Genomic DNA, 520302 nt, shown 5'->3' with positions numbered 1-520302 from the left:
CTTTTACTCATGAGCTAAAACTAAGCCATTTGCAGTCTGATGGGAGTTTGATTCATCCGAATCACACTACATTAAAGCAGATAATTAATGATGGCTGTGAAGTTAAGATGAAGACAATTCTCCATTTGCCTGTTTTGAACACATCAGTGTTACCATTTCCAAATCAAAGTTGAGGTTTTTTGAAAATGGAAATGTGTCTCTTCTGTGCCCAGCTTTTAAATTACAAATTTCTGCGCCAGCATTTAAATAACAATGCATTAAAAAATAGACTCCTTGGAAAGATGATGAATACATTCTGCTGAGTAACAGAAAGGAGCAATTGGAGCTATATTTAAAAGATACTTATAACCTATTAAAGACTAATTTTGTGTTCAGTCAATTTTTATAATGATCTATTATATATTTATAATTTACATGTTCCAAAATAGAGCAAAATGTACTTCTGTGTGCACTAACAATGGCTCTAGTACTTGAGAAAATTTTCTCACTACTTATTTCCCAGCTGCACTAAGGTTGATGTGATGTGTATATTTGCACACAGTGCTAATGATCTTGTCAAGTTGAAATGTGTACTTAGATGTAAATGGGAAGGTGTGATTGCATTTTTCCCAACATGAATCAGCTTTTCAGTTAGACCATACCTCCAATCCAGAGCTCTGTAGCATATAATGTAGGAATGACATGTATACTCCAGCACTGGGTTCTTTAGGATTTTGTTTAAAAAATGCTTCTTTTCAGGGATGGAGATGTATGCAAAGCCTTTACTAAGCTATATTTGCATGCAAACATATGTGGACTGATGTCTTCATAAAGTAAGAGCAGGCCTGTATTCTGACCTTGGAAGGCTGACTTTGAGCCCCAAAGCAAATACTATATGAAGTGAGAAGTGGGAAACTAGCCATTCTATAGATCCTGTGATATATGGTAAGTGACTAATATCTCCATCAACCTAAAATAGAACACACCATGACTTCATTTTTAGTTAATTGCTTGAAGAGAGAGAGAGAGCAATAACGAATTTTAATAAGATTCTTTTACATAGTATCGATGTGAACAGTACTGAACAGTAACAACAAAATGCAGACATTTTCCAGTCAACAGATCACTGACTTTCCCTTCTATGCATTTATCAGCTTGTAGGTCATGCTCCTGAAACTGTGATTTCAGTTATTCCCATCATTAGAAATCCTTCCCTGGCTCCATCCTGTCCCATCCCATCTACTGAATATGTGCAGAGTGCAACATTCTGGAGTCTTAAACCAATGTCTGATCTAGCCAGCCAGTCCTTGCTGGGGCTCCTTGCAAATACTAGCCTGATCATACCTGTTCATAGAAGCCAGAACACTGCCGCTGCTTGCCAGAAGACTAAGCTGAGCAGGCCTCGCTGGACTTCCTTTCAACAGCTTATCCCTCTCTTTGCCTGTCTCCCCAGAGCTGGGGGGGGGGGTTGATGGAACTGGGAGGCAAAAGTGGGAAATCATGGAGAAGTTGGGAGCTGGAGGGGTGGACAGAGTCCACAGATCTCTGGAATATTGCACTCATGCATGTTCAGTACTTAGCAGAAGGATGAAGCTGAGGCATGGAGTCTGTAAAACAGATGGGCCTATGGCCTGATCCAGTGGGGCTGTTCTTATGTTCTTATGTTCTCCCTTCCCTGTATTGGGAAGGGAACAAAAGCTGCAATTCATACCAAAATGCGTCTCCAGGAACAGAAAGAGAAATATTTGGGACAGCACAATAAGATTAATTTCTATTTCCTTTGCTTTTCTTGTACTGCTAACTCTCTAATAGACAAGAAGGAAGTTGATTGGACTACTTTGTGTCAAGTCAACTCCTTTCCAAGATGAAATAGGGTATACCACATCCTGATAGATGCTATGATAGTTTGATGAGGGTTTGATGCGGATGTTGTTTCATGACACTCTTGAAATTTTGAGGGGGATTTTCTCCTCAATATTGAGGACTAGAGAAATACGAAAAAAATGGCAAAAAACTGCAAATTTTAGGAATTCAAGAAGATGATCATATCACCTGAATAACTTTCAGATAGAGTCCAACAAACACAGCATCTCATAAAGATATTTCCTTCATGACTTGATAACAATAAGGGATCAGCGTCATGGTTTTTCCTGCCTTTTCTGTTAGAATGCCAGTCTAACGCCCAGTTAATTGAATTTGCTGTCCATGATGAACACATGAAGACAGCCATCCTCCCCACTGTGTTTTTGGACCAAATAAGACAGAGTTCCTGTGCTCATGCAATTCCTTTAGGAAACTGTACTCAATTTGTGACAATGACAAAAGTTAACTCCACTAGATGGCCCACAGATTCATAAAGAGAAGCAATTCAAATCATGTACACTGAACATTTTCAAGTAGTTGCAGTGTTAAGAACTGTTTGGGGCACTGTATAAGAGTTTTTGCAGACAGAGAATAATAAGTACATGGGCAGTCCAATCCTATTGGGCTAACCACCTGCGCTCTAGCCTCACTGCTGCTCCGGGTGTTGTAAAAAGTGCTGCAAGACACTCTGGCTCTGGCAATAAGGCTGCAGCATCTGCACTGAGATCAGCCCCATTCAGTGCTGGGCATCAACACCAAGAAGACTCATTGGGGGAGCACCTGGCACTGAGTATCAACACCAATAAATGGCAAGGATTTTCAAGGTGGGGGGAAGGCAGGGGGAATGGGGAGTATGAAACGGGGGAGTGAGGAACTGGGTAGAGAGAAGTTCAGCCAAAAGAGGGGTGCAGAGATGGTGGCAGAGGCTGCTGCTGAATCAAAAAACCCCTCCCAAGCTGCGGAGACCAACATGGGTCTCCTCAGTTCTGCACCTGCTCAACAGGGAGTGCCACTCCGAGTAGACCCATCAGGGCTCCTGGCCTCAGCACAGGGGAAGGCAACTGAGGTTACCTTCCCCCAAGGAGACCTTGGGCAGCTTCCCTGGCCCCCACAGGATACTGTGTTAGCCATTTCAGCCTCTGGGCGCTAGGGAAGGATAGGAGTGGGCCCTAAGTTAAGATTTAAGTTCATTTATACCATATGGGTACTTATAGGTTTGGTCCTGAAGGACCAATATCAGCTTTGGATAGGTGATTTTCATTGGGAAAGTATCAGGAGGAAAGGGTAAAAAGAAACTCCCCCCCCCATGCCATGGTTCTGATTCCCCCATTTTAAATTCAACCCAAGATCTAATCTGATCTTGGTTCACCTACTGTCCTATCCAGTTTGATCCTCAGACAAAGAAGGATCAACAACATTTTTTTCCAATTGTAAGAAATAACTGCTTTGCAGCTGTATAGGCAATCATTTGTAAGTCATTATCATCAACAAATTGATGTAAGTAATGTTTTAAGCATATATAAAGGATTTTCAGGAACTCTGCATCAAGTGATTTTCATTCCGTATGACATACCCCAAAGCCTCTTAATTTCAATCACATTTTCAAGATTTGTTAAGAAAATCTGCATATGATTTGCTGCATCACCAGTGTCCTAAATATCATATCATATATAATGAATTAATTTCAACATATCCAGAATTAAGTAGAGTACTATTGATAAAGTATTTTTGGGAAAAATATATAGTTTTGATTCATTAATATCAACCTTCTCTTGAATCCTTGACCTCCCCCCAGGTATTTCCCCCCCTTTTTTATTTTAGCTCTTAGAGCTCTAACACCAAGTATATTTTTCCTTCAAGATGTATGGCTTACAAAAAGCTTCAAGTGTAGTTGGATCTCTCAAAGCAACATTCTTTGGAATCACTGCCAAACAGAGCACTCGAAACAGAGGTGCGCATCTTGGCTGCTATTTGCTTATAAGATAATTCAATATTATTTTTAAGTTCCTTCAAGAACAGACATGCTATCATGTATACATATTTCTGTTTACTTAATGTGGCAGAAGGAAGTGGATGGGGACTACCCTGGGCTGACCCTGATTTTATGTATTTGCCAAATTGCAAATATTACCCTTGTACAAAGATTACAGGTTTTCTTTTCATCAGGTCCTTGCAAGTGTGGCTCCATCTCAAACGTCCTATAATCAGATATACGTGTCCTTGTTTTAGTTCTTTGTTTCTTTTATTCTGCATGTTCACAATCAAAATTTAATCTTGTAAAATCTTTGTGAAAGGGCTAAAAAAAAAAAATTCCAGCTTTGGGCCAATTTTTCAGCAAAGCAGAGCTAGCAAGGATGATTAAAGAAAAATATGAGGATGGAATTCATCCATGTAAAATGAACTTGTGAACATACCCTCGGGCTGATCTGTGTCAGATCAGAACATAAACTGAGGTTTCTCCGGTTCACCAACTGACCATGAAGCCACTTCCCAGGAACTCACACGTAAAAAATTTTTTGCTATGCACTATCTGTATAGAGCATACACACCCCTATATGCGAGTCAAAAGAAAAAACAAATCTTGCACTAATCACATGCAGATTGATTATATTCTGTAGGAACTGTTGACCTTAAAAGCCACTGGCCACTTTCCTTCAGTTCTACATAAATATTTGTGACAGTGTGTGCTGCCCTTGTCTCATGAAGTTTCTACTGCATACTTCCACAGTGGACTGCATTTATAGATCTATGGACATGGCTGCCATAATAATTCATACAAATCCCCTAGGTGTTCAGTTATAATATCCTTCACATGAGGGTGCTGGATCCATTTGTGAATATTGCTTAATCAATGAGAAATAAAATGCCAGCCACTGTCAAGCTTCTGCTCCAGCTAATAAAGATTTACTCTTCTTTGCCTGAGCATCCTAATTAATAAAATAATTAATAAAGTAAGAGTAGATCCGATTTATCTAGATATCTTTTCTCACTGAAAAAAATCAATGAAGAAAAGCCTGGAGTTTTATTTCTCATTACATTGTATTCTGTAATTGAAACTGACTGTTGAGCTGCTGTTTACGACAATGACTCTCCTATTAAAAAATCTAGGGAGAGCCCTAACATCCAGTATTGCTCTTATTTCTCGTGCTTCAAGCTTGCAACTTATTGGAATCAACAGTGGGAGCAATGATGCTCTTAATATCCTTGTGTCCAAATATTCCAACTCCCTTCTAATGCCCACTTTTTGGCTAATTATAACACCCTCCTTCTCCAAGAACAACAGCTGTGGTGTGCAAAGAAATGAACAGAACTTCTTATCAGTTGAGCAATTAACAAGAATTTATTGCTACAAACACATACACTTATTCCCTGCAAGTCCTCTTGTCCAGAGGCTCTCTCTCCTCAAAACTCCACTTAACTCAGTGGGTAAGGTCTGAATTCTCTAGTCCAAGTCCAGTGTCCAAAGCACAGTCTAGTCTTCCCAATCTAGTCTTCTGCAGCAGAGTCCCTCCTCTCCAGCAGAGTGTCTCCTTCAACAGGGCCCTGGCAGTCCCCTTCTCCTATAGGTATGGGCCATGTAGCCCTCTTAGTCTGGTTCCCTCTGGGTCAGGTAACATCTCCATCAGGTTTCCTTCTGAAGCTGCCTTTTATCCTCGGATGTCTCATAATCCAAAATGCAGCTCACCTGTGAGCTACCTTGTTAAGTCCCAATTAGGCTCAGGTGAGCCATCTCTTCAGTCCATGTCCATTCAAAGTCCCATCAAGGTCAAATGAAGCTCAGGTGTCTATCCAGGTCTCCACTGGCCTTGATTGATTACAGCTGTGGAGCCATCCGTGCCCTTCCCAGAGCTGTCAAAACATGGAATAGCTGTCAACACCACATCATCCACCTGATGATCTTCTGATCTTCCATTACACCTTGTGCCTTCTGTGCAATGGAAAGCATTGATTGGTAATATCTGTTGCTTTTTCTAACTTGCTAAAAAATGGTGCTATCAACTCCTGGCTTCTCCTCCACAGTCTCTGTGGAACCCTGAAAGGGAATGTCAAACTTGCTTTGAAAAATGGTTGAAATTCTGGAGCAGGTGAGAAGATGATGCAAGAAACAATATGTTTTCTACTACTGTCTTCTTGAAGATCTTTCAGCAGTGTAGATGTCATTACCAAAATGCCTAGTGTTCCTTTACTTGCTCTGGGCACCAGAATAATTTATGACAGATCTGAGTCACGTGATAAGATTTTCAATTATGGGACACTGTTTGTTTGCCTTGATTTTTATGATGACTTCTGTAGCAAAGATATTTTCAGCAAGAGCCATAACTCACGTTGGACCCTTTAATATCTGGTCATTTTTTTATTAGATGGAATCTAACTACTTTAATATATGAAATGTATATTGTAGCTCTAATAATCTCCTTGCCCATCAAAACCTATAGAAATGGTTCTGCTCTGGATACCATTAGCCTGTGAAATTTAAATCTATTAAGTCTAAGAATGGAACTTTTTCATTTCTGAATTCTCTTCCTAGGGATGTTTGTCCTAAAATTCTTTGATGAGTCAAGTGTAAACTGTTTTCTTTCAGCAAGCATTTATGATTCACTGGTTTGATTTAATATATAGTGTATAATTTTTTTTGAAATTGAAATTTTTGAGATTCAGGTCTTATTTGATGAGTCTCATGCTTAATTTGAATTAGCATTTAATGGCATTCCTGGGCAGCCCTGAATCTTTTGTCTTGTTTTGAAAGAAAGGTAGAATGGAAATCTTATGGCCCAGCTGGACCTCAACACCAGCAGAACGCTGGCAACTGCTGCAAAAGCACTGTAAAATGCTTTCCAGCAGTGCTCTGAACAGCACACTGCCAGGATGCCACTGGACCCACTGCAGAGCAGGAGGCTTATGCAGGGGTAAGGGGATTTAAATCCCTTAAGTCTCCTGATCTCCTTCCCCTCACCGCCGGATACAGTGTGCCCATTTTTGTTTTGGCTGCACCAGTGAATGGGGAAAGGATAGCACTAGGCCAGTGGTTTTCAAACTCTCATGGAGAGTTTGAGCCGCTGTAAGTGCTTGCAGGGGCGGGGGGGAGGCAGCAGTGCGATCCCCGGTAACGTAAGTGAACGTGAATGTTTTAAGTGAACGTAAAAGCGGAGCGATTGCACCTCGCCTCCACTAAAGCAGAAGTGGAGCGCAATCGCTGCACTTTCACTTTCACTGCTGTAGCGAGTCCTGCCAAAGGTTCACACCGGGCTCCCCGCACCCTGGGGAGGCTAGAGGAGGCTTGGGTAAGTGCTCCAAGCCCCTGCAGCCCCCTGAGTGGTGCAATCCTGGGGATTGTGCTGCTCCCTACCTCCAGGCTGCCCCCACCCTTTAAGGGGGCAGAGGCCAGGGCCCACAGTCTGGGGCGTTGCGACACCCCAGTTTGAAAAGCCCTGCGCTAGGCTGTTAGAAATATAAAAGGAATACTAAACAACAGCTATAGTCCTATACACTCTTATTTAGGAGTAAGCCATACTGAACTCAGTGAGACTTTCTTCCAAACATGCTGGACATACTATTTAGACATGGCTCATGGACGAAACATTAGTCAAGGACTTGTTGCTTTTATAGAATTGGATTGGCCTGTAGTTCAACTTAACAGCACTTTAGCAGCTTTATAAAAACTCCTTAAATCTGTTTCCTACAAGAATCTATTCTTGACTATTGGCAGTGGCAGCCAGGCCATGTGCGCCAACATGTTGCCTTTTGGAACAGCTGGAAAGTGCCTTACACTGCTGGAGCACTCGTTCCAGTAGCCAAGGGGGACATAGGATTGGTCTGTTATTGTGCTATTTCTTACATAATTTTCCCCCCAGAATGTATGTATTTGATTTTTCAAGTTACAAAACATAAATATTTAGAACTATAACCAAAAAGGAGAAAGTACAAGTTCAGGTAAGTACAATATTCTGAAAGAACCACCTTCCGACAGCAGAAGACATACAATAGCTCTTAGTGATAGCAACAAATGAATCACAAGATCTAATTCAGAGTCTATAGCTACAAGTTCTGGCTGGCCAAATGGGTTATCAAGATATCCACTAATGATAAGAAAGGTAGTCAAGTGTTGAAGAACTCATCTGGCTTGGCCTGACCCTTAGCAGAGTGAAACACAGAAGTAAGCTTTTCTGCCAAGGCTACTTCCCAGACTCTATCATTTAAGAATTTCACGACAAGGAGTTATTATTTTTTTCCAGTGCAATGTTATTTCCAGATGAGCAGCTATCAATAAAAATCAACTCATTATATAGTGTATAGTCATATTAAATATCAAACATTAATAATAAAGCTAATAGTTCCAGGCAAACAGAAACATTATCAATGTCAGGAATTTCCAAAAACATGACTGCCCCAAAACTGTTATTGTATGCTCATCACATATGATAATAAGTGCTCTTCTCTGGAAGCACCCTCCCACACAAAGGGGAGCATCCATTGTGAATGTTAACTTGCAGGAGCTCAGGTCCCATTTGTGAATTAATTTTAGGGCATCCTTCTTAATTAATGGTGAAGACAATTTACAGCCCAACCCTATTACATTTTCACACTCCATCAGTGCAGTGGACTCCATTTACATTTTCACACTCCATCAGTGCAGCCCAACTTATGGCATTGCAAAATGCTATGCTCTATAGCATGCAGTGCTAGCCACAGAGCAGTGGACTCTCTGGATCCCCTGGTGCCAGTAAATCAGCAGCAGAGGTGAGCTGTGTGGGGGAAGAGGGAGGATCAGGGCATTCTATGAGATTAACTGGTGTGGTGGACGGGGAAGGAGGAGTGGATCTGGCATCAATGGTGCACAACAGATCTTATCCCCTCTTTTTCAAACATCCGTGCCCCTTTTCCTTCCTCGGGTATACATCACCAAAATATTATTTTTGGTCAGGTCACAAAATAACAAGTAAGCAGGAAATTGAATCAGTGGTGATGTCAGTGCCAATAACTTAAAGTGCTGTTCTCCCCAGATAGATAATGCATCTCACAAAGATTGATTATTTACCATGCATAAGTGGAAGGGGGTATTTGGTTGAAACACTATTCAATTTCTTGTTTAGTTTTACTATGTTGCTAATTCAGAAATGTATTTATGTGCTTCCAGTTATTATAAAAAATGATTCGATGAACTATGAGTGGAAAGGAAATCACTGCTAGTACTGTTCTGTAAAGGCTTGTTTAACATGTTGGCCAATTCATTGATCAAGACTCAAGGCAGTGAAAGTAACAGCCCAATCCTAACTAAATTCCCAGGTGGCAATGCAGCAGAGTGGTGTGGGCTATACTGCATCCCATGGGGAATTTTTGGCTGCTGGAGGTTTCCTCAGGGTAGTGTGACATTTGACCCTGTGCCCCTGGGATAAGCACCAGCAGCCACTATGGTTCAGCTCAGACCTGCACCAGCAATATTGCTGACACAAGTTCAAGTTAAACCATGCAGGCAGATCAGGCCTGGAAAGGTGTTTAGTGTACGCTGCCACTGCCAAACCTACCCCCCACCCAGGCCCAATCTACTCATCCCCCATCCCAACTCCCCCCATTTCATCCTCCCCCCCCACCCCATTCAGCCCTGTTCCCACCCTCCTCCTACCTTGTTCTGCCCTCTACTCAGGCCTCATCTGTTCCAATGGGTCTCTGTCACTCTGCCAACATGTGCAGGAAGGTTCCAACTGGCACGCTGGCTCCCTGCTCTGCCACAAAGTGCTTTTCACTGCACTTTTGCCACAGCTGTACCAGTTGGAATGCACGTTCCCTGAAGATCCACCACCTCCCACCCCCAGCTAAGCTCAAGCTGCCCACAATCCTCCCCTATTTCTTTGACTTACCAGTAGCAGTGCAGAACAGAGGAGGTTCAGCAGGCCACTCTCACCTGCATGTGGCCTCTGGCTGTTTGCCCTGATGACAGATGGCAAGCTGGCTTTGTGGCAATGGCACACCAATGTCACGGTGGTGATGTGCTGTCATCAGGACACTGCTCTGTAGATAACAGGCTGTGTCAGTGTTTCCATGGATGCTGGGCATATTTCTGGGAAGGGCTGTGCTAGTGTCACTTGGGCATTTGGCCCTTGTTGCACTGGCATTGCTGCACCATCAGTGTGGGCCTTACCAGGATGGGCTTAGGATATGATGAGCATTGCACCAGTGTCCTAATAGGATTGGGCCTTAAGAGTCCTATTTCTTATTTGGAAAATCTAAAACCCCTCTTGGCTATCAACTCAAGTTATTCAAAGATTATTATTTTGGAATAGACATTCCACATAATGGAGCCAGTGGTCTTTTACATTTGGGACATTTAACCTCTGAGCTGCTTTCATTTGAGGATTTTTTAAGTGCAGATTTATAGTCAACCAGATCTGACATATCAAAACTTGGCATGGGGGCATCCTTAAGAATCAATTACTATAAGTGGTTTTATAGACTAAGACTAGGCAGCAAATCTAGATTTTAAAAGATAACTTCTAAGTGGCAACTACAAACAGAGCATTAGAGCACAATCCAGATGTACTGTTGGGCAGGCACAAGTCCCTTGCACCAACCTGGAGACAGGAGGCTGGCGCAGACATGCACCAGCCTCCAGAGGATGCATCTGGCACCATTGCACTGGCAGAGCATTGAGTTCACTCCAGCTGAATCAGGCTGGCATGGGAGTCTGAGGAGGGTGGTGGGAGGGCGGAAAGGGGTTGTTCCAGAACAGGGAAGATTGGGGAGCAGGTGGCCCAGTGGGAGGACCGGACCCGGGAGAGGGGTGGAGCCAGGATCCAGTACTTATGCTGGATCCTAAACCCCCTCCTGGGTAGCCCTCCTGGGCTGCTCAGATCTGTGCCACCTCTTTAGATGGTACAGATTCAAGTAGCCACATAGTGGAAGCTGCCATGTGACACGGGGTATGGGGAATGAACTCCCCTTACTCCGAGTTGTGCTGCGACCCAGCCCAGCCCTGCTTTGGATGTAGCGCAGGTCAGCCGGCCAGCCAACCTGCCTGCCCCAGGGCATGTTAGGATTGGGCTGCTAATATTTTAAAACAAAAGCTAGTTACCTATACCTCAATTCTAAGCACAGTTACTTATAATAAACAAAGTAAGTTTACTACTTTCAGTCACACTTATTTTCGAAGTACCAAATAAAGTACTTCTAGCCTAATCTGATGTTTGTTCTGCATTCATTGATTATGTTAAATTTACTTGACTTTCAGAACAATCCTCACTAAGACTGGGCCAGTGCACAGAGGGTTTCATGACAGCAGAACAGTGTTGGTCTGCATAGCAAACCACTGGCAGCCATTTTGCAAGCACCGCACCAAGAGGCAACAGAGGCACAGTTCACCACTGGAGCCTGCTGCCCCTCCGGAGCTGGTAATTTAGCAATGGGGGCAGGGGAGCAGAACTGGGTGGGGAGGGGAGGAATGGAGGAGTGTCCAGGAGGGGAGGGAGCTGAACAGAAGGTGGAACAGGGCAGATACTGGTGGCAGCAACTTGCACCAACATCCTTGCCCAGTCTTTTCCCCATTCGCTAACCCGAGCAGGGCCTAGGAGAGGCGGGGTAAAGGGGGTAATTTGTACCTGGGCCCAGGTCAAAAGGGGGGCCCAGGAACCAAAGGAGGGGGCCCAGAAATTTCCTGGGATCTGACATTTTCCTATCTACTCAGACTTGTTGCCCGTACAGGATGCTGGGAACACTACCATCACTGGAGATACTACTGATGCCACATGGGTGGACAGACCTGGGCTCCAAAGTCTTTTCCAACTGTCTCTACCCTCCTCTTACCCTGCTTCACCCCTCTCTGCCCCTATTCTGCTCGCTCGTCACCACTCTCCCCCGCGCTGTTTCACCCCTCCCGCTTTGCAAAGAAGGTTTGTACCCCCCTGATAAAATCCCTCTCAGAGGCCCTGAACCCGAGGCTTATCACAGGGCATGGGAACAAATGTTCCCTTCCCTAAAGAAGACCTCACTGACTGCCCTCCCACCTCAGCATGCAGGGCTGCATCATGGGTGGGTCAAGTTGAGCACAGGCCAGAGCCCACTCAAGGGCCCACACATGCCCACTTGGGACACAGACAACCCACACAGCAGTGGTGTTAGTCACCTGTTGCAGGTGTGGAATTGTCTAAGGCTAACTCTGGATGTCTGTACACAACCAGCTTTAGATTTCAGGTGACCTTCAGCAAATGGTTTTTTATAGGCCCCTCTTCTACTTGGGAGGTTCCCAGAAGGTTGCTTTGCCATCGCTACATGAAGGCTGTGGGCCCAGAGTTACTTGCAGAGATCAGTTTCTGAAAGCCCTGGGCCCTTGGCAGCTACCCACTGATGCTAACCCTGTTACCCAGCCTTGAATAATTATGCTTGTGACTTGGGGAGTTCATGCTAACTTTTTATTCTCTTACCCTGTACTGGGCACTTTGTGATGGTAGCAGTGAATACCTTTGCAAAACAAAGATAGAGAACAGTTCTGGGATATAGGAGATATCATTCTAAACTCTCTCAATTAATAATGAAAAAATATTACATTAGGTTATTCAAAGCTAGCTAGCTATTTTTTTATTTGCAAAATGAATATCTTGTCTTTCCAGGTTTTTTTAGAATTGTACACAGCAGATAACAATCTAAAACCATTAAGGATAATATAACATAAATTAAACCCAACACCACCTTATCTCATTAAGCAATAAAAAGATGTCCATAAAAAATAATGCAGCTACAGATAAAATACATTTTAAAAGAAAACATTAAAAATTAGCAATGCTAGTTGCCTTAATATGAATTCCAAAAGCCCCTGAAGTGGGAATGATTAGGATTGGGAAATTTAATTGGATCTAGAAAATTCCTGAAGTCTCTTGCATTTTCTGAATGAAAGAAACCAAATACATTAATTGAGTTCAGTAGACTGTGGGCCCAATCTAGCCAACTTTCCAGCACTGGTGCAGCCTAAATGCAGCCCCAAGGTAAGGGACCAAATGTTCCCATACTTTGAGGAGGACTCGGTGACTGCCTCCCCCACCACAGGATGCAGTGCATGCCCAATTGGCACGACTGCACCTGCCCTGGAAAATTGGATAGGACTGGGCCCTAAAAAGTCAGTAAAATACTACCAATACTTGCCTATAAGCCAATCTCACAGATAAGTCAGCAGGTTTTGAGCCAAAAATCTTGGAATTTTCCATGACCCCCAGATAAGTTGGGGGTTAAACTTAGAAAGGTCTCTGAGTCAGTCCTGAGCTTGGCGCTCCAGCTTTTCACCGAAGCACACTGTCGCAAACATGCTGTAAGGCATGCCTGTGAGGTTTAACGCTGGGCTTAACGCTGGGCTAGCACCAGACGGGCACCCGTTCTTTGCTGCTCGGTAGTTTCACAGACTGCTGAGCTGCAGCATGGTAAGCGGGGGGAGGAGGGGGCAGGGAGGAGGCATTCCGGGGTGGGGGGAGGCATGGGAAGGACAGAGAGAGGGTGGACAGAAGGCGTGCTGGGGGGAGGGAGCGGAGAGGCAGGAGGCGGGTCCAGTGAGGCTCAGCTCCACCGGATCCTGTCCTTTCATGTAGGGCTCGACGCCCTACACGAACGCCTTTTCTTTACCGCCAACCTTTTGGTCAGCAGTAAAGTGAGCAGCCCCATTGCAGGGCTGCTTCCCTTACCCTGGAAAAGGGGATGAAAGTATATGGCTCAGTTTTGCCATACGGCTCTGTTTTGCTCCCCCCACTGGGAATGGCTCTAAAGGGAGTGGCCGCTTGCCCCCACCAGGCTGGGTGCTCTGCCCCCTCCAGCTCCGCCACTCTCTCAGCCCAGTTTCACCCCCCCTGCCACTTCACCAGACACCTGCTAAGCTTCCCAGAAGCTCCTGTTTCATTTACTGCCATGTTTCTCAAACTGCGTCACTAGCCCATTTCAGGTGGGTCCCCATTCATTTCCATATTTTATTTTTAATATATTAGACTTGATGCTGCCATGGTATGTGACTGCATTTGGGGAAATGTTACAGACCTGTACTTTTAACTAGCTACTATGTATATTCTTTTAACAATGATAGTAAATGGGACTTAGTCCTAGGTAAGAGTGGGTAGGATTGTAGCCAAGGCTGTTTCAGATCTGTACTTGTAACAGGCACTTATAGATATGCTTTTAACAGCCAACAGGACTTACTCCTGGATAAGTGTGGGTAGGATTGCAGCCTAGAATTGTTAAAAATTTTCCTGCTTGATGATGTCACTTCTGGTCATGAAATCACTTCTGGTGGCTCCTGACATTCTAAAAAGTGGGTCCTGGTGCTAAATGTGTGAGAACCAATTATTTACTGTATTGACCCATGGATAAGTCAACCCAGGGTTTCCGGGCCAATTTTAAGGCATCAATTTTTAACTTATAGGTGAGTATATACGGTAATCATATATGTATTCAGTCTGGTCTTGAAGTAATTCTGGAAAATGATTTCTGTTAAGGAACAAGTAGCTGCCCCCCCTTTTTTATTAGAAGGAGGGCTGGCCGTGAACCTAAGAAAAAAAGGAGGATGGACAGCAGATGTCTGACAGCACAATCCTATGGATGCCTACTCAGAAGTAAGTATTGAATTCAATGGGACTTACTCCCATTGAATTCAATGGGATTTACTTTTAGGATTGCAGCCTGACTCCTTGAAAGTTGGGCAGAACCCCAGAGTGCTGGAGAAAAGTTTATTATATTTTGTCACATATGTTGCAATACATGTAATACAATGCATGCAATACATGTAATACTGTTGCAAGTTATAATCAGTTTTGTTTTTTTAAATACTTTGGGCTTCTCCCCTCCTTTCACTGATTGGCCCAAAACCTCCTAGCACTGGATGCAAAACACACCTCTTGCTGGATGCCTTGACAAGCCAGATGTCTTCCTATTATGCCCAGCAGCATGCCAGCCACCACTGGGGCTACTGTTGCTGCTCCTGCTGGTACCTGGATTAAGGAAGGAGGAGGAGAACAGAGTTCAAGGGGAAGTGCAGAGAGTGCAGAAGGGAACAGTGATGGTCCAGAGACTTGAAAGGAAGAGGAGCAGCAGAAGGAAAAGTGAAGGTAGGAAGCAGTGACCACTCTTTCAGCTTCATGGACAGGGCATCCCCAGTTAGAACAGCACTGGGGCTGAAAACCACAGGACAACAGCAACACTGTGGCATTGTCACTGAGCCATGAGCTATATTGCTCAAACGGCTGACTTTGAACTCTATTCGCTGCAGGCTGCTGTGCTTTCCAGGTAATTGAATGAAGTGTGGATTATCAATAAAAATATCAGCTGTCTTGGGGTCAGTGGGGAAAGCGTCCCACAGGATCTGCTTATAGCAGATACCGCTGGCATCCATCAAGCAAATGAAGACAGATAAAAGATGGCAAGTTACATTACCCTCTGATGACACGACACTCTTACCAATTTGTAAACAAATGGAAATTCTTTACAAATATGCGGGGAGAAAATTGATTACCTTGAATTTGCAGGACTGACTCTGGAACTTCCCCTAATGAAGAAACATTATTGCAGTGGGGGCGGAGGGGATGGAGAAAGCTTTGTTGGTGTTCCTAAGTGAAAATTATGCATTGTATTCATAGTGGTGGTGAGAGACTGATGGTACAAAATTGCTTCTTTTCTGCTAATTCTGCTTTAATAACACATGCCAACACACATTTTGCTTCCTTAAACATTACACCAATTCCTGGGTATATTTGGGATGCCGATTCCAAAAATGGTATCCGTTTTGCCCTTTCACATCTAGTTTTGGAGACATGGCATAGCCTCTTTAGTGAATGGTTCAAGCAGCTTCCTCATGAGGAAGCCTACACCATGGCTTCCTCATGAGGAAGCTGCTTGAACCATTCACTAATGAGGCTATACTATATCTCCAAAACTAGAGGTGATAGGGCAAAACAGATGCCATTTTTGGAATCAGCACCCGAAATTCATAACAAACCACCATAAAGTTTGGGAAGAACATTTCTGACCCTCAATTTTGTAGGCATGTGTAATCTAAACTATTATTTGTTGTTTTGAATTGCCCTGGGTCCAATAAGAGAAGACAGGAACATAAGTTTTTCCTAATTTTCTTAACACCTTAAGTAAGGACATGTTGCTGAAGAATGTGGGTAAGTGCAATCAGAGGGCTATAATTTCATTGTCCATGTATGAGCATACAGGTCTTTTGGACTTTTCTCCCTTCAAAGGGCCCCCTAAACTGCTTTTTAACTTTCTCCAATTGCAATATGATGAGAGCCCTCTAAATAACATGAGAAATTGTACTGCTGCGTATGTGTTGTTTTTCTTCCATTCGCTTTTTTGGTAGTTCTGTGTTGTCCTGTCATGGCATTAAAAAAAACACAAAATACTTCCAAGTTCTTCTTACACCTGACTTTAAAGTGACCTGGGAAGTGTAGTTTTTGGTCATTCAAATCAATGATTTAAAAAGTTAGATAGGATGAGTTCAAGGCCCCTGTTGTGGGGGTATCAGAGAGCAACAGTAGGATAAGGGAAAAATTAAATGATTAGATGTGAAGCGTTGTGGCAGAAGTGGTGTGGGTCACTATAGCAGTTACTATAGAAGCAATTAGCAAGTGCGAACAAACTGCTACTTCTGCATAATTGTTATCATAAGTGGAAAGAGATGTTCTTTGTGAGATTTTGTTTTGAGTTTAACGACAGTTTTGCCATTAGCAGGCTCAGGCTGTAGGTCTACAGTGGGGTTGTACATGAAATCAGGGCCAGCCTAAGACCTCCTGATTGTGGAGGCCATGTGTCAAATGCTGTGGGGCACGTTGCTGTATGAAATGCCATTGCCATTTGCAACAGTGTGCTAGCCACCTCCACTGCTCCTTCTTTCACTCCCTAAGTTCAAAAAGGAAAAGCAGAAAAGGAAGTATGGAAGAGAGGAGAAGAGCAAGTTAGAGTCATCCACTTTCTCTACTGCTCTGCCCCCCTCATCATTTTCAAATCCAGGAAGCAGGAGTAAGAAAGTAAAGCAAGGGTGGGTGAGTTGAGGCAGGTGGCAGCCACAGTTCACTGCCTGAGGCAACCACCTTAGTTGGCCTCTTGAACAGGCCAGTACTGCATTTCCAGACAGCCCTTTCTACTACCCACTCTCCTTTTCACAAGGATATGTTTGCTTGGGGAAAAAGAGAACTGGGCAGGGAGGGCTGGGGAAAATTTGGACCACATTCTTCCAGTTCCCAGCATCTATATGTCTATTTCTATATCTACCTAATTCCCAGGGATCTATATATCTACAGCTAGAAATTTTCATTTAAAGTTCAGCCAAGAAGAAATGTTCCTTCTCTATACTCTTCCATTCCTGCCTGCCCCCCCCCCCAGCATACACACAAAAATAAGTGAAGAGTTGCTCCTCAAATGTTGGCCCTGCCTGCACCCTGCAGGAGGAGCAAGGATCTACATAGCTCAAGGGAACAGCTGCTCCCTTGCACACTCTGTGCTGCTGCATCTGAGCAGCCCAGGAGGAATGGAAGCAGAGAAATGGCCCTGCTTTGATTCCATCGGGGACTATTGAGAGCAAAGCAGGGTGCCAAGGGATACAATGGTGGCATTTTGACTGCTGCTCTGGGCTCCAAGTGTCCTGGCCTAGTTGAGGATGGGCACAATCCTAACCAACTTCCCAGCACTGACCTAGCCACAATGCAGCCCCAAGGTAAGGTAACAAACATGCCCTTACCTTGAAGAGGCCTTCTTGACTACCTCTCCACTGCAGAATGCAGTGCACACCACACACTGCAGTGTGTGGCACAGCTACGTCAGTGCTGGAAAGTTGGTTACGATTGCACCTGATGACAAATAAGTTGTTGGAAGTAAAGGTTACACAGAGTCACCCAAAATGTGCTTTTTAGAAGACAATGCACTTTAATTTTTGGTTGTCTGAAAGATGCTGAGAGTTGAGACACTTCTAGCAGAATACATTAGGATCCAGTGCTTCTTAGTATAAATGACAAGATGGACTTAGTGAGTCCATCAGTAGAATAGAATTTGCTGCCCTTGATCCTTGTTTAGTGTTTTTTCTTTGTTTCTGTTTTTTAACAATACATAGATCAAGCATGAACTGTACCTGTAGCAGGAACTGATGTGTATCAGATTGATATGTCTTTTGGGTGTTTTAATGTTATCCATATATAACTGGAGAGCTATTCATAAGAATATGAAAAAGTGTTCTTCAAGATCACTCAGCACCTGGTAATCAATCCATCAATTGTCATTGCTCTTATAAATGAATGAACTGCAAGGTGTAAAATAAAGGCTTCCTCATGTTTCTAACACTTAGCTTATCTAACACAACACTGTCAATGGGTAGAGGCATGATTTTTCAGTGATAAACAAAGGGCCCAATCCTATGCATGTCTACTCAGAAGTAAGTCCCATTATAGTCAATAGGGCCTACTCCCAGATAAGTGTGGATAGGATTGCAGCCACAAACACATAACACCAATTTCTGCACTTCTCATTTTTGTTATTTAAAAACAAACAAAAACCTCACCCCAAAATCTTTGTGGACAAAAAATAAAACCATTTTCTAACACCTCTTCATATTGGTCACTGTAAGCTTGTTGACCTGGACTGGGTAATAACTGTGGTTGAAGCAGAGGTGCACAAGTGGAAGGATGTTCATGCAAGGAGACTTATCTTCCTTTCCCTCCCCACTGCACTCGCTCCCAAGGGATCTTGTGCAAGTGCAGAGGAGAGGCCAAGAAGTTCTCTGGCACAAGTATCCTTCTGTTCATGCTTCTCTAGATCCAGTCCTTTAAAAAAAAAAAATCTTATGTGTGTGCAAATGTATATTGTGCTAACAAGAAGGTGCAATTAATGGACTGGTTCATAAATTCTCTTCAGAAGAGTGTTCAATAAATACCTTCACCCCCTGTTCTCCAAATGTAGCTGGCATAAAGCCCCTGTGTTTATCAAGTGCTGTATTTTTCATAACTGGAAGCCTATGAAGAGTCACTCCACACTTGCCAAGGCAATCACGTTTGCTGTGGGCCAGTGAAAAGAACACAACAGGTATGCAATGCTATGTACCCACAGAACATGCCAGGAAACTCTAAACTGCATTGCAATACATGCATGTATTGTGTGTGTGTTTAAGCGTTTGCATATGCCTTGTAGACTTGCAGAGTGGAGAAACAGAGCCAAATCTGAAGATCAAACTACATGTTAATTTAACCAGCTCCATGCTGGTTTCTTCAGTGTGCACACCCTGGCACAAACCAAAAAGGATGGGGCCATAGTTCAATGACAGAGCACCTGCTCTGCATGCAGAAGTTCCCAGGTTCAATCCCCAGGTAGGGCAGAGAGAGATTCATCTCCAAAACCATGCAGAGCCCTTTCCAACCTGTGTCAACTATATTGAGCCAGATGAACCAATGGACTGACTCAGTACAAGGCAGCTTCTTTTGTTCATAGTGACAATGGGGAACTTTAAATCCTTACTATAGCTCCAGTCTGGATTGGGGGTCCACACAGTTTGACCTAGGAAAACAGCTCCCATTGACACTGTGGTGCATGGAGACACCTTCACTCCCATAGAAAACACTCAGAGCCTGCAACTCTTGGATGAGTCAACATTGTGGCTCTCTGCCATCCTGATCCCTGTAACCTGCATGTCCAAAGCAATAGCTTAGCTTTTTTGGGAGCACAAGAGAGTCTGGTCCTGGCCAGGAAAAACAAAAGAGCAGGCAGGAAACTAGCAGCACCCTACTGAGTTATGCTAACTCCTGGTTATTGGTCAAGACCATTCACTGGGTCACAGCTGGACCCCAGGTTTTTCAGGATCCCTTTGGATCAGCTAGTCAGAATAGCATGCTCTGAAGCAACAAGTTGTCCATAAAAGCAGCTGGTTAGTTTGTAATGGTGCAAGATGTCATTCCAGGTCAGAGAAAAGTGACCTGTCCTTTACTGACCACCCATATGGCTCCACCTGGAAGTGACTACAGTTACAACAAAATACAGTATTTCTATAGGAAAATAGTTGTGGTTCAAGATTTATTTTCAGTTCTGCCTCTTAACATCTATTTTTGTCTAGTTAAAAGTGCCTGTTTGTGTCCATTTCCCATTCTCTATTTTGTTTTTACCTTTTAAAATGAACTCTTATTATTTTTACAAAACTTCCTTGCTTCATTATATTCAGAGTAAAGTGCTGTCAGCCCTCACCCCTGGAGGCTGTTCAGGACCCATGCCAAGCAGGGCAAGTGTGAGTGCTAAGGAGTTGTGGGGGTAGCCTAGTCAGCTGGCTCCTTTGAATCACTCCTCTTGACATGGGCTTCTGTGCTGAAGGAAACCTGGTCTTTTGAACTTTTACAAACATGAGGTGCAGTGAGAAAGGGCACCCCAGTTTTACCCCATTTGGAGGGACAACTTCCTTTCTAGTGGCAGTGAGTCTACTCCATTTTCTTTTCAAAGGTTCACAAGCATACCCAAGTGTATGTGTTCATACACTTCTTCCCAGCAGCACCACAGAGAGGGCTCTGAGGCCACCCCAGTCTCACCACTGGTACCATGGGTTTGAGGCTCCCTTCCCCACTGCCATCTTGATCCCAAGCAGTTTCCCATGTGTGCACTATTTTACATGGAAGGAACAAGCACACAGCTGCAGAGCATGTGTTTTAAGTAATGTATAGTGTGTCCCTAAGTGCACCAAGAAGCATATATTGGCCCTTGAGACCTACCATCTGTGTACATTTATAGTGCAATAAAAGCAATACTAATAACAATGACCATTGATGTATTTCCAGTCTTTTCCTAGAGTTGTCTTCCATGATTACTTTTCTCTAGAGTTGCGTACTTCCACTTTAAAAGCATTTTAGGATATATTTTGCATGAATGCTAAATAAAATATGGAAGTCCTGTATTGATGAATTATTATTATGAGTATTAGAGCATGCTAGTCTTTGACATCAGGTTTGTTACACTGCTTGAATGTTATGATGTTTAAAGTGAATTAGCCTATTAAGATTTTAAAAGATGCCTTTTCCCTGCACCAATTAAAAGTTAACATGACTTAACACAAAGCACTGATGCTTCTGTTCAGCTCTGCATTTTAAGTGGTGTTAAAGGGCTTTTGTCTTTGTTAACATGATTCCGTTAACAAGCAGACAAGTACTTTCTTAGACCTGGCTTTATTACAGCCTGTTATTTCTTTGCCTTTCTCTTACCTAATTTGTAACTCATACTGGGCAATAACCAAAGGGCCTGCTGGGAGACCTCTTTTCTTCATTTCAACCCACCCCCAGTATTTTGTGACTTAGTGAGGTGGTGCTGCTTCTGTCAATCAATCCCAAAAGATCTTTTGAACCAGCATCTCATGTTTAGGGCAGTGATTGCTTTCAAGGACAATTTTATTCCCCTTAATAGTTCCCATTCTGTCAAACCCTAGAAAAGTGTACTTGTTTTTGTGAAATACAATTACCCTGGGACACTTGAAGTAGTGAATGTAAAAAGACCAAATGAGGCTGAAATTATCTGAATCAACCAATCAGATGATGCAAATGATTGTATTCGTGTTTTGTTATATCACATAGTACTGATGCTGCCCTGACCGTTTTATAGCCTATGGAAGTAGCAGTGTGGTGAATGATTCACAATAAGCCATTCATTACAACTAGAGCAAAATAGTATAGTCGTTTAACAAGCCAGGCTAGGAGGGTGTTATGGTATCTTTTCATCTGTTACTTTTGCATTGGCTTGCTGGAAGGAATTTTTTCTCTTGCTATTTTAGGTGAAATTTCTTTTGCATAAAGATACAAACTAATACAAGGGATGGAGATGTGGTAAGGACTCCAGGAATTTGTTTTTGTTTCGGGAGATTGGTTCTGCTCTGAGTATATGCATTCCACTTGAGTTTCATTTTCCTTCCCCACCTGAGCCTCTCAAAACCCTGTCGGCAACTGAAAGGGGGGAGAAGTAGCAGTGGAAATGAGCCTTGAGTATCTGGAAGCACTAAATTGCTTGAACCATCTCAGAAGGTTTCAAAAATGTACTGTTGTGGTACACGAAATGAACATTGAAAGGATGCAAGAATATTATGAGTTTATCTGCAATTCTCATCCACCCACCCCCCACATCTGAAACCCCACTTTCTTCCATCAGAATAAGTGATCCATATTTCCATATATACATTTTTAGGCTTCATGCAGCTTGTATCACTTGGCCACACTTGCAATATTTGAAGAGATGTGGTCAGTTTCTGAAAGGAACTACAAATTTTCCAAGATCGATAATCATGGAACACTGACCTGGAACTTGTCTGGCTATATGGTATGTTCCCATGTATTCATTTGTTATTTTATGTGAATGTAAAATTAGTGTCACTAAAATTTCCACGAGGAACAAGCAATAACTACAGCCCAATCCTACTTGGACCTTGCACTGATAGAATTCACATTCTATCAGTGCGAGGCCTGGGCTGCTTACACAGCAGCTGCAAAGACAGCACAAGGGCTGGGGCCACCAGGGCAGATAACTAGCAGTCCCAGATGCACACCAATGGAGTTCCCAGCCCCTGTGAAGTATGTAAACTGGTGGAGAGGAATTACAGGGATCAGGGCCTGCCAGAGCACGTCAAGGGCAGGCTGGGGGTGGATATTTACAGCACAGCACCATCACTGATATCCTTTGCCCCTTGAGTGGCCTTGATACACACACCCCTGAACCCACTCAGATTTATGCTTGCCAACAAGCTGGCACAGATCTGAATATGCCCATTGGAGACCATAGCATGGCAAAGTAGATGAGTAAAAAAGTTTACTCATTGTTGCCTAGTGCCCCAGCCAAACCATAGCATGCAGTGGAGGCTGCACCAGTGTCACTGCACTTTCTGAACCAGCCCAGGGTATGATTGGGCTGTTAGTAAAGTTTTATGATACTATCGGAACTTATGATACAATTTTATGATATTGTATTGAAAGTTGCATGGGATTATTAGGCACAGCATCTCTACCAACTCAATTGCAGGCATCAATGCAATTTTTGCTTTACACACCCTCACCCCATAAGTATATGTGCCTTGCCTGTAACTTTTAATTATGCAGTAGTTGTAAATGTGTTCTCTCATGTCATGCGTGTCTCATCTGTGCATGAGCACACACATAATCATTTGCACACAGACACTCACAGAAACACCACATGCAAGTCTCCCAGGGAGACCTGGATCCTGGTTATCCCTGTCCACTATTCTAAACAAGCTAATGAATGCAGTCATGTCTATTTACAATGTTCCTTACTCCCTGTTTTTACAAAGAAGGAGTGAATAGAGGCTCCAAGGCTGCAATCTTATACACACTACAAAGGGGGGGAGAAGTAGAACCCATTGAAATCAATAGGGCTTCCTTCTGAGTACACATGCATAGAATTGGGCTGTTGGAACACTTCATGCCTCTTCACTAGACACTCTGTGACTGGCATAAGAAGTGGACAGAACATGCAGCAGTGTCAGGGTTTGTTCATAGCAAGCTGGCTCCTGCACATTGATCCCTTCCTGATTTGCATTCATCCAAAGGTTTGCTGCCACCTTTTGCCATGCAGAACAGTAATCCTTAGAGCTCAGTAACTTTTATCTGGTATCACTGCCTGTACTACTACTTGGGTGGGTGGGGGTGTGTGATGTCTGCAGTGGCATGGGGCTCCTCCCCCAGGGGGATGCCCATCGGGGTTTGCTTACTCTGGTGTCAGATGGTCAGGGTCGCCACAGGGACAGAAGAGACTGAGGACGGACAGCTTTGCCAGATCAGTTTACTTGAGTAAAAGCCTTTACATTCATGGGGTCCCCATTACATCACAGGGTGCCCTGTGAGTACCTCCTGTTCCTCCTCACAGGAGGTCCGGTTGCTCCTACCCGCTGCCAAGAGTCTGGTAAGCTGAGGTCTAGGCCCAGGCCAATCTGCACCAATGGGATCCGCAGCCACTCATGGGTCAGAGCTCGTGACCCTGGGTCATGTGCCAATGACCTGCCTCAGGGCACACTCCTAGATGTTCCTACTGCCGGGGTGCTAGCTCATGGCACCCATGGGGGCATTCAGGTGGGACTTCTTCCCCGGTGGGCTGGTTCTTGCCCATTTTGAACCCTGGAGGGTTCCAGCCCTGGGAGCCCCCAGGGACAGTTCCCAGTACTCATGGCCAGGGCCTTGACAACCCCTTTCAGGTCGGGGGAGGGGAAGGGAAGGGTGAGGTATCCACCTCATACGGTCCCCCCCCCCATGCTGACTCAAGGAGAGGAGTGCCCTCTCCCTCTGGTTGCTAGGCTCCTTATGAGCCTAGCAGCCAGCCCCACCTGGCCATGTGACTGGCTTGACCTTGGGCTCTACTACCAAGGAGGCCCTCAGCATAGAGGCCTGGTCCAGGCAGGACTTACTTCTTGCTCCTGAGGAGGTCCCTACTCCTGAGCAGGCACTTACTCTCAAGGAGGCTCCTGCTGTGGAAGCCAGGCACAGGTGACAGGGTGCTACAAGGAAAACAAACAAATGAGCTCAGGCAGCTACCTAGTGAGTAGAGGCAGGATTTTTCAGTGATAACCCAATAAAAACATGCAACATTGCTTTCTGCACTTCTCATTTTTGTCAAAAAACATGAAATCTGCAAAAAAAAAAAAAAAATCTCCATTCTCTAGCACCTCTTTGTGCATGGGACTGCAGTTGCTGACACTATACCAGCTACATAGCACATTTTAAAAACAATTATAATTCATAATTAAAATTTATAAAAAATGTACTCTTGGAATAAAGACACATAATTTCCTGCACTTTTAGCTTTAGAAAAGTTTTGGTTCCCCTTTGGAACCGAAATCCACAAAAAAAAAAAAAATGAAACAATTTTCACCCACCTCTACTAATGAGGCAAACACCCAAAGGAGACAATCCTGAAGAAAATGGAAATAAACCTGTTAAAAGGCTGGGGAGAAGGAGCAATTTCTTGGAAGTAAAATAGTAGGGTCTTCAAATAAGCCATGTAGCCATGGTCCAATGTACAATTTGTAGTAGCTCCAGATACTGAAATATTCTTCAAAACATTAGGGAAAGACCACATGACTTTGATCTGAGCTAACACATTCAGGGTGCAATCCTAACCCCTTATGTCAGTGCTTTCCAGCACTGACTTAGTAGTGCCAATGAGACATGTGCTGCATCCTGCAGTTGGGTGTCACTCACTGAGGCCTCCTCAAAGTAAGGGAATGTTTGTTCCCTTACCTCAGAGCTGCACTGCTCTTATGTCAGTGCTGGAAAGCACTGACATAAAGGGTTAGGATTGCACCCTCAGTGTCTTTCAGTTAAAGAATACAGAGGGGGCATCCAGGCAGAAAGGAACGTTCAATACCTGTGTTTAAATCAGTAGGCTTCTGTAATGCTGCTCCTCATTAGATTATGCTGTACCAGTGAAACACTGCATTAACCAGTTGGATGTATTCATTCAGGTGATAACACAAGCCTGCACTTCCCAGGGTAATTTCTTGTTATGAGCTGCAGCTGCATCTTATCCTTTCCTTGCTATTTTTATCCATTGTTCCCATGTAATTGTCCACAAAACTTTAACCCATCTGCTTGTTGTTTCTGCAACAAGACATCAGTTCTGCTTAGCCTCCTGGGCACATCTATCTATTTCTGTCCCATTCCTCACCAGATAAAGATAAATACATCATAAAATGCTTCTCGCACACTGCAGCTGTCTCTTGATTGTGTAGATTGCTGGACATGTGCTTCTGCTGTTCAGACTGTCCTAATATGATTTGGAAGCAGTTCCAGGGAGGAAAATATATGTTTCAGTAACTTCAAGTTATCTGCCTTATGCTTTGCAAGCTTACCTAGAAGGAAAAATACTACCCCACTCTTGGAACAAACACTGTGATCTAATCTTTTGTGCTGAGTTTATGTTATATTTCCCTGAGATGAGTCCTTGGCAATTCACCCACTGTTTCCCTGTAAGCAACTAGCTCCTCTAGCAAGGATCAGTGACAAATAGATGAGGGGAAAACACTGATATATATGGAATATTGTGATTCCACCTCACACTAACTGACCCCAAAACATGTACAATTTTTAGTCACAGAAAGCGGTCGACTTGTATCTTGAGCACAATTTATACATTTCAAATGTAGTTAGTGTGGTGATGTCACCAACAGCTTGCATTCTGATGAGGTCAACTGTCTTTCTGAGCTCCTGAATACACCATATCCAAGACTGTCTGTCAAGTACAATGTCGCTGACAGTCACTTTTTTGTGGTGCATTATTCTCAGTCACATTGACAATGTGTACTTAGAACTTACAATACACATGTATACATAGCAGATTCAGATTTTTGTATGGTTATAAGCATATATGACCCACCATGAGTTTAACTAGGCAGTTGGCATTTGGTACAAGCAGTGGTGTAGCTGGAGGGGGTGCAAAGCACTAAGTTTTGCAGGGAGCCTCACCACAGTGTACAAGCATCCCCTTCCCCTCGCCTTCAGAGCCAATCAGATCAGGGGGTGCAAAATAGAGGCATTCACTTTTGTTTTGACCCCCTGTCACCTGGGCCCAGCCCTGGTGGCCAGGAGTTCCCCAGGAGAAGGGGTCTCCTCAAGGGTAGAGGCCTCCTCTGGGGTAAGACCCAAGTGCTGTCATGATTGGGGTCCCCCGGCAGAACACCTACCTGGGAGTAGGGCTGAGGACCAGCTGGGAACATCAAGCAGGCAGTGGTCAGAAGGGGTGGGGCTGGACAAACCTGAGCGTGGCTTCATAAGGAGCCTGGAGAGCGAAGGAAGAGGTTGCTCCTTTCCAGAGGGGAGTAAGGCCAGAGGGAAGCCAAAGGGGGATAGTCACCCCTGCCTAGGGGGAAAGAGTGAGGCCCCCAGAGGGGTTGTGCGGACTTCTGCCCTGGAGAGAGGAGGCTGGGACAGAGATCTACCTGATCCAGGACCCACCTGGACCCTGGGGGTGAATCCAGGAGAGGCAGGGCTACAGAGACAAGGTCTCACAGCCACCTATACCCTGGGGTGGACAGTTGATTGGAGGGCAAGCACAGAGGTACTGGGGCCCTCCCAAGGTCGGTCAGCCAGCCTGACCCCGACCTGTAGTGCTGCAGCCACCAAGAGCCCGGACCCCTGGCCAAAGGACACTAGTCGGAAAGCTTAGGCTGGAACCACAAAGGGGCGGAATGGGTCGGGACCAGAGTCTATCGGACAACGATGGCACAAGTCTGTACAAGTACAGTACAAGTATAAGTATGACAGCGCAAGTAATGTACAGTGGCCTGTGAAGTAACAGGCCTCATGAATGTAAAGCAGCTGATGCAATTAAACCATCTGTGTAGAACAGCTGTATGTGCCTCCCATCCTTTAGTCCACAGCTGACCACGATTTATTGACTGGGTAAGCCCCCCCACGCTCGGTAGCAACCCCAGGGGCGGGGCCTCCTCCCACCATGGACATTACACCCCCCTGTCACATTTATCACCCAAGAAGTCAAGGAGAGATTAGGAGGAATTCCAAATCCTGGCAGGAGGCCCACACCCTCTTTCACCAACCTAATCCATCTAACCCTTGAGGATAACATGGTCCACTTATAACACCATAGCTTTGAAATGCATTCCCTTGGTCAATAAAATGAGTTGAACTTAATCTTCAAAATAAAAGAACTTTATTACAAGAAAAGATTAGTGCTTAAGGGAGCTCTGATTGCTCCATAAAAATTAGTATCATGCATTTTTGGTAGCATACAGAATAAGAAAGATTAGCTAATTTACCTAATAGGATACTAAGAGTTACCAACATTACAAGACAGTCAGCCACACAATGCTCCATCTAACATGCTCCAGCACAAGGAATGCTAACCCAAGTTTCCTTCCCTACTGAACTCCTTTCTCTGTGGACCCAAACCCAAGTTTTATATTCCAAATGACAAACTAACTATACCTGGAGAGCCTCACATCTTCTTCTGCTTAGCAACCAGCTTAGTGAGACTCTAGTGAGACTTTTTTTTTTACCATGCCTGAGAAATGTAACACAGAGTGGGGCTACTGGGGTAATTTATTTCCTTATTTTAGATATTTCCATTCCACCTTTCCAGTAACATTTCCCAATGTGATTTACAAGTTAAAACACCATAACAATTACAAATGGTAGAATAGATAATAAGAGAACCATTAAAACTGCAATTAAAATCCACACCTAAAAGCAATAAACTCTAAAAGCTCCTGGAGACTATTTCGCCAGACGCTCCTAGGGCCCAATCCTATCCAACTTTTCAGCACCAGTGCAGCAGCAATGCATCCTTGAGGAAAGGGAACAAATGTTTCCATACCTTGTGGAGGCCTCTGTGACTGTCCCCCCACCACAGGATGCAGCACACACCTCATTGGCAAGGCTGCACTGGCACTGAAAAATTCGATAGAATTGGGTCCCTAGTCATCTAGAGGAGTGGTCTTCAATCTTTTTCATGCCACAACCCCAACAAACAAACAAATAATGAGACTGGGGGCCCACTGTCGATCCTGCCCCCCTCCAGGGACCCTATTAGCCCACTCTAGCCCCTGTCACTGCCCACTCCTTGCTCTAGTTATGCACTCTCAGCACTGTTCACTAGAGAGTGCAGAAAAAGTTACCATGAAGCATGGCACTAGGGAAAGCTATTTTGGCACAATTGCTAAGAATCTGAGCAGGACTGGGACTCAATCTCCTGGTACCTGAAGGGCTACACCACATGCCTCCCCCTTTACCTGGTGGTGCTCTAGCCCAGTGGTCTTCAACCTTTTTCATTCCCATAAGTTGCTGCAACCCCACAACTGAGGCTTTGCAACCCCAAGGTTGAAGAACACTGATCTAGAGATCAGTGATTTTCACTGATTCACAATGTTGGGACAAAACAAAAGGCAGGTAATTGCTGCAGTCCTAACTGGCACCAGATCACTCAGCCATTGCCAAGCCCACCTGGCCACTTCTTCAAAACAGGCTGGATGGGAGCATGGGGTGCATGTGGAAGAGGATCATTAACATGCTCAATCATTGCTGTGGTGCTGGAGGGGACGGTGGGCTGCTGCTGCCCAAGGCTGCAATCCTATCTACACTTACCTGGGAGTAAGCCCCATTGACTATAATGGGACTTATTTCTGAGTAGACATGCATAGGATTGGGCTTCTAATCCTCTTGTTGCTCAGTTTTCTTTCAGGAGTGTATCAGGCGATTAAGGGCCCAATCTTATCCAACTTTTCAGCACTGGTGTAGCCATAATGCAGCCCCAAAGTAAGGGAACAAATGTTCCCATACATTGAGAAGGCCTCTGCGACTGCCTCCCCAACATACCACCTTGTTGGCTCTCTAAAATTCCTTATCATTGGTCAGTGTTGAATTAACAAAATCCACTTTTTGTTACATAAGGCAACCGTATTTTCCTTTTCTGGTTATTTGGCTTTCCTTTCTGGTTATTTGGCTATAACCAAATTTATTTGGCTATAACCAGATTTTTCTGTGTGGTTTGTTTTATGGCATTTTGCATTAAGTTACCCATTGAATGATATATATCATGATGGTATTATTCAAAAATACCAAGGTTTTCCAATTTTGGCCAGTAGTGTTGTCACCCCCCCCCCACCCTGAGGGTCTGGTGCACCCACTCAGTGCAGTCCGCACCCCCTAGTGATGTCACTGCTTCTGATGGTGTAGGAGGCTTGATCAAAATGGGGAGGACTGTACTGCCTGACACTCAGTGAGGATCCGATTCCCCAGTTTTGCAAAGCTGGCATCGCCAATATTCTCTACATAAAAAGCAGTGCTTGCCCAGAGCATCAAACAAGTTGTGAAAGCAAACGTTTATGGCATCTCATTTCAAGTAGTTAAAACATAAGACAACTAGTGTGGTTGTTGATTGTCTCCAAGTGGGGCTTGTTGGCAACCTTCAGTCTCGAAAGACTATGGTATCGCACTCTGAATGGTGGTGGGGTGGTGGGTGCAAGTGAGGCTGCCATTCTTTTATCCTCAGAGAGTCTCTGTGGCCTTTGCCATTTTTTGACAGAATTTCAACAGCTGCAGCTTTCCCCATCACTTCTATGCCTGGGAATGTTACATCTGTCACATTTCTCTTGCTGCCACAGCCTTGTCTGGGAAGACATGGCAACTATGGGCCCAATCCTATTCAATTTTCCAGTGCAGGAGCAGCCATGCCAGTAGGGCTTGCACTGCATCCTATGGTGGGGAGGTAGTCACAGAGGCCCTCTTATGATATGAGCACAATTGTTCCCTTACCTTAGGGTTGCATTGTGGTTATACCGGTGCTGGAAAATTAGATAGGATTGAGCCCTATGTCTCTAGTACTTTTTTCCATGTGTGGTGCTCCTCACCAAGCCTAAGAATACATGTTGTATGTAAAAAACAGCATATTTTCAACCATTTCTGGTAGTACATTCTTAGCAGTGGCATATCCCTCAAACACCAATAGAAACATTTTAAGAAAACTGTCAGGACTATAACCACAGGATAATCTGTGGGAGGGGGCTGAGTATATGGGCCCCTCAAAGATATTCTGGGTCTATAGGTTCATTTTTCATTTTAGCCCTTTTATTTGTGGAGATGTAAGGGAAAGTGTGTACATTCAACCACATTGCTCACTAAGGGCCCAGTCCTATCCAATTTTCCAGTGCTGGTGCTGCTGTGCTGTTCCTGTGTTGCAGGTGCAGTCACAGAGGCCTCCTCAAGGTATGGGAACATGGGAACATTTGTTCCCTTACCTCAGGACTGCATTGAGGCAGCACCGATGCTAGAAAGTTGGATAGGATTGGGCGCTAGGAAAGTAAAATACAATTAACAGAACAAGTGACTTGGAAGGAACTCCCAGGGTGTTCAGTGGGGCTTAATCCCAAGAAAATCCCAGGGAGGTGTACAGTAATACCTCCCATAACATGGCTTCCTTTAGCATTGATTTATTACAGTGCTCTTTGTCCTGGCATGATTGACAGCTATTGTAGCCAACGGGAGAAGTGCATTCTGGGAAGCATGGGGCCAATCAGCACCAATTTCCTGCCTTATCTGTAGCAATGGTTCTTATAATGCTGTTTCAAACAGTGTTTGACTATCCAATAACATATCCATAACATTTCGGTGATGACATGATGATGTCATTGCCAAATGCCTAGAGGCACAGCTGCCAAAGGGGTCTGGGCACTGGCATGGACCCCTTAGAGGGAACAGTGACTGGATTCCCAAGTATTTTAATTTCTAAAATAAACTTTGCCAAGACATGCAAACCATGTGCTGAAAGAGAGGTTTATAGGAGGGAAATTGGAAAGAATGTTAAGCTTGCATCAGAATATCTATCAGGAAGCATATTGATCAATGCTGTTCACCCTCACCTGGTCATGTACTTTCTCAGAATTTGTAAAACATCTGGATGTGAAAGAGACCCACTTCTGAAAAGGAGTGCTTGCAGGTTTCAGTGGGATTTGCCCAATGATGCAGGGGCAGCGCATGCCCCCCTTGCTGCCTGAATCTGCCCAAATGCTGCTTCTGTGTGCATGCATATATGCTCACCCCCATGGATGAGGAAGAGAGTGAATGAGTGGGCATATCCCCTTAATTATAAAGGGTGTGTGACCTGCAGCCTCCCTGCTCCTTTCCCCCTTCTTTTTGAAAGGAACAGGAGTAGTGTATATTGGGAACTCAGCACACCTTGCCACTGCTCATTGCAAACAGAAGCAGTAGAGAGGCTGCATGCTACACTCTTCAAAAGTAAAGGGAAGGGGGAGGCTCCCAATTGCCCATCCCTGGCCACCTGGTGCTTCATACGCACCAAATAGGTAAGGAAAAGCAATGGAGAGCTGTGGCAGCTTCCCCCACCCCTTCCAGTTCTTTTTTTTCCATCCTAGCAGCACTGGAGGGAGAAGGGGGCTATCCCAATCCTCTTCTGACTTGTTCCCAGCAGATGGCCCCCCCCCCCCCCGTTCATCCATTCTCCACCCCTCCATGGGTACTCCATGCAACTATTTCAGGTTGCTTCATGGCAAAGCTGTCCCTGCAATCTGTACTGAATCTTCATGCCCTCCCAGTTTTAATTTGTTTATATTCTCCCCTGTTGTAAATAAGCCCCAGTCAGCTGTTGAGGAACCATGAAGACTCAATGAGGAGCCTCCATATGTTGATCTGCAGGTCTGAAACCAATTTCATTTGATGGTAGTAGGATAGTTATAATTCCAAAGTTTGAGAGGTTTGTTTGTTTTTAAATGCATAGTACTCCTCACTGCTCACACAAATGCATGTCAGAACAGCATGTTCCCAGCCATTTCTGATAACAGCACATTTGAAAGTAACATTCCCACTGAAAAACAAGGTGGTTTCTCTGTAACATGTTACCAGAAGTGATGGAAACACACCTTTTGGATGAGCATTTGCAAGCATGCTGGAGAACCTTACACATAATAAATATGGACTTTGGCATGGAAAACACATAAAAACATAGAGTTGGAAGGAATCTAGAAGGTCATCTAGTACAACCCCCTGCCTGTAGCAGGAAATCCTGCTAGAGCATTTCCAGCAGGTGCTTGTCAAGCCTCTGCTTGAAGATTTCCGGTAAGGGAGAATCCACCACCTTCTTCAACAATCTGTTCCACTGCCAAACCACCTGACCATCAGGAATTTTTTCCTGATATTCAATTGGAATATCTTCTTTTGAAGTCTGCACCCATTGGATCTAGTTCTACTTTCAGAGGCAGTTGAGAACAAATTTGTTGCTTCTTCCATATGACAGCCCTTCAGGTATTTGAAGAGTGCTATCATATCCTCTCTCAGCCTTCTCTTCTCAAGGCTAAACATACCAAGTTCCCTTAACCTTTTTCTTGTAGGGCTTGTTCTCCAGCCCTCTGATCATCCTTGTCGCTCTTCTCTGAACCCGCTCTAGTTTGACTGCATCTGTCTTAAAGTGATATGACTAGAAGTGCACACAGTACTCCAGTACTCTAACCAATGCAGAGAAAAGTGGAAACAACTTCTCGTGACTTGGAAACTACAGTTCTACTAATACAGGCTAAAACTGCATTTGCCTTCTTTGCAGCCACACCACATTGCTGACCAGAGGTGTAGCACCCCTGCAGCACAAGGTAGTTTGCGCCATGAGCGCGAACTGGAGGGTGAGCACAAGAGGATGTGCTCCAATTGCTTCCCCACTCAAGAAGCAATTGAAGCACATACACCTCCCCAGCAGTCTATCAAGTGAAATTGCCTGGCCGGCTATGGAGCAAATGTTCACACTCCAACAGCTTCCGGACTACGGAAGTCATTGAAACATATGCACCCTAATGACATCATGATGCTGCGTGGCATCATGGCATTGCCCAAAGCACAAAAGCCCTTGGTACACCTCTGCTGCTGACTCAGGTTCATCTTGTGATCCACTGCAACTCCAAGAACCCTCTCACATGTTGTGCTGCCGAGCCAGGTATCTCCATTCTATACCTGCATCTTCGGTTATTTTTGCCTACGTGCAGAACCTTGCATTTTTCCTGTTGAACTTCATCTTATTCATTTCAGCCCAGTATTCCATTTTTGTCTAGATCTTCCTGAAGGCTTTTTTTGTCTTCCATTGAGTTTGCTTCACCTCTCAGTTTGGGATCATCTGCAAATTTGATGAGACCCTCTTGTACCCTTCATCCAAGTCATTGATGAAGATGTTAAAGAGAACTGGGCCCAAGCCAGAGCCTGGGGGACACCACTCAAAACCATCTTCCAGGTTAATGCAAAGCCTTTGACAAACATCCTTTGTGTACAGCTGTCCAACCAGTTGCAAATCCATCATCTAGCCCATATTTCACCAACTTGCTGATTAAGATGTCAAGTGGAACTTTGTCAAATACTTTATTGAAGTCAAGATAAATTACTTTCACAGCATTCCCACTGTCCAGTAAGATAGTAACCCGATTGAAAAAGGAGATGAGATTTGTCTGGCAAGATTTATATTTGACAAATCCGTACTGGGTTCTATTGATCATTGATTTGTTGTCTAGAAGTATGCAGACTGTGTGCTTTATAATTTGTTCTAATACCTTCCCTGGTATTGTAGTCAGACTGATGGGTCTGTAATTTCCTGGGTTGTCTTTTCCCCCCTTTTTAAAGATTGGGACCACATTAGCCCACTTCCAGTCTAGCAGCATCTCCCTCACCCTCAGGATTTCACAGAGTGAAATCAGACTTGGCAGAGGCTCTGCAAGTACATCTGCAAGTTCCATTAGTACTCTGGGATACAGTTCATCTGGTCCAAATGACTTTAATTCATTTAGGGCAGTTAAGTGGTTTCACACTAGTTCCCTGTCAATCCTTATCTGCAGACCTGTACCATCCAAGTTTTCATTACCTCTGTGGAGATGTAAGTACTGTATATCCCCCCATCCGCCAAGGATCCAGCATCCACATCTGCACAATCCTCCTTCCAAGAGAAGACAAACACAAAGTAGGAGTTGAAAAGCTCTGCCTTCTCTTTGTCTCCAGACACCAATTGGCCATCCTTATCAAGGATCAATCCCACCCCCTCATTTCTCTTCCTTTGAGCATACCTAAAAAGGCCCTTTTTGTTGTTCTTGACATCCCTGGTCAGTTTCAGCTCATACTGAGTTTTAGCATTCTTGACAATTGCCATACAAGATCAGGCTACCTGTCTGTACTCCTCCTTGGTGATCAGTCCCATCTTCCATTTTCTATACATGTCTTTTTTAATTTTCATGACCATACCAAGTGAATTTATGTAAATTCAGTAAGTTTATGAAATTAGATATGAACACAGGTATGCCTCATACCGTATTTTAGTGCACAACAGAAAGCAGAGATGTTCCTACCCCCCAGAAACACCCCAAAGTGGATTATGGGAGGCATTATTTCTTGATCCTGCAGGCTGCTTCTCCTTTAATTGCATTCATTTGTAGTGCAAAGGAAGTGTGCAGGCACAAAGTGGCTTAGAGGGGAAAATTTTCCTACGCAGATGAACCCGAAGAGTGTTTTCACAAGTGAGACTAAGAATGCCCTTTAGCCTTGAATACATCACTTGTGAATGTTATTAATCTGAGACAGAAGAAAACAGGCATCCTTAAATGGATTGTACATTCTAACCAATGCAGGTGCTCTAACCCCAGCACTGTCTGTTCTAGTGGCTGTCTGCTGGTATTCCTTTGCATATTTTTAGATTGTGAGCCCTTTTGGGACAGGGAGCCATTTGGTTATTTGATTTTTCTCTGTAAACCGCTTTGTGAACTTTTAGTTGAAAAGCGGTATATAAATACTGTTAATAACTGTTAATAACAGATGTTACATTCAAATGATGGATCAAGAAAACAGTTTAAGTGTCACTTGTGAAAATAGCCATTCAAACACAAAGATGCTTAGAGTAACTTTTTGCCCCATCTTTGAGTAGGAAACCTAGGATGACTAAAATGTATGCTTTGTATCCTGCATTGATGACATTCAAACATAAATGCAGAAGCTTAAACTTAACTGTGAAAAGTGGTCATTGAGTAGGAGACTGGCAGCCTAATCCGATCCACACTTTCCTGGGAGTAAGCTCCATTGACTCTGATGGGACTTAGTTCTGAGTAGACATGCATAGGATTGGGCTGTCTACTCAGAAGTAATTCCCATTAGAGTCAATGGGGCTTACTCCCAGAAAAGTGTGGATAGGATTGGGCTGTCAGGGCCCAATCCTATCCAACTTTCCAGCACCAATGTAGCCATGATGCAACCCTGAGGTAAGAGAATATATGTTCCCATACCTTGAAGAGGCCTCTGTGACTGCCTCCCCACTACAGGACAGAGTACATGCCCCATTGGCACAGCTGCACTGGCACTGGAAAATTGGATAGGATTTGGCCATCAAAGAGGTTTTGAGCATCATTTGTAAAAAGCCCAAAGTTCCTGGAGCATCAATTGAAACAATAGCGGCTCTAGTTCAAGATGCATGTAAGGCAATGGCCATGTTTTCTGTTCCTCTTATTTTTCATCCATCAGCGTAAATACAATGATTAATTTCCAAACGATTATGTCTCCCAGTGGCGTAGCTAGTGGGGGTGCAAAGCACTAAGTTTTGAAGGGAACTGCCTCACCGTGGCGTGTAAGTGGTCCCTTTGCCTCCATTCCAGACAGGGGTGCAAAATGGAAGCATAGGCCCAGATTGGCTCCGAAAGGGAGGGGATGCCTGCTGGCTGCGGTGAGGCTCCTTGCAAAACTTTGCACCCCTCTAGCTATGCCACTGACGTGTCCTCAGGGAAAGAACGGGTTAATTTGCAAAGAAGGGGGGGGACCTCACTACCTTCATTCTCAGCCCCAGTTTTGACACTAGCAGGGGAATCGCTGCTGCTGGAGAGACAGGACGAGCGAGAACAACACGGAACGCCAGTTGCCAAACAAAAGAGGCGCAATGCGAGCATGGATGCGTCGGAAATGAACATGGAAAACCCCAAATCGGGAAAGGGGGGAGGGACTTTCCTATGTGGGGGGAACCATGGATGTGCGGTGGGTGGGGAGGCAGGTGAGGCAGAGCCTCCCCACTGGAGTCCTTCGAAAAGCAGCGCCGCCGTGGGAGGCACCCAAGCACCCACAACCCACGCGCAACACGCGTGAGTTGTGCTGCTTGGGTGCCTCCCACGGCAGCGGCGCTTTTCGAAGGACTCCAGTGGGCTCCCCACCTACCGCACGTCCCGGGGGGGGCACCGATTCAGCTCCCCAGGGCCGAGCCGAAGCCTTTGGCATCGTGCCCGTCTCCCACTCCGAGCACTTAGCGAGCGGAAACCCGGTGACATCACCGCGCAGGGGAACCATCCATCCCCGCGCCAGACGGTCCTGGAGTTGCACAAAGAAGCCCGTGCCGCCGCCTGGGCTCCTTCATTCCCCGAAAAGCCCCGCACGGGAATCCCTGGCCCCATCCGTGCGTCACGCGCGCCGCTGGGAGATGGGGGCTCCAGGGGCATGGAGACCTGCTCTCTCGCCGGTCCTTCTTCTCCAAGATCACCCTGTGCTGGCAGCCCCGTCTCTTCCCCGGCTCCTCTCCCACCCACCCCCAACCACTCGTGGATGACCCCCACATCCCTGGCAGGGCTACTCCCTCTGAAGCTCCTGCGCGCGTCCCAGCCAAGCGCCGTCCTCAGCCCACCTTTGCTCTCCCTGCCAAGCCAGCCCTCCATCCGGTGTCCCCCCCCCCGTCGCCCCCCATTCAGATCCCATGGAGCACCTGGGTCAGACCCCTTGGTGCTTGGGAAAGGGGAAGAGGGGTCTGGGCTGGTGTGGGGACTGGGACCCCAGGGTGACCGGATCCCATGGAGCACAGGGTGCCTGTGCCTTTAACCCTTGTCTAGGAGCGGGAATCTGGGCAGGTGCAGCTCTTTAAAGCATTACAAATGCAGCCTTTAAAGCTGCCCAAATGCCCTCTTCTAGGCAGGGGTTAAAGGCACAAGCACCCTGTGCTCCATGGGATCCGGTTACCCTGGGGTCCCAGTTCCCACACCTGCCTCCAGCCCAGACCCCTCTTCCACCTCCCACGCAGCAAGGGGTCTGACCCACCCCGTCCCTTTGCTCTCCCACCCCAAGCCCCTGTGAATGCTGTCTCAGCTGCAGGCTGCTCCCCCCTCCCCAGGATCACCAGCGAATCCCCTCGGCTCCCTCTCCTCCCCCCTCCCCTACCCCTCTCTTCTGCAATACGTCATCCTTTTGGCTCAGCCAGCCCCTCCCGCAGCCCGGCTCCTCCCACCTGCTCCCTCCCTCCGCATCGCTAGGTTGCTTTTCGGGCACAGTGAATGGAACCCCCCGCGAAACTCCGGGCAAAGGGCTGGGTGAGGGCAGCAGCTTCGGGGAGGCTTCACTCGCTCGCCGGGCATGCGCACCGGCTTGGCACATGCTCACTCTGGCTGCCCGGGGGGCTCTGGGCATGTGCAGAAGCGCAATGGGCACACTGTGAAGCAGGGCAGTTTCCGCGATGACACCTGCAGCATGTGCCAGGAGCTGCAGGGGCAGCAGCAGCCTGTGCGTGGTGGTGCATCTTCCTCTCTCCAGAGCGGTAAGCGGCGGCAGCGGGCAGTGCCTCCTCTGTGCGCCCCTCCTGCTTTGCACGGTGTGCCAGTGGGTGTCTGGTGACCTTACAGAGTGTGCATTACCTCACAGGTAAATATCAGCTGATCCGCTGTGGCAGCAGCAGCAAGAGCAGGAGCAGCGGGAGCAGTGGAAGCCAGCCACCCACAGAGCTGTCCTGGAGGTAGCAATTCATTCATTCATTCATTCATTCCTTCACTCATCTGACCCTCCTCTTCCCCCCTGCGCTCCATCCACCAGTCCAAGGCTTTGCCAAGGATGCTGAAGTCTCCATTATGGGTGATGGCTTTTTCCACTGCACAAGAGAGTGTAGTTGGCGGGGCGGGAGGGGAAGGGAGCATGAGAGAGAAAGAGAGAGAGAGATGGGGAGGCTTGTCAGTCAGAATCGCCAGCAAGTGTTGCAGTGCACTGCAGCATCAGTGAAAATGACTGAGGGGGGGATCTGAGTGGGGAGGGGGCATTCTGCCTGTTGCCAATTTAGAGGTGCACTGCTCTGTGTCCTGGGATATCTGTGTGTGTGTGTGTGTGTGTGTTTGTGTGTTTGAGAGAGAGTGAGAAGAGAGAACTAGCTGCATTTGGTTTCTTCTTGTTTATTCCTTTTTCTGATGTTGAATGTATGAGATTCCTGAACCAGAGTTTGTCCTCTCTCCTAGTGGGGATCAAGTCCTCCAGGGATCAATAAAGCAGGGGAGATTGAAGTGGGGGATAACTTGAGATATGCTGGACATGAGGCGGATGCTTGCTTTTTGGCAGCATCAGGGAGCGTTTCCTTACCACATCTCTGCTCACCAAGGTATGCACTGATGTGCAGAAGGGAGATGTGCGTGTGTGTCGTGAGGACACACATACAGGCCTGTGATGACATCATCTCTTTGACTTTCGCTACACTTCAGGCTTTGGGAGGCTGGCTCTTTTGCAGTTTGAGAGCTTGATAGTACTGACTCGCTAGACCCAAGATTAAGATGTTGTTCTTACAGTGTTCCATATTATGAATTTGATATAATTATAATATGTTCCTGCTCATATAAACTCAGTGTGTGCATACATGAGCGTGTAGGTTTTAACACAGTGGATGTTATTTTTGCCTTTCATATTTGCGGCAGTGTACGTTGCCTCAGTTAGTGGATTTATTAAAACAAGTCTTTGGGTAACTTGCTGGAAAGCCTTTAGTGAAAAAAATACTATATAAAGAATTTAGTATCATTGACAGTGCCTTATTCTTGTTTATATCCTCTTTTCATTTACTGGTCTGTATAAACCTCAAGTGCTTCTAGATATCTAAGCTGCTTACAGGGTTGTTCTGATGTGTTATTGTAAGATACATGCATCAAAAATTATTCTCTGAAGGTGGTTAAAGGTACTGTGTGATTGGATGCATTTCATAAATATGTATTGGAAGCCACTTAACTGGTAGCATTTATGACATTTTATGTAGTGTTTGAAGATATTCCAGAGAATAAATGTCACCAGATAAATCCCATGTCCTAGGAAGTTCTGAGAAATTTGTGAAAAAGGCACGACTGATAACAATGTTGTGGGTTTATTTGATCTTGTTTGGAAATCAAGTTGCAAGCTCAGAGCTAAGCAAGCTGCTGGTGTTTTCTACCATTACTGCACTTTTTTTTGCTAGTGAATAGCATGTAAACAGTGTTTCACAATCTGTTTTTCTTTAATTGAGAGCCAGGGTGGTGTAGTGGTTTGGGAGGTGGACTTAGACCTGGATGATCCGGGTTCAAATCCCTCCTCAGCCACAAAGCTTCCTGGGTGACCTTGGGCCAGTCACTTTCTCTCAGCCTCACCTACCTCACAGGGTTGTTGTGAGGACAAGAAAGAAGGGAGGAGCAGTTGTGTAAACCACCCTGAGCTCTTTGGAGGAAGGGCGGTATAAAAATTTGAAAAATAAAATAAATAATAATTTGCATTTTGAAGCTTTCAATCTCTTCAATTCTCAGCAATCCTACATTAAATTATGAAATTTTTCTGCACCCCGTGCAGTGGGTGGGGCAATGCCCCAGGCTGTGTGCATGGTGATGCACCATCGCCCCACCCCCGCTGATTTCTTGGCTGTAACTTTTGATAGAATAGGGATATTGCAACGTGGTTTGTTTCATTGCATGCTGCATGAAATTACGCATCACTGGATATATAACATGATGGTTTTATTTGTAAATACCAAGATTTAAAAAATTTTGGCCAATAGGGGTGTCATTCCCCTGTGTACATCACCTAGTGCAGTCTACACCCCCTGCAGCCCCCTATCAATGCCACTGATGAGCATATCTATGCATATCTATGCACATGGCTCACATGGATTTAATAGGGATCTTTCTCCCTTAAATCCTGAGAACTATAGGGGAAGGTGGAAATGGGGCTTGGAATCTCTAGCAGAGCACCTGCATGGCTTCACCAAGTTAGAGTTCTTGGAGGAAGCCATTGTAGTTCAACTGGCATAGGGCTGATACAAGTTGATAATATGAAGATGACTATAGAAGAGTTAATAATGTGAGGGTTTGGTGTTATTATAGTACCTGGTTTGTTGCTAACTTATGCTTGCTAGTTTGTTGCTAACTTAAGCTTACTAATACTATTTGAATTAGTAATGATCAATAGGGAGATCATCACTTTCTGTGTTAGTATTAGGTCTGTAGATATTCAGTGACAGTAAAAGCTGTACCTGCTGAGTTTCTTCCTGCACGTTAAAGGTACAGAACACCCTATCATGAAAAAAAATGCTAGTCCTATTTGTACACATGCATTACTTACATGTATCTATAAATCTTCTATGTAGATATCCTGTTAAGAAAGAAGATGAATGAGTAAAAGAGGGGGGAAAGGTCCATTTTGTCGCATGCTAGAGTCTGTCCTTTGGTAACTATAAGATAAATTAAAGTGGAGGGAAGCAAGGTTATACATTGTATTTATTCATTTGCCACATTTCCATACCCCCTTTTTAACATAAATGTTTTTAGACTATTTACATAAATCCATTTAATAATGAAATGCATGACATAACATTATGAAATATTTAAATAAAACAATTCAAAAACAAAGTAGCAATAAATGCTTGAGCTTATATTATGAGTGTTTACAGTTGGATGGTGTTCTTGAGACTTTGCCATGTTCGAAAAAAGAGGTTTTATTGAGCAGTCAAATAATTTAGAAGACATTTTTTTTGAGATACCTAAAAATGGGGATGATTTTCATCACCTACATTGGTGTAGTTTGGTCATGTTCAGTGTGTATTAAGTGAAGCTTCATAAGGCTGAGGTTGATGGGTTCATCATTCATAGCTTGTTCTGAAACTGTTACCATAGGGTGAAATCTGGGTTTGTCACCAGAATACACTCAGTAGAGAGCTGTAGCCAGTCATGGTTCCCTACAAGTATATCTGTGCGAAACAAAAGTTTGCAAACACTTGCTTATTGTATTCCTATGTTTTATGCATAGGAATATGCATAGCACATTTTAGATGTATATCAGTGTTTCTCAATCAGTGGTACTTGTACCACCTGTGGTACTTGGGCAGGGTGACCAGTTACAAGGGAGGACGCAATTCCTTTACCTTTCACCATTGTATGGAATTTTGGTGGGTGCAGCTTAATTTGAAAGGTTTTTTAAAAACCTGCCAAAATTCCTTCTTCTATACAATGGTAAAAGATACAGGCACTCTGTCCTCCATTGTATCTGATCACTCTGTACTTTGGGGTGGTGTCCAGTGGTATTTACAGACCCAAAGACCTCTGCCACCTGGCAGCGAGACCAGCAATGCAATGTGACAAGCAGCAGTAGGAGGCTCAGCTCCGTAGGCAAAGCTCCAGATCGCAGTGTTTGTGTGCTCAAAAAAGTCCTCCTGTCTGCCCTGAGCCTCTTACCAGTGTTTGTTGCATAGCATCTGGCCTCCCAATCTGGAAGTAACTGGCTATGACTGGTGCTTCCAATAGGTGGACCATGCAAAGTGATACAGTAAGGGACAAACATTGAGAAACACTAGTGTCTGCAGTAACTGGGGTGGGGGGGAAAGTACTGTAATGAGTGAAGCAACAGATTAGTATAAGGATTGCCAGAGTCCTGTGTTGTTTCGTGGCACAATAAAAAGTCAATGTGTGAATTTCATAAAGAGGGCAGTCTTTATAGGAAACAATAAGCCCACCATATTCTGCCTTTAAAATATACTGTATTACAACAGCTGTGCCCTTTACTTTCTCCCATTTCATTTTCATTGTTTTCTTCTTGAGAATGAGCAAACTGCTTCCTTAGAGCTGACATTCCGTTCTGGAACAACATCTTGTTTCAGCTGATTAAACTCCACACTCTTAATTTTGTTGTGCAAGCATTGCTTGCACACTCTTTATTAACAATCAGCTGCTTAACACCACCACCAGGTTGATCCTAATAACTACGTATGTTCAGAATGCCTGTGCTTTCTATTTGATTATCTAGCACTGGTGTTCTTGGAGAGGGGCAAAACACCAAGTTTTTTCAGGCGCAGGGACATCTGTGTAAAGTGCCCCTCCTCCCTGCCTTCAGAGCCAGTCACTGCCACAAAAGCTTTTGCAGCCATGACTGGCTCTGAAAGCAAGGGAGAGGGGGCGCTTTACATAGGCATACCTGTGCCTGGAAAAAAATTATCGTTTTGCCCCCTCTCCAGGAATGCCAGTGTAATATAGGTTCCCACTCACTCAGCATAGCTGCAAAATATATATGCACTAGTGGAATTTTTCCTGAGACTTGGGCTGCAATCCTGCATACACTTACCTCTGAGTAAGTCTCACTGAACACAGTGGAAGTTATTTCTGTGTACTCACACATAGTCTTGCACTATTAGCCATTCATTTTAGCAGGCTCCTGATTATGCACAGTACCACGTGAACTGTCATGGTTATCTGCTAGCAGAGATTAATGACTTGAGTCACCTGTTACGTTAGTGAAGTCATGTCAAAATACAACTGGTGTACTTGATTCAGGCTGTTTATATCTAGTGTATGTAGTCCAATCCTAACTAGCACTGACATAGCCAGGCTACCTGGCGTGATCTGTACCCAGCATTAGTTGGGAGACAGTTGGAGGTCTCCTCTGAGTAAGGGTATATATTCCCCTTACTCCAAGTAACACCCCAATCAGCCCTGTGGGGCTTCTCAGTTGTCTGCCGGCTGTTTAGCTGACAGAAGCCCCGTGTAGGACTGCATGGCCTGAGAAGGGGGTTGTGATGTGGCAGAAGAGGCCTCAGCCGATCCCACTCACTCCCAGACTGGATCTGCTCCCTACTCCCCCTGCCCCAAATGCCGCTCCCCACCTCCCCACCATCCTCATGCCTCTGCACCTCTTGGTGTCTTACCTGCTTGCACCGAAAACCAGGGGCTCCGAATGCAGTGCTGGTGGTACAGCACAGGCCTCTCTGCTGGTGCATCTTACTTGCACAATGTCACGACTTGCCTTATAGCATGATTGTGACACCTTCTGCTGGTGCTGTGGCCACTGTGCTGGCCCAGCACTGAGTTTGGATTGCGCTCTGTGTATATGTATGTCATTTGTCACCTACCTCCTAGACCAGTCATTTTCAAGCACTGTGCTGTAGCACACTGGTGTGCCGCGAATGGTCCCAAGGTGTGCTGCAAGAATTTGGGAGGGGGTCATTCATTAGTAGGGCCACTGAAAGATGTGAGCCCCCCACTGTGCCTTGACAATTGTAAAAAAACTGATGGTGTGCCTTGACCATTTTATTGCCTTGCCAGTGTGCCATGAGGTAAAAAAGGTTGAAAATCACTGTCCTAGACAATTATGGAGTTGCAAAAGGAACCAAAAGGCAATGTAGTCCAACCCCCTTTATTAATCTTTCAAAAATCAATTTCTACCCTCAAGACCTGAGTGTGAGAACAGATAGCCTGGACTAAATTTCTGTGATGGTTCATCACCAATGATTCATTGATATTAATCCTATTACATGCTTTATGTATCTGTGCAGAGAAAACAGAATTGCAACCTGAAAAACAAAGAACAAACATTTAACTGTTTTCACAGTTAAAACATATTTAACTGTTTTCACCATATATGCTTCTTAGACCAGGGGTGTCAAACACAAGGCCCATAGGTCGGATGCAGCCCCCAGAAGCTCTATATCTGGCCCTTGGTCTTTCCCAACACCACTGTCAGCTGCTGAGCTGTGCTGATGTGTCACTGCTGAAAGGACACCCCGCAGGATAATTGGGATGTCCCATATTTTGAAAATATTATCAATATTTGCATATTTTATCTTCTGTCATTTGCAGCTAAGAGTTTCTTAGTGAGAAAAAAGTGCTTATTTCTGATTATGACCTGCTTAATGACATCACTTACTGCTTAATGACATCAGTCCGGCCCTCATCATTAATGCTATTTGACCCTCTGTATTAAACAAGTTTGACACTCCTGACTTAGACTGATTCCGTTGCACCAGGGTTGCATTAAGCCACCCTAACTACTTTGCCACCAGTATGCCCAGGTGCAAGAGATACACATGGGTGGAGTTTAGGGTGTGGCAAAAGAGAGCTGGGGCTTAGTCATTATCCTCTGATCATTTAATGGACAGACCTATCCTCAACAGCAGCATAATACTATGCCTGTATCAATGCTTGTGTACATTGGGAATATTCTCACCAAAATAAATTGAGAGCCCCAGACAACTGTTCACCACGTCCTCCCTCTGCACCCCATAGAGACAGAATTGGATTCTCACTCACTCTGCAACCAACCACATGTCACTAACTATGGCATATGAGCCCCAACCAAGTATGAAATGCCCTTCTGCACTCAATAATATATCCAATTTGGCCTCCGTTGGCTTTCAACCTAGTGCCATATTCATAGTCTATCTCCTGCTTTGAGGTCCACCTTATTGCTTTGCTGTTTCCTGATCTCTGATTTGGAAGAACCCTGTGAGTTTTAAGTGAGTACTAGGGTTGGACTGAGCTTGTTTTTAGAGTTTATATTTTCAAAATGGCAGTGGTGGTTGTGGAGAGCCAATTTTTGCTTCCTTTAAGCATTCACGTGCGCGCGCGCTTGTGTGTGTAAATTGTTGTATACCTTTTAGGGGCTGTCCCAAGTCTGCTAAAACAACTCTAAAGTCCATTTTTGGATTTTACGTACTACATACTGTTGGGGTTCCTCAGAGTTGTCTCTTCTTTCCTTCCTCCTTATTCTTTTATTTACCGTCTGCCTGATGAAGAGTTCTGCAGAATCCAAATGCTTGCCATTTCTTGCTGTTTTACTTTTAGTTGGTCCTAATAAAGCATTGCCCTAATTTGGATTGTGGATTTTCTTATATATCAAGGTGCACAGAATGGCTATACCATATGGACCATATGCCTATGGCATATGGAACATCCAAATAGAAACTTTGGTGAATGGGCATTTGTGTAAACAACAAATATTGTTTATATACAGAACAGTGCTAACGACAAAACATGAAGGGCAGATTGCTAAGATTTTGCCTTCTGAGAACTCCTCCAACTATCCTGCCTCAGGAATCCAGATACAAGCACATACCATGACCCTCCATTCCACTTCTGCTACCGGGGCTGCAAGGAAAAGACCCTCTACACAGGTGAGCAAGGGGGAGACCCACGAGGATGGAGGAGGAGGAGGCATCATTGCCTCAGATTATTCCTCCTGCACATTCCATCCCTGACATAAGTCTTCCTATTCTTCCCCATGTTAATATGCTGAGATTGTGTACCACCTATCTCACCTCTCTCAGTGTGTTGCACCAGTGTCTCCCACACAGGGGTCAAAGGGTAGGCATGCACTGTGCAGAAAGGGAGGCTGTGTTGGCCATGAACTCCCAAGTGCAGGTAGGCTCCCACTGTGCACTGGAGAACATTTTTGTTTGGGATCACCAGGCACTCCCTACCAACTCTTAGTATTGCTATCTGAACACTCAAGACCCCTCTTTTGTTGCAGAAGCAGAACTTGGGCAAGGAGAAGGCCATACAGTAACTGGATACAAAGGTTCAGTGCAAGTTCCTACATGGGGTGGGTGAGTATTGTTTTCATGACAATATGAACAGTTGAGCGAACCAAACATTGGCATCAGAGTGGGGTGCGTGACCATAAATGGAGGAGTAGGGGTGGTGTAGGGATTGGAAGAGCTTTGAAGTAGAAGCACTCCTACTGTCACTTCTTCACTCAACTGCTGCTGAGCATATGGGCATAGGAACTATCTGTTGCAGCTGCTGATTATTACTATTTTTCTCTTTTATGTCTCTCTTTTAGACAGTCCTCCAACAGTTTCAGGGGAAAGGAAGTTCCTTACCCCCAGTGCTACACAAACCATATGAGCCCTACAGCAAAACCAGCAGGAATATTGGTAATCCACCTGTTTTCTAGGAGTGTCACCACGTTTTGGCCCTTGCATGGTTCCTGTGATCAAGAGTCCACAGTAGACAAGCAGTGCTATGAATAAAACTGTGCCCAGCATAGAAATGAACTGATAGGGAGACACCTGTTACCTCTCTGTACCTTGCAAAAACACAGGAGTCCTGTGTGCCCAGAGTGGTTATCAATCCCCTTGCTTTGTACTGCTGTCAGAATTCCCTCTAACACTGATGCTGTTAAATAAAAACTACAACTATTTCAGCTGTGTCTTTATTTTCATGACAGTTAACAAATGCAGTACTCTACTTCTTGTTCATCTTACAGCCCAACTGTACCTGAGTCATGCAATTGCAGCACATCTCTGGGGTTAGTGAGGACCTTTTTGGTCCAATCAAAGAGGTTTGTTTACAAGCTAATGGTCCTTCAAACTAGCCACCACCCCCTCAATTGGATGTTTTAAAAAGGCAGAATTCAGCAGGGGTCCTCAACCAGCAAAAGAGGGTTTCTTAATTAGTTAACACTGCATAGGATTCTAGAGCAGGGGTGGGCAAACCCCAACCTGCACACCATTAGTGGCCCTCAGGGACCTCCAAGCTGGCCTACAGGGACCCCCCGACTTCAATGAGCCTCTGGCCTGTCAGAGACTGTTGCAGCCCGCATTGTCCCACAACTGCTGGTTGCAACCGCCAGACGTGTGCTGTGGGCCAAGTTAGAGCGAGGCCTTTTGTAATCTCCATGTGTCTTCTGCTTTTCCCTGGGCATTATTTTACCCCTTCCCCTTGCCTCTGCATAACTTATGTCTCTGTGTGTTTCTGGCTTGGTTTGTATGTTTTCACTTTGCAAGAGGCGTGTGGCAAACAGTTCATAGTTGTCATGTGGTTCTACATACCTATATTCTCATGTGTATTATAAATCAGCTCACTAAAATTCATTCATATAAGTTCCATCTCATGTATTCATTTATGTAAATTTATTCAAATTTGAAATGTAAATTCTTTTTTCCCCCTGGCCCCCAACACAGTTTCAGAGAGATGATGTGGTCCTCCTACCAGAATGTTTGCTCACCCCTGTTCTAGAGGGCAAAAATCTATTGAAACTCTTAGTTATAGGTGTTCTTGTTTGTATTCTTTCCCACCACCCTGCCTTGCCTGTGGAACATTAATGCTCCCCAATGCTGCATCAAGTCACCCCCATTCCAGGTACCATCTAAGGACCACCATGCCAGCCAGCACCCAGGATCAGTAACAATGTTCTCTTTAAGAGAACGTGAATGTATTGCAACACCACTAATGGATATTCGGTGATGATGTCATTACTGCGTTGTGATGCCACTTCTAGACTTCAGCATTGAAGTCATCACCAAACTTCCACATTTCCAAGCTTTGCGCTGCATGGAGCTTGGTTTGGAGGTGCACAGCTGCACATCTTAGAGGGAACAGAAGTAACAACCCATTCCCCCTTTTCTTTCAAGCCTTTCTCCCTGGTAAGTCCTAATGGGTGGCAGTTGTAACTCAGCCTGAGCCGTTTGTTGAGTCATTTTTACTCGAGACCAAGTCTTTATGAGAAATGAGTTGCAGCACGAATCAGGCATGGCTCTGCAGACAAACGGAGGCCCTGGTGTGCGTGCTGGACTTCTCATTTAATACTGCCCCGATGTTCCCATCCCATCTGCAGCTAGCAATGTATTGAAATCCTTCACTTCAACCACAGTTTTCATTTCGTTTATGTAACTAAAGCTGTGCTATTATTTGAGTGACTGTGTGGAGGAGGGGCAGTTGTTGGGGCCTTCTTAAGGTATGGGAACATATGTTGCCTTACCATGGGGCTGCATTGTGGCTACACCGGAGCTGGAAAGTTGGATAGGATTGGCCCTAATTGTACACTTTTCAGTGGAGATCACAGCCTCCTTCCAGAGCAAGCCTTCTTAGCCTCTTAATCAAGGACTCCAAGAGCTGGGAGTAGTCCCAAACAGAGCTTTCTTACTGTAAATTCTAATCTCCTTTCACAGGCTTGAAATATCTGTGAAGAGTATTTATGCAGTGGGGGAGACTAGCTCCTCCACTACAAGTGGACAAAGTACTTTCACTGCCAGTCTAAAAATCGCACCTGCAGCGCCTCAGTCTACAGAGAACTGAGCTCCAGCCAGTCTTTTCATAGTCTGAACAGGAGGATCCTTCTCCCCAATGTTCCCTCTCTCACTCCTACCCTGCACCCCAAAACCCTTGCCTCTTTCGGGTTCCTCTGGGAAACACATCTATCTTCCCCACACCCCTTCTCCCACCTCATTTATCTCTTCTCACTCTGCCCTGTTTCCTTCTAAAGGGTTCTGCTCTCCTCCCCTTTTCTCATATCTTCTTCTGACAGCTTCTGCATAGGACTGTGTATTGAGTTGAATGGCAGGTACAGATTTCGTCTGTCTAGATTAAGGTGTAAGGACCCAGTTTTGAATTCTTTTGTTTTTGGTTTGACTCACTAAAACAAATCCTTTGTTGAACCTTTCACCCTTGGGATTTTTCTTTCCCAGCCAAATTACCATTTGACCACATGATCCCTGCACACAACTGTTTTTTATTCTTATACACGTTACCTGTGTGGGTATGTGTGAGAGAGAGATCTGAAACATTTGTAGTGGGATATCACATCTAGGGTTTCAACCCTGAATGGACATAATGGGTCCTAAACCTGCAGTGTTCAATAGGAATTTACTTCTGTACAAAAGCCCTTCTGTTTTATAGGTCTGGCCCCTAAGCAAGGCATGGACTAGACCTCATCCTTCTATTACCTTTCTCTATGTGTCTAAAACAAGAGTTCCCAGACTGAATCCATGGCTTCCTAGGGGGCCATGAAAACCAGCAAGGGGAGCTGCAGAATCTATGCAAAAAACCCACTGCCCTATACAGTGCGTGGGATTATAGCCCCAATGGGAAGCCATGGGCAATGGCCCAATAAGTCAAGGGAGCCACTAGTTTCAAAAGTTTGAGAACTCCAGGTCTAGAGGTTGCTTTATTTCTAATTCTGCTTCTCTCATCCCCCTTTTTGCATCTCAGATCATTGTTGCTGGTTGAACACCCAAAACATTGAGGTTAGCCTTTGAAAAGTCATGACAACATCTCTCCATGACAGGGAGTTCTTGAATTCTGTCTCCATCTGTTTTCCATCACACCATTTTTTTTCACACTGAGCTATTAGGGAGGTTCTGGTACTACCTGCTGTGAGTTTGCTGTTGTGGGTTTCATTCTTCTTTGTGCCAGTGACCCACTCTCTTGCAAAATACTTGCACGTACAATGTACTTGCCTGTGTTCTGAAAATTGTGGAGCATTGTTCCCACAGCAAGATTTGAGACCTTTCCCTGGGAAGCCTTTGGGTTTTCTCTGCAGGCCCCTCTTTTGTTGGGCTTGGATTGGCAGCAGGTTGCAATTGGAAAGTCCGTATTTTCTTCACCATCTCGCATCTTGACTGTTTGGCAGTAGGCTGCTGCTCCAAGGGATGCCAGGAAATTCAGACTCCTGTCTGAGAGGATGCCGGGAGCTTGTGGCTGAAGACTTCTGTTTTTGTTCTGCACTTTGTAGAAGGTGCTTTGGTCACGCCTAGTAGTGTGGAGCCTTTGTATATTGATCAGAGTCTGCAATCCTATGATACTTTTCTGAGAAGGCTGCAATCCTATACACACTTTCCCAGGAGTAAGCCTCATTGAACACAGTGGGACTTACTGCTGAGTAATCATGCATAGGATTGCACTGTAAGCTCCACTGAAGACAATGGGACTTACTTCTGAATAGACAAGCATAGGATTGTGCTCAAAGTGACATTATGAGGGTGTTCAACTCTCACTGAGCATTTATTGGTGCCTTTGATGCATGAATATTGTTGAGGTGTCCTCGGTGTGCAACATTGTGATTGATTGGTAGTGGAATTACTATGGCTGCTGGTGTTGCAACATCAGCTTTTGTTTCTACCAATATCTTTGTGTTTTTGACATTGTTGCTGGAGCCTTGATGTACTTGGGATTGCAGTGTCATTAGACCAGGGTAACACTGGTATAACGATGGAGTAGCTGCTTAGTGGGTCCATAAGAACAGGCTTGCCATGCCACATGGTGTGTGGCTCATTGTATTAAAGAGCATGTACTATTGTCATGATTTCCAGCTAGAAAAGCCCTCTTCTCAAATTGTATGGCTTATTCTTTATAAATACAGTGCTTATAAGATATATGTGTTCAATGTTAAATTTCAAGATCGAGCTTCAAAGAGCCTACTACTGCTACTACTACTACTAGTTTTCAATTTACTCAATTCATGGCATAATCCTATTCATGTCTACGTAGAAGTCCCATTTAGTCCCAAGTTCAGTGTGTATACTATGCATACAATGTTTCTCAAACTGTGGGTCAGGACCTACTAGGTGGGTCACAAGCCAATTTCAGGTGGGTCCCCATTCATTTCAATATATTAGATTTGATGCTGCCATGGTATGTGACTGCATTTGGGAAAACGTTACAGACCTGTACTTCTAACAAGTACGTAACTATGTATATTCTTTTAACAATGATATAAATGGGACTTACTCCTGGGTAAGTGTGGGTAGGATTGTAGCCTAGGATTGTTAGAAATTTTCCTGCTTGATGATGTCACTTCCATTTATGACAGCACTTCCAGTGGGTCCTGACAGATTCTCATTCTGAAAAGTGGGTCCAGGTGCTAAAGGAATGAGAACCACTGGTGTATAGGATTGCAGCCTTATTCAGTTTACTCTGAAAGGAACCTAGAACTTCTTATCCAGCTATTAAAATTAGTTCTTTGTGTCTGGATTTGTCATTTGCAATTGTAGTGAAAATTCTGTAGCAGGCATTAGACTTATTTTGCCATGCCTTCCTATTGAGTAGCTTGTTTGCTCCAGCTTGCAGTATATTTTGCTGTGGAATATGTATGTTGCTCTGCAGGAAGCTCAGATGAACTCAGTAATTGAATATGTACACAAAATCCAAACTACCACCACCAATTTATTGGCAGTAATTGTGTGACAGTATTCATAATCAATGTAAGATTGCCACCTGTTATAGCCTCTCCTCCTTGTGTCCTTTACAGCTGCTTGATACACAGGAATGTAGCATGTGAAGCTTTTCTCATCACTAAGAGCTACTGTCCTGTAAGACCAAGCTGCAAATCAGGACTTCCTCCATTTCAAAACTTGTCTTTGCCACTAGGTGGCCTTCAGCCAGCCATTCCCTCTCAGCCTCAGCTACAGTATAGGGATAATAATATGACCTTACAGGGTTGTTGGAAGGACTACATCAAGTTAATACAAGTGAAGTGCTTTGAAGAGGCAGAAAAAGTTATAGAAGTGTAAAGAATTATCAGTTATCTTCATGCTATGAGCTGCATTCATTTGCTTTTGAATTTGTGTGTGTCAGGCTGCTATTAAAAATACAACAGACACCTCAGAACTGGCTTAACTGATTACATTCTATCAGTTGGCAGTTCTTAATTCCATCTTTACTAGTCATTCAGAAATAAAGGGCATTTCCAGACTATGTCTTCTGGGTTATATCCTTTATCTGTGAATTAGGGGTGCTGGTTAAAACTCAATTACAAAGAGAGATGAATTTGCAAGCCCCCAAATTCTTCTCCACTTGGATTAAGAGCCAAGAGAAAAGGAATTTCCAGTTTCCTTGCTCCTTATTTCATGTAATGGAGTTCCAGGGGTCCGTCACATTAAAAGGGCTGAATTAAGATGTTTGGGAGCAAGCAAGCCCTCCATGGAACACTTACAGAGGTTGAATGCAGCTTTAAATGTTTGTTTTTCCCTTAGTATAGGGGTGTCAAACATAAGGCCGGGGGCCGGATACGGCCCCCAGAAGCTTTTTATCTGGCCCTCAGGCTCTCAGCTGCTGAAGTGTTACAGCTGAAAGGGCAGCCCTCATGAAAATTGGGCTTTCCCAAATCTTGAACTATGATCAAGATTTGTGATTTTCTCTTCTGTCATTTGCAGTTAATGAGTTTCTAGATGAGAACAGGGTCTGATTTCTGGCCATTTGCTGCTTAATGATGTCACTTTCTGCTTAATGACATCACTTCCAGCCCTCAGCTAAAGCCCTGAATGCTAACTTCGGCCCTCTGTACGAAACGAGTTTGACACCCCTGCCTTAGTATGTCGACATTTAGCCCTAATTTAATGTAAGGAATCAACTGAGCCCAATTACATTAAATTGGGTCCTAATGGGGAGGGGGTCCAAATGCAGTCCTGACAAAAGGGCTACCCTCTGGGAATTGGTGAAAAGACAACGCCTCACGTGGAACTCTTTGATGCTGAGCATCCCCCATGGTGATTGTGGCTGCAATTCTATGCACTCTTTCCTGGGAGTAAGCACCACTGGACATGATAAGACTTACTTTTGAGTAGACACGCATAGAATTGTGCTGTTGCTCCTATCCAGTGGCGGTCCTAGTGCTTTTCATGCCAGAGGTCACCTCCCATCTTCCGCCCCGACCTGGAAGTAATTACAGTGATGTCACTGCATCACTGCAGTTAATTCTGCGCTGCCTCCTCCTTTCTTCCTTTTAAAAAAGGGGGGAGGACGGAGGCAGCTCATGCACCCATGGAGCCTTTCATGCTGCTGCTAGCAGTGTGAAAAGCTCCATCTGAGCTTTTACGTGCTGCTAGAAGTGACACCCAGGAGGCAAGTGCCTATTCCAGTGGTGCAGAAAAGCTTGCTGCTGGAAGCAGCAGCATGAAAGGGTCCATTGGAACCAGAAGTGGCAACCACCTCCTCTGAAATCAGAGGAAGCACAGGCTGCTTCTGACTGGTCACCTGGCCATTCTGAGGACTGCCCTCTTCTTCTCCCCTTTCTTTAAAGAGGAGAAGAGGGCAGCCCTCAGATGCAGTCCAGAATCACACTGACAGTGGCTGCACTAGTGCAGCCACTTTTGTCGTGGTTTGGAACAGCACCAAAAATCCAGTGGCGGGGGGAGCGCATCATGGCGTAACCCCCCAAGCATGATGCCTGGGGAATTTGCCCCATTGCCCCCCTAGGTACACCACTATTCTTACCCTTCCACCCTTTTCAAGGGAGAGCCCTTCAAAAGAGCTTCAGAACTATCAATGGAGAAAATCCACCAGTGCTCAAGAGTTAATATTCCAGGGACACGGGGGCTGCAGAGGGAAAGAAGAGTGGCGAAAATTGTTCCCCTTGTGCAGCAATGAAAGTACCTTTTATTTACAAAAGCAGAACTGAGGATACAACCCTCTGAGAACATAAAATCCCATTGATTAGTTGTATTTTATTACTGGCCTATCTCTTCCCGCTAGCTAGCACTAAAATATAGTATTTAACTTTCTATGATCCACAACTCCCATGTAGCAAGTATTAGGCTGGTCACCTTGAGCACTCCATTTATTTGGGAGAAAAGATGAGATATAAATCATTTAAATAAATAGTTGACTTCTGAAGGAGTCTGAGAAAAATCCAGTTATTTGTCTTCTGTTCTTCAGAAATTCTGCACAAACAGAAGCATGAGCTGGCAGAAAACTTTTTCCTTCACCCAAACATAATCCTAGAAAGGAAATCTTTTTGAGCAGACGTTTGTGCTTGTACCACAGCAGTCGCTGCTTTCCAAGCAAGTGTATAATTTAAGTCTAGTCCAGTGAAATCCACTCCCAGAGAACCGCCCAAAGCTATGTAAATACTCCTGTGTAACAGAAAGATAATCTCCGAGCATGCAGGGGGATGGTGAAATGGGAGCTGGAGGGAATTCTACAGCCACACTGTGGGAATTTTTGTTGGGCATTGCCTTTGGGCTCAGAGTTCTCCTCTCACAAGTTTTAAAAACATATCTGAAGCAAATACACTGAATCTCCTTTTTCTTGATGCCGGCAAACTCTGGAACAGCTTTGTTGTCTAAAATAGTAACAGCAATTAAAATGTGACATGACAGCGGTTTCTAGAAAATGATTTGTAACTTAAGATCTGCATTCCAAGGGCTGCTCCCAACATTATGAGAATTAACCTACAGTGGAAAACCTTTTCATGTTACACAGGATTTTTTAAAAAAGGTTGTAAGTGTAATGTTGGGCATTTTCATATTGGCAGTTGTATCAGAAGCAGAGGAAGAGAGGAGACAAGAGGAGCTAGGCAACAAAAAATGGAAGCCACAAAGGATGCTGTATATGGATACTTACTGAATCTTTCACCAAAGGACAAAGCCTCACTTTGAAGTCACAGAAATGATGACTAAGGGGCACTATTCTTTGCAACACTCACCACTGTCTCAGTAGCTAACTTTAACAATTGGTTTGAGTCTAGAAAAAAAGTGGGTAAAAACACACTCTACCCCTGCTTAGAGATACCAATCTCTCGTTGTTGTTTTTTCTTAAATATGTCCAAGTGAGGGCAGGAAGCAGTTATTTCCATGATTTGAGATATCTGAAAATACTTTTTGAATTATTTTCACATTATTTTCTCCCTGACGATCCAGTAAACTCTGCTTCTTCACGATTCCACGTGTAGTAGAAAGAATAGTTCATACATGCAATTTTTTGTCTTATGTACAATATCAAGATTATGTACAAGTTCCAAACAACACAGTCCTAGAACGTGCTGGAATCCCTAGCATGTATGCACTGCTGAAACAGAGACGCCTGCGTTGGCTCGGTCATGTCGAGAGAATGGATGATGGCTGGATCCCAAAGGATCTCCTCTATGGAGAACTCGTGCAAGGAAAGCGCCCTACAGGTAGACCACAGCTGCGATACAAGGACATCTGCAAGAGGGATCTGAAGGCCTTAGGAATGGACCTCAAACAGTGGGAAACCCTGGCCTCTGAGCGGCCCGCTTGGAGGCAGGCTGTGCAGCATGGCCTTTCCCAGTTTGAAGAGACACTTGGCCAACAGTCTGAGGCAAAGAGGCAAAGAAGGAAGGCCCATAGCCAGGGAGACAGACCAGGGACAGACTGCACTTGCTCCCAGTGTGGAAGGGATTGTCACTCCCGAATTGGCCTTTTCAGCCACTCTAGACGCTGTTCCAGAACCACCTTTCAGAGCGTGATACCATAGTCTTTAGAGACTGAAGGTTGCCAAGTGAGTGAGTATAATATATTCTTAGAGGATAGCCACTTTCTTTGTTTCTCCATCATGGGATCTTCTTTCAGAGATGTGTAAAGGTTTAAGTTGTAAACACTCTCACTTCCAAGTAAATATGCATGTGATTGCACTGTTAGTTGGACATAATTTTTTTTTAATTTTCTTGTATTTTATAGGTAAAATATAGTATTTTTCAGCGTGGACTTTAAAATGCAGTAAGCCTTGTCATAGCCAGATGTGCTTATAACAACATCTCTCCTTTTATTTTGCCTTTGAAATATTCCTTGCATGTCCAGTGAGTGTCAGTGGGTATCATGTGGAGTGGAGCAGGCCAGCAAGATAGATGTTGGCTGCCCATCAAAGTCCATCATAGCTTGGCAGTTATGCTTCAGTAGAGCAGCTCAACCAACTTGTTCCTGGGCAGGGTGCCATACAAACAGAAGGACATAAATGGAGATAGCCAGCACTCTACATATGCATGTCATATTAGGCATGTGTATCTGCATTTTAATAATATGGTGAACCTTCATTTAAAGGGGGAAAAAGGTTGATTCCTGAACTGAGAGGGTGACCTTTTAAACAGTAAGATCCAAGATACATTTATGAATATGCGCTGCCATTGAAATGCCTGCCATTCTTCTCTGGTTTTGTTATAGGGAGAAGAGGTAGTAAAAGTATAAGGAAGCTTTGCAGTCCATTAACTCTTAACCATTAACTCTTGGTGCAATAGTGCAACATCAACATGAAAAATGGCGTTCATTTAAATAGATGTCCTAAAACTTGCCTTCGTGAGATTTGTGAGGCCTGTCAAAAACCCTGCATGTTATTACTTATGCGAAGTGACTGTATACATGATTCTGAATGAAGTATACCATGAGACGTTTCAGTTTGTTATAGAAAACATTGGACCTTTCCCCTCTCCATGAAATAGTCAGGGTTGGTTGTGTGTTTGCTTTTGTCGTGGCTAAATAGCAAGCCACAGGGGCTAGGAAATAACAAAAGAAGGCTGGAGTCTAGGTTGAGAATTTTGTCCAAAGCTGAGGTTGGTCTGGAATGAGGATGCAGGTAAACAGCAGACCAAACAGTAAGCAAGCAGATATGGATGCTAGCTGAGCGTCATAGGTAGGTTTTGGGAGGTCTGGCAGCGCAACAGGAAGGCTGTCTGATATCAACAACACTTGAGCTTGGGAAACCACAACAATATCTGAGTCTAGTGGCTGCCCAGGCCTGGCAAGAGCATATTTATAATTGGACCAGGTTGGGAAACATGAGAGATTAGGGTCTTGTTGAGATTAGGGTACAGCCATCTTCAGATCCAGGAGAACAATACTTCATTCTTTGTTCTGAAGCCTTCAGTGGCTGAATGAAAGGAGCACCAGAGATGGAAGCTCCTGGTTGGAGATTTAAGTCATCTAGATTCTGTGGCAATCATGAAAGTTAGTATAACATGCTCCACCAACATGTCTGATCTGCTAGGCCCTTTAGAGAGCAAACTGGAGTGTATTGCTGACCACTGTGACAAATTTACAAGGCACCTTGCAGATAAAATCCACTCACATCTGCTATAATTTGGATTCTTGATTCACAAAACAACATCTGTCAATTCCTTTAATGTTGATTCTTTTCACCTTACACAGCCTGAAGATGTGGATAGGATTCTCTGGAGCTTGGGACTATCTTAATGCCCACTTGACCCTTGCCCAGCTTGGCTAATATGATCTGCCTGGGGTTGGTCTGGCCAGATGGGTGGAATAGATTGTGAGTTCATCTCTAAGGGACAGAATGATGCCAGCATCCTGAAAATCACATTTGTACGTCTCCTTTAAAAACCTAATTTGGATTCTATCAGTTTAGATAACTATTGGCCAGTTTCAAATCTTCCTTTCTGGGGCAAGATGATGGGTGGACGCGCAAGGGGGGATGACGCGCAGTGGGGGGATGATGCACTAAAATCGCGGTTTTAGGAGCAACCCCATCATGCCATATACCATTGGATGCGGAAGTTCCAGTGGAATGCAGTGCAAAAGCCCAGAGTGAAATAGCTCATTTCCTTCAAAAGTTATGGCCAAAAAACCAGAAAGGAAAAAATGCATGGAGCCCTATGGAAAGAGAGCCATATCGCGCGTTTACTCGTGACTAGGCATACTTCCCTTAGTTCTTCGGAAAGGGCAGGCTGAGAGGACTCAAACGACACCAGAATGGTCCCTATCCAATGAATGCAGCCCCCCAAAAACACCCAAGAAGGAGGTCCCTCCCTCCCAGCTGCGAGCATATTGAGCCCTATGGGAAGTGAAACAAAGCCACACGGCCGCATTTAGTCGTGAGTAGATGGACTTGCCTTAGTCCATCGGAAAGGGCAGGCTGAGAGGACTCCAACGATGTCAGAATTGTCCTGATCCAATGAATGCAGCCCAAAAAAAACACCAGAGAAGGAGGTCCCTCCTTCCCAGCTGCGAGTATATTGAGCCCTATGGAAAGTAAAACTAAGTCACGTTTACTCATGAGTAGGCAGCCCTGCCTTGTCTTGTGCTCAGGCCAGGCAAAGGGGAATGTGAGGACACCAGAATGGTCCTGATCCGATGGCCATGACACTTCTGGCCATGACATCACTTCCAATGGGTCCTGGACAGATTGTCATTCTAAAAAGTGGGTCCAAGTGCTAAAAGTTTGAGAACTGCTGCAATAAGGTGTTAGTAAGTTGACACAGGTGGGTGGGTGGGTGTGTGAGACTCTGCAAGTTTTCAAAATCACTAAAATCAGAGTTTGGAGGAATAATACCATCATGTTATATATCAGTGGTGGCTGACCTATGGCATGAGTGCCACAGAGGGCACGCAGAACCATCTCTGCAGCATGCACGCCATCACCCCAGCGGCCAGGCGGGAGCCTCTAGGATCGCCACCCCAGGAGGCACCAGCAGCTGCAGCGGGAGCCGGCGCAGCTACAAAGCCAGCCTCCTCCTGCTCCCTCCTGCCTTCCCTCTCCAGAACTGCCTGGCATCACAGGCCTCCCTGCTTTTATCCTCCCCAGTCACACCCTCGGCTCCTCCCCTTCCTCCCTCTCTAGGCTTAAAGGGGCCCTGACCCTGGCCTGCTTCCCTCCTCTTTGGTGGTTAATGGTGACTCGGCCCTGCTCACTGCTCAGGTCAGGTGAGCCCTGGGGGGACAGTCTTTCCCACCCAGCTGCCCTACATCTTACCTGGTCAGCTGGAGAGGTGGTGGTGGCTCTATGGCTAGGCAGTTCTGCCCCTGGCCTGCAGCCAGGTAAGGCAGGGGTCGGACAAGGGCTCGACCCGTGACAAAGGGATTGGACAAATTTCTAGAGGAAAAGTTCATTACAGGTTACAAGTAATAGTAGGTAAAAGATGTTAATGTATGAGTTGTTTTTTCTAAACTAAAACTTCAGTATTCAGGTTAAATTGCACTTTGTTGGCACTTTGCGATAAATAAGTGGGTTTTGGGTTGCAGTTTGGGCACTCGGTCTCTAAAAGGTTTGCCGTCACTGTTATATATCAATCAATGTGTAATTTCATGCAGAATGCAATGAAACATACCACATTGAAATATCTGTGTTCTATCAAAAGGTACAGCCAAACAACCAGTGGGGGCAGGGCGATGGTACATCGCCCCGTCCACTGCACGGGGTGACGTGCAGGCCTCCCACACTGGGTGATGCGAATCCTAGTGACGCCACTGTGCAGACCCCTTTCAATCTGGCTTCAGGCTAGACTTTGGGACAGAAACAACTTTGGTTCCCCTATGGGATGATCTGCACCATGGATGAGACAGAGGGAGTGAATCCCTGCTGGTCCTGTTGGACAACTCAGCAGTTTTCAAACTATTGACTATAGCTCAAATCCTAACCAACTTTCCAGCACAGGCTTAGTGGTGCCAATGGGACATGTGCTGCATCCTGCAGTTGGGTGGTACGCACAGAGGCCTCCTCAAAGTAAGGGAATGTTTGTTTTCGTAACTTGAAGCTGCACTTCTCTTATGACAGTGCTAGAAAGTGGATTAGGATTGCGCCCTATGGTGTCCTTCTGGGTTGTTTGGCCAGGTTGGAGCTTGGGGCATTGTCTTGTGGTGGTCCTGCTCCTTCTTGGCTGATGGGCCCCCTGTGGTGGTGCTGGGGGATGCCTGTGCAGCACTCTGGCCTTTACAGTGTGGAGTGCCACAGTGTTCTATTTTGTCCCCCTATGCTTTTAAATATTAACATGAAACCACTGGGGGAGAGCATCCAAGGATTTGGAGTAGGGTGTCACCAGTATGCTAATGACACCCAGGTCTATCTCTCCTTATCATTTAATTTCAGGGAATCTGTTCAAGTCCTGGAGCTCTATCTGGAGGCAGTTGGGAACCGCATGAGGGTCAATAAGCTGGAATTAAATCCAGACAAGATGAATTTCTGCCTAGTCCAAAAATCCACAATGCAGGTACTGAGCTATCTGAATGGGTTGCACTTTTCCTGCAGGAACAAGTACATAGCTTAGGAGTGCTCCTAGACTCACAGCTCGTCCTGGAGAGTCATGGGTGTATTTGCCAACTTCAGCTGGTGTGCCAGCTGTGGCTGTAATTGCGTTGATCAGATTTGATCATGGTGGTCTATGCCTTAGTGACATCGCCACTGGATTACTGAAATGGGCTCTACTTGGAGCTACCTTTGAAGATGATCTAGAATTTGCACCTATGCACTAGTTAACTAGTACGTGGCAGCTCTTGTGATTACCAAAGTTCAGCAATTTGATTATATTGGACCACTGCTCTGGCAGCTACACTGACTGCCCATTTATTTCTGGGACCAATTCAAGGTTCTGGTATTGACCTTTAAAGCCTCTTTCACGGTTTGGTACCAGGTTACCTGAGGGATCATATTCTCCCATACATTCCAGCCAACCCTCTTAGATCACTTGGGGGTGCTCTCCCCATCTCTGATTTAGGTTAGGTGGATAGCAGCATGAGGGCAAGCCTTCTCTGTAGAGTCTCCACAATTATGGAACTCCCTTCTTGGAGATTCAGAGAGCTTTTTAGTAATTGCTAAAAATATTTTTATTTTTACAAGTATTTGGGTGGTGGTTTTGGTGAGTGGCCTCCTGTTCTTGTATGTTGCTTGCTACATGTTTGCAGAGACACTATTTTCACTCCTAGCTATATTGCTTATTGGACGGAGTTACTGGCCCTTATGGTTTTTATTTATTGCATGTTTTTAGTGTATTATGTTGGTTTTTATGAAAAATGCTGTAAGCCACCTTTGGCATTTTCCTGGTCATGAGAAAGGCAGGACCTACAGTTTTGTCACGTACGTTGTTGCTGTTGATGATGATGATGATGATTCCCGGCTTCACTACAGCCAGAACTACATGTTATAAGGAAAAACACAGGCATCTCAATCCTCTGTCTCTTCAACAGTGGGGGGCTGGGATGGTTAACCCTTCTTCCATCTGTTAGTACTCTCCTGAAAATGCCACCCAGACCTTAACACATTTTTTATTTCTCAGACTTGCTTCAGAACTGAATGCAAGGCTAACTGAGTGAAAATAGATTCCTTTCTGAGCTGAAGATCTGCAGGAGAGAATTAGCAGGTCCATCCTTCTCTCTTAAGCACTGAGAGTGGTTTGGCTGAGGTAATGTGGGTTTTCACACTATACATTAATAGGTGTGGCTTTACTCATAGTTCCATGTGATTGAAACTTTCATGACATTGGGGGGGGGGGGTGCGGTTATTTGCCAGAAGTTCATAGTGCTATATCTGCTGACCTAATCTCATCCACTTTCATCAGGAAAACAAACACATAATGTAGAGTGACTGCAGCACATAACATTGTGCGTAAAACTTGCCAGGGATGGGAAAACCCAGTGTGGCACAACTTGAATCAAGTCTTGAGTCACCGCCCCCTGTGACTCAACTTGAAAACGAGTCATAACAGGAGCACTTTCCGAGTCGCCATGTCACCCTTCGTGATTTGATAGGACTCCAGTCAAGTACCCTGCCCACGTAAAAAGCCTGCTGCAGCTCCGCAAACAGGCTGCTGCTGGGCCGTGTGCATGCTTCGGGGTTCTCTTTCAACTCTCCCCCTCCCCCTCTGCCCACCCCAATGCTTGGCAGCAGCGCAGAATGCATCCACCTCTTCCCTTCCCCTGCACGATCCTGCCCCAGCTGTGATGAAGGAAACCCCCCTTTACTCCACGGGCATGGCAGGGAGCGAAGGTACATCACAACTCAGCCAGGTGGGAGGGCATGCAACAGGGGTAGCGTGAGCCAAGTGAGCTAGAAAAAACCTGCCGCATCTCTGTAGAGGGAAATGGGGCTTCATTGGGCTGTAGGAGTGTCTTGGCATTCCTTTTAAACATTTCCATGCTGTCCCACCCTCCATCCCACCTGTCAGGCAGGAATGCAGAACGCGGTATGTGCAAGCTCCTGGTTTTAGAGGTAGGCTACCACAGTTTGCCAGGTGCAGGGGAGGGCACCAGGACGCAGGTTGTGTCTTGTTGTCTTGTGTGCTCCCTGAAACTTTTGGTGGGCCTCTGTGAGATACAGGAAACTGGACTAGATGTGCCTTTGGCCTGATCCAGCGGGGCTCTTCTTATGTTCTTAAGCCCACCCCTTCCCTTCCCTCCGCTTGTCTCCACCTCCTGCACCCCTCCTTCTGCTTGCAAAACCCACTTGTTCAAATGGGGGGAAATGGCTGCTCTTGCCCCCCTCACCTATCCCTCTCCCGGAGATGCTCCTTTGGCCAATGGATGCATCAGACATGCATCCTTCAGCCAATGGATGTTGTGGAGACACATCCTTCGGCCAACTGATGCAGTGGAGGACCAGCGGAGGTACCTCGTTGTCTGGGTTCTGTGCAAAACCCAGGTAAAATTGTAACATTTTGCAGAAACCGCAGCAGGTGCAGCATCACAAGACCCTGCCAATTTTCTGGAGCACAAATAAAAAAAGTTAACCCTTTCACTCCATCCCCCCAGCCCATTTCTGATTACAAAGCATACCTTGCTAGCTGCTTGTGCTAGAGCTCGCGCGTACCAAAAACGGCTTCCTGGATGAACACAAGAGGTTTTCCTAGCAAGAGGGAGGTGGTGCAACCTGTTTTAGTTGATGCCTGACTCAAGTCGTTGGAGTGAAAAGCGAGTCATGAGTCGGGGGGACCCTGACTGTAGTGTTTTTCAGAAACTTCCAGTGTGTGACTCGCAAGTCAATGAATCAGCAAAAATCACACATTTTCATAACTTGAGTCCTAGTCATGAAACTCAAGTTTCCAACTCTGAAACTTGCTGTCAGATATTGGCAGAGTTGTGACAGTACTGCTAATGGGACCGTTTTGTTGAAATCCTACATTGTATGACGCAATTGCTACACCTTGTGCAGTATTGCAGCCAGAACTGCATAGTAGCACATGCTTTGTATGCAGAGCATATAGTTGCCACATTTAATCCCTGGCATCTCCAGGTAAAGGTTGGGAAAAGCTGTCCGAAACAGCAAAGGCTGCAGCTAGTCAGTCTCAACAACACACAGCTATATGGACCAATTGCTTGATTCTATGGAAAGTAACTTTTTATGTTCATAGGAACAAGCATTTAGGACTAATAGCAGATATAACACAACACCTGATGAACTCAAACAGTTATGGTGGTGTTCTTGAGTTGAATTACATGAGAGCTTGGAAGTTAGTAATATTGCTAGTCTTGAATTGAGTTGACCATGAAATGCTGCTGATCTGACTCTGGCACCTGATCAGTGTTTGTGGAACTGTGAAAATCCAAGTCAAATCAATAGTACTTGTACTGGAAATGTTATCTGCAGGTTCAACTTATGGCAGCTGTTCCCAAACTTACCATGGCTATGGTGCCCTTGTTTCACAGCGGCCTCTTCTTCCCAGTTCTCTTGGATGCTGCCATCTTGGATCATGTGAGCTCTTGTGTGATTCTTGTGAGATCTCATGAGACTTGTGCAAGAACTTGTGTGATCTAGGTGGGAGAGCCGGGAAGATGAAAACCGGGACATCCCATGGTGCCCTTGTACGTTCACTGCAACACGGCACACAGTTTGAGAACCACTGACTTATGGGCTTCACAGAGGCATCTGGTTGGCCACTGTGGAAAACAGAATGCTGGATTAGATGAAATTTTGGTCTGATCTAGCAGGGCACTTCTAATGATCTTATGTTTCTAGTGCACTGTGCCCAAGAGGTTCACTAACTTCCAAAATAAAACTGTTGGTGTTTCAAAGCATCATTTGCTTTATGAAGATGCAAACAGCAATTGTTGTGGCTGCTGTACAAGAAGCTCAGTCTTCTTGCATCAATTAGTCCTAAATACAGAAATATTCTTACAAATGTCACACATTTATCTGTTACAGCATACTGCTAGATGTTTGCTTTAGTTGGAAAGAGTGTTTAAAAAAGGCTAATGTGCTGTGAACATTATGTTATGATTGCTGTTTGCGTTTGCATTTAAACAAATTTGATTTAAGATGAGGACTGGTGGGATAATCTTTCTACTGTGCAGTTTGAAGGCCTTATTATTTTCCTTCAGGATGATAGTAGTGGCTGCCTGACTTCAGAAGACTCTCTTGATTTGTTGTGGGAACTCAGCTTTTTGATTGGCTTAACTATTTGATTGGCTTAGCTTAACATACTATGCCCTATAACTCTCAGAAAGAATTTGTTAAAAAGATACATTCAAGGCTGAAGTACATTATACCACATCGGGCGCATTCCGGGTAGTATGGCTGTAGATTCTCACCATTAAGTAGACAATCACATGCAGTGGAACAAGGAATCTTAGCTGTACACCAGACTAACCATATAGGACATACCCAAAGCTGAGTTCTGAGCCAACAGCATAAGCCAGGGATGTCAAAGTTAGCATTCATGGTGCCAGTGAGGGCTGGAAGTGACATCATTAAGCAGGAAGTGATGTCACTAAGCAGATGATGGCTGGAAATAAGCACTTTGTTCTCACTTAGGAACTCATTAGCTGAAAATGACAGAAAAGAAAATGTGCAAATCTTGTTCATATTTTCAAGATATTATCAAGCTGGGACAGCCAAGTTATAACAGGGGCTAGATAAATTGTTCCCAGGGTGAACAATTTGTTCTAGCAGCCTTATGTTTGACACTTCCACCTCCATAGCTCCTTCCCTCTTATCCAGCAAATAAATGGTGTATCATTTCCACAGTTTCACAATTCCTACCTAGTTTCATACCTTTATTTATTATTATATTTATATTCCAGTCTTCCTCTAAAGAGCCCTGCCTCCTCCTTTTTATTCTACCACAACTACCTTGTGATGTAGGTCAGGCCAAAGGAGAGTGACTGGTTATACTATGAGCTTCATGGTTGAGCAGGTTGAGCATTTTATTCCATGTCTCCCCAGTCCTCCAACTAATAGCAGTCCTCCAGCTCTCTGGGAGGAGAGAGATGCATCATAATTCTGAACAAGCAGCTGCAGTACAATCTCACTTACATGAATCTTTTGCAGCTCAGCCCTAAACCTTTTGATTCAGCAGTTGTGCCATTTGTTGTAATGGGACTTGCTCCCAAGTAAATATGCATAGAATTGCAGCTTTGTTGTGTTGTCCCCAACATTGTCCCCAACATTGTTGTGTTGTCCCCATGTCAGTATAAATTTCTGTATGTATGTTACAGCTCAACCTTATTGGGCTAATCCGCTGGCAGAACAAGCATTCCACCAGCTGAGATTGTCTTACAGCAGTCACAAAACCATTTCCAGGAGGGTGCCAAGCAGTGCATTGCTGGAGCATCAGTGGGGTGGCCGGAGTGGCTCCACGCACAATGACATGTTGTTGAAGGTTCGTCAACCCAAGTAAGCTGGTGGGGAGGCTAAGTGGGAGTGGTGGGAGAAAATGCCTCTTACCCAGAGGAGACCTCTGGGATAGCTCCCCCACGGTATGCAGTGCACCCTTTTTGGCAATGCTGCATCCGTGCAGGGGCAGAGGATAGTGTTGGAGGATAGGATCACTTAAGGTGTAGCATGTGCAGTGATTTTCAAAGAGAATTGAATGTGTATCCAGTTCACCTTTGATATGTGCAGTGCAAACATACCATTGAAATGAACATGCATTTACGCCTCACTTGCCCACACACATATGTAAACAGTTGAACCTTCATGGACTTTCACAATCGGTTCAGCACAATTAAAACTTGTACCACAGAACAAGTAGAAACAGAAGACTCTAGAGCAGTGATTCTCACACATTTAGCGACCCACCTAGTGGGTCCCGACCCACAGTTTGAGAAACACTGCTCTAGAGAGAATTCAGGAGTTTGGGTGAAACTTTAAATCTTTATAATAATTTCTCTTATCACAGGCTTTAGCTGTAAACTCATGAAATTGACATAGGAATGTGCATGCATTTGTGGAGATAGCAGGCTTCCAGGCACCATAAGCAGTCCTGAGGCTTTCTCTATCTCTTTCCCTTGAGAATACCCAGGATAGGATGCTATATAAACCAATTGATTTGAGGATAGAACATTCCTTTAGGATTACACAGATGTTTTGTTTTGAAGATGGTATGCTGTATGCTGACCAGACATATGATATTAGGTAAACATACCCCAGTGTATGTTTGTGGGGAAGGAGAGGGGTAGCACTACAATCACCACAATTGCACTACTGCTGGGGGGAAGGGGCTTTTTTAAACATATCTGGGGATTGCTATGGATCTCCAGGGGGTCTGTAACCCCCTCTGCAGGCCCCGCAGCACCTCCACAGTGCTGTAAAAAGTGCAAAAAAAAAAAAAAACCCCTCTGGTTTTCTTTCATTTGAAGTAAGTGTGTTTGTTTGTGTGTGTGTGTGTGTGTGTGTGTGTGAGAGAGAGAGAGAGAGAGAGAGAGAGAGAGAGAGTTGGCCCCAGATTTGGAACCTGCAGATTTGATCATCTGCAAGTTCTGAACATACAAGCAGGTCCAGGCTGAACCTGGGAGCTGTGCTCCTGTTGCCTCTGAAAGACCTTCTCAGGGCTGTGGGTGTCTCCCTAGCCCTCAGAAGGCTGTAAATAGCTACGTTTGAGGGTTTGGGGGCCCTAAAATCTGTAGATTCAATCATCTGCAGATTTTGCTATCTGTGGGGGTTCCAGGAATGCACAAGGGGCCAAGGATGAACCAAGGGCCAAGGATGCACATACACAGACACACACGTGATAATTTTTTTCTTTATTTACAAAAAATTGATCCATTTGTCAATGAGGCTGCCAAATGAACTTTAATGAATGCTCTCCTTCGTTTCCCATTTTTCCCTAGAAAAATAATTGTTTAAAAAACTTCTTTTTTTTTTGTTTTTTTTAATTAGGGGGCATCAACTAAGATATATTTATCTCTCTACATTTACACATGCTTGCAAACTGCAGAAGTTGAACTCTTTAGAGGGCAGTTAGCTACTAATTGCACTGTAAAAAATTTCAGCTCCTGCAGTTTGCAAGATAGCTGCTAACATCTTTTGCAGGCAATTAGCAGCTACCTTGCAAACTCCAGGAGCTGCGCTGTTTGCAGGGTAATTAGCAGCTGTTTGATTTTTGAATCGCCTCGGGACTTGAGGCAATTAATTATCTGAACTTGCCATCACCTACTTTTACATTGGAAGCTCTGCTCAACACTTCCGAACTCACCAAAAATCTGGTCATGACCCACCGGTGTGCTGCGACCCACAGTTTGGTAAATGCTGCTATACACACTTTCCTAGAAGTAAACCTCACTGAACACAATGGCACTTACTTCTGGGTAGACATCCATAGGATTGTGCTGTAAACTGGATTTTGATTCCCCTTCTAGATTTTACTGTTATAAGAAAACACTAAACTTTCTGAAAGAGAACTTGTGAAAAAGTTCTTCATTATCTGAAGATAATGAATGTAAACTCTCATGTGGTTTGAAATCTGGATTATATTTCGCTGTGGCTAGTGTTGATCTATCTGGATTAATCCTGGCTCTGTTTATTGCATATGTTGAGCAGACTTTCCATTACATGGCTTTAACCAACTCCTGTATTCTTGTGATATTTTGAATTGTACAACATCACTTACCTCCAAGTAGGCAAGCATAAGATTGCATTGTAAGTCCCATTGTATTCAATGGGGCTTACATTGACACAGCTGAACGGGCACTGGAAAATTGGATAGGATTTGGTCCTAAGCCATTTATTAACTAAAAATTGACTACTACAATTGAATGAGTCATTTTGCAGCTTTTATTTTCAAAAAAATTGCATAGGATGTTTCATGATCATGGAAAGAAGCAGATGTTTTGGAAAGAAACATACATACACACCAAGTTGAGTAGGCCGATTGAGATCACAGCAGGGGCTGCAATTTTCAGTTGTGTAAACTAATGTATTCCAAAAAATTAGTTTCTATGGGGGGTTGTACTCTGAAGAGTATGTAGCACAGTGTTAACCTGCTAAAAGTTCTTGCTCATCCATAAGTAAACTGCACAGTGAGCTGCTGACACCAGAATGCAACCAATAAGCACATGCCATGGAAACCAGAAAAAAGGAAAACTGTTTAATCTCATTAATTACTTTGCTTTAATTAAAAATATGCACCTTATTAATCAAAGGATAACTGTTAAATATTCCTGTGAAACGAATACAGTATTTTTGAATTTCACATTAACTGAGCATCTTTTTTTGTCAGAAGACAATACAGTGCACCTGGAAATCAGAATTGATGAAGATCCATGAGAGGGTATACACCAGTGTTTCTCAATGAGTGCTACATGTGGTGTCTGGTGGTATTCGCAGAATCCCTGAACACCTGTTGCCCAGCAGAGAGATGAGGAACGTGACACAGCAAAGTGTAGTAGGAGGCTTGGCGGGCAGAACTCCAAAGCATGCTTTTCCATGCTCAAAAAAGCCCTCCTGTCCACTCTGAGGCCTCTTTGTTGCATTGCATCTGACCTCCCAACCCAGAAGTAACTGGCAATGATGTCATCCCCAGTTATGTCCAGTGGTACTTTGAATAGGTGGACCATGTGAAGTGGTACAGTAGAGGACAAACACTGATATACAAGGTGGTAGCAGCAAAAATCAAGTGAAGCTTCAGCTTGATGCACACTTACCAGCCCCCTTGAACACCATGGAACGTACTGGTAGATAAACATGCATAGTATTGCTGACTGCCTGATCTTATCCCTTGCCATGGTATAACATGCAGCCATGCCAACAGAGGTTGTGAGGCATGCTATGGTGATGGGGAAATCAAACAGCCTGCAGGAGGTAAATAAAAATAGTAATACTTAGCCGCAGCTGCCCAATTGCCTGTGGGTCTCCTTGAATCTGTCAGCTATATACCCAGTGTAAGTCCAAGTAGAGGGTGAGTAGAAAAATGGGGCATAAATACCAGTGTGTGTGATGCCGCTGGATCCACCCCCTTCCTCCCTTGACACATCCTTGGTTCCTCCCTGAAAATGCCCAGATACCCCAGTAGTGGAAATGTGCAAGATCCTTCAAGGAGGCAGGATGTGGTGTCAACAGTGGCCCCTTGCTCTGACAGGTCTGGGAAACATGGGGTTAACACCAGGGCCTTAGATTGCAGTGAGTGTGCTGCAAAGCTGCAGCCACTTGGAGGCAGCAAGGCCTCCAGGAATCAAAGCAGAACCTGGAGAAAGAAAAGGGTGTGGGTAGCAGATGGAGGAAAGTCTGGAAGGAGAGAGGACAGACTGACTAACGGACTGGTGGACTAACTAACGCACTGGTAGACTAATGGACTGGCAAACTGACCAATGAACTGGTGGGCTAACTTGTGGACTGGCCAGCTGACTAACTGATTGATTGGCAAACTGACTAACTGAATGGAGGCTGCCGAATGGTGGAGAGCTGAGAGGGCACTGTTGTAACTAGAAAAGCTGCTGCTTGGAGAACTGGGAGGAGGGACCCTGCAGCCCCATAGGCAAGCTACCTACTGGTTACCTTCCCGTTGGTGCTGGGGTTCAGTGGCTCATTCTTGGATGCAGTTCTTGGTTAGCTGTGAATTTGACAACGTTCCAAGCATAACGTCCCAGTTTCAGGAACAACTGGGAGAAATGTGACACTTGCGTCTTCTCTCTTGCCAGTCCACTTGAAAACCATGGCTCCTTACCTGGCTCTGACAGATACAATGCAAACTTCATCTGAAAAGCTAGGAAGTATCTAGCCTGCAGTTAAAGGCCTGCAGGAATTTATAATCTTGGAACCACATGGGTATTTGCCAAGCTTTCGGACCAAGTTACTTTGTTTGAAACAAGTCAACAGAACTCAGTGTCTGCACTGATAAATGATAACAACATCTGACATGCTGCAGGATTATTTTAAAAACCAAAAAGAGGAGAAATTTGTAAGTACTATTATTTACTGCATTTCTTTGAACTTGCAACCTTGATATTTGATCTGTTCAAAGTTGTAGATAAAATTCCAACATTATTGCAATTCCTTGTCACCTTCTGTTTCATAATGCCAGGTACACTGGACTGAAAGTTTTTTAAATAAGTAGAAATACAATATAACATTAAGATTCCTCATAACAGAATTGGGAAATTCTTATACACCTTAGACCCTGTCAAATGCAACTTTATTGCTGTCAAAACCTTATAGCATGTGTTAATATTTTCATGGCTGTATTAGGAAGCAATTTAGGACAAAGACCCTTTTTGGCCTTTTTTTTGGCTTAAGCCATCTGTTGTTAATTATATTGTTTACATGAAGTTCAATAGGTTCCAAAATACAAATCCTATACTGTTTTTCTTTTAAACTTATTAAAAGTTAAATTGGGACTTTCTTATGTTCTGATAGCCTATCCTCCTTGCAAATTGCATATAACCCTTTACACTGGTGTCGCTACGGGGGTGCGGGGTGTGCGAAAGTCCCCCCTCCCAGCTGCGAGTCTGAGCCCGAAACAAAACCACGTGGCCGTGTTTACTCGTGAGTAGACGAACTTGCCTTTGTCCAGGTAGGCTGAGAGACTCCAAGAACGTCAGAATGGTCCTCATTCAATGAGTGCAGCCCCCAAAAACACAGGAGAAGGAGGTTCTTCCCTCCCAACTGCCTCCCTCCCAGTCTATGGACCCTATGGAAAGCAAAGCACCCTCACAGTCACGTCAGGCCAGGCAAAGGGGAATGTGAGGACACCAGAAGGGTCCAGATCCGATGGAAGGCAGCCTCCCCCCCCCCTTAAAAAGAACAAAAAAGAGACTTGAATGGTAAGGGGAAAGTTTTCTATTTTGCACTTGCGAAGCCAGGTGTGTCTTTATTCTGATATGCTTAAAGTAGAAGAACATTAAACTGGGCACTGGAAGGGCTGAAGAGCTCACTGATTCTTTTTGTTATTGCAGGCAGACTACAGAGTAAGCTCCAGTGACTACTATGGGACTTACTTCAGAGTAGACATGCATAGGATTGGGTTCACAGGCTGCAATCCTACCCACACTTTCCTGAGAGTAAGCCCCATTGACCATTATGGGACTTACTTCTGAGAAGACATGCATAGGCTTGAGCTCACAGGCTGCACTCCTACCTGCACTTTCCTGAGAGTAAGCCCCATTGACCACAATAGGACTTACTTCATTCACTTGGTGGAACAGGACTGGCTCCCCTTATTTAATAATTTTATTTTAATTTAATTAATTATAATTATTTATTTTAATTTGCTTGATGATGTCACTTCTGGCCATGACATCACTTCCAATAGGTCCTGGACAGATTGTCATTCTAAAAAGTTTGAGAACTGCTGCAATAATGTGTTAGTAAGTTGACACGAGGTGCGTGTGAAACTCTACAAGTTTTCAAAATCACTAAAATCAGAATTTGGAGGAATAATCCCATCATGTTATATATCAATCAATGTGTAATTCATGCAGATTGCAATGAAACAAACTACATTGAAATGTCTGTGTTATAACAAAAGATACAGCCCAAAAAACCAGTTAGGGCGGGCAATGGTACATCACCATGCCCACCTGGGGCATTGCCCCACCCACTACATGGGGTGATGTGCAGGCCTCCCGCACCAGGTGACACAAATCCTAGTGATGCCACTGACCCTTTAATATTCTAGAATTTTTAAAAGCAGTTTAAATCTTTTCATGTTCATCTCAGTACAAAATGCACTACAGGTTGAGACTCATTAGTTGCATGGGTTCCCTTCCAAGTACAAAAAAGTACACTTTTTTGTGGGTTCTGTTCCAAGTACACTATAGCAAATCAATTTAAAAAACAAAGTTTCTTTGCTCCAGTGATTTAAAAACAGCCTTACTGACCTTTCAACTCTAAGATAAGAGTCATTAAGAAGACAATCCATCAATCAGTCATCCTCCAAGCGCTTCACTCAGCCCCTCCCTTCACCAATGCAAAGGGATCACCTTTCATTCACGTACTCAGGGGGAAGGGAGGGGCCGCTGGAGAGGGAAGGATTGATAGATTGTCAACCAGCTGCCCCCCCTCTCATTAAGGGGCTATTGTTAAAGGACTGTTCAGTTTTTTAAACTGATTTTAAAGGGGTGCATTATTCCCCTTCTCTAGGGATCAGCACTTTCCTTCTCATTTGCAGTGGCCATTTGTGCTGAGTCAAATCAGTGCATAAAAAATCAGTGTATAAATAGGCTGGACCTGTATTTCATTATCATGAAATGTTTGTCATTTAAACTAATCTACTTTATTATGTAAGTATAACAATTCAGTTGATCTGTTTAAGAAATTACCAGTTAATTAAGCTTTTCAAAAATTTATATTTATGTGCTGTAAATAAAATAAATGTGCACCATATTCATAGTACTCATTTATTTCATGATGTTTCTGGAATAACAAAAAATTTAAGGTTGGTTAACTTCTCAAGGGAAAATGGGACAAAGGGTGCCTGGATTTATCAGCTCATTCATGATTCAACAAAACAATGGCAAACTGGTATTTTTTAGCAGGAGCTAGAAAGTCCCACTCTGATCAGTAATTTAGTCAGTGGTAGACAAATTGTGATCACTTCACACTCTCATCTGCCAAATGATTTATTAGTTTTATCCTGTTATCCTTCAGGGTGGTGATAAGAACAGCTGAGATAATTTAAAGGACTTAACACTACACTGTAACACCAGTGGTTCTCAAACTCCCCTGATCCTTGTGGCCATTGGCCATGGCTCCCCATTACAACACCTCACCACAGTTACCCCCAAAATGGGGATGAAGGTGTTATAATTATAGACTGGAAACAAAAAAACAGCTGCCAACACTCTGAGGCTGCAATCCTAACCACACTTACCTGAGAGTGAGCCCCATTGAACAAAATAGGACTTACTTCTGAGTAGAGCTGGTTAGGATTGTGCCCTGAGTTTGTTAGCAGCACACCTGGAGGGTTTTGGAAAGGGAGGGGGGAAGTGATGAATTTGCTGGGGGAGGTGAAGACTTTGTTTTGTGTATATGCAAACTGAGACCCAGAGACTGTTTGGCTGCAATCCTAACCTCACTTTCCTGAGAGTAAGTCCTATTGAACACATTAGGACTTACTGCTGAGTAGACCTAGCTAGGATTGTGCCTTTTGTCATAATAGCAGCTAACATGGGAAGTAACCCCCCCCCCCAAAGGAGGCAGGAGGAAAAAGGGGGTGGCTGAAAAGGAATGGGTGTTTTTATTTTTTAATCAATTTTTGGAGACAAAGCCATCAAGAGTGGCTTTTTTTTCTTTTTTGAAGGGGGAGGAAAAAGATAAAGGTGAGGATCCTTGGTTAAGCTGACACAGATTCCAAGCCTATGTAGGTCTACCCAGCAGTAAGTCCCATTTGAGTCAATGGGGCTTACTCTCAGGAAAGTGTGGCTAGGATTGCAGCCACACCCAGCAAGATTATAATTCACCCCCAAAGTAGATGGGGGCTGCTCACACACATACACCCCAACATGCAGATGCCACCCCTATTCCCCCAGGCAAGTCGGAGGAATGCAGGCTGAGGCATTTGGACACCCCCCCCCCAAGAGCAGGCTGGGCTCCCTCTTTCCCAAGTAGAGGAAAGTGCTTTGCTGCTCTCTCCAGGTCAGGCTTCCCTCCCAGTTTGAAGCCTGCCAGGAGCGCACCCTGTGCTGTTGAGATGCAACACCTCTGCTACTACCCAGCCAGCCTTCTCTCCCACCTCCCCCCACCATGTTTCCCACACCCTCCCCACCCCATGCTGCCCCACCCACCTCGTTCTCAGCCTCGAAAAGCAGCAAGTCAGGAGGCAGCACCTGCAGTTGAGCTGAGCAGAGCAAAGCAGCTGCAGCCACCTCTCTCCCAGAGATGCCTGGCAATGCCCCTGGAGGCTAGGGAGTCGGGACCCACAGATTGAATGCCTCAACTGTAACACTAAAGCATGATTTAAATCTAAATACAGGAGACTTCTGATAATAATCCAGCACCTTTGAGACCGAGGTGGTGCTGAATTATTTGATAAGTCATGCTATCAAGAGGGAAAACAAAGGCTTCAAGGTAGTCCATAAACCAAAGACACTGCACAGAGCCTTAAAATAAAGCCAAGTGATGCCAGCAGCTGCCTGCCCTGTCATGGGCCCCAGCCCTACTTGGAGGGGCAACAGGAGCTGCCAGTGCTGGCACATTAGGATGGAAATGTGAAATCATGGGGCTAAAGTAGTCCTTAGTGGCAGGCACAGGTGCCTCCTTCGCCACTCTCAGCAGGGCCAGGCAAAAACAAAAGTGATGGAGAAGGGAGAGGCCTGCGCTTGGGCTGAGGCACCACCGTTGCTGCCCAGGCAATGGCAGTAACTAGAAAAGCTGCCAAACCCCAGCCACCTGGATCTTCCCCCAATGGTTTTTCATGGTGTCTTCAGTCTCCAAAGCTCCTCACAATCTTTGTCTGTGCCTTTCCTCACAGAAATCTAATAAGGAAGGCCACACTTATGAAAAAGTATAGGAAAAAATAAGGGTACTTTGCTGTAAAGGCAGCCTGGCATGCATTTTGATGCTGTTCTATCAGGAGTGTTGAAAAGTGGATGCCGAACTGTGGGGTTTTACTATATTATTGTGTGATAGAAAAGGGGGCAAGGGAAATGATTGTGAGGATGCACAATCTAGAAAGCCTTCCCACACCACAAAGGTGGCAGTCTGACATGGCTTTTTATGTGTTGCAACTAGTTTCCCATCCTCTTCGGCTTCTGATACAATCGTTTCACAAAGAGTGTGCAACATCTTTGAGTAGGGAGGTGAAGCTGCCTTGTTGCTCCCTGGATTGTCTCTTCAGTTGACATTATCTGCTTAGGGTGCAATCCAAAGCGTTGTCACGAAAGTACTGTAGAGCACTTTCACAAACAAAAGGGGAGATAGGCCCAGTGCATGGATGTGTGCCGGCCTCCCTGCGCCGACGCTGGCCCTGAACTAGGTGAGTTTGTGTTGGCTGAGCCAGCGCAGGAGTTGGGGGGGGGGCAGGGAGGAGTAATAAGGGAGGCATTTTGGAGTGGGTGGAGGGTGGGTGGGCGGCATTCCAGGGGGCAGGTGGGCAGGGAGCAAGAGGCAGGGCCGGGATCCAGCACTTATGCTGGATCCTAGCCACATTCCTGGGCGGCCCGGGGCAGTCCTGGCCTGCTCAGATTTGTGCCACCTCTTTAGGTGGTGCAGATCCAATTAGCCCCATTGGGGCTACTGTGGCTCTCCCCAGGGTAAGGGGAAAAGCCTTCCGTTGCCTCAGGCTGACCCAAGAGCAGCCCAAAACTTGCACTGGGTACAGTGCAGGCCTGCAGGCCGCCTGTTTCAACACAAGTTAGGATTGGGCTGCCTGTCAATCAAAGTGGATTGAAGAGACAATTGTGGAGAAGGCAATGGTAGCTTGCTTACCCCTTTATTGCTTTAATATGTTCTGATAGCATTCAAGCAGAGTTTAAAAGTGGCAGTTTAGGTGGCAAAATTTTGATCACTTCTGTCTTATTTTCTCAATTCTGCCATTAATCCAAAACTGTAGGAAAAAACAATTCAGTGAGTAAGGGCCCAATCCTATCCAATTTTCCAGTGCCAGTGGAGCTGTGCCAACAGGGAGTGCACTGCATGCTGTGGTGGGCAGGCATTCACAGAGTCTTCCTAAAGGCATGGGAACATTTGTTCCCTTATCTCGGGACTGCATTGCGGCAGCACTAGTGCAGGAAAGTTGGATAGGATTGGGCCATAAGGGAGTAAGGAATTGATGGAAAGTGGAGAATGCAAGGTTGGAGGAAAGATTCTCCAATACCCCCTCTGCACAGAGTTTCTCAATATGGGATGGTCCTTAAACACTTACTGGTGCTTGAGTTGTAAGCTCATGGCAGATAGCTACCTTCTTGCCTTAAACCCTTTTGTAGGTCTGTTTTTAGGGCTGCTAAACAGTTGTTTGAAAGAAAACACTTTCTTTTCCCCTTGTTGGAGGGAAAGGACAGGGCCATTATTGGAGGTTCATCCAATAACGTTATAGGTCACTAACTACATAGAAATAGCTTCAGAGAAACTCTGTGGCAGTTCTTCCATAATAGTTTTGGAATCTCAGTGTTGATCACATTACTCAGGTAATCTGGTATCTTCCAGTGGCTCAGTCTTGGCATTTGGGAAGCTCCTCTGTCTTGGGCAGGCAGAGTCGGATGATCCAGATCTTCCTGGAGGGGAAGACTCCCTTTGATCCCTAGACTGACCTTGCCTCAAGGTCAGGCAATAGGGTTACGAGCTTGGTGAACAAACATTTGTTCATTGATCAGTGGTCTTTGACCATTTTCATGCCACAAACCCAATAAATAAAGAAAGTATGAGACTGGGGAGCCACCGTCAATTCCTCCCCCTTCCTGGGTACTATCCACCCACTTCTTGTCCCTGTCACTGCTCACTCCCTACCCTTGTTGCCCTTCCAGCACTGTTCACTGTAACCAAATTTTCTTATTAGAGAGGGCAGAAAAATTTTCCTGAAGTCTGGCACTAGTGAAAGCTATTTTAGCACCATTGCTAAGAACCCAAACAGGACTGGGGCACCTCTGCCTTCACTTGTTGGTTTTCTAGTTCAGTGGTCTTCAACCTATTTTGTTCCAGTAAGTTGCTGTGACCTCACAACCCCACACCCCGGGGCAAAGGTTTGTGATGGCACCCCCCGCGGGCTGTCGCCACCGCCTGTGCAGAAATCCACCCCACTCACCTGAAGCTCAAGGAACCTCGTGCGACCTGATTCTGCATTGGAGAACCTTCCTGAGGCTTCCCCAATGCTATAAACTGTGCTTCAGGGAAACCAGAAGCACAGTTTCTGACCCCCATTAGGAGCCTCAGAGAGGCTTCCGCGGGGTCCTGGAGAATTGCACATGGGGCATTAGCTTCATGAAACATAGTGGGAGGTCTGCCAGTTGGCTTTGCAACCCCATTGGGGTCCCGACCCCAAGGTTGAAGAACAATGCAATAGACAACAGGCCCAATTCTGTCCAATTTTCCAATGCTGTTGCAGCTGTGCCAATGGGGTGCGCACTGCATCCAGTGGGGGGGGGGCTGTCACAGAGGCCTCCTCAAGGTATAGGAACATTAATTCCCTTACCTCAGGGCTGCATTGTGGCTGCACTGGTGCTGGACAGTTGGATAGGATTGGGCCCAATGCCAGTATTCAGTTGTTGTGGGGTAGGGATGGTTATAAAAGCAATATGCACTTGTTCAACCTCCTGAAAAGCTAATTTATGCTATTCCCAGTTGGTGTTTTTAACCCCCTTTAATTGACTGTGTGTACATAGCCCTGGCAATTGGATCAAAAAAGCAATTTCACAGTGCAGTTTGGTGGATGCAATTATTTACCCAGGTAATGATATGCAGGGCAGGCCCAAGATGCTGTAGGGCAGGCTACTATAGTTGATGCCAAATGCTACACTCCTTACCTGATGATGTCCCATCATCTGCTCCTTCCAATCTCCACCATACTAGCCCGGCACTCTCTTCCCCTCAAAATTTCCTCTTCCTCTCTAAACCCTCTTCCTTTCCAACCCAAGGGGTAGAAAGAGAAGGAGGAGCAGCAGAGGCAAGTAGATAGACAGAGATGTGTATCCCCCACCAATCTGCCACTTGAGGCAACCAAACCAGCTGGCTGTGTAAATGGACTCACTCTGCTTCCAGATTGGATTGCCCCACTCACTGTGTCTCCTAGTGAGTATCATGAAAGGTGTGTGTGTGCCTGTAGAAATGCAGGGAGAAGTGTGAAGGAGCAGCTGAAGGTGATAGATCCAAGTAGCATAACTACAGAGAGCTACTAATGTTCCTATAGCAAGTACAATTGAATCAAAGTGGTCCCTAAGGGTGAAATCCTAACCAATTTTCCAGCACTGGGGTAAGGGCAATGCAACTCCAAGATAAGGGAACAAACATTGCCTTACATTAAGGAGGCCTTTGTGATGGCCCGTCAACTGCAGGTTGCAGCACATGCCCCACTGGTAAAGCTATGCCAGTGCTGGAAAGTTGGTTAGGATTGCATCCTAGCACACTTAACTATAATTCCAGGGTTAGAGAACAGAAATAGAAAGCAGATACGTCAAAACACACACACATGTAACAAAAGCTACTGAGACAAAATAGCAATGTTGATTGGATTTTATGTAAAAAGCAAAAAAAAACAAAACACAATATGGACACATTAAATAGATAGGAACCTTTTTAAGGCATAGCTTATGTCTGCAGTCAGAGAACAAACAGTCAAGTTCCTTAAGCAATGTATCCCTTAAGCCCACGTTTTGTTAATCTAGCGCCTAAAAAGATCTGTTCAGAATCCAAACAATAGTGTTGTTCCACTCATATGAGGCTATCCTGTCACTCTGAGCATGGCAGTGGTGGCTGAAGTGTTAGGTCCACACAGATTTCATTTTTGCATTTTCCTTCAGTAGTTTAGGAAAACAGTAAACTATCAAAATGGAGCCAAATATGAGAACCAGAAAACTAATCAGCGTTTTGCCAGGATTGATCTCCGAGTGCGGGAGAGCACCATGCACATAGACACTGAAAACAGTAGTTAGCTCACAGTAGCTATAGAACGGATCCACCACAATGACTTTGAAGATATAAATGCCATTGTACTGCTGAAATAAGACCCTGTTCTTTTCATGCAGGTTTAAAACTTGGTACTTGTTTGACGATGAGGGTGCAGAATTATTTCTGGCCACTTTGCAACTCTCATAATTATGCCTGTTCCATGCGTAATGTGGGTTTCCTTCAGAACTGTTTAATAAGCTGCTCCAATTCTGGGCCTCAGAAAGGCAATTAGCTTCTGTTTCAGTCAGAAGGTAGTCATAAGTGTGCATCCCGTTTATCTCAAACAGTACAAAGTCAGCAGGAACGTATTCCACAAATTTATTGTCTTCCCACAGTTCGAGAGTTGGAAGCCAAGGATTGTCAAAATATAAGATTAGAGGACATCCCAGTTGCTCATACATATATGAAACATTAAGATTGCTGTGATTTACAGATTTCCTGCCAAGGAACCTTGGGTCGTATGCATCCGCATGAATTGTATAAGTGAAATTAGTCTGTAGTACATACTGATTAAAGAGACCTTTGGTGCATGCTGTTGCATTTTTTAATAGTTTTATATTTTTGGTAGGTGGACAATCCACTGCAATAAGTGCTGTCAAGGGATGCATGTCAATGCAGAATAAGCCTTTGTTGTAGACATCCACAGTGATGGTAGACAACCCAGGACGGTTCAGGCTGAGCGGATCAATGCTTTCGAGTTCGTTCTGCTGTGACAATATAATCTCTAAGCGATATTTCATGTTTCCATCGTAGGTATAGCCATCCTGTACAATCTGTGCTTTGAATGCCAGGACATATGGGTTGTTCACTGTCACATATGGGAAGGACCCAGTCCCTGGCTTGGGCACAAATATAACATCAAAATAAAGCATTTTCTTCATATCCATGTAATACATTTTGTGGTGGAACTCACCACTGAGGACCTCCACAGGACAGGGTGGCAGCGGAGGCAGCACAGTCATCAGTGTGGCCTGTATGTTGATCTTGCATTTCCGAAAATTGTAAAATTCGGATTCATTGCTGGGAACAGGGTACAAGATGCAAAGCATTCCGGTGTTCTCAAACATGATCACCTCACCGTGATCAACAGTACTGTTGGCACCTGTCATCGCTATATGTACCAGTTGTTTGGAGAACATGTCCAGGCTTCCATAGAAAAGTCTGTACTTGGTGAGAATGGCAATCTCGCTACTGGTGGCAGCCACAGAACGTATGCCTTCTTCAGCAACAGGGAGCTCAGTAGCAGAATATTCCATTGTGGAATACGTAACAATGGTTTCAACTGTCAATCCATGGTTAGTGGACCACTGCAGGTTACCTTTAGTCCAAAATATAATAAAGCCTCTAAGGTCACGAATATACATGCTTCTCAGCTCCTCTCTTTCATGTGAAGGAATGACAAAAGGTATACCTTCTTGGCTGGACAGATACCCTGTGTCTATATACTGGAAATAAGCTGTTGTCTTGTTATTTTCGGTCATATTGTAGAGTACCCCGATTTTTGAAAGGGCAGCAAAATGGAAGATGTTAAGCAGCGTACTGTCCCAGTCTGTGCTGATTTGGAAAAGGTTAAAAGAGTAGCCCCCATTTATTGAAATAAAGAAGTTGGCATCATTACCCCAACTGTCTTGGTCGTATGCAATGACTATGGTACTGGTTCGGTTGCAGATAAGTTCCTCTGGAGCATAACAGCAATGAGTATTTGAAATTTCATTAACTGGAGCAGTAATACCTTCTACCTCTGCCCATGTTTTCCAGGAATCGTAGAAATAATGAAACACTTTTTCATTTATGACCAGCAGTAGTTGTGTTTTGTGGACAAAGGCAGCAGCACTAACCAGGGCAGGGGCAGCTATCAAATTCTGGGGGATGGATAATGGCAGAAGGCTGCTCTCAAATCCATCTAAGCTGAGGAATATCTGATTCCCAAGGTAAAGGGCTGGAGAAATGCCTCCAATCGCATCATTTGCACAGGGGTGCTGTAGTAGGGTAGGTTCTGGATGTATGAAACTGAGGCTGTGACCTTGCACTGTCTTCTGCGAATTGAGGGATTCAGCTGAAAAAACCAGCCGCTCTTCGCTGCAAGCCCAGTCATTTCCGCTCACCTTAACCAGACACAGCAAGACCTTTCCTAACAGGGCCAGGCAGGTGCTGGCCTTCCACATTGTCATGGTTTGAATCTTCCCTGTCAGTCAGTTATAATGCAATGCACAGCTGGGTCGCGGGAGCTGCAGCCACTATATCCATGAATCAAAGGTCTCCTCCTAACTGTTGTTCTGCAGGATGTTCCGAATGGCAGTTGGCTGAGTAAGAGGAAGCAGGAGAGGGGGAAGGAAGGGACGGCTGTATGGTTGGCAGTTTACTGCTAGATCTGCTTCTTGGCCTTCAGAGTCTGCACTTAACTAACAGTAGCTGGGTGTTTAATTTGCTTTTCATTCTCAGACAACATAGAGGAACAGCAGTAATTAATTCCTGAAGTCGTGGTCTAGACTGGAGCGTCAAACTCGTTTCATACAGCTTGAATAGTATTTGTGGCATTGCTGAGGGCAGAAATTGACATCATTAAACAGGAACTGATGTCATTGAGCAGGTGATGACCTGAAATAAGCATTTTTTTCTAACTGGGAAACTCAATAGCTGCGAATGACAGAAGTGAAAATATGCAGATCTTGATCATACAGGTGGACCCTCGTTATTCGCGAGGGTTCTGTTCCTGGAACCCAGCGAATGCAGAATTCGCATGAAACCAAGTCACGTGACATTACATAAGAACATAAGAACAGCCCCACTGGATCAGGCCATAGGCCCATCTAGTCCAGCTTCCTGTATCTCACAGCGGCCCACCAAATGCCCCAGGGAGCACACCATATAACAAGAGACCTCATCCTGGTGCCCTCCCTTGCATCTGGCCTTCTGACATAGCCCATTTCTAAAATCAGGAGGTTGCACATACACATCATGGCTTGTACCCCATAATGGATTTTTCCTCCAGAAACTTGTCCAATCCCCTTTTAAAGGGGATTGTTTAAATCCCCTCAGGCCAGATGCCGTCACCACATCCTGTGGCAAGGAGTTCCACAGACCAACCACACACTGAGTAAAGAAATATTTTCTGTTGTCTGTTCTAACTCTCCCAACATTCAATTTTAGTGGATGTCCCCTGGTTCTGGTATTATTGAGAGTGTAAAGAGCATCTCCCTATCCACTCTGTCCATCCCCTGCATAATTTTGTATGTCTCAATCATGTCCCCCCTCAGGCGCCTCTTTTCTAGGCTGAAGAGGCCCAAATGCCGTAGCCTTTCCTCGTAAGGAAGGTGCCCCAGCCCCATAATCATCTTAGTCGCTCTCTTCTGCACCTTTTCCATTTCCACTATGTCTTTTTTGAGATGCGGCGACCAGAACTGGACACAATACTCCAGGTGTGGCCTTACCATCGATTTGTACAATGGCATTATAATATTAGCCATTTTGTTCTCAATATCTTTCCTAATGATCCCAAGCGTAGAATTGGCCTTCTTAAGTGCCGCCGCACATTGGGTCGACACTTTCATCAAGCTGTCCACCACCACCCCAAGATCTCTCTCCTGATCTGTCACAGACAGCTCAGAACCCATCAGCCTGTATGTAAAGTTTTGATTTTTTTGCCCCAATGTGCATGACTTTACACTTACTGACATTGAAGCGCATCTGCCATTTTGTTGCCCATTCTGCCAGTCTGGAGAGATCCTTCTGGAGCTCCTCACAATCACTTCTGGTCTTCACCACTCGGAAAAGTTTGGTGTCGTCCGCAAATTTTGCAACTTCACTGCTCACCCCTGTCTCCAGGTCATTTATGAAGAGGTTGAAAAGCACCGGTCGCAGGACAAATCCTTGGCGCACACCACTTTTCACCTCTCTCCATTGTGAAAATTGCCCATTGACACCCACTCTCTGCTTCCTGGCCTCCAACCAGTTCTCAATCCATGAGAGGACTTGTCCTCTAGTTCCCTGACTGTGGAGTTTTTTAACATTGGAGCAGCTTCAAGCTGCTCTGCTCTCCTCAGGAGGTGGCGCAAGTACGACGAGACCCATAAGGGCAAGGGTGCCTTACCCAGGGGTAAGGGGAAGAGTTTCCCCTTGCCTCTGGCTGAGCTGCCTTGGGCCCCTATCCTGTGCTATAACCAGCGCATGCCTCTTAGCTTGCCTGTTCCAGCGCAGGGTAGGATTGCACCCTAAGTGGTCCACCGTTTCATCAGCATCTTTACACAGGCAACATTTGCTGTCTGTAGATGTTTTCTCAATTTTGGCTTTATATGAATTCATTCTTAGTGCCTGGTCTTGGTGCCTGTCTCCTTCTTCAATCTACCTGCTGTTAGCCAGTGCCAGGGTTTGTTGTTGTCAGCATTTCCTTTTATGTACTGGCTTTGCTTTGCCATTTTTCTTTCCTGATCTTCATTTGATCTTTTTTAATAAGTCAGCTTTGTTGTTATTGTATCACGTCTCCAGTATTCAGTGTGTTTTCTTATTAAGCCATCTTCAATGTATCTTCTTCACTATCCTTTATACTCGTATATTCTTGCAATGCCCTTTTCTCTTGTACTATTTGGTGCACTTGTAACATTCCATACCCACCTCTTCTTCTTCTTCTTCTTCTTCTTCTTCTTCTTCTTCTTCTTCTTCTTATTATTATTATTATTATTATTATTATTATTATTATTATTATTATTATCAACAATATTTATATATTTAATCCAGAGCAACTGTTACCCTGCACATGCCTGATCTCATCTGATCTTGGAAGCTAAGCAAGGTCAGGCCTGGTTAGTACTTTGATGGGAGACCACTTGGGAATACCAGCTGCTGTAGGCTTATACCATAGTCTTTCAAGACTGAAGGTTGCCAACCATTTATATACCGCTTTTCAACAAAAAGTTCACAAAGCTGTCTACAGAGAAAATCAATAACTAATGTCTCCTTGTCCCAAAAGGGCTCACAATTGAAAAAGATGCAAAAAAGCTCCAGCAGACAGTCGTTAGAAAAGACTTTGCTGGGGTGAGGCAGGCCAGTTACTCTTCCCCTGCTAAATAAAAGAGGAGTACTTTTTTGAAAAAGTGCCTCTTACCCAGTTAGCAGGGATAATTGTCTCCATTTCTCCTGATCCCATTTCATTGGTATTTGTCTTACCTGCAGACTTCTAACAGGCCTCTAGGCCAGTGCTGGGAAAACCCCAGCCCGGGGGCCATTTGCAGTCCTCAGGATCCCCCAATACGGCCCACAGGGAGCCCCCAGACTCGAATGAGCCTCTAGCTTATCGGACACTGTTGGAGCCTGTGCTGGCCCATGATAGCGGGTCACGACCACCAGTTGCAAGCTGCAGGGCAAGTTACAGCAAGGCCTTTTATAGTCTCCATGTGTTTTCTGCTTTTCCCTGGGCATTAACTCCCCCCCTCCCTCCCCATTGCCTCTGAACAGTTTATGTCTCCATGTGTTTCTGGCTTGGTCTGTATGTTTTCACTGTGCAAGGGGTGTGTGGTAAATAGTTCATAGTTCTCATGTGGTTCTACATGTCTGTATTATAGTTCTCATGTATATTATCAGCTCAGTAAAATTCATTCATTCATATAAATTCTGTCTCTAATGTATTCATTGATGTACATTTAGGAAATTTATTAAAATTTGAAATTGAAATTAATTCTTTTTCTTTCTGGCCCCTGACATACTGTCAGAGATGATGTGGCCCTCCTGCCAAAATGTTTGCCCACCCTTGCTCTAGGTCAGTGATTTTCAACCTTTTTCATCTCATGGCACAATGGCAAGGCATTAAACTTGTCAAGGCACTCCACTAGGTTTTTGACAACTGACGAGGCGCTCCATACTGCCAGTGCAGGGCTCACATCCCCTGTTGACCCTACTAATAAATGACCTTCCCCCAAATTCCTGTGGCACATCTGTGGACCACTCGCAGCACACCAGTGTGCCATGGCACCGTGGTTGAAAATGGCTGCTCTAGGCATTAGAGCAACCATTGTAGGAAGCCAGCATGCAATAAAGTTAGACAGCTTGATGTCCTCACAAAGCAACTTGCTTGCGTTTTTAAAATGTCTTCTTATCCCACAGAGACCTCCAGCATGCAGAATTCCCACCCAGGATGCAGTGTAGTCCATGCTGATGCCACTGCGCTGCACTGTGCTGCTGCATGAGAATTTGTGCTGGATCAGGCTGCTAATCACATATGTATAAATGGAATATGGATGATGAAAATAGGTTCTTTCATCCTATGAGATATTCTGTCTGAATGATCACCTGTGCACCAAGACTATAGCATTGACCACAAACAGCAGCATATACATCACTGGTATTAGGATGAAAAAAAACATTTTTACATATCTGCTCCATAACTCTCACTGCATTTGATTACTTTGTGTTGTATTATATATGTCCACTTTTTTGTATGCCAGTCAAATTTTAAAGTTTCAAAATGATGAGACTTTCAACATTTGTCCTGGGAGAAAATGTTTTAAAAGTAAAAGAGTTTACTGTCAAAATGTTTGCAGATATTCAGGACAAATGTTCACTTTATCCATTGGTCCCAGCTGCCAGATCTGACCCTTGCACCATTTTGCATCCAACTTCCACAAGAGGCTCTCTGTTCTACAGCTGTCTTGCCTTTCTGCATCATACTTGCTCCTTCTCAGTATAGTTAACATATTTTGACACTGTCATCCTTTTCAACTCTTCCCATAACATTGAATTTTCCCACAAAATTACAGTTTGCAAATAATAGTTGAGGAATCTATTCCAACTCCATTAAAATTTAGGTTAAAAACGTATTTTAAAAGGTCAGCAAATACGTGTATAGGGGTGGACCATTAATTAATTAATAGCAGAATTAGCCAATTAATTAATCATAAATTAAATATGCAATGTTTAACAAGAAGTCTCTTTCAGAGCTGAAATCAGGGTTGGCATTGTTGGGCAGCCACTGAGGGTCCAAGCCTTTCAAATTGGCAATCCCTTAGACCACCACTGTTTTTCCCTTCCCCATTGGTCATTTTGGAGTTAATCCTGTCTATGCCAGCTGCATTATTGGCTTAGTGTTTTTCTGGCATTTGGGACATGCCTGCTGTCTGAAGATGGGTTATGATATGGTATGTGTTGATTCCTTCTCTTCCCTCCTGTGTCACGCCCCAGTCTCCTTCCTGTTTCGGTTTCTCCACCAGATAAGTTGCCCTGGCACCTGAGTGATGTCCAAGCTACAGAGGTACAGTGTTGTGCCTGTGTTCATGGTGTGTGTGTGGACAGGCAGGCTACACAGGTGGGGAGGTCATTGCTCCGGCATACATGCAATGGCATATCTTGAGGCTAGCACTGTGCCTTAAGAGTATTTAAGTGGCACAAGGAATACTGTATAGGGAAATACTGAGAAATATAGGGAAATACTGTACTGAAGCCTTAGGGAAATCTTTCTGGAGCAAAAGGACTATATGCTGAGCTCAACAGTAACTGTATCTTATTAAAGAGAGAGCAGATGTAAAAAAAAAAAAAGAGAATGATATTGCTGTCAATCCAACAACAAAAATAAACCTGTTAAAATGTGAAAGTCTTACTATATAGACAGTCTCCAAGCATTTTTATCAGAAAATTGCAAAAACACCTATATATGATTACAATATATACAAAACACAAATGCACATCTCTTTCGATCCCTTACGTCCGGGGTGTCCAAAGTTTTTGGCAGGAGGGCCACATCATCTCTCTGACACTGTGTCAGGAGCTGGGGAAAAATAATTAATTTACATTTAAAATTTGAATAAATTTACATAAGTTTACATAAATGAATATATTAAAGACGAACTTATATGAATGAATCAAGGTCTTGCAATAGCTCAAGGCCTGTAAAAGGCCTTGCACAAAGCAAGACTGGCCTTTCCTTTGCTGCCACTACTGCATCACAGAGTGAAACAGCAAGCAGTGGAGGAAGCCCTCATCCCACAGCTCATGCAAGAGGTCAAACAGTCGCCCTCACGCTGAGAGCAGATGCATTGGGCCAGTGTGGGCTCCAACAAATCTCCAGAGGGCCAGAGGCTCATTGGAGACTGGGGGCTCCCTGAGGGCTGCATTGAGAGGCCTCGAGGGCCACAAGTGGCCCCAGGGCCGGGGTTTGGGCACTCCTGCCTTACGTGATAAAACATACAATTATACAAAATATGTGTGCTTGTTCCCATCCTTCCTTAAATATTCACTAACTCTAGTAAGTTTCATCTGTACTATCTATTCTGTTTATAATCATATAACTTTGGTCTCCAATTCTGTCCTTAAACTGATTAACATTGATAAACATAAATATCACCATCCAACTCTGTACTTTAACCTCTGTAAACTCATATTGCTTTTATGATTAGTTCATTCATATTCTCTCTTTATAAGTACTCTGGACACAAGATACTGTCACTGGGTATTGACACTATCCAAACATTCAAGAGACAGTTCCAAATGCAGTTCCCTAATGTGAATGGATAGTATTCTCAAATGTCTGCCATGTGCTGTTACAGAAATTAATTTTATTTAGGGCGCAATCCTAACCAACTTTCCAGCACTGAGGTAAGGACAATGCAGCTCTGAGCTAAGGGAACAAACATTCCCTTACCTTGTGGAGGCCACCATGAGTGTCCCCCAAATGCAGGATGCAGCACATGCCCCATTGGCAGAGCTATGACAGAGCTGAAAAGTTGATTAGGATTTGGGCCTTAAGCAGATAACTTTCTATTGATAGCCTTAAAAAAAAAACCAAACCTGGAAGTGAGAATCAGTTTCAGCTGCTAATTCATCCTGAGCCAAAGCCACACCTGAAGCAGAGTTCTGCCTTTCCTGCTGAATGAACTTCCCATGTGGTGGGAATAGTTCAATTGAATTCTGTTGCTGTTGCAGAAGGATTGACAGTGGACCTTGTAAAGCTTTAATTGGATTTGGGCAATCTGTATGCAGGAGTGTAGCCTTCAATCATTCTGTTGTTATAATTCCTCTTTGCTAAGTACAGGTGTGCACCACTTAATGACCTTCTGGCCATAGATGAGTCACATGTGCGATGGCCACCGCTGATCATGTGGTCAAACCCAGGCGCACCCCCAGGCCTCCAAAGGCGAGGAAGCTTTTCTGAGAAGCTTTTCTCTAGAAGCTTTTCTGAGCCTCCTAGAGGCAGCACATGTCTGTGTGCTGCTTCTGTGAGGTTCAGAATGCCCCAATCGTGCGGAAGGCACAATTTCTAGTTTCCTCCAGGAAACCAGAAGTTGCATCTCTTACGTGATTCCGGTGTTCAGAGCCTTGCAGAGGCAGCACATGGATGCACACTGCCACTTGGAGGCTCAGAAAAGCCTCCAGAGGCGAGAAGAGCAGAGCATCCCCTTGCCTCCAGAGGCTTTGCATTACGTCAAGCCCCACTTGACAACAGGGATGCTGGTTTGCATCTCTGTCATTACGCAGCGCACAACTGTAATTTTAGACCAACAGTCATTGCAAATTGCTTAATCAGTTTAATATTTTCTATTTTTATTTTTCACATTTTTATAGTGCCCTTCCTCCCAGGAGCTCACGGTGGCCTACATGGTTCCTTGCCTGCTTTTAGCCTTACAACAGCCCTGTGAGGTATGTTAGGTGAGAGATAGTGACTGGTCCAAGATCACCCAGGAAGCTTCATGCCTGTGCAGGAATTTGAACCTCGATCTTGCCTGTCTAAGCAGCACCAGAATCACTACACTGTTCTGGATCTTTTATGTTTTGCAACATAGAATGTTTGTGTACTGCAAGCCCAGAGGCCTCAGTTTAAGAAGGCCATATGAGGTTCAGTTTTGCACTAGAAGCCTGTGTGCATTATTGTGGCTATATGATGTTCTCAGTGGCCTGAACAGTCAGTCTAGTCCAGGGGTGTCAGAGGGCCAAATAGCATTAATGATGCCTCCTGAGGGCCGGAGGTGATGTCATTACACAGGAAGTGATGTAATTAAACAGGTCAAAACCAAACACTCTGTTCTTGTGTAGGAACTCATTGGCTGCTAATGACAGCAGAGAAAATACAGAGATCTTGATCATATTTCAAAATATGGGAGAGCCCAATTACCAGGCTCGCCACCCTTTCAGCAGCGTCACCTCAGCATTGCTCAGGAGCTGAGAGTCCAACAGCCAGATAAAAAGCTTCTGGGGCTGCATCTGGCCCCCGGGCCTTATATTTGACACCCCTGGTCTAGTCTATGGTCTAGAAATTAGTAACCATCCACAGATAAACTATTGTTCTTGTTTTAATCAGTCTGACTGCACTATCTGACATATTTACCAGGAAGTTAGTCCCACTGTTTTCAGTGAGGCTTATTCCCAGGTAAGTATGCATAGGATTGCCTAAGTTTTGTATACAGGCATTTTCCCATACTCATGGATCTGTGGTATCAGTGGATTCATTTATCCACTAATCCCGGGGGGTGCACCCCCCGCCAATTACAGCACTTTAGTTTTTGTTTAGTAGCTCTGGAAGTGCTGGTGTTTCTTGCTTTTATCAAAGCAACTTTCTTGCTAAACTGAAGACTGCAGCATGCAGGCAAGCAGCCTGGACGCTAGAGAGAGACTAACTGAATGTTAACAGGAAGCACTTCCTGTTCAGCAAAAATGTTGCTTTGTTAAAAGCAAGAAACACCCACACTTCCAGTGTTACTAAACAAAAAGAAGGTAATAGGAGCAGGGGGTCTGCTCTTTTCATTGGGTTCCCCTATATCCACAGTTTCATTATTCACAGGGGGGACCCAGAAAAGAACCCCTGTGGATATGGGGAGACACCTGTACTAGACTTTTCCAGTGACTTGTTAGCAGTAAATAGTTAAGTTGTTAAGAGGTCTCTTGTTTCTATATATCCAACACAAATGATTGGCAAAACATTTGCTCCAAACTTTTAGATATTTCAAGGGCAGTTACAGGTAGGATTAAGTGTACCTATTTGAGGTACAATTAAATGTGTGGTCCTTTCTGTTATGACGTCTGGCAAGATGCACTGTCCTGTCCTCTGCAAACCACATTTAAATGTTGTGTCTTGGTGCCTTTTGTACGACTTAGAAAAGCAGGCAATCATAATACTGATTTTTTGGTACCTCTTTGTTTGAAACAGAATGGCTGCAAAAATGAGCTTGTTTTCCTTAAGTATAGAAGGGAGATAAATCCATAATGCTGATTTTTCTTTCAAGAACATATACTATTTCTGCTTTGGCGTGGGAGGCTTTGGCAGAGTCACACTGAAACTGTTGTTGACTGCAACAGATAAAGACTTTTTGTTGCCATTCAGAGTGGTGTTGTGTTGTAAAAGGAATGTTGACCTAAAACTAATTCTTCATCATTCTTAATATGGACAAACAAAAACAATATTCCTGGAATGATCTATGCATGACTCATCTACCAAATAGATACCAAATATGTCTACAATGGTGTGGGTGTTGCAGGAGCTGGGGAAATTGTAGGGCTCCAGTTGACCTCCAAATTGGCATTACGTTGATGTGTCACTTTGGATCCAAGATACTTGTTTTGAGGAACTCCAGAAATATATTGGCAGCCAGATTCATTTGAGGTAACGTGACTGATTTCTTGTACTTCACAGTGCAACATTTCAACTCCACTACCACAGTAGCTCCATCACTATTTCTGTTGTTCAAAATTATTATTATTATTATTATTATTATTATTATTATTATTAACAGTATTTATATACCACTTTTCAACTAAAAGTTCAGAAAGCGGTTTACAGAGAAAAATCAAATAACTAAATGGCTCCCTGTCCCAAAAGGGCTCACAATCTAAAAAGATGCAAATGAATACCAGCAGACAGCCACTAGAACAGACACTGCTGGGGTGAGGTGGGCCAGTTACTCTCCCCCTGCTAAAAAAAGGAGCACCCACTTGAAAAAGTGCCTCTTACCCAATTAGCAAAGGGGTTAGCTCCCAATTAGCAAAATGTGCAAATGTTTTGCTCAGCTGACACTCTTGCGCTTGATGATGTCATTGCCTAACCTTGAATTAAGAAACTGTTGCTAAGTCAACAGGGGAGACCTTTGGAGAGGCTGATCCCAGACATCAGGCAATAATGAGATCGTTTGGGAGTATTACTTGTGGAGGTCTGCCTTTTGCTCATTGGTGGTTTTACTGTCTCATGAAAGGTCCTGCCTGGAACTGTTAAATCCAGGCAACTTCAGCATTAATTTATACTTATAATAAATTATAATATAATTTATTAATTTAGTATTATCAGGTATCATCTGAAGAAGGGGTAAAACAGGAAATATTTGTTTTACTTCCCCTCCCCCCCCCAAAAAACTGCAAAACAGTAAACCAATAAAGCCATGAGACTATTGGTGATGCTAGCCAGTCTCATGCAACCTTCAGCTTAAAGATTTTACTGGGAAGTCAATGTGTAAACAACCAATGTTTCACGTTGTGGTGTTTCATATGTAGTATGAAGAACCGTTAAACTATGGTTCCCATGATACTTCATTGCAGTGCATTCCCCCCAGATCTGCACATGCACCTTGGTTTATGCACTATTTTCCCTCAGTTATCTAATATAGGTCCCCAACTCTAAGCCAGTCATTTTCAACCTTTTTCGTCTCACGGCACACAGACGAGGTACTAAAATTGTCAAGGCACACCATTAGCTTTTTGACAATCAACAAGGCACACCATGCTGTCGGTGGAGGGCTCATATCCTCCAATGGCCCTACTAATAAATGACCCTTCCCCAAACTCCCGTAGCATACCTGCAGACCATTTGCAGCACACCAGGATGCCATGGCACAGTGGCTGAAAATGGCTGTTCTAAGCTGCTATAAATTCCTCTGAGTTTTCAAAGCAGCATACTGTTTGGTGCATATTGCAGGGCTGCTGGCAGAGAAATGGCCTGCAAAACCTTGTTTTGCCCAAACTGTTGCTGAAGTGCATGTATGAAAGCTTATTATAGGGAAAGGCCCAAAGGGTGAAGAAAAGAAAGCTCAGTGCAGTATCTGCAGCTCAGTACAGTGCACTAAAATCCGTTGTGCTCCTGTGTACAAAGCAGGAGCAGATGAGCAGTGAGAATGCAGATGTTACCATCTATGATTGTTGGTTTTGCACCTTTTTTTTTTCTTTAAAGGGCTTCTGCATGTACTTTACATTTTCAGAATATGGGGATGGTGATCTCAAACATGTTTTGCTCCCTTAAAGAGGCCTGTCTAGGTATTAAAATGGTCTCATGCACTTCAGAGACTAATCCAGGTCTGCATAAAAATCCTCTAAACCCCATTTTTTATTTTACAAACTGCAGACTGTTGGGGAATCTGCTATGTTTTTCTATGCATCCCCCTTTCTATTTACTTAGAGCTGAATCCTCTATTTATCTAGTGCTGGTGCTGAGCCCTAGTGCTGGCACTGGGTGCCATAAACATGCCATTAACGTGCTGAACTGGGGACGGAGAGGGTGGGACTGACAAAGGCTTTGTCAGATCCTGAAGTCTGTGTTGGGCCAGAAGGCTCTCATGTCTGTGTCAACAAAATAGCTGGCGGAGATATAAGGATACCCATTGTTGGGGCTGGGGCATTTCTCAGGGCAGAAGTCCCCTTCTCCTGAGGAGACTCCCAGCACACAGCCACTTTGGTGCCACTGCTCTAGCAGGTGCCGAGAAGCATAGGATTGGACTGCTCCTCTCTAACCTGATGAAGAATTCTATAGGATTTGAAAGCTTGCTGTTTAATACAGGGGGCCCCCATATCTGTGGATCCCATATCCACAGTTCCACTTATTCGTGGATTGGGTCCACAGAGCTCCTCCCCCCCCCACAGGCCCCCTCTGGAGGCTAGGGGAACTCTGCTTCAGAGGCCACTCACGTTCACCCGCATCCTCTGCCGGGTTCAGAATGATAATGAGGGCTTCCCCAGCCCTCCCAATGCGTTTTAAAGGCATAAAAACATCACTTCTGGTTTTCGGCTGAAAAACAAAAGTGATGTTTTTCTACCTATAATCATCCTCTGCTGGGCTCAGAAGACCTTCTGGATGTGAGGGGAGCTCAGCTTCCCTCGCCTCCAGAGGGTAGGGGGGGCGTTCCCTCATATCTACGGTTTCACTTAACATCTGGTTGTGCATTTGCTTTAGCACGTTCCAGTGTTACTAAGTGATGCAGGTTATGTGTGCCCAGGACTGTGTATCTGACATTCCTGCTCGTTGTCACTGCCATCAGAAGTCTTATACATCAGAATTCAGACAGGTGGTACAGTAGGTCTGCTGTCACACTGGATGAGATCACATGTATAATCTGTCTCTGTGATGAATTTGTCTGATTTGCTTCAAACAGAGTTGACTTTGATCCTGCAGAATGAAATGCCTTAAACAGAAAATGAAAGAGGACAAATAATTTGTAAAATTTTGTTTATAGGTTTAATAAATATTATCCCTTTTGGGGGGATGAGTCCTTTTTGTTGTTAATTGGTTTGTGCATTTTATGCAAAATTACAGTATACATCTTAGAGAAGCATATGCGTTTTTCAAAGGAAGGGCAGCCTCTTTAGTGACATGCTGAAGATAGGACCTGGAAGATCAGATGCATTCAGCTATGCCACAGACTTTCTGAATTACATGTGGTTGTTCACACATATATGAACAGTATGGGTACAGCATTAATTATCTTCATCTAATTTATCCTGGGCTAACCAGAATGTAACTTGTCCAAAATTATTTCATTTTTGTACCTTTGGGCATGACCTTAGCTGAGATTTGGAAAGGCTGTTGCAATGAAAATATTAAGACCCATAGCAAAATGGATGAAATTCAGGGCCCAATCATTTGCATGCTGGCTCACTGCTGATGCACACTGTCACAAATATGCCATAAAGCACCTTTATGGGCCCTAGTGCTGGTGCTCTGCCGGTGCTAGCCCAGCGCTGGGTGGCGCTGGGCTAGCGCCAGTGGAGCACTAGAGCGCCGTTGCTCAGCAGTCGCATGGACCACCAAGCAGCAGAGAAGAAGTTGGGGGCGTGAGGGGAGGTGGGGAAGAGGTGTTCTGGGGCGGGAGGAGGCAGAGGGAGATTGGGCAGGGAGGAGGCATGCTGTGGGAGGGAGCAGGGCACTCCCTTCATTTTTCCTGCACTAGTAATCGATCATGAATAAACACTGTCCCTTTTCTTGAGCACCAAAAATGGAAAGTTATACTCTTAAATGAGAAATGAAGCATATATTCCTGTCTAGTTTAGTTTGGGTGAGGGAAGACCAGGGTCAGCCCCTCCATGAGGTCATGAGTTTGTAGTTTGAAAAAGGCACCTAACTCTAGCCCACCATCCTCCTCTCCTCTCCACTTCTTCCACTTTGTCCCCCTCTTTTAGTTTGAATCTAGGGAGCGAGAAGAGGAGGAGTGGCGGTAGTTGGCACACTGCTAGATAAGGGAAACAAAATTTGGCACACTGCCTAAGGTACTAGCAGTGTGCCATCTCTGAAGTAAGCCCCAATGAATTTAATGGGACTTACTCCCAGATAAGTGTGATTAGGATTGCACCCCAAGAGGTCTTAAACTGGCCATGGGGACAGAGCTATTCTTTCCCATCCACCTCTTTCAATGCTGGAGGCATCTCAGTTGTTGCAGAATCTGAGGTGACATGGGTGGGTACAGAGTCCACAGAGGCAACCAAGGTACCACAAGGAAAACTTGTTTCTTGCTTAGGGGCTCATTTTTATCACCACAGGGAATAGTGGTCAGTCAGAAAGATTTTTTTTGGTACACTGTGAACATTTTACAGCACTAAAATCACAATGTCGAAAGAGATAAACAATTTGCTGTTTTAAAGGATGAATACATTGTTTACGTATACCACTGAGTATTCACTAAGGGCAGAAAATGAAATCAAAGCTTGTGCAAAGCTCTGGGCTACAATGTGTGCTATATTTTCAGGGCTAGGTTGTGACAGTCTCCATTTGCTGCTAGGAGTTGTATTGCCCCAGGAGAGCGATTAAGTTTCCGGTGTTCCAATTCTATTTCACTCTTCCTGGAGGGGACGTTATCAGAATGCCTGGTTATTCTGGATCGTACAGAACCACAAATCCACAGCTTCCCGTCCCTCTTTTGTTACTGATATACCTTTTGTAGACATGTGAGAAGAATACAAAATCTTGTTTCCAGAAAGCTGCTGCTGTGAGCATCCACACAGAACATGGTTTTTGACAGAAGGTGACGTTCATCTGTACTGAAATGTCAGTAAGAAAATTCAGTTTGGCGTCAAAATCTGAGAATTAGGTCGAATGTTACATTTTGAAATTCAAATCTGACTTTATTTTTTTTACTTCATATTTATGCATTTTTTAAAAAGTCCTACCAATGTGTCTTCCATAAAACAAAGCCATCAACCTTGACATTGTTGAGTTTCCTTAGTAAATTATTATTCTGTATGTTTTCTTTGGGAAACAGTTTCTATATATCACCAGAAACGTATCTTGTTATGTCCTTGCTTGTGGAATCTGCTTCAGAAACTGAAGTCCTCTTTAGCTTCCTCATGAAATCGGCTCTATTTTTAAAATAATGTAACTGGAACTGTAAAATATTTGGAGGCTTTAAGAAGGTTTAAAGTGTTAAATATTTGGAGGCCTTGCATGATCCTTACCATCAGCATCCATGGATAAGCATACTGATTTTTCTATCTATGTGAAACCACACCTTTAATAAATCTGTCAGGTTTCCTTTAATTTAGCCACTTCAAAGTATTTGGTGTTTAGTCACCAAGCCCAGCGCAAGAGTTCTGTAGCAACAGCAGCCATGAATAATAGTTTACATTACAATGTCTTTGTGTCTTGGATCAGTCGCACAGAACTTAAAACCAAAGTTTAAAAAGCAATTATACTTTTCATTTTGCTGCTGATTTAAGATGCACACCAGAAAGCGAACAACATGGTGCTCTGGGTTATTTTCATGGCAGGAAGTCAGTATATTTAGATCTGTCCTTGGGGTAGATGAGGTATGTAGGTGTGGCTTTTACAAATAACTATTTAATTACATGTGTAGTCAGGTATAATGGAGTAGTCAGGTATAATTTAGGCAGGAAACCCTGCCTAAACCAATAAATTTATGAATAAATTTACCAATTCTTTGTAGTCTTAATCAAAATTGTTGAACATCCATCAAATGTAAAAGGCTACTGCCTGGCTTTTAGAAGAATGGCATGTTCCAGGCCTAGGTACAACCTCCAGTGATCCTCAGGTTTCTTTTAGTCCTTCTCATATAGTCACAAGGCAACAGGACTCTGGGTCTGCGAGCCTTAATACCAGGGTGACCAGATAGAATGGAGGACAGAGTGCCTATACCTTTAACCATTGCATAGAACTGGGAATTTGGGCAGGTGCAGCTCAACATGGAAGGGTTTAAAAAGCTGCACCTGCCCAAATTCTCTGTTCTATACAATGGCTAAAGGTATAGGTATTCTGTCCTCCATTCTATCTGGTCACCCTGCTTAGTACTAACCTCTGCTGCTTAGCCCTGTTCCTGAGGTTTTTTCTGTTGTTCACATATTTGATATTTCAGCATTACAGATATACAAATGGCCCTTTCATAAATTCATCCTCCATTACAATCCTATGCGAGATGAAGAGTGAGTTAGAAGTAACAGTAGTTAGTAACTGTAGTAGTCAGAAGGCTGAAAAGTAATAGGATGAAGGTTAGGTTTAAAACATATAAAATTTAATTATCTGGATCTATCCTTTCATATAGCAACAGACTGAATAACCTTTCTTCGAGAACTTCCCTTGTTCTTCCAATGTTGGTCCAAGCCCCCACTGTGCCCAAAGCAGCATGAGCCCTTTGTTGCCTTGTTTTTGTGTGTGTTTGTGTTTATACCCTGTGCATCCACACACCCCTACTACCAACCATCACCTCCTCTTCTTTTTTCCTCTTCTTCTTGCTACTGCTTCTGCAGTTACTGCTCACATCTCGATTTGAAAAGGGGGAAGCAAGTGAAAGAGGACGTGTATGGAGGAGAGTTGAGGCAGTGGCTTAGAGCATCTCCCTAGGTGTAATGTACTGCTGCAGCTGAGAAAAGAGGGAGGTAGTGGGAGATCAGCTCAGAGACTATGCTTTCTTTCTGTTGGTTGATCCAGCTAGAAACCAGGCAAGGCAAGGTAAGTAGCTGGCAGAAGCAGTGTGCGCACAGATCAACCCCTGCCAGGTCACTGCTCCCCTCTCCTCCTGTTGTCCACCCCATCTCATGACCATGCCAGCCCTCAGGCTAAATTCTGGCATAAAATCTGGCCTGTGATTAATCCAGGGCATTTGGAAAAATTTGCCTGAATCAAGAATGTTTTGTCAAAGACATGCCTCAGAAACATGTGTATTTGTAAAAGAGCTAATGAGTTCATGTGTGAACTGGATGTACATATGAAACTTGCTTGATAACCACAATCCTTCCCACATCACCAACAGACATGTTAGGATTACACATATCAGCCAAATCATGCAACCCTGTCCCAGTTCCCCTATCAACTGCCTCCTGCCTCCTTATGAATAGCCAAAGTTTTCTGTAAAGAGTAGAACAGTTTACACACCAATACCTTAGCAGGGGGTAGTCAATGGCTGCTGTTTCCTTTCTGTCTTCAATAATTCTGTATTAAGTTTATTGACAGTAGGTTAGGATGATCACAGTTCTCCTTTATAAGCCATTGTTTCCCTTTTTGCTTACAGCTGGATTTGAAACTCTCTTTTTAATTCAGCTTTGCATTACTGTGAATCATGTTCATTCCAAAGACTGCAATGAACCACGGAATGTGAAGTATTTACTGACTGCATTATATAACTTGTCAGTCTATTGCTATAAGCAACTGTGCTTGGATGGCTTCATGGACACTCTGTTAAAAACAACATGCAGAGCAAGGCAGCTAATCATGACATCCATCCGTCTTTTAAAATGAGATAATTATCTTTAATAAGCTGCTTGTTGTGGAGAGAGAGAGAGATATGATTTCTAAACAAAGGAGAAAAGATTTTCTGTTGCATTTCCTGTTCCACTCTAGGAATCTGTAGCATTATTTCACATTGGCACCAGTGCAGCAGCAAAAGGAGAGTCCAGCATTAAATTAAAAAAACAAAAAAACAAAAAACCCAATCCCTTTTTTTGATTTCTATCTGCTTTCATTTGGTCCCCTGCTTCTTATGAAGCTGTAGTTTCAGATAGAATGAATAGCTGCCAGGACTAGACCTTCAGACTTAGCACTGGGACAACCCAGTAAAATAAACAGATGGACGAATCTAGTTTTCCCCATTGCTCATTTGTTTAACCCTCATTTAAAGAGCATATGCAGACATGACAAATTTCATAAATTAGGTGGGTTATGGGATCCTCAGTTAGCCTATGTGTTGAGGTGGAATTCATTCAAAGGCTCCTGCTATTGTAGGCAAATCCAATCCATATAAACCTTATGTGGAAGATAAAAACCCAGTATAAAAAGAGAACATACAGTATAATACATAAAGAAAGGAAGGGCATGAGCCCAGGGCACCACCCTGGTTGCCCAAATTAAACCTCTTCATATTGGAGAGTTGTGCTTTAATCTGCCCCTATAGCCTGTGCTATGGGCTAGTTAAAAATCCCTAAAAACAGCAGAAGTGATCCACTAGGGGAGCCTAATGAGGCATTTAACAGATGGATTTTGAGTGTTTTTAGTCGGTAAGAAGCCTACTTCATGGATTCTTGCCTAGATCTCCAAGGTATCAACTGCAAGTTTGTTTGTTTTTTGTTGGCAACTTTCAGTCTCGAAAGACTATGGTATCGCGCTCTGAAAGGTGGTTCTGGAAAAGCGTCTAGTGTGCCTGAAAAGGCCAATTCGGGAGTGACAATCCCTTCCACACTGGGAGCAAGTGCAGTCTGTCCCTGGTCTGTCTCCCTGGCTATGGGCCTTCCTTCTTTGCCTCTTAGCCTCAGACTGTTGGCCAAGTGTCTCTTCAAACTGGGAAAGGCCATGCTGCACAGCCTGCCTCCAAGCGGGCCGCTCAGAGGCCAGGGTTTCCCACTTGTTGAGGTCCAATCCTAAGGCCTTCAGATCCCTCTTGCAGATGTCCTTGTATCGCAGCTGTGGTCTACTGTAGGGCGCAAGTGAACTTGCAACTGCAAGTGAACTATGCGGTATACCACATTATTTAAAATTTCACTCTACCTGTAAGTACTGTATACAAAAAATTATTTTTCAGTTGTACAGATCAGTTGTTTGGGTTTGTTGATTATTGCTGTCCCTCTTGGGATGGAAAGATGAGGTATAAATATTTTAATAAATAAGCAACTGGGGGATATTGATGTCTTATACATTATTTAATTGCTGAAAGTATGACCAAAGTTCATGAAAGAGTGTGTATATAGTCCATATTGATTGAAATGACCTTCACTCTTTTAGAAAGAGAATTCTAATCTACCCTTATAATTGTGAGGATGACAACTGAGGGTAGTGTGCCATGCTATGGCAGAAGGCTGTTCCATTCATGAGTAGTCATGAGCTGAATAAATATTTTGCTTGAACTCACTCAAAGAACACAGGCTGCAAATGAACATTTGGTCGAAAAGCGAATGTTTAGCCTGTTGAGAGGCATTAGTGGTAATGCCATTTAAACTGATGTTGTATGTATTTGAACTTCCTTAAATCATTCATATGAATTAGGCTATAATATCATTTTATTATGCAAATTAGAAGATCTCTAATTGCCTCTTTTTTAAAGCTAAAGGTTTGGCCATCAGATGAAGAGAGAAAAGGAGTATGTGTGCCTCAATAGTCACCAATCACTCTTGCTGCTGGTTAAGCAACATAGGCTTGTTTGGATGATATTTCAGGACCAGAACCAGTCCCAGATGACCACAGGTACACATGCTCACAGTGAGCACACATCTTGACTCCTCTCTTTGCTTCTGTGTTAGTTTCCTAATCATGTAACAGGATGGTATGTCCGAACTGCCTTTCTATCTGTAGAGGAGCAATTTGGATAAACTTTCCTTTGCCATGGTTGGGGAAATTATCTGGGAAGTAAAGGGGAGGGGGGAATCAGGCAATGGGTGCAGCATGAACATACACATTCATTGTCATGTGGTGCTTCTTCTTGGTTTAAAGTACAGTATGGGTGCAATCCTAACCAACTTTCCAGTACCAAGGTAAGGGCATTGCAACTCTAACATTCCTTACCTTGAGGAGGCCTCCGTGACTGCTCCTCAGCTGCAGGAGGCAGCACATGCTCTATTGGCACAGCTATGTCAGTGCTGGAAAGTTGGTTAGGATGGCACCCTGATACAAAAACTTCTAACGCTGCTTCATTTAGGGTTGTTTTGTTATAGCATTCCTCATCCTGGGTTGATTGACAACTAGGGAAGCCAATGGGAGCAGCACATTCAGGCCAATCAGTGCCAGCTTACTTCAATGATGTCTCCTTTAGCACTGTTTCAGCCAATGTTTGGCTCAAGGAAAGGGTCCCTGGTGTAATTGAGGCAGGACCTAGGAGAGGGGGTAAAGGGGGTAATTTGCACCCGGGCCCAGGGTCAAAAGAGGGGCCCAGGAGTCAAAGGAGGGAGCCCAGAAAGTTCCTGGGACCTTACATATTCCTATCTCACCTGAACTTGCTGCCTGCGCATAATGCTGGGGCTACAACCACAGGCATGCAGTGGTACTGCTGCTGAAAGCCATACACACCGGGCCTAAGAATGCATCCATGACCCTCCCTAACACAATATCAGATCTGGGAGGAACCTGACCTGCTATAGTAGCTCTTTGGTGTGTAGATCTACTTGCCATATAGAAACTCAGGGGCACAGCTGCCGGGCTAAAGCTGCTGAAATTCATTTTGGTGCACACAGCACATTGTCCATTCTAGTGTGAACCCAAATATAAAGATGCTATTTTTTTGCAATGATTTTCTATATTTCAAAGATTTTAGAGAGACTTAAGGAGTGTTTTTGGTTTTCCATATTACTTTAACTAGCTGCCAATGCTGTATGATCAGTCAATGCTGCAGACCTGAGCTCTGCATCAAGAAACCTAGTGGACCTGGGCTCCAAAGACTATTGTGGCTGTCAGCATCCTCCCTTTGCCTTATTTTGTCCCCCATTCTGCCTGCCCCCATTGCCCCCCCTTCCCCTTTGGGAAGGGGCCCAGAAGAAACGTTGTACCCCCTGACAAAATTACTCTCAGAGGCCCTGAATCGGGGGCATTACTATCATTCAAACCAGGAGTCAAAATGGTACACCAGTGGACAAGCACTGGATTTGCTCCTGTACTGTTCCCTCCTATTAAGGTTAGACCTGGTTTGTGTAGGAGAGAAGTGGCCTGAGGGGCGTGTGAAGATTGCACTGGGGCTGTTTCTTTTCCTCTGGTGCTGGGAGGAGACAGACTCCATGCAAGGCCCAATCCTTGCTTTACTTTTTATATTTAGGCATAGTAAACAAAAAACAACCTAACAAATTGAAAGCATCCTTTATGCTTACAGAATTAGATACATCTCTCTCTTTAAGTAATAGCTGCGCTGGTAAAGGAATGATGCTCCTATGTATTTTGTACTCATGGCAAAACATAAAGTGAAGATGAGTCTTTAATTTTGACTGAATGTCTGTGTTGAGGGTGAGTCTCTCAGTCAGAGGTGTCAAACATAAGGCCCGGGGGCTGGATGTGGCCCGTGGAAGCTTTTCATTTGGCCCTCAGGCTCTCAGCTGCTGAACAGTGCTGAAGTGTTACTGCTGAAAGGGCAGCCCATGTGAAATTGGACTCTCCCTTAACCTGAAATATCAAGATTTGTGTATTTTCTCTTCCATCATTTGCAGCTAATGAGTTCCTAAGTGAGGAAAAAGAGTTTATTTTTGGTTATAATCTGTTTAATGACATCACTTTCTACCTAATGATATCACTTCCGGCCCTCAGCAGGCATCATGAATGCTGTTTGGCCCTTTATTTGAAATGAGTTTGACACCCCTGCTCTCGGTGATCTGTTAGCAAGGGTGGAATATGCTTCTGTGCTCCTGAATGCTTCCTCTGCGTGTGCACACCCCCCATGGATGGGGGTGGGTGGGTGGGTGAGTGAATGGACAGATGAACAGGGAAGGGATCACCTCTTCCCTTTTCTTATGAAGAGTATGACATGCAGCCTTCTTCCTCCATACTGCTTCTCTTAGAAATGCATGAGCGCAGGAGATGCTGGTGCAGCGCAGAGCAGGGAGGCTACACACTGTGCTCTTCATAAGGGGAAGGAGGGAAAAGGAAAGGGTGGCAGATACTATATGGCAGACTACAAAATTTCACCAAGGCGGCAGACTTCGTAAACACTAAGTAGTCAAGGAGAGGTGATCTGGAGCCTTTTCCCCTCTTCCGCTTCCAAAAGAGCTACAAAGAGAAAGGGGCTGCCACTGCTGCTGCAATCATCTTCTGACTTGCTCCCAGCAAGTCAGAAGATGAGTAGAGCAGCAGGTTGGAGAGGACATATGGGCTGGGGGCTCATCTATTTGCCAGCCCTAAGAACGTAAGAACAGCCCCACTGGATCAGGCCATAGGCCCATCTAGTCCAGCTTCCTGAATCTCACAGTGGCCCACCAAATGCCCCAGGGAGCACACCAGATAACAAGAGACCTCATTCTGGTGCCCTCCCTTGCATCTGGCATTCTGACATAACCCATTTCTAAAATCAGGAGGTTGCACATACACATCATGGCTTGCAACCCGTAATGGATTTTTCCTCCAGAAACTTGTCCAATCCCCTTTTAAAGGCATCCAGGCCAGATGCCATCACCACATCCTGTGGCAAGGAGTTCCACAGACCAACCACACGCTGAGTAAAGAAATATTTTCTTTTGTCTGTTCTAACTCTTCCAACACTCAATTTTAGCAGATGTCCCTTGGTTCTGGTGTTATGTGAGAGTGTAAAGAGCATCTCTCTATCCACTCTGCCCATCCCCTGCATAATTTTGTATGTCTCAATCATGTCCCTCCTGAGGCGCCTCTTTTCTAGGCTGAAGAGGCCCAAACGCCATAGCCTTTCCTCATAAGGAAGGTGCCCCAGCCCCGTAATCATCTTAGTCACTCTCTTTTGCACCTTTTCCATTTCCACTATGTCTTTTTTGAGATGCGGTGACCAGAACAGGACGCAATACTCCAGGTGTGGCCTTACCATCGATTTGTACAACGGCATTATAATATTAGCCGTTTTGTTCTCAATACCTTTTCTAATGATCCCAAGCATAGAATTGGCCTTCTTTACTGCCGCCGCACATTGAGTCGACACTTTCATCGACCTGTCCACCACCACCCCAAGATCTCTCTCCTGATCTGTCACAGACAGCTCAGAACCCATCAGCCTATATGTGAAGTTTTGATTTTTTGTCCCAATCTGCATGACCTTACAGTTACTGACATTGAAGCGCATCTGCCATTTTGCTGCCCATTCTGCCAGTCTGGAGAGATCCTTCTGGAGCTCCTCACAATCACTTCTGGTCTTCACCACTTGGAAAAGTTTGGTGTCATCTGCAAACTTTGCCACCTCACTGCTCAACCCTGACTCCACGTCTTTTATGAAGAGGTTGAAAAGCACCGGTCCCAGGACAGATCCTTGGGGCACACCGCTTTTCACCTCTCTCCATTGTGAAAATTGCCCATTGACACCCACTCTCTGTTTCCTGGCCTTCAACCAGTTCTCAATCCATGACTGTCCTCTAATTCCCTGACTGTGGTTTTTTTAGTAGCCTTTGGTGAGGGACCGTGTCGAACACCTTCTGAAAGTCCAGATATATAATGTCTACGGGTTCTCTCGCATTCACATGCCTGTTGACCTTTTCAAAGAATTCTATAAGGTTCGTGAGGCAAGACTAACCCTTACAGAAGCCATGCTGATTCTCCCTCAGCAAGGGAGAGTGCTGCTCCATGCAAGCATTTCAGCAAGGCTTTATGGCAAAATCTTTGCAGGAGGAAATTGTTTGGATCTCCTAACATTTTTTCTTCTGCTATAAGTAATGGTGGGAGCGGAACAGCTGATTTGAATTGTGGGACAGGAGCATTCACACTTTCCCTACCTGCCATTTCCCTTATGCAAATCTCTCCCTCAAACATACACACACATACTCTCTCTCTCTCTCTCTCTCTCTCTCTCTCACACACACACACACACACACACACACACACACACACACACACACACACAAATATTAGCTACAGAATGAATAACTTATAGGTACAGAATATTGGGAGATCCAATCATGAATCTCCCATTCAACATACCATTTGGTCTAGAAATACAGATCATTCCATCTTTGTTGGTTCATCAATGCATATCCTCTACCAAGGGAAGCTGGCTAGGCTGGTACTTTGAACCCTGCAAAACTTAGCAAAAATGTCTTTTTGTTTTGCTGTTCTTTGTGGACTCTTTGGCTGATTTAAAAAGAGAATACAGTAGTTGTGATTTTTCTTTCTTGCTTTTACACATCTTCCATACTCTTTTTCCAAGGAAGTCAGAGCAGCTTGCAACTTATTTCCAAGCCACCTTGGGAGAAAGGCAGGATACAAATTGAATAAATAAGTGGTCTCCCATCCAGGTCGTTTACAGGGCTGGCAATGGAATTGTGTCATATACCTTCAGACCATTCTGGGCCTTCTTGGTTTCACTGCAGTTTTAACAGTTCTTGGCTGCAATTATTGCATTATGTTGTGATTCACAGTACAGTTTTCTTAGTTTACATGGAGGGAGGGCTAAAAATCAAGGTATACATTCAGAAATAATTCAGTGACCTTTCATGTACCCTTGCATGTTGCACAAAGTAATGATCTGGAGTTGTTCAGAGTTTTTGAATTGCTGGAAAGTTTTGTCTTTTACTTGGCATCATTTGAAAATACCACCTACAGGTTCAGGCTGAATGCAGTAATTAATGAAGGCAACTTTTTTGGCTTTTCTGTCATTATTCTGATGTCTAACATTTTGCTAGTTGCTGTAAAAAGTCAGGTCTCTGACACAGGCTTGCATGCTATAAAAACAACAAAAGGAAACAGGAAAACTAGAAGACAAGGAAGGTCTTGTTACCTTTTACAGGCCTTTAATAATTGTGTATCAGTGCTAGACCTTCCAGAGAATGGAACACAAATAAAATGTGTCAGTCTCTAAATTACAAGTTTAGTATGTATGAGACTTCCAGTGGAAGCAGCAGCAAAGATACTTCTTTTTATCAAACCTTATCTCACCCAGTCACTTACAGAGAAGTGCGAGGTTTACGCATTTGCAGAAATGAGAACTGACATGGGAGGGAATAGTTATTAGCTCAGAAAAGAAGCACTTCCTTCCCTACCAATATACAAATCTTTAAATCGTTAGATGGCCTCTCTTCAGGCCTCGTTAGGAGAAACTGTTTTTGCCAGAGGAGCTGGAATCGCCTGAACACCAAAAACACTGTGAAGTAGTAGAATTAGCAACAAATGGGTGACATTTTTTAGTTACTTATGAAGTGTGGCCTCTCTCCATTATGGATTCGGTCGCAAAATATTGAACTATTTTCCTTGTTAGCATGAAGTACCATGTGTATGCTGGAGGTTTAAGTACCCAGGCAGTTAGCCCTGCACAGCACTGGTGCTCCAGATGTTTCAAAGCCTTTTCTGTACAGCTGTGCAGAAAGAATCTTTTGCTGACAAGAAGGCCTATTAGCCTTGCTTTCCTTCAGCCAGATTGGTTTGCAACACAATTTGTCCCTGTGTACATTTGCAGCTGACCCGTGCACAGCACTGGTTTAGTTGCAAAAATTGTTAACAATCACTGTCAACAAAGGCTTTCTTTTCGTAGATTTGGCATGGCTTAAGCCTCTGTAAAATACAAATGTTTTGTCATGTTATCCTTCTGTATAAATTGGCGGGACTGTAAATTGATATTTTTCCAGGCTTCGGCTGAAAGTGCTCAATAATTCATATGCTTTACATTCCATCTTGGTGCCTGTTCCTTCCTCACTTGCTGAGATGTGTGCAGTAAGAAAATCCATATTTGAAATGCATTTGATCTTTACAGCATTAAAACTGTCTGTTGGATATTAATTAAGAATAAACCAAAGGGTTATATCCTGGCCTCAAAACTATTGTTTGTGTGGTATCATGCCTCCAGTTGGCTCATGGCAAGTTTACTCAGTTCTGAGTAACTTAGTTCTCCTCCACCCAATGGGTGGCTCCCAAGCTGTGGTTTGTGGATAACTGCCTTACACCAGTATCAGTACCATGTATCAGTACCATGATACTGGTGTGCCAGGGGCATCATGAGACCCCCATCAGCTGACTTGTGGAGGTATCGAGTGAATAGGGAGTGTGGTGAAGAAGTAAAGTAGGACAAGGGATGTAAGAGGGCATAATTGCTCTGTGAAAACTGTCTTGAGCCTCTGTTGGAGTTCTGGTTAGATTAGGCAGTGCTGGCAGAGACCACTGATTTGACTGCATTCTTATTCTGAGATTCTTTAGCACACCATGGCCTCGAGAGGCTTAAAGCAAGATGATCAAGCTTTCCAGACACTAGTCTGGAGAAAGTGTTATGGAAATGGAATTTATTTCTGCATAGCATGCACAGTACTGAGTTCTAACATTCCCAGTTCTTTGCATAGTATATATTTGTGTATAGGTGTGGGAGGAGTTCAATTTTCTAAATCCATTGCTTCAAATGCTACCATTAACCAACAGCTTTCATTACAGACACTTCTACCAAGTGTCTGTACATAAATAGAGACTGTCAAAGTTGTTGGTGTGGATGTCATTTGCTTTGAAGAGTTGCTTCACAGCTCCTTACAATGCTATGGATGCTGTATGGAAGTTGTCATTATTCCCTGGTATCTCTTACCATTTTTATGATTTTTACCTGGTGCAGTAGTGAGTGGAAAGGGGACTACCAGCTGCTATGCAATGATTGCAGGAGGGCAAGGCTGGCCCATCCATGAGGCCAACTGAAGCAATTGACTCAGGCAGCAGATTGATGGTTGGGGGCAGCCACCTCTGCTAACTTGCTTTCACTGCCCCTCCTTCTCTTTCCATTGCCTGGACTGGAAAAGGAAGAGGAGGACAGAGAGGAAGAGGACACGAGGAGGGAGGAGAGTGTTGAACTACAGCACTGGTTCTCAAACTTTGAGGAAGCTTTACTCCCTCAGTAAGTCTTTGCGGGGGAGGGGTTAGGGCATTGATGTGATCCCCAGGATCTTGTCGCTAAGGCGGGGGCAAGGGGGATGCTTTCCACTTACTCATAGGTAGGTAGAGCTGCTGAAGGCTGCAGGAGGTGCAAGGAACTCTGTGCAGCCCTTCCCAGGGCTCCTTGAGGCTTGGAATCTTCAAACAGAAAGATCACAGAGCACCTCCTGCAAATTCGAAGTGCTTTAGGATCGCTCCATTTGAACGTTCTAAGTTTTGGGGAGCCCTGCGGAGGGCTGTGTAGGGCTCCCCACACCTCCTGCAGCCTCCAGCAGCTCTACCTACCTACAAGTAAGTGGAAAGCACCCCCCTTAAAGGGACAGTGGAATGTTTACACAAACTGGTGGGTCATGACCCACCGCTTTGAGAACCACTGAACTACAGCATTGGAGAGTGGGAGACTTTGCATATCATTGGGAAGTGGGGGCAGCATTTGGCCTGCTGCCTCAGATATCAGGAGGTCTTGGGCCGGCCCTGAGGAAGAGAAATTCCTCTCTTGCTAATTCCTTTTTGGAAGTTGTAATGGAAGTAGGAGGGTGCCTTCGCTAGCACTGTTTAAATGTGTGGTTGCTGACTGGTTATCTGTCTGTCCCCACTGAGTAACCTGCCAGCCAGCAATCATGTGAATGAGATTCCCCTGGCTCTATCACTGCTTTCCAATGGTTACCAGTGTGGGAATTTCTATTCCTCCATTTCCTCACAGTAGTGATTGATGATTCCCATTAACTAACAACTCATTTATTTTAAAAAGTGAATATACCACCCTCCTCCATAGGATCATTTACATCAAAAAAATAGCAACTGTCAAAACATACAATAAAAATAATAATCATAATGCAACACTCAGAACAAATTTCAAATCAGCCAACATCAAGAGATCAAGAGAGTGCCAGAGAAACAAGAGCAGCATCGCATCAAAGGCCTTCTCAAACAGTCCTATCTTGGTCATTCACTTAGAGACATATTATGGGGTGCTTGCCTGACCTGTGGGCGAGAGGGCATTCCAAAGGGCTGGGCACCACTTCTGTAAAGGCCCACCAATCATTGCTGGCTTTGACCAATGCTTGATCTAATAGTCCTTCTTCAGATGTATGATGCCGGTATAATTGTAGTGATAGAAAGCTGTAGGCAGGTAATTTAGTAAATAGGTTTTTCTAAACATTCTGGTATGTAGCCCGATGATCCCTGGTGAGTTTTTTCTACTCACTCTGATTCCCTTGATATAGATCTTGAAGCAGGCAGGCAGAAATGCTGCTAACTTCCAGATTGGATTCCTTGCCAAACTCGATATGGCAGTGGATCAACAACCCTGAGAGGTTCAGATCCTTCTCCTCCTTTGCTCCTTTTTCTGTTTTGATTTGGCAGCATCCTGTGGCCTTCCTAGGTAATGTGTGTCTGATCCCATTCCATACTGTGACTAAATCAGTGGTTCTGAGCTTGAGATAGGCAGACTCTGCTGCTAACTAATATTAGATCTGGCAGGAGTATTGGATTTCAGCTACTTCTTTCCTGAAAGCCAGCTTGGCATGCTTCCAAATGTATTTGCACCAGCCTGTTTTCTAAACACCATTAATATATTTTTTCCCCCAGAAAACTAATCATTCTGCAGCTGAAGTGCATTTAGCTGAGTTACAGTGCAATTCTATGCATACCAAAAAGTAAGTCACACTGAGTTCAATGAAGCTTACTCCCCGAAAAGTATAGGATTGCAGCCCTAGTTTCAGAGTCAAAGTCCATGCACTCACCACCACCCCACCCCCCACCAATGTGCACTTCACCATCTTCATCCTCCTGTCCCAGCTTGGCCCCCATTTTTTGTAAAGTGGTTCAGTGGGGAGAAATCTGAGAGTGTAACCTTTACCAGAAACTGTGGCAGAGCTGGAGCAGGAGGAAGTAAGCCCACCACCCTTGCACACTTTTTGAATGCTTGAGAAGAAGACAGAGCATCCAGGTAGAGTGGCTGGACAAGCATTGGACTGGGGGAAGTGACAGGTGTGGGCCATCCTCCACCAGCTTGCCATTCTCTCCATGCTGCATGAAACAAGGAGTTCATCCAGCCTCGTGACTGATTGGAAAATATATTAGATGGTGTTTAAAAGGATCAGACAAATGTATGGTCGATAAAACTACCAATAGTAATTCGCTATAATAACAAACATTAAAGACTGTAACCTTTACTCCAGTGTTTCACAACCTGGTGGTCACAACCCCCCAGGACAACCAGAATCCCTGCACTTCCCCCTTAAGTGGAGGGGCGACAGCAGTGGTGGTGGCAATGAGACTTTCAGATTGTGCTGCTACCAAGGAAAAAAGGGGTTTTCCCACTTACCAGGGGGTTGTGCCAGTCCTTTAGAGCAGGGGTGTCCAAACTTTCTGGCAGGAGGGCCACATCATCTCTCTGACACTGTTTCAGGGGCTGGGGGAAAAAAGAATTAATTTACATTTCAAATTTGAATAAATTTACATAAATGATTATATTAGAGATGGAACTTATATGAATGAATGAAGGTCTTGCAATAGCTCAAGGCCTATAAAAGGCCTTGCACAAAGCAAGGCCAGCCTTTCCTTTTCTGCTGCTGCTGCATTACAGATGTGAAACAGCAAGCAGTGGAGGGAGCTCTCATCCCACAGATCACGCAAGAGGTCAAACAGTTGGCCGTCATGCTAAGAGCAGTTGCATCAGGCCAGCATGGGCTCCAGCAAGTCTCTGGAGGGCCAGAGGCTCATTGGGAACTAGGGTCTCCCTGAGGGCCGGATTGGGAGTCCTCGAGGGCCACAAGTGGCCCCAGGACCGGGATTTGGGCACCCCTGCTTTAGCGTGTGTGGGGGGCCTGTGGCCCCCTCCACGGGCCTCCCCGCACCTCAGAACAGATCCCTGATGTGATCATGACCCATTCCTAGTTTTGTGGTGAATTCATGAAATAAAAACAAAACATGCTTTTTAAAAATTCTAAATAATTATAAATTTTTCAATTGATTGTTTAATCAACTACAATTTCAGTTGTCTCAGGGCAGTACTGCTTGCATGGAAGTTCCATGCCCAAAGTCATCTTTGATTAGCTGATATTAGTGAGCAAATAACAGAAGACAACTGTCTTAATGCCCTGCTTGTGAACTTCTTGGGGGCACCTAGTTTTTCACTGCTGGTCTAAAAGGTCTTCATTTGAACCAGCAAAGCCATTCTTAATGCTGCAATCCCAAATCCACTTGTCCAGAAGCTTAATTGAAATGGCTTGGATTTAACATATGCTCATTTAGTTTTGAAATTCAGTGGATGCCGTTCTTTTAGTGCAGCTCTGGAATTCCACATGTTCTCTGTGAAGCAAATGTAGAAAACTCTGCATGTTGCTAGCAGCGTAAGAGCTCCTGTGCTCTGTTGCTGCAGGCTTTCAGGAATGTCACTTGCAGAACATTCTTTTCCTGGGCAGCCAAGTTGGGAGCTAGTTTATTCCCGGCTGCATAATCATGAGGATGTCTGAATGGGAGTTGTGGCTTCGAGAGGACTTCAGTTTCCATCTCTGCCCACACTGCAAAGATCAGTGAAAGCCTCTTCTTTCATCTTGCAGAGACAGGTAAAAAACAACAACAAAGGAGCTGTGTGGGGCTTTCCGGAGCAGGGAAATGAGGGGGTAGAGTGGCAAGGGGTGGGAGAGAGAGGAGAGAAAGGGAGTGTATCAGAGTGCTTGTGATTGGTAAGCTTTGCAAATGCAACTGCCAGCAGGACTTCAGTGGAATGTGAAACCAAATCATTTACAAGTTAAAGATAGACACACAGAGCACACAGCATCTTGAGCTGGGTTTTAAATTCAGTCTCTCACAGATTTCTGCTTTGGGAGCTTTCCTCCAGTCCCCTCAAGAACTTTTGTTAGTATTTCTTCAGACAATAAAGAACTCTTTCTGTACTGGAATTATTAGGGTGTCAGAGGATCATGGTGCATACGGCAGGGTAAGTAGCCAGCTTTGTTTGAGCTCCCCATTCTCTTTACTGTATATGCTCAGTGTCCTTTGATTTGCGCATTACACGGAGACATGCTTATAGGTACTGCTTCATGTTTGCCCTTTTATGAGCAGTTCAGAATGCACGCCTCAGCAAGCTAGTATTATACAACTGTACTTGTTACGGCATGTTTCAGATGTCTTTTTATTCCAGGATCCGGAAACAGTGTTTAAAGGGGTGGCTTTTTTATTTTCTGCCAGGTTTATTTTCCCCTACCAATGTGCTGGATCTGTTTCACTTGTAGAATTGAAGCGAGTGGTGGAAAACAAAGTTCAAATCAAGTTATTTTTTACTGGTCTCGTAGCAGGAACAGTCCAGCCCTTCTCATGATTTCGTTCTTGGCTGCCTCTGTGTCACTCTGCAGTGTGTAATTTGGGAATACAAAACAGATTTTATTACTGCAAAACTTGCTTTTCCCTATTAATTCTCTTTACTTGGCAACATATGTCTGTTTACTGTGGGCTACTTGTTCTGAACTATGCAAGTTTATGCTCCATCAAAAACTATGCACAGTAACATTTATCTAAAATAGGACTGTTAAAACATAAGAAGGAACAGAGTGTACTTGATTTGCTGATTAAGTTATCAAAAATAGGCAAGTGCCTATATTTATCAGATGGGGCCTGTATAGTTTTTGCAGTTTTCTAATCCTTATTTAAACAGTAATCTTATGCTAAGTCATCCATATGTACCATGAAAATCAATGGAACTGGTGAATGAAATGAAAGCCAGGATTATTATTCCCTGTTTTGAGAGAAGCAATTTTATGAAACTATTAAAAAACTATTCTTTCTAATGTCAATGACTGAGAAAGGGTTCAGAACCTCACTTCAATACAAAGGGGAAAAAAAGTATATTCTGAAGATTTCATACAAACTTTGGGTTTCTTTATTAGAATTTGTAAAATGTCAGGCTAGTGTTTAATCATTTACAGCTTGCAAATCATACTGTAGTGTAAGCATATTTCTTGCTTCTCATTTAGAATTTCAGAATAATTTGTCTGTCAAAATGGTTCCTGTAGTAGCTGTAGAGGGACAAAGTGAGGTTTGTTTTTTTAAAATGACAATATAAAACTCCTGATCTTGTGGTTCATATATTTTGGAGAGTTGCTTAATGCCACAAGGGATGATTTCTCTTGCAAAAATGATAGAGTAACACTTGGCTGCAGTTGGAACCTGTTTACTTAATTTGGTAGGAGAGTTGCTGCACCTGTCTGTCCCCTTTCCTTGTAAACTAATTCCATATGTCAAGTATTCAGCAGAAGTTTTGGGAAAAAAATATAATAGTGAAATAAATTCAAATGTATGCGGTCTGTATTGTTTCCCAGTGAACTTGATTGTGAGGAAATAAAAATAATCTGTAAGAACAAAACAAAAAAATGCAGCAGGATAGGTCATGGGGATTACTACTAGTTGAGTGACTTCTTAACTCCTTAGTCCTGTTTCAGAACTAATATTTAGCTTTTTATGTTATACCAATAGTATGCTTGGCACTGGAAACTCTAGCAGCAGCAGCATCTGTTTACAAGCTAGTGTCCCTATATATAGTGTGGTAGTAAGACTGCTTCACAAGCCACAAACTAAGCCTCAAATTGCCTCAACATGGGGGTTGTTGAGGTCATTTGTGAGTGGGACAGGTCTGATTTTTTTTCTTTTTTAAAAATTGGGCAGATTTTATATCTCTACCTTGCTGGAGAATTGAGTGAAAGGGGAACTATATGTAATTCATGTAGCTAAGAAGGGTGCTGGACTCCCATCTGAGATTCAGCATGGATTCTAGGAGGTGATCTTAATTTTCTAAAAGCTACTGTCCAACTTATATTCACATTTACCTGATGCACCATCTTAAATTCATATCCAGCTTTATCTTCTGTTCTCTGCTGGCCAAGGAACCTGTGTGCTTCAGTCAGTGTTGGGGATGGACCAGAGTAACTGTTGGGTTTTATAATCTAAAAGTGGAGGAGCAACCATTTTTAGTTCATCATCTTCCCAGAAATCCTGGCCATGACTTACCGCAGACACTTGCCTATAAGTCGATCCCACAGATAAGTCGAGGGCAGGTTTTGAGCCAACAATCATGGAATTTTCTATAACCCTTGGATAAGTTGGGGGTTAAACTTAGGGGGGTGTCTGACTATAGTTTTGTCTGATTTTACTTGAGGCCAGAGCCTGAAAAATAACCCACCACTAATTGTTACCTAAGAACTGTAGTCTCTAATTTATTAAAAACATAGTAAAATATCATAAGATACATGGGGGGAACCACTCTGTTACTGGTATGTTGTTTACAGTGCACTTACTCTGAAAGTGCACTGTAAACAACATGCCAGTAAAACAGTGGTTCCCAACCTGGTATTCATGTACTCCCAGGGACACTCAACAGGACCTTTATGGGTACTTGAAAAAGAATGGAATAATGGTAGAAAAAGGCAGGTCATGCTCCAGAATGCCTTGCAAGACAGGAATGCCTTGTAAGGACCAGCAAGGCAGGAAGGGTGGTAGCTAGTTGGCTGTGAAAGCCGACCAATGGCTAGTTTTTGGTCATCAATTCATGTATGAACCAATGATTGAAAACCAGCACAGTTAAAAAGCTGAAACATAATATGGAAAGTGATCAATCACCCAGAATTTCTCAGCACACTTCTGGTGCAAAACAGTGCAAAGGCAGAGTCTTCTGTTCTTCAAACAGATAAAAAGAGAAAACACTGTGATAAATACATGAAGTCTGGGCTTTCATATAGAGGAGATGAGGGCTTGTATTATTAATGACAGTAGTAGTTGGCAACCTTCAGTCTCGAAAGACTATGGTATCGCGCTCTGAAAGGTGGTTCTGGAACAGCGTCTAGTGTGGCTGAAAAGGCCGATTCGGGAGTGACAATCCCTTCCACACTGGGAGCAAGTGCAGTCTGTCCCTGGCCTGTCTCCCTGGCTATGGGCCTTCCTTCTTTGCCTCTTAGCCTCAGACTGTTGGCCAAGTGTCTCTTCAAACTGGGAAAGGCCATGTTGCACAGCCTGCCTCCAAGCGGACCGCTCAGAGGCCAGGTTTTCCCACTTGTTGAGGTCCACTTCTAAGGCCTTCAGATCCCTCTTGCAGATGTCCTTGTATCGCAGCTGTGGTCTACCTGTAGGGCGCTTTCCTTGCACGAGTTCTCCATAGAGGAGATCCTTTGGGATCCGGCCATCATCCATTCTCACAACATGACCGAGCCAACATTTTGCTAATATGAAGGGTACAATTTATGGAAATGGGCTGCCAAGGGATATGCAAGTGAAAAAGGTTGGCAACCACTGCAGGGGATCCATGAATCAAATCCATCTTTAAGGTGTCTGGTGTGTTAAGCCAGTAGCTCTACGTACAACATACAGACCATAACACATAACTGGAAGTGTGCAGTTCAATTCACAGCAGAGAGATGCAGCTGCATATATTTGCAAACCTTTTGACTCAGAAGTAGACCCACTGCTTTCCATGGGTGTTATTCTTAAGTAAGGGTGCATTGAATTGTAGCCTGCTTCAGATGGAAAGGAGGATTCCCATCCTGGTGCTTCAAAAAACAGACCTGCTGTGCAAGCATTTGCAAAGCAGAACCAGACTGCAGCAGAAGGAAGGAGAATAAAAGGTTAACCAATTGCTTCTAAGGAGCTGAGCCTGCCTGCTGCTTGAGAAGCTTGGTGCCTGTCTGCCCTTGAGAAATGAAACTTTTCAGAGTTGAAAGTCTTTGCCCTCTGATTGACCCTGAGATAATTTGAGCTTGATTACTTGGCAAAAATTTCAGGTACTATAGGCAAGTATCTATGGTAAGTCCTGGCTAGCACCTAGTAAGGCTAATCAAGATGGGTCTGCTTAATTCTTTCACTTTAGGACTTTTCAAACTGCAGACTTTGGGGGCTGTCGTAACACCAGGCCCTTCTATTTCCCCCTTCCCCATTTTTTTTATTCTTTTTGCTGCTTTAACAGCCAGCTTGATGAAAAATTCTGGATGAATTTGAGTGCTTGTTTAAGATTTTGTGATTCTTTTGGGTTCATCCTTATAAAGGGATTGCCAGACTGAGGCTTTTTGACTTTTTCGTCATGGAACAACATTTATTTATTTTTCACAATTTTATACTGTCCTTCCTCCAGTGGGTTCAGAGTGATGTACATGGCTCCTTACCACCTTTTTTGTCCTCATAACCCTGTGTTAGGCTGAGAGATAGTGATTGGCTCAAGGTCATCCAGGCAACTTCATGGGGATTTCAATCTGGATCTTCCAGGTCTAAGTTCAGCACCCCAACCATGACTACACCATCCTGGCACGGCTATCTAATGTGGATTTTTCAACAGAGCTACAGCAAAGTCTTCACTTGTATCTTTAGAAAATATTTATTTAAGGTATGATCCAACCAAAATCAACCCTGTTTTACGCCATATGCGTACCTCTAACAGAAACCTGTGAAATTTCAAAGTGGTTACATAGGAAATTCCCTATGGACACAGACCACTGGTCCATTTAGTTCAGTGTTGTCTGAGCAGTGGCTTTCCACTGTTTCAAACCCTACTGGGAGATGTCAGGTAGTGAACTTGGGACCTTCCCATGTCAGGTAGTGAACCTGGGAACTGCAAAGCATGTGCTCTAGCTGGAGGCATGGCCTCAGGGTTGGATTGTGTTCTTACCTATTCTTAAATGTACTCTTCAATAGGCAGTTTGTTACCAGTTTAGCACTGAAACAATGTGCCCACACCCAGTGGAAGACCACCCCAAAAGGAGATACTTGTTCACCGAGGATCCCAAAACGGCATAGGCGTAGCATGGAACAGATGACAGGGATGCTTTTGTGTTGATTTTTAGCCAAGAGATGTGAGTATGGTATGTCTTCCATGGGAGGAACCATTCTGGTAACCTAGCACTGATACTGCCTGTGTAGTCTGGACTTTCTGCTGGTTGTTTTGCAGTAATTAAAATAAATCTAACATGGGGACATGTGCTAATGAAGGTGATTTTTATGTTACAATTTGTGTTGAGTCCTGTGATAAGCTGTTAGTATGAATTTACCACTGGAACATGTGAAGTCTTTATGAAAGGATGCCTTTGAAAGTATGGAGAGAGCTTCCTACCCCATCACAGACTAGCCAAAAATAGGGCACACATGTGCAGGATACAGGAGCTTCCAGGTTCACAATGATGATTCAACAAGCTTGACAGCCCAATCCTAAGCCTCCCAGTACCCACTGCTCCAGTGGTGCCAAAATGGCAACCGCCGGATCCAATAGGTGCTAGGTTAGTGCCGGAAGTCTCCTAAAGGAAAGGGACTGTTTGCTCCCTTATCCCAACTAACACAGCCATGTGACCAATGGGTCTCCTCGCATCTGCACCCACTCAAAAGCAGGCACAGACACAAGGAGGCTTGTATCCGGCTGCCCAGGCTAGGAGGAAGGTTAGGATACAGCAGCAGTCTGCCACCGTCTCCGCACCTTTTCTGGGGCTGATCCTCCCCTCCCTCCAGCTTCCCTCTGCCCCATTCCACCCACTGCCCACCTTCCCCCTCCCCAAAAATACACACTGCCAGCTGGTGCTGCAGGAGCACCATCCATCTGTCCATGAGGTGCTGAGGCTCAGCACCAACTGGCACTGGCTCAGTGCCAGCAGCCCCTTTACAGCACATTCACGATACCCAGTGCCAGCACTGAGCAGCAGCCCTAGCCCTCAGGGTTGGGCTCTGAGACTCATCCCCACTTTGAAATTTGTTTGAAAAGTGGTATACAAATTTGTAAATAAAATCAGTAAGTAAAATAATCTCCCATATTTTAACAATTAAGCACTACAGATAAATATTCATTACAGGTAATATCCTATAATGCTTACAAACTAACACCCTATGTGGCCATTCTTTAGTTGACACAACGTATGCATTTCATGGACTCAGAAACAAATTGCACATACCATTTTGCTATTAAAGCAGTGAAGAGAGGCAAACTTCAGCCGCCCCCCCCCCAAATAAACCTCAGGCTCTTTTTAGTTTGGATTAAAAGCCAAACAAAAAAAGAATGTTTACTTCCTCACTCCTCATTGAAAGTAATGGAGATCCATTGCTCTATTACAGGGGTGCCCAAACTTTTTGGCAAGAGGACCACATCATCTCTCTGAAACTGTGTTTCAGAAAAAAACTGGGAAAAAAGAATTTTTTAATTTACATTTATCGTTTGAATATACTTACATAAATTTACATAAATGAATATATTAGTGGTGGTACTTATATGAATTAATGAATGAAGGTCTCGCAATAGCTCATGACCTATAAAAGTCCTTGCGCAAAGCAAGGCCGGCCTTTCCTTTGCTGCTGCTACTACTTCACAGATATGAAGCAGCAAGAAGCAGACGGAACGCTCAGCCTGCAGCTCACGCGAGAGGTCAAACAGTCGGCCCTCGCACTAACAGTAGTTGTGTTAGGCCAGCATGGACTCCAGCAAGTCTCTGGAGGGTCAGAGGCTCATTGGAGACAGGGGGTTCCCCACAGACCGGATTGGGGGTTCCTGAGAGTCGCAAATGGCCCCAGGCCGGGGTTTAGGCACCCCTTGCTCTATTACATTAAATAGGGTCAAATGGTGTTTTTTTGTTTTTGTTTTAATGGCTTCCCTCTGGAATAGGTGGAGAAGAGACCACCGCAAGTCTGAACCCCTTGAAAAGTCAGATTTCCCCTAGGGACCCTCTTCATCCTGTAGTTTTGAGAAGCCTAGCAGCTTAAAAAAAGTTTCAGAAATAACCAGTTCATCTTGCTTATATCTAGATTTTTGCAATATAATCATGCTTGACTACCATGTTACCATGTTATGTTGAGATTAAGGACATGATCCTAGCTGGCTCTGCACCTAACTGGCCACTAGCAAATCCCATTGCAAAAGTGTCATAAAGTTCCCCTTCTCAGGCCTGATCCGTTGACACAGGTTAGTGCAGTGATTTAGCTAGCACAGGTATGAGCAGACCTGGTGTGCAGGCTGGGGCTTCTTATAGGGCAAGGGAATGACTATTTCCTTACCTTGAGGAGGCTTTCCATTTGCTAAATTCTGCCATGAGATGCTGTGCAATCCGTGCCAGTGCGGCTGCATTGGCATGGGGGAATTTGCACTGGATTGGGCTGTAAAACTCTTCTGTAAAGCACCTGGAATGGAATGGCTACTATGTAGAAACCAAGGACTCTTCCACTTGCACAGCATGTGAAGATGCTTTTTATCAGCTGTTTCCGTTGCAACAGTGTATCTCATAGGGCTGCGGTTTTCAAACTCTCCCGGAGTCTGAAATCCGCAGTAAGTCCTTGCGGGGGCAGGGGGGTGGCAGAGGGAGCGGGGGGAAGGCAGTGACGCAATCCCCAGGATTGCACGCTCAGGGGGGCTGCAGGGACTGGGGTTCACTCACCAGTCCCTGCAGCAGCATCCTGAGGGGTGGGGAGCCCTGCGTGAGCCGCTCAGGGCTTCCCACACCCCCAGGAGGCTGCAGGAGGCTGTGGTGAGTGCAGCCAAGCCCCTGCAGCCCCCTGAGTGGCGCGATCCTGGGGATCACGCCTCTGCCTCCCGGCTGCCCCGCTCCTTAACGGCAAAGAGGCCAGGACCCACAGGCTGGGGCATCGTGACGCCCCAGTCTGAAAACTTCTGTCATAGGGCAATAATGCACAGGGTAAACCTGAATAACACAAACTGAGTTTTTTTTTCCCTTCTAAAAATAGAAATAAACTCTTTATATATATTTTGATTCCATTTCAGCAAAGAGAGTGCACAAGCTATTTTGGCTGACCACTATATTATGTCTATGGAAAAAACAACAACTCAAAGCTTTGGGCTAAGCCAGGCATAGATTAACCAGCACTGACTGTACCTATTTCACAGGTCATTAATCCTGCCCTTTTCTGTTGTACTCTGCTGTAGATTAATATTAAGTCTTGTGTTCAGCATGGCCACAGTCAAGAAAAAGCAGAGAAATATGAACTAGTTTAATTTCCTTTGGACGGAAACGTGTACAAAATTATCTACAAATCTGAAATGTATGGAGATGAATTTGATTGGATTGTATCAGTATAATTTTGTCATCTCCCTGATTATTTCTTAATTAAAACTGGCAAAAAAGGTGTGACTTCCAGCATGAGTCACCCTTTGGTCATCTTTGCAAACGTACAATCAACTCACCAATATCGAAATTAGTTCTTTTAATCTACCATCAGGAATAGTTTCACAGTTTAATGTTTTAACACTTAGGGCCCAATCCTATCCAATTTTCCAATGCTGATGCAGCTGCAATGCAGCCCCAAGATAAAAGAACAAGGTAATGCTTCCTTATCTTGAAGAAGCCTCTGTGATTGTTCCCCCACTGCAGGATGCAGCGCATGCCTCATTGGCATGGCTGTATTGTGTCTGAAGAAAACACAGGTCATGGTTCAGGATGTGGACTCACCTCCCTGCATTACAATCTCTGAGCATGAACTGGAGGTTGTCCATGACTTTGTGTACCTTGGCTCAACGATCTCCGACACACATTCTCTCGATACCGAGCTAAACAAGCGCATCGGTAAAGCAGCTACCACGTTTTCCAGACTCACAAAGAGAGTCTGGTCCAACAAGAAGCTGACGGAACATACCAAGATCCAGGTCTACAGAGCTTGCGTCCTGAGTACACTTCTGTACTGCAGCGAGTCATGGACTCTTCGCTCACAACAGGAGAGGAAACTGAGCGCTTTCCACATGCGCTGCCTCCGACGCATCCTCGGCATCACCTGGCAGGACAAAGTTCCAAACAACACAGTCCTGGAACGTGCTGGAATCCCTAGCATGTATTCACTGCTGAAACAGAGACGCCTGCGTTGGCTTGGTCATGTCGTGAGAATGGATGATGGCCGGATCCCAAAGGATCTCCTCTATGGAGAAATCGTGCAAGGAAATCGCCCTACAGGTAGACCACAGCTGCGATACAAGGACATCTGCAAGAGGGATCTGAAGGCCTTAGGGATGGACCTCAACAAGTGGGAAACCCTGGCCTCTGAGCGGCCCGCTTGGAGGCAGGCTGTGCAGCATGGCCTTTCCCAGTTTGAAGAGACACTTTGCCAACAGTCTGAGGCTAAGAGGCAAAGAAGGAAGGCCCATAGCCAGGGAGACAGAGCAGGGACAGACTGCACTTGCTCCCGGTGTGGAAGGGATTGTCACTCCCGGATTGGCCTTTTCAGCCACACTAGACGCTGTGCCAGAACCACCTTTCAGAGCGCGATACCATAGTCTTTCGAGACTGAAGGTTGCCAATATACAATTGTGTCTGAAAAGTTGTATAGGATTGGGCCCTTAATTCTTTCCAGTGACTCAAGATTGCTATTGTGCCAACTGTGGACACTGTAAGGCCCTAACTTTTCATAGTATAGTAAAACTTTAGAGCTTGCTTGCAGCTTTGGAATGCTCCTGAGCCTCCATGTTGAGCTGCCGGCCTTGGGTCACTGTAGAATCGAGTAGCCACATTGTGGAGCTACTCGGCTTACCTGGGAGAAGGAGACAAAATTCCCCTTCTCCTGAGGAGCTGGCGGCACTGCTCGCTGAGTGCGCAGGATGCAGCCGCAACCACTTTCAGTGCTACTGCAGCCCTGGGCACTGGACAGCTCAGGATTGGGCTGCCCTGCAACTGTAATGCATGCTGTTGGCATAGTACTTATGTAGAAACAAACACACTGATTACTACCAGTAGAGGGTAACCAATCACCCCTCCCAGCTTATCTTCCACAGTTAGCTGGTTGAAGCATGTCAGTAAGTAATCCTGGGGAGAGTGGATGATGGAGAGCCTTGGTGGTGCAGTGATTCTCTCATCCTTCATCTCACCCATCTGTGAGTTTCTGCTGCTGCTGTCCTGCCTGTTTGCTTACCTTGTTGCTTCTCCAGAAACCCAAGGGAGGAATGGCAGGAGGTTTAACACCCACTCCCACCCAGACTAGTGCTTGGCTGCTTTGGCAATGAACCAGATGCTAGGAGAACTGGGAAATGTAGTTTTCTTAGTGCTCGCTGTCCTCTGATTGATTGTATTGTAATGTGCATTCATTGTGATGTATTTAATTTGCTACAGCATGTTGTAATTAGATATTCATGATATTCTTTTGTAGCTTTCCCTCCCCCCATAACATTTCTGGCTGTGTTCTCCTGCATGGGCCTCACACATGCACAGTACTCCACAGTACTCCAAAGTTAGGAGACAGAACTTCAAACCACCGGAGTATCAGTTGTTAATAACCATATAATGTCATTACCATTGACACTGGGAGCATAATTAAATCAGGGTGACTGGAAGTTTCCATTGCTGGGAAGGGGGGGAGAACAGTATAATTCTCACTACAACATATTTGCATTGACCTACTTACAATATTGAATAAAAAATGTCCTTTCCCATTACAGCAAAATGGATTTGTTCAGCAATTTTAATGCAAGTGCATGCAAGGAGACTGTCTTTCTTAACAATTCCAAGGGGATTTCTGCATGCAAGGTGGAAAACGTTGCTATTTACCACAAATTAGGATTCTAGGGAGTGACAATTTGTGGCTAGAATCTAATCAATTGCTAGCTGGATTGAGTTTGTTGTAAGCACTTTTGATGTCAATAAAGAACTGAACGGTAGAGGAAAAGAAAGGTACAAAGAAAATTAGCACTGTTGTGAGCTTTCATGGGATTTGATTTTTTTTGGTACAGATAGTGACTTTTGGGGCAAAATGAACAGGTGAGATGTTGAGAAACACCAAGCTCTTCCAATGTTGGACCTAGGGAAATGTGCTGAGGGGCATTTGTGATCATGCTTTAATGTTGGTGATTGCTATAAAGCCGTCATAAAAGGCACTCTGGCACCACTTGTTTTGGCAACATAAGGCCATCATAGGATTGGGCTGTGAAACAGGGTCAGACCATTGGTTCATCTGGCCCAGGATGGTCCATGGCTCTTCAGAGTCCCAGGCAGAGGCCTTTCCCAACCTGGCTACCTGGGATCCTTTTAGGTGGAGCTGTCATAGCAGTTTCATTTATTTATTCTTGCTTTATTCCTACTGTATTATAATGTCACCAATTATAGGGTGTGTTGTTGTAAATGGGAAAAAAGACAGCCTTCCAGGAATGGTAACAATGTCCTTCAGTTCTCCTGAGTGCAGCTGGCAGCGTAGAAGCCATACAATGTCCTAACAATGCCTGTGGCACTGCATATTAAATGGCTCTGTGATGCTTCAAAGCATGCCTGATTTATGCTTCAAAATCCTAAATATTAATTAGCATTGTATAGTTGCTGAACAGGCCCGTTCCAAGCTTGCTTTTCCCCCCAAGGCTTTACAGCACCTATGAAAGCCCCATTCTGAGTACACATTGCAAGCAATAGGCACCTCTTCTGCTCCAAGTCAATTATTGCATTAGGAGTGAGAGGCAGTGCAGTATGGCAGCTGCATAGATCCAGGTCAGTGCTTGTAGGAGGTTAATTAACATCCCTCCATATGGGCATATTACAGATGTAAATCAAGCCTAAGACAGGCCCTGCGGATTGTTTTGTGCCATGCAGGGTTTTGAAGTGGCTGCAAGTAGGAGGAGAACCTCTGACAGATAATCCCAGGTTTTCCTTTCATGCAAAACAATAAATGTTGAAAATTCCCCCACTGCGGCTCCGACTTGCAGGAGCAGTGGCCAAAGCGATGGTGCTGCTATCTCCAGTGCCAACTGGCTCAGAATCATCACTGCTTGCATCTGTCAAGTGACAGAGCGGCACGTGCTATTTAGCAGTGCCTTCCAACTGTGCCATCATACTCCCTGAATGCTTTCATTTTTAGATGAAGACTACAGTGGCAATCCACTTGTCTGCAGGGGCAAGAGGATCTCGGGTGGATAATTACCCCAAACTGATAAAGCACATGGTGGCATCAGCCTGTCTCACACAGCTCACTTGCTGGAGTAAATTCCATTTCAGCCTTCCAAAAAGTGAAGAGAGCCTTCCAAATGATGTTGTTAAATGCTCAGAAACAATTGCTTTTCAGACTCCCCTCTTTGTAGCACCATGGCATCATTGCAACCTGAAGGGGGAGCAATCATTCCAAAACAGGACAAGGCTCTGATAAGGTGACCACCTTTTTTTGAGGCCCCACCTGCTGACAGTACACATTTGCATATATGAATTCACTTAAATATGCAACCATTTAAAACAGTCTGTTGACTGCAGTGATGTGAATCGAAACAAATACTTTATTTAAAATGAATGCCATTTTTACTGTGGCTCTAAAATGCCCCCTTATCTCAGCATCTAAAACGCTTAGAAAGACTTCCTTGTAGTGTCTTACAGGTATAATCGAATTATCCATGAATTTTTCACCCATGGTTTTATCTCAACACAATAAGAAGGGCCCTATCACTAAAGGAAAAACATTGTTTAACAATAGCCTCATTAATGTGGGAGAGGGCAGCCGGCAGACAATCCATCAATCATTCACTCTGCAGACGCTTAGAACAGCTTCACTCTGAGGCAAGTGACCCCTCTCTTCCCCCTGAGCATGTGAAAGAATGCTAAGTGGAAGTGATTATCACCTTCTCCATTCTTTCCCCAGTGAAGAGAGAGATTGCTGCCTCAGAGTGTTTCTAAACACCCGGAGAGAGACTGATGGTTTGCCTGATGAATTATAAATCGCTGAACAAAAGGACATTGTTTTTTAAATGGATTTGCTTTAATGCGATTTTTGCCATCCATGTAAGCTGGGAACGGAACTGTCATGGATACCGGGACTCAACCTGTAAACAGTTTTACCTTGCTTTAATGTTAAGCCTAGAAGTGTGTCTTAGGGTCAGACTGCCTGTTACTTAGAACTACACATTATGTAGAACAGGGCTGCTTGATCCAGGGTTCTGATGAATACCTTACCATTCCGCTCAGGCACCGCATGTAGTCCAGTCGCGTCTGCCCAGAGTGTCCCTGTCCCCTGATCATGAATGACTACATGCAGTGCCCGAGTGGAATGGAAATACGAGGTTTCAACAGAGATCACTTTTCCATTGCGCAGTAGTGGCGGGTTTGGCCACCACTGATGGAGAACATACGATTTTTTTGCTTTCCTTAAATAGTGTGTGGGGAGCACATCATATAAAGCAAAATTGTGGTAGGGAGTGAGGGAGCATTGCACTTTAGCTGTGATATGGTAATGGACATTACCTATGGCATTAAATAAGGATTAGACAAGTTCATGGAGGGTAAGGTTATCAAAAACCATTAGATGTAATAGCTAAAAATGGATGCTTTGTGTTTAGATGTAGTATTTCTGACTACTGGAAGCTGCAGAGAAACAATTTGGTCTGCCTAATGCTGTCATGTCTTGCTTGTCAACTTTGCAGAGGCATCTGTGCGGCTGCTGTTGGAGACCAAATAATAGACTAAATGGGTCTTTCCTTTCTGTTTTGCCTTATCAATAGCTTTTAAGACTGCCTTGCAATGTTAACATATAGTATTTATAAAGGGGCTTTCAAAACAAATCATAATTGTACCTGAATATAGTTAAGGAAGTATAAAAGTTTTTCTTTTAAGCTACAGGCAGCCCCACCCTAAAAGGATGCTCTGCCAGCGGAACTAGTGTTCCACTAGAACTTCTAAAGATGAGTTCATGAATTATATTTTAGTTATAAACTTAAGATGTTTCAAACTTATCCTATGCAACAAGCATAAGTTTTCAAACACACATACCTTACAGCTACGCTCATCAGGGCATCTTGATCGGTTGTAGCTGCTTTTGAGTGTACATTGAGTGGCAAACCTGAGTTTACATTGGTGTAATATCTGAAACCTCCTTAAATAGTTTTTGACTAGCAAATGTTGGTGTTTGCTCAGCCCTGTAAATGCATATTCTCTCTCTGTGTAGGTGGGTATTGGTTTTCCCTCCCCTAAATGCTTGTTCCTGTTGAACGTATATCCGCCTCTCTTCCTGCTCAAAAATAGAAGTGCATGTGCTTGTTTAAAAGTATCTTCTTTCCTTGAGCTAATGTAAGTCTCCATCTCAAATTGCCTTTCTCACTGCTCCTGTGTTGTTCTGCTAATATTATCTTTCCAGTCAGCATGCCAAAGTGGCTAAATGTGTGGCCTTCACATAAATGACCTTGAGAGAGAGAGAGAGAGAGAGAGACTACTTTGTTCACACTTATTGAAATCAAGGTAGAGTACATTTTATCAGAATATACCAAAGCAACCAGGTCCATACATTTGGACAAGGACAGACTTGTCTTTGCGGCTTTCCGTTCTCTCTATTGTTCTCTGTCCAGAAACAAACTTGTGCTTCTATTCAAGTCCAGGCCACATCCTAACATCCTTGGATAACCCTCCTTTAGAGATTAGGGAAGGATAATAACACACTTAACTTAGAATAGTGTCCCAATAAATATGCATCTGACTGTCACTCTTCATATTTTGCTAAGCAAGAATGACAGAATGCACGATGACTTCAATAAAGCAAAAATGCCTTTCATCCAAAGCATGTTTCATCTAAGGATTTCACAGAGCTTTACAGAATTTATTTAAATAAGCTTCACAATACCCTTGTGAGGTAGGTAAGGTATATAAATGGATATTTAACCCAACTGAAATGTAGCCAGTTTGGGGATGCAGTATGGTGGCCTTTTTACAGAATGTATCACTCACAATGCTAGGGTAGAATGTGAGAAATATATACTATATCTGGGTTTAAAAATTAAATCAAGATTTTTTTGGTGCATAAAAATGCTTTCAGTTTCTGGCTGGGTGTGGAAAGAGACAGAAATTCTGACTCTGCAACAACAGAAATATATTTTTACCCAGCATTTAAATATATTTTTACCCAGTTATTAGAAGCATTTTGCATTTTGCATTGGCTTGTGAGATTTCACATAATTCCTGCCCTCTTTTTAGATTTGGTTTCTCAAGTTTTATCTGTATCAAAGCTCACCAGTTCTGTAAGAGTCCTCCTGGGACTGAGCCTTTCTATTAAAATCTGCTTTGCATTTGTAGAAATGCATGTGAGGAAAAAAACAATGAATAACAGTGGAACAGGAATTCAATTACGTTTTCAGTTGTAGCCAGTACTAAAAGAAAATTTCTGTATTGAAGCTATGTACAGTGGCGTCACTAGGATTCACGTCACCCGGTGCAGGAGGCCTGCACATCACCCCATGCAGTGGGCGGGGCAACACCCCAGGTGGTGGGCGTGGTGTACCATCGCCCGCCCCCACTGGTTTTTTTTTTTTGCTGTATCTTTTGTTAGAACACAGATATTTCAATGTGGTTTGTTTTATTGCATTCTGCAGGAAATTACGCATTGATTGATATATAACATGATGGTATTATTCCTCCAAACTCTGATTTTAGTGATTTTGAAAACTTGTAGTCTTACACGCACCCCATGTCAACTTACTAACACCTTATTGCAGCAGTTCTCAAACTTTTAGCACTGGGACACACTATGTCCTCCATATCCATAGGTTTGGTATACACTGAATACCTACAGGTTCCAAACACACGGGGTGGGTCACCTGTAGCCCTCCAAACCCAACTGGTGTGGTCAGGTCTGGAAGCACTTCTGATGGCTGGAGAGGCCACACACAGCCTCCCTTATCCTCAAAAGGCCTTGTAAGGTCTCCTGAAGGCCAAAAAGCACCACTTCCAGTTTTCAACCAAAAACTAGAAGTTGTGGTTTTCGGCCATCTGGAGACCGTCGAAGGGCCTCCAGACCCAACCAGAGCACAAGTCTGGTCAGATTTGGAGGGCTTGGGGCCCCCAAAACCCATGGATTTCATTATCTGTGAGTTTCCTTATCCATGAGTGTTCCTGGAACAGAACACTTGCAGATAATAAGGGCCGCCCTGAACATAGTAATTGCACTTTATTGGTTGATTTGTGTTAAAGTGGCCCTTCTGTCACCCAGTTCTCTAAGTTCTGTTGTTTCTGTTCAGGAAGGTTATGTATTATAAACAAGAGCCCTCTTCAGTCATCGTTCCCCCCCCCCCCCCCCATGCATTTGGCAAACGTGAAAGAGGACAGGACCACACTAGATAGTCACAGGCATCTATGCATTCAATGCTTGTCTACAAGGTAAGTGCTGAAAATATGGTTGTCTCCTTTTGCCCCCCCCCCACACACTTTCAGCTGAAAAGGGCTAGAGTGACAGATGCAAAGCAACTGCAACTTGATATATAGAGACATCAAAAAGCAATACAGGTTAGCTGGACTCCCTGCGGATACCGAAACGTGGATAATGGAATCCACTGGTTCCGACCAACCGGAGCTCTGAACATGACCAGGACCTCACTCCAGTTGCATCCAGAGCCATTTTGAGGCTCGGAAAGGCCGCCTGTGGCCATTGTGAGCCTCAGAATGCCACCTGGAGAAGTTTAAAGACAACTTCCGGTTTTCAGCAAAAACTGCTCTGGGTAGCTTTTTGAGACCCGCAGAGGCCATATGTAGCATGGCCACAGAGGGCAGCCTCTGCAGGCCTCAGAAAGCCTCCCAGATGTGACAAGAATAAGAATGAAAGCCTCCCAAATGTGACCAGATAATGAAATCTGTGGGCTCTGAATATGGAGAGCCCACTGTATTTTAAGGTTACATGACATTTGAGTGAAAATACTGAATACCTGTGCAGAGCACACACCTTACAGCAGCCTTACAAACCCATATCTTAAAGGTGCAAAATACCATCTCTGAAATGGTCCAGCTGACAAGAATATCTGTGTAGTTTCTGCACTCTTGAAGCTGAGACTTCATTGTGGTGAAGTGTTTTTCCTCCCTCATCATGCTTTGTGCCACAGAGCTCTTTCGGCTTTGCAAAGAAGAGACGAAAGAAGTCATGAATCTGGTTTGCATGTATCTTTCCCGGTTGTCACGGCAATGCCCCAAGCAGGACTCCCGGATGTCACTTGTGAAGTCTGTAAGCTCCAGACGTCACAGGACTCACAAATCTTACTTGAGTCAGTGAGATGTCTCATTCACATCATATGCTTTATGAAAAGGAGGAAAGCAGAAAATCAAGCTACCTCATATAACCTCCGTTCCCCCAGAAGGCATATACAGTACAAGCCTACAGTGGTGGAAGAACTTGCCCACATTATAGTTGCATATTTGTATAAGTCCTCTTTATATAGTCCTCTTACCATTTATGAGAGTAGTCAGGTATTGATGTAATCTACAGGATTGTTGTTTATAGAGATTAGTAACTTAATGCATATTTCTCCTTTTCAATTAGTTCTTCAGATTTAGGAGCCTGGGAGGAAGCAAATTCAAACACAGCCTACAAATTTATTTTCAGAAGTCATTTTAATCTATAAAAACCTGTCTCAAGAAGATTTGTTGAGCTGTACATCCGTGAGTTATTATGTAAATAAATTCTGGTTTCCACCCCTCCCATACAAGGATTATCAGATGCTCACAAAGAAAAGCTTCTAATTGGGTCAATAATGGAAGCGATACGCCTTTTGTGACCAGTCTTGTATGCATGATTTAGGTAATATAGACAATTTTGAATTTCATGGTCAAGGGAATAGAGGCGGCTTTAGAATTTGTAGGAGGTTTAAAAAAATGTGTGCTATAGTGTATTGGCAATTACAAGAGTCAGTGGAATTGACTCCACTACTACTTGCCACTACAGAAGCTGGCTCCTGAGCCTGTTTGCAGCCATTTCGTGATTCTTGTCCTGCACCCCATCTAACAAAAATTAGATAAAAGGTACAATGTGCAGCCACTGGTATCTATTGACATCATGTCTTTTATCAGCTGCTAAGGGATACTTGGTAGGAATCTTAAAAATAGTTTAGTGCACTAGCAGCACCGATACCTTTGTCAGAGGCAGCTTTGGGGCAGAGGATTACAGTGGAAGGTGCCACACAGGCAGTGTAATCTAAAGCCTCCTTGAGCTGGTGCAAGTCCCTTGAGCTGGCTGCTGAGTGTTGTGAACATGCCATAAAGGATGATCACAGCTGCCTGCAAGCAGTCTAGGCCAGCATGCTGAACTTCACTAAATACCAGATCAAATATTTGCAACATTCCAGTACATATCTCTGTGTTGTAACTGATGGTGCTTGCACATAGAATGTACAGGCATGCCCCAGTATCTGTGGGGGTTCCATTCCAGAACTCCCTACGATTACCTGAAACATTTGAGGACTTCTGCAGCCCTCATAATGCGTTTTAAAGGCATAAAAAGATACTTCCTGTTTTGCAGAAAAACTGGAAATGACTTTTTTTTTGTTGTAACAGCCATTCTGAGACCTGCAGAGGCTGTTGGTAGATTCATCCAGCCTCTGCAGGGCTCAGAAGAGCTTCCAGAAGGTGCGGTGGAGGTGGTGCAAGGAGCTCCTACATTTGCGAATACATGAAATCATGGATACGGGATTCACAAATACGGGGCCCTCCTGTATATCCACATCTACATGGCAGCACTCATCTAAATCATACTGAACAAGCTAGATGAATGTTTTTGATGCAGCTGGGATGCATATGCCCATCCATGGCTTGCCAGCAGTTGCCAGAGCCAGTGTTATCATTAGGCCAGCTAGGCCTTCAGCGCAGGCCTCAGAGGGGCACAGCACTGACCTTTGAAGGACACAGATTTATTCAGATTAGTTTTGTTTTAACCCTTGTAAAACCCATGTTTTAAGCCATGTTAGAAACCCCATATTTATTTATTTATTTATTTATTTATAGATAACTACCACAACAATGCTATAGAACAGTGGTTCTCACACATTTAGCACCGGGACCCACCGGGACAGAATGAGAATCTGTTGGGACCCACCGGAAGTGACATCATAACCGGAAGCGACATCATCAAGCAGGAAAATTTTTAACTATCCTAGGCTGCAATCTTACCCACACTTGCCCAGGACAAGGGGGACATAGCAGCTTGTTAAAAGTACAGGTCTATAACATTTCCCCAAATGTAGTCACATATCATGGTAGCGTCAAGTCTAATATATTAAAAATAAAATATTGAAATGAATGGGCACCCACCTGAAATTGTCTTGCGACCCACCTAGTGGGTCCCAAACCACAGTTTGAGAAACACTGCTATAGAATATAATTAATATATGCAGGTTGAGACTAATTATTCACATGGGTTCTGTTCCAAGCACTCATGCGGATGGCAAAAAACGCACTATAGCAAATCAATTTAAAAAACAAAGTTTCTTTGCTCCAGTGATTTAAAAACAGCCTTGCTGACCTTTGTGATGTAAGATAAGTGTCATTAAAAAGACAATCTATCAATCAGTCCTCCTCCAAGAGCTTAGAAAGGAGCTTCACTCAGCCCCTCCCTTCACCAATGCAAAGAGATCACCTTTCTGCTCAGGGGGAAGGGAGGGGCCGCTGGAAAGAGAAGGATTGATGGATTGTCAGCTAGCTGCCCTCTCTCTCTTTCATTAAGGAGGCTATTGTTAAAGGACTATTCAGTTTTTTAAACTGATTTTAAAGGGGTACATTTTTCCCTTTCTCTAGGGATCAGCACATTCCTTCTCATTTGCAGGGGCCATCTGTGTCAAATCCGTGTATAAATAGGCTGGACCTGTAATTAATTTAAAAGTTTTATGAATGAAAGGGAGGGGGAAGATGCAAATAACCTTGCCTTATGGCGCAAAATAGCCTAGTACTGGCCCTGGCAGTTGCCTATAACTACAACTGAATCAGGGCTCCTGTTTGGAGTCAGAGTGGAACTACTCATTTTCAAAATACAAATTTTGGGCACACTTTGGATAGCCTATATAAGATGTCTGAAATTTGTAATTTCCCCCCTGTGTTTTCTATATGACATCTTACTTTTTAGGAAGATAAGGAAGATATACATTTTAAAAAATAAAAATATGTAGAAGACAGATCTAATTTTTCCTTTGGTTACTTTTGTTATTAAGAAAATTAAATGTATTTTAAAAATCTGCAAAAGCCTTTAACAAGAAATGCCGTATCCCAGCATGATCACATTCCAAAGAGAATCTTGCTGGCAGCAGGATTTTCAGAATCCCTAACAGATTTGCTTTCTAAATCCATACAATTATTTGCCATAAAATCCTGTTGCTGAATGCAGAGCATTTTCTGTCTTACCCTGAGATGATTGTAAGCATTCCACTGTGAGTTTCCCCAATTGTTTCCAGATTTCAGTTCATGTTTTATAAGGTTTCACGTCTCACCACAATGTTCCCTACAGTTAGAATCCTTCTGCGTTGTAGTTTCTTTCACTGGAATAGAAGATCCTAGTGAGATGGCTTTTAAATGGGTGTCTATAAGCCTTCAGCTTCTGTTGTGTTAGTGAGTTTTGCTTCTTGGTTTATTTCCAGATTCCTTCCTTTTTTATTTGCTTTGGGTTATTTTATTAAATCTAGGCCAGATATTTGCATGCTGTATGGCAGTGGTATTCAAACTGGGGCGTCGTGACACCCCAGCCTGAGGGTCCTGGTCCCTTTCCCCTTAAGGGGCCGGGGCAGCCTGGAGACAGGGAGGAGGCAGCCCAAGCCCCCTGCAGACCCCTCTTGCCCAAGCCCCTGCATCCTCCTGGGGGTGCGGGGAGCCCTACGCGACCTTCGGCAGGGCTCCCCGGGTCAGGGAAGGTGACAGTGGAGCGATCATGCTCCGCTCCGCTAAACCGGAAGCGGTGCACGATCGCCCCACTTCCCCTTTTGACCGGGCTGCAGGTACTGTTGTGCACCCTTCAGTCCCTACAGCAGCCTTCCCTGGAGGGCTCCTTGGGTCAGGGAAAGTGAGAGTGGGGCGATCGCGCTCCGCTTTCCGTTTTGTGGAGGTGGAGCGCGAATGCCCCACTCTCACTTTCCCTGACCTGGGGAGCCCTGCAGATGCTCGCGCCCAGCTCCCTGCAGGCAGGGATGGCTGCTGCAGGGACTGGAGGGTGCACCCCAGTCCCTGCAGCCCGGTCAAAAGGGGAAGTGGGGCAATCGTGCACCGCTTCCGGTTTAGCGGAGTGGGGCACAATCGCTCCACTGTCACCTTCCCTGACCGAACATCGCGCAGGGCTCCCCGCACCCCCGGGGGGCTGCAGGGGGCTTGGGCAAGTGCACCAAGCCCCTGCAGCCTCCCTGAGCGGCGCGATCCTGGGGATTGCGCCGCTGCCTCCCCCCACCCCTGCAAAGACTTACTGCGGGATTCAGACTTCCTGTGAGTTTGAAAACTGCAGCTGTATGGGCTTGATATAAACATACTTACTTGGGCTTTAGCTGTGGAGTTTTCTGCTTGTTAGCATCACTGCTATATAAATAATTTCAGAAGGTCCTCAGTAGCCAGAATGGAGTTATTTCTATAGAGTGACTGCAAGATTTAGGAAGCCCTCTGGTCTTGGTTATTGCATTCAAGGATACTTCCTCAAGCTGCAGAGCCCTGTTTGGTGCCCTGCCTTTCACACTTAGATTAGTACTAAGTTATTCAATCAGTTAGTAAGTAGTCCATCAGTAAGTCTTGTTGAGTGCCTCCATCTGTCTGCCTCAGCCCATGTCTGTCACTCCTCCTCTTCCACTCTTCCCACTCCTTGGATTCTAAAAGAAACTGGACTATTTGATAGAATTATACTATTTTGCAGAGAGGGTCAGAAAGAAGAGGAGGAAGTTCCAGAAAATGTCTCTTAGAACTAGAAAAGATCCACAAATGTATTGTGGACTTATTTTTAAAGTGACAGATTCATAGTACCACAAGACCTAAGGAACACATACAGAATCACATACTTGAGAGTCAAATGGTGTTTGACCTATGTAAATGAAGGGCCTGATAAACTGATTATTCAATAGGCATACACGCTCAGATTGAAGATAGTATGTTCAGTCTTGCACCAAGATTTTAAACCTCCAGAAATATAAATAAAAAAGAACCTGTGCTCCTTTGTGAACTTTCAAAAAGACTCTGAGAAAAGCTGGAGGCTATGACAAGATTGTTGTTGCAGAGCAAAGTGCCAATGAGACAGAGAAGATTCTTGGAAATGCCTGTGACCACATGAAGAGGCAAAGAAAACCTATTTGATAGAGAGTGACATCCCACACCCCAGGGGAAGATGGATTGATACTAGAAGCCAAAGTGTTCCATGCGTGGGTGTGTCAGGGAAGCACTTCTGAGGAATGACAGCAGAGCCCTGAAATCTCAGGCAGCAGCCATGAAGTGCTGTGGTAGGAAGATCTGATCAATGTGAAGTATAGTTTCACTCTCCATGCTCTTGTGGCACCAATCTATGAAGTCTGCAAATATTGCTATGGGCTTCCTGAGAACTATAGGTTTTTCAGTACATCAGGCAAAACAGAAGCCTCCTTTCCTTAGGCTTTTTTTCTTCAGTGTGGTCTTGATTGACCTCTACATAGGTGACAGTATACAGCAAGTCCTTACTTAAAGTTGTTGATAGGATCTTGAAAATGACTTATAACAAAACCAAACTGTAGGCCAGTGGTTTCCAAACTTAAAAAAGGAGATCTAGAAAGAAATAATATTTTTATTTATTTATTTACAAGCTCCACGAGCTTCAGGTAAGTGGGGGGGGGGTTTCACATGGAGGGGCGGCGACATCCCACGGGGGCACCATTGTGGACCTTTGCCCTGGGGCATGGGGCTGGGGAGGTCCACCACTGGGATCCAGTACCATTTCTAGGCCAACTGGAAACAGATAAAGTGCAAAAACCAAGAGTTAAAAGCAGATAGTGCAGAAACAACTCCATAGCTGACATCAGAGTTTTACCTTCCCTGTCCAGGAGCAATAATCTGAATTTGCATTTTCAATGCACTTGGCTTGCTGATACTGTATTTCAAATTGCGACATCTAATATTCTTCTCCCAAAAGGTTGTCATGTAATTTGAATGTGCATGTTTAATAAATAAAATACTTTGCTGAAAGAACTGTTAGCATGAGATTGGATTTTCAGTGATTCAGAAAGTGTGGTGACATGGTAAATCCTCTCTGGAACTGTATGCAAAAGAGAACCCATGGGCAGAAGAACCACAAAGTGGCTTAGTAGGTCTTAATGAGGATAGAATTTCTCATTCAGGAAACACATAATGCATTCCTGAGTAAGCATGGATTTAAATACATGCTGTGGTGCTTTCCTCAGTCAACTTCCCCTTTCTAGCCATTTGTGCATGAGATCTAAGAATGTGCTGAGTAGCTAATTCATTAGTTGGGCAGTCTAGGTTTGGATAATCGGAAGATAACACGACACAGATACTGCAATAAAATGAATTGCACACATGACTAAATACGGGGGAATGGAACACTCTGGTTTTTATTTGGATTTGCAAAATATACAGTGGATATACAAGCAATATAAATGGTCTTGTAAGATATAATAATATACAGTTTGATTTACAACTCAGTTAAATTGATTATGTATATTTAATTTACAGACTGACCCTAAGCATGTTTGCTTGGTAGTAAGTTCCAATAAGTTCAATGAGAACTACTCTCCCATGACTGTTAGAATTGTACCCTTAGTCCCAATAAGTAATTTATAGCACGTATGGACCATCCTTTGGTAAACTGTAGGTTTTAATGCATCTTGCTGTTCTGTGCACTTTTTAAATGTAATTTTATGTGTAGTCTAAAACTTTCTGAGAAGACTGTCTACATTTTCACCCCCTGCAGAGATCTGATTTTTATTCTAACTTCAATTTTGGTGTGTCATTTTCTTTATTATGTACAATGTGGCAGTACTGATAGTGGATGTTTTCCTGATAGTCAAAATCACTGTGGATTATGCTTGTACTGTAAACACACTTCTTCAGTGTTACAAACAGGCGAGCTGTTGAATCCAGCTCTAAACTTGTTCTGTGGCCTAATATGGGTATAAAATGTATTTGGCCTGAACACTTCACAGTAATACTGGTCTGCCAGAGTTTTACTTTGTACTGTTCCATGATGAATTTGCTATAAATGGCAAATATAAAAGTATATTATCATCCCAGCAAGCTGCCTTATTCTCTGAATTTCTCACAGTTAAACAAATTTAAAATATTTTAAACAACATTTTGAAATATTTTTAACAAGGATTAGCTTTAAGATTCAGGGCCAGGCAAGATGCAGTTTGAGGACTAGTATTGATCTTATTTATTGCAGATTTCGAAGGCATCAAGTAGTCCTTTCTGCCTAATGAGCCTCAGCACTTGCCAACCATGTACTGCAACTATATTTTGGGGTTTCAATTAGACTTCTAGGTGCCATCCCACTGAGGCTTCCCACTGAGGCTTCAACCATCCCACTGAGGTTTCAACCAAAGCTTCAAAGTCCGTAGGAAATGAACAGTAAAAGCTCTAATTGAACAAAAGGTGAAAGATAGCATAGGCTGTGTCTTCCCATAGAAATTAACACTTTTTTTCCTTTTTGGAAGGAATTGTAATTGTATTGCACACACATGTACACATACCTTTCTTACCGGTGCCTTTCCTGAGCAGAAGTACGTAAAAACCTTGTGCTCAGTTCATCAGGCCAAACCACCTAGCACAGAATAATTGCACTTTAATGCACTTGCAATTGAACTTGTGAGTCAGGGTTTGCAATAACTCTGTCAATGTCTGTTGACTGAAATGCAGGTTCTAATTCCTACACTGATTTTGTGAGTATAGACTTGAGCAAACCAGAGTAAAAGTATGTGATAGAGCAGATCTATGAAACAGATTTTCCCATGCACTTTCCCCCTTGATTTCTCTTCTTCTATGTGAAGAGAGCTGCATGAACAGGCAGAAATTCAGAAGATGCAGCTTTTCTTGGAATGAGACTTGGAAGAGGCATACGAGCTGGATAACAGCCTGTCACGTGACTCTTAAAGGTACAGGACTTCCAGTAAAGCAGAAGGGATTCTAGGTATGAATCAAGTACCTTGTGGTTTGTTTATTGGTGGGAATGTATCACCAGAGGGTGCAAATGGTGCCAAATCAGCATTTGTTCATCTCATCAAATAGTAAGTTCGCATTCATTGTCTAGTTCAGGGGTGCTCAAACTTTCAACTTTAGGGATGCTGGACCTTTAACAAGTGTATAGAAGAGAGAATTTCAGCAGGTGTAGCTTATCATCTGTGGGATGACAAGTTGCACCTGCTGCAATTCTCTCTTCTATACACTTGTTAAAGGTCCAGCATCCCTAAAGTTGAAAGTTTGAGCACCCCTGGTCTAGTTGTAATGAATGTCTATGCAGATTTGAGCTAATGTGAGGGTAATTAATCTGTAAAATGCCACTTCTAGAATGAATGATAGCTGCTCAGTGTAGGAATCCAATATTTACATCCTTCATAGGACAGGGGCCTGTATATAAACAGTTTTTAAAATCTCCATTACAAAGCTTCTTCAGGAGCATGGAGATATTCTACCACTTTTCAGAGTAATCCTCTTTTGCTTAAATATCTTTTTGTTCTGAGTCCTGCTAATTCCTTGTACATACTCTGCAGATTACTACAGTTCTGTCTCACTTAAAATATGTTGGCCTCTGCAATCACAAATGGCTGAATTTGGGTGTGTGTGCATTTTGTTCCAGCACCTAAACATTCATACCATGCCCTTCTAGACCCCGAGGGAAACCACTGCGGTTGGTCCTCAGTAGCCATGGGGGATCCATTCCCAGATCACCCGTGGATAATTAAATCCATGGTCAATTCTCTCTGGACATGACTGGAAGTGTTCAGAGGTGTCCTGAGGTGTGGGGAGGCCTTGCGCAAAATGCCCTGCAACTCAGAAGGCCTGCCGGAGCCTTGTAAAAGGCACTTATGGGAAAATCAGAAGGCTCTGGTAGGCCTGCTATGATGCGGGGAGGTCAAGCAAAGCCCCCCCCCCCCACACCCCAGAAGACATTCTGGACACAACTGGAAGTGTGTCCTCTGAGGCCTTTCAACAGACCTCTGAGGCAGGAGGTCTGGTCTAGAGGGTAGAGCCTCCATTTGCCTGAAGATTAACATCCACAAGGTCGCCAGTTCGAGGCCACCGGCACCATGCGACCTTGAAGCAGCTGGCAAGCTGCAGCTGAGCTGTTCCATCTGCTCGGAGCGTGGGAGGATGGAGGCCAGAATGTTAAACCAGATTGGAGTGTAACACCTTGAATGTGGTGGTTCTTGAAAGAGAGAACCTTCTTTCAATTTGTAAAAAAATCCCTGCGTGGATTTAATAAGCCTGCCTGTGTAAACCGCCTTGAATAAAGTCTTGAATAAAGACCAAGAAAGGCGGTATATAAATACTGTATATTATTATTATTATATTAACTTGGCCTTGTAATTCATGTTCAGTCAAATCTGCAAGTCACAAGCCCTTGCATGACAAGGGTCGATCTGTACAACTAAGTACATAAATCTAGCTAGGTCTAGGTAGCTGGCATAAGGATTTTATTTCATTTGCTTCTAATTTCAAGATCTGACTCTGGCAATTTCTAGTGCTCTCTTGTTGAACATTGCCTAATTTTTCTTTTTATATTTTTCCCTTTTGTTGAGCTATTTTTATTCTTGAAACCCACTGCCATGTTTCATCCAGAGCAGAAAAGAAGGCTACTACCCCTGACTCTTTTGCAAATTGCATTTGACTTACTCTAAAAGTTTAGCATTCCTAAGGGCAGAGGAGGTGAAGTTCACTAGGCCACTTGTTTCCTTGGTCATTCCTTTAGCAACTGGTCTCCATGTTGAGAGAATTCTGGTAATTGGGCTCTTTCCATATGGGAGGAAGGAAAGGAGGGAATCTTTTGGGGGTTTTTTCTGTTTCTGATGACAGCAACAACCAGTGCTTTTTTTGTAAAAAAAAAAATAGGTGCAGCAACTCACAACTTTTTATTTATTTATTTATTTATTTTTAAACCATTTTTTATACATGCGCACACGCGCGCGCGCACACACACACACACACACACACACACACACACACACACACACACACACACCATCCCGTGTGAGCTCCCTGATAGCAAAAGCACTCCTGCCACAGCTGGAGTGAAACACCCCATTTTTTTTAGGTGGGGAGGTGCTCCATTGGGCTATAGGAAACTCTCTCCATTGGGCTATAGGAAAGCCTATACAGTAGTTAAAGTGTTCAGAACAAATATATAAGGTCTTGCGCCCAGCTGGTGGCCATCAGTGCCTCAAGTGTTAGTTCCAAACACTTTGAGCCTAAGAGCTCTGGTGGCTCAGTGGTTAAACTGTAGGTCTGTGGAGCCAGAGGCTAGGGGTTCAAATCCCACTGAGGAATAATTTTTTTTTTTTTTAAGGTGGGAAGGTGCTCCATGGCTGCAAAATATAAAGGTTGGTTGCTAGTTGCCAAAAGGGGGGCCAGTTGAGGCTGCAAAACTCCTCAAAGTTCAGTCCCAGGCAGGCTCTTTTTTGAACTTTTTTTTTTTTTTAAAGTCCCAGGTAGGACTTAACCCACAGCCTCCAGCAGGGGGCTCACTCCAGGAGCTTAACTGTGGGTTAAGTCCTAACTGGAACTTAAAAAAAAAAAAAAAGGTCAAAAAAGAGCCTTTTTTGAGAGTTCCAAAAGTGTTTGGAACTAATACTTGAGGCACTGATAGCCACCAGCTGGGCTGAAGTCCTTATATATTAGTTCTGAACACTTTGACAATAGGCTTTCCTATAGCCCAATGGAGAGAGTGCTGGGCTGTGGAGCACAAGGTTGGAGGTTCGAATCCCTCCCTAGCCAGCAGTGCAGAGCGGGGTGGTGCAGGCAGGGGAAAAAAGGTGGGGGCAAGGAGGAGGGGGAAAAAAGGGGGCGGGGTGGTGCAGGCATGGGGAAAAAGGTGGGGGCAGAGAGGAGGGAAAAAAGGGGGGAAAAGGTGGAACGTTCCGGTGCGTTCCATTACAAAAAAAGCCCTGGCAACGACCCTTCCTTGGACTGTCTGTGCAGAGGTGCTGTGTCTGTGACAGCCACCTCAGAAAGTAGATGAAGGTGCATGGGAAAGTCAGGTGCATTGCCTGTGTGCTTTTCATCTTCTCCCAAACTGGCACAGTTGGCTACAGTGGCTTCACCAGATCACCAGAAGGGCAAAATTTTAGATTGATAAGTGTTGTTTGGCAGAAGACTGATAACTTTCAGAGAGGCAGAGCTATGTTAAACAAGACTAGCTAATTAGCTGACGAAGCACTGAGTTGTTTTGCAGAGTGATTTGCTTTGATTCATTGGACTGCAATCTTGGACAGTTTAATTGTCAATACCATTGATTAGGAAATGTCAGTGAAGGTAAAAGAGACCATAAGAAAGACAGAATTTGGAGATCTGATTTCAAAGAGTGAGGGAGATTAACCCTAAAATGTTTTTCTTGGTCAAAGTGAGAGAGCTTACCAGTCTGCCTGAAATGTGGGTCAGCATACATGCCACGTTGATAAGTGACACCTTTTTGTTTCAAGTTGTTACCTATGAGGTGACCTTGATGTTCTTTTGCAGCATTAGCATTTACAGGTAATTACTGCTAACAGTAGGATTGCTACTTCAGCAACCAAATTGCAATTAAGGATAGAACAAGAGAATAAAAATTGTACAGACATTCTTACTTACTATTGGTCTGGATTCTGGATGTAGAAGAAGATATTTCTTTCTCTGCTTCTGAAGTTGTGCCAAATGAAGTAGTGAAAGGGTTTTTAAAATACACTTTAAGTGTAACTGAGGATAAACCCCCAATAGATGTAAGCAGTTCCCTGTATTGGGAATTAAAACAATACAGCTGGTAGTAGTCTAGTTGAATCTCAAGGTCATGTAGCCCAATGAAAATTTGTTGTACAACTGCATTCAATTAAAGAGGGAGGTTTGGAGGAGTCAAGAGTTTATCTCAAACCAGACTTAACCGAGCCTCAGTGAAAGCTGAGTGGGAGACCTTTGCTCTCCCACATCTGCCACCCTACTACTGTATCTATAATTACCTAATGAGATACTTTGCATTTGTTTTTAGAAGCATGTGACTAGCAAGAACTGCTGTATCAGGAAGGGAATTTCTTATATTGTTTTCCTGTTCTCAAGAGAAAGCTGAATATGTTTATTTGGACCCTACCGAAGAAAGAAGGAAACAAACACTAGCCAAGAAATGGAATTCTAACCAACTCTTCCCTGTCCTGAACTGAATAGAGCCTGGGCTGCCTCTTCCTCTTCATGGTTAAGCTACAAGACGCAACATGCTTGTCTTTGATTTCACCCCCAGTGCCCCCCTCGCTGGAAGAAACAGGAAGTGCCTTATTGTTTCAGAATTTAAACACCTTCAGTTTAAGAGAAGAGTGATGGCCTTACAAAATCATTCATTCACCCAGAAGTCTGAAAATTATGAGTTAAGAGTCCCACCACAACTTCTGTTCCATGTAAACAATAAAAGAGGGGTTCCTAAAGTGTGTGTCACAATGCCTTAAGGCAGGGCTTTTCAAACTGGGACATTGCGATGCTCCAGCCTGTGGGCCCTGTCCACTTTCACTTTAAGGGGCGGGGGCAGCATGGAGGCAGGAAGGAGGGCTTAGGGGAGTGCAGGGGTTTGGCTGCACATACCTGAGCCTCCTGCAGCCTGGGGGGGGGGGTGCAGGGAGCCCTGCTCGACCTCCTGCAGGACTCCCTGCAGCTTTGAAAGTGAAAGCAGAGCAATCGCCCCAGCCTCTGCTAAAGCGGAAGTGGAGGCTGCAGGAGGCTCAGGTACGTGCAGCCAAGCCCCTGCAGCAGCGCCCCCCCTGAGCAGCGCAATCCTGGGGATCGCGCCACTGCCTTCCCCCCACCCCCGCAAGAACTTAGAGCAGCTCAAACTCTCCAAGAGAGTTTGAAAACCACTGCCTTAAGGTGTCACGGATCAATCATTGGGGCGCAGAGGAACGTCCCCGGTGGTCCTTTCTATCTGGTCTCCCAACCACAGCCACCATGGATCTTGTGAGATTTCACAAGATGGCAGTGCCTGGTTCAGCAGGGAGGAAGAGGCTGGGGGGTGTGTGTGTGTCATGACCCAGGCAAATTTGGGAATCACTGCAATAAAGGCATTCTCCCATATTCTGCATTGTGCTTTCTTGGAACTTGGGCTTCCTGCTCACACTTCCAATGACCTTTCAGCTCCACTTACCTTCCTCTGCTGGTTGAGGCAACTCAGGAAGGGGGTAGTGAGCATCTGGCTGTGTACTGACCCCTTGCTTTCCTCATATGCTTTCATCTGTGTTGAAGAGACTGGTTGTACTTTTGGTTACACATGTATTGGGCTCTGCAACTTAAAAAAAAAGAGTTGCAAGAGGTTCATATAGAAAGTAAAATTAAGAATTTATAATCATATATCTTACTGCATCAACACCAGCTTTAAGTTTTCCCCCAACCTGCAGAATAATAGAATTAGGGTTGAAAGAACCACAGGAAAGTGTGATTTGGTATATGAACAGCCAAAGGCACCTGATAATAAGAAAAGCTTTGAGAATGAGACACTTGGACATCTTGACATGCAAAACTTGGGACAGGAAGATCGCAAGATTCCAGCAGAGAGCAAGCAAACTGACATATGCAATGGAATGCTGGACAGTGGGCGCTGCATTGCTTCCACCACCATTTGGAGCAGCCGTGGGAGGAGCTTCCAGCAGTAGCCAGAAATCTGGCCACGATCCTTGCAGAGTACAGACTTCTTATACATAATGCGGAACTCTTGTGTTTTTCAGTCATTTGAGGCACGTTTCTTCAGCTCTTCCTTACACTGTTAGTAAAAATACATCTCTGTAGGTTGCACGTGGCATCTGAGGCACATGAGTGAGTAATTCCTGCCTTCTGACTTTGCTGAAGACTTGGTATTGTCAAGGCAGCGAAATAATTGTCTACGAGCGGCCATGTTTGCTATGGCAACAGCTTGGCAGCATGCCAGCAGCTGCTGCCCACCGTCTCTGAAAAGCTGACCTTGTAATGGCATCAACATTCTTTTCTCCTGCTTTTGCCGACATACTTGAAGCTCTGGAAGCTGTTTTCAAAACAACATACATAATGAACCATTGTGCTTGTGAGAGCAATTGTGTTTCAGTCTGTCAGATTGTTTTAGGGTACAGCACCGGGGAAAGGGCAAAGCAGAGACTCAGACGTGGAAGACAGTCACTCTCCTGGAAACATGTGAAGGCTTGTTTTTAACAGGGACAATAAGAATCAGACAAAAGCCCTGTGAGATCAGCACTGAATAGCAAGGTGGTAACTCTCAGCTCTTTTTTTTTTATCTATTAAGTGTGTTGAGTCACAATATTGTACATAAAAGGGCATGTGCAATGAAGTGTCAATGCACACAGCTATGCAAACATTGTGAGGAACAGACAAGGCCCAAGAGCAAGGAAATGTCTTGATGTATCATTTGCAAAATCAACACTTCTGCTTATTTTGCATAATCAGATGTGAGGGGAGGGGGAAGAGGAGGGGGAATCACTTTTCTAAACCAAGTCGTTCCCCCACCCCCAAAGTCCATCATGAAGTCTATAATTGTCCATCAGTTCAGGCCTTCCTCGTACTATCATAAAGAAGCCGTTCAAGCAAAATTGTTCCGATGCATTCATCTTAAGTCCTGTGTAGGATTAATAAATGTTCCTTATAGTTTAGAGAACTGTCCTTTTGTTTCATATAATTACAGCTCCATCTATCATGATGAATGTGATTTATTTCACCCTTCTCTCAGTACACTAGCACTACACAGAGCCAGCCAGGAATTAAGAGTGTTTCTTAAATTAAAATTTTGACTCTGGCTGTGTGTGGCTGGTGGTGTTTGCAATTGTGGTTACATGGGACCTCTAATTTGCAAAGTGCTTAACAGTCAACAGTCAGTCAACAAAACCTTTATTAGGCATAAACATTTGATAGGTGAGAACTCTGTACAGAAATCGTGGAGAGTATAAACCTAAATAGTACACAAATATATGTATAAGGAGTGCTTAACAATATTTTATTCTCATAAGATTAGCCTCCCCCCCCCCACCTTGTGCATTCAGATTGTATTGACTCAAAAATAAATAGAGCTATTTGTCTGGACTACATTGGCACTTAGACTCTTCTTGAATCCTATAGAAATTGGGAGCTCAGCCACAGGCCTTTTATTTCATTTTCTTTCTGTCCCTACTTTTGAGATACACCCACTAATGTCAGGTAAAAATGGGACAAAATAGTAAGAAATAAGGAAACTTCTATTCCAGCTGTTCCCATGCATCCAAATTCCCATCTTGCTCATAATTGTGGGATGGATGGAAACTATGGGTAGTGCAGGTTTGTTATCAGCAGCCAATCTTAGATTTGCCCATGTTAGGGCAACCAAGACAAGGAAATTACAGATCCCTCTGTGCTTGTTAGGCAGCTAAAATAGTATCCAAAGAACTGTCTCTTCCATTTTGAAATTTATGATGAGGTGAACTGTGCCGCCGTAATATGGATTGCTTCCATACACAAGGACAGTAAATAATCATATTATAGGTCATGAATAATTTATGATTCATGTCTGTGTGCAGTTTATGCAAGAATTCATACCAATTATTTTCAGCCCTCATTAGACAAAGTGAAGGGAAATAATTCTCAGCACCATACTTGTCTGTCAAGCTACAATATGAGGCAGTATCCAAGCTCCATTAAGTTGTGTGGATTGCTGCAAGTGTGGCTGTTTTTGCTTTGTGTAGGTGAGTGTGTGATTTTTGTCAGCGCGTCTTGAATGTATCAGAGATGGGTTTCCCATTGCTCTCTCTTGTGTACACTAGTTCTAAAAATGATTGTGACTACAGGAGAACTAGTAGTAAACGCTTCTTGGGTGATAATAAACTCAGATTATCTCAGGTGCACTGCAGGAAAAAAAAAACCTTCACAGTAAACTTATTTCAGCTAACTCAAGAATGCCCCTCAACCAGCCAAGAGCCAAACCCCCAAGGAAAACATGAACTCACAGCATCCCAGGGACATTGTCCTTGAATTGCAGGATAGTGCCCACCTAATCCCAAATGAAGTGAACTGCTTCAAGTTTATGTGAGCCCTAACATTTTACATTTGTGCTCTTGCAAATGAAACGTACCAATGTGAATGTACCAATGTATACAGTGGGATTTCTTTCTATAGTAATGTCAGATGTCTGAGCACAGTGTGTCACCTCCTATAGGATCACTTCACTGATTTGAACAAGGTGAAATATCTTGAAGCTGAGAGGGATGGGAAGGTAGTCCTTTTTTGTGGACTCTGCAAGTTTTTGGGTGGAAGAGGGCCCTCTGAGATGCTCTCGCTTCTAGGAACTGCATAAGGAATAGGGATAATTTCCCCTGTGTCAGAAGAATCACAGGCTTTTTGTGATAGAAGCAGCCATTACCAGTGGCATAGCTAGAAGGAGTGCAAAGTGCTAAGTCTTGCAGGGAGCCTCACCACAGCATGCAAATGGCCCCTCCCCTCCGGAGCAATTCCAGGTGCTGTCATTCACCCCTGTTTTGCTCCCACCACCTGGAATGGTTCCAAAGGGAAGGGCCACTTGCATGCTGCAGTGAGGCTCCCTGCAAAGTGCTTTGCATCCCCTCTAGCTATGCCACTGGCCATTATGCCACTTTCCACCTTCATCTGTTTGTATACCTAGCAACCAATACGTAAGGAAAGAGAAGAGGTCAAAGACAATAGTTGTTACTGGTGTAGGTGAAGTCACAAAGGCACTAGTTTATCTAGGGTTGCACTGAATGTTTAGTTAGAAACTGGTTCATTTTTCTTTGGAACTTTGCCTCTCATCTCAAGTGTAGAAATTTTCTGTTTGTATTCTTTCATTTCATTTTTTTTAAAATTTCCACAAACCTTCCCCTTATTTTGAATAAACAACCTACTAATTCTTTAAGCTAGAGAGAGTAAATGCCTTTCACCTTTTTAAGGTGAACTTCTCCAGGCAGTTTTGTGTGTGTGTGTGTGTGTGTGTGAGAGAGAGAGAGAGAGAGAGAGAGACTGGAAAGGGGATGCGAGTCTAAGATGCTTCCTCTTGCCTCTCTGCAGGTAACCCAGCTTTGAGGACTGCCAGCTAACAGGCAAGCCCCAATCTGGGAGAAAAGCGTGAAGTGGTGCCTAGAACCTCCCCCAACCCTCCTGGTTGTAGCAGAAATCTACAAGTATTGAGAGCATACATGGTTGTACATTTAACATGTGATCCAGGGGTAAGTTCAGTTCATGGAGGTGTGACTGGTTCATTCCCAGTGTCACTCTTTGGATTATCACAGTTGGTGCATGGCAGTGGTCATTCTGTGTTCATTGGAGTGTGACAGTGATACCATACTCTAGTCTTCTATGCTATGAAACTAGAAAAACTAATCTACAATTAGGTGTGACACACCTGGATGTTGAAATACTGAGGTGCTTTTATGCATCATAACAATGTGTTTGTTTCTTTATATGATTTATAGTAGATCTAAAATTAAATGCCATTCCATATTTGCTAGCACTAGCCCATTCAGAAGCAGTGAAAATGGGAAAGCCATTTTCGCTGTTTTCAAGGAAGGTTTGAATTATGATGGACAAGTAAAACTCACTGATACTCCTCTTGGCTGGCTGCCATTTAGTTTCCTCAGAGCAATGCAACATCGTGACATAATTCCAAAGGGCATCCTGGGGAAAATGGTGCACATACACCACTAGTAGCCCCTAATTTCCCCCTCAAATGCACCTTGGAGTCATCTTTCAGGCTTAGTTATATTTCATCTTTCAATATATTGTACAAATGTTTAACAACTGTAACCATCAAAGGCAGCCCATAAAATAACATCACACTACAAAAATCCATACATTCCATCACCAGATAATGCCATTTCCCATAGTGAATGACAAATCTGTCTTCAGAAGCTGCTGTCATTTTAATAAGGGAAGCCATGTGCAGCGGTGCCAAAGCGGCTATTGCTGTGTCCTGCAGCACCATGGCAGCCATCAAAGGTCTTCTTGGGGGAAGGGGACAATGGGGCTCCTCTGTGCTGGCTATTTTGCTGGTGCAGACTTGAGAGATTCCATGTCGGGTCAGAAGGCCTGACACAGAGTGCAGGATCTGGTGGAGCAGAGCTCCATGTGATGTCTGGCCGGCACAGGACTCAGGTTTGAGTCCTAAGTTCCCAGCTTTTAGTTCCTATTTAGCTACAGTTAGATTTGACCAGTATTTCTTACTAAAACTATGCCAACTTTTCATTTTATATTCTGAGGGTTGGAGGCTGTGCACCATGAACCACAAGGGTTGATGCTTTTTGCATTTGTATTTAGGGTACATAACGAAAGGAGAAAAGGCCTGCTTTGTGGCTCATCTGATTTATTGCTCAATTACTAGAGTGCAGCTTATCAGTTCTGTGTGAGGATCTGTGAGAGCCATAGATTTCTCCCTGATTTCTATTAGCAGTGTATCTTCATAACTGCCTTTGCCCCTTTGTGTCTAGAATCAAGAAGTGTGAAAGCTTTCTTAGTGAATGAGTAGGCTGGAGAACATGGGGGAAAAGAGCTGGGTTTGATAGATGATGCTCTGCTTTGTTTTTGGTCATTTATATTTTGACAATAAAATCCAAGCCTATCACAGTGACTATCATTCTCTAATCTCCTTTATTTATATAGTGGAGCAGTTGGTAGAGGGAATATGTATTTAGGTTCCTGGTTTCCTTCAGTCATGTTCCGACAACTAGCCATTTTGTAGATGTAGAGGAAGGTAGGTTCACAGAAGGCCCTTATATATTCAAACAGTATCTGAAGCTCCCAGAGCAGATTGTCTCTCTCTGCTGCACTGAATCCTGGCATCCTATGTGTCCATTAAAAACATTTTGGGCTGCATACTCAAGCAATGCAAAGTTGTACACTGTATAATTAAGGGTCCAATCTTATCCAAACTTCCAACACCAATGTAGCCCCAAGGTAAGAGAACAAACATTCGCTTGCATTGAGGACTCCCTAACTGCCCTCCCACCACAGGATGCAGTGCATGCCCAATTGGCATAGCTGCATCAGCATTGGAAAGCTGGATAGAATTGGACTCTAAGATACAGGAATATGCTTCTTTGAATTGGCAAAGATTGTATTTGTCTTAAATGCCTGTATCCATAATGGATGCAAACATGTATCTAACTCAAATGATTGAGAAATTGCAGGCCCAGTTAGGTCTAGGGCAGGGGTGCTCAATAAGTCGATCCTGATCTACCAGTCGATCACCAGGCAAAATGAGTAGATCGCAGGCTTCTCTCCCATCCATGCATCCCTGGGAGTGAAGCATTCCTGGGAGTGAGCCCCGGCCTGGGAGTGAGCTCCTGTCCACGCATCCCTGGGGGTGAGCCCCGTTGACTCTACTGGGGTGACTCGTGAGTAGACCTGGAGAGGAGCCACTGGCAGGCTTCTCTCCTGTCCACGCATCCCTGGGAGTGAGCCTGGGGAGTCATCTCCTGGGGATGACTTACCTTTCCCCTGTTTTTGCACTGGTATGTATGGAGATTTGCCCCCCCACCAACTTCCATCTGTTGGTTCTGTGTGCAAGGGGTTTTGCACTGGTCTTGCTGTGATGTCTATATAGAGATATTTCCTCCCCCACACCTTTCCCTTGTTTTTGCACTGGTCTGTATAGAGATCTGCTCCCCCCCCCCACTTGTATTGGAATCGAGGAAGATCTGGTGAGGAGGTAGATGTGGTGTCAGCAGTGGCCCCTTTAAGGGTAAGGCCTGGGCATCCAGCAGAGTGTGCTGCACAGCTGCAGCCACTTGAAGGCAATAGGGCCCTCAGGGATATAAGAGCATCTGAGGCAGGAAGGGCTCCACTTATTTATGTGAGTCAGCCTTTTCCTACATGAAGATCATTAAGTCCAAGTACCGGTCCATCATGACTAATGAACATTTGGAAGTGTGCTTGAAGCTGGCTGTCAGCAGCTACTGTCTGGGCTATGCATCCTTGGCTGATTCACTTCAGTGCAAGTCATTAAAGTAAACTCAAGTAATTACAAAAAATGTGTATAGTTAATTATGTTGTGTTGTGCAATATTGGCTCATGCGGTTATGCAAGGTACACCAACATACATTGTACACATAAATGTTATATGTTATGATGGCGTGAACATTGTAAAAAATCTCTGGTAGATTTCTGGGCCTTGCTGGGTTTCAAAGTAGCTTTCGAGCCAAAAAAGTGTGAGCACCCCTGGTCTAGGGGGTATCTACTGAGAAACAACCAACAACTATTTATCTCATATTATCAATCAGATATTCAGAGCATTCCAGAAGACTGGACTACTTGTTGAAATCTTGAAATTAGATTTACTATATAACTTCCTATCCATTTCATCTGCATGTTAGCCATTGCAGTGTAAAACCTTCAAAGAGGTGTTCTGATTGGTTATCTCATAGAATATTGTGGCCTGGTTTGGATGGAAGTTATCTGTCCAAAAGGCCCTGGATTGTAAAAGAAATAGGCACATCCTGTCCTACTACTCTCTAGTGCAGAGGAATTTGGAGCATTTTTCTTTTATCACAGGAGGAGGGGAGGATTGTTTGAACCATTTGTGTATGTGTGCTGATAAGCAATTGAAGAAAAATGCTCCTAATCCCCCTAGATGTGTGGGAAGGGACCAGGATGCATTTGCTCCATATGCAGGCACATTGAATGAGGTCCAATGGATGAGTAAGCATTGTTTGAACTGTTCCTCTACCACTCTGAGTAAAATATTATACCTATAAAATAGCCACGTTTGCTAACAAGTGATGTATTCAGTTCCTGTTCTTTCTGTGGAAAACAGCAGTGTGTCATTTGTGTCATTAAAATCCTAAATCCTGGGAGAGAGATTTGTTTCTAAACTCTGTGTTGATAACAATTTATTCCATAATTTCAAGCATCTTCTCTTCTGGTTTTAGCCTTCAAAATATAAGCAAGGACAGTGTATTATGAGATTGCACTTCATGTTCCTTTTATTCTCTTATATGACTGAATTTATGTTCTGTTTTTCCTGAATTTATGAAACCTTACCTTTCTTTCCATAATTTGTTGCTTAGCTGAGGTCTTCATTGCTTTGTCACTCCAAAAGTATCCTGTGGTTAGAATGCTCATTGCTATGCTTTCTGAGTGCTACAAGAGAAACAGTGGCATTACTAGGGGGTGCAGAGGGGGTGAATCGCACTGGGTGACACCTCAAGGGGGTGATACCACTACTTGCCAAAATTGTGAAAATCTTGGTATTTTCATATAATACAATTGTGTGATATATCATTTGATGGGTAATTTAATTCAGAATGCAATTAAACAAACCATGCTGAAATATCTGTGTTATATCAAAAGTTATAGCCAAAGAACCAGAAAAGGAAAATGCAAACAAATGTAAGAAAAAGTGGATTTTCTTAACTCAAAACTAACCAATGAGACTGATTATTCAGAGAGTGAATATTATGACACAGTAGGGAACCAATAATGTGTTAGCGTGAGTCAGTTCTCATTTCCATGTCTCAGAACTAATACTAGAACTCTTATTCAGTTGCATGAGTGTCATCAAGTTGGCAAAAAAAAAAAAGTTATTGGGGGGTTAATCAATCCTAGTGATCCCACTGCATTTAGGCTGTGCATATGACATTTTATGTTCTGGTACAGGAGGAGCTCCACGATGGGGGGTGACGCAATGAGCTTTTGATTAAAACCCTAGTAATGCCTCTGAAGAGGAGTGTTTGAATATTACTTTGGAAAGAGATATACCCAGACCAGTTGGGGTGTGCTAAATTTTAAAGTGTAAGGGCTTGTTATGACATCCCTCATATCCACACTCCATTAAGACTTTAACAAAAACAGTTAACTTTAAATGTCTTAATTAAAATGTTCCTCCTGCCACTTATTTCTGCTTTGAGTCTTTTTTACACTTCATACACTGGTTCATTTCATCCCAAACTCATTTCAAACTCTTGGAGTGAGTTGTAATAGTTTTACAACAACCCTGACCCTCTGCTCTCTCTTTCCCCATTCCTTCTTTCCCCTGCCCCAGCTCCCCCACCAATGTATCCTGGTCAGTGGGTCAGTCCTGAAATGCCTCTGTGCGCAGGGCCACTGCAGCCTCCCTGCAGGTGCTCTGTTGGTGTTTTGGCAGCACATGGCCAGTGGATTGGCTCCTTAGGATTGGACAATTAGGGTGTTAGTCTATATGTTTACTCAGAAATAAGTCCCTATGTATTCAATAGGACTTACTCCTGGGTAAACGTGCATAAGACTGTAGCCTGAATGTAACATCAGTTGCATACTATTTCTCAGATAGCCCTTGGGAAACCCAATAGCCTAAATATTAACATGCTCCTACACATATTGCCCAGTTTGCCCCCTTCTGAACTTATGCTTCTTTTTGGCTATAAAGTTGTTGTTGTTTTTTTGTTTCAAAGGCAGCACCTTAGTGCTTCTATTAATGATATTGCTGAAGAGAACTGCTCAAGCTCTGCTCCCCCCACTCTCCCTCAACTACATCCTGATGTAACAGCCCAGTCCTAATGAAGATTGAGCTGTTGTGTGGAGCCCATTATGACAGTGGAAGTGACTTCCACTGTCATAAAATGGCTGCCGATGGAACATGCAGCACTTTTTTGGCAGCCATTTTGTGCATGCTGCTACACTACCACTACAACTCACAGTTTGAGAAACAGTGGTTTAAATTACAGTCATGCGTCACTTAATGACAAGGATGCATTCCCATGCCCCCTTTGTCAAGCAATGCTTGAGGTTGTGAAGCCTCTGAAGCCAAGGGGAACTGCATTCCCCTTGCCTCCGGGGGCTTTTCTGAGCCCTGCAGAGGCAGCGCACATCTGTGTGCTGCCTGTGCAAGCCTCAGAATAGCCAAAATGGGTGAAAAGACCCGATTTCCAGTTTCCCAATGGGAACCGGAAATGACGTTTTTTGCCTTATAAGGCATTTGGAGGCTTCAAGGGCCTCCAAATGCCTTATAAGGTGAAAAAACATCACTTCCAATTCCCAAGGAGAACAGAAGTCATGCCTTTTCGGCTCAGAAAAGCCCCTGAGCCAAGGAGAGCGCAGCGTCCCTCGGCTTTGGATGCTTAGGGAGGGGGAATAGGGACCAGCGGTGGCCGTCGCTGGTTGGAGTGTCACTAAGCGACATTCACCTGTATATATATGATTGCAGCTCTAGCATTCTAATCTACTCTGTTTCAAAGCGTAAGAGTGAATAATATACTCTTGTGGGTGCAGCCAGTGAGGATGTCTCTCTACTGTGCTGCTTCGACTTGGCACAGAGATCATACACTCAAAAGACATTTTTAGTCTGTCTCTGTAACACAGGACAAAGAAGAAATCCATGTTGGCCCAAGCAATTAAGGCTTTTTAGATTGAAACCAACATCTTTGATTGCACCTTAAAGTCTATAGATTTTACGAAACGTACAAGAGTTTTAGAGCAATTATTATGGGCCAATTTATAAGAAGCCTTATAAAGCCTACGGTACATTATTGCTGCAGAGTTAAATGCATTTTAAGTGCTCTTTTTTTACTACTAGCTCTTATGTAAAAATATTCATGGATCTGGTGCATATTTAGGGCATTGCAACCTTCTTGTGACGGCTTCTTTAAAGACAAGCCTCCTGATCTGTTTCATTACACATTTTCCCACCATAGTTGAATGATCTGTCATATTCCTGTTAGTCATGGTTGTTTGGTGCTGTGATGCTTTCTCATCTCATTCGCATATTTTCAGAAACAGAGGAGATTTCCTAATGACCACTGCAGAGGATAGGAAAGCAAAATGGGCAAGGATGCCAGGGTTCTGTCTGATATGACAAGGAAAAACTTCATTTGTGTCCTGACATCAAAGCTCTATTGATGTCCTTTTCTAGTTAAAATTAAACTGTTTTACTTGCTTGAGATTCACAACTGTATGGCTTCATTACTTTGCCCATGTGTTACTTGGTGCGTGAAGGCAAATCCAGAATAAGGATCAAATTTAAGGAAAACCCAAGGTGATTAAAGTTAGCCATTAGTTATTTGATTTTTCTCTGTAAACTGCTTTGTGAATTTTTCATTGAAAAGCGGTATATGAATACTGTTGATTGATTATAAAGTTCCGATTCTGTCCTTGAGATACTTCAGCGTGCTGCTATGCACTCCAGCAGTGTCTTTTCTAGTGGCTGTCTGCTGGTGTTCTTTTTGTATCTTTTTAGATTGTGAGCCCTTTTGGGACAGGGAGCCATTAGTTATTTGATTTTTTTTTCCTGTAAACCGCTTTGGGAACTTTTAGTTGAAAAGTGGTATATAAATACAGTTAATAATAATAATGCCAGTACAATGACAGCCCTGCCAATGCAGAAGTCCTCCAGCTGACAGATGCATCACAGACTCCGGCGCAATGTCAGAACAGTGCCGCACCAGCATAAGTCGGACATTACTGAGACACTGATGCACTCTGCCAGCGGAGAGGCCAAAATGGGGAGATGGGGTGTGATGTGGGAGGGACATGGAAAGGACAATGAGGAGTCAACTTATGACAAGATATATAGCAAAATGTTTGGTTAACGCTTCTCAGAATTCTGATTGCAGTTTTTCTTAACATGCAACCATTCCTTAGAACTGAAAAAAAAACTTGCAAAAGATTTTACATCTTTTGGTTGGTTCTAATAAAGAAATTGCAGGAATGTGGCGTTTTGGAGCCTTTTTATCATTGCTACTTGTATTTTGTTGTTGCTGTCGCTGCCGCTATAATAATTACTTATGATGAATTTGACTGATGGTTGTGAGTTTGGTTTTTTCCCTTGCAAGAAATAAAGAAGCATAACAATATGCATTGACTTGGAAGCTGAAGTTGGATGAACACAATATTGAATTTTGTCTGTGAAAATGGGCAGCTGAATGCCAGAGACAACCTCCTAGAAATATGGGTAATTAAACTTTGGAGCGCCTTTCAAGGAAGCTAGTTTTTTAAAAAATGATCAATTTTACAGGCTTCTGTTTTCCAATAATTAGAGTACAACTATCGCAGAAGTCACTTATGGTTGTAATGGTTTTGAAATGATTACTAGATTCATAGTCAGAGATGGTACGTATTTTTTGCAAGTGGTGTAGAATAGTATGCAAATTGAGGTGAATTACTCAACTGTGGTTTACAGGGAAATGTCTCCATAAGGTGAACAGTTCCTGAAATGTTTCTACTCATTTTCACCACCCATGGTGAAATAGTTATACAAACACAGGAAAGACAATGACTTTCAGTGAAAGAATTTCACATGTGTGCGTGGAGTTATTTATGAAAATGACTAACTCCAGAGGAATTACAGGAACTTTCTGATATTGGACATGATCCAACCAAACATTTAATTCCCACTGAATTGAACTGAATGGAAGATATTATTAAGTATGTAATTAGCATTCCTAGTGAAATGGGCAGAATGTAAATGGGCAGAATGTAAATGATCTTAACTATGTCTGGATTACATCCACTCTGATTATCTTAGGGTGCAATCCTAACCCCTTATATCAGTGCTTTCCAGCACTGGCATAAGGGGAATGCAGCTCTGAGGTAAGGGAACAAACACTCCCTTACTTTGAGGTGGCCTCTGTGAGTGACACCCAACTGTAGGATGCAGCACACATCCCATTGGTACCACTATGCCAATGCTGGAAAGCACTGGCATAAGGGGTTAGGATTGCACCCATAGTCTCTGTATTTTTACATTGAACATTATTACGTTTATCATGATGTCTTCAGCACCATCTCATACTCATTTCCATTGCAAAGAGAACATGCAAAGAGAGCACATAATGAGAATGCACATTTTCATCACTGACCAGCATTTGCTCATATATTTCATCCAAAGCGGAGCTAGAGGAGGGGTGGCACTGTAAGTACAGCATGCTCCGCAATGCTCTGTGTAAGCTGCTTCCCCCCGGCATTGGAGCCATTCAGGGCAGTGACAGCAACATACCATTGCTGCCCTGAATGGCTCTGACGCCAGGGGGGAGGGGCCACTTACATGGCCCATTGTGGAGCGTGCCATACTTGCAGCACCCCTCCCCCCCAGCTCCGCTTCTGTATTTCATTGTTACTCCTTTTGTTGTTTTACAAAAATAGATTTTACTTTTATGAAAAAAATTTAAAATGCATATTTCCAAAACATATCTAAGAAGAGATGATCTGCTGCTTTCCAGTAACCTCATTTTTAAAAGTAACATTTGGTATACTAATTAATGGCTTATATTTTGTAATATATTTTTCCTCCCTGTTTATTATCTTTATGAAAACGGTTGTTTTCGGCTTTTCTAAGGAATATGAGATATCAGAAAGAGCATCCTTTTGGAAAGATTCATCTACTTAAGAAAGAAGAAAGCATTCTGAGTGCACCTTTTGTAAGGAAAAGAGTATAATCTGCTGTCTTAAGTATCAGATTTCATTTTAGTTCAGTGATATTGCTGTTCTTGGAAAATTCAGTCAGATGTTACAAATTTGTTTCTGAATTTGCCAAAACTCTGAGTGAGCTCACTTGATAACTAGAATCATTCATTCTCAACCATGGGGAATCATCAGAGATCATCAAACTATTGCCAGGGCTGGATTAGCATAGTAGCTAATCTATGTAGTAGCTAATCTAATCATAGTAGCATAGCATATGCTATGGGTCCTGCATTTTCACGGGCGCTGCACTAAATACTTGTAAGCTGTCTCTGGTTAAATTGGCATCTCGCAATCTGGCAACCCTGTTGTTTACATGAGGGGGAAGCTGCATGGTACATAATCATTACGGTCGTCATTAATAACATGATACAAATAAATAATTTTGTTCGTTTTTAACTTCACTGTGCACACAATCCAGTTGTGTCTCAGTGCCAGCAGAGCTTGTAAATGTGCCAGAAAGCACGCTGGAACAGTGGAAGATTTTGAGGCACTAGCAGGAAGGCCTGTGCCTGCCTTCTGGCGCCTGTGGAAGACCAGTGCATGCCAGAGAAGATAAGTCCTTTGCAGCTCAGAAGAAGGATGGGCGGAACAGGGTGGGGAGGGCAGCAAGAGGGGCCCCTTCATGCTACAGTCCCCACACTAGCTTAGTCCAGCCCTAACTATTACTCAATAGCAGAACACAGGTAGAAGGCTCAAGTGGTGACTACTGCTTAAACTTAACATGCAAACACACTTTGGTACACTTTTATTCTGCATTAGCAACTATGTCTTGAATGCTGTTAATAATAGTGTAGTGCTGATGCTTCAGATTTATGTTAAAGTGCTTGCTAAATTGTCACACATTGGGCACATTCCAGTATTTTATTTTTGGACTGGAGGTCATAACATGCTATAGAGTTTTTTCTTTCTTTTTTTAAAGAACTGAGTGCTTTTCTTGTAACAGGCCCTGAAATAATGCATAATAAAACTAATGGAAAATATTGAATGTATTTCGAAATCAGATTAATGTAACTTGGCACTATAAGCAGTGCTGTATGCCAATAAGGAATGGTTAATTATGGTAAATGGAAAGCATGCATAACATAATCATCATTTCTGCAATGGGGACTATAAAATAACATTTCTAATTTTAACATATATATAACTTAGTAACACCCCTGCCTTTCCTGTTACCCTATTTTTTGTCTGGGGAACAGCAAGAGGATCGACAAATTTGTAAACTAAAAGTGGGAACTTCTCTAAATGTAAACAGACAATAATAGCAGGCTGTGGGCAGCCCAATCCTGAAGGTAGTGGCTCCACAGGATGCAGTGCTGCCAAAATGACTACTACTGCATTCAGCGGCACCCTGCAATGGGGCTTCTCAAGTCTGCACCTGCTATTTTTCCGGTGCATACTTGAAAGACTCCTTGTTGGACCTTCCAGTCCGTAATGAAGTTCATGATCCCACGGAGCGGATCCAGCGTGCCCCCCCCCCGGTTCCTAGCTCTTTCCTATCTCCAGGCGGTATCCAGCCAGTGCTGGGCTCAGTGCCAACAGGCACATTTGCTCAGTTCCAGCGCTGGCCCAGTTTAGGATTGGGTCCTAAGCAATTTAAATGCATAATTTATAAGTGCTCTTAAATTAGTTTACAAAAAACATATTTTGTCTTGTTGCACTTATTTTAAAAAACGAGCAAGTTTTTTTTAAGTAAATACAAGTCCAAGAAAAAACAGAGCATATGAATTCTGAACACTGTATTTATGTCATGTCATCATTACTGAAGTATATCTGTAATTCAGGAATGAGGAAGTTTATAACACCTTTCCTCTAATCCAATTCCCCTAACTAGCCATAGTCTAAAAATAAAGATCAGTAGCTATGCTTGAACATAAGAACAGCCCTGCTGGATCAGGCCATAGGCCCATCTAGTCCAGCTTCCTGTATCTCACAGTGGCCCACCAAATGCCTCAGGGAGCACACCAGACAACAAGAAACCTGCATCTGGCATAGCCCATTTCTAAAATCAGGAGGTTGCACATACACATCATGTCTTGTAACCCGTGGTGGATTTTTTCTCCAGAAATTTGTCCGATCCCCTTTTAAAGCCATCTAGGCCAGATGCCATCACCAGATCCTGTGGCAAGGAGTTCCACAGACCAACCACATTTGTTTTAATTATGAAGTGATGGATGGTTAATAAGAGATGCATTTCATCTGTGGTTGCAAGTACAGTGGTGCCTCGCATAACGAAATTAATTCATTCCGCGAGTCCTTTCGTTATGCGAGTTTTTCGTTTTGCGAAGCGTGTTTTCCCATAGGAATGCATTGAAATTTAATTAATGCGTTCCTATGGGCAAGAAAAGTCAGAACAAAGTCAAATTTGGTTTACAAAGTGTTTATTAAGTGCTCTTTAAAGGCATACATACTGTACAGAGGATTTCAAAAATTTCAAGCACAAAACTTCAACTTTTTAAACATGACAGAAAAACATTTAAAAATCAGCAAAAATGAGGCAGGACCATCTGACTTGAGGCTCAACACTGAAACTGAACAGAAACAGTCACAAACAGTCCTTGGACTGTGCAAAACTCTTCAGAAAGTACATTTTTAAGGCATGTAAACAGGGACATCATACAGAAACCAATACAGAAACTTTTTAAAATCACCAAAGGACTCTCTAAGGCTCTAGGGGACACTTGTACACAAACATTTTAAGGTTACCAAGTGAGGCTGAAGTGTCTCAACCTACAGGACCAGTCTTTTAAGTCAGGAAACTGGAGGCAGACAGAGCTGTCTCCACATCACAGCAGCAGTCTTTTACGTTCCCAGAGCTGCGGAGGGTCTCTCTGGGGATGGCACGAATGCTGGTCAACTGAGAGAAGGCGCAGTAGAGTAGGCAGGGACACTGGCAAACTGGGAACGGTCTCAGGCTGGCTAGCTAGGACAGAAGCAGTTTACAGTTAGCCAAAGTCAACCTGGAGACAGACCCCTCTGTCCCCCAAGTCTCAGCATCACTGCTTTAACTTAACTTAACAAGTTGGACAACTGGGAGAAGGCTTCAAGGCTTGACTTCAAGGCTTCTAGGAGGACGAGGAGGAGGAAGAAGGCAACTGGGCACCACTGGTAGAAGCAGCAGGTTCCTCTTCCACTCTTTGCTTCTTCATGAAGAACCTCTCCATGGTCTGCTGCTTCAGCTGCCTTTTCAGCACCCCTCTGAAAGAGGACATGATCCTTGTATCAAACATGTTTGCAAGGTCATGTGCCAGAGCCTTGTCTGGGTGGTGCCGCTGTGCATAAGTCTGCACATTTTTCCACTGTTGGCAGATGTCCTTCAGTTCCGTGGAGGACAGCTGTTCCTCACTTGTCATTTCTTCCTCTTCCAAAGAGGCCTGCTCCTGCATAGCCTCTGCCTCCAGGAACTCCGAGGCAAAGTCCTCAGCCGCAGGAACATCAGAACTGGCAGCCTCTCCATGCCTGACCATGCTGTGGATTCCAGATCTGGTTTTGAATCTTTCAAACCAGCCTCTGCTTGCCTTGAAGACTTCTGGTTCGGCTGAGGTTCGTGGCTCTTGCTGTACGAGGTCTGCGTGCAAGGCTTTGGCCTTCTCACAAATGACAGCCTCAGTCACTGTGTCCCCTGCACGCTGCTTCTCTTCCATCCAGATGAGCAGCAACTTCTCCACCTCCTCCAGAACAGCTGGCCGGTTCTTCACGATCCTGGTGACTCCCTTGGCTACATCTGTCACAAGTATCTTCTCCCTCATCTTCAGGATGGTCCTGATGGTGGATGGATTCCTCCCATACTCCCTGGCGAGGTCTGTCACTCACATGCCTCCGTCATGCTTCCGGCTGATCTCCTTCTTCATTTCTAGCATAATCTTCTCCTTTGTCCTCTTCCCGGCCTCTGCAGGAGCAGCCTTCTTGGGACCCATGTCAGCACAGTTGCTAGTTTCGCAAAAACAAAAGGCAGTGCTTCACATCTGCTTCATACACACCTTCCCACCCCTGGCCAAACCTGCCCGGGACAAACAAGTGGCATAACAGCCCCCCCCCCCAACACAGGAGAACAAATGCACATGGTGAAGCTAAGCTCCCTACCTTTCCACTGCTTGAGATGTCCCTGTGAAGAAGCTCCTTAAATCCTGGTCTGGAAAAACAGTTGCAAATGAGTTCCACAGATTCCCCAAACTGCTGGAAAAACTCCCCTAATCTCCCCAAAACAGCAGGCCAAAACTGGCCAGCTGGCCCCCCAAAATGTACCTCAAACGCTGGCCACCACTTCCCAAAAGTTATGAAAAGTTCAAAGAAACTTACCTTAACTGCTGGTAGTAGGTTCCCCAAGGAGTTGGTGAACTGCTCAGAACTGCTCAGAACAGTTGACCAAAGACAGGGTTCACCCACAGCACAGGTCACAGTTGCTCCTGGAAGTCAACCCTGGAACTGCACGTGGAGAAGTGAGCCCAGGCTGCATTGGGGAGGCTTTTTAAACCTCCAGGCACAATGCATCCTGGGTATTAACGGTTGTGCGATTTAAAACAAACCAGGACAATAAAAAAAAGAAGCATGGGTCATAAAAATTCGTTGTGCAAGTCACCAAAAATAGCAAAATGCTTTCGTTCTGCAAGTTTTTCGGTGCGCGAGGCATTCGTTATGCGAGGCACCACTGTAACACAGACTAGACCAGATAGTCTTGTGACATGTGTGACCTTCCCTACCAAAACATTCAGGACAGCCTTGCTCTTTGTCCTCAGTGAACAAGGATCTTGCTTGTTGTTCCACCAGGCACACCCTCACTATGTCCATCTTGTTTCCTAGCCTTCTCTCCATTGATTTGGCAAAAGGCACACCTGACACTCTTTTGTGTTGCCTTTCCATTGATGCTTGAAGAAATCGACTTTGCTGGAAGTCAGAACTGTTTTTGTTACACTCAACATAGCGCAAATAATGAGCAGGCTACGTAGGTCCATTATAACAAAGTATAAGAATCTCAGCCAACTTTCTCCCAACTTTAGTTTCTAAGGGCCTAATCTCGAAAGTCACAGCTTAAGAAGTAAGTCATGAACAACAACACAACATGGTGTTGTAAATTGAATATAAGACCAAAACTGTGTATTCATTCAAAAAGTGAATCAGGCTTGTTAATGATAGAATGAGATAAAAATCTGACACTGCTTTATCAACTGTCTTTTGAAGTGAAGGGGAAACACCACTTAGGACCCAATCCATATGGAGTAGAGCCCAACTGGCCTCTTTATCTCACCCCTTTACCTCCTGGATAGACAGGTTTGGCTGCCCATTGAGTTGGAAGCCTAGTTAGGCCAGTTAGAGAGAACAACTCGGAGTCCACGAAAGCCCATGGCTGGCCAATTATGGCATTTCAAACAAAGGCTACTGCAGGCCACTGTTGTCCCAGCCACTTTTGTGCAGGAGCTTCTGGGAGAAGTGTCCAAAAAATATGGGAAAACAGGTACAAACTGGGGGGGGGGATTAATCACAAGGCTCAAATAGAGCACATTACAATAAATCTCAACCAGGAGGTGACTCAGGCCCCAATCCTATCCAATTTTCCAGTGCTGGTGCAGCTATACCAGTGGGGCACGTGCTGCATCCTGCGAAGGAGGAGCAGTCACAGAGGCTTCCTCAAGGTATGGGAATATTTGTTCCCTTACCTCAGGGCTGCATTGCGGCTGCATCGCTGCTGGAAAGCTGGGCCCCAATCCTATCCAACTTTCCAATGCTGATTCAATTGTGCCAACAGGGTGTGTGCTGCATCCTCCAGTGGGGCAGTGGTCACAGAGGCCTCCTCAAGGTAAGGGAATGTTTGCTCCATACTTTGGGGCTGCGTTGGTGCAGGTAAGTTGGATAGGATTGGGCCTCAGGTCAGCTTGGTCAGACTTCTCCAGGAAAGTCGGCAGCTATTGGCTGAAATGGATAAAAGGTGCTTCTTGTCACAGAGGGCACCATACCCCTCCCAAGAGAAGCCCTGAATCAAGGTGCACTATTGGATCCATCTCCTATCACCTTGGATCCCAGATCACTATTTACAAATTTCCCTATTTATAGCTGCCTTTTTAATAGGCTGTACAGAACAAAATGCTGACTTAAAACAGTTCAATAAACAATAGCACTCACTGTCAGAAGAAAAAGACAGTGAAAAAGTCTAATATTTTCTCTTAATTCACATATTTAATATTTTCTCTTAATTCACATGAGAACCAAAACAGCCTCAAACAGTACTAATGTATTCTTAACTTTGTGCCACTGATTAATTGGGGAAGTGCAAAATTTAATCAACTATAGTTTCAGTTGATCTACTGATTAAAACTTGCAGTCATTCTTGTTGGTGTTTTGAGTATCCTAAAGAATACTGGAACCAACCGTATTGGCTTCTGCCTTTCCATTCGACCATTCCAGCGACGTGGAGAGGGGGAATTTGCTGCATGGGTAACAGCCTATCCTCCATACCTTCTTTACCCAGGCTTCGCGCACTGGAGAGGACACTCCAACTTCGCCATACAGCGTCGGCACAACACGAAGCAGCAGTTTACCGGTTATAAGTCTTTGCTCGATTGGCATAGAGCATGACGCCAGGGGCCGCTTCCGACGGTGGGAGAGATCATTGCATCTCATTGGGCAGCTACCGCCCACCTTAAGCTGGGCAGTCCCCAGCCAGTAGACACTTGGCCAACAGTCTGAGGCAAAGAGGCAAAGAAGGAAGGCCCATAGCCAGGGAGACAGACCAGAGACAGACTGCACTTGCTCCCGGTGTGGAAGGGACTGACACTCCCGAATCGGCCTTTTCAGCCACACTAGACGCTGTTCCAGAACCACCATTCAGAGCGCGATACCATAGTCTTTTGAGATTGAAGGTTGCCATCAGAAGAACTGGTTGATATGTCTATGACTAGAATTAGCATTTAATTAATAGCAAATATGCTCCGAGTATGTGTTAAGAGTTTGCAGACCTTGCAGACTGCCTATTTTATGTGTTAGTTCTCTGAGACAATGTGTTTTGAAATTCTTTTTAATGTTCATACATAACCTGAATATTCTCAAAAGCCTGTTTAGCATGTGTAAGTCTGAGGTATGTAATGGCGGCGGTAAGGGAGACAGTGATAGAATACCAGTGCACATGATTGCCGCTGATACTGCCTCCAGTCTGCCTCCTTCCTTGTCCTTTGTCCTGCCTGGTATGGTCCTTGTTCCAGTGGCAGTCCTGGGAGGGCAAGAGCCCCAGGCGCCATGCCTGTGCACCCTATGGCAGCAGCACCATGTGGAGCTGTCTCCACCCACCACTGCCTCCTCCACCCACCCTCTGAACTCATTCAGGGGACAGGCGAAGTCCTGCATAGCATCCATGGGTGCTCCAAAAGCCTTCTGAGGCCTCCAGAGTGTCTTTAAACAGTACTTCTGGTTTTGGGCAGAAAACCAGAAGCACAGCACAGTGCTGTGGAGGCCTCAGAAGGCTTTCAGAGCACCCAGGAATGTTGTGTGAGGCCCCATAAAGAGCTGGATAAATATTCTGGGGGGTGGCATGTTGTGGTCCTGTGCCTTGGGGCGGCACAAGGTCCAGGTCTGCAACTGTCTTGTTCCTCCCCTGCCGCCATTGCACTTACCTGTGCTAGTGTGGCAGCAGGGCCCCCATGCTGCTGTCGGTTGCAGCAGTTTGCTTAAAATTGTTGGTTGCTGCTTGCCTCACACCCCCCCCCAAAGCCATTTTACCAACAGCAGAACTGTGTTCCACTGTCGTAAACCCCCATACGTGACAGTCCAATCCCAGAGATTAGACTTTAGAGTTATTCTTTCCTAAGAATGCAGCAGAAGGTTAAACTATCTTAATAAACATTTGAAAGCAATATCTATCAGGAAATACCCCATAGAGTGCAGGCCTCCATCCTTCCTTCCTTCCTTCCTTCCTTCCTTTCTTTCTTTCTTTCTTTCTTTCTTTCTTTCTTTCTTTTAAAAACCCTCCCTTACCTACTCACTACAAGCTTGATTTAAACTTGATTGAATGTAGAATTTAATCTCTCCCTAATTCAAGTTGAAGTAAGGGAAGATATAATTATTTAATTATTTCATCATCAGACTGATGTAAAGCTTATGGATGGTAGATGGTGAAAGACTGGCAGGGAGGGTGGGTAATGCCTGCTCACTGCCAAGAATTAACTTATCAGTGCAAGTCTTCAGCTTCCTATACCTAGAGGTGGGAGAAAATGGTGATAATGAAATAAAAACACATGACACCACTTTGTGCTCATTTTGGTTAAAATAAAAAAAGCAAAATTGGTGAAAAAATAAAACCTTTTTATATGGTATTTATTTATTATTTAACTCATTTCTGCCCAGCCCACAGATGTACACATTTTATCCCTGTTGCATATATGCAACATTGGGCAGAAATGGCTTAATGGGTGGGGTGCTTAGGTGATCTCTGCCTGCATCTGCTGAAACTATACCACTGGTGAGCCCAATCCTAGGCATGTCTACTCAGAAGCAAGTCCCATTAGAGTCAATGGGCTTACTCCCAGGGAAGTGTGGATAGGATTGGGCTGGGTATCAGCTACCTAGTACACTTTTAGTGATTATAATTTAGAAATATAATGTAAATTTTAAATAAAAACACATAACACTGCTTTCTGCTCTTCTAACTTTTGGAAAAGCTGTGAAAAAATAAGTGTTTTTTCCCAAGGTGTAGGCTTTACAAGATTTTGGTGTCCAAGATTTGGACTGACGATCAGCTTAAAGAAAACACAGGTCATGGTTCAGGATGTGGACTCACCTCCCTGCATTACAATCTCTGCGCATGAACTGGAGGTTGTCCATGACTTTGTGTACCTTGGCTCAACGATCTCCGACACTCTTTCTCTCGATACCGAGTTAAACAAACGCGTCGGTAAAGCAGCTACCACATTTTCCAGACTCACAAAGAGAGTCTGGTCCAACAAGAAGCTGACGGAACATACCAAGATCCAGGTCTACAGAGCTTGCGTCCTGAGTACACTTCTGTACTGCAGCGAGTCATGGACTCTCCGCTCACAACAGGAGAGGAAACTGAACGCTTTCCACATGCGCTGCCTCTGACGCATTCTCGGCATCACCTGGCAGGACAAAGTTCCTAACAACACAGTCCTGGAACGTGCTGGAATCCCTAGCATGTATGCACTGCTGAAACAGAGGCGCCTGCGTTGGCTCGGTCATGTTGTGAGAATGGATGATGGCCGGATCCCAAAGGATCTCCTCTGTGGAGAACTCGTGCAAGGAAAGTGCCCTACAGGTAGACCACAGCTGCGATACAAGGACATCTGCAAGAGGGATCTGAAGGCCTTAGGAATGGACCTCAACAAGTGGGAAACCCTGGCCTCTGAGCGGCCTGCTTGGAGGCAGGCTGTGCAGCATGGCCTTTCCCAGTTTGAAGAGAAACTTGGCCAACAGTCTGAGGCAAAGAGGCAAAGAAGGAAGGCCCATAGCCAGGGAGACAGACCAGGGACAGACTGCACTTGCTCCCGGTGTGGAAGGGATTGTCACTCCCGGATTGGCCTTTTCAGCCACACTAGACGCTGTGCCAGAACCACCTTTCAGAGCGTGATACCATAGTCTTTTGAGACTGAAGGTTGCCAATATATATATATAGGCCTTACCTTGAAACAGCAATACATTTCGGTTTTGAATTTTTGTTAGCTGGCACCATTTCAGTGAAAAATGCACTTTTGCAGCAGCAGTTCCTTAGGCCTGTTACACAGCCTGATCCTTCACCATGCACACTACTGTCTTGTGTGTGTGCATTCATACACACCTGCATATGTTCTTCAAGTGATACAGGCAGAAAAAAGCAGGCAGTAATACACCAGGATCCTAACAGTTGCCCTCACCAATGTGAACAGCAGACAGGTATTCAGGCTTGTTCTTGCTCTGGGCTCTTGCCTTTGCTCACTGGCTGTGTGGACAGTGGGCAGGACACATTCATCAGTGCAGGGAGTTGGCAGAAAGAGACAGAAGGCTTGCAAAAGGCACTGTAGCTCACTGTTGAAGGATTGGTTTGGAGGCTCTTGTGCCATTTGGGGAATTTTTATGGGCTGTACATTGGTCACCCCTGCCCATGGATGAACTTAACTGGAAAAAGAGCAAGAACTCACCACAATGTCTTCTTCACATTGCTCCTTCTGAAATGTGATGCCAAAAGTGTGCTTGCATTGGTGCAGCACTTTAGTGTGCAAAGCTGAACACCACCTTGATAGACTGCTGTGGTCTTCTGTAACTGGGCCCCAAAGTCCAGCCAGTAGCAGTCTCAGTGTGCAACCATGACACCTACTCTCCTGGTCTTGGAGAAAGGAGAAACCAAAAGCTACTGCAGATAGGAAAAGAAAATGTAAGAATTTCAGTGGCTTTCTTCTAGCCTTGAGAACCCATATGAAATAAAGACAATACCAATTAATTTTCGGGGGGGGGGGGTGAGGAGGAGATCACCCTTCATGATCTATAGATTTAAGTGCATTCTTCAAATCTCCATATCTACCTTGAACAGCAAAGCTATTAACCAGAACATATGCATAACTGAGGCCCCAATTCTATTCTGGGTTTAACAGCATCGATCTTGTAATCTGCTGCCTTAAACCTAATTAAATGCCACGGAAGGCGTGCTGCTGTTGGGCACTCCAGAGCACAAATGGCCAAAGGTTCTGTGAACGCATCCACAGCCCACCCAGGCCACACAGGAGCAGATAAGGTGGTGGCTGGGACAGGTTGTGCACAGTTTGGGAAGGTATTGGGGCGGTATAGGGAGGAACCAGGGGTGGATCTCAGCAGCAGCCGTGTGTGCCATATCCTGTCCCCCTTTCCTGGCTCTGACTAGCCCTCTGACTCTCCTTGAATTTGCAGCAGCAAAACAGCTGGCATAAGTTGAAGGAAACCCATTGATGGTCAGGCAGCCTACAGAGAGGTAAATTAAAAGTAATCTTTCTTACCTCTCCTAGCTATCTGGTTGCCCCCCAGCTTGTAGCACACACTGTCAGTGGTGCTGCATGCTATGGACTGGTGGGGGATAAGATTGGACTGTAAGAGAATAAAGGACCTTCCAAGTAATGAACCCTCTGAAATCAGTGTAAGGACAAGATAGACATTAAAATATGCTCTAAAGTTACACACATGAATTCAAACTTTCTGGTCCTAAGTTTGCTCACTCAATCTTTGATCAATATTTTTAGTGGATTTTTACACTCAACCTTTAAGCAAACTGCATTTCCCATGAATGTCATATTATTAGTTTTGTGACCTTTCATGTTAACTTTTAGGGAAAAGAATTAAAATATTTTAAACTTTAAAAGATATTAAAAGGAGGTCACTTCTGTCAACAGGAAAAAATGTATATCCTTTGCACTGCAGTATTATTTATAACTTTGCAAATCAGGAAAAACATCGCATGTTGTGGAAATCCTCTGAGGTGTAGGGTAACAGAAAATTACTATATGCAGCTTTGCAAGGCAGCAGCAAAGCTGGAAATGGAGCATCTTCTAGCTCTTTGCAGGTAGGCTGATAAAGGAAAGATTAATAGAGCTACCCTTTGAATAATTCATGCCTGCTCTGGTATGCAAGGGCTAAAGGCAGACATAGGTTGTGCCTTGTGAGGTTTTCCCCTCTCAAGACTAGCTGTATAAACCAAGAGTAACTACTGTATTCTGAAGCAACCATTCTCAACTTTTTTTTTTTATTACAGCCCCTTAGGAGCTCTTCTCAGGTTCCAGGTTCCCCCATGAAACAAGGATACAATACAAACAGATAAACATAAGCTTCCCCTTCTCAAAGTTTTTTGTCTGTGACCCCCTTCAAATGTGCCAGGGCTCCCCAGGGGGCCATATGGCTGTTCAAAAGGATTCATACCAGCAGGATGGGGCACAGACTCCCCCTTTATAAGAGATGAAATCCCTCCATGATCTTTATTACTACAAAAAGCATTGTCAAGCTAAACTGCATATAGGGACAATCTTTCAGACTGTATTTGTTTCTCACACAGTATGGTGAAATAATTTCATGATGCATAATATAGCAAGACAGAGGAAATTATGATTCACCTTGATTACCTTCTGGTTTCTGGCTGTCAGGATGTGGTGCAGTAAGAGTTTTTTTATGTTTAATTATAAGTTCATTGTAACTGGAGAGCTTGCATATTCCTTCATCAACAGATATGGCCTTGCCGTCCCAAAAATTTGTCTGTGAGGGTTGGGAAAACCCCAGGAATAAGATAATATGTGACTCAAAGGGCTGGACTGGGAGAAGGAGGAAATCAGTGAAGAATGTACCCGTCAGAGGTGGCCCACTAGGAGGCCCACTGAGGTACTGGCTTTGAGTGACAGCTTATGTAAGGTGGCCGATTAGCATGGGGTGCATAGCAACCCATGTCAACCCACTGCCACTCCCAGGATGCCAACTGCAGTGCTGTTGCTGAAAATTACAGCAGCAGTGTTGAAGGAGAAGGTAAGGACAGCAAGAAATGGCAAGGAGGGCCATTGGCAAAAGGGTCACCTTCCTGCCTTCTCTGCAGCCCAGTGTATCATCAAAGCAGGCCAGACCGACACGAAGGATCCTGGGAGTGCAACGTCTTCTTGTCACATAGTAGCCTCCACCTGCATGAGTCAGCGCTGGGCCCAGCACCGGATGAACACTGTCTGGAGCAAGGAAGGAGCTCCGGGTGGCAGTAAGGACTTCTGGGGTGGGGGGAGGTGTTTTGGGGTGGGGAGAGGGCAGGGGAGGGTGGAGTGGAGAGAAGAACTGGGGCGGAGGGGTGTGGGACCAGCGGAGCCTTGCTCCGCTGTATACTATCCTCCATATTGGGCTGAAAAGCCCAACATGGAGGTTCTCAAGTCTATGATGGCAAAATAGCTGGCGCAGACTTGAGAAGCCCCATTTTGGATCTTGGGGCTTTCCTTTGGAGAAGGGGACAAAATCTCCTTCCCCTGAGGAGACCTCCACTGGCCCTAGCAGTGCCGTTGGATACAGCAGTAGCCATTTTGGCGCCACTGCACCCAGGACCACTTCTGAGTATAGGATTGGGTTGTCAGCCCCCTCTTGTATGTGTTTTGCATGTAAAAGTTTTGACATACATGTAGGCATATAATATATAGTTATGAGTATGGGAACCCGTTTCAGAAGTGATCTTAATGCACATAACCTTGCAGAATTTCAACAGTGGTATTCACGATTCACCCCTTGAATTTGCCATTAAAACCTAATTTTAATTTTTGATTTTGAACATATTCAACCAATGGCCATCTATTTGGGATGAGATGCCTAATGTAATGGATTAGTGCAGGGGTGCCCAAACCCCGGCCCTGGGGCCACATGCGGCCCTCAAGGCCTCTCAATGCGGCCCTCAGGAAGCCCCCAGTCTCCAATGAACCTCTGGCCCTCCAGAGATTTGTTGGAGCCCACACTGGCCCGACACAACTGCTCGCAGCATGAGGGCGACTGTTTGACCTCTCACATGCGCTGTGGGATGAGGGCTCCCTCCACTTCTTGCTGTTTCACGTCTGTGATGCCGTAGTGGTAGCAAAGGAAAGGCCAGCCTTGCTTTGTACAAGGCCTTTTATAGGCCTTGAGCTATTGCAAGACCTTGATTCATTCATATAAGTTTGTCTTTAATATATTCATTTATGTAAACTTATGTAAATTTATTCAAATTTTAAATGTAAATTAATTCTTCCCCCCCCCCGGCCCCTGACACAGTGTCGGAGAGCTGATGTGGCCCTCCTGCCAAAAACTTTGGACACCCCTGGATTAGTGCTTCAATAGCATGTTACTTTGGGAAGTCCTTGGAGAAAGGATTGGCATCAGACTTGATTTCTGATTGCTATTCCAAGGAGGTTGAGAGACTGCCCATCATTTCAGATGGGCTACTAGCCCTATGGGTTTAATTCCTTTTTCCTTCTTAGTGGTGTTTGGCTTAGTTCACTTGCTCATCACCTAGAGCTATCTGTTCGGTGTTTGCATTGACTTTTCTGCTGGTGGTTGATATAGTTTGCATTATGGGACTAACATGAGAAGGATTCCGCCTTTGGGCACAGTTTGTTTTTGTTTATCTTTGGATCCCTTACAGCTTGGTAGTTTTAGGCAAAGCATGACCATTTTATTTGATTTGACATACAATAATTAATTTGTGTGTATGCCAAAACTACTAGTTTCCAATTTAATGTGCACTTCTGCTGTTTACTTTGCTCCAGATCTATAGGTATTTCAAAGTGTAGTTGAATCTGATATGCGGCATAAGGAAAGCATCCTGACTCTGACTAGGTGGGTGGAAGAGGGAAAAGCAGGTTTTTGTCAGTCTTGAATTGCAGCAGCTGGATTCACTGTTGCTATAGCAACACACCACATGATAAGGTGTATTAGATTGCTCTGTGCAGAGCACAAGAGGGAGAATGAGGACTGAAGTTAAAGGTTACTTTGGAGTTTCTTGTTTAGAAATGCTTATGGTCAAATGGCCTTGGTCCCATATATTTTGTACTGAAAGAAGAGAATTATTGTCATGATGCTGTTTTTAACAACCAACTCAGGTAAGCTAACAACTGCATCTTAACTTTACTTTCTCAGTGAAAAAACAGGACTTTCTTCACTGTTTCTCTTAGTTTTTGTGAGTGCACTTGTTGATCTTGTGAAACTTGTGTCATAGGAGGAAGTAGTAATGCTCCAACTGAGGCAATGGATGTCTTCAAGTTAGCATCACAGCAAATAACAATTTCAGTTGTCATTACTTTTGCTATGAAATTCTAGTTTTTATTACTCAGAGGTTCAAAATTGTAGCCAGATTTCTGATCCAAGTAACTACTTCACTTGTAACCCATTTAAGAGTTTTCATCAGTGATGAATTCATTTATTCTCTTGCAAATCGGATTGTTAATAAAACAGTTAATTAACAGTTCTGGGGTTTCAGCATACAATGTTTGAGCCTAACCTTGTACCCCATGATATAAACTCCTTACATTCACAGAAAGAGCATTCTATTCAGTCAGACTTCTTCCTCTTACATCCTTTGTATAGAAGGAACTTTCATTCACAGAGTACAAAGTTAGGTTCCAACCTATGTGCATTGACCCCAGAATGCTGATTTGAGGTCTTCCACATACATGCAGAAATGGAAGACTTGCTTTCCCTGTTGTCTTATGTCATTGCCCAAGGGGAGGATGCCATTGCTTTAGAAGCATTTATACATAACCTTGATTGGTAGATGCCAGTCATTTCTAGACTTGTTGAGCCAATAATTAAGGAAGTATAACTGGACTTAGAATTTAACATGTAACAGGCCGCACTGACACCATTCCCCATGGTTGAAGCTATTGTTGTTCCTACTTACAAAAAGAGGGGGAAGCTTTAAATTATTGATCAATACGTTTTACAATCATAGTAGCCAAACCCTATACCAAATATTTTCTGTGTGAGCTTGAGAATTGGGCAGCTGAAAATGTGCATTTTAGCCTTGTGGTTATTTAACTTTTTCATCAACGATATTTGTTTTGCTTAGAGGCAATAAATTCCTACACTAAATAACAGAAAATTGTCTATTTACTTGTTACATATCCAAATTGGCAATTGTATGTATTAATAATCTTTCAGTTATCTTTTTTTATTAAGCACCACTTATTTTAATGTTAACCATGAATAGCTGTAAAGCAACAATGCACAAGTGACACTCTGATTTGCATACTTTAGAACAAGTCCGTAGTTATAATTTGGCAATCTTATTTTCTTTTTTCAGTTAATATTCCTCTATCATCCCTCTATGGGCAGGAATTTGGGGGGACGATGGTGAATCTGTTGAGCTACTTGAGAATAATACTGTATTTACCATACTATCTACCCTCACAGTGTTTTTGAGAACTGAGAAAGTTATTACATGTTAAATAGTAATATGGTAACATTGAGTTGCGCTTGTTTAATTAATGGATTATCGTTTATGACTGATGATGGGCTTAAAAAAATCTGTGTACTGAAGCACAAGTTTATTTCATTGATTTTCTTACACCAGGACTGCAGAGCATTAGGCAGATAGTCCAGTTATAGGGGATTATTTTCCCATTTCTAGGGCAGTCCTAGCCAGACTTCAACTCAAAAGTAGGGTAGGAAGTCTTCAATGTTTAGAAAGATTTGACCTTTCTAAGAACATAAGAAGAGCCCTGCTGGGTCAGGCCCAGGGCCCATCTAGTCCAGCTTCCTGTATCTCACAGAGGCCCACCAGATGCCTCAGAGAGCACACACAAGGCCACAAGATACTTGCATCTCGCTGCCACCTCCCTGCATCTAGCATTCTATTTATGCTCACACACCCCAGCAAAGACACCAGATTGCAATTAGATTTAACTTGTGCTGCTTTATTAAACACAGTGACCAATTTTTAATGCTTGAAACCTACAGAGTATACCTTACCAGAAAAAGTTACCATGAAGCCTGGCACAGTGAAAGCTATTTCATCACAATTGGGACACAGTCTCCTGGTACCTGAAGGGGTGCACCAGATACCTCTTGCTTCACCTGGTCGTTCTCTAGTCCAGTGGTCTTCAACCTTTTTCATTTCTGTAGTTGCCGCAACCCCACAACTGAGGTTTTGCTACCCCATTGGGGTCCCAACCCCAAGGTTGAAGAACACTGGTATAAATAAACATTGCTTTTTTTCTATAGCTCTGTCAATAAAATTTATAGGTTCAAACTTGTTATACACAGATTTTTTATACATGGATTTGACTCAACACAAATGGCCCCTGCAAATGAGAAGGAATATGCTGAACCCTGGAGAAGGGGAAAAATGCATCCCTTTAAAATTACAGTTTTAAAAACTGCTTTTCTTACGGTTGTAGAGAGACAGTCATGCAAGCGATTACAGTTATAACGTAATTATACTATATTAATTATATTACTAATATGCTAATTATAATTACTAATATACGAATATACTAATTATATTATCCATGGGTTTTTCTATTTCAGTGTGATGAGAAGGGCCCTTTAAATTAAAGGAAAACAGTCGTTTAACAATATCCTTTGTTAATTCATGAGAGGGTAACTGGATGACAGTCCACCAATCATTCTCTCTCCAGGCACTTAGAATGGCTGCAAGTGACCCCTCCCTTCCCCCTTAGCATATAAAAGAAAGTCAGTTTGCTCTGGGAGGGGTGGCTAGCTTGAGTGAAGCCTTTCTCAGAGCCTGGAGAGAGTGTGATGGATTGTCTGCTTAATGTCTCTGTCTTACATCACAAAGGTCAGCAAGGCTGTTTTTAAATCACCTAGCAAAGGGTCATTGTTTTTTAAGTGGATTTGCTTTAATGCAATTTTTGCCATCCATGATACTTGTGGGAACAGAACCCTTGTGAATAATGAGACTCAACCTGTGTATTCTTTTTGGAAAACTTTGTTTTGTTGTTACTGTTAGCCTAGTTGGAGGTACTTTGAGGTTGTTTCCACTACTATCCATGTACTGCATCCTGGCCTCTCTGATTACTGAGAATAAACTCCCCCAGTTTGGTCTTAATTCTGGGCCTGAGGTTCTGAGGTCTTGTGTTTGCACATGGCATGGTAGATGTGTGTGTGCAAGCACTGCTGACAACATTAGGCAGACGACAGCCTCTTTTGCCTTGTCTTTGTTTAAAATACCTCAGACTGGATTATCCTGGAGTATATTTTAAAGAGTTTGTAGTATTAGGAATAGGCTTTGTGATTTGTGTTAGTAGCTCTTATTATTTTTGTTTCTGTTGTGTGTTTTAGTCGTGGTTTATGACTTAAATAAACCCCAACTGAGCATGCATTGTATTCTATCTCATTGCACTGGTAAGTTACAAAGGTATAAAAAACAGAAAAGAAAAAATGAATTTTAATGTAAAATGCATCCACTGTAAAGCATTCATCAATGGTTAGGCATGTATAAAATGTTAATGACATTAGGTTAACTGGTTTAATCATTCCTATTATTCAAGTGCACTGAAGTGTTATCTGTCCACCCACAGACTTTTGTAAATTTACTTAGCTTACTTTACTTTTTTTAATGAATGGAAAATGGTTGGCAAAACCAATGCACAGAAATTGACTTTGATACTGATAGGTAAAATGCTTTGCGTGACTTATACAAGTTGTTCAGTTATCATAGGACTCTGCAGTCACCTTATATACCATTAATATTGTTTCCTCTATTACAAGGTCACCGTGTTTCCATTATGTGGTCACCATAATCATAAGAAATGCTGGGACATTTATAAGGGTTGTCAGACTAAGAGTGGAACTAGATGTTATGAAGAAAACATGAGGTCTCTAGCACAATTCTAACGCAATTACAGGCTGGGAGTATTTGGGGGTTAAAGCTAATGACTAGGGGCCCAATCCTAAATGGTCATAGCGCCTGCAGCAAGCTCCAGTGCTAGGTGTTGCAAATGTGCTGTAAGGCACATCTGTGGCACCCGGAAAGGAGGGGCTGCCGGCGCTGGGCCAGTATTAGTCAGTGCTGAGCCTCAGCGCTGCTTAGAAAGCCAGCCGGTGTTCCAGGAACATTGGCTGGCGGTAAGTAGATCAGGGTGGGGGGAGGCAGGGGGAGGGTGGAGCAGGAGGGGGGTGGGACCACAGAGTAGAGCTCCACTGGATCCTGAACTCCATATCAGGCCAGGAGGCCTAACACGGAATCTCTCAAGAATGTGCCAGCAAAATAGCTGGCACAGACTTGAGAAGCCCCATTGTGGGGCTTGAGGCTTTCCCCAGCAGAAGGGGATGAAAGTTCCCTTCTCTTGAGGAGACCTCCAGTAGCCTCAGCAGTGGCTGCACCCAGCAGAGCCGCCGGTTTTAGGACGGGGCTGTGGGGCACTTAACCCTTCTCTCCCAGAAATGTCCCCTGTCCCTGTATTTGCATCATCTCTGGAAATGCAGATTTTGAAACATGTATTGCTGAGAACATTCACTCTCATTTTACAGCCCATCACACAGATATATCATAGTTTCCCCCTAAAAATGCCTCCTTCCTTAAGAGATCAGAACCACACAACATGAACATGAATTATTCATGAACTTTTCATATTAGATCAGCTATGCCCCTAGAAAATTATTTCTGATGTAACTGCAAAAAACACAATATGCAGTCAATTTGTGGAGACAAATTTATAGCTCTTGCATTAATGTGTCTGAAGCTTGACAGTGTGTGGCAGCTACGGTCAGTAGTTACTTAGGAAATGGGTTAACTGCTAGAATTCAGAAAGTAGTGTTCAAAAAACTATAGTAGGTCTCTGCAACTTTGATGCATGACCTTCAGTTGGAATATCTTCCGTCGCTAGTATTTCAAAAATGGAAACCTTCTGTCTCATCTGACATGGCAGCAGCTCCTTGGAGCAGTAGCAGAAACAGCCATAGGGGCTCAGCATAACCAGTTGCACCCCTTGTAGAGCAGCAGCTTGTTGGGGGTAGGTGCTTAAGGAGGTTGCTGCTGCTGTTGCTCTCCCCACTTCTGAGCTTGGTGCTGCTGTGCACCTTCAAGTCAATTGGAGCAGGCTGGAGGGGCTGGCACAGCGTGAAGTGGAGGTGAGAGGCAGGCTGGACATTTCCCAGGCTCCTCCTCAAGAATGGGGCCAGCTCTGTGGACCAGCTGTTTGCCATGGCACCATCAGAGTGACACCAAGGTGGCTTGCTGTCACCTCACCCTGCCACAGTACTTCTAGTCTAACCAGCTTGCTGCGGCATGGTAAGGTGATAGCAGGTTGTTTTAGTGTTTTCCCCTCTGATGGTATCACCCAGTGTGGTCTGCACCATTTAGACATCTATAATGATGCCACTGGTACCCAATATAGTCTGAAGGGGGGGGGTGTTCTTTCCTACATGTATGCATATTTCCAGATGCCTGAACTAATGGCACCTGTCCTCTGCATGTGCCTGCTCTGCATAAAGCCATGTCAGGATACATTGGCATCGATAAATTTGTAATGTGTGAGACTGAGACTGCAATCCAAACCACACTTTCCTGAGAGTAAGCCCCACTGAACAACTAGGACTTACTTCTAAGTAGATCTTGTTAGGATTGTGCTCTGACTTGAGGACCAATTCTTACGACTGCGTAACTTGTCATATACAGCAAATACCTTGCACTTTCATCTGACTAAGGACCAGAGCATGAATGAAAGTCATAAAATGGATTAATGTCCAAGCTTAGACTTATTTAGCTTGCAAATTTATTTTGACTGGTGAAAATTGTAAATAACTGTAACACAAGCAAATGCCTGTGAAACCAAAATAATCAGGAATAAAAGAAAAATAAACAAGAGCATCAGTGAAAGTCATGGAAGGTTGGATGAAATTGAATATAAAAGGAAAGCACATGGACAAAATTTGAAATGTGGTTATAATTGAAAATAGTTGAAAGAGCAAAACAGTGGAAGTCAAGTGGATGATAGTCAAGGTATTGCTGTAAATGGTAGTTTTGGTTCAATTGGTGGTAGTAGCCTCCATATAATGAAAGGAGGAAGCTATTGTGCAATGGCAACCTCCAAATAAACAGGTTGCCATGTGATAATTGTGATAACCCTGTGTATGATTGGGGAGGAAGGTGGGATACAAATGCAGTTAAATAAATAAATAGGCAAACTCTGTCTGCTGCAATTTGTGTGACTTTGAAAGGGCTTCAGAAAAGCAAGCTTCATGTTTTTCACCTGCCAAGAGAGTAACACTGAGCTCAGGAAGTGCATAAATTGGATATCCTGATGGAACTACTCTAGGATAAAGTGAATCTAACTGATGAGAAGCAAAAGTCAATGAATCATTAATGAGTCAGAACAGACAAAGACAAAGCGGTCTATTCAAATGAAAAGGTTGTTATCATGTTTCTGATTTTTCCTTATCAAGAAGCACTGGGAAATAAAGTCTAGGTAATCCAGTTGGTACAGGAAGGCAGGAAGAGTATGAATGTACAGGTGTAGGAAATTGAAAGTTTTTGTTCAAAAACATTTCCTGTACAGCAGCTAATACCAAAATAAAATAAGGAAGGAATAATATGAATTTGATGATGGAAGGCTGGAATTTGTATTACTCAGAACTAACCCTATCATACTCCATCATTATTGGCAAAACATTTTTCCTGTGATTGCCCATATGAGATGTTTGTCAGTGGTTAAAGGTCATAGTCTACATAGGCTTACATTGGCCAGCCTAGATGAATCAGGTAAGGCAGCTTTCAGCGCAAACGGCTTTTAAGCTGTGTTAGCATGAACAAACACACTAAAAATATAATAGAGCTGATTTTCTCTGGTTAATTATGGCTTCTAGCATTAAAGCTATGCTTATCATTTTCATTTAAGATACATCTTAGAAGCTGCATTATGGTTCCTACTATTGGTTGTTACATTTATTGCTTCTTATATTTAAGCCAGGCTGTAAACTCTTTGGCTGCATCTGGGACTGTGTGGCTATAAAATGCCATCCACAGAAAAGCCTAATTTTAATTGATACTGTCAGACCACCACTACAATGAAAATAATTTCAAGCAGCAGATGACTGCTTCATGTACATCAGCCACTTGAGGAGTATGCAGGTTGCCTGGGTTTCCCTGTTATACCAATACATATTTCCCTACACGACCCTTTTCTTCTTTTCATACAATAGTAAAAATGGTTTATATTATGGGGAATGGTATTGGAAAGAACAAACTCAGTACTACTGAGTCTGAGTTCATGGCTAAGAAGAGTCATCCTCAATGAAGTTGCATTTCAACCCACATAGGTAATTTACGTATGCTACCAGTGTTTTGATATCCTACCTGGTAGGAGGTCTGGTCTAGAGGGTAGAACCTCCATTTGCCTGAAGATAACATCCACAAAGTTGCCAGTTCGAGGCCACCGGCACCGTGCGACCTTGAAGCAGCTGACAAGCTGAAGCTGAGCTATTCCATCTGCTCTGAGCGTGGGAGGATGGAGGCCAGAATGTGAAACCAGATCATAGTGAAACACCTGAATGCCGTGGTTCTTGAAAGATAGAACCTTCTTTCAATTGTAAAAATCCCTACGGGGATTTAATCAGCCTGCCTATGTAAACCGCCTTGAATAAAGACCAAGAAAGGCGGTATATAAATACCTGTATTATAATAATAATAATAATAATAATAATAATAATAATAATAATAATTATTATTATTATTATTATTATTATTATTCTGGCTCTGTAGAAGGCATTAGTTCAATTCCAATATCATATTCTTGGCTTGGTGATGGGGAAAGGGGTGGGTGAATAGGGCTTGGGAGGGCGGCAGGATTGGTACTGCCAGCATGCACCATATCCAGAACCCTTTCCCAGGTCTGATCCTCCTGCACAGATTAATGCTGACTTGTGCTAGCAATATTGCTGGCTCAGTTCTGAGCTGACCCATTGCAGTTGCTGGAGCTTACTCCGCAGAGACCTTTAGCAGCCAGAAATCTCCCTCAAGATGTAGCGTAGCCTGCACTGGTGCCGCTGCATCACCGTGCAGGGATTTATGTTGGATTGGGCTTTTAGAATGTAAGATCCATTCCATGTGGGCTCTGAATGCAGCTGCGTTGTATTTGAAATTTTCCTCATTATGCCAGTCAGTGTAGCTGCACAGAAGACTTCCAGAGAGGGAAAGTGAAAGTATAGTAAAGAGAGAAAAGATATCGTCGCACACTCTCCTATTTAATATACTGTGTTTTAAAATAAATTATCAACAAATAGAAATTCATTCATATATTGAACTATAGAACAACACTGTAATTCTTGATAGATAAGCACTCTTTGTAGGTTATTCAGTGTTACCACACGTGCTCTAATGTGTATAGTAACATGCAGGGCATAATCCTAACCCACTTGCCAGCACAGACATAAGGGCAATGCAGTTCCGAGATAAGGGAACAAACATTCCCTTACTTTGAAGAGGGCTCTGTGAGTGCCACCCAAATGCAGGATGCAGCACACGTCCCATTGGACCAGCTGTGTCAGTGCTGGAAAGTGGGTTAGGATTTGGGCCGAACACACTTCCCTTGACATGAATGTGAGGGATCTTTGACCAGTGGCTCATGGTGCAGTGGTGCACCCACACTGCATAGTGATGCTTAATGAGTTAAAAGAAAAGACAGAAGTCAAGAGTAAAAGAATTGAATAGATTTAGTTTATTGAGAGATTAATTACAATATTAGAGGTGAGGGGAAAGCAATAAAATCAAGCAAAGACCATAGAAGTCAAACAGGCAGAGGCTATATAAAAATCTGTTTTGCAACTAGGGTTGAGAGAGGATGAGAGATATGTGGTTAAGGGGGGAACCAAGAGAATGCACTGCAGAGAGAGAGAGAGAGAGAGAGAGAGAGAGAGCACATGTGTGCACTGTCCTCTGAAACAGACTATAAAAATAATTTGAGAAAAAAATACACATACTCCTGCTTTGAGAGAAATAGAGAGGAAGGCTTTAGAAGTGGAAGGAAGAGAAAGATCAGTCTGAAAAAGTAGATCAGTAGGGATCTGTAGAATACTTTTCCTTGAGCTGACTGTTCAGTGCAGTCACTGAGGAAGCTGGGCAAGGGGAGATGCATTTATGCCGCATAATGGGGCTCGCATATACACACACAGAGTGAAGCAAAGATTCAAATTGATGTTTCCAAACCAGAACAATTACAATATTTTATGTGTAGGGTAGGTGAGTCCCAGCTGAAAGAGGCGTTGCCCACCCCTCTGAAGTATAAACCCTTTCCAGGAATCTTCCCATCTCCCAATTTTCTGAGTGGCTTTACCACTCTTTACCTCACCAACATTTTGGGCAAGAAGCTACAATGGGATTTCTTAAAGGTCCTAAGGATGTAGAACACAAGTTCAAAAACACAAGTAGGGTTGTAACTAGAGTCTTCATTGTGTCATTTCCAAGTCATAGGACACTGGGGTTTGTTTTACCAGTGTACTTGCTAGTACCTGCAAAAGGTGAAATTGGATCCCCAATTTTATCCTCATAATGACTCCTTCAGGGGGGTTAGACTGAAAGATCATAGTTGAACAATGGCTACCCACTGAATTTCAAGGCTAAAGATTGAACCCAGGTCTCCCCAGTTCTGGTCCAACTTTTAAAGCAGTCTCGCTTATTATAGTGGATACTTTACATTATTCCTGAGCCCCACTCTCAGAAAAGACATTTAATTTTTATATTGGAGAGATTTGGGTGTGTGTGTGTGTGTGTGTGTGTGTGTGTGTGTGAATTTTACCTTGCACCAAAATTGGGCCTCCTGTCATGTCTTTCTCCTTAATACTGGTTTTGATTTTAACCACCAATTGAGGATAGGTACATTCTTATACTATAACAATCCTTATTAGTTGAGGTGGGAGAAAATGGTGATAACAAAATAAAAACATATAACACAGCTTTCTGCACTTCTCCTTTTAAAAAAAGCCCCTGAAATATGTGAAAAAATAAAACTGTTTTATTTGGAATTTATTAATTAATGGGGGTGCTTGGGTAATGACTGTGGCTACATCTGCTGACACTATAGCACCTGTATCACTTACCTAGTGCTCTTTTAAAGCGATTATAATTTATAATCGTAATGTAAATTTTGAATGAAAACACATTACATCACTTTCTGTACTTCTAACTTTGGAAAACACTGAAATCCATGAAAAAAATAAAACCATTTTCTCCCACCTCCTACTTGTTAAGTAATCTGTACCTTGAGCTATTGATCAAACATGAAGCCAAGATGAAATGAACAACTGCCATTTTTTGGTCACTTCATGATTTGTTTGTTACATTAATGTAGCCATTTTCCCCAGTTTTCTATTTAAAGTGATAATGTCATTCAGTTTCGGGGCTTCTTCTTCTTCTTCTTCATTTTTTATATTTATTAATACTATTTGTCTCCAAAATTCAGCACAGCTAAACGACAGATAACATTTATTTGAATGAGTAACCCAAATGACTACATCAGGGCCATTCAGTTAATTTCCTCTCTTTGTAAAACAGCCTATAATTTCCAGTCTTGAGTTATCAGATGTGACTAAAGATATAGAAAAATGAGCTGACATAATGATGCATGAAATCTCCCCGGAGTGACTGTGCAACAGCTGTTGTAGGAGGCTGAGCAGAGATCTGTCATTTTGCAAAATATTGCTGCTGAAAAATCTCAAAGTGCAAGAATAAAAGATACTGCACATCCTTATATTTGTTAGGATTGTGGTTCCTCATTATTGCATGAGCTTGACCCTTAAATTCTGTAAATATAAGATGAAATTTGAAGAACTGTAACAAATGTTTCTTTCAGTACCTCATGTTTATCTTCACATACGACTGCTTGCTGTGTTTCACCTTTCAGGTATAATAATTTAATACAGTAAAGCATTTTCACTATCAAATGTTGTGAATTAACCTTATTAATCCTTATTTTTTGGAAATAATATATATTATATAACACTGGATGTTGGGGAGGGGGGGAAGTGACAAATGTCAAGTATGTCACTGCAAGCCATGATTTGGCAAATGAAGCATTAAACATCAAAAACTCTAGATGTCGCTGTAACAAGTATTAATAGATTCGTTAGATTTAACTGAATCAACATTCTCTCTCACACACACAAACTCTCACAAACATGCTCACACTTTCTTATTTTTAAAATTCATGTTATAGATTAGACCTGACACAGTTCTGGAAATCAAGTATTTATCAGCAGTTATGCTCTTATGCATCTTCTGGGTTTAAAAAAAAATTACAAAAGTATTCTGTTGAAGAGCATATGAAAAACTCTGCTGGATCAAGCCAAAGAGAGAGGCATACTTCTCTCCCTTCATTGGTTCCCTGCAACTTGGTGTCCAGAGGCATACTTCCTCCAAACCTGGAGGTAGCACATATCCATCATGACTAGTAGCCACTGATCTCTTTTTGAAATTATCTGAGCTAGTGGCCATCACCACACCCTGTAGCAAAGAACTCCACAAACTAATTACATGACATGTGAAGGAGTACCCCCTTTTGTCCGCCCTAAATCTTTAACCAATCAATTTCATTGTGATACATTTCTAGTACTGTGTGAGAGAGAAAAAACTTCTTTCTATCCATTCCCTTCACACTGTGTCTAATTTTATATCTTGCTTGGCTATGCCTTAGACAAATGCTTGAATTTTGCACAATTTTTATACAATGCTATTTGACAGTATTGTATATATAGCACCTTTTCATACATTATATATTCTGTGTTTAAAAGGTATTGTTTTCCAATTTAAATAGCTGGAAAGCACAGAGACATTTTTATTCTTATTTTCAGAATATAGAACATTTGCCCATAAAAATCATATATAAGTGTCATATTTTAAGCTGACAGATTACTCTTGCCGCTGAAAACAATGCATCATACAGCAATAAAAGAAAAAATGACTTGTCAGCAAGGCAAATACAAGAGTATTTCTACATTTTAGATGGTATGTGTGGTAGAACCAAAATTACAAACATAAAGATTGATTGATTTGCTTTATAACATGCTCTGTGGACTTTGGCTTAGGGCAGGTAGCAACCTTATGAAACATTCAGCATAAAAATTATAAATCAATAAACTTAAAATATATAAAGCATGCTTTTAGATTATAAAAAAATACTAAAGGTAACCCTTACAGCTCCTATCTTTGGCACAGTCCTTGTTCCTGAATACACAATATTGTCTACACAAAAATGTTTGACCATGCCTTGGGCAACAGTTTTGAATTTTACAAAACTGTTTGGACATGCTCAGACAAATGCTTGAATTTTGGTGAATCTTAGAAAGAGAAGAGCAGAGCTCTGGGAATCAGCAACAAGTATCTTGTTATGCTTGTATTGTTCATTTGAAATGCTTAAGAGGATGCTTGCTTGATTTCTAGGAGATTGGAACAGAACGAAGGGGGATAGAGATACTTGGTGCTGTAGGGCTCAGCTGATAGCTGTGGAGGTATTTTACTCTATCTGTGTCATCAAAACAATGAGAAACCTTCAGGCATGAAAAACGGGGTCTACCATCTAGGGTTCACAAGACTGCAAAGCATTGTAGACCTTGTTTGCAATCTTGTACAACTATAATCCTACAACCCTTTTTATGTCAGTGGTTGCCCACTCCTCACCCAGATATTATGCTTATACCTTTAAGTGTTCTGTATATCAAAGTGTTCTGTATATTGTTTGCAGAAAGTCTTAGAGCATACACTTGCTGTACTTCTGGTCCCATTCCTTCCCCTCCATCCCTGCCTGCTGAGGGTTAAAATTAGGGTTGCAGAAAAGGAGGCTTAGTAAAGGCAGTAGTGGAGGAACAGAGTGGGGACATCATCTCAGTGTCTGAGAGCATTTAAAATCATAGCCATCACCTCCGGGAAAGAATCTAGCAACCTTAATGTGTCTTATGCACATCTGGAAATTTGCCAGGAAACAGGCAAATGTGTCACAAATCTCCACTGTGTTGCCAGTTTGTTTGCAGAGGATTTTAAGGACAGCTGTAGAGCACATGGAGAAAACTGGGTTCTTGTTGCTAAGCTGTCATGTCATGTTGTACCAAAGCCCCTTACCCCCAGGAAAAGTTAGATAAGAGGCATTTTCATGGTTTTCAGCTCAAGTAGATTCTGTAATGGCTGAATTTCTGCCTGTCACTCAACACTTAAAGTCACAGGAGCCCTGCAAGAGAAGAATGCAGTGACTAATAAAACAAATAGATGGGTCCTGAACACAGGCATGTGTTCCTTGCTGAAATACACCTAGGAAAAGGTTTTGGAATAATTGCTTTCTAGATAAGGAACAGGTTTAAATGTACGTTGGGGTTTTTAAAGGTTACTACAAAGTGTGTGTGTGTGTGTGTGTGTGTGTGTGTGAGAGAGAGAGAGAGAGAGAGAGAGAGCGTGCGAGCGAGCGAGCGAGCAAGCGAGCGCAATTGTTATACTGAGGTCAGGGTCTCTTCAGTTCAGACAGGTATGTTTGTAGTCTGACAAATTAAGCAAAATGTTTAAAATTAGTATACATATTTGCCATCTGTATAATGTCACACCTTCTCCCACACCAGCATTGTAGCATCCACCCAGCTTGAATTTTAGGAGAGATGAAAGCAGTACAGTTATTTCTATTAATTTCCTGCCACTCAGGGCCCAGACTGCAACTGGATATTTGTATCAGTCATGTCTTGTTTTGTTTTGACAGCCTTAAAGCTGTCTTCTCCCTGAGAAAGCTTTTTATGTTATCAAATGTCACTCTGACAGTAAATGAACAAAAACTCCCATGACAATTGCAGTGTAAGATGTTCTGCATGTATATATTTTGAAGATGGCCAGGGAAACACATGGTGTACCCCATAATACAGTACCTTTCTGATGAGTAGCCTGAGATCTGTTAGTCATAAGACCCTTCCCCCCCCCCAATTCTGCTGCAGTGGTTTCCTGTAAGGAAGAGAGAGTTTGCAGCCCAGTGAGAGGCAGAAGACATGTCAGAGGTATTCTGAGAATGGTTTATTAGTCTAATGTGTTTCACATCTTACAGCCTTCAGGTTACTGATGTAATGCATTCAGAGGAAAACCAAAACTACTCCACACTATTTCAGGGCAGAGCCCTTTTTAGATGCCCAGTAAACATGGAGAGACTCCATACTTACAGAACGTTATTAGCATGCCTGACCCGACATTCTCCCAGCTCTCCTGCTACCTGTCCCCCCATGAAGAGTATTTGCAGCAGAGATTGTTTGCAGTGGCAAACACCTTCCATGAAAAGATCTCTGCCCTGCAATTCAGAACTTTGGATATGTGCTGTTAATAGCAATCAATTGCCCTTGCATTTTTATGTTTTGCTTGTTATATAGCAGCCACAGATGGGGAGTTAGGGATGACCAAGTCAGACGATAGCAGAAGGGAATGGTTAAAGCCCCCCATACCTTAGCCATGGTCACTGTCCAAGTTGAGTTGCTCATGCCTTCTAGCTGCTGTCGAATAAAGAGCAATTAAGCTTAGGAGCAGAGTGATTGTCACAATTATTTTCTAGACTTTCAGCAGGAAAGACTCTTGTTAGGCTTAGTGTTCTGGTGTGTCGCACAAAATGAAATGATGATCATGAGAACAAGTGTTGGACTTAGACTGAGGAAAACTAGGTAGGTTTAGATCATTGCCTTCCTATTATGCTTATAGGGGCTACAATCCTATCCATGCTTGCATAGTTCAGCTACAGCCCAATCCTACTCCTCACCGTTGGCACCAATGCAGCAACACTGGCAGAATGTGCTACATCAAATGGTGGGGAGGGGGCAGTTGGACAGCCAGAATAAGTAAAAATATTCCCCAGACCTTTGCCAGCCATTTTGCTGGTGAAGAAAGAAAAAGAATAGACTGGTCTGGAGAAAAGGGGATAAGATCTGACTTAGGCTTCTCTCCCATTGTAGGTCAACCTCTTAGGGTCAAACTAGCCATTCACCTGAGTGCACAATGTAACCCAGTGGGGAGTGGAGTTTTATTTCTAAACAGCATGCATGGTGGGGAAGTGATGCCAAGCATCCATGGATGTGCCTGGCCACTCAGACCAGGCTCTTCTGGCAGGAGATATACATGTGTGCATTACAACTAGGCATGACAGATGTGTGGGTGGGAAGCAGGACCCTGAGTGCTGTGGATGAGGCTGGAGGTGGGATAAAACCAACATGCACATAGTTGATCCCATTACCCCACCTGGCTTCAGTGTCCAAGATTTGATGAAGGTGTTGTCAGCTCAGAACTGTTTTTATAGTTCCCATCTGCTCTATAAAAATAAAAAAAACACGCATTGAAGTACAGATTTTATACTTCTCTGAAGGTAATGTATAAAAAAAATAGATTGGCTTTTAATAAGAGCACCATAGTTCAAGTTTTTTACTTACTATCTGGGGTTTCTTTTTGTTTGTTTGTTTGTTTGTTTAAAAGCTGACAATAATAAAACCAGGCTAGATAGATCTCTCTTCCTGTCAGGTCAAGCTGCCTATGCTTCAAATCAAGGCCAGAGAATTGTATGGAATTGTTGGTGTCGGGATCTCCCATTCTTGTCCACATTTCTCTTCACATTTTCTCTGACTTATCGTGATCTGCTCCGCTGCAGAAGAAACATCTCCCTGCAGCTATTTCTCTGACAACATCACGTTGATGCTACAGAAGGTGAAGGAAAAATAGCAAGAAGTGCCCCATGTGTAGTGAGCTCAGCTGCAGCTTACAACTGCAGAATTAATTTGCCCCTGGGACTTTGATACCACTTCTGCCAGAATCTGGAGCTTTTGGAGGCCTATGCAGTATCCATCTGTGGGGAAAATGTCCAATGTGCATGACTAAAGGAAGTGGACGCCAGTTGGGTTCCTCAATCTACCATTTGTTTTTTCTGTACTTGTTAACACTGGGAGCAGCCAAGTGCATGCTGGAGCTGATGGCCCTGATGCTAAGTCACCGGGCCCTGATGGCATCCACCCAAGGGTTATTAAGGAATTGAAGAATGAAGTTGCAGATCTCTTGACTAAGGTATGCAACTTGTCCCTCAAAATGGCCACGGTGCCAGAAGATTGGAGGATAGCAAATGTCACGCCTATTTTTAAAAAGGGAAAGAGGGGGGACCCGGGAAACTATAGGCCGGTCAGCCTAACATCCATACCGGGTAAGATGGTGGAATGCCTCATCAAAGATAGGATCTCAAAACACATAGATGAACAGGCCTTGCTGAGGGAGAGTCAGCATGGCTTCTGTAAGGGTAAGTCTTGCCTCACGAACCTTATAGAATTCTTTGAAAAGGTCAACAGGCATGTGGATGCGGGAGAACCCGTGGACATTATATATCTGGACTTTCAGAAGGCGTTTGACACGGTCCCTCACCAAAGGCTACTGAAAAAACTCCACAATCAGGGAATTAGAGGACAGGTCCTCTCGTGGATTGAGAACTGGTTGGAGGCCAGGAAGCAGAGAGTGGGTGTCAATGGGCAATTTTCACAATGGAGAGAGGTGAAAAGCGGTGTGCCCCAAGGATCTGTCCTGGGACCGGTGCTTTTCAACCTCTTCATAAATGACCTGGAGACAGGGTTGAGCAGTGAAGTGGCTAAGTTTGCAGACGACACCAAACTTTTCCGAGTGGTAAAGACCAGAAGTGATTGTGAGGAGCTCCAGAAGGATCTCTCCAGACTGGCAGAATGGGCAGCAAAATGGCAGATGCGCTTCAATGTCAGTAAGTGTAAAGTCATGCACATTGGGGCAAAAAAATCAAAACTTTAGATATAGGCTGATGGGTTCTGAGCTGTCTGTGACAGATCAGGAGAGAGATCTTGGGGTGGTGGTGGACAGGTCGATGAAAGTGTCGACCCAATGTGCGGCGGCAGTGAAGAAGGCCAATTCTATGCTTGGGATCATTAGGAAGGGTATTGAGAACAAAACGGCTAGTATTATAATGCCGTTGTACAAATCTATGGTAAGGCCACACCTGGAGTATTGTGTCCAGTTCTGGTCGCCGCATCTCAAAAAAGACATAGTGGAAATGGAAAAGGTGCAAAAGAGAGCGACTAAGATGATTACGGGGCTGGGGCACCTTCCTTATGAGGAAAGGCTACGGCGTTTGGGCCACTTCAGCCTAGAAAAGAGACGCTTGAGGGGGGACATGATTGAGACATACAAAATTATGCAGGGAATGGACAGAGTGGATAGGGAGATGCTCTTTACACTCTCACATAATACCAGAACCAGGGGACATCCACTAAAATTGAGTGTTGGGCGGGTTAGGACAGACAAAAGAAAATATTTCTTTACTCAGCGTGTGGTCGGTCTGTGGAACTCCTTGCCACAGGATGTGGTGCTGGCGTCTAGCCTAGACGCCTTTAAAAGGGGATTGGACAAGTTTCTGGAGGAAAAATCCATTATGGGGTACAAGCCATGATGTGTATGCGCAACCTCCTGATTTTAGAAATGGGTTAAGTCAGAATGCCAGATGTAGGGGAGGGCACCAGGATGAGGTCTCTTGTTATCTGGTGTGCTCCCTGGGGCATTTGGTGGGCCGCTGTGAGATACAGGAAGCTGGACTAGATGGGCCTATGGCCTGATCCAGTGGGGCTTTTCTTATGTTCTTATGTTCTTATAAAAGACACCAATTTTCAACCAACAAATCACTTCTTGTTTGGAAAATGACTCTGAACACACGCTGTAATTCATTGCAGGCAACGATTCCATACAAATTCCACATGGAGTTTTCCCAAATTAAAGGGTTTCCCATTCACTTCAGCAGAGGAGATGCAACCTGTCAAATGTACAAATGGATGATGTTCAGATCACCACCATTAGTCCACTTTCCCCCCACTGTGGTTGTTTACTACAGGCAGAGTTTTTTTTTATTTTAAAGGAAGAATTTGTGATTCCTTCACTTACTATCTGAAGTAGCATAGTCCATGAAAAGCTGTATCATGATTCTGTTGCATGTGTAGGTTGGTGAGAGTAATAAAGTGGAAGTAGGACATTGGACAGATGTAGGGGAGGGCACCAGGATAAGGTCTCTTGTTAACTGGTGTGCTCCCTGGGGCATTTGGTGGGCCGCTGTGAGATACAGGAAGCTGGACTAGATGGGCCTATGGCCTGATCCAGTGGGGCTGTTCTTATGTTATGTTCTTATGAGCTCTTTTCTAAGGGGACCAAGCTCTCCTGTTGCAGAATGCTACCACCACATTTGGAACCAGTTTTATTTATTTATTTTTCAATTGATAGCCACCTTTTGCATAGCACCAACATGGCTTACAAAATTTAGGCTGCAATCCTAACCACACTTTCCTGAGAGTAAGCCCTATTGAACAAAATAGGCTTACTTCTGACCTGGTTAGGATTGTGCCCTTAGAACTGTATAGTACAGTAGAAACCAACCTAAAACCACTAAAACAAATAATTCAAAAATAGAAATTCCAGTAAACAAGAGCAGACAAAATGCCCCCCCCCCCCACTGTCAAAAGCACAGTTGTACAGCTAGGTGTTTTTAACTTTCTTGAAAGCGCTAAGAAAGGGCCATTCCAAACTTCCTGCAGGAAGGAGTTCCAAAACCTAGGAGCCAACCACAGAGGAGACCTGATCCCATGCGCACATCAAGCCTCTGCCAGTAGTGGTACATAGGGCAAAGCCTCCCTAGAAGATCTTAACAGGCAAGCATGGCAGTGCAGGAGGCATCCCTTAAGGTATGCAAGATTGAAGCCATATAGGACTTTGAAATGTACAACAGCATTTTGAACTGGACCAAGAAACCAATGGGAAGCTAATGTTGATGTTGTTGTTGGCATCCTTCAGTCTTGGAAGACTCTGGTATCGCGCTCTGAATGGTGGTTCTGGAACAGTGTCCTCTCCAGTGCGCAAAGCCTGGGTAAAGTAGGTATGGAGGATAGGCTGTTACCCATGCAGCAAATCCCCCCTCTCCACGTCGCTGAAATGGTCCAATGGAAAGGCAGAGGCCAATACGGTTGGTTCCAGCGGCGTCGCAGGAGTTGCCAGAACGTGACTGTGTTCAGCCATGAACTGCCTCGGGGACTCCGGCTCCGGATTTTGCCTCGAGGTTGACTCCTGAAGCCTTTTCCATAACTGGATGTAGCCACAAGGCAGTGGAGGTTTGGGATCAGAGTTTTCCTTCTCTCAGATGAGCTGCCTTCCCAGGCTAATGAGTCCCATCTACCCAGTGGCTGTTTAGTCGCCTCTTACGACAAGTACAGCCAAACTGAGGGCCTATTCTTATCCCCAGCCCCCAGGGGAAGGGAAGCTAATGCAGCTTGTATAAGATGAAAATTGTATGCTCACCACCGCTGTCTCATCTGCTCTGTCATTTGCCGACAGGTCTGGCGACGGATGGGGTACGCGGCTGCCTCTTGTGGCAGTGCTCCCAAAATGGCTACTGATGGAACAGTGTGTAATCCATCAGCAGCTATTTTGCAACACCGTGTCTTCCGCTGTCGAAAAACCCCCTGCATAGGATTGGGCTGTCACTCCTACAGTAGGTGTTGCCTACTTTCAAGACTGCTACTTATTCTCCTTCCAGCGTATTTCAGTTGTGTGTTGAGCCATTTGTTCACAGCACCTGCAAACTGAAAGTTTACTTCCTTTTTGGTCAGTTTAAATCTGCAGCCTGCAGGGCACATTCAGCAGTCAAAGGACTGTTCAGGATATGGTGTCTAGAGTTCAGCTGGGTTCTCTGTTCTGCTCCTTTTGTTCTTTAGCTACAAAGCAGGTTGTCAACTGAAAGAGGTCAGAGAGTGGTCTGACTGCTAGGTGTGGCTTGGTAGAAGAGAAGTAGTTGAAAGGAGTAACATGAGAGGAACAGAAGAGTGAAAAAAGATCAAGACAGCATGGGAGGCAGGAAGATGTTATGCTCAAAATAAGAGACATACATTTATGTGTTCAGATGCCATTTAAACAACTTCAGGCAGCTGTGAGTTTCCAACCAGCTCCTCAGATGTTGTTGAAATGCATAAGCTTTTGTCAGCTGAGAATCTGTTTCAGAAATACCTGACTCATCATCCCTAGAAAACTGGTTTTGTTTGTATAGATGCATTTGTGTCCCAGAAATCACTTTTGACCTGTAACCAATACTATTGAGCAGGATAGGTGCTTCTGGATATATACTTAACACACCAATTCCACAGGGTTTATAGAAGCCTGATGATCCTTACCACAATACAGCATCTGAATCTTTATTATCTGGTGTCAGACCATTGTTCCACTTAACTCAGTGTTGTCTTCACTGATTGGCAGCTACTCAGCAGTTTTCAGCAGAGGTCTATCCCCAAGCTGCCTGGAGATGCCAGAGATTCATCCCTAAGGTATGGCCCCTGCCCTATAAATACCTGCCTGAAACATGGGCCTCCAGGGGTTCAAGTGACAGATTGAAAAGTAACATGCTGCTGTAAGCGTGCCACTGATTGCTCTTTCATGGAATAATATGTATATTTCATCCAAATTCAGGGTGACCAGATATCAGTGTTGGAAAAACCCAGTGGGGCTTGACTCGAGCTGAGTCACAGAGTCACTGCCCCCCACTACTTAACTCAAAAAAGAGTCCTCAAGTTGAGTCAAGTTGAGTCGCCCCCTCCTTTAAAAAGCCAACTGTGGTGAAAAACGGAGCTGCTGCCAGGGAGTGTGTCTGTGTTGGAGCTCTCTTTACTCACTCCCCTGCTGTCCCCTCCCATCTGTAAATAGGGCAGGAGGGGTGGGAGGAATGACGAGAGAGTAGGGACAGAAGCAGCAAGAGGGAGGAGGACGACGACGGTCACAAGCAACAGCTGGGAAGCTTACCAGGACAACCTGATCCTTGCCAGCCTTGCTCAGAAGTAGTCCCACTGTAGCTGGTCATTCAGTGAGGCTCCCTCCCCCAAGTAACAACGGAGTCAAGAAACCACCACAAAGTTGGAAAGAAAAATTGTGCAAAAGAGTTTTCTCTCACTTCCCTGGGTTTCTGGCAAGAAACCTCTTGGGCTCCTCCTCCTGCTGTCCCTCAGCCAATAAAAATATCTGAATGCCCATCCTTTGTCCAGTGATCATCCATTCCTTCCTTCCTATCAGAGATGGGGAAAAAGAGCTCACTCCTGTCTCCCTCCTCCTGCCCAATTAAGTTACCCTTTCCTGCCTTCCCAGCTGGGACCTCCTGCTGCTTACTGTTGGAATGCTGGCCCCACAACGTTTTCCATGTAGTGAAAACAGTAAGCACCCCCAGACTCGAGTCAGCAAGCGTGGGGATGAGTGCTGAGTCAGGGGAACCCTGACTCAAGTTTTTTTCAGAGTCTTCCACATGTGTGACTCATGAGTCGCAGAGTCACCCCAAATCACTTATTTTCACGACTCAAGTTTGTGTCATCTGACTATAGTTCCCAACACTGCCAGATACAGTGGAGGACAGAGTGCCTATACCTTTAACCATTGTAGGGAAGAGGTAATTTTGGCAGGTGCAGCTTTTTAAACCCTCAGGTGTTGAGCGGCACCTGCCCAAATTCCCTCTATGGTACAATGGTGAAAGGAATAGGCACTCTGTTCTCCATTGTATCTGGTCACCCTGTCCATATTATTAACCATGTGTTAAATACCTCCTGGAAAACTACTGTTGCATGAACTCTTGTGGAAATTTTTGACATGAAATGTCCTTTGAGAGATTTTTGTCTATATCAAATGCACTTCACATGATGCATTTTTTTAAGACAATGCATTTTTATTATGAGTTATCATAGACTTTTCAGTCTTTATTGTTTACTTGCTTTCCAGCACCAGAAAGATAACTCTAGGATACTATTATGTCTTCAGCACATCCCTTAATTTGAGAAGGAGCATATGAAGCTGCTATATAGCGAGTCAGACCTTTGATCCCCCACTCAGTATTGGCCTGAAGTCGCTTTGCAGTGTTTCAGACAGGACTCTTTCCTGTTCCCACCAGGAGATGCAAGGAGTGGAACCTGGGATCTTTTGCATGCAAAGTATGTGCTCTACAACCACTGGGAAATATAGCATGGGAAAGTCCATATTTTTGCTGCAGAATGGCTTCTGTGCCATATGAGGCAGGGAGTCATAAATATTGGTTTATTGTCAATGTCCTTCTTTAGCTGCACTTCAAACTGCCTACAGCAATGCTAGTTTGGTAGGATGACCTTAGCGGTGTGTGTGTGCACATTGGAGAGGAATAGAATTAGTATTTAGCTATGCATTCTGGTCTTGTCTGTGTATTAGCACCTTCAGATAGGAGCTTTATATGTGATATTTTTGCACGGTGTCTCTCTGTATAAGTAGAATTTCTCCTTAATAACATTGTATATCATTCTGCTCTTTGTGCTATTGTGAAAATAATGCCAAATCATAAATAATCTGTCAAATCTTAATTAGATTAAAAGTAATAAGCTGAATTACTTTTTTGAAAAAGTAGGAATATAAAATCTCCAGTAGTGTTCACTTCGAACACTTTCCATCATTTTAGTTGACTTTTTACTTTTTATTTATTAATAATTTGTACAGCACCTTAATACACAAAATTCTTTTACTAGCCTCATCCTATAAATCTACACTATAACTTTATGTTGGTCACTGCTTTAGTCCCGTTTTTGCAGATGGGAAATTGGGGCAGAATAAAGGTTGCTTAAGACTATCTAATAAATTCATAGTTAAGCAGATTTGACCCTAAATTTCCCTGTCAGGCTAGTGCATAGTGGATTTCACACAGCCATTTTTGAGAGCATCAAGGTAGTGCAAGGTCCAGGATTTCTGAGGTGCTTTCCATTGACCTGGAAAAGACAGGTTGACACACAACTGGACCAGCTTGGCAAGAGGGGCAGCTGGTGAATGTGGTGATCTGTGCAGGTCGCAGGCATAGTGGCAGGCAGGTGCAGGTTACTACCCCACCAACTGTTAACTCTCACCAGCTCTCCACCTGAGTCAGCTTGTACACCAGACCTCACCAGTCATACATTGGTCATGCTTCTGCTAAATTTCTTGGTACTCTGTGAAAAGTGAGAATAGCGGCCCTGTTGGGATCATAGTCCTCTTTCCAGTTTTGGGTCCTGGCAAATGCCCACCTGAACAAAGTCTGGAGTTGTCTTTGGTCATTCAAGGAGAAGAATGTATTTGATCAGTCTGTCAAAACCTGCTCAATCTTCTGAATGCTATGACCAATCTCAGGCAGATGTCCAGATCATTGCCTGTCATTAATAGAAATACCTTTAAAATATAGGTTGAACCAGAAGAAATCAAGCAGAAGTCCTGGCACATGCCTTTAAGAAAGAGAAAGGCAGAATGCAAATGTTTTAAAATAAATAAAAGTAAAATGGTACCATATAACTTGCAATATCTTCAAGACCAAAATTGCTGGATATTATAATTTTTTAATATTAGAATGTTATACTTACCCTCATAGATAACATTTCCCCCCCCCCCCAAAGAACTTCAAAACAACATTAAATAAAACTACCTGTCAGCATTCAATACCACTACTTGGAGTGACACCGAAGCATTTTGAAGTCTTGAAGCTGCTTGAAATTGTTGCTGGGTGCTTTCAGTTACTAGAAGAGTGAAATGTAATGGGTCTTTTAGCCTCAGAGCTGTTGCAGGTCCAAGGGGACCCATCTGTGAGTCAGCGGCTTATGGGGAGGTACAGGAAAATACTGTTCCTGTAGTTCCCCTACCTCTCCCAAGCCTCTAGATCTTCCCCATAGCATGTGGCACAACCAGTTTTGGCATGGTTGCATGTTATGGTGGGGAAAAGGCTGTTAGTCTTTTTGTATTTTGTTGATTTTGATGAAATATGATGCCACATGTGCATCTGATTAGATGATACTGGCATATTCTCTCTAATAAATTTCTAACTATATATTAATAATAGAAAACAAATTAAATCCGTGATCTATGATGACAGGTATTTTTATTGAACAGCTACTGAAACAGCTAAATTTGCTCTGGGGCAAAACTGAACTGGGTTTGCATTAGGAATGCTTTTATAATTAAGGAGTTTTTGCTAACTTTCTGTAATAAAATATGCCAGGAACAAAAACTAGTATCATGTGATAAGCATAAAACAAGAGTTGTTCAGTTGACATGACAGAAAGTTCTAGGATGCAGTAATTTCATCATATTGCAGCAAACACAGAGATAGGTGGGGAGGTGGAAGAGAAAACACTCCTGTTTCTGTTTGTATCTCTGTTCTAGCAAAATTCTAGACACGGTATTCAATTTTGGTAGTAAATTATGTAGTGGTAGCCACATATTTGTTTTGGCTTCTGAAAGTTCTGTGTGCAGGCATACCTCAGATAACACAACTTCCTTTAGCATTGACATCACTCTTTGTCCCAGCATGATTGATAGCCATTGATTGACAGCCAGCTAAGTGGCCAGAATGCACTGCTCGTATCAACCCTTTCCCTTCCCTGCCTATTAAATGAACTATATCCCATAGTGCTGTTTTGCATTGTGTACAACTTTTGGGGATTGTGGGCCCAATTCAGTGTGGGCTGCACCGGCCCAGTGTTGGTGCACACTGTTGCAAATGTGCCATAATGCACGCCTGTGACAGTCCACACTGGTCCAGAGCCGGAGCAGGCTCAGCGTGAGCTCATACTGAGTCAGTGCTAAGCGGAGCATGGTGGACTTCCACCTGGAGCTCCGGGTGCTTGAATTTGCGCCCCTCTCAATAGTGGGCGCAGATCTGAGGAGACCCATCAGGGCTGCTTGCAGTTTCCATGGGGGTATGGGAGCTTAAGCCCTGATGAGTAACCCTGGTGCTGCTTCCCAGCTCAGCTGGATGCAGTGGTAGCCTTTTCAGTGCCACTGCAGCCCTGGGCGCTAGGAAGCATAGGATTGACCTGTGTATTCCCTGCACCATGGCAATATTGCTGTAAGCCTATAGCCTAGACCAGTGGTTCTCAAACATTTTAGCCCAGGATCCACTTTATAGAATGCTAATCTGTTGTGACCTGCTGGAAGTGATGCCATTAGCCTGGAAGTGATGTCATCATCAAGCAGGAAAAATTTTTAATAATCCTTGGCTGCAGATCCTATCCACACTTACCCAGGAGAAAGCCCCATTGACTATCTTTGTTAGGGCACAATCCTAACTCACTTTCCAGCACTGACATAAGGGCAATGCAACTTCGAGGTAAGGGAACAAACATTGCCTTACCTTGAGGAGGCCCCCATGACTGCCCCCCAACTGCAGGATGCAGCACATGCCCCAATGGCACAGCTATGCCAGTGCTGGAAAGTTGATTAGAATTGTTCCCTTAAAAGCATATGCATTATAGCCTGTTAAAAGTACAGATCTCCCCAAATGCAGGCACATACCACATTGGCATCAAATTTAATATACTAAAAACAAAATATTGAAATGAATGAAGACCCACCTAAAATTAGATTGCAACCCACCTAGTGGGTTTTGATCCACAGTTTGAGAAACAGTGACCTAGATTGAAGAGGAAAGACATTTAGAAACCTGGTTGTGAGTTTCATTCAGTTCTCTCCTAATGCCTATTACAAACTTGTTTTTAAACAGTTTATTTTAATTTTTAAAGCATTATCCCATTCTTCCTTCATTTCAAATCCAAGGGGTGCCTGACAGAACCAACATAATAAGTTGTAAGCTCTGTGACCCAGAAGGGGGGCAGAATTGGTGGCTCTGGCATGTACCTTATTCTGTTCCTCTTCCCAGATCAGATCTGCCATCATGGCTAGCTCTACTCGAACTTGCGCCAGCAAATTAACTGTTCCCACAGCTGGGGGTTTCCGCAGGGCAAGGAGACAAATTTCCTCTTACCTCAAGGAGTGCTCCAGCCTGCTCAGATCCCATGCAGAATGCAGCACAGCAGTGCTGGCCCTGCTGCTTCCGTGGGAAAGGATTGGTCTGCCCTTATAGCACTTAGAAATATTTTAAGTGCTTACTCAATAAAAAAACAAATGATATCTTTCCTGGGCACATTTCAGTGTAATCAAGATAGATGGCGCCACATGGCAATTTGCAGGATTGGACGGACCTGAAGCAATGGGTGTGTGCCCCCAGTCTTCTGCCATTTTTACCAAGGGCTCTGTTTGCTGCCCACATCTCACAAGAGCAGTAGCGGCAGCATATTCCACCATAAATACTTGGGTAGCCCATCAACATTTTGCTCAGCCCATTTTTCATATGTTTACCAAGAAACAGTTTGAGCCATAATCTGGAGGTGTGTATAGATTGTCAAATAAGAGTCATGTGACCATGCACTATCCTGGAGGAGCTTACACCCCTATGTATGTTAACTTTAAAATAAATCCCACTTAGTTTAGTGGACAATACTACCATGTAACACTACACAGACTTATGCCCTCCCCCTTTCTTGCACTCCTCTGGGACAGAAAAGTCACAACTGTTTCCTTTTCCCCCAATCCAGTTCTTAGCTGTTGCAGCCATCTTTGGAAAGAAACCATTTGTTGTTTGCTCTGATAGAAACCAAACTGAGAGTTGTTGCTGATGGAGCAAAAGAAAAATTGTTTCTTTTGTTAAAGAACAGAGAAAGATTCAATTTTGTGACCTCCCAATTGCAGCTCAAACATGGGCTTACCATCTCTGTCATAACTAAGCCTCAATATCTGTGTATCTCTCACACATCTACATGCTGCTTATCTCTAGCTACTTCATTTCTGGCTGATGCACACTTGTGGGTTTTCACTGACACAAGTGCAATACATGATAAGATGGAGAGAAACAAAAAATGTACACATATTAAGCAGTGTGGACGCCATGTCTTGAAGGAAAAAAAATTACAATATCTCCTTTCTCTCTTCCAGTGAATGAATTTTTAGATATTTATTTGCAAATCTAGGTTTGATTATAGGTGTTATTTTGTATTATCTGTGTTTTAGGATTTATTAGTATTAGTGCTGTATGTGGATGAATTATTCATGTTTCTGCATGTAATAGAACACCTAGGAATATAGTAAATGAAATAAAAAGTTAGTCATAAAGAATTTTCTTCACATTAAAGTTTGATATGCTACAGGAATGCCTGCTATCTAATGTCCTTCTATCTACCTTACAGCCCAATCCTATCCTGCGCTGGAACAGGCAGGCTGACTGGCCTGTGCTGCATCAAGCGCAGGGTAGGAGGTGGATTCAGTGCAACTTAGAGTAAGAAGATTTATTTACCTGTACCCCATGTTTTGCAGCAGCCACCTCAATGGGGCTACTCACATCTGTACCAACTAAATTGCTGGTGCAAATCTGAGCAGCCCAGTGTAATGCTCAGGAGAGGGGTTAGGATCTGGCCTAAGTCCCGGAGGCCAGTTCCACCTCCCTCCTGGGCCCACCTGCCGCCTACCCTCCACTTGACCCAAAACGTTCCCCTTCCACCCCCTCAGCCGCTTCGCACTGGCCTCCCCAGACCAGCACAAACTTATCTTTCTGTGGCCTGGATCTGGCATGGGGAGGCCAGCATGCTTCCTCATACCAGCCTCCCCAACACATGAGTTATTGCAGATGTGCCTTACAGCACATTTGCAACACTTCTGGGTTGGCGCACCCTCCCTTTACACTGTTCCACCACTCACTGACTTTCCTGGATCAGCAGGCTGGTCCCAAGCTGTCACCACACACAAGGCTGCTGCGGCCTTCCCGTTTCCCACAGTGCTCAGCTTTGTGCACTGCTGGAAGTACTTTTGCAACTGCCATAAGACAGTCCCTACTGGTGAAACGCTTCTTCCACCAGTGTCTGATAGTATTGGGTTGTAAGTACCCTTCAGTATGGAGATTGCTATTTTCAGGCCAGTTTCTACTTCTGTCTCTCAAGATGTTCAGCTAGACAGACAAACTGTCTGTCTCTCTCACTTTCTTATCTAATTATGTAATTCCTTCAATAAAACTTTTTTCCTTTCCTAAGAACCACAAACCTGGCAATGATCTTCTTAAGAGAGGTCACCCAAAACATTTTGCATAAACCAGTTGTGCCAACAATTAGAATATCATGTACCACAATCTAGAATCAGAACCATCGAAGTGTGCAAGACTAGCAAACCTTCCCAACCTAATTCTGTCACTTATGGCTTATTTTAAAGTGAATTTGTTTTTAATCATGCCAGTACCAGCAGGTCAAGAGGGCCTTTTGACTAAGTAGGAGCTTAATTGCATGTGAAATGATGGAGCCTGCCTTGTGGCACTGCCCAGCCAAATAAGCAACCCAACTGAAAGCAAAAGTCAACATGCATTGTCTTGAGGAAGAGGCTTTCATCTCCATGATGCTTCTAGAACATCCTACTCTCTGTCCCTGGAGCTTCTCTCTGGTTCACCTTAGTAGATGTCATCTTTCTGACCTAGTTGAAATGAAATGAACCTTGAGGCAAGGGAGATGTAGGACCCTGAGTTGCTATCATGTGTGTTTTCCTGTTATTCAGAACATATTGAGTAAACACAACATGCAAAATTGGCACTATGTACTAGGTAGAATGTTGGGAGTGAAATTTTGGTGCTGTCTGTCAAAAAGACCAAGTATACATTCAGCATGGAGAGAGGTGAATGAGAAATGCACTTTCTGTCATTTTTAAATGAAGTTATATTTTTAAATTCACCTCACTAAACAGCACCCTTGGCACTTCTTATTCCAATGAAGATGAAGTGGATGTTGACAGTTTAGATACTGAAGTACCCAGAAAGACAGGGCATATTGTATAAATGATGAAAAAGTTGTATTATATCATAATAACAATTTGGAAGTCAGGAATAACCATGTGTGGTTCTCATCAAGATTTCAAGCTGTCGTTACTATTTATTTAGGCTGCAATCCTATAGACACTTACCTAGGAGTAATTCCCACTGAGCTCAGTGGGGCTTACTGAGGACTGCGGTGGTTCATCTAATGAGCTATTCCATTTCTCAAGAGTCCATTGGTTACTTCAGGAGTACTTCTAGAGATGTGGCTGCCTGTGAGTATTTTTCCAAAGCACATAGACTGACTGCCCTGTTTCCTTTACAGGATTTATCTCTCAAAGATATACCAAATGGTCTTCTACTTAGGCAGCTGCTAGGCTATTAATCACTTTTACCAATTCCTACTTCACTTTAACATAATCCAAGATTTTCAGAAGTTCCCATGCCTTGTCTAGGTTTACAGTATGCAACCTGATCCCTAGTCATAGAGTACCTACAAGGTGTTTAGCCTCATATTGCCACATAACATGTGATTGGTTTGAGGTTTTCTCACAGAGAGACCTTTTTGTTACCCAGAAATAACTGCATGCACAATTAGATCAGAAATCATCATGGACTTGCTTATTCTCCTTCAGATATCCAACCCTTTTTCAATATGCTGTATTAAGTTCATTGCATTAGAATAAAATTGGGCCAAAGTATATGTTATATAAGACCAGATTGCCCCATGTTGGATTTTTTACCTATAAAGCAGCTACTGTGGGCTTTGTGTGTTGGTTGACACGGGCAACATCAACATCAGCTGACACGGGCAACATCAAGGGGATGTATGATGGTATCAAGCAGGCCCTAGGTCCAACACAGAAGAAAATTGCCCCTCTGAAGTCTGCCACAGGCGAGGTCATCCAGGATCGGGCGCAGCAGATGGAACGCTGGGTGCAGCACTACTCTGAGCTATATTCCAGAGAAAATGTAGTCACCGAAGAAGCACTGAACAACATTGAGTGCCTGCCTGTGCTGGAAGAGCTTGACAGTGAACCAATCCTAGAAGAACTTCACGTGGCCCTGGACTCCCTTGCCTTTGGCAAGGCACCTGGAAAAGACAGCATCCCTGCTGAAGTCCTAAAATGCTGCAAAGAGATCATCGTCACTGAGCTGCATGAAATCCTCTGTCTCTGCTGGACAGAAGGTGGAGTACCTCAAGACATGAGGGATGCAAACATCATCACGCTGTACAAGAACAAAGGTGACAGGGGTGACTGCAACAACTACCGCGGCATCTCTCTCCTTAGCGTTGTAGGAAAGCTGTTTGCCCGAGTTGTACTAAAGAGGCTCCAGGTACTTGCAGAGAGCGTCTATCCAGAATCGCAGTGTGGATTCCGAGCCAACAGGTCCACCACTGATATGGTATTCTCCCTTAGACAACTGCAGGAGAAATGCAGGGAACAACGACAGCCACTCTTTATAGCCTTCATAGAGCTCACAAAGGCTTTCGACCTGGTCAGCAGAGACGGCCTCTTCAAGATTCTCCCCAAGATTGGATGTCCACCCAGGCTCCTCAGCATCATCAGATCTTTCCACAAGGACATGAAGGGCACTGTTGTCTTCGATGGCTCCACATCAGACCCTTTTGACATCCGAAGCGGAGTGAAGCAGGGCTGTGTTCTTGCACCAACCTTGTTTGGGATTTTCTTCGCTGTCCTGCTGAAGCAGGCCTTTGGAACTGCAACAGAAGGCATCTATCTCCGGACCAGATCAGACGGAAAGCTCTTCAACCTCTCCAGACTGAGAGCAAAATCCAAAGTCCAGCTGAAATGTCTGCGTGACTTCCTCTTTGCCGACGATGCAGCTGTCACTACCCACTCTGCCAAAGATCTCCAGCAGCTCATGGATCGTTTTAGCAAGGCCTGCCAAGATTTTGGACTGACAATCAGCCTGAAGAAAACACAGGTCATGGTTCAGGATGTGGACTCACCTCCCTGCATTACAATCTCTGAGCATGAACTGGAGGTTGTCCATGACTTTGTGTACCTTGGCTCAACGATCTCCGACACACATTCTCTCGATACCGAGCTAAACAAGCGCATCGGTAAAGCAGCTACCACGTTTTCCAGACTCACAAAGAGAGTCTGGTCCAACAAGAAGCTGACGGAACATACCAAGATCCAGGTCTACAGAGCTTGCGTCCTGAGTACACTTCTGTACTGCAGCGAGTCATGGACTCTTCGCTCACAACAGGAGAGGAAACTGAGCGCTTTCCACATGCGCTGCCTCCGACGCATCCTCAACATCACCTGGCAGGACAAAGTTCCAAACAACACAGTCCTGGAACGTGCTGGAATCCCTAGCATGTATTCACTGCTGAAACAGAGACGCCTGCGTTGGCTTGGTCATGTCGTGAGAATGGATGATGGCCGGATCCCAAAGGCTCTCCTCTATGGAGAACTCGTGCAAGGAAAGCGCCCTACAGGTAGACCACAGCTGCGATACAAGGACATCTGCAAGAGGGATCTGAAGGCCTTAGGGATGGACCTCAACAAGTGGGAAACCCTGGCCTCTGAGCGGCCCGCTTGGAGGCAGGCTGTGCAGCATGGCCTTTCCCAGTTTGAAGAGACACTTTGCCAACAGTCTGAGGCTAAGAGGCAAAGAAGGAAGGCCCATAGCCAGGGAGACAGACCAGGGACAGACTGCACTTGCTCCCGGTGTGGAAGGGATTGTCACTCCCGGATTGGCCTTTTCAGCCACACTAGACGCTGTGCCAGAACCACTTTTCAGAGCGCGATACCATAGTCTTTCGAGACTGAAGGTTGCCAATACTAAAAAAAAAATTGAAACAGCTGTTCTAGGCGAGGGGATATTTGGCCCTTTTTTGTTCCGCTTTCCTGATCTGAACTACCCCTGGTAACTACTATTAACATTGTTGGGAGGTAGATAATACAGGTGCCTCTATTGTGCATGCATTTTTCCTCACTGGGGTTGGCAACAGCTTTAAGGGGCAATTTAAATTGAGAAAATGGCAGGAGGAGACAGGCTTAGGCTGCAATCCTAACCACACATTCCTAGTAGTAAGCCTCATTGAACACAATGGGACTTACTTCTGAGTAGACATTCATAGGTTTGGGCTGTTAAACAGCCTCTTTTCCAGCACCAGTACACCAATGCGAAACTGAAGGTCTGATCATGGATCTCTTGTACCACATCACGTCTGCTTTTGCCCAGTGTTTGCAATGAAGTGAAAAACAAATGGAAACATTATTACCCATAGAGAGTTATATCTAATCTGTATTTTCTACCCATGATTTTAATCATTCATGAAACGTCTGGAAAAGAGCTCTAGTGCAGTGTCCCTCCCACTGTATCACTTCACATGGTCCACTTATCAGAAGTACTACCAGAAGTAACTGGTGATGATGGCAACACCAGTGACTTCTGGATTGGGATGTCAGATGCAATGCAATAAACACTGGTAAGAGATTCAGGGCAAATGGGAGGAGTTTTTTAAGCATGCTAAAAGTGCACACTAGAGCTCTGCCCACTGAGACAAGCTTCCTACTGCTGTTTGTCGCATTGTGTTGCTTGTCTTGCTGCCAGGTGGTGGGGTCTGGGGTCCCGCCCAGACGGGGTTAGGACAGACAAAAGAAAATATTTCTTTACTCAGCGCGTGGTCGGTCTGTGGAACTCCTTGCCACAGGATGTGGTGCTGGCGTCTAGCCTAGACGCCTTTAAAAGGGGATTGGACGAGTTTCTGGAGGAAAAATCCATTATGGGGTACAAGCCATGATGTGTATGCGCAACCTCCTGATTTTAGGAATGGGTTAAGTCAGAATGCCAGATGTAGGGGAGAGCACCAGGATGAGGTCTCTTGTTATCTGGTGTGCTCCCTGGGGCATTTGGTGGGCCGCTGTGAGATACAGGAAGCTGGACTAGATGGGCCTATGGCCTGATCCAGTGGGGCTGTTCTTATGTTCTTATGTTCTTATGTCCCACGAGTACCATCAGACACCACCTCAGGCACCACCAGTGTTACAAGTACCACTGGTTGAGAAACCCTGCTCTAGTGAAGAATCTGCTGGGATTTTCTTCTTATATTGACAGTACAATCCGATACATGCTTCTCTGAAGTAGGCACCATTGAGTTCAGTGGAACCTCCTCCCAGGTAAATGTGTTTAGAACTGTACCCTAAGGAGAGTATTTTGATAGTAAAGATGAATCATAGAAGTATTTCATTTTTGTAATGCAGATTATGTTGGAAAACAAGGCACAACATGAAACGACAGAGTTGCTGAGGTGTCGCATTTGGTGTGAATTAGCAGCTCTTTTTCTCTGAAACCATAAACAGCTCATCTAGATAAAGTACAAACAAATACTATAAGTGCATTGCAATTATAAGTAGCCTCAGGAAAGAGCAGGGAGCAGTTTTATGATATTGCCAAAGATTAGTGCTGAAATGCTGAAATGTATAGCTGAGAAAGACCTGCTAGAGAGATGTTTTATTAGAAGGAATATAACAAGGGATTCACAATGCAGCTGTAAATCCATTAAGGCAAGGAGGGCTCTGTAATAACCTTTCTCCATTATAGCTATTAACTTCAAGGATTGCTGAAGTTGGTAACTCTGCAAATATGGTCTCGCCCAGCACAGTAACTTAACCTCCACTTCACTGGTCTTTATTCAGGTCAGAAAAAAAGGAGGTGTAACTTTATGAAATGAGTGATGCACCCTCCATTTTACACCAGAAGTTTTCCCAACTCGGGCTGGCAACAGCTTTAACGGGAAATTTAAACTGAGAAAATGGCAGGAGGAGAAAGAGGCTGCAATCCTATCCACTTTCTGCAATACCACACTTTCCTGGGAGTAAATCTCATTGAACGCAATGGAACTTACTTCTGAGTAGATGTAATGGGACTTGTTTGAGTAGACAAAAAGAATTTTGTCATAATGTTTGTCTTCACAATTGTGTTCCTGGAAAGAGATTTGATTTAAAAAAATTATTTATTTAAAACATTTATATTCCCCATTTCAGGTCTAAGTCATCACAAGGCCGCTAACAAAATAACATGAAGTCAACAAAATATGACTTCATGTTATTGTGAAAGTACATGAAAATGTGAAAGTACAATGAAAACCTCATACATTGAACAGCAACGGTTTATTTTCATATTTTTGTTCTGCCTTTCTTTCAAGAAGCTCAGAGTGGTATACATAATTCCTCCTCTCCTTTTGTCCTCACAATAACCCTGGGAGGTGGGTGAGGCTGAGACATAGTGGCTGGCCCAAGGGCACCAGGATGCTTCAAAGCTGAGCAAGGATTTGAACCTGGCTCTTGTAGGTCTAAGTCCAACTCCTGAACCACGACACCATCCTGGCTCTCATAACTGTTATGTTTGCTGTTGTGTTATGCCAAAACTGGGTATCCAAGTGGATTTTTCTGGAGTGAGACAATCCCATGAAGATGCACCAGCCAAAGGATACTGTGCATGTTTCCTTCCTCTCGTTTCCATGTGGATAGCAAATTTCAACATCTTGGTTTCTTTCAAGTGGTTTTGGGAAAAACTTGCTCCTCCTGTACAGTTTTCACTGTTTTGCACATGCTTATAATACAGATAATGTGTGAAATTGACATCAACCCGCAGTAAAAAAGAAAAAAAGAAAAAAGCATAGTTGTGAGAATATAAATTTACATTTGACTGCCTGTGAGAGAGTGTTGGCAGTAAATGTTTGCACTGATATTTTCAAACAGAACTGAACATACTTTGAAGAGGACTATGCTGGAAGAAAGTAGATGCTTGAGGACAAAGTTTGAAAACATAAGCAGTTTACAGCAGAGCTTCCTAGTGCTCTTTGGATATGGGGGGGGGAACAGAACACTGGAACATTTCAAACATTTTTGCAAATGTGTTCAGTTTACAAGTGATACTGAATATGTGCTTCATATTCTTCTTGCCTAGAATGATTGAAGACTGTGGGAAAAGAGGAACTACCATGGCAGAAAGGAGGCAGCTGTTTGCAGAAATGCGTAAGTGCTGTGGCATTTTTTTTTTTTTTTTTTGCCGTTGGATGCTTCCTTGCAAAAGACCAACAAGACAGAATGTGACTTTAGTAAATATTGCATGGATTTGCGCCCTGAGCTATAGGCAGCTTTTTGCTCCAAACAAGTATTTAAAAGTGCTTTTAGTGTGAGGCGGGTTGCAAGAAAGTATACTAAATTGACCCAATGCTTTCTTTTTGCAGCTCTGTGGATTTTTTAAAAGCTAGTTTTTCTACCATATCAATAACTGCTAAGGGATCCAAGGCGAAAACATGTGTAACAGTAGAAATACATGGCTTAGAAAGAAAAGGACATGAAGAGTCAAAAGCACTAACTCCAGCTAAGAGAATCAAATCTCAAACATACTCTAACATTTCTCTTTGAGTACCCTGATCACACTAATTCTGTACCACAAGTATTCCTTGTCCCTCTTCTGGTTAATGTTTCCTGTAAGAGGATTCTCCCCCCTCAAGCAGTAGACCAGGGGTGTTAAACATAAAGCACGAGGGCTGGATCCAGCCGGCAGAAATGATTTATCTGGCCTGGGTGTTGCTTGCCTTGACTCCCAGCCAGCTGCAGCAGCAATCTCCACTTTCACACAATAACAATTGGCCATGCAGCTGACAGGGAGAGCTGAGGGAAGAGAAGGAGGGCATGAAGCTGCCAGTAGCCAAGGGAAGTCATGTGCATGCTCACACTGGCAAACCTTCACATGCACACTCAGCAAGCAAGGCCAAGGCCGGTTTAGTAAAAAACAACCTGTGTGTGTAGTCCTTAGTGCAGAGGTTCCCAAACTGGGACACTGCGTTGCCCTAGCCTCAGAAGCCTTGTCTCTGCCCCTTAACAAGCAGGGCAGGGGGATGATGGCAATGTGATCAGCACGATCACACCACTACTGGGGACAAAAGGGATTTTTTTCACTTACCTTCAAAGGGGTGGGGAGCTCCATGAACCCCTCTGCAGGGCTCCCTGTGCCTCAGAAAAGCTAAAAATAGTGATCACGACCCACTTCTGCTTTGCTTGTCAAACAGTTTAAATCAATGTTGTCATGGTTTTTAAAAAATAAATTCTGTAATACCAATGAATCTTGAACTTGTTTGTTTTTGAAGCCAGTTGTCTTGGATGTATTTTATGAATATGAACCCACATCTTAGGGCCACATCTTAGGGCCCAATCCTATCCAATTTTCCAGCACCAGTGCAACTGCTATGCAGCCGCAAGGTAAGGGAACAAATGTTCCCATACCTTAAGAAGGGCTCTGTGACTGCTGCCCCACCACAAGATGCAGTGCACACCCCATTGGCACAGCTGCACCTGCACTGGAAAACTGGATAGGATTGGGCCCTTAGGGTGCAATCCAAACCTGCACTGGAGCAGGCAAGCCAGGAACCTTACACTGCATCCAACGCAGGTTTGTTGGGTACAGCGGTTCAGCCACAGGCAAGGGGAAGCTCTTCCCCTTACCCTTGCGTAAGGGCTGCGCGCCCCTATGCGTCTCCTCAAACCTGCGCCACCTGTGGAGGTGGCGCAAGTCTGAGGAGAGCGCCGCTTCGTTCTCTCCAGGGACAGGGGTTAGAATCTGGCATAACCGCCGGGTCCCAACCCCGTCCCCGGCTCCCCACGTGCCTGCCCCGGGGCCACCCATCGCTCATGCTCCCTGTCATGAACGTGTACAGTTTAGGCCTAGTAGCATGTAAAGCCTGAACTAAGCTAAACCAGTAACAAAGAAGTGGCTTGCAGTTCCTAGCTGCAAGGAATTTACAACTCAATGGAAGGTGATAATGTAGCACCTAAGCAGACAGAGAGGCGCCCATGAATCTCCAGTGGGGAGGGGAAGAGCTAGGAGGACTAGCATCCAGTCCCACTTCAGGAAGATTCTGGCCCCAAGGGTCTCTGATTGGACAGTTTAAATGAGTACAGAGTCACCTCAGACCTGTTAGCCTGAGAAGTATAAGAACGAAGCCCAAGGGGTGTGTCTGAGTCTTTTGTCTGTTTGGTGGAAAAGGTTGTGGGTGCAAGATCCTGCAGGGAGAGCCTGTTCCATCAGGGCCATGTGGCCTCATAGTTAACCTGGAGCTGATGATCTACAAAGGAAAGCTGACCCAGGTGAGAGTTAGGGAATAATAGAGATAGCCAGTTAGCTTTGTTATTTTATCCTGATATGTTTCCTAGAAGTTTTATGCCTCTAGCAATTGCTGTCTTTTGTAACTTTATGTAAACCTATGTATTTAATAAAGTAAAAATCCTTTTACTAAGTTGTTACATTGTCTGTTGGGGACAAAGATTCAGAATCCTGCCTAGCCGTTCAGCAAGCTACCAAATGCTCATTGAGGACTAGTAACCTGAGGACTGAGGCTTTAATTAAAGAAAGTGCTCAGTGCCTGCAAGGGATAGAATTAAGCCTAGAGGGTCTCAGTGTCCCTGGACATAGACACTGGCACATACAGGGTGGTAGCAGTACTACCAAACAGGGGTGCTTGAGGGCTCTAGGGTTCAAGAACCAAGAACTCTGAGCACCCCAAAACCCTGGCAGTGTACGAAGTGTACGACACTCCCCCACCCAGAAACGCCCAGTCCTGCCTCCCCCCCATGCTTGCATCGGCACAAGTGCGCTGACACAAACGGCGGCATGGGAGCCACCACGGAGGCTTCTGCCTGCCTCCGTGCATCGGCACATCTAAATGTGCCAACGCGTCTCCCACCAACAGAGGTGCAAACATGCTTTATGGCATGTTTGCGACCCTCCTATGCTGGCCTAAGGCGCCTTTAGGATTGTACCCTCAGTCACTCTTTGCTTGCCCAAATTCAAGTATACATGCTCAGCAAACTAAAAAGCAATTCAAAAAGCACAAGTGGTTCTGCTTGCTTTTCTACTTATTATATACATGCCTGATCAGAGAATGAAGCTGCTGTTCTCTCAGTTGGTTTCAGTTCCCACCTGCCTCTAGTGATTTTGGGAGAGACAGTATGTATTTTTCAGATGCAAGGGATTTTCGAGGTAATTTTGAGTATATGCAATTTTAGCTTTCCAGGCTAACTTCTGGGCCAACTATATTGTCAGATTTGAGTAACACAATATTAAAGATTGTTTTTCCTTTTGGCTATGGTTGGTAGCTTTTAAAAACATTAAATTGTAAGTTATTTCAGGCTTATGAAAAATTCCCCATTCATTGATATTTTGCAATATGTTTATAAATTAACTTTTACACATTTATATAATGGTGCAGTTGGTTAAAAGACAGAAAATTTTCTTTTATTTAAAATACTTGTGTCAGGTTATAGCTCTAGCAAGGTCCAAAGACTGGATCAATTGTCCAGGTCACAAAAGTGTCAGTCTGAGGAGATCCATACTCAAGATCAAAACCACCAATGAGTAAATAATGCAAGCAGTAAAAAACTAAAGAGTGAATTCTAAATGAGATGAGAAGGACCAAGCTGAGGAACTAGAAACTAGAGTGTCAAGGCTTGTGAAAAGATGCAGGTTTTTTGGGGAGACTGGGTACAAGCTAGATGCAAATTGAAAGAAGAGCTAGATCTACCAATACCAGCGTTTGAATAGATGCTAGAAACCATCTGCTCAGCTAGAGCTCTTGCTGCTAGAATTCCAATAAGGAATCAAGAAGGCTGCTCTTTCATTTTTCTACTGTGCAGTTGGAAGTTAATGCCTGCTTCAGCAGAGGGAATAGCCTGACTGTGTGTCAAGATCTTACCCAGAGGGCACTAGTGCAGATTACTTGGGATGCCTGATCTTTTGTATTCTGTACCCTCCCTTTACAGATTGCTACCTTCAGAATTGTTTGCTTGCTGTATAAAGGGCACTTGTCAGTCAGCAGAATAACCCAATGCCTTTTTATATATTGGTTTTCTTATGGTTGACAGGCAAAATTTTAGTTGATTCTTGAAATTCCAAAGGCATAATGGGTAATAAACACAATGTCTTCCTTTGAGCCAACACCCATTAATACAAACAGAAAGGTAGATGATTTCTGGTCATAACTATGTAATTGAGAAGTGATTGTATCCCACTTTGAGCTGCCAGCATATGTTATCTAGCAGAAATATAGTTCTGATGAATATGAAAATGCGATCCAGCTGTTGCAGTCTCTTGCTTTTATTATGCCTGTGAACTGCTAACCATGATGGCATACAAAGCACTTTTTGTTTTGTTTTTTTTTAAAAAAAGAAATAATCTTGCAAATTGTGCACATTCAATTTCAAAAATACAGTTTTAGAAAGTTAGAAACAAAATGTTGATCCTTTGCTGTTTGTTTCTCATCAGCAAGCAGGTAAGACATTTGGAGCATTTTGTAGAAAATGATGGCCAAAATAATAGCCAAAATATAAAGACAAAACTACAGGTATCCCTCCATATCCGCAAATCCAATATCAGCAGTTTCACATAACTGCTGTTCTCCGTGTGTGTGTGTGTGTGTGTGTGTGTGTGTGTGTGTGTGTGTGTCCATGCACCCCTGTACCAATTACCTTCTTTCTCTTTACTAGCTGGGGAAACACACATTTTCTTGCTTAATAAAGGAACAGTTTCTTGCTTAACTGAGGAATGTGATGTGCAGGCAGGCAGTCTACGCACAGTGATTTTCAACCTTTTTCATCTTGTGGCAGCACACTAGCAAGGCACTAAAATGGTCAAGGCACACCATTAGCTTTTTGACAATTGACAAGGCACATTGTGCTGTCAATGGGGGCTCACATCCCCTAATGGTCCTATTGATAAATGATCCTCTCCCAAATTCCCACGGCACACCTCGGGACCATTCATGGCACACCAGTGTGCCACGGCACAGTGGTTGAAAATGGCTGCACTAGAGAGACACAACCAAAAAATTAACAGGAATTGGGAAATGACCTGCTTCCTGTTAACATTCGGTTAGTCTCCTCCCTCTAGCATGCAGGCTCACTACCTACGTGTCATGTTCCCCAGTTAAGCAAGAAACTGTTCCTTTTTAAGCAAGCAAATGCATGCTTCCACAGCAAGTAAAGAAAAACAAAGGTAATGGGCATGGGGGAGGTGCGGGGGCACATACTGGAATTTATATAAGGTTCCCCCTTATCCGTGGTTTCCATATCCATGGAGGGGGGCTAGAAGAGAATCCCCGTGAATACAAGCGGATGCCTGTACATTCAACTAGGATGGATGGAAACAAAAATAACACCCCCTTTGTGGGAGTACTCTGAGAAACAAAAGTGCTTTTTTATTTCAATATAGGTCTCTCATTCAGTAATACAGCTGAGTGCTGAACAGATGTGCTGGAGTCCAGACTGAAGACAAATACAAAAAGCCACATTTGTGCAGTATTATTTTAACACAATGGTAAAAATGAAAAATCATAAAGGAGTGGTTCTCAAACTGAAATCTGTTGACAATGGCCAACTTGAATGTATCTTCAAGTCTCACAAAAAAATTATGAGTGAAAAGAAAAATTACTTCACCATTGCCTGCTTGCCTGCCTGCCTGTATTTACTACAGGAGCAGGAGGTCTGGTCTAGAGGGTAGAGCCTCCATTTGCCTGAAGATAACATCCACAGGTTGCCAATTTGAGGCCACCAGCACTGTGCGACCTTGAAGCAGCTGACAAGCTGAGCTGAGCTATTCCATCTGCTCTGAGCGTGAGAGGATGGAGGCCAGAATGTGAAACCAGATCAGAAAGAAACATCTGCATGTTGTGGTTCTTGAAAGATAGAACCTTCTTTCAATTGTAAAAATCCCTACGGGGATTTAAATAGCCTGCCTATGTAAACCGCCTTGAATAAAGTCTTGAATAAAGACCAAGAAAGATGGTATATAAATACCTTTATTATTATTATTATTATTATTATTACTAGGCAATGAGTCACATCAATGGAGGTGTTACAGCTGCACCTACTCCGTAGGTGTGCTACACCCCCTCTCTTATTCCTTCAATTGTAAGAGCAAAAATATACATTTTGTTCATCTTCATTGTCTGCTTCCTCACAGAGGCACAGCAAGAGAGCTTTCTCCCTTCTCCCTTCAGTAGTTTCCATACTGCTTCATTTTCCTATAGCACTTTTGCAAGTAATAACACTTATAGGCCCCTGAATTCAATACTTCCGCTCCCTCCCCACTTTGTCTATCTGCTGCAAACATGCCAGGAATTCAAGCCTGTCAATGGTTTTAAATCAAATGAATTTGTTTGGATAAAAATTGTCTTGTTAGCAGTTACCCAGGCTGCTAACCATGTGAGAGCCGAAGTCCAGATAACTTGTAACAATTATTATTTGTAAAGCATCAAAATGCATACAAGACTTGATAGTGGGTTGTATCTGAGTAGCACATATGGAACCCAGATGGCGTTTGGTGTTGTTCTATGAGTAGTTGTACAAATGAATGTGGAAGAAACCACAGCAGTTTTTATGTATGGCATCTTGTGCAAAGTACTGAAAAATGTATCGCGCAGGTGCAAAGTCAAGTCAGGATTCCATTTGGACTTCTGCCCACTAGCCCCCATATGTAAGCTGAAGGATAACTTGGTCTACAACCCAGTATAAGCAAAAGGCAAGTCCCTTGAAACACCAAACATGCCCCCTTCTCCTGCAGTATACCAGTAAACACAAAGAGCTGTTGACCCACCACTCTACTTCCTCCATCTCCCATACTCCCTTAATGGAAAGGAAAGGGGTAATTGTGTGGAAGAGATAATAGAGAAGATAATGGTGGGCTTGAGTATCCCTTAGCACTTCAGCCTTTTTCTATAACCTCTTTTTTGTGCCATGGCGTAAGTAAGGGTGCAATCCAGCCATTCACTTGGGCTGGCTTCCTCCACGAGTCCTGCGTTGGCTCGGCTGGGCCAATGCAAGGCCCTGGGGTGGGTGGGAGGGAGGCGTTCCTGAGCAGGGGGAGGGTGGGCAGTAGGCAGCCCCAGGGGCAGACAGGGTGGGTAGTGGGAGGCAGGGCTGGGATCTGGCAGTTATGCTGGATCCCAACCTCTGTTCCCGGGGAGAATGGAGCAGCTTCAAGCCGCTCTGCTCTCCTCGAACTTGTGCCACCTGAGGAGGTGGCACAAGTCCGAGGAGACTCATTGGGCCAAAGTTGCCTTACTCAGGGGTAAAGGGAAAAGTTTCCGCTTGCCTCTGGCTGAGCCGTCTTGGGCCCCTATCCTACGCTGGATACAGCACAAGCCTCTTGGCTTGCCTGTTCCAGTGCAGGATAGAATTGCGCCCTAAGAGTCTTATGGCACTTTAAACCACTGAAGCATGTTCAGTTTCTGGATACTACTATGCAGCTACATTCACATGATGCTTCCAGCTTTCACTCAGAAGATGCCACACAATCAATGGCTTATTGCCAGTCCCCAAATACAACTGCATTTGTCCCCATTCTTCAGACAGACACTCACTCAAGGATTCATGTAACTACAATCAGAGCCAACTTTTAGGCAATTGGCGAGATTTTGCCCAATTAGACCCCATGCATGATGGGGGCCCTGCACTGCCCTTCTGCCCACCACTGCTTCCAGTTGGCCCAAAATTGGTGCCATGCAGGCAGCAGCATGTGTGCCTTGCTGTTTCCCCACCCTCGCAGCTCCCAGCACCATCCTCTCTTGTCTTGCTCTGGAGTGGGCTGCTGTGGACAGGACAGCAACGGGCAAGAGTCAGGGAGTGCTACAGGCTGGGCGAATGCTCCCTCCTCCCTCAAGCTGACCTCCCAGGCACCTATTCTGCACAACCAGTAAAGGTACAGAAGTCCGATTCACTTGCACAGAAGTAACAGATTTTTTTTCTTGCTCTGGCTCCATTCAAGCTAAGAGCTAAAAAAATTAATAGAGGGGGTCCTGCAGAATTAGAGGCGGGCCCTGCAAAACCGTTTCCAGTTGGACCCAGCAGCTTCTAAGACCAGCCCTGACTACAATTTTGAGTGCCACAAGACACTTTGTTGTGTTTTGCTACTATAGATTAACGTGACTATCTTTACAGAATCCAGAGACTTGAATTATGGATATTCTGTGGTCTTATGACATGAGAGTATCCACCAGTCTGTACTTGGTAAATGTCATTAGCATATTAATAAAAATAATAATCTGTGTTTTTTTCTTCCTCAAAGGGTCATGAGTATTTTGCTTGAGAAGGTTCTTTGTGAGAACTTTGTACAGCTGTGCACCCCTTAGTGACCTACCAGCTTATGCCGGGATTGCATATGTGACGATCACATGGGGTCACAGACCCCCGCCCTCCAAATGCTAGGGGAGTTCAGCTCCCCTCACCTCCAGAAGATTGTCTGATCCTCCCAGAAACAGCGCGTGTCCAAGCTCTGCCTCTGTAAGGCTCAGACTGAGGCACACGATTTCCGGCTTCCTCCGTGAAACCAGAAGTTGCACAAGAGCCATGATTTTCTTCTCATTTCCGTCAAGCGCTGCTTGACGACGGGGATCCCGGTCCCAATCCCCATCATTAACGGGTGCACAACTATATTTTTGTATGGCCCTCCATATCAGTTAAATGTACTTATTTTCAATTTCATTCAGTTCATCTGTGCATGTATTCCACACAGATGCAGTTGCTCAGATCTACTGACTGAAGCTTCCTCTCACATGTGCAAAACAGCAGCATAAATATTTTCAGACATCTTTGACTTGGGTTTAATGAAGTTGTGTAGAGCAATGGGGGGGGGGAGGATTTGACTGGCCAAATACAGGAGGGTTCTTGAAGGGATGCTGCTTAAACATTGCCCCCTTCAGACACCACAGTGACATGGTGGGTCTCTGCATTGTTTCCTTTTATATTCCTTCACTCTCAGATGACTCTTAAAATGAGAAGAAAAATTTAATAGGTGCAGTCCCCATTAATCTGAAGTACATTAAGGTTTGTTTAGGCATCCAGTTATCTTGGACTAAACGCCCCATAGATATCTTCAGACAGGGTTCATTTGCTTATTAGTTACTGATTAATTGATTGTCTTTTTCACTATTTAAGAATTACCCTTCAAGTAGCTTGGTGGTTGTGAATAACATGTCTGACTCAATTGGATCACCGTGTTGAACCCTGACAGTGGCGTCAGCAGGGTTTGTGTTACCCGGTGCTGGAGGCCAGTGCTTAACCCCCATGATGGACCTCCTCCCATGCAGTGGGTGAAGCAAAGCCCTGAGCAGTGGGCATGGTGGTGCACCATTGCCCTGCCCCCACTAGTTTCATTATTCAAACACACCAAGATTTTAAAAATTTTGACCAGTAGTGATTTCACCTTCCCCCCCCCCCCCCCCCCCGTGTGCATCAGCTGGTGCGAACCAAACCCCCGGTAATCCCCTAGTGACACCACTGAACCCTGGTCCTCATGAGATCCTGCCACTCTGAAGGAAGAAGCCTAATAATGTTCTATTAACCATTCCCAAGCACCCTTGGAAGTGCCCAAGTACCTCTTTTGGTTCAAATCAATATTTTCAGGCAAAACTAAATCCAGATACTTTGTCCAATAAAAAATATTTAACCTTATTTCAGAAAAATACACCACATTCAGTGTAAGGAAAAAGTTTTAATTCTGCTAACTCCTAGAAAATAATCTATTGTTGGTGAACATAAACTATAGTATAAACATCAGTCAAAATATCTGCGTATTGTTTATTTTGGGTTATTCTTTATTATTTTGCATGTGAAAGTATCTTTGGAATACATTCTGGGCAGATCTAGATATAACAGCAGGAGTTTGTGTTTACAAACATGGAATCTGCATTTAAACATGGAATTGCTCTATTTAGGAAAATTGAGGAGGGTTTGATTTTTATCAGCAAAAAGTGTATGTGGGTAAGGAGTACAGAACCTTCCACTTCCTATGGCTTATTACCATATAGCTTTACACCCTGAGTATTTTTTTGGTCCAGTTCTATTAGGGCCTTATCCCACTGGATTGAGCTTTCTGATGGTGTAAGGCCCTTTGTGGCTGTCACAAAATGTGACAAACCATTTGATGTAGCCGGCCTGCCACCACAAGCAGTAAGCAGCCAGGTCCACGTGCCAGTGGACTGGGGAACACTGCTGGCACTGGTAAGTCAGCACAGGGGATTGAAGGGAGGTTGGGAAGGGCAGAACAGGGCAGAGGCGGGGAGGAACGGGCCATGAAAGGGGCAGGAATGGGGCAGCGGTGATGGCACATGCCAGATATTATTCCCCTTTTCTGCAGGCTCCCCACCCCCTTCTCTCCTCAGACATGTGCCAGCAATTTTGCTGGTGCAGATCTGAGGAGACCCATTGCAGAGTGGTAGGCTTACAGAAGTGTAAAGGAATTTAGGGCCCAATCCTATTAGGCCCTAGCATCAGTACTGAGCTCCAGCACCAGCACTGGGTGTTGCAAACGTGCCATAAGTCACATCCACAGCACCCGGAGAGGAGAGGCCATCAGCTGTGAGCCACAGTGCCTCGTGCAGGGGGGCCAGCGCTTCTGTAGAGCAGGCCAGTGGTATTTTCAGGGTGGGGGGAGGCGGGGAGTGGGTGGAATGGGGTGGGGGGAACTGGGGCAGAAGAGGGTGGGACCGACAGAGCTCTGCTCCGCCATATCCTATCCTGTTTGTTGGATTGCAAAGCCTGCACTGGCAAAAATAGGGCTTTCTCAAGGGAACAAGACGAAAATCCCCTTCCCCCCAGGAGACCTCTAGTGGCCCTGGTAGTGCTGCTGGATGCAGTGGTAGTCATTTTGGTGCCACTGCATCTGGCAGAGCCGCCAGGATAGGATGGGGCTGTTAAATCTCCTTTTGCCACCAAAGCCTCCCAGCCCCCATCACTGGTTGCAACATGCTTGTTGTTGGGCTCTAACACTAGGATGCTTTTATTGACTTGATGCAGCAGCTGCCATTTTCACACCCCTACACACTCTTAATTTTGTTTTGTAATTTTTTTTCCTCCTCCTAGCAATCTTGCAGCAAAATCATACTTGTAGTTTGCATGTCTAGCAATACCTTATTCTGAAGTGGCTCATCAGTTGGCGTTATTTATCATGCACTTTTTAGTTAAATGCTAAATACAACATTCTTTTTCTTGGTTTTGGAGCTCAAGCATTCTGTCTTTTAGCTTGTGGTTTCAGCAGATTGTTTTTCATTTCAACAAATATAGATGGCTTTTTGTTTGCTAAACTCTTTTAACTTTTGCAGTCTTCCCATTCTCTCTAGTTTGAAAAGACAACCTTGAAAATGTCCATTTTTTTTTCTGCTCTGCCTTCTGTGTTGCAAGTGTAAAAGCATGTGTATAATCCTCTACCATTAGGGGCTCAAGATCTGGATCGCATCCGCCTGTCAACCTACAGAACAGCATGCAAGCTTAGATTTGTACAGAAGAAATGCAACTGTAAGTATATCTGTGGTTAATTCAAATTACTGCCATTAATATTCAGATGCAGAACTGTACCTGTTCTCCAGCTGAAATACAGATAAAGACTTGTTTTAATACACTTTCAGGAGATGCTAATAAGAACACCTGGCCCTCCAGAAAAGCATGCTATTCCACTACTGCCAATTAAACTTAACAAGTTAAAAGGTTTCTATCTTGGCATGCATAAGGGGGAAGAAGAGGGTGGAACTTTTAAAGCACATCTTTAGAGAAATAATTTCTCATCTACTCTAAGCAAAATTATGAGAGACACGAGAACTCCAAAATAAGACTTTTTCCTAATTTTTTTAAAAACACTTTTAGATGTGTTCCTTTTACATTAATTTGTTCATTGTGTAGCTGGATGGATTTTATTTCAAGCATCTCCATTTACAACGCATGTTAATTTTTGCCTTCAAAATGTCTACTATTAGAATGGTAAACAAATTAGCAACTTTTTTTATCTGTGAATAACTCATTATATATAAGCAATCCCAAAGTATGCTACATGCTTCTTAAACTATCAGCAGAATATATGATGGATAGCCTTGTGTATGGTGAAGTACATAGTTATTTTTATTTTGAAAATAATATGTAGTACTTTACGTATTTTATGAGAAAATGAGTTCCTGACTAACTACATGACGTGGGTGGCACTGATTTGCGTGTATATGTGTTCGTGACATTTTTATATAATGATTTTTAAACTTTCTATCCCTCCTTTCTTGCCTATCATAGCCACATACAGTAAGATAAACAAAATAAACCAGGACAACCAAAGCCACTTTTGAATATAATGTAAATACAACGGGGGGAAGAATCAAGCAGGGAAGAATCAAATTTACAGCCCAGTCCTATTCAGGATTGGCTGTCATGTGGCATAGAGCTGCCAAAGATCTGAGGAGACTGATTGCAGAGCAGGAGGCTTAAGGAGTGGTAAAGGGAAATATTTGCCCTTTCCTTAACAAAACCTCCTTATCTGCCTCTTCCCCCAATAGATAAGAGTGCACTCATTTTTGGCATGGCTTCATCAGTGACAGTGAGGACACTGGGCTCTTAAACTAAGTTGGATGTTGAGCTATGTCTTGCGAGGAGGAGGCAGATACTGTGAAAGACTGAAACAAAAAAGCCAAACCTCAGAAACCTGAACCAGAACGTTAAGCTAGAACAGAGGGAAAATGAAACCCCAGAAGCTAGTGAAAAATAGGAATTCTCTCAAGCCCAGGTCCTTCTGGCTTTCCTCAGCCTTGCCTCTTCTACATCTGTGGCTCTGCTATAACATAGCATGTACAGCTGTACTACATCTAGTGATCACAGTTTTTACCAGTTTAAAAGCATGAATGCAGGAGTGTGACCTGCTGAAGCTCCTGGACCTTTGTCAATCTGGCAGAAATAGGCATGGGTGGCATGGTATATAGGAGACTGTTAATTTCTCAATGGCAGAGTCCAGAAAGTGCTAATGGGGGACTTTTGCTCCTCCTCTGGTCTACAGAGACCTATAAGGTTCCATCTTGTGCCTGTGCTATTCAGCATCATTTGCATTACAATCTCTGAGCATGAACTGGAAGTTGTCCGTGACTTTGTGTACCTCGGCTCAACGATCTCCGACACTCATTCTCTCGATACCAAGCTAAACAAGCGCATCGGTAAAGCAGCTACCACGTTTTCCAGACTCACAAAGAGAGTCTGGTCCAACAAGAAGCTGACGGAACATACCAAGATCCAGGTCTACAGAGCTTGCGTCCTGAGTACACTTCTGTACTGCAGCGAGTCATGGACTCTTCGCTCACAACAGGAGAGGAAACTGAGCGCTTTCCACATGCGCTGCCTCCGACGCATCCTCGGCATCACCTGGCAGGACAAAGTTCCAAACAACACAGTCCTGGAACGTGCTGGAATCCCTAGCATGTATTCACTGCTGAAACAGAGACGCCTGCGTTGGCTTGGTCATGTCGTGAGAATGGATGATGGCCGGATCCCAAAGGATCTCCTCTATGGAGAACTTGTGGAAGGAAAGCGCCCTCCAGGTAGACCACAGCTGCGATACAAGGACATCTGCAAGAGGGATCTGAAGGCCTTAGGGATGGACCTCAACAAGTGGGAAACCCTGGCCTCTGAGCGGCCCGCTTGGAGGCAGGCTGTGCAGCATGGCCTTTCCCAGTTTGAAGAGACACTTTGCCAACAGTCTGAGGCTAAGAGGCAAAGAAGGAAGGCCCATAGCCAGGGAGACAGACCAGGGACAGACTGCACTTGCTCCCGGTGTGGAAGGGATTGTCACTCCCGGATTGGCCTTTTCAGTCACACTAGACGCTGTGCCAGAACCACCTTTCAGAGCGCGATACCATAGTCTTTCGAGACTGAAGGTTGCCAATACAATACACCATTCAGCATCACATGAACCTTCTTAATGAAATAATTTAGAGATCTGAGGCAGAGTCATCAATACGATCTTGACACACAGGCCTGTCTGCTTCTGGGAAGGTGGTGGAGACCTTGAACCAATGTGTGGGATTGGTTGGGGAATGAAAATTCAAATCAATTAAGATGAAGGTGCCTTTAGTTTGGTGTACTATTGATCTGAGAGATAGTGTTTAGTCTTATAGGGATGTGCACCTCCTAAAATACATGTATGCTTTCATGGTATGCTCCTTGATCCAAAGCTTTCCCTGAAACCTAGTGGCCTCAGTGACAAAGAGCACCTATTACCAATTTCAACTGATTTGAAATCTGCAACTTTTCCTGAAGAGGTCTAATCTAGCTGCAGTTCTTCATCTTCTAGTCACCTCCCAATTGGAATAAGGAATACACTCCACATGGAACTGCCAGTGAAAATGCTTGAAAACTTTAGTGATGCCAAATGTAGTATACAGGTTGTTACCCTGGGTTGCTTGGCAAGTGTGCATCACCCCAATTCTTTGTGTGTCACATTGTCTACCAATTTGTTTCTGGGCTCAGCTCAAGGTACTGGTTATAACTTTTAAAACTCTAAATGCTTTGAAACCCAGATGAGAGGCCTCCCTGTGGGGGGGGGGAGGGCCTGCCCGGCCTTTCTGAGGGGGACCCCCTTGTGGAGACCTCAGAACAGTTCACCAGAAGAAGGGGGGGGGTTGTGTCACTCAGTTCTCCCTCTTTGGGTTGGCAGCATTTCCCAGTCAGGCGCAGGGACTGCTAGCAGCAGATCCTCCTGCCTGCTTTTCTGACTCCCAACTGCCTTGTCATCCCTGGCCTCCAGGTTTATGTAGGGCAGACCCCTCCCCTTCCCTCACAGGGATGGTACAAAAAGTGCCTGTCTCTGGGATTGCCCTCCCCTGGGATTACCAGCACTCCTCCCCTTCCTCTCTCTGTTTCCCTCCCACCTCCTCTCACCTGGAGCTGCCAGGGTTGTTCCTGAGAGGGCTGGGAGGGCTGCTGCCTCTGCCTTTGGGGGGTGGGCTGGCCCTGCCCACCTGGGTCCTGTAGCTCTGCAGACAACTCGGGGAGGTCCAGCTATGGGCTCCTGATGTCACAGCCAGGTGCCCTGCCTGGCAAGGCAGGCCCCGGCTGGTTGGGCGAGGGAGTGCTCCCCTTCCCCCCAAGGTGGGGGAGGGGCGGTTGCCCAGCAGCCGAATGGCCTGCGTCCTGTCTCCCCCCTCCCTCCTCCAAGGGGGGGCAAAGCAGGGGGTTTGGCACGCAGTGTTCCTCTGTTGTGCCTTGCCGCCCACGAGAGTGCCCAGGCAGCCTATAGGGAGGTGGCCCCATGTTCCACCTGCTTCTTCCCTGATCCTCTGACCCAGAAGCCTTCTCCCTAGGTAAGTTGGGGACTTGTAGGAGGAGGGGAACCCCAACATCAGATATCTTAAGGACCATCTCCTTCTATAAATGCCTCCCTATGCACTGTTTGTCATCTTGCTCTGAGTGACCTTTCCTTCTCAGTCATGGCAAGCATCCACTAGGAGAAGAGCCTTCTCAGTGGTGGTGCCAATCTTATTGAATGCGCTAATCTCTGAAGTTCAGTTGGCCTCTACCCTACATGCCTTCAAAAAGGACTTAGGTTTTCCATTTGGCTTTTGGAGGAGAATGATTTTGGCAGTAGTGACTGAATTATTTAGCTTTGGCTTTTCAGTTTTTGTGCTAAATTTAACCTTTTGTTGCATTTTTAGGTAGTTGTTGTTTAGTTTGTTTTTATTGTTTTATCTTATTGTGAGTCACTTTGGGCTGCCTTGATAAGTAAGAAAGGGGAGGGGTTAGAAAGTTTAAATGTGCTGGCTCAGCGTCCTGAATTGTCTTGCATCACCAGTGCAGTGCCACAAGTTACGATATTGCACTGTTGAAGTGATTTATGGAGTGGATTTTACAAACTTGTTTGCCAACAGAATAAATCATAAGGGCAAGGCCTTTTGTATTTGCAGTCCTTGATTGTGTACAGAAGCCCCATTGATAATAATGGAGTCCAAATGTACAAACCTTGGCATAGAACTGCAGCCGAAGAAATAAGAAGCACTAAATGTATTCCCTTGAACTCCATACCTTCAAAGCATTTAAAGGAAACCTTTATTCTCAGCAGATAATAAAGAGGCGTACAATTCCTTCACTTCTTTCTTTTATAGCCACTTTTATAAATCCAGGCTGAATCACAGTTAGTGCTCCATTCATATCTTCAAGATCTTGGGAGAGCAATGAGTCTGAGTTTGATCAGCAGTATTCTCAGGATATTGATGACTTAAGTGCCACCTGGGTGTGTTAGGCTCTACTTACTATTGCTACAATCCCTTCTTGTACTGAGCTCTAGTGAGATCAGATTCCTTCAGTCTAAAGAGTTGGCTCCGCTTTGGTTTCATTAGCTCTTTGGCAGCCAGGAAACAAAATACTTTCCAAATAAGTGCACTCTGCTTTCCCACCTTGCTCCTTTTGTGATTTCAGCATTCACCCTGAATGCCTCTCTTACCCAGCTGCCTCTTGTCTGCTCTCTTCTTTGGCCTGATTCTCCCACTCACTGTCACAATCACTTTTCATCTTGTGTTTTTTTTTTTTTTAAGAACTGCTGTGTTGGATCTCTCCACTCTCTCCACTCTTTACTCAGTGCGTGGTCGGTCTGTGGAACTCCTTGCCACAGGATGTGGTGCTGGCGTCTAGCCTAGACGCCTTTAAAAGGGGATTGGACGAGTTTCTGGAAGAAAAATCCATTATGGGGTACAAGCCATGATGTGTATGCGCAACCTCCTGATTTTAGGAATGGGTTAAGTCAGAATGCCAGATGCAAGGGAGGGCACCAAGATGAGGTCTCTTGTTATCTGGTGTGCTCCCTGGGGCATTTGGTGGGCTGCTGTGAGATACAGGAAGCTGGACTAGATGGGCCTATGGCTTGATCCAGTGGGGCTGTTCTTATGTTCTTATGTCCACTCAACTACAGCAACCACCCCCCATCACTTGGTTTTTTTTAACGCTGAGCACGATCCACTTTCCTCCCACTCTCTCTTGCTCTTTCCATGGCCCACAGTCTACCAGTGCACTGGCTGTCTTGTAAGCATGATTCCCCCTTCTCGTTACTTCTGCCTACTCTCTAAACTTCAGTTTCTATCTTCGGCTCCTCCCTCAGTTCTTCATTAGTTCACTCTGCCAATCCTCAGTGCTGGCTTACTGCTTCCATTCATTATCTCCATTCTCATCGACTGCCTTAAGTAATCTCATCACATCCCATGATTTTCATCATCTGCTATATGCAGATGACACCCAACTATACCTCTGTACTCCAGGTGCCTCTCACTCTGTCCACTCCAGTATCTCTGTCTGTGCACTTGATGTGTTTCATCACATGGGTCACCTAAGGAGGCTGTGCGCTGCTCCTGACTGAGGCTGTGGCGGAGGAGGTAGTGCAGCAAATAGACATAGAGCCTTTTCTGTGGTCGCACCACAGTTATGGAACTTCCTCCAACTTGAACGGAGATCTGTGTCCTTCCTGGGGGTTTTCTGGTGGGTTTTTAAAATGCTCCCTTTTTGTCTGTTGTTTTTGTACTGTGATGTGGGAGATGTGTGAATGAGTGCAGGTTTTATGTGTAACAACATTTACTCACATTCATCCCTTGCCTTTCCCACACACCCATCCATTCATCCTTTATTTGTTCTCTCCCAATTACCTATTTTAGATTATAAACTTCTTAAGAACAGGGGGCCTGTCTTAATGTTTGCTTATGACACTCTATAAGGTACCATGCAGATACTATATGTCAGTGGTTCTCACACATTTAGCACCAGGACCCACTTTTTAGAATGAGAATCTGTCAGCGGAAGTAATGTCATGACCGGAAGTGACATCATTAAGCAGGAAACTTTTAGCAATCCTAGGCTGCACTCCTACCCACACTTACCTAAGAGTAAGTCCCATTAACTATCATTGTTAAAAGAAAATGCATAATAGTTTGCTAAAAGCACAGGTCTGTAACATTACCCCAAATGCAGTCACATCCCATGGTAGCATCAAGTCTAATATACATATTAAAAATAAAATATTGAAATGAATGGGAACCCACCTGAAATTGGCTCGTGACCCACCTAGTGGGTCCTGACCCACAGTTTGAGAAACACTATATGTATAATTAAATAAACCCATCACTCCGTGTCAATTGATACCTTTATAGGAATGCCATGAGTGGTGTAGAAAGTGCTCAGTGCTGACCAAACCCTTCAGTAATTTTACTGTGGTATAAGAACTCAGTCACGAGTCTCAACTTTAATGGACAAAAATAAACAAGCAAATAGATCCCATTCATGGTTATGGAAACCCATGTTGAGGCTTCAGTGGAGAAATGCGAGACTGAACCTTCTGCTTTTGGTGCTGAGATAGCACAATCATGAACAACAAAATTGAGATAGGAAGACCTGAACACCAGCTATGACACTGGACCTTGTATGTGCAGTGGAATTCTGGAATTCCAAAATACACCGTTCTGTCTTCCTCAGTGTAAATTGTTTATTTTTGTTGCATTTATTAAAATACACTTGACATAAAATACCATATTCACTCCCACAGTTTCCCTATGAGCCACAGCAGCAGCAGAACACAGCACACACAGCAGCAGAACACAGCACAGCACAGATCGTGATAGCTCCATGATACCACTGAACATTTACTGTACAACTGGAAAGCAACCACCATCCTTGGCAAGCTTTCTTCAGTGTGTTGCTGTCTGAGTATACTGTGTTGCTGGCTATAGAAGAAAGAAAGACTGCCGATTTTCCAAAATCAGAATAAACAGTTGGCAATTGAAAAGCCTTGAATTTAAAGCCAGGCTGATGATTCTAATATGTGGTTTAATTAGAGCAGACAAACCGGGAGTTCATCTCCCTGATGGTTTTTAATTTGACACCTTGGGGTTTTTGCTGTTGTTTTTTCCCTCTTCTTTTTTCTTTTGAATAAAAGACTTTCTGCTCTCTCTCTTCTCCAGGACAATATAGCTGTTTTCATGGGGATGGAGTTGTGCTACTACTGACCATGATGGTGACCTTGTTAAGCCTTCTCTTCCTCATACATTGCTCAGTTCGAATAGTCAGACCTCAGTGGCATGTAGGCTAGTCAGCTTCAGTTTCTTCCATGCCTTTGGGGCCTCTCTCTCTTCTGCCTGTCACTTTGTATTAGGCGTATGTCCCACCCTCTCTAATGCACAATAATTTCACATCTGTAAATTAAATGCAAGTGCTGTTAAAGATGAATGTGCTTCAGATATTTTTAAACACATCACACTCTGGGCCAGTCTTACTTCTGGGGCTATTATATCATCATGCCAGCAAGAAAGACTGGCAGTTTGAGTATCTATATGATGCCAACATGAAGTTGCATTGTGGCACTGCAGGCTATACTTCTTAAAGCATTTTCATTTATTCTCCCAATAACCTGCATTCCATACAAATGCTTTTTATATTCTTTTGTTTAAAAGTTGTGGTCAAAATAAAGGAGCAAGTATCATCTCAAAAAATGGAGGAGAGTACTAGAGAGAGAGAGTTTGTAGGAATTAGCATGAGATTTCGTGCGCTGAAAAATACCTAAAACCTTTGGTATTTGCCTCAGGTAAATACACACTTGTACATACAGGTATTTGCCTCTGAGATTCTCTCTCTCTCTCTCTCTCTCTCTCTCTCTCTCTCTCTCTCTCTCTGACCAGAGTACAGTGAAATTCTATGTGTGTCTACCCAGAAGTAAGCCCCATTGAGTTTAATGGAGCTTACTTCCAGGTAAATGTGTATAGCCTCCTTAGGTGAGTCTATGGAAAGAATTAATGAATTATGGTGCCGCCATAGAATGCTTGTTCAGTTATGTTTAACTACTGAAGTTAGGAGGAATGCATCCATGCATGTATATTTCATGCATGGGGTGTCAGCTTGTAGTATGATTACCTCAGCGACACAGGCAGACGGGGATTTGCAGTACTACTACACAGGAGTGAATGAATGTTGTTTAAGTCCCTCCATGCTTAAAATGTTATACTTGTGTTTGCTCTTAGTTTGGATTAGAGATCTTCAGCATGTGAGTCGGGACCCAGAAGTGGGTTGTGGCCCAATCTCAGGTGGTTGTGGCATTGCTGCTGACACCATTTTGTTTTGAGGCTCTTGTTTAAGGCCAGGGCTAGGAGTCCAAGATTAGGTCAGTTCTGGAGATTTTGACTTTGGAGAGGTTACTTTGACCAAGCCCCCAAACCATCAGTCTCCCACCTATTCACTTGCCCTCTAATAGGGCAAATGCCTTCTGTGTTTCCTCACCTCACATCTTCCGACCCCCCACCCGCCTTTCAAAACTGAGTGTACAAAGTTGTCTTGCCACACTCTGCTCCTCCTCTCCTTTCAGTTGACCTGGGGGAAAAAAAGAGGCAGGCTAATTGGCCAGCATCAGCTAGGAAAAGAAGGGGAAATCATGACAGCTCACTTGCTCACCTTCTCGCTCATTGGGTGACTGGTTAGCAACATCACACTATGGCAGGCATAGCATGCATGAGCCACCTCTTGCTGCCACTGCAGCCAGATGTGCAGCAGCATTCTTGCATGCATGCTGCCTAGAGGAGAAGCAGCAGCATAGCAGGACCTGCTGTTAAGTATCCACCATAAAGGCGGGTTGGTTGGTCTTAAGGTGGGTTCCATACTGCAGGCTGGTGTTTGAGGTGGGATCCCATTCTGAACAAGTTGAAGATCATGCATTTTAAAGAATGTATACATAAGTAGAATAACACTGTGCTTGGAAATAAGTGATTTAATTCTTTTAGCACATTCTCTTGTGTGCTTTCATTTGCTTCATCTCCCACACCCCATTTTACCCCATGAAATAATTCAACATTTTCCTCTCTTCCTTAAAAGTTCCTTTATATTGGAGTTGCAAATCATCTTCAGAGTTTGCAAGATAAAAAAGACTTCAAACGAATACCCACAGTATGCAGACTCTTACTCCACCTGAGTTTCTGAGGACATTGAAAATTGCTACCATAAATACACAAATGTCACTGTGCATAGTACTTTACCCAGATCCCATTTACTTCTTGGCTTTATCTAATTAATTTTCTGTCCTGTCATTGTTGATGACTGAGAGATTTTTGTATTAACGAACGCTTTTCCACCTTTCTTAGCTGGCTACTACCATCCACCGAGTTTGATGATGCAGCACTTCAGAGCTTAACATAACATTTTGCTGAGGTAGTTCTGTGGCAATAAAAACTGGATTTTAGTGTTAGTCACTGAACGAGGGTGGATAATCAGCACAAAAAATGTATCTAGAAGCAATGCAAACTCCAATCTGATGATGTGGTAGCCAAATAAGGGTTTCTAAGGGTGTGGTCCTATATACACTTACCTGGGAGCAAGTCTCATTGAAATTATAGTGTATATGATATATTTGATATATAGTTAAGATGAAATTTCAATATTGCAAAGCTAATGTTAGCTAGAGGTTAGGTTGTCAAAGGTCTAGCTGGTTCTAGCTGGCTGGAGGGCAACTCAGGGTAAGGGGATATTTTCCCCCTTACTCTATGTTGTGCCCCAGCCATCCCTATGGGGCTACTCAGATCTATGCCTGTAGTTTTGCAGACACAAATCTGAGCAGCCAGTGTTAACATGGCTCGGACACAGGACAGGGGTTGTGATTCATTCTGCGCCGCCATGGCAAATCCCACTCCCCATCCTGCTCCTGATCTACCTCCTGGTCCGCCCTTCCCCCACCTCAAAACACCCCGCTCCCTGCCTCGATTCTGTCCTCCCACACCCCCCACACCAGTCTGCCTTAGCTGGCATGATCTTACTGGACTCGTTCAGAGTCCAGATTTGGCCTTCGGGAGCTGGCACAATCCTTTGCCCCAGCCTCCCTGGCTCACGAGGTGGAACAAACATGAATCTTAAGTCAATAGTCGGAGGCCGACATGGGAGCTGCACCAGCTTAAGTCTGGCTCTAAATTGCTCCATAATTCAGTTATAAGTATTTAGGCTGCAATCCTATTTGCACTTTCCTAGGAGTAAGCCTCATTGAACACAGTGGGACTTACTTCTGAGTAGACATGCATAGGATTGCACTGTAACAGTAGGAAACAGGGACTAGAGAGGATTGTGCCAAAGACTTCAAACATTTAACATTTTTATATCATTTTGCGGTTTTCAGAAAACTTCAGATACATTATGTTAGTAATTTTTATAGCATTTCTGAAAAGTGGACTAGTATCGTGGCTTATCTCTGTAGCTGCTACACCTCACTGTTTGAGTCTGCTTTGTACTGACGGCCCAATCCTATGCATGTCTACTCAGAGGTAAGTCCCATTGTGTTCAATGAAGCTTACTCCCAGGAAAGTGTGTATAGGATTGCAACCTGACTCAGTAAAATGATAAAGTGAGACAAATACATGCCTCACACTTGAGCATTCCGTTGCCATGATAATAATTATTATTATTATTGCTGAGATATTCCTTTGTTCAGTTCAACATTTTATTATTATTAATTGCCCTGTGAAAATGGATTGGCTAACTCTGAAACCAAATTACACAGAGGTAGTTACACAGATACGTAGATGTAATTGATTTGTTAAAGGAGCAACAGAAATGCATAGATCTTGGTTACTATTAATCTGATGCACTTTGAGCATATCCTAAGTATGTCAGAGCACATATGTGTGGCACTTACTAAAACATGCACAGTGCCATCTAGTGACTAGTAGAGTATCTTCCTATAATTTTGTATTACCTCATCCTCAGGAAGTGATAAACTGTTCTATATCTGTGGCAGTTGACTATGACAATTATGAACTTTTCCTCTTTAAAAATCTCAAGCAGTTTCTTTTTAGATGTAGCTTCAACTTCCAATATTTCCTTACCAAAGCTTGCCGTTCAAAGTTTGGACAGCTGCAGCCTCAACAATACTTTCCATCAGTTTACCTTGGACAGAAGTTAGGCTGACAGGTTTGTAATTTAATGGATCCCCCCTGGATCTCTTTTTAAAAATTGTGGTTCAAACGTTGGCAGACTGCCAGTCTTTTGTTAAGGAAGCCAGTTTCAGCAGTGGGACATATTTTAGCCAACCATTTCACGTTTTAGCTCTCTAAGAAATCTTGAGTGAATACCATCTGGCATTTTAATTTGTGACTTCACTACAAGTTTATTCTATGTCATCTCTGACAGTTCTTCAGCTTCCTGGAAAAAAAAGATTCATGTGTAGGTATCACTGGAACATTTTTGACTGAACACTGAGAGCAAATTAGGCTGTTATATTTAAAAAGTTAAGGCGGTTTCAGTCTAGTGTCTGAAAAGGAGATATTGCAGGAGCCTCATGGGAATATTTCTGAACTACCTTAAGGACATACAGGATATAGTTATTAATTAATAAACCTTCTGCTGTTCAGACTGATTAATTTCACTACTCTGCAATTTCCCTGTATCCTTTTATATGGAAATATAAAAGGATCCTTTATATCCTTTCCCTGTATCCTTTTAATGACCCCAACTCTTCTCTGAATTCTAACTTCCTGAAATATTTAAAGAAATGTTTATTTATTAGAAATAAATAATGACTACTGTAACAAGCTGTACATGGGGCTACCCTTGAGGATGGTTCGGAAGCTGCAATTAGTGCAGAATGCAATGGCCCGGGTGGATACAAGGTCCAAACTATGTGAATCTGTTGGACCACCTCTTCAGCAGCTAAACTGTCTGCCCATTCGTTTCCACTCCCAATTCAAGATGCTGGTATTGACCTTTAAGGCCATTTACAGTTTGGGTCCAGACTATCTGAAGGACCACCTTCTCTCATACATTCCAGCCTGCCCTCTTCCTTCAAGTGCCATCTCCATCCCAAGTGTGAGGGTTGGCAGCTCCGGGACAAGCCTTCTCTGTAGTGGCTGCATAATTATGGAAATCTCTTCCAGGGGAATTAAGAACTACTTCCTCCCTCATGGCTTTTCGCTGAAGGCTCAAAAAAATACCTGTTTCATCTAGCATTTGCTTGATGGGTGGATGTTTGCCCTCTGCAATAGTGCTGTGGCTTGACTGCTTTCCTGGATCAATTTTTTTCCCCCCACCAATGGCTCAATGTTGTGTGTTGATTTGCTTGATTTTACTTTGTTTAATGTTATAATTAATGTTTTAATGCTTTGTTTTGATTTTTTTTTACTTATTGTTGTGATACATTGTACATTTATTATGGAGCTTTGTAAGCTGCTTTGGGCATTTGCTTCAGTATGGGAAAGGCAGAATATGAATTTTTCAAATAAATATTTAGCCCTCTTCTGTGAACTAAGAGCCCAATGCATACCTTAGTCTTGCTTCATAGTTTTGTCTTTTCATGTGTTGTCTGCATTTGTTTATAAGTTGTACCAGATGTAGGTGGATTGTTGAATCTCCTGCTTCCCACCTCAGATATTCACATCGCAATGGTCTGAAGTGCTAAGCTTCCCTTGTGATGATGACTTACACTGCAGCCATGTGAGATACTGACTGAGCTGATTGTTTAGCAGCCAGAGTGGTTAATTTTGCAGAGTCTATCTAGAATTTTAGTTCGTATGGTTGCATCTTAGGGTGAAATACAGAGGCACTCTTGGGCTGGCGCAAGTCCCACAGAGGCATGCTGGCCTGTGGAGGCTGACACAAGCCACTGCGCTGATGGAGGCACTGAGCCTTGCGTCGGCCCAGCTGGGGTGGCCTCTGGGGTGGGTGGGGAGGAGGCAGGGAGGAGGCAAAAGGAAGGCAATCTGGGGTGAGGGAAGGGCGGGCAGTGGGCGGCCCCAGGGGTGGGCGGGTGGGGAGCGGAAGGTGGGACTGGAACCTGGCAGTTATGCCGGATCCCAACCCTCATTCCTGAGGCGTTTGGAGCGGCTTCAAGCCATTCCTCTCTCCTTGGACTTTGTTGTACTCCTTTGCTGGTCTTCCTTAGGAATAAGGTCTCAGGGTGGAGGTGTCCTTATTGGGGTGAAGGATCCTGTTACACTGAACATGGACAAATTCTGTTTTCCACTGTGCTGCAATTTAATCAAGGCTTATGGGAACTTCAGGGAAGGGCAGGCCATCAGATCTTCATTGTTTTTCCTTTTATTCCTGCAGTGCCATAGGTAGGTGTGTATTATAGGAAGATAAAAGGAGGCTGTGGTAGCATACTCATTCCTACTTCTTGTGCTGCACCTGTATCTATAGTTGTTCAGTTAGCCAAATGCTCGCCCTCTGCTGTATAGTGGAGAGATAGCAGGAGATGTGAAAAGGCACTTAAAAAGGAATCTGTTTATAATCTGTTCAGCCATAATTGTACCTTTGAGGATCTCTCATGGCATAGAGCAATAATTCAAAATTAAATTTATTTCATGACAATGTATGTGTAACTTGGATTTAGTTAGAGATATTGTCTGTTATGTAAACAGGTACTGATTATTAAAACCCCATTGTGACACTTTCCTAGACTTAAATGAAATCATGAAATGAACTAATAATTCCAGTTTGTTTTAAAAGGAGAAATAGAAAAGGTTATTACACAAAATGCCAAAGGAGGCAATCCTGTATACACTTTTCTGAGAGTAAGCCTCATTGAACATAATGGGACTTACTACTACATGGTATCCTTCTGGGCCGATTGGCCGAGTTGGGAGTTGGAGGCACTGTTTTGCGGTGGTTCCGCTCCTACTTGGAAGGTCGGTCCCAGATGGTGGTGCTGGGGGATGCCTGTTCGACACCCTGGCCATTGAGGTGCGGGGTGCCGCAGGGCTCAATTCTGTCCCCCATGCTATTTAATATCTACATGAAACCGCTGGGAGAGGTCATCCGGGGGTTTGGAGTGGGGTGTCATCAATATGCTGATGACACCCAGCTTTATCTCTCCTTTCCTCCAGACTCCAGGGTGGCGGTTGAGGGCCTGGAGCACTGTCTGGAAGCAGTGAGGATCTGGATGGGGGCTAACAAGCTGAAATTAAATCCGGATAAGACAGAGGCTCTCCTGGTTCGGAAATCCTCGATGCAGGTGCTGGATTATCAGCTTGCTCTGAATGGGGTTGCACTCCCTCTGAAGGAGCAGGTCCGCAGCTTGGGGGTCCACCTGGACTCGCAGCTGCTCCTGGATTCCCAGGTGGCGGCTGTGGCTAGGGGGGCCTTTGCTCAGCTTCGGCTGGTGCGCCAGCTGCGTCCGTACTTGGATCGTGCAGACCTGGCCACGGTGATCCATGCTACGGTGACATCGAGGTTAGATTATTGTAACGCGCTTTATGTGGGGCTGCCCCTGAAGACGGTTCGGAAACTGCAATTAGTGCAGAATGCGGCGGCCCGTGTGGTCACTGGAGCTAGGCGGTTTGACTCTGTCAGCCCGCTTCTCCGGGGGCTACATTGGCTGCCCATTCGTTTCCGGGCCCAATTCAAGGTACTGGTTTTGACCTTTAAAGCCCTATACTGCTCTGGGCCAGGATATCTTAGAGACCGCCTACTCCCGTACAATCCGGCTCGTCCTCTCAGGTCATCAGAGAAGGCCTTTTTACAAGTGCCGCCGCCTAAGGAGGTATGTGGGGCGGCGGCAAGAAATAGGGCCTTCTCAGTAGTGGCACCAACGTTGTGGAACTCCCTTCCCCTTGACTTGAGAATGGCTCCCTCTCTTGAGTCCTTTCGGCGAGGCCTGAAGACCTTGTTGTTTAACCAAGCCTTCTGACGTTCTGGCCTTTTTAACATCTTTTATATATCTTTTAGTTGCTTTTTTACAGGCCCGCTTCCTCTAAGAACTGCTGTTTTATGCTCTTTTATTCTGACTCTTCTGACTACTGTTTTTATGGATTCTGCTAATGTGTTTTTTAATATGTTTTTATCTGTGAAATTATGTTTTAATTTGTTTTATATGTTGTTAGCCGCCCTGGGTCCCTTTTTGGGAGAAGGGCGGGATAAAAATAAAGTTTTATTATTATTATTATTATTATTATTATTATTATTATTATTATTATTACTGAGTAGATAGCTCTAGGATTGTGCTGAAAATAATACATGTTCTTTAAAATTTTGATTTAAATTATCAAGAAGTCTTATAACACCTTACAGACTAACACATTTATTAGAACATATGCTTTCATGGACTAAAGATGCATGATATAATTCCTATGAGGCAAAATGTATATATAGTGGGGCTGCATAACGGCAGATTCATAACCCACAAATCTGATCATCAATGGGTCCTGAACCCAAAGGGTCAGCCTGACATGAACGCTTCAGAGGACAGGTCCTATCGCCTCCAGAGGACAGGGCCCTGAGACCCGTAGGTTTCGTTATCTACAGGGGTCCTGGAATGCACCCCCATGGATAACGCAGGATGCCCTGTATACATGGGCAAGCTCCAGTAAGCCCACTTGCTTCCTTGCCAGCAGTGAGCACCCATCATTTCCTGCTCACTTCTGTTGTTTCCTCCCCCCGCCCGTTTTCTGTTGAGTGAAAGCAAGGTACCAGCAATACCCTTAAGTTGTCTTCTGTGAACTTCTAACTACTAGAACAAGAAGAGCTGCCCCCTTGTTTTTCCCTAACTTGTTTTCTTCCAGCTTCATTTTTTCGGCAAGCAGTAAGGAAGCATGGCTGCTCTTTTTTTACTGCAGAATAAAAACCCCTTCATTTCTTCCAGGTAGACTAGAGAGAGAGGAAAGAACTTGCTTCTTTCCTGCACACTGGGGTTTTGCAGAAAGTGCCACCCAGGGAGCTCTACTGCTTCATAGGGAGGAGAGGGGAGAGAAGAAAGATGACCTCATTTCCTCTAGGGAAAATTGGAGGGAAAAGGAGGGGTGTCATTGTTCATGTCCCCCCATGAGATTTGCAATCATCAACTTGCTAGTGCCTCCTGGAATAACCTAATGAGAAGGGACAAAAAAATTTCTCCCTTTCCCTATTCTACATGTCGGAAAGGAGATATGGGAAAGGGTAATGATGAGATGCTTTCAGATCCAGTACCCCAGGCTCCACATTCTGCATAGAAGAAATGAAGAGTAGTTTCTCTTCCTTTTGGAGGGACTCTTGCAGCTGCAAGCATCAGCACAGGGGCATACATCCTTCCATTCCCTGAATACTCTGCACTGATGCAGAATTTGGAGAAGGGCAGGGTTGGTTCAAGTCATGTGTTTGGTTTGTAATCCAAGCAAAATTTTGTGAGCACCCCATTGCGAGGCTACTTCCTTTACTCGGGGGAAGGGGATGAAGAGGAGACGGTGGTGGGTGCCCGGGGCACTTTGGATGCTGTGGCAGCCATTTTTGAACTGTGGCAGCCCCGCGTTCCAGGCAGCTCAGGATTGGGCTGTGTGTCCACAGACTACAGGAAGAGGGACAAATAAGGAAAACAGTACTATACTGTTGTCATCACTGCCCCTAGCAGCTGGGAAAAATATGCCTGCTCTCCCCCCCCCCCCCCGCGCACGCACACACCCCAAGTTGAGCTTTTAGTAACTTGGCAGGGAACTGATTTGCAGAACAAAAGTGGAGTATTAGAAAAGTTTTAGGGCACAATCCTAACCCTCTATGTCAGTGCTTTCCAGCACTGGCATAGCGATACCAAAGGGACGTGTGCTGCATCCTGCAGTTGGGTGTCACTCACAGAGGCCTCCTCAAAGTAAGGGAAATGTTTGTTCCCTTACCTCAGAGCTGCATTGCCCTTATGTCAGTGCTGGAAAGCACTGACATAAGGGGTTAGGATTGCACCCTCAAACACTCCCCTACCCACCAGCACTGCTTCTCCTAAAAACAACTGGAGGCTTCCCCAGTTGTTTTAAAATTTCAGCCTTAAATCATCCATACCTCCATGAAACATTGGAGTTATTTGGAAAAAACACCTGTAGGATGGTTTGCTTTTTGTTTTAAGTAAACAAATTTAGGGCCCTATCCTATCCAACTTTCCAGTGTTGATGCAGCTTGCCAACGTGGTGTGCACTGTGTCCTGCTGTGGGGAGGGGGGCAGTCTAGGGAATGTTTGTTCCCTTACCTCAGGTCTGCAATGTGGCTGCATTGGCACTGGAAAGTTGGATAGATTTAGGCCCGGAATCTTTTAGAAGAGGCTTATTCCTGCCTTGGTACTCATAATAGCTACCAAGTTACTTTTTAAAAACTTTTGAGCAGAAGCGGTTGTAAGTTCTGAATGCTTTCAGAATGTCTGTTGCTCTCTAAATAAAGCACAAAGGACAAAAGAAAAACATTTCAAAAATGCTTGTTCGTGTTAATTTACAGCATTAAAGCATATTGTAACCTCTCTTCTTTTTAAGCGTCATATTGTTCAGTGTCTGAAAATAAAACTGAATAGGAAATGATGGAAATGCAGCTTATTTTCTTCCCATGCATAGATTTTTTTAAACATCGTATTGTCAAGGTTTGTGCCCAATCCCTTGGCTGGGAGTTGCTGGAGGATGCCCCTGGGTTTGACACAGGAGGCACGTGTAAAGTTTGGCCCCAGGAGAGGCAGCAAAAGCCTGATACAGGCAAGAAGTGCCGAGTCACTCAGCAGGTGCTAGTTGATTGCCTACAGAGTGACTACAGACACAGGTGGAAATGGGTGGGGCTGATTAGCCCAAGCCTGCCCTGAAACAGGCACCCATTGGCCAGCTCTTGCATAAAGCCAAAGCAGCCACTGCTGGACTGATGGGGTAGTTGGATGGATTTCTGTGGAGTACTTTGTTGCTGTGCTCTAAGCATTGTGGCTGTGAGTAGCTCTGGGTTCCCTGCATGGGACCAGTGCTGAATGCCTGTACTGAACTGCACTGTATCTGATGTAAATACATGTTTGGTGAAGGACCCTGCTGTCCGTGCTGTGTTTCTGTTCTCAAAGCAAGTTTACCAGCAAGGCTGCTGCACACACTCCCCTGGAACTGTGCCAAGCTGTGAGACCTTGAGCAGTGGGAGTAAGCTGTCTGCGTTTACCAGATCCCAACAAGTATTACATAGCAATATGTATAAAAGCTGAAAGTAAAGAAGATGGGCTTTAAAAAAAAAAAGCTTATTAGACTGCTGGGGCGAACATAAGATCCATTCAAATGGTGAACTTAAACCTGACAGCTGTACAGGAATATAATACTTTTATTGAACATCTTACAGCCCATTAACCAGGTCAAAGATTTTACTTTGTAGTGTGAAATCAAAGTGAAAGGAGTTAGACCCTTGTATCTCCAGATCTACAAGATAAGGAGGTGGGAAGCAGGAGCATGCAGAGACACTGCTAGAGGTTGCTCTCTTACTCCTCTGTCCTTCTTTATAATCTGCTTATCCCAGTCATGGGTAGAGAGTCACTGTAGCATAGTGGCTAAGGGACTGAATTAGGACTTCTGAAGTTTGAATCTTGCCTCTGCAATATACTCCCTGTGTGGCCTGGAGCAATCACTCCCTCTTGGCCTTGGTGTCTCATCTGTAATATAGGAATGAGAATACTTCTTCCCTTACAGGGTTTTTGTAAGGTCTACATCAAGATAAGACAATAGAAGTGCTTTGTACACTCAGTAAGTGCTATACAAATGTTAAATATTAATATAGTGGCGATTGTCAAATTTCCATCATTAATGTCTCCTCTCTTCTAAACCCTTTCCTGGTACCACTCTACCTTAACATCTTAATTCTTCTATCTCTGTGGAAATGGGACTTTTGAACTTCAGGTCTGTGGCCCCTACTGACCAAAAGTGAACTGGGTCCTGGGCAAGCCTCTCATGTTGGGTGTTTCAGAGGTTTTACTGTTCTGAAAGAAGTTGGGTGGCTCTAAATGATACAATGAGCCGATGTTGAAGAACAGAACCAGAAGTCACATTAAATGAATGCTAACTGAAGCCCAAGTTTTTAGAATGGGATAGTAGTCCAAACTGCTGGTGACCATGCTCCTGCTATTCCAAAAGCAATAAAAGTGTAATTTCACATTTGCCTACAACTTATAATAGGAAAATCAAGTCCCAGTCCTATATGCTGGGCTCCACCGGCAGTGTGTGCATCCTGCTGTCAGAGCTGGCAGGATCCAGTCAGAAGGGCCTGGATCCTGGCAGAAGTCATGTGATAGTGTTGCACACTCTGGTGCCACATGCTGTGGCAGTGCTGGCAAGCACAATGCAACCGCCAGTGCAGGCTGGTAACAAGGCCTCCATCCATTCATGTGAGGTGGCAGTGGGGACAAGCAGTAAAAGGGCTGAGGGAAGAAGTGGGAGGATCTGGGCAGGGTGGAGGCAGATGGGTTTGAATCCAACAGCAGTGGTGCATACCAGAACTTATTCTCTCTGTCTCAAACCTCCCTGCTCCTTTTCTCTCCTTGGACATACACCAGCAGAATAGGTGTATGCCCATTACAGCATTACCAGCAGAATAGGTATGCCCATTGCTGATCAGGTAGTCTACCAGGAGTTAAGTAGAAAATATTTGTATTTATAGATTCCAACAGGCTGTCTGAGTGCCCACCCCAGTGTAGGATGTGGTGCTTGCCTTTTTGGCACCTTAGCATCAGGACTGATTACAGGGGATAGGATTGGGGCATCAATCCTACAACCTGCTTTTCTAATCCTACAACCTTGCTATAGTTCATGAGGTTCAGTTACGGCATTCCTGCCTGGCACAAGCAAAGTATATATGCTTCTACAAAATCCCACTAGCCAATATCTTTATAAGAAAAACCAGCTTTCGGGAGGAGGCAGTTTGGAGTGGAAAGAAGTGGATGGGAAGGGTGTTTTCCCTGCTCCAATCCTGATCACCCCTTCAGATGTGTTTTGTTTTTTGTTCTTGTTGCAATGTTTGGTATTTTAGCCCTGAGCAGATTGCAAAGTTGCTCCATTCTTTAGATGTTATTGCTCGTGGAAACATATGCAGTGGTCTTTAGTCTGTGGTAGTGGCATGGGCCACTATTATAGAATCCTCTATGTTTATGTTTACATTGTACAAAAAGGCTGGTTTATTATGTATCTCATTTTGATCTGATGATTGTTGTTTTTGCATTCTACATAGTGCACCTAGTGGACATTTGGAATGTAATAGAAGCACTGCGGGAAAATTCATTGAACAATTTGGATCCAAACATAGAGCTAAATGTGGCTCGACTTGAAGCGGTGTTGTCTACAGTTTTTTACCAGCTCAACAAACGCATGCCCACGACCCACCAGATCAATGTCGAGCAATCCATCAGCTTACTGCTCAACTTCTTGCTGGCAGCTTTTGACCCGTAAGTGTGCCTTTAATTAACCACTGACTGTTGCTGTTTATCTTACTGCAGAAAAATGTTAACTGAGTTGGAAGCGACCTTATGCCAAATCAGACCACCGGTCCCTCTAACTCAGTGTTCCTCAATGTTTGTCCTCCACCGTACCACTTCACATGGTCCACTTCTTCGAAGTGCCACTGGAAGGAACTGGCAATGACATCATCACCGATTACTTCTGGGTTCGGAGGCCAGATCCGTCACAACAAATACCAGTAAGAGGCTCAGCGTGGACGGGAGGGCTTTTTCGAGCATGGAAAACCATGCTTTGGAGCTCTGCCTGCCAAGCCTCCAACTGATGTGTCACGTTCCTGGTCTTGCTGCCAGGTAGCAGATGTTCAGGGGGCCTTCGAATGGTAGACAGCACCTCAAGTACCAATGGTTGAAAAACCAGTACTCTAGCTTGTTATTTTCAACACTGACTAGCAGTAGCTCTCCATGGTTCCAGGCAGGTGCCTTTCCTATCCCTACCTGGGAAAGCGTTGTCAGGAATTGAGCCTGGGACTTGATATGTGCTGAGCAGGTACTCTACCACTGAGTTATGGCTCCATCCCTACCTAGTTGAGATAATTAAGTTTTGAGTAAATAGTGGTCTTGGTCTTCCTCAAAGTGAAATTTTGCATATGACTGGTGTTCAGGACTTTCTCAATTGTGAGTATACAGACAAAACCAGGTGTTACATGTGGGTGTGTGTAACCTCACCCTAATGACCCTTTTTAAAAAGGAAAAGTGAGCAGAGAAGTGACAGCAAGAGGAGGGTGCTTAAATTCTCTTTTCTTCACTATTTCCCACTCTAGACTGCCATCTAAGAAGGCCCTCTCTCAAGTTCCAAATTTGAAAAAGCACAAATGTGGAACTCCATGGGAATGTAGGAGAAGGTACAAGGAGGTGGTTTCAAGTTGGAGGCTGGGAAGTGGGTTTACAGTGGGTTTCCTGTTGTTTCTCCAATTCCGATCACCCCTCCAGTTTTGGCTTTTCCCACTTAAAAAGAGCAGTGTTTTATTCATGTGCATAATGCCTACTTTGGCCATAGCAGAACACATTTAAAATGCAAAATCGCTCCACTCTTTAGATGTTACTGCTCGTGGAAACATCTGCAGTAGTGTTTGTTCTGTGACAGGGGTATGGGTTTAGTCGGTTATTGTTTGGAGAAAACTCCTTTTGCTGTATGCTTTTGCTGCAGCTGTAAGCAATTTCGCCCTCCTTTTTCCTGTTAATACAGCAAACTGTGAGATTCTAACAGAAAAATACCAGTAGACTATAATCCATGCCATTGCCACTTCCTGAAACCTTGCATTGTAATGCCTGGGTTAACCCCTCTCCCCCCCCTCACAAACCCACCTACCCACACACACACACACACACACACACACACACACACGTACGTGTATGTGCAGGACATTTGCAGAAAAGAGACATAACATCCTAATGTCATGTTATAAATGAGTGTTCTGTGTATATATGCAAATTATGGTAATTTTGCTCAGGATCCAACAGCATGTTATTTCCATTCTTAAAAGCATCTGAACAGCCTGAAATTACAAACTGGATTGACTGGGATTGACTTTGTACTTTGACAGATGCACATTATCTAATACCTTGTTACAGTTTTACATTATGAAGATGCACAGGTGGAAAATCCACATTATTAAAGAACCACTGAAATAAGTTTCCTTCTCTTGCTTGCCTACCCACCCCCTCACTTCCTCCTCCCCAATACACACTTGATGGCCTTCTTGCATGGTATTGTGTACCTTTTCAGAGCCAGATCAACTGCTTCAGTTTTAGTCACCATGGCAACAGCTGGGGGGAGCAGTAGTTCCACATGACAAGGAAGGCACAGAGGCACAGTGTGCCTGCATTCAACCATCCCTCCTGCCCTCTCCAAGGAGAAATTGTCAGTAGGCTGTGAAACTGTGGCCTTTAGGATTTTTGAAAAGGCTGCACAACTAGGATGAAGCAGCGTTTGTTTTAATATATGCAAAACGCTGAATTCGTTAACAAAAACAGGAAGGAAACTGATTTAAAATGCCTGGGTACGTGCCTTGGTGTACATTGCTAGTAAGTTGCCCTCTCCCCTGTTCATCAAAGCCATAGTTGTGAAAACGAGTTCATTCAGAATATATATTTTGAGTTCAGTATTGCCATTTGCAAGGATTTAGCAGGCACAGGAGTGTGTGCTGCTGAGAAGAGGGGAAGGAGTTTCATTGCTGTAAATGATGGGAGTGAAATACGTTCATCCAGCACAGTTCTTAACTTGCTCCATGGCTATTATATACATTTCTGTTAGCTAGGAAGTTGAACAAAGTACAAAGTGCCATTGTATATCACCCAGAGCATGCCCCTACGTGCAAATTGTTCTGGAATAGCTACTTTAATTCTGCATACTATAAATCAGAGCAACAAGTTATTGGTGATTGTGATTTTATTAGAGGAGCAAACAGAAGACCTAAACATTTAACAGACTCATGGCCAGGTGAGGCAGATTAAGAATCCCAGGAGATCCAGGATGGGAAGGGAAATGCCATTTTACATCTCAACTCAGGGCCCAATCCTATCCAATTTTCCAATGCCAGTGTAGCTGTGCCAAAGGGGCATGTACTGCATCCTGTGGTAGGGAGGCAGTCACAGGGCAGGTATGGGAGCACTTGTTCCTTTACCTTTACTTGTTCCTTTATCTTGGGACTGCATTGTAGCTGCACTGATACTGGAAAATTGGGTAGGATTGGGCCCTCAGGCTGCAAAATATCAAAGAGTAGACTTCACTCAAATCAATTCGAATGACCATATAAATGCCTTTCTGTTCTTATTAAAATGGAGTTTGAGTATTTCTGACTTGAGTACAGGCTTCCCCCTGAATCCATGGGGATCTGTTCCAAGGGGCTGCGGATATGGAAACCACAGATATGGGGAAGCCCTATGCAAATAGTGCCCCTTAACCCCCCCCCACCCATTACTTTTGTTTTTCTGTAGTAGTGCTTACAGCACAAGTGATCCTTGCTTAACATTCTTGTTTAACCAAATTCCTGCTTCCTGTAACGTTTAGTTAGTTTTGTTCTAGCACACAGGCTGTTGGTCTGCTTGTTACTTTCTTCAGTTAAGCAAGAATGTTAAGCAAGAAACACATGAGCTGCAAGCATGACTAAACAAAACCAAGCAGTTCAGGCCCTGGAGGAGCACGGGATGGTGGCAGAGTCTGCTGCCATATCCTATTCCCCCTTCTGTGCCTGAAAGCCTGACACAGGCTGCTTGAATCCAGTGGCAGGCTTCCCCAGCCCCATGCCTGGGGCAAAGGTCCATGATACCGCGGCCCGAGAGATGCAGCCCTCCACATGCAGATCCACCCCTCTCACTCACTGCAATGTTATGGAGCCTCGTGTGACTCCAGGATGCACCGGGGAAGCCTCCTGAGGCTTCCTTGATGTCTTAAACTGTGCTTTCGGCAAACTGGAAGCACAGTTTCTGACTGCATCAGGAGCCTCAGAGAGGCTTCCATGTGGTCCTAGAGGCGTAGAGGGTTCACGCATGGGGCATTTGTCCCTTTTAGTTAATGGCAGATCCGTTACTGCTTGAATCTGCACTAAGTGCTCAGGTTTTCCCAATCCTAATCCAACACATAAATTGATACACTACACTGGCCGTCACTCATATCTTGGCTGAAATCAGAAGAGGGACTTCAACCTGTAGGGTACTTCAGCAATTACTCTCACATCTAAAAACAGGTGAGGAAGACAAATGTCTTTTTCTAGAAAACCATAGGCATTGCTTAGCCACCCTAGTTTCTTTTGGGCAATGTATATACTCTTCCTAATATAGTTTTGAGTAGTAGTCACCAGAGGATGACTTATCTGGTGTGCTCCCTGGTTATCTGGTGTGCTCCCTGGGGCATTTGGTGGGCCGCTGTGAGATACAGGAAGCTGGACTAGATGGGCCTATGGCCTGATCCAGTGGGGCTGTTCTTATGTTCTTATGTTCTTAGGATTCTTACGACTTAAAAACACAGAAGCAGTCTTATTATATAGAATACAATTGTACACAACCAGTTCTTGAAACAGGTGTCTTCCAAAACTGAAAATCTTACTGTGTCTTACATTTCCTAGTACTATTCAACTATAGAAGTTGCAGGTGTTTTTCTCGACCTTAAAAGGGGAGAAACCTGCAGACTGTCTAGCTCAGCTATTTGAACACATGCTCTACTCAGAGAAGTCTCAGCTTGATGCCAATTAGTTATTCTACAGAGAACAAAAATGTGTAGCAGCCTACTATATGGATCAGAGAGTATTTTTGTAAGGAAGATTTTTAAAAGCCACAGATTCATTGAAATTATCTGCTTTTTCTTGAAATGTCACAATGAAGTAAGATACATATGAAAGCAAAGAAAGTGAGGAGGCTTTTACCCCATTGTTAAAACTGGAGTTTTGCCTGCTTGCATAGAAAATAATTTTTGTTTTCAAATAGACAGTCTAGGTAAGATACTGCCTTTTGCTGAACCAAAATACAAGTGTGCAATGTTTTGACTTTGACAGAGTTTTTCAAACATGTGGAAGGTTTCCATTATGTTCTGCAATTTTGTTGTGTAATTGTCATTATTCTTTTATGCTACAAATGCATACCTATCTCCAATGAAATCAAAGAATTCCTTGAATTCAGAATATTAACTACATTTGTCACTGACTAATCTGATATTATAAAATGGTACTAATAGCATTTGTTGGTTGCTTGCAAGTCTTTGTTGATACAGTCCGTGTACTAGAGATGGCAGAGCAAAAGGAAGTTCCTTTTCCTCACTACTGGGGATATGAGTAGCATGTAGAAGAAATTACTCTGGGATGCTCAACCTTACTGCCTACTCTTAAGCTCTTCTGATGTTTTTGTGATATCCATGTTGTAGGAAGAGAGAAGCACTATCAGTTTGTTCATGCAATAAAGACAAGCATACAGCACATTTCTTATGATGGTTTAAATCAATATCACCTTGTCATGAAAAGTGAAGTTGTTGATCAACCTCCTCCCCACCTGGGTACATGACTGTTGCCTATACAAGTATCTCTGTGTTTGTCTGTAGGCATTGTTGCTTCTTTGACTGTTGTTCATTCTTCAGAGAGCTCAAGAGACACTGAATAGCATGTAAACTGAATTATTTTCTCTTCTCCATCTCTGCAAGTAAGGCAGCTGATTCCTTAATTTATTCTGCCTGTGAAGATATTTTTTCCTTTTATAGCTTCAAATCAAAGATTACTGAATTGAACATCTCTGCATGCAGTTAACACAAGCCAAAGTATTTGGTCTTAAGCAGTAGTATTTTACCTATGAAACATTAAAACTATTAATACAGAGAAGATTCAGTGTACAACAGGGCTACTTTGGGAATTATTAGACCCTCAGGGCATTGACACCCTGGTCCCCCATTTATCTCATCCAATCATAAGCTTTGACAATATATATTTTCAAGGAAAAATTGAATATATGTTGAGTCACGGTATGGATGTATGAATATAAATGACTCTGATGAAATGCTATGTCCAAACCTATCAAATCAAACTACAATGTTTAAAAAAAAAAAAAGAGGAAAATCTTTTTATACCTTCTTTGCTCTTGGAAGAATTCAACTGTGAGAAAAACCACTCACTGCCAGGAAAGAAGCTTATTTATCTGCTATTCACAGTTTATTCTTTGAAAAAGTAATTAATCCTAATGTAATAGGGAACCTTTAAATCTGCATTATTTTAATAGCATACTTTTTCAAATAATAATCCTTTGGCTTCAAATAATGAAATGCTTTTTCTACTTGCCATTTATTTTTCTTTTCAGTTAAAGAAATGCTAAAGTTATAAACATCTTGATCTATAACATAAGAGGCAAAAGATGGCACTACGAAAGCTAGTGCAAAATGCTGTCCTTGTTGACCACTGAAATACTGTACAAGAAATTGGAAGTTGGGTTCTTTCATATCGCACTGTAACTTGCTAAGCTTAAGAGCTTAACTGTTTGCTTGTTTTAAATAACTTTACCAGTGTACATGGGGCTTTACATAAAGGGAAAAGGCATGTTCCTGTCCCAGGAGCTTACAGTCCTATGTTGGATGAAAAGGTTACAGTACAATCTTCATGCTGACAGGGCAGACCCTCATTCCAAGAATGGATTGACATCATATTTATTTACAGAAATAGATAGGACCAGGGCAGATCAGAATAATCATAAAACAAACATGAAAGGCATGAAAATGATATATTAAAAATGTGAAGAAAACATGCTGGGCCAGCACCCATGCTAGCGCCCATGCTAGCTACTGGGCTAGTGCCAGGTGGGCGCCTGTCCTCCGCTACTCGGTGGTCGCATAGACCGCCGAGCTGCAGCACAGTAAGCGGCACAGGGAGGGGACAGGAAGGAGGCATTCTGGGGAGGGGGGAGGCGGCGAAGGGCAGAAAGAGGGCGGGGAGGATGTGTGACAGGGAGGCGGGAGGCGAGGAAAGGGCGGGCAGGAGGTGTGCCGGGAGGAGGGAGGGAGCTTCACTGCACCGGATCCAAGGCGTTCATGTGGGGCTTGGGTCCCTACATGAATGCCTTTACCATTGCGTGGCTGCTTCCCTTGCCCAGGAGAAGGGGACAAAAGACCCCTTCTCCGGAGGTGCTGCCCACGGTAGCCCAGGGCGCGTAGGATGTAGCGGCAGCTGTTTTCAGTGCCACTGAAGCTGGGCGCCCCAGGCAGCTCAGGATTGGGCTGTTATGCAGTCATCAGCCTGCTTTTGAGACACTTATTTATGCAATGACTTTTTCTCCTAGTAGGAGGCATTCAAGGCAGCTTATAATAACAAGTTTTAAAAACCAATAAAATCCCATTCATGATATTTTAATAAGGGTGTTATCTCGCCAAAGCTAAGCGTTTTGAGTTTTCTGTGCTTAATTTCTCCTGTTGAAATGAATGGGACTTAAGCATTTTTACCTTGGCCAGTTTCCTTCCAGACAGTTCTATGTTCACCCCTTTAAATGCTTACTTTTGTACTACTATACTTTAATGCAGTATATTAAATACTATACTTTTGTTTAGGACCCACTGTGACTCCAAAAATCACGGCGTGTTCATGTTTTTATTTTAAATGATACTTTAGAATTGAAAGCGTTACTGTCCAAGTAAGAATGTATATGCTGAATTATTCAACAGTAGTGCAAAGGCGTATTGATGTGATCATATATATTTTTCTTTCTGAACAGAGAAGGACATGGAAAAATATCTGTATTTGCCGTCAAAATGGCTTTGGCAACACTTTGTGGGGGCAAAATCATGGATAAATTAAGATGTAAGTATTTTTCCCTGTTTAAAATATATAAAATGTTTCTTTCAGTAGAAGGCAGCAGTAGCAGAAATCCCTGTTGGGACAGAGCCTGCATTTAGTTTTGATAACAGTGATAAGAATCAAAATCAGTAGGCACTCTCTCCAAGCCCATTCATCATTTTGAGTGAACCTCAGGAGAAACACATTTTCAATGATGTCTCCTAATCCAAAGACAGGTGTGGTTTCTTTTCAGTTATGGTACTGAAAAGATCCTCTCATGAACTATTATTATGCATTGAGTGTCCAGCACAAAACATTACTTTGCCATTCTTTTTCATGTCTCGTAATATCTCTTCTATTGAGAAAATGCAAAAATCAATTACGCTTTGCATCACAGAGAGCTTTTCCCCCTAACTCTCCTTTTTTGCTCATAGGTGGCTCCAGAGTGGGGAATGAAGACAAAGCTCTCCAGACAGTAGCTAAGCCCTATCCCCCAGTTGCATGCTCATTGAATGGACCCAGAGAGAGAGAATTTAGAATGAAAGCACTAATGTGAAATACTCCTCCATTTTTCTTTTAGAAATCTAACTTGTGAGACAAAATTCCTGCTGCATGCCAGCGAGACCAGGAACACAGCATAACAAACAGCAGTAGGAGGCTCCAAAGCATGCTTTTCTGCACTTGAAGAAGCTCTCTGGTCCACCCTGAGCCTCTTGCTGGTGTTTGTCGCATTGCATCTGGCCTCCCACCCTGAAGCACCTGGCAATGATGTCATCGCCAGTTACGTCCAGTGGTACTTGGAATAGGCGGACCGTGTGAAGTGGTACAGCAGAGCACAAGTGTTGTGAAGTACTGTATTGTACTAAAACTGTACAATATTTCACTTTCGATATTTGTTAAAGCATTTTTAAAAAATTTACTTTGACTGTTGAACACATTCATAGGTACAACAGACAGGACAAGAAAGGTGCACATGCAGCTTTAGTGCTAGTTTTAGTGAAGTGACCTTGCATTAAAAATAGTTTTTAAAAATCGCTCTCTAAATAATATTTAACAATCTAATTACTCACTGCCCAGATCTAAATCTGAATCACAAAGTTGCTCCATGGTAAAAAAAAATTCACATTGTATACCTTCAGTTTGTTTTATTGGGCTAACAACCCAATCTATCCTCCATTTGTATTACCTTTCCCTGTTATAAGTTGTGATGACATTAATGATACATTCACTGTTAAAACTTCCTCTCTATATTAAAAATTCTGCACCATTTCTTAAAAAAAAAAATCCAAGAGTAATAGTAGAGTAATACCTTTATTCAGATCAATTAAACATCATGAGGTAGTGAACAACAAAAAGTAGTTGCAAAGTAATAAGAGTTTCTCAGAAGTCTTCAGATGTTAAGCAAATGTTATGCAGAAAAAGGAGGGATGAGAGAACAGGGCTGGCTCATCCATGAGGCCAACTGAGGTGGTCATCTGTCAGAATACCTGCACTGCATTTCCTCTTCCCCTCCCCCACTCCCTGGACTTGAAGAAGACATGTGGAGGAGAGTATTGTGCTAGAGCATCTCCAACACTCTCCAGAGGAGAGCCCACCACTCTCCTCTCCTGCTCCATTCCCCTCTTCCTTTCCAAAACCCAAGAGTGGGAGGAGGAGCAGAGGTAGCTGGTATAAGTGCCACCCCCACTCACTGTTGGAGCCATTCCAGGCAGTGATAGCAACACTTACACAGCATGTTGCAGCACCTGCAGTACTTACCATTTCCACCCCCCAGCTGCACTACTGAATACGCCAGTGGGTAAGGGGAACAGCATTTGGTCAGCTGCCTCAGGCACTGGGACTTTGACCAGCCATGAGAGAGAACCATTTCCTTGGCTACATGAAAAAAACCCAAGTCAGCACTTTGTAAGTTAGAGGTGAAGAACATTATGTAGACTCCGGTTCAGTTAGCTTGTACCAGGTGCAAAACAGGTCTCTGGTTGTTCCCAAGGTTTTTATGAGAAAGAAACAATAGGTGTTTTCCATGTGAACACTAGCAACTTGGACTTTTTTACCATATCCAGGAACAATTTTTTCGATCATCTTTTTTCCCCCCCTTTTCTTATCAACTGTCCTGAAGAAGAGTTATGAGGAACTTGTCAGCTTTCTCGCTACTTGTGCTGTTTTAGTTAACCCTGATAAGTTGTTGCCCTACTATTACAGGTTGGGCTTTGGTATCTGTGAGAGAAACTGATCTTGGACCCCCCCCCCCCCCACAGATACTGAAAACTGTGGATAAGCAAATCCGAAGTTTGGAGCCCCTTAAAACCTCTGAAGGCAACTGGCAATGTACTCCAGTTGCGTCTGGGGGGCTTTCTGAAGCCCACAGAGGGTGTGTGCATCCACCCATGGCTTCAGAATACCTCCTAGAGGCAAAAAAAAAAAAATCTACTGATTTTTTGTTTTTAAGCCTTTAAATGATATTTTGAGGGCCGGGGAAGCTTCCTGGTTTTCCAGAAGTTATGTTTTTTATGCCTTTGAAAGACATATTGAAGCCCACAGCCTCAGGCAGATGCATGCAGCCTATGCAGGCTTCAGAAAGCCCTTTAGAGGCAACAGGAACACAACTCAGGTCGCCTTCAGAGGGTTCAGGTTGAATCCTCAGACCCATGGATAGAAAATCTGCAGATAAGTAGGCTCAACCTGTACTTTGGGAAAAGAGAGCACCTCCAAATCATGATTTTCATTTCAGCTCAAGAACTGTTCAATATGTATGAATTATTTCATTTTTGTTTATTTTGTTTTCCTCTTTGTCAGATATCTTCTCAATGATTTCGGACACAAGTGGTGTGATGGTTTATGGAAGATATGATATGTTTTTGCGGGAAGTTCTTAAACTGCCCACTGCAGTCTTTGAAGGCCCTTCTTTTGGTTATACGGAACAGTCAGCAAAATCTTGTTTTTCTCAACAGGTAGAGAAAATGTCATTCAATTCCTCCTTTTTCTCATCCCATAGTGATATGCAGCGCTATGTTCAGGGCACTTTTATATTTAAAAATGTTAGGTACTGGCTACTTCTGCAATTATGGGCTAGGAGAGAACCATATGGTTCATATTCTCTTTAAATGAGATGTAAAGGGAGAGATGTTTGAGTAGTCTATCCAATTTTCCTCTTTACTACAATACAGTGGTAAGGTAGAAAGGCTAAAAATTTTATTAGGCGATTTCCTGTGTCTTTTTCCCTGTGAAGGAAAAGACCAGCTATTTTTGGTCAGAAATACCTGACTACCTACCTCCACTGCTTCTCCAGTCAAACTTTCATTTCCATTTTAGTCAAAACAAAACAAAATTGTTAGTAGGAGAAAGATGTATTTGACATGTGAATTTTCAGTTACTTGACAGAAATATGATTTGTGCTAACAAAGAACTTGGATACAAAGGCAAATGGGACTTCTGAAACATTTTCAGACTGTGAGAGGCTCTAGTATGTCTTCTCTGAAAACTGGTAGTTGGGAGTATAGAACAGGATACAAAAACATGCAATGAATGAAGCAGGGTTTCTCATACTGAGAACTCCTGCTTTAAATTTACCTTCTAGGCCACCCTCCCCCATTTCAGTGCCTACTCTGTCCTGCATATAAGCAAGGGGAGTTCTTCACACCTAGACCGAGAACAAATCCATCTTAAAGCCATTCACAAAGAAGAAGTATTAGAACAAAGAAACAGCACTTTCTGAGTTCCCTTTTTCTCTGGGCTTTGGACCTTCCCCACAGTTCAATCTGTAGTACTGATTTTACGGGCAATTATTGTATCCCAAGCTCCATTAGTCATGACAAAGTCAAACTGATATCCATACTAACTTTCTTAGCCCAATCCTATCTTTTCTCCCACTATAGGATGCAGCCATGACAAAGCAGGGGATGGGGGTTACGCTCAGGGTTGGATGTGATCAGGAGGCTCTGGAGGGGGAAGGGAAATTATTTCCTGTTACCCCTACATAAGCCCTGTGACTGCCAATGGGTCTCCTTTGACCTGTGCCTGCACTTTAGCTGACGCAAGTCTGAGGGGAAATAGGGGGCATGTCAACTCACTTCAGAGTGGATAGCATCCAGTACAAGTCGCCCATACTTTGTGCCACCCCTCCCACCTCTGAAATGCTCCGCCCTCCCCTGCCCTGTTATATCCACCCCACCAACATCAAAGTTGGTGGACCTTCGTCTCCCTGGTGCAGCACGAAGTGATGGCATCTGTGGCTGTGGTCTTGAAGCACATAGCTATGCATACTTTTGGATCAGTATTTTTTTATGCCGTAAAGCCCATTTCGCCACCAGAATGCAAGTTCCAGCAGCAACAACACATAGTTTTGGGCTGGAAATTTAGAATATAATCCAAGGACTAATTCACTAGTAGATCCAAAACAATGTCTTCCTTCTGTAAAACATAGGCGTAATAATTCTTTTATAAAATGAGCGTTCAAGATACTGAAAATAATTCACATCCATTTTTTAATCTATACTGTGTTTTTACCTCACTAAATGATCTCTTTTTTAAAACTTGTGCTCCTGAATTATTTATTATTTGTTTTTGTAAACAGAAAAAAGTCACACTGAATGCTTTCTTGGACACTCTTATGTCAGATCCTCCACCACAGTGTTTGGTCTGGTTACCTCTTCTGCATCGATTGGCAAATGTTGAGAATGGTATGTAACTAAAGCATGAGGAACAATTTGAATTTCAATGTGGGACACAGTAATTACATTTTCTCAATAAAAATTAGAGCCATCTGTGAAATTGAGGAAGAAAAATGGCTGGAAATGTGGTGCCATATTCCATAGCCTGAGCCACCCTCCTCCCTACCCTGTCACCACTCCCTCTCACCCGTTCCACCTCCTGCGCAGCTTTACCTGCTGGCAGATCTTCAGCCATCCGCCATGCCTGGGAGACTGCTTCTGTTTCCCAGCCAGTGGTCTGGCAGCACGCATGTAAAGCAGCCTCCACCGGTGCACTACATGTTGCACCAGCACCCAGCTTGGTTAGGATTGGGCCATAAATGTACTGTAGAAGAGTGTGATTTACAATTTTCTAGCAGACAGTTGTGTACTGGGCTTATAGTCCCTTCTTAGTGTCTCTAGCACGGAATGTTCCAAATCTTTCAGGCTCTTTCTTTAGCACAGCGCAAGAGTTTTTTCTGTGCCTGGCACCCATCCTGCTGGCAAACCCACATGAGGAAATAGCTGCACTAAGACCAGTCAGGTGGGCAACTGCCAGAGAACTACTCTCTTTCTTGCCCACACCACTGTCACACTCTTGGATATGTGTATATTGTCTGTCTTTGCAGGAATGACATATAACAGACAACTGAACCAAAGTCTACACCCCTTCATTTGTGGAGGGGTACAGAAATGGTTTGCCCTAATTGCTGTTTTTTCATTAGCAAAAAGTGGTACAGTAGCTTTCGTCTGTATTTTGAAACTTTGAAAAATAGTCTTCCAAAAACTGCGCCATTGATTTCAGTTGGTCTTTGTCAAGCCTATGTGTTCTCTGTCTCACTTTTAGGGTGCAATTGTAACCCCTTATGTCAGTGCTTTCCAGCACTGACATAAGGGCAATACAGCTCTAAGGGAACAAACATTCCCTTCCTTTGAGAAGGCCTCTGTGAGTGCCACCCAACTGCAGGATGCAACACACGTCCCATTGGCACCTCTATGCCAGTACTGGAAACCACTGACATAAGGGGTTAGGATTGCGCCGTTAGTCAGGTATTTGTGAAAGTGTTGTTCCAAAGAAATCAGTTATTAGTGGTCTCCTTGCTGAGATTTCATTTCTTTAATGTGCATTTTTCCATAATTTAATCAGGGTTTTCAAGAGATTATATACCCAATCTGCTAAACTATGTACAAGTGGGACTTTGGTATCAGTGGGGGTTCCGTTCTCAAACCCCCCTCCCTGTAATAATAATAAAATAATAATAAAACTTTATTTTTATCCCGCCCTTCTCCCTAACGGGACCCAGGGCAGCTAACAACATATTTAAAAAAACAAAACAGATTTTAAAAACATTAATACAAGCAGATAAAAACATTTAAAAACACACTACAGAGGCCATAAAAACAGTAGTCAGATTAAAAGAGTAAAAGAGCAGATCACCGAGGAATCAAGCCTGTAAAACTAAAAGATGTATAAAAAAGTTAAGAAGGCCAGAAATCAGAAGGCTTGTTTAAACAACAGTGTTTTCAGGCCTCGCCAAAAACTCTCAAGAGAGGGAGCCATTCTCAAGTCAAGGGGAAGGGAGTTCCATAATGCTGGTGCCACTACCGAGAAGGCCCTATTTCTTGCAGCTGCCCCCCGGACCTCCTTGGGTGGCGGCACTTGCAAAAAGGCCTTCTCTGATGACCTGAGAGGACGAGCCGGATTGTACGGGAGTAGGCGGTCTCTAAGATATCCTGGCCCAGAGCAGTATAGGGCTTTAAAGGTCAAAACCAGCACCTTGAATTGGGCCTGGAAACGAATGGGCAGCCAATGTAGCCCCCGGAGAAGCGGGCTGACAGAGTCAAACCGCCTGGCTCCGGTGACCACACGGGCCGCCGCATTCTGTACTAATTGTAGTTTCCGAACCGTCTTCAGGGGCAGCCCCACATAGAGCGTGTTACAGTAATCTAACCTCGATGTCACCGTGGCATGGATCACCGTAGCCAGGTCTGCACGATCCAAGTACGGTCGCAGCTGGCGCACCAGCCGAAACTGAGCAAAGGCCCCCCTAGCCACAGCCGCCACCTGGGAATCCAGGAGCAGCTGCGAGTCCAGGAGGACCCCCAAGCTGCGAACCTGCTCCTTCAGAGGGAGTACAACCCCATTCAGAGCAAGTCGATAATCCAGCACCTGCATTGAGGATTTCCAAACCAGGAGAGCCTCTGTCTTATCCGGATTTAATTTCAGCTTGTTAGCCCCCATCCAGATCCTCACTGCTTCCAGACAGCGCTCCAGGCCCTCAACCGCCACCCTGGAGTCTGGAGGAAAGGAGAGATAGAGCTGGGTGTCATCAGCATATTGATGACACCTCACTCCAAACCCCCGGATGACCTCTCCCAGCGGTTTCATGTAGATATTAAATAGCATGGGGGACAGAATTGAACCCTGCGGCACCCCGCACCTCAAGGGCCAGGGTGTCGAACAGGCATCCCCCAGCACCACCATCTGGGACCAACCCTCCAAGTAGGAGCGGAACCACCGCAAAACAGTGCCTCCAACTCCCAACTCAGCCAGTCGGCCCAGAAGGATACCATGGTCGATGGTATTGAAAGCCGCCGAGAGGTCCAGCAGGACCAACAGGGACGCACTCCCCCTGTCCAGTCCCTGGCGTAGGTCATCCACCAAGGCGACCAAGGCAGTTTCCGTCCCAAAGCCCGGCCTGAAACCAGATTGAAAAGGATCCAGATAATCTGCTTCATCCAAGACCCTCTGGAGTTGGGCCGCCACCACCCGCTCAATTACCTTGCCCAGAAACGGGATGTTGGAGACTGGCCGATAGTTATTCAACACAGTGGAATCCAGGGAGGGCTTCTTCAGGAGGGGGCGAACCACTGCCCGCTTTAAGGCGAGCGGCAACGTCCCCTCCATCAAAGAAGAGTTGACCACCCTCCCCGTCCACTCAGCCAGCCCCCCCCCCCGGGCCGCTCTAATCAGCCAAGCTGGGCAAGGGTCAAACAGGCAGGCAGACGGCCTCACACTCCAAAGGAGTCTGTCCACATCCTCAGGCTGCACAAGCTGAAAAGAATCCCACAATACTGGACAAGCAGTTGCCAAGGGGACATCATCAGACATTGTCAATGTGGCATCCAAGTCGCGACAAATACGATCTATTTTATCTGCAAAGTGTTGGGCAAGCACGTCACAGCGGCTGACCGTGTATTCCTCCTGGACTACCGAAGGGGCCTGGGGGCTCTTAGCCTGGGGCTACTGTAGATACTGAAAACTGTGGATAATGAAACTTGCAGTTTTGACCACTTTCTGAAGCCTGCAGAGCATCCATACACAACCTCTGCAGGCTTCAGAATGGCGGTTTTGGCCAAAAAAAAAGCAATTTCCTATTTCCAGAGGGAAACCAGAAGTAACTTTTTTGCCCATATAAGGCATTTTGCCTTTTAATGGCAAAAGGCATCATTCTGGTTTTTTGGCCAAAACAGCCATTCTGAAGCCTGCAGAGGCCATGGGTGGATGCACACGGCCTCTACGGGCTTAAAAAAAAACCCTGGTGGCGACTGGAGCACAGCTTCAGTTGCCTCTGCAGGGCTCAGGTTGGGCCAAGTCTGGCTCAATGTGGGTTCACAACCGCATTGAGCCAGATCCATGGATTCAGAATTTGCAGGTACAGAGCCCTACCTTGCAAAGCAGTTTGGGCTGTAGTCACTCTTTGACCCTGTTGCTGTGTTTCTAATTTTTTAGACACAGTATTTTTGTGAATCAGTTGGTTTCACCTATAGGAAAGTTAGGAGGGTTAACTTGCAGCTTCTTTTGTCCATAGTTCAGACCTTTATTAAATGCTACTCACAATCTGATTCTTTGCAGAGCTAGGTATGTCTGTTTTCTATACTTCTTCCCTTCCAAGTAAGCTAATATAGGACCTAATTTGCACTTCATGCTGATGAAGATGAAGTGGACTGCACTCCACAAAAGCTTTTGATGAAATAAATGTGTCATGGCCCAGTCCTGTGGGCCTTTTATGACAGCCAATATCCTGATACGCTGTCGTAAAGGGCTCAACAGTGGCACAAACATCCATGTGGCACAAACAGTCACCTGAACTCCATGCGGCTTCCTTCTGGGTAGTGATGCATCATAACACAGGTACTCCTCTAGAAATGGTTTTTACTCTCTGATGTTTTCTTTCACTCTCTCATTTTCCAATTTTATTGTTCCTAATGCTGCATGTATGTCAGAGGGGGGCTTTTAGGCAGTACCAGGTGCACTGTCACCTTGAGAGAGAATTGTGACATTTTTACATTTTTCAGACATTTAGGGGCACAATCCTAACCAGGTCTACTCAAAAGTAAGTTCCATTTTGTTCAGTGGGGCTTACTTTCAGGAAAGTGTTGTCAGGATTGCAGCCTTAGAATTACATTTGATGTTGAAAATCACCACATACCAAGGAAAGTTTCCAGGACCTGTTAGTAGAGTCGGTTTAATGCCACTCCTGTTCCTTTTGTTTTGTTTTGTTAATTTGTCTCCCCTTGTAGTCTTCCACCCTGTTGAGTGTTCCTACTGCCACAGCGAGAGCATGATGGGATTTCGCTATCGATGCCAGCAATGTCACAATTACCAGCTCTGTCAAGATTGCTTCTGGAGGGGACATGCCAGCGGTTCCCATAGCAACCAGCACCAAATGAAAGAATACACGTCATGGGTAAGGGAAGGTTCATGAATTGCTGCAGACTGTTTGAACTCCACCAGTCAGAGGGAAAAATCCCAAGGATGAGAACTGGAACTGACCAAATCATTGCCCTAAAAACCACAAATAGGAAACTAACTTTTCCAGTTTAGTTAAGCATCTCTATAATGGAGAAGGCCCAGTTGTGGTCCCTGTTCCCAGTCAGTTCTGAGATGAAAAAATGGGAAGAACTGAACAGTGAGGCTTTCCTCAGTGTGGATTTGAGCAGTCTGACATGTTAATGCTGTACTGGATGTCAGGACAGCTGCAGTCAGGTCTTGGGATATAAAACTGTTTCCACAGTAAGTTGTTTGGTTTTGTTTTTTTAGGTATCCTAGTATTTAAAAATGCTAGCTTTAGCTTCTTTCTCACTTTCTCTACTTGATATGATGATGAGTGTATGCAGAAAGAACACAGGAAAATATTGACCTAACTTTCAGCTCTTCTTTAAATATGTTTATAAATTGTTAAATATCTATAATGTTAAATATCTATAAATTGATAGATGTATAGACATGTTATATATTGGATAATATAGTCACTCTAATCTTTGAACTTTTTAAGAGTATTGCACTTAGCCTATAGTAAGTTATGATGCCATGAACTGTGTTCTGTACTTAACTGAAACAAATAGATAATGTATTGCCACAATTTCCACAAAGATACCAAACTGTCTCAAGTATCTGATATATGACCAATTCAAGTAACAACTCAGTTAATACAAATTCATTTCATTAAATCTCATATATATATGTGGTGAATCTATGCAAATTTTCCTGGTAGCATGTTCAAGGTTACTTTTCAGTTTGGATTGTGTGTTTTCTTAATGTGCTTTATTAAATGTTTATTATGCAGTTCAGTGTGGTTTTCTGGCCAGTTTGCACTAATGTTGAATTGTTCATAAAGCCAGTTCATCTGCACAAATTTGGAAAACAAGTTTCATTTGATGCTCTGGATTTATCTCAGTAGAGAACTCTACTGATGGTCGTGCACAGTGGGATCTGGTGTCTTTGCTTTGAAAACTCCTGTGTATCTTTAACAGTTGCCTAAAGAAAGTGTATTATGTGTCCTCATCTGTTCGTTACAAACACTTGAAAATTGGCCTTGGGCTCACCTTCACCCTTCCCTATCTTTCTTCCTATGGGTGAAAAAGAGGAATAACAAATGGATGTTTCTGCATATATTTGAACACAGGATCTCACCTGACCCTGTAAGATGAAATCATCTTTAAAGATATTTGACGCATTTAAAAGGAAGTCACTTCTGACCTGATTTAGAGCCACTGAATGTGTGGGCTTTTGGGGTGGAAGGTATATCAATAAGTAGTAGAACACTGTTTTGTTTTCCTGTAGAACTGTGGTAGCAGCATCAGCTTAAACCTTACCTGTCCACATTACCTCTACCTTCCTTGTTCCTCCCAGAAATCACCTGCTAAGAAGCTAACTAATGCACTTAGCAAGTCTTTAAGCTGTGCTTCCAGCCGTGAACCTTTGCACCCAATGTTCCCTGACCAGCCTGAAAAACCTCTAAACCTGGCTCATATTGTGTAAGTATCTGTGTGCTCTAGACATGATAGCTTTGTTCTAGGTGACCTACTATTTATCCTGGTTTCAGGGCAAATGGAAGGGGATCATTTCATGTGGTGATCTCTCAACTGGAATGTCTTCAGAAATTATGCTACTTCCAGTTGGTGTTAATTTCCCCATGCATAGCTCATCATTATGGAACTAAAAGGTCAAGTGAGATTTGTTAAGGCAAAACGGAATATTAAACAATGTTTTAAAAAAGTGTTTGAATTAAATTACAATAGTTGTTTTGTTTTTAATTTTTACATAACCTCATCATCTAGTGTTCTGGAATGTGATTCTCAGTTTTAGATTAGCAAGTTCTGTATTAAACAAGAGGCAAGATTTTAATGTAATCTTCCAACCTAATCTGCTCCTGATCCACTCCCGGCACTGACCAATCTGCGGGTTACTGTCATTCACATACAGCCTTCTGGGCCTTGTGCTGGTGACAGCTCTCCACAGTACAGTAGAGCAGTGGCTGCACCTGTGACCCGTCTGATACAATAGTAGATTGCAAGATCTGCCATCTTTTTTTTTGCAGATAGGACTGGGTCGCTAGATGCTTTAAATTATTTTGCTTTTTTCTAACTTTCTGAAGCTATGCCTGGATTTTTCCATACCTATAGGTATGTACAGGGTCATCCTTGTTACCTGTGGGGGATTTGTTCCAGGATCCCCTGTGGATTCAAAAATGGCAGTAACTCAAATTGCAGTTTAAAAAAAAACAAAAACCTGTACTTTAAAAATGGCTGGGGGGGGTAAGCTTGAAAAACTTCATTTACATTAGAGCTGGCAAGCTGGAGGACTGCAGGGCAGTCTGTGGTGAACCAGGAAGCAATTTCTGGGTTGTGCCAAGGCCCCCTTCCCCCTCCCTTGGCCCTGCTTCTCCCGAGAATGCATGGAGGAAGCCAAAATCTGCTGATGAAACCAGGTTACTGTATTGAGTAGCAAAGGACACATTCTCCTTCCTAGATACGTAGAGTGCAAATGCTCCAAAATGGAGGAAGGCTATATTTGTGCATGCTAAAGAAATTGCCATTTTGAGTAGTAGGATCCCAATTCTGATGATCATCACCATCGCACTTTCTCCTCTGATATCCAAGAATACTGAGTAATCTTAATAGTAAAATAATCGTAACCACATCTCCCATTATGTAAATAGCTTAAAGTGATTCAGATCTCTGCCATAGAAATGTATTTTTATGTTCTATCTTTCATTTACCTTAGCTCAAAACTCTTCCTACATGTGGCTGATCATTCTGTATTTACACTTGTCATGGCGGCTTGTGTTAAGTGCAAGGTATATTGTATTACATAATGACTGTCTATGGTTGGCTGCACTGTGGGAAGTCACTTAGCCTGCTTTGACATGAAGATTCTCGCTTGGATATTAAATACTATGCTGTGATTAGTGACCGATTAGTTTAAAGAAGTGAGCTTTCCGTTTGAGTCTGATCAGTGTGTGCTGTACTAATAAATGGAAAGTCTGCAATGAAAATGTTAGCAGACGCTGTGTGAAAGAACCAAAATGCACCATGCTTTTCAAAACAGCATTTATTTGATAATTTAGTTTGAAATTAAATTTGCACCTGCAAAGAACATTGAACCTTAGTCCATTTTATCATGCAAGTTAATACAAAATAAAGAATTGCCAATTTAAATGAAGGTAAGTGTCTAAACATTTGATACTGATGAAGTGAGTCAGGCAGTTGAGTCAGACATATTTTGTTTGAATAATGTATTTACCGCAGACACTCACCTATAAGTCGATCCCACAGATAAGCCGAGGGCAGGTTATGAGCCAACAATCATGGAATTTTCTATGACCCTCGGATAAGTCGGGGGTTAAACTTAGGGGGGTGTCTGACTATAGTTTTGTCTGATTTTACTCGAGGCCAGATCCTGAAAAATAACCCACCACTAATTGTTACCTGAGAACTGTAGTCTCTAATTTATTAAAAACAGTAAAAGATCATAAGATACATTTTTATTCTTTTTAAATTCTGGTCTACATCACCTTTTTGTAAGCACTATCAGAGTAAGTGCACTGTAAACAACATACCAGTAAAACAGTGGTTCCCATCCTGGTATTCATGTACTCCCAGGGACACTCAACAGGACCTTTAGGGGTACTTGAAAAAGAATGGAATAATGGTAGAAAAAGGCAGGTCATGCTCCAGAATGCCTTGCAAGACAGGAATGCCTTGTAAGGACCAACAAGGCAGGAAGGGAGATAGCTAGTTGGCTGTGAAAGCCCCACCAATAGCTAGTTTTTGGTCATCAATTCATGTATGAACCAGTGATTGAAAACCAGCACAGTAAAAAAGCTGAAACGTAATATGGAAAGTGATTAATCACCCAGAATTTCTCAGCACACTTCTGGTGCAAAACAGTGCAAAGGCAGAGACTTCTGTTCTTCAAACAGATAAAAAGAGAAAACACTGTGATAAATACATGAAGTCTGGGCTTTCATAGAGAGGAGATGAAGGCTTGTATTATTAATGACAAACATTTTGCTAATATGAAGGGTACAATTTATGGAAATGAGCTGCCAAGGGATATGCAAGTGAAAAAGGTTGGCAACCACTGCAGGAGAACCATGAATCAAATCCACCTTTAAAGTGTCTGGTGTGTTAAACCAGAAGCTCTACGTACAACATACGAACATAACTGGGAGTGTGCAATTCAATTCACAGCAGAGAGATACAGCTGCATATATTTGCAACCCTTTTAACTCAGAAGTAGACCCACTGCTTTCCATGGGTGTTATTCTTAAGTAAGGGTGCATTGAATTGTAGCCTGCTTCAGATGGAAAGGAAGATTCCCATCCTGGTGTTTCAAAAAACAGACCTGCTTTGCAAGCATTTGCAAGCATTTGCAAAGCAGAACCAGTCTGCAGCAGAAGGAAGGAGAATAAAAGGTTAACCAATTGCTTCTAAGGAGCTGAGCCTGCCTGCTGCTTGAGAAGCTTGGTGCCTGTCTGCCCTTGAGAAATGAAACTTTTCAGAATTGAAAGGCTTTGCCCTCTGATTGACCCAGAGATAAGGCGAGGTGATAATTTGAGCTTGATTACTTGGCGAAAATTTCACGTACTATAGGTGAGTATCTATGGTAATTCTATCATTTATAGATAAGAGCAAAAGCATAATCATGGGAATTTGGGCATTGAGTTCAGGCATTCCTTAATGTACAGCACATTATGTGTTGTATCCAAAAAGTATGAGCACAAGAAGTTCACAAAAGGGGGACTTCCCACCCCGTTCCTCCACACCGCAAACCTCACTGCTCTCTAAAAATCCCACTCCTAAGGAGACGCTCAGAAACTGGATGACATGATGTGGACACTGCTGGGCAAGGCTTTTCCAAATCCAAGTAGAGACCCCTTACTCAACTTACACCTGCCTCTGCCCAATTGAGACAGATTCTCCCTCCTCCTGCACCCAATCTCATCTTATTCCTGAGGCTTGTTGTCCCCTGCCCTCAGGAGTGGCTTTTCTGGGGACAGTTGGGAATGCATTGAGAGGAGAAATTCCCTTTCTCAAGATTGCTTTAGCCCATGCTTCTTTTGATATAGCTCATTGTCTTCAAACTTGCCCTGATCATGCTTCAAAGAGAATCATCAAGACCTAAAGCAAACATTGCTCCAGTTTATATTTTAAACATTGTGAAAATAACTTTTTTGCATCACTAGTGTGATGGGAGTTTCAAATTCATATTTTGTGAATACTGTATGTAATTTAACTTGGAGCCCAATGTCTACTCAGAAGTAAGTCCTGTTATAGTCAATAGGGCTTACTCCCAGGTAAGTGTGGATAGGATTTCAGCCTTATAAGCATTTTTTTCCATTATATTTCCATATATATATGGAAATCCTTCAATATATATATTGAGAGGAAGAGAGAAAAAAGTGAAAGAAAAGTGGAGACTAAAATTCTTCTTTGCATATGCAGGGTCTAGGTAGGATAAATAACTACAGTCAAAAGATTTCTATTTCTTTTCTATTTACATTTTTTTAGGGAAAGTACAGGTCATGCCTTGTTATCCACTGGAACCCCAGTGGATAAAAAAGTCAATGGATACCAAATCAGTGGAAAAATAGCTTTAAAGACCCACTTCTGGGTTTCTTGTTCCTCCACTGTCCCCCCAGAATGCATTGGTATAGACGCTATACCACGTTCAGACACTAGATGGGGTGAATATTGGAATCTAATGTGATATAGCATATTTACTGCTGTATTCTGGGGTGAGAATGGAGGAGCAAGAAATCCAGAAGTGGGTCTTTAAAGCTTTCTTTAACCCCAAGAAGCTTGAAACCATTGCGGTTTATCAGCGTGAAGGTGGGAAATTGGATTTTGGTGCTTTTTTCCTAGTTACAAAGCATTTAAAGGTGGACCCCAATATCAGTAGTGAGTCAAATCAGTGGATACCAAATCAATGGATACTGAGGTTCCACCTGTGATGGCCTCAATCCACTGATGTTAATTGTTGTGATAATATGTTATTAAAATCAGTGGGAGAAATTAGTTGTCTTACTGATTAATGTAAGATTAATGTAAGTTACTCTCAGTGAGACATGCAGCCTTATTTACATGTTTATATGTAAATAAGTACTCAGAGAATTGTGGTATTAATCACAACTACTTTTACCTGAGTTACAGCCAATCCTGAGCTGCCCAGGGCACGTGGCTGCAGTGGCGCCGAGAATGGCTGCCGCCGCATCCTGTGCTTGCTGCAGACGGCACCTTGGCACTTCTCCCGGGTAAGAGAAGCAGTCCCACAATAGGGCTACTCACTTTAAATGAAGGCATTCATCTAGGAGGCCGAGCCCTGCATGAACGGACAGGATCCGGTGGAGCTGAGCTCCACCGGACCCTCCTCCTGCCTTCCTGTTCCCTCCCCTGGCATGCGTCCTGCCCGCCCTCTACCCCCACCTCCCTGTCATGCCTCCCGCCCGCCCTCTCTCTGCCCTCCCCATGCCTCCCACCTCCCCGGAAAGCCACCCCCCTCCTCGCCCCTGCTTACCGTGCTGCGGCTCGGCAGTCTGTGAGACTGCCAAGCAGTGGAGGACGGGCGCCCACCTGGTACTAGCCCAGCACCAGCCAGTGCTGGGCTAGCACGGGTGCTGACCTGGCGGTAAGCCTCTCAGACTTGCCTTACAGCACTTTTGCGAAAGTGTGCTCCGGCAAAAAGCCGGAGCGCTGAGCTCAGGATTGAGCTCTAAGTGCCATTCTGTTTCAGTAGCAGAAAATATGATGGGGTATGAAAAAGAAATTGAGCGTTGTTCTTAGAAGGGTATTAAAAGCCATCGGTAATTTGGTCTGTGCTGACCTGCAAACACTACCTTCTTCCAAAAGAGCAGCTCCATGTGCCTGGAGATGACAGTGACACCACCTGCTTTTAATTTTCACTTTTTCCTGATAGTGCAGTTGAAACCAATGTTATGTATATCTAAAGTTTTGCATTCGTACCATTACTGTAGGCTGAGAAAAAAAAATGTGGTGCATTACTTTCTGGGCGACCCTCGTACAACTGGTTGTGTCCTAAGGCATGCATATGGAAATAAGATGGCATTGTGCACTAATCCTCACATTTCAGACATTATATAACAGTAAGTTAATGACATTATGTTTGATGTCATGTGCAAAGAATGGTGTAGTGTGTTGCACAAGTGCAAAGCCAAATCAGGATTCCATTTGGATTTCGCTGCGCAAGAACCTTGCACTAGCATTTCCATGTGCAGATGCCTCCTTATGCAAACAGAACAATAACTTAAGATACAACACTACAGCTGTCCAAGAGTCCAATCCTGAGCTTGATGTGCCATCCTTCTGTCGGTGCTGGGTGTCGTAAATGTGCTGTAAGGTATGCCTGTGATACTCAGTTCGGGGTCAGCACTGGCACTGACCCATTGCTAGTCTGTGCTGAATCTAGCACCAGCCGCACACAAGCTGCATGCTACCTGGCACAAGTGAAAAGCCCTGGGTGGCTGAGAAGTTTGTTGGGGCAGGGTGGAGGCATTCTAGGGTGGAGGAAGGGCAGGTTGGTGCAGAGTGGGGGGAGGAAGCGGGGTGGGAGGGTGTGGGACTGGTGGAGCTCTGCTCTGCTGGATTCAGAACCCTGTGTCAAACCTACTAGCCAGTCCAGAGACTCTCAATTCTACACTGGCAAAATAGCCAGCACAAACTTAAGAAGCCCCATTGCGGGACCTGTGCCCTTACCCACGGGAAGGGAACAAATATTTCCTTCCTCCAAGCAGACTCCGGTGGCTGCTGCAGCACCCATAGGATGCAGCAGTTGCCATTTTGGCACTCCTCTGGGCTTCAGGAAGCTTAGAATTGGGCTATGAGACTCTACAAAGTGCTCTTCAGGTTTTGTTAATCACTTAACCCTATCTGAGAATCTACAGCACTGACAGTTCTACTCACTTAAATTTAATTAATAGTCATCAACACCACTTTAAATGAAAACATCTTTTTTTATCTGTAGTTATTTATGTCATATATAGATTATGCCAGGAATTCACCATGCTATCCTAGGCACACCCAAGGGCTTGTGCACACTAGTGAGTTCTTAATTTTGTTTGTTTGTAATGTATTATGTTACAGATTAATGATTCAGCTTTTCTGCATTCATGAATCAATCTCCAGTTTCTAAATGTTCTGTAAGAAATCTTGGGGGCTTTATATTGATATGCAGAACGTAGGCAACTATTGTTGGCATCATACACCGAGCTGTTTAAAACCATTTTTCCTTTTGCATGTGCATTTTTGGAATCTTAGGATGTACAATACAAAACTGTCAGCCTCTAAACTGGTTATTGTTCAGTTTTCTTGATATATGTATCAGCTAGCAATCATGACAAAAATCATAACTGTTCTGATCACATGGAAGGTATACTTGAATAATTCTGCATGTCTGCCTTGTTATACCCATCCATGACTGTTCATCTGTAAGATCATAGTATTAGCAGAGCGAAATATGTCTGAGTATCCTACCTTTGGTGCTTTATTAAAAAGAAAAGATTTCATCTTTATTAATAATGTATCTTTATTTCATTATGGCTGCAAAAGAGATACCTGGTAAGTAAAATATTGTCCCTTAGAACATTTTTTGAAATGCAGAATCAAGTCTTATGTTTAGATCATTGATCTATCAGAATTTGTTGGAAACCTCATAAGAATCTTTGAATATTCCTTCCGGTTAGTGATTTTATTTGTCAAGGGATTTTTTTCTTATGTCATCCTTCCCTCTGAAGTCTCTAGGAGTTCTTATCACGTAGGGAATAGGAACAAGGGGACCCAGATTCCGCTGTGCATATTTCCCTTCCTGCCTAGCTGCTAATTATCACTATGAGAGCATTTTATTCTCCATTGCTGTCACAGCACACATAGCCCTGCTTTGTAAAGATTCCTGAGATTACACCCCCCACCCCGGACCACTGTACCATACAGGAAAATAACATTGCATTACCAGTTACTGAACACAGAGCTTCTTCCTTCCTAAAACTGAATTTTGTATGCTTCCATATCTGCCCTATGTATGGAAACCTGTTTCCACATGTAGTCTTTGGAACTGTGCATTTCATTACTCTAATATAAATGTTTAGGATTGGGGCGCATGTGTTGGGAGCTATATTGCTGCTTCCCATACAACCTTGAAGACAAGAGGTCACATGGGGAGGGTTCACAATCATGATTTCTTCCAACCTTAGTGTTTCTCCATTGGTATGGGAAGCAGCCATGGCAGTCAGCCCTTCTGAATCAAACATCAAAAATGTTACCTTGACTTTGTTAAGGGCAATAGCAAAGTTTTTAATATTTGTGGGTTATGTTTCTACCCAATTATCCAGTATACTGTTCCTTGTATTGTCTTTCAAATAATTTTTAAATCACTTCTGAGGTAGATGACTAAAATAATGCTTTTAATATTTGTGGGTTGGGCTTCTGCCCACCTAGTCAGTATTCTGTTCCTTGTATTGGCCCACAGATAAGCCACTTCTAAGAACATAAGAACAGCCCCACTGGATCAGGCCATAGGCCCATCTAGTCCAGCTTCCTGTATCTCACAGCGGCCCACCAAATGCCCCAGGGAGCACACCAGATAACAAGAGACCTGCATCCTGGTGCCCTCCCTTGTATCTGGCATTCTGACATAGCCCATTCCTAAAATCAGGAGGTTGTACATACACATCATGGCTTGTAACCCGTAATGGATTTTTCCTCCAGAAACTTGTCCAATCCCCTTTTAAAGGCGTCCAGGCCAGATTCCGTCACCACATCCTGTGGCAAGGAGTTCCGCAGACCAATCACACGCTGAGTAAAGAAATATTTTCTCTTGTCTGTTCTAACTCTCCCAACACTCAATTTTGGTGGATGTCCCCTGGTTCTGGTGTTATGTGAGAGTGTAAAGAGCATCTCTCTATCCACTCTGTCCATCCCCTGCATAATTTTGTATGTCTCAATCATGTCCCCCCTCAGGCGTCTCTTTTCTAGGCTGAAGCCCAAACGCCGTAGACTTTCCTCGTAAGGAAGGTGCCCCAGCCCCGTAATCATCTTAGTCGCTCTCTTTTGCACCTTTTCCATTTCCATGCACCTTTTCCATTTCCATTCCATTCTATTTCTGAGGTAGATGACTAAAATAATGCATGAGAGCTAGCAACTCTTTGTCTTATTTTGTCTCCTGTCCAACTGAATCTCTTGATGCATTTGTTTGCAATATAGAAGAACATGAGGTGTAGAAATGCAACATGATTTGTATTTGTAAAGTTTATTTCTGATCAGCATTCCTGCAAAAAATGCAAATTGAAGATAAATCTGTCACAAAGCACCTGCGGCATGTCTTTTAGTTAATTTTGTGTGATTCTTGTCTACTCTTTTGTTTTTGCTACTTGGGGGAAAAATCTAAAGAAGGAAAATGAATTGCTCAAGAGAATTATATATCTTCACTATGCTTTTAAATACAATAAAATGCTTTGTGGCAGATTCTTTCTATTTGCAATAGTCAGTGGGCTGATATTTGTATTCACAAGCACCCGTGTAAGCTTTTTGAAATTCAGATTGTATGTATGCTCTGAATGTGGAGCTGCTTATGTGAATCCTTCACCAAGTTGATTTGGTGATATCATTGTCATCGTGCCATTGCCATGGCAAACTTAATAGTGAGGGAATGTGCTGTAGCATAGTGAAAATAGTAGATGCCACGTGATGACCTGTTACAAGCAGGGCTCCCCACACCGAGCAGCCTGAATACAGATTGGGTTCAAAAGGGTCCACCCAGTGGCCCCGAGATGTTCATTTTAGCAAAGTAAAATGGGACAATTTCAGGCAGATGCAGTGTTTCAAAAGGGGTACAGTGTTCCTTTAAAACAGTAGCAGAATAGTAGTTGGCATCCTTCGGTCTCAGAAGACTATGGTATTGTGCTCTGAATAGTGGTTCCGGAACAGAGTGTCCTCTCCGGTGCGCAAAGCCTGGGTAAAGTAGATATGGAGGATAGACTGTTTTCCATGCAGCAAATCCCCCCTCTCCACGTTGCTGAAATGGTCCAATGGAAAGGCAGAGGCCAATATGGTTGGTTCCAGCGACTTCGCAGGAGTTGCCAGAACGTGACTGTGTTCAGCCATGAACTGCCTCGGGTTCAGGATTTTGCCTCGAGGTTGACTCCTGAAGCCTTTTCCATAACTGGATGTAACCACAAGGCAGTGGAGGTTTGGGATCAGAGTTTTCCTTCTCTCAGATGAGCTGCCTTCCCAGGCTAATGAGTCCCATCTACCCGGTGGCTGTTTAGTCGCCTCTTAGGACGAATACAGCCAAACTGAGGGCCTATCCTTATCCCCCCAGCCCCCAGGGGAGAATGTTAGCCAACAAAGCAGCACACAGTTTGGGAAGCACTGCCTTAGTGCATCCAAAGCCAAAATTTGACAGTACAACCCTATGCATGTATTTTCAGAAACTCCACTGAGTTCAAGAGAAAAACAAACATTTTGCAACCCTATTGACTGAAAAGATTTGTATGTGTTGATGCTTCATTATATATAAACCACATGTTCTTAGTCACTCTTTTCTCTTTTAAGGCCCCCCAGACCTGTCACCAGCATGAATGACACACTGTTCTCCCACTCTGTTCCCTCAGGAAGCCCTTTCACAAACAGAAGGTGAGTCTTTTTCCTGATATAGTACTATTATCTGTTTTTATTTTATATTTTCATTTCAAACATAATAAAAAAACAAGTCAAAATAGGCAAAGAAATGCTCTAGATTTTTGTTAGTATTTTTTTTATTGTTTAAAGTAGGAAAGTAGCTTTCCTTTATTAGATTTATAAATCTTTTCTCCAAAGAGGCATAAATAGGGCTCATGTGGAATTCCCCATCCAGACACTGCCTAACCTTGTACCTGCATAGCTTGAGCAAGTTTGCTGCATCATGCACCTTCAATTTGTGCATTAAACTCAAGTATGCACCTGAGTGAAGGCATTACCTTTCTTGCTTACATGCATATTTTTCTTTTCCATGACCCAAAATCAATGCAGGTCAATTGTGGCCATTGAGATTAACAGGCTGACTTGCTTGGGAAACACACCCAGATTAGGCAACATGTCAGAATGCAACCTATGTCAGTTTAATCCAGAGTGATGAGGATTTGAGAATGTACATGTGAAAATATGCTTCAAAGCAGAGAGTAGACATTTCAGTATCAGGAAGGAGGTACAGACATGTTGAACAAATGTTCTCATATGGAAGAAAACATGAACTGCCCATAATTGACTACATATGGAATACAGAACTTCAATAGTGTGATTGTTTGCATATTTTGATAGCCATTCCAGTAGGCCATAATCAAATACCTGTACTTACATAAAAAGAGACTTGTTAGATCAAACCAAACATCCATCCACTAGCATACCTAGGGCATGTCAAAGGGGGGCAAAATTCCCAGGTGCCACACCTGTGGGAATTCTGTCTTCCTCCCCTCCCCAATGCCACTGTCCTCACCCCTTCTGGAGGCCATCTGATGGCTGCAGAAGCCACACACGGTCTCCTCTGTTTTGGGGAGAAAACCAGAAGTGACATTTAAGGACTTCCAGAGGCCTCAAAAGCAGGGCCTAGGAAAGGGGGTAATTTGTACCCCGGCCCAGGGTCAGAAAGGGGGCCCAGGAGTCACAGGAAGGGGCCCAGAAAGTTCCTGGGATCTTACATTTTCCTATTTCACCTGAACTTGCAACCTGCATGAGGGGCAAAACCACAAGCATGCAGTGGCAACTACTGCTGCAAGCCATATACACCAGGCCCAGAAATGTATCCATGACCCTCCTTTACACTGTCAAATCTGGGAGGAAACTGGCCTGCTACAGTAGCTCTTTGGCTTGTGAATTCGATAACCATGAAGAAGTGTATAGGAGCTCAGGGACCCAGCTGCAGGGCTACAGCTGCTGCAGAAATTCATTCTGATGCACACAGCACACTGTCCATTCTACTGTGAACTCAAATATGATGCTAATTTTCTGCCATGTATTTTCTATATTTCAAAGATTTTAGAGAGACTCAGGAATGTGTTTGGTGTGTTTCCATATTACTTTATCTAGCTGCCGATGGCACATGATCGGGTAGACTTGGGCTCCACATCAAGAAGCCTGGTAGACCTGGGCTCCAAAGACTATTCTGGCCGTCAGCATCTTCCTCCTGACCTATTTTGCCCCCCCCATTCTGCCTGCCGCCATTGCCCCCCTTCCCCTTTGAGAAGGGGCCCAAAAGAACCTTTGTACCCCCAGAGGCCTGCTCACAAGGCCTTTGGAGGGCTGGAGAAGGCTGTGCATGTTCTTCTCTGGTCCTCAGAAGCACCCCAGTGGGGGGCGGCATTCTGCAATCTTGGCCCCAGGTGGCACAGGGGCCAAGATCATCACTGCTGTTCCTAGCAATAGCTAGTTGGGTGCCTCTAGGAAGTTTATAAGGTGGCAATCTTCCCTTCTTGTTTACACCCAACATCTGAGCTATACTGCTTCTGAATTGGATGGTTCAATTTAGCTATCATGGCTAATAATCACTGGTAGACCTATCCTCCATGAACTTATCTATTTGAAAGCTATTGGCACCAGTGTCCATCACCACATATTGTAGTAGTGAATTCCATACATTAATTATGCATTGTGTGACAAAGTAAAAGATGCAAGACCCAGTCATACAGCAGGGCTTGTCCCTCATATACCACTAGCATAAAGTCATAGGGATAATACAGAAGAACCCAGATATTCATATCTTTCATTTTTAATGTAATAGTGAAGTCGTTGCCATACACAGAGTTAGACTGTTTGCATGGCATGGAAACCATGATTCTCTGTGTTGGAGATCTGTCACCCAAAAGGCACATAAAAAATAAAATTGAAGAGCAAAGTTGAATCTCACACAAGCCCAGGGTTAATTTGTGGCAATTTGGTCATCTCATTGAGTTTTGAAAACGGAATAATTAGGGCAAAAATCTGTCATACCTTATTTTATGCCTAATAAAGGTTTTGTTGACTGTTGACTGTCATACCTTATAAAGATTGTAGAGGGCGTTTAGAAGTGTTAGACCAGCTGCTGCATATACATATGGTGAGAGTGCTTGTATTTTATATTCAATTACCATGAATTGGGTTTGGCTGAAATCAAGACTTCCAAAGTCCAAGCAGGAAATTCTGTTAGAGATCTGAATTTTGAAGCTCTATTTGGATCTACAAATCCATTTTGGTTTTTGCAGCAAAACTTTGTTCTGCTATGTCCAATTGCAACTGCTGCTCACTAAAATGATGAGGAGTTTACTGCCTCTGCAAGCGTGCTGCAAAGCATGCTTGTGACAACTCGGGAGTAAGTTGTGTCAGTGGGAAGGCCTGTGCTGTCCCACCAGAGCCAGATCTGGACCTGCAGCTGGAACAGTGCTGAGCAGCGTAAGGATTGGGGGGAGGACAGAATGGAGGCAAGGAGGGGATATTTCAGAGCAAGGGGAGTGGATCAGGCCCAGGAGGAAGCAGATCAGTAAAGCAGGCTTACGCCATATCCTGTGCTCCCTTCCCTTGATGTAGGCTTCTCAGACTTGTACCAGCTATTCAGCTGGTGCACATCCAAGAAGCCCTGTTGGGCAGCCTGGGGCTTTATGCCTACAGCCTGTTCCTAACTGACACAGGATATAGTGTGGGCCACTTGCCCTGCTGCGCCAGCACTGGTTAGGATTGGGCCGACAGTCTCATGTCTACATTGCTTTCTATGTAATAGTCTCTTTGCAATGAGTGTGAGTTGAATGCACTAAATTCATAACAAATATATCCCTGTGAATGTTTCCATTTGCACAGACTATTAATGAGGTGTCATTATTTGAATCATTCAGGTTCCTTGAGAGTATAAATGCAGCCAGCCCTGTGGCTGATGAGCATTCTGTTATAAAGCTGTACGTAAATCGGCTTCTCAACCATTCACAGTCAATATAAGAGCACTAAACCACTAATTAGTGTAGTTATGCAGTTTATACCCTAAAATCAATATATTAATAAGTCATTCTTCAAAATTACTAATGGTAGCAGTTTGGGGGCCCAATCCTATCCAACTTTCCAGCACCATGCTGTCGTAATGCAGTCCCAGTCGTAATGCACCATGCTGTCGTAATGCAGAGAACAAATGTTCCCTTACCTTGAGAAGGCCTCTGAGATTGTCCTTCCACCACAAGATGCAGTGCATGTCCTATTGGCATTGCTGCACCACCACTGGAAAATTGGATAGGATTGGGGACTGGGATCGGTGCAGGTTTTTTTTAAAGACAAAAGATATCTAAAGTAGCCCTTTGTGGTTTTAATGAGACTTCAAATAGATTTCATTCTGGCCTGGAACTTCCCTGCCTTTAACTATGCATTTTGCACAGGGCAAATAATTTCAAAAAAGTACAATATGGCCGTACAGTAGTTTTCACCCTTACCAGTGAATTTCTAATTTTTAGTGCATTTCCTCCTAAACACAGATGAAGAAACAGTTCAAGAGGAAGCCTTACACTAAAAAGCATACAGGCATAGCAATCCACGCTTATTACAGATTTCCGCAGATGAGTGAGTCTTGCCAGCTACGTGCAAACCAACTGCGGGGTGGAAAAATCTTGCATCCTATTCTGCATACCCAGCGTAACTGTAGCTGACATGTCGCAGTGCCTCCATCCCATGCCAATAGCAAGAATTCAAGGAACATCTGAAAAGAGCTTTTCATGATGCTGCTAATCAGGTTTTAGAAACATCAGGGAAGGAGACACCTGGACTGAGTCCAAGTACCTAACACGTGATTTGTGTTGTGATAGATTACTGTGTGAAATCTCTCAAAACATTCACCAACTAATAAGTTAGTAACAGGAAGTAAAAGGTAAATCTAGACACAATTCAGAGGCCACCTTTCTCCCACTTTCAACCCTGGTTTCCATGGTAAAAGACTTTCCCTCTTCAGCCCTGATTACTTTCTACATGCATGATAATAGTAGTGATTATTCAGCCTTCAACTCCAAGATGAATCTCTGGATTGGATATACCACTTTTACCAGTGCTCGATGCAGTATACAACATAAACCATTAAAAGCAATTAAAAATATACAAGAGCAGATTAAGATATAAAACAGCTATAACATAAAAGCAATAACATAAAAGCAGCAACAAAAATTTAAAAGTGGGTTCCTTAGGAGGTTCCTCCCTCCTCAAAAACCAAGCAAAATTAAAAAGTCTTTAAACCTTGCTGGAAACCATATAACGAAGGGGCTCTCCTCAAGTCTTCTGGTAATTGGTACCAAAGATGTGGTGCCACAACACAAAAAGAATGAAAACATTCTCAGTTTAGTGTATAATAAGAAACAGAAAGTGCTTGTAATAGCTATAAGCATCATTACAAAAGGCATCAAAATACACTGTGGACATTTTACTAACTTGTTAGGCATGCAGAAGTTTTATTTCAATATGGTAAGCTATTTTTAACATTTCACTGGGATAAATTAATGCTCCATTCCTATCCCCCACCACATTATAGCATGCAGCTCCACCAGTAGAGGCTGTGCTACATGCTATGATGGGGGGGGGGGTCAATTGGACTGTGAAATTTTAAATATTTAATTTAATTTTTTTAACATCTCCCTGTAGGTTGCCTGATTGCCTGTGGGTCCCATTAGGTGTCCCACCAGCCATTTTTGGTGGGATATGTCTGAGAAGAGAAAAGGGGTGGAATGGTTTCCAAAAGAGGGGATAAGATCTGGCATGTGCAACCGCCACTGGATCCACCCCCTCCCTCCCCAAATTGTCTGCTAGTTCCACCCCAAACATGCCCTGTTATTCTCCCTCCCATCCCACAAACCACTCTCTCCCATGCTGGCTTATTTGCTCAACTGTCGGCTGCAACAACTGACCTCTGTTGGTGCTGCTTTGTAGTAGCATCTCAGAAATGGCCACTTGTAAAGACACTTTACAACAGCAAGTCTTTGTTCCACTGGCATTAGGCAACCCATAGGATTGGGCTGTAACTTAGGGCACAATCCTAACTGCGCCTTAAGCCAGCCCAAGTCTCTTGGACCGGCATAGGAGGGTCACAAATGTGCAGTAAAGCACGTTTGCACCTCTGTGGGAGGAAGCAGCGCAGTGCGCGGCGGCCAATAGAAGCTTCCACAGCGGCTTCTTCGCTGCTGCTTGTGTCGGTGGGCCCACGCCAACACAAGCAGCAATGGTAGGCGTAGGAGGAGGCGTAGGGCAGAAGGTCTGGTCTAGAGGGTAGAGCCTCCGTTTGCCTGAAGATAACATCCACAGGTTGCCAGTTCGAGGCCATTGGCACCGTGTGACCTTGAAGCAGCTGACAAGCTGAGCAGAGTTATTCCATCTGCTCTGAGCGTGGGAGGATGGAGGCCAGAATGTGAAACCAGATCAGAAAGAAACATCTGAATGTTGTGGTTCTTGAAAGATAGAACCTTGTTTCAATTGTAAAAATCCCTATGGGGATTTAAATAGCCTGCCTATGTAAACTGCCTTGAATAAAGTCTGAGGAGAAATCTGACGACCAAGAAAGGCGGTATATAAATACCTGTATTATTATTATGTATTATAGGGAGGAAGTGGGAGGGGGCATTTCTGGGCAGGGGAAGGTGGGCGACGGGTGGCCCCAGGGGCGGGTGCATGGGGAGCCGGGGGCAGGACTGGGACCTTGCAGCTATGCCAGATCCCAACCCCTGTCCCCGCAGAGAACGGGGCAGCTTCAAGCCACTCCACTCTCCTTGGACTTGCGCTGCCTCCAGAGGTGGTGCAGGTCCAAGGAGACCCATTGGGGTGAGCAGCCCTTACCCAGGGTAAGGGGAAGAGCTTTCCCTTGCCCCGGCTGAGCCGCTGCAGCCAACGAACCTGTGTTGGATGCAGTGCAAGCCTCCTGCCTTCAGCAGAAGGCATCGACAGAAGGTATTTTCATGAGTGATATCAGGAACACGCTATCACTCTTGCACTTGAGAATGATTCTAATGTGGTATATTACACAAAGTATTAGATTGAGATGATTAAGTATTTTGATCGTATGTGAATGAACACCATCTTGAATGAAAACACAACAGAACCAATACTGAAAATGAAGCAAAAATTTATTTTTAAAGTGTGACATGTCATCTGAAAAAGAGACCCATTAACAATTATGTAATTTGAAAAATTCATGACATTTTTATTTGTGGCATCATTATAGGGAGGTAAGGAATATAAATAATGATTCCTGCATCCCATGTGAGAACACTAAAACTTTGTATACAGTGTCACTTTCTAATGCCCTGTATTAAACCTCTGGGTTCTGGAACAGCTTAGATTTTTTCTCTCTAGGTAGAAGCAACATGCAGCCCAATCCTAACCTGCCCTGGAGCAGGCAGGCCAGCAGGCCTGCACTGCATCCAAGGCAGGATTGGGGCTGAAAGCAGCTCAGCCCAGGACAAGGGGAATCATTGCCCCTAACCCCAGGTGTAAAGCAGCAGCAGCCCCAATGGGGCTACTTGGATCTGCCCCATCTCAAGGGGTAGCTCAAATCCAAGCAGCCTGGGACTGCCCCAGGCTGCCTGGGAACAGGGTTAGGATCCAGCATAACCGCTAGATCCTGGCCCCACCTCCTGCTTCTTGCCCACCCGCCCCCAGAAACACCTGCTGCTCACCCTCCCCCTGCCCTGAAATGCCTCCCTCCTGCCTCATCCCCTCCCTCCCCACGTCCCCCCAGACTACTGCATTGGCTCTCAACCAATGCAATCTTACCATGCCAGGCCTGGAACCAGCGTGGGGAGGCCAGCGGAACTCCTACCACTGGTCTCCCCAACAAGAGTGCCTTACAGTACTTTTGTGACACCCCTGGGTTGGAACAACTGACTAGTGACGGCCTAACCCAGGGGTTAGGATTGTGCCCTAAGAGGTTAAGGGACAGAGGGTCTAAAAACAAACATGGCTGAACAGGGTACATTCATTTTCCAGGTAGTTATTACTCATGTGGGATCTTTTTCATAAAATAATGCCACATTCCTTGCCACATTCCTTTTATTTTTGGACAATGTACTGAAAACATTATTTGATATCTAAGCATATATAAGTCAGGATTTCAGAAAATCTCATATGTGCTTACAAAGTCCTTCCTGATATGCATAGCACAGGTTACCATGTTAACCTCTAGTGCCAGGATCTCACATATAATGGAATACTGTTTTGGAGGGTATTCATTTGGGACATTGTATATCACAGTTTTCTAATGGCACAGTATACATTTTTTCTTCTTCTTATATTGCATAGGGTCAGTTTTATTGGATAGAAAATGAGTATGTTATCTTCCAGCTGAAGGGATATCCTGCTTTAACTTTAGTCATGGACTTCTTTCCATGAACAGAATTAAAAGAATCATGAAACTAGTTCACATGGGCCCAAAAAGCTGTTGAAACATCCGTCTTATATGAAATTGTCTAATCCCTCTAAGCAGCTCTTTGGATCCCAGTCTATATGAAGAAACAGAAAAGAAATATTTGTATAATACCTATCTATGAGCATGTTAGCTAACACAATGCTACTTTAGCCTGTTTCTAATTATTGCAGGCAGATTCCTCTCTGGATCCTTCAGGACCTTGGATAGGGGTCCTGGGGCAGTACCTTTCTTACTGTGTTTCACTTCGCAACTGTATCTCATTGCATTTTGTTTAGTTAAGACAGATCTCTTTCATTGCTGCTTCTGTTGCCTTCTGTGAACATCTGAGTGTTTTGAAGCTCTTTCCCATAGCATGTGTGTGACTGACAAAAGATTGCACTGATAATCAGTGCTAGTACAGATATTTGTAACAAAACATGACTGCTGGCAAACTGAGGAGTCTCAGCCAGGTGGCCATTTGTTTTTTCCTTCATAAGAACTGAATGGTGCATAAATTGAATCTCCATATCATTTACATATTGTCTCTGCATTTTGCTTTTATTATGTCCTAGGAAGTACGGTGAAAATGAATTGACACACATGAATGAAGCGCATGGTTGTATGTAAAGAGGTATATAGCCATATGTTATCCATGATACACACACACACACACACACACACACACATACACACACGCACACATGCACATATCCAGACGGCAAGTGTCTTTTTTCATTCAGAATCTAAAAAAGCAAGCATGAAATTTAGAATTTCCAGCACTGGGGTACTTGTTTTAGAACCCAATCCTAAGCTCAGCACACCAGCTTATCGCCAGTGCACACTGTTGCAAATGTGTTATAAGGCACGTTTGTGAACCCTTAGCACTGGCCCAGTGCCAGCTGGCACTGAACTAGCACTGGTGGGAAGCCAGTGCTCCATCACTTGATGGTGACCCACACCGCCGGGCGATGGAGAGGTGAGTGGGAGCGTGAGGAGAAGCAGGGAGGAGGCATTCTGGGATTGGGATGGTGGGATCAGAGAGAGGGTGGGGAGGGGCATGGTGGGGGGTGGAGCCAGGTGGGAGGAGGCAGGACTGGCAGAGCTCAGCTCCGCCAGATCCAGCCCCGTGTTGGGCCTTGTCGCCTGACACAGAAGCTCTTGATACTGCGCCAGTTCAAGGGCTGCCGCAGAATCAAGCAGCCCCATTGTGGGGCTACTTTCCTTACACTGGGGAAGGGAACAAACATCTCTATCTCCCAAGGAGCCACCGGCAGCTGCCTGATGCACTTACAATACCGTAGCAGCCATTTTGGTGCTGCAGCAGTCCCAGTGCTCCGGGCAGCTTAGACTTGGGCTGTTATACCACTCTTGGATAGAGATGCTACTAAATTCTACTGTAAGCAAAATCTGGCAGTGAATCTGTTGGCCTGGCTGTATCTAAATTACACTGGAATGGGCAGGGACTTGTGAGAAACTGTTGTACTTCAATCAGTTCTTTAGGGGGAATCCTGCACCTGCAGTGAACATAGCACCACATTGGCATGGGAGGATTGTGCATGTGTGGTAAATCTACCATGTTGCAGAAGCCCTCAGGATCTGCCAGATACTGGTAAGTTCACTATGGAACTGGAGACTGGAATCTGTTTTCTGATTCTAGAAATGGGAATAAAGGCCTGCTGCTATAAAAATAAAAAATCCTGGTCTGCCTACACTTTCCTAGAGCAGAGGTGGTTTTGCCCATCTCTACAACCTAATCATCTTACAGCCAAACCCTATGGTGCCTAGCTGCTGGTGGAGTGTTCATTGGACCAGCAGCACCTGCTTTACTACTATCATAAAGCAGCTACCAGTGGCACACCCTGCCAGCCCACCAGTAGATAAGCTGGAGTGGCCTCACAGGCGCTATCGGACAACTGAAAAATCCACCACCTAAGGTAGGCTGGTGAGGAAGGTGGGTTAGCATGAGGCGGAATGGGGGAGGGGTGGATGGGACTGAGTAGGGATGGGGTGAGGAGGAGGGCAGATGGGGCCCAGAAAGGGGGTGAGTTTGGCAACAGTGGTGCCTGCCACATCCTAACCCCTTTTCTGGACCTGATCCGCCTAGATCGGTCAATGTGGGCTTGTGCCAACTATAGACCCATAACACCTGCTGGGGTTTATCGCAGGGCAAGGGAATAAATGTTTTCTTACCCTGAGGATGCCTCCAGAGGCCAAAACTCCTCTGCGGGATACAGTGGTAGCCACATTGGCATCACTGCATTGCCATGCAGACAGGTAGGATTGGACTGTTAATTTCATTGCAGAATTTTTACTGTATTGGAATTCTAGCCAAACTAAGAATTCAAGAAAGAAGAAGACAAGAAAGACCTAAAACAAATTTATTTTGGAAGTGATATTCCTGCCAGCTTAACATGTCGGCTGGATATTGGATTTAGAATTTTTTACTCCCCAATTTAGACATATTCAGTCCTACTACTCAGTACTAACTATTCTTAGGCTGTGTGCCTCTTAATTAGAGGTTTGTCTTCTCTGTTGTAGCACAACAGCTTAATCACCTCTCATGGTATGTTGCCAATAAGGACCTACTGCATGGCACAAAGCCATTTACCTTTTGGTTTGAATATGCATATCTCTTACAGTAGTTGACATGAAAATATTGGTATGGCATGTTTTCGTTTATCCCTTTGAGAGAGAAAAAGAAAAATCTCTTCAAACGATGTTTCTCTTTTTCAAAGTAAATTTCAAAAGAAATACAAGGTTATTGTGATTCTTTATATATTCAAACATTACAGTGAAATAACATAGTATAATAATCATTACAGAAAATTACACACGAATATAGTACTTTAACCAAATTTAAATTAGAAGTCTCTACTAAATTTTTTCTTTTTCCTGTTACATACCAGCATTTTCTTAGAGTATATCCATTTGGGGGGAGTGAACCTTCTTTAGTGGCAAAAAAATGTGTGTCTTAACTGGATCTCTTTTCAGAAATACTTGCCTGGAAAATGTTTTCTAAAGAATAGGCAGCCTAAGTTTCATATAGTATCAGGCTTGCAGCCTAGAAATGCCATGTGAAATTAAATACGTATGTTTTCGTTTATCATTGTGGTTGAAGCTCATCATATGTCAGCCTCCTATGAAGTTTTTATAATTAGAGAAATGGAGAAAGAAAAATTTTAATGAACTTGTAGAAAATCAACATTCAGTGTTGGAAAGTTTCTAAACTTAATTTTAGACATTTTTTGTATTTGGGTGAATTTTAGAGGTATCTGTTCTTTGAATTACTTGCATATGTTTCAAAGTTAATGAAAGAGTTGCAGTAGATTTCAGCCATCACTGTATATCGTCTTCTTAGTTGTCCTGTCTCATTAACTAGTTCTCCTTACAAGAATAATGAAGTAGAGCAGAACAAATTGCTGGCTAGGGCTGCTCCAGCTTTTTTGAAAGGCAAAGGGTAAGTTAAAAAAAGGTACATGGACAGCTTGCACTAACACAACTAAAGCAAACATTTTCTCCTTTGGCTTTGTTGTGCATTCTACAAAATGTTATCAAGTGAAGAATGTTCATTCTCCTGTTTAATTCTCCTATATGCTAGCTGGTTGAAACACAAATACACCAAGACATATAAAATATAGTAACATTTCAGTACATGAGATTTTGAAATGATATCTTAATAATTCTTCATTTCGATGCAGTTTTTGGTATGCCTAGTTAAATTTTGCACTTCAATTCTAAGGGCCAATCTACGCGTACAGAAAAGCTAAGTGAGCCACAGTTCCTAGGACTGTACCATTTTACATACCAAATGATTGTTCTCAAATATCAAAATCTCTCTAACTATGGAAAACTAGCATGTCAGTGAGAGGGTTCTAGTTTAGTCTTCAACCTGATTCACTAGTTTTCTGCCTGCAAAGAATGTTTTATACGGGGAGAATTCTGACATGCACTTCTCCACCTGCAGTCTGAAATGGTACCTTCCTAGGAATTACAAAGCATGTGACTTTCTGCATATGTAAATTGGCTCAAAGAAGTCAAACTGATTTCATCTGAATTTAGTTCCATATACATAAGATTTTGCCCAAAATTAGCAACTTCTGAAAGCTGTTGTATTTTTAAATCATACTTTCTTAAAGCACTAACCTATGGCCAGACCCTGCATGGTCCTTGAGCACCTCTGTTTCCGTAGATTTTCATAGGTGCTTTGTATCCTCTAGCAAGCTGATTCTCTTGTCTTGCAGGCCCAATTTCATAATAACTCTACCTTAATGGGTCAGAATTTATAAGCATTAAAGCACTTGTTTTTTGAAGAACATTTGACTGCTCATTTATAAATTCCCATTTCACACGCTTACTTGCTCCTGCTTTCTCTGTTTATTTCTCTTTGTCTGTCCGGACTACACCCTTTTCCCCCCAACCCTGTTTCAGGTTACAGTATAGCCTCGATGTTGCAGACAGGCTGGCTGATGAACATGTTCTCATTGGGTTGTATGTCAACATGCTCCAGAACAACCCCTCACGGTTAGTGCAGGCTGGGCACCTTGGGGAGTCTTTAGAAGAGGGACATTAGCTTGGCAATGACAGGATATAGCATTCTGCAATTCCTAATGGATGGAGCAAAGACTACAATGACTGGGTTGGTCCTCATTCCATTTTATTTCAACACTGTTAAATATTCTAAATGGCTGCCTTGGTTAGAATTATCACCATACACACTGATGCGTGTTTGTCTTTAAAAGGCAGTCTTTGGTATGCTATATATACTTTTGACCTATTTATCTAATAACTGATGAAGTGGGCCACAAATCACATGAGCTGGCATAAGGTCACTGTACATGTTATGAGTATCTAAACAGAAATAACTTCTGTATGAAAACCATGGGAACATTCTCACATTTAAACATTATGGTCTCATGATTTCTCAGCATGTATAGATATTTGAGAGACACAAATGGCCACTGCTTATCAGTGCATGAAAACAGTTTATTGAAAAAGTTCATGCATCTGTTATAGGGTGCAATCCAAACTGCACCCTATGCCTGCCCAATTCCCTTGGGCCGGCCTAGGAGGGTCACAAACGTGCCATTTGCATGCACATTTGCGCCTCTCCGAGAAGCGCTGGCCTGCAGAGGCTGACATAAGCCACCGCGCCGGCTTCCCCTCAGCTGCTTGTGTTGGCCCGCCTGCACTGACACAAGTGGAAAAGGTAGGCATGGGGGGGGAGGGAGGAGGAGCAAGGGAGACGTTCCTGGGCGGGGGAAGGGCAGGTAATGGGCGGCCCTGGGGGCGGGCGGGCGGGAAGTGGGAGGTGGGGCTGGGATCAGGCAGTTATGCCAGATCCCAACCCCCATTCCCGGGGAGAATGGAGCGGCTTTAAGCCACTCTGCTCTCCTCGGACTTGTGCCATCTCCAGAGGTGGCGCAAGACCGAGGAGACCCATTGGGCCAGCAGCCCTTACCGAGGGGGTAAGGGAAAAAGTTTTCCCTTATCTCTGGCTGAGCCACTTTTGGCCACAATCCTGTGCTGGATACAGCGCAAGCTTCCTGGCTTGCCTGTTCCAGCGCAGGTTAGGATTGCGCCCATAGTGATTTACATAAGGGTTTCACATGATTCCCTACATGTATGTGTCTTCTGAGCAGACATTGAAGCCAATAGTGAATAATTCGCATTAAATAGAAACACAATACACAGATGTAATTAGCTGGTTTCGGGATAGTACTGTTGGCAGTGGTTGTTACTAATAATTGTTTATAATGTGCTTTTAATGTGCAGGTTGCTTTCCAGCTTTATGTTGTTTATCTTTAAAAATAACATTTTATTCAGTGAGTTCATGATGAGTTTGTAGATGAGCAGAGATTGGAGCTCAAATTTTTCAAGTCTAACACCTTGGCCACTAGACCATACTAACCTTTCTCTTCAGAGAAGTATGTGGGACAGAATGCAGAGATTCACACATTAATTGGAGTCATGTGGAAAGTGAGGAGAGATTATGGTTAAGCAAAATAGGGACCTGTGATATCCTGGTCTGCTTCCACTCTACAGCAGTGCAGAAGACTGGGCTTAAAAGCAGTTCATAAAAGGTTGGATGTGCAGTGATCCGCCCTACAGTGTTCTGCAGTGTAATTAAGGCTTCATAATCACCTTCATGAAATATTTTGGTTATAGGGTTGAGAGAGAAACTCACAGCCCAATCTGAATTGACTCCCTGTGCAGTGATGCAGAGGTAACAGTGCAGCCTCTGCTGTATCCTATGAGGGAGTTTCAGCTACTTCATTTGCTCCTGTGCCCCAGGGTAAGCCGCAGTGATCACTATGGGTCAACTTGGATCTGTTCCAGCTCTGTAGCTGGTAGAAATCCGAGTTGATCCATGCAGGTGGATCAGGCCTGAGATTTGTATTGGCAACCTTCAGTCTCGAAAGACTATGGTATCGCGCTCTGAAAGGTGGTTCTGGCACAGTGTCTAGTGTGGCTGAAAAGGCCAATCCGGGAGTGACAATCCCTTCCACACCGGGAGCAAGTGCAGTCTGTCCCTGGTCTGTCTCCCTGGCTATGGGCCTTCCTTCTTTGCCTCTTAGCCTCAGACTGTTGGCAAAGTGTCTCTTCAAACTGGGAAAGGCCATGCTGCACAGCCTGCCTCCAAGCGGGCCGCTCAGAGGCCAGGGTTTCCCACTTGTTGAGGTCCATCCCTAAGGCCTTCAGATCCCTCTTGCAGATGTCCTTGTATCGCAGCTGTGGTCTACCTGTAGGGCGCTTTCCTTGCACGAGTTCTCCATAGAGGAGATCCTTTGGGATCCGGCCATCATCCATTCTCACGACATGACCAAGCCAACGCAGGCGTCTCTGTTTCAGCAGTGAATACATGCTAGGGATTCCAGCACGTTCCAGGACTGTGTTGTTTGGAACTTTGTCCTGCCAGGTGATACCGAGGATGCGTCGGAGGCAGCGCATGTGGAAAGCGCTCAGTTTCCTCTCCTGTTGTGAGCGAAGAGTCCATGACTCGCTGCAGTACAGAAGTGTACTCAGGACGCAAGCTCTGTAGACCTGGATCTTGGTATGTTCCGTCAGCTTCTTGTTGGACCAGACTCTCTTTGTGAGTCTGGAAAACGTGGTAGCTGCTTTACCGATGCGCTTGAGAGGCCTGAGAATGGGGTTAGGATTTGGTATGTGCTACTGTCACTGCCAAACTCACCCCGTCCCAGGCTTTATCCACCCATTCCATGCCCTGTCTCCTCACCCTCCCCTATAAGCAGGACCTTCACTTGCACCTGGAAGCAAAGCAGCAAGCTCTGCAGCTGGAACAACAAAGCATAACATAATATTTTGCAACCAGTACTCTAAGGCTGCATTTTGTATCATTTGAAACTTCCAAAGAGTCTTCAAGGGAGGTCCCACACTAAGCATGTTGCAGTAATCCAAATAGAGCTGACCAAGACATGGATAACCAAAGCATGGTCTGACTGAGAGAAACAGATGCAGCTGGCAAGCCAGGCAAAGCTGGATAAAAGCACCCTATGGGTGCAATCCTAATCCCTTATGTCAGTGCTTTCCAGCAGTGGCATAGCTGTGCCAATGGGACATGTGCTGCATCCTGCAGTTGGGTGTCACTCACAGAGGCCTCCTCAAAGCAAGGGAATGTTTGTTCCCTTAGCTCAGAGCTGCATTGCCCTTATGTCAGTGCTGGAAAGCACTGACATAAGGGGTTAGGATTTTGCCTTATGTCACAGATGTCTTCTAGACATCTAGGAGCAAGGCTGAGTACAGACATACCCGTACACAGTGAACCTCATCCTTCAAGGAACGTGCTAGCCTGTCCCAAACAGGTGAACACATTGTTGCCAAGACAACACATTTCCTGAGTAGCAGAGCCTCTGCCTTGCCTGGGTTTCATTTCAACTCATTTACGCACATGCAGCCCTTTACTGTGTCAAGACAGTGATTCAAAGTATTACCAGCTTTTGTAGCTGGGGTCAGCAAAGAGGCATAGAGCTAGATGTCATCTGCATATAAGTGACACTTCAGTGCCAATTCCTTGGATCCTTCCTCTCCCCCAGCAGTTTCATGTGCATGTTAAACAGGTAAGAACCCTGCAGAAAACCCTGAGTCAAAGGCCATAGTATAGAGCAGAAGTGCCCCACCACAACCATCTGGTTCCTGTCCTCTAAGATGGACTGGAGCCACTGAAAAGCAGTGCTTCCAATGCCCTTCCAGCCAGGCAGCCCAGAAGAATAGTAAGATGGATGGTATCAAATGCTGCTGAAAGGTCCAGCAGAAGACAGGGACACATTCTCCCTGTCTAATTCCTGATATATATCATCTACAGTCGTGCATCACTTAGCGACAAGGATGTGGACCAGCACCACTGTAATCAAGCAAGATGCTATAAAAAGCCTCTGAAGATGAGGGGAAGCTGCACTCCACTTGCCTCTGGAGGTTTTCCTGAGCCTCACAGAGGCATCGTGCAGATGCATGCTGCCTCTGGGAAGCTCAGAAAAACCTCCAGACGCAAGGGAGCAGAGCTCCCCTTGGCTTTGGAGGCTTGGGGGTGTGCAGGGACCAGCCCATCGCTCGTCGGAGCTTCACAAAGCAGCGTTCACCTGTACTAGGACATCCAAGGCTGTTTCACTACCAAGGCTGTTTCACTACCAAACCCAAGTCAAAAACCAGACCGAGATGGATTGAGATCAATCCTGTCCAGGAATCTCTGGAGTTAAGTCATCACCACCTGCTCAAGCACTATGCCCAAGTAGTTACCCAATATTGCAGAATTTCTTCAACAGAGAATACGCAACTGCCGTCTCCATAGGTGGGGGATTTATTTACCCTGCTCAGTCCCCTGGACAGATTTTATAAGCCAGGATAGGCAAGGGTTAAAAACATGGGTAGATCATGCTTCTAAGGAATCCAAAAACAGAACAAGCATATATTGAAGGCACCTCAGTTGGAACTGTCAAAAGACTCCCATGGTTATATCAGCCTACCCAGAACACTATGGTTGTACTCCCTGCTAACTGGTTTTTCACTTGCTAATTATTCCTTATATCAGTGAAATTAAAATTGGTTCCTTACCATTTATACCAGTGAGTTTGCATTGACACAGTTAAACCTGAGTCTGCATGTTTACCAGAGAGAGGACAGAACTCAGGGGCTGCAACAATCCTTTAATTTGGTGTTTCTGAAGGGTGAGTGGCTAAATGAACAATAAAGTCTTTGGCAGTTCATATAATTGAAGCAATGTGCAGTCTAAAACATCTGATTGCTAACCTTTAAAAAGCGTGTCTTAATGCTGTTGATTAAAAAGAGCCTCAGTCATTTACACAGGCTTACTTTCTTGACTTTGATGAACAAAGCTTGCTAACAGGGCAAACAGGCCTTATATGCCTTAAAGCTGTGGTTCTCAAACTTTTAGGGAACTGTACTCCCAAAGTAAGTCTTTGTGGAGAGAGGGGCAAGGGCAGTGACGTGATCCCCTAGATTGCGTCACTAAGTGGGGGTGAGAGGAGGTGCTTTTATTTACTGTGTGTTAGGGCAAGCAGCAGGAGGTGTGGGGAGCCCTGTGCAGCCCTCCACAGGGCTCCCAGAGGCTTGGGATCTTTAGAAATAGCAAACGCAAGCTACCTGCTGACTGCATTCACAAACCGGAAGTGGCTTGCTCTTGCTACTTTCTAACACACAGTAAGTAAAAGTGTCCCCCCTTGCCCTCTTAGTGACGCAGTCCTGGGGGTTGCGACACTGCCTCTTCCCTTCCTCTGTCCCTTAAGCAGGGGTGTCCAAAGTTTTTGGCAGGAGGGCCACATCATCCCTCTGACACTGTGTCAGGGGCCGGGGGGGGGGAAGAATTAATTGACATTTAAAATTTGAATAAATTTACATAAGTTTACATAAATGAATATGTTAAAGATGAACTTATATGAATGAAAGAAGGTTTTGCAATAGCTCAAGGCCTATAAAAGGCCTTGCACAAAGCAAGGCTGGCCATTCCTTTGCTGTCGCTAGTGCATCACAGATGTGAAACAGCAAGCAGTGGAGGAAGCGAGAGGTCAGACTGCTGAGAGCAGTTGCGTTGGGCCAGTGCAGGCTCCAACAAATTTACGGAGGGCCAGAGGCTCATTGGAGACTAGGAGCTCCTTGAGGGCCGCACTGGGAGTCCTCAAGGGCCGCAAGTGGCCCCAGGGCCGGGGTTTGGGCACCCCTGCCTTAAAGGGATGGGGAAGCATTACATGAACTGGTGGGTGGCGACCCACCAGTTTGAGAATCACTGAATATATTATAAGAGTACCATAATACTTATAATACTCTTATAATATAGTACTCCATACATTTTCCTAGTGAGTGAAGAAAATCATAGTGTTCTTTTTTTATAATACTTAGAACTCGGCTATTGTTTTCAGTCTTCACTATCCTGTCCTGGAACTCAAGTATTTCCAGAATGGCTTATTAGTAACAATAGTAATAAATCAGTAACATTAAAAAAATGAAAATGTACTATGACAAAACCACAGAAAGAGTTGGTATAAAACAAAAAGAGGAAATAGAAAGGGATTTTCTTAGTATTTAAAAATCTTCAGACTCAGCACCAGGTGAGCACCAATAAACACAGACAGGATGCTCCATAAAAAAGCCTCTTGCCAGTCCATAGCTTACACATCCTAAATTTGCTGGGGTGCCCAGCAAAGGAATTCCAAACTTTGTCTCCATAATAGTAGACAATCCTGCAGGTAAACAGCCCCTTGAGGACATAGATGGGCACACACACCCAACCAACGTGCTGGTGGAGCTGATCACTTTAGTTGGCCTCATGGATTTATACATTAACAGAATCCCCTGTCCTTGTTGCTCAATAGCTGATAGGAACTCATAGGAACTCAATAAGAACTCATCCAAACAGGAATGCCAGAGAATGCCTTTAGATACAGCAATTCTTCCCTCTGTGACCAGTGTTGAGCCAGTGTTTTTACTGCCTGAGAACCCAGGTGGACATGACTGGAGTAGTCCAGTCCTTCCCATCTCATCTCCCCAGGTCAGCCACATCATCCATAACCAGATTATTGACTTATTATGAACTGACCTGGCATTAAGCAACAGCACCACCAAAGTTGAAGGTAATTTGGCAGGGGAATTCCGATCACCGAGGTGAAGAGACTAAGGGTGCAATCCTAACCCACACTGGAGCAGGCATGGCAGGAGGCTTGCGTTGCATCCAACGTGGGATTGCAGTGAGCAGCGGCTCAGCCACGGGCAAGGGGAAGCTCTTCCCTTACCTGTGGGTAAGGGCTGTGTGCCCCTATGGGTCTCCTCAGACCTGTGCCACCTCTGGAGTCCCAGACCCATAACCACTGGGTCCCAGCCCCGCCCCTGGCTCCCTGTGCGCCCTCCCCCAGGCCTGCCCTCCCCCTGCCCAGTAACGCCCCCTCCCCACACCTACCTTTGCTGCTTATGTCAGCACACTCGAGCTGACACAAGCGGCGGTGTGGGAGCCGCGGTGGAGGCTTCTGCCTCTGTCCGCACATCGGCGCATCTGAATGCGCTGACGAAGCTCCCTCCTAAGGAGGCACAAACGTGCTTTATGGCACATTTGCAACCCTCCAGGGCCACCTATACTGGCATAACTGCCGGTTAGGATTGCGCCCTAAAAGTGGCAACAGTCTTTAAACATCTACTGCCCCTTTGTTTCACCAGACTACTTCAGTCTCCACTGCTGTATCCCACCCTGCTTGTAATCACTGTAAAAGGAGTTCCTCTAGCCCCATCCTATGGTTTCTTAAGCACATCATCAGGCCATGTGATACAGATAGTAGAAAGAAAAATGCAAATAATTATTGTGCAGGACAATAATTCCAATAATTTTGGCACAACCAGCCAAAAGAGTTGTGAAGACTGTCACACAATGCAACAGTAGTTATGAATTTCTAGTTGTTAAAAGCTCAGGTGGAAGTTGATTCAAAAGACACCAAACAAGGGGCAATGGAACAGTGACAACAAATGAACGAGGATTAGCAAGGCCAGTAGAAATACTGCAGTAGAATACTACATAATGGGATCTGGTCCTGAACGTTATGGTTTTTTTTTTTTGTTACTTCACTCCCAGGACTATTCTTAGATTATCACTAATGTTAGATGTTAAGTATTTAATTGATGTGTGTTTCTGACCAGGGGATTCTCATACTGCATGCCAAATGGCTTACCATACTAGTTAGTGACCATTGGAAGGAAGAAGCAGAAGTCATTGAGTCGAGGATCCATGGTTTTGGAATTGCAAAAAGTCACACTTGGGGCCCAATCCTATCCAACCTTCCAGTGATGATGCATCCACAACAGAGCCCTAAGGCAGGGGTGCCCAAACCCCGGCCCGGGGTCCACTTGCAGCCCTCAAGGCCTCTCTATGTGGCCCTCAGGGAGCCCCTAGCCTCCAATGAGCCTCTGGCCCTCCAGAGATTTGTTGGAGCCCACACTGGCCCGATGCAACTGCTCTCAGCGTGAGGGCAACTGTTTGGCCTCTCAAGTGAGCTGTGGGATAAGGGCTTCCTCCACTGCTTGTTGTTTCACATCTGTGATGCAGTAGGAGCAGGAAAGGAAAGTCCAGCCTTGCTTTGTGCAAGGCCTTTTATAGGCCTTGAACTACTGCAAGACCTTCATTCATTTATGTAAGTTCATCTTTAATATATTCATTTATGTAAATTTATTCAAATTTGAAATGTAAATTAATTTGGCCCCCGACACGATGTCAGAGAGATGATGTGGCCCTCCTGCCAAAAACTTTGGACACCCCTGCCCTAAGGCAAAGGAACAAACTTTCTTTTACCTTGAGGAGGCCTCTGTGACTGCCCCCCACTACAGGATGCAGCACATGTCTTGTTGGTACAGCTGCATCAGCACTGGAAAGTTGGATAGGATTGGGCCCTGAGATGAATAAATCTGGGGAAGATATTCTTAACTGTAACAGCTGCTAAGTCATGGCACATGCAGTGTAGAGCTTTGGAATCTCCTTCTTTGGATAGTTGCAAATAAAGGTTTAACAAAGGCTCCAGCTTCAAACTAAGCAAATACTTTTGTTACTTTGTGTGAAGTACACAGCATGGCAAATGATTGAGATCTCCCCCTGCAGTATTTGTAAATCCTATGAAGGCTGCATGCTCTGATCCTCATTAAAAAATGCCATCAAAGAAAAACAGGGAACACATAGTGTAAATCAGTATATTGTCACAGAAGGTAATGGAGGTCACTGAAGAGTTCTGAATTGTGTAAGATTCATCTAAATCAGGGGTGCTCAATAGGTAGATCACGATCTACCGGTAGATCGCGAGGCAAAATGAGTAGATCGCGGAGCCCTGTCTCTGCAAACTGTTAATATGTCAGTTTCGTCTAGTGACTAGACAAAACTGACATATTTAGCTGACACTAAACTGAAACTGACACTTTAGCTGCTCTTCAGGCATGCAGCAACAAAACTGACGAAACTGACTAGACTCCAGCAGGGGCTCCATACATTAAAGGGGGTGTCTGTCAGATGCTTCCTTCCCCCCGGTAGATCTTCAGGCCTTGCTGGGTTTCAAAGTAGCTCTCGAGCCAAAAAAGTGTGAGCACCCCTGATCTAAATGGTCTGAGGAAGCATCAGCAATGTTCAGATAATCAAGGGCTGACCAGGAACAAACCAAACTTGCTTGTGCATTTAGCAGCAGCTTTTCATGAAACTTTTCATGTTGTGAAGATGAATGTTATCATCTGCTAAAGCTGGTCACCAAGTTGTTGTTGAAACAGAGCTACACTGGTCAGGGAGGAAAAGTTGCAACCCTAGAATAAATTCATATGAATAGGAGAGTCTTTTCCACAGGCAATGCTGAGATAGGGGCTGCACAAGGGACCCAAAATGAATTCAGATAATCCAGGTTGCGATCCTATATGTGCTTTCCTGGAGTATGTCCAATTGAACACACTGGGACTTCATTCTGAGTAAACATGCATAGGATTGCACTGTAAGGCATGGAAGTTCTAATATAGTTCATAAAAATGTTATCCTAATTTCAGAAACAAAATGTACTTTTCACTGCTTATGTTTATTTTTGGCATTTGGGATTGGGGAGTAATTTTCCTTCAAATCAAGAGTGTCTTGTTTTACTGGAATGTGAGCATATGCTTCCTTTCCCAGTGTTGTGCTATGACTCATTTGTTTGAGCCAAATCTGAGTTGACTTAGGGTGAATTAGCACTCTTCGGTAGAAGATGTATCAACTGCAACATAACTACAGTAGTTTGGTTGTCCTGCCTTTTTCTTATATGCTAATACATCAGAACAATTCTGTATAAGTTCTAGCCACAACTAATAGGCTCAAGGAGAAGTTCATATGCAAACAAGTGATGGATCTGTCACCTCTCCTCTCACCCAGGGAAGAGAATGCTTCAGGTTCTTTTGCCATCTTATGTGTACAGCTTTATAGCTGGAAGGATCATGTGGGATGTCCATATTCCTGATGTGTGGCATATCTACCATTCAGCAAGGGTTACCCTTTAAGAGCAACAACTGGGGTTAGGAAGCTGCCATGAATTTTGGAAGCCATTTCTGCGGATTGGATTAGTTTTTGCCCTTTTCAACTGTATCCTCTGTTGCAACTGTTTACTTTCTCCCACAGAATTCAGTGAGATGCACTGGAAGAACAAGCAATCAGAAACAGCTCATTGTGGGGGGAGATACCCAAACACCAGGCAATGGGTGACAAAGGGCAGGATGCAGGTTTAGTAATGTTGCTGAGTGCCCTTCACTTTCATCCACATACGTAAATGCCTGCTGTCTACTTCTACGGAGCAAAAACATTGCACTTGAAGACAATATTGCACTGAGGAAAACCTGCCCTCTCCCCTTACACTGGACAGCTCTGCCTCTGTTGACAGAGATGTCAGGAAGGTCACAACAGGGCACCCAGAGACACACTGTAGTCCCTTCAAGGTCCCTGAAATATATGGGCCTTTCCTGTACTCTGCCTGTCCGTGGTTATGTTTGTGAGTGCTGAATATAATTTAAAAGCAATATGATGCGCACTGAAATTTGGCCTCTAAGAAGTTATCCTTAATGAACCCATTACTGGCATTCTCCCTAGAGGGTTTCAAGTGTATCTCTGCATTTCCTTTTTGCTCAGTATCAATTTTTGTGAATGCACTTCTGGTTGGAGGAAGAAGGTGTTCTAACTTTAAACCTAAAGGTGGCTAGTAGTGCTTGGGGCAGGAGGTCTGGTCTAGAGGGTAGAGCCTCCATTTGCCTGAAGATAACATCCACAAGGTCGCCAGTTCGAGGCCACCAGCACCATGCGACCTTGAAGCAGCTGACAAGTTGAAGCTGAGCGATTCTATCTGCTCTGAGCGTGGGAGGATGGAGGCCAGAATGTGAAAACAGATCAGAGTGAAACACCTGGACTGTTGTGGTTCTTGAAAGATGGAACCTTCTTTCAATTGTAAAAATCCCTAAGGGGATTTAATCAGCCTGCCTATGTAAACCGCCTTGAATAAAGTCTTGAATAAAGACCAAGAAAGGCGGTATATAAATACCTGTATTATTATTATTTTTTTTCCCAGTATAGCATTTTAATTGTCATAACTCCCATTTGGAAGATAGTGTTGTGTTATTTTTTTTTAAGTTGAAATTGCAGAACTTTGTCCAATCCAGATTCAGAGAAAAGTTTTGCCTATCAAATATGCTGAGGCATTTAAAATATGTTCTGATTTGATTAATTTTTTTGGTGCATGTAAGAAAATATCATTGTAATACGGGTGTGTCCCAGTTTCCACAGAGGGTATGTTGCTGGCCTCCACGTGGATCTGGAGGACACTATATAAAAAGCGCCCCTTGCCCCCGTGCCCATTATAATTACCTTAGGGCACAATCCTAACCAGGTCTACTCAGTAGTAAGTCCTATTTTGTTCAATGGGGCTTACTCTCAGGAAAGTGCGGTTAGGATTCCAGCCTTAGTTGTATAGCAGAAGTGCTTGCAGCACGGGTGTTCTTGTTTTGCTTCACTGAAGAGCCCAACATGCAGGCAACTAGCTTGCAAGTTACAGAAGCCATTCTCTAGAGTGCAGGCTGATTGCCTGCATGCTCAGTTCTTCAGTGAAGCAAGATTGTTTAACAAGAACACCCGCACTGCAAGCACTTCTGCTGTACAATCAAGGTCATTGTAATGGGGGCACAGGGGCTCCTGGATCAACTGATCCGCAAATAACTGAATCCACAGATATGGGATCCATGTATGGGGCTCCACCTGCACTTACCCGGCCTTTTAGCCCCCATTAATTTCAAAGGAGAGTTGTCAAAGTTAAAAAATTGTTAATTACTATTATTTAGATCTGCATGATTTCAGTTTGTTTAATCAGTAGATTAAAAAAGTAGTAATGGGCAGCCCAGTCCTGAGCTGCCCAGGGCACCCAGGCTCAGCAGCACCGAGAAGGGCTGCTGCCAGATCCTGCGCATCCTGAGCTACCGCGGGAGGCGCCTCGGGAGAAGGGGACTTTTGTCCCCTTCCCCCCGAGTAAGGTAAGCAGCCCTGCAATGGGGCTACTCACTTTAAGGTAAAGGCACTCATGTAGGGCACGCAGCCCTACACGAGTGTCCTGGATACTGCTGAGTGGAGCTCCACAGATCTGCCTCCCATCCCTCCCCCAGCACGCCTCCAGCTCACCTCCCTCCCCACATCACACCTCCCTGTCACGCCTCCTCCCCACCCTCTCTCCGCCCCCCACTGGCCTCCCCCCTCCCAGGAATGCCTCCTCCCCGTCCCCGCCCCGCCTACCTTTCCGCACTTTGGCGGTCCAGGAGACCGCCGAGCCGTGGAAGCTGGGTGACTGCCCCATGCTAGACCAGCACTGGACAGAGCCCAGCAGTGAGGCTGGTAAATGTGCCTTATGGCAAGTTTGCGACAGTGCTCGGCAGCATGGAGCCATGCTGCCGAGCACAGGATTGGGCCCTAAGTTGATTAATCAGTGGGAGCCAATTGTGACATGGCGTAGCACTCAATATATTCCAACAAACAAAATATCAGTATCAGTATTCTAAACTGTAGAACTATGAACAGTAGAACTATCTACCAAGACAAAAAAATGTAGTGAATTAATCTTCCTTTTAATCAAAGCATTGATATTGACAGTTCAATTCCAACTAAATTCCCACCACTGATGCAGCCACATCAATGGATCATACATTGTATCCTGCAGGCCTCCTTGAGATAAGGGAACATTTGTTCTCTTACCTCAGGATAAGTGTCTGCTTTCTCAATAAGTCTACTCAGATCTGCGCCAGCCCTTTGGCTAGTGCAACTCCAAGTGGACCTGGAGAGGTGGACCAAGGTCAGGAAGGGGGATAGGCTATCAGTGGAGCCACTGCTGCTGATAAGCACTCCCTTCCCATCTCAACACACTCCTTATCCATTTCTTGTCCCCACCCTGTTCTTCCCACTTCCTATCCCATTCCACCACATCATGTCCACTCCCAGCACAAACCTACCAGTGCTGGGGCATCCTAGAAAGCCAGTGTCTTTCAGCTACTGCCACTCACTATTTCTGCAAGTGGCCCAGTTGCATGCGTGACAATGTGTTGCATTTGCAATGCTAGAAAGGCCACTATGAAACCAGAACATGAGTTCTAACAACACAGTGGCCTGTTAGGATTGGGCTTTTAATGTAGTAGTTTACATATTACCAGAATGAAAACTGAATTATAAGTGCCTTTTTGAGATCATGAGGGAAGTAAAAGATAACTGAAGATGGACTAAACAAAGTTAGTTCATATTGTTTGAAGGGTCGTTAGATTACTCCCTTCAATTTTATGCGAATAGGAACTGGGAAAGTTGGCCACAATACGAAGACTTTTGCTGAATTGTATTATTATTATTATTAACAGTATTTATATACTGCTTTTCAACAAAAGTTCACAAAGCGGTTTACAGAGATATCTAATAACTAATTATACCAAAGGTTCATCTAGTCCTGAATTCTAGTGTAACAAGAGAGAGAGAAAAAATTTCGCTATCCATTTTCTCTACACCAAGCAAAACTTTATAAACCTCAACCGTGACACCCCCTCCCATTATCTTTTCTTTGTATAGCTGAAGGAATATTGTCCTCTTAACCTATATATTAATGGATCTTCCATTTTTCCTTGCCACTCCACAACAGTTTAATTGACAGTCCAAATCGTCTCGATGAAGAGCACAGACTGATCGCCAGGTACGCAGCAAGATTGGCAGCGGAGACAACATCATCTGTAAGTGGCTTTGATTAGGGGAAAATGTTTTTGCTTTTTAAAGAACTTGCTGATATGAAAGGTAGGCCAAGTTCAAGTAAATGAACTCTGATAGTTGCAGTGTTGCATGAAAGGTGACTTATCACACCACCTCCTGATGTATTCTTGTTTGCATCTAATGAACTGACCATAAGAGCGCAATCCTATCCTTTTTCCTCCCCTTTGCAGCCTCCCCTTTTTAGCAGGGGGGGGTAGGAGCAGGAGGCTTTGAAAGGAAAAGGAGATTACCTTTTTACAGGAGATTACAGTGAGGAGATTACCTCACTGTAAGCCTCCTGCTCTGCAGTGGGTATCCTTGGACCAGCACCTGATCTTAAGCTCCTTCCATTGTTATAAATCTGTACCCCCAAGAACCAAATCCAGAATAGGATTGGGTTGCTGGTTATCTCAGGGCACAGCGTTTAAGCGGCAGGGGCAATCCATGCTGAACTGCTACCTGAATCCTGCCCCAAATTCTGCTCTCCTCCCAGTTATGCCAGACTCCACATGCCATTGCGCATGCATGCATACTCTGCTCCTCCATGGTGCATACTTTGGGAGGTCTGCTCACCTCTGTACCAAAGAACATAAGGAGAGCTTACTTCCCTCCTCCAAGTCCAGTGCATCTTACGTATTTCATCTGCTTCCCCTCAATGAGTCTAGCACTGCAACCTCTGCCACCATTGCTGCTTCCTCTAGTGGCCGTGGAGGGAATGCTGGGAGCTAAAGGAAGTGGCATCTCATGGCTGGGCAGCCCTGCAAGGGGGTAGATAACAACAGTTATAATCCAAGGCTTTGCAAGTCTTTAGCACGTACAAAGAGATCTGCCTAAGCACATGCTAGACTGTTTTATTCAGTGCTGGCAAATGGTCTGCACACACAATGGATAATTTTCACAATGCTTAGGGTGCACTGCCAAGATCTGTAAAGTTTCATGTTACTAGAATCCTTAATACTGAATCAGAAACAACAGATCTGAGCAGAGCATTCGCTCTTAGCAGTTTGCATATTGCATTTTTCACTTTAACGTTTGGATGTGAACCAATCAAAGTAATGTTGCATTGAGTTTGGTGGCTGTGTTAAGGATATGCTCAACTATACTCAACTAAAATTAATGATTTTCATTTTTATCTAGCATGGATTTATGCAGTGAATAATTTTATGTAATGTATATAATGCATGATTATAATACAAATTTAGTAATGTATTATACAATGTATTATGTAAATTTTATAATAGATCCTTCTCATTGCCCAAACCACCTGCTTATCGGAAATTACGTTTTATTCTCCATGTAACAACCTATCAGTGAATGGCACATTCATTTATTCAAACCTTGGACTGATTGAATTGAATTAATTTGTTCTTACATTAAGGGCCCAATCTTATCCAATTTTCCAGTGCCGGTGCAACCATCCCAATGAGGCATGTGCTGCATCCTGTGGTGGGGAATGGCAACATTTGTTTCCTTACCTCAGGGCTGCATTGCAGCTGCACTGGTGCTGGAAAGTTGGATTGGATTGGGCCCTAAGTTGTTTTACATAAAAGATCTTTATATATACAAGTGTGCCCATGCTTCCACTTCTGCAAACGTTGTAATGTGAAGAGAAGGAATTTTTAAAAGACCTCCTACTGTAAAAAAAAAAAAATAGTTAGGGGTTAATGAATGGATGCTTTTCTTTAAAAGGGGAAAGAAATGTGACTCTGTTACACTCCATTGCTCAAATACTGCAGATACCAAAGGCCTAAGTGCTGAGCCTTTCAGTTAGTGTTCTTGGAGAAGATGAATACAAAGATCCAATGGATTAGCCATGACTGTCACTCCAAAACAATGATTATTATTCTGTTAAAAATCTCAAAGAGAAGAATGATGGGCTAAATATGTACTGTCCTCTGAAGAAAAAAAAGTAAAGCAGAAAGCTGATAACTGTGTGTGAAAAAAGCATAAATAAGACCTGTGTGGTTGCCTTTTTTTCTCCACCTCAGCATCTTTTGAACAAGAAGATAAAAATGAAAATCAATTCTTTGGAGAACATGACACAGCATATTCTCACTTGGGGCATAGTGTTGTCCATGGGTGGAATCTTCAGTTTGATTTGTCTTGACGAGGAAATGATTTTACATATAGACCCTGGTTCCCAGTTAAGGAAAAAATTCTTCCTTGCTATGCACAGCATCATTTCTAGCTGTAAAGAGGTTGCTTTTGTTTGCTGTACTTGTCACATTGCAACACTTGCCTGTGAATATTCTTACATGACAGCTCATTGGAGAGAAGCCAATGATGTCAGGAGAGGCTAACTGTAATCCTATCCTCATGTTACACCAAGTGGATGTGAATAGGAGGATTGCTACTAAAGTCCGTTGCACTGGCAAAGCAAAATCTCATTTGTTTACTTGACATTTTAAGAACGTAAGAAGAGCCCCGCTGGATCATGCCAAAGGCCCATCTAGTCCAGCTTCCTGTATCTCACAGTGGCCCACCAAATGCCCCAGGGAGCACACAAGACAACAGACACAACTAGCGTTCCAGTGCCCTCCCCTGCATCTGTCAGTCAGAGGCAACCTGCCTCTAAAACCAAGAGCTTGCACTTACCTACTATGACTTTTAACCCGCAATGAACTTTTCCTCCAGAAATTTGTCCAATTCATTCTTAAAGGCATCCAGGCAACATGCCATCACTAATTCTTGTGGCAAGGAGTTCCACAAACTAATTACACACTGGTAAAGAAATATTTCCTTCTGCCTGTCTTAACTCTCCCAACACTCAACTTTTGTGGATGTCCCCGGTTCTGGTGTTATGTGAGAGGGAAAAGAGCATCTCTCTATCCACTCTGTCCATCCCCTGCATGATTTTGTATGACTCAGTCATGTCCCCCCTCAGGCGCCTCTTTTCTAGACTTGAAGAGGCCCAAACGCTGTAGCCTTTCCTCATAAGGGAGATGCCCCAGCCCAGTAATCATTTTGGTTGCTCTCTTTTGCACCTTTTCCACCTCCACTGTATCCTTTTTGAGATGTGGCAACCAGAACTGGACTCAGTACTCCAGGTGTGACCTTACCATCTATTTTTTCCATCTTTCACTTTTCCCTAAACACACCTCATGATTCCAAATCATCAACCTCTGCCTGGTGATTAAAAAAGTGTCTTCAAGAGCTGATGAAAAACATACCAGGGAGGGGGCCAAATAAATCTCTAAGGGCAGGGAATTCCACAACCTGAGTGCCACCAAAGAGATGGCCCTGTTATTGTACCCACTAAACATGCTTTACATGGAGACTTGACAACACAAGAGGGTTGTTATTGTATTATATTGTTACTGTATTGTACCTGTCACTGTAGTATACCACTGCCGCGGTAAGATATTTGCTGTACAGTTGGGGCATGTGATTATAAACAGAAAAAAAGATATTCTTCTCTAAATAATATGCATTTACTTGACACTCTTAATAGCACTCCCAACCTGTCTTTCAGCAGCCACAGCAACAGCCTCAGCAGAGAGGTGTTCCAGACATCTCATTCTCTATTGATGCAAATAAGCAGCAAAGACAGCTTATTGCAGAACTTGAAAATAAGAACAGGTAAGATCCTTTTTCTGTAACCTGCACCCACGCAAAATACATTCCTGCCGAATGAAAGCAAGACATGTAGACGGATTACATCAAGACAGAGTTGACTAGAATGGTATTGAATCCGTCATGAGAGCACCTACTGATGCCATAAAAGGGCACTACAATATATTGTGACTGCTGTTTATTTCTATTCTTTGTCCTGCCGTCATAACCAGGGTAAAATTTTGAATTTCAGCCTGATTAAAAGGGTAAACAATTTGATGACAAGGTTCTCTTTTTCAGAAGCATAATCAAAAGATCCAGACAAGCAGCCACACAATGCATTTATTAGGACCAACTCAAAAATGTAAAATTAATGAGTGAAATAAGGGTATTCTGGGACAAAGAAGCAATGACTGCTTCCTTTTGAAAATATAAATGCAGTTATTTAGCTCTCTCTGTTCCTAGCAGTTTGTAATTGTAAAGGAAGAACAGCCATGGCTGCTTCATTCCAGAATATCTTGATGCATCTTTCGCACTGGGTGCAATCTAACCTAATGAGGATGCAAGGAACTTCCTGAATTCCCATTTTAATTCTGTAACATATTGCAGATCAAACCAGACTTACTAGAAACATATTTTTCTCTCCCTTGCATTCTTTTTCATTTTGTTTATTTGTTTAACATCAAGCCCGAGGAAGAGCTTAGATCTCAGATGTGTGATCTGAGGTGGTCCTAACAAAGGACTTGTGTTGATGTTCCTGTTTGGATTTTTTTCTATGGAACCAACATAGCTGCCTGCTTTTTTTCTTTAAAATGCAGATAACCAAAAAAGAGGCATGAATTTCTGCCTCAGCATTGTCCTCTTTCCTCCCCAAATGCCCAGTCTGCACATTTTTATCCTTCCCTCTCTCAGTACTTCCATTCCTTTCCCATGTTATCCAATTGCCCATCATTCTTGTCCCTACCAAAGCCCAATTCACCTGTCACAGCTACATGTGTGTAAATTAGCAAACCTGCATTCTCTCTTTCATTTAAACAGCTTCCTAGTTACCACATTTGGGTTTCCAGTTCAGAATGTTTCTCCAGAAAACAGAATTTGGAATCTGGTATGGCCATATTAGTTTTTAGTCAGGCAACAGCTCCTTGCACTACCTCAGATGCCACTCCTGAAGTTTCCAGAGGTTTCAAGAATGGCTGGTTTGGGTAGTCCAGAAGTTTGGTTTCAGAGGGGGAGCCTCATTGCCTGTGTGAAGCGCCCACATGGCCCTAGATTCTGAGTGTTTGTCCCCACTCCCCTCAGATTAGGGCTACATTCTACGCTCTTTGAGCTGCATGTGCTGTGTTTGTTCAGTGAATGCCTATTGACTGTTTACTTTCTCTTTTTCCCTTCTACTCTAAGAGAAATCTTACAAGAGATTCACAGGCTGCGACTTGAACATGAGCAGGCATCGCAGCCCACCCCAGAGAAGGCTGCACAGAATCCTACTCTCTTAGCAGAACTCCGGCTCCTTAGGTGAGTGCACAGACAAACACACACGCACTCATTTAAAGTCTGCACAGAATTGTATTGAAGTTTCATTTAGCACCATATAGATTATTAATTTGAGAACAGTAAACACTGTGCCCAGTGTTACAAAAACAAGGAAACTTATTCACTATTTTCACATTTAAATGTAACCACATGTGCACCCTTATAGAACTGTTTGCTTATTAATGTATGAATGGGTTACCAGAAAGTGGATAGAAATCTTTATACAAATAACTACAATCAAATAGTTAATATGGATTAGTTGGGTTTTCTCCCACCCACCCAGCCCCTCTCACAGTGGCCATCTAAAAACCAACTTCCCACATTAATGAACTATGAGAAGTGATGTGGTGTCTAGTAGGTCAAGGCAGGTCAGAAGTGCAGGACCTCAGATAGCTCCAAGTAAACAATTTGATCCAATATAATATTGCTGAGCCTGACTACCCCACCTAGGCTCCACCCTGCTGCTTACAGAGATAGCCTCTGAACTTGGACTCTTGACAACTCTACAGTTCCTGTCTGGTATTTTCCCTGTTTTGGCAAGTAGGCACCAGAGTGTAAGCAGTTCATGGCACATGGGGGCCTAGCCCCCTGGTGACTCTGACTCAGGAGAGATCATCTCTGGGGGTGTGGGTTCAGGTTCCTTGGGATTCCTGGCTTTCTGGTTCATGCTCACTGTTGAGACTCAGGTCCTGTACATTGGCAGTCCTGTACATTGGCAGTCCTGTACAATGACATGGATATGACCAGCTGCTTCCCCTCCAAGTCTGAATTCTGGCCATCACTCAAGGTTGAGGCATGGCGCCTGTGTGAGACAGTCAGTGGGAGGCAGAAGAAAATATAACCACACTCCTGCTGAACAGGTAGCAAATTGCTCCTTCTGTTCCCATATACCCCACATTTAGGGGAACCAGTTATTCTCCACATGAGGGTTTTTTTGTTTTTGTTTTTGTTTAGTATTTTAAAATTCTGTTTTTCTGTCTGTACCCCCCTTCTCCCCTGCCCTGTTTCTGGGTTCATATTTGTGACTTGTGTTTTGTTTTTGCAAGCCCTTTATTAGATATATACATCTGTATATACCAGAAAATAGTTGTCAGCTGCCTTGAGTTCTCCAGCTGGATAGGTTATAAATCCAAATAGTAAATTAATATTTTGGAGACAGGTAGGGAGAAACAAAAATACTTCTGCAGCAGAGCTAGTTGGAAAGCAAGTAACCATCATTCCTTTGAAACTTGACTCCTAAGGTGCTTGGAGAATTTGTATGCTCTTGCTGCTAACTTTTATCAGTAGAAGCCAAAGGGCACAATCCTACCCTGCACTGGAACAGGCAAGCCAAGAGGTTTGTATGGTATCCAGCACAGTATAGGGGCCCAAAGTGGCTGAGCCAGAGGTAAGGGGAAACTTTCTCTTTATCTCTAGGTAAGGCACCCTGGCCCCTATGGGTCTCCTTAGACTTGCGCAACCTCCTGAGGTGGTTGAAGCCACTCCAAACTCCCCGGGAACGGGGGTTTGGATCCGGCATAACTGCCATTAGAGACTTGCGCCAGCCCAAGTTCTTCTCTGGATTGAGCCCCAAGTGGATTAAGAGGAATCAGCAGAAAATGTTTTGAGTAGCTGGGACCTGAGCAAATACATTTTTAAAACTTAATCTTATTTCTTTCTTCAGAAGCATGTACACAATTCTAGGGACATTGTTTTCCATCTGCAAACAAAACAAAAATACCACTTTGTTAGCTCTAAGCACTCTAGGATAATATGGGGTACAAATCCAATTAATTGAGAACCCAAATTAAATTGTTAGGAGGTTGCTCTTTTTCATCACTGATTTGTTAATGGTGTTACCAAGTTAACTCTCCAGCGAACTACCAAAATATCTGGCAGTAATATGCAGCATGAGCTCAACAGAACAGAACTTGAAACAGAACAAGATGAAAATTAATATATTATTCAGGACTTACTATTTTTGTGGAGTTCCTTTCAGAGATCATGCCTGAAATCTATTTTAATCTTGCTTAGAAGACCGTTTCAGTTGACAGGCCAGGATTGTCCAGTGATAATGCAGTGTTAGCATTTTTACTCGACAGCTTTTTTCCCCTAGAATTTCTTCAGTTTTGCTTCACAGATTAAAAACATAATAGCTTAGTTGAAATTTCCTGACATTGAATGTCCTTAGGGAGCCTTGTCAACTGAGATCTTTTCTCTGTTTTAATTTGCATTGTCAGAGGATACAGTATCTGTCCAGCTTTGCATGTGTTCAGAATAATAATTGCCAATTAACAATTAAAAGGGCTTATTTCAATTCCTTGTGCAACACATGCAAAACAGCAAAAAAAAAAAAAAAAAAAAGACAACTTATAGTACATTCCTAGACATCTTTACTGTGAAGTCATTTTGTTCAGTGGGGCTTACTTCCTAGTAAATGTATTTAGAGTTGCAGCTTTAGATTCTCAGTTCTGCAAAAACACAAGCATAAGCCACACAGTTGTTCTCTGGGTGCTACATGCTGCCCAATTCAACCATTCCTTGTGATCCTTGCTTCTCTAATACACACATGGACGCCCTTGCTCACAAGAGCTTTACTGTTAATTTTAATGGAAGGGTGGGTCCATCTGCAGCAAAGGATGTATGAACAGAGCAGACCCATCCATCGTAGTCAATGAGAAAGCTCATGGAGTAATTGTTTCCCACTCCCATTCCTTTTCATGCAGCTTCATGTAATTATACAGTACTCTCCATTTCAAGATATTCTTTACCATGTCTTTGCATGTGCATGCACTGGGAAGCTGTGGAATGGTCAGATATCTGCTCTGACTGACCCTCAGTGCTTATTTCTTAGACAGAGGAAGGATGAGCTGGAACAGAGAATGTCTGCTCTTCAAGAAAGCCGGAGAGAGCTCATGGTTCAGTTAGAAGGCCTCATGAAATTGCTGAAGGTAAAATTTTCCAACTTCCTATTCAACAAAACAGGAATAGAAGAAAGGTTTGTAATGTAGTGCAGAAAACAAAAAAGGGGAAGAAAGGCTATTATAGTTTTGATATCCAGCCTATACAGGTCATCCCATAGATGTTTGTTGTGGAAAATGAACTTAAATTTGTTTCAGTCATCAAGTGTTATCATCTATCTTTTGTCCAGATTTAATAACATGTTGTTGTGTTACTCTTACAAGCCTTTCAGCCTGAAAACTGGCCATCCTTTTAAGATACAGTGGTAACAGATACTTCATTCAAATGTCCCTTTCTCTGTATTGTCTTTAGAACAGCCAGTTGCTATACAGTAATCAGTTTTTTATATCTCCTGTATATTAACCTTTCCAGATCTAATTATTCAAAGAGTGTGTAATGTTCAAAAAGTAACATCTTTTATAACAGTGTAATGAAATGGGGGGGGGGGTGAATAAAAAACCTTCCATTATTTGGAACTTTGTTTGGTAGTTGGCAACCTTCAGTCTCGAAAGACTATGGTATCGCGCTCTGAACTTTGTTTATGTATTAAATTAAGTCCTGGTATAAACTGGAATAATCTCACAGAACTCCACAGAGCTGCATTTGCTTATAACAGGTGCTACATTATGCTCTCTTTTCTTTTTCTGGTACCTACCTCTTGTTAATAAAGAGCCTTCTTCCATACAGACTTCGCATAGGCTCACAAGTATGCAGAGTAAAACTGCTCTTAAACCTTCTTTAACTACATCTTAAATCACAACAATAAGCAGAGCTTCAGAAAATTCAGAGTTAGATCCTTTCTGATTTTGGGTGCACCATGTAACCTGAAGCTGTATAGCCACACCTGTTTCTCTGTCTGATCATAAGAACGTGAGTCCTGCTGGGTCAGATCATCTAGTCTCACAGTCTATTTAATCCGGCAGTGGCCAACCAGAAACCTCTAGGACTTCAGAAGCAAGTCATAAAAGCAATACCATGCCACAGTGGCGGGACTGAGGGGGCGGGGTGGGCAAAAGCCCTGTGCCCATGGGTCTTGCAGGGGTGGCATTTCCACGCCTGCTGCGCTACCACCTCTGCCCACCCTCTGGAGCCGTTCTGGGGGCAGTTGAAGCTCTGCATGGCATTTGGGCCTGCTAGGAAAGTCTTCTGAGGCTTCCCACTCAGTCTTAAGGAGTACTTCCAGGAAATTAGAAGTACTGTTTAATATCACGTTGGAAGCCTCAGAAGGCATTCCGATTGGTCCCAAATGCCGCATGAGGCTCCATGAGGCTAGGTAAGCATCCAGGTGGGGGCGATGTGATGCGGGGGGCAGCATTGCAGACCTGTGTTCTGGGGCACCACAAGGACCAAGTCCATAACTGTCATGCCATTTAGTCAAGAGTCTAGTTTTATGGACCATGGAGGACTAAGTTCAGGTTTTTGTCTGCTCCACAGTTTCGGTCCTCTTTTGCCTTTTACTTTAAACTCAGATTTATCTTATCCTCAATGGTCCAATCATCTTTCTTTAGGAAGAAGAACTGAAGCAGGGAGTAAGTTAATTGCCTGGTAGCTGTCACTAACTGGTACTGCCTGTGATCCAAATGTGTGCTGTACTACATTTGCTTGAAATGCATGTTCATGCTCTAGAAGACCAATAAATAACACTATCTTGAACGCCTTTAACCTTTTGTCTGAGGAGTTAAAAGTACTTTACACAGTTAGCAAATTAAGGTTTACAGTTCTCAAGAGATCAGTAATAAATGTAAGAGATCTCCTTGCTCACGACTGATATACAGTCACCTTTGGTACAAAGAGCAGTAACTCTTTAACTCTGCTCAGCAAAAGCTGTAGAAGTGTGTGAACATGACCAACTCCCTGTTTTCACTTTAAGAGTGAAAAGATAATCCAGGTAGATGAATTGCAGCTAGCTGAGCTGATATTTTTTCTTGGAATAAATAGCCTTGAAGCTTTAGCTCATTTAAAAAAAACAACAACTATCTATTACAATTAAGCTGTTGGAGACTGCAGCATCATTTTCCAAGGACAGATCCAAGTTAACCCCTTGAAGAAATAATGTTGTAACCTTTTTGTACTGTAACAGCACTATCTAGGGCTCCAGTTTTGTGTCCATTTACAAATCCATTAAATCAAACTGAAGTCAATTGGGTAATGCAGCTTTTGTAGGATTATGAAAATGTGGTCTTCTCATTGTGCTGTGTGGGATTTCTCCCTGTAATAAAACTGAGGTCCCAATACTATTCAACTTTCCAGCATTGATGCAGTCATGCCCATGGCATGTATGCTGTATCCTGCTGTGGGAAGGCAGTCACAGATGCCTCAAAGTAAGGAAATGTTTGATCCCTTGCCTTGGAGCTGCATCTGTGCTGGATAGTTGGTATGATTGGGCCTTTAGTGTTGTCTCTCAGTTCAATTACAGAGTCAGTATGCAATAGCAAATGCTGGAGTTGAATGGCTGGGCCTGAACACTATAGTAATTCGATCATTTACATTTACATTTAGGCAGAGAAAGGATTTCCCAGCCACCTTACCTTCCTCTGTCAGTGTCTGGTGCTCCACTGAAGTATGTGGAAAGTCTCCAGCCTTCCTACTGGTGCTCAAGCAGCACAGTACTCTGGGTGCTGCCGGAATGCGCTTTACAGTCACTTTTCATCAGTTGTTGCATGTTCCACTGAGAGTGGCCCAAGAGGATTGAGCCAGAAAGCTCCAATCCTATTCACACTTACCTGGGAGTAAGCCCTATTGACTATAATGGGACTTACTTCTAAGCAGGTATGCATAGAATTGGGCTCCTTGTTTTAAAGCACACAAGAATTTCCTTCTTGGATGGACCTGCAGCAAAATGTTGCATCTCCCTAATCCTAATAGCCAGTTGTTTTGGGTTTTTCTCCTTTTCTTTTGCAAACTTACAAAGTTCTTTTGCAAACTTACAAAGTTTTGCAAAGTTTGCAAACTTGCAAACTACCCAAGGTGTAGAAAAAGCTACCTTGTCTGTGGGTGACTCCATTTCGCTTGCAATGTGATTCTCAACTACCTGAGTTCTCTGTTTGCTAATACGTAGAAAATTTTAAAATGATATGTTGAAGGTTCTATTTTTGCTTTTAGCAATTTAATATTTCTATCTACAGTGGTAATTGCTTTTTTAGAATTGAAGCTACGTAAATAGCAGGTTTATATACTGGTGCTACACTGGATTTTCAGAGAGAAAAGTTGATTTTGAGGAGTGTGAAAGACCGCTTATCTTAGTAGTCTTTTATAGTTCTTCCACAAAGAGTACAGAAACTGACAGACAAGAGGAAAGGTTTTCATGAGGGTGAATGGATTTGCAAAATGCTTCCCCCATTTCAATCTAGCACTAATATATACACAGTTATAAAAGGCAGAGATTTGCAAATGTGTCCCAGATATTTTTTCCTTGTGAACTTTGTAATTATCCTCTATCTGCCATATGATTTTTTTCATTACTGAATTGTTAAAAAGAAGCTTTCTTTCAGAAACACAGAAATTCCCTTTTGGATTACTAACATACAGATTACTAGCAGATATTTTGTGAGTTACCCTGAGGCTCCAGCAGAGGGAGCTACATACCAAAGACTAACTATGACCACATTTTGCTGTAGTGTTATATTGGATAGTTTTTTGAAGTAGTTGATTTCTTACGACATTTCGCATAAGTACAGTAAGCAAGAAGGTTCAGATGGTAATTCTCATGAAATGTGTCTGTAATACAGCTGGTGCAAAAGAAAAGAAATTTTCTCTTTCAGAACATAACAGTGGCATGAACTTCACAAAACTGCCCTATTATATCAGCACACTTTGGTTCCGATCTAGAAAGGCCAAATGGATTCTTCTGCAATTAGGGACATCAAGCACTCCTTTCTTCATCCCCAAAATTGTGTGAGCCAGTCCTACTTATGTTTATCTGTAAGCAGTGCGGTTGCCGACTACAAATAGGGTGGATCTGCCATCCAGTAGTATCCATGCTGGAACAACTGCTTCTGCCAGGGTGTTTTCCGGGGCAGATTTAGGACTTGCTGTTTTCAGTGGGTTCCAGATCCATGCCAGAAATCAAGGGATCTCTAGGGAGGAGAACATGTGTTTGCGGCTTCCCTGCCTTCAGAGACCTTGGCGCATGTGAGCTAAAGTTGCTAGATGCGTTACACCCCCACCGCCTCCACCAAAGTCTCAGGTTCTATCAGAGGAACTTATTACCTTTCCCTCAATGGCTTGCAGAGCTTCCAGCCTGGGAACAGAGAGTCAGTTCAGCAAGAGTCCACTCCAGCAAGAGTAAGATAATATAAGACACGGCCCTCACTGCATCAGAGTCCTGAACAGGCAAGGGTGCCTAGCACAGCCAACGCACTATACTAATTCCCACCCCCTTTCAAGATTGGCAAGGGGGTATTTTTATTTCTTTTTCCCTAACTAGATCAGATGAATTCCAGCAAGTTAAGCAAACACCCCTTGCTAGATTGGAGACTGTTGAATGCAAGAAGGTCAAGCTCAGTTCCCTTGCATCTCAAGAATTAAGATTCAGTGAAGGCTGTATTAATATTGTTATTACAGTACCTTCTCCTTGCTAGATCAGAGTGAACTGAAGAAGCCATTCCCTTAACAGTAGCTCTCTGTGTTGCTTTTTAGGGCTAAGCTACATGTTAAACACATGGTAGACAATAAATTCACACCTCTTCCTTGTAATTTCCCAGAAATTTTTAGTACAGATGGGACCTCAGTATCCACTGATTTTGTATCCCCTGATTTGACTCACCACTGATACCTAGGTCCACCTTTAAATGCCGTGTAACAAGGGGAAAAAGCACCAAAAACCCATTTCCATGCTGTTAAATATAATTTCATTCCATTAGTTTCCATTATTCACATCTAGTGCCTGAATACAGTAGAGCATCTATACCAATGCATTCTGGAATGACCATGGAAGAGCAAGAAACCTGGAAGTGGGTCTTTAAAACTATTTTTCCACTGATTGGGTATCCCCTTCAAATGTTAAGAAGCATCATCAGTTTTGGTATCCACTAATTTTTTTTTTTTATCCAATTGGGGTTCTGGAGTGGCAGCTATGGCCAGTATCCTAAGTCCTGAATGCTAAAGTACCCTGCCATGAGACATTTGTTTCAAAGGCTTAAATTAGTTTTTTGCATAAGCAGGCACCCAAAAGAACACTAAAGTCTGGACAGTTTTTGGAAATCTAAGTTTTTGCATGAGTACATCTCAGGGAGGGGTGTAGGCAGAATCTCAAAGCAGCAACAAATCACTGCTCTTACCTTTCAGTTCAATTTTTTCTCATCTCTTTCATTTTATGGTCGTATGTAACCAACAATTAAATACTTTACACAAGAGAAGGCTTTTTTCCTTTTCCAGACTTCTTAATGTTAGCATCTTTGTCCTTCTCACCTGAAGGAGCATTTTATTGTCGTTCTGCTGATATTACTTTTCTTTCCTAGAAAAAAAAATGATTTCTATTGTTTTTTAGTAGCTGAGTCCCTATGCTTATGGATTCGGTCTTTTGGGCTATTTCATCCATCTCCCCCTCTGTGTTATCAATCTCATCTTTTATTAGTGTGTGCTTTTGTCCCTATTAACTAACAAGGAGTCTGCTGTGCATTAGCTTTCCATCAGGATGATCCTACTACATGACATGCAATGATATTTTCTGACTGTGTGTCCAGTTGAAATGTAACTATTTTAGCCTTGGAGTACTCTCTCCTCTAAGCCACACTAACCACACAAATGTTTCCTTTCAGACCCAAGGGGCAGGCTCTCCTCGCTCTTCTCCCAGCCACACAATTAGCAGACCGATTCCTATGCCCATCAGATCTGCATCTGCCTGCTCTACTCCAGCCCACACACCTCAGGACTCTCTGACCGGTGTGGGAGGAGATGTGCAGGAAGCTTTTGCACAAGGTCAGTTGTACAAACCATCCTCTGGTACAAAGAGAAAATATTCATGTTTAATCAATAAATTCCCTGTTCAATAATTGGGGGGGGGGAGGGAGGAACAGGGTTTATAATTTAAGAAAATAATTAAAAGCTTATGTTTCAGGCAAGCAATATCAATCAGTAGACTTCAGATGAGATGATAAAACATGTGTGAGGAGTTAGGATTGAACCTAATTGCTTTGTAATGAAAAACATGAGATTCAAGGTAGTTTACACTGACAGGCTAGACTTTCTAGATTATGTGCAACTGTCACAACCGCCCTTATTAATCAAGTATACAGAAAGATGCTTTGTATTCCCTAACTATAGCAACTGTTATACTTCATAATATGCTGTTATGTGCTGCATTGTGTGGTAATTATTTTTCTTGCCAATTATTTGATTGCCCTGAATCCTCATTGTCTGCTTCCAACTATTTAGAGCAATGTGCTTCTTTATTTAGGAAATCTAGTTCTGATGTGAGATCCTATTTGAAATAATTGTTAGAGCATGGAGAAGGAACAGGGAGAGCCAAATTCAAACCCCCCTCAGCCATGCATCTCACTAGGTGATCTTGGGCCAGTCATTATCTGTCGGCCTAGTTTACTTCATATGACTGTGAGGAAAAATTGGCGTGTGGGAAGAACCTATGTATCTTACTCTGAGTTCCTTAGAGAAAGTGAATGATAAAAATTAAGAAAGAAAAATAGTTACCCTGAAATCATCTCAGTGAATATTACATGTGAATTAGCACAACTCAGTGGAGGAGACTGTACAGCAGCAATTTTCAGCCAGTGTGCTGTGGCATATTGTTGGGTCATGCATGGTCCACAGGTGTGCCACAGGAGTTTGCAAAAGGGTCATTTATTAGTAGGGCCACTGGGGGTGTGTAAGCTCCCTCCTCATTGGCAGTGTGGTGTGCCTTGTCAATTGTTAAAAAACTGATGCCTTGACGACATTAGTGCCTTGACGACATTAGTGCCTTGTCAGTGTGCTGTGAGAGGAAAAAGATAGGAAATTGCTGCCACAGAGACATCCATAGAGCCTACTCTTGTTTCCTGCCGTGCTATAGCATACAGATGCACCAATGAGGCACATACTGCATGCTATGGTGTGGGGGTAATCAAAAGACCAATCAGAAGACCAAGACTTTTTCACTAACCTTTGGGTAGGCCTTCTGGTAGCCTATGGGTCTCCTATGCCAACTATCTTGCTGACATAAGTCCAACTATCTTGCTGACATAAGTGCAAGGAGAGGAAGGGGGCAGGCTAGAAAAACTGAGAAGATCCAGCATGCACTTTTGCTGCAGACATACACCCTCACCAGCCAACTCCCTGTCCCAATCCTTCCCTGAACTGCCCACAATTTGCCCCCGCCACCAACCTACATGGGTTGGCATGGGCAGGCTCCATGTCAGCAGTTGCCTGGCGCCACCAACCCTTTGTGTCAGCAGCTCTAGATCACCCGGCAGCAGCACGCCATTTCTGACAGTACTGGTCCATTTACGACAACAGAAGATGACTTCCACTGTCGCACTCAATGGATAAAATTGGGCCAAAAGTGAGTCTTTGCTGTATATATTGACTGGGAACCAAATATGTACTTTAAGGATGCCCAGGGGCCTGGGGATGTCCAGTTTGAGTTTTTTCTCGGATCACCTGTCTATGTCATAAAGTATTATTTGCCAAGCAATATTTAGTACGGTACCTTACTTCTCTTCTGTCCCAGGTACAAGAAGAAATTTAAGAAATGACTTGCTGGTGGCAGCTGATTCAATCACCAACACTATGTCTTCTCTGGTAAAGGAACTAAACTCAGGTGAGATAATTTAAAAGCGCAATTCTGCTGTAGTTATTTAACATGTTGCACTTTTAAAAAATAATATGGTGCAGCCTGGGAAAAGATGTGTACGTACATTCTGTAGAACAGTGTTTTAAAGGTGTTTTGGCATTAAATACACTTACATCCCACTGAAGTCAGTTGCCCAATCCACAATATTTGTAGTATAGCAGGGGCCCTGTACTGGTTGCTGTGTTCACTTAACAAATGACCGATTGTCCACAACCTCCACCACAACCTGCTATGCATGAAGAACACATATGCTTTTGTGTATGAGGGAGCTGGTGTAGCAATAATGGTTGAGCAACTGAGCTGGGAATCAGGATTTCCCTGATTTGAATTTCACCTCTGCCATGAACTTAGCTGGTGGCCATAGACAAACCACTCTTGCTTAGCAGCTGCAGTATAATCATACTAAGGCCCCAATCCTATCAAAGCCTTGAACTAGTATTCCATCAGTGTAAGGCCCTCTAGGGCAGTATGAAATCCAGGCCACCATCTTGTGCTTCTGGGCTGTTGTCCAAACAGGCAGTAGTGTGGCACTCACAACAGCAGCTCCTGAAGCCTCTGCTGATGCTGGTAAGTTGTCAGTGGAGATGTTGTGAGTGAGAGGGTGAGGGCAGGAGGAGTTTTTGGTCAGGGAGGCCAGGAGGTAGAGAGGGGAAGGGAGGGGCTGGATCTCAGTGGCACCAGCATGTACCAGGATCCCATTACTTCTTTCCTAGGTCGCCCCACCCCTTTTCGCTCCTTGAACTTGCACCAGCAAAATGGCTGGTGTAGGTCCAAGAAGGGATATAGGCAATTGGGCAACTTTTTGTACTTACCTCCTGCTGGCTGTCCAATTGCACTCCTCTCCATTGAATGCAGCTACATCTGTGCCAACAGTGGGATTATATTGGGCAGTAACTTACCTTACAGTGCTTTTGTAAAGATTATATTAATACAATACAGATCAAGTGTTCTGCTCATTTTAAAAAGCGCTATATGAATGCTAAGTATTATGATGATGAAGTAAGGCTGCATAATTGACTTCAAAATGAGTTGGGCAGAAAGCATTCCAGAATAAAAGAGGTCCACAGTTGCACAGTGGTTTGCAAAGGCATGTTAAGGGCCAGTTTTCTGTTTGGACTATGGCATTGAGCTATTCCTATTGATCCCATAGACAGTGGACATCTCAGGGATGTCAGATGCACTGCATCATCATACCAGGCTCTCAAGGAATTGTCTATCTGCAAGAACTCTACTAAATGGCAAATGTGAACAGTAGAAGAGGGAAACAGTTAACTCTAGTTAAAACTGTGCACAAACAGGTGTATTTATGGCAATTTAAGATGATAGTGTAAACTTAGTCTATGCTAGAAATTAAAATAGGAGAGAAGCATTCTAGAGCTCATGTGACTTTGATACGAGCAACATCTTTCTTCCCACAGAAGTTGGAAGTGAGACAGAGAGTAATGTGGATTCTGAGTTTGGTCGGACTCATTTTGATGACCTTGTTCCATCACCAACATCTGAAAAAGCTTTCCTTGCACAGATTCATGCTCGGAAGCCAGGATACCTTCACACTGCAGCTGCCACTGGAACCATCCGCAGTGATATGTGGGTACTCTCTATCTCTGTCTCTGCTTTTTGCCTTCAGGGAGACATCTGAAGCTAAGCAGAGGTGGTGGGAATGCAGAGCAGTGTCAGGGTTCAGCCAGGTCAGGTACAGTCAAAGGCTTATGGCCATCAAAGAACTCACCGAACTCTGCTGATCCCCTGAATGCTCCAGGACCAGTAGCACAAGTGGCTGAAAAATTCATGTCACTGCTGCTGTTGGCACCTCCACCTGCAAATCCTTCAGAGTTTCTTGCATAATTTTGAAGTCTCTAAAACAGGGGATGTCAAACTTGTTTCATAGAGCAGGCTGAATAGCATTCATGATGCTTGCTGACGGCCAGACGTGATGTCATTAAGCAGACGATGACCAGAAGTCAGAACTTTTTTCTCACTTAGGAACTCATTAGCTGCTAATGACTAAGAGGAAATATGCAAATCTAGATAATATTTTCAAGATATGGGATAACCCAGTTATCACACAGGCTTCCCTTTCAGCAGTGATACCTCAGCCTACCTCAGCAGTTGATAGCAGCTGATGGTGGTGCTGGGAGAGCCCGAGGACTAGATAAAGAGCTTCTGCAGGCCGCATCTGGATCCCAGGCCTTATGTTTGACACCCATGTTCTAGAGGATGTTCCCATTGGTCAGCAGGGAAGAGGAGCTGTGTCTAAGTTTCACTGAGAAGCTTGTACATGTGGAGGGGTGATATTTGGGTCAAATCACCACGAGCAGACTTCTTCTTCTTCTTCTTCTTTTTATTATTATTATTATTATTATTATTATTATTATTATTATTATTATTATTATTATTAACAGTATTTATATACCGCTTTTCAACTAAAAGTTCACAAAGCGGTTTACAGAGAAAAATCAAATAGAAACTTTGGTTTTTTGGGGGGCAGGAAAACAGCACAAGTGGACCGGATTAAGCTCCTCCTTTCCCATACTGCAGTCACACTCTCAATCCACCTGTACACATTACTGCTTCTTGTTAAAGAGAAGTATTTCCAGTTTTTAGCGTGTGTCTTCGTAGCAAATTCTTTATAATGTGGCTTTGGCCCTGTTCGTCTTTATTGCTCCTAATCTCCACAATCCAGTGCTTCAGCCACTACTGGTTGTCTCACATAGTTTTTAGAGACCAGTGCAGGCTCTGCAGTTCATACTACTAGCTTTTCACTCTCACTCTTAGCATACACTAATAATGTAGGGAAAGCAGTGCTGGTGTTTTCCCAGGATGTTCCCTGTGCTCTCAGGTGTGTGTTCTAGTGTCAGACTAGAAGCATGGGCAGAATGCTAACACAGAGGGCTGATCTACATATTTAGCAAAATTCCTTGATAGAAACCTTTCTGGATTGTGCCATATCACGCTTCAGAGTGGGTGTGTATGTGAGTTTTTTTAATGCTCCCATGTTTAAAAACAACAACTCCCTCCATGTAGACTAACATATTAGGGAGAGAGCTAGGTCAGAACGTTTATCCAAGATGTGTTATTTACCTGAAGATTTTGTTTTACTATGAGCAAGTTCTAGATGCAGCCCTCTCTCCACTTTAAGTCTGGTGTGGTATAGACCAGGAAGAATGCTCTCTATTGATTTTGCAAAACATGTAGTTGAGCTCTGACATATGGTAATGGCCCCAGAATGTAGTGCAAATGGGAATCTCTTCTCGATGTTATAGATGAGAGCCCTTTGAAAGATGAAATGTGAGATTCAAAAGCGCACAGCAATAAATTTTTAGCTTTGAAAGAAAAGGGGGGAAACACAAATCTGTGCTTTTTAACATTCATGGGGATAGCATAAACATCTCTAGGAATTCTAGCCTTTTTTAAATTTTAGGAAGCTATTTATTAATAATTGTATTTAGGGTTACAGAAGATGGAGACCCTTACGTTAGAGCAGATGACGAGAACTATGAAAATGATTCTGTCCGCCAACTAGAGAACGAGCTCAAGATGGAGGAGTATTTGAAACAAAAGCTACAGGATGAAGCATATCAGGTAATAAAGCCTCAACAAAATTTTTAAGTTAAACTGAAACCAACAAACTGCAGAGTACTAGATTTTCTCCCTGTTAGAGCTGAAGTACCTTTATAGTATATATATTACTATACTTTATATACTATAAAGAGTATATAAAGTACTCTTTATAGGAATTAGGCTTCAGATTTCAAATAAATACAGTACTGAGATTCACTCATTATCGTCTGTGTAAGGGTGATGTAAGGGGGGAATGCTGCTAAACAGCAGGCATAGATTTGAGGAGTCCCATGGCAGCAGTGGAGGCTTTCCCCAGGGTAAGTGAGCAAATGTTCACTTACTCCAAGGAGATCTTTCCAATCTCCCTCCCTCCTGCAGGTACAGCATGCATTCCATTGATACGGATGCATCAGTGGGAAGAAACGGGTAGGACTGGGCTATGAGATGGGATCCAGCTATGGTAGATGCCACTATGCCAAACCTACACCCACCGGCATAACTGGAAGCAACAATGGCTACTCCCAGAGTAACAGCAACTCTGCTGCCACCCACCAAACACAATGTCACTCCTGACAACAGACCCACATTTGCCATGCATGGAAGATACCAATCAACATGTGATGTCACAAATGCCATAATGACCTGACACTTTTCACAAGTGTAGTATCAGGAAGAGCGCACAGCTTCTGTTTTAGTACAACTCATGCCATATTCCAAGGATTAGAAAGAAAACAAGGCATATTCTAGTGGCGGCATAGCTGGAGGGGGGCAGAGCACTCAGTCTGGTGGGGGGGCTCAGCGGAGCCATATGGCTCCATTTTGCTCCCCCTGCCAGGAATGGCTCCGAAGGGAGTGGCCACTTGCCCGCTCTACTAAGCCCCCCCACCAGACTGAGTGCTCTGCCCCCCTCCAGCTATGCCACTGGATTCTAGCATAAGCAGTGTAGTAGCAATCCTATCTTCATCCAGTCCATGTTACTCAGTGATCTGACTTGCATTATCGTGCTGATCATAGTGGGACTTACTTCCACATAATCCACTGTATTATGTGTGACCCTCAGTAGTAGGCAACAGCTATAAGATTGTGCCACATACAAGAATTACTATTAATTAGAATAATTCTAGAGTAAAACTTTTCCTTGAGTTAAAGTTTTTAACAATATGAAAATACACTTTTTGTTTCCATATATGTGAAAGACAGTTTATTCCTTTAACAAAGCTGGTTTATTATGGTTAAAAAGCTGCTACTATGTGAATTGATAATTTTGTTCCAGGTGTGTGTATGTGTAAAAAGAAGTTATAAATGAACATTTGAATGACTAGATTCTAAACAAAACTTGCTGTCAAAGAAATTGTGTTCCTTTTATACTACAAAATGAGATCCTTGAAGATCTTGGAGCTAGACGTATCTAAGTGTCTTCCTTTCTCACTCTCTCTGGAGCTTATAGTAAATACCATTTGCATTCAGAAGAACAAGTCTGATGCTTAACCTCCCACTTCTGTTACCACCAGCAGCAGTGGCCGTGGTACTGTTTCTGCTTGCATGCAAATCACCTTACTTCCTTTGTTATTATTGCATGCCAACACTTGTTCACTTCTTCCACTGCTTATAGAATGCAGCACTGGTTTGGCTGCTCATATGTTCAGTGTCCACTTTCTTTTTTTATTCACAGGTCAGCTTGCAAGGATAAATACACTATCCTTGTATCACTCTCCTCCCAAGTAAGTATCATGATAGCCTAGGACTCTAGTCAGCAACTACTCTTACCAACAGGCTACTTTGAGAGAGAGAGAGAGAGAGAGAGTGCGCGTGCGCGTGTGTGTGAAAGATGGGGTGGGGAAAATGACTAAACTCAAGCTGTCAAGTGCTTGGCAAATCCAGACACCCATGTTACTGGCACATACAAGTTGATCAGTCTGCAATCCTGCCTCCCCCCCCCCCCCCCCGTTTGTTGCCAAAGAAAGCAAGTTACAACACATTGAGAGGTCAGGAGGCTCATGTGCTTGAGTTTCTCCATGGTACTTGTGCTCATGTTTCTCTGAGATATTTCAAGAAGTACAGAGGGAAGGCAGGAAGAAAGGCAGTTGCCAATCAGGGAACACTCTTCAAAGGTCAGACTGAACCTGCACGCTACCAGTTGCTGACATCTAGACTACTATAATGATCAGAGCTAAACTTTAATGCCTTGTAATTTTAAGTACTTTCTAAAATGTGCATGTGATTCTGCCATTGGCTGTATGCATTAACTAGTCAATTGCCCATGCAAGGGTATTATTGTGATCTCTCTGATTAAGTTGCTTTTTATTTCTGCATACATCACATTTCAAAGCATTTATTACTTTCTGTTTGTTAGCAACGGCGTATGTTAATGGGGTTGTAATGCAAATAACAAATGCACTGATCATTATCATTGCATATCCATTCTGCACTAATCAAGTTGGTCACAAACCTTCTCCAAGACAAAATTGACGAAACAATATTTGCTTCTTCAGTGTACGTCTATCTCTCTCTGTGTGTGTGTGTGTGTGTGTGTGTGTGTGTGTGTGTGTGTGAGAGAGAGAGAGAGAGAGATCCAACAGAACCTCCAGTGACTACACAAGCTGCTCCATTCTGCACTAACTACAGTTTCCAAACCGTCTTCAAGGGCAGCCCATTTAGGGTGCATTACAGTAGTCTAACCTCAGTGTCACAGTGGCACGAATCACCATAGCCAGGTCCAAACCATCTAGGTATGGCCATAGCTGGTGCATGAGCTGAAGCTGAACAGAGGCCTCTGCCACCTGTCAATCCAGGAGCAGCTGTAAATCCAGGAAAACCCCCAAGTTGTGGACCTCCTCATTCAAAGGGAGTGCAACACTGTTCAGATCCAGTACCTGCATAGTGTATTTCTGAACCAGGAGATTCTCTGTCTTGTCCAAATCTCAGTTTGTTCACCCTCATCCAGATTTCATTCTCCTTTGGGCAGTGCTCCAGAACCTCTACAGCCATCTTGAAATCAGCCTTTTCCATCCTGGTGGAAAGGAGAGAGAGAGAGCTGGGTGTCATCAGCATACTGAAGGCACCCCACTTCAAATCCCTAAATGACCTCTTGATGGTTTCATGTAGATATTAAATAGAATGGGGACAAGACAGAGCCCTGTGGCACCCCACACCTCAAGAGCAAGGGTGTTGAACAAGCATCGCCCAGCACCATCATCTGCGACCTATCTGCCAAGTAAAAGTGGAACCACAGTAAAACGAAGCCTTCTATTCTCAACGTGGCCAGTCAGCTCAGAAGAACACAATGGACAATGGCATCAAAAGCTACTGAAAGGTGTAGATGGAACAGGGACACACTCCCTGTCTGGTTCCCAGCATACATCATCCACCAAGGTGACCAAAGCTGTTTCTATCCCAAAGCCTAATCTCAACCTGGATTGAAAGGGCTCCAGATACACCACTTCATCTGAGACCCTCTAGAGCTGAGATGCCACTATCCACTTGATCACCTTGCCCAGAAACAGGAGTTTTGAAATTGGCTGGTAATTATCCAACCCAGTGGAATGCAAGGAGAGCTTTTTCAGGAGGGAGGAAACTTTAATTCGAGCAGCAGCATTCCGTCCCTCAAAGATGAATAAACCTCCCTCCTTGTCCACTTGACCAGCCCCTCCTAAAACATTATTACTTTCATTTATCAGAACTTGTTCCTGTTGAGAGGAAGCAAATGCAAATTTCCTGCTAAGAATCGGGGCTGACCTTAGAAGCTGCAGGGTCCAGTGCAAAATATTTTTGTGGGCACCCCTACTCACCAGGATGAGCAGCAGTGGTAAGGCACCTGGCAGTGGTGTCACCACCAAGTGCTTCTGGGGGGTGCAATTTCCAGCCAAATGGACCTGGGGTGGGTGGGAGGAGGGTCAACCAGGAGCAATACTCAGCTCACCAGGCTCTCCTTGCAAAGCCTCAGCATGGAAGTTTCCATGCTGTAGTGTGAGTTGCAGAGTGAGGTACCAACTGGAAAAGCTCCACTCACTGCCCCAGTGCAGGTCCCTTCCAAGTGCAGGGCCCAATTTGGCCAAATTGCCCTAAGGCCAGCTAAGAATCCAAAGAGAATTGTCAGTTTTGCCAAGTGGCTTACCTTTACAGTGCACAGGAAGGCCATTGTCAGAGGTATCAGGAAGGAGAAGGTCTCAGGCTCCTGCCCATCACATGAGTTCCTCCTTGTATAGAGGCAGCTAAGTAGGGCCACATCCGCCTATCTGTCTCCTCAGGGCTATCTTTCTCTTCTCAGAGGAACAGAGGCAGGGAAATTGTTTACCCTACACCTACACCTCAGCTCCAGGGCCTTCTCCAGCCTCAGTTTTCTGGATCCTCCCTTCTGCTCATTTCCAGCCCTCGGCTAGCCCTTTCTCATCCCTCACCCTCCCCTTATATTCCCCTAGCCCTGGCTGGTCTCTCCCCCTTCTTGGTTCCACCTACCCAGCCTGGTCACCTTCTGGGTCTTCAGCCTCCTGTCCTGGGAGAGGTGAAAATGCCTGGGGACACTCGCTGTACCTTTCTGCTCTACATCTTCTCCAGTGTAAGCAGGCACACTCTGCTCAGTGGGTCAACAGCCCTCACCCTGCCCAGCTGAGGCCTTTCCAGTTTCTCTCAGCTTTCACCCAGCCCTGTTCTCCCCCCCCCCTTCCGTAGACCATTCCCTGAGTCAGGTCAGTCCAACCCCAGACACCCATCCAAAATTATGCTTTTACATAGGCTTAGCTGAGTTCAGATTAGCAATCTGCTTTCCATCTGTCTCCTTTTATGATCTGCTAAAAGATGTGTTCTTAAAGTTGCATCCTGCTGCAGCTTGCTACACATTTCAAAGCAATATTTTGTCAGTAGTGTTGCAAGATTTTTATCCAGCCAAATCTTTTTTTTAATTTCTGTTTTGTTTTAGGCAGATTAAATGTTGAGAGCTACAAGGTGCTGCCTAAAAAGTAACTAGCACAGAGATGCAGATGGCAATTGCTTGTGGCAGAACTTCTGATTCAAAAAACACCCGACTTTAAATATTAATACTTTGTTCTATATTATAGATGAATTTCTCACACTTCAAGCTAAATTCTGTTATTCTGAACTTAAAACTGCACCACCATATCTTCTGATGTCAGCATAAGGTTATTCCAAAAGTGTTGCTCTGTCTCATACTGTGATTTGCAACCGAGGTACAATTCCTTCTCAGTTCCTAGAAGCTAATAATTAGGTTTAAAAGACTACAGTTTGATTAAACAAGCCACTCAAAATTTAGAGTCACACTTAAATAGCATTGAAATCAATGGGAATTGAGTTAGTTGCAACACAACTGTCACATTAATTTTAATGGGACCTAAGTGCAAATAATTTAATTTTCATATATTTATATATTAACCATTTTTGCTGCATTTCATTTTTGTTTTTTTAATTTTTATTTAGAAAATGACAAAACAAAAACAGTCAAACATATAAACACGCATCCTAAAATTGCAAAACAGTGAAGTCACATTCTAAATTACTTATATTTCTTATCCATATTTCCAAATTCTCTGACAGTCGCTCTTATTTCCACTATTGTCTTCCTCATCTATGTTAAACTAAATAAAATATCTCTATTGCTTACCCTAAATTGTTTTCTTTCCTCTCGTATCTCATACAGCCATTTAATAAACAATTTTATTTACTATAATTTCCTCTATCACACATAAGATGTTCATTCTGTTTGCCATATACGAACATAAAATTTTCAATCTTTACTCCATACACTTGAAAAAAAACTATAAAAAATCTTTAAAAACAACATTCATCCTTAAAATACACATTTAATAATTAATTCCACCCTTTTTGTCAATTAACTTCTTATTCCATTATTATATCCCACCCCTGATGTTTCACCTAGTTATTCACATATTTTAACCAACTCCTTCTCAATTGTCCTATAGATGCTCTACTAATTTTTCTCTGCATTTCATTTTTTATTTCATTATGTTGTTTGCTAATAATACTTAATTGTAAGGATTCATTGTAATTAATTTAATTAAGGGTGCAATCCGGAGGTGCCCATGGGCCAGCGTAAGTCCCTTGCGCTGGCCCAGGAGGGTTGCAAATGTGCCGTAAGGCATGTTTGTGCCTCCTCCGGAGGAAGCCAGGCCGGCATTCAGATGAGCGCCGACCTGGGGAGGCTAACATAAGCCTCCATGCTGGCTTCCTCTCTGAGGCTTGCATTGGCCTGTCTGGGGTGGGCGCGGAGGAGGCGGGAGGGACGTGTTCCTGGGTGGGGAGAGGGCGGCCCTGGGGGCAGGTGGGTGGGTGAGGAGCGGGAGGCGGGGGTGGGATCCAGCACTTATGCTGGATCCCAACCCCTGTTCCCAGGGAGAATGGAGCAGCTTCAAGCCTCAAGAGGTGGCTCAAGCCCAAGGTGACCCATACGGGGAAGGACGCCTTTCCCAGGGGTAAGGGGAAAAGTTTCCCCTTATCCCGGCTGAGCCACTTTTGGCCCCTATCCTGCACTGTATCTAGCGCAAGCCTCTTGGCTTGCCTGTTCCAGTGCAAGGTAGGATTGTGTCCTTAGAGCCCAATGTTGTGGTTGGCAGCACAGGTCTGTGCCGCCGAGCACAGTCGCAAATGTGCTGTAAGGCACATTCGTGGGGCTCACCACCGGGCTCCTGCCCATGCTAGCACAGTGCCGGCTGAGCCTGGTTGCCCTCGGCAGCTCAGTTTTGAGCTGCCCATGGCTGAACTGTAGATGTTTTTAAGCTTTTTTAAACTGAAAATGGCCCAATTCCAACTAGAATTGGGCCAGCACGCAGAACTATTTATGGCAGCAAAGAGGCTTTCTGCTGCTGTAAAATGGCTGTGCGATTCCAGCAGCCATTTTTCTCATGCTGTCACAAGAGGTGGCAGAGCTGAAAGAAGAGTGCTGATCCCTATTTATTGGATTTGTAATCTGCCTTTCTCCCCACCCAAGGCCACTGGTATAGGTAAGCCACCAGTGGGCAGAACGGGGCAGGGAGGAGGCAGATGGGTGGCAGATCAGGGTGGGTCTTGGTGAGGAGAGCTCCACTGATATCCTAACACCTGTTTTGGCCGCAGCATGCCCTTCCCATTGCTTTTACTAGAACTTGCATCTGCTAAATAGCTGGTGCAGATTCAAGTAGACCCATTGGGAACCATACGAGAGTGGCGAAGGGTAAGTAAAACATTCTTTTACTTCCTTATCCACCCTCACAAGGTCTCTGGTTACCTACAGGATGCAGCAGAGTCTGTGCCAGCAGCACTGCAGCCTATAGCCAGCATTTAGGATTGGCTTGTACAGTAATTATCTTAAATACCCACATTCCTTCGACTGTGAAAGTCATTTTCACAATATAATCTTTGAATTCCTCTACACTGTTTCAAATTTTCAGTCTACTGCCTATGGAAAAGAGGTAGCTGCTTCCCATGTTCTTGTTCAGATAAACATCAGATTAATGTTTAATCATAACATTAATTAATTGTTAATTAATCAGTATGCAAAACAAACTTTTTAGATCCTTTTGAAACTTTCTTATGTTAATAATGATGACTTTTTGCAACTCATTTTAAAACACTAGATAATGTTTTGCCTACTTTATTTCAAAATTTACAAAACTGGAGTCAAAATTTCTTCCAGTCCTATCCAACTTTCCGGCATTGATGCAGCCATGCTAGTGGGGCGTGCGCTGCAACAGTCATAGAGGCCTCCTCAAGGGAATGTTTGTTCCTTTACCAAGGAGCTGTATTGCAGCTACCTCAGTGCTGGAAAGTTGGTTAGGATTGGAGCCTGAATGTGTGCCTACTTGATACAGACAAACAGTCCAGTCCAGCAAGAAAGATTCTTGTGCAGAAACAGCCTTTCAGGTATGAAGCTGATACACATCCCTCTCTTCATCGCAATGCTTCTCTGGGCCCAGCAGAGCTGGCTGGATACATCTTCTGATGCAGATATGCATCTTTCTATGGAGCCACCAGCTATTAAATACAAATCGGGGCTCACGCTCCAGAAAGAAGGTATTTTTCCCTGTACTCTACAAATCTGGAAAGAGTGATAGCGGAATCTCCCCTTGCAAAGTCAGGTAGAATAAAGAAGGAATACTGGAAAGTATTTCTAACCTGGAAAAAGGTTGGGAGTTGCTTGACTCCACTCTCAGTCATGCACATATCCCAAAGGAGCATAGGCACTAACTGGTATGCCACTCACTGTTTCAACATTGTGTAGAGCTGTATGTGCAAAAGGATAGCTGCAAATTGACACAAAACCAATGCGTCCCTGTGCTCTGCAGAACTGAAATGTGTATGTGTGTTTTATGCATGCACGTAGCAACAACCACAGTATGCCCATGGGAGTTTAGATGTGCTCACAGAACTTCCACATTCATTTCAATGGAGGTGGCAAGTTTGCATGCAAAAAGGAATTATTTTCAGAGTTCCAGATCTCCTGACGTAAAGAGGGAAAACAACATGAAAAGCAGTAACTGATATGATGTGATAGGTACACAGGACTCTGGATAAAGGAAACAGTTTAATTTTTTTATACTTTTTGTGTTTGCTCACTAATGGACCTCATGCAATATGCAATTATTACTGTGTGCATTTGTATATTATGACAATGGCTGCCATCAAAATTCTTTTAAATACTTCTTGACAGGGAAGCTGCAATCAAAAAAACAGCGAAAGAACCGAGGAGGAGAGCGGCACTCAGGCTGATGATGGAGAGAGCCTGGCTGCCAACTTCGCAGAAGAAGTGAAACAAGGGCAGAAGCTCTGACATAAGATAACCAACTACATCTGAAGACTGTAGCACAGTACTTTTGTTCTACAAGTTGTAGTTTGTAGGTGTTTGTTTAAAAAAAAAAAGAGACTTTTATTTAAAGCTAACTTATATCAGCTACATTTTATGTAACATGGCTCATTACTGGTGAAGAACACAGGCTGAAAAAATGCTGTTACAGTTAACAGCAGTACTAACAAAACACTTAAGCCCTTTGCACATACTGTTGAACCTGTTCAGTTTACAATGACAAGATTAATAATGTTTATATTAGAAGTTTGATTTCTGAGTAGTTTGAGATTTTAGAACACTTTCCTACACACTGTACATTGTTTTTCCACAGAGGAAATTTTAAAAGCTACAATAATGCATTTAACACTGAATGAACATACTCCTGAGTGTACATATTTATAGCCCCAAAACTAAGTACTAGACCGCAATTGCAGTGCGGCACCCAGTTCCATATGCTTTAAGTCCATCAGAATTTGGTGGGACTTCAGTATGCTCAGCTGGATGCAGGATTGCAGGTTGAGACTGCAAATTTGTTTTACAGTCTTTCTGCAAAAAATAAAAATAAAACTTGTACAAAATGCACTAAAAAGTATCTCTATGATTTAGGGCTACTGCATAACTTAGGAATGTTTTCTTTCAAAATAATCTAACAAATCAGCCATAGAAGTTAGTGTAAATATTTTCTTTCCAAATAGATATCATATACAAAAGGCAACATTCAAATGATATAGAATCTAGTTTTTAAAATCAGCACAGATCTTAAAACTGTGAACTATGTTTTGAAATACACGTTGCTAAAGCTGTTTATAAACCACAGGTGCCATAAGATCCCGAAACTGATTCACGTTATGTATAATCTTTCATGGTATTGTTTTATTGCTGTTTTAGAGCTTTAATAAGCATGTGTTCTTTCACATTTCTCCATCCTTCATATCCTGTTTGTTGAGGCCTTCAGCTTTAAATGTATAGGCTTTAAAAGTGCGCTTGCAACTGTTTTATTTCTGAATGTGCATTGCCTTAGCAAGCCACCAGATGTTCTGCATGCATTCTTGGAAATGTGTAGTGAGACTTGAATGGGGAATTAGCTATCTATGAAAAGCACCAGGGGAAAGTGTGTCCTTGTAGAAAAAATTAAGATTATAAAGGTGGCTCTTTGAGGAATTTTTAACATCCTAATTGTGACAGGGAGGAAAGGGTGGGCCTTTAGATCCATCAGGATTATAAAAAGAAGACAAATATTGTAAGGAGTTTCTCAGCCATTGCTCTATGCCGTGAATTACCTAGGGCTATTTTACACTAAGGATCCTTTAGCTAGGAAGGATACAGATGTAGTCTAGGAATTGTAAGGTATTTCATACAAGGTGCGAGGATGCTAATATCTGGCATCAGCTTAGAACACATTCAAGTTTATAAGTTTGTGATTATTTGATACATTGTAGAAACTGACCTGTTACTGATGATTACATTTAACTGCAATGAAGCTTCTCCCAATGAGTTTTCATTGCATTGTATCACAAGTCTGTCCAAATGAGAAATTTAGTCTTTCTGCTGGTTCTAGGGATAAGCTTTAGGGTCCAACCATGCAAACTCATAAATGCATGCTCCAGAGGTGTGTTTCCAACCAGAAGCACCTCTTTATTCCTTAAAACAGCAGAGCAGGGCAGAAGTCCCAATTAGAACCAGTGTGGAGGCAGGGAGAAGTTCATTCTCTCCCTAAGCACTGTTTTTCCCCTGAAAATTTTCCTGCTGAAGCAGTGGCTTGTCTCCAAAAAGCTTAGTTGGACTCAAGCGGTTACTGCTGTTTTTCACATAGGAACAAAATCAGTGGGTGGCATCCAGCACACGCGTGCATGCCATAATTATAAGCTCCCTCTGAAAACAGAGGAAGCCCCTTGCACAAAGTCATTTTGCATGAGTGGAATGCTCCTTCTGTTCCCAGAGGGAGCTTGCATTCACAGAGTGTGCTTCTATTCATGGAAGTGTTAACTCTGGTTGCCACCCATTGCTACCACCAGTCATCTTCCTCCTTGTGTATGTTTTAGCAATATTTCCAAGCAGTCAAACACATGAGTCAGACAACTGCCAAAAACAAAATGTTTGCATAGACACTTTTCAACCACACCTTTGCAATAACTAATCTTTACTCCTGGAATATCTTTCAACCAGACAAGGTGGTTACTCTACATCATCTGTGACAGCTTACCTCTCCTACACCCTTTTCTCAGGAACTGATTACCTTCTACCAGTGCCTAGCACTCAGCAGACAAAACTACAGTATATTGGCAAACCTTGCTGACAGCTCAGGACTTCAGTCAGGTATTCCTGATGGGCACAATGGACTAGAACATAGCTATGTCTGAATGATCCAAATTCAGCCACATAACTACAGTTGGAGTAAGAGCCAAGTTGCTTTAACACCAATCTTTATTTATGCACCCAAGACCCATGCATTAGTCTAACCATTGCAAGGACTATCACTGTGTAGCACTGTTGTTGTCTTCACACACCAAGCACCATTCTCTCAGCCTAGTTTCAGCACAGAATCCCCAAGCAGAGCTCTTGGTGGCCTCTTGTACTCTGGAACTCCAAGATAAAGCACTTTTTATTTGCCTCTTCAAAACCAAAACTAAAACTTAGTTTTACCACATTTACCTGCTGCTAAACTGAATTTGGCCCAATTAGGGTGATGCTTTCCCCCCAATGTTTTTCCTACTTGTGTTAGGGGAGGAGTGTGTCTTTCCTGCCTGTCTGTTGCAGATATCCCTCATAGGCTGTCAGATATCAGAGTGCAGGCAAAACATCCCAAATAAGATGTGCATGCATAAAATCAACCAATGGCTATAAGTCATGATGGTTATATGCCACCCCCAGCTTCAGAGAGTATGTATCTGAACAGTACTTTCCAGACTTTGCTTACATATCCCAGTTCTGAACACCCCAGAAGCATCTGGTTGGCCACTGTGGAAACAGAATGCTAGAGTGGTCTGCTGTTCAGCAGTGCCCTTCTTGTTACCTTTCATGGTGGAAATCCCATGGATGTAGGCCCAGGCTGCATGATCAAGTCCCATATTATCATTAGGATGTCAGTTGCACTGTTCAGGCCTATGTGTGTGGGATTTGATATGGATGTACCCTGTTCAGATGTTATGTGTACACAACAGGGTGCCTGGTGGGACAGGCACACCTACTGGGGGAAGTGAGAAAGGGCAGCCTATTAGCACATGTGCACTCACACATGTACAAAATGATTGGGGGAAGAGTCTTGTCTCAACCAGGCCTACAGTTTAGCCCACTCACGGCCCAGTCCTAACCAACTTTCCAGTGCAGTTGCATTCCTGCCAACAGAGTGCATGCTACATTCTGTACTGGGGGCGCAGTCGCAAAGGCCTCCTCAAAGTAAGGAAATGTTTGTTCCCTTACTTTAGGGATGTTTTGCAGTTGCAGTTTGCAGCTATTGTGCTGAAAAATTGGTTAGGATTCAGCTATCAGTCCTTGTCTTTGTTAAATTGGTTTAGATTGTGAACATTAAAGTTACAGAAATAGTTGAACTAGCCTGTTAGAATTCTTTATGGCCAACTACTGCAGCCAAAAACTCCTTGTGGATTGTCAATAGGAAGGTAGTTAAGCAGCAGGAATCAGAATGTGACAATGAATGGGATTCTTGAATGTTGAAAGAAAAGACGGAGAATAGATTCTCTTAAGTAGTCATGTTAACTAAAAACTGCATTATAAAGGTGTGTGGCCTTTGTTGTGATAATATGTATTTTCTTATATGCATGAGACAAAATGTTGCATCATTATTTAGCACAGGTGTCTGCCTTTACTTTAATCATCTTCTCCCATTCTTATTAGTTTCTCGGAATTGCTGTAGATATATCTTGTAAATAATGCAACATTCAGTGACTTTGGTTCAATGCAGTGCAAGGAGCTTTGAATAATGAGGAGCCCTCCGCTGTGTCCTGAGAAGAGGGCATTTCTACTTGTGAACCAAAAATGTATGAAGAGTTACATCTTGAGGCTACTAACTGTCTGATGTTTTTAACTACTGTTGTTTCACACCAGTCCAGACAGACACACACTAAAACAAAAATTCACAATATTCATTGGTATTGTAAACAGAACTATTATTGTATGGGGTTTTTTGTATTGTTGTTAAGTATTGTTTTGTGTGTGTGTGTGTGCGTGTGTGTGCGCGTTCAGACCTAATGGGGACATGTTATATTTTGAAGTGATTAAACTATTTAATTGTGTGTCTATATTTTGGAATGGAATTATTTCTTCATTAAAAAAAAGATTTTTAAAAGTAATTCACCAAGGTTCAGTTTTTGTTGTTTACACAGGCTTAAGGACTCATAACAATATAGTTAACATTTCTATAGCACTTTCTGACTATGCAAGCACTTCACGTGTATTGCCTTTATGTTGCCTTTACAACAACCCTGTAAGAATTCCTTATAATGATAGGTATTGTGAGTGTGAGCTGGGAGAAATTGAGTTGCTGGCCCACACAGTCCTGCATTGCCCATTTCATTCTAAAGCCCGTTTGAAACTTTTAGACCTGCTGCTGCACTCAAAGAAGAAATATGATTACCGGGAGAGCGAGATCCTTAGATATATCCTGTCAGTTAGTGCCCCAGACTTAGTAGAAAAGGTAGCTGCCTTCCTGGAGCTAGTGCTGAAGAGCAGCAGATCAAGATTTGGAACACAGAGGGATAGTTAATTATTTTTATGATTTGTATTTGAAACTGTAACAGCTATTTTATATACGCCAATAAAGATTTAAAGAATGAACAACCCTATAAGGTAAATACTGTATTATTATTCCCCTATAATAGTTAAGAAAAAATGGTGGCTTGCCTAGAGGCACCTAGTGAGTTCATTTTGGTAGAGGAAAGATTTAAAATGGGGCTGTCCTCACCATCTTCCCTAATTTATGAGAACTCTTTTTAAGGGTCAACTATATAACTCTATCAGTTCTATCTTATTAAGAGCTGCTATTTTGTCCCTCAGTTGGAAACAAGCATTCTTTCAGCTCCCTTGGAGCTGCCATCTTTTTTTTGCTTTTGTGCAGACACGATCACTCTGGGCTGGCAAGAGCTGAATGTTTAAAGCTACATACATTTCAGCTTATGGAACCTAACTGGTATGTATGTAGGGGAGAGATAGCCCAATCTTACCTAACTCCCAGTGCAGGAGTACTGCAGTTATAGCAATGGAGCGGGTGCTGCATACCAAGGGGGAGGTTTGGGCTGAGAAAGACTCCTCAAGGTAAAGAAACATTTGTTCCCTTGTCCCAGTGTAAGCCTTCTCTCCCCTGCTGGGTCTGCTCAAACCTGCACCAGCTATAGCTGGTGGATCAAGGCTGGGAAGGAGGATAGGATATCAGTGGCACCGCTACTGCTGATACTTCCCCTTCCTAGCCTGGATTTGTCCTCCTCACTGCCGCGTCTCTTCCCCATCCCATTCTATGCATCCCCACCCTGACTTACCAGTACTAGGGCTCCTTCTCTGCTGGTGTGCAAACTTGGCTGCATGCCACTTGTGGTGACCAGGCTGGGCTGAATGGTCTGTTATGCTTTGCAAGAGCCGTACAGGACCTTAAGGGCCCAATCCTATCCAATTTTCCAGTGCCAATGAGGAGTGCACTGCATCCTGTAGTGGGGAGGCAGTCACGGAGGCCTCCTCAAGGTATGGGAATATTTATTCCCATACCTGGGGGCTGCATTGTGGCTGCACCAATGCTGGAAACTTGGATAGTATTGGGCCCCAAGCCACTGAAACACTCCAGCAGCATAAAGTCTCTTAGGATTGGGCCATTAGTGTATTTCTATACATGCCATTAGCACATGAGAGTTTTCTTCAAGTTCAGAACATGTTGACAATGGCCTTTCTTGTGTACAGAAAGTTTTCAATGTAGAAGGGATCATCTTTGTGTTGATTTCCTTTCAAAGACCAAACAAATCATCATTTATCCTGAAAACCTTCAAGCTGAATCAAAAACCAAGAATGACTTTGGCAAACAGGATAATTAATACTCAAGTGGACTCACCTGCTTGGGAATTCCCTTTGCATTTTTTGAAATAAGTGTGTTAGTGGCATATAAAGGGTATTAAAGTAGAATAGCAAATTTTGTAAAAGGACAGAGATAATTTTAGATAGTCTGGTATCCAAGAAAAGAGATTTAACACACAAAGTGATTATTTTTCTTAAGCAAATTAAACTTTTGAGTATCATATTTAGCAATGTCAGTGTTAGCCCTTTCATTTGACTTATTTGCTTGCTAACTATGAATTCTGTTTAGCCCCAATCCTATGCATGTTGAGCTGGGAGTAAGCCCCATTGAACTCAGCGGGGCTAACTTCTGACTAGACATGCATAGCATTGTGCTGAAAGTTGCAGTATTTCATTAATTAAATGTAGGCTGCAATCCTAAACATACTTACCAGTAATTAAACCCCTTCAACTCAATGATTTATTGGTTATTTATTTATATTTTATATTGTAAGTCACCTTGAATACAAGGCAGAAAAGTGACTCGTAAATCTTTACATAAATAAAACTAATTCATGGGACTCACTTCCAAATAAACATTAGCAAGACAGCAATGCTAATTTGAGTGTTTCGTTACACTCAAAATCAGGCATGTGACATTCTCTTTATAGAAAGGGTTTGCCTAATTGAGCTAGTTTCGCATTCCAAATTCTGTTTAATAATCTCCATGCAGATAAAAGATGATGTTTCCTTCTCGTATTAAACAAAGGAGTGGTTTTTTTGTTTGTTTACAGTTTCTGCTTGTTTAAAAAACATTCTTATTAATTTCAATTTGCTTGTACATTCTTATAGTGGCCAGTCTCCACTGAGAAGCCAAAAGGAGAGTGCTATTTGTTTCCATGTGCAGAGCACATGGTATCTTCCTAAAGGATCCTTTCAAATACTATTCTCACCCCAACCACCATCATAGGGGTTTATCTGCTCTGGTGATAAAACAGGCTGGTATATAGCTTACATACTGAATCAGTCTGCTCCATCAAATGAAAATGTAGACACTCAGGTCTCAATCACCTAAAGTGGTCAACAGCATAATCCATGTATGGCTGCTCAGAAGCAAAAGCCACTGAATTTAACAACACATACTCCCAAGTAAGTGTGTATAGGGTTTCAACTGCAGTCCAGCTGAAAGCAATTGAACGTATGTTACATGCAATTGACTTGTTCCATTAATTTAAATGGGAATTAAATGCAGCTACCTTGAGCTAGCCTTACAGTTTTGATTCCAAAACTTCAGTAGCACCCTGGACATTAAGAAGGTGAGTGCCAATGTAAGTCCAACATTCCACAGTTCAAAAGATATGGAGGTACTCAGCCATAATAGTTACAAGATCAGTCTAAGGCTGCAATCCTAACTGCACTTTCCTGAGAGTAAGCCCCATTGAACAAAATAGGACTTACTTCTGAGTAGACCTGTGCCCTAGGATTGTGTAGATTTAGGATTGTGCCCTAAATGTCTAAGTGAAGCAAAACTGTAGAAAACAAAGTTTTTTTTTATTTGCAGTATTTTAAGAGACATTTTCCCTTTCCTGTTCTTGCAATTCTGGCACATGTATTAGTGGCAAGTAAACAGAAAATGACAAACACTGATTTTTTTTCTCCTTTTTTGGCATCAAGACTGGAACTTGAACAGCTCTGTTTGTTACATGTGCTGCACCACAAAGAGTCCACTGTTTGATGAGCCAGTTCTGCAGAGCCATTTCCCCCCATCCCCCCTCCAGCAGTTACAGATATTTTTCCAATTTGGTTTAGCAAGTGGGGTCCTTTAGTCTGTCTGTGTTTTTCTTCATTTTCATTTTAAGTTCAGCAGGCACTATAGGTGGTAACAAAAACTTGAAAATATAACCAAGGAATAACTTGAGAATTAATAAACACATATCTTAGGGGACAATTTGAAAAGGAAGTCCTATATATTCTGCTTCTGCAGCCTAAATAGATTTTTAATGGTTTTATTTGAAGTGAAAATTTAGCTCAGGATTTTGGTCCATTATATTTATAAAATATTAGATTTCCCTGGCATATTTTCAGTTGATGCATACACAGAACATAGAAACAGGCATGTTTTTTTTAACCTGGTTCAGAGCCCAATTCTGGGCTCCATGTGCCAGCTTACCACCGGCGCATACTGTCACAAACGTGCCATACGAGAGCACCTGTGCTAGCCCAGCACAGACCGCAGAGCCGTGGTATGCTAAGCGGGTGTGGGGGAGGAGGCGTTCTGGGGCAGGCGGAGGGTGGGCGGCAGCTGTGCCAGGGAGGGAGGCCGGTCCAGTGGACCGCCACTCCGCCAGATCCTGCGTGTTCGTGTGGAGCTTGGTGCCCTACACAAATGTTTTTACCCATTGCAGGCTACTTCCCTTACCCGGGAGAAGAGGATGAAACTCCCCTTCCCCCGAGGTGCCGCCTGCGGTAGCCTTAGGCATGCAGAATGCAGCAGCAGCCGTTTTCAGTGCTGCCAAAGCTGCACGCCACGGGAGCTCAGGATTGGGCCGTCCGGCTGCAATGCTTTTCACACTTTCCTAAGTCCCATTACACTCAGCTTACATCTAGTAGACATGTACAGTATCAACAATTTAAGTATTCATGTGTTATAACAATTTGAAAACAACTATTTTTAGATTTCCCATTTTATTCTCCCTACTGAATTAGACCTTTTTCTAATTTCTCTTTTGAAAATCATTGGCCTTGAGCTTTCTGTAGCTAAGCAACATCCCTATCTATATTATTATTTATTGATATAGCCTCATCTATGTATATAGAGCATTACATAGAGTGAAAAGAGAGGTCCCTGCCCAGAGTGGTAAACAACATAGGAAGAGGAAAGCAGGGGGAATATATGGGATCATTTCAATTACTATTCATGTAAGTAGCTTTGTTACAGCAGGGGAGAAGACCAAGGCTCCAGTCCCGTCAAGGACTTGCACTGTTGGAACATGTTCTGGCAGTTCAAGGCCTTTTATGGGCTGCTGCTGTTGCATACTCCCATGAACAAGGCAGTGGTTCCTGGAATCTCCACTGGTGTCAGTAAGTTGGTGGCAGGGTGTGTCATGGGCGGGGAGTGCAAGAGCAGTTTCAGGGCAGGAGGGAAGAGTGAATCTTGGTGACATCAGTATGCACCAGCATCCTATCCCCTCAGGTTGAGCACAACCCATCCCTTTTCTCTCCTCAGACACACCAGCTATATAGTACACTATATAGCTGGCATAGTTTCGAGGAGACCAGAGGCATACCTTGGGTGGAGCTTGAGGGGCATGTGCCAAGGACACTACACCAAGGCAGGTATGACTGCCTCCAGGCTCCACCCAGTCACTTCTGCCTAAGGTTCTCCTTGGAGGGCAGAGCACAACTGCAACTTTGCACACCCCCATTCCCTATACCTTTGAAGGCTGGGAGCTTCAGCCAGGACAGGATGTGAGACAAGAGACAGGATGTGGCATGTACAAAGCTGCAGCAGTGCACCATCCTCTGGGAACCAGAAAGTGACTGCCCTAAGGAGTCACTGTCCCAGGGTTGGGCAAGTTGCCTTTTCCTTTAAGAGGTTTTAAGCTGGTTGCTAGGCAAAAGACCTAAGATTGTTCAGGTGTAGTTCATTAGCAATTCAGATTATAAAAACCTGGGTGTGGGTTCACAGAGAAACAGGACAGGAGGCTAGAAGGTGGGGTTAGAGGCTTGTGTGCTGGAACATGCTGCAAGGACTGGTCTATAATACTGGTAACTCTTAGTCTCTTGTTAAGTTATAACCTTTCTTATTTTGGTCTGTTACTATAAATGTATGTACTAATGTTTATGGAGTAACTAGAGCTCCCTTAAAGACTAGCCTTTTTTCTAATAAAATCCTTCTATTATGAAGATTAAGTGCAACACACTTTATTGACCAAGGGAATGTACTTCAAAAGAACCTAAGCGTTTATGGTATTATAAGCAGACCACATTATCCTTATGGGTTAGGTGGATCAGACTGGTGAAAAAGGGTGTGGGTTGCATCCTGCCAGGGTCTGGGAGTTTTCCCTAACCTTTTCCTGATCCCTGGGGTGATAATTATGACAGTCACCTTTGGATTTTCTCTGTCAAACATCCCTGTTCTTCTGAAGGTTGGGAGGCTCAAAAGGGAAAGGGGTGAGCATCTGAAGCCACAGCAGTGAGTGCCCCACTATCTGGGAGAATTCAAAGTGACATCATGACATCATGTGATGTCATGGTGTCACTGCCCCAGGTGCAGAGCAATGAGGTTATGATGTCACTGCCCCGGGCACCAGGGCAGTATGTTACTGAGACAGTAAGTAAAAAAAATAGTTTTACTTACTTCCAGCAGGCCTCCTGATCTCTTTGCCGCCTGCCCGCCATGGGATGCAGTGTAGCTGTTTCATTGGTTATGGTGGGGGATTGGACTGGGCAGTAAGGCCTGGCGAGGCCTGCCAAAGCCTTTGCAGAAAAATGTAAATTTTAGGAAAGGATTTGAAGAAAATGATCTAAGGAGCATTCCACAGGTGTTCCAGGAAGTAGCAAGGGAGTAAGATGACGTTTGAACACTTGAGGGCTGGAGCTGGAAGAATAAAGGTAGCCGGCAGGAGTATGGTGGGATATTAAGGCCTAAAAAGTGAGGAGGGGCAAGGCCATGGGATGGCTCTCCGGGTAAAGACAAGAAGCTTGTGCTGGATCCAGGGAGCCAGCAAACAGACTTACAGCCCAATCCTGAGCTGTCCGGGGTGTGCAGTTGCAGCGGTGCTGAGAACAGCTCCTGCTGCATCCTGCACGCCTCAGCCTGCCATGGGTGGCGCCTTGGATGAAGGGGACTTTCTAGCCCCACAATGGGGCTACTCACTTTACCACTGACCAAAAGGTCGGCGGTAAGGTAAAAGTGTTTGTGTAGGGTGCCGAGCACCCCTGAACGCCTTGGATACGGTGAAGCAGAGCGCTACGGGACCCGCCTCCCCCTGGCATGCTCTCTCTCCGCCTGCCTCCCCCCTCCCTAGAATGCCTCCTCCCTGCCCCTGCTTACTGTGCTGCGGCTCGGTGGTCCATGAGACAGCCATGCAGTGGAAGACGGGTGCCCGCCCAGCGCTAGCCCAGTGCCAGCCAGTGCTGGGCTAGCACAGGCCTGGCGGAAAGCTGGAGTTCCGAGATCAGACTTGGGCTCTTGGACTACAATCCTATTCACACTTTCCTGGGAATGAGCCCCACTGCCTGTACTGGGCTCTTAGAGCCCAATCCTATGCATTTCTACTCGGAAGTAAATACCATTATAGCCAATGGGGATTACTCCCACATAAGTGTATACAATTGTTGTCTTAACCCATTTCCACCCAGCCCACAGGTGTAAACATTTGATACCTGTTGCATATATGCAACATTGGGCAGAAATGGCTTAAGAAGGAACATGAGATGTTCAGTGCAATTTGGACTATTGATCAGTGCAATGCCAAGGTGAATGACCTTCACAGTGCTGGATAGAGATGAGGGAACTAAGATGAGCCAGTTGGAAAGACCAACAGGGATGAGGTTCAGTAGTCAAGGCAAAAGTTCTTGAAAGTAGCTTTAAGGCAATTAATGGCATTGTTATTTGCAGATAATTTTAAATAATATTTTTTTAAGTAGGGTTTTAAGAACTTTGCAGTGTCTGACACACATTCAGTGAATGTGTACCAGCCAGAGTCTGGTTGGATGTCTAATCATTATTAACAAAGAACTGCAGAACAGCTTGTTCATACAATAGTTTGTTTTTCAAACGTGGGTCTGTTCCCAGTAAACTGGTCTCTTGAATGAAATACACTGAATGTTTATGAAAATTTAGCCCTTCCATCATTACACAATGAGCAACTGTCAGGCTACAGCATACAAAAGGGAAGCAGACTCTTTCTCAAAGATTCCAAGTGCAATGTAACTGCTTCTCCCAGAACTCAGCCACTTTATCATGAGCAAAATTACCACCACCAAGTCAAGAAGGAAAGAACATTTCCTCTTTCCCCTTCAATGAAGCTTTCTCAAATATACATTCTGTTTATCACAAATGAACATGCTCAATGATTTGCAAGCCAACAGCAATAGAAAGGATAAGAGAAAAGAAAGTTTCAGCTCCTAAATACTGCCATCCTCCTTTTTGGTACAGTCTACAAAAAGAAAAATGGATAAAAGAAAGTTACACAAATGTTCTGTCAACTGCTCCACAAGGTCTGAAAGTAGTAGCTATTTTAAGTCAAATTTAAATCTGTTTCCTGTCTGTCAAATGAAGGTGCTTATTTCTCTAAATATTGGCTGTTGCTTTTCCATCCTTATCAGATTCCTAAAGGTTTCACCAGACTTAAAACATGCATATGGAAATCAGTTGTAGCTCAGTGGTGGGCCACCTGCTTTGCATGTAGGCCCTAGGTTTAATCCCTGATATCTTTAGAATGATGGTGATCTTGGAACTTTTGAGAATGCCCTCCACAGACAAGGGAGAAATGTCAGATGAAAGGTACTCTGTTGGACCATGGCCTTCAGGCCAAGACATTTTTATTTGGACTATTGATCTTTAGGTAGGACTGGAAATGTCTTAAACCTAAAAGTCCATAAACCAAAAAAAACTTATGATTAATATGAAAATCAGATGGGGAAACAGGGGGTACAATCCTATCCTTCCCCTTGCCAATGCAGCCATGCCAAAAGGTGCATGCTGTATCCATTGGTGGGGAAAAGACCTCTGTTAAAAACGTTGGAAAACCACTGCCAGTCAGAGTCCAAGCTTCCTAGGAAAATGAAAGTTTTAAGGCTACAGGTAGCTTGTTGTCTTGTGTGCTTTGGGAGATACAGGAAGCAGGACAACATGGCCTGATCTATCAAGGCTCTTCCTATGTTCATACATATATTTCTCAAGTTCATAAAATATACTGAATTTCAAGAATAGTATATTAACTAAATATTTTGGATGCTTAACTTTTCTGCCTCTTGGGACAAAAAAAGTGTCTAGCTATGCTAGGCAAAACAGAGAAATTATCACAAGAAGACAGATAAATGTGTAGAATTACTACTGCCTTTTCTGTAAGATCAGAAAATATTTATGGAAGAATCAGGTCGTATTTATACCATGATTTTCCTAAGAATTCAGAGCACTCTGCATACTTTCTCACTAATCAATTACCTACTAAAAAGTATAAGCTGGTATTTTATTCGTATTACAGATGAGAATGGGCCTTGTTGACAGTGACTTACCTAAAGTCACCTAACAAGTTTATGATTAATGTGAAAATAAGATGGGAAACAGGGCACAATCCTATCCTTCTCCCTGCAAATGCAGCTGCCCCAAAAGGCGCATGCTGTTTCCAGTGGTGGGGGCAGACTTGGAGGTTTTGGAGAAGAGGGGAATTATTTCCCCTTACCCCTCTGTAAGCTTCTTGCTTGCTTATGGCTCATTAGCTGGTGCAAGTTCAAGGAGAAGAAAGGGGCTGGCAACCTCTGAAAGGAGAAGATAAGATTTGGCATGTGCTACTGCTGCCGGATCTACCCCTTCCCACTACTTCCTTGCCCCATTTCTCCGTCTTTCCCATCCAGTTTCACCCCTTTCCCTGCCTACTCCCACCCCCACTTCCTATCTGCAGGCTCTGAGCACTTCCATAAGGCAATAAAGCAAACCCCCTAGCATTCCAGTAGCAGAGAAGAGAGAGAATTGAGTCTATAGGATTGGCCCTATGGGATATGATTGCAACTAACTGCTCTCAACCAGCAGCTTCAAAAACTCTGAAGATCTTGGACTTTAGAATACCCCAAATCTTGAGTTGAGTCAAGATCTTGAGTAGAGGAAAGCCAAGAAGTAAATAGAGAAGATCCTGCCCACTCGTACACATATATTGCAAAAGTCCAAGGATCTGAATACAGGTAGATACTAGATAAAGTGCTTATTATGGTTTCCATGAAGGCAGACCCTGGTACAATTTAACTGTTGATCTTCTTGCTCTACGAATACCACTCTCGGGAGATGAAAAATACAGGTTGCAGAACAACATGTGCTACATGTTGAATGGCAGGGAAGAACTTGCTGTGAATAATCCTATTCTTGGAAGGACAAGTCTCTGTTCAGTGGAGTAAAAAGTAGTTACAGTTTCAGGCTCAGGTCCAATTTATGTTAACTCTTTTCAAATCTCTGAAGAAAGCAGCTAGTTGGCTTTCTCAAAGCTGATGCAATATGCAAAATGAAACAGCATCAGTGAAAGATAATTTCGCAGTTGTCACCCTAGATCCAAGGACTGTGTGCATTTGATTGACAAGCATTAAATCCACACTCCTCCAAGCAACTATCAAAGGGGCTCAGAAACCACTGAATGATGTATTTCATTGCTATGCTTCCATCCAGCTTTCCAGTTCTCTAGCTGTAATCATGGTGCTAGCAACATTAAAGGTTGAGGTTTTGACCAGCCTCACAGAGAAGCAGCTCAAACTACAGGAACTTGTATTTTCAAACTGGAAATGATGTATGCATGCAAAACCATGAACAATCCTAACAGTTACTACTTATGTTACAAACATATTAATATTCATGCTTATTATTACAGGAACTTAGAGCTGACAGTGTCGAAAGGTTTTTATCTGTGTTCCAGCACATGCCATCTCTCTTGTGGTGTTCTAGGATGCTCACCTTGTATATGACATTTACTGTAAAATATGATTTTGCTAGTAGACGTAAACTCCTTGTGAACCTCAATATGTGGTTGTGTAAATTATATCAGATGTCAATTTAGTAATTCATTATTATAGCAATCCCTATACTGAACATCATAATAGATGGGTTGGTAAAGTTGCCATAATTGTCAAGGATGTTAGGAATAAAACTTTTTAAAAGCTGAAAATAATTAATTAAATAAAAAAATTTTATTTGCTCATTTCTTATAGAAGGAAACCGTATGAGTAGGACAGAGTTTTTATAGCAACCTGTTTCTATTGCCAGTTGCATCTTACCCCATGACGACTAGGGCACAATCCTAACCCACTTTCCAGAACCAACATAAGGGCAATGCAGCTGGGAGGTAAGGGAACAAACGTTCTCTTACTTTGAGGAGGCCTCCGTGAGTGCCACTCAACTGCAGGATGCAGTTCACATCTCACTGGCACAGCTATGCCAGTGCTGGAAAGTTGGTTAGGATTTAGGCCTACTGCAACATCCTGTGTGTGGTCAACAAATGTAACAGTGTACTCCATCCCACTTGCCTCTAAAAAGCAAAAAAAAAAAAATCACTTTGATACAGTTCCTACCTAGGGAAAAACTGTACCAACAGTAAAACCTGTGGGCCACTTTGCAGACCTTAGAATGAGGCATGGTACACCACTTGCAGCCTTTTGCTCAGCACACCTTTCCTGAAAAAAGATCTACCTTACGACCATGAAATGTCAATAGGTGCAGATACTGCTTCAACAGAGAAGGTGAGGCCAGGTTCTGGTGTGCTGGAGCATGGGCTCAAAAAGTCACAATCTTGATCCTATGTTCTGCACATAATGCAGAGATCAGGCTCCTGGAAAATAAAGATAAACAATATTCATTTTAACTCAAAGGTCTTCAAAGGACATTGGTCTGATATGTAATTTATTTAAATGATCCCTACTCGTTTTTCATCTGCTTCTTGCATTGTGAGCACTTCTTTTATTCAGAAGCTACTTTAGTTCTTTGTACTTGCTTAGAATCATATTAGATATTAAGTATGTAATTGGTGCTGTCATGTTTGCTTTTTATTCAGTAAATAGCAAAAGGAATAGGCTCCCCATAGAACAGGATCATAGATAGCAGGTCTGACTATCTGCAGACACTGTTTGCCCTGGAAGAAAACCTCCCTTCATCAGCTATTTTACCTATAAGAGTTCTTAACTTGCAGAATCATGTGGGTTAATTTATACCCAAGAGTGATCCTAGCTGATGCAAAATCCTTGTTAGGATTAATACACCAGAGCAGTGAAAAATTGTTGTTATTCTTCTGTAGGGAGGCTCTAGTCTTTCTGTCCCATTTGTCTATTGGGTTCATTAATAGTTAAGACAGGATTGGAGAGAATACTTTGGCACATAAGCTATCCAAAGCTTTTGTCACTGGGATGTGACACCCCAGTTCCTGACTTAAATTTCAAATTGAGAGTTTAAAATTTACCTCAAGTAAGAGCTGACCACTGTGTGTTTGTGTTCTCTCTCTCTCTCCTTTCATCCCTGCTCCCAGTGTCTTCAGCTCCACCTTACTAAGGGCAAAATCCTATCCAATTTTCTAGTGCTGGTATAACTGTGCCAACAGGGCATGGACTGCATCCTGTGATGGATAGGATTGGGCCCTATGTCATTCAGAAATAGTGAAAGGTGAAGGATTTCTTGCCTTCCTGTTTTCTCCCTACCAAGTTCTCTTTTGCTGTAGCTTTTTGGACCTGCTGCTCCCCAGTCTGACTGACAGCAGTAGTTTAGTCAGTTTTGGCTTTTACTGTGGGTGTTTTTCTTGAATAACCCCCTCCCCAGGTCAGCTTGACCAACTTTAGGCAAGGTAAATTGAGGAACACTTGAGCCTCAAGTTAAGTGGAGGCAGTTAATTTAGGGTGGTCTTCATTATGATGAGAGTGGTTCTCTAACCTAACAAGCCCTGACCAACTTGTGGTGACTGGCTCTCTGGTTGAAGCCAGTTTAGATTGACTAGTTTGGGCAAAGGTTGAGGAACCACATGAGCAGGTCAACCTCTGAACCCTAAGCTTTGGTGGCAGTGGTAGCTCCCTACAGTAGATTGGCAGGAGATGTCTCTGGGGGCTGCTCCCTACAGCAGATTGGCAGGAGATGCCTACCGCAGGATTTTATCCCAGGTCCCCAGCAACTTCGTACTGGTAGAAGCAACCATTTGTGGAGGCAACATTGCACCTCCCAGAGGGGAAACCTTGGCCTCTGTGTGTCTCGCTTGGAGGCAGGCTGTGCAGCATGGCCTTTCCCAGTTTGAAGAGGCACTTGCCCAACACACTGAGGCAAAGAAGGAAGGCCCACAGCCAGGGAGACACACCAGGGACAGACTACATTTGCTTCCAGTGTGGAAGGGATTGTCACTCCCAAATTGGCCTCTTCAGCCACACTAGATGGTGTTCCAGAACCACTTTTCAGAGCGTGATACCAGTCTCCCGAGACTGAAGGATGCCAATGATTGCACCTCCATCCCTTGGTACATTGTATCATGACCCCTGCTCCAAGCAACAGCTCAGGTTTAGTTTGAGAAAAATCAGCTAAACTGGTTCAGGTGCGTGCGAAACTTAGTGCTTTGCACCCCCTCTAGCTACACCATTGCCTGTGCCATGTGTGGTTGTGAGAGGGCTTTCCAGTGGAAACTAAATGTCCCTTTCCATTAGGACCCTCAAAAGCGTGGCCATGCAGAAATATGTTGAAAGGTGATCCACTGATTGACTGTGGGCCCAATTCTATCCAACTTTCCAGCTCTGGGGTAGCCACAATTCAGCCCCATGGTAACGGAACAAATGTTCCCATACCTTGAGAAGACCCCAGTGACTGCTCCTCCACCACAGGATGCAGTGCACGCCCCACTGGCACAACTGCACTAGCACTGGAAAATTGGATAGGGTTTGGGTGCTGTGGCTGCAATCCTATCCACACTTGCCTGGGAGTAAGACCCATTCACTATAATGGGACTTCTGAGTAGGCCTGCATAGGACTGGGCTCTGAGGGTGCAGTCCTGTCCACACTTTCCTGGGAGTAAGCCCCATTGACTCTAATGGGACTTACTTCTGAGTGCATAGGCTTGGGCTCTGTGTCTACTGAGAGCTTGCCAGAGACTCCTTGGGGTGCCACCAGCACCAGCAGCTCCTCAGGCGTGCCTGACTCCTGGCCACAGCCTTCTGGGCGCCGCGTCACCTCAGAGCTGCTGTCGCCGAGCAGTGCAGGCGCCGCGGTCCGGGGTGAAGGCGGGGAAGTCTCCTTTGTGCTGCCGCTGCTGCCTGCGGCCTGAACTCGTCCAGCCAGAGCATGACTGAGCAAACAGGAAGCTGAGGCTGGGCGGGCGGCGGGCGTGACTGGGCTCTCCCGCGGGCGCACTGCGCGCTCCGCCTCCAGGCTGCGCTCCAGCCCCGCCCGTCCCCAGAGCTCCCCGCCCGGCTCGCCCTCCCGCCCGGCTCATTCACGTGGCTCTGGGGTGGAGCGCAGCCGGAGCGGAGGTGGGGAAAACAAAAGGCAGCTGTCAAAGGGGCGAAGGCGGCGCGCACGGCCCGGTAGGAACAGGTGAGGAGCGCGCCTGGCGCAGGGGGCTCGCCTCAGGCTGCCAGCCTGGCCACGCTTTCCTGGGAGTAAGCCCCGTTGACTGTAATGGAACTGACTTCTGAGTAGACAGGTACAGGAGTGGGGCGGGCAGGGAGGGAGACGCGTGCACGGGGGTCTCTCCAGAGGTGCCTGCGCGCCCTGAGAAGTTGCAGGGAGGGCGAGGAGAGGGAGAGCTGCCCACCTGCAAGCCCCTGGGTGCTGGAGCCCGCGAGCAGCACTGCCCCGCAAGGCTGCCTCTGGAGACTTGGGGGCTGCCACGCTGGCAGTGGCAGGAGCGCGCAGGGGTCTCCAACTTGGGGAGGCGAGGCGGCGCGCGCCTTGCGGCAGGAGGGGGCCCCTTTCCCGGGCACAGCGAGAGATAAAGGGGCGCGAAGGAGAGTTTCGTGCGGGCGGGGCGGGGAGCCTGCCCGCCCGCCCGCCCGAGAGGGATACGTCCCTCTGCGCCGGGAGGTTGGCAAGAGGTGCAAAGAAGCCCGCTTGGCCAAAGGTGCCCGGCCTGGCGCTCCTGCCTGGGACGTGGTCAGCGGCAGAGGCAGGCAGAGCCCCATCAGGTGTGGTCGGACGCGTCCCAGCCTGGCCGGCGTGGGTGCCCGGCGTTGGCGGCCAGCCTTCATGGCTCAGGTTGTGCAGTCAGCAGAAGGAGATGCCATCATCGCCCAGCAAACAACATCTGGTTGAGTCGTCAAATACCCATGCGGAACGTGCGGATTTCGGACTAGGCTGGTCATCCCTCTGCCTGCTCCCTTTGCCATGGATCGCTTCGGGTTGCTTGGCAGCCCTGAGTGGCTCCTGCGGAGATGGCACTCGAGTCTAGGGTAAAAGCGAAACAAAAAACACCAGGCACCTTGCAGGGTTATGATCACCAGCTGTCAACTTTTTGAACTCCTGTCTGCCTTAGGCTGCAATCCGAGCCTCACTTTCCTGATAGGGAATCCCATTGAACACAATAGGGCTTACTTCTGAGTAGACCTGCTTAGGATTGTGCTCTTAAATTTATTTTACTCTCTAAGCTCACCTGCCCTATTTTACTCTCTAAGCTCACCTGCCCCATTTCCCGTGCTAGTTATTCTTTTCAGTGGGCAAACAAGAATCCTCCTCACACACAGCTGTATGTATGCGCTGTTGTGTGCATAAGGTCTCTGGATAGGAGCACTGATCCCTGACTCCCTCTTCATCCGAACAGCTGGGAAGGGCAGGAATTGGTCTCTCTGCAGTTTCCGTGGTCAGCATAGCAAAGTTGATAGCTGCCATGATGTATCTCTGCTGATGTGAGTAAAAAAGTGCCACTGGCTCTGCTTGCTGCAGGATCCTCTCCCTCCCTGAGACAAATGCATTTTTGTTCTTGCACATGCATGAGTTAGTATGCATGCGCAGAGGGAACCCATCTCACTTTGAGAACCACTGCCACAGAGACAAATCAAAACCCTCTGGGTCAAATCTGCTTAGCCTCTTTGTGCAGGCAGTCAAAGATGTGCATAGAAACGCAACCCTGGCAAGCAGCAGCCTAACCTGATGTGTGTGAATGAGAGGGGCAGTATTTGATTTCATCGGGCATCAGAGTTTGCTTGTCAGAGTTATCTATTTTAAGACATGTGCTCAGCCTGGAGAACAGCTATATTTGTTATTCTCATGTAAAAGGTTAGATATGATTTGGGGGTGGGAAAGATTAAGCTTCTCATATCACATATTCATGGGGGGATTGGGAGCAAAAAAAAAAACCCTTCAGACTGATGTGTTCAGAAATCTCCTTAACAAACCAACTCAGCTCGAATTAAGTCCTAGATGTCATACAAATGAGCACAGCAGCAATGAAAAGAGTCTTCTACATTGGCTGTTTTTTTCCCCAGCTTTGCATAGTCAAGCTACCCAGAGCCAGGCATTGTGTATGGGCAGTGCTCCTGCTGGATATGGAAGTAATAAATCTTTGGCTGCTTAAAGTTACATCCAATCTTGGGATTATTCTAGTTTAAAGTCAACAAAAGCTGCTGATTTATTTATGCTAAATGCTTTAGTTAGGTTTGGTTGGTGAGTGAGTGAGTGAGTGTGTCCTTGATAAAAGATTCAGTGAGTAAAGTGCACAGCTGTTTGTACTGAACATTAACTGGTATGACCTCAGTAGCTAGTTAACATCCAAGATTCCCCTGTGCCTTGAAACATTTATGTATGTGTAATCTCCAGCTGGTCTCAGGGCAACGGGTATATATGCAAGGTTTTTGCAAGAAATTCTGCTCTGCCTACTCAGTTGTATGCCACTAGAGTGCGAATTTTTTAAAAAAATTACCATGCACTTGCTTGAGGGCAATATGTAAAATTTTGGCTACTACCAGTTATTGCTTCTTAGTGGAAGAAAATAAGGAATACAATGGTAAAATTTTGTTCAAGGCACATCTGAATACATTTGCTTAACACATACAAAAACACACATTTGTACTGTATTCAAATTTGTATTGAATGCTGTAAATGAAAACTGAGTTCAAAACTATAGAAGTCAAATGTATTTCTGTTCCTTATTCTGGATAAGCTTTCTTAAGGTCTAAATGAGTTGGGCTCTTGCTAATTTTTTTTTTATGTTATCTTGTAATCTTTCTCTACACCAGCCATTTTCAAACTTTGTCATCTCAGGTCACACTGACAAGGTGTTAAAATTGTCAAGGCACACCATCAGCTTTTTGATAATTGACAAGGCACACCATGCTGCTGCTGGTGGGCTAACATCCACCAATGGCTCTAATAATAAATGACCCTCCCCCAAATTCCCATGGCACACCTGCAGACCATCTGCGGCACACTGGTTGAAAATTGCTGCTCTACACTGATACCCTCTAATAGTCAAGTACCAGAACCTTGACAGGAATACAGCCAATGTGACCACAGCCATAGGTGCAATGATCATGATAGCACCAGAGATGCAGTTATAAGCTTCTGTCCCCAAAAGGGGTGTGTGTATACATTTGCACTGCCGTGCATCCAAATGACCAGCTATCTTCTTTTTTCCTGCTTCAGTAAGCTTCAATAAGCTTTCTTAATTAAAATATTTCTAAACTGCTTTCCCACAGCTTGACAGCAGTTTTCAGATTTTTTGAAAAAGCAATCGAACAGCCCATAATAGCATCAAAATATTAGTGAAACAGTCACAGAAAATTCATGTTTCACTCATGATCTCAGTGAAAGAGGAAAATCTTATAACATCTCTGAAAGGGCAACAACGAATAACTTCTAAAATTCTTCTGTGAAGAAACTTCATAGTTTGGGACTCTTGCTCCAAAGAAACACTGAAGTTGATATCACTATTTGCTATTTGTTTTAAAATGTCAGGCATCATATCAATGCAAGCTGCTGAAAGTCTCCTTCCTTCATACCAGAGGCACTGCCTTTCATATACAACTGCATGCTTTATAATGTTATAATATGCCTCTGGCATATTGGACAATTTATTTTCTCTAGCAATTCATCAGTTAGGTAGCAGCAGCATTTTCTACATGTGTGTCTTTAGTAATTTTATCTCTGCCTTTCTCATTTACCATTTCTCTCCCGTTCAGTACTTGGCATTCTATGTGGTAGTCATGATCACCTATTCAAATAACCGGACGCTCAGCAAATTTATTCAGAAGTTATTCCCACTTAGTTCTGTGAAATTTATTTCCTAACAAGCTTAGCTTTGCAGCTGAAGTCTCCCTCTGCTGATATTTTATAGCATGTCCTACCTTGTCTTAATTTTGTGTTTGGCATTTTCTTTCTAGGACACAAACAGGATCTTTGTCCCACCATCTGTGATGGAGTACCTCTAGTTTGCCATTGCCTCTGAGTTTTTGCTTCACAAAATATATTCCACTGTACAATAACTCTAAAGTGAGGTCAAGACTTTATATATCCAGAAACTGCTTTCAAATATAACATTATGAGCCCTATCCTATCCTTCCCTCTTCCTTGCTGGTGCAGCTGCACCAAAAATGGGTGTGCTGCATCCAGTGGAGGACCTCTTTAAGCCTCCTGCCCTGCAATTTGTTTCCTTGGGCCTTCAGTAACAATTTCATTAGTGTACGTCCAATGAGAGAAAAAGGGAGGGTGCAGGAAAAGGGGATAGGATCCACTATGCCCCATAACTGCCCAGTCCACCCCCTCCCACACACTTACCTGCTCCATGCAGGAAGGCTCTGGTCTTCTTACCAGTGCACTGCTAAATGCACTGCTGGAAAGTGCTTTACTGTGCTTTTTCAGCATAGTGCTGATGAAAAGCTCATTCGGTCAGGGCTAAATCTGTAACTTTCCTAGTCACCTCCTGATACGAGGTGTTGAGTTGTACTCAACTCCTCGTACTTGAGTTGTTCACATTGTAGCCAACTACACCTTTAATTTGGCAGGTACTTCTAGCACAGAACACCTTGTTTGCTTCTGATTTATCATAACCTAGATTATGTGAGTTTAGAACAAACCACAGAGCTTAATAGTGGTAGGTTAGTTGGGTAGATTTTTTTTCAGTGTTTTTCAGATTCTCCTGCTGTCACCATCCCAGGATAATGTCATACTCAATCTCCACCTTCAATGGCTTCCTGTTTAACCATAATACAAGCACAGTTGGCGAACAAACCCTCAACATATGCACCTAAAATAAATTCTACAAACATTGTCCTTAACTTGGATTGACCAGGCATGGAAAGGAATATTCATACAAGAAGGCTACTGCCAACACTAGATAGCAGCCCAGTCCTAACCAACTTTCCAGCATTGTTGCAGCCTCAAGGGAAGGGAACAAATATTCCCTTGCTTTGAGGAGGCCTCAATGACTACCTCCCCGTCACAGAATACAGCAACTGTCCCATCAGCACAGCTGCATCAATGCTGGAAAGTTGGTTAGGATTGGTCTGTAAGGCTGTTTTCTTGTGTCAGCTTCCCCAGAAAGAGTTAGCAGCAAACTTGGCAGGAATACCTTGTAGAAGAACTGCCTGTTTTAGTCATAGTTACATGGAAATGGAAAAGGTGCATGGAAATGGAAAAGGTGCAAAAGAGAGCGACTAAGATGATTACGGGGCTGGGGCACCTTCCTTATGAGGAAAGGCTACGGCATTTGGGCCTCTTCAGCCTAGAAAAGAGACGCTTGAGGGGGGACATGATTGAGACATACAAAATTATGCAGGGAATGGACAGAGTGGATAGGGAGATGCTCTTTACACTCTCACATAATACCAGAACCAGGGGACATCCACTAAAATTGAGTGTTGGGCAGGTTAGGACAGACAAAAGAAAATATTTCTTTACTCAGTGTGTGGTCGGTCTGTGGAACTCCTTGCCACAGGATTTGGTGCTGGCGTCTAGCCTAGACGCCTTTAAAAGGGGATTGGACAAGTTTCTGGAGGAAAAATCCATTATGGGGTACAAGCCATGATCTGTATGCGCAACCTCCTGATTTTAGAAATGGGTTATGTCAGAATGCCAGATGCAAGGGAGGGCACCAGGATGAGGTCTCTTGTTATCTGGTGTGCTCCCTGGGGCATTTGGTGGGCCACTGTGAGATACAGGAAGCTGGACTAGATTGGCCTAGGCCTGATCCAGTGGGGCTGTTCTTATGTTCTTATGGATAGATACACTGACTCTAGTTTTATGTGATATCCTGTGCTGATCTGCTAGTATGTTGGACTAGCAGAAATCCATATCAGAGTAAGTGCAATTGATGGCTGGCTACAATTGAAGTACAATGCCAATCACACCTAAAAGCACTGTGATCGTTAGAAAAGGCAGATACCTGAGAGTGTCAAAGTATTTGCAAGACAGGTGCAAAGAATATGGGCTAATGTATTATGTTAGGAATCTTTGGTTACAAGGGAAGGTTCCCTACAATGACCTGATGAAAAAGTAGATTATAGTAATTAATAAATAACTGATTAGCAGTAAAAACTTACTATAACAACTGTGGATAGTAACCATTCTTTCTGCAACAAAATTACAAAGGATGAGGGTACCTTTATTATCAAAGCATGCTATTACTATTACAGGTGAATCTCCTGTAACAGTGTTTATCCTATGTAAGAATTGATAGTTTACTGCTTCAAAGCAATCTGTTTATTGAAACTTTGATTCATTCAGAAATGTAACAAATATTATTGGGAGGGAAGCTTTGGAGGGTGGGATAGGGCTAAACAAGATGCTTACAAACTTATTTTGTATTTGCCTGAGTCCTAAAGTGTAGCAAATCTTATTTAGCTTTAGGGAGAAACGTTCAAAAAATTTGGATTCAACATATTTTTCAGAATAGTTTTGGAAATACTGAGTATATATTTTCTAAGGTACTCTTTCCAAAGTCAGTTTATGAATAGCGATGTAAACTGGGTCAAGTCTCTCTGGAAAACAAAGAGTAAGCAGGTCAGAGTGCAGTCAGTCAAAAGCCACCTTGCATTCTGGATCCATTTATGTGCAGCTGACTGCACAACCTACATACCCAGTGTTCCTTTGTTTACACTGTATCTAGGCATTAAAAAGCATGGCTAGAAAAACATTGAACAACTTAACTAAAGCAATGCACATTTAGGCGTACCTTGTCAAACACTAAAAATTCATTTCAAGGTGAAATTTCAAAGAAGCCAGTATTGCAATGAGTGTTTTGCATGAAATGGAAAGTAAGAATGAGGAGAGATGCATTTTCTCTGGTTCAATGAAAGTGTTTTGGTAACACATTCCTTGCATTAAGCTTATTTTTAGGGCACAGTGGGGGGGGTGTTCAACTTTAATACCTTTCCCCAATATCAGTTGCATCTCCCCCCCCCCCCCACTCTATTTTAATTAGAAAAACTCCTTCCTGTGGTTTTCAATGGAATATTTCTGGAAAACAAACCATAAAACACAAGGAGCTTAATGGGAACTAGAACTGAAGTAGGGGGAAAATACTAAAACTCCTTACCACCCATTATGGTTTTGACCCTTTTCTTCTGTGCAACCCCCCCCCCCCCCGGGCAATATTTGAAGAAGGAAGATGATGATGATGATGATGATACTGAAACATTCTGTTGTAACTTGAAGTTTGGCCCTTCTGCCAGTCAGTGTAGGATCTATTTTAAAAGTAACTGTCATTTACTGGCTGTGTCTGGTTGGAATGCAACTTTTCTGAGAGTCTTCCGATAGATGTCTACCCTTATAATACATCTGTCAATAGTAAACTGAAATCTCCATGATGTTGTTCCAATGGAATATTTCAAGCCAGTGAGGGAATACTTTGATTCAGGTGTGAGAATTTTTATGTACCGCCAGTGAATTTATTATCTAACAACCTTTTATTCCTATTGACCTAACTTTGGAATGAGGCATGTCTATGAAGGTTTTCTGAAAGTGTAGTGTGAGTGAAAGGGAAAGCAATAACCAAAATTAGTGTCCTCCTGCAAATTTATAATTTGCATTTATAATTTGCATTTATAAACTGCAAAATTATAATAATTTCTTTGATTCATGCTCTTCTGGCAGCCTCCTCTAAATAAGTAGCATGCATTATTACCACACTGGAAAGTAAAATATTTCACAGCAGAAGCATGCCACAGAAGGTTCAAAAGCTGCTTCCAACTCAAAATATGATTCAGAATTACAGGCAGTCTCCCTTTGAACTTGCTCTATTTCTCAGGTTTATGTTAGGAGTTACTGTAATTTGCTAGCATGGTAGACAGCTCTTATCTTCTAGCTGCATATTTTAATAAATATGAGTAAGTCTAATTTTTAAAATAGGGTTTTTTGGCCACTGGCCAACTGTCTAGTACTTGTGGCACTCAAGGCTAGGTTATTATTAGTAAACTATCAACAATGTGTGTTAGATGTTGTGCAGAAGTGATGGGGTTATTTGCCAGTAGATTTATAATCTAGGGAAAAGGGAGATGAGAGGGGAAAATGCCAATGTTTGCTAAATGAATAACAAAGTTAGGGAAGTAATCTGGTAGCAGACAATACAGAATGGAAAAATCCATGGTGGCTTAAAAAAAGGCTTTGGAGAAAGGTTTCAGGAGAGGGAGACTGATGGTTGGATAGAGCTGGGGAAATATGGTTGACAGAGGGGCAGAGTAGAAGAAAGAATATCTGGGACAGAAGGTGGAAACAAATCAAGCCAGTGGTCAAAATAACACCTCTTTTTGCTTCATGTAGATTGTAACAGCTGTGAGGAGTGACTCTGTCAATTCTAAGTTTTGTGTAGTGCTGAGCACTGCAAGAGTAGAATAATAGACTAATAGGAGTAAGATGGCTTGTTCCAATCAGGAGAATACAAAGCAGGAAAAGGGACAGTCAGAGAGAAAAGAAACAGTTTAAGAGATGGATTACAGACTTGAAGCTGATAACCAATGTTGCAGGAAATTAATGTGCAGAACTGATAGAAGTTGCTGGATAATAGCAAGAAGGTTAAGCATGGCCAGATGTAAGAGAGGGTACCAGAATGCAGGTCTCTTGTCTTGTGTGTTCCCTGAGGAATTTGGTGGGCCACTGTGAGATACAGGAAGCTGGGCTAGACGGGCTTTTGCCTGCTCCAGCAGGGCTGTTCTTATGTTCTTATGGCTGTCTTGTGTTCTCTCAGACAAGGATGCTATGCTTTGTATTATAACTGTTGTTGTGTCTCTCAATACTAAATCTCATGGCTGTAAACTGTGATTAACTATTGCCTCTGCTATTTATTAAAGCCATTTCTTATGGCATCTAGGTTGCAAATAGATGCACTCTTAATGTTATCGGAAATATGTTATTTGAACAAGTCTTCATTTTCCAGTCTTCTAGCTAATTTCTGTTTCCTAGGAAGATCTGCTATTCAAGTTTCTAGTGGGGACTAGTTGTTTGTATCTTTATAAGAAATAATAAGAAAAAAGTCTTAGAAAGGATGCAACTATCTTCTTTCTTGGCATTTCATAAATTGTTTCCATCTTGTATTTGAAACTTTGTGTCCTTTGCATCAATCTTTCTTTTCTGTTTTTTAAAGAAAAACAACTCTTTTCTAGTAACTTATTTTCAGTGGTCTTTTAAAGGCATCCTATTTTTTGATGATTCATTTCAGATATGTAAACAATTCAGTTTGTGGTTTCAGAGTAAGAGTAGTGGTTGTACTCCACCCACTGCTTAAATATTCAAGGCAAAATGCTGCAGAAGGATAGATGAATGGCTGTGTATGCAGCCTTCTGCTTTTGGAGTAGTTAATGAAAACAAGTCACATGTCTGGAATGTGTTGAGGGAAGTCCTGCAATATAGATGTTTAAGGAATGCCAGCTAAATACTGCAAAACTAAGAAATGCAAAGTAGTTTCATAGTGCTGAGACAGAGGAGGCAAGAGGAAGTGACCCTGAAATGTTGTTATTAAGAATATTTATATACTGTTATTCTACAAAAAGTAGTTCACAAAGCAGTTTACATAGCTAATCACATGGTCAAGAAATCCTACATTTAATTAATGCTGCCTCCATCCTGTTTTTAAAGGATCTTATTGAAATTTTCAGATAGTTGGGACTTAATCAGTCCAGATTTGGGGGAGGGAGTTGCACATACCTCAGTGCTTTGAGTGCAGAAGGCCCCAAGTTCAGTCTCTGATATCCTCATATGGCTCTGAAACCCTGGAGATTTGCTATCTATCAGTGAAGAAAATACTGAGCTAGATGGACAAATAAACTGATAATGGCCTAACTATTTTATTCTCATTTTTTGCCTAGGGCTGAAATCCTAAGCACATTTTTCTGGGAGTAAGCTTCATTGAATACAGTGGGACTTACTTTGGAGTAAACATGCATTGATTGCACTTCAACCCCCCTACACAATTGGCTCCTCTTGCAAGACAGTGGGTAAAAATGCACTCATCATGATCCTTGTTACATGAAATTTAAATAATTTCAGTTATCTTGTTTTGTTTTTAATCAGTATTGGCATTTGTGTGTCATCTCACAATTAAGAAAATGGCTTTGCCCAATTTTGGCCTGATAAGCGCTTAGTCTGAAATTTATACTGCTTGGAGAAAACTGAAAAGTCAGCATTTAGGGAAGAAATCCTATTCTGCAGTACGATGGCAGTTTGTATGGGATTACAGATTACAGTATTTTTATTCGCTTACCAGGAGAGAAAGTGGAACAGGCATTGGTAGAATAAATTGTGGCAGAGTTGTTTTTTTCTTCTGGCTTATGTCTAAATCTTGTGTTTAGAAGATATTCCCTCCCAGTTTCCTCATAGTGGCAACTGGACTTCAGAAGCATAAACACATTACATGTCTTAATAGTAGATTAGCACACTTAGTAGATTAGCCACAACAAGGGTTTACTGCATAGTAGTTGAAACTCAACCTATTCCAAGGGAAAGGCCCCATAATATTGGTAAACCGCTGTGAAATAGGATTCTGAAGTTTGAGAAGGTGAGGGAAATCAGTTGCACTGTAGCTTATTAGAGATGGGGCTTGAGAAATGGGCTGTCCCAGCAAAGCCATTTATGAATATAGTGTTTAACTGAAATATTAAGGGAAAGATACCTGCTTGAAACACTACAGATTCTTCAAGCATTTGTGATAGCTTAAATTCTCACTTTATAATCTTTACATGTGAATCTAGTCAAGTCCGTTGTGACGTGATGAGTCATCATAGCTCTGGCGCTTCTCACCTCAGGCAAATACCCCTCAAAGAAGCCCAGTTAGAAGAGAATGAAAAACATGGTTCTTTCATTATTCATACTTATAAATTAATTCGCATAAGATGAGATGCTGTCAAGTGACTGCATATATCATATTTCATTTTCTGGTCACATGCTTTCCTTGCTGACACTGATGCTAACTAAAGTATAAGCCAGTTGTAAAATGAACTTCATTGGAATGAGATGAGTCTGAATAATGGCCCTTGAAGAATTTCTGAAGCTAACCCTTGTTAGATTTGTGCCTGACCATTTTTGTATTATGGATTTGCAGCTTTAGCTATCTTTTTTTTTCTTCCTTTCCTGTGAGTATTTAGCAGAACTTGTATGAGTTAAATAACAACAAAAAGATGGTTTTAGAATCATTGTTCCACTTGCGACACTGAGAGTGCAATCCTGAGCTCTCGCTCAGCTGGCACAGTGGCTGCTGCACCAACCAAGGGTGTTGTGAACATACCACAAAGCATGTTCACTGCACCTGAACAGTAGGCTGCACCAGCAGGGATACCTGCTGTGTGTCACCCCACTTGTGCTGCATTCAAAGTCCCTAGCCACCATCACAGACAGGTAAGGTGCTGAGTGGTACGGGGGCATGGGTGGGGGCATTTCTGGGTGTGGGAATGGTGGAACAGGAGTGGATCAGGCCCAGAAGAGGGACAGGATCAGCAGAGGGCTTCTCCACAATATCCTAACCACCTTCTCCAGCCAGGCACTCTTACATGGGGCTGGTCTGATATCTGCCAGCTAAATAGCTGGTGGTGATTAGAGTAGCCCCATAGGGCAGATGGGGGCATTACTCATGGTAAGGGGAAAAATATCCCCTTGCCCCAAGAAGACCTCCAGCTGGCTCCCAACTTGCAATGGATACAGCATAGGCCATGTGGCCTTGCTGCACAGGTGCAGGTTAGGATTGGGCTGCTCATAGTATTGTTAGCAACTGCTATAGCAGTACTCAGTTTGGTTCCAGTACTAGCTAAAGGACTAGTCTGAGGTCCTTATACTGGATCCAGACAGCACAGTGGGATCTCAGAACTTTGACATGCAGCATACATAAAAGTTCAGCAGGATTCCAGGCAATGCCAGTGATTGTTTTTGTCAGCATTTTTGACCTTGTGACTTTCTATTCAGCAAATAGCTGTACATAGAGCTTGTCTCTGGTGCAGATTACACCACTCAGACTTGTACAAGGTTGATTTACCCGAAAATCAAACGTTGAGTCATTTCTAATTCCTCTGATAAAGGGAACATTCACAAGGGGGAAAATATCATGCTATGACTCATATTTGAAACTAAGTTTAAACTTTGGAGTTGCCTTTAACTCCATTTGCATTTGATTTGTGTTACTTCTGTTGCTATTACTATGGTATTCATGGACTGCAACATGTGGCATCTCTTTCCCCATGTCAAATTAGCATCAGTAACACATTTACTTGTTTGGCAACCACATTTAGTACTAAATTTCATAATCTGACATGACAAAGTAAAACTAAGACCACCCACCTAATGAAAATTTTTCAGGAGGGAAATTGGTGGTTTGGAAAAAGATGAATAGAATGAGGGGATAATTTGTTGAGTCTTCTACATAGCAGTGCCTAAACTTTGGAATTCATTGCCCTGGGAGATGCTGCAAAACCCTTTCACTTTGCATATTTAGGCAACAAGTTAAAAAAAAAAAGGCTTGGTTTGTGTAAATCCAATGTTTTTTTCCCTGGATCCTTTTGCTGTTAATACTTTTCATGTTTTAAGATTTCTGCCTGATATTAATGTTGCTGAATTAGTTTTATTATTTATTTTAATTTAGAGGTTCTCTTCTTAGGAATAAGAATCAAGGATATCAGTTTTTAACTATCAGCTTAGAACATTTATTACAGGTACAGATTTTTCACAGTACCATTGCTGCGTGGAATAGCTCCAACAGCAAGTGGGAGGGGCTGCTTACATGGCATGTTGTGATGCTTGCTGTATTTACTGTTTTACTCCCCCTCTAGCTACGCTACTGTTCAAGACACCACTCGGAACCATGTGTGTGATGAAGGCACTGTCCTGTCAGGTGTTTAGCCTGCCTGGTGCGACCTAGTCATGTTTTTTATCACCCTGTCCCCCAGTGCTTCGCACACAGCACTACCCTGGCTGAAAATGGGCAGAAGATTGTCCTTTGCCAGGTGACTCTGCAGCCTGATGGGAATGCTGATAGTACAGCAAGGCACTGGTGTAGCAAATGGGGGGTGGGCCACCCTGGGTGCCAGGCTGAAAGGGGTGACACCCACCCAAGATGGCGGCAGCAGCAGGAGAAGCAGCAGCACCACCACCACCAGTGATGTCACAGATATGTCTGCCACCTCTTCCTGTTTGAATTATTTTTAAATCTCTGTGCTACCCTGTTCTCCTTTGGAGGCTCAGCTTCCAAAGGAGAAGGAACAGGGCAGGACTGAGATTGTAATATGGCCATTGCTTTCTCTTCTGGGAGAATCTGGAAGTGACATCTTGATGTCACCGTCCCAGCCTCCAGGGGCTCTAATGACATCACTGGAGCAAGAAAAAAATGCATAGTGGAAACAGATGTACCTGTGTGCACATTCCTGTGTTATTCTGCAGTTGCTCAGCTTACATCAGTTTCATCGTGCTCTAGCCTCAGGGTTGCTGCAGCATGAAAAACAGACAAAAGCAGGAATCTGACCTTTATGCTTATAAAGAACAAAAAATATTTTGACTTGAAGCTATAAGAGTACTGGTCATTCTAAATGTGCTGCTTGCATTTTATTTGTAGCATTTCCTGATACTGAAAGAGCTGTTTACTCCTCTAATTGCTATTTCCCATCTCGGATTTTAACCAGAGGAAAACTGAGGTTGGCAAGCACTCGGTTTTTAAATTCTGAAAATACAATTAACTCTCTCTTCCTTAAGCATGTTTTTTTTATACATAATTTTCTTGCAAATCTTTTTTTACAAAGGTCTCCCCAACCTGAAACACATTCGTAAAGAATATACCAATAAGATAAGTGTTTATACATTAGCAAATAAGGACTTTGGTGTTAAGGCTTCAGTTGCTAATTCATTTCAGCATGGAAAACCTACAGTCAAGCTGAAATATGGGAAGTGTCAGTTAAAGTGGTGGTTGGCAGGTGATTGGTCATGCAGTTCTTGTTAGCAAATGCATAATCTCCTAATGATTCCTGCAAAAGCCTCATGTCGTACATACGAAATGTGTACATATGTAGAAACTCTGCCAGGCAGCCAAAGTACTCGTAGTTCAATTTCACACCAGAACTCCAGCAGAAAACGTTCAAATATGTTTCTAAACATGGCGCTGAAATTACATGCTTTCATGATTGAAGTGAAAATCAAAATTACTATCCTACACTAGATGTGTGCACATGCTCATTTGATGAAAAAGATGTTCCACATATGGCAGAGATGTAGAAGAAACTTTCTTTAAAAGGTCAGATCAATGGTATGTATTCAAGAAAAAAAAATGTACCTTTTGGTTGAACTGGACACATACCTGATATCTTCATGAAACTAAGTACACAGCTTTTAACGCATAAGAGTCAAAGTTTTGATGATTGTTTCAAAAATCTTGTTTGCTTTTTAAATAATAGTTCAACACTATAACTGAGTGTGCATAGTGCTCATTTTTAATAAGCACTTAATAGACCCCAATCTTCCACCCAATAGTGGCAAGGCTCCTGCAGCGGTGCTGACTGCCATAAAGCAGTCAGCTCCTGTTGCAAAAGGCGTTGAGAGCATGCGAGTTAGCATGCTACCAGGAGTGCCAGTGGGAAGTTCTGCACCTTCCTGCCCCCACCATCATTAGATTCCTTACTCACTAGAGCAGGTAGGACAGTGGGAGAGACAGGAGAGGGTGGTGGAACAGAGGTGAGGTGGAGTCAGAACCGAGTGGGGAAAGGGGTGTAATGGGGGGCGGGGAGGCAGCAGGAGGGGGGGAATCCATCATGGAAGGCCTGCACCGGATCTTATCCCTTCTGGCAGTGGCCTTCTTGCCCCTTTTCTCTCCTTGGACTTGCGCTGGCAAACTTGCTGGCACAGGTCCAAGGAGACTCATTGTGGATTGGGAGGGTTATGCAAGGGTAAGGGAATTAAAAAACCTTTTTCCCAGGTGAAGCCTCCTGGCTTGCCTGACCCCACCATGGAATGCAGCCTGTTTGGCATTGCTGTGATGGTGGAGAGGAAGAGAATAATACTGAACTGATAGTCTGGTAGTGGCAAGTTGGCAAAAGTGTGGGGAAAGAGAGTAGTCAATGTACAGAACAATCCTTGACATTCCTCTAAATGCCACCTGATTCGAGTCTTGGCAGAAAGGTGAAACCTTGAGGCTCCACCTTTAAACCAGTTTATAAAAGAGCTTCTCCAAGTGGCTCACCATAATTTAAAGGAAGCTTAAGAGCACTGTAGCAATTTTCATAGCTGTGCTGCTGTTGTTTTTATTTGTTTCACTTAGTTTGTCCCATGCCAAGGCTTTGCAAAACTTCCCTAGGAGGAGATAACACTGGGGGAGATGGTTTTTCAGTTTTTTTCTGTATCTTCAACTGCAGAAGATGACTTGGAATTTCTCAGGCTTTAATAAACTCAGTAAATTGGCATACCTACCAGCTATTATTCTATCTCGGGGGTCTCTATACTTTTTGGCCAAAGGGCCGCATCAAATATCCAGTACAGTGTCAAGGGCCTGAAAAAAATTAAATAATAAAATTTAAATAAATACACCAGGCAGGAGGTCTGGTCTAGAGGGTAGAGCCTCCATTTGCCTGAAGATAACATCCACAAGGTCGCCAGTTTGAGGCCACCAGCACCGTACGACCTTGAAGCAGCTGACAAGCTGAGCAGAGTTATTCCATCTGCTCTGAGCGTGGGAGGATGGAGGCCAGGATGGAGGCCAGATCAAAACGAAACATCTGAATTGTTGTGGCTCTTGAAAGATAGAGCCTTCTTTCAATTGTAAAAATCCCTATGGGGATTTAAATAAGCCTGCCTATGTAAACTGCCTTGAATAAAGTCTTGAATAAAGACCAAGAAAGGCGGTATATAAATACCTGTATTATTATTATTATTATTATTACAATAGAGATGGAACTTAGATGAATGAATAAATGAATGGGTTCAAATGCTCAGGATTTCTCCAAGCAACAACACAGCCTAAGAAATAAAGCACACACTTAAATGTCCCCCATTCCCCCAGCCCACAATCAAAACTCTGGTTGTGTTTGGTCAACTGGCCCAGTCTCTCTCAGGGGATCAGAGACTGGCCACAGGCCGGATAGAGGCTGGTTGCGGGCTGCATCTGGCCCCCAGGCTGGGTTTGGAGACCCCTGTTCTTTCTTGTTATATATGCCCTCTTGCCTTTCAGCTGTTACTATTATTCTTATGTGAGATCAGCAGATTTCGTATTGGGCACAGAGGATACATGGCTTATAACAAGAGTTTTCCAACTCTAATTAAAAAAAAAACTGTCTAAAGCAGCAGTATTGGGAACAAACATACCTTTTCCTCATTGCATCTCTTTACTTATTTCTGTTACTTGCTGTTTGGGGTTTGATTTCAGCCATTGATATGTTCCATAGCTCTGACTTAGTTTGCTAAATCATATCAAGTTATTTTGAAAAATAAAACATGTTTAAAGGCTACTATTACTTTCTGCAAATGCTTGCTGATCATGAGACCTTGGTCTCATTAGGATAGGCAAAAACATTTTCAGAACGTAGTATACAACCTCAGAAAATGTATCTGTTCTGTAAAGTTTGGTGGAAAAGTAACATTATGAAATAGAAAGTGCCCATTACATTCATGGGGAACTCTGGAACAAGGTATCTTGGGAAGGGAATATTCTGCCTAACAAGAGGGGATCAGAATTTTATGGTTAGTACTATGTGTTGTATGAAAGATGTATTTATTATTATGTCTTCCATGTGGAAGTCACTGGGCCTGCACTGTCCTTATTTGCTATAGGTCACTTGGCGTCCTATAATCTGCCTGTGTTATAGTGCTTTCTAATATCCCATGTTCTGCAATGGTTTCAGAGCCTCCAGGATACACCATGACCTACTTCTAAGCTTGATTGTTTATGTGGAGTCTGCATTGTGAAAATAATACTTCAACAGCAATAATTTGTTTTTTGTTTGTCCCAACTCGGTGTCATAATGTGTTCTAATATAGGGTGCCTGGGGTGAAGGGCTGCTGTCTGGACATCTCCTCCTGTCCGCTAGGGGTCTCTTTCATGTCGCAGCTGCTCCCTTGCCTTTACCATATTGCTGTAATGCCATGCTCCTGTATTGGTGCTGGTGTTTCAAGTCAGCATTATAATTCCTGTCTATATGTGCATTCTCTCTCAAGGTTTTAGACTTAAAAATATTTATGTATACAGGTGTTTAAGAACAATGTTATTTATTTTCCACAGAAGTGAGCCCTTTGTGTTTCATAGTCTGCAATTCTGTCTTACTCACTGGAAACAAACATCTCTAGTTACGGAGTAGGGTCCATAGGAGGACAGGTCCTCTTATAATTGGTTTAAAAAAAGGAAAGAAAACCAAGAGATAATGGGAAATTTTCATGTAAAGGGAAATAAGAAATGGGGGTCCTTTAAAGATCTGTTTTGGGAACATTTTCAGAAATGTTCCGGAATCTCAGGTAAATAACAAAGTGTGTGATGACACCAACTATTCAGGAGGATAAAGACCAAAACCAATTGTGAAGGGCTCCAAAAAGGTCGATCCATAGTGAGTGAATGAGCAATCACATGGCAACTACAATTCAGTGTTAAGTGATGCACACTGGGGCAAAAAAAACCAACAACTTCACATTTGCACTGATGGGCTCTGAGATGCGGGTGACAAACCAGGAAAGAGATCTTGGGGTCATAATGAAAAGCTCAGTGAAAACACTGACCCAGTGTTTGGAAGCTGTGAATAAGGCAAATTCCATGCTAGAAGTAATTAGGAAAAGGATTGGGAATCAGACTGCTAATATTTATAATGCCTCTATACAAATGCCCATGTATGGCATGGCCATACAGGTGGGACCTCTTAATCTGCTAATTCGATATCCATGGGTTTGCCAAACCCTCTGGATAGCCCCACTGAAGACCTCCCAGATGCAGCCAGAACCTTGTTTCAGTCACGTCTGTGAGGTTTTCTGAGCTTCAGAGAGGCTGTGCGCCACCCCTTCAAGGCTCAAAAATGGCCCCAGGTGTGAGCGGAACAAGGCTCTGGTCATGTTCAAGGCTCAGGTGAGCTCCAAAAACCGCAAATCTTTTTATCCATGGCTTTCAGTATCCATGGGCGATCTGGGAACAGAATCCCTGCAGATAAACAGGCTCCACCTTTGCAAGACTTACAATTTTGGTTGCCAGGCCTCAAAATGATATTTTAGATCTGGAAAAAGTGCAAATGAGGACAACCAAAATGATCTATGGGGCTGGAGCACCTTTCTTATAAGGAGTGGCTAAATTACTTGGGGCTTTTTAGTTTGGGAAAAAGGCAATTAAGGAGGACATGATTATGCATGGTCTCACAACACTAGAACCAGGGGTCATCCAATTAAACTGACTGACAGGAAATTCATGATGGGGAAAAGTGGTACTTCTTCACAGAGCACATAATTAGTCTGTAGAACTTATTGCCACAGAATGTGGTTATGACCACGAGCTTGAATGATGTTAAGAGGGGGCAAAGCAAATTCATGACAGACAAGGCCTACTACTCATGACTGTGTGCTGCCTCTGGATTCAACAATAATATGCCTGTAAAGACCAGTTGCAAGAGATCAATAGTGGGAGAGTGGTATGACTTTCTTTCCTGCCCTGAGACAACTGGTTGGCTCTTATAACGAAACAGAGTGCTGGAGTAGGTGGCCTTTGGCCTGATCCAGCTGATGTCCTTAATATCCATTTGAAGCCTGGAATGCAAGAGAATTCAGGTATAACCGCTATAGAACTGCAATCAGTGATGTTGCTGGAGAGCAGAGGAACATAAGAAACATAAGAATAGCCCCACTGGATCAGGCCATAGGCCCATCTAGTCCAGCTTCCTGTATCTCACAGCGGCCCACCAAATGCCCCAGGGAGCACACCAGATAACAAGAGCCCTGCATCCTGGTGCCCTCCCTTACATCTGGAATTCTGACATAGCCCATTTCTAAAATCAGGAGGCTGCACATACAGCTCATGGCTTGTAACCCATAATGGATTTTTCCTCCAGAAACTTGTCCAATCCCCTTTTAAAGGCATCCAGGCCAGATGCCGTCACCATGTCCTGCGGCAAGGAGTTCCACAGACCGACCACATGCTGAGTAAAGAAGTATTTTCTTTTGTCTGTCCTAACTCTCCCAACACTCAATTTTAGTGGATGTTCCCTGGTTCTGGTGTCCTGCAACAAGCTGGAATCCCTAGCATGTATGCACTGCTGAAACAGAGATGCCTGCGTTGGCTTGGTCATGTCGTGAGAATGGATGATGGCCGGATCCCAAAGGATCTCCTCTATGGAGAACTCGTGCAAGGAAAGCGCCCTACAGGTAGACCACAGCTGCGATATAAGGACATCTGCAAGAGGGATCTGAAGGCCTTAGGAATGTACCTCAACAGGTGGGAAACCCTGGCCTCTGAGTGGCCTGCTTGGAGGCAGGCTGTGCAGCATGGCCTCTCACAGTCTAAAGAGACACTTGGCCAACAGACTGAGGCAAAGAAGGAAGGCCCATAGCCAAGGAGACAGACCAGGGACAGATTGCACTTGCTCCCAGGGTCGGATTGTCACTCCCGAATCGGCCTTTTCAGCCACACTAGACGCTGTTCCAGAACCACCATTCAGAGCGTGATACCGTAGTCTCTCAAGACTGAAGGCTGCCAACGAAGATAGGATTGCGCTGCCCGTGTGTAAACCTAACTTGCTCTGGAACAGGCAGGCCAGGAGGCCTGCGCTATTTCCAGTGCAAGTTTGGGGCTGACTGTGGCTCAGTTGGAGGCAAGGGGAGACTTTCCCCCCTACCCCGGGTAAAGCAGCAGTAGCCCCAATAGGTCTACTCGGATCTGCACCACCCGATAAGGTGGCACAGAATGGAGCAGTGCCACACTGCCCGGGAATGAGGCTAAGATTTGGCATAACTGCAGGGTTCTGGCCCCACCTCCCATTCCCCACCCTGCCCCTAACCTGGAATGCTTCCCTTCTGCCTTCTTTCCACACACACACTCCCTGACCTCTGCGCTGGCTAAGCTCTGTCGGCTGGAACCCACCTGCTGCTGCTGCTGTGGAGGCTGGATCTGGCTTCCGTGGGCTAGTGCACCTCCATGTGCTGGCACAGCTTACTCCTACAGAAGCAGAAACATGCTTTACGGCACATTTGCAAACTTCCTGGACAGGCCAAAGGACTTGCGCTGGCCCAGGATGCAGTTAGGATTGCTCCCTAAGTCTTATTGCACATACTAAGCTTACTTCTGAATAAAGTAAATAACACCATTTTCAAGCACCTCTAAACATTACAAACTTTTTTTTTTTTAAGTTTTATATAAGTTTAATCTTTGATTATTTGGCTGGTTACAAGTTTTTTGTAAACTTAAATGTTGGCAAAGCTGTTTTTTCAGAGGTTGTTTTATGCTGAGCTTGATACCTGAAAACAATAGACTTCAATTGGCAAATGAATGCAGTAGACAATAAGACAGAAGAATACTGTGATACAGTTGGAAAGTGATAGGAGCTGAAGCACTGATGACTTCTTGGCAGCCAGAAGTGATTGTCTGAATGAGGGCATAGATATTGTTTTCTTCCACTTGAAAGGAGCCATTTGTTGCTGGCACCGCTTTTTCTCCCTTGAAATAAATAGCACTGAGTTACACAGAGCAGCAATCCATTTCCTTTTCAGCTGACTTATTAGCAAGTAATCAATCCCTGTGGGTGTGTGGGTGTGCCTGTGTACACACACACCCTGGCATTGTTGACCAAGCCTTGTTGAACAGCATTTTTTAATCAACACCATTACAAAATTCCTTACTGCATAGAACTCCCTGATACTAGTAAATACCTTGTGGTTAACAGTAATGATCTGGTTTTCTAATAAAGAAATTTGGAGAGGAGGAGGAAGGGCTGTTATCGCCCTTGTATCTTGCCACCTGCTGACCTTTCAAGAGGGACAGAAGGTGGGGTGGGGAAGGGAGAGGAGCCACTTTAGGGTGCAATCCTAACCCCTTATAGCAGTACCAATGGGACATGTGCAGCATCATGCAGTTGGGTGTCACTCACGGAGGCCTCCTCAAAGTAAGGGAATGTTTGTTCCCTTACCTCAGAGCTGCATTGCCCTTATGGCATTGCCCTTATGTCAGTGCTGGAAAGCACTGACATAAGGGGTTAGGATTGCGCCCCTAGGGAACTAGTCTCAGGGCCCAATCCTATCCAACTTTCCCATGTGGGTGCAGCTGCAATGCAGTCCTGAGGAAAGGGAATTAATTAATTTTTAATTAATTAACAGTATTTATATACCGCTTTTCAACTAAAAGTTCACAAAGCGGTTTACAGAGAAAAATCAAATAACTAAATGGCTCCCTGTCCCAAAAGGGCTCACAATCTAAAAAGATGCCAAGGAATACCAGCAGACAGCCACTAGAACAGACAGTGCTGGGGTGAGGTGGGCCAGTTACTCTCCCCCTGCTAAAAAAAGGAGCACCCACTTGAAAAAGTGCCTTACCCAATTAGCAGGGGTAAAGGGAACAAATATTCCCTTACCTAGTGGAGGCCTATGTGACTGTCTCCCTACCTCAGGATGCAGCACACAGGCACTGTTGCACCACTACTGGAAAGCTGGATAGAATTTGGCCTGCAGCTCCCCCCCCCCCCCCCGCTAACCTGCCTTCCAAAAAGAGTGGCAGGAAGGGAGTTGGGAGGAGGACAAGAGAAGAGTTTGCTTTGCACGCCATAGAATGACACTTGAACTCAGATCTTGGGTGCTAAGGATACTTGAACCAGATTTGATGCAGAGGCACATAAGGCAGCTTCATAGCTTGATAGTAACTGAGCCAGACCATTGCTCGGTTTACCCAGCATCATCTGCTCTGGTTGACAACCACTTTCCAAAGACTTTAAGAGAAGTACTTTTCAGCCCTGCCAACTGTGATCCTTTCATCTGGAGATACTGGGGACTGAAGCCAGAACCTTCTGAATGCAAAGCACGTGCTCTGTGCCTGAGCTATAGCCTGTTAAAGGTAATCCTGAAAATAAATGACAGTCCTGGGATTCTGTAGACTGGACAATGGTTTGGATTAAATGTCTTCGAAGAATGATTCACCGCAGCAAGCAGAATTTAGCTTTTCCATTTAATCATACATTCAGGTATGCAGTCATATAAGGTAATGTTAGTTCAGTCAAGGAAATGGCTGCAGGTGCGGCTGACACATAGCAAACTACAAGTACTAAAGTTTTGATATTTGTGTGCAAAATATATTCTTGGAGGACTGTTATTGAGTCAAGTTTGGATTGACAAGTAAGTAATTAGTATTCCAGTGTGGAAACACTTCAATAGCTCTGCACAGACATAGTACAATTACAAATACTACCTTGAAAAGGGGGTTGTGTGTGCATATTTCCTTTTACAGAGGAAGGAAATTTTTCATCAGAGGAGGGGAACCTTGGGGTACAACTCGTGGTCAAGGCAGATGCTTGATATCAAACTAGAGATTTATGATGCATTTTCTGAGATTTTAAAGGGACTGTTTTCCTGATGGCATCACTTAACTCATGAAAACTTTGGAGATTGCCTGATGAAGAACTTTAACAGCTCTCTCCATGGCCTTGAGAAAATTCTATAAATCCTGGTCATATTAGGTGCTGGAAGCTGTTCTCACCATGAAATCGGTTTGTAGATGAGAGGGCTCAGCTGAAAGTGGTTGGGATGAGTGGTTGTCACACTTGTTGATGATGAAAAGTGATGTTCATGGCACTAAAGTGGACATAATATGTATGAGAACTTTAAAGTACACATACTGCAGAGAAGTGGAACTAAATACCTCTGGCAAATGTGTTGCAAAAGTGAAAGTATCTTGTTTTGCTGCTGTTGCTGTGTTTGTTTGCTTGATGCTTAAATGACTGATGGTTCAGCTTTTAGGACCAATCCTAAACATGTGTAAATTCAAGCAAATTTAATGGACCTGCTGAATTTAATGGGACTGATTTCTGCAAGCCTACTTAGGATTGCAGACCTGGCTGAAAGGTTGGCTATTAGTACTCCAGTTTAAAGATTTAAGCTGGAATTTCAATCTGTCATCTATGGCATTATGTCGTAGCAATACCATGAGGAGTTAGGTTCATGATAATTGTGATCATGGCTTTCCAGTGACTCTATCCCACAAAGAAACCACATGGAAGAGGTCTCACAGGAAGAACCATGCTAATCCTTCATCCCTTTTGTGGCATCTGATTCCAATATCACTTTTCCATGTAATCATGTCCCTCCTGAGTTGTTTCTACATTCTTATGATGTTAGTGTGTCATGGGGTGAAATAAAAGGGGAGTGACAAGCACGTGGTTCCTATAATGTAAGAATTTACTTGTAAGCTGGGACAAATAATGATGAAGAATTCAACTGTAATATAAGATGATTATTTCGAACGATTGTGTTTAAATGATTGCATGAAACAGGGATTTTATTTCTTTTCCCATACCTCCCCAAAAACAGAGCTATGTAGCTAAAACCCCATTGGGATTCTGACAAAAGCATTCTGTACAAATTCTCGTTATCTAAAATTACTAAAACTAAACTAAAATTATGGTTTTAGGAAGCATTACCATCAGTTCTGGCTTTCCATAGGCACACATGCCTATTTCAACATTGTTGTGAGGCTGATTGCAAGGAGACTTTTGTGAAGCTCTGTTTTGTGAACATTTTCCAGAAAGCAGCGAGACATGACAATATTTGGGTAATGCCTAGGAAGATCTTGGCAGCCAAAGGGGGGACTGAGCAGCATTCAAGTGTTGGTGATGGCATAATATTTTGCCCATCTCCATGATTACCAGAAGCAAAATAAAGACTGTAAGAGTGTAATCCTAAAGGTGTGCTCGGCCGGCTCAAGTCCCTTGCACTGGCCTGGGAGGTTTGTAAACATGCTGTAAAGCACATTTGTGCCTCCATGGGAGTAAACCACGCTGGCACATGGAGTCGTGCCGGCCCATGGAGGCTGCATCCAGCCTCTGCATCGACAAAGGACGGTAAGTTTGTGCCCACCAAGCTTGGCTGGCGCAGGCATTCTGGGGTGGGCGGAGGCAGACGGCAGATGGGCCCATGGATGGGTGCGTGCTGAGCAGCTATGCCAGATCCTAGCCCCATTCTTGGACTGTGCAGAGCAGTTCCAGACTGTTCGGATCTGCGCCACCTCTTCAGGTGGCACAGATCCAAATAGATCCATTGGGGCTGCTGTGGCTCTACTTAAGATAAGGGGAATTTTTTCCCCTTGCCTTGGGCCAAGCCTCAGCCAGCCCCAGACTTGTGCTGGATATAGCACAGGCCTGCAAGCCTACCTGTTCCAGCACAAGTTAGGATTGCGCTGCAAATGTCACATGCTTTTATCAGACTCTCAAAAAGCAGAAGTGATTACTAGCTGACTTGCAAGAGTTCAAGATGTGAGTTGACTGGCACAAGATAGAGGAGAGGTTGGCACTGAGGTTGGCGCTGGACTAAACAGATCTGACTAATTTGCGGAGAAAACATCATTTTCCTACAAACCATCATCCCAAGCTATGATTTGATCCTGGTTTGTGGGCAAACTGGTTTGGGCAAACATCAGAATGCACTCATTTTTCATAATGGTGCTCTCTGATGCATAGTCCTTATTTCGCTGCAGCATGTGTAAAAGCTAAGTCCAAGGGTACAGCTGTATAAGAAACTTGCTGAATTAACAAACAGTTCACCTATCCAACATTCTGTTTCCCCTGGGAAACCAGGAAGTGGAAATGACCCTCTGGAGAAGAATATATTTATTATATTATCCATATATTTATTTTAATATATTTTATATATTGTGTAAAATTATTTTATTATAAAAATTTATATACGGGGGCCCCCTATATCTGCAGATCCTGTATCCGCAAATTCATTTATCCATGAATCAGGTCTGCAGGATGCCCCCAGTGTGTACTCCCCTATGCATGCCCCTTCCAGAGCTGAGGTGAGTCCTCTGAGCCCTGCAGAGGCCGCAGACATCCGTCATGGCCTCTGCCCAGCTCAGACTTAGCCCAACAGTTAAAAAATGCAACTTCTGGTTTCTCAGTGAAACCAGAAGTAATGTTTTTAATACCATATAGGGCATCATGGAAAAACCAGAAGTTGCGTTTAACTGCCAGGCTCAGTCTGAGTCTGGCAGAGGCTGCAGACAGACATCCATGTCCTCTGCTGGGCTCGGAGGACCCAGCAGAGGCAAGAGGAGCAGAGCTCCTCTCAGCTCCAGAGGGTGGGTTGGGGGAGGCATTTGCCTGTATCTGCGGTTTCACGTAACTGTAGGGGATTCTGGAATGGCTGTACTGTGTTTCAACAGAAAAGTTCAAAAAACAGCATATAAGCAGCTTACTGTTTCCAAGCTGCTGGTACTCAGGTGCACACTACCTCTCAACTTGGAGGTAGCACATGGTCACCATATAACTACTAGTTATTGATGGGCTTGTCCTCCATTAATTTGTGTAATCTCCTTTTAAATGCATCCAAAATAGTGATCAGTGGATTGCTGTGGTGGTAAATCCATAGATTATGTACTGTGTGAAGAAGAACTCCTTTCTCTCTTTCCTCAGTCCACTGCCATTCAGTTTCATTGGATGACCACAGGTTCTTTCTGGTGTGGTTGGAGAAAAAGGCTTTCCCACCATGCCATGCATAATTTTATAAGTCTGTATCCTGGCCCCTCATAACTGCCATTTTTCTCAGCTAAAAATCTCCAGGTGATGTGGCCTTTCTTTGTAGGGAAGATGTTCCAGGCCTGTGACAATTCTGATTGCCCTTTTCTGCATCTCTTCTGCAGCTTTACAATATCCTTTTTGAGATGTTGTAGCCAATTTTGTGAACTAGTACTCTCTCAAATTTGGTAGATTAAGGCTGCAATCCTATCCACACTTACCTGGGAGTAAGCCCCACTGTGTGTAATGGGACTTACATCAGAGTAGACATGCATAAGATTGGGCTGCAAGGTATATGGGACCTTCTGCCTTGTGTTCTATGAATCTCTTAATGAAAATCAATCTTTAAAGTATCTCCATTTAGCACTCCATAAATTCTGGAAGTTTTAAATTTACACCTCGTCATCTGTGTAAGTGTTGGAAAGAGAGCACTGGTGAAGTCTCTGTACTTTGGTAAACGTTTCAGGAAAAAATGACAGCTTATGCGCAGAAAGAATCAAATTATGTGTGAAGCAAATGGAAGTTGTAAGGATGGCAAGTGGGTATTTGCAGCATTACTTGGTGAAGTTCCAAAGAGGAAAAGTATCTCATTGCTGTAAACCTGAAAGATTTTGACTGCCCATGGAGCAAGCTGTTCAAAGGAAGCAAGTGGACCAAATATATACAAAGTCACAGAAGCTAGAAGAAGGATGTAGGATAGCTAAGTACCTGTGTTCCCTAATTAGTGCATATATAATGGTAAAGGCTAGATATTACAATGTTTTCCAGAAGACTGTGCTGTTGCATTTGTATTGATACTAACTGAAAACCAAGCTGTCATACTGCTGCTGCATGGGACTTTTCAGTGCATGACTATACTTCTTTGTTGCACATAATCTTAGAGTTCTGTGGTACTCGTATATAGTGGCTTTACAGTGGTGGTCTTGGCCTCTTTGTGCTGCCCTGGGGCAGGCCTGAAAATGCTGCCCCCCCCCCGTTGTGTCTGGAGATCTTCTGGGGGCTGGAAAAGCCGTCTGCAGCCTCTCCAGCCTTCGAAGGCCTTAGAAAAGTACTTTTGGTTTTTCCAAGAAATACCGTTCTAAGGCCTTTTGGAGGCCTTTCTGGCCCTCAGAAGACCTTCAGGCATGACCACTCAGGAGTGGGCGGCATTTCCCTCAGAGTGGTGCAGAACCAGGTGGCATGGCTGAGGTGGCAATGCCATCCCCCCAGACATGTTGACCTGGAGTACTTGTAGCCGCTGACCTCCCCCTAGGTATGCTTGTGTGGCTTTGCCTATTTCCCCACCCAACCATTCCTTGAGCATTAAAAAATTCAGTTTGTACACGGACTTTGCATAGACTATAAAGAATAATTTTGCTAACATAAATCCATGCACAACATTATATTTGACTTTGGGTTGTGTGCGTTTGATCTTTGACCACCACTGCATTTTCTCATATTGTGACCACTGCATGGTAACCTTTTGAAAGAAAGTATATTTGCTTTACTATTGAGTAAACCAGTGGTTCCCAAACTCCTACAAAGGAGTTGGGAAGCACTTAAGTGTTTTTTGGATTGGGGCAATGGCAGTGACCTGATCCCAAGGATCATGCTTGGGGTCAGAAATGGGGTGTTTTTACTGACAGGCGTCCATGTTTGCCTCGGGGGGGGGGGGATTACGGGGAGCCCTGTGAATGCCTCCACAGGGTTCCCCAAGTCTCCGATTGAGTAAAAATAATGATCGAAAACCTCGTCCAGCTTCATGATAGAAAAGTGTCTGACCCTGGCAGCAGCACTATCCTGGGGATTGCATCACTGCTGTTGCTCCATCGTTCCCCTTAAGGGGCCAGAGACCAGTGCATCCCCAGCTGGCAGATTGCGACCTATCAGTTTGGAAACCACTTGAGTAAACCAAAGCAGTTCCTACACACTTAGGATTGGGCAAGTCTATATGAGAGCCTGAAGTACCAAAAGGCTTCATTTTCCAAAAAAAGGACTGCACAACTTTTTTATGGTCTGCTACAAGAGGCAGGTGTTTGAAGTGGCCTTATCTGACTTTTTCATAGACAGAAATGACTATCAGGGTTCTGCTATGTTAGTTTTTGCCTATACTAAGCGTTAAGCGTATGTTGTTTTAGAATACACTTCACATGCTGTTCACTAAGTAACTTCTTTCAGCTGTTTTTGTTTCTCTCTGCTTGATGGCCACCAGAGAAGATGCTGAGCTGAGATTTGTTCATGTTGCTTGGGCTCTTATAGCTATGTAAAAATATCATTCATGTGGTACTTAGATTTGATTGCATTCTAGCATTCAATTAGAGACCATATCTGTCTAGATAAACACACTTGTAGTTTATACCACAGGCCAATGAAATCAGATTCGTTTGGGACCAATAACTGTAATTTATTGCACAGACCTACTCTGTTTCAGTAAGGCTTGTGAATGCAAAATTATGTGAAGAACTCCACTGATGTATACAGTAAAGTCAATGAAATGAAATAGGCTTAAATCTAAGTGCTCCATTTTAACTGGTTTGTGAGTTAGGCTATAAATGTTCTTAAGTTTAGTCACATACACTGGACACAAAAATTGGCTCAAAGACTCCTCTTGAGTTCCACTGTTTTAAGGTTTGCAGAATCCTCTACAACAATAGTACTCAAACTGGTAGGTTATGACCCACCCGTTTGTGTAACGATGCTCTGTTCCCTTTAAAGAGTGGGGGCAAGGGAAAAGCAGTGAAGCGATCCCTGGGATCACACCTCTGTGGTAGGAGGGGAGCTCTTTTTAAACTACTCATACGTAGTCTCAGGGTCTGGGGGGCGTGGGGAGCCTCAAGGAGTGCTTGCAGGTCTCCCCTCAGCTTCTAAATAGTGAAATTGCATTTGCAACTTTCACTATTTAGAAGCCAAGGGGAGACCTGCAAGTGCTCCACAAGGCTCCCCACACCACTCAGAGCCTGAAAGCACGTATGTTTAGTTTAAAAATGGCCCCCCTTCCCTGCAGGGGCACAATGCTGGGGATCACTTTGCTGCCCCCATCCCCACAAAGACTTACGCTGGGAGTAAGGCTCCTGGGAAGTTTGAGAACCACTGCTCTGCAATATTCTGTGCTGATGTTATTAATCTTAATAATTAAATTTTTTATATATACAGAGGAGCCCTGCTTTAAAATGGTAATCCATTTTGGATGCATCATTATATTGTGAAAATATTGTAATACGAATGATTGTCAGTCCAAAATGATTGTCAGGTCATGGTTCAGGATGTGGACTCACCTCCCTGCATTACAATCTCTGCGCATGAACTGGAGGTTGTCCATGACTTTGTGTACCTTGGCTCAACGATCTCCGACACTCTTTCTCTCGATACCGAGCTAAACAAGCGCATCGGTAAAGCAGCTACCACGTTTTCCAGACTCACAAAGAGAGTCTGGTCCAACAAGAAGCTGACAGAACATACCAAGATCCAGGTCTACAGAGCTTGCATCCTGAGTACACTTCTGTACTGCAGCGACTCATGGACTCTTCGCTCACAACAGGAGAGGAAACTGAGCGCTTTCCACATGCGCTGCCTCCGATGCATCCTTGGCATCAGCTGGCAGGACAAAGTTCCAAACAACACAGTCCTGGAACGTGCTGGAATCCCTAGCATGTATTCACTGCTGAAACAGAGACGCCTGCATTGGCTCGGTCATGTTGTGAGAATGGATGATGGCCGGATCCCAAAGGATCTCCTCTATGGAGAACTCGTGCAAGGAAAGCACCCTACAGGTAGACCACAGCTGCGATACAAGGACATCTGCAAGAGGGATCTGAAGGCCTTAGGACTGGACCTCAACAGGTGGGAAACCCTGGCCTCTGGGTGGCTCGCTTGGAGGCAGGCTGTGCAGCATGGCCTTTCCCAGTTTGAAGAGACAGTTGGCCAACAGTCTGAGGCAAAGAGGCAAAGAAGGAAGGCCCATAGCCAGGGAGACAGACCAGGGACAGACTGCACTTGCTCCCAGTGTGGAAGGGATTGTCACTCCCGAATCGGCCTTTTCAGCCACACTAGATGCTGTTCCAGAACCACCATTCAGAGCGCGATACCATAGTCTTTCGAGACTGAAGGTTGCCAACATGATATGTAAGGTGAATTCAATAATTTGTAAAATGTGAAAGCTTGGCAACCTGAAAGTGTTGGTGGTTGCAGGTGGTGTTCTGTGAACCACCAGAAATCAGGTCACAACCTGCTTGTCGGTTGCTGCCCATAGTTTAAGAAATGCTGCAATAATGTATTATATTTTGGTAATTTTGTTTCAAGACCTCAATTTCCACCATAGAACTAAGGCCGTGGTTTCCAAAATGTGAGCTGTGGCTTCCTGTGGAGCTGACAAAACCAGCTAGGGGATCTGCAGAATCCTCATGAAAAACGCACCACCTTAAACAATTTATAGGATTGTAGCCCTAATGGGAGCCACAGCCACTGGCCCAGGAGGTCAAGGGAGCCACCAGTTGAAAAATTTGGGAACCACTGAACTAAGGTATTCCACTTCCTTAAGAGAGATTTAAATTGTGCCTATGTGCTCTAGGAGCATTGTTATGTTAAAAATACTCCTACTGGCTGAGACACTACTTCAAAGGCTTGTATTTGTGTTAGCTGAAGCTAAATACTTTCTTCAGTAGACGTGCTAAAATGCTACTTCAAAGGTTTGTATTTGCTCCCTTCAGTGAAATAATAATAATACACACAAAGCCATATTAAAAATTCTGCTATTGGCTGAGAGCTCAATCCTGAACTCTTACTGCTGGCCCTCGGCTGGCTCTGAGTGTCACAAATGTGCCATAAGACACGCCTGCAGCCCTCAGTACTGGTCCAGTGCCAGCTCAGTGCCAGCTGGCATTGGGCTAGCACCAACGGACCTCTGCCGCTCTGCGGCTGCCTGAACCACCAGGAGGTGGAGAGGTAGGTGGGGGCATGGGGGAGGCAGGGAGGAGGCATTCTGGGGTGCGGGGAAGGTAGAGAGAGGGCAGGGAGGAGGTGTGCCAGGCGAGGGAGCAGGGTGGGAAGGAGGTGAGGCCAAAGGAGCTCCGCTCCTCTGTGTCAAGAGCCTCCATGTCCGGCCATGGGCCTGACACAGAGGCTCTTGATTCTATGGCAGCCCAAGAGTTGCCGCAGAATTGTGTAGCCCCATTGTGGGGTTACTTGTCTTACCCAGGGGAAGGGGACAAAAGTCCCCTTCCCCTGAGGAGCTGCTGGCAGCTGCCCTGTTGCATGTGGGATGCCACAGCAGCTGTTTCAGCGCTGCAGCAGTCCTGGCGCAACAGGCAGCTCAGGATTGGGCTTTGAGACCCTATGACACTTGCAGTCACTGACTGGCCTATCACCCACAAGATTCTGTTGGCTGCAATCATAAGCCCTTCATACAGTGTAAAACCTATTGTATAGTGAACTTTTTTTGCCATGGAGAGTCCATCATAAAGTGATCTGAATGCATTGGGAGCCCATTCTAAAGTGAGGACCTATTGTACTTAGCTCTGAGATTCAATAAACCTTTCTTGAAACCAATTTAACCTGCTCATTTTTAGGAATGAAGTATTATTTTATGGCTAGCTAGCTGCTACTTTCATTCAGTCTTACAAAGAACTCTGGCATGTAGATTGCACAAATTTTGGACTCGCTCATTTTCTCTCGCCCCCTGCATAATTACTAGTTTGAACCAGGACCCTTGTGTGTACAGATGTGTGTACAGGACTTATTTATACAGGCTGCATTGGGGGCTGAGCTCAGAGTCCACCTGGGGTGGGATTCTGTTGGTTTTTGATTAGAAGACAGAGCCCAACACAAAACTGTTTATTTTCCTAAGGTGCACAATTAGAGGAGGGGAAAGGAATTGCATCCTTGCTTTCAGATTGACTGTGCCCTAGCTTTTGGATCAGCTGCTAGGAAAAAAAAATATCAGGTTACATTTTCTGGTTGGCTGGTAATCCTACCAGCCCAGTGAGAAAACGGGGTGGGATTCTGAGACTGGGGCCTACTCCAATAGGCCCCAGTCTACATTAGAGGTTATATGTAGAGTGCAAGGAGATGTTCAAAGTTCATTTTCTCTCAGGGGGACTCCATGTATTGCCTGTGCACACTTGCTTGTGTGCGCTCTCTCTCCCTCTTTCTCTCTCTCTCTCTGTGTGTGTGTGTGTGTGTGTGTGTGTGTGTGTGTGTGTGTGTGTGTGTGGTGACACCAACCAGTATTCCTTCTGGAAAAGATAAGGAAAATGCCTTAGCTTGGGTTGAAATATCAGTGGGAAGTGACTGGGGACTTTTTTGTCTTGAACAAAAACAAGTTTTGTGCAACATGATGTAACATTCAGACAGTTATCTTGATATGTCCTATGGGTATTTACATGTAACTATTTCTATAAACCATATAGTGTAAGAATTGCGCCATGTCCAATTCCCAAGGCTTATAGGTTCTGCTCATTAAAATGGAGAAGCAATGCACAGTCTGAATTCCCAGGTATCATATTAAGATTTCAAGCATTCTGTCTTGGCTATGGTGTTTTAGATACGAAATAGATTTGCATCTGCCTGCTATTATCTCTTTTATTATAGTATCAATTTGATAATGTGCACATTGTTAAACTTGGGAACAGTAATAAGCAGTTTTTGTTTCCATTTTTGGAGCTAAAATTATAACAGCATGACTGTGTATCTACATAAAGGTAAAGGTCATGCAGTCCTATGTTGTGTTTTCCTAATTGAATTAAATGTTATGTTTTCTTTTCTAGTACCAAATTGTTGCAAGAAATAGTTCATTCCAGCAATCGGGGAAAGTGTGTGGATGCACAAAGTAAGTTCTGTATTTTTTTGTTGCATTACTAAGGTACAAAATAGCAAGAATAAAAGGTGAAAAGGTCCACTCCAGTGGAGAGATAAATCGGCAGCCCAATCCTAACCTGCTCTTATACAGCCAGGCCACATGGCCTGCTCTGTATCTAGCACAGGTTGGAAGGCTGCTGGAGATCTACTCAGTGTAAGGGAATATCTTTCCTCTTACCCCATATTGAACCCCATCCTGCCCTAAGAGACTACTTGGATCAGTACCACCTATTATCGGCACCAGCTGTTTAACTGGCACAAATCTGAGCAGCTCTTGTAAGGCTGCCTGGGCCAGAGCTTAGGATACAGTGTACACTGCTGCTGCTAATTCCACAGGGCCCAGTCCTCCCCTGTTCCACCCTTCCCCCACCCAAAAATGCTCCTTTCCACTCCCAGAATGCCCTTGCCACCTTTGACCCTTGCCACCCTTGCCACCCTGTACCTTCCAGTACAAAATTGCCCCCTCTGTCCAGGGCAAGAGCTGGATCTGGCCCTGGCAATCTAGTGTGAATCTCTGCACCAGCCCAGCCAACTCCTGAATCAATGCGAATGTGCCTTATGTCATGTTTGTGACACTAGGGAGCTGGTGCAGGGGATCTGTGTCAGCTCAAGTGTCACTTAGGATTGCACCACAAGTGTAAGTTTAAACTAAAGCAATATTTGCTTCCATTTTAGTACATTAACATCTACAGACACTCCTTTTACAAGAACAGTAGGCATCACAAGATATAGGTGACATATTTTAAGTGTTGGCATCAACTCCTCTTCGTGAAATGGTGTGTCTTTGTTCACCTGGCAGTAGTAGTTTTTGTCTGAATCCATAGTTACAATGATTAAAAGTCATTGCAGATCTGATATCTTTTACAACCACAAAAAGAGGTAATAAACAGAAACATAAGAACATAAGAAGAGCCCTGCTGGATCAGGCCCAGTGCCCATCTAGTCCAGCTTCCTGTATCTTGCAGCAGCCCACCAGATATCTCAGGAGCCAATCTAGTAATGTGGTTATTGTTTGTGATGGCTGTTACCTATGAACTTTGCCGCCTTGTTCGTTCTGGGATGGATGCAACAGTTGTAAATAGTATGAAAATACAGAAATAAAATATCAGTAAAGAGAGAAGAAGGCGTCTGTATCATTTAGAGACCCCTGTCTTCTCTTAACCTCATCTAACCTAGATCCTGGATGCTGACGCTGCGCTTCATGAAGATACATGCTCCTTTTATTACATAAATCTGTATGTTTTCTCAGAAATAAATTGAAAGGCCTACCAGTATTGTGCACGTTTTACAATGTCTTTATGTACTTTGAGACTACTCTTTGTTCTTAGGTTAGGATTGTAGTCTGTGAGTTTTCAGTTTATTATTTTCCTCTCATCTAGTGAAGGGGTCTCCAAACCCCAGCCTGGGGGCCAGATGCGGCCCGTGACAAGCATCTATCCGGCCCGTGGCAAGCATCTGGAATGCTTACAAGTCTCTGGCCTGCTCAACCAAATGTGACCAGAGCTGTGCACCAGTTGCGTATGGAGGGCGTTTTGAGAGCTGAAGAGGCCATGCGCCTCCCCTCAGAATGCCTTCTAAAGGCCTAAAAACATCTCTTCCTGGTTTTTCTGAGGCTTTATATTTATTCAAATTTCATATTTAAAATTTATTTTTGTGGCCCTTGACACCATGCCAGATAATTGATGTGGCCCTCTGGCCTAAAAGTTTAGAGACTCCTGATCTAGTGAAATCTGTAGTCTTCACAGCTAGCATATGTGGCTGCAAAAAAACCCAACAACAATTTAGCAATGTATCCACAAGGTGGCAGTCTTTAGAAAGCCTTTTGAAAATACTGTATAAGTGAAACTAGAGGTTCTTTCTTACAGAACCTGTCCATCTAATGCTACTTTTTTGTGATCTGACTTTTAAATTCAAGAGAAATCTGTATTTAAAGAATTATAACATTCAGTGTGGTTTTGCTGTGTGCGTACTTTCTTTCATATCAAGTTATGCTACAAGCAGCAGAATGGGTGGTGGTGTTTTTGAAAGACATCTTTCAGATGGGAAGCCATCAACAGACTAAAAAATATTTTTCTGTGTTGCAGCACAGCTCTATAGCATATTTACTCAGTGATCCAAATAAGCTCACGGAGACTTACTCCCACACAACTTGTATGTGCACAGGATTGTAGCTGTTAAAACCACCACCACCACACTTACATGCACATTGCTAGTGCTATCCTGTAATTCAGAATGTGCTATTTTGAGCCTTTTTCACACTGTCTTCCCACTGCAGGATCTGTCATAGGAGACAGTCCTGGCTGAACACAGAAAAGTGGGAGGGAGAAGCTTTGGCAGCTACTGACTGGAATGTATAATATCCAAATGTAAAAGAAAGTCCTAATTTCTTTTTATACAGGACTATCAGTTTAATTGCCACTTCACATAGACTGAGAAGTTGGGTCCTTGCCCTGAAGGGTTAAATTGCAGGTCCCAACCTTCAGTCAGGCACTGCCCCCTTAAGGAGGGGAGCAACCTGAGTAAACCTGTAGACTTCTGGGTTTTGCTGCCACCACCATCACTGAACGCAGGTAAGTGTGAAAAGAAAAGAAACCACCCTTTTTACTTACCTGTGTTTGGTGATTGCAGCAAAACCTGGAAGTGCTGTACTGAGAGCACCTGCAGGTCCCAGTTGGGTCACTACACTACTTAAAGGGGTAGTGTCCCAAAAGTGAATGTGCATGTATGCCCTGGGGGATCATGACTCCAAGGTTGGGAAGCACTGAGTTAAAAACTAGATACTGTATTAGCACAAGGGAAATAGAAGGGGAGAAAAAGATAAATAGGGAAAATCATATGGGATTATTTCAGTTTCACATACTTAGACTTTGATTCTCATTCCTCTCTGTAACAAAAGCTTTGTGGGGGGAAAAAAGAGTTTTAAGAAGGAATTTGAAAATTCCTTGGGGTCCTGAGAAAAGCTTCCGAGTTACAGAGGCATTTTTAGTAAAGTCTGATATCGATACCTCTAGAGCGCAGTGCCTTTCTGCAAATTCTGCAAGGATATTTTGCTATGAGTAGCCTCAGGGTTCCCTACCCCCTCACCAATTTCTTCCATCTTGCACTTGGCTGCAAGAACGGGGTGTATTTGAGTTCAGTTCTGGGAGTTTTGTATAGCTGGAGCAATTATGTCAGCTACTCAAGAGGATGCCTTTGGAACTTTTTTCCTCAAAAAAAAAAAAAAAAGCTGAGCTTAAGAAAACTTTAGCTGGGAAGAAGCATCAGGCTCAGTTGAAAGCAAACTGAGAAATTTGCCTAGGGGGCATGTGTCTTTGCCAAGTAAGTTTACATAGCTATAATGTAATATGAGCTACAATCCTATGCAAACCTACCTGGAAGTAAGTCCTGTTACACAGTGAGTAACAGTGTTTAAACAGTGTTATGAGTAAATAAGCCTAAGCTAACACTTGAATATACCTTTTTAATTCGAGATATTTTAAAAATCCGATTTTTCTATTTAGAAACATTTCATTTGGAACTATTGCAATGCAGGCCAAGAATTTTGGATGGAGTGAGATAGGTCTGTACATAAAATATAACAGTTTTCAGGGGCAGAAGAAGCAAACACTTAAATTAAGAAATCTAAAGTTGGGTTGTTGGTTTTTTGTGTTGTATTGTTTAATGGGGAATGGCTATAGCGAATTGTCATGAAGAGCTCCTGCAGAGGTAAGGGAGGAGCACACCCTGTAACTTCCTTTGCATTCAACTCCTTCTAGCCAGCCAGAGCACTACATTTGCCCTGTCTGACTTTGCCTACTTTGTGCTTTCCTGATTCTCATGGTTCTGGTATAACTTCTGACTTCTTGTTTTCCTCCTTGGGTTTTTTTTTAGCATTGCATTTTCTGTGGGGTCTTCTGTGAAGGGAACCAACTGAGTTGTTAAAACTATTGAAGATACCTCCTGCATAGATGGTCTACAGCAGGGGTGTCCAAAGTTTTTGGCAGGAGGGCCACATCATCTCTCTGACACTGTGTCGGGGGCCGGGGGGGGGAAGAATTAATTTACATTTAAAATTTGAATAAATTTACATGTTTACATAAATGAATATATTAAAGATGAGCCTATATGAATGAATGAAGGTCTTGCAATAGCTCAAGACCTATAAAAGGCCTTGCACAAAGCAAGGCTGGCCTTTCCTTTGCTGCTGCTACTGCATCACAGACATGAAACAGCAAGCAGTGGAGGAAGCCGTCATCCCACAGCTCACGTGAGAAGTCAAACAGTTGCCCTCATGCTGAGAGCAGTTGCATCAGGCCAGTGCGGGCTGCAACAAATCTCTGGCGGGCCAGAGGCTTATTGGAGACTGGGGACTCCCTGAGGGCCACATTGAGAGGCCTCAAGGGCCACATGTGGCCCCAGGGCTGGAGTTTGGGCACCCCTGATCTACAGAATAATCATATTCTTCCATTTTAAGTTTAGGTGCTACTTTCTGGTGCTCTTAAGCAAATGCCAAGAAGCTAACTACCTAGGTAACCAAAACTAGCAGTACTATAGGTTATCGGAGGAAGGGAATTTCACTGGTGATAGAAGAGGCAGTTTCTGCAGCAGCTCACTTAGAACTGTGCCATAGCTCATAAAAAAAGATCTTGTAAGCCATATGCTTCCTGGAGTGGTCTCTTTCTTAAATCAACAGATAGTTTCCCAGAAAATTCCCCATGGTATTCTTCCTGCTGTGTAATATTTCTCCTAAGCTTATTCCATCAGATATTACAGCATACTTCATAGCATAATAACATAATTCTTCAGCATAGGGCTTCATTTTTTTCATTGTGGAAGCAGCAAGTTTTATTAAAGAAGTGGAACCATGTTTTTATTTTGGGTTTGAGAAGTAATTACAGTTGTCTGCGCAAGGATGTTTTCTTATGCACCTATATTCTTTAGTTTAGCTTAAGCAGTTATGTTGCTCAATAGTTTTGCAGACTTTGTTTATGTTGAAATATTAGTCAGTTTAACGCACAGTGTAGTGAGCAGTGAAGTTATTTCATTTATTCTTCACATTTGTATACCACCTTTCCTTCAAGGAGCTCAGGATGGCATAAGTGGTTCCTTCCCTCCTTTTGTCCACATAACCACCCAGTGAGGTAGGTGAGGATGAGAGAGAGCCCAAGGTCACCCAGGAAGCTCATGGCTAAGCAGAGATGTGAAGTGGATCTTCCAGGTCTACGTTCAACTCCTGAACCACTCCACCATCCTGGCTCTCAACCTTTCTCTGAAGTTCTCTTTAACCTTTGTTAAAACATCCTTAGTTTCAACAACTCCGTTTTCGTCACAGAAGAGCTCCTTGAAAAATGCAGGGCTGAAAAAAGGCCTAAAACGAGGCTATTTTAACAAATGAATTGCAGTCACAGTATTAGGGTGCAATTTTCTTTTTATTGAAATCAGTATGAGGAAAATCTTATTTTTAATTGAGCAGATTTATAGTCCCATGCTTCAGTCTGAGTGGGGGCATATGTGCAAGAATTATGTTTCCATGTAAGTATCCCTAAAAACTGATAGGGAACCATGAATGCAACTGGGTGCTGCACACATGAGTTTAGCTTTTATTATCCGATGAGGCTGTGCATGTCTGTGGTACTTAAAAATATGACCGTGCAAATTGGAATGCTGTTCCAGAATAAGACAAAAGAATCACAGATTCTTGTTTAAAACAACCAGAGCTCTTGAGTAAGCAGTCATGGGATAAGAGGATGAATCCACTAATGGACTGGTAACTGTCTGAAAAACAGGAATAAATGAATAGCTCTCGCAATGGAGGAAAGTAAGAATTGGAACTTCTAAGGATCTGGTCTGGTACTTTTTAATTTTCCATAAATGATCAGATGGAATGATGTGGCCAACTTTGCAAATGACATTGTATTATTCCAGAGGAAAAAATTCTCGTGGAATAAAAATTAAAAAAAAACAACTGCAGAAGGGTATCTCCAAACTAAGTGACTGCTCAACAAAATGTTAAATGAGGTTGAAAAGCAAGTTAGAGTAAAGTGATGCGCATTGAGGTAAAAAAATCCTAACGTCATATATACATGATTAGGTATGAGCATGTTGTACTAATTAAGAAAGAGAGATGTGGATTGTGGTACATGGTTCAGTGAAAATTAAACTTCATGTATATCAACTGTGGGGGGGGGAGAAATTAAATTCCTTGTATAGGGAAGGATAGAAAATCTACTGAAAGTAAGAAAGATAGTATTGTAATGCTGTTATAAGTTGGCTGCCTGTAGACTTTTGTAATACTGTACAGTTCCAATTACTCCATTTCAAAAGAGTTGGGAAAGGTGCAAAAAATAACCACAGTACTGGCTGGGAAAGGGAAAGGGAACGGGGGCACCTTCCTTATGAAGAAAGGTTAAAGTATTTGTGTATGAATTTTTTTTATGTTTAGAAAAAAGGCAACTAAGGACGACATGATAAAAGTCTGTAAAATTATGCATAGTGTGGAGAGAATGAAGGTTGGCTCTCTCTTCTGTACTATTAGAATGTGAGGTCATCCAAAGAAATGTATTGGCAGTAAATTCAGAACAGATGGGGGAAGCACTTTTGTGCACAATGCATAATTTAACTGACGGAATTTTCTGGCATAAGATTGTGGTTGATGGGCCAACAGATTAGATGACTTTAAAAAGGGACTACGTGTATGGAGGCGAGGTCTGTTTGGACCCTGTGGGAAGCAACTGGACTAGATAAATGGAACTCTAATCCAGTGGCTCCCAAACTGTGAGTTGTAGCTCCTCAGGGAGCCACATAAACCAGCCAGGAGGGGCACAGAATCCTTGTAAAAAAACCTTCTATTTTATACAATGTATAGGATTGTAGCCCTAACGGGGAGCTGTAACCAATTGCCCAGTAGGTCAAGGGAGCCACCAGTTGAAAAAATTTGGAAACCACTGTTCTAATCTGACAGGGACAGGGCCATCCTACGCATGAATTGGACTGGTGTGGCTTATATCAGGGAATGAAAGGGTGGCAGATTCAAGGAACCCTTCACCCTAAGTCTGCTGCCACTGCTACGGATATGAGCCACAATGATATGCTTCTTGCTCTACAAAAGTGAGCATAAAATGGAATATGTGCTTCTGTGCTCTGCCATGCGGTTTTTGCAAATCAGGAAATGCAGGACTTCTGGTTTTGTTTAAATGGACCACATGAACAAAGAAGCCATTCATGCAGTCCTTTTAAAACTAGTAAAGGATCTTTAAAATGAACCACAATAAAGGGCTTTTATTTAGTGCACCATGGCAGAGGCAGCAGCAATGAACCTGGGGCAGCCATAGTGATCATGAATGGCCATGGCAAAGCTTGAGTTTTCCAGGAATGGATGCTGCCAGGAATGCAGCCTTTGCTTGTAAAAAGCACTCCTAGTGACAACCTCAGCTTCCAAAAAGCAGTACTTGATCCAGAAAGCACCTTACAACCATAAATTTGGTGCTTCCAAGTAAGGGTGACATCAGAGGTAAAACATCTAGTCTCTGATCAGACACTTCCCCAGTGCAATAGTACCTCTAGATTAAGTTTTAGTTCATTCTCCTCCCTCCAGATTCTTGCAGCTGACAGACAATGATTTTAGGTTTCCACCACCTCCCTAGGGGTTGTTGAGAACTGGAGTTTGCATGTGATGAGTGTTGTCAACATACTGATGACTACACAGTTCAAATCTCTGAATGACTTCACCTAGTGGTTTCTTGTAGATGTTAAAAAGCATGGGGATAAGATGGAGCCTAATGATGCCCCACAGGGGCAGGGCAAACATTCTTGCATCATCTTCTGAGACCTTCCTTCCAGGAACTGCCAAAGCCACCTCAGCATAGTGTGCCCCCCCATCCTATCCTTGAAAGGCATCCTTGAAAAAAATATTTGCTTCAGCTGTATTGGCTGCTGAGGTCCAAAGAAATTGCTGATCTCAGTCCCCTGCCCAGCATATGGCACAAATGATCCACTGGGGTGACCACAGTGATTACCATCTCAAAACCTTGCTGAAAGTTCAAGTGAGAAGGATCCAGATAATCTCATTCAGAAAAACTTAGAGATGAGCGGCCAACATATGTTCAAAAATCTTGCCCAAGAATGGAATATTAGATTCAGACCCAAATCCTAACCAGCTTTCCAGCACTGACACAGCTGTGCCAATAGGGCATATGCTGCATCTTGCAGTTGGGTGGCAGTCATGGAGACCTCCTCAAGGTAAAGAAATGTTTGCTCCCTTACGTCAGAGCTGCACTGCCCCTACCTTGCTGCTGGAAAGTTGGTTAGGATTGTGCCCTCAGGGTGATATTCACATCTGAGGAGCCACAATACGGCAAAGGATATACTACTGCATTCTTCAGTACAGATGGAGTATGACCTTGTTGTCACCACTTTTTCCTTTTTGCCCCCAGTCTACCATTTAAAGCTGTCAGTTCACCCTTCCTTGTGACTAAACAAACCCTGTCTTTCCATGTTTTCAGCTTGAACAAACTGAAATATATCCATCAAAACCGGATAAGAGGAAGCCATAGACATATCTGGCTGCCCAACCCAAGTCCAAGACAGTGTGAACATATCTTGCATGACAAAAGCTGGTATTTGGACCTATTTGTAATATATTTAGACAAGACTAAACCAAAGTCAAAACACAATGTATTAAGTCACACTGATCTTAAGTCTAAGCATACATTGGTTTCATTTTGGCAAGTTATCAAAAGATTCACACATGCATTGATTTTTAAGCATCACATGATTTTAACGTGCTTAAACTTTCACTAGATTGCATCCAGTGTATTATGGATTTGATGCAATATGCTTATTCTAAATACTTTATACTAATACTTTTGAAGATTGCCCAATATGTAATGTGTGACACCTCTTACTTTTTTTTTTGGTGACATCTCTGAGTCCATCTGTCCCCAATTTACTGTTGGATGTCTTCATTAGGCAGGTATTCTTACTTATAAAATCCATTACAGTATAATGCATGTTAACTTTGGATAAACATGGGAAGAGACTTTGATATTTTGTACTTCAGGGGAAAAAGTTAACTTCAGTGGAATGTTTGTTTATGGCTCCAGGCTGTTTACTTAATTTCGTAATAAGATAGTCTCAGTGCCCTTTTATGGACCTGTCTTAAAACCGTCTAAAGTTTTTACATGACCCTTTTTTCCCATCATACTATAACAAGAAACTTATCCCCTGGGAATAATAATAAGGGACAGTGCGAGTTTTAAGATTTCGCTTTCTAACTCACTCAAGTAGCAAAATAGCAGGAAACAAGTGTGTATCATTGAAATGTGGTTAAATCAAAATTTCCATTAATTTGTAGAGTGAAGATCAGTTTTAAGCATGTCATTGGTGGTGCCCAAAACCACTCTGGCAGTAGTTTATGACATGCCACTCATGCAGAGTTCTGTGCATTGTACAGTCTACTTCATCCCATGATTGGAACTTGATATTTATGGTGGATACTGCTTGAGAGATTGTGGATGGTGTGGAACTTGATATTTATGGTGGATACTGCTTGAGAGATTCCCCTGGGGGCTGGGGATAAGAATAGGCCCTCAGTTTGGCTGTACTTGTCATAAGAGGCGACTAAACAGCCACTGGGTAGATGCGACTCGTTAGCCTGGGAAGGCAGCTCATCTGAGAGAAGGAAAACTCTGATCCCAAACCTTCACTGCCTTGTGGCTACATCCAGTTATGGAAAAGGCTTCAGGAGTCAACCTCGAGGCAAAATCGGGAGCCAGAGTCCCTGAGGCAGTTCATGGCTGAACACAGTCACGTTCTGGCAACTCCTGCAACGCCGCTGGAACCAACCGTATTGGCCTCTGCCTTTCCATTGGACCATTTCAGCGACGTGGAGAGGGGGAATTTGCTGCATGGGAAACAGCCTATCCTCCATATCTACTTTACCCAGGCTTCACACACTGGAGAGGACACTCTGTTCCAGAACACTATTCAGAGCGCAATACCATAGTCTTCCGAGACTGAAGGATGCTTGAGAGAGGTGGATGTAAGAACAGGCCCTATGTTCAGTGAATATCTTGCAACACAAAAATAAATCATCTTTGCATGCTGGTTGTCATGAAGATAAGGGACAGTCACTGATGTGCTGGTCTTCTTTCACTTTAACCAGATGATCATGACTGTAGCTTAGTTTGGCTCTTTTTTTGTGCTGGTTCTTGTATGCTGCGGTGTAGTGTATTGTAAGAGGAACAGCTGTTGCTAGTGTGCTGAATTCACTGTTTGACCCCCCTGCTGTCTTGTTTCTTTGTGCTCCCCATCTCTTGTGTTCATTCTCCTCTTGTTGTCTTTAGATTTATCACCTACCACATCCCAAGGTCTTGGGCTGAGTAGCAATCCATTTCAGGCTAGAATGCAAATATAAAAGTTAATGGCTTGCTTACCCCCATAGGCTTTAATACAGACTGCTGGAAATGGTGTGGATTATAAATTCTTGCAGCACATCTGAGACATCTGCAGACTTTGGCTCTTGCATATCTCTGGAGAAAGATTCCCATGATTGTTTGAGCAGCAACAGAAAGTGATTCTTAGTGTGCTTGTTTTTTACAGGATGGCAGAACCTTGCATAATACTGAAAATGTAAGCATGCTATAGCAGTGGAGACAGAGTCTAAAATGGGGGGGGGGGGTGATCCTTTCTTTCTGCAGATCGTGCTGTTGGCACAAAAGAGAAAGAAATAGTTATAACAATACACCAACACATTCTATATATCCGGGAATGATAATGGTCTACAATGCCATCATTCTCGGCATGTTGCTAAAAATACTACTTATACTTGCCAAGTTCAGTCTTTGGGGAAATCCATTCCCACAGGAGTCATGTCCTTACCAAAACATATGAAGGCTCAGGATGCAGTGAGCTTCTGCATTGTTTTCTGAAGTTAGAGGCAAGGAATGATAGTGTAAAAGTCTAGTTAAACAAAAGGAGAAGAATAATGTTCTGGAATAGGAACAGAATAATGTACAAATTGCACAGGATGGCCCTGTGCTGATACTGTGCTAGACCCCAGCAGTAGTGCATATAGGTGTAAGAGCAGCTTCACACTTTACACTGTAATTGCTTTTGTCATTAGCACACTGACATTTCCTAATGCAAATACATAAGGTGAGAACAAGAGGTGTGAATCCTGTCTATGTACCCCAGGGAGCCGGATCTAGTGCTCCCCACACATACAGATGTTTAAAGAATTGTATCTGTCTTTCATACCTTGCATGTTTGTTGTAAGAAACACCAGTGTACCCAGGCAAACACAATTGCTGTGTAAAGTGTGAGCAACACTCTGAAACCATGATGCAAGCTAATGGTCATGGGCTACATGTTCATTGGTTTTGTCATTTGGCTGAGAGCTGCAATAGTCTATTTGCCTTGAATTTTCTTCAAGCAGCTTGCATTTCTTCTGTTTCCTATATACTTTCAGAGTTTCATATTGATGAGGAATATATTGGCAGTTGCGGAATGACGGCTTCTGAGCACATTCTCAGACTGACATATGTTCATTTTCTTTAGTGATCTAGAGTGGCCAAAATATGTGGGATTTTAAGCAATCTGCTAATATATTAATATGTTTTTAAGGATGGTTGCCTCATGTTTAATACATCCATAAAGTATCTGAGAAATCTAGGTAAATAACACTGTTACAGATACTTCCATAAAATGCACTATCTGAACCTAGATGAACATTCAGCCAAAGAATGGAAATGTGTTTGGCTACAATCCTATCCACATTTTCCTGGGAATAAGCCCCATTGATCACAATGGGGACTTATTTCTGAGTAGACATACATTCAGTTGGGCTCTTCAATTCCTAGCATGTACAAAAAAGTACTAGTTAAGTTTAAACATTTTTAACTACTACAATGTAGAATTTTGTTTGGTGTGATATAAAAGGCACAGAGGAAGACTGATATTAGGTTGCTTAGTGCCACAAGATATGTTCAGTATATACAACTCCAGAATTCCCCCCCCAATTCATTTTCATTCATCTCCCTTTTGCTTTCTCCCTCTACTCTTCAAACATATGGCCCATAATGTTCATTTCTCTCACTCGTTCTCCCTTTGGAGGAAGGGCGGTATAAAAATGTGAATAATAATAATAATAATAATTTTGGAGTTCCTTCAAAAACTTGTCTGCAGTTACTGATAACCCTAATTAGATCCCACCTCTGGTTGGAAATTCCTTCCCCCAATGTCCTGCTTGCTCCTGTGAGCCCCCACCATGATGCTGACTATTGTGGGAACACGTAGTGTAAACACAAGTTGAAAACATTTTTTTGGGGGGTGCAAATTATCCTAGGGCAGGAAGTGATTCTTTTTTGCTCTACTTTGATATCTATCCCTTTCATGTAAAAGGCACATTTGTTGCCTTTTCTGTAAGTAATAAAATTGGGAGGGGGGATACTAGGAAATGACAATATTGTACTGTATAATAAAATAATAGGAAGGCTTTCACTTTGTGTACAGGAAGTGTGGAGGGAAACATTTATAGTGTATCTAGAAGATATGTATTTTCTGAGTTTACTAGTCTAAGTGTAACACCTGAGAAACTTCTCAATAACTTTACAAACAGTTCAGAAATTCTCAGACTTGAAGAACTTCTCGCTGAGCTAACCAGTGAGATTATGATAACATGTCATGAGCAATGACATATGTCTGCATTCATGTAATATAAATTTAAGCTATTCATTATATCATTTCTGTTTTGATGTGCTAGAAAACAGTTTTGGCTGCCATTTGTTACTCTCTAGCTTAAACACAAGATAGCATCAGATATGTTGCTATTCTGTATTAAATGTGTAAGGTTACTAAAACCAGGCCTGAGCCTATGTACCACAACACAGCCCAATCCTAACCAACTTTCCATAACAATGCAGCTACAATGCAGGCCCAGACTAAGGGCATAAACATCCCCTTGGCTTGAGGAGGCCTCCGTGATGCCCCTCCCCCAACTGCAGGATGCCACATGCACCCCATTGGCACAACTGCATCTGCTCTGGAAAGTTGGTTAGGATTGGGCTGTAAGATTGGGCTGTAAGATTCACATTTATATCTGCTTGTTGAACAATGATTTCATGACATTTTTATTCCAAGCCTTCTCAAGGTAATTGTCACTATACAAATATAAATCTGGGAACAGAAGTAAGCATTTATAGAAAAATATTGTTTGGATGAGATGAACCAGACTTTAAGCTTGTGAATTATGGGCAGGCAAACCCTGGCCTGGTAGTCGTTCGCAGACCCCCAGTTCGGCCCGCAGGGAGCCCCAGTCTCGATGAGCCTTTCGGAGACTGTTGGAGCCTGTGCTATCCCAAGACTGCTAGTCGTGACTGCCATACACGAGCTGTGGACTGAGTTAGAGCAAGATCTTTTATAGTCTCCATGTGTTTGCTGCTTTTCCCTGGGCATTATTTTAAACCCCTCTCCCGTTGCCTCTGAACAACTTATGTCTCCATGTATGTTTTTACTGTGCAAGAGGTGTGTGGCAAGTAGTTCATAGTTCTTGTGTGGTTCTACATGCCTGTGTTTTAGTTCTCATGTAAATTATAAATAAGCTCAGTAAAATTCATTCATTCATACAAGTACCATCTCTAATGTATTCATTTATGTAAATTTATTCAAATTTGAAATGTAACTTAATTATTTTTTTTCCTGGCCCCTGACACAGTGATGATGCGGCCCTCCTGCCAAAATGTTTGCCCACCCCTGCTCTAGAGACTGCCTCAACTAAAGCTATATTTGTGCCTATGCCTTTACCTGGAATAACTAACTATGTGTTCCTTTACCACAAATCTTAAATTTTACCAAGCCCAGAAATTCTCTTATCTTTATGATAGCCGTTTTATAACACGTTTTAACTGTTCCTCTGCCACACATTTGAGAACAATTCTATACCTTCATCAAGGTGGGGCATTCCATGTACAAATGCTTTTATGCAAATGCCCGAGCAAAGATGGGAGAACTGGAATGTCTGGTGACTAGGGAAAACATTGACATAGTGGGCATAACGGAAACCTGGTGGAATGCGGAAAATCAGTGGGATACTGCAATCTCGGCATATAAACTCTACAGGAGGGACAGGGAGGGGCGTGTTGGAGGTGGGATGGCCGTTTATGTTAAGGAAGGGATAGAATCCAGTAAAGTAGATATTGAAGGTGGGTCAGACTCCACCGTAGAATCTCTGTGGGTTAAATTACCAGGCCAGAGGGGCGATGTAATACTGGGGGCGTACTATCGTCCTCCAGACCAGAAATTGGAAGGGGACCTTGAAATGAGGGAACAGATCAGGGAGGTGACAAGGAGGGACAGGGTTGTAATCATGGGGGACTTCAATTATCCTCATATTGACTGGGTAAATTTGTGTTCTGGTCACGAAAAGGAGACCAGTTTCCTTGACAACCTAAATGACTGTGCCTTAGAGCAGCTAGTCATGGAGCCCACCAGAAGACAGGTGACTCTGGATTTAATATGTGTGGTACTCGGGACCTGGTTAGAGATATCAATGTTACGGAGCTGTTGGGGAACAGTGATCACGCTGTGATCCGTTTCGGCATGCACGTTGGGGGAAGAATACCGGGCAAATCTCTCACAAAAACGCTTGACTTCCGATGGGCGGACTTCCCTCAGATGAGGAGGCTGGTTAGAAGGAGGTTGAAAGGGAAGGTAAAAAGAGTCCAATCTCTCCAGAGTGCATGGAGGCTGCTTAAAACAACAGTAATAGAGGCCCAGCGACAGTGTATACCGCAAAGGAAGAAGGGCTCCACTAAATCCAAGAGGGTGCCCGCATGGCTAACCAGCCAAGTTAGAGAGGCTGTAAAGGGCAAGGAAGCTTCCTTCCATAAATGGAAGTCTTGCCCTAATGAGGAGAATAAAAAGCAACATAAACTGTGGCAAAAGAAATGTAAGAAGTTGATATGGGAGAGCAAGCGGGACTATGAGGAACGCATGGCCAGCAACATTAAGGGGAATAATAAAAACTTCTTCAAATATGTTAGAAGCAAGAAACCCGCCAGAGAAGCGGTTGGCCCTCTGGATGGTGAGGGAGGGAAAGGGGAGATAAAAGGAGACTTAGAGATGGCAGAGAAATTAAATGAGTTCTTTGCATCTGTCTACACGGCAGAAGACCTCGGGCAGATACCGCTGCCCGAACGGCCCCTCCTGACCGAGGAGTTAAGTCAGATAGAGGTTAAAAGAGAAGATGTTTCAGACCGCATTGATAAATTAAAGATCAATAAGTCACCGGGCCCTGATGGCATCCACCCAAGGGTTATTAAGGAATTGAAGAATGAAGTTGCAGATCTCTTGACTAAGGTATGCGACTTGTCCCTCAAAACGGCCACGGTGCCAGAAGATTGGAGGATAGCAAATGTCACGCCTATTTTTAAAAAGGGAAAGGGGGGGACCCGGGAAACTATAGGCCGGTCAGCCTAACATCCATACCGGGTAAGATGGTGGAATGCCTCATCAAAGATAGGATCTCAAAACACATAGACGAACAGGCCTTGCTGAGGGAGAGTCAGCATGGCTTCTATAAGGGTAAGTCTTGCCTCATGAACCTTATAGAATTCTTTGAAAAGGTCAACAGACATGTGGATGCGGGAGAACCCGTGGACATTATATATCTGGACTTTCAGAAGGCGTTCGACACAGTCTCTCACCAAAGGCTACTGAAAAAACTCCACAGTCAGGGAATTAGAGGACAGGTCCTGTCATGGATTGAGAACTGGTTGAAGACTAGGAAACAGAGAGTGGGTGTCAGTGGGCAATTTTCACAATGGAGAGAGTTGAAAAGCAGTGTGCCCCAAGGATCTGTCCTGGGACCGGTGCTTTTCAACCTCTTCATAAATGACCTGGAGACAGGGGTGAGCAGTGAGGTGGCAAAGTTTGCGGATGACACCAAACTTTTTCAAGTGGTAAGGACCAGAAGTGATTGTGAGGAGCTCCAGAATTATTATTATTATTTTATTAACACTATTTATATACCACTTTTCAACTAAAAGTTCACAAAGCGTTTACAGAGAAAAATCAAATAACTAAATGGCTCCCTGTCCCAAAAGGGCTCACAGTCTAAAAAGATGCAAATGAATACCAGCTGACAGCCAATAGAACAGACACTGCTGGGGTGAGGTGGGCCAGTTACTCTCCCCCTGCTAAAAAAAGGAGCACCCACTTGAAAAAGTGCCTCTTACCCAATTAGCAGAAGGATCTCTCCAGACTGGCAGAATGGGCAGCAAAATGGCAGATGGGTTTCAATGTAAGTAAGTGTAAAGTCATGCACATTGGGGCAAAAAATCAAAACTTCACATATAGGCAGATGGGTTCTGAGCTGTCTGTGACAGATCAGGAGAGAGATCTTGGGGTGGTGGTGGACAGGTTGATGAAAGTGTCGAACCAGTGTGCGGCAGCAGTAAAGAAGGCCAGTTCTATGCTTGGGATCATTAGAAAAGGTATTGAGAACAAAACAGCTAATATTATAATGCTGTTGTACAAATCTATGGTAAGGCCACACCTGGAGTATTGTGTCCAGTTCTGGTCGCCGCATCTCAAAAAAGACATAGTGGAAATGGAAAAGGTGCAAAAGAGAGCGACTAAGATGATTACTGGGCTGGGACACCTTCCTTATGAGGAAAGTCTATGGCATTTGGGCTTCTTCAGCCTAGAAAAGAGGTGCTTGAGGGGGAACATCATTGAGACATACAAAATTATGCAGGGGATGGACAGAATGGCTAGAGAGATGGTCTTTACACTCTCACATAACACCAGAACCAGAGGACATCCACTAAAATTGAGTGTTGGGAGAGTTAGAACAGACAAAAGAAAATATTTCTTTACTCAGTGTGTGGTTGGTTTGTGGAACTCCTTGCCACAGGATGTGGTGATGGCATCTGACCTGGACGCCTTTAAAAGGGGATTGGACAAGTTTCTGGAGAAAAATTCATTATGGGTTACAAGCCATGATGTGTATGCGCAACCTCCTGATTTTAGAAATGGGCTATGTCAGAATGCCAGATGCAATGGAGGGCACCAGGATGAGGTCTCTTGTTATCTGGTGTGCTCCCTGGGGCATTTGGTGGGCCGCTGTGAGATACAGGAAACTGGACTAGATGGGCCTATGACCTGATCCAGTGGGGCTGTTCTTATGTTCTTATGTAAGGTGAATGGCATAGTCCTCATGCAATTGTTCTACTTCAATTATGCACTTCTAGGACCACATAGTTAATCCTGTGGAATAGTGCTGGTTAATCCTCTAAATCCTGGTTAGCCATTATGTTTACATTGGCCATGAGGGTTGACTGTCTAGTAATGAAATAATTTTTTAAAAGCTAGCATAATCCCAGCACATTTGAATCTGCCTGGTGCCAAATATTAATTTCTGAAAACAGTAAAAGTTCATGATATTTTTCATTGCATTTTCTGAGTATGTAAAACTTCTCATAACAACCCTGTAAAGCAGCTGCAGACCTCCGCAGTCCCACACCCGGGGCAAAGCTCTGCGATGGCGCCCCCCCTGCAGGATATTGCCGCCCCCCGTGGGCAGAAATCCGCCCCCCCCCATTCACCAGATGCTCACAGAGCCTCGTGAGACCTCCTCCCGCACCAGGGAAACCTCTGTGAAGGAAGCACAGTTTCCTGAAACAGAAACTGGAAGCACAGTTTCCACCCTTGCCAAGAGCCTCAGAGAGGCTTCCACGCGGTCCCAGCAGCCGGTGCCTGGGGCTTTTGCCCCGTCCCAGTCTATGGCAGGCACGCAACTGCTGTAAGGCAGTGGGAGCCACGGAAACCAACCAGGAAAGCAGCAGAATCCTTGTGAAAAACCTACCACCCTGTACAACATATGGGATTGTAACCCTAATGAGGAGTCATGGCCTGTGGCCCAGTAGGTCAGGGGAGTCGCCAGTTGAAGAAGTTTGGGAACCGCTGTTGTAAGGCATTATCTTCATATTGCAGCTGGGAGAGGGGGCTGAGGTTGAGAGGGAACTTGTCCAAGGCCATCTATTAACAGAATCCCCATGGATACCCTGGCATGCCTATATACGAGGCATGAATTGTGGCTGCAATCCTGTAAACGCTTTCCTGGGAGTAAGTCCCATTGAACAGACTTACTTCTGAGTAGACATGCATAGCATTGTTCTGTAAGTTTCTTATTAAGAAAAGTAATGGTGCTTGCAAAACGAAGAGCATCAGCTTTCACAATGATAGTGGTTTCTACATTTCAAAGCCATCATTTGATTTGGTATTTGTAGTAATAAGAATGGACTAAATGTGATATTTGCATTAATTACTGAAAGCAACATTATGCACTTTGAACAAAGACTTGTATGTAAAAAGGAAGAGAAATGCAGGGATAAAATCCTGTTTAAAAAAAGAAAGCAATTTTACACTGTATTTGTCAATTATACTTCCAAGTAAAAAATGTTTAATATTAGGTTTGATGGAACTCCTGCACCTTTTTTAGCTATACGTACAAGCCCTAATACTCCATTCCTCTTACATAGTAAAACTCAACAGTGATCCAGCACCACATTCTAACTGCTAGCTTGTTTGTAGTCTAGGTTTTATGTCAGTTAGTCCACATACAGGGAATTGTTTTGCACACAAGTATGAGTGTGGGAGGAGGAAACCAAAAAAATGATTTACTGTCTATGTAGTGGCTTGTAGTAAGGGAAAAATTAACTACTTCTGTAGTGTGTGCAATGTTTCCAAGTGGTGAATGTCAACCAGGCCAAAAGGTCTGTTGTCCAGATGGAACCCATATCATTCCTTCCTGCTGTTCTCAGGATTGCACTGGCATAGAATTTTTAAATGAAGCTGACTTCTTTTTTCATACTTGTATCATAATTTTAAGCAATAAAATAAAAGAGCCATTGTTAGGAACAAATTTCTCAGGAAATGTAGTCCATTTTTGAGTGCTGAAAAAGGATTAACAAATAATGTTGTGTTCATGCTTTTGTTTGTTGTGTGTCATTTGCTGTCTTGGTGGCCTCAGTGAAGTAAGTTCTTCAGTTTTTTTTCCCCCTTTATCCTGCCTGTTTAAAAAAAAAAAGTGGATCTTCATTTTACAGGATATTTTTAAACTGTCTAGCAGTTCTCTTCTCAGAATCATCTGCAACCATTTTGAAGGTATTGACTAATGTTGATAAAGTGCTTTATACTTCTCAGTATTGCAGTTTTATATCTGAAAATAAGATGGGGCTTCTCACACAAGCTGAGGTATGAGTTTAGATCTGATATGGAAAAACAAGAATGGAACATTCAAATATACTGTTGTGATGTGGCTCAGTAGCCATTACTGTATATTGTCCAATAAAGTGGAAGCCTATACCCACCTTACTAATCAAAGCAGGCAAAAATAGCATGGGAAATGGAAGGCCCAAGCCAGTTTAGCTTAACTAGAGTAAGTTTACTCCAGTGGAGTTAATATGAGGAAAAACTTCTTATTCCAAGGTGTTAGATCTAGTTACAATCTAGGTTGGTCAAACAGCACAGGTAAAACATGAGGCAAACTTAAAGAATATGACCTGCAAGGAATAGATAGAGGATCTTAAGAGAAACCAAAGGAAGGCAAGCATGTCTCTAGCGATGCGAACAATTATTGAATGCATAAAGGAGATGTTTTGTCAAAAGGTGTTTCATTCATGAGACACATCTTGCATTGACACATTTATTTAGGGCGCAATCCTACCCTGCGCTGGAATAGGCAAACCAAGAGGCTCGTACTGTATGCATGCAGGATAGGGGCCCAAAGCGGCTCAGCCAGAGGTAAGGGGAAACTTTTCCCCTTATCTCCTGGTAAGGTGCCTTTACCCCTGTGGGTCTCCTTGGACTTGTGCCACCTCCTGAGGTGGCACAAGTCTGAGGAGAGCGGAGCGGCTTGAAGCCACTCCAAACTCCCCGGGGAATTTGTGCTGGCTCCCAGCCCCGCCTCCTGCTCCCCACCCACCTGCCCCAGGGCTGCCCACTGCCCTTCCTCCCCCCACCCAGGAATGCCTCCCTCCCACCTCTTCCTCGCCTACCCCAGAGCCTTGCATCCGTCCAGCTGGGCTGAAACAAGGCTTGCTGAGGAAGCTGGCTGGCTTGGGCCTCTTCAGCCTAGAAAAGAGACGCCTGAGTGGGGACATGATTGAGATTTACAAAATTATGCATGGGAAGGGATCAGGTGGATAGAGAGATGCTCTTTACACTCTCACATAACACCAGAACCAGGGGACATTCACTAAAACTGAGTGTTGGGAGGGTCAGGACAGACAAAAGAAAATATTTCTTTACTCAGCGTGTGGTCAGTCTGTGGAACTCCTTGCTGCAGGATGTGGTGAAGGAATCTGGCCTGGATGCCTTTAAAAGGGGATTGGACAAGTTTTTGGAGGCAAAATCCATTATGGGTTACAGGCCATGATGTGTATGTGCAACCTCCTGATTTTAGAAATGGGCTATGTCAGAATGTCAGTGCAAGGAGGCACCAGGATGCAGGTCTCTTGTTATCTGGTGTGCTCCCTGGGGCATTTGGTGGGCCGCTGTGAGATACAGGAAGCTGGACTAGATGGGCCTATGACCTGATCCAGTGGGGCTGTTCTTATGTTCTTATGTCATCCTCTGCAGGCCAGCGCACTTCCGTGCCCTGGCCCAGCTTACTCCCGAGGAGGCGCAAGCATGTTTTATGGCATGTTTGCGACCCTCCTGGGCTGGCACAAGAGACTTGTGCCAGCCCTAACCCCTTATATCAGTGTTTCCAGCACTGGCATAGCAGTGCCAATGGGACATGTGCTGGATCCTGCAGTTGGATGTCAGTCATGGAGACCTCCTCAAAGTAAGGGAATGTTTGTTCCCTTACCTCAGAGCTGCTTTGCCCTTATGTCAGTGCTGGAAAGCACTGACATAAGGGGTTAGGATTGCGCCCTTAGTTATTTATCTTTCAACCATGGTTTATTGTGACCTTGAAATGAGGAAACAGATCAGGGAGGTGACAAGGAGGGACAGGGTTGTAATCATGGGGGACTTCAATTATCCTCATATTGACTGGGTCAATTTGTGTTCTGGTCACGATAAGGAAACCGGATTTCTTGACGTGCTAAATGACTGTGGCTTAGATCAGCTAGTCACGGAGCCCACCAGAGGACAGGTGACTCTGGATTTAATATTGTGCGGTACGCAGGAACTGGTTAGAGATGTAAACGTTACTGAGACATTGGGGAACAGTGATCATGCTGCGATCCGTTTTGACGTGCACGTTGGGGGAAGAATACCAGGCAAATCTCTAACAAAAACCCTTGACTTCCGACGGGCGGACTTCCCTCAAATGAGGAGGCTGGTTAGAAGGAGGTTGAAAGGGAGGGTAAAAAGAGTCCAATCTCTCCAGAGTGCATGGAGGCTGCTTAAAACAACAGTAATAGAGGCCCAGCAGAGATGTATACCGCAAAGAAAGAAGGGTTCCACTAAATCCAGGAGGGTGCCTGCATGGCTAACCAGCCAAGTTAGAGAGGCTGTGAAGGGCAAGGAAGCTTCCTTCTGTAAATGGAAGTCTTGCCCTAATGAGGAGAATAAAAAGGAACATAAACTGTGGCAAAAGAAATGTAAGAAGGTAATATGGGAGAGCAAGCGAGACTATGAGGAACGCATGGCCAGCAACATTAAGGGGAATAATAAAAGCTTCTTCAAATATGTTAGAAGCAGGAAACCCGCCAGAGAAGCGGTTGGCCCTCTGGATGGTGAGGGAGGGAAAGGGGAGATAAAAGGAGACTTAGAGATGGCAGAGAAATTAAATGAGTTCTTTGCATCTGTCTTCACGGCAGAAGACCTCGGGCAGATACCGCTGCCCGAACGGCCCCTCCTGACCGAGGAGTTAAGTCAGATAGAGGTTAAAAGAGAAGATGTTTCAGACCTCATTGATAAATTAAAGATCAATAAGTCACCGGGCCCTGATGGCATCCACCCAAGGGCTATTAAGGAATTGAAGAATGAAGTTGCAGATCTCTTGACTAAGGTATGCGACTTGTCCCTCAAAACGGCCACGGTGCCAGAAGATTGGAGGATAGCAAATGTCACGCCTATTTTTAAAAAGGGAAAGAGGGGGGACCCGGGAAACTATAGGCCGGTCAGCCTAACATCCATACCGGGAAAGATGGTGGAATGCCTCATCAAAGATAGGATCTCAAGACACATAGACGAACAGGCCTTGCTGAGGGAGAGTCAGCATGGCTTCTGTAAGGGTAAGAACCTTACCTTACCTTACCTCACGAACCTTATAGAATTCTTTGAAAAGGTCAACAGGCATGTGGATGCGGGAGAACCCGTGGACATTATATATCTGGACTTTCAGAAGGCGTTTGACACGGTCCCTCACCAAAGGCTACTGAAAAAACTCCACAGTCAGGGAATTAGAGGACAGGTCCTCTCGTGGATTGAGAACTGGTTGGAGGCCAGGAAGCAGAGAGTGGGTGTCAATGGGCAATTTTCACAATGGAGAGAGGTGAAAAGCGGTGTGCCCCAAGGATCTGTCCTGGGACTGGTGCTTTTCAACCTCTTCATAAATGACCTGGAGACAGGGTTGAGCAGTGAAGTGGCTAAGTTTGCAGACGACACCAAACTTTTCCGAGTGGTAAAGACCAGAAGTGATTGTGAGGAGCTCCAGAAGGATCTCTCCAGACTGGCAGAATGGGCAGCAAAATGGCAGATGCGCTTCAATGACAGTAAGTGTAAAGTCATGCACATTGGGGCAAAAAATCAAAACTTTAGATATAGGCTGATGGGTTCTGAGCTGTCTGTGACAGATCAGGAGAGAGATCTTGGGGTGGTGGTGGACAGGTCGATGAAAGTGTCGACCCAATGTGCGGCGGCAGTGAAGAAGGCCAATTCTATGCTTGGGATCATTGGGAAGGGTATTGGGAACAAAACGGCTGGTATTATAATGCCGTTGTACAAATCTATGGTAAGGTCACACCTGGAGTATTGTGTCCAGTTCTGGTCGCTGCATCTCAAAAAAGACATAGTGGAAATGGAAAAGGTGCAAAAGAGAGCGACTAAGATGATTACGGGGCTGGGGCACCTTCCTTATGAGGAAAGGCTATGGCGTTTGGGCCTCTTCAGCCTAGAAAAGAGACTACTGAGGGGGGACATGATTGAGACATACAAAATTATGCAGGGAATGGACAGAGTGGATAGGGAGATGCTCTTTACACTCTCACATAATACCAGAACCAGGGGACATCCACTAAAATTGAGTGTTGGGCGGGTTAGGACAGACAAAAGAAAATATTTCTTTACTCAGCATGTGGTCGGTCTGTGGAACTCCTTGCCACAGGATGTGGTGCTGGCGTCTAGCCTAGACACCTTTAAAAGTGGATTGGACAAGTTTCTGGAGGAAAAATCCATTATGGGGTACAAGCCATGATGTGTATGCGCAACCTCCTGATTTTAGAAATGGGTTAAGTCAGAATGCCAGATGTAGGGGAGGGCACCAGGATGAGGTCTCTTGTTATCTGGTGTGCTCCCTGGGGCATTTGGTGAGCCGCTGTGAGATACAGGAAGCTGGACTAGATGGGCCTATGGCCTGATCCAGTGGGGCTGTTCTTATGTTCTTATGTGGTTTGTAGGGATAGCTTAAGCCTGCTTTCCAGTTCACTCATGGCAAACTGCAGTTTAATGAATTGGAAAGGTTCTGCATTTAACTGGGAGGAGGGCAGGGAAGAAGGAAGTATGCAGGCTCATCACTCCCTTCCTTGCTCATTCATGTACCATGTGAATTGTGTCAAATGAAACTATGATTGCTTGGTTTATCTGAATTTAACTGGTGTGTCTGTGCCTGACTGTAGCTCACTGTACTCCTGTTGTCATAATCATGAAATAATCTTTTCTAACAACATTCCTAATGCCAACATCTTACTTAAGATAAGCCCACTAGAGTCTATCAGAAAATGAAAAAAACATATTCTCCCTTGCTCAGTCTTTGCTGGGACAAAATTTTGCTCTGTATATTTGTGCTTTCACTGACAACAAGGTGGATTATTTGAAGAGACTGTGCTACAGAACCACACAGCTGTCTGATGCCACAACTAGTTGATAAGTAGGATGACTGACCCACCCTCTGATTAAAGTGTTGGGACTAGGGCCACAGAGATTAAATCCCCACTTTGCCATGAATCTCACTGAATGGCCTTGGGCCAGTTACCATCTCCCAATGTGGCTTTTCTGTCAAAGCTGTTTTGAAGATAAATTGAGATAAACGCACCATGTGCAGCTATAAGGAGCTCTGGGTGGAAAGATAAAATTGTAATAAATTACATCCAGTGAGTTGCAAAGAGAAGAGGGAAAGAACTGCTCCCCCCCCCCAATGTGAGATTCTCAAACCTAGAGATTTTCACCCAAGTTGTGTATAACTTTCTCAGCCTATCTAAGCCAGTTCTGTAAAAGCCATATGGAGTTTCCCATTGTTTGGGAGAAGGAGCAGCAAATGTAGCTTTAGTTATCCCACAGCCTTTGACTTGAATAGATATGGTTTCCTGATGTTGTAAATGGTCTGTAAGATCAAAGCTTTGTTGACCAGCCTATGCCAGTCAGCTGAGTACTGTTGGTATGCAGGGGCATTGAAGACCAAAAGAGCCTGACTGATATGCGCTGTTCAGCAACAGTGCACAGAAAGGAAGATGTACTTAACATGGCTATTTAAAGATCTGTTAACAAAAGGGGTAAGGTAAGTAGCTTCTTGCAAAATATGCTGCATCCTCTACCCTGCCCCCACTCCTTCTACAAGCATATTCAAAAGGAAGAAAACCATCAAATGGCTTCAGTAGATGCCCTGAGGCTGTTAAAAGGCATTTGAACTTTCCAAGGTGATTCTCAGTACATTCTTTGTTTAAGGAAAGGGAGCAGAGAGCGTTCCTTTCCTGCTGGTGGATGGTAACTAAAACAGGAAGAAGGAACATGCTTATTAGAAACATGAGTAGTCATTAAAGACGGACCTTTAGTACATTGTAAAAATTTAGCTGCTCTGTGTGTGTGTGTCTTTCTTTTTATTGCCAATAAATAAGGGCAAGAGGTACATCATCATATATCAGAAGCATTTTTGAATTGGCAAGGATCAGGACAATTACAAGCGGCTTAAGTCTTAAAGCAAAACTGGAGGGAAAAACAAGAGAGAGCTTGCACACTCTGCTGCTGATGTTTGGATTATCGCTGCCATCTGGGTCCCTACATGAGAGACTGATTTTGATACTAATTCCAGTAGCTTGGGACCAAAAATAACTTGGTATTATCGGGGGCAGAGATGATGGCTGGATTATGGGGCTTTGAGAAAAGGCTTGGTTTATGAGTGTGTCTACCCTCCCCCCCATAAATGTAGGGGGAACAATAACTTAGTTGTCTGAAAGCAAGAGACTGAAAACATGCTATAGCCTTGCATATCTTTTTGCTAAGCAGGATGAGGGGAAAAAAAGAATTTTGCCATGCTGCTCTTCTCCACTGAAAACCTCTTAACCCATTTCTGCCTGACCCACAGGTGTACACATTTGATCCCTGTTTCGTATATGCAGTGTTGGGCAGAAATGGCTTTAACTCACCCTCAAAACAAGCAGTTAGCAGCCCTGTAAATATACACTGCTGTAAAGCTGCCATCCTAACCCATGGCAAACTCTTTCCCTGCACTGTGCCTTCTCCAAGACTCATTGATTATTATACAGTGCAAATCTGAGATCCCCTCATCATATAAAACTTCATATTTTTCCATGCAGTTTTGTCACGTTTTGCCCACACCCATCAGTCAGAGTGACTCATGTGGTTGCATTTGTTGAAAAAAGAATTCACAATGATTTCTGCATTGCCCAGTTGCATTGGTGAGTTTTATTTTTAACCCGGGTGTGTGTGCGTGTGTGTGTGTGCAGAGTCCAAACAAAAGTGTTGGTGTGTAGTAGCCTTTTAAAAGGGGGAAGCCCCCACCCCATGCTTCTTTGTATACACAGCTGCATTTCTAGTAGTTGCATTTGTTTTAAAAAAAAGAATTCACAATGATTTCTGCATTGCACGGTTTTTATTTTGACCCTGAGGGGGAGAGTCCAAAGCAAAGTGTTGGTGTGCAGTAGCCTTTTAAAGGGGGGAAGCCCCCACCCCCACTTCTTTGTATATCCCGCTGCATTGAGCGTGTGTGGGACTGAAGGGGAATTGCAGAGGAAGAGCTGCTTTTGGAGCAAGGGGGTGGGGGAAGGACTGGCTGCTCGGTGGTCTAGCGGGCCAGATGTTGGGCCTGCCCCTTGTGCCTGCTGGGCTGCATTGGTGCGTTCATGCTGGAGCCCTGTGTGAATTGAGGAGATATGATGAGTTAGCTGGTTGCTATGGTGAGCAGCAGGGTCATGTGGGCTGCTTGACGTCAGCTGCCTGCCAGAGAGGAAAGGGGAGGACGGGGCGCGCGCGCGCGAGATCCGTAGCAAAGGAGCAGACGAGCCCGGGGAGCGCGCGAGCGAGCGAGCGAGCCCGCCCCAGTTTCTCTGCACTCAGGCGCCAGGGCGAGGGCTGCCTGCCTTTGGGAGCGCTCCAATGCCTGGACCTACCCAAGCGCTGTCCCCCAATGGAGAGAACAACAACGACATCATCCAGGATAACGGCACCATCATCCCTTTTCGGAAGCACACAGTGCGAGGGGAGCGTTCCTACAGGTAAGCTGCAGCGGCAGCAGCCTCTCTCCCCCACCCCTGGTGGGGCGTGCGTGGACGGTGCCTGGAGCCACACAGGCTGGGGGGATCTGCTGCAGAGCAGGGGGTGGAGGAGGAGGAGGAGGGTTGCAGGGTATTGCATAACAAAAACAGCGGCGCTTTCAACCTAATCTGGCGTGTCTCCTCTCCTTCATGGTGCAGCCTGGTCTCCAGTCTGGACGAGCGTTTGGTTGCATTGTCCAGATGGAAAACATCTTGTGAATAGGCAGGCTGCCTATTGTAGGGGCTCTCCTTCCTTCCTTCCTTCCTTCCTTTTTTCCCTCCCTTCTTTTCTTCTTTCCTTTCTTCCTACCCCCTCTTTTGTTTTGTACACTGATCATATTGTAAGCCTTCTGCTGTGGGGTGTGTTTTTTTTGTGTCAAAAAAAACCACGGGGGTGTACACACACACACACACACACACAGACACACTAATAATTCAAGCCATTCTACTACTTGTCAACTAGTTTATTTTCCCCCCCTTCCAGCTTCAAGTGAGGCATTTGGGGACAGCAAAAGAGGAAATGCTGAGAGAGAGAAGAAAAGCGCAAGGGGGGGAGCCTGGCTGGTGGGGCTAGTGCAGCAGCAGTACCAGCACCAGCGCCTCGCCTTTGGTGGATGGAAAGGAAAATGGAATCCTCTAGATTAAACTGCAGTCTGTGATGTTAAACCGCCAGATTGATGGAGCTTTGTAAGAATTGCGCACCCTGATTGGCGGAAAGCTTGACAGCAGAGGTCAGGACGGCAGGCACACACTGAAAATTTCCTCCTCGGAATCTGTGGTTTGGGTTTTGCAGCAGCACCTAAATGGACATAGCACCTCGCCTGTGCCTTTTGATTGTGTTCCCTTCTCGTAAGGGAGCACCGACCTTCCATCCTCCCTGTTCTAGTGTGATGCATTTTCATTGCACTCCTTGCTTGAAGGGGGATGGTGGCTGTGTTCTTTGTCACAATTCTGAGCGTTTTTGATTAATGGCTCGCTATGTGCCTTTTGGCAGCAGGGAGGTGTGAGTGGTGTGTGCGGTTTTTTGTTGTTGTTGCTGTTTGGTATGTGTGTGCTTGCATTGACATATCTGACAATATGTTCCATGAGATAAGCTCAGAAAGGCTTGCTTGCTTAGTTTAAAGAGGATAACAATATTGCTGAGAATGCAGCTGGTTTTGATTGGCTTTCCTCACCTTTTCACTTTTAAAAAAGGTAAAAATATATTGTCTCTAAGTCAATATTCTTCCTCCTGACTCCCTTCCCCCAGCTGCACTTTTCTGAAAGCTCATGCTGTCAACCAAGCTGCAGGAAATGAAACTGTCCCTAAAATGGTTATAAAAATACCTGACTGAGCTGCAGTGAAATGTAGAATTGGAACAAAAAGGAGCAAGTGCTTAGTTTAGTACAGGGCAGTCTTCTTGTGCAAAATGTTATTTAGCAACGGTATGGCTACAATTACTGTCAGCTCAGAAAATTGACTAGACTCTTGGTCAATGTTTTTTTTTTTCTGTTTTCAAAGAGTAGGGAAGATTACAATGTTTTCAGACTATAAAGTGTCAGTTTGTGGTGGAATCCTAGTACAGTACTCAATTATCCAACAATAAGAAAAACAAATCCTATGTTGCTTTGCAAATACATTGTGACTTCCTGTGGCCAGTACAAATATCCTGGAAATGATATTTTATTTCCTTTTATTACTGACCATTTTAGATGCAGCACCAGATGAAACACAGAATGAGGACATGACACCCAAAATCTTTAAATACATTTGTTTGCCTTTAAAAAAAAAAAAAAAAAAAAGCTGTCTTGCGGATAGAAAGCTGTAAATTCTAATTTCTGAGGTTGCATCACTCTGTTCCTATTTAGGAAATGGACATGATGTGTTATATCTTTGCTACTGAAATGGGAAGCTGTTTACTTGTAGTCATCCCAGTTTGTTTTGAAAGAAATGTGCTTTATACGCCATTAAGCATATTTCTTTGTATTGATCAACCTCTTTAACTTACACCATGTTTCATTGACTAGAACTGCTTAGTTACCCAATTAAGTATAAGATACAATTAAACAAACAAAAAAAAAGACTGCTGAATAGATATAATGGGAGTGTCTCCTTGGTAGGATAAAAAATGTTTCATTCAGAAATGTTCATTCTTCTGTATGCTCCAAAAATTTCATTCTGCAAAACGAGTGGCAATGAGAGATGGAGTGCAATCTATAATTTGGGACTAACTGGAGGCTTTCTTTTTTAGAGGTCTGATTATGCATGTCCCGGCCTTTCCCATTTGCCTGTGCAGGATTTACTTATCATAGTATTATTCAGTTTATAGGCCAGTAGGTTTGTGCTTAATTTCTTGCCTCCCTGATATTTGTTTCAGGTTAACTCCCTTCTGAACATAGCCTCCTAACTGGGTGATAGGCACAATGTTCATGATTCTGACACATCCTAACTGTATGACTTTGTGCAACTCATTTCACTTTATTTTTACGTTCTCCATCTTTTCAAAGGAAAAATGAACAAGATAAAAACTTCAAGCCCAGATCCAGGAATACTCCAAAGACTGGGATCTGAAAGTGGTAGATCAGTCAGTTCGGATTTCACCAGGGTGCATTCTTAGCAGCCACCATGAAATTATCATTACCTCAGTTGGTCTGGTTCTCTGAAATAAGCCAAAATCAACAGAGACGGAAGTCTCTGTATGAAAGTGAACAAATATAGTAGCAATTTGTGATGCAGCAGGTTGTCAGCTAGCATTATGCTATATTATTTCCTCTGTATTGACTTCCAAAACAAAATACATCATGTTATAACAACCATTGTGTAACTTTTTGCAAGAATCTTGTTTGCTCCTGGTACAGTCCTATGCATGGATTCATTTCCGCTTGTTCAACCTAAGGACGTGGACAGGGTAATGGAATCTGTGCAATCAACCACTTGCGCTCTCGATCCTTGCCCACCTGGCTGACCACTCATTCTATTCTTTTGATTTTAACTACCACCCTGTGTTAAACTCCTCTTTTTTTCAGACAAGGTGCTTAAGCGTTTATTGTCATCCTACCTCCGGGATGTCCTGGCTGAGACTGATCATTTGGACCCATATCTGTCTTGTTTTTGAGGAAAATTTTGGACAGAAACTGCCTTGATCACTCTGATGAATGATTTGCTCTGGAGGTAGATGGAGGGAGTACAGCCCTGTCGATTCGCCTGAAACTTCTCAGCAGCTTTTGATGCTTTCATCTATGATATTGTTATCCCTTACAAGGCACCATATATAGGTGACTCTTTTCATTTTTTTGAGAACAGAGTCCAGAAGTTGATACTGGTGACTTCTGCTTTGCCTCCTGACCTTTGGGTTAGGGGGGTTCCACAAGTTTTCATCTTATCCACTTAACATCTGTGTAGAACTGCTGTGTGAATTCACTTGAAAATTTGGACTACAGACTGTGTTTCCTATAAAAGTTACAGGGATTTATGGAACACTTACAGAACTGCACAGGGCCAGCTCTGAAGCACTTGATGATGAAATCATTATCCCCTCCAAGCAGTGGCATATCTAGGGAAAACTGAGTCAATGACAAGCACTGAAATTGCACCCTGTCCAAACAGAGAAGGGGAGATCAAAGATGGGAAGCAAACCCTCTTCATCCCAAGTGAATTTATTTGTCAGGCTACACAGAAAAGGGGATATGGGGAAGACGCCAGCCCTGTTCCACCAAGTGAATTTATGCAAAAATCTGCAGATGCTAAGCCTCCCTAGAAAAAAAAAAGAAATGAAAAATAGCAATCTATACCTGTGATTGCCCTGCTGCGGTGCTGGACAACAATGGCTAGTCCAGGAAACTCCTTTCTACCTTTTTGGAGGTCTCCTGAAACTGATGCAAAAATGCATTGATAGAATATGTAAGTCCATGCCCAGTGCCCCACTTCATGAGGCATCCAGGGGAGATGTCCCCACTTGCCACACCCTAGATAAACTACTGCCTTCAAGCTCCAGAGCCCCATGAAGGAAGCTATATGGGACTTCAATTCTATCTGCATGGCTGAGCAGCTTAGAGAGAACACTGGCTACTTAGTCATTGGTATGCTGATATCACCCAGCTCTATCTTGTAGAGACCCTAAACTGATGTTTAACAGCTGTGTGGGTCTAAATGGGGGAGAACAAGCTGAAACAGCAGACAAGAAGTTTGGGTGTTCTCATCTGGGAGGTGGTGTTCAGAATTTCCTTGGGATGGTTGAACTCTTCCTTAACGAAGAGATTCTTGGTCTGGGAGTGCTTTTTGAGACTCGGATGACCTTGGTGACAAGAATAACTATTATCAATTTCAGTTGATTACCAGCTGCAGCTTTTTCTGGAGAGCTCTGAGTTAGTTACAGTTGTTCCTGCTAAGATCATGTTTGAGATTGTAATGCATTCTAACTGGGTTACTGATAAAAAGCTTTTGGAACCTTCAAATGGTGCAAAATGTGGCAGCCAGTCTTTTAACCAGGGCTTTTGGGTTGGTTTGTATCTCTTCATTACTTCATGAATTGCACTGTCTACAAATTTACTTTAACACTCCCTTTAAAGTGCTAGTTAGGACCTTTAAGCTCTTTAAACGGATTGGGACCTTGATACTTGGTATCATCTCCTCCCCTGTGTGCCTTCCTCTATGCCAGCGGTTTTCAACCGCTGTGACGCGGCACACTAGTGTGCCGTGAGGCTGCCTCAGGTGTGCCGCGGGTCCAAGGAGTCAGGCAGCAGCTGCTGCTGCTGCTGTGTGTGTGGCAGAAGTGGCAGCTTGGAGTCTCGTGCGGCAGCAGGAGAAAAAGGAGCAGCCGTGCAGGGTCTTGAACGCTCTTGCTGTTGCTGGTGCCTGCCCCCCGCGCTGATTGGGCAGCCAGCCAGGCAGCTAGAGAAGCCTGAAAGAGCTCCCCGTGGGCGGAACGTGGAGGGAGTGAGGGCTAGCAGTGAGAGGAAGGAGGGAGTGAGAGCGAGCCTGAAGGTGGAAGCAGATAGGAGCCAGAAGCAACTGTCTGGAAAGGAGTGGAATGCCTTGTCTGCAATGCCCCAAAGTGACCCTGCCTGCGTTGCCTCCCCTGGCAAGGCTTTGGCAGGAAGGGCGCTGGGCCACAATGCTATCCACACATACTTAAGAGTAAGCCCCATTGACTATAATAGGGCTTACTTCTGAGTAGATGTATAGAGGCTTGGTCGCACTCTTTCTTGAATGAATGAGCAGGCAAGTGATGCTTTTCTCCCTTCCTCCCCTCCTCCCCTCCTGCACACACATCCCCTATCATAATTGCAGTTAACCTCTCTTTTTCTGCCCATCCCCTCCCTCTTCCCCACCTTCCAAAGTTCAGAAGGTGCCTCCCATTCTCCCTCCCTCTCTTCCCCCACTCCAGTGAATCCTGCACTTGTTTCAGCTGCATCTCCTCACTGTCCCTCGCAGCACATTTCTATTTCTCCAGTGTGTTCAGTCTCATCTCTCTTTGCCAACACTTTTTGGCATATCAGAGCACATCAATTGATAACAGTTTGAACAGACCTGCTTCAGAACCTTTCCAGAAACCACATGCACCTCCCTCTCCAAGCTTCTTGGGAATTTCTTTCATTGCCATGTAATGATCTAAGGCTGCCATCCTAACCACACTTTCCTGAGAGTAAGCCCCATTGAACAAAATAGGACTTACTTCTGAGTAGACCTGGTTAGGCTTGCACCCTTAGTTGTATCAATTAAATTAAATGTACATTGTAACATAATGTAATTAAAAACTAGTAGCGTGCCTTGACAACTTTAGTGCCTTGTCAGTGTGCCGTGAGCTGAAAAAGGTTGAAAATGGCTGCTCTATGCTCTTATCTGGGGCCTTGCACCAGTGCCCTTGTGATGGGTGCCACAACTGGTTTCACACTGGTGGCAGTGACCTTATGACATTCCCTTCCACAGAGGTCCAGTTAATCCCTACAACACATTTTTTTCAGGTCATATGTTAAAACCTGGTTTCTCTGTTATACTTTTGGAAGGAAGTGATGTCTGGAAATGGATTGTGGTGGTTGGATGGTGATGTATCTTTCTGTGGGGTTCTTTTCACTCTCTTTTCATTGGTTTCATTGTTTTGTTTTTATGAATTTGCCTTGGGCTACTACTGGCAAAAAAGGAGAAGTAAAAATGCTTTAGAATACATAAAATGGAGGAGGTGTAGAACTTCTGCTGTTTCATAGTTTTGATAAACTGTAGTGTAGCACAAATGAGACTTTAGGAAGGGGTTCAGTATCAGAGTGGGTGTCTGTGAGGTGTACAATTTGAAGGGTTCTAGTAGTGAACAAGAGAGTGGGTTAGTTCCATGTCCTTTGTTGACCTAGCCCCCAACTAAGAAACAAAAGACACAACTACTTATTTAACATATGAAATTCTTCAATGAGACTTTGGGATCTTGGGAACTAATGTCACCCTGATTGCTGACAAGTGCAAGTTTTTATACATGACCTAAATGAAAATGTAGAGATCACTGCTTGGAATATAATGTACAAGGGGCTTCCTCAATAAAATGGTTCCCTGGTGTAGGTTCTACTGAACTCCATGGGACTTACTTCAGAGTAAACATGTTCTGGATCAAACAATTACCATGCTTAGGACTTGGATGCTATTTGTCCTCCCACCACCACATTTTTCCAGCTCATTTTTCACATCTTCCTGGAAGTGAGTCCCATGTGACTCTGTGCCACTTTCATTAGAGTAATTGTGTGTCCCAATCACACTGTAAGGCTGCAGCACTTGCTCACTGTGTTTCCAATTTTCCAAACTCCTCTCTCTCCCCCCCCCCCTTTCCTTCATCTGTTTTCTGGTGTGTTTCAAATGGATTGAGCCATTCATGGTGGGGAAAAAGGAGCCCTTCTTTTGCCTGGCCCTGTCCATTTCCGGACAGGAAATGACAGTTCTAAGCACTTGTAAGCTTTCTAGGAATCTTTTTACTATCATTTTAACCCCTGTATTCCCAAGGAAGCAAATGGAATTTCAGAGTAATGGAAGAGAATGAGTCATACATACAGTGATTTTATGTATCCCCCTTTTGAAAGAGTTTATGAATTCTGCAAATCTCTGAATGGTGATCTATTTAGTCCGTGATCTTAGTCCGTGATCTTAGATCTTAGGTCCGTGCTTCGCATAACGAATTTTTTAAAAATTAAAAATTTCGTGTATGCTTCAAATTTTAGAAATCCTCTGTACAGTATGTATGCCTTTAAAGAGCACGTAATAAACACTTTGTAAACCAAATTTGACTTCATTTTGACCTTTTTTTGCCCATAGGAACGCATTAATTAGATTTCAATGCATTCCTATGGGAAAACGTGATTCGCGCAACGAAATTTTCGCATAACGAAAGGATTCGCGGAACGGATTAATTTCGTTATGCGAGGCACCACTGTACCTTGCTTTTGTCTGTGGGTGTTCCTGTTTTGGCTAAATACTGTTTGTCACACAAGATCTGAGTTGAGAATTGTAAGGAGGGATGGTATAGTCTGGCTGGATGAAATCTCTACACTAGCTATCTGTCTACACCAGGTTGCTCTGGTTCTCCACCACTTAAATTTGATGGACCACCTTTAGCTTAAATTGAAGCTGTGTAACATTTCTGATAAATACTTATGAGAACCCTGTTCTTTGATGTTGCATTTAGCTCTGTTTTCTGAACTCTTCTGAATTTGGTCACTGGTGATTTTATTCTGTCCATTTATTTGAAACGAAATAACCATCCCATTATGATGCTATGTCAATTTGGATGCAAACTTTTGAACTTTGAGTATTCTTTTCCTTCCCTCATGTTCTATTTTTGATAACAGCTGGTTTTGTTAGCTCTAAAATGAATTGTAACTTTTGAAACCTTTAAATAGCACTCAAGTAATATTTCTTTGGATAGTGCATGGATGTGTACCCTTTAAGTACTCCAGATAACAAATATTTTTTAAAATGATGAATTAATAATTAAAATTTCATTTCTAAATTACAGGCTGAAATCCATTCTGGGACTCAACTGTCTTACAGATGTGTGGTTTCAACCATTTTCTAAATTGCTAGTTTGCATAAAACCTGAAATAATTAGTTCATATGAGTGAATGTGCATGTGACTTCAGTTCAAAGAACTTGCATTTGGCCCTGGCAGACAAAATTGAGCTTTGGTTTCCTTATTCTGTTTCTTTCTTGTTACTGATTTCTGCCCCTCCTTTTCATAGTTGGTTTTGTCCTATAATGCTATGCCAGAAATGGACATGTGGAGTAGTACAGACATATTTTGGACTGAATCTTTAGCACTGATTCAGTGCTCATTGTCCCTTGGTGATTGACAACCATTCTAAGCAATAGGAGTGATGCATTTTGGGCTGCTCAGTGCCTGTTTCCTGCCTATTTTATCAACAGTTTTACCAAATAGCAATGTTTCATGCAGTACTTGACTTTCAGGAAACATACCCCTCCCTGCTATCCAAGGTATTGCAGTATTGCAAAATGTAGTATTTCTGCAAATCTGACCCCTCCTCACAAGTCAAAGTGGAATTTTGTGAACTGTGTCTGGGGTGGAACTTTACCTGGAAATTCCCTCTGTGAATAGATACACTTCCTTTGTGTTGTTTTTAAAAAATAATTTTTGTTGGTTTGAGGCAAGTATTCTGCTGATATTGTCATATTAACACCCTTTCTAAATATGATTCACTGCAACAGAGGAGAGAGAGAGTCAGTCAGTCTTTTAATACGATCAAAGACTAGTATAAACAGAACACAACTTTGCCATATATCGAACAAGACTTTAAAAATTTTAACAATTAAATACACATCATATTGAGATAGGAAGACAGAGAAAACGTAACCATTAAAATTTTTCCTCATATCTAATAGTACCCTTACAAGTTTTGTAAGTGGCTGCCAAGAAACTTATGCTCCACATTGTGAACTATAAATTAGTTCCCATAAGGAGTTTCTTGGCCATCTCTGCAGGTCTGAAAATTTCCTAATCGTGGGAGTAATAAACAACACATATCCCCTGATAAAATGAGCAGTGTATGTGTTTACAGAAGAGAGAGAAATGCTAATTGGTTTAGCCATGGGAACTGAGCCAGGGCCATAGCTTGGTGGTAGAGCTTATGTCAGGGATGTCAAACATCCGGCCCAGGGGCCGGATGTGGTCCTCGTAAGCTTTTTATCTGGCCCTCAGGCTCTCAGCTTCTGAGCAGTGCTGAGGTGTTACTGCTGAAAGGGCAATCCACATGAAAATTGGGCTCTCCCATATCTTAAAATATGATCAAGATTTGCATATTTTCTCTTCTGTCATTTGCAGCTAAGTGAGAAAAAGTGTTTATTTTTGGTTATGACCTGCTTAATGACATCACTTTTGGCCCTTACCAGACCTGATGAATGCTGTTTGGCCCTCTGCATGAAATGAGTTTGACACCCCTGGCTTATGCTTTGCATGCAGAAGTCCCACATCTAGTCTCTGGCATCTCTTAGCAGATCTGGCAAAGACCCGTTCCTGAAATCCTGCAGAGTTTCTTCAATTCAGTGTAGACAGTGCTGAGCTATACACAGACCATGGATTTGAGTCTGTATAATGCCCCATCCTGCACACAGTGCAATTTCATTGGTCCAGGTGTCCCTCCATATCTGCAGTTTTGCTTATCCATAGTTCACCAACAAACAGCCCCATCACGCAAATGTCTTATCTTTGTCTGATTGCAGCCCTCCTGTCGCCATCTCCTGTGTTTTGCTGTGAGCTGCTGCAGACTCTTAACAGGAAGCAGACAGAGCTAACATGAAGTGGGTTGGAGGGCTCATTTCCTGTTAGTGTTTCCAACTCCTTTCCTGTTAGTGTTTGCAGCAGCAGCACAGAAGACAACACAGGAGGGCTGCAATCAGACAAAGTCAAGTCATTTGTGTGATGGAGGGAATTTGTGAACCCCTTGTTGCAGGGTTCTCTACAGGTATCCCTTGCTTTCTGATGGTTCGTTTTTTAAAGATTTGCTCTTTCAAAACATTTCAGTTATACCTGGAAGTCATTCATTCAATGCATGCTCTGCTCTTTTAACCTCTCTCTGCTGTTCCAAGGCTAAAATTTTCCTACCCCATGTTGATTTGTGTATGACATGATGATCAAACTGTTTTGGGGTGTGTGTGTGAGAGAGAGAGCGTGCACACCAAGTTGAGCTCTGGGTCTATTTCCATTCCTGAAGGCAATAATGAGAGTCCATAGCAAAAAAATTTTTGTGACAGCAGGAATTTGCAAGATCAAAAAAAAGGGATTTTCAATTTGCTAGCTAATAAACCACTGGAAACACCTTTTTAAACTGAAAAAGTCTCTGCTTTTCAACTGTTTCTGCTTTTCACTACTGTTCCGGTCCCTAACCCATCAAACGAGTGTGGATAGCCTGTACTATCTTTGGTTTCCAGTGTCTGCAATAGCAGCAGAATTGTATCCTCCCACGGATACAGGAGACACTTGTATTTGTGTTTTTCCAGGTCATGGGTCAATTTGGCTTCTATTAAAATACTGAGAATTCTAGTTCCAAGTTCAATTTATAGTCCTTGTGATTAAAAAATTTAGGAAACATGAGATCAATATACTTTTAAAGCAGTGGTTCTCACACATTTAGCACCGGGACCCACTTTTTAGAATGAGAATTTGTCCGGACCCACCAGAAATGATGTCATGACTGGAAGTGACATCATCAAGCAGGAGAATTTTTAACTATCCTAGGTTGCAGTCCTACCCACACTTACCCAGGAGTAAGTCCCATTTACTGTCTTTGTTAAAAGAATATACATAGTAGCTTGTTAAAAGTATAGGTCTGTAACATTTCCCCAAATGCAGTGGCATACCATGGTAGCATCTAATATATCAAAAATAAAATATTGAAATGAATGGGGACCCACCTGAAATTGGCTTGTGACCCATCTAGTGGGTCCTGACTCCACAGTTTGAGAAACACTGTTTTAAAGGTATCATAGCAAGAAGGCAAGCAGGAGTATACATCTATTTTCCTTTCAAATCTTGTGATTTCCAAATTCTGCTGGTGATTTTAAATTACCAATCGCTACCAACTTTTAGGAAGGCAGCAAAAACATATTTGTTTCATCTAGTCTATCTTTGATTGTCTCTAGTTTTTATGTTCCCAGCACTGTGTTTGAATTCTTAGTTTTGATTTTTCCTTGTTTGCTGATATTGTTTTTACTTCGCTTTATTTGTATGCTTTGATTATGTATTTTTGTTATATTTTGAATATATTATCCGCATCGATTGTTAGCTGCCTGAAGAACACTTCCATGGAATGGAAAGTTGCGGGATATAAATATTTTAAAATAAGTGGATACATGGGAATTTTTGAATGTTTCGTCTTATATCATTACCAGATGTACTAGTAATTCCAGTTGGCTGTGCTTATGAGATGAGGGTTGTACACCGTTGTTTTAATTTTGTGCCAATGGAAATAAAACGTATTTAATTGTGACTCTCATGAAAAGTCAAGAACATAGCCCCAAGCACTGAATAAAGTGACAGCTGTACAATAATTGATTTAATATGCTTTCTGTAGCTTACAGCACAATCCTACCCCTCTCCAAAAGCTGGCACAAGTCCCTTGTCCCATCTCCCAAGTGTCACGGATGTGCCATAAAGCACATTTGTGGCTAATCGGGAGCAGGCTGGGCCAACACAGGCAGACTAACACAGGGGATGGGAGAGGATGGAGGTGGGAAGGGGGTGTTTCAGTAGTGCAGGCTAGATCCCAACTCCCGGCTCTGCCCTGAGCGGCATTACTCGGGCCACTTGGATTTGTGCCTGTGAAATCACAGGTGCAGATCCAAGTAGCCCCATATAGCTGCCCGGGGCATTGCTTGGGCTAAGAGGACTAAAATCCCTTTTCACTCCAGGCTGCACCAAACCTGGGCTAAATATAGTGCAGGCCAGTCGACCTGCCTGTTCCAGTGCAGGTTAGGATTGTGCCCTTAGTGCTGAATTCTTCAAAAACCATCTTTTCAGACCATCTTCAAGGGCAACTCCATGCAGAGTGTACTGTAATCATAGGAAAACAGGATGGAAAGCACTTGTCCCCTGTGCTGAGATGATGTTTCTGGCCAGAGCCACACCTTGCACACTCATATCTGCAAATCTGGGCTTTCTGGAAAGAATGTGGCCAAATCTAGAGTAGACAAATGCACCCGGATTATATTGCTAAGTTCTCCTCTCAGCTTGGCCTTTTCCTCCAACAGTTTTTCCTTCCTCTCTCAGTGCTGAACAACTGATGACATCATATTACTCAAGTCGGTATTTCAAAGGGGGATTCTTTGTCTCCTTTTCACAATAATGTAAAACCTTTTTTCTTCAAAAATGAAACTTTGAGAACTTAAGGCTATTCCCAGAATCCTGTTAACTTGACAGAAATGGGTAGAGGACTGCATACAGTCTCTCCCAATAGCTGTCGTAATTCAGTTGTGTTTGGGTTGAAGACATTCATTCAGAGTGTGGTGAAGTGATCTGAATACACATACTCTGCCCAGAATACAAATGCCTCTGAAAACTGTGAATTTGTGTCCAAACCACTTTCACCATCCTTCTGTTACATCTGTCTTCACCCTCTGGCTATCCCAGTAGCTGTAATGTTTCAGTTCTATTTGTCTATGCTTAGGAATACATTTTGGCTGTTAAATGTGCTATCAAACCACAGTGCCTGTAGAACCATACATAAAATATCACTTTTGAGTGTTCTGGCTTGACCCATTTAATTTCTTGCATATAGTAGTAAGCGCATTCAACTGGACTGAAATTAGTGTTAACCCTTTTCTTCCCAACCCACAGATGTACACATTTGATCCCTGTTGCATATTTGCAACATTTGGCAGAAATAACTTAAGGGCAGTGCTTTGTGTTCTTGTTTTTGTCTGCACTATCAAAAAGGGGAGGATTAAGGATATAGCGTTTATAAGGAACCCTGCAACAGGTCAGAGAAATGTCCAATTTAGGCTCCAGGCCCAGTTCTTAGCTTGCTTTTTCAAAATGGCCACATACATGGTTACTAGCTAGAGAAAGTGGGGGCACAATGAAACCTGTTAAAACCCAAAGCTATTTCATCACAGTAGTCAACAGCTTAAGGATGATACCTGAAAGCATAAAGCTATTACCTTTTTTTTAATCAATTTCCTTTAATGCTCAGTAATGACTTACACCCCAATCCAAAGCATTAACTTAAAAATAAACCTGCTTATTTTGACTGTAAAATGCCATGTGCATTGAAGATGCTGCATAAGTAAGAATAGCTTTCAAATAAGTGTATGTATGATTCCATTCAAGATAGTCACAATAGGCAGCACAACTATATTAGGACACAATGATAGTTTTCCTAGAAGTCTAATTTAGTAGCAATACTGCAGTATTAAGCTTTTGTTAACTTATATATAAATATACTGATTTTTCACTGAGAATGAGAAGTGAATCCTTCATATGGAGGAATCGAAGTGGAGAAGCTACTATCACGTCCTGTGTTTACTAAAATGATATTGGTATTTCTTTACCTCTGTTCAGCACTTTATTAGATGTTTTAGGGCGCAATCCTAACCTATTTTCCAGCACTGACATAAGGGCAATGCAGCTCCTAGGTAAGGAAATTAACATTCCCTTACTTTGAGGATGCCTCTGTGAGTGCCCTCCCAACAGCAGGATGCAGCAGACAGCACATTAGAAAAGCTATGCCAGTGTTCAAAAGTGGTTTAGGATTTGGTCTTTAATGTCTAAGTGTAACCATTTCAAGCTAAGGTGTTTTGTGTATAAAATTTTCTGCCTTTATAGATCCCAGTGAAATTGGTTTGTGCTAGCACAGAGTAAGATACATAGCGCAAGATAAGGATAATTGTGAATATTGTGTTGGCAACCTTCAGTCTCAAAAGACTATGGTATCACACTCTGAATGGTGGTTCTGGAACAGTATCTAGTGTGGCTGAAAAGGCCGATTCAGGAGTGACAATCCCTTCCACAACGGGAGCAAGTGCAGTCTGTCCCTGGTCTGTCTCCCTGGCTATGGGCCTTCCTTCTTTGCCTTGATCTGTTGACCAAGTGTCTCTTCAAACTGGGAGAGGCCATGCTGCACAGCCTGCCTCCAAGTGGGATGCTCAGAAGCCAAGGTTTCCCATCTGTTGAGGTCCACTCCTAAGGCCTTCAGATCCCTCTTGCAGATATACTTGTATCGCAGCTGTGGTCTACCTGTAGGGCGCTTTCCCTGCATGAGTTCTCCATAGAGGAGATCCTTTGGGATCCGGCCATCGTCCATTCTCACAACACAACCAAACCAATGCAGGCGTCTCTGTTTCAGCAATGTATACATGCTAGGGATTCCGGCTTGTTCCAGGACTCTGGTGTTTGGAACTTTGTCCTGTCAGGTGATACCAAGGATGTGTCGGAGGCAGCACATGTGGAAAGCGTTCAGCTTCCGTTCCTGTCATGTGCGAAGAGTCCATGACTCACTGCACTACAGAAGTGTACTCAAGACGCGAGCTCTGTAGACCTGGATCTTGGTATGTTCTGTCAGCTTCTTGTTGGACCAGACTCTCTTTGTGAGTCTGGAAAACGTGGTAGCTGCTTTGCCGATGCGTTTGTTTAGCTCGGTATCGAGAGAAAGAGTGTCGGAGATCATTGAGCAAAGTCATGGACAACCTCCAGTTCATGCGCAGAGATTGTAATGCAGGGAGGTGAGTCCACATCCTGAACTATGACCTGTGTTTTCTTCAGGCTGATTGTCAGTCCAAAGTCTTGGCAGGCCTTGCTAAAACGATCCATGAGCTGCTGAAGATCTTTGGCAGAGTGGGCAGTGACAGCTGCATCGTCGGCAAAGAGGATGTCACGCAGACATTTCAGCTGGACTTTGCTCTCAGTCTGGAGAGGTTGAAGAGCTTTCCGTCTGATCTGGTCCGGAGATAGATGCCTTCTGTTGCAGTTCCAAAGGCATACTTCAGCAAGACAGCAAAGAAAAAATTACAGATGTTTGTGCTTATCCATTTCCTTTTCTAATATTTATTCTTAAAGGTTAAGATGTCTGCTTTTTCATCCCTTTTTGTTCCAGTGCAAAATGACTTCCTGTCAGAACAATTTCCAGTGCATGGTTTTAGTCTGGATTTACTTTTTTGTTATATTTGCATGCCACATATTACAGTATATTTTATGCCATCTTGGTCTCAGATATGCCTAGCAGTTACAAAGTTTTTCAGTATCTTTATCTGCCAGATCCCGGCCCCGCCTCCCGCTCCCTGCCCGCCTGCCCCCGGGGTTGCCCACTGCCTGCCCACCCCCTGCCCAGGAATGCTTCCTTCCTGCCTCCCTCCCACCCACCTCAGAGCCTTGCGTCGGCCTAGCCAGGCTGACGCAAGACTCATGGAGGAAGCCAGCGTGGAGGCTCGCATCAGCAGATTGGCGCTCCTCTGAGCGTCAGCCCAGCTTCCTCCCAAGAAGCATGTTTGTGACCCTCCTAAGCCAGTGCAAGTGAAGGGTTGGACTGTGCCCTAAGATGTTCATTGTATACCTAAAGCATAGATGTTTTAGTAGCATGCAATAAAAACTTTCAGTGTCTGTAGTGGAGTACTTTAAGGCATATGAACTGAATAATAACAACAATAACAATACATTATTCTTGTCATACTTCAGAGATTGTAGCAGTGTCATGAGGCTAATCTGTCCATGCTTTTAGAATGTTATAATCAAGTAACAAAATCTGTATTATCAATTCCAAGAAATTTCATTGCTTTTCAGATGTTCTGTAAGTATGTATTTTTTGCAAACTGTGAAAGTATCTTGAGATGCAATTATTCCCCATGAATAAAAACTTCATAGAGGGACAATGGTGTAGTAGTTGCTGCCTGAGGAGAGTCGAGAAGATGCCTTCATGTGACGGCTGCATAGAGTCCATCGCTCTGACTAAGCAACATTGTGGTTAGAAAAACAGAGGTGGCACCTCCCAAGCAATTAATGTCAGAAAAGTCATACTTCCTATAACTAAATTTTGAACTCCAGTAAAGCACATTCCTACTGTTGTGTATCCAAAGTCATATGATGTCTGTGACACAGAATTAAGTGAAGCTGAATTTTTTTATACAAGATGCAGTGCACAGTATTCTTTTCATGCAAACCATTTTTATTCAAGGAGTAAGAGACCTGGCAAGTATGGTTTGAATCCTGTTCAGCTAGAAGGTAGGGCAGAAACAAAGTTGAGACCCTTTCCTTAGAGGAGTGTCCCACCCAGTTTTAGTTCCTCTGTCCCTATTTTTAGTATAGGAGGGCTTCCTTCAGGGGCTTCCCTGGGCCTAAGAATGCCTTCAAGGCATAAAAAGTTACTTCCAGTTTCCCTTGGGAAACCAGAAGTCATATTTTCGGCCTGAAATGGCCATTCTGAAGTCTGCAGAGACCACAGGCGGGTGCCCGTGGCCTTTGCGGGGTTCAAAATGCCCTCTGGAGGCGGCTAGCTTACTTAAGGAGCCAGAATTGCAGATTTGCTTATCTCTGATTTTCAATATCCATAGAGGGTCTGAATCCCCTGTGGATACTGAGGCCCTTGTTTGGGATTTTCTTCGCTGTCCTGCTGAAGCAGGCCTTTGGAACTGCAACAGAAGGCATCTATCTCCGGACCAGATCAGATGGAAAGCTCTTCAACCTCTCCAGACTGAGAGCAAAATCCAAAGTCCAGCTGAAATGTCTGCGTGACTTCCTCTTTGCTTACTACCCACTCTGCCAAAGATCTCCAACAGCTCATGGATCGTTTTAGCAAGGCCTGCCAAGATTTTGGACTGACAATCAGCCTGAAGAAAACACAGGTCATGGTTCAGGATGTGGACTCACCTCCCTGCATTACAATCTCTGCGCATGAACTGGAGGTTGTCCATGACTTTGTGTACCTTGGCTCAACGATCTCCGACACTCATTCTCTCGATACCGAGCTAAACAAGCACATCGGTAAAGCAGCTACCACGTTTTCCAGACTCACAAAGAGAGTCTGGTCCAACAAGAAGCTGACCGAACATACCAAGATCCAGGTCTACAGAGCTTGCGTCCTGAGTACACTTCTGTACTGCAGCGAGTCATGGACTCTTCGCTCACAACAGGAGAGGAAACTGAGCGCTTTCCACATGCGCTGCCTCCGACGCATCCTCGGCATCACCTGGCAGGACAAAGTTCCAAACAACACAGTCCTGGAACGTGCTGGAATCCCTAGCATGTATTCACTGCTGAAACAGAGACACCTGCGTTGGCTCGGTCATGTTGTGAGAATGGATGATGGCCGGATCCCAAAAGATCTCCTCTATGAAGAATTTGTGCAAGGAAAGCGCCCTACAGGTAGACCACAGCTGCGATACAAGGACATCTGCAAGAGGGATCTGAAGGCCGTAGGGATGGACCTCAACAAGTGGGAAACCCTGGCCTCTGAGCGGCCTGCTTGGAGGCAGGCTGTGCAGCATGGCCTTTCCCAGTTTGAAGAGACACTTGGCCAACAGTCTGAGGCAAAGAGGCAAAGAAGGAAGGCCCATAGCCAGGGAGACAGACCAGGGACAGACTGCACTTGCTCCCGGTGTGGAAGGGATTGTCACTCCCGGATTGGCCTTTTCAGCCACACTAGACGCTGTTCCAGAACCACCTTTCAGAGCGTGATACCATAGTCTTTCGAGACTGAAGGTTGCCAATACAAATACTGAGGCCCTACCTGTATTTGTGTTTGGCCTTACCTTCTCCCCCCCCCCTCTAAATTTTAGACATGGGAGAGGCCTTTTACAGTACAACAGGACTGGGTACATTTTGTGACCTGTGTGGTTTCCATGAGTGTTTTCTCCTGTCCTTGCTTGTTCCTGGCTTCAAATGGATAAAGTCCAGACAGTCGGTTCCTCCTCAGTCTCTGGGTCCAGAAAAGGATTTTGTGGAAGCCCTGTCATTGTGGCTAGCTTGGAGGATACTTTTGCCAATGAACATGGCTGACTGGCTGTTCCACCTTCCATATGTTCTGACTTCTGAACAAACCTCCAGAATGGCAGCAGCACATAACTTGCAGATTTAGCATATAAGGTTCATACAACTTTCAGCCATGACTGTATCCAATATTACAAAGCCATCCTGAAGTTCTTTAAGTTCCAGTCAAGAGCAAGTTCTAGAATCTAGATGGAAATGCTAGGAGCCATTGCTATGGCTATTCAGGAAGGTGACCTCCTATCTTTGGTTTGTGTATGGAAACATTCAGTTCCAGTATTCCAATATCAGTTGCTGTTTATCTGATCTTCAGGTATTCACAAAAGTTTTGGTAGTTACAGTCAGTTCTCTTTTATATGCGAATTCACTATCGGTGAATTTGCTTATCTGCAAGGGGCGGAATAGCCACCATATCTCATTGTCTGAGGTTCATTGTCTGTTCTCCTCCACTAATACTGTGCTAGTTTTGCATCAAATGGGCATTGGTATTGGTCCATGGAGAATTGTCAGACACGTTCATGTCCACTTCCAGACTTGCCCCACCATCTTGGACACCATTTCAGGAACTCTAGCTGAACCTTCACAACCCTGGTGATGATGAGAGGGCGATGATGAGAGGTCTCTGGAAGGCTGCTCTGGGGCTGGGGCAAGCCAAGAGACAGGTGGAGAAGGAAGATGACAGGTGAAGTAACCCCCTACCCTCTGCTGATCTCTGAGGCCTCCTTGTTGGGCCAGCAATTTCAACAAGTTGAGGGATAGCCAGCATGGAGAAACTGCCATAACCACAAACTTCAATGCACCCAGGACATTTAGCATGGAGGAGGAAGCATCAGATGTTGGTAGATTATCCCCCACTATCCCCCATCCCTTCAAGCTAAAATTCAGGTTCATAGAGTATATGTTAAAAAGAGTCCCCTAGAACCTAACCCAATTTTCGCCATAAGACTCCGTCATTCAGTATCTGCTAATTGGATATCTACCATGCTTTCCAGGAACCTAACCCTAGCAGGTAATGAGAACTGACTGTAACTTCTTGCCTTGTGTGATTCTCATCTACCTTTGGTAGCAGCCCATCAGCCCATCACTCAGACAGGATGCCTCTGGGTCTTAAAACCTGCCATCTCCAAATACTGTACTATATATAGCAGTGGTCTTCAACCTTTTTCATGCTATGACCCCAATATATAAATTTCATAATTTATATATTGGGGTCATAGCATGAAAAAGGTTGAAGACTCGGGATGCCATTGTCCATCCCACTCCCCTCCCAGGACCTTTTCCAAACCGCGGACCTCCGCAGCCCTGCACCTGGGGCAAAGCTCCATGATGGCGCCCTCTGCGGGCTATCTCTGCCCCCCCTGCACAGAAATCCCCCCACTCACCAGACGCTCACAGAGCCTTGCGCAACTTCCTCCCATGCCGGGGAAACCTCTGTGAGATTCCCCAGCGCTATAAACTGTGCTTCCGGAAAACCAGAAGTACACTTTCTGCCCCCGTTCTGCGGGATCCTAGAGGCTGGCGCCTGGGGCGTTTGCCCCAGGGAGGTCTATAGCAGGCACGCAACTGACTTTTCCACCTCTCTCCATTGCCGTCTACTCACTTCCCCTGTAACACCTTCCCACACTGCTCTCTCTAACAAAATATTCTTGTTAGAGAGAGCAGAACAGTTACCATTGAAGCCTGGCAATTGCTAAGAACCTGAACAGGACTGGGGCACAATGTCCTGGTATCTGAAGGGGCACTCCAGATGCCGCCACCTTCACCTGGTGGTACTTTAGTCCACAGAACCTCAACCTTTTTCATTCCTATAAATTTCCATGACCCCACAACTGAGGCTTCGCAACCCCATTGGGGTCCTGGCTCAAAGGTTGAAGAACACTGGTATATAGCATTCTCTACTATCTGTGATAAGCCTTGGAATGTGTCCCCCAAAGATATGGATGGCTACTGTATTGCCTTTTTCTGTAAGGAAAAGCAAAGGAACATTAATGTGGGCCTGAAGAATTTCCATTCATTCTTAAAAAGCATAGTAGTAGTCAAAACTGGAATCAAGAATGAATGTGCCAACACGCTTAAAGCTCAAAATGCTTAGCTGTATTCATTCTCCTTGAGACTTTGCATGGTAACAGCTTGACTTTTTTGATTTTAAGTTTCCCTTTCTCAGCTCTACTTGTGGTTGTATCTTCTTCCCCTATTTGTAAGTTTTCATTTGGTAGCGTTAATACTATAGATAAGAACTTTTAGATAAGACCTGTTTGGTGTTAGTATCCTCTAAATCAGTGGTTTTCAACCTTTTTCGTCTCATGGCACACTGACAAAGTACTAAAATTGTCAAGGCACACCATCAGTTTTTGACAATTGACAAGGCACACCATGCTGTTGGTGGGGGGCTCATATCCCCCAATGGTCCTATTAATAAATGACCCTCCACCAAACTCCTGTAGCACACCTGGGGACCATTCGTGGCACACCACTGTGCCACGGCACAGAGGTTGAAAATGGCTGCTCTAAATAGTTGTCATTCAGAAGGCAAATTATTCTCCTGCTGAGAAAAGGGGAGGCATACCTGATCTTTTGCACTGATGTCTAAGAATAGCACATTCCCTTTCCCCTTGCTAAGCAACAGCTTTGATCTGCTAATCCAGCTCTCCCTTTCTTTATGCTTAGTGACACCTGCCAAATAATGCTGCCAGCTTGAACTCTATGCTACTTTATTTAAAATGAACAAATAGTGGTGTTTTTTTTTTTTAGTATGCTGATTACAAAACTTGGAAAACAGAATTTCAGGAGGGTGATAGAACAAACTAGATAGCATTCAGCTACATTTGAAGAGGGGAAAAATCTGAAATCTTGATATTGCAAACCAGAGATGCTGCAATTTCAAGACTTCAGATTTTTCAGCTGCTTGCAAATGCCTTGGGAAGTACAAAGCAGAAGATCATCTGTTGCTGGTCCTTGTTGGAGCTGGTAGCATCCATACAGTCTTTTATTAGAGAGGAGATCCCTGGAAAACATCTGGCAGAGGTTCAGGGGTTTTTTCCCTCTTGTCCTTTTCATCTGCTGTCATGCATTAGCCACCTCCTGGCTGTCTGTGAATGCTAGTCTTTCTTCTAGACCAGAGGTGTCCAAACATTTTGACAGGAGGGCCACATCATCTTTCTGACACTGAGTCGGGGGCTGGGAAAAAAATTAATTTACATTTAAAATTTGAATAAATTTATATAAACGAATATATTAGAGATGGAACTTATATGAATGAATGAAGGTCTTGCACAAAGCAAGACCAGCCTTTCCTTCACTGCCACTGCTGCATCACAGACATGAAACAGCAAGTAGTGGAGGGAGCTCCCAGCTCACACGAGAGGTCGAATAGTCACGCTCACACTGAGAGTGGTTGCATCGGACCATTGTGGGCTCCAGCAAGTCTCCGGAGGGCCAGAGGCTCATTGGAGACTGTGGGCTCCCTGAGGGCCGGATTGGGAATCCCTGAGGGCCTGAAATAGCCCCTCGGCTGGGGTTTGGGCACCACTGTTCCAGACAGTATCCTGCCATTTCTTTAAAAAAAATATGGAAATGATGTTCCTCACTAAATGTGATGATACTTTCATGTGCTTATTTTAAAGTTCATTTGTGAACTGAGTGGCTTCTTCCATGTATTGACTTGCTTAGCCTTTTGATATTTGTAACAGGCTGCAGTCTGGAAGCAATCCATTAATGAAGTATCTGCTAGACCTGGGGTGTCAAACTCATTTCATACATTGGGCCAAATAGCATTCATGGCACCTGCTGAGGGCTGGAAGTGACATCATTAGGCAGGAAGTGGTGTCATAAAGAAAATTATGGCCAGCACTTTGTTCTTGGATAGAAATTCATTAGCTGTACATGACAGAAGAGAAAATGTGAAAATCTTGATCATATTTTCAAAATGGGAGAGTGCAATTGTCACGCCAGCTGCCCTTTCAGCAGTGCCACTTCTGCTGAGTCATCACTTCACAGCTCAGCAGCTGAGAGGTGCTCTGAGAAGTTATAATTCAGCAAAACCAGTGTTGCTGAAAGGGCAACCCGTGTGATAATTGGGCTCTTGCAGCACCTACCTCTCTGACTCCACTTGGTCTGCACCTTCCCCAATAGCATTCCTTGCCTTCTGAGGATGCATTATCTCCCTCCCAGACCCTCAGCATAAGTGGCACTGCTGAAAAGGTGGCTCTGGGAGAGCCTAATTATAATGGGAGCTGGTGGGTAAAAGGGACTTTTTCAAGTGGGTGCTCCTCTTTTTAGCAGGGGGAGAGTGACTGGGCCATCTCACCCCAGCAGTGTCTTTTCTAGTGGCTGTCTGCTGGTGTTCTTTTGCATCTTTTTAGATTGTTAACCCTTTTGGAACTGGGAGCCATTAGTTATTTAATTTTCTCTGTAAACTGCTTTGTGAACTTTTAGTTGAAAAGCGGTATATAAATACTGTTATCCGTAACTGTATATACTGTATACTGTAATATAAACAACTGCTACCCCATTGTTCCATACACCGTTGGATGTGGAATGTCCAGCGGAGTGCACTGCAAAAAAAGGTATTGAAATTGCTCCTTTCATTCAAAAGTTATGGCAAAAAAAAACGGAAGGAAAAAATGCATGGAGCCCTATGGAAAGTGAAAGTGAGCCAGATCGTGAGTAGGCGTACTTGCCATAGTCCATTGGAAAGTGCAGGCTGAGAGGAATCCAATGACACCAGAATGGGCCCGATCCAATGAATGCAGTCCCCAAAAACACAAAAGGGAGGAAGTCCCTGCCTCCCTCCCAGTTGCCTCTATTGAGCCGGAAACAAAGCCACGTGGCCGCGTTTACTCACGAGTAGGCAAACTTGCCCTAGTCCTTCAGAAAGGGCAGGCAGAGAGGACTCCAAGGATGTCAGAATGGTCCTGATCCAATGAATGTAGCCCCCAAAACACCTGAGAAGGAAGTCCCTCCCTCCCTCCTGCAGTCTATTGAGCTCTATGGAAAGCAAACTCAGCCACGTGGTCGCGTTTACTCGCGGGTAGGCAGACGTGCCTTGCCTTTTGGTCAGGCCAGGCAAAGGGGAATGTGAGGCCACCAGAAGGGTCCTGATCCAATGGAACTGAAGCTCAACATATGTTCCAGAAGGCAACCTCTTCCCCCCCCCTTCCACTAAAAAGGACATTAAAAAAAGGCTTGAATGGTAAAGGGAAAGTTTTCTATTTTGCACTTGCAAAGCCAGGAGGGTCTTTATCTTGATATTCCTGAAATAGTAGAACTTTAAACTGGGCACTGGGGAGGGCTGGAAATCTCACTGATTCTTTTTGGGGGGTTGTTACTGCAGGCAGACTACAGAGTAAGCTTCATTGACCACTTTGGGACTTACTTCAGAGTAGACATGCATAGGATTGGGCTCACAGGCTGCAATTCTACCCACACTTTCCTGAGAGTAAACCCCATTGACCACAATAGGACTTACTTCAGAGTAGATTCACTTTGTGGAACAGGACTGGCTCCCCCTTATTTAATTATTTCTTTTAATTTAATTTAATTTAATTATTTATAATTATTTATTTTAATGTGCTTGATGATGTAACTTCTGGCCATGACATCACTTCCAATGGGTCCTGCAGAGATTATCATTCTAAAAAGTGGGTCCCAGTGCTAAAAGTTTGAGAACTGCTGCAATAAGGTGTTAGTAAGTTGACACGGGGTGTGTGTGTGACTCTATAAATTTTCAAAATCACTAAAATCAGAGTTTGGAGGAATAATACCATCATGTTATATATCAATCAATACGTAATTTCATGCAGAATGCAATGAAACAAACCACATTGAAATATCTGTGTTCTAACAGGTACAGTCAAAAAACAGTGGGGGTGGGGCGATCGCACATCACCATGCCCACCACCTGGGGTGTTGCCCCGCCCACTGCATGGGGTGACGTGCAGGCCTCCCGCACCGGGTGACACGAATCCTAGTGATGCCACTGCACCCCTGTGCTAGGCCATGTTGCAGATTGGGCTTTCTGAGTTGTAGCTGTTTCTACAATGGTTGTAGAACCCCTACTGAGAAGATCAGCCAGTTCCAATCCTGTTGCCCTTGGATAGTTGATGTAAACATTTTATGTTTAGGGATGCATTTTGAGTTATATTACCTTATAATAGATATTTTATTCTGTTTATATTGGTGTTGTACTATTTACTGATATTGTAAGACTATTGGTTGTTCTTTTTTGTTTTGTGTTTTGAAAGGAAGATTTAATACTAGAAAAAATTCTGAGAGGGTTCCCTGTCCTGTTGGTCTTTTTTAATTCAACATTTAGCAACAACAACAAGCCTAACAGCTACTAAGCCGGCTAGATCCCTATCTAGATCAGGAAGTAGCGTATGCATGTGCATGTGTGCTTCATTTGTCTTCACAATTGGGTTAGGCTATGAGAAAAGAAAGTGACTTGCCAAAGATAATCCAGTGAACTTCAAGGATGAGCAAGTTCTTGAATCTTGCTGTCTCATCTCTGAACCTGATTTTCCCCATTCCTCCTACATTTATTTGCTGTTGACCCTGGAACCAGAAAGGAAACAGGACACCAAAAATAAGTTTAAACCATGAACACAGCTTTAAGATCTTTGTGTAAATATAGACAGCAAGCCCTGTGCAGAGGAACTGCAACCACTCATTGCTAACAAGTTGGAGGTGCTAGCAGAGTTCGGTTGGGTGACTAATTCCATTGGGCAGAGAAGCAGAGAAATCAGAAGAGCCTTATGTCTCCTTTTTCTCTACAGATTCCCAAATGAGGAGGTCATGGGAGCCCTGCCTATCCCGATCTGCCTTGACTCAGAATGTTTCCTAAAGCATGAGTGACAGCCTTTTATAATGCCCTCTTGATTTGTCTTGCATGACTCCACTATGGAGATGCACTAGATTGCTTTTCATCTGCCAAATTATGGAACCTACAGCTTGTGAAAAATCAATGACTGAAAGTCTAGTCAACCTACATCTGGTATCCCACACTGTCATAAGTCTCTCATTAACTTGTCACAGAACTACAAGAAGAGACTGGTACGCCCTAGGGCCAATCCTGAGATAAAAAGATGGGTTCTTTCTCATCTACCAAAAATGTGATGAGCAATGTCTGTATTATCGGGCATATTTGTTGAGACTCTGCACTGAACTGCAAATAAGGGGAAAATCCAGTCTGAGCTAAGAGAGAGCCTAATTTTGTATCCTGCTGATACACCAAAACTTTAAAAAAGCCCATTCTAACAGAAGTGGTTGGTCAATGCAGGAAGTTCTCATGTATGTCTTCTCCTCCAAAAGTCCATTGTTAATCCTAAGCCTATTTGGCTAATCAATGAAATATAGTGCAAATGGTACCTTAATCCAAATGTTGACTAATTTGTATCAACCCAACTTCCCAGGAGCGAGGTAAGGGTAATTCAGCTCCGAAGTAAGGGAACAAACATTCCCCAACTACAGGATGCAGTACATGCCCCATTGGTACAGCTATGCCAGTGCTGGAAATTTGTTTAGGATTTGGGCCTCAGTGTATTAAATCTTTCAGTTGTTTTCTGTCAGTAAATTATAAATATGTGTTCTGTACATTCTTTTGCAAAAGACACTTAAACTTTAATGCCCTTAATCTTTGCAGTGAAACCAACCGCAGCCTGTATTAATCATGCTCTAATGTTTCCATGCTCTTTAATTGTACCCCCCCTTTAGTGCATAGAAATGTCTTGCCCTGCAGGCAGAATTGTTGCATTTCTTTGGTGAAAAGTTATATTCAGTAGCCAGCAATGTGCTGAAGACTACATCTGTTCAGAGAACCAAGAAATATGTGTGTGCTAATAAAAATAAGTAAAAGAAAAGCACTCTTTTGTTGCTAAAGCTTACCAATTGTTTTCAGGTCAGTTGCTGAACAGTTGTCTCGACTTCAGACTTGCTAAACAAAGTGTTGTTTTCAGGCATGGTTAATTTCTACAGTCTTGGCACAGTGTATTTCTCTGAGGTTTGTGGACTAAGGAATTGATGGTCTGAAGAATGTTATGGTACAGGAAAAGCTAAGTTCCTTCATACTTTAAAACAGGGGTGTCCAAAGTTTTTGGCAGGAGGGCCACATCATCTCTCTGACACTGTATTGGGGGCAGGGGAAAAAAAGAATTAATTTACATTTAAAATTTGAATACATTTACATAAGTATACTTAAATGAATATATTAAAGATGAACTTATATGAATGAATGAAGGTCTTGCAATAGCTCAAGGCCTATAAAAGGCCTTGCACAAAGCAAGGCTGGCCTTTCCTTTGCTGCCGCTACTGCATCACAGACATGAAACAGCAAGCAGTGGAGGAAGTCCTCATCCCACAGCTCACACGAGAGGTCAAACAATCGCCCTCATGCTGAGAGCAGTTGTGTCGGGCCAGTGCGGGCTCCAACAAATCTCTGGAGGGCCAGAGTCTCATTGGAGACTGGGGTCTTCCTGAGGGCCACATTAAGAGGCCTCGAGGGCCACACGTGGCCCCAAGGCCAAGGTTTGGACACCCTTGCTTTAAAATATGCAAAACATAAGCTTGTAGTGAATATGCTGCTTCAAAAACCTTGCTCATTAACAATGTACAAACATGAAGGAACATTGTAATATAAACATTTCTTGATTTATTTTCTAATGAAAATTTGAGGTTTTTTGATATACATTTGCAGTTCTGAAAGTGAAACATTCTCTTGGCTTGTAATGAACTTGACTCATTTATACTGCATTATACTTGCTTTTATATTTGCCATTGTCCTTCCTGTGTTTGGGGAGGAGAGGTGTTTGGAAAGATTCCATCTTGCCAAATACTATAGACAAATTTTTAAAAGAGAAATGGAACTTCATCCCTTATCTAGGAAAAATTAGGTTTGGCTGACATTAATTTCAGTTTCCTTATGAAAACCTGCCAATATTGGGCTTTCTACAATTTGTATGTGATTAGGTGATCTGTGAAAATATTCCTAGGTTGTAAATGTAATTTGCAATTGTAATTTAAAATGTAAATGCAATTACTAGGAAGTGAATGCATTTCAAAAGTGCAAAATGTTTGATGTATTTCAGGTTGTGCAACCAAAAGTTTGAACTCTGTGAACCTCAAGAATGATGTTGTTTTTCTATAGCAGATTGCAACTAGTGATTGCATTTTTAAAAATCATGTAAGATTGGTTTCTCATTATATATCAATCTATTTTATTTTCAGTTGGGGAATGGCGGTCAACGTGTATTCTACCTCTATAACCCAAGAAACTATGAGCAGACATGACATCATTGCATGGGTGAATGACATATTAGCTTTAAACTACATAAAAGTTGAACAGCTATGTTCAGGTAAGACACAATCTTAAAAGTATCTTGTAGTTTGAGTAATCATATTTCAGTAGTGTATCATATCTTAAATATTTCTTTGTATCAGAGAGGTATAAAATCTGTATTTTCATCTGTTTTTATAGAAAGCTTTTTCTTATAAAGGATATTTGTTTTAAAAGTTTGTCTTTTAGCTTACTGTGCATCAGATAATTGGTAGAATGTACTTATTTCTAGTGCAGAGTTCTTTTTTTCCTGCAGTGGGGGAGGGGAAGTGATTGCAAACTTGCAGGTCTTTTATACCTGAAATTCTGGTTCTAGGGTGAGACTGTAGCTCAGCCTTGTATAAAAAGATGGTTTGGCCTATACCATCTTCAGTTAATGGTATATTCAGTTAATGGTCTTGCAGTAGAAGTACAAGACACCCTGAATACCTTGAGCTGGCTTCAGGAATCAAGGAAGCATTTGTCTCCATTTGAAGATTCTAAGCACCAAGGAGCTCTGAGCAGGGCTCCCTGCACCTCCTGGAGCCTACTACAGCCCTAACTGGTTTATTCTCTGATGTCATCAGAGGGGGCCCTATTGGTTGTGCCACCATTAAGAGAGGTGAGGGGAATGGTGGCCAGAAACAGGGCCTTCTCGGTGGTGGCACCTGCATTATGGAATTCTCTCCCCTTTGAATGGAGGACAGCCTCCTCACTATTAACTTTCTGGTGGGGCCTGAAGACTTTTTTATTTAGGAAAGCCTTTGAGACCTTTTAATGGCTTTTACTAATCAATGTTTTTACTGTGCGTTTTTAGTGCTGACTGCTATATATTTTATATTGTTTGTTTTTTAATTGTTTTTATAATGTTTTTATCTCTATTTTATATTGTATTTTAACTGATTTTAACTGTTAGCCACCCTGGGTGCCCTTTGGGGAGAAAGGCGGAGTATAAATCAAATAAATAATAATAATAACTCCTTGGAAAGTAAGATAAAGCAGCCCTTGCCCCCTTTAGTGATGCGGTTCTGGGAATTGCATTGCTGTTACTCCCCTTCCCTCTGCCCCTTAAAGGGATGCGGGAAGCTTTACACAAGCTGGTGGGTTATGACCCACCAGTTGGAGAACTACTGGCCTATATATAGCAGGTTACAAACCTAATACACTTCTGTCCCTAGGAAAAAATAGCTTCCCCGTGTGCTGATGAGGTACCAAAGTAATTTTGGAATACAGAAATAAGTGAGAGTACAAGCAGTAGAATGATGTAAAGCTAACTTACTGATGTAAGTTTGCAACCCAATCTTATCCAGGGCCTACAGCAGTAGATCTTGTGATCTACTGTGATAAGTCCCTGTTTAGTGCTGCAGACATTATGCAACTGTTGTGTGCTTTGGGGGTTGCTGGTGCAAATGTCCAGAGGTCCTGTGTGTGTGCCACCAACTCACCCAGTCTGTGCTAGAGGAGATAAAATAGCAGCAGCAATGGTTTGGGGAAGAACCAGAGTGGGAAATGAGCTAAACTGGGGGCAGGAGGGGGGGAGGATCTTGGTGACAGTGGCACACACCAAGACCCTATCCCCCTTTTCCTGGCCAGACATGCCCCCTGAGGCTTCTTGGACTTACACCAGCTAAATAGTTGGCATAGGTCTGAGGAGACCCATTTGTGGCTAGGTGGCGTACTGGAAGGTAAGTAAAAATGATTTTTACTTTACTGGGTCTTATTGTTGCCCATCCCCACCACAGCATACATTGTGCACTCCGTCGGCTCTGCGACATCATGCAGGTTGCTGAGCGATAGAATTGGCTACTCAATGCATAAAAATCTGCTGAGGTGTTTAAATTGTCTGGTAGCCATTTTATTGGGCACAGAAAGCCCACTAGAATAATGATGTGAAATGAGGTGGGATTTAATGGGTTTTAAGCAATCATTATTCTGCTGCTTAAAGGTCTTTGTAATGTGTACTAGATGAATGTACGTTTTTCCCTATGCATGACCTTTGCTGTGAGTGATTCTGTTATGATGTGGAAATAAGAGACATTTTGAATTAACTGTGGAGGCTGATGGAGGTTTCTTAGATAACAGAAATGTAGTCAAAAAAGGAATGTACTTCAGCAGGATGTGGGTAGTACTTGTGTTCATTTTTTTAATGGTTACTAGAAAAAAAACATGCTTTGGGTTATTGCTCAGAAAAAAACAAAACACAATCACTCTGTGTTTTTAGAAAAACCTAGTTAACCACTTTGGTTTGTTTGTTTGATGGAAGTAAATAAATGGTAGAATTTGCAATTGGCCTCCTAATGCACACCCTGATGTCAGAGACTGTATGCACTGCTTCTAAATTTTTATTCAGTAGCTCGTTCCATCTTCTTCCCTTCTACAATAGTTTGTTGGGCCTTGTCCATGCATACAGAGTGAGATGGTAAAGTGTTGAGGTAGTGAAATGAACTGCATTACTTCATACTACTGATGAGGGACACCATTTTTGTATGTACTGGGAATAAGAATAGGCCCTCGGTTTGTCTGTACTTGTTGTAAGAGGAGACTAAACAGCCACCGGGTAGATGGGACTCGTTAGCCTGGGAAGGCAGCTCATCTGAGAGAAGGAAAACTCTGATCCCAAACCTCCACTGCCTTGTGGCTACATCCAGTTATGGAAAAGGCTTCAGGAGTCAACCTCAAGGCAAAATCCGGAGGCCCTGAGGCAGTTCGTGGCTGAACACAGTCACGTTCTGGCAACTCCTGCGACGCCACTGGAAACCAACCGTACTGGCTTCTACCTTTCCATTGGACCATTTCAGCAATGTGGAGAGGGGGATTTGCTGCATGAGTAACAGTCTATCCTCCATATCTACCTTACCCAGGTTTCGCATACTGGAGAGGACACTGTTCCAGAACCACTATTTAGAGCGCGATACCATAGTCTTCCGAGACTGAAGGATGCCAACTACACTCCTATATTTAAATACCTGCAAGTAGAACATTAGTGCAGCAGACAAGGGACTGGAGTAAAATCTCTCGCTCTCTCTCCTGTGCAAGATTTCTGTTTGCAGTGAGTTTTTACACTTTCAGAATTGAAATTTCCTTTCTGCTATTTGAAGTGATACAATGAATTTTATTGCGTCATTTTCCTGCATGTGTCGACCAGTCTTTAGTTCACTAAGGGAGCAGGGGCAAAAGATGTTACTGGAGCACAAATTGAAAACATAGGCTAATTCTGGCAACTTTTGTGGAGTTACTGATTTGTATTTGTAAAGTATAGTCAGTTGTTACATAAGTAGCCAGTATGCATTGTTACATTGTTCCTCATGAACTCCTCCTGAACTGAGAAAATTTGGTGCAAGAAATAGGGCCTTTTCTGCGGTTTCCTCTACACCAAGGAATGCTCTTTACAAAGAGCATTTTGTGTTCTTTGATTTTGAGAAAATGGATGGAGATATGGTTCTTTAAACAGCATTTGATGACGTAGTTGAATTCTCCTCTTTTGTCCACTGATTACTGTGTTTGGTGAGGTTGAGTAGTTTGTTTGATGCTGACTTAAGAGAGCTTTTTAGCCAGAAGTTTTAAAATTTATAAGTAATCCTTCTTATTTTTATGGGACCTCCCCATGGTAGTATACAGAACACAGTATGTATTTATGAAGGACTGAATCTATATGGCACAGTTATTTAAGCTAGAACTATTAATCAAATTACAGTTTCATGAGCCACATAGCATCCTTTATTTTTAGTTCAATTTTGTTTTCATGTCTTCTGTCAGTTTATATCCTTTTTGGGAACTTTCATGTACTAATATTGTACATAATTCTATGTGGCAGATGAATCAAAACAGTAACATAAGGGAATAATCACTTACTGGCTCTATTCAGACATGCTGCCAAACTTTAAAAACTTAACTGTGGTTTTACATGAAGTCCAAATTGATAAACCCTGGTCTGTCATCAGCCAGCAAACCAGAACTAGAAACCAAGATCTGAAGTGGGTTTACAAATGATGGTTTGGGATCACCATAGCTTGGCTTCATGTCTAAATTGATAAACTGTAGTTATGGCTATTGATCTAACTCCAGAAGCCACTAGAGACTGGTGTATTGAGCAGGCAGAAAACAAAACTAAACAAACTCCTCTAAATTATGGTTTGAGACTGTTTGTTTGTGATTGATGCAATCTGTGATTTGGATTGGTAATCTGAACTGAAGCAGTGTTGAATATTTTATCATTCATCAGTCAGGTTTTACCTTTGCAAATATCAGTGAACTTTTTAAAATGTGTTCATCTTAGTTGGGGGCATTGTTGGTCAATGACAAATTTAAATGCAGTTTTGAAGTATGACTGACTGAAGTGATGATTGCCCTGAATTGATTATCACTGTTGTCTACCAACTTTGTTAGGAAAATTGTTTTTGTTGTTGTTGTTTTTTAAATTTGCTTGTAAGTGAGCAAGTGTGGAGACTGTATAACTACTTGGAGTAAGGGCCTGTACAAGTGAATCTGGTGCAGGGCCCAATCCTATTCAACTTTCCAGCACCAATACAGCCATGCGGGGGAACAGTCAAGGGTGCCTCCACAAGGTAAGGGAACATTTGTTCCCTTACCTCTGGATTGCATTGCAGCTATACTGGTGCTGGAAATTTGGATAGGATTGGGTCCATGGTTATATGAATGCTTTCGCATATAGGAATTACCACAGACACTCGCCTGTAAGTCGATCCCACAGATAAGTTGAGGGCAGGTTTTGAGCCAGCAATCATGGAATTTTCTATGACCCTCGGATAAGTTGGGGGTTAAACCTAGGGAGGTGTCTGACTATAGTTTTGTCTGATTTTACTTGAGGCCAGATCCTGAAAAATAACCCACCACTAATTGTTACCTAAGAACTGTAGTCTCTAATTTATTAAAAACATAGTAAAAGAACATAAAATACATTTTTATTCTTTTTAAATTCTGGTCTTCATCACCTTTTTGTAAGCACTATTAGAGTAAGATCCCAAACCTCCACTGCCTTGTGGCTACATCCAGTCATGGAAAAGGCTTCAGGAGTCAACCTCGAGGCAAAATCCAGAGCTGGAGTCCCTGAGGCAGTTCATAGCTGAACACAGACACATTCTGGCAATGCCTGCGATGCCGCTGGAACCAACCGTATTGGCTTCTGCCTTTTCATTGGACCATTTCAGCGACGTGGAAAGGGGGGATTTGCTGCATGGGAAACAGTCTATCCTCCATATCTACTTTACCCAGGCTTCACGCTCTGAAGAAGACATTCTGTTCCAGAACCACCATTCAGAGCGTGGTACCATAGTCTTCTGAGAGTGAAGGATGCCAATCAATCATCAGAGTAAGTGCACTGTAAACAACATACCAGTAAAACAGTGGTTCCCAACCTGGTATTCATGTACTCCCAGGGACACTCAACAGGACCTTTAGGGGTACTTGAAAAAGAATGGAATAATGGTAGAAAAAGGCAGGTCATGCTCCAGAATGCCTTGCAAGACAGGAATGCCTTGCAAGGACCAGCAAGGCAGGAAGGGAGGTAGCTAGTTGGCTGTGAAAGCCCCACCAATAGCTAGTTTTTGGTCATCAATTCATGTATGAACCAGTGATTGAAAACCAGCACAGTAAAAAAGCTGAAACTTAATATGGAAAGTGATCAATCACCCAGAATTTCTCAGCATACTTCTGGTGCAAAACAGTGCAAAGGCAGAGTCTTCTGTTCTTCAAACAGATAAAAAGAGAAAACACTGTGATAAATACATGACGTCTGGGCTTTCATATAGAGGAGATGAGGGCCTGTATTATTAATTACAAACATTTTGCTAATATGAAGGGTACAATTTATGGAAATGGGCTGCCTAGGAATATGCAATTGAAAAAGGTTAATAAATTGCTTCTAAGGAGATGAGCCTGCCTGCTGCTTGAGAAACTTGGCACCTGTCTGCCCTTGAGAAAGGAAACTGCTCAGAGTTGAAAGGCTCTGCCCTCTGATTGACCCGGAGATAAGGCGAAGTGATAATTTGAGATTGATTACTTGGCAAAAATTTCACAGAATATAGGCCAGTATCTATGGTAGTTTTGTTTAATGGAAGGCTAACTGACAGAAAGGTCTGGCTGAATTGGTTCAGTCTTTGATATTTGGCTTCTTTAGGCTTCAAAAGGCTTCAAAAATGCCTTTTTGGCATTTGGCATTTTTTATATCTATAGATATAGATAAAAACATATCATTATGCCAATAGAGGTTCCTAAAGAAGATATTTGGCTTTGATCTTGACTGATACAGTTGCAGTTAGGGAATTTCTTTCACACCAATGCTTAGAACTTGCATATTTGGGTTTCAGGGAAATGCCATATCACCTGTAATACCCCTATATACTGAATTGGTAGGGATATGTTGTTTTACTGGATTTGTTGGCGATAGTTATACTATTGTCCATCTTGTTTGGTCACAATTGATACATAGATGGCAGAAATCTTCTCTGGTGGCCAGACCCCTCCCCTGTTTCTTTTCAATAAGGATGTTGGGGTGTACCAAAAGGGAAGTACAGTATGTCTTGTCCTCGTTTTCACAGAATTCTGTTAACTTACTTTACAACTCCACTATACTTCCCTATTTTTCTATTCGCACATGGTGGTATTTGAACATAAAAGAAACCTCCATGTTCATTTGTCAATTTAACTGTTTTCTTATCCTGTTGCTTCTTCCTAATGCGAAATTTGCACTGAATTGTTAAAATGTTGTCTTTTGTTGTCTTGAAAACCTTACGATCAAAGTTGATTGATGAAACTATATATAAAATGCATATTAAAAATTGATAGAAGTGAATGATCAAAGACCATGCTTGCTAAAGTTTCCGATAGCTGTCATACACTTCACTATTAGATGCTCTTAAAGTAAACCCGTTTTTAGAGGAGAGATTGAACTACTGGTCAGAGCCAATCTGTCGTGTTTCTGCATGAATCACATAAGAACAGCCCCACTGGATCAGGCCATAGGCCCATCTAGTCCAGCTTCCTGTATCTCACAGCGGCCCACCAAATGCTCCAGGGAGCACACCAGATAACAAGAGACCTCATCCTGGTGCCCTCCCTTGCATCTGGCATTCTGACATAACCCATTTCTAAAATCAGGAGGTTGCGCATGCACATCATGGCTTGTACCCCATAATGGATTTTTCCTCCAGAAACTTGTCCAATCCCCTTTTAGAGGTGTCTAGGCTAGACGCCAGCACCACATCCTGTGGCAAGGAGTTCCACAGACCGACCACACGCTGAGTAAAGAAATATTTTCTTTTGTCTGTCCTAACCCACCCAACACTCAATTTTAGTGGATGTCCCCTGGTTCTGGTATTATGTGAGAGTGTAAAGAGCATCTCCCTATCCACTCTGTCCATTCCCTGCTTAATTTTGTATGTCTCAATCATGTCCCCCCTCAAGCGTCTCTTTTCTAGGCTGAAGAGGCCCAAACGCCGTTGTTGTTGGCATCCTTCAGTCTCGGAAGACTATGGTGTCACGCTCTGAATGGTGGTTCTGGAACAGAGTGTCCTCTCCAGTGCGCGAAGCCTGGGTAAAGTAGGTATGGAGGATAGGCTGTTACCCATGCAGCAAATCCCCCCTCTCCACGTCGCTGGAATGGTCCAATGGAAAGGCAGAAGCCAATACGGTTGGTTCCAGCGGCATCGCAGGAGTTGCCAGAACGTGACTGTGTTCAGCCATGAACTGCCTCAGGGACTCCGGCTCCTGATTTTGCCTCGAGGTTGACTCCTGAAGCCTTTTCCATAACTGGATGTAGCCACAAGGCAGTGGAGGTTTGGGGTCAGAGTTTTCCTTCTCTCAGATGAGCTGCCTTCCCAGGCTGACGAGTCCCATCGACCCAGTGGCTGTTTAGTCGCCTCTTACGACAAGTACAGCCAAACTGAGGGCCTATTCTTATCCCCAGCCCCCAGGGGAACCAAACGCCGTAGCCTTTCCTCATAAGGAAGGTGCCCCAGCCCCGTAATCATCTTAGTCGCTCTCTTTTGCACCTTTTCCATTTCCACTATGTCTTTTTTGAGATGCGGCAACCAGAACTGGACACAATAATCCAGGTGTGGCCTTACCATCGATTTGTACAACGGCATTATAATACTAGCCGTTTTGTTCTCAATACCCTTCCTAATGATCCCAAGCATAGAATTGGCCTTCTTCACTGCCGCCGCACATTGGGTCGACACTTTCATCGACCTGTCCACCACCACCCCAAGATCTCTCTCCTGATCTGTCACAGACAGCTCAGAACCCATCAGCCTATATCTAAAGTTTTGATTTTTTGCCCCAATGTGCATGACTTTACACTTACTGACATTGAAGCGCATCTGCCATTTTGCTGCCCATTCTGCCAGTCTGGAGAGATCCTTCTGGAGCTCCTCACAATCACTTCTGGTCTTTACCACTCAGAAAAGTTTGGTGTCGTCTGCAAACTTAGCCACTGCTCAACCCTGTCTCCAGGTCATTTATGAAGAGGTTGAAAAGCACCGGTCCCAGGACAGATCCTTGGGGCATACCACTTCACTTGGGCATCACTTGGGGCACACCACATCACTATTTGGGACCTGTCTGTTGTGAGGGCAGATAACCCTACTGTATCTGGAGTCATTGAATAATTCAATCATATGTGATGCAGAAATGTGACAAAGTTTTCGGATCTTGATGAAAACTGGTTGACAGGAGGCAAGGTTAGAGCAGTAACTCATACAGAGATGCTTCAGGAAGCATCTTTGAGTGGTACCTTTTGAGTACACAGTAACCTTTCCTTACTTAATTTTCTCGAGCCACTCTAATATGCTCTGACATACATACTAATCAAAGGATATAAAAATAGAAGACCCACTGAGTGGCAGGATGAAAATGCTTATTTTAAGACCACAGAGGCTGAGCTAAGCATCCCTCCTCCCATTCACCACTTTCTAGCCTTGTAAATTGGCCCACTCTGCCACTTTTTCTTGGAAAAGCAGCAGCTGACTTGGAGGAGCTGCCAGATGTGTCATTATGGCTTCCATTCACATAATCAATGTATGTGATTATCTCTTTTTGTGCTTGTGTTTGGAGATAGAAGTCTTTGGCTCCTGTCTTTAAAGTGACGTCTATGAAAGGAAATGCATGCAGTGACGCTGTGGTTTGAAATGCCATGTCCCCCCTGCATTAGCCCTACTGTGGCTAAAGAAAAGCTAAGGAGCAAAAAAGAAGCTTCCAGACAGGGTGCAGTTTTAAAAGTTATAGCAAGATGAAACCAACTTTCCCACTGCAATGAAAGCAGACTGCTGAACATATTATACAGAAACTGAAATGTTACACACTGAAAAAAAATGACTTATTTTTTTTCTTCCCCCGCCTCATCCTGACAAATACTTTTCCTGGTATGCTGCATTAGCACATTTGAGAGACAGCAATGAGGTGAAAAATTATTCATTTTTCCAACTTTCTTCAAGCAACCAACCCACTGCATGCAGGCCATTTAAGAATACTCTGCATACAAGCAGTTGTGCTACTCTGTCTGTCTGTCTGTCTGTCTGTCTTCCTTCCTTCTAAGTTCTTCTATCTTAAAAAAAAAAAAAAGTGCTCCTTGAAGTATTTCAGGTTAGCTTCCATTAAATATCTGCATTTACAGAAGACATCAAAGGGCCAGTGAATGTGGGAAGCAGTGCAATATTCAGGGGCATTTAGTAACATTAATAGTGAACTATAGAACAAGAAAGAACTGGATTGTATTAAAGTATTGTATTGAATACTGAATGAAACGTTTTGGATTTATGTTTTGCGACTGGGTTGCCACCTGGCCAGAAAACAACCAACCTGGTTTGGTCTTGTGTATCAGTCCCCTTCTCTCCCACCATCTTGTTTCTGGCAAAAAAAAAAAAAAAAAAAAAAAAAGAGAAGGAAAACTATTTTCTCACCCTTTTTCAAATCATTCTTTCTATTTTTAAAGTTTGTTTATTTTATTTTGGTATATTTCATGCTGAGTTTGGAGGAAACTGTGTGCATATGTGTGCATGCGCCATGTACAAGAAGTTCAAATAACCACCCACAGTTGTCCATATCCAGTTGTCTGTCTGTTTGGGCCTTCCCATTGTGAGTGATGGTGAGAAGGAGGCTCATTATCTACCTTGGGTCACAAAATGCTAGAGGAAGGGAGTGTGTGAATAGTGAGGAGGAACCAAACTGACTTGGCTAGCTGAATCTCAATGAAGCCTGCTGCCACTTTGAGCCCAGCTCCCAGCAAGAAGGAACATACTGTAGCTCTCACCATTTTGCCTTTCAAGGGTGGCCAACTTAATGAATTGGGGTGGGGGCGGGAAGGATTGTCAAGAAAGCTTAAGATTTGCATACAGCCTTGTATGAAGATTGATGAATTCATAAACTTGGCCATGGAAAGCAATCTAAAACTGGAATACAGGAGAAGATAATTTAGAATAAGGAGGAATTGATTTGTTTGAATGCAGAAGCAGAATGCAGTTAAGTGACTTGAATCCCCAGTGCTTCAACTGAAGCTGATCCAGCAGTATGCTGATCCAGAATACCCCAAAATTTATTTTTGCCTAGAGCAGGGGTGTCCAAACATTTTGGCAGGAGGGCCACATCATCTCTCTGACACTGTGTCTGGGGCTGGGGGAAAAAGAATTAATTCACATTTAAAATTTGAATAAATTTACATAAATGAATTTATTAAAAATGTAACTTATATGAATAAATGAAGGTCTTGCAGTAGCTCAAGTCCGATAAAAGGCCTTGCACATAGCAAGGCCAGCCTTTCCTTCGCTGCCACTGTTGCATCACAGACATGAAACAGCAAGTAGTGGAGGGAGCCATCGTCCCACAGCTCAGGCGAGAGGTTGAACAACTGTCCTCATGCTGAGAGCAGTTGCGTCGGGCCAGTACGGGCTCCAGTAAATAGCTGGAGTGCCAGAGACTCATTGGAGACTGGGGGCTCCCCGCAGGCTGGATTGGGAACCCCCGAGGGCCACAAGTGGCCCCCAGGCCGGGGTTTGGGCACCCCTGGCCTAGAGTACTGTAGTAAGAGAATGTAGTGAAGAAAAAGAAACCACAATTCTCTTTCCCCACCCTCTGCTTCCTTAATCACAGTGATCTGACTGAAGTATATAAAATGAAGATGGTATGATTGAGGGAATAATAGTAATTAATTATTTTTTGCCTCGAGTTTGCTTTCTTGCTCTTTCTCTGTTTTGCCATTTGCAGAAGTTCTGCTATACAGTGTAACATCTCCTGATAGCCCAATCTTTGTTTTTCTCTGTCGCTTCCTGGTCGACACCCAAATGGCAGCCTCAGAGGATGTGCAGAGCAGAATTTCTTCAGTACTTTTCCTGAGCACTGTGCCTTCTCTTCAATTGTTAAAAAACCCTCCTCACTACACAATATTATGGTGTAGTTTGAACCATAATCTTTAATTTAATAGCTCATTATGGCCATACGTTTGAGCGAGGAGTGACAGAGCAAGTTACACATGACCCAATAAAATACTTTTTTTTAAAAAGAGCTGTTTGAAGCCTAAGTATTTGGTTCCATTCTGTGTCTCCATATAATCATTTTGGCAAGAGATGGGAATAAAAATTTCCCACTTAAGCCCATAAATATGTACAGAACCCAGCCCTGTTTTCTGGAGACTAAAAATCCATTTCCCCAAAGACACCCCAAACTAAGAATTTTCGTCCTTTTTTCTGTGCTTGGAAAGAGGTTTTAGCTTTCATTATCACAAAAGCAATGTTATAGGAGCTGTAATATTAATCTAGACACCACAGAACTGAGATCATTTGGCACATAGCTATTATGGCAGGCTGTTGGAAAGCCCTGAGGACCTATGCTGAACTCTGCCTACTATAGCAGGAAGAAATGAATGCACATCCAAGAATGTGTATACTGTAAAGAGCTTTTCCTCTGTCTCCTCTCCACCTAGCTATATAGGTTTAGAGCAGCATCCTGGGTGGCTGCTTAAGAGTAATGAATGAGAAATTAAAATAAAAAGTAAAGAAAATAGTAGCCATGTCTACACCCTATCTTTCTAATGAATTTGTATAAGCCCACACCCATTGCTACTGTGAGTGTGGACCATCAATAGTTGATGCAGCATGAGTCACTGCAAAGTGCATTGTTTGGGCTGTACTGTCAAAGATGTTACATAGTAGCAAAACAGTTGTTTGCTGCAGTGGCAGAGGAAACAACTTCAAGGTACAAACAACAACTTCAAGGTACAAAATAATACAGAAATAATTACACAGGTATATTTTCTAATTCCTAAGAAGCCGTAGAATAGGTGGTCCAACCCACAGCCATGGGCCACATGCGGCCCGGAAGACTTGTTTTGGCAACTCTTGAAAAGCCCAGTCGCACACCATCTCCTCCTGCACCTTTTCAATCTCCCTGCTGCACCATTCCGGATTCTCCTTTGTGAATCTTGGCACAAATTTATATCTTGTCTCTTCCCAAATTGTCATTTTTGTGGCTACTTATCTTGTACCATAATATTCAGATGGTACAGAAATTCTTGCCCAATAATTTGGGTAGTAGATATGGGATTCTGCTCTTCGTTCAGCTATAACTGGAAACTATGGTTTGGTCAAAAATTGTGACTGGAATCTTTTATCCTTCTGTGCTTTTTGCACAAGCCTAAGGCTCATGCTGTCATGTTGTCTTCACAACATACCATGGGCTCAGCATACCATTTTAACCCTGACCCAGAAGCTTCAGTGGATTCTTTATGCAGAAGTTAGTCAATTTATATTGGTCTGTAGTTGTATATCTAAAATTTTACTTTCATAATGCATGTCTCTGATTTCATAAGATTAGAATTATTGCAAGTTCCCGTTTTTCTATAGTAGCAGACTGTCATAGGCTAAAAACCTATTAACTTTATTCTTAAAGTAACTTTTTATTACATATTGACTTATTTCAAACTGCTTCCTCTCTGCACTTGGAGGGCAAGCACTAACAAGCAAGTGCAAAGAGGAAACAGTTTGGAGGGCTGCAAACGGGCAAACAAAACAAAAACAGATGTGTGTGATGGGAATTTGTGAACTGCAAAAACTGAGTGTGTGGAAATGGGAGGTGACTGTATTTGCAACTGACTTAGTTAGAACAGTGATTGTCAAACTTGCAAGTAGAGTTTGCTAACCACTAAGTCTTTGTGGGAATGGGGGGAAGGCAGTGTTGCAATCCTCAGGATCGCATTGCTGCCAGGGGCTGAGAGGCTTTTAAAAATTTACCCCCCTTGTGCCAGCCTCCTGGGAGTGTGGGAGAGTCCTCTGCAGCCTCTGCAGAGCTCCCACATCTCAGAACATTCAAAAAATGTGATCATGACCCACGTCCAGTTTTGTGATTGCAACCCAAAAGTGGGTTGCAGTCATATTTTTTTAATGTTCCAAGATGCAGAGAACTCTGCAGAGGGCTCTGTGGGGCTTCCTGCACCTCCAGGAGGCTGACACAAGGGTGTTAATCTAAAAAGAGCCTCTTGGTCCCCAGCAGCAGCACAATCTTGAGGATTGCACTACTGCATCCCCCTGCCCCTTTAAGGGAAAGGGCCAGTGGGGCTGGTGGGCTGCAACCCACCAGTTTGAGAACCAATGAGTTCGAATAATCTTATGGGTACAAAGAGTTCATTTTTGGGAGCTGCCACATAACTTCCTCTTTCTAGGGAGTTGGGACTGGCCCTTCTCAAATTGTGGATTTACTACTTCCTAGCCCCATCTGGTCAATGCTGTCCTGCTAACTTTATTAAAATGGGGGATGGGAGAAGAGTGGAGAATGCAGGTTTCATTGCATTCCTCCAAACACCTTGAGCAACTGAAACTGATCCCACCACATTTGACCATATGGTCATTCTGAACACATCCATAAGGCTTGCAGTTAAAACTTCATTCAGATTGATACGTTTACAAGCAGTTTTATCCTCTAGATGCTTCACAAACAAGTAACAGTATGCTTCTAAGGGATCTTGAACATTTGAACACAGACCAGATTGAAATAGGTCACGTGCCTTCAAAAAAAAAAAAAACTCTACTGGATACGTTGCTGACAGAAATGTATTGTTCCTTCACCACCATCACTGTCACTGACTAGACTCCAATATGAACTCTAGCAAAAAAATAATCTATTGGCATGGACACTCTCTGCAATTATTGACTTGTTTTTAGTCTGACAATGGCACTCAGCTTTCATCTTGGGTAGTGCAGAGAGTGAAGCTGTTTGTCACCATTTTTCTTTTTTAAAAATGCAAGACAAGAAACCTATTTCTGTCACTGAACTAGAGACAAGCCTGATCTAGAGAGATCCCTACTGTATTAACAGCTGACCCAATTGCAGGACACAGGAACTATCTTCAGCTGGTTGAGAGAGAACTGTTCTTTGGGTAACTGACAGCACAATCCTGCATCAGTGGGTCATGCTGCATTCTGTGGGGAAAGTTGGAAGGCTGGAGGTCTCCTTGAAATAAGGGTACATTCATCCCCTTGTCCTAGGGTAAGCCGCAGTCAGTGCACTGGGTCTTCTCAGACCTGTGCAAGCTAAAGAGGTGCAAGTCCAAGTGGATTTGTGGGTTTGAGAATGGGGATAGGGTATGGCATGCACAGCTGCCACTGTTTCTTCCCCCCTCCCAGGCCCGATTCATTCATCCCATTATACCCTTTCCCCACGCTCCCCCACCCTGTTCTTCCTTTGTGCTGCTCAGCATGTATCTTACCTGGTCTGGCGTATGCCGCTGCTTTCACCGGCACCCATGGGCTGATGCAGGCTTTTGCACTAGCCCCAGCAGTGGCTATGTGGTTGTGAAGTGCTTTATGGCTTTCACAAAGGCTAGCAGCAGTGCAGGGTGCACTGCGGAGGATTGGGCTGTGATGCTAAGTATATTTTGTTCACTGTTTCAAGTAGGTGCTAAATAAACTTGCAGCTTTCATTTTGAAGTAAGTTTTTTCCCCATGTGTTTTAATTGTTGAAAGAAAACCAGTTGTTTTGTCACAGGCTTCAGAAAGAATAGATTGTATGTACGATAGTTAAAACTGTGACATACACTAAATGTTCAGAATGCATCTGTTTGCTCAGCAGGGGTCATTTAAATGCTGACATGCTTTGGTACTTCAGGCAGGAATAAAGCATTTTTGCACATTGTTCCCTAACAGTTCCTACAGCCCTGAAGACTCATGTCTTTGAGCATGCTTCAGATCTGATCTGACTGATGCTGTCTAGAACAACTATTTTTAACTTTTTTCATCTCAGGGCACACTGACAAGGTGCTAAAATTGTCAGGGCACACCATCAGGTTTTTGACCATTTCCAAGGCACACCACACTGCTGGTAGGGGGCTCAAATCCGCCAATTGCCCTTCTAACCCTCCCCAAACTCCTGTGCACACCTTAGGCCATCCATGGCACACCGGTGTGCCATGACACAGTGGTTGAAAATTTGTGGTCTGGAACTAGTCTCTAACCTATAGACTGCCAGCTTGGACATGATGTAAAGAAGGCATATATGCACAAAAATGCTACCAGGATTTACATCCTTGATTGTGGGTCTGAATCCTGACATCTGTTGCATTTTTTTGTTTTCATGATTTGTTGCCTATGATTTAAGAAAAATAACTATCACATCAAATGAATGTTAATTGGCTATAGGGCGGTGTTGGGATTAGTGGTGGTATGTAAAGTTAGTTGACAATGTTTCTTACCAAATAGCTTTAAACAGTTGCTTTTTTCAAGTTACAACTTGAACTATAACTTTTGTCACTAATTATGGAACTGCAGAATAAAATGTAGACAAGTAGGATATTTTAGAGATGAATTTTAATGTTCTGTATAATCTTTGTTGCTTGGGAGCTGGGCATGTATTATTAGAGATGGGAGAACCGTATCCTGCTCACCTCAGATTCAGAGCTAATGTAGATGTTATGATTAATTCACGATACTTTTGATTTGCATGATGTGTTTGATAACTGGCTGGTAAGACTTGCAGTGTTCTGCGATCATGTTGAATCTCCCACTTCTCACTTCTGGAGTCTGTTTGCTTATGGATTTTGTGATTATTTGAAGTGTTGAGGTTTTAATGTGGCATTTTGATTTATTGCATTATGATCCTGTGGGACATTGCTCTGTTTAGCTGCCAGAATGATTAAGCTTGCATAGGCTATCTGGGACTCCAGTTCTCTAAGTTTATCTCAAAAGAACTGGTGTCCTGTGCATGTTGAGCAGTGTGTGCAATGACACAATTTGGAAAAGGGCAGACATTAAGAAAAAGCCTAGAGAATGTCCCTTGATCAGTGCATCATGGGATATTTTAGCAGGGGGGAATTCCTTACATTATTTTTTATCATACAATGACACCATATCTTTTAGAATGAAGAGCCCATATGGCTAAAATCCACCTTAGTCCGCTCATACATTTTTGGAAAGTGCAAGATTTTCATTTAGCCCTCACTCAGAAATCCTAATCCTAATTCTCTCTCACCCCGCCCCCCAAATAGTAAGAAATCAGATCACTTTCTGAACCAGTCCAAGGAAGCTTGGAAAACTATCTCTATTCCACACCAGCTCTTGACTTAGCAGTCGACTGACAATGGAATAAGCGTGGCAGAATATATACATAGAAAAAGTGGCAGGAAAGGGTAAGGTAAGGGTTGCTTTGCTTTCCCTTCTTTCACCCCACCCTTTGTCACTCTGGAGCACACTGGATGGAGTTCACTGGCATTTCTTTATGCTTTATTGGTTCCCAAACACACTGCATATGATTGTCTGGTATAACTACCCCTGTGGGGTGATATGACTGGTTTACATAGTGAGCAAGACTCACTATAGTCTAATTTGGCAGGAAAGCAGCGGTTATGGTGGCCGGGAGCCCTGTTTCACTAAAGTCAGAAGGTCACAACCAATCTCTTTCACTGGCAAATTTGTTGCTGCAGTGGCTGACACCTAGTCCTGTCCTGCAAAAGTGCAGGAATCTTCTGAGAAGCCGAATGAGATTCAGCTTGCTGTGCTGTGAAGGTTATTCCACTGTCTGTGGGGAGGACAGCCTAAGCCCCAATATCCAGTGAGAAGAAAGCTGGCAGGGAAGGAGAAGGACTTGAGTGCTGAACAACACCCTCCCCTTCATCTTCTGAGGCTGTTGTTGTAGGTGGTGGTGGAACCATCAACACATCTGGATAGCTTGGTGCTCAACAGCAGCCAGCTGAGGTCACAACGGGACAGCCTCTCGGCTGTGAATAACACATTTTTATGTTTGTGACCAGAGTTGGAGAAAACATTTGCATTAGGTTTCATTTGAAATAGAAACAAGCAATGTTCTTGCTACAAGCTTGTAGTTTGCTAAATGTCTTGAAAGCAAAACCAAAGGGTTATTAAGGAATTGAAGAATGAAGTTGCAGATCTCTTGACTAAGGTATGCAACTTGTCCCTCAAAACGGCCACGGTGCCAGAAGATTGGAGGATAGCAAATGTCACGCCTATTTTTAAAAAGGGAAAGAGGGGGGACCCGGGAAACTATAGGCCAGTCAGCCTAACATCTATACCGGGTAAGATGGTGGAATGCCTCATCAAAGATAGGATCTCAAAACACATAGACGAACAGGCCTTGCTGAGGGAGAGTCAGCATGGCTTCTGTAAGGGTAAGTCTTGCCTCACCAACCTTATAGAATTCTTTGAAAAGGTCAACAGGCATGTGGATGCGGGAGAACCCGTGGACATTATATATCTGGACTTTCAGAAGGCGTTTGACACGGTCCCTCACCAAAGGCTACTGAAAAAACTCCACAGTCAGGGAATTAGAGGACAGGTCCTCTCCTGGATTGAGAACTGGTTGGAGGCCAGGAAGCAGAGAGTGGGTGTCAATGGGCAATTTTCACAATGGAGAGAGGTGAAAAGCGGTGTGCCCCAAGGATCTGTCCTGGGACCGGTGCTTTTCAACCTCTTCATAAATGACCTGGAGACAGGGTTGAGCAGTGAAGTGGCTAAGTTTGCAGACGACACCAAACTTTTCCGAGTGGTAAAGACCAGAAGTGATTGTGAGGAGCTCCAGAAGGATCTCTCCAGACTGGCAGAATGGGCAGCAAAATGGCAGATGCGCTTCAATGTCAGTAAGTGTAAAGTCATGCACATTGGGGCAAAAAATCAAAACTTTAGATATAGGCTGATGGGTTCTGAACTGTCTGTGACAGATCAGGAGAGAGATCTTGGGGTGGTGGTGGACAGGTCGATGAAAGTGTCGACCCAATGTGCGGCGGCAGTGAAGAAGGCCAATTCTATGCTTGGGATCATTAGGAAGGGTATTGAGAACAAAACGGTTAGTATTATAATGCCGTTGTACAAATCGATGGTAAGGCCACACCTGGAGTATTGTGTCCAGTTCTGGTCGCCGCATCTCAAAAAAGACATAGTGGAAATGGAAAAGGTGCAAAAGAGAGCGACTAAGATGATTACGGGGCTGGGGCACCTTCCTTATGAGGAAAGGCTACGGCGTTTGGGCCTCTTCAGCCTAGAAAAGAGACGCTTGAGGGGGGACATGATTGAGACATACAAAATTATGCAGGGGATGGACAGAGTGGATAGGGAGATGCTCTTTACACTCTCACATAATACCAGAACCAGGGGACATCCACTAAAATTGAGTGTTGGGCGGGTTAGGACAGACAAAAGAAAATATTTCTTTACTCAGCGCGTGGTCGGTCTGTGGAATTCCTTGCCACAGGATGTGGTGCTGGCGTCTAGCCTAGACGCCTTTAAAAGGGGATTGGATGAGTTTCTGGAGGAAAAATCCATTATGGGGTACAAGCCATGATGTGTATGTGCAACCTCCTGATTTTAGGAATGGGTTAAGTCAGAATGCCAGATGTAGGGGAGAGCACCAGGATGAGGTCTCTTGTTATCTGGTGTGCTCCCTGGGGCATTTGGTGGGCCGCTGTGAGATACAGGAAGCTGGACTAGATGGGCCTATGGCCTGATCCAGTGGGGCTGTTCTTATGTTCTTATGTTCTTAAATGTTTGACCTACTGTCAACTTTGTAAATAAGAATGCTAACAAATTGCTTTCAAAATTTTGGATATTTTGGAAGGCTGTAGCTGTAAAACAAATCTTTTTTTGCTCTGCAGTTATTTCTGTTCTTGCCAAAACATTACATCATGCATACTTATTGCAAGATGCTGCTGTTCTGGTCCCGTCTGTGAATTTGTTAAGCGTGTTCATCTCTACTACCTGGCAAACTACACAATGCTGATGTCTAGACCCAATTATATGAGATTTCTTGTGGGCAAATAAGGCTTCTTTTTGCAGTAAAATCCAATGTAGATTTAAGGGCAGGGGGAAGAGGGATACTCAGGGAGCACAGAGTATGTTTGCAAAAAGAGACGTATGTTTCTGTAGTGAGTAGAGTAACTAAGGAAAGGCAGTAAAATTATTTCTAAGCAATATTTTCAGGTTACACTTTTGAGCATTATTTTCAAGTTACACATGCAGTGTGTACTTGTGATTGTGCAGCTTTTGTAGGAAAGTATGGGCCTCCACCCAAAAATCTGTCATGCAGGGCTGTGCATGTGTGTCATGCACAACTCATCAACCCGTTGCCAAATTACATCAGCTCTGATAACATTGATTATTTGATGAATAGAAGGAAGAAGTGCCTGGATTTAGTACCCTGCCCAAATAGATGATAGGTACTGACAGTTCCCTTTCTGCCCCCTTTATTCTTACAACAACCGTGTGAAGTAGATTAGGCTGCTGCCCTATAAACTTCATGATGGTGTGGATATTTGAACCCAGGTCTGAGACTTCACTAGGCATTTCCCCACACTTCTAAACATACCTTTGAAAACCTAAGAAAAATGAAAGCTGGGATTCTCAGTGAAGGTGAATTCTGTATGCAAAAATGTTAAACTTTCTGGAGGGGTTTTGTAGCATCATAGCATATGTCCATCTTCAAGCTTAACTCAGTCTGAATGATGCCATTTTATTATTTTGACCCATCATTTTGTCTTGCCCTACCTTCCTCTGTGAGCATATATCTTTGATTTTGGTGCATGATAGACAGATTTGCCTCTGTCTGGGAAATTTAAGCAGAAGCTTTCCTTTTTAAAAGGCTGTTGAGCACTTATTTGAAAACATGATTCCATTCTCAGGCATATACCAGTGATGGCTGCAGTGAAATTATGTGGAAGCTTATGTGGAAGACCCAGCTTGTTCGATAAAAGAAAAACATGCACAAAAAGCTTCAGTTGTTCAGCAGAAGCATGTTTGCTCTGTTATGCTGCTTAGTTATAGAAACTGGGTTTTTCTGAGATGTGACTAGATAACAGATGTCAATTTTTTTCATACAAGGGAAAAATATGAAGCAAGTTAACATAAAGGGAGGGTAGTGTTATTTGCTCTGGGCAATAACAGACAATGGTGTGAGCTGTTTCAGTGATGTGATCTGCCTTCTGTTCTAGAAGCAGTATAGAATTTCTGCATTCTAATTGGGTCAAAAGTAGTTAGCACTCATGCATGTAGTCAACATAGCCATGTTTGCAAATACATTCTATAACCTAGCTGCATATATTTAAAACATTGGTGACAAAATCAATAGCCCAGAGGAAACAAAACTCATCAAACACTAAAAGAAATCATGAATCCGTCGTTTGTTCAGTGCTGCCAGCTCTGTTTATTTTTTATATTGATGGTTGGTGCCTTCTGGAGTCAGTTGGGCTGCATTTTATCCATCTTCTCTTCCCCCTACCAAGAACTGTATTGCACTAATAAAGAAATGAGTACCTTAGGTATGTGCAGAGTGCCATGGTATTATCCCCATGGAAAAATACCAACTGTTGTCTACTTTGAATAGGAGAAATAGCTTCTTTGTGAGAGAGCACGAGCAGAGTTTCTGGACTCTGTTGGCACCTTTGGCACAAGTGAGTGTTGGCACCTTTCAGCTACAAATTAATCAATTCCATGTTGAATATGGATTTGTGTATACTGTATTCTTAAATTTGTGCATTTTTTATTTTAAGAGTCACAAGTGTTTACGGTTATGTTTAGTTTGACCATAGTTTTTTTCCCCGGCTTCATAGACCAGTAAAAGAGTTTAATTTGTTTGAATGGGTACCGTGAAATGATTTCCTGAAGAAGAGGGTGAGTTGGGGAAGTCGGGGAGAAAAAAGAACATCAGTACTTGCTACTGGCAAAAAAGTGATGCCAGTAGGTTGTTTGACGTCCTGTAAGGTCTTGGAGTGTTGTCTGTGCCTGTACGTACTGATTTGGTTTGCAAACCACTTTCTACTCATTTGCTGAGAAGTGGTGTATAATATTCTTAATAATAATTGAATAGTTCTTACAACGGCAAGTTGATTGTGTTGCGTAATCCATTCTAAGCTGGCAGGTGCAGATCTAGAGCAGAACACATGCAAGACTTTCTGATGGCCATCTGAATGCTACAGTCTTGGGCTGCAAGCAGTTAGCCAAGTTGTGTATTACTAGTCCAGTTGAACTCAATAGGACTTTACCCACATGTAACTGGGCATGGTTTGCAGTCTTAGATGCAATCCTATCCTATGCTGGAACAGGCAAGCCAAGGGGCTTGTGCTGTATCCAGCGCAGGATAGGGGCCAGAATCAGTTCAGCCAGAGGCAAGGGGAAACTTTTCCCCTTACCCGTGGGTATGGTGCCCTGGCCTCAATGGGGCTCCTCGGACATGCTCCACCTGCTGAGGTGGTGCAAGTCTGAGGAGAGTGGAGTGGCTTCTAGCTGCTCTGAACTCCCTGGGAACTGACACAACTGCCAGATCCCAGCCCTGCCCGCCTGCCCACCCCAGGGCTGTCCACTGCCTGCCTTCCCCCTGCCCAGGAATGCATCCCCCTGCCTCTTCCTCGCCCAGCCCAGGGCCTTGCATTGGCCCAGCTGGGATGATGCAAAGTTCTTTCCTTCCGTCGTTGCAGAGGCTTCTGCCAGCCTCCGAAGGCCGGTGTGCCTCTGCGTGCCGGTGTTGCCAACTCTCAAGGAGATGCAGATAGAAATCTTGGGGTGGTAGTGGACAGGTCAATGAAAGTGTCGACCCAATGTTCAGCAGCAGTGAAGAAGGCCAATTCTATGCTTGGGGTCCTTAGAAAAGGTATTGAGAACAAAACTGCTAATAATACTGTTGTACAAATCAGTGGTAAGTCCACACCTGGAGTATTGCATCCAGTTCTGGTCACCACATCTCAAGAAGGACATAGTAGAAATGGAAAAGGTGCAAAAGAGAGCGACTAAGATGATTACTAAGCTGGGGCACCTTCCTTATGAGGAAAGGCTATGGCATTTGGGCCTCTTCAGCTTAGAAAAGAGAAGCCTGAGGGGTGACATGATTGAGACATACAAAATTATGTACAGGGAGGATAAAATGGATCGAGAGATGCTCTTTACTCTCTCATATAACACCAGAACCAGGGGACATTCACTAAAACTGAGTGTTGGAAGGGTTAGGACAGACAAAAGAAAATATTTCTTTACTCAGCGTGTGGTTGGTCTGTGGAACCCCTTGCCACAGGATGTGGTGACTGCATCTGGCCTACATGCTTTTAAAAGGGGATTGGACAAGTTTCTGGAGGAAAAATCCATTATGGGTTACAAGCCATGATGTGTATGTGCGACCTCCTGATTTTAGAAATGGGCTATGTCAGATGCAAGGGAGGGCACCAGGATGCAGGTCTCTTGCTATCAGGTGTGCTCCTGGGGCATTTGGTGGGGCTGCTGTGAGATACAGGAAGCTGGACTAGATGGGTCTATGGCCTGATCCAGTGGGGATGTTCTTATGTTCTTATTTCTTTACAGCCCTCTAGACCTCCTGGGCCCATGTAAGGAACTTGCACTGGCCCATGCGCAGCTCAGGATTGTGCTGTTAGTTACTTTATAATGAGTGTTAATTTTGGAGAGAGTGAAAATGGCTTGAGGAGAGGGTGTAAAAGCTGCAGTGGGTTTAAAGGGCAAGCTCTGAGATTTCCAACCCAGGTCTCTTAACAGAGTGCACCTCTTTAGATATTAAGAAATGTATTGCTAAACACATACTATACAGTACAAAAACCAGGCAGTCCATTTACAAGTTGCATCCAGGTTCACGTTACTGCCTTTGCAGCAAGTTAACATTTATTGGAGGATCTGTTATTCATTGTAAACTTTGTTGATAGGAATGGATAGCGATGCTTGGTGGATGCTTCCATTGTTTTTATAACCTCATTCATATTGAATGCAGCTAATTTAGAAGATGGTAGCTAGAGCTTTTTCTTTGTTCTCCTGGAAGATGCAACATATCACCATAGGGTGATTGTAAGTAAGAATAAATGATGAAATAATAAAGGTCTTGATCGATAGTTCCACTTCAGGCCTGCTTCATCAATTGTCTGTGGCATATCTGCTAGTCCAGATGCAAGTAAAACATCAGCAGGTTTGGATGCAAGAGCCACTGCTGCCATCACAGCATTGCAGGATAGGTTTTGTGAGAGAGTTGAAGTACAGTTCTGTCAGCAGTCAAAAATGATACACACATTCTACAAAGGTACAAGGTTGCAATTATGGGGATTTTGAAATATGGCCCCCACCAACACACTTCTGTAAATTGTGTCAATATTTCAGGTCTTGTAATTGGCTGCATCTCCAGAGCTTGCTATCCACACTTGAAGGTATCTGGTCCCAGTTCATTGCATCTTGGTGAAGCAATGTCTGGTTGACAAGCACAAAGCAGCAGTCTGGCCATTGTGGTACACAAGATATTTAAGAACTTACCTCAACAGCAAATGGACTTGTGCAAAGAAGAAAACTTTATTTTGGTAGATATAGATGGAAATGTTTTTAGCAACACTTTCGGGTTGCAAACTCAAATCTTCTTTGGATAGGTAAGCAGGCTAGAGGTTTGTGCCATCTTTGGTAGTAGAAAATTCAGTAGAAATTTTCTTCCTTTTTATCTCTTCATCAAAGTCCCTTCTCCAGTTATCTGACAAAACTACATGATTGCACAAGCACATGTCTTATCCCATTGCATGCGTGTTCTTTCCCAAAAAATATTACTTCTATGGGGACTAATCCAGATTGGGATCATGGGCATGGGAAGTTGCTTTCCTCGTGGTTCCAGTCCAGTTCTTTGCATCCCCACAGGTATTTGTTGTAGAAGGAAAGCTTTCATTTGTGCTAAATAGCAGTCATGAGGATCTTGAGCCAACCAGGTCGGGGCAAAGGTTGAAGGTCCCACTCTCCATGAAGCAATCTGAATCCCCCTTGTGACTGTTTAAGGGGGGGAAGAATAAGCATACAAGGGTCAGTTGCATGCTGGGCATAACATGTTAAACAACCCTCTAATCCTGCTTTCCTTGTCTCCCACTTCCCTTTTCTGAATGAAATTTGCACACATTATGAAGTTTACACATGTAACTGCTGGTGCTATTCTGTCAACAAAACACAACCTAGCACCTTATTTTCTCATTTTAGATAAGTCTCTGTTCAAGTTGCTTGAATATGTTCATTTGTGTGTAACTTAAAGGAGCTCCAACCCACAACATATTGATAAGGCCAAGGTGTTTCTGTGCCTTTATTCCTCTCACTCAGGCAGTCTGAAGATTTTTATAGTCATTGAAAAATAATAGCTAATGGCATTAGCTATTATTTTTCAATCATGCGATTTACGTTTTTTAGCCGACCTGACTGGAAGACTTGGATGGTTTGCCCTTCCTACAAAGATATCACCTGTTTTCCAAAAATAGTCTCAGCTTGAATAAATGCATGGAGTGGGGCCACACCCACCACATCAGCATTCTTGTGCGAGGGGGCCACAGCAGTGTATATGCTACTGTTGGGAGTTCTGCATGATTCACTCAGCATTGGGGGCATAACCAGCAGGGGTGACAGGTGTTACCAGCCCTATTTTTCCCTCTTCTTTACTGGGTGTGTAGATTTACCCTGCACATGCCCAATCTCGTCTGATCTTAGAAGCTAAGCATGGTCAGGTCTGGTTAGTACTTGGATGGGAGACCACCTGGGAATACCGGGTGCTGTAAGGCTTATACCGTAGTCTTTCAGACTGAAGGTTGCCAACCATGTACTGGGACCATTTTCTGAAAACAGGGCTATGGTAAAAATGTATGTGCATATGAAATGTACTCCATGGCAATGCACAAAACCAATATACAGGTCCAACCTTATTATGCACATATTTTTTATACATGGATTTGACTCAACCCAAATGGCCACTGCAAACGAGAAGGAATATGCTGATCCCTGGAGAAGGAAAAAAATGCATCCCTTTAAAACCACAGTTTAAAAAACTGCTTTTTACTGTTGTACAGACAGCCATGCAAGTAATTACAGGTATAACTTAATTATCCACAGATTTTTCTATCTCAGCGTGATGAGAAGTACTCTTTAAATTAAAGGAAAACAGTCCTTAATAGCCTTATTAATGTGAGAGAGGGCAGCCCGCTGACCATCCATCAATCATTCTCTCTCCAGGCACAAGGCAGGCCCCTCCCTTCCCCCTAAGCAGGTGGAAGGCTAAATGGCAGTGATTATCACCTTCATTCTTTTCCCCTTGCTGGGGATCCTGGTGAAGAGAGGGATTGCTGCCTCCTAGTGAAGCCTAAGTGCCTAGAAGGAGACTGATTGCCTCTGTGTGTCTTTCAAAAGGTCAGCAAGGCTGTTTTTAAGTCACCAGAGCAAAGGGACTTTGTTTTTTAAAATGATTTGCTTTAGTGTGTTTTTTGCCATGAGTTCTGGGAACCCTCAAGAGTAATGAGACTCAACCTGTGTATCTATTTTAGGTATAGTCTGATATCACAGTAGCAGATAGCAAACCTTTTGTTACTTTGTCCCTTGTGATGCATCCTTGTTTACATTGCTTGCATTGTGATTAATTTGCATGTGCTCTCTTTTTTTAGGAGCAGCTTATTGCCAGTTCATGGATATGTTGTTCCCAGGGTGCATTAGCTTGAAGAAAGTAAAATTCCAAGCAAAGTTGGAACATGAGTACATCCATAACTTCAAACTTTTGCAAGCATCTTTTAAAAGAATGAATGTGGATAAGGTAAGAGGATTGCTGTGGCCTCAGTTTGTTGCATTTCGGAGAAATATGTTTTGGTTCTTTATCTGTGTAGCTAAGGCAACATTGAACTCTATACAGTAAAGTAGTATATTTCAATTTTCATTCAAAGGGATGGAAGTGTAAGTAACAAAGCTAATTTCTTCTTCATTTTAGGGCCCAATCCTATCTGATTTTTCCAGTGCCAGTGCAGCCGTGCCAATGGGACGTGCACTGTGTCCTGTGATGGGGAGGCAGTCACAGAGACCTCCTTAAGGTATGGGAACATTTGTTCCCTTACCCCAGGGCTGCATTGCATTTGCACTGGTGCTGAAAAGTTGGATAGGATTGGGCCCTTAGTTCAGCAGTTTTCAAACTCTCACAGAGAGTTTCAAACTCTCACAGAGAGTTTGAACCGCAGTAAGTCTTGGAGGGGACGGGTAGGAGGCAGTGGCACAATCCCCAGGATTGTGTCGCTAACAGGGCTGCAGGGACTGGGATGCACTCACCAGTCTGTGCAGCAGCTGTCCTGGGGTGCAGGGAGCCCTGCGCGAGTGTCTGCGGAGCTCTCCAGGTCGTCAGAAGTGAAAGCGGAGCGATCGCGGTCCATTTATGCAAAACCGGAAGTAGAGCGCGATAGCTCTAGTTTCACTTTTAGAAACCTGGGGATCCCTGCAGACGCTCACGCAGGGCTTCCCACACCCCAGAATGGCTGCTGCAGGTACTGGTAAGTGCATCCCAGTTCCTGCAGCCCCGTTAGCCTCCTCCCTGCCTCCTCGCTACCCCCACCCCTTAAGGGGGCAGAGGCCAGGGCCTTCAGGCTGGAGCGTTGTGATGCCCCAGTTTGAAAACCACTGCCTTAAGTCTATTGAGATGCTAATGGAGGTAAGCCTGTGCATTATGTTAAACTATTTAAAAACCTAGCTTCCTGAACCAAGAGTGTATACTGAAGCTACTTCTTGTATTGTATGTACCTAAATAAAGGTATAGTAAAAAGAATGTATCCATTGTTAGATCCTAAGTACAAAGCGGAGCCTTTAGGTCCCTTCCCTGTGGATGGTATTCCCAGAGTATATAAGAAGATGCCTAGAAATTAATTTTACATTATTTTATTAGTTTTTGCTGTGTGATGTGGTTGGAATACAATAACTCTTTACACTCTCACATAACACCAGAACCAGGGGACATCCACTAAAATTGAGTGTTGGGAGAGTTAGAACAGACAAAAGAAAATATTTCTTTACGCAGTGTGTGGTTGGTCTGTGGAAGTCTTTGCCATAGTATGTGGTGATGGCGACTGGCCTGGATGCCTTTAAAAGGGGATTGGACAAGTTTCTGGAGGAAAAATCCATTACGGGGTACAAGCCAAGATGTGTATGCCAACCTCCTGATTTTAGAAATGGGCTATGTCAGAATGCCAGATGCAAGGGAGGGCACCAGGATGAGGTCTCTTGTTATCTGGTGTGCTCCCTGGGGCATTTGGTGGGCCACTGTAAGATACAGGAAGCTGGACTAGATGGGCCTATGGCCTGATCCAATGGGGCTGTTCTTATGTTCTTAACTTAAAATGTGTGATAGCAATAGATTTTTATGGGATGATAGGTTATGAGAAATGCAGTGTATGATTATGCAGCATAGGCTCCAGGGTTGCTAGATTTTTTAAGTAAAGTTGGAATAACAAAATTATAGTGTACACTTTAAAGACGTTTAATGCAGATTAAACTGTATGCCATATTGCTATGAAAATTTATTTTGGGAGCAGGGCAGTGTTATGAAAGTGCAGAATGAATTGACTAGTGGCCTGGATAACTAGCCAGAATTATTTGTATACAGCTGTGTTTCTCAACATTTGTCCCCAGCTGTACCACTTTGCATGGTCCGCTTATTGGAAGTACTACCAGAAGTATATGATTATTGCCAGTTACTTCCGAGTTGGGAGACGATATGCGATGCACCAGTAAGAGGCTAAGGTGGATGGGAGGGCTTTTTCAACTTTGGAGCTCTACCCATTGAGCCAAGCCTCCTACTGCTGTTGGTTGCGTCACCTTGCTGGTCTTGCTGTTGGTGTCTGGGGGTCCCAGGTGTACCACCAGGCACCACCTCAAGTACCACTAGTGTACTCATACCACTAGTTGAGAAACACTGTTATACAGTCTAGTCAATGATTATCTTTTTATATTGCTACCCAAAAAATTTTTAAAAAAATTTCTTGCTAGGAATGCATTGGTGTTTAGGAATTTTCAGTAAATTAGTGCTGAACCGCTTCAGTTGTCACTGTAAATTTACACATCTTTCTTTACTCCGTACAGGTTATTCCAGTGGAGAAATTAGTAAAGGGTCGCTTCCAAGACAACTTGGATTTTATCCAGTGGTTTAAGAAGTTCTTTGATGCTAACTATGATGGGAAAGAGTATGATCCGGTAGAGGCCCGGCAAGGCCAAGATGCTATTCCTCCACCTGATCCCGGCGAACAGATCTTTAATTTGCCAAAAAAATCTCATCATGCAAACTCGCCCACAGCAGGTATGGTTGCAAGTTTTGTTTTTCTTTGTTTTGAATTGTTTTCAGCAACAGTTGTTGAATACCATATAGATGTCATTACAGTTACACTGACATGGAGACAACTTGAAAAGGTCAACTTGGATAAAGTAGATCTCTCATTCCATGTTATTGTAGGCACTGCATTACAGATATGTTGTTTGCAAAATGAGGTGTGGTCAGGTTGAGGGAGTTAAGTGCTATGATGGCTCATAATGATGTGTAAAATCTCAACTTGTGGTGGTGCATAAAGTGACCTGTATCAGTGTAGATCAGCATTTTTCAACCTTTTTCATCTTGTGGTACACTGACAAGGTGCTAAAATTGTCAAGGCACACCATCAGTTTTTTGACAATTGGAAAGGCATCTCCACTGGTCCTACTAATAAATGACCCTCCCCCAAACTCCTGTGGCACACCTGTAGATCATTTGCGGCACACCAGTTTGCCATGGCACACTGGTTGAAAATTACTGGTGTAGATAGTTTCTATCCCTGTCAAATACTGGGCACTGAAAGCTGAAATGCTGTGTTTGAATCAGCTGTGCCTTCTGGGGCATTATGAGTTATAAATGATAACGTATCACTCCTTTTGAGTTCTTTCATGTGAAGCCCCACCGCTTCCGACTAATTACAGGCCTCTTAAATCTTTGGAGAACAATACTATACAGCATTGAGTTATGGCTGTTGCTGATATAGCAACAGCAGCTTATGATATATGAACCTCACCTTCTGCTTAGTCAGTCTCTGTATTTTCTGCCCTGAACTGTATCCAAAGATGGTCAAATGTTCACAGAGGAAGCCCTGTAGGTACAAAGGGGGAGAAGGAATTGATGAAAATATCCCCTTTCATCTTCCTGTGCCTCCAGAAATCTGCTTGAGGAGTCACTTAACCACCAGGAAGACATGAGAGAATACACATTGCTAATGAGGAAAGAAGGAGATCACTCCATTTCCTTGAGTGAATGGGACTTCATCCATGAACAGAAGATGATTTTAGAATACAACCCACTGATTGGCAACAGCTCTTCAAAGTTTCATGCTGGGGACCTTTTCTAGTCCTACCTAGAGAAACCAGAGATTGAATGTGGATCCTTCTGCATACAAAGCATGTGTTCTACCACTTCAGCTATTTTTAACCAATGTGCCAGGACACATTGATGTGCTGAGAATGGTCTGTAGGTGTGCCACAAGTGTTTGGGAAAGCGTCATTATTAGTAGAACCATTGGGAGTTGTGAGCCTCTGGCCAGCAGTGCAGAGTTCCTTGTCAATTGTCAAGAAACTGATGGTGTGCCTTCACAATTTTAGCACCTTGTCATTGTTCCATGAGATGAGAATGTTTAAAAATCATTGCACTACTTGGTTATAGATCTCTCCCTGATGATACACCTGTTCTATTCCTTATATCGGTTTGTGGCTCTGATTTAGCAGAATTTGCCTGTTAAGATAATGTCACTTTTCCAGAGGTTTCCAAACTGTGAGCTGCAGCTACCTACGGAATCCTCACGAAAAGCCCGCCACCCTATATACAATGTATAGGATTGTATCCCTAATGAGGAGCCACAGCCAATGGCCCAGTAGGTCAAGGGAGCTGCCAGTCAAAAAAAAAGTTTGGGATCCACTACACTATTCTGATGTCCAGTTAAACTGCATGCTGCTTCAAAAAATGACATTGTAATAGTTATGATGCTCCTAACTGAAGGATTAAAAGAGTTGTTAAACTGCATGGTGTCTGCTCCAGATGATACAGAGATCCTTTGGCCTGACTCTTCAGTTATTTTTGTTAAAAGCCTGTGCTAGAGTACTAAATCACTAGAAATAACATTTTATACTTACAGAAGATCAAATTCCCAGTTAGTACTTTTGTTTATAGGTATATAGGTGATAGTAAGAGTTGCTTCTCCTCTCCCTCTCCTGCATTCATTCTTAGATAAACCTGCTAGCAATCTAGTTTTATAGCGATTGGAATGCTTCCAAATCCTAAGTGCTGAAGCAGTAATAGACAGTAAATCAATATATATAGTATGGTATTTCTTATTTATTTTGAAAAATGCTGATACCTGCTAATTGTCATGCTAAGATTCCATTTAGTGTTCTGCTGTTGTTGTTTTTTTATTTCCATTTTCTTTGTTGATGAAATAGTGGTAAGAAAAGTGGTAGTGTCAGAAAAAAAACAAGCTGAACCCAAATGTGACCTGTAAGGACTTCAGTCAAAAAGTCTTTGTGACTACTGAGCTCTATGCACCAGTATCTACTGAAGTGTGAAGAACCTAGAAATGCACCTGCCTTGCAATGTTACTCTAACCAGGCCTGGTCAAAAGTCTGACTGGAGTCTGAGGCAATGCTCAAATTCCACTTCCCCCCTTTTTTTTCTTATTGTGTGCCCGTGTTCTTCCCCTTCTCCCTGATGGTGGCCTCCTGTTGTTTTTTTCTAAACTAGCTAGGCAAGGATATTCCACTCTCAGTTTAGTAAGGAGGAGAGGCGGCAACGGCAGCAGGATGGTGACAGGACACACACTCCCTTGTGGCTTTTCTCTCAATTCCACCACTCTGATCGTTGTCAGCAGCAGAGAAAGCAGACCCACCAGCTTGCCTACTGTCCTTCCCTTCCCTTATTCCTACTCCTCACTGTGCCACTCTTGTGTTTTGGAATAGAGCAGTGGTGTAGGGCTAGAACAAGAAGGCTGGGAGCATTAACTACCCTGTTTCCCAAAAAGGAAGATAATGATGACACCAGTCTAGTCCTCTCTTGCATTCACAAAGAGGAAAAAAATCGTCTTCCTCTTTTTCAATATAAAAACAATTGACACTTGCATGTTATGCACAAATTCAAGGAATTGCTGTTAACTATGAGTCAGGAAGTGGACCAGGTAGTTTGACTATGCCAGGGCCACTGAGAGGAATTTTATCCTGGGGTACCAAAGTTTCTTTTGGGACCCTTCCCAAAGGGGGAGAGGGCAATGGGGGAAGGCAGAATGGGGAGCAAAACAGGGCAGGGGGAGAGTGCTGACAGCCAGAATAGTCTTTAGAGCCCAGGTCTACCAGGCTTCTGAATGTGGAGCCCAGGTCTACCCAACTATGCAGCACTGGCAGCTAGATAAAGTAATATGGAAAACAGAACACACTCCTAAGTCTCTTTAAAATCTTTGAAATTTAGAAAATCATTGCTGAAAATTAGCATCAATGTATTTAAGCTCACTCTGTAGTCTTGCAGCTGTGCCCCTATACACTCCTTCATGGTTATCAGATCCACAAGCCAAAGAGCTACTGCAGCAGGCCAGTTTACTCCCTGATTTGACAGTGTGTTAAGGAGGGTCATGGATGCATTTCTGGGCCCAGTGTGTATGGCTTGCAGCAGCAGTTGCCACTGAATGCCCATGGTTGTGCTCCTAGCATCATGCATGGGCAGTGAGCTTGTGTGAGACTGGAAAATGTAAAATCCCAGGGACTTTCTGGGCCCCCTTTCTGACCCTGGGGCTGGGTACAAATTACCCCCTTTACTCCCCTCTCCTAGGCCCTGGACTATGCTTTAATACCCTGGTTTGTTCTATGTATAGTTAATTAACAAACCAGTTTCCTGAATTCATATTGTTATGAACAGTTTTTAAGTGTGAGCAAAGCTCTCTCTTGTTCTCATGCGCAGAAGGAGAGCACTGGAACCCATGTCTCCATCAGGCTCATTCACATACTGTTAAAGCATGATTTAGCGTTGCATTTGAATTGGGTCAGTCTGAATTTTTAGGAGGAGGAGAAAGTGCCAACTGTTTTCAGATCTTTGACAGAATTCATGGAACAGGAGCACTGATTGCTGACTGACACAAAGGTGTGTGTGTGTGGGGGTGTTTGATCAGAAAATAAAATTGGTGGTTACCATCTAAAATGTGTAGCCTCGTCTAGATGGTGTTGAAATCAGAATGAGGTCACCAGCTCCTAAGTATGGTTTGGATTCAACAGAGTGATAGCGTACATAGAATGCACTTCTGCTTGTATCAGGGAAAGGTCCTCAATTCTGCTGATCTCCTCCTTCGACTGTAGCTTTACCGCCCAGTTTTGCATCTTATGCTGTCCCAGAAGGGTGCTCAACCTTATGGATACTTTGAAAGGGGGCTCCTATGGCAGGGAAGATTTGCTGGCAAAGTGTATCCATGCTAAAAACTTACCAGCTACCAAAAATTGAACTACCATAAAATAAGTAGAATTCAACATTCTGGCTAATTTTCAGTGGATCTATTCTGGTCTTTGGTGCTTAAACCCCCAATTGACCTTCGACCCCAAGGAGTTTCTTTGCTTTCCCATTTGTTAAACTAATGAGGGTAATCATTTGATAACAATGGATTTATACAAGTTCAAAGTACACACTTTTTTCAGTTACTGTGTCTCATAGCAAGCTTTTGTTGGTAATTGTAAACAATTTTGGAAGCATGAGTAATCTCAGTTGCAATATATATTTTGCTTTGATTACAGAATGCCTTAACTCCTAATTATCTTGTGAGCAGCATTTAGTTCAGAATTCTTACACCTCCTGGGGCATCCGATAATTCTCCTGCATACACACAACATAAGCTGATTTGACTGTGACCTTTTGCTCAGTATGTCAGCAGTGTTAGTAAAGGCAAATCCCACTTGAGCAATGAATAAAGAGTGGTTTTTTTCATCAAAGGTAACTCCAGGATTACATGTGATAAACTCTGTGTGCTTTGAGACGTGGAACTTCCAATTTCTCAATATTGCCATTCACATGAATAGATAGTTGCATGTTAAAACCAGTAATAGTATATAATCTGGTGGTTGCTTCTTGTTCATACCAATTTACAAAATTTCTTATATCTGAATATATGCAATTAATGCATCAGTTATAAAAGCTGCCTACATGTTAAACATGGTTCCCCCCCCCCCCTTTTAGCAGCATGATCCCTGTTCTTCCTCCATTCTGCTATTTGGGACATTAAAAGAAAAATACATGTTTGAAACACAAATGTACCAATTATAACTGAGGCAGAACACTTGCATTTTGTATGTATTTTGGGATTATAAAATGTTAACTTTACTTTTTGCCAGCCTTGTCTTATATCTTGACTGACTTACTGTGGATGGAACACAAAAATCCATGCTATCAACTCTCATTTAGCCTTGTTTTGCAGTTGTCTTCAAGACAACTATCCATGCATTTTTAGTTCAATTGTTGCAACCATTCTCTTATACTCCAGGTCACCTTTTTTTATGGATGAAGATTAAAAACCTGGGAAATTTAGCACCTTCATCTTATCCTCCCCATCAGTTTACAGCCTGAAAAATACAGGAATTTAAAAGTTTAAAAAAAAGTCAGCTGCTACTTTAAATTTAGCAAATCAAAAACTATGGTAGAAGTACTGATGGCCAAACCAGATGCTTGGATTATATAAAAAGTTTACAGTTGTAGACATTTAAGGGCTAGTTACTTTTCGAAAAGGGCTCCATTTGATGCAGCCCAGCTGTTCTTGTAAATGTGTTTGCATAGCATACAGATGCAGTCCTCCATGGATGCAGCTGCAGCTTTTGAGCAAGTATTCCAGCAAGTGCTATTGGAAAATGGTTGTAGGATGTGTATAGGATTCAGTACATATGCAATCCTTCTCCATGTAAATTGCCAAGAGCATTCTATTTACCGTATTTTTCACTCTATAAGACGCACCTGACCATAAGACGCACCTAGTTTTTAGAGGAGGAAAACAGGAAAAAAAATATTCTGAATCAAATAGTGTAATAAAATATGTCTCTCCGCTGCTCTGTTTCCATGCTCCTTGGCATATTTTACTACCTCTAGTTTAAAAGGAATTTTATATGCTAGCCTTTTCTGCTTTATCATCCTTGCACTGGTAGAATGAGGTACTGTAGTATTTTTCTGCAAGTGCATTGTCACTAAGCGCTGAACATTTGCATTACCATTGAGCGCCGGCATTTGCATTACAATTTGCATTTGCATTACCATTGCATTTGCATTACCATTGAGCGCAGGCAGGACCCTGGTCAGGGGCAGAAGCACCTGCCAAGGAGGCTCTGCTGCCCTGAGAACGCCTGCAGCTTTGCAGTATTCGCTCCATAAGACGCACACACTTCCCCCCCCCACTTTTTTGGGGGGAAAAAGTGCGTCTTATGGAGCAAAAAATACGGTAATTTTTATGCCAATAAAGGTCTTACTGAACTGAACTGATTTAGAGCCCAATCCTGAGGTCCAAGGCATGGCTCCCTGCTGCGGACCACAGTCACAAATGTGCCGTGAGGCACGTTTGTGGGGCTCACCGCTGGGCTCCCGCCAGAGCTAGCCCAGCACCAGCCAGCACTGGGCTAGTGCCCGGTGGTTGCCTGGGTTCCACAGCTCCGCGGTTTCCTGGACAGCTGGGCTGCGGAACAGGAGGCAGGAGCATGGCCAGGGGCGTGGGGGAGGTGTTCCAGGGAGGGGGAAGCATGGCCGGGGGCGTGGGATGGCATGTTGGGGGGAGGGGGAGAGGCAGATCCGCGGAGCTGAACTTCGCAGGATCCAAGGCGGTTGTACGGGGCTGTTCGCCCTACACAAGCGCCTTTACTTTAGCGCCGAATTTTTGGTCGCCGCTAAAGTGAGTAGCCCCATTGTGGGGCTGCTTCCCTTACTCCCTTCCCTTCTCCCAAGGAGCCTCCCATGGTAACGTGGGGGGGTGCAGGATCTGGTGGGAACCCTCTGTGGAGCTGCTGAGCCTGGGAGCTCCGGGCAGCTCAGGATTGGGCTGCCCACTCTTTAATCTAAGTCCGTAAATTGTTGAGCCAAGGTTTAATGTCAAAAGAAAAAACACACAAGTGACACACAGATTCTGAACTTAAAACTGAGCTCTTGCTTATCAAACTCTCCAATGCAGCACTAGTTCTGCCATAGCATATTGGGGCATCTTGAGGTTATCCAGCTCATACATATCTGTACATATCTCCAGCTGTACAAAAAATTCAAAATGAGTTGATAATAAAATGACAAAATTTAAAAATTACACAACAATAAAATATATCTGATAAAATCCATTCAGGTGACCAACCACAGCCAATTACAGAAAATAACCAAATCATATAAATCCGTAGAATAGCAGCAACATAAAGAATTCAAATAAGTAGTGACATAAAACAGGATCAGCACATATAAAATAAAAAATAGACTATTGGTAATAGCAGCAGCAGTAAAAGCAGTTCACAAAAGTAACCCGACTCCAATTAACTACTCTCAAAAGCTAGTATAAATTTTTAAAAGTCTTTAAACCCTACCAGAACATCTCTAAGGAGGAGGACAGTTCTCACATCATAGGGGACAGAGTGCCACCACAGAAGATCCTATCTAACTGTTCAGGACTATACCAGGACTAGTTCAGGACTATACCAGGACTAGTTCTTTCCAGGACTATACCACTATAGTTCTTTCCAGGACTATACCACTAAAGAATGCAGTGGTAGATAGTGTGTTTCAGTGGTACCCAGCTGTCAATTTCCTGCAGATAGAAAATGAGTACATTACATTCCTTTCTACTGTCTGTCTTGACTCAGATGCTTTGCTTGATAGGAGATGAAAAGTGACATTGGGACAGGATGTCTCCCTTTCTCCTGTTTACAAAGATTGCAAGAATATTGTGGTGGTGGTTGCATATAATTACTACAGATCCTCCAACATTAGAGATGCTTTATGTTTGTAACCAAGGTCTACCAAAATTCCTCCCCACTCAATGCAGATGGCTAAAGATGGTTCTTTATCTATTGTATGTTTTCATTTGATCAGCACTAGTCTATCCTGCATTGGTTTCTGCTGCTGTTCACAAAGAGCAGTGCTCCCCAAGAGGGGAAAACAACAAAGAGGCTTGTGGTGCTTTTTTTTGAAGATGAACAACTTTATTAAAGCTATATACAGTGTATGCTGTTTATTATAGCATAATATTTCATAGTCTGCATCGGATACATGAACTGTGATCCTCAGAAGGCAGGTATAAATTTGCTTTTTACTGTGAAATGACATCTTCCTCCTTCCTTGACAAAGCACTTGCCAAGGGAGAGTCCAAGAGGATATTGAACATAACATTGTGAATTGCTTTCTTTTAAAATGGCAGTTGCCATTTTAAAGGAGGCAGATGTTTTCATCTCTTCATGTACACACGTCCAAAAAACACTAAAGGTGAAGTCCCATTTTCACAGCAGATAAAAAACACTTTTGTGAAAGGAAAATCCATTTCGGCCCAACCCTAACAGTGTCTGTGAAGAACTCAAAATGCAGAGAAGACTGAGTAGAGTGTTCAGTGCCTTCATTACCTTTTCCTATTACCTCTAAAATGGAATATGTTTCAGAGAATATGAAAAAATAGATCACTACTTTGAAAAACATGCTACTGTGTAACTATTTCTATACATTTTAGCCTCTCAGTTTCCCACAGTCAGGTCTGAAAGTTAACCCACAAAAGCAAGCTGGAACTATTTTCAGTCTTACTCTGATTCCAAACTTTTGGATCCCCATGGAGTCTAGCATCTGTTTCCTCTTTCTGTAAATTGATCTCCATCTTTCTAAAGAAGTTAACTGTTTATAAAGAACTGCTAGTTGGAATATGGGAAATAATCAACTCATGATAGATTCTCCGGTGCATTAAGACAGCAATTGTTCAAGCAGGTCATTGCAGGTCAGGGATAATGTGGCTTGGAAATATAGCATAAATAGTTTCTTGGGACTAATATCTTGACTGCCCTGATGTTGTCTTGCCTTGTCTAGCTTATAGGCCTATTCGTCTATGTGTTTTGAGATCCTATCTTTGATGAGGCATTCCACCATCTTACCCGGTATGGATGTTAGGCTGACCGGCCTATAGTTTCCCGGGTCCCCCCTCTTTCACTTTTTAAAGATAGGTGTGACATTTGCTATCCTCCAATCCTCTGGCACTGTGGCCGTTTTGAGGGAAAAGTTGCATATTTTAGTCAAGAGATCTGCAACTTCATTCTTCAATTCCTTAATAACTCTTGGGTGGATGCCATCAGGGCCCGGTGACTTGTTGATCTTTAATTTATCAATGAGGTCTGAAACATCTTCTCTTTTAACTTCTATCTGACTTAACTCCTCGGTCAGGAGGGGCCGTTCGGGCAGCGGTATCTGCCCGAGGTCTTCTGCTGTGAAGACAGATGCAAAGAACTCATTTAATTTCTCTGCCATCTCTAAGTCTCCTTTTATCTCCCTTTTCCCTCCCTCACCATCCAGAGGACCAACCGCTTCTCTGGCGGGTTTCCTGCTTCTAACATATTTGAAGAAGCTTTTATTATTCCCCTTAATGTTGCTGGCCATGCGTTCCTCATAGTCTCGCTTGGCCTCCCCTATCACCTTCTTACATTTCTTTTGTCACAGTTTATGTTCCTTTTTATTCTCCTCATTAGGGCAAGACTTCCATTTACGGAGGGAAGCTTCCTTGCCCTTCACAGCCTCTCTAACTTGGCTGGTTAGCCATGCGGGCACCCTCCTGGATTTAGTGGAACCCTTCTTTCTTTGCGGTATACACCTCTGCTGGGCCTCTATTACTGTTGTTTTAAGCAGCCTCCATGCACTCTGGAGAGATTGGACTCTTTTTACCCTCCCTTTCAACCTCCTTCTAACCAGCCTCCTCATTTGAGGGAAATCCGCCCGTCAGAAGTCAAGGGTTTTTGTTAGAAATTTGCCTGGTATTCTTCCCCCAACGTGCACGTCAAAACGGATCGCAGCATGATCACTGTTCCCCAATGGCTCAGTAACGTTTACATCTCTAACCAGTTCCTGCGTACCGCACAATATTAAATCCATAGTCACCTTTCTTCTGGTGGGCTCCGTGACTAGCTGCTCTAAGCCACAGTCATTTAACACGTCAAGAAATCCGGTTTCCTTATCGTGACCAGAACACAAATTGACCCAGTCAATATGAGGATAATTGAAGTCCCCCGTGATTACAACCCTGTCCCTCCTTGTCACCTCCCTGATCTGTTTCCTCATTTCAAGGTCCCCATCCGATTTCTGGTCTGGAGGATGATAGCACGCCCCCAGTATTACATCGCTGCACAAACCTGGTAATTTAACCCACAGAGATTCTACGGTGGAGTCGGACCCACCTTCAATCTCTACTTTGCTTGATTCTATCCCTTCTTTAACATAAACGGCCACCCCACCTCCAACACGCCCCTGCCTGTCCCTCCTGTAGAGTTTATAGCCCGGGATTGCGGTATCCCACTGATGCGTTTTCCACCTCTTCATAAATGACCTGGAGACAGGGTTGAGCAGTGAAGTGGCTAAGTTTGCAGATGACACCAAACTTTTCTGAGTGGTGAAGACCAGAAGTGATTGTGAGGAGCTCCAGAAGGATCTCTCCAGAGTGGCAGAATGGGCAGCAAAATGGCAGATGCGCTTCAATGTCAGTAAGTGTAAAGTCATGCACATTGGGGCAAAAAATCAAAACTTTAGATATAGGCTGATGGGTTCTGAGCTGTCTGTGTCAGATCAGGAGAGAGATCTTGGGGTGGTGGTGGACAGGTCAATGAAAGTGTCGACCCAATGTGCGGCGGCAGTGAAGAAGGCAAATTCTATGCTTGGGATCATTAGGAAGGGTATTGAGAACAAAATGGCTAGTATTATAATGCCGTTGTACAAATCTATGGTAAGGCCACACCTGGATTATTGCGTCCAGTTCTGGTCGCTGCATCTCAAAAAAGACATAGTAGAAATGGAAAAGGTGCAAAAGAGAGCGACTAAGATGATTACGGGGCTGGGGCACCTTCCTTATAAGGAAAGGCTATGGCGTTTGGGCCTCTTCAGCCTAGAAAAGAGACACCTGAGGGGGGACATGATTGAGACATACAAAATTATGCAGGGGATGGACAGAGTGGATAGGGAGATGCTCTTTACACTCTCACATAATACCAGAACCAGGGGACATCCACTAAAATTGAGTGTTGGGCGGGTTAGGACAGACAAAAGAAAATATTTCTTTACTCAGCATGTGGTCGGTCTGTGGAACTCCTTGCCACAGGATGTGGTGCTGGTGACTAGCCTAGGCGCCTTTAAAAGGGGATTGTACAAGTTTCTGGAGGAAAAATCCATTATGGGGTACAAGCCATGATGTGTATGCGCAACCTCCTGATTTTAGAAATGGGCTATGTCAGAATGCCAGATGCAAGGGAGGGCACCAGGATGAGGTCTCTTGTTATCTGGTGTGCTCCCTGGGGCATTTGGTGGGCCGCTGTGAGATACAGGAAGCTGGACTAGATGGGCCTATGGCCTGATCCAGTGGGGCTGTTCTTATGTTCTTATGTTAGTATAAGTAACAGCAGGTCTTTAACATCAGTCTTACTAGCAGTACTGCTTGCTGGTTCTCAGTGCATTATGATGCATATCATAATGAAATAAGATTTCATTATTTCTAGACTGCTTTTCAACAAGCAGTTGTTCACACAACAGTTTATACAGCAAAATAAATCAATGTAGAAGAGACAGGCACTGGAAAAGAGGCCATGCTTGGGTGAAAAGGGACAGTTGCTCTCTCCCTGCTAATATAAGAGGTATTGGCAACCTTCAGTCTCGAAAGACTATGGTATAATATAAGAGGACTATGGTATAATATAATATAAGAGGACACCACTTTAAAAGATGCCTCTCTGGCCAGTGAGCTAGAGGACTCCATTACAAAGCAATACTTAATCTCTAGTGCTGTAATGTTGCTTGTTACAAGTCTCAGCAGTATTAAGTCAGGAAGCTGGACTAGATGGGCCTATGGCCTGATCCAGTGGGGCTGTTCTTATGTTCTTAAAGAGTTAAGGTAAAATTGATATAATCAGAAATTATTGCAAATGTATGGGCAATTAAAAACTAAAGTTTTAAAAAGAAAATTCACTCAGACTGTCCATATAAGTTTGCTTTACTGTGTTAGTACTTTCAAAAGAGATACAGTCCTATGTTGGATACACAAATACAAACACTTGAAAAGATCTGTTTAAGATGAAAGTTTTTCTTCATTACTGGCTTGTAGTAGTACTATAGTAGTACCGGTTTTGTGGAAGTGGAGCACAATCGCTCTACTTTCACTTTGAATGAGCTGGGGAGTCCTGCAGGTGCTCATGCAGGGCTCCCAGAACAATGCTGCAGGGACTGGTGAGTGCATCCCAGTTCTTGCAGCCCTCCTGAACAGCGCAATCCTGGGGATTGCTTCGCTGCCTTCCCCCTGCCCCCATGGCTTCCCCCCCTCCACAAGAACTTACTGTACTTTTCAAACTCCTGGAGCGTTTGAAAACTGCAGCCTTACAGGAATGTAAAATAAAAATAATAGGTGATCACTACCTGCTACACAAGATGCATGTAAATAAATTCTCCTATTGGAGCTGTATTCACAAACTAAGAATTTGAGAAACCCAGCTGTATTCCATTGTATTGCATCGATTTTCACATAATCCAAAAACAGCAATCATTTTAGATTTATAGTATTTCATATTCAGCTATTTGAAACATTTGCTTTAGGCCAGTTGCTTCAAGAGCTGCTTCCTCCTTTGACTTCCCAATTAGTTTTACTGGCAATAACGTTTTTTGCATATCTTAATACAGTTCCTTTGCAATTTGCATTTTTGATAGATTGAGCAGTGTGCCATTTTTTTTTAAAAAGGGCCTGGTGGCATTTGTACACTCTCTCATTAACATTTAATGAAAAGGATCAACCATATAAAATGAAATAATTGTCACCTTTTACATACTAATTGGAGATACATGGAATTATATATTTGCTTTAGGCTTTCAATGTAATCTGTAATAAGAACAAAGTACAGTGATGCCTTGCAAGACAAAATTAATTTGTTCTGCAAGTCGTTTCATATTGCGAAAATTTTGTCTTGCGAAGCTAAACCAAACAAACAAACAAAAAAATGCAAAAAAATTCGTCTTGCGAAGCACGGCCATAGAAAAATTTGTCTTGCGAGTCACCAAAAAAATCGCAAAACGCTTTCGTCTTGCGAGTTTTTCATTGCGCGTGGCATTCGTCTTGCGAGGCATCACTGTAGTTGAATCAAAGAAAGGTAATCAGTGTCAAGATGAATCCTGAACACTTCCTTTGACCTAATATTGTGAAGTGTCACCAGCTGAAGGCCTTAGGAGTGGACCTCAACAAGTGGGAAACCCTGGCCTCTGAGCAGCCCGCTTGGAGGCAGGCTGTGCAGCATGGCCTTTCCCAGTTTGAAGAAACACTTAGCCAACAGTCTGAGGCTAAGAGGCAAAGAAGGAAGGCCCATAGCCAGGGAGACAGACCAGGGACAGACTGCACTTGCTCCCAGTGTGGAAGGGATTGTCACTCCCAAATCGGCCTTTTCAGCCACACTAGACGCTGTTCCAGAACCACCTTTCAGAGCGCAATACCATAGTCTTTCGAGACTGAAGGTTGCTTACACCAGCTGAAAACATTGTATCCACGGGTAGCCCAATCCTAACCTGTGCTGGTGCAGCAGGATTACATGGCTGCCACTGTATCCAGCACAGTTTAGGAGCAGGTTGGAGGTAAGGGCTGCCCAATGGGGCTACTCATATCTGTACCAGCTATTTAACTAGCTCACATCTAAGAAGTCCCATGTTTGGCTTCCAGGCCCAAGAAGGATAGAATATGATGGAGGCCTGCTCTGCTGATCCCGCTTCCTTTCTGGGCAAGCCCTGTCCCCTGTTTCTCACTTTCCCTGGCCAGAAATGGCCTCTCCCAACCGCTGTTCCACCCTCTCCCAGCTTCTGTGTCACTCAGCGCATTACTTACCTCCGCCACCAGCCAGGGATTAGGATCCAGCATTGGTAGGATAGTGCAAACCTTCCCACTGGCGCTGCCTACTCCTGAGTCATCACAAACATGCTTTATGGCAGTGGTTCCCAAACTCTCAGGAAGAGTTTGGGAACCTGTAAGTGCTTGCGGGGGAGGGGGCAGCGACATGATCGCTGCAATCACATCATTGTCAGGGACAGAAGGGATTTTTCCCTACTTACTTGGGGGGTCTCTGTTGCAGAAATATTTAGTATGTCCATACATATTAAAACTTGCACTTGCTATATTATCAAATACTCCACCATAACATAGCTTATCGTGGGTCGCATCTAGAATCCAAGTTCTGAATTTAAAATATATTTGACCTAAATTGTAACTAAAAATTATCACGTATTTAGATCACTTCCTGGAACACATTAGTTGAGCAATCTCTTGTCAAATAACTGTATGTATTTAGGCACTTTGGAATAATCTGCAAAAGATATGAAAGTGTAAGAACTGAGGTAGCACAAGTGAGCTCCCCCTCCCAACAGTCAAAGCTTGTATTGAAAAAAAGACATGCAGTGGGCGAAATGCTCAATTGCAATGAGAATGAGAGTAGTAATTATGCATTTAGGGCAAACATTAAAACGATATCTGAGAAATCTGTAATGTCTTGTCTTGATACCTGTATCCATTTTATATAACACTATCACAGCAAAAAAAAACCCAAAAAACAAAGCCGTCCTCAAAGTGTGAAACTGTATAGAGAAAGGCCTGAAGCTGAATGAACAGATAACTAGATGCACTGTGTCAGTTGGGTTTTTGAAATTGGTTTTCTGGGCAGAAGAAATACAGAAAATCTAAATGTACAGGCGTACCCCAGTATCTGCAGATTCAGTACCTGTTGTTTTGGTTATCCATGGTTCAGCAGATGCTGGAAATACCCTTTTAAAAGGTTTGGAAAGTGAAGGAGAAGGCTAAAAATAGCTGTTCCTACTGCAGTACAGTGAAACCACTGCGTTTTCAGCCTTCTGAGCTGCCTAAAGCCACTTTCCTGATCAATCCGAAGCTTCTCCCTTCCCCCAGTGTCATCCCAGAATGTATCGTGACCAAGAAGATAATAAGCACAATGCATTCTGGGGCAACATTGGGGAAAGAGAGGGGGGTCTGGAATGGAACTCCTGTGCATACCAGGCCACATCTGAGTGTTGAACTTTAGAAATAAGATGCCAAGTCAAATCGGTAGGATGAGTCTGTGCATTGCTGGTGGTACAAAACTTTATTAATGGGGGAAAAGCAAAGGGTTTCCTGAAGTGGCAAATTTCTTTTCCTAGCTTGATGTGAACAGTGATGTTTTCTGGAGATCAGTCATTGCTACAGTGGCAAGTGATGCATGTGCCAAGTTTTCTTTCCCATATTGCCCCCTTCAGTTTAAACACAGTTCTTTTCCACCCAATTTGTTCATTTTATATATTGTATTATTCACAATGTTGTGTTTGCACACCGCTCTCTCCTGTGGTGTCAAACAGATATTGTAAGACAGCTACAGGATAGTTGGCTCTGGCTTGTGGAGGGCAGTTAGCCAGGCTGACCTTTTCTTTTTCATTTTTCATTCATTATAATAGTTCATGGAAGGTGAGTGGTTGCTCACTAGTACAGTAAATTACATGTAGGGCATTCACAGCCCAATCCTATCTAATGCTGGTGCATCGGGGCCACTTGGCCCATGCTGTAGTCAGCACTGGAATTGAGCAGGCAGGAGGTCTCCTCAGGATAAGGGAAGATTTGTTTCCTAACCCCTTGTGAAGCCCCAGTCTGCTGAATGGGGCTACTCTGGTCTGTGCCAGTTGAATTGCTGGCTCATAACTGAGTAGTCCCGGTTAAGGCTGACAGACCTGGGATGGGGCTTAGAATATGGCAGAGACCGCTGTCCCCACCCCTGGTACTGAACCACCCCTTCCCACCCCCCTGACCTGAAACACCCCCTTCCGACCTCCATTCTGCTCTCTTCTGCCTCCCTGCCACACACTCTATGAGTCATGATCCAGGACGGTGTTCTTTACTGTGTGTCTTTGTTATAGGAGCTGTAAGGTGGGTTTTTTTTTGTTTACTACAAGGGATATTTGATATTTATATTTGCTGGTGTCTTTGCATTATTACAAAGGTTAATGATGTGTTGTGGTGCTTTGTTTTTATTTTATTTTTTTTAACTTTTAAGGATTATGGAACAAAAACAGTACCATATTTTAAAGCATCTTTTTCAGTGTTCTAGTATTATAAAGCCTGAAAATTATACATTGAAAAATCAATGTGGTTTCTCCTTACGGTGGTAGCATAGCATGAAAAATGTAACTGGTGAGAGTAGTATGTAACCAAATTTCAGGAAAACATGATGGAAAAATGGCAAGAGTTAAAACAGTTTAAAAGCTTGCTTTGAACTGCAGGGGTCTCCACTGTTTAACTTTGTGTATTTAGCTCATCCAAAGCATATAGTACATTCAATTTTTCCTTTTGCTAGGTTTAGATTATGTCAAGAATGCAAGGATATTGGAAGGTCTACCTTTCAGTGGCTTGATTCAAATTATTTATATATTTTTTACACAAGAAAATGAATACCTGTATTGGGCTACGCTTTGAATTGTACATGTAAGCAGAACTTACAAACTCTGCAAAATCATCCTTTTTCCTCCTTGAAATCAAACACTTAGGCCTAATTTGTCTGTATTGGTTTCCTGAAAAATCTATACAAATTTAAAACTTGTATCAAGAAATTATTTTGTTTTCTTACTGCTCAAGATTGTTTGCACTATTTTATAGTTATGCTGAAATTCACAGAACTGCTAAACTTTGCTTTTGTACCATTGGGCAGTATAATTCCATACACATGTGTAAGCAAAACATTTTTTCTTTAAAAAGAGTCAACATTAAGTTGCAAGGAAATCCATTACCCAACGAAGGGCCCAGCTACTGTTTCAAAACATTTTTATGCATGTTTTCAGGTGCTGCCAAATCCAGTCCAGCTTCAAAACCAGGATCTACACCCTCTCGTCCTTCATCAGCAAAAAAGACACCACCAAGCAGTTCAGCATCCAAATCTGACAAAGATTTGGAGACACAAGTCATACAGCTCAGTGAACAGGTAACTGAGCTGCTTGCGCTGCCACAAAGAAAATGAACCTGAGCACTTCAGTGAACTCTTAGGGTGCTGAATAGGTAGCAATGGCAAATAACCTTTTCACATAGTCTGGTGGTGGTTTCTGCGCAGTTGTTCTCACAGCATGTCTCATGAGTGCAGCAGAGCAGTCCAGCACCAGCCTAATGATCAGCAAAAATGCCTTTATGGATACAGAAGAAAAATGAGATGCCAGGCAGCTACACCTTCCATCTATTGGGTTGTAAAAGGCCCTCCTGGTTAGTGTGGAGTGGAGCTGTTGCTGGACCCTCTCCCTCTTGGCTTCTTATTCTCTTTTTCTCCCACCTCCATGTTGCTCTGTAATGTAGCAAAGGAACAGTAGGGGCATAGAATGAGCACAAGGTCTCTAGGATTCCATCAGCTGCGTTCCTTTGTTCATCCAAGGCTAGACAAAAGCTGATCCTGCATAGCTTCTTCAGGCAAGATGGCAGCTCAACTTCTATACTACACCTCCTTTTCAATTTCCACTCAAAATTCCAATTTCTTTCACCTTGTACTTTGACAGGTGATCTTGCCTGGTCTAATAAGAAAGTTCCAGTTTTTCTCAGAATGGCACTGAATTGAGAATTACTTTGCATTCCATTAGGCAGCCATCAGGAATGACCTCAGTTTTAAAAAATCTAAGATTTTAAAGTAAATTCTATGCACAGTTTTTGGAAGTGGGCTTGGTATACTTTAAATTCAAGTCAGTACGTTTTTGTAATCACTCAGTACTTGCTCAGATATTAATCTAATATCACTTAAATACATTTCTCTTTGGGTTTATTTAACTTCAAATTGGATGTTTGTGCAATCTCCTGCATCACCTAAGAAGTCCTGCAGTGGGAGGAGGGATACCAAATGTCTGTCGTGGTCCAGCATAATTCTGTTTCATGTAAATAATCCTGCCTACGTGCATGTAAAAGACCTGCAGTTTTGCTGTCCTAAAGATCCCAAAATATAAACAAGGCATTTGTAGCATGTTTGGAAGGTACAGAGCTTAATGGAATGTTTATTTATTACTGTGTATACACATTTTCCTAGAATCCTATATTAGGAGTCATGGAAACAGAGGAGTTATGGCTGTTGCCACTCTATAAGATGTTCTTTTTATTGCGGGAAACTGGGGGGGGGGGAGGGTATTTTTCATGGTGAGATAATAAACTCATTTCTGTGTGTTTAAAGCTTGTGAATATTTATTCTGCCTAGCAATAGTACAGACTGACAAATCTGCAGCATACAATTATCCAGTACTTAGAAGTGCTGTCTTATTACAGGTACATTCATTAAAACTTGCACTTGAAGGTGTGGAAAAGGAAAGAGATTTCTATTTTGGGAAGTTAAGGGAGATTGAGCTTCTCTGTCAAGAACATGGGCGGGAAAATGACGACCTCGTCCAGCGACTAATGGAAGTACTCTATGCTTCAGAAGACCATGTAAGTTCAAAATTATCATTGTTTTTTTCTTTCTTGTTACTCTTCCTTGTAACATGTCTAAAACTGAAATAGGTAGCCTTGGCATACCGAAGACTTAGGCAGATCTTATGTAATACATAGTGTCATTTCAGAAATACCTTCGTTGGAAGATGAGCAAAGTGCATCTTTCACTATAGATGCCAAGTCTAATGCAAACTGGGGCATTAAACTGATTCTGTTCCCTAGATACGTTCTGTAGTAGTTATTCAGTGGCTATTAAAATGAGAACAGCTTTCATTTCCTAGCTGAATTTCTATATAGTACTGTGACAATGCATTAAAAAACAAAACAAAACCTGGTGCTATTGCTTAATGGCTGTGTGAACCAGCCAATCAGTAGTGATACTGTACAGCCAGTCATATTTTGCTATGTGATAACATAGCATTGGACAGGAAGCATTGTCCCCACTCTGAACAAATGAATGGAGAGAAGAGAGAATATGTTTTTGGATTGCCAAGACAGTACTCTCTGTACTATGTCTGAAGGGCATTTTCACTGTCCACCCTTGCAAAAAAGGGAAAGACGAGGAGCATTGCCTGGTTGCCTTAGCAATGCAAGCAATTGTACAACAGACTTTTGCTAGTTAGTATGCCCCCTGAAATCTTTGAAGATTTTCTCATGAGTAGCATTCACCTTTAATGAAAAGCCACTTCTCCTTCCTCCCTTCCTATCACATCTAATTTGGATATTGCACATGCAGGGCAGAAATTAACTCCATAGAAGTCTTACAGGGCAAGAATTACTTTCTACAAGATTAGCCTTTAACTTGGTATTCATGAAGGAAGGCAAATGACTTGTAAAGATGTAGATTTAGCTTTCAGTTACTGCGTCTCTGTATTGTACACTACTTCATAATACATATTAACAGTTTAAGGACTGTTGGCACTTTAAGCAGATTATTTTATTTATATTAGAATGTTCCATAAAGAGGATCTAGGAAACACAATTGTTACTTTGTGGGAATTCAATTTTATTTTGGTATGCTTACTGTCCGTCTGCCTTGCTTGATAATAACACCTCCTGGAATTGGTACAGACTTAATCTGAAATCCCAAGACAAAAATATTCAGTTTTTAAAGAGGGTGCATTCTCACAACAAAATGGTTGTGCCTTAATTGTGAACTTAATAGTCTTTAAACCTTAATGTTGTACTAGTAGAATTATACTTGGTTCAAATGAAGGAAAATGCCAGATTGTGGTCTTAACACATGCAAGGTTCAAATCCAAGATGAAATTTAACTCCCTTTTATACTCTTGCCCACAAGTTTCCAGCACCCTCTATCTACCTCCCCTTCTCTATACATAATCTCTAGAATCTACATTGAAAGCAAAATGTAGGAACTTCTCTAACAATATAGTCCTATACACATTTATTCAGAAGTAATCCCATTGCATTCAACAATGGGATTTTCACCTAGGACCTGTTCCCAGGTGAAAAGTTGCAGGCATTTCTCAACTTGCATAATTTTTAGTTTAAGTCAAATCTGGGCTGTGTCAGAGGAGCTGCTCCTTGATGATCTGTAAAGCACATCTCTTGCTTTGCTCTGTAAACAGGGATAATTCCCAGTGTGTCTTGCAGTTCCTCTTTCATTTAAACAGCGCATGGGAAGGAAGTGGCACACTTTAACTGTGTTCCAAGGATAGGAATGCATCATCCCTTCCTCCACTTGGGCTCTTTAAGCAAAAGTGGAAACATGGGGCATGCTGAGAATGATCCTAGCTTACAGAGCAGCAATTTTCAGCCTTTTAAAGCTCATGGCACACTGACAAGGTATTAAAATTGTCAAGGTACACCATCAGTTTTTTGACAATTGAGAAGGTATGCTGCAGTGCCAGCCCAGGGGCTCACATCTCCCAATGGCCCTATTAATTTAGGAACCTCCCCCAAAATCCCACAGCACACCTGCAGACCATTGCACTCGGAAGAAGTGGCTGCTTTGACTGAAAAAGGAGTAGCCACAGCTGCTTTGCACCTCCTGCTGCTGAACAAGAGAGAGGCTGCAACCCAATCCTCATTTACCTGTGAGTAAGCTTGACTATTATGGGGCTTACTTCTGAGTAGACAGGCCTAGGATTGGGTATCAAGTCCCTTGTCTGCCCTTCGTGCTGATTGGGCAACCAGAAAAGCCTGGAGGAGGTCTGGGCGAAGGAGGGAGCCAGGGGCAGGCAAGCAGGTAGGAAGCAAGGGAGTCTGCTGAGGCCACCAGCCTAAGAATGGGCTGGCTGAGGGTTCACAAAAGTCCCTTCTCCTTGCCACAGTTGCCTGCAGCTCCCCAAAGTGACCCTCCCTGCTTTGCCTTGGGCCACAATCCTAGCCACACTTTCCTGGGAGTAAGCTCCATTGACTATAATGGGACTTACTTCTGAGTAGATATGACTGTGCTGGGCTGGGCTCTCAAGTTGCTCTCCTAGCCCCACTTTCCTGGGACTTACTTCTGAGTAGACATGCCTAGGATTGGGCTTTTGGTCACACTTTTTTCTGAAATACAGAAGCAGGCAATGGGGGGGGGAAGAATGTGAGGCAAGTGATTGGAGGGGATGGACAGTAGGAGTGATACTAACTGCAATTATGAGATGAGGGGGGAATGTGCCTGTGGGAGGGGGTGGGTGGGGGAGAGGAGGAGAGAGAAGTGCCAATTGCCTGCTCGTGTATTTGAGAAAAGAATGCAACCAAAAGCCCAGTCCTAGGCATGTCTACTCAGGAGTAAGTCCCACAGGTGCTTCCCCCCCCCAGCCTTTGGCTGCAATCCTAGCCACACTTTCCTGAGAGTAAGCCCCAGTGAACAAAATATGACTTACTTCTGAGTAGACCTGGTTAGGATTGTGCCCTTTGTCATGTAATGATTTAATTGTATTAATTATATTAATTAAAAATTAATTGTAATGTAGTAATTTTATTATTAATTATTATGAACAGTATTTATATACCGCTTTTCAACAAAAGTTCACAATGCGGTTTACAGAGAAAAAGCAAATAACTAATGGCTCCCTGTCCCAAAAGGGCTCACAATCTAAAAGATCTAAAACACGAGCAGACAGCCACTAGAAAAGACACTGCTGGGGTGAGGAGGGCCAGTTACTCTCCCCCTGCTAAATAAAAGAAGGAGCACTGTTCTGCCAAATATCCCAACTCCCTTCTAATGCCCGCTTTTTGGCTAATTAACACCCCCCTTTTCCAAGAAGCACAGCTGTGGTGTGCAAAGGAATAAACACAGAACTTCTTATCTATAGCAATTAACAAGAATTTATTGCTACAAACACATACACTCGCTGCAAGTCCTCTTGTCCAGAGGCTTTCCCTCCCCAAAACTCCACTTAACTTAGTGGGTGGAGGTCTGAAGCCTCTAGTCGAAGTCCAATCCAGTCTCCAAAGCACAGTCCAGTCTTCCCAGTCCAATCTTCTGTAGTAGAGTTCCTCCTCTCCAGCAGTGTTCTCTCCAGCAGAGTGTCTCCTCCAGCAGGGTCCTGGCAGTCCTCTCTTCAGTCCCCTTCTCCCAGTGTGGGTCCGTCCGGGTTTCCCTCTGGGTCAGCGTCAGGCTTCCTCTGGGTCAGCGTCCCGCTTCTGGCTCTGGGTCAGGGTCCTCCCTCTGGTCGGCGTCCTGCTCCTCGCTCTGGGTCAGGGTCCAGCTTCCAACTGGGTCAGCGTCCCACTCTTGGTCCTGGGTCAGGGTAGCCCTGTCTCCTTCCAAAGCTGCCTTTTATCCTTGGATGTCTCATGATCCAAATGCAGCTCAGCTGTGAGCTACCTCATTAGCTCCAAATTAGGCTCAGGTGAGCCATCCCTTCAGTCCATGAGTCCACGTCCATTCAAAGTCTCATCAAGGTCAAATGAAGCTCAGGTGTCCATCAGAGTCCCATTGGCCTTGATTGATTACAGCTGTGGAGCCAGCCCTTCCCTTCCCAGAGCTGTCAACCAGCTGTCAAATCATGGAATCACTGTCAACACATCATCCACCTGATGACCTTCTGATCTTCCATTACAAGCACCCACTTGAAAAAGTGCCTCTTACCCAATTAGCAAGGGTAATTGCTAATTACCTTTAGGAATTAAAGTAAGTAAAAATGTAATGTAATTAATGTAAGTAAAAAACTGGGAGTGTGCCTTGACAATTTTTAGTGCCTTGACAGTGTGGCGTGAGCTGGAAACGGTTGAAAATAGCTGGGTTAGGGGTAGAGAAATAGCACTTTCTGTATTTTTGGTATGCATTAGCTTTACCAAGTTTTTACCCTGCCATGTATTAAACAGTTTTAAATAAAACTTTTTCCCCCCACTTCTGATGTACAGGAGAGCCACACAGAAGATCATGAAGGCGAAGAACAAGTTCTTGAACAGCCCCAGCAGCAGGAAGAGTACTGATCACCCGGCATATTTGCTAATTTCAATTTTGTGTGGGAACTTTTTCTTCCGAAGAATGGAACGTGTGTGGCCTCGGACTTGAAACCGATCACTCTCAGTCTGCCATTAACATAAATGTACCATAGTGAGTGTCAGCCCACCCGCTGCATTCTATACCCATCCTTTGCCAAGGTGTGTTTGCAGAAGTCTTCTATCAGGATATGCAACTGAGGAGGTCTCCGGGCTTTGTTCCTGGTTTCTACCACCGCAACTCCACTATTTGGCTGCTTGAGATTTGTTCAGCTTTTAAAAAATATATATATATAATATATATTTATTTTTTTTTCCTTTTGTCTTAAGTATGACATTTGTAATTTGTTCAAAACTATTTATATGGGCATCTCTTATGGCAAAAAAGTACTGTTTAGGTTTCTTGCATTTTGTGGTCATTTGGCATAAATTTGATCAAACTGTGCAAAGGAGGGGGAAGCAACCAAAATCACACTTAAATTATACCTGTTCCCATCTTTTATTAAAATTCACAAATGAGCAACTAATTAAAAACAAAAATGAAAAGAACTTTAGTCCTCCTAAAGTTGTACACCAAAGCATGTTAGAAAGCTGTATAATATATCTTTACTTCTGGAAAATACATGCCTATCTAACTCCTGCATTCAGAGCTTTGAGACACTTTCCTTACTACTAGAAACATTATTCTTCCCATTTCAGTTTCATATTCAGTGTCTGTTTCAAGCATTGAAAAAAGTCTTCACCTCTATACCTGTACGTTCAGGTGTCACTTGGGTTCAGCTTCCCACTGATGGCAATGAGGTTTATGAGAATCGGGCTGCAAACCTATACACACTGACATAGGAGTAAACCCCATTAATTATAATGGGACTTACTTCTGAGGATTGACTACATAGGAGAATACATAGGATTGACTTGTCAGCCTTTTTATTTACCCTTTTGTGGCATGTGGAGAACAAACTTTAAAACCAGGAGCCTGGATATGCCACACCTGTTACTTGCACAATCATGCATAGGTTTTCCTTGAAGTGTTTATAGAGTCATCCTTAAGATATAATGCCAAGTACCTGTTTCCGCACAGGTGCCAGTTTTCAAGCATGATCTAGAAGGTGAAAGATGCATTATCAGGGACATGAGATGGGAATGGTTCTGTGGTCTGGTTGTGACTACTGAATGAATTGGCAGAGTGGAAAAAATGACTTGCAGAAATGTTCATTGCCACCTGTTTTTAATATGACCATTGTTAATCTTGCACTTAGGTGATGGCATTTTATAAATTGAATTATAGCAAATTGTGTATTAAAACATTCCTTATTTCTTAAACATAAGTTGCACATTTTCTTAGTCTAGTTCTATGTTTTATTTCTTTGGTTCTTTTTTTTTTAATGACTTGATTTTCCTGGTTTGTTTGTTTCACCTCTCAATTGGTTATTTGGCTTGTAAGGTGCAAAAACAAAATTCTAGTAGAGTACCCCCTGCAGGCTACAATTACTGAAGATCTCCATATAGCATTTTGAAAACTAAATGCCACTGCTTCACTGACTAAATGGAGTTTTCCTACATTAATCTATAAATTGAAGGATATCTTGCATTTTTTAAAGAATTTTTTTTTTTTCTACAGAAATCTTTCACAGCAAAGTGATTCTTATTAATCACAGCTCAGGCAACACGTACAGGGCTTCTCATAATTTAAACAAATGTTTGCATTTCTTCAGCTTAATCCCTTTAGGTCAACAAAACTGCAGCCAGTCTCTATAGATCGGTTGAGTTTGTATAGCTTGTATCCCATACCTTGCTATTCCTATGAAAATCAAAGCATCCCCATTGCTAGCGTTTTCCTCGCTGTTGTTAGCAGAAGTGGTTTGGTTTCACTGAAAGCAGAGGTTCCCAAACTGGGATGTCGCAAAGCCCTTGCCAGGAAAGCTCTGTATATGTCCCTTTAAGGGGTGGGGCAATGGTGAGGGCAGTAACACAATTGCCATGATCACACTGCTGCTGGAGACAAGGGATTTTTTAGTTACCTGTGGCAGCACTGGCTCTCTTGAGAGTCTGGGGAGTTTGCAGACCCCTCTGCAGGGTTACCCGTGCCTCCAAACTGCTGTAAATAGTGAAATAGGCCACTTCCGGTTTTGCAACAGTACCAAAAGTGGCCTTTTTCACTCTCTAAAGCAGTTTGGACATAAGGGAGCCCTGCAGATATCTGCACACTCACTGGACCCTCTGCAGGGCCAGCACTGCCACAGGTAAGTAAAAAAAAATGGCACAATGTGATGATCATACTGCTGCCTTAACCCCTCCCCATGAGGAAAATGCAGTGGTCCCCAAATTCTCAGGGAGTTCTCAGAGAGTTTGGGAACTACTGACTTAAAGGCTGCAGACATAAAACAGTTTTTAAAAAGGAGTTGCTTTCAGGAAGATGTAGTATACTGTCATGATCCAGCACAGAACCAAGATTTACATATTTCTGTTTTTAAAACATTCATGATCGTTACAATGCTAGGTACTGTCTCCTAAAATGCCCATTGTGACCAAAAGGACTTTGGGACAATTATAATACTTCTGAACCAGCCTTTAAACACCCAGTCAGTCATCACTACCAACCAATACAGTTGTCCTTTTTTCCCCTCTTGAACAAATGTTCAGACCACTTCCTTTTGAAGCGCTATCCGAGCTTTTCTGGGTTTCTTTGTTCCTAGGTAGTTCCCATCAAAGCCACTCTGCCCTCCTAAGTCCACTTAGAATTTCCTTCACTTAGAATTTTGTGGGGGGGGGGGGGGGAAGGAATGTGTAGCTGATTTTCTTTTGTTCTTTTTGTATAATTGATCTGTGGAGTAACTTCCCTGCCCCTCTCCTTTTTCGTTTTTGTTTGTGTTTTGTTGGGTATACAAAGTGGCTGGACTAGGGGGCATGTAGATCAATACTTATATATTAGAACCTGATCTGCTCCAATGTGCTGAGGGGAGTGAGAGACTTTGAAAAGTGAAAGAGGACTCCCCCCCCCCCTGTGGTGAGTAACCCTGTTATTCCGTTATGGTTTTAATATGCATTTGTAATTACTTTTACTAAATAGCACACCATAAAGCTTTGGTTATATATTAAATGTAAACTGAAAGGAATGTAAACATATGTATTGTTAATTATAAATAGATAAGTAATGACATTATAGATGCAAAAAGAGTCTTATTCAGATGTATCAATCACTTTACGTTACCCACCAATTGTCGCATGATAGAGTAGACTTTTTTTGGTCTCTGAATATGTGAATAACTTGACTTGCGTTTATCTTTTTACATATTTAATAAAAAAAAAGTATATGTTACAATCTGTCTAACTTAGTAGACCTTCATGAGGTTATACATGTTGGATATTCATATAATGATTATCATCCCAGACAATTGGAGTTGGGTCAAAGCTGAGTGCATTTAAATACCTAATGTACATAGCCCATTTCTTTCCTTACAGCACCTTGGGATGAAACCAATGGAAATAAAGAGAAGTTTCTCCTTTTGGAAAGCTGCTTCTCTTTAGAGAGCCCTGGATGAATTGTGAAAATAGTACTTTAAAAAACACAGTTAACACTGAGCTCTTTTTTTTTTTTTTAAATAAAGGGAACAATTCAGTCTAAAGTTAATGGCTGCTTGAATACACACAGAGAGCAGCTGAAGGACCAGCAGTGCATACGTGGGAGAAGTGTAGTATAGATGGAGCTTAGTGCTCAGATAACAAGGGGAGGTCATGATTTGATTAAAGTTGGGAGAAATGAGGGGGTGGGACCAATTGTGGACCTGGTCTGTTGCTGCCCAGGGACACAGGACCACCAGAAAAATGGCACTTTTGGTTTTCCACAAAAACCGTAAGTGCTGTTTTCAGCATTTTGAAGGCCTTAGAAGGCCTTCTGGGGGTAGGGGAGGCCATGCTTAAAAGGCCTTCTAAGGCCTCAAAAATGGACCCACAAAAAGAAAAAAAAATGGTGGTGGGGAAGGGTCATGCTGCTCCCCCTTGTGGGGTGCCGCTCAGAGTATTTACCTCCCTGATCCCCCAGGTACACCAGAGAGTTGGACTTAATAATAATAATAATGATGATAATAATACAGGCATTTATATACCGCCTTTCTTGGTCGTCAGATTTCTCCTCAGACTTTAATTCAAGGCGGTTTACATAGGCAGGCTGTTCTAAATCCCCATAGGGATTTTTACAATTGAAGAAAGGTTCTATCTTTCAAGAACCGCACAACATTTCAGATGGATCTTTTATGGTCTGTTATCACTTTCTGGCCTCCAGATTCCTCCCACGCAGGCTGACAAGCAGCTCCTTCATCTCTCCAAGAGCAGGTGGAATAACTCAGCTGGGCTTGTCACCTGCTTCAAGGTCTCCCATTCACTGTGCCGGTGGCCTCTAACTGGCGACCTTCAGATGTTATCTTCAGGCAAACGGAGGCGCAGACCTCTAGACTAGACCTCCTGCCCAGACCAGACTTGTGGATTTTATTAAGGACCCTCTAATTTGAACAGTGATGGAAGTGTCCCCGTCAGAGCAGCAAATGGGCAAGGCTTTGCACATATGGGAAGTTAGGTGTACAAAAACCATCTGTAGGAGAAAATACTATCATGCGCACTAATACTTGAATGTTGCCATGCACCCTAATGCTTGAATGTTGCAATGCACCCTAGATGGTGCAGTATCATGAAGTCCATGGTCTTAACTCCCATAAAAGTGAGATCTTCAAGATTCTGGATTTTTACCAGACACATCAACAGTTCTGACTAAACAGGACTTCCAAGAAATTCACATAAAGCGGGCTATGTGTTCTGTTAAAGGGACTGATAAGTTCAGAAGGAAACTGTGAAGGGACTACCTAGTTGGGTGTAGGGTGGCTATATAAAGGGCATCTCCTAATTTCATCCTTTCTGTGTCTCTGCTAAGTCACAGGAGGTATAGCAAATTGCTGCATGAAAAATTGCATGGAAATTGACCCTACTGCTTCCTGCTGAATTTCTGTTATGATTAACTGCTGCAAGTCACTTAAGAAATAAACATGCAACAGTCTGTTGCTCCTAGAAGGAAAGAGGAGCAATTATTTCTTCTTTCTTTTTTGTTGCATTTTGCTCCTTTTCCTGAATATTTTTTCACTATTTTAGGTAGAGAAAGAGAAAAACTGAGTCATCTTGTTTCCTCAGACTCAGAAAAGACTGTTTTAGCTGCATAAATGAAAAATGAGGGTGTAATGTGTTTAAGCACATTTATTTGTAGACTACTGAAAACAATAGGAGTTACTTTCATGCAAATGTAACAATAGGAGTTACATTTCATGCAAATGATTGGGGTGTTACCAGGTAAGAATTAAACAAAATAGTTTGGCTCAGTGCTGAACTAATAATTTATCCAGAGTCTTTTCAATCAGATTACTTTGTTCTTATGGAAATATACTTGAAGGCACAGGTTTGTAAAAATTCTTGTGTATTTGAGGATACCATTGATGTCTGAAATTAATGATACAAATTATGATATGCTGATGAAGTTTTCACTAATTGTATGTTCCACAGCAGGATCAGTGGTTTGACTGGACTTTATTGCTAGGTGGCTGTAACTAATAGCTTGATGAGGGAAAGCATGGATGGATGGATGTGTAAAAGACATCTTTGAGGCACATCAAGTCCAAACATGATGAGTTGAGGTATCATGGGTGGGTGCATGACAGAGGCATTTAGGGGATGCAAGACTGAGGTGTTTACAGTAGGTCTGCAATCTCACTTCAGAGCAAGTCCCATCAAACAGATTCTGACTAAACATGGTGGGATCAGGCTGCATGTGAGGGAGAAGAAAAATGAAACCCTTTGCCAACCTTTCTATTAAATGCTTTCCAAATACTAGTTGACAATACTTATAAAAAGGTTATAAGTATTAAAAATACAATAGTACCAGAGTTTAAGGAATCTGAAGATATTTTTACAACATTACTTTATTTCCTGGGGGCTAAAATAAAACAAACTAAAAGCTAATAATTGGGAGATTGTTTATTGTAATTTAAGCAATACAATGCAAATGGACATACTTTTTTACAAGTATCAGCTTCGTATTTATTGTTCTTTTCAATATGGTAGTTACACATGAAAAGTATCCATAGATTAACTTCACATATATGTGGCATAATTACATTTGTTGGGACACAAATTCTCTAGCATTATAATTAAAACACACAAGCACACACAATTTGAGAGGATGGTTGAATTGAAGTGAGACTGAAATCCTAACTGCATGTACTTAGAAATAAATTTAATTGCAATTCAGGCTTCACTTCCATGTAAATATGTTTAGGTTTCATTACAGTGGGGTTCCGTTAATAGTTGCCTCATCCAATCCCACACCAGAGAAAATTCTAGATTGTCAATGCAAAGACTGAAGCTTCTTGTATTTACTGACATCAGATAATTACAATAAAAAATGTTATATCAAAATAAAGTACTGTATTAGGTAAATGGCAATATACTCTACTAGTTCAAACATAAAATGTAAATGCTTGCAACATTTTCTAGTTGTCTTCTGTGTGCTAGTCTTTCTGAATTGTTTCAATGGCATCTTCTTGGAATGCACCCATATCAGCAAACGGTACAATTAAACCAATACTTGGTGCTTGAGGAAATTTTTCTTGAATGTATGCCCACAGAGAATTTCTAGGACAGCATTTTCCCCACAAATGAAAATTAAAATATTTGCTAGTGAAAAAAAATGATTTAATAAAATGGATATAGTTTAAATGCTGTACTAATGGAGCTCTTGTTTCTGAAAATTTTAAAACACTGTTAAATATTGTGGCATATTTGGTCTCTTGGGATAAGTATACAAAGGTTTATAACGTGCATGCTCCCCCCCCCCAAAAAAAAAACAATTCCTAGGTGCAATAAGTGAATTACTTAAACAGTACAAAATTCATATTGGCAATTGCAGTGACTTGGAACAAGAATTGCCACTTTTTTAAATTATTGTAGCTTGGAGCCTCTATACAAGTTCACCATTTAGACTTGGACAGAGGGTATTCCTAAAGCAGCAGTATCCTGGTACTTTAGAAGGAATAGGGATTGTACGCTGCTCTAAACTTTACATGTGGGATTGCCTGTATTAGAAGGAACTGAAAAGGGAAGAAAATAAAATCACTTCTATTAAAGGAAACCCTTGGCCACAATAAATACTCCATGTACATTCAAAAAAGGCATAGTTTTCCTGGATAATATAAACATTGGCAAATTTAAATTTCACACTCTTTCGCAACCTGGAAATATGATCCTTTGTAAGGTACACAGAAATTTTTGCTTACTTTAGCTTTTTCCCATTTGGTACCTTGCAATTATGAAACCATTTGAGATGGATTTGCAGTTTAGAGAAGGATGGCAGAGACGACCGAAAAGAAGGATCAAACGAAAATTTCTGGAAGAAAGGGCTAGAAACAGCCTGGATGTTCTAAGCCAGGGGTCTCCAAACTTTTTGGCCAGAGGGCCGCATCAAATATCTGGTGTGGTGTGGAGGGCCGGAAAATGTTTTTAAATATAACATTAAAATAAATAAATTAGAGATGGAACTTAGATAAGTGAATAAATGAATGAATGGGCTCATTCATTCAACCTCTCTGGCCCTCAGAACACCCTCCAGACACAATCAGAGCACTGTTCTGGTCATGTTCAGTTGAATGGGCCAGAGGCTTTTGGGGGACAAGAAGTTGGCTGCGGGCTGGAAAGAGGATTGCTGCGGGCCACATCTGGTGACCCTGTTCTAAGCAAATGAAAAGAGCCACTGGCAGGCATGCATGGTATAAACAATTATTTGGTCACCCATGCATTGAGAGAGCTTTCATTTCTGTGCCTGACAATAAAGGAGCATAGATGTTTGAGTAAATAGATAAATGCAAAAGAGAAAGGAATTAAGGGAATTATGGTTCACAGTATTGTAAAATGACATGGAAAAAACATGTCTAAAGACAGGCTTTTCATTACAGCTCCTGATGTATAAATTATGGCCTCACTTGCACAGACTCCTCTCTTTTCTTTCCTTTTTTTTTTAATAGAGAGGTTTTTGCTCCTTGTTTCCTATAGTCCAGAAATATGAAGTTTGGTAGTATTTGTACTGTAGATAATGGCATTCATTCTTGAACACGCTTCTTCAAGGAAAATATATAGATGTTGAAATGTTGGCTCAATTGTTTTCCCTAAAAAGAAGATTAAAATATAGGATGTCTTGATTAGAAAACGAGGTTATACATTCATCAAAATCTTAAATGTTCATGAAGAATCGTGCAGAATTAAAGGAACTTTAAAGAAACACATGTCCTCACTGTATTTCCCCCAGGTAGAGGAAAGAGTTAAATCAGTACACTGAAGACAAGGCTCAAGGAAGTTAATTTGTCTTATCTAAGCAAGCGTTAAATTTGACCCAAATAAATCTGTGTAAATAATTATGATACTCATATGCACTGCTATAACTTATTGTTGCTGTTTCATGTGTACTGCCATGATTACTTTTACTTTTGAGCAAGGAGGCAAAGATTTTTTTCTGAAGTTCCACTTCAAAGATGAAGGGATGCCTTTCCTTTTAAGGGCAAACATGGAGGAACCCTGAATTAAACATCATTTTAACAAGATGGTGGGTAAAGTGCCTATTGCTATGCAGAAAGAACTTGATTGATTGCACTTTTATATCCTTCCATTCTGCTAGGGAACTGAGGGCAGTGTACATAGGTTCCCAGGTAATCTCAAATTATGTGTATGTGAAGAGTATGGTAAGGAAGTGCAACAGTAGTGTCGCTAGGGGCTATGGCACCAGGGCAGAGACGACAATATTGCATCACTTCTGGGTTCTTCTTTCTTTGGCACTCCGAAGTGCTTATCAGTAGGTGCTTTACTGAAGAGCCTCTAGAAAGTATCTGCTAGTGAGAGCCATAGCCATGCATGAACTCCAGAGTTTTAAAGGGTCTCTAGCAAGCAAGACTCTTTAGAACTTTGAAGTGCACCTGTGGTTGTGACACTTGCAGGAGATTCTTTCCCAAAGTGTCTGCCAGCAAGCACCGTCGCCATGCATGTGCTCCCAAGTTCTAAAGGGGCTTGCTTGCTGGAGATCCTTTAAGAATGCACGTATGCCTGCATTGTGGCCACATGGAGCCCCTTCTGGCCTGGTACCTGATACCTGGGACAGACCACCCATGCTTGCTACACCACTGGTAATAATGTAGTTGGGCTCAGCAAGACAAGTAGTATAAAACATTGTTATCTGTATAACACTAAAGATGCACATCTTAAGGTCTGCTTAAAGGTTTTGCTGAGCCTCCTAATGACCTTATAAAGCAATAAAACTGTCACTCCCAGTTTCTCCACGAAACCAGCAATTGCATTTTTTTCCCCAACCTCTGAGCTTGGCAAAGGTTGCAGATGGATGTCCGCGGCCCTCTGTCGAGCTCAGAAGCCCCTCCAGAGGGTCCAGGTCATGGAGATGGGTGTTTGCCCATATCTGTGGTTTCAGCTAGGGGTTCCGGAACAGAAACTCTGCAGATAAGGGTGCACGCCTGTATTTTATCTGACAGAGCTAGACTTAAAGACTTCCATTTTTTAAAAAAATCAACTGCAAGGGATGGTTCCTGAGGAGTCATTGCTTAATAGTTTGTGGCCCGATTACTAAAAAAGTCTGAAAGCAGGCTGATGGGCCTTTCAGTAAAATTTTCTAATAACAAACAAGCCATTCATCCAGAAAATGGGGGAATAGCAGTATTTCCTCTTTTAAAATCCTCTGATGGTGGGAGAAGAGATTATAGGAGACAGTCAGGAATATATTCGTGCACTTAGGATGCAAACTATATTTACTAATAATTATAAAGCCATATATTTACCACACAAACTCCATAGTGAACATGAGCAGCTGTGACAAAGATAGCAAAGACGATAAGTATTGGTTCTTCCAGTCTGCCCTGGTATCCAGCTGTTGCTGTGTAGACCATAACAGCTAATGGGATGAGAAGCCAGTGAAGTACTTCGACTCTTGTGTTCGTCATTTGACAAATTATCATTCTGCACTGTAAGAATTAGATGGGTCAATTAGTGGGTGATACTGGAAACATCAACTCTGATTTACAACTGTGAAAGAGACTAGGAAACAGTCAGTGTCAAAGTTACTGACTTACCATATATCATTGCTTATTTTATTAGCAGGAATTGTCAAAACATTGAGTGTATGTAATTTCAACCATAACACTCCTTATGCGGAAACTATTTGAGGTAATGCTGAGCTAAAACCAATGTGTGTTATGTATAGCTTTGCCTTCTGTATCTCCCTCTTTTGACAACTTTTTTTGCACCCCCACTATAAAACTAGGTGAATACTGAGAATAAAAACCTGTCCTGTTGCCAAGACAACCACGTCAACACTTCATCAGCCTCATCCAATCCCACACTGTTGACTAGTTGGGGCAACATGTGGTGTTATGTACACTATGCGATCCCTGATTGGCTAGATCAATGCAGTGAATAAGCTATTTGGAATGCAATAACTTATTTAGGGTACCTTTTTGTTTAATTTCTGATACATGAATGTGTTAATAAGACATTCTCAAGCTTTTTCCTGCAGTTATGAGTGATAGAAATAGTGGAAGAATTGATAATTATTTAAAACCCAAACATTTTTAAATATTATCAATTACATTTAAATATTATTAAATATTTATTACTTGAATAAAATAATATCATAGTAATCTTTTTAGAACAATACAGACCTTCAAGTGCAAAGAGAAAGGCCAACAGTCTATAAGTATTCTGTAAGCCAGAACCCTTTCTAGCTGCTATTTAGTGTTTGAAGAACGCAGGACTCTTAACAGCCCATTTTCTGCTTGCTTCTAGCCCCCCCCCCTTTCAGATAACCTGGTCTTGCCTACTAATCTCTAAGTGCATTCTTACAAGGTCAGACTTGCGATTAAGCTTTGCAAGTGAATGCTATCAAAGCCACAGGAAGACCAGCTGCTGGATGGGTTTGAGCTGCACTTGTTTGGTATTGAAGAGTGAGGGAATGAAAATGAAACACAGAGGCCACAATCCAATGCAGACTTAATCCATTTAAAATCGGTGGGCCAAAGCACACTAAAATCTGTATGAGATTGGGGTCAGTGTGCTACAATTACAGGGCAAAGAAACTGCTCTAACAACTAGACTCCAAAAGGGAGAGAATAGAAAACACCCAGGAGGTAGAAAGAATGAAGCACTTTAGTTGGTAGAATGTGAGGAATGAGAGGGGAAAAAAATCTGATTATTTCTTCAATCATGTAACTTTCTAATACAACAGGAGTTATTTTTGTAAGTCAGGGCCTTGAAACCTATACTGAAAAATCCACAGTAAATTGCTCCTTAACAAGGAACATCTGTCAGAATTTCTCTTCTAAGTATCTTACTACTATTGGTTCAGATGTGTCTGGATATTATCAGGAGCAGGAAATTCCAGAGTAAGTTTCTTTCATTGAGGAGCATAGCTTGAATACTATGAAAGTGTTCACTCAGGATGAAAGTCACTCTGTAATATATCTTGTCCCTCTTAGAATACAGCATTGCTGTGAGGCCGGATGCAGGCTCCAAAGTCAAACTATGTGATCTACAGCCACTGTGTACACATTTGCTGGGCACAATAGGATGCAAACACTAAGAATACTGAAGTTTTACTGACCTTCAGCAACTGAGTTTCTATAATTAACAATACAGTATAAAATAGACATATAGCTACTAACAATCCACAACTCTAAAACCAAAGCACTGCTTAAATACAGTTGCAGCACATCCAAACTGTAGTGAGAACATTTGCTGATATTATAAACTTTTAAAACTTTTCTTGCTGTTAAGGGTAGATGAAGCTACCTGTTCACTTTTATTTCATTTATACTAGTTCCTGGACAAGAAGCTCCCCCTGTAGCTTGCATGATAGCAAAGAAAAGGCCAAATTTAAAACAAATGAGATAAAAAGAAGCTGCTCTAAAGTACAAAATCTGCATCAATAAACTGGTTCTAAAAATGAAGGCCTCGATAAGCCTTCTAACTACAGGGACATTTTCCCACAACTTCCCACAAGTGGGTGCTACAATGGAAGATGCTCAGTGGCCACTTGTGAATAGTACTACCTGCTGAGACAGTATAACAGGCCTTATCCTACAACTACTCAGGAAGTGAGTATACAGGGCTTTTCCATAGCCCTGAACCAACACTTTGACTTGAGCCCACAAACTCAATTGGTAGCCAGGATAATTGCTTGAAAACTAGAATTGTACAGATTGAGCCTACTTATCTGCAGATTTTGTATCTGCAGATCTGCCTCAATGCAGGTTCCCCAGAACCAGATCTGGTCCAACCTGAATTCTCTCAAGGTGACCCAAGCTGTGCTCCAGTTGCCTTCAGAGGCTCTTCTGACACCTGTGGAGGCTGCGCCCCACCTCTATGGGCCTCAGAATGGCCTCTGGAGGTCCTAGAAGGGCCCTTCTGGTTTTTGACCAAAAACCGAAAGTGTGCTTCTAGGACCTCTAGAGGCCATTCTGAGGCCCTTAAAGGCCACAAGCAGCCTCTATAGACCTCAGAATGGCTTCAGATGCAACTAGAGCAAGGCTCCAGTCAGATCTGGAGCCCCAGTGGCCTGGAAAACTGCAGATTTTGTTATCCGCAGTTTTCAGTATCCGCAGGGGGTACGGGAACAAATCACCTGTGTACAGAGACAGCACCTGTATGTTTTCTTCCGTTAGTGCCAATCAGCAATCCAGTTTTTAGACCACACAGTGCTAGGACTAGAGTGCCCAAGACCTGTATTTACAGGGGTGAGGTCTGTTTTTCCTAGAAGTAGGTGGCCACAGCTGCTACTTGAGTCAAAGTTCAAAACCAGGATCCCACACAACCGTCAACTCCACCGTGTTACAAGATAGCATAACTGTGTCCAGAACAAAGTCACTATTGTTGCTTGCCTTGGCAACTTGGCTTCATTTGTACCATATGGCATACGCTAAAAGTTGGGGAAACACTGCATTGCTTCTATACATTTCTCTATTTATAATGTATGTATGTGGGTGAAAAGAAAAAACCCACATGTCCCCTAGAGTTTTATTATCAAAAAGCAGTAGACGAATAGACGAACAGGCCTTGCTGAGGGAGAGTCAGCATGGCTTCTGTAAGGGTAAGTCTTGCCTCACCAACCTTATAGAATTCTTTGAAAAGGTCAACAGGCATGTGGATGCGGGAGAACCCGTGGACATTATATATCTGGACTTTCAGAAGGCGTTTGACACGGTCCCTCACCAAAGGCTACTGAAAAAACTCCACAGTCAGGGCATTAGAGGACAGGTCCTCTCATGGATTGAGAACTGGTTGGAGGCCGGGAAGCAGAGAGTGGGTGTCAATGGGCAATTTTCACAATGGAGAGAGATGAAAAGCGGTGTGCCCCAAGGATCTGTCCTGGGACCGGTGCTTTTCAACCTCTTCATAAATGACCTGGAGACAGGGTTGAGCAGTGAAGTGGCTAAGTTTGCAGATGACACCAAACTTTTCCGAGTGGTGAAGACCAGAAGTGATTGTGAGGAGCTCCAGAAGGATCTCTCCAGACTGGCAGAATGGGCAGCAAAATGGCAGATCCGCTTCAATGTCAGTAAGTGTAAAGTCATGCACATTGGGGCAAAAAATCAAAACTTTAGATATAGGCTGATGGGTTCTGAGCTGTCTGTGACAGATCAGGAGAGAGATCTTGGGGTGGTGGTGGACAGCTCGATGAAAGTGTCGACCCAATGTGCGGTGGCAGTGAAGAAGGCCAATTCTATGCTTGGGATCATTAGGAAGGGTATTGAGAACAAAACGGCTAGTATTATAATGCCGTTGTACAAATCTATGGTAAGGCCACACCTGGATTATTGTGTCCAGTTCTGGTTGCCGCATCTCAAAAAAGACATAGTGGAAATGGAAAAGGTGCAAAAGAGAGCGACTAAGATGATTTCGGGGCTGGGGCATCTTCCTTATAAGGAAAGGCTACGGCGTTTGGGCCTCTTCAGCCTAGAAAAGAGACACCTGAGGGGGGACATGATTGAGACATACAAAATTATGCAGGGGATGGACAGAGTGGATAGGGAGATGCTCTTTACACTCTCACATAATACCAGAACCAGGGGACATCCACTAAAATTGAGTGTTGGGCGGGTTAGGACAGACAAAAGAAAATATTTCTTTACTCAGCATGTGGTCGGTCTGTGGAACTCCTTGCCACAGGATGTGGTGCTGGTGACTAGCCTAGACGCCTTTAAAAGGGGATTGGACAAGTTTCTGGAGGAAAAATCCATTATGGGGTACAAGCCATGATGTGTATGCGCAACCTCCTGATTTTAGAAATGGGTTATGTCAGAATGCCAGATGCAAGGGAGGGCACCAGTATGAGGTCTCTTGTTATCTGGTGTGCTCCCTGGGGCATTTGGTGGGCCGCTGTGAGATACAGGAAGCTGGACTAGATGGGCCTATGGCCTGATCCAGTGGGGCTGTTCTTATGTTCTTATGTTAGTATAAGTAACAGCAGGTCTTTAACATCAGTCTTACTAGCAGTACTGCTTGCTGGTTCTCAGTGCATTATGATGCATATCATAATGAAATAAGATTTCATTATTTCTAGACTGCTTTTCAACAAGCAGTTGTTCACACAACAGTTTATACAGCAAAACAAATCAATGTAGAAGAGACAGGCACTGGAAAAGAGGCCATGCTTGGGTGAAAAGGGACAGTTGCTCTCTCCCTGCTAATATAAGAGGACACCACTTTAAAAGATGCCTCTCTGGCCAGTGAGCTAGAGGACTCCATTACAAAGCAATACTTAATCTCTAGTGCTGTAATGTTGCTTGTTACAAGTCTCAGCAGTATTAAGTCAATACTTATCACAAAACATGTAATGAGGTATTCCATCTCCTTATGGATCCTTTTATCCCAGAAGCAGCAATGCATGCTATCCATGACCATGTGAGCTTTATAAAATAAGTTACAACAAAAAAAAACTCCATTTTATTTAGGATACAACTACAAAAAGTGTACCCATCACAAAGTCCTCTGCATTTTCTGTCTTGTTCCTTTTGTGGGGTTTTGCCTGGTTTATCTGTGTATATGTGTTCTTCAAGGTTTTAGGCATTTTCAGCCCTCCCACTGTCTCTTGCTACCAAAGAATATTTCAGACCCTGCTTTTACTTGCAAGCTTTCATTTGCATATCATACCCTCAGCTGGAATCCAGGGATGTTTAGGAATGAGCCAGCTGATAGGTTCAGGTTCCTGACTGCTATCATTCAGGCAGAGAAAAGATAGATAACAAAATAGCATGATATAACAAAACATAGTATCACTATAACTGAGGGGGAAAAGACAGCTTTCTGGTTGGAAGTTTACTTGCTTGCTCTTCCTCCAGCCATCCAGAGGAGAGCCCACCAGCCACTCATTGAGAATGCAAGGGAAAGTCTTGGTGGTTCCATCACCCCAGTAAGATCAGAGGTAAAATCTTTACATTTTATGTTGTTTTGGTGGTTGTCTCCGATAAGTCATGTCATAAAACTTAAATTGCAATTCGTGGCAAAAGCCCCAAGCTAAAATGCACGTTAGTTTCTACTGCACCTCACCACCATCTACTGGTGGCCTATATTACAGCGGGTTAATTAAACTTTTTCTGCCAAATTCAATTCTTCTTTTATGCTTTTTTCTTGTTCATTTGGTTTTGTTATCCCTTTTTCTTTTATTAGACACTTAATGAACCTCTTTATAATTTAATCTTGAGTCTGCCCAATCGCTGGTATGGGATGTACAGTGGATTTTCAAGGCTCCTTGCTCTGCAGATGCAACTATAAAAGTGATTTTGATAGAAACTCAATATTCAATATTGTTCTCGGAAGGGAGTTCTGGCAAGGGAGACCCTCTACCTGAGCTCCTGCATGGGTAGCACTCAATCTACCAAGGCTTTCCCCATTCAGTTGTGTGTCCAAACAGGTGAGAGAAAGATGCTAATCACTATGGACTACTGCCCTAGATTAGCATGGGGTCGTTGACAGTCCCTCTCTTGACCCTGACAGCACTTTTTAAATAGTTATGCCTAGCTGAAGAGACACAAGAATACTTACCATAACATTTGAGAAAGTAACTCCAGTCATCCACAAAAAGAGTCTGGGTTGTTTCACTAGTATTTTACATGGTGAGAGAGAGACCCAGGTGGTAAGGAGTGCAAAGAGTAGCACAGGAGAGAACAGTGGCAGGAGTCCTTCGTACAATGAATCTTTCTGCAGTGTCTTCTTTCCATATGCTCTGCAAATAGTTTGGGGGAATAATTCATAATTATTCATCTTCAGCAGCCTTGCAGACAGAAACAGGTAATTGTCACAAGATTTTTCAGCTTAAATCTTTGCAAGTTATTGTTGAAGAAAATATATCCCTAAAGTTTTTTTGTAAATTCAATTTTGAAACTTTTTGACTGAAACAATTTTGAGTTTAGAGATAGAAATAAATAGATAAAGACAAACTATTTAATCCTATCTATCAGCAAGTGTGAGACTCACAGTCCAATCCTATCCACACTTTCCTGGGAGTAAGCCCCATCAACTCAAATGGAACTGAGTAGACATGCATAGGATTGGGCTGTCAGTGAGTTATGGATGCTATCCTCTATAACTGTCACCCAACCATAGGTAAACATCAGGTCAATTCACATGTGGAAGTCAGCCATTCCCCCCCCCCCATGGTTGTGCGAGATAAATTTGTATGAGCTGGGCTGGACACACAAACAAGCTGAGCACTGAAAAGCAATTCTCACGAGCACAGGCATTGGAAAAGGTGCTTTTGCAATCACCGAAAATGCTTTTTGTTGCATCCAAAACACAACTGGTTCTAATACAGCTAGATTCTGTTTCACACTGCCTTTTGTTTTAATGATGTCCCATTGGACACAATGGCCAATTATTCAAGTGTCTATATTTGCATGTAAAGCAAGTAAGTATAAATTGTGATAGCTTCAAATTTCCATAAAAGTAACTAAGAATCAGCATCCCTCTGAACATTGTGTCAAATAGGGAGTAGACCAAACATTTCTCTGAAATTGGCAAAAAATCTTTCAAAAAGTTCCAAAATGGCAAATGATTTCAAAAATGCATCGTGCAGAACTTCAGAAATTTTACTTCATGTATATTTAAATGAAAAAGTATTAAAGCTTACTTGAAAAATCTGCAGAGCATTCCATTTATACAGTGTTTTTCTTATGCATGGCTATTCTATTTTCCATTGTATGACTGTCTGAGACCGAATGATTGAATGTTTGTTCATAATTAGGTCCCAAAACAAAAGCATATTGTAGTCTAATGCGATAAATACTCTTCTATCGAGTCTTTTACGGTATGTGGGAATGCCCAAGAAGCCTACTATTACTAACAGCCACATTAATTAAGTTAACCAAAGGCCAGCTTCTACTCCTCAGGCAGTTTTACATAGAATTTAAATAAAACATCAAAATCACAAACAATAGCAGCAGGAGAAATGAATCAGCACAAGCCTCCAAGCATCTTGTTCATATCCTCAGGTGTGCGATGCATCTCATAATACTGGATTAGCAGGTGCCCTCTAGACACATGCAGGAGCTGAACTGCAGAGAACACAGGGTCCAATTTGATATCAACAAGCATCATTTTATCCTTTATGTACATGCTCTGTAACTAATGAACAGGGGTCTTCCGAGGGATCAACAATATTAACCTCTTGGCTAGACTGAAAGGCCACATACTGCATGGAAGAGTTCCATTCGATGGCACTACAATGCCAATGGTACAATGGTATTGCATCTTTCCTGTCAGTGTGACCACAGAGTAGTCTGTGAGATGAATTCTTGTGCTGGGTCTTCCTTGCACAGAATCACCTGCCTTCTAGTATCATCCTTTCTGTTTCACTGTTCTGAGTTGGTTACAAATTGACGCCCAGAGCTTGGGGCAATGGGGTGACCCTATTTGAAACACTGATCAAGGTCATGTGGCATATTCAAAGTGCCTTTTTCCCCTTTGTGCCTCCAAGATCTGCCCCTGCCATCATAATGAGCAAAGCCTGAATACAAGCCACTATGCTAAGTTCCCCAAAACAGCTATAGTTTTCCGATCACATCCAAAGTATCTGACTATATGAGAAAACTGATAAAATTCTTACCATATGGAGATAATCTCTACAAAACAAAAACAAGGCCACTGTGTGCTGCAATGGGCTCAAACCAATAATAACACCTATCAAACCCCTGAGTGAATTTGCCCTGCCCTTGCCAAGGGCAAGGACAGTGCACAAATCCTTTTTGCTTTTAATTAATGAAATGACCTTTGCTCCAGCTTTAACCCAATTATCTCCCGAAAGGCCAGGAAGACCAACCCTTAGGAACTGGGAATAAACAAGGGACTTAACTTGGGATCGAACTTTAAAGGACGACAGAACAAGGGGCTTTCCTTTGGTCAGGAAAACACTGCATGTTGGTCTGTGAAGAAAAAGCCCTATAGAAGATAACAGCAGAGAGCTACAATCTGGAAGTCCATTTCATACACCTCATTGTGCTACAATACAGCACCCCACATTCTCAGTCAAAAGACGGGGGGGGGGGGGAAGAAGGCCACTTCTGTTTCTTTACCTATCCCACCTCCCCTCCATCCTTTCTTCACTGTCTGCTGAATACATTCTCCTCAGATCTCCCCCACTCCCTCCTTCAAGTGCCAAGCCTAGATGCCCAGCTGCAGAACCACCCACAATTCAAATTTCCCTGGAACCAAGTTAATCTGTCTTTGAAGCACGCCCCAAGGTTGTGCAACTGAAATGTAGTTGAAATCACACAAGCTATAACTCCAGCATGCTTGGTTGGTTCTCTTCATTGACATCTCCCCTATTTCTCTCTTCTTCCCTCAGGTATTCCTGATCTGTAACTGGGAGCCTTACTCCAATGCCTCAGCCTAAGTGACACAGCTTGGGTTTTCAGATATTACCTGTCTCAACAGGACAGGATAGGCAACTGCAATTACAACTTGTCTCAGGAGAACTTGGCAAGTGGTCGCCCTCCCCAGAGTGCAGCCCATTGTCTATATGGACATTGTCTATATGGATAGCCCATTGTCTATATGGATTTCTCCCTTTCTCTTTTTCAACATATACAGTCGTGCAAGCACCCTCAAGTGCTCAAGCAACATATACAAGTCGTGTGATGGGACCCCCACATCACACACACACATATATATATATATATACATATATAACATGGGACCACCACATCACACATATTGAGTCATCAACACACCTTCGCACCTTGATTTACAATCCTAATCCCTATGCAGTGATGCCAACACAGCTTCTACTGCATCCTACTAGAAGTTTTCAGCTGCTGGAGAAGGCAGACTTGGCTTCTTCTCCAACCACACAACGCTCCCCCCCTTTCCAGCATGCCATCTTCCCACCTATACAGGGCAAAGCACTGTGCCTCTCTTCCAAAGGAAGACCACCCTGCCCAACAGTTCTGTACTCTGTATTTTCAGTGGTGGCTGAGCTAGGTGCCATGCAACCCACCTGAAACTGGTTTGCAATTCAACTAGTGGGTCCTGACTCACAGTTTGAGAAACTGTGATCTACAGTACATGTTGTATTGATAACAGCCTCATGATTGTCATGGTGGCTATGAAATTCTTAGTCAACCCTGACAAGGCAGACTCAACATGGATTAGATTTACTCTCCAAACCATATGGGGAGGGGGTCCTCAATACCAAATCTGAGATCATGTCTGTTAGGTCAGGCAAGCTGCGCGATTGGTACACCAACTGAATCATCAATCTGTCCTAGTTGGCCAGCAATAGAAAAACTGCAGTCTACCCAGACTGGAAGCTTAGCAAGGAAGACTACATTTTTTATAGACCACCACAATATCTTCCTGGATCATAAAGATTCTGCTGGTAGGGTGCTGAGAATCCAGGATGGAACAGATGAGAAAGAGAGATATTAACTACTCTTGGCTCCTCCGCTCAAGTCTCAGTAGTTTCCTCCAGGATGAAACTTTTATTTGAGCCACCTGCATAAGCAGATGAAGCTAATCACTATGTGTAATCAACTTGCCAAATGCAAGTTACAGCCTGTCCTGTCCTACACCAGTACACAGTATGCAGCTGCGCCCATGGAGGTTGGGCAGCATGCTGGGGAGGAGAAGTGATCAGAAGGCAAAACCAAGGTAAGTAAAAACTTTTAAACTTTCCTCTGCGTAGGCCTTCAAGCAGCCTCTGGTTCTCCTCAGACCCACACCAGCAATGGAGCTGGCATGTCTGAGGAAAGGAAAGAGGTAAGATGGGCTGGAAAAAGGGGGATACGATTCTTGCACAAGTCTCTGCTGCCAGGATCCACCCTCTCCCTTTCCCAAACAGACCCCTAACACATCCCTGCTGTTGACTTACCAGTGTCAGAGCAGCCCAGTCTCCATGGCGGCAGGATTGTGGAGTTGCCACAACTTGGTGGAAGCAGCTGACTGGTCTGGCAGCAGAAAGATTTTCATTTCATTGTTTGGCCTTTTATGAGAGTGTATTGGGAGATGCTCAACTCACTGTCATAAAGGGCCCACAAGAATGGGCCTTTATTTATAAAACTGAGGGTGCAATCCCATTCTCATAAGCAGCAATAAGAAAACTGCCATTCCTTTCAATGGAGTAGGATTGGGGTCTCAGTGAAGAAGGTACAGGCTGATGAAGTAGAAACAGAAGGCAGAGTGGGAATCACCCTTTGCTGTAGTTGGTACTAATGAGGAAGTCATTGCAGTACTATGTAATTAAAACAAAGCCTTGCTTTCAACTATGTTCTAATGCAGGACAATTTCTGAATACAATATTTTATAAGGTTTTGATTATGGTACAGAACAAGTAATATGGTATGACGTGTTAAGCACAGAAGGGGAAAAAAACAAATTGTTTGACATCAGGGGAAGTACAAAAAAAAATTGAGGGAAACCCAGCACCTCGCACTTGCACAAACGGACACAGAGTAATGCATTTAGAGACAAGTTGACAACAGAAACAAACACAACATGTTGGAACATTTACTTTGAATTATCTACAAGAAAAAGTAAGAACCACAATGACTTAAATGGGATGATGATATAGCATGTACTTATGTAGACACTTACACGTGAATGTTGTAGAGCGTCTGTGGAAGCGAGAGGACTGAGCAGCAGACTAAAAAGAGAAAATGTATACCTGGTGATTTGATAGTCACATAGCCTTTACAATATAGCCTTTGTTGGATTACAGCCCAATCCTGAGCTGCCTGGAGTGCTGGACTGCAGTGGTGCCAAAAATGGCTGCCACTGCATACAGTGCACTCCAGGCAGCCACCGCCTCCTCCTCGGGAGAAGGGGACTTTTGTCCCCTTCCCCCGGGGTACGGAGGGTAGCCCCACAATGGGGCTACTCAATTCTATGACAACCTGAGGGTTGGCGTAGAATTCAGAGCCTCTGTGTTGGGTGGCCAGGTTGCTGAAATTTAGATCAGCCTCCCCAATGTTACCAAATGAATCTGCTAAATGTTGTAATGTGGCCAGCGTGAATCCTGGTTCACAGGATTGGGCCCTTACGCTACAACCCTATACACATTTATCTAGGAGTAAGGGCCCAATCCTATCCAATTTTCTACTGCCGGTGCAGCCATGCCAATGGGGCGTGCACTGTATCCTGTGGTGCGGAGGCATTCACAGAGGCCTCCTCAAGGTATGAAAACATTTGTTCCCCTACCTCGGGTCTGTACTGTGGTTGTACCAGTGTTGGAAAGTTGGATAGGATTGAGCCCTAAGTCCCATTCAATTCAATATGACTTACTCCAGAATAGACATGCATAGGAGCACACTGCAATTCAATGTACCTATTTGGAGGGATTGATCATGCTGATCCTGGTCTATTGACCATTCCTGTGTATGCTGAATGTCAGGACCATCTATTTTTAGGTGGAGACAGAAGTGCTCCCTTCCTCACACAGCATTCAGTGTTTAAAGGGGCATGTTTGCTCTTGCTTTGTGCTTATAGAGTACCAAGGTGATTTGGAACCTGCTCCCTTCATTTTAGTTTACTTGCCAGGAGCACGATCCGCAGACTGCCTAGTCCACACTGCTTCTGCTTGATTTGAGCAGAAGTGGTACAGGTTGGGAACCATTTTAAAAAGAAGCAGTGTGGTCCAGGTGAGCTGCAGATCATGCTTGTGGTAAATAATGGGATGGGGGCACATGCATGCCTATGCACAGAGGTGGCATTGGAGAAATTTAAGGGGCACAGGGGCATGCTGCCTCAGACACTGGGATGACTTAGGCTAGCCCTGCCTCTCCTGCCATGGCTCTGACAAACTGGCAGCTCCCAGAAGTTGCATTTCATTTTTTAAGTGAGGAGATTCAATCATGGATTTCCTGCATAATGTGCAACTAGGCTTACAGAAAATGTATTACTAGCAGCTACATGAGGCTATGAGCATGAAGAAGCTAGTTACGGTCCCTACCTTCAACCTCAGACTTCTTACTAGATAACCCACCTTGTCCCCACTTCTGCCCAGAAATAGAATCTACTTCACCTGAGCGCAGCTCTAGTCTCATAGCAAAGTATAGTAATACTCAATTTATCTATCTCTTACAGGCTCTGTCTTAAAAAAAAAGTTTTAAGTTTTTTAAACTTAAAAACACGTTTTTCAGCTTCTGTACAAGTTCTTTCTTTTTAGACTGCATCTGAGATCACTGTTCATGCCCCATTTTAGCAACCACAGGGTGACCCAAAAAAAACAGAACCCATAAAAATTTTATTAAATCCTACAAAGGTCCAGTAAATTTCAATAATAAATTTCCTTGGTTGACCAAGACATATTGGGGAAGATTATTGTTCCAATATTTCATGCACAAAGTTGACTTGTATAACCTGAATGAAAAAAGTAGAAAAATTAAAAGTAACAGTTTTATTCAAAGATTTGTGGGTTCTGTTTTTTTTTTTTGGGGGGGGGGGGTCACCCTGTATTTTCAATTATGTAAGATAACTAAATAGCATGAACAGATTCCACTATCATTTTACAACAATTTAAAATGAATTTTACTGCCGGGGCAGTAGCAATTACTGTATAAATCCAATATAGAATTTCAGAAAATGTATAGCTAACAGCAGTTACTATGACTGTCTGTCTCTTATTTCATAACTGCGCATTCAGTTAAGTTATTGTAAATTTTGTTAGTAGCCTTAGCACAGAAACTGGGAACAAACTAATCTGCAGATACTCTGTACTGGGGGGGGGGGGAGAACACATTTTCAGGACTAAACTATCATTTTGTCAAAGGATAGGTCTGACCATCTTGAAAAGGGATAATTCTCTGTTTCACAGTAATATGACTGGCAAATTGTTGTAGCTAACCTTTCTATTTGTGGAAAATGTATTGGTAAAATGTTTCAGTCAGTTATGTATAAGTTAGTGCAGATAACTAATGAGAAGTAGGATGATTTATTGTTTTCAATTAAGAGTATGGGTCCCACATTTTAAAATATAAAACTACCAACTTAGGATCCAATCCTATCCAATTTTCCAGTGCTGGTGCTGCTATGCCAATGGGGTATGCAATGCTTCCTGTGCTGGGGGTGCAGTCACAGAGGCCTCTTCAAGGTATGGGAACATTTGTTCCCTTACCTTGGGGCTGCATTGTGCTGCACCCATGCTGGAAAGTTGGGTAGGATTGGGCCCTTAAATACTTCAGCACATAGGTCAGCAGTATTGTTGCAGTTTAGAAAACAAGTTCTTAGATTCTGGTTATTATAGAACTGTAAGTTAATTTTTAAAGTGTTTGTTCTAAAAACATAAACCCTAATGCCACACTAGGCATTAGTGCTGAGGAGCCTTTAATTTTTTAATAAAATAAATAAGAAGCAGCAGACTTGGTGGTGGGACAGCTGATTTTGTAGTGCTGGGGGAAGGTGGGTTTAACACTTCTTCCCAATACTGGCTTCTCTATGAGAACTGGGAGGGGGGGGGGAATATGGCTGGCTGGCTGTGACAGGCTGGAAAGATTGTGCCTCTGAATCCAGTGCAAGGAAAATCAATGCTGATGGAGCCACAAGTGTCCTCCTACCCTCACATCTACTTTTGATGAATTTGAGCAAGCCTTGGATGTTCCCACAAAGGCAGTGGAAAAGGGCTAAAACAAAGGATACTTGGAATAACTCCAATGGACTACAAATAGGGACGGGGTTCACAGGCTGATGCTGCATAGTGGATATATAAACTACTCGATATACAGATTTAATGGATATATGGCCAAGTGGATATGGCCTTAATGGGTATTGCCTAGTGGATATACAAACTTAATCATCTTTGTTTGAAAACCCTTGAGAAGATGAATCTTTTTCAGATGCTGCTCTTCACTTGGTTTATTATTTTAACATTACAACTACTCCCTCATTTCCCTTTCTGCTTCCCTTAAAAAAACAAAAAAACAGCTCCCCTAAACTAACATCTTGATGATCTCATGAAAAAGAAGCATTCAAGTATTTTGAATACCTTCATGTACATTTGCAATCTTGCTGCTCTCAGAATGGCCTGCAGTTAATCTGCACTGTAGTTAGTTATGGTTTCTATTAAGGACAGAGGCCCTTTGCAATAAAAAACAACAACCATGAATTACATATATAGTGAGCCATCTGCATTTCATTAGGGCAGAGATGAGACACAGCAATGATGCTTGAAGTTAAAATCTAAATTTCCTGCTACAACCCTAATGTTTGATTTGTTAAAAGCAACAAAGAGGAGCAGAAATAGAAGTTCCGTCTAAAATTAGCAGTCGGCTACTAACAATTGTGCTTTATATGTAGTGCACTTTTGCTCAAAAAGAAAATGCCAACCACAATGATCCTCTGTTTGCCTAAATTCTTACTATATTCTTATGAGAGCAGGTGGAGTTTCTTGAGCTTTCATGACATATTAACAAGTTTTCCTGTGCATTTTTGTTCTAGGCTGCTCTGGGCAATTAGGCAGTTTGCCACTGACACTTTTGTGAATGAGCATCTCCAACTATTTCTGTCATGCAAAAGGAAGGGTGTTACAAAAGACTCTGTACTTGTCAAATTAAAAAACTGTGGGGGCACTCCTGCTTTACTGACTATCAGAGGCGTCAGTTCTGCATTCAAAAGCTTTCTCCTAGGCAATGTGAGAGGTACTACCTACAGCAGCTTTCAGTGACAATCTAAGCAGTACCTCTTACATTGTCTAAGACAGGGGTCTCCAAACCCCGGCGCGGGGGCCAGATGCAGCCCGCGGCGAGCCTCTATCCGGCCCACGGCCAGTCTCTGATCCTCTGAGCACTTCTGGTCCAGTTGACCAAACACAACCAGAGTTGTGCTTGTGAAGTGAGGGAATGGGGGGTCCATTTAAGTGTGTGCTTTATTTCTTGGGTTGTGTTCATGCTTGGAGAAATTCTTGGACATTTGAACCCATTCATTTATTCATTCATCTAAGTTTCATCTCTAATGTATTTATTTAAATTTTATATTTAATTTTTTTTCTGGCGTTCGACACTGCCAGATATTTGATGTGGCCCTTTGGCCGAAAAGTTTAGAGACCCCTGGTCTAAGAGAAAAATCAGGGAAAGCACTGAAGCTCTGGATTTTCACTCAGCTGCACTGCTTTCCCTAGTCTCCACCAGCCTAATGGCAAAGAGAAGCAAAAATGGGGCAATACAGCCATGACCAGAGCCACTCAGCTGCCTGCCTACATCCCTCAGCTTCCCCATATTCCATCATGCCCCAATATGGAAAAAAATAACACTTTCAGAAATGTTCAACTGTGTGATTAGTAGCATAATGCATCAGGTTAGAGAGAGGTTCTCACCTTTAATTTGATCACATGAAAAGATCAAAAGAAAAAGATTTCTGAATGGACAGTAATCTGTGTTTCCTGAATCTAACTACAGGCTTCCCCTCATATCTGTGGATTTGGTACCCATGGTTTCACTCATTTGCAGATCCATGGGGAACCCCCCCTGCACCCGTTAACAGTACGTTTGTTGTCTTTAACAACTATGGAAGCATGGGTTCTTCTTGTTAACAAAGGAACGTTCCTGCTTAACTGAAGAATGGGATGTTTAGGCAACAAGACAGCACATTAGAGGGAGACTAACTGAACCTTAACAGAAAGCAGGACAGTTCCTACTTCCTATTAATGTTTGGTTACTCTCCTCTCTGCAGCATGCAGGCTGGTTGCCTTCACATCCCATTCTTCAGTTAAGCAAGAACGTTCCTTTGTTCCTTTGTCCTGGTTAACAACAGAAAACAACAACAACATCTTCATTGCTGAAGATAAAAATAATGGGAATGGAGGGGGAACTATTTAAAGGGTTTCCCTGCATTGGTGGTTTCCATATCCATGGAGGCAGAGTAGAACGGAACCCCCACAGGCATGGGGGGGGAACACCTGTACATGACAAGATACAGCCTCACAGAACATTGAAGCTGCAATCCTACACAGTTTCCTGGGAGTAAGCCTCATTGGACACAATCAGACTTACTTCTGAGCACATATACATAGGCTTGTACCTTGAGGATTGTACCACTCCAAGTGGATGTTCTCTCTCCTTCTGACTTTTTCACAAGACAGTGAAAGAGAACAGTTTTAATATAACCAGGATAGAAAATAAAGTTGCACTGTCTCTCATCTCAGATGATACCAAATACATACTTTTTTATATGAATTCACTAATGTTCAGAGCAGTCTTGACTCAGAAGTTAATCCAGATGTAACCAAAGTATTTTTTTAATGTATAAATCTCACTACTATAGCTGAAGACTCATACAGATCTGCTCAGCATTTCAGTTCTTGTTATTAGGAAAAGCAAGAGTTAAGCTCCAATTTGCAAGAGTACTACTGGACTTCCTAAGTGCCTGCACAATTTTACAAAACTCTGCACTCAGTTTCTCTTTCCAATTATCGATCACAGTAACAAAAGGGTCACTGTCAAATGATCAGCAGTGGCTAATAAATGCCACTGAACAGCTAAGTGATGTCCAATTAGTATTTAATGGTTCCCATGAGGAGCCTGGGAAACCATCATAAAAAAGTATGAAGGTCTTTTAGCACTGCTTTGTTTTCCTTTTCCCCAAAGCCACGAGGATCACGTAAGATGCTAATGTAACTGACTAAGGGGACAACATGTTTGATAGGACTACAGTGGCAATTACAGCACCAATAAGGCTCATTTGCCTGCCATGCTCTGCTTACGTCCACAGCCCAATAACATATGGAACTTTGGAAACGCTGATGGGAATTAAACATCTTGCAGTGGGGATTGTGCATGAGAAATCCTCTCTATTCATGAAAATGATTCAATGGGAATTTGGCTAGCCTAACTCTAGTCAAGCAGAGAAAATGTTTATAGCTGAATATGTTGTTTCCCATACAGCCTTTCTTCTGGCCATTATCTGACCTCTTTATTACTTCCTTCAGCTGGATCCAGTGCTTTAAAAATGCACCAAGTCCTATGCAAAAAAATGCACCAAGAACAACTTACAGTCTGATTTCAAACTGTTTCAATAGCATTTTGGGAGGATGGAAGACTGATGAATGGAGGGCCAGAGGCTCATTGGAGACTGGGGGCTCCCTGAGGGTCGCACTGAGACGCCTCAAGGGCCGCAAGTGGCCCCAGGGCCGGGGTTTGGGCACCCCTGTACTAGACCATCTTCCAAATGAGTATTATTATTATGTAATTTTATAGTGGAAGATTACTCAAAACAAATAGGGCGTGTCTGCAAGCTAACAGTAAAAGTAAATAAGGAACTTTTTTATAAACGGCTAATGAGATGGCCCTGAACTCAGAGATTGTGTGATTTATCCTACATGCAATCATACCTGTTGGCGATGTGGTAATCTAGGAGGTGGATGATCTGCATAGTTTTTGGACTTGCTACATGCTAAACCCTGCTAACTGGCAAAGCAGTACCTTTTAGAGTGTTGCCCTTCTATATTTAGCAGGAGGAGAGTAACTGTCCCTCCCCTAACTGAAGGACTGGCTGTTAAAGGGGTAGTGGCACATACCAGAGGACACTTTGCCCTGAGGATTCGTTTGCCCATCTGTGTGGTGTGTTTGGCCTGTGTGTAAGAACTTTTTCTCCACAAAAGGTGTTTTTGCCTGGAAATTTGTGCCCTGCTATCTTCTGGAGTGTTAAGGCTCCCAAGATACATAACAACATGCATTTCTGATTCTCTGGAGGTGTTTTGGCCAGTAAACCAGGACTGCATAGGATGGGTTTGAGAGACTCTGGACCATTACATGGTCTATCGAGTTATTTTATTTTACATGTTCCATTGCTATATTTTGTGTTGTGGGAAAAATCAATTATGGAAATGTATTAATGACTTTTTATAAAGAAATCACATCCCACTCATGAGATCTACCCTTTCAATGGCAGTAACCAACATGTGTGAGAGAGAGTGCTTTAATGGCCTCCCTTGATTTTTAAACAAATCAAATCTGGAATACCAATGAAAGGAACGCTACATTTTCCTGCTTTGAAGAATTATTCACATCCTCTTGCTGAGCAGCACTGAACCTGAAACTCTGTGCTGTAATTCTTAAATGATAGCAGGTAGAGATTTTGCCTGGATGAGGCTGATTTTGATGGGATGCAAATGAAAAGAGGAAGAGTTGTGCCTGGGGTTTTTAAGGCTTTAACCAACTCCACAAGTCATCTTAACATGCTGAAGAGTGTGAACTAAAGCTTCATCCATGGTTTAGCAGGCACAAGAAGAATTGTTCCTTTTTCACAAAAATTGATAGTCACATCTCAATTACAAGAAAATAGCAATACAGCGGTTGGCAAAGGCATTTGCACTTCATGTACTATTTGGACCGCTTAGCAAGACGATTTCATATGCACTGTGCCTTTGTATTAATTAAAGCTCATATTTCCTAGGTACTTGTGCACTCTTCATCAATACAGCTTAGCTTCTATCTCTCTTCAGCCCTACTGAACATTCAATGTGCATTTTTTATATCAATGTTGTATGATTACTATTGATACCAAGTGGGATGGATACCCTACAAAAACAAAAATGATACATAGTCCCTGACAAGGTGACTTCAAATATTTCAATAACATATTGAAAGAAAGTTGAGTAGGGTTGGTAAAAATAAATAAATCATGGAGGCTTTAGAGGAGGCTGGAAATAATATTGCAGCAAATTGTAAAGGTTCTTTGCTCTGACTGAAAAACAGCCTTGCTGACCTTTTGACGCTAAGATAACAGTAATTAAGAAGAAAATCCATCAGCACTTCACTCTGACCCCTCCCTTCACCAGTGCAAAATGATCACCTTTCTTTCATGTGCTGGGGGAAGGGAGGGGTCTGAAGGAGAGAGAAGGATTGATGGATTGTTAGCCTGAAGCCCTCTCTCTCTCTCTCTCTCTCTCTCTCTCTCTCATTAAGGAGACTATTGTTAAAGGACTGTTCAGTTTTTAAAACTGATTTTAAAGGGATGCATTTTTCCCCTTCTCCAGGGATCAGCACATTCTTTCTCATTTGCAGGGGCCATGCGTGTTGAGTCAAATTCGTGTATAAAAAATCCATGTATAAATAGGCTGGACCTGTAATACTATCTAAGCATTAAATACCATCTTGGTGGAGCCCTTTCCACCATCCTTGCCTAAAGTCATTTTTGCTCTTGGAAAGGCCAGAGTCAGGAGGATGCCAGCATGGCTCATGAGGGGAGTGAAGGGGGCTATAAAAGGCAAGAAGGCTTCCTTCAGAAAATGTAAGCCTTCCCAAAGGAGGAGATAAAAAAGGAATACAAACTGGCAAAAGAAAAGTCAACTGACAATAAAGTATACAAATAAGGGATGTGAGGAGTACCAAGGTAAACAATTAAAAATATTTAAATACATCAAAAACAGGAAACCTGCCTGAGAAGCAGTTGGACCACTAGATAATGAGGGACTAAAGAGGAAGGTTAAAGAGGATGTAGAGACCGCAGAGAAGATGAATGAACTTTTCATCTGATTTCAGTAAAACTGACGCAGGGCAGATAATGGGCAATTTTCAGAGTGGAGAAAAGTAAGAAGTGGGGTCATAAGAACATAAGAACAGCCCCACTGGATCAGGCCATAGGCCCATCTAGTCCAGCTTCCTGTATCTCACAGCGGCCCACCAAATGCCCCAAGGAACACACTAGATAACAAGAGACCTCATCCTGGTGCCCTCCCTTGCATCTGGCATTCTGACATAACCCATTTCTAAAATCAGGAGGTTGCGCATACACATCATGGCTTGTACCCCATAATGGATTTTTCTCCAGAAACTTGTCCAATCCCCTTTTAAAGGCGTCCAGGCCAGTCGCCATAACCACATTCTGTGGCAAAGAGTTCCACAGACCAACCACACGCTGAGTAAAGAAATATTTTCTGTTGTCTGTTCTAACTCTCCCAACACTCAATTTTAGTGGATGTCCCCTGGTTCTGGTGTTACGTGAGAGTGTAAAGAGCATCTCCCTATCCACTCTGTCCATCCCCTGCATAGTTTTGTATGTCTTAATCATGTCCCCCCTCAGGCGTCTCTTTTCTAGGCTGAAGAGGCCCAAACGCCGTAGCCTTTCCTCATAAGGAAGGTGCCCTAGCCCCGTAATCATCTTAGTCGCTTTCTTTTGCACCTTTTCCATTTCCACTATGTCTTTTTTGAGATGCAGTGACCAGAACTGCAAGGATCTGCAAGGGTCCCCAAGGATCTGTACTGGGACAGGTGTTCTTGAACTTGTTCATAAATTATCTGGAATCAGTGGTAAACAAAGTAGCCACATTTGCAGATGACACCACAATTCACTTTAGTTTTTACCAGTGTAAATATTTTGAAGTGATTCTGAAGGACTTCTCCAGACCAGGTGAACAGGCAACCAAATGGCAAATGTGCTTCAATGGTAAGTATAAAATGATGCATACTGAGGCAAAAAATCCCAGCTTCACACAAACATAGATGAAGTTCGAGCAAATCATGAAAGAGATGTTGGGGGTCATGGAGGACAGCTCAATGAAAACATTAATTCAGTATATGAAAGGCAAATTCCATATGACGGCTCACTAAGAAAGGAATGGAGAATATGAATGCTAATATTGAATGTCAACACATATATGCTATAGCTACATCTATAATACTGTGACAGTTCTGTTTGCCACAGCTCAGTTGCATAGATTGGAAGAAAGATGGAAAGAAGGCAATCAAAATTTTCTTGCGTTCTCACAGCATTAGAACCAGGGGTCATCCAATGAAACTGAGGGAGGGGTTTAGGACAGATAAAAAGAGGTAATTCTTTACTTACTTGGTGAATTTATTGCCACAAGATGTGGTGATGGCAACTACCTTGAATGGCTTTAAAAGGGGATTGGGCAATTCATGAAAGACAGGTCTATTAATGGCTTCTAGTCATGGTGGCTACGCGCTACCACCAGCTTCAGCCACAGTATGCCTCTGAATTACAGTTTGCAGGGGGAGTAATGGGGGGAGAAAAGTATGCCTTTTTCTCCTGCTTGTGTGCTTTCCCTCTGGAAAGCCACTGAGGCCACTGAGGAAAGTAGGATGCTGGACTAGATTGACCTTTGTTCTGATCCTCCGAGACTTTTCTTATTAATAGAGCAATGGGACATAACAGAGGAATAGTGAAAAAAACAGGTAGGAAAAAATAATCAGGAAACAGAAAGGGTGACAGAATGTGATACAAGAAAGGTTTACAATAGTGGATATTGAGAAGGGGTATATAAAGAAGAGGTTGGTGGATGGAGATAGATTGGATAACTGAATTTGCACTGCACAAGTTCATTGCAAGAGTAAGAGCAGCTTGGTTGCGTAAGTGTGTCTACATGGTTGATTCTATACAAATGCTAGGCCCAAGTTCTATTGCGAAAACAAGAACTGTTATCAAAATGTTTAAGTAATGGTCAAGGCCACCCCTAGCTCATATGGAGTCTTTGTGTGGCCCCTCCTCATGCTGGAAGCGACATTCTACCAGCATTCCTTTTCCTTGCTATGTGAATGGTGCCCCCTTAGATGTGACAGCCATGTGCTATGCACACCTAGCACAGGATTGGGCCATGAATCAGATTAACTCTTACATAATGAAATAAACTAGAGCCTTCAATTACCTTCAGTAACAACAAAACATTACAAAAAACCAGTAGTTTTAAAATAGTCAACACCATGTTCAAATAGGCAACATAATAAAATAGGTTGCTTACCTGTTTGAAATATTATTATCTCTGTGAGACAGTAACCAAATATGAATGGTCTGTGCCAAACGTCTATCCCCAAAATAGCTGTCATCAAGTATAGGCTTACTGCAGCCTAAAGAATAAAGGAAAAGAAAGAATAGTTGCTGCTATTTTATCTGCAGAAGCAAATTTAAGCAAACTTGCAAGGGAGTAAAGCCTAAACGTTGTCTGAAAAGAGATCCTAAAATGTTACATGACATTTCAAGAAGATCTGGAGGAAAATCATCCCCTTATCATTCTTATTCCATCCTCTGTAAACTGCACTTCTTAAGTATTTTCATAAAGCTCCTCTAGATGATCTGGTGAGATTTTTAAATACTGTACATCCTATTGATATAATTAAAGTTAAATCTAATTTACAGCCCAATCCTATCCACACTTTCCTGGGAGTAAGCCCCATTGACACTAATGGGACTTACTTCTGAGTAGGCATGCATAAGAGTGGGCTGTTGGCCATTTTCTTTTAAGTCGCATACACAGTGTGATTTTTCAGTAAAATACAGTTATTATAGTTTTTATAAAACGTTATGAAAAGAAAAGGGATATAGTATCCTTTTATTTGGTAGGATAAGCTATGTGAATGCCTTTATCAGATAGTAGAGGCCTCAAACATGTCTTTATCAATACAGAAGAAGCAACACCTGATTTACCATGCACTGATCTAAAATGGAGCCTCTATGTACCTTGGTTTTTTATGTTATATCAGAAAGCACAGTAAAGGCAACAGTTTTGCTTTGTTCATGCTATAAGAAGAGTTCATTTATAGGGCATATTGAAGACAGAAACTTCTGTCCAACAGATTGAACACTCATACAATTCTTTAACTCAGGTCGTGTCTCATTATCCACTTGGTTATCTGTTAAAGAAACCTCAGTGGATAAAAAAAATCAGTGGGTACAAAATCAGTGAAAAAATAACTTCAAAAGACCCACTTCCAGGCTTCTTGCTCCTCCATTCTAACCCCAGAATGCACTAGTATAGATCAGTGGTTCCCAACCTTTAGGAGCTCAGGGACCACTAACGTAAAATTTGGAGACAGCGGGGACCACATGCATCCCCCCCACCCTCACACACAAAAAATACAATTAAATTTGTAATACATAAGAAGATTTAATAATTAATGTGATGGTTGTGCTTACATTTGCTTCACTAGCTGTGAAAGTCTTGGGTTTACATGGAATACATGGAACACAAAATAATTTCCCCCCAACTCAGTGGTTTTCACACCCACCCAAATCAGTCAAGTCTCTTTTCCCCCACACCAGACCACATTACGCACAGCCCTTGCCTCTTTTAAGTGTGGAAAAACACTTCAAAAAGGGAGAGGGTAATCACAAGGGGATTATAGACAAGTCATACAAGGTAGTTAAATTAGCCAACAGATAGCACACACACCTCTACCGTTCTTTTTTTTACACAGCCCTGGCCCTGCTCCCCCCACTTGTGAGTCCAGAGTCCTTAGGAAAGTGTTCAACACAATTTAGGCAGGTTGGTCCTGAAAGAAAAGCACCAGCTCAGAGCAATATCTCAGAATGGCTGCTGCATGTCTCAGGAAGAAAAGTCCTTTTGGTGTGCACTGCAAGGTCTTTGGGGGGGGGGGAAGCCTCTCTTCACTTCCTGTTCTAATTGCTGGCATGCTCTAGCTGTGGACTACTTTGGTTGGAGCTAAGAGAGTGTGAGCAAGCCTATAGGTAGACTGCAGCCACAAAACAACAGCTGCTTACTCTGCCATTAGTCTGTGGAACTCCTTGCCCCAAGATGTGATGATGGTGTCTAGACTAGATGCCTTTAAAAGGGGATTGGAAAAATTTCTGGAGAAGTCCATCACAGCCAGAGTGTGACTAACAGCCCCATTCTAGGAATGTCTACTCAAAAGTAAGTCCCATTAGAGTCAATGGGGCTAACTCCAAGGTAAGCATGCACAGGATTGCAATCCGAGGAGATAGGGGAACTGGCCAAGTGTGGGGTGGGGGAGGGCTCCCCTTGGACAAAGCTGCTGCTGCTCTCTGAGGCTGAAAAGTCAGGGGTTACACCTGCTGTACTTGGCTACGGTAGTGCCTGTTCTGCAACTTCTGGAATTGCTTCTCCCCAGGTGGGCAGCTTGCTGTAAGACAGCAGAGATGCTGCTGTTTCCCTCTCCAAAAGGGGTGCAAAAACCTGGTTGCCTGGATCCCTTGCTTCACCCCTGGGCGTTAGAAGAGCACATCCAGGGGGCCCAATCCTGCCAACTGAGGAGGGGGTACCAGGGATGGGGGCTAAGCATATCGTTTCTCCCCTCTCCTGCTGCCACACTGCCTCCAACTCCCTTCCTCTGTGTTCCCTGGCCAGTTGGAGTCTGCACTCCCAGGGAAATCACATCCAGAGAAACCCACTCCCAGAGAACCCCCCCCCCAGTCAGCCAGCCAGCGATGCCTTTGGGTGCTTGCTCCTCCTCCTCCTCTTCATTACTCCCATTCCTCCCCCTCCTCTGGCCCTGCCAGAGGTTTGCTGGAGTCCTGATCTGACTCCTGAGAAACCAGGCTGCCATGGCTCACCTGAAGGCACAGGGTCAAGGAATGGAGGCAGTAGGCTGGAGGCAGTGGGTGGCAGGGCACCTTTCCTCTGCATGCAGCTGAGCCACGAAGCTACACAAATGCACGCACACCTTACAAGGCGCCTGCGCTTCACTTTTTTGCTTGTCTGGGCACTCACAGACTAGGAGGGAAGGGAGGTGGAGGGGGGAGGCAGGAGACAGAGAGGCTATGCTCTGATCGGCTATGAGATGTTCTGATTGGCTGCTGGCGCTGCAGAGGCTTTTTTTCTTCCTGGAAGGACATTTTTTTTTCTTTTTTCACCAGAGATGTCACGGACCACCTGGGGGGGCACTGCGGACCACCAGTGGTCCTCGGACCACGGGTTGGGAACCCTAGGTATAGATGCTATACTGCATTCAGCCACTAAATGGGGTGAATAATGGAATTAAATTATAATTGTTCAACAGCGCAAAGGTAGGAAATGGGATTTTTTTTTGCATTTTTTCCTTGCTACAAGGCATTTAATGGTGGACCCTGGTATCAGAGATGAGTCAAATCAGTGGATAACAAGGCACGACCTGTATATGTTTTTTGGCAATGCATTGTTGCCTGAAAGTCTCCAAAAGCATACCGCTTTCCCCCTATGGTCTACTTACAATGGACTATAGTGATTACCTATATACGTACAGACCTATTCAAAATATTTTATTTTTTCTATACACCTGTAAAAGTATATTTGATGACTTACCAAAATTCTTGCCAAACGTGAGTCTATCTTTTTTTTTCCCCTCTCTTCTCAAAGTATGCAAATTTTAAATATATTTCACTGGACACTTCTAGTAACACCTGATGATCTTAGGAATTAAGCCAGTGATCCATTGACATAGCCCTGGATTCAAGATTCTCAAGCCTTAATCAGTTTATTTGATTTTTCAAAATAGATTTATCTGAATAAAAGATAGGGGCTGTGACAGCCTATGTTTAAAAGCATTTATCAGCTCATGTACATATATGGGCCAGTAGAATGGTGCACAGCTAAGCAGTAACTTTGTCTTGTAAGGCTATGCCTAGATGTTACAGGAGATGCAAGGCTGCCATTGAAATCAGCAGCCCTAGATCTCCTTCCCATCTCTATTCTGTAACATCTTGTAGTATAAGATGTGATTATGTCATGCTTCGAATTTCCCAGTCTCTACTCCACTTGATTAGTGCCACCTGCAGGGAAACTCTCATCACAGTAACATCCTTATCACATGTTTTGTATTACTCGATGCAGTTGTGGGAGAAAGGAGATACAGGACTGGTTTTGGCAGCATCAATGCATCTCTCATTACAAATAGTTCTGGTCTAAGATTTACTAAAATAATCATGTTAAACATTTTTGCCCAGTCCACAGGTATACACATTTGATCCACGTTGCGTATATGCAACGCTGGGCTTAATGGGACAGGGAAAACAGGGCAATGGCTTGAACTTAAAATGGCACATGGCCATCTTGAAACATTTTGTATGGACCACAGAACCAGCCCTTCTACTTCAGCCATCAGTGCTGTGGCATATAAACTAGGAAATAAAAGTGCATTCAACTGCATGCTTACCTGGGAGGAAGTCCCACTGAACTCAGTGAAAGTTACTACTGAGTAGACACGCACAGTCAGTGGGGATTTCTTATATAACAGACTAAGGGCACAATCCTAACCAGGTCTACTTAGAAGTAAATCCTATTTTGTTCAATGGGGCTTACTCTCAGGAAACTCTGGTTAGGATTGCAGCCTAAAGCCACTTCAGCACCACCCTGGGCACCCAAAATTTGGGTGGATGCTTTTTAGTAGAATTCTAGTGCTTTAGACATGCACTAGACCATGCTGCTCACTTTTCCTAATATTGGTCATTACTGCCATTATGCTGGGTCAAACTACTCCACACACAAGGTTATTTGCTTCAGCATGGGAAAGGCGAGATATAAATATTTTAAATAAAATAAATATCATATGGCAGCAATTTTCAACCAGTGTTCTACAGCACATTGGTGTGCTGCAAACAGTTCTCAGGTGTGCCATGAAAGTTTGGTGAGGGTCATTTATTAGTAGGGCCATTGGGGGATGTGATGGCAGTAATATTAATATTACTATAATATTAGTAATATAATATTACTATAATATATTATATTACTATAATATAAATAAATATATAATATAATAGTAATATTAAATGTGGTGTGCTTTGTCAATTGTCAGAAAACATGGTGTGACTTGACAATTTTAGCACATTGTCAGTGCTAAAATTGTGCTAAAAATTGTGAGATGAAAAAAGTTGAAAGCTACTCCCCTAAGGTTTCCTCCCTTCTGAGGAAAGACTCTGCATGCCTTTTAAGGACTAGGTGTCCAAATTTGGTCAATAAATTCTCACATGAAAATCTCTTTATACCTCCAGAGATACCCCCATATCCATGGATCTTGTGTTTGTGGTTTCAATTATCCACAGATACTGGATTGCCCAACCCCCCCAGTGCACCCATTACCTTTGTTTTTGAATCATCAGGAGGGCAGCATGGATGCTTCCTTCCTTTGACTTGCTTCAACAGAAGACTCAACTTGCAGGCAATCAGCCTGCCACTAGAGGGAGTGCAGGTAATAGCCTGCGCATGGAGTCTTTAGTTTAAACAAGTTACAGGAGGAAAGACGATCCAAAGACGCTGCCAGTGTGACGATCCAAAAACAAACGTAATGGGCATGCAGTGGGAGCACAGGGGGCTAATCTACGCATAGGGCGACCCCTCCGTGTGCCAATTACCTTTGTTTTTGCACTGCTGCACTGGCAGCTCACGCAGTCTCAGAATGCCTTCTAACACCTCCAGAAGGCATTAGAAAGGCACTTCTGGGGTGTTTTTTTTTTTTTTTTGAGGCATTAGAAGGCATTCTGAGGCCTGGGGAGGCCACTTGCAAAAGGGTACATGTCAGGGCCTAGGCCTCCGAACACCTTCTGGATGTGACTGGAGCACAGCTCTGGTTGCATTTGGAGGGGTACAGGTCAGGGAGCAGCCCAGGTAGGTGTGCCCCAGGGTGGCACTCCTTCCAGCCATGCCACTGTTCTTCCTTTGTGTTTCAGAAGACCTTTTTCTCTTTTGGCCAATTATTTCTTCTTGCTATGTACGAATTATCGTGTTTAAGTAGCTGCTATTTATATTTTTCACGCTAAAAAGTGTTTTCAACTTTCTATTTTATATACATATTTTTTAAGCCACTCTGGACATCATGTTGAATGTGAGATATTAAATAAGTAAAAACAACATTTTTAATGCATGGATGAGCTTTGTAAGAAACTCTGTTAGTAAATAAAAAACATCTTCAATTACACATGGAGTGATAGAGCAGTGAGAGTTCCATTACTGGCTCCTTCATAGTGCTTTATTTATAGTACAGCAATTATGATGGCATTTTAGTAAATGCTGCACCTAGTAATGCAGCATCAGAAGCTAACATCAGGGGAGTCATTGTAATGTTGACAGTTTCAGGTAACATAACACATTCAGAGAGTCCTACAAATCAAATGCAGTTAAAAGATTGTTTTCTTTACAGCTTCTGACTTTTATTCTTGCTGCAGGTTTTGTTTCCTACATGTCAGTAGACCTTTATTGTTAAAAATCTGAATATGCTTTTCTTGTGTCCAGAGCAGCATTTTCCACAATACTTCTAAGTAATAAATTTTTTAAAAACACATTTATAGACCTATACACACACCACAATCCTATGTATATCTACTCAGAGGTAAGTTCCACTATGTTCAATGGGGCTTACTCCCAGGAAAATGTGTAGGAATGAAGCCATGTCTAGTTTACTTTATTTAAATTCACAAATACACTTATCCTAAAGCAGTATTTTCCTTATAGTTTGATGCTCTTTTAACACTCACACACAAACACACACACCCCACCAAACCAGCATTCTAGCTCTTAAAACATACAAAATACTCACCACTTGGCTTATATCGTAGCTCCACGGAAGGAAAAGGATTCCTGTGTTGTACTTCTCCCAGTGCGAAAACATAAAAGTTAGCAAGATAACACTTAATAATGAATATATGGTAGAGACAGAAAGTCCAGCTTTCCCACTATCATGTGAACAAGGAATGGAGAAAAAGGTGAGAAGAAGAACTGAGACAGCCCAGCTGTCTAGTCCATGATCAAACAACTCTCCCAGAGGAGAACTGGACTGGGTCCTTCGAGCATGCTTTCCATCTATGGCATCTACAAAGGAATGGGGGAAAAGCACACCAGAGAATTTAGTTGCACCAGGCAAATAACAGAAATAAGATATTTAAGATAATTAGTCTCTTATTTGCTTTCTGAATTAAATATTTAAGATTATGCTGTCAAACTCAATGTCCATGAGATTTAGAAAGCCCAATCCTATCCACACTTTCCTGGGAGTAAGACCCAAAAAGTGACAGCTAAGGAGAACAAAAGTGATGGAATATGTGCTGGTTGAGCCAATACACAGTGCATATATGCTGGCAGTATTGGCAAATCAGTACAGTTTTGGGCAGAGCTCTGGCTTGGACCATCCACGTTAAGTGATCAGGAGGAGACTATGGAATCATGTGCTCCCTCACCCCTGTCCCTCCTCTGCACACAATTACAGATTACTGGTTCTTTGTTCCATCTGCTCATGGTCAACTCTGGTTAAAATGAATGTAGGGGTTCTCCTAGCCTTGATTAATGAGTATTGGCAACCTTCTATTGGCGTCTCTGTTTCAGCAGTGCATACATGCTAGGGATTCCAGCTCATTCCAGGACTGTGTTGTCCTTGATTAAACCTTGATTAAATTGATTAGCCTTGATTAAACTGATGGGCTAATCCCAATTGCTCTACACTAGGCCTGGGTACAACTATCCAAAGGAATTTGCTGTGAAAGTTTTCTAGTCATACATTACCTAAAGCATAAGCAAAAAAGGTGGTAAAAGCACAAAAAACCAAAACCCATCTTGGAATCAACCCAGGACTGGAACCTGCCCAAAGAAAATGAAACAATGAAAGTTAAAGTATGGAAATAGACCTTCGAGAAGTGTTCCATAAATTAGCATCTTTTAATCAATCCATCCTTAAGGGCTGATTCTAGCATCACATTTTTATGGCATGCATCTTAAAACCTTTACCATGTATGCAAATATCACATCAAATAGTTATGCAGGTATTGGTTTTACAGCAAAGGTGCCCATTCTCAAACTCAGCTTTCAGAGATTGCCAGATGCAAATCTTGACCATGATACTGTACTAGTGCTTGGGGCTGAAAGAGACACACTAAGCTGTCTTATACCGAGTCAAACCATTGGTCCACCTGCCATTGGTCCATACAAGCTGACAGTGGCTCTCTGGATTTCAGATAGGGATCTTCCCTAGCTCTACCCAGAAATGTCCCAGGTGGAACTTGGGACCTTCTGCATGCAAAGCAGCTGCTTATATGCTGCAGAAGATCTAACATCAGACCTGACTTTTATTTTTCTTTTAAACATTAAAGTAGCAATGGCAGATGCCTCCTCCAATTTCGAATGGAGCAAAAGTGCTTGGCACCCTGGGGGGTGGAGATGGGACAGATAGGTATGTCTGTTGTTTTTTTAAACCGCTGAGCTAAAAGCAGAGTTAGCACTGAGGGGAGGAGGAGGGAGAGCTGCATGGAAGTTGCAACATATTCCCCTCGGTCCTCCCAACCCTTCTCTATACAGAGTCAATACAGATTATTTTAAAGGCATTTTTAACATTGCTTTCAAATCCCAGTTCAGCAGAAACCCTGGGCAGCCTTAACTGCAATTGACATTAGTATCAACATAATATTTAAACACAACTAAGATGGAAAGGTGAATTTGCATCTGCTCAGGGACAGAGTGCCCGATTCCATATTACAGCCTAACCACAGTTAAGAAAACATCGGCACTGCAGTAAAAGAATATACCTGCACCAGCCCTAAAGCATAAATCAGTTCTTTAAAAGATGCAGTTTCCCTCACTGACTGCAAAGAATGAAATGCATTATTAGCACTGAACATTAAAATCATGGAATTAAAAATAAGAGTGCAGGAAATTAAAACGACAATGATCAGCCCCTATGGATGGAGTTGGCACAGTCAAGTTTATATGGTTATATTATTTTGCAAATGTAGTCTGCCATTGCTCTTATCAGTGAAGGAAGAGACCGGGGTCCCCTTGTGCCAATACTACCAAATGCTACCATTTTGTATGGTTTGGTGGGTAGCCCACAGAACTGGGCTCTACCCAGTTAACCTCTATATGTTAATCAGAAGGGGAAATGCTCCCAGCAAAAGTGCAATACACTATAATATAAACAAATTTCAAACTTATACCTTTTTGTTTTGATTTGTTCTTGACTATATCATTTAAACATTTGATACAATATTAATCTTGTCAGAACTACTGCAGTAGTTTAACTTATGAAAGTGTTTTGCATCTAACTTCACTGGAACAGTAGTTAGTGACCTTTAACTTCTCAAGTCCATGTGCCAAAACAAGTAACAAAGAGCGCTTTGCAACTCAAAGCATGGATCTTCCATGAACTATTTATGGTGGATACTACAAAGGTTCTGTATCCAGGACCTCCTGTACTTTTCCTTGTGAGCAGCCCCCTTAGCGAAACGATCCTGGGGATCACATCACTGTCTCTCCCCTGCCTCCGCCCATTAAGAGGAAAGTGGCCAGGCTCTCTGGCTGGGGCATCCCGACACCCCAGTTTGAAAAGCTCAGGTATAGGCAGTAGAGTTACCAGCATACAGAGCTGCCACTGCAGCTCTGCTATGTACAGCTCTATGATCAGCTCACCACAACCTCATTGAGGACATGCAGTGCCTCCTCCCTCCCTCCCTCCCTCCCTCTGCACGTCATGTTGACAAGAGAAGTGAGCTATAAGAAAATTGTTACCTGACGCACTGTAGTCCCAGTCATAAAAGGACAATATAAAATAATTAATTAAAAGCATCACAAATCCAGTGAAGGTTAAAAGGTTAGGAGCAATCCACAAAGGCACTATCTGCATATTTAAAAAAAAGAAAGACAATGAAAAAAAAACATATTTGAGAACTGGAATAGACACTTGCCTGCAAAAACAAAACAAAAAAACCTTCACCAATTGATTTGTTATAAAACTGGTTGTTATACTATTTATACTGAAGAAAGCTCCCCAAAAGCCTGCTGCAGCACCACAGTGTGGATGTTCAGGGTGTAACAGACCCTACATTTGGCTGCATTCCTAGTGCCGGATACCATAAGTGCTTCTGCAGGCTCTTTATTTAATCCCTTAACTCATTCAGGTAGAAAGTTTAATATACATGGATATAGTATCATCAGCGATAGTAGAGTTTGAGAATCTCCACCTAAAATAGAAATTATTTTTCCCCTTCTCCAAACAAATGTAAAATTTTGGCAAATATGTGTAAAATACAGCAGAAAAGTTACCACTTTTTTAGACCACATCTTGACAGTGGTGTATGGGGAGAAGTATTATCAATTTCTTGCCCCACCACAGAGCCTTAGGGCACAATCCTATCCTGCTCTGGAACAGGCAAGCCAGGAGGCTTGCGCTGTATCCAGTACAGGATAATGGCCATAAGCGCCTCAGACAGAGGCAAGGGGAAACATTTCCCCTTACCTCCGGGTAAGGGCCGCTGGCCCCTATGGGTCTCCTTGGAATTGCACCACCAAGTCCAAGGAGATTGGAGCGGCCTGAAGTCGCTTTCCCCAGAAACGGGGGATGGGATCCAGCATAACTGCCAGATCCTAGCTCCACCTCCTGCTCCTCACCCGCCTACCCACCGCTCTCGCTCCCCCCACCCAGGAACGCCTCCCTCCCATCTCCTTATGGTCCTTGCGTTGGTACATCCAAGTCGACGCGAAGCGCTTGGAGGAAGCCGGCATGGAGGCTTACGTCAGCCTCCACAGACCGGCGCTTCTCTGAGTGCCGGCCTGGGTTTCTCCTGAAGGACCCTCTTGGGCCGGCATAAGGGACCTGTGCTGGCCCAAGTCAAGGGCAGGATTGTGCCCTTAGCCAAATATTGTTGTTGTTTTTGGCTATGTTGCATGCTAGGTGGTGCGTGGTTGCTTGTTAATGAGTAGAGGTGTTTTGTTTCTGGTGAGTAAGACAGGTTTACAGTCTCAGTCTTACTGCACGCAATTGGTTTACTTCTGAGTGAAGTAAACAACACTATTTTCAAACACATCTATTAATGAGGCACCGTGAGCCGGCTGCTTCAGGTGGTTGACCAGTAGGAGACAGTGGATTGGCAGGGGCTCTTGCCCAACCCAAGCCTGCCATCTACAAAGGCCATTTGTACCCTCTCTCCACCTTGCCCACCCTGTATTGGCTGTGCCTGCACGGTACCAGCCACTTCTTATCCTTGCCTCCTTTTCCAGTTTTGCAATGTTAAAAAGGCAGAGAGGAGAGCCTGTGGCATAGCTATAGGAGGGACAGTGTGGTAAGTACTGCAAGCGCAGAAACTTGCTATGTAAGTGGCCCCTCCCACTTGCCATTGGAGCCTTTGTGGGCAGCAATGGCAGTCCACATTCTTGGATAAGGATGTAAGGAAATACTTTTCCTTCTACTGTGACTTTTAATATATGAACAGGCATTTGCATTCCATCAGCTATAGATATTAGTTTACATCCATAAGTCACAAGGACCCTGCTCTAATCTTTAATAAACCTAAATATTCTATCCATAACTGTGAAAAAGAAATCTATGTATAATACGCATTCTTATTTATTCAACTATTACTTTTCAAGCTCACTTGACTATAAAAATCATTTCTAAGATACACTTATTGATTATGTGCTATTACTTTCTTCAGGATCAATGCAGGTGTACAGATTTATGTTGAGGTTTATTAGATATGGTTTTTCTCCAACCTAAGTATATCTCAGCAAAAGTCACCTTATTTTTGTAAAGAACATCTTCAGATTACTTTGCATATCTGGAATGGTACTCATCCTTTAAGTGACCAAGGTAATAGCTTTTATCTTTATCTTCTTAAGGAAAATCCTGCTCCCTGGAGGAAAGATCCCCAAATGAGCGGACATGGCTTATTTATCATACACTATAAAATGGTGCTGGCAATGGTTTTCAATAATTTAAATCTCAGAGAGAGAGAGAGAGAGAGAGAGAGAGAGAGAGACTTGCATTCCATCAGTGTAAGTCCTGGGATGATGATTAGAAAGCAGCTCTGGCAGACCTTGGCTGCTAGGGAAAATGGCTAGAAGCTGCACAAGGGCAGCAGTAGCACAATGAACCTCCTCCACCCCCTTTTGTTGGACGATAAGTCAGCAGTAGGGGAAGATTATGGGTGGATTGGGGCAGAGAGTGGACCAGGACAGTTTGAGGATGGAAGGAGGATCTCCGTGACAACTACACACACTAAAATCCTATACCTCCTTCCTAGCCCAGACTCAACTTCAGGAGTCTCCTAGGACTTGTGCCAGCAAAAGAGCTGGAATAGGTTAGAGTAGCGGCGGACCTAGCACTGGGCAAGTGCCCCAGGCACTGAAGCACTGTGCCTCACTGGGCACTGAAGCGACTCCAGGACCACGCAGGAAGCCTTACTGAGGCTCCCAATGCGATTGGAAACAGTACTTCCAGTTTTCCAGAATACTGTTTAACACTACGGGGAAGCCTCAGAACACTTTCCCTGTCAGTCCTGGAGTCGCACGAGGCTCCAATTTGTTGGTAAATATGGGGGCAGCGGCATTGTGGACCTTTGCCCCAGAGCGCTCGAGGGCAGGTCCGTTACTGGGTTGGATGAGACTAGGTGATCTACAAAGAGGTAAGTAAAACTGTTTTTTACTTATCTCCCATCCACAGCATGCTGAGTAGTGTGCTGCCAGAGCACTGGCAGGAAGGTTGGAGCTTTCCCGCATGTGAAGCCAGACTGCTGGCCACCCACCAGAGCAGGTAAGCCGGCAGGAGGAGAGCCAAATGAGAGAAGGAGGGCAAAACTGGATAGGAACAGGGGCAGAGAGATTGCAGGTGGGGGAGGATCCAGCAGCAATGGTGCACGCCAGATCCTATCCCCTCTGCAGCAACCTCTTAGCCCCCCTTCTCCCTTTGGACTTTGTGAGTGCAAATCACTGGCATAGGTCCAAGGAGACCCATTGTGGGGCAGGAGGGTTATGGAGGAGAAAGGATATTTAAATCTCAAATCCCTTGCCACACTTAAAAGGGAGAAGTAGACTCTCCAGTTTCATTCCTACTAAACCACACCTTCCCATCTGTATGCTCTCTTCTCCTCTAATTCAGCCAACGTCCTGGGCTACTTGAAAGAACTGTGTTGGACAAATGTTTACAGGATGTTTAACTGAAAACAATGAGCCCAATCCTGAGCTCCTGTGGTGGCACCAAAAACGGCTACCGTTGTGTCCTGCATGCCCACAGCAGCCATAGGCAGCACTTACATCCCTTTCCCCCTGGTAAAGGAAGTAGCCCCGCGCCAAGCCTGATGCAAAGGCTCAGAATCCAGTGGAGCGTTGCTCCATTGGTCCTGCCTGCCTGCCTGCCTCCCTCCCTCCCCACTCCCTTCCCCGGCACACGTCCTGCCACCTGCTCTCCGCCTCCTCAACACGCCTCCTCCCCGCCCTCTGCCCGCCTCTCCCCTCCCTGGAATGCCTCCTCCTGCCTCCCCCGCTTTCCTCTCCACTGCTCGGCGGTCCGTGCGACCACCAAGCGGCGGAGGCCGGGTGCCCACTTGGCACTAGCCCAGCACCAGCCAGCGCTGGGCTAGCACAGGCACTCGCAAACGTGCTTTATGGCACATTTACAATAGTGCGCACCAGCGATAAGCCGGAGCATTGAGCTCAGGATTAGGCTCAATGTCATTTCAATGGTAGTTATAATGATTATTTTTAATACATTGGTTCCCTGAATTATAGATGCCTGAAACTCCTTTGAGTACTTTTACACAGGTTCATTACAACTTCTGGACAGAACTCTGGAATTGAACCAGAATGTAAGCTGGGGACTTAGTTGTTGTTAAATTAGAAGTACATCTAAGCTGGAATAAAAAATATTATGAAATCCTATGAAAAGTATGATTTAAGTGTCCTCACATACAGTAATGTTCTTACCTTCACAATTTTGTCCCATAATGGTTGCATAACATAGATTGATAGAGGATTTGTATCCACAGCACTGTACTGCAAGCAAAACAACATGAATCAAAATTGAATATCATAAAGTTTACTTACTGTGCATAAGAATAGGCGACACACACACATACACACTGAAAAATGCATCAAATTGGTATGTCGTATCCTCCCATTTACTTTCATTTAATTATATGTGTCAACCTAACTGAATGACTTTTTCAGAAGTATGGAAACTTTCCTTTGAAAAATACAGAACCTTAGGTTTACTTTTAAATAATTATGTGTGCAATCCTATCCTGCACCGGAACAGGCAAGCCAAGAGGCTTACGCTGTATCCAGCGCAGGATAGGGGCCATAAGTGGCTCAGCCAGAGGCCTTGGGAAATATTTCCCCTTACTTCTGGGTACGGGCTGCTGGCCCCTATGGGTCTCCTTGGACTTGTGCCACGTCTTGAGGTGGCACAAGTCTGAGGAGAGCAGAGTGGCTTGGAGCCACTCCATTCTTCCTAGGAATGGGGGTTGGGATCTGGCATAACTGCTGGATCCCAGCCCCACCTCCTGCCTGCCCCTAGGGTCCCCCACCCTCTCCCCGTCCAGGAATGCCTCCCTCTCTCCTCCCCACCTACCTTTGCTGCTTGCGCTGGCCCACCTGGGCGGACTCGAGCCTTGGCAAGGAAGCCGCCATGGAGGTTGGATTCAGCCTCCGTGTGTCGGCGCATCTCCATGCGCCGACGGGGCTTCCTCCTGAGGACACGCAAATGTGGGACTTGCGCCATCCCAACTCATTTCCAGGATTGCACCGTATGTGTCTTCCTTAATAACACATTGTTTAACAGACATAGCACATTGTTACGCAAAGACCATACAAATTTCTGAAATCTGTACACGTATGTTTATTTATACACATCTTCCATGTTCAGAAACAGACATGCATTAAAAATAATTCTGCATCACCCATAAGTGACAACTAATTTTAAAAAGTCCGACACATTTTGGCAACCATGACTGCACGTTTGTCAACATTTTCCATGATGTCTGTATTTACCAATGAATAAGCTTTTTGTCAGACTGACCAGTAATCCAATATGGGAAATAAGGGCACAGTCGTAACCAGATCTACACGGAAGTAAGTCCTATTTTGTTCAATGGAGTTTACTCTCAAGAAAGTGTGGTTAGGATTGTAGCCTAGGAGTAGCAAGAGCTCTTCCCATTATGTTGTCATAAGATTGGCTTACTTACAGGTAAGAGCAAGTACCCACAGATTCACTTGCCGGGGCAAGTGTTTCTG

General features: G+C 43.4%; 4 protein-coding genes and 1 long non-coding RNA gene across 25 annotated transcripts; 2 read left to right on the top strand and 3 right to left on the bottom strand.

Annotated features, from left to right (window-relative positions):
• Window positions 1–78087: 78087 nt before the first annotated feature.
• On the bottom strand, window positions 78088–80445 carry LOC136648308 (cation channel sperm-associated auxiliary subunit delta-like). The gene has a single exon (XM_066624421.1). It carries the CDS (start codon window positions 80443–80445, stop codon window positions 78088–78090), a length of 2358 nt encoding a protein of 785 aa, XP_066480518.1.
• A 29445-nt stretch (window positions 80446–109890) lies between these two features.
• Window positions 109891–321517, top strand: DTNA (dystrobrevin alpha). Of its 16 annotated transcripts, XM_066626662.1 has the most exons (24): window positions 110199–110370; window positions 202633–202700; window positions 213936–214016; window positions 234420–234633; window positions 241882–241967; window positions 244740–244894; window positions 246517–246622; window positions 251156–251322; window positions 252768–252892; window positions 262985–263065; window positions 266269–266358; window positions 274174–274251; window positions 275223–275315; window positions 288947–289034; window positions 292523–292629; window positions 294001–294114; window positions 296966–297062; window positions 298581–298601; window positions 302832–302991; window positions 304736–304825; window positions 306277–306445; window positions 308308–308440; window positions 310092–310140; window positions 317076–317165. In XM_066626662.1, the coding sequence occupies exons 1-23, from the start codon at window positions 110354–110356 to the stop codon at window positions 310107–310109; spliced, it is 2358 nt and encodes a 785-aa protein (XP_066482759.1). In that variant the 5' UTR covers window positions 110199–110353; the 3' UTR covers window positions 310110–310140; window positions 317076–317165. The 16 variants fall into 16 exon arrangements, with proteins under 16 accessions (XP_066482747.1, XP_066482746.1, XP_066482759.1 ...); XM_066626650.1 differs by lacking the exons at window positions 110199–110370; window positions 266269–266358; window positions 310092–310140 and adding exons at window positions 109891–109996; window positions 144275–144432 and having other exon boundaries at window positions 317076–321517; XM_066626651.1 differs by lacking the exons at window positions 266269–266358; window positions 310092–310140 and adding an exon at window positions 144275–144432 and having other exon boundaries at window positions 317076–321517.
• Window positions 294427–339714, bottom strand: LOC136649764 (uncharacterized). 3 transcript variants are annotated; one of them, XR_010794441.1, is made up of 5 exons: window positions 339637–339714; window positions 336193–336312; window positions 332599–332737; window positions 311293–311429; window positions 294427–297080 (listed from the first exon to the last, which is right to left on the bottom strand). It is a non-coding gene; the product is annotated as an uncharacterized lncRNA (long non-coding RNA). The 3 variants fall into 3 exon arrangements; XR_010794440.1 differs by lacking the exon at window positions 294427–297080 and adding an exon at window positions 301755–302527; XR_010794439.1 differs by lacking the exons at window positions 294427–297080; window positions 311293–311429 and having other exon boundaries at window positions 330923–332737.
• On the top strand, window positions 335374–474400 carry MAPRE2 (microtubule associated protein RP/EB family member 2). 4 transcript variants are annotated; one of them, XM_066626666.1, is made up of 8 exons: window positions 335374–335463; window positions 367727–367788; window positions 421672–421799; window positions 447636–447781; window positions 450085–450298; window positions 467060–467199; window positions 468510–468668; window positions 472992–474400. In XM_066626666.1, the coding sequence occupies exons 3-8, from the start codon at window positions 421679–421681 to the stop codon at window positions 473061–473063; spliced, it is 852 nt and encodes a 283-aa protein (XP_066482763.1). In that variant the 5' UTR covers window positions 335374–335463; window positions 367727–367788; window positions 421672–421678; the 3' UTR covers window positions 473064–474400. The 4 variants fall into 4 exon arrangements, with proteins under 4 accessions (XP_066482763.1, XP_066482765.1, XP_066482764.1 ...); XM_066626667.1 differs by lacking the exon at window positions 335374–335463 and adding an exon at window positions 335470–335572; XM_066626668.1 differs by lacking the exon at window positions 367727–367788 and having other exon boundaries at window positions 335442–335463.
• Window positions 474401–481113: 6713 nt separating this feature from the next.
• On the bottom strand, window positions 481114–519790 carry LOC136648307 (ethanolaminephosphotransferase 1-like). Its single transcript, XM_066624420.1, has 10 exons — window positions 519641–519790; window positions 518995–519063; window positions 514807–514915; window positions 512812–512886; window positions 511853–512124; window positions 505333–505438; window positions 494241–494289; window positions 489198–489378; window positions 482942–483124; window positions 481114–481270 (listed from the first exon to the last, which is right to left on the bottom strand). Exons 1-10 carry the CDS (start codon window positions 519788–519790, stop codon window positions 481205–481207), a joined length of 1260 nt encoding a protein of 419 aa, XP_066480517.1. The 3' UTR covers window positions 481114–481204.
• Window positions 519791–520302: the final 512 nt, after the last annotated feature.

The sequence above is a fragment of the Tiliqua scincoides genome, chromosome 4 (assembly GCF_035046505.1).
Source record: "Tiliqua scincoides isolate rTilSci1 chromosome 4, rTilSci1.hap2, whole genome shotgun sequence".
Lineage (NCBI taxonomy): Eukaryota > Metazoa > Chordata > Lepidosauria > Squamata > Scincidae > Tiliqua > Tiliqua scincoides.
The sequence above is the reverse complement of the archived record's forward strand: the minus strand, read 5'-3'. Positions and strand labels throughout refer to the sequence as shown.

Excerpts from the sequence above, each read along its gene's own strand:
- MAPRE2 (XM_066626665.1), top strand. The coding sequence starts at position 394,359 with ATGCCTGGACCTACCCAAGCGCTGTCCCCCAATGGAGAGAACAACAAC. Across the intron at positions 421,800-447,635 it reads AGTTGAACAGCTATGTTCAG|GAGCAGCTTATTGCCAGTTC; the intron begins GTAAGACACAAT and ends CTCTTTTTTTAG. Across the intron at positions 450,299-467,059 it reads TGCAAACTCGCCCACAGCAG|GTGCTGCCAAATCCAGTCCA; the intron begins GTATGGTTGCAA and ends GCATGTTTTCAG.
- LOC136648308 (XM_066624421.1), bottom strand. The coding sequence starts at position 80,445 with ATGACAATGTGGAAGGCCAGCACCTGCCTGGCCCTGTTAGGAAAGGTC.
- LOC136648307 (XM_066624420.1), bottom strand. The coding sequence starts at position 519,790 with ATGGCGCAAGTCCCACATTTGCGTGTCCTCAGGAGGAAGCCCCGTCGG. Across the intron at positions 512,887-514,806 it reads CTGGGACTACAGTGCGTCAG|GTTCCAGTCCTGGGTTGATT; the intron begins GTAACAATTTTC and ends TTCTTTGGGCAG. Across the intron at positions 505,439-511,852 it reads GCTACGATATAAGCCAAGTG|GCTGCAGTAAGCCTATACTT; the intron begins GTGAGTATTTTG and ends TTTATTCTTTAG.
- DTNA (XM_066626647.1), top strand. Across the intron at positions 214,017-234,419 it reads TGTACAGAAGAAATGCAACT|TGCACCTAGTGGACATTTGG; the intron begins GTAAGTATATCT and ends CATTCTACATAG. Across the intron at positions 292,630-294,000 it reads GAACTTGAAAATAAGAACAG|AGAAATCTTACAAGAGATTC; the intron begins GTAAGATCCTTT and ends TTCTACTCTAAG.